This window comes from Xiphophorus maculatus, chromosome 5 (assembly GCF_002775205.1).
Source record: "Xiphophorus maculatus strain JP 163 A chromosome 5, X_maculatus-5.0-male, whole genome shotgun sequence".
In the NCBI taxonomy this organism is placed as follows: domain Eukaryota; kingdom Metazoa; phylum Chordata; class Actinopteri; order Cyprinodontiformes; family Poeciliidae; genus Xiphophorus; species Xiphophorus maculatus.
In genome coordinates, this window is record NC_036447.1 from 14306701 (window position 1) to 14883416 (window position 576716).

The 576716-nt window shown below is 36.5% G+C and overlaps 3 protein-coding genes across 3 annotated transcripts; 1 reads left to right on the top strand and 2 right to left on the bottom strand.

Moving 5' to 3' along the window:
• Nucleotides 1-9618: 9618 nt before the first annotated feature.
• On the bottom strand, nucleotides 9619-22913 carry adra1d (adrenoceptor alpha 1D). Its single transcript, XM_005810407.3, has 2 exons — nucleotides 21700-22913; nucleotides 9619-10800 (listed from the first exon to the last, which is right to left on the bottom strand). Exons 1-2 carry the CDS (start codon nucleotides 22691-22693, stop codon nucleotides 10250-10252), a joined length of 1545 nt encoding a protein of 514 aa, XP_005810464.2. The 5' UTR covers nucleotides 22694-22913; the 3' UTR covers nucleotides 9619-10249.
• Nucleotides 22914-95371: 72458 nt separating this feature from the next.
• On the top strand, nucleotides 95372-409173 carry ctnna2 (catenin alpha 2). Its single transcript, XM_023333734.1, has 18 exons — nucleotides 95372-95722; nucleotides 111088-111194; nucleotides 124821-125016; nucleotides 129524-129690; nucleotides 131418-131537; nucleotides 132301-132567; nucleotides 164197-164400; nucleotides 300596-300676; nucleotides 313031-313183; nucleotides 354621-354713; nucleotides 357809-357965; nucleotides 358595-358795; nucleotides 371622-371773; nucleotides 380868-380981; nucleotides 388698-388879; nucleotides 390413-390518; nucleotides 405435-405569; nucleotides 408095-409173. The coding sequence occupies exons 2-18, from the start codon at nucleotides 111093-111095 to the stop codon at nucleotides 408380-408382; spliced, it is 2718 nt and encodes a 905-aa protein (XP_023189502.1). The 5' UTR covers nucleotides 95372-95722; nucleotides 111088-111092; the 3' UTR covers nucleotides 408383-409173.
• lrrtm1 (leucine rich repeat transmembrane neuronal 1) lies at nucleotides 261697-264414 on the bottom strand. The gene has a single exon (XM_005810408.2). It carries the CDS (start codon nucleotides 263697-263699, stop codon nucleotides 262125-262127), a length of 1575 nt encoding a protein of 524 aa, XP_005810465.1. The 5' UTR covers nucleotides 263700-264414; the 3' UTR covers nucleotides 261697-262124.
• Nucleotides 409174-576716: the final 167543 nt, after the last annotated feature.

Below are 576716 nucleotides of genomic sequence, written 5' to 3' on the forward strand. Positions count from 1 at the left end.
CACAACTGCAATGACCAACTACCTTAGGTGATGAGTGCTGAGTCCAGAGATGCACATTTTGACTCAAAATTAGCACATTTACCAAAGACCAAAAGCAAAAGGCTTTTAAATGCTTTCTGCAGAGTGTCCTTTACTATTATTAGCACTGTAACGAGCAATGTACCAATATGGACTGAAAGCCCACTCCGAAAGGAATTACTTTAAAAGCAAAACAAAAAAGCCCAAAACAGTTTGGAATTGAAGTTGTGAAAAAAAGACAAGGACTACCTTGTCCTAAGGTAAATTTAATTATAATTTTCAGAAGAGTGAAGTTAAAGTGAATTGAGCTACCTTTACAACGTTACACAGGAAACAAGAAACACGATACCTAAAAGGACAAGTAGATATTGACGATAGATGATTGATTGATTGATTGATTGATTGATTGATTGATTGATTGATTGATTGATTGATTGATTGATTGATTGATTGATTGATTGATTGATTGATTGATTGATTGATTGAAACAGTAATCATGATTGATTAGGCAATTGAAATTGCATAATTGTGCACAATTTGTTTTGCTCTATCTAAAGAATTTCAGTATTCATTAGCAAAAAGGCTGGATTTCTAGTCACCATACCAGTATGTAGTAGGTTGGACATACCAGCAGAGGGCTGCCTTCTGCCAAACATAATGGATATTTTTTCACAGATTTTTTCAAGTTAGATATACCGTCTGTAAGAATAGTTAAACTTAAGTTAAGCTTTAAACTTTATTAAATTCTGAGCATCTTATAACTGCATATTATGTTTTTTGATCTTGATTAAATAAATTGGTTTTATTCAAACCACTTTTTATTGGTTGCCTTTTTTATTTTCCAACCACAAAAACCTGGTGCTATACTACAGAGACATGGGGATTTTTTTTTTGAGTTACCTTGCAAAACTTTGCATTCCCTTGCAATAAGCAAATACACCCTGATCTATTCTGTATACAGTCACAAATGCCAGTTTAAAATTTCAAATATATACACATTTAAAGAGTCGCAGTGAAGACATGTTTTTATATTCTTAACTCTTCTGTGCAATAAACTGATTGAAAATTGATTTATTCACTGTTTATGTTTATGTTTGTGTAAGGTTGAAGTGGAACGGCACATGAAAACGGTCCTTTATTAATCATTCAGACTACCAACACAAAAAGACACAATCAAAACTGTCAGATGACTTCATTACCCCTTGAAAATAACTCAGAAATAGTCCAAATAGTTTGGATGTATTTTTTCCTTTCTTTCCTTCTTACCGAAAGTTTCTGTTTATCTCTAAGAAGGGATGGAAAGAGATGGAATCCATTGGACCCATCAAAAGCAAACAATTTTAAAGGCTTGCAGCTGCCTTGTTTTTTTTGTACAATACTGAAACTAGCACAATATTTACTTCTAGAGGATTTTACATGCAATGCTCCGTATACTGCATGCAAATAGGTTGCCTAATTTGTTTTTTATTGTTAGTGTTAGCTTAAAGAAAGGTTTCTCCCAACCAGCAACAGTCACAGGCAACATGCAAAGTATACATAAAGCAATCCAGGCTTCTCAAATAATGCTATGTTGTTTCATTTTGTTCAAGGTGCAGAATATAACTTTAATAAAAAATATCCTTTTTTTCATACTTGTTAAAGCTGTCACCATGTCGTGATAGTTTGCTATCAGACAGATAATCTCCTCCACCTCCTCCATGAGCAACTATTGCTGTCTAAAATAAAGCACTGTACCAACCAAAAACAACCAATCAGAACCAGGAGGAGGGTCTTAGAGCTGTCAATCAACCATATTCATTCACTACTAAAAGTGCTAATGACAGAGAACCAACTTATCGTTACAGGAAAACCGTTTATCTCCTGTCATTGAGATAAGATAGGGTTGGACACTGACAAACCGGGTCAAATGAAGTAATATGAGCTTCCGTGTCTGCTATGGTTTTTTTGTGCACACATTTATTTTTTACAAACATCACAGGGTATTTATAATGACATGAGTAATCATATGAGGTAGGTCACCTTATTTGCTGTCTATTGAATTCAACAACGCACTAGAATCAACATGATCTCATTTCAGGAACACATATGCACCATGCTGCTTTTCCTGGAGAGCACACTTGTTCTACTCATATGAATAACCGGTTTGTTAATACAAAAAATTAGCTATTGAGACTTTTATTCAAGCCCTGATTAAAAATTCCCCTGTGTTTAATTAGAATATATTTGCCACACTTGAAAAGCGGTTGTCACTGGCTGAGGCCCAGGAGCTCAACAGGATTGTTTTAGGTCCATTGAACCCTGGCGCACATGAAAAGGATGACAAGAGCTGTTTTGTAGTGTGTAAAAATTTGCACCTATGAAAAGAATACCTCAGAATTGTTTTCAGATATTCCCATAAGACCTTCTCAGCTTATGGTTTTAGAAATATTCTGAGATTTTGCTGTGAAATACTGGAGGAAGTTATTAGATCTGAAGGTAAATTTTGCATAAGTAAAAATCAGATGTTTACTTCTTTTCATTTGGTTACTAGAAAACACGCTCATCTCTTAGCAACAGATTAACAACAAAACATAAGATTTTTTCTGCTCTTTTGAAATACTACTTAACTTAAACTACTACTTAACAAGAATTGTGCATTTGGTAAATTTGGCAGAAAAGTGAAAATGTTTTTTTTTTTTTTGTCATTGGTGGTAAATGTAAACAAACATTCAACACAAAAGCAAAAATCTGATTTATACTTTGTGGCAGTTCGTTACCAGAAAAAATGCTCGTCTCTTAATACCAAATTAATTTCAAGTGATATTATTGTTTATAAAGCATAAGCTATTTTGAAATACTGCTTATCTGCTTAGACACAATAAATTTACAGTTGGTAAATTTTGCAAAAGTAAAAATCAGATGTTTACTTCGTAGCACTTGGTTACCAGAAACACACTCATCTCTTAGCAACAAATTCACAACAAATATTGTTATTGTTCAAAAAACAGAAGATTTCTGCTGCTCTTTTGAAATACTACTTATACTACTTAACAAGAATTGTGCAGTTAGTAAATTTTTCAAAAAAGTGAAAATATTTTTTTCTTGTCATTAGTGGTGAATATATTATAAAACAAACATTCAACATAAAAGTAAAAATCTGATTTATACTTCGTGGCAGTTCGTTACCAGAAAACCCCCCCACTAATTTCTTAACACAAAATTATTAAGACGTAATATTATTGTTTGTAAAACCTAAGCTCTTTTGAAATACTGCTTATCTGCTTTGATAGAGGAAATTAACTGTTGGTAAATTTTGCATAAGTAAAAATCAGATGTTTACTTTGTAGCACTTGGTTACCAGAAAACGCGCTCATCTAGCAACAGATTAACAACCAACAAATATTGTTATTGTTAAAAAAACATGAAATTTCTTGTTTTCTTGTCATTAGTGATAAATATATTCTAAAACATATATACTGTACTTGTCTGTAGTAAGCTTTCTTCCAAGATGGTTTCTCTGTATTTCTAACTGGAAGCTCTGCCCTCCTCTGTAGGATCTTAGTGTTCCGCCATCTCTGTAGTTCTCTACATCTCTGCGCTCATCAGTGTTCTGTTGCTATGGTAATTAATTCGCTCTGAAAACTGTCATGTGTGAGTGAGACACAGAGGGGGAGACAGAATTCTATTTCCGTTTTGACTCTGACACAAAACAGTAAACAGTTAGAATTTTGATTTTAATTTGGCTCTTTTTTGCTAATTACGTCGCCATGGTTACTTGAAATGCCAACAGAAGTATTAGCTCGCATGCCTAGATCCAGCTGTTTTGATACATAGGGGTGCACGAGCCGCATTAATGGTGAAAGGAAGCAGCAGTTATTTTGAGGTGTAGAGTAATAGGTGCCTTCCATACATTGCATAGAGGCATGGAATGAAGCAAGGCATTTCAATGCTCTCCTATGCTTTGCTATGGGAGGCCCCAATAATTTGGAAGTGGAAAAGTGGCAAAATTCAATAATTGTCGTTGTAAACCACAATTAACTTGTTCGAAAAACAATAGAAAGTTTTCATGTATTTGGTCCTACTTTCAGTGGCAGTGCCATCTTTTACAATACATACAGCAAATTATCAAAGTATTTTGTGTTGTAAATATTTGTGAATAAGTCCCAAAGTTAATTTAAAATGGCATTTGTTATTGTTATTCTCTTCTGTGTGAATTGGTTTTCTTAAAAGCAACTGTATTTCTAAGCTTAAATGCAAAATTCCGCTATGATTAACAACTTTACTAACAATAAAGTTGTTAAAGTTTATTATTTTATTAATAATAAAGTTGTTAACCAACTTTATTATGCTTGGATGCTGCACTGTTTTTTCAACATACAACAAATAACTGACTGTTTCATCAGAGCATTTAAAATTCTAAGTCCCTCATTTGTCATTTCTATAATAATAGAATTGATTTGGCAAGGGAGTTGTTGGCAGAGTATATTTTGTCATGGTAGTTATTGTTGCATGCATTCATCAAAACCCACCTCCCACCTCTCCCATCTCTGTCATCTGGATGAAACAAAGGGTGATAGAGCATTTTACTATGGAACAGACGTGAGGGCAGACGATCATCTCTCCTCCTTCTAGGTGAGTTACTTTAGATCACAACCTAATGCAAACAATATATATATAAATTAGCTTGTGATTACTATTCTTAGTACCATTGGTTAAGAGGAGGCATATAGCTATTTTAATTGACGCTTGAAACATGTTTGTATGGTCTACTCTTGTTTCTGTCAGCATCATCCATAAGCTGTTTCTACAATAATCCACAACAGGTACTAACGTAGCCAAGAAATAAAAATAAATATTGTAAACTATTTAGCTATATTTTTAATTGCCAGAAGCAAATAACAAAATGTTTAGTCAAATATTATCTTTTTAAAATATCTTAGGCACGTATATGTTTTGCAAAGCAATTTGCAAGGGAAGAAGAACAATGATGCTTTGTTTAATAACTGTAAATTACTTGAACCACATTAGGTAGAGAACTTTGTGATTAAAAAAGCAATGCTATTCATGCATTGAACTGTGACTGTGTCATTCATGCAGATATGTCGATAGGATTCAGCATTAAGAGATATAGTTAAAGTTCACATAGACCTGAAAAAAATTGTGTATTCACACAGAGATCAGGGTCAGAGGACAACTCTATATACACAATGTCAGTAAATGATAAAGTCCGAGCTCTTTCCACCAACTGAAAAACCTAAATTTATTTTGTCCGAATACTCAAATATTACATAAAACTAATAAAAAGGAGTTTTACACAAAAATGCCAGCCTATTGATCAGTATGTCTTAGTACAGTACATTTGCACCGAATACTTGGCCAGAGGTCTTTTTGCAGGTATTACTGCATCAGTGGGGCATTACATTATATGGCTCTGCAGAGGTATTAGGAAGCCCAGGTTGCTTTAATATTGGCCTTCAGCTCATCTGCTTTGTTGGCTCTGTTTTTTCTCATCTTCCTCCTCACAGTACTACATACAGTAGATACTTTATGGAGTTTATGTCAATATGAGGCCAACGCCCATATTTTGGCTAATGTAAAATAAAAATTCTTTGAAGGTATTTTTCATGTGTTTCTGTATTCACAACTGAATGTGTGCTTTGACAGGCTTGAGCAGACCATGGAGAACAGCAGCCTGGCATGGCCTGGAAATGATAACACTTCTCTTCATATTGAACTACCATCATGCGCCACACTGAGGAGCCAGATCTCACGGATTTTCCTGTATGCTTTCCTCTCAGTTGGCACAGGCTGCACTGTTGTGGGAAACTTCTTGGTTGTCTTGTCTATTTCCTACTTTAAACAGCTACAGTCGCCAACAAATTCTTTTGTTCTGTCCCTTGCAGTGGCTGACTGCCTTGTTGGGCTGCTAGTGATGCCTTTTAGCATGATTCGAACTGTGGAGGGATGTTGGTACTTTGGGTCTCTTTTTTGTAGGCTTCACTCCAGCCTAGATGTCATGCTGTGTACTGCCTCTATATTCCATCTCAGCTGCATTGCCTTTGATCGGTATTACGCAGTCTGCAATCCCCTGGTTTACTCCCTAAAGATGTCCAACAGTCATGTAGCTCTCCTCATTGCTATTTGTTGGACTGTTCCTATGCTCATTTCATTTGGCCCCATAATGCTAGATCTTCATGTTGCTGATGTTGACATCTTTATTCCTTCAGACTTGTGTGTGTTCTTGGTCAGCCGTGTTTATGCTGTCATGGCCTCTTTGGTAGCCTTTTACTTGCCTATGGTTATTATGCTTGTGGCATATTGGAAGATCTTCAAAGCTGCAAAGCGACAGGCCAAGCAGATTAGTGCCATGGAAAGCCAAATGGCTGCTGGAGTGGGCAAAGACTCAAGCAAGAAAAAAAGACACCGCAATACTATGAAGAGGGAAGGAAAGGCCGCAAAAACTTTAGGTATCATAATGGGAGTTTTCCTTATCTTCTGGATGCCTTTCTTCACTGTCAACATTGTGGATCCGTTCATTGAGTACACCACCGAAGGGGTCGTTTGGGATGTTTTTCTCTGGTTGGGATATATAAACTCATCTTTAAATCCCTTCCTGTATGGATTTTTCAATCGCTGTTTTCGTAGAGCGTTCCTCATGTTTCTCAGCTGCAAGGTGTGTTTACCTGAAATATCGTCTGGAATGGAGTTGTCGCATTCTAAGAAAGAGAAAAACTAATGTAGAGAGTCATTGTGAAATTAAGGTATCCGTATATGTTTCATGTAGTTATAAAAACCTCAAGTAAGAGCAAGACTTTTGGGTGATACCTAATATTAAATTAAACTCCAGTACACTAGTCAGACCCCTGAGAGGGCAGCAGTCCCAGCCTGGCCACCCCTATAAGAAATGTCTATCTCCACCACTAGGTAGATCCTACCTAGCCCTTAAACCCTTAAACTTTAATTAAAGTGCTTCCACTGAAAACAATTAGTCTGATAAACAAACCTTTCAAAGAACAGGTTTCAAACTGTCATGTTTTCTTTCTAAATGTGAACAGTTAAAAGTTTTAGTGTTTCTCTTATGAAAAGTTTCAGTTGGTCATGCTTACCTTTGCACACATTGAGCAATGGTAAGCATGACAGTGACCACACTGTCATAAGCTGCAGACAATGTTTATGGTGAATTTTTATTTTATTTTGTCTGATATGAAATGTAAATGCTTTTAATATTGTTCTGCTATGTTTGGAAAAGGTTTGCGTATTTTATCTTTTGTTTATAGACTAATGTAAATGAACAATGTCATGTTTTACTAAATCCAATTTAAGATAAAAAAGTTTCTATTGTGTTCTGTTCTACTTTAATTTTCAGCAGTGAGCATTTAATAGTAGTGGTATGAATCTAAATGGAAAATACAATTCAGTTTGTTTTTGGCCAGGATTAAGATTTTTCATAAAAATTACATATTCTGTGAAAACAAACAATGTATTGTTGGTTTTGTAGTTTATAAGCATGGCATGCTTATTTACACCATGCTGAACCCTTCACCTATGGATCAACAGAAAGCTATTGAGGGTATAAACAAGCATTAACTGGCTTGAAACTTGATATTACTAAAGGATTAAGGTGAACAGAAAACATAAAGCTGATTTTTGAAGCACAAACTACATATGACTATGTAATAACAAATTCTTTATAATGATAACCAAGTAATTATCTAGATATATCAAACAAACCTGTAAAAAATAGCCGGACGCACAGCTTCCAGTTACCCTATGCAGTCAGCCTCACATCAGAACTTAAAGAGCAACTCAGAGTGTGTTGTAAAAGAAAGAAAAAGTCTTAATTTATCAGTTTGTTTATTTATTGGGTTCTAATGACAGTTTTGTTTCTCTTTCAAATGTTTTAAATTAATACACAAGATACATGTACGTTCTAAACATACTGACTAAAATTAATAGTCATTAATGGAACATTATTTTTGATGTTTATTGATGATTTTAAAGATGGCACTTGACAAAATGCAATGTCGGTTACTGGTTTCATAAGTGGTGACTGTATGATGTGTTTATGATATTTTTATGTTTTCATGATGTAAACACTTTGAACTGCCTTGTTGCTATACAAATAAACTCGATTGATTGATTGATTGATTGATTGATTGATTGATTGATTGATTGATTGATTGATTAAAAAAGCCTGTCTAATTAATTTCAAGCTATCCAAAACAGAAATGTGGTCTTGTGTGATGCTACATGTACATCTGCTAACAGCTTCTAAATGTTGAAAGCATAATTCACTTTATGTCTATTACTGCATACAGTAAAGTAGTCAAAAGTCAAAAGGGAAAAAAATTGACTTTTGAAAACATAACTTGAAGGTCTGTGTTCTTCTGCATAATGCCTCCTAATGTAAATCGTAGCTTAATCCTAGATACTGAGTGCCCAGATTGCACTGCAAATTAGTCCTCAAAATAGTCAGCCACCAGCTGCAGTCTGTTTATTAACGCAGAGCCTTACTCAGAATCATATCGTTAAAACAGGATCAAAGCTGTCAGTTCACAATTAGGAGTCTGGGCAGGCTGTCACTTTGGCTGCCTCTGATGCGTCATGTAACTGCAAGCTGTGAAAGTGGAATCAACATATGGCTGTGGATGACTTTTCTAACATGAGTTGATAAAAAGCTTTGAAAAGTTTTTTCTTTCTCGTTTTTTTTTTCTTTCAGGAATGAGAGAGTAAATATAAGAGAAACTTCTAAAAAATATATCTTGAATCTGGCTTTGTCTAGTTTTTCTTACCCTTCTCTATCCTCTGTCTTTGTCTCTGAATTTTGAGCAAATACCTGCAATCTGGATTGTGTAGTGTGGTCTGCTACCAACAGATGTCATCAGATCCCATCAGATGGAGGTCCAGCAAACTTGATGGCTGAGTAAAGGGCACATACTCCTTACTGTGTTCTCTAAAACCCCTCTAAAAAGTTTTATGAATACAAATCTTGTTGGAAAGTTGTTAAGTAAATTGATAAAGGGTGCAGTGGTTGCACACAGATAAACACAGTGGAAGTTCTCGCAAAAAGTGCCAGCTGACACAGTCCTTCTTTCCATGGTTCCTAACCCCTCTTGTTTATGGAAAGCCCATAGAAACCAAATATGAACGTTTTATTTTTACATTTGATGACTATTCTTAATTCTCACTAACCATTGTTTTTTTTCTGTGCTGAGATTTGTTATTTACACAATTGTAATAAAGATTCTCATTAAAAAGGTGAAATAGCTCTTTAGTTTAGAACAAAACAGCAACCTGTTGAACAGATATCAACTCCAACTACATTAGTTTTGCACAGCCATATATAGTGTGTAGAGATTGTACATTTAATTTGTTGCTTTTAAGAATAATTTATAGAACATACTAAGCATAACCTTTAATCAAAAAAATATACATGAATGGTCTTGTAGAGAAAAAGGTCCAAATCGAGCAACGATATTTTCTAAATGCAGCGGATTCATTAATCAGTGTGTTCTTTTGTCAAGCATAAAAGTATTTTTCTCAAAAAAAAATTTTCTCAAATATTTTTTCTCCCATTTTTATTTTGCTTTATGTCTGACAAAAACATTACATTACAAAACAGAAAGAAGCACATTTATTTCACATTTGCGATCACTTGGCAGGGCAAATTACATTTTGATGTACATATTTGTATCAGATTGCCCTACAAATGCAACAGAAGATAAACTTTACAAACATTTCAGAAGGAATATAATATTTCTGATGTATTACACTCCAAAGTTTGAATCAACAATAAAAATTGCACTTTTGACTTTTATGCTTGCACTTTCTCCAAGCAGCTAGAAGATTTTTGTTCTTCCTATTTTTTTAAAATCATAGATGTCACAGTTGCATTTTACACATCATCAGTTGCCTAATAATTGAACACAAGGAGGCTGTCAGAAATATAATTTAACAGAATACATCAACACAGACTAACCCACGTTATGGGCTGAGGAACATGAACGTGTGTTAAAATGACTAAATATAAATCCAGGGAATCAAAACTGTACTTTTTTATCCACATCATGTACATAAACACGACTTGCAATGAAACAAAGCTTAAGTCCAGTTTGTGCTGGTGTCAAGTCATTACTCTTAGTTTTGCCGTTCTTTGCATTTTCTGACCATAGAAGTATGCTCCATCACAGTGTCTGGAGAGAAGAAGCAGCATGGTCCTTTGAAAATAGCTAAAAGTGTCCTCAGAGACTCTCTAAATGTCAGTCTCTTTAAGGCCGTAACACTCTGCCAAATCGTAGAACTGAAAACTGCTCTGCTCACAGGAATTGTAAATCCCCATAGAGACTGTTTCCACTGTTTCAGTCTCGCCCAGGGCAGGTGGAGTGCCTTTTCCTGTTCCTCCTTTGATTTTATTGGAGAGATCGTTCACTTTTTCTTTGAACTGGAAGGAGGACTTTTGCAGGGGTGAAAAAAGGCTCAATTTCTTTAACCCCAGGGAGCAATGTTTCCTCTTGTGTATCAATGACCTTCCACAAGATTCATGCATTGGATAGCCAGCAGCATAGTCCCTCATCTGATCCCTGGTCATTCCCTTCACAGCTGTTCTCCACCTCTGGTCATAGAAGCGGCGCAGGACCCTCCTCTTTTGGTGACATTGGCATCTGAGGAGCCGAGTGAACGCCCGCTGGAACTCTTTGCTGGAGCAGGGGTAGATCACTGGGTTGATGCAGCTGTTGAAGTATCCCAGCCAAAAGATAAACTTAAACACAGATTCCGATGGTTTTAGTGCTGGGAAAAAAGAACCTGAAAAAACAGATGGAGACAAAAAGAAATATGAATTTTATAGCAAAATCTTTGCACAGTAAGAGAATTCTTACATTTCTTTTTCCCTGAAGCATCTTTTAAAAGCATTCCCACCCACAAAGTGTCTTTACATTTGTCACAAATGTCGATATATTTCTTGGGAGTTTGGTAAAAGACCAACACAAAGTAGCAGATGGTTGTTAACTGGAGGAGAAAATCCCATTTACATTTATAATCTTAAATCAAATTTCATTAAACTAATACAGGGATTCTATACTTCTACTTGGCCCTGTAGCAGCATAAAATGAGCATACAGTTTGTTTTGTGAGTTTTTGGTGTTTGAATTAAACCAAGAGGACCAAACTAACAGGAAATACATAAAAACGTGAATGTTCCCGTAATATATCCCTTTATTAATCTAAATTGTAGTATTTCCTTTATTTAAATCACGTTAAATTTATGTTAGAGTGAAAATTATTTTGCTGTGTAGCTTCTTTTATCAACCTTTCTTGTTGAAAAGTACTTTTTGTGTGAAAAATACTTTTATGAAATGTACTCAAATTAAAATACATGTGGAAATTTAATGAGGTATCCCGACATGAAACTTAGGATTAAATCCCCATGCACAGTAGGCATGACGTATATCTTTAAAAGCTCAAAATAAAGTAGTCAATCAATCAAAAATGTTACCCCACATGTGGGTTTTTATCCGTTTCATTGGAGCCAGGCTGAAGTGAAAGACAGATCCTTTTAAGTTTTCCTACATAACTTTGGAGCAATGGCATGCCTAGCTCTCATGCCCTTGCAAGCTTCCTGACCCTCATGCAGAAATCACTCAGATACTCAGGATGCAAAACAGCAAGTAGTTTGTTAACGGTGTGGGAAAGTGCATATGCAGTGGATGATCCAGGTTTCTTTTTAGGGCAGCGTCCATCGTGGACAGAAAATATGTTAGATGAAACATGGACTGGGTTATACTGCAGGCTGAATCATATCTTTTGGTTGTGCAAAACCTCTGAGGAAAGAAAGGCTTTTCTAGGAGAGCTGTAACTGAGCATCGGAAAGTGGGCAGACAGGGAACCCAGAAAAGGAGTGAAGCTGTGAAAGATGGTCAACATTATTAATATTTGATCTCTAGGATCAATTGGAATGCATGTGTGATAGAATTGAAAAAAATTGTTTTTTGTAAAGTGCCACATTTGTTGTGAACTGGTGCTGTTTTCTGTGAAAGCTTCAGAGATGTGTGAGAGCTGTGGTTCTCAACGCCGGCCCTCAGTCCCCCATGTCCTGCATGTTTTAGATATGTCAGTTCAAGTGATTGCATGGCTGTGTCCTTGAGGACCAGAGTTGGGAGCCACTGTGTTAGAGAATGTTAGTGAGCAAGCAATATGAAGACCAATAAACACAGCTGAAAGCTCAAGGAGAAAATTGTGGAGAAATTTCAATCAAGTTAGGAACACCCCAAGTTTGAACATTTCATTGAGTACTTTGTGGTGCAGCATCTTAAAATGTTAAGAGCATGGCACAAATGTAAACTTGCCAAACAATGACCTTCCACTGAAACTTATTTTTGGAAGGGGGTTGAAAAGATACCCATTGTTGAAAAATATTTAGGGGATGCAGCAAACTAGGAAGAAAAGTTAACACTGCATGTCACAGTAAACACACCATCCCCACAATAAAACAAGGGGATATCTACAATAAGCTGAGGGATTGTTTCTTTTGAGCAGGACAGTGAATATGTTCAGATTTGATGGAACAATGCATGGGTAAAAATACAAGTTAATTATTTTAATAATTTACTAACAAATAACATATTGTGTTACATTGCCTTGTTAAAATATAGGCCAACATCCAAGTCCCAAATCTACAGATGCTTATCCATGCAATTTGTCTGAAGTGGAACTCCTTAGGATTAAATGGAAAAGTCTAGTAAAATCTGCAAAATGCTGTAGTTACCAAGATACAAGGCAATGACTTTGAATTCAAATGCACACCACACTTTTCAGACATTTATTTGTAATTATTTTGTGTCATTTTTTTTTTTTCACTGCAAAAAATTTTATCACTTTACATTGTTCTATCAACAAAATAGATTACAAAAATATATATTTTTAAATATTTTTGCAAGGCACTTTGATATTACTGTAACACTTTCTTGACCGTAAGTGACTGTGCACTATTTTGGGTCACCATATTTTCAGAGTGTTATGAGGTTGTAGTTTGGGGCTCCCTGTAGTCCGGAAATAAGAGGTTTGGTACTTTTTTTATGCTTACTTGCAATTAAACTAAAACATTAAAAAAAAATTAAAAAGCTTTCTTACAAATGGGTTGTTGATGTTTGTAGCATTCTGTACACTCCACTCTTTCGTCTTTTTTAAAAGTAAAAGAGTGCAGTTTCTTTCTAAAAAAAAAAAAAAACAAAGAAACTGTAAATAATTTGTGCTGTACAAGGAAGTATTTAAAATGTTGAGCTCAACAACACCTTGAGCTCAACACAAATAAAACACTGTTGTTTCTTTCTAAAATCTGTTTTTTCTATAAAATAATGTATTTTCTTGAATGTTTTGTTTGTGATTGCTTACTGTTCTCCCACCTATCCTGACAACCCTCCAGTCTAGGTTTTATGTCACACAGAACTGAACAGTGACACAGTGGCTGCCTGGCAGCATGCTAATGTCAAGCCGAGAAGTACAATTGTCTTACGTGGAAATGCCTTCTATGTAATTTTCATAGTGATGGTCTCATGCTGTTCTGATATCATCTACAGACAACACACTGTGTACCATCAAATGCATATGAATGTGTCATCTACTGAACCATAAAATACAGCCTACTAGAGGAGGTTTTTTTTACAGGAGTGTTATTTATATCTCACTTTCAACTTTGACAAGAAATATTCACCAAGTCAGATCTGCTCACCTAATATGAATAGAGATATTGAGGGATGTTTTTAACGCAGATTTTTCTTAGTAAAATGACATCACCTTCAAGGCAGACAGCACATGATTCACCACTCTGACGCAAGGCCAAGCACCATGACAACAGGTTGATCATTCCCCCCCCCACTTTGCTTGTTTACTGCCTATCAACTTGTTTACGTTTTTTCATGTCTGCAAGGCGACTGCCCTTTTTGAATCCTATCTTACTTTGGTGTTTCAGTACATACACAGATTTACCTTTTAAGGCAAACTGTGAATGCAAGCAAAACTTGAGCACTTTTGGTGAAATACTGAATCACACCCAGGAGTCTGAAGATCTGTCATGATTCTCAGGAACGTTTTTGTGATGACTCTTTTTATGTGAGCAGAGATAATCCTTAACAGCTCTTTGGTGCAACGCTTTGGGAGTTATCTCTTTCAAATGTAAAATTTGAGGCACATGTTTTTTTGTTTTTTTATTTAACCCTTCAAATCTTGGTCCCAAGTCATCACCAGGTACTTTGGTTGAATTCAATGAATACATGTCACTATCTTTACCTTACTGACTACAGATATATTGTAAATGAAGAATTCTACTGAAATACAGTGAGTTTTATATTATCACACTGCTACAAATCAGAATATTTTTAACTTCTAAGGACTGAATACTTGCAAATTCTACATATAAACACCTCTGGAAAAAAATAAGAGACCCCTTAAAATGATCAGTTTCTCTGATTTTACTTTTTATATGTAAATGTTTGAGTAAAATGAACATTGTTATTTTATTCTATGAACTATGACAAGATGCCTCTGAAATTCCAAGCAAAAATCTTGTATCTATTTGCAAAAAATGAGAAACGGTCAAAATCACGAAAAAAAGACACAGTGCTTTCAGACCTCAAATAATGCAAAGAAAACAAGTTCTTATTCATTTAGAAACAACAATACTAATGTTTTAACTTAAGAAGAGTTCAGAAATCAATATTTGGTGGAATAACCAGGAGGTTTTCCATGGGGTTCAGTGCAGTGGGCTCTTCATTTTTTCTAGAGCTCTATATATTGGTAGTTATTTAGATAAGTTTTAGCTTAGAGACATGGGCGCTTCATGTATCAATGCATTGCAGGGGGTTTGTTGTTTTGAAGGAACAAGACATGTCAGAAAAGCCATGGTTCTGGGGGAAGATGAAGCCTTAATGATAAAAGTAAATTGAAAAAAACATATAATGCCACTTAATCTACAGATCTGAGTTCAACATTGAGGCTACACATACACCTTATTTACACCAGAGTCGTGTTAAGACCAAAGACTCAGATTTATTATAGATATTTTATCTATGTTAAACTGACTGGTCTAATGCTGTTCCAGGTTTAAACTTCTCACAAGGATCACAAAAACACATGTAAACCTTGGGAAAATGCCAGGAATCATAAATCAAAAGTTAGATTTCACTCAACATGAACTAATTTCATTACAATTTTGACAACTGCAGCTGTATCAATGTGTGAAAATGTGTATTTTTGTTTATTGCAGAGGTAATAACTGAGAGAAAAATTGTGTATTTACATATTTGTGTAGTGGAAGGATGGAAACAATATTTCATATATTCCAGTCTAAAGTGTTCTTAAAAGTTATGCAGGCTGTGGACTGACAACCAAACAGTCTCCTGATACCAACACAGACAATGTCCAGGTGTCTGTGGTGATATTGGGAGAGTGTAAAATGTCAGTTGTTCAGAGTTAATCATATTTGTCAATCATAATGACTCTCATACAGCAACGGTGTCTCAGTGATCAAGTTGCTCCTAACAGATGCCGCAGCACTGGTAGTACGTCTCAGCGGCAGATGAGAAATTGTATTTAATTTGGTTTTTTTAGGTGATTAATGTTATTGCACTGAAATAAAACGATGAGTGACTTATTCTTGGGCCCACTTTCAAGGTTTCTGTTATCAAACAGTCCAAGTTAAAACTTTTAATTTTAAAAAAGTTCTCATCTGTCACATCTGCACACAGAAAGTCAGCATGCTGTAAGAAATGTGTAGACTAGTGCATTGTCAAGAATTCTCCTCAAGCACAGAGGCAAGGTGGCATGTCTACTTAGTGCCACTGTTCAACTCAATGCCACTATTGTAAGTACTTTGCTGCCCTCTGGTAGTAGAGTTACACCAAATAATGCTGAAGTTCACTAAAAGTCTGTTAAGTACCAAAATATGTTGTGTTTGTTTTTTACAGATTTGTTTATCTGTTTACTAAAATATATATGACTAAACTACAGAGCCCTCTAGGGGATATGGGGAATTTTTTTTCTTTTAGGTTACCTTCCAAAACTTTTGCGAGGTAATAGGTTTTGCGTTCTCTCGCAATAATGTACTAATCAGTTCATCCAGCATAATTGAATACTGTAAGCCTTTCCTACGGTGGCCATTGTACTTTCTGCTACTATATAAGCTTTCCTTAAGGTTTTTCCATTTATCTGAATATCTTGTTGTGAAATATCTGAAGTTTTATGTGTTTTTCTTTAGGATAGAAATGCACCACAAACCTATGATATAAATAGAAACTTTCCATAAGTAGGAAAGAAAGAAAAGAATACTTTCAAACTATTTGGACTATTACTGAATTTTTATCACAGGTCATCTGACAGTTTTGAGTGTGTCTCTTCTGTGTTGGTGGTTTGAATGGTTTAAAGGGTCGTTTTCATGTGCAGTTCCATCTCAACCTTACACAAACAGACATAAACATGCAGTGAACGAAATGATTTTCAATAAATTTCTTACACCAAAGAGTTCAGAATAAACACATTTTCACTCAGGTGCTTTATATGTGTAGATATTTTAAATTTTAAATTGACATTTGTGACTGTATGCAAAATAGACCAGCAAATATTGCAGTAAGCATATTGCAAGGGAACGCAACACTTATTGCGAGGGAACACACACAAAAAAAATCCCCATCTAAAGGGCTCCGTACTAAACAAAGGGAGGCAGCATTTAGTGGGTTTTTTTGTTTATTTGTTTGTTTGTTCTTTGATAGTGAGTTCTGGAGCAACTTGTAGAAACCTCTGACTTCTTTAAATCAAACTCAGAACATGATGAATTCTCTCTCCAGTTTTCACACAAACACTAAAGATTGATTTACCTTTGTTATTGACTTGTTTTTAGCTTTTTAGCAATTTTTTATTTAATCTTAAATATTTATTTAATATTCATGCTTACTTTTTATTTTCATTAATGCATTTCTTATTTTCAAGCATTTTTCTCCTCTGGTCACTCTCCTTCCTGTAAGACAGTGGAAATTACAGTGTGGGGTGTGTGTGGGGGGGGTGGTGTGTGTGTGGGTGTGAACTGGCCTTGCCTGGTATACTATAAGCAAATTGTCTGTCACAAGTGAGCCCAGTGGTAAAGCTCATGTTGTTGAACATCTTGTTTTGTACAAGATAGGAATCCTGTAAATAAGATCATAAACAATTCAAGGAAGGAGGTAGCATTTTGTTTTGGTTGCTTGCTTTGTTTCTTTTTTAGAAATGTTTAGAAGACATCATGAAGCACAACTGCTGTACAAATATTTACTGTAGATATACAGTAACTGTTTCTAGAGGTTACAATCCCACAGGTACTCGAGTCTGAAAAGCATTACATTTTATAAAGCAAACTGCTTTACAAGCTCTGGGGTTTGCATCATGTGATGTCGTCCTGAGGCTGTGTAAAAATCCTATTTAATGATAGGATATTTTTAATGATTATATTTTTTTATATTAAATCACAAACATTTTCAATATTTTGGTGAAGTATTACAATTTAATTTGTCAGGATGCACAGTCTTTTAAATGATAGCTTTTTTTTAAAGACAAACATGATTTTTAAAAATATATCTTTCTCTGGAGTTTTTAGTAACTCTTTGTCTAAAGCACTTACATGTTAAAGATAAGTATTATCAGAGCTAACCTGTATGATTTAAAGATGAGACAGACTGTTACGACTTCATTTGCATCATCGCAGACAGAAGACCCTGTTGGCCCAGAGTGCTAAAATTACACCTCTGTCTCTCTATAAAAGGTTAGTCATTAATGATTATCTCCTCAATCGACCAAAATCAGTGTGTCTGTCTGAGTCTGTGCAAGCAAGATCCTCCATAATCATCAATCAGTCATTTAGTCAGTCGGCCCACAGAGAGATTGATAAGATGATACGTCATTAATCCCTGTGGGGATGTTATATTTTGAAATAAATCCTGAGAGGAAGTCGGCGTACCACCCTGCACTGAACAACGTCTGTGGCAAAAGATCTGTTGAACAGATGGTTTTAACAAAGACTGATTAAAAAAAAAAATGTATTTACCCTTACTTCACCAAGAAAATCCGATTGTTATTTAAAATTTCTTTTGCAAGAGAATCCTAGCAAAGACTGGCAGCAGCTTGAAGAGTTCATTTCATTTCAGCTCGAAGGGTTTTATGCTTTACAAACTAACTGCAAAATAAACACTCCTATTCCTGATTAATAAAGCCTATTAGAAGTTATTAAGGCTCATAAGGAATCAGCTATTTGAACAACAAAGATTATATTAAACTTATTTGTTTTTTATCACAAATTTAGTGTTTGAGAACTTAAATGTGCTTCATAAGACAAATGGATTAGTCATTTAAGTCCTATTAAAAACTAGTGTGTTTGGTTGCTGTGGGAATTGTAATAACGCTCATTTATGTGTTTACACATGTATAATCACAAGAAATAATTATCTCTATAACACTTTGCATAGATATATACTTGCCATTTTCTCTTCTACTGAATAAATGATGTAATCAGTGGCAGCAGCTTCTGTTTTTGCATAATTTCCTGCTTTTGCTGAACAGCACTAAAGTAAGAATAGAGTGAGATATCAAAAGACTTGATGGGATGCTTGGGAATTGTTCAAAATAGCTTTTACAATCAATCAAACACATTGATCAAACTTCAGTTTGATTCCTTTCACAGGCATGTTTTCAGCCTTTTGCAATGATAGGCGACAGATTGTGTTGGATTGTTACTCTGCCAGTGTGCTATCACACTTCCTAAATGTCATTCTTGTAGCACTGAAGAGAGACATTTCAAACTACTTCAAAGGTTTCTACAAAGTTTTCATTTGAAAATTATAGGAAAATCAAAGAAAACATTTTACTCTCACAGAAAATGTTGATAGTTGCACCAGTTGTACACACACATCCTTATACTTCTATGCAAACTGAGGACTTTGTTTTGACTTCCATAGTGACTGTATTTATGCCAAACCCAAGCACTTTCCTCTCTCCACTTTCCACAAATGACCTCCCTTTGTTGCTACATATTGTGAAAGTGGTCCTCTATGTGTTGCATAACACAAGTACAAGTACAAATGCACATGTACCCACGTGCACACACCCCAGACACGCACATACGCATGCGCACACACACAAAATATGAAGGAAAACCGTCAGTAAGCAGGGTTTTAGTTCAAGGATAATTTGATCATTTGTGCTGCATGTGTCTACTGCCTCTACAGTGGTCAAAAGTATTTGTACAATCAACATTAGGAAATTAGTTTTTAGCAAGCAAAACTGAAAAAAATAACATGAAAAAAATCAATAGATCAATGAATAGTTGCTTTTTTCCCCAATCTGTTTTTTTTTTTAAATTATTATTATTAATCTGAAGGCAACACCAGATTTATCTTCAGAAAATGCTAATAATGTTCCCAATTTAAAAAAATGCTAAAGGGTAGACAAATCTTAGCAAATAATTCTAATAAAAATGATGAAAAACAATCAAGTATATAAAACTCAAACTGGAAGGGAATGTAGCTGTGATTCATGATACTCATGTTTTACCAAACTTTTCAAGACTGTTTAAGAACCCTGTTTTAAAAGCAGGAAGTGGCATTTAATATGAGGAGTTTTCCATAACTTTTCTGCCTTTAAATATATGAAACTAACCCTCTATAAATATTATTAACATGGCTGTTGCAGCCCTTTGGCCTTAGAAGCATTTAGTTTCATTACTGAAGAAGGCCAGTCTATTGGCTTCTCTTTCAAGCAAGTTATATTAGTCTTCTCATAAATTCTACATACTCGGAATAATTATGGACATGAATTATGATGTATTGGTAACTAGGCTGCTTGTTTGACCACTTTTAAATTGCTTAAAGTCCCAACAGTTCAGTTCTGTTCTTGTTTTAGGACAGATAAACAGACAGGGAACCTGATTATTCTTGTTGTTCAGCTCAAACCACTTTTAAGTGACTCTTTCCACCCAATTTGTTACCTCCAAATATTTGACAACGTCATTGTGAAACTATATATCCTTAATATTTTTAAACTGGTTTTATGTTAAAAAAAAAAAGTCTTAAAGAAGAAGCAATGAATTTAGCGTTCAAATGATGCAAGAGTCATGAATTTGCTGCTCCTTTTGTAATTACGATAAAAGCTTGATTTTAATGAAAATAATGTAATTTTTTGTGTGTGGCCTATTTCAGGGTTTTTAGTGCTCCCCCAAAATAAACTTTCTGGAGGCACTAGAGCAGATACCGTTTTTGCTTGCTTTTATTTTACCAGAGACCTTACCTTACACATTTCTGTGGTTAATTTAGAGTTACTCACTGATTAATTACGGTACTGCACTTTCAGCTAAATCAGTGGTAGAAAATGCTTAATCACTCTAAATGATTACAAATACATCAATTATTAATAGTGAACATCCATAGTTAATATGAGGAATATCTTATCTCATCGGCAAATAGTATTCATCTTTACAGTGCTTTGTTTGTATTCAAACCCTTTTTCAGACTTAGTCACATTTAAATTATGAACTTCAGTGTATTGTAGTGAGATTTTGTGCGACAGACCAACACAAAAAAAAACTAATGATTGTGAAATGGAAAGAAAATTATACATGGTTTAAAGATGTTTCAAAAACTTAAAATCTGAAAAGCGGTATGTCTGTTTGTGTCCAGGCCCTTTTGATGTGATACTCCTAAATAAAACTACGCACAAACAAATTTCTTCAGAAGCTATCAAATCAGCAAAATTAGTCAGTCTTTGTGTAATTTAGCCTTAAAGACAGCTGTTCCATAAAGGACTTAGTGAACAAAGAGTCACAAAAACCAAGAAACATAACTGACATGTTTTGCTTTAAAATTTTGCTTTAAAAGTTGTGAAAATCTTTAAAGCAAAATTAGTTTATAAAAGATCATTTCAAGATTTTTCAGAGGATTGTTTTAATATCTGTCATCTAAAAATGCAAAGAGTACAACACAGCTGCAAATCTATCAAGACACGGAGCAAGCTGCACAAGGAGAGAATTATTGATGGAAGAATACTGCACATTGTCTTGGACATGCCATTACCAAGGTGTGGCATAGTGGTGGCAGCGTCATGCTAGGGGACAGGCAAGGTAGTCAGTGTTGATGGAAAGATACAGGAAGCTAAGTAAATAATAATACTGGTATAAAACTTGTCAGAGGCAGCAAAATGTTTGAGACTGGGGTAGAGGTCTCAAAACAAGAGGTCCTTATTTTCCTGCTTGAATTAAAATATGGACAAATTACTAAAAATTAAAAGAAGACTTAAAAATTTTGGTTCACAGACTATTTTCATCCAATCTAATCAAACTAACCATATGGTATTTTTCAAGAAGTAGTGGGGAAAAAAGTCCTGTCTATCAGAGTAAAGCTTTAATTGATGCAAAAAGTGTTTCTACTCTGGGCAGAGCAGAAAATCATGCATTACACAGTTAACAGATTTTTTGGAGGGCTGGGAGGCAAATGGAAACAATGTGTCTGTCTACCTTACACAGTCCTGAAACCGCACTGCAGTTTGTTGTTGAGACTTGATATAGAACATGTTTAAACACCTCTGCAAAGAATTAGGAGTCTGGAGTAACACAACACGTATAGCTTGGAAGGCTTCAATAATCGAAGAGCTGCTGGATAAAATGAGTTTAAGAAGCAATAATAAATCTTCAACATACCTAACGGCAGAAAGAAGAAGAAAGGCAGCCAGCAGAGGATGAACATTCCAACCACGATGGCCAGAGTTTTGGCAGCCTTTTTCTCCCGGGAGAACTTCATGAGCCGCACAGACAGGGAACTTCTGAACGGATGAGTCTTACTGTTCTTGGAGCTGGCAGAGCGCGCGTCCTCCAGCACGCTGCGGCAGTGGATCCGCAGCACAACTTCTGCGGTCTTGTTTCTCTCCCTTTTGACTCCCGCTTCCAGATTCTTGGTGGTCCTGCGGGCCACTATGTACACCTGAAAATACATGATCAGGATGACCATGAGCGGGAGGTAAAAGGAGAAGAGGGAGGAGAAGAGCGCGTAACCCGGCTCCTCTGTGATCCCGCACACGGTCTCATGCTCGGGCGGAGGTTCCTTCCATCCCAGGAGGGGACCCACGGAGATCACCGTGGAGGACACCCAGACAAGCACCAGAATAACAACTGCCCTCCTCTCGGTCATAATGCTCGGGTATTTCAGGCAGTATTTTACTCCGATGTACCGGTCTATGGAGATGATGCAGAGGCTTAGGATGGAGGCGGTGCAGCAGAGCACATCCACAGCTGCCCAGATGTTGCAGAAAACCCGGCCGAACACCCAGCATCCCAGCACTTCTAGGGATGCGGAGAAGGGCAGCACGATGATGCTCAGCAGCAGGTCTGCCATTGCCAAGTTGACGATGAAGAAGTTTGTGATGTTCTGCAAGTGTTTGTTGCACACTACGGACAGGATGACCAAAATATTCCCGACGATGGCCACCAGAATGAAAACGGCGAGGAAGATCCCGGTGCCGACGACCTGCGGGTCCATGGTGAAGTTACCGCATTTCGTGATGTTGTCGTCGAGAAAGACGTGCTCCAGAGCGGACACGTTGAACGTTTCAAAATACAGCCCATAGTTGCTTTTATTCCTCAAGTTAGAGTCAGTCATTTTTCTCCATAAAGAGAAGTTTAGTGTAAGTTTTCTCATGAAAACATCATTGTCACTCCATGCTATGTTTGAAGTAAGAGAACCATACACACAGACCAACACTTCCCCCCAAAAAATGCTTGTTCAGAAAACAAAAATCAAATCACATTTTCTGAAAATGATATTGGAGTTCCTCTGTGGTGTATTCAAGAAAAGAAGAAACTGAATGTGCACTTAGGTCCATTTCAGCTTTCTTCATCCAAGCGATAGTTTCCCCACTGCTGGCATCCTCTCAACTGAGTGAGAGCTGGTACAGCGCGACTGAACCTGCAGCTCCACCCACACCACGACTCCCGGTAGAGTCTTCACAAGAGAGCGCAGATTTATACACGTTCTCCAAGATCTGCACTTTGTAAGTGATATATCTCTGAATGTCTTTACTTTATGCACTGCAAAAAGAAATTCTGGAGAGCAGTAAATTTTAGCTATTAAAATAATTTTAACTTTAACCATCTATTTAGCCCATTTGTCATTGGTGTTTGGTAGTTGCTGAACAACAAATACGTTTTTTAGGGGGGTAATAAATCTTACCTAACCATTTCAACTCTGCATTCCCAGAATTAGACAACATGGACAAGCAGCATTCAGTTTTTAGGCTCCACAAATCTGAAACAAACTTACATAAACTACAAAGACACTGAAACACCAAGTTTATTGAAATTAAGGCTAAAAACCCACCTGTTTAGATTTGGCTTTGATTAGTTATCCCTGGATCACTGATTAATTCCAGTCGTCATTACAATATTTAATGGTGATTACTCTTTATTATGGTAGCTATTTGATCAAATGTAATTGTTGCTGCTTTTTTGCTGTTCCAAACATAATTAAGTACTGCATTATGGTGTTATCATGGAAAACACTTTTAACTGGCTTGTTGCTAAAATGTGCTACAAACTTGATTTGCATGTGACTGCTTCAGGCACATTGCTTACTGCAGCCCTCATTTTAAACACCAGATGGCTCTGCAGAGGAAATTTGCTTGCATTCATCAATTGGTAGCAGAAGAAGAAACTAAGCTTTTTCCTCATCCAACTGTAAGTACACCTTGACCCTCTGACTTTTACCTTTAGCAACAGTTTTTACTATTAATATCAACTTTCTGTGTAAATTCAACAATATGTATGCCTGTAAAAACTCAGTCCTGCTGCTTTTTCTGTTTGGCAAGTTTTGTAAGGTGTGCATGGAAAAAGTGCACAACCATCCAAAATGCATGGCCAAACTTTTTTCCCAACATGGTCTGCTCTGACTTCTCTTGCCAAGACAATAATAGCAACCATGAATTACCCATGAGGCAGTCTTCACCAGTGACAGATACATCTTTGCCCTGCCAGAAAAATGGTTAAGATGCTACTTTGCTGGCATACATTTGTCATAATGTGTTTGGTTGAGGCAAAGATAAGGTACAGACATCTGCTTTAAAAAAGCCTTTTAGAAAGTCTCATTAAAAGAAAACTTACAGGTCTTTGCACATTGTAAACAAAAAAAGAACTTAGGGGTGTAGCGATACAATAATCTCACGATACGATATGATATACAATATTCTGACTATGGTGCGATATGTATCGCGATATTTGGCAAATGATGCAATTCGATGCACTTTTACGATTTTCTGAAAGATTTTAGAAGGACAGAGTGATTTTAGTGACATTTTGTGTTCCATAGACTTGGATTTAATTAACTGAAAACTGATTAGAAGCACCAACTATACAATACCTGCCTCTGATTGGACAGAGTCTAACAGTCTACAGCTGGACAAAATGAATCAAAGATGCAGTGAGAAAATTAGTTTCTGTCATTTAATTAATGTGGATTTGACATAAAACTCAAAGTTTCAACAGTGATCTGGGGGCTGAGTGAGGAGATTGTCAGCCTCTATAAACTCTCAATATGCAAATGATTGAACTTATGTTTTTTTTTTTTGGACATACTGTGGCTGCATTTTGGAGTAAAAAAAAGTCTTTTGGACTATAGGGAAAAGGCTTTTCTAACTTGGCTCCCGGAGTTAGCCGTGACTGTAAGCTGTTTACTACTAGCTGCTGGGGGAGTGGCCCTGCCTCACCCCATAGTGATCGACTCTTTGCAGCTGCGCAGCGCCGCCATTCCCCTGCTTGGATCTCTGAGTAGCTGCCAGGATCTCATCGTACTCTCAGTCTCTGATGCTCTTTGTCAGTTGCTAATAAGAATGATCGATCTGCCATAGTCATTATGGCAATCCTCACTGCGCCTAGACTGCGGCTGCGGGTTTCCCCTTTTCGTTTTCCACCTCAAAGCAGGGCGCCACTGCCTGTTGCGTGTTCATTCTTCAGGTAATCCTTTATATACAGAACAGAAAGCACTAAGTTAAAAACAAATTACGAAGTGGATGCCACAAGTCCGATATCTAAACTTTGCATTCATTTCGTGATCTCACTGCTTTTGCTGCTACTCCGTTCTGCTTCTCCTTCACGTTACTTGCGCAACTTTACTTCATTTCTTAGCAACAAAATACAACGCATCATAATTTATTGAATATTTGAGATTTCCAAAAACAAAGGAATTTAATGTTGCGTTTCGTTTTTTACGTTTGGAAGCTCATTCCCTTTCACATTACCGGAAACGTCGGTTTTTGACATTTCTCTGACAAAAATATGGTCTAGGCCTACTTATTTTAGCATAACTCTGGTTTTACTTGGCCTATTAACACAATTTAAAAACTGGTGTGTAGTTTATAATGTGCACTTTAAGCACAAGTTGAAAGTGAGATTGGGGGAGGTGGAGTCTTGCTGCTCGCCGTCACAAACCAGACATGTTAAAAAGATGGTATAAGCCTATGGACCCCTTTGGTTTAATGTATAGACAAATATTCGCGGAAGAAAAATCGATACCTTCCGAGGGTGGAAAAAATCTATAAATTTCATAGAATCGATATAATTATACAGTCCTACAAGGACTATGGTGTGTGAAAAAGCATAGAAATGGATGAATACAGTGAAGAAAAATGAAAACTCAGTAGCTTAAATACTGAGATATGGGTGGAAATTGACAAAGAACCAAATTAACTAGTTAGGGGAAAGTTGGAAAAGCCTTAGCAGAGAGACTGTTAACCCAGAAGGAGATTAACTTCGACTACAATGATCTAGAAAACAACAGGAAAAGGCATAACAACCACAAATATACAAGAAACAGAGTGCAGGAATTAATTAACCAATCAAAAAAAATAATAGAATGACCTAATGTAGCAACATCCTGAATAAAAGCAGAGAAAAGAACAGATTATGAAAAGACTCACGGAATATAACCCAAAAAACTAATAAAAAACAAAACCAATTATTTAAGTTCATTTTAGCTGTTAAATAATTAGTATTCAGAAATATGTATTAAACCTATGCAGATAAAATGCAGGCAAAGTGTTAGATGAACCAAATGAATTGGTCAAATCATGATAGTTCTTTTTTAGTGTAGCGTGAGCTACAGTTTGCCCTCAGCTCTCATAGGATAGCTGGGACCACAGCTACTCTATGAAAGCACTTTGCTACTCGAAGTCTTTTAACTAACTAATAAAAACTTAAACTGAGAACAAAATAAATAAATAAAATTTAAATTATTAAGTTAAAGTAAATCAGCATGTAATCTACATATAATACATGTGTGAAGTACAAGGGCCTTTGACTAGCTTTATAATTACCCTTCAATCTTTTAGTTTCTTAATGCAGAAAGTATGTGAACAAATCTTACTGAGTACAAAGTGAAACACCAACAACATCCTGCACATATGTGTCAGAGCAACATCAGTTAGTTTATATAAACTAAACAACAAGTCTGTGCTCACAGGTATGTTGTAACATGAGTGGACCAAGCTGTGAAGTTTCCCAGACATAGTAGGTGTCATCTCCTGGGCATGAGGGGGACAGGCCTGTCCAAACCTCCAGGGAGCCTGCAAGGAAAAGGTCAAGAGGCAGAGTCACCGAGACGATAAACAAGTTGTTGGAAAACAAAAGACCCAATGTACCTCTCTATTTGGTGTAGCAACACAGATTGTATCTGAGGCGAAGTCATGGTGCATCTTTAGAAAGGATGAATTACCAAAATACAAAGACACCACAATGTATACAGCACATTATGACACTAACAATTTACAGTGCTGTTTTTCTGAAATTTATTCCATACAAATGTTTTACTACTGCTGAGACCGAAACAGTAAATATATTCTTCTGACAGTTTATTGCTGAATTGGCTCTGTAGTCACCTACCTGCAGATATTTCTACACATAAGCAATTCTCCAAATAACCAATCCATTGCTGTCTTTATGAAATGTATTACTGACAGTAACAAAGACTTTTGTGTCATTTTTAGAAGTCACAGCCTTTAATAATCCTAAGTATATTAAGGGTACAAAGGATGAAACATGTTCTTCCTAATTATTTCTCATTAAAAACACAAGTCAAAAACTTGTCATGCACTGAGTTAGGTGAAGGGTGATGTGTCTCTCAGGTCATGTGCCTAGGCTTTGCTACAATTTTAAGTGTTTTTTTTTTTTTTTTTACGTTTTAGAGAATATGGATGGATGGACGGATGGATGGATGGCCACAAGGGAGCTTTTGATCTATCTCGGTAATTGCTGTTATGCTGATGGACTCAAATCTCCTCTTTCATCTAACAATATTCCCTGACAAAGGCAGTTTGTCAGGGAATTAAAGGTAAATATACCTTTAATTTATTAATAAAACAAACAACCTTGCTCTGTCAGACTTTTAAGATCAGAACTTCACCGCAAATCACATCATTTTTACAACTTTCTCAGAAAATGTTTTGTCTTCCACAAATTTCTCAAGCAAAAATTAACCCCCCATCTGATGTCATTTCATTGCCAATTCTCAGGTTCATTCAAACCACCACCTAGTGTTAATGAAGGTCCATCAAATTATATCTGTATCATCCAATTTGGTTGAAATGCATGTTAGACTTACAAATGAGATAGACCAATGTGAAACATCTTTAGGGAGCATTCTGTCCTCCAGTGGGGGTTTTATACAACTTAAATTGTCATGTTGCCTTTACGAAAGAATCTAGCTTTAATTTTACATCAGTATTTTGTCTTAGGCCAGTAGCTTTTCTCTATCAAATCATTGTGAGTCATTCCAGTGGTCTGACTAAATCATCCTTACTAAATTTTTGAAAACAGTTCAAATTATTTCCAGCTCAACTTCTATTTATAAGATCAAATTTGCAGCTATGTGGAAAACTCTGCTTGAGTTTATTCATTTCCTTTGCGAGGAAATGACTCGAGAAAATCTTTCCAATCTTCTTCCTGCTGCTGTGTTTTTAAATTCATCACTAAAGACAAATAAAAACATAGCCTTAGTGAACTTTTGGAAGGGTTTGCTCAGAGGGTAGTCATGGATGGTCATTTGGTCTTCCAGCTTTTAGCCACAATCCATTTGAGCAACAACCCCAAATGTCAAATAGCGGAACATTTAGTAGAGCTCGCTTGCGTAAAGGGAGCACACTTTTGGTACATGTGCAAGTTTTGAATTGTGTGGGTTAAATCCAGTAATTTCTTTTAGATGATGGAAATATAATCTGGATGATAATTAGGATGTAGTTGTGTCGCAATAATATACCTTAACTTTGATGAATGAACTTTGAGAACAGCTTGGCTACATTCTTGAGACAACAGCAAACATTTTTGCCCAAGTGACTGCATAAAAAACACAATGAGTGCTTCCTGACCTTTAAGATGAAACCTTCAAATAGGCTTTTGCTTTATTTTTTCTTACATCTGAAAAAGTGGACTTATATAAGAATCTTTATCTGTGGTTCAAAGGTCAGATTTCTGTCAGTGATAGCAGCCTGATGTCATAAAGACCTTACATTGTTGGCCGGTAGGATTGCATTTTTAGAGATAACCTCGTACAACTGATAAGGAAGGTGAGGATTTGCTTGAGGATAGGTTAAAGAAGTGAAGTGTGATCCATTCTGAAATAGATGCACGACTATGAGGGTAGATGCCTAAACAAAGATGCCTAACTTTAATATCTATCAGTCTAGAGTGAAACTTCCAACAGATCAAAGCCCAAGGAAGCAACTGATACAGACCAACTATCAGTGGCTGTGCTCACCCAAGGTGGCGTTCATGCAACAACTACCACTGCCTATTGTCTTCAATTAGAAATGTGATTGGTTTTATTACTTTACTATGTCTTGTAATTTTGCAATTGTTGACAAAGGTAATTAAGGATTACAGTCAACTTACTTTATTGATTGGTTGATATAAGATCCTTCTAATCTAAGACTTACTGAAAGTCTGAGTCGTTTTTGCGATGCATGTAATCCATCATGTCGACGCGCATAAATTCCAAGCTATGCTGTGGTCCTGAGGCAAAGGGTTATCTGCCTCTCAGCCAGACTGAATGTTTTAATGCATTCCCGGGATAATAAACATCCTTTAGTACATGTGTTTTTACGCAGTACATGGTACATATGCTATGTTTACTTTGTCACTGTAAGAAGCATTGCATGCTCTGTATTTTTTTTGTTTTCATGCAATTATTCTTCATCTTGTTACTTGTCATAGTAACTGGTAAAAAAAAATTTAAAGCAAAAAAATTTATTCAATTTGTTTCTGTGTCATTTTAAATATTTCTAAATTACATTTTTAAAGCTGAGTGAAAAACAGGAGGAGGGGTTCTGTTGCTCTTTCAAGTTTGAAGTTCCATTAGTTATGGTACTTACCCATTTATTTGCACTTGCACACTCCCAAAAAATCTGCCATTTTCTTTGTCAAACCCTCAATAAAGCAATCTGCTCTGCCGTCTGACTGCATTCTTCCCTATCACCTCTCGCCAGAATGTTGATATCGAGACGGCCACAAGTCAAGTCATCTATTTATGTCTTTTTTTTTTCTATTTGTTTTTTATCACCCCACAACGGGTCTTTTTGTGGGTTCTAGTGTCCCTTTTTCAAAGTAGGCTGACAGGAAAAGGGGGAAGAAGAAGGGGGAAGACATGCGGTAAACGTCGTCAAGTCCGGGAGTCGAACCCTCGACAGCCGCGTTGCCTCTGAATGTGGGTCGCGCTAACCCCTCTGCCACCACAGCACCCCCATCTATGTCTGTCATAGCGTGACGTGTCAGAAGGATAAATGTTGGAGGGAATCACCTATTTACTACTTTCTACTGCGATGTTTTACACAATGCAGAGCAAATAAAGCAAATTAACATCTCTGAATGTCATGGGGAAAAAAAATTGCAGTGAATGAAATCCATTTTGTATTGAGGAGTCATTCTTTCTTTTTAACTTTGAGCCTGATGTAAGATGAAATGCATCTTACTCTCTGCGGTTAGAAGTGTTGCATTTTACCTTTTAACTGCCTCAGAAACTCAGATTGTCCAAACCAGACTTACTGATTTCTCTTAATCATTATTTTGAGCTGGAAGAAAAAAGAACAATTTATTCCATCAGCATTTGCTGACATCATAATAATAACCTTCTGATGTAAGAATGCTAACCAGTGTGTCTCGACCTCTCTCTAATACTTGTTTTCATCAGACTCCCAACCTTGTTTGTTGAGGGGCACCTATTTTCGCTTATTAAAAATACAATTTTATGGAAACATAAGATGACTTCATAAATTCTGAAATAGATACAGGGTTGATATAGAGGTTTGCATGTTTTTATGACCCTGACAAATTTAGATTTTTGAAAGCGGTGTAACATAACGCCTGGCGAAGTGGCAGCTGTGCAATGTAAATTATATTATGATTGCCGGTCTGGATTGGTGTGTTATCACAAATTCTGTTGATCTGCAAGTCATAGAAGCCTTGGCACCAGACCTGACTCTATCCAGCAGAGTGCAGTTCACAGACTCCTATGCTCTCCCGGTGCAGTGAACACAAGGAAACATAAGTCCAGATATACATGAAATGCTCTAAGAAGTCAAAATGAACAGTACTGTGCTAAAAGGCTTTTTCATTGAGTTTCAAAGAGAATAAAAACTTTGTGGCTATTTATGTAAGGCAGCTGGAGAAACAAAAATGTAAAAAAAATCAGATTATTATTATATACAGTTAAGTCCAAAACTACTTTTAACTTTAGAAGACTTAGGTGTAAAGTACTAACATGTTTAGTCTGACAGGAAGTAGTTTTAAGATCATGGAATAGACCCGCCAGAGTCGCGCTTTGAGTATCATAGAGAAGTCTCTGTGAATGAACTTAAAGATTGCAGAGATTGCAAGGAGAACTTCAAACCTCAAAGACTTATCTCCAAAAATTTATTGTATTTTTGTCTGGATTGTCTTCTGATACCCAAAGAAAATGAATTTCTGTAATTGGTGGAAATGCTCTATGTTTTATTGACTTGATTGAATTGATATATATATATTTCTGTATATATAATGTAGCAGCTTGTCTTGTACAGAAATGTTCTTGATAGTCACTGTTAAATCAGTAAACTAAATTAAGCTGAAAACTGAATTGTATTTTTATCTTGAATGGCTGAACAGAACTTTGACAGTACATAACAATGTCATCTAATGTAATGCAATGCACAATGTCTTTCGTGCCACTCAATCCCTGGAATGAATCCCTGGAGAAACGGTTTTTCTCACAAAAGTATTTTTGAAAGTGCTTTTTCATTTTTTTTTTCTTTCTTGCCAAAACACAGCCATATATCCATTTGACATATTCCTGTTAGAAAGAAAGTTTGTCAAGAAATTAATCTGTTTTCTGCTTAAAACCACTAGTAGTTGAATCTTGTTAATACAACCACCATGCCAAACTGTGTTTGTAGATCCAGATACAGTTTACCTGGATTTAAATGTTATGCTAGCATTTGCAGAAAGCTGTCCATAATCACAACTATTATACAACCATCAGACTCTGAAAAACAGTTAGTCAACAATTAACAATAACTGCTTACTACAAGTGGACATTTGTATATATTATGAGATGCAATGTAATGATTATACTTGCAGTACATTTCAGTCATGTTTCTGCGAAACATACTGGTATACCTAGTGGACTCTGGAGGTCATAGCAACCTTCACATATATAATCTGTTTATGAATTCACTGGTTGAAACAGGTTCTTAAGTCTTGGTCTTTTCTGTGTCTCTTGTGTTTTCCAAACTCACAGCTAGACATGCCTCCTTTTCTCCTTCCAAATCTCCTTGACTTTATTTTACTTTTCTATAAAAACTTTGATAAAATGCATTTATTCACTGGTAAAATTTGAGTTTTACTTAAACATAAAAACCCACAAAATACAGCTTTGGACTTTCAAGAACACATCAGGTGGAATAGATAAACTAAAAAGTAATCTCATGTGAAAAAATTGTGAAAAATTTGAAAAATTAGTTAATAACAATCAGGAGAGCTAACAAAGTATTTCAAGATGTACTAATTGGAATCACCTCAGCCAAAGTAGCACCTTGTAGGGTGGGTTCATAAAAATATTTTGGGAATAAATAAAGAAATCATTTCACATAAATATTTATATTCTATAATACCATTCAAATCCCAGGCTGGGTTAGCTTGCGTTCATGTGTATGTTTTCAATCCTGCATTTTTGTTTACATCACATAGAGAGAGACACACTGACTCCAAAATGCTTCATGCACAGGCAAGACGAGCACGCATAACTATCCAGTAAAACTCTCTCTGGAGTGTAAACGTTTACCATGGAGGTTTTTCCACCCTTTCCTATTCAAAGCACTAAGTATGCCATGGTTCACTGTATTCTATATTTATTATATTTTTATATATCTTGTTCAGATGATATATTATCTGAACAAGATGATATAAAACGCACATGAATATCATGTGCATTTAAAAAAGCACTATTCAAATGCTCAAAAAACCAATCGTTCAATTTCATTATTTTTAGACTCAACATTACTTAAGGCTTGTTTGAAAAATTGCTTGATCTCATCTGAGCACTTACTAGAAAATGTAAACTGAGAGGATTTACTCATAAGGGCTGATTACATGTAATTTTGCAATATCCTTGCAAAATTACAAAATTTTGCAAGGATATTACTAATGCCACATAACACAGCTACAACTGAGCAGGACTGATATGTGCAGCTTCTTTAAATGTGCTAACTGTATGACTTTACAGAGAGAATAGAGTAGATTAATAAGAGACATCCCAAAGAAATATAGCGTCTCTTCTAAATCCCTAAGGTTATAACTTGAGGCAACCTATTGTCCTCTGACAGAGGATATATAGACCTACATTAAATCTGTACCTGCTTGTTGTCTGCTTCTTATAAAGCGTTGGACAGAGAAAACAATTGAATGCTTACCTTGGCTTGTTTCAAGCATTTTTTCTTGCAGTAGATGGAAACAAGTAAAGTTCTGGCTCAGATGTAAGAAGGGGTTATTAATGGTACAAAACTCCCTTATCTGTATTTGGTTTGCAAAGATCATTTGCTTACATGTAAGAATGCTGCTCAAGTACATTGATAGGAAGTTGCAGATAATTGATGCAAAGCAAGATGGATAGTAGAATGAATCTGGATCATATAACCTGCCAATGGAACATATTGCTGCAATCTTAAGCAGTTCAGAAACTTAAGAAGAAGGAGGAACATTAGTGAGGGATTCAAATCATATGGGAAAAGCACAAAAGATGCAGAGGGCTAAAGGTAACTTGGAGATTCAACACTCAAACGCAGAATGACCAGCTACTTTAATCCTTCTCTGATGATCTGCAGGTGTTCTGGAGCACCCTGCTCATTGTCCAGAGGAATCCTGTAACTCCGCAGACATGTGAGCTACACTACTGTAGCTCACATGTTCTTTTTTATATAGAAAAACACAAACAACCCAGTTCCCTGACAGAAAAATTATATTTTCATTTAATACAGTATGTCCCCCAAAGTGCCACAAGTTGAGTAACTGTACAATAGGAAGTTTATTGAGTTCAGCAAATACCAGAGCTGCCTTGTTAATTAAGAGATTCAAACTCACTAAAGCTTCCTGGTGATGACTAATGAGAAAGGGTGAGAATATGGAAAGAAATAGGAAATGTTAAATTTCTCAAACAAGTTAACATTTGGATATGCTGAACTACCAGGGTCACTAATAGTGATTATTCATTAGAGACGCATTTTATAGTTTAATCACACAGAGAGAATGTTGTTAAGTCTGCATTTATGTTTTTTCTGTATTATGATTTTTAAGCTCATAGCAAATGAACAAATAACATTTAACATTAGAATATTACATCCAACCAACATAAAAAAATACAACAAAATGGTTAACTCTCGACTTCTTTCCAGTTCTGACTTTTTTGAGGAAGAAGAAGACGAAAGACTGTTTATTTTAATTGTTGAGTAAGATGTATTTTTTTGTATCTAGAGAAGTAGTTGCCATGCCAAAAAAATTACAGTAGATTACATTTCTTACCATGCTACAGCTCAACTGTGAACATGATTAGATTGTAGTCTTAGCATAAGGTCAGTGTTATCAATTATTTAAAGTCTCTGTTGACAGAGAATGTTTTCTGATTAAGCGCATTGTCAAATTAAAGAAGCCTTATGCAAAATAACAACCTTTAAGCAGGTATTAAACATACTGTATTGTGTTCACATTTCTGTGCTAAAATGTTTTATTGGTCTGACATGATACTCTATTCTTACAGTCATGTTTTCATAAGTTATAAGGGGAGAAACATCATAATTAACAAAAATAATGGCTTGAAAACATCAGTCTTTGTGTAATTGATCTATGAAATTTGTTTTCCTTTGTGAATTGAGTTACTGAAATTAATTAACTTTTTAATGACGTTCAAAATTTGTCATATTGTGAAGAGTTGAAACAGGGCCAAAATTCAGACAGTCACTTGAAAAAGGCATGTAGAAGGTTAATAATAAAAATTAAAAAAAGAAAATGTACAGGTCTTGAAACAATCTTAAGACGACATTAAACTGGGTAATGTTACTTCCAGTCAGATTATACATGTTGATCAAATTTAATGATTACTTTACATATATTAGAGATAAATAATTTTTTATTTAACTGTGTGAACATAGTGATTGCTTTCCATCCTCATTTGTGTTATTGTGGCCTTTCTGTGACACCATGTAAATCTCACTTCACTTTAATCCACCGACTAAGTTTACTGAGACATCTGCTTTGTGCACTCTGAGTGTCTTCCAGAAAACACAGAGGCCCTGCAGCGCCTTTCTCACGGTACACGCGCTTGTGTGTCTGTGTGTGTGAATTGCTGAAGTCAACACTGACCCTTACAAAAATACTGTTAAACGTAACACACAGACATGTCCCATGGTGGTGTGGGCTGTGCTTGATGACTCTCTATAGAGCCAGCTTCATTTGTGTATTTGTGTTTCTGAGAGATGTTGTTGCTAACAGAACAGCGAGAGACATATCTGACTTTATCATCAACTAATTTCTAAATCCATTACTCACCAGTGTGATTATTTTACCAGTGTGTACATAGTTAGAATTCATGACATTTTCAGTGCTTTCATCCAAATTACAAGAATCATTGTGCTGCCTGGGGCTCTTAATGTGAGCCCAATGTTATCAATCTTTGGCATTCCAGGACCCGTCATTGTTCCCCTAATTACTTCATATTAAAATCCACTCCAACCAAGAAATATTGTGTGCTCATCATTATCTGTTGTAAAGGTCAGTAAGAGTGTAATGTCTACGTGATAAATATTTAATTATTGAAGGCTGCATGAAGTGAATTTTTGAAATATTTCAATTATCCAATTGCACTGCTATTTTTTGAAGACATTCTGGAGGCTGATTTTAAAAAACAAAAGAAAAAAAAAGCAAAGGACACATTGCAAAGGGACAAGTGTGAGAGAAAGTACTCCAATTATTTCCCCCAATTAATTTTTGTTATATTATATATTTATATAAATCTTTATATCTGCAAAAATGGGTTAAAGAAACTGGCATCTTTCACTCTAATTTCAATAGTTTATGCTAAACCAGAAATCAGCAGGGAAATTATGCTGGAAGCAGTTTACTTTATCAGACTTATTTTCAAAACTGTCCCTTTCATGTTCTGCCTTAGGTGGAAAAACATAATATTTGGTAAGATGATTGAGTCAGGCAAAAATAAGGCTGTTACTGATGAGATAAAGAAACAAAAATATATATATATGTGCAAGGTCGACAGCAGTGACTTTGGGTGGAAATAATAAAACCATATTGCCAGTAGCATTTAGAGGCTCTTAATTTCTTAGCAGCCAAGGATAACTTTTTCCTTTGTTCTTGCATCCAAATCGAGCAAAAAATAATTGCAGCCATGTTTCTCCTTGTGTCAGCCAAGTGCCAACTCTAATTTGCACTGAGAACTAAGAGAATTTGTATAAAATGTTTGCTAATAATCTGGAGATTATCATCAAAACTGAAATAGCAAGTTTGCATTTTTCAAATAATTCTGGAGATCAATTTGTGAAATAGGTTGTCCTTCAAAGAACAAATTATACTATTGGACTCAACACACTTGTGAACTTGCTGTTAAAACACAAAATGTAGATTTTGTTTGATAAATCAACATCAAGAAGCCTGAAAATTTTTGAACAGAAAAAGTGTAAGCTGATGTTCACATTACAGGTGGAACTCAATAAATTACAATATCATCAAATGGGTGATTTACTTTAGAAATTTGTGTAACTGAGAAATACAGAGCCATTACACTGTATTTTTTAAGAATTTATTTCTGTTAATTGGATTTTTGAATATTTATTTTTTTACTAATAAAAAAGATACATTGTTTTTAATACAGAACTGCTATGCCATGGCTCATACAACCATAGGCAAGACTGCACACTTAAGAGTCATTAACACCCTCCACGAGGAGCACAAAGCACAAAAGGTCAATGCTAAATAAGGTGGCTGTACACAGAGTGAAGACTGCACAATATTGGAAAATTGAGTGGAATAAATGTGTGTGGTAGAAAGTAACTGCAAAGGCAACAGGGATAAGAGGGAGTTGTAAAACTAACTGGATTTAAGAGTTTGGGGCAGATTCATAACATTTGGACTGCAGCTGGACTCTGAGCTTCAGGAGTCACCAGGAAATGAGTTTCAACTAGGGGCGAACTAACATTAGGGACGACCAGGGATTTCCCCAGTGGGCTGATGGGTTAGTGGGCGGTGGTTTAGCCCACGGAGAAACTGTCGTAGTCACGCAGCATGCTCTTGTTGTGCTGCGCCACTATGCCTCTATCAAACGCCGTATCAAATATATTGTATTGTATTTTTCTTCTGTGTGCTCTTAAAAACAAAACATTAAGGTTCTTAGGTCATTCTTCTTAGGTCTTCATCTTCCATCCATCTTACTGTTTACTGTCCGGTTACCATGGAGGCTAGAGGCTTCAACCACTCTGTCTTCCTTAAATGAGATTCTCTCTTGCCTAACTTTTGTAAGTCTGACTCACTTTCTGCTTTTTGCCATCTGAACACATATATGTTTAGACAAGACAACTCTCTCTGATGAACGTTTACTCCTTTTTAATGTATGTAACTTTTGCAAACGTATTTTTTTGCATTCGGCTTTAGATTATTTTACTTTTCTGAAGTGACCTCAGGTGTTTGGTTGCCATGATTACAATGTCTTATTTACGATTAATAAATTACATGTCCATATAGCCAGTTAGTTTTGAACATACTAAACTACAAACTGACTTTCTTCTCTTCATTTTACTTACTAAGTTCTTAAATTTAGTAAGTAAATCTAAGAATTTACTTACTAAATTTAAGTAAATTGTAGAGTAAATTGTACTATAATCAGATTATCAGTTTATATGAGAGTGTTTACCGATCTGATATGAGTTATTTTATTCTCCCAGGGGACAGTTTAAATCATACTTTTGACAACTTTAGGGTGTTAGTCTATTTCTTAGAGCTATCATTACTATCAACTCTGAGATGATTTACAGTTATCAACTAAACATTGTAAAAAAAAAAAAGATCCACATGAGCCAGTAATGGAATCAAACTTTAAATATTATATCAGATCACCTAATAGATGAAAGACCTATGTGTGGGAAAAATATATATATATATATTTTTATGTGATTTCTAACCATCTCTGAAATCAATAGGAACATGAAGGGAAAATAAAGACCCAAATTACTGGACACCTGTTGTCTCTTCCTCCTACTAAAGAGACAACAGGATATTGAATCCAGCTTTCTCTCATTGTCTCATATAAGGTGTGATAAGATCACAAAGTCCTTTGATTTAGTCTTAATGGCAGAAACAACCACCAGGCAGAGCTGGCACATCCAAACAATAGATTTCCCAAAACAATTTCGTACAGTCAGCTGATCTACTTTAGTTGGTGGCACATGTCCTGTTGGAGCCTTGTGTTGATGGATCTGGTTTACCCCTGAGTAAAACCTCACCTAGCTTTAATAAGAAGGAGCATGTTTATCACACAAGATCAACCATGACCCATCGAAACAATAGCATCTAAAAACACACTCATACATGAAACATGCTGACACATTGTCATATGGTGTTATATTTCACAAGTGTTTGGTTTTGGTTCCATTGTATTTGATCATTTTCCCTTGTGGATTACTTATATCACATAGCTTTTCCAAATTCATTTTATGTTTAATGTTGTTTCCCAGAGGTAGCCAGGCTACCTCAAACTGTGTTTGTGTTTTGACTATTCCCTTTTTGTCCATTTATTTTAGTTCTGGTCTTGTCCTGTCCTTCTCATGGCTATTGTAAAGCCATGAGAAAATTTTCTGATCATCATATTTGGAGGAAACCAGCCACTGTTCATTATTAGGTTAATATCATCCTTGTGGTCTAGCATGGTGTTGGCAAGCATCATGCTATGGGAATGTCTTGCAACAGCAGGAATTATATAATTATGTAGGTGGTTTCCCTTTTCTCTTAAAGTAAAGTTAATTTACATCTTTTTCAAAGGCATAATTTCAGATTATGTCAGGGATTTTTCCTAGGATGTAATAATTTATTTCCAGCAACTTGCATTTAGAATTACTGTGTTTTTGTTGTGAAATCATAATATCTTGGGTTGAAATGTTTACTGAAATGAAAGAGCACAGTTTATCTCATCAAAGAACAGGATAATAAAATGTCCTCAGTTTAGTTATGAATGAGAAAAACTGTGATCGTTGTTCCTTTCCTCTCTCAGTAAATCCAAATCTGTGGCTGTGAATGAGCCGTTTCATTTTGCAACCCCTTGAGACCTCTACAGGTGATAAGCACTGGCTGGTGAAAAACCAACACATCCGTGATGCACTGATCCGCCCTCTTAGACTATGATTAAGCAGCTGCCTTGTTGTGCACCGGTGCTATTTCAGTGCCAGAGCTGCCTCTGCAGATTCCCTCTCAAATATCTTGGGTAAATGCAAAGCATGACAAATTCTGTTTTTGTTTGCAAGAGAGAAAACAAGCTGCTCAGTTGGTTTTAAAACTATTCACATAGAAACAGTGCATCTAGAATAGAGCTGATATTCACAAGAGTATACTGAGATTAAGTGAAAACAAAGTTATGTGTTAGGTTGAACACATACTCCAGGTACCTTATCTTAGAGGTACTAAAATACAATGATGGTGGATTCAAACATTAATGTAATTTATTGAAATTTAATAGACCATCAAGTACAGATCTTTTGAGTTTGATTTTTATTTTGACCCTTTAACAAAATTCAATGCCACTATTTACCTTCCAAAGTCATCAAATCAGTTGACAGAGCCAGTCTGTGCATAATCCTGTAAAGATCATAGAATATTAATTAACAAAAAGCATCATTAAGACCAAGGAACACAGCAGATGGGTCAGGGGAAAAGTTCTGGAGAGCTTTAAACTAGATTAAGGTTATAAAACAATATAGTGAGGTTTAAAAATCTCACATAGCTCTGTTCACTCCATCCACCAGATTATGGCACAATCTATCAAGACATGGTTTTCCACCAATCACTGACCAGCCAGGCAAGGAGAACATAATTAGTGTTACCATGAACCAAGATTCCTGTGGTAGCTGCAAAGATCCACTGTTTATGCACTGAATGATTGATTTGATTGTCTCCAGAGTTCACTAAGGAACAGCTTCACAGCAAACTACTGCACTGAAAAATATTGAGGGAACAATCTACCTCTTATACCAATGTTTATTTATTTTTGTTGCTCTGAACTAATGGATTGATCTATGTTTGTGTTTTATTATTTCTCTTGTGCTTGCTGATGGCCTGTATTGTTCTGATAATCATCCAAAATGATTTAGGCGCTTCTGCTATTGTGGCTGCTCAGGGATGACTGACAGGTGCAGGAAGCCATGGCTGTTTAGTGATTTGGAGTTGACCCAATAAATTATTCTGCCTGAAAACCTGTTGGCAATTCAGGGCTCACAAATTTTACCCAACCATGCTTTGAAAACAAATTAAGATGGCACAGGCACTTACAGGAAAATATGGTGTGACAAGGTTCACACTGAATGCAAATTTGATTATTTTTGTTTCAGTAACATAGTGATTGATGGTGCATATCTCTTCCTCTCAGAATGATTGAGTATGTATAGGTGCTTAGAGAACATTATGATGAGAGTACAATGCATTTTTTACATAGGGCAGCTCATTTTAGGCTTCAAAATCCTGAGTCTAACTAGTCCCACAATTAAGGGTACTAGACATTTGTTTAATGTACATAATGTTTATTTATTTTATTTTAACAAAACAATGCTTTTCAAGATGACTGCAGTGCCTTAATTTGCTATCATGTTAATTCTAGAATCATGCATTAAAGTTTCTCTTCCTAGTACGTAACTTGACTTTTTGGTTGCCTGTACAATATCTACAGCAAGCCCATAACACATAATAAACAGAAAAATCACATAAAATTATACATATGGTATCTTCAGCTTTTAAACAAATATATTCTCGTGAAATGTGTGAGAATATGGATTTTTGTATGTGTTTTTCTGTTAATTCAGTTCCTGCGTAGTCTTGTCTTCCCCTTGATTATCTCCACCTGCCTCTTGTTTCCCTGATTATTCCCTTGTGTGTATTTAACCCCACCTGTGCTACCTGCTCCCTGCCTGGTCCTTGTCATTGCTGTCGTGTGTCTAATGTTCTGCATTCCCAGTTCTACCAGTGTCTGTGTTTCCTTGCCTCATAGCTCATGACTGTTCGCCTTCGTGTTTATCATTAAAATCTTCATTTCTCACAACAACCTGGGTCCACCGCGTCCTATCCTCACCACCTACTACTCCATTTCATAACACGATGTAATAAAAAAGATATGAGCTGGTCTCTGACTCCTTGCTGTCTATAGGCCCTTGTCTCAAACTTTCTTCATTTTCCACTTTGTTGTTGTCTTTAGTGCCCCTTGTTGAACTCTAACAGCAGTTTTACAAAATATTATTCATGAAGCAAAACGTCAAGGACAGTCATTACTGGGGAGCTCAGCTATTAAAGCCTACAGAAAAAAATCTGAACAAATACAAGGCCTCAAAACTGAAGAGGTTCTTTTTGTGCTTCCTGATAGCTGATGCTTTACTCTTTTCTTTCCTTGAGTTCTAATAAGATGAACATGCTCAGCAATCTTAATATTTGCAGCGAGTTCTTCCTTTACTGAGACAAATTCATATGTAGCTAGCATATCATACTCATTTGACTTACCATCTCAAGGATAGATATTTACCCCCAGATTTATTCTGTCTTTGCTTTTTTGTCACACCTCAATGTTTCAAAATTCCACTCTAATTGCAATACAGGACAGAATTCCACATGCCAAGACTAAAACCCACAGATAGAAAACATTTACATATAAGTACAGTTTTAGTCAATCTTTTTAATGGAGACATGTGTTCATATGAAACATGTTTGACAACAGATGCATATCATGTGATATTACACAGAGGCCTTTACAACAAAATCTCACTTTACCATTGTAGGTTGGATGTGAGCGGGAAACAAAAGTTTAATGAAGAAGACTTATGGGAACGAAAGAGGCTAGCTTTCTTTTCCTTTTGCTCCGCCCAGTAATTTGCTTTTATCTACATCTACAATAACAAACACAGTAATTAGCCAGTCTAACCTCAGCCTGCAGGGGAAGAAAGGAAAATCCTCTGTGGTCGCTGTTTCTTGGCTGTAGAGCATCCACACAGGTCGGTTCACATAACCTTAACTTGGAGTAGAGGAACAGTTTTCTCTTTCTTTCACTGCCAAGTGTGGTTATTGTTTGATGCTGCCATTTATTTTACATTGGCTTGGCACTCACCATTTTGTCATGGGTGAGTTTGGGCATTTCTGCAAAAAAGCAGACAGGGTGATTTTTTTCCAACTGCCAGTGAAAACTGGCAAAAAGATTAACCATCAGTCAGTCCGGTTACATTCTGAAGGAAGCTTTGGCCTCACTTTGCAGTATCCATATATCTTCTGAAAAGACAATTTCACAAAGAATGAAAGGGGTATTCATCTCTTTGGCTTAAGACACTGGTCTCCTATTAAGCCTCTTGAAATCAGTCAGTGACTCCGTAAAATAAGATTTAAGACATAATAAGTAAAAACCTACAGGACTGGAAAGGACATAAGGAATTCCTTATTGGATTTTTTTTCTGTGCAGCGTGACAGGCTACATATGGTTCATAAGTCCTTGAAGGTAAGTGAAACCGGAGAATCATACTTCTTATCTACAGATGGCTTCTGTACATGTGTGTTCAACAGTGTGCAGTGTCTCTCATGATTCATTAACGTTATATTTGAGTGGAAAAGACAAGTCAGACAAAGTGCAACTAAAAATAGTTCAGGGACGTTCATTGACATTCAGCATGGCACAGCTCCAGACTTAATGGACACATAGCAGCAAAAATATGTCCACTGGGGCTTCATTTCAATTCTGCATTGGAAACAATAATGAAGTAGCACTTTGTATAATCGGGTATCCACAAAAGCAGGAGAGGAAACACAGTGAGACATTAAAGTTTCAATTTTCACAGGGTTTACATTTGCTAGTAAAGAAAAACATTCTGTTTACTTGCACATACAACTGAAGGGAGACTGAAATTGTTTTGCTTTTATGTATCCAAAGCTAAACAACAAGTATTTCATGGACAAAATGGCTTTGAGTGAGGGGTTAACTAAAAAAAACATTAAAGAGCACAGTCACTGAAAAAGTAGAGCCTGATATTGAGTGTGGATATGCAGTGAGATGAACACAGAAACAGAAGTCACAGTGCTTTGTATGTGTCTTGTTCTGATTATTTTCTGTTCTTTATTTTGCGTCTTGAAATTTAAACAGGCCTTATAATATTAATGGGTTAGATTGTCCCCTGTTTGTTTATTTTTATATACTTTTGCATGTACTCTTAAACATATATATAGAGCGCTGCACAATGACAAAGCTAAAACAGGAATCAAGACACTTTTCCTGTCACGATTCGAGCTGACAGCAGCAGATGTTTGTTTCTCCTCTTCTGTGTTTGTTCATCTCTTTTTTTGTCTGCATCTGTTTTTCTCTGCGAGCTTCCCTAGTGCACATGTTGCTTATCTCCTCACAACCAGACTGTTATGTATATTCAATATGTTCCCTTGTCCTCACACCATGGTATGTTGGATCCTTGTATTTGCCAGTGGTGGAAAACTGAGCCTAGTTTCTGACTCCACTTGTTCCTTCTTACACACAAAAATGCTGCGTTATCTCTACAACCCAAATGCTGTTGGAACTGAAATCTTTGCTCATTTGCAAAATAGCTCAAGGTTTGTCGGATTGGATGGAGAGCATCTGTGAACATCGACTTTACTATCCTGCCCCAGATTGTTAATTGGATTTAGGCTTGGACTCTGATTGGGTCACAGTAAGATGAATATGCTTTTATCTAAACCATTTTATTGTAGCTCTGGCAGTATGTTTAGAGTGGTCGTCCTGCTGGAAGGTGAACTCTAGGCCCAGAGTTTATACTGCTTCTAACAAAGCTGACCTATATTTACCTCTATCCAGGATCTCTGACCAGCTTCTCCCTGCTGAAGAAAAGCGTCCCTACAGGATAATGCTGCCATCACTATATTTTATGGTCATGGTGGTATGTTCAGGGTAAAGTAGCACATTCACTGCAGGATAAAAGGTGATATTGTGGTCTTAACTGAGCAAAGAACATTCTTCCACATGTTTTCAGGTTTTGGTTTGATATTGATTCTTAGCAACTGGTTTCCTTTAAAGGGGACATATTATGCAAAAAACACTTTTTAGCCCTTAAATACATTTTTGTGTACTTTGTCAAGGAATGCAGAAACAAACAAACAAAAAAATTATCTCCCAGTGTTTCATAGGTTTATTTATTTATTTATTTATTTATTTATTTATTCGTGCATTACTTTTGTTATGTTTTTCAGCCACTTAATTTTTCTCTACGTTTTTCTTGTTCAATTGCAGTGGAACTGCTAAAAAAAAAAAAAAAAAAAAAAAAAAAGAGTCCTGACTTCCGGTTAATCGGTTTTGTGAATCTGCCATTTCTTTCCTAGTAGCAATTTTGCAGCCCAAGTTCAGCTATGCCGAAGTTGCAAGTAAACGAGTTAAAGTGTTCGGATCTAGTATTAAACCACAGGATTCCTTACAGAGCCTCTTTGAAGTGTCTGATTAAATCTGAACTTTCTAGGAAAGGTACCCTGGAGCACTTGGGGCGCTTCAACAATGTCCGCAAGTATCAAGAGGGATTTTCCGAATGACTTCGTCCGATTGAGGCGTCAATTCCGTCTCTCTACTGAAACAAGGGACACAGAAAAGCGGTAAGCTCCACATAACTCTAGACTGGATTATTGTGTCCTGGCCATGGGATTGATAGTAGCATTGAGCCTTCTGCTACTGTTAGCGCTGTGTGCTAGCTTTTAGCTGCTTCCTTGAAGATATAATTGTACTGCATGTTTTGGATATAATTATTTGGCTTTGTTGTTTCAGTGTTTGTTTTGGGAAACACGTGACAAACACGTCAAGAACGTAGTCGGTGACGTTCTTGACTCTCCCATTAGCTACTTCCTTAATCATGTTTACTGCCTTAATATTTTAATACACATTTGATATGCATGTTAATTGGATTTATACCAACTACCTCCATATTGTAGGTAGTTGGTATGGATAGTGCCGGCGTAAGTCCAGTATTAACACCATTGAGATGCATTCATGTGATAATTGTAGGGCTACTGCAAAAATGGCCGAATGGGGTTGAGTGTAACGCAGTGGGATCTGGAGGAGGACGTGGCGTGAAATGTCTCATTCACATAAAAAAACAAAAACAAAACAAAACAAAACAAAAAAAACACGCCGATTTGTAGAACTGCAACAACGAGAAATTCAGATCAAAGCATTTCAGTTTTGCTTTATATAGACCACTAGTGATTGATTGAAAAGGAAGGCTTTAAAAGTATGATATACCCCAAAACAAAATTACACAAAAGATAGATTTATCTTAATTTAAATATGCATGTATTTTATATGTTGAATTCCTTTCTTACTGTAGAGCAAGAAAGGAATGTTTTAATGAACCGTATCTGTACTTCCCATTTAATGTTTGTTCAAATTCAGTTTATTCTCTAAACAAAGACTGCTTTTGCATTTTATAAATTTCTACACTAATACCTGTATAAATGCAGTGCAGTTTTGTTCTTTTAGAAAAACAAAAATACATAAGGTGTCGGTGTGGCTAGGATGTTGACATAGTTGCTTCTCGCAGAAAAACAGAGAACAAGGTTAAGAGGAGATTTGCAGGGAGGCAGATCATGACCTAGAGGCAAATAATTCTATCTTTATCTTGTCGTGCCTTGTCTACATGACGCCAAGAATGTCACCGAGACACGAGGATTTACAGGAGATTTACTGCAAGTGTGAATAATTCATGAACCAGGGAGCATGGCTTTTATGTTCACATTTTCTGCTAGAACAACTGATAACATCATGAAACAGACATATCGGGTCTTCTGAAACACTTCTGCATTTCACTCAGAAGTGCATTTTGGAATAATGTTTTATTATTTGTTGTAATCTTTAATACTACACAGAATATTTAAAGAAATGCAAAAATTTAACAAGGAGAGTGTTGCTGGCAGTTTTAGTCCAAGTCCACCCGTAAGCATTTATCTGGGAAAACGATTAAATTTTTGTGCATTTCAGCCTGTCATCAACATGAAAACTCTGTTTTCTTATAAAAGTATTTCAACCTATCTTTCTGTCCACGCATATTAACCTCCTGGTATCATGTTTAATTCATAACAGCAGATCATGGTTGTTTTGAAGACTCTGTGCTACATTACCTATTATTATGTTTTTGCATGTTTAATGCTCATTGGCATATTTGTGCAGGTTTAAGTGGATGAAAACTTTTGTGAAAGTGATCAGGTGTGTAGATTATATTATTTTTTTGTATAATATGGCAGATATATTTGTTTTAATAAAGACCCGGCTGTGTACATGGCCTTAAAGGAGCGGTTCACATTTTCCAGGCACACAGTGCCATTTTAAAGAACAATAAAGTAACCTTACCTTCAGTTGTATATCAAACATAACTTAAAAGAAGTTTGATTTCATAATGCGACACTTTGAAATTGGGCCTCTATCTTTTTAAGAAGCTCCTACTCTTTCCGACACTCTGCCTTCATCACGGCAATGTTCTTCTCTTATGCCACTTACAAACATTTTTAGGAGTATTGGACAGAGAAATGGTTTGTATGATGAGCTCAGTAGGTGAAAGGGCACAAAGCGTAATCTTTTGATGTGCAAAGTTGGAAGAGATATAACCCAAAACACTTTTGGTTTTACCAAGCATTTACTCAGGAAGCCTAAATACAATAGACAGCCACATTTTTCAGATTTTATTTTCCAAAGATGAAAACATTACTTTTACTTCCACTCCACAGTTATCACATTAAATATTAATACAATTCAATGTGATTGTTAGGTGAAAATGTGCAACAGTTCAAGATGTATGAATGTAAAGCAAAAGGTTAACTTGCTATTGTGAGCCTCAATAAAGGATTATATAACTGTGAGCGAGAGAGCAAAACTGCAGATCATGAAGATGCTTGTGAAGATAAATAGTATGAAATAATGTTGCTGATCTTTAAATTGTGCTATAAACGTCCCGTCGTCTTCACATTAGTGAAGAATTCATTTCCAAAAGAATGTATATTGTTTTTCTCACAAACCGTGTCTTAAAATTTTTTTTGTCACTTTTCCATCCCTTGAACTTTGGTGTTGTTGTTTGCGTGGCACTATATTAGACCATGAAGTCATTCTGTGGAGCTGCTGCTGCAGGTGAGGTTTAAATAAAATATGTGAACATATTGATTGATATTCTGTGAACCTCTCTCTGCTGCAACGGCCCTACATCCATAACAATGAAGACTGGGGAAAAAAAGCATAAAAATCTGCCTCTTTCCTTAAACCACACTCTCTGTTGCAATAAGTATTGTTCACACACTGATTCTCTGCCTTCTTGTACCATATTAACGTGATAAAACTAGGTTTTATCAAACTTATTTGAGTTATTATATTTTCTACATTCTGTTTTTTTTTTTTTATACAAAGACACAATATAAAAACAGCACGGGTCACAATGTCCTTAAAAGTGAGAAATTGAGTTTAAACTTCCACAGACAGCAGTACCAAAAAAAAAAAATCAGCTGTGTTTATAAATAGCACTGTTGTCAGTCACTCTTTGTTGTTTATGAACCCCCTTATGGCAGTTCTGGTACGTCATCCTTTGTCACCACCCCCGTATGTTAGCACATCATATGCTCAGAATGCAGTCTTAGTAATGAGAACCACATCCAGTTCGTTATATTCATGTTATTCAATTAAGTTTGCCTGATTGTCTTCTGCTTAACAAAAGTAATTACCGTATTAAAAAAAAATACAGTTAATTAGAATACAGATATCAACATTATTGTGGAACCTGTGAAACAAGCGTGTTCTTTTTAGATGAAATATCTGAAGAGGAGCAAAATGAGTAAAACTGACTGAGATGAAAACTTAAAATGATCTACAGAAGCTAACAAAGTGCTATTAAAACCAAATACTTTAATTAATTTTCTCCTTGCGATTCCTCTCGTAAGTTTTTGCTGCCAGGGTACATTATGGGAATTTCAAGGCAATCAGCAGTGTTAGCATTTTGTGTGTTGACCAGATAGTTCAGTTTAGTCTTAACAAAATTTTGAAAACTATGTTTGACTTTGTGTTGGTCTACCACTTAAAATCTCCACGAAGTAGACTTGAACATTATGGTTGTAATGTGGCAAAATGGGAAACTTTTCAAGTACTCTGAATACAGTTTTTTATGTACTGCAGAGATGTACTGGGAGATTATTGCTAGTTTTGTATGTGGCATGCTGGTGTGAGCTTAAAGTCATATTTTAATTGTTTGGTGTCTTTTGTAATTGCAAGTGTACATTTTTCTTTTACTCAAGTGTTGAATTACCAAAAGTGAGGAAAGTTGAATACAAATTGGGATACATTTCATAATAACTATGTTTTTTAACTAAGTTGAATGTTATGTGAGAGCTCAAAGAAACTGGAATACAACATTTCAGTTCAGGTGATTTGAATATTATATCTAATCTGAAGGATCAAACAATATGAGAAAACTATACAATGAATAACCAAAGCATCTATGTTTCCAAAAACTAATAATTTCCCAAAGGCTAATGTGACTCTTAAAATTTGGATTCCCCCAGTGGGAAACTGGAGAGTGTAATAAAGAGCTTGTTCCAGCTCTTAGTGCCCAGTCCTGCATCTGTGGTGGTGCATAATTGGAGGGGGAATTAATTGTGAGTCCCCATAGAAGCTTTGCAATTGCATATTTTACAGTGATCTACATACAAACTAAATGGAAACATTTACCAAGTTGCTAAAGTAAGTTTTTGCTTTTTATTATACTTAATAAAATGCATGTTCAACTTTTACCATGTATTCACTACACAACTTCTATTCAATGCTGCATGCATTGTTTCTGCTCTCCCTTTTATTCTAAACATTCATTATTGACAAGCAGAAGAATAAAAAGAAGTTTATAAAAGTATTCATTATTCTTACAATTTTGTCTACTCAACACTGTAAATATGCGAAGTAACCTTACCAGAGTAATGAGCAATGACTATCTACAAACAATGTTTTTCTGTAAAACAGGTTGGTATACAAAAATGTTATCATAAGAAAAAATACTGGTTTAAAAAAAAAAAAGGAAAGCAACACTGATCTGGACAAAGAGGTGGTATTAGCACTGGGACTGTCCCACTCTAAACATCCAAGTGGAGATGAATCTCTTGGCTGCTGTCTGCGCTAGCTGTGGGAAAATTCCTCAAATGTCATTAGGGGAAGCTCGCTTCATCCGGTCATACACAGAAAGTGTAAGGAAGCAAGACTAGGATCCCCACAGCTTTCGCCTCTGAGCAGGGGTTAAGGAAAGTGTTACAGATCAGATCCCATGTTTATTTATCTGTTTATTTGAATTGGCTTTAAAGAAATGCCAAAAAAGATACTACAAGCACTTCTTGAATGTGTGTTTTTCATGCATCATAATATGCTATGGCTTTAAGACACAGTAGACACAGTAAAAATAATATTTTAAGAAATATTCCTCTTTTTCCTATATTTTAATTTTCACTATTGATATGTGTGAAATCAGTGTAGTTTAATATGAATACTCTTTCTGTGAAGAATAAATCACACTGTCACAAATATTTTATAAAAAGACCTACTTTTTTAATTTCAAGATGGCTTGCAGTAACAAACTTTCCTAATTTTTATTAAGATAATGTATTTACCTATATTAACCATTAGCATGATGTATTTTTACTTTTGTTCAGAAGACAAAACAACAAAAGCACTTGGGAGGAAAACTTAGTGAAAAAAGTAAAGAAATGTTAATAAATTGTTGCTTTTACTATACTTAAAAACAAAGTTATTTACCTCAGGTTATTTATATTTTGCGTAACATTTAAATTTGTATGACTAGATGTATTGCTAATGTTTTGCAGCAGCCCAGCCAGAGTCCTGACTTGAATCTACCATATTAGAGAAACTGTGGAGGGAACTACAAATTAGGGTGATGAGAAGGCCTTCCAATCTGAAAGACTTGAACCTCATCACCGAGATAAATCAGCAAAATACCAGTAAGAACATCTTTAAAAGCTTGTACTTAATTATAAGAAGGGTTTGACTGCTGTAATGATAATATATTTTGATTGCTACTATTTTCTGAGAAATGCTTGTTAATTCCCATCAAAAACAAACTGGTTGACTGATCTGCCAGCGGTTTGAAAAATGTATCTGTTTAAATGTATGGAATGTAAAGGTTTTGTACTGATGACAAGCTATCTTGAACATTGAATCTATATTCATTTGATTTTTGAAAACAAGTTGTATTTTCTTTTGCTGTAGACAAAAACTATTCTGGACTTAAATCAAAATTTGAGGTTATTTAGGTTTTTATCTTCCTGTCACTTGTTGGGTCAAATACAAACAAAAAATATTGTTCTTTACAAGTAATACATGTTAAAATGTCTTTAATTAATTATCATTTTGGTGTTGGGTGCTACAATTACCCTTTCAAATTCCATTACAGATTTTGAACAGAGTTAGTGTTGGGTGATCAGGATGGTAACTAGGTTATCTTCCAGGATTGTTTCTGAAGCCAAGCATTGGTGTACTTATTTTAATTTAATTGGTTTATTTAGTAGGGACAGACATACAGCGACATAGACAAACTGAACAAAACAGCAGTCCCATGTTTACGTCATAGTGCAATAGCAACAGCTAATTTGCAGCGTCATTAAAGCAGCGTCATTAAATTAAAGCAGTCATTGTCCTGTTGGAAGATTCAGCGTCAGCTTCTCCACACATGGCCTGACATTTTCTCTGAAATGATTTTCTGATAGTTTATGCAGTGCAAGAGGAAACGAAGCAAACCCAGAGAATAACAGAGAAGGGTTTCTCTTCAGTGTTAGCTTCATTCTTCCTCCAATGGATATAATTCCACCCCTTCACTGAACTTCACTTTACTGCATTTAAAAATTCAGTGTGGGATTTTGGTCTTTGAACCGTAACCACTAGCTATACATAATCCGAAAGCTATGGACAGAAATTTTTGTTACAGAAATTCTTTGAACAAGGAACCTTATTTCCTTGCTCATAATTATAATTGAGTGAACAGTTATTTTCTGTTCAAAACTGGGAACTAAAGCTTAATTTGCTGTATAAAGTAATGACTGTAATAAGGCTCTAAGTCTGTGAAATGATAAGGTGATAATCAAATGTCCAGCACAAATCCAACATAAATAGCACAGGTTTAGTTAGCTGCTTGCCATCTGTTTTTACATCAGCCACGGTGCTGTTATTGGACCACCCAAGCAGTTTTTGTTCTCAAATACGTTTTTGCTCAAGCATTTTTTCCCCCTGCAAAACAGCCTATTACAAACTAATGATCTTAATGCTGTGTAGTAATGAATTTCCCTCATGGTGGACTCACATGAGTAATTTATACTTCACTCATTTTAATTAAAAAAAGACAAGAAGCATTTTCTCTGTTTTTGAAGGTGAATCTCTCCTTATTTGGCTGCCTTTCAGTTGGGTCTGACTGAACTTGTGACCCACAACAAGAAGAAAGCTGCCATGAACTGGATTAAAATCTTGGTTTTGAGGGAACAGTGATAATTGTTGCCATTTAAGCTTGTTTATCTTCAGTGACTGTGTAATTGCAGCATGAGCAGCAGAACCACAGAAAGCCTTGTGTGCACAGGGAAAGAAAATGTTTCAATATACTGATTTCATTTGGAAAATGTGTATATTGGCAGATTTGTTGTGTACTGCTTTTCAGTAAATTCAAAGGTTCAGATTTGGTTTTCATCAGTGTACAAATATTGTTTTCCCTCTTAAAATTTATCTCACTGTAGTATTGGCATTAAAAGAATGCTATTATTAGGCTAAACAAGGTTTACAGTACAGGTAACAGAGGTCGCAAAACATTTGCTAGCTTGAAAAAACAGATTTAAAACTGAAAGAAAACATGACAGAAATATTTTAATAAAACCCATATATCTTTTTTTGTATTAAATTTTGTTTATATATGGAACATCAATCCACAATAGTGCTTCAATTTACTTCAGAAAATCTAAATTATATCCAGCTTTATGTGGTCTGTTCAGTATAAGCCAACAACTTTAAGGCAAAATACTTAAATTCTAAATTGATTTTAGTAATAAAACAATGCAGTCAAGTTAAATTATTATGAGAGTTGGTAAAATGTTTTATAAAAAACCTAGCCAACTGCAAACATTCCTCCTGAACAAGTGTCTGGCAGAAGTGGATAGTTAATTGAATGATCTTATCATCTCACTAGACCATACTGAGCATGTATGTGGTGAAAGTGGAAAGAAAAAGAACCTGGCTCTATATGTTGTGACCGACTATGACTTAGGAGTAAACACACAAAAGACAGAGCATCTGGATTGTATGGATAGTGCTCCACTTTTTCCACATTTTGTTGTGTGCAATGTAAATCCTTTGTGTCAGAAAGCTAAATCTGCGCATGACTCCTTCAGTGGTACTGTGAGGCTCTTAGCAGCCTCTTTAAACTTGTAGTATGTAATTTTTATAAAGAATTTTTTTATTTTTTTGCATATTTGTTAAAACTGTCACCATGTTGTGACAGTTTCTCATGAGAGAGAATCTGTGAAAAGATTGTTCTTATCCATTTTCTCCCTGGGCTACTATTGCCATCTCCAGAAATGCACCGCTCCCAACCAAAAACAACCAGTCAGAAGAATCTAAAGAACTCACGGGACAGATTACCTTTACACGTAACAGCGACATGCAAATGAACAAGACACATATGTGTGGTTTTTATTTTTATCCATATAATTCCACATATGTATAAGTATTTATGTACAGGAAGCATGAAGCTTCTGGGATGTTTTGATTTTGCTTTGCTTTTGCTCTTTGTCATAATATTACCAGGAGCATATGCAACTGGCAGTGACTGATGAAGAACAAATGTTGGTTATTTCATTCCACTCTAAAATGCCAAAATTAAAATCCTAATCCCTAATAAGGTTACTCCACTGAGTAACTTAAAAACCTCCAACCACAGAATTTGCTTGAGTAGAGGTTTTCAGGACAGACACCAACGTCGTTAATTATCATGACATTTCATACATCTGCATCTTGTGATTTCAGTCCTACACAAATGTTTGGATAAGGCTCATGAAGGAGCTTTCAATGCTGAAATTAGTTAATGAGTTAATGACCCAGTAAATATTATGACTGGAGGCACGTATGTTGAAATGATATAGGAGTTAACAGAACAAACCATTAGGCCATATCTGATTGCAGCACATTACCTAGGCAACCAAGTGCTTTTTGGTCTGCTTCAGCCGAGGCCCTCTGGTCTACAGAGCACAAACACACAGCACTTGACTTGGACAACCTTGAGAGGTTTCAGATGGCTATAATTTGCCTTAAAATGGGAAAAGTAGCAAAATATGGCAAGCCATGAGCCAGATTACATAAGAGAGAAGGTAAGCAGTATTTTGACAGCAAATGCTTTGCTCATGTTTTGTTCTGCTTTTTTTCCTAATTGACATTCCTGTATTTCATCTACTTGAAGAAAAGCAGTACTGAGAATATACAGGACAGCTTTACCTGTAGTGCTGAGGAAAACACTGAAGTACATAAAAATGGGAGCTTTAGATTCTTATTTTAGGTATGTTCCCATAGCTTTTATCTTAAGTGGATAAAGTATCATGGATTAGCAATGCCACATATACCAGTATATATAATAGAGCTTATTTTATCATTAGCTTATTTCTGCAAAATTTGACTCCTTGTAGCACAGATTCTGTTGGAGTGATGCATAAGCACAGTCTACATGACGTGAAAGCTGTGACGGTAATGCAATCAAGTTTTCAGCATGTTAAAAAAAAGTCTGTGCCATAATGACTGAACTGGAAATCAAAAATATATGCCAGCATGCTAAGTGCATAATTAAGTTTTGTGGGTGTGTTAATTTGGCGTGGCATCATGTATTTTAACACAATTTTTAAAATAGTCTAACCTTTTAGTTGTTTTTATGGCTTTGCATCAAATATGTGGCATAAAAATCAGTCTTATTATAATAATGCTATCAAGAACGACTTCTAGTTATGTATTAGTCACTTTAATTTTCCATCACCAAGTCAAGAGAAGCACAATAAAAAAAACATTGAACTATTGCTCATTTCCTAAATCATAAATCATCAAATAACGGGTACTATATATTATCCATTTTCTTCCATTTATTGTTTTTCTATAAGACCATTTTTCTTTTTTTTTTTATGATGATGACAGTCAGTGCCTGTGACTGTCCTGCAGGATTCAGAACAATTCAGGTTCACACTCCTCATTCAAAAAAATGCAATAACTGTGAAATTGCACTCTTCTTTATTATCTGCAAGCCCCTTGGGACACAGACTGTGACATGCACCTGGCAGTTTATAAGTTGGTGGGCAACCAGATTATCATAAAATAGAAGATACAGGTTGAAACAAGGCTGTTCAGTGTGGGCTGTTTGAAACTCATGGATTTTGTTAAACATTCAGCAAATAAGTCTATTTGAAGTCTTAAATCATTGTAGTTATCTTAAGTATCTTTTCCTACATTCACAACTTAGGCCTATCTTCCTTTATTTAACAATGTGCAGCTTTTAAGAACCCCTTAATTCAGCCACTTTATTTTTTTATTTTTTATGTTTGTGACAGTAGTGATATGTGTTTTTACTTTAAAACAATTCATCAGGGCCATTGGTAACCACACCTATATATAAGATGTTACTAAAAATCTCTGTGTTGAAGCACTTGTTAAATTCCTATAAACATAGAAAGTCTGTCATGGATCCTTCTCTAAAAGCAGAAAGAGAGGAAGAATTTTGATAGAATACTACATATGTCAAGGCTTTTAGTATTTTACATCATATAAGTACACCCAAAGAGTAATTCATTAAGGAGTGCAAGTTCCATATTTTGCATCGGCTTTGCATTTGATGTCTGCTACATTTCAGTACTGAATTAAAAAACAGGTTGTATTAAGTACATGCATGGAGATCAAGTCCAGGAGATAGGAGCAAGTTGCGTATATTTCTGCAGCTCATGGTAGTTGTCCATTCTTTAGCCTCACTAGGAGTATTGCAGATATCAGAGATAAAATGTTTTGCCTTTTTAATGATGAAATTAGCAGAACTCCAGGTTATGACCTGACGAGGCACTCCTTAAAATTTTAAGACCAACATCTGACCTGAGGGGTCACAGCAGAATGTCACTTTTTTATTAATGAGTGATTCTATAGATAAAACAATGGGAAGATGCAGCATTTTATCTAATTCTTCTCATGATTTAAAGCATTGAGTTAAAATAAACTTTATAAATGATGTAATTATCACATGTAGTCCATTCAGTTACCATCATTACAAAGAGTGAAGAAAATATTCTTCAGTCTGTGATATCCTTACCTGTTTTTTTACAAAGCGTGTAGCACAGAAGGAATGCTTTTTTTATTTCTACCACTAGCTTTTGTCCAATAGAATTTATTAGTACAATCTGTGTAATGAAAATAGTTCCGGTCTTTGAAATTCAGCAGAGACAAACAACTTGCACATCAAGTAACTGCTAAACATGAACAAAAACTAGTAAAAAGCAGCATCTTCTACACTTGTAAATATTCATGTGAGTATCTAGCTACAATTTCTGCTTCGAACCCTATAGAGCTCCAATTTGAGTGTTTTGTACAGTGAGTAAATCTTCCTGACATTTTATTTGTTTCTCAAACCATGGAAATAAAAATGTTCTTGTCCTAATGATGCTTGCTGCCACTAATACGCTAAGCTGATTTTAAACATCTGGATAATATCTAATTAGATCATTCCAAAACATTTTTTCTAGGCTTTGATGAGTGACTTTGTTCCCCATGCATGAAATCAAATCAGTGATAACTGTGGCACTGAAGGCAAAGTCTGTGTTTTCAGCGGTTGCACCTGGCTATAAATAAGCATTGATCATTTTCCAAACACTGAAATCAGATAGAAATATGTGCTTCTAATATTATTCATGAAACACCAGTAACTCTAGAGGTACACAGTGTGCTAGCTTGGTTTACTTTATCCAGAAGTAATTATAACTTTTAATTTGAGACCATGTTTCCTCAAGGTCATTGTTCATGTTCATTTTTTTATATGTACAAATATCAGCAATGTGCAGTCATATATTTAGTATCATCCAACTTCTTTTCCAAATTCATCCAGCCAGCTGGTATCTCTCAGTATTTTCAGTGAGAATAATCTCTGTAATTTAATTCTACACATTTCTTTTTCATTTTGTATGTCTGTAAATACAGTTGAAGACTTTTTTTTTAGTTCAAGCCACAGTGCAACAAGGTTTTGCAATCATTACTACCATTTTTCCTATCACAGTTTGAGGTCTATTCATGCGCTGTCCAGCATTTCAATCAGTTCTCTGCAGTGTTCGTTCGCTACAGGAGCTATTTTGATTTCTGCAGGCTGCATAGCCAGACAATGGCAGATAGAGAGTGGCATTTTAACAGACCTGAGTTATGTAAGGCCGAGTGCGACCTGACTCTAAATGCAGGGACATGAGTCATTGTAGATGTCAGACTGGGGGTCGACACTCAAAGTGTCTAAGCCTGGTGATGGAGTCTGGATGGCATCGTGATGGAGGTGGATGAAAGGAAGCTGAGCCAGTCTTGAGGGAAAAGGTGAAGGCTGTGAATGGCAGGTAATGACACCAGCTGTGTATCTTTTCCTCTGAGAGACTGGTTCTTTAACACGTACAGTCAAATTCACTTCAATTTAAACAGCAGAAGTTTTTGAGTATTAAGCGGGTACGATGTTCTCACAGATGATCAACCTGGGTCGTAAGTTCACTGTGATAAATGTATGCTATAGAGAAAGTACAAACCTAGTCTGACGTTCGAGTTCAAAGCAGAAAAGTTGTCTTAAGTTTAAAAATATACACATTTTTAGACTTAAAAATTTATCAGAAATTACATACCAACAGGTGTTTCAACTTTAATTAGTAGACTCTCCCTATTAGTGAAAGTAGACACAATGACTAAAGCCTCCTGATAGGAGGCAGTCTCATGTTCTTTGGAGGATATTATAGTGATTAGAGACAGAGCAACTTTGTCTTTTCTGCAAAAATTTTGAATAGTGAAAGTTGTCAGATTATGTTATAGTACAATTAATTGAGAAGAGAACTCTGTCCAGCAACACAGGCATTAGATAAGGTCAAGAGAGAGTTTTAGCAGCAACAAGAAGACTAACTGGACTACACAGTGCTGCTTGTATTGAATATGTACAATCTATAAAATATAGAGATTACCATTTTAGTTGAAGTTGCTAACTGCACAAGATGCCAGTTTCAAATTCAAATAAAAACAGTAAAGACACGGGCCACTCTGGGGTCATAAACTGTTCACGAGTCTGATTGCGATTGCATCATTTTATAGCGTAAACGATGAAAAAATTGGATTTCAGCAAAAAATCTGAATTGAGCATCAGTACCAGCCAGATTTACAGTAGTTGGTGAGAATTTCTAATTGATTACTTATAATTGTTTTTATGATGTAAAGCACTTCGAACTGCCTTGAAATATTGAAATATGCTATACAAATAAACTTGATTTGACAGTTGTCTTTTTGTTACAGTGGAGAAGTAGAGAAGCAGCAGCATGAGCTCATGATATCCAGCTGGATGTTATTTTGACATCCAGCTGGTCGTGCTGAAAAAATGGCTATTATTACTTTCTTAAAGTATTAATTGCTCTTGAATCCTATCAGGTTTTATTATATTACAACCACAAACCTAAATATATCTTCTCAGGATTTTTCTATCCTGACTTAAAGTACGATAAAATACAACTGATTCGCACATTATTGCAGAATGTAAGGTGAAAATATGCATGACAAATAAAAATCCAAGTGGTGTGGTGTGTATTTTGATTTCCCTGAATAAATTCCAGTGCCTCCAGCGCTTATCAGAAGTCCGCTTGTATTTATTTATTTCTCATTGGAAATTCATCTGCTGTGCGAAGGCCGAGGAGGTTTGTTAGAGGACACTAACTAACTGCAACATTGAAGGGCTAGGAAAACATTAAACAGGTCAGGGAGAAAGTTGTGGAGAAGGAGGGTTAGGCCCTAAACCAATGTCACAGACATAGAATATCTTATTGAGCACTGCCCAATCCATCCTCTGAAAATGTACAGAGCATACTCTGTACATTTTCAGAGGTAAACTGTAAGCTTACTAAAACGTGGCCATCCATCCAGCAAGACGTGAATTAATTATAGCTTCTGCCAAGATGCCCATAGTTACTCTGCAGAAGCTTTAGGTATCAACAGCTCCATTTGAAGTATCTGATATCAGGGCAACTGTTAGTTATGTTCTCCACAAGTCTGGCTTTTTCCGAGTAGATACACTTAGAGTAGAAGAAACCCTTTTTTCACCATTGGAAGTGCCATTCGTTGTTTTTTACAAGCCATGTGTCAGAAATAGTGAATATGTAGAAAAAATGCATAGCAAATAAGAAATTATATTTAAATGCTTAGTGTGGTGTAAAATTAACAATGGACACCACAGAGAAGCAAAGTGGTGCCAGCATCATGCTATGAATGTTTGTCATTTACCTGGACTGGGGAACTAGTCGGGAAGATGAATCCATCTAAGAACAGGATTTTCTTTGTCTGAAAGGAAATATCTAAGAGGCTGCAAAAGACTTGAGGCAGGTGCAGAAGTTCAGCTTCAACCACAACAGCGACCTCAAACATGCAGCCAGAGCTATGAAGTGAAATGGCTTGGATTAAAACATTTTCATGAAGCCATGAGAGCTGGTAGACACATACCCCTATTGGCAAAAAAATGCATATACAAAGTATTGACTTTTTTCCTCTTTTTTTCTTTTTTGAAAGCCAACTATCATTTTCCTTCCTCCTCATGATTATGAGCTGTTTTTCTTGGTGAAGTTTGAGATGAAGGGAAGAAACTAAAGGATACTTTAGATCTGGAAAACTTATGATTTAAATTTTTAACTGACATGTCATTCATTTTCTCTCTTTTTTTTCTGCTTACGTCCTAGATTCAGTGATGTGCTTGAGACTACTGTCCTATTGCATTAACACAGCTCTGCAAAGCGTTAGCTTGCATAAAAAACAGCCTTACGCTTGATTTATGCACACTTTGATATTTTTCTTATGTTAGTTTACAGCACATTTATTTATGGCAAACTAAATGACTGGAGTGTGTGCTCTGGTCCCAGGCAAAAAACTCCAATGGCCTAAAACCTCACCTACCCATCACTGTCGCTGATTGTTGGTATGTTCGGTTTGTTTGTTTTTGCAGGTATGAAGTCTTGAAAAATTAAATTAAAGCCACACCCTTCAAGATGGAATTGTAGTGCAGCTGTCTTGATCACAGAGTATTTAAAAGTTTTCGAACACTCGTAGATTTTATCCTTACTAACAAAGAGGACATGGATGGGAGCTCAGTTGCATCCCTCAAGCAACATTTGCAAGCCCTGTCTTCACAGTTGGGAATATATTTCTGAGATTTAGACACAAGCTTTGAGTGTATTAGAAATCCGTTTGGGGGTAAAATGCATATTGAGAAAGTCGGTTCTAAGGCTTCTCCAAGACTGGTGGACAGCCTTGTGGATATTGCATCAGATGGGACACTGAAAGCAAGTTTCAGGGAGAAAGTTTTAACAGACTTTTGGCTCCACTCCAGGGTGCTTTGGCTCATCCTAAGCACCTGGAGCTGGCAGATTCTGCTCTGAAATTTGTGATTTTGTTCCCAACTATCTATAATTGTAAACATGGATTTTCCACAATTGTTGGCCTAAAAATAAAGCTACACAACTAGATCAGTGTGGAGTGGCCCTGAAACGTCCCAGTTTGGAGCCAAATATTTATGCCTTCATACCTAAAAAAATAGCAGCACAACTCTTCTCATTAGGATGAAAAAAGAAGAATGCAATAAGTGAGTTAAGAGACTAATATTTTTGGATTGTTTATATTAAGATGTTCTGTGCTTGTGGCTCAATCTCAAGTTGGATGGTCTGTGACGAATGGCTTAAGTGGTCCTCAAGATGGAAAAGTTTAAGTAACACTGATTTAAACCAAAATGTTTTGTTTAGTGATATATTTGAGGCATTAACTAACTCTTTGAAACACTTAACATCTGACAATGGTCACTTTAACCTATTTTGTTACTGGTTGAAAACCTAAACCAATATGTTGTGTCGCCTGGTGTTTAATAACTGCTTAATTGGTTCACATTTGACCCAGAGCTGTGTAAATAACACAAGGTGGTTCTTTATAACTCAACAGTTTTTAGAGAGCATGATCTATTTTATGTGTACTGTAGAAAGATAACTCTGTTTAAGCAAATGGTTAATAGAAACTCTCCCTCCTGTGTGGTGGACATAAGGACAGAGAGTTTCAGACACTTAGTCAAATTTGCTTTATTTTTTCCTGAACAACATAATTGCCCATAAACTTCTTATATGTTTACATGATTTTTGCTGTCATTGTTGTTTTATGTTTAGAAATTAATTAATCATGACAGAGCTGACAATGATGCTTGCGATCTTAATATCGACTCACTCAGTTGATGCATTATGGTTAATAATAGTTCTTGAAGAACAAAGAAACTCTCCAAAATCAGCTATCCTTAAAAAAGGAGATGCATGTGTGTATTGTTTCTGTACCATAAAGCTTTTCCTGTTTATTGCATGCACTTAGAGCTGACACATTCAACTTTTCTCTCGAGTACAATTACTTACTCTCACACTTCATTTTTTTTGAGAGTAATGTAAGTGCTTTGCTCTTATTTCATAAAATGTGTGAACTTGTGTTGTTTCCATATGTATTAGAACCTGCCAGGGCTGTTGTTTAGAGGTCTAGTTTTAACGATACAGCCACTGACTAAATTAGCAATTTGATGAAAGTTCCCCCTTGTGAATAATGGTAATAAGTCATTTACAGTAAAACCCACATAAAATCTAACATTGGCAACTTTCTTGTGTTTGGAGGTGCTAGCAGACCAACAATAAGTGGGCAAGCCAATCTCCAGAGAGAAGAGGAGAGGCAGCTTTGAATACTAAAGTGTAAAAGCAAATTAAACCTCTGATAAAGCAGATGCAAAGGCAGAAATTCAAAGAAGAGAATGTGAAAACAGAAAATGTGAATTACAGACACCAGCTAGACTTATTTTAGCATTTCAAACAGTTTGAAAAATATCTTTAACAAATTTTAAAGGAGAGATACAAAGTTTGTGAGCTTTTAACTTAGATCAATGACATTGTCTGTAGGAGTAACACTCTGCACTTTTACAAAATGCATTTCTAATGCTAACCTTCTAGTATTAAGAAGAAAAAGATTAGTATCTTTTTTCAGTACAGGGATAATTTTTGCTCCTTATGTAAGTTCATTTTTTTAACCCTCATCTGAACTTAAGCATTCCAATTATCTCATTACTTAAGGCAAATGTTTCTGGCTGTTTGCTTTGGCTAGTGTTTAATTTCACCTCATTTATCCTACCTATCTTTCTACGTGGAGATCAGAATAGAAGTGGAACCTCAGAGAAAAAATCTCATTAAGCTGAAATGTGTTGGTCCACAGTCAAGCAGGGGTTGTGAGTGGAGTGTGAGGAAAGGGATGTTTCTGAGAGTGATGACTCATACCAAATAATTACATGCTGTTGCTATGTGATGATAGAAAGCATGGAAGTTTGCATGCATGTGCATTAAGTGGCTGGAGGAGCCTTCTGATCTGTGTGCACTTGCACTAACCTGCAGCACAGTCCATAGATCATCTCTTCCACTGATCTCCAAAGGCCATTTCACATGCATAATTTATCATCGTTATGTCCTTTATCAGAAATGATCCATGTCACCATGCTTAGAATTTATTTTCTTCTATGACTGGATTTCAATTTTTAGTTTTATATTTGTAATCTTTGACCATATTAGGATCACTGTGTATAAAGCGACAAGAGTGTAACGGTAAAAATATGATTATGTTTAAAATATTTTTATACCACATTTTAATGCATTTGTAACACAAACACTGCACCTTTTATTCAAGAGCAAAACATAAAGAGAAAACGGTCATCAATCTACAGAAGCTGATCCAAAAAAATGCGTGTATAACCATCTTGTCTGGAACAAAGATGTTGCTTTCTTACTAGTGTTTTTGGAGTTGTTGTCTTAACACCTACGTCAAAAGCATTAGCTTTTTGGCATAAAGCAAAATGACCTGTTAAAGTATTTTTATGTGCTTAAACTGACAGAAAATCCCTAGGATGTGAGAAATAGGCTCAGCATCAAACAGGAAATAATCTACAGATGCTTGATCTGACCTCTCTGCAGGTCATAGACCCAAAGGAAACAATTTTATTAGTGATTCATTTTAATTAACAAATTTCATGTTCTTCAGTCCAAGTCATATTTTTCAACCCTGGGACTTCGAGGGGACTTCTTCCAACAAGCTTGGTTTTGCAGAATTGTCCAATAAATAAAAACAGTACTCACTGGTAATTGTAGTGATTACCCTAAAGCTCTCTGGTGCGAGACTTGGGCATTTTAGCTAATCATTTAAATGGTAGTTTCCCTTTATACTCTAGAATTGTCTTGTTTGGTTACCATTTTCAGCAATTTGAGATCATTTTCAGCACTTTTTATTTTTTTTTTCAATTCCTGATTAGTTTTTAAATCGGAGTACACTGTTCTTCTGAGCAGTGCCTGGAGTTACCCATTTGACTCAAATTTTTATTGGGAGTACCGTATAAGCAGCATGTATAACATTTTCTGCTTTTATTATCAAAAAACTGCCACCTGTTTGACATTTTTCACAAAATGAATGCCCTTACTCAATGAACTTTACACTTCTAGTTATAATAACACTCCTTCCAATTAATGATCCAGTTACACAAAGTCGTTATGTGAATGTCTTATATAGTAACATAATTTCTGTCAAAAGCAGTGATTTATCTGGTTGGTTATGTTAGATCTTAGAGTTCCCAGTAGCTCTAACATAGGAATTTGTAGAGCGTAATACATTTAGGGTTCTGATTGACAGCCAGGAGGAAAACAAGAGCTGGTAAGGGACGAGGGATTTCCTCTTGCATGAAGCTAAACACAATCCACCTCTATTACAGACGTTTCACCACCTGAGGGAAATAGAAAAGATTCAGTTCATGCAGACTGCAGATGAAATGCATCAACCTTCTACGTAATGAGTGTGCACATTATCCTCTGTACCTTGGGAATAATGTGTGCACTCAGAAGACAAGCTTGGCCTTTTTGCATCAAAATACAAAACATACCATAAATAACGGAAGATCAACGTTGGTTGCAATAGTCCTTTTTTAGATGTATAGCTTACTTTTTTAAGTTGTTACAGTTGCTCCTGGTCTATGTTTTGTGTTGTATCACCTTACTACTGGTTAATGGTTTGTTTCTACCTCCTGAAATGGAAAGGGTGGAATTTAGATGGGTTCATTTTTGTTTCTGGACCTTTAAGTTCATTGTAAAGAGCGTGCATAGATAATCACATGTACCAATCGAAAACAAGTGTCATTAAAAAAAGTATGATATAAAAAACACAATAGGTGGGGCATTATATTAAAAATGAACATGGGGAGAAAAAGCTTGTGCAATCTCATAAGAAGCTTATGAGATCTTGAGATTTTTTAAAAGTCCATGGTAGCATCAACCTTTTGAAATATATGCTCATTTTGGAAAAAAAAAATAAATCTGGAAGCATTTAACCAAAAACAAAAAAATATTGCTATGATATAAATCATATGAATGTCAGATAGGTGATGAGCCAATAAAATATCTATTTTCTACAGTGAGTATTATTAGTAAATACTAAAATACAACCTTTAATCATGCTGTTTATTGTGCAGGTGTTTATGTTTCACTTGCACAAATAAATTTTCAGCTCCTAATGTCAAACAAAACAAAACAAACTTATTTTACAGTTTTACTTTTTCTGTTGAAAGTGTGTTCCTTTTATCTCTTCGTGCCGTTTTTATTGAATGAAAATTGCCAGTCAAAAGTTCAGCAGAAAAACTCATACAGCCTCATATTTGTAGTTTTTTTCTCCCATCCAGCTAATTTGCATGTCTTTTTCTCTCAGTGGCTGGTGGCCTGTTTCAACCTCACTCATCCAGAATTCTCCTGGGATGCAGAAAGTTCAAAGGGTAAGTCAAAGCTTATGGGAAGTAATCTTCACCAGTACGTTCTCTTCCTCTCACATCACCATGCATGCGGTCATTTCAAGTGTTCCAAACTGAGATCTGGTGTTTGTAAGGAATGCAGTCTCCCTTGGGGACAGCCGTGTTGACAAAGAAGGAATAACAAAATAGCACTGGTCGAATATTAGTTGTCTACATAAACAACAACAGGAACGTCAGAGATCATTTTCAAAGTTCTCAGAAGTGTGACAAAGATGTAAATCATATTTTTACAACTATAAACATATTTTTCTTGTCTGTTTTTTTTTATTTCAGTAGTTTGTTTATTAGCTTATATTTATGTTATTTCAAATATTTTTGCTTGCTTGCAGCAACAGCCGTTTCCTTACAGCTTCAAATTGTCATCCCACTGTCAATAATCCAAACTGTACATCTTTATATGCAATCATTGCATATAATCATGATTGCAATGATTTTGCAATCATTCTGCAGTTTAAAAAGCTTTATTTTAAGTGAGTAATCATGCTGTATAAATGCAAGGCATGACTTTCATTTTAATGTTCAGATTTCTAATGAATGATGGCAACAGAAAAGCTAATATCTTCAGAGAAATACTGTGTGTTCGCTGGTGTTTTTATTTTAAAATTTTTTCCTGCCACTTGACAACAACACTGACTCATTTATTCCTAATCAAATCTAATCTTCAGGGCCTTCTCCTGTATTTTCAGTCAGCCTTTAAAGAACATCAGTGATATGCCAAAGGAAAAGTAATAATGAATACAAAATCCCATGGAGCCCAACGTCATTTACCCAACCCCAACCTAGAAGAACACACCCCAACATGCTGTAATCTCCTAGAATACATTTAAAATTATTATTTTACATTCAGTTAAATAGTTAACTGTACCTTAAATAGTTCCAGATATCTGGGTTTGTGTTACTAAAGGTTTACTGACTATTTAAAACTATATATTTTATAGAAGAAGATCTGGGGGGTTTTTTCAGTTTGTTACTGCATGAACCTTGTTTTTTGAGCTCCAAACCTCCGCTATTCAGGACAGAAAACCAGTACATAAACGGGAAGGATGACTTGTGTTCAAAAACATCCATTCATATCATATATAATGCATGGGCTACAGAGTGCATGACTTTCAGCATTTGTTCATGACTGAGGTTTTTCTCTTTTCCAGCTTGTTCAGCTGCAAGACATTTTTGAAACAGGAGTATATTATGCAGCATGTAATTACCTCCTTTATTTAATTAGAACCAGTAGAAAAATCCAAATGAAAAATGGATCTGGACTTTTGGCTCCAAATCTCCAAAATTTTTTCATTGCATCACAAAGTCAAGAAAATATTTGTCATGTTGTGTGGGTCATAGATTGAATCTGTTCAGGAGATTTATTAAAAGGTGACAGTAAATTACAAAACAACTTCCTAACATCTTTCTGCTAGCCTTTCCTGATACTTTTTGCTTATCTCTTTAAAGGTTTATCTTATGTCAACTTTTGTACATACACCCAGTTAGGGTGCTTTATTATTATTATTATTATTATTATTATTATTATTATTATTATTATTATTATTATTATTGTTGTTGTTGTTATTATTGTTATTATTATTTAGCTTGCATATTGAGAGACCAAACTGTGCAAAGAAATTTTAATGCTTCATTTGCTTTTGCTTATTTTATAATTATTATTTGGTTCTGGCACTGGATCTGTTTACTATTTATGTGGTTTTTTTGTAATTAACATGCAAATAAAGGATAACTAGATTATCCTTTATATTATAGTTCTTTTTTAATATAAAGTATTTTGGTCATTCTCCCAAATAATAGGATTATTATCTCACTTGCTAAAATACAGATGCTTTTATCGCTGTTTATTATGGAGCACCAATGTTCTTCACAGCATGTAAATATTTTACTAATTGATTAACTGGCCCTCATTGTTCAAATGTATACTATTGCAGTGGTACATTTTAATTTTTATAGCAATAAAAATAACAAATTTTATTGCTATAAAAAAAAGCAATAAAAAACTAACTTTTTAAATGTCACCTCAACAGAGCAACAACCTTTTACTCGCCGAGTACATGCAGTACCTTATCTACCATAAATCAACAATTATGAAAATGTTGCTAGCTACAGAGGTTGCTAAATACTCTTTGTGATGCTGTGAAATGACTCCTGGTACTTTCCAGTTTTTCCAAATCAACATATTATTCATGCTGGCAGCAAATACCTAAATGACAGATTTTATCATATGAACAGAACTGAAACAAATTATTTCACAGATTTGATTAATATCATTTTAAAAATAAACCTTTAGCTGCAAGTTATTCCAATCAGCACAATATTATTGTTATATAATTAATGCAACTGAGTATGCAGTGCCCTCTTCATCTATTAGCACCTCTAGGGAAGATGTGTAGAATGTCTTAGGAGACATAAGCTTACACTGAGGAAAAACTTCACTGTTGTCTTCCAACAATGAGCTCTGGATCTTGTTTTTAACCTTCCTCATCCAGCCCTATTTGTCACAAGTCCACTTGTTTTAATTTTATTTTATTTTGTACTTAATGCTAGGGCTGTAGTTATGGCCATGTTTGAGTAAATACCCAGGACACCTTGTATTTATAAGGGAAACAAGTTGGTGTTGATTGTCCCTGGGTACCTTAATCTAAAAAAGCAAATAATAAATTAAAAACATGATTAAGATACATACATTTTAGAGTTTTAGAGCTTCATATATACTGTATTTAAGCCACAGCTGATGAAGAAGACTGAATCTTGATAAACAGTGTTGGGTTTTTTATTGAAGAATCCCATATACAAGATGACATCTTCTTTTGGTCGGCTGTGTTCCCTGTTCCTCCTGCAGTATCTGTTTTAGATTCAAAATATGCTTCATACATTCTTTGTTAGAGGTTAAAATAATCAGCCATTTTAGCATTTTTGACATGGCCAAGCATACACATCACTGCTCAGATCCACTGGGGACTTGGCATATTAAAGGAACGCTTGCCAAAGTCCCACACAAACTCAGTTTAATATCTTCGGCAGTTTGTAACTTTTTCTGTCACTTTCATTCCAGCACAACATAGATTATAGTCTAAAAGCACTTCATGTGAGGTAAATAGCTCACCAAGATGTGACAGTGAGGCTTTCATGGTCTGTTTATGACAAGTCATGTAATGTGCTGTAAATCACTGTTGAGGTGGCGACAGTGCTTCATTCACCATTGAGAGACGCTGCACTGCTTATGACTACATATGACAGGAAAGACCTGTTATTTGTCAAAGCAGCGGTAAAAGTGCCAAAATAAATTTTTCTTAGAAATATTCTGCCTTGCAAATGTTTCATACCACTTTAACATTTTGACATTTTGTCTCTACTATGAACTTCATTATGCTTTATTAGAAGCTAGTATGGTACATCAATACAAAGTAGTGTAAAATTGTGAGATGGAAGGAAAAGGAAACAAGATTAAATTTTTTTTAATATAAATTTAAAAAAAAGTGTAGTGTGCTCTATTGAATAGTATTGTTGTGTCTAAATGAATGTGAAATTGTTTTCTTTGCATCATTTGAGGTCTGGAAGCTTTGCATCTTTTTCGTCATTTTGACCATTTCTCATTTTATGCAAATACGTACTAAATTTTTGCTCAGAATTTCGGAGACACGTTATCAGTAGTACATAGAATAAAAGAAAGATGTTCATTTTACTCAAACATATACCTATAAAAAGTTAAATCAGAGAAATGTATCGTTTTTAGTTGTCTTTTAATTTTTTCCATATATATATATAATTTTTTAAACACACACTAACTCACACTAACAGTTGATGTTATTTCCAATATCAACTGTTGGATGACATTTTCACACAAGCCTCTCAGCAGCACTCGCCTCAGCCATTAATTATACAACAAGTCTGTGTGAGCTTCCTTAAGGAAAATTATGTCAGAATATTTTTGTTAATATTCAGCAAACTCCCACAGGTTTTCCTTCACTTAAATGAACATGACACTCCTCAGCTGCTGTCAGTGGAGGTGTTCAGCTGTGGACATAATTTGGGATTGCAACTGCAGGGAGCGAGCTTGTTTGTGTAAGCGAGCAGGTATCCAACCCGGTGTGCTGTCAATCTTAGGTGAGGAAGTTTGATTTTGGGACTGTCTGTGTTTCTGCTGCACAGTATACAGTATGCACATAGTGGGAGGATGTTGGTAAGAAAATGTCAATTTGTGCTTCTCTAGCAGACCGCATATTTGTTCTGATTGAATCTTGAGGATTCTTAGTTAACTAATTAATAAAGATTATACTTGTACAATGGCAAAATGTGTAGATTTCTCACAAAAATTTATTTCTGACCACATCAGTTCAGTTTCATCTGTTGAATTTTTCAACTCAACAGATGAAAAATTTAGTTCTGACCACACCAGTTCAAAACTAATCTTGTCAGCTATATTTATGTCAAAAGCAGATATTCAGATAAATATTTAGCTGAGGGTTTATATTTCATAGCTTATTTAGTTGGAATTAATTTAGTTTTATAACACAAGTGCTTTCTTGGCTAAACATATTGGTAAACAGATGAAACATTCCTGTCAGTAAACCAGGGTGAAACACAAGAATTACCAAGATTACCAACTCTGTGTGCTGGCTACACCAAAACGGTTTAGTCAGCACTAATGAACTGCTGGCAGAAAGGAAGAAACACTCTGTTTTGTCTAGCAACCCCCTGTTATGTAATCTGATTTTGGAAGGAATTGGTGCTAGAGAGGGACCAAAGAAAGGAACCTGGAAGGCGGAAAGAAAAATCACCTGGGTAGGTTCACAAACTGAGATAATCAGAGTTTATGATATGAATAAGGAATGACATCTGAACAGAGAACAGGTGGTTGGATCTTCCTTTTAAAGCCAACCTGTGGTCGCCTGACCACTACTGTACAGTACACACCCACAGACAAAAGAAAAATCTCAATTGAATATGTCACTAAAGTACTCGAGGCCTTTTATGATTGCTGTTTTTAGTGTACATTATGTTTTTGCATACCTGATTTCAACATGTATCTGGAAATAGCTGAATACTTCCCTAAAGCTACTGATGTGGAGCTGTGACGTAAGGGGTTTGCAGCTCTAGTGATCAATGCATAATGGATTCCTGCCATGAAGATAGTGAGGAGGAGAACTAAAATAGAATACTGACAGAATTTACACAGAGACAGACCAGGAGCAATATGAAAAATATCAACACAATTATCAAGAGACATCATTCAGCAGTATATGTAGAAAAACAACAGGAAAGTTAATCTGACTGAGCGGCTGGGGAACTGCCTGCTCATTCAGACAGATTGGTATGTAGGGTCATTTGTTGTAATGTTGGTAAAGATATGGAATGAGATGGTGTCAGGTGAGAATAGTGTAGGTATTTGGCAGAGAAGTTTGTTTTTTTTGGTGGCTTGATCTTTATGAACTTTATGATGATTTGAAACAATCATTTGTCAATATATATGGACAAAATGGGGTCTCTCTGTGTAGCAGATACAGTGGTTTTACTTAAAATGTCCTTCTTTATGACTTTTTGGGCACATTCTTTGGTGTACCCAAACAATGTGGTGCCTTAACAAAAGTACATCTTGGAGGGGGGCGGGGGGGATCACAACTGCTCTTCACATCACACCCGTTGATAATAATAATATTGTAGAGGGAGAAATATTCAACACTTTTATATATTTAGCTTTATTTTGCAAACCTGTAAGCCAAACTTCTAAGGGGATAATCTACAAAAATGATTAATGCACAATGATTAATGCATTGAGTTTTTTTGTTTGTTTTTACTTTTTTATTTTCTTTGTTTGGATCCTTTTTATCCAGTTATGGACCACAATTATAGAGGACACCATTTTCAATTTAAAATAGTGTTTAATCTAAATCAACTCAGTTCTTTAAGGAAACAAACAAAAAGATGCACAACTAGTGAGTTTTGTGATGTAGAGTTGGAGCCAGGACCCCATTACAGAGAAAATAGTCATCAACACAGAGGTCCTGAGTTTGATTCCTGACTCTGAGACCTTTGCTGCATGTCCTCCCCCCTTCTCTCTTCATTCATTTCCTGTATGGTCATTATCAATAAAGGGTCCTAGAGCCAAAAAAATAAAATAAAATATCTCAAGAAAAAAAAAAAAGGAAAGATGTACCTCTAGTGCCAAATGTGCTTTGTTGCATAAGCAGTCCAGTGAGGACAAAAGTATTGCGTCTTTGTATTAGATGAAAATGTGGAAAGACATGATATGGTGTGAATAATGATAATAGTAATGAAATAAAATTTCTCTCTAAGGTCTTGTTGATAATTCAGAAGAAATACCCATGAAAAGAAGGAGCGCATTTACAGTACATGAAGACCAGAATAGCTGTTTGATTTTACAAAGAAATATAGACTCACTTGCTAACAGTTGGGTGAACACTCTTTTGGTCGCAAAACTTCCTTAAATACTTATAAATTAATTGATCAAGTCCATAAAATTGTTATGGCTGCCAGGAATGTCATTTGAATCTCATTTTATTGGTTTACTAAAAACATTTGTATTTATTTGCTAAAAAGTCAAGCCTTTACCCTGTCTGCTAATGGAAAGATAAAATGTTTGTGAACCAAATTGACAAATACAATCCATACAGTATATCTCTATTTAAATGCTAAACAATGTGGTCTTCAAATGATTAGCTGCATTTAACTTAAAATTCAGTATTTGAATTGTATATACTCATTTCACAGTGTTGGGAAAATTATGAAAAGCCTTGACAGCCTGTTGGTTTGACACAATATTTAGAGAAATTCTGACTTTCAAGGAGAACTTATCTATTCACAGACCGACTCCACACCACTAAACACCCCGGGGCGCGTCATATTTTCAGCCAATATACCCTTTTAGCAACACTTTGTCTGTATAACCACTCTCCTGATATGATTCACTCCTCACCTACAGTGTGAAATTAACTTTGGGTCAAAAGGCTATTAGGGTCGCAAATGAAAAACCTTTCAAAGTGACTGATGATGAAAAGTGTAAAGGCTAAGGGAAACGTTAGGCCACAAGCAGTCAACACAAAGCTTAAAATGGAGGATTACGGAGTCAACTCAGCTTGGTTACTTACAGAAATCTAAATACCCTGAGGTGCAAGTGCTTGTCTTTTGTCTTGTCTTTGATGGAATAAATACTTCCAAAGAGCATTGTGATTCACTGTAAGATTAAAAAAAAAGAATTACATCTCTTGAGGGTTGTGGGATTCATAAGACAGATTTTTTTCATGAATTGAAATTGCAGTAAAAGAGTACATTTTGCAAGGAGAAAGATTAAATGAACGCCTCCTTAAGCAAACACCGCAATCATACACTTGACTGGAAATGAGCACAAATACTTTTTTGTTCACTGAAAAGACAAACTAGTCGGTGTTTTTCTGTTATAAATCATTACGTGTCCACTCTTTTTCTGATTATGTAACTGCAGTTGTAATCTTTGCTTACACTAATTAATACAGATAACCATAAAAAGCAAGGAGTTAAAAGCACGGCTAAGAGAGTATCCTGAGGTCTCACTGGTGATTTGCTATTGATATGCCTTTTGACTCAAACTGAAACTAATGTTGGGCTTTTGAATGGAAAGAAATGGAGGTAATTATAAAATGAAGAAGTATAGAAATAGGCATGTATTGAACCCTGAAGAGGATCAGAGAACATCCAACATCCTTTTATGATGGTCTGGTGAAGTTGCGATCTGAATACTAACATTGAATTCAAGTATGGCATAAAAGATCATTTATCTTATGATACTCTCCTTATTCGACATATAAACTAAGCTAAGAACCAAACAGGTAGACCTTTATCTAAAGGCTTAATCATTGTGATTGATTAGAGTTCAGTGCATTTTTGACACTACAGATAATCTTGTTACCGACATTTAACTTTATTTTGTTAAACACAAATACATTTTAAATATTCAAAGACTGCCATATGAATAACATGATTTTTTTAACAATATGGAAGTTGTGGAGAGTGACTAAATTGACAGCGTGTGACAAAGTATGTACACCTAATAATAACAGGTGCCAGCCATGAGTATCAGCCATTAAATGAGTCATCACATGTGAGATGATATCATATTTAGCAGCAGTGAATGATGATGTCTTTGCCCACAAGGTGAAACTCTACAAATATTCAAAGGTACATGATGGAAGAGGTTTTTTTGTCAATACTGTTCCTCAAGATGGCAAAAATGTGTTTTTTATTATTTTTAAAAAAAGCAATCACAGCGTATTGTTCTATTTTTTACACTAAAAACCCAACTCAGTCCAATGATATTAAGATTTAAATGTATAATAACTTTCACTTTTATTTATTCAGGTAAATCTCATTTGGAAGTTTGGTCTTATACTTAAGAGTGACCTGTTTTATATAAATATACAAAACAACATGTTAAAAAAATAACATAGTCACTATAATTCTTCCAACTAAATTAACTGAAAGAACACAACTCAAAATAAAATAAGATAAATGCAATAAAATATCTTGAGCAGGAGCAGACATCTAATTATGCTTTCTTCACTGTACTAGTATTAAAAAAAACAGAGGTTCAAATAACCTATACAACTTTTGGTCCTGCTGTAGTTTGTTCTAAGTAAAACTATCTTTATAATAAAAGCCTTTTTTCCAAGTTGTATATGACCATGCATTTGGCACTGAGTATCTTTACAGCTTTCAGGTAATTCATTACTATCTAAACAAAATAGCAATGGTCCAAAATGGATCCTTGTGGAACCCAATTTTTTTTAGCTTTCAAAAATTATTCTCATATTGTGAACTTTAACATATTGTTCTCACTTTTTCATCCTACTCATAGACAGCAAGGGACAGAAGGAACTGTCAGACTATATTAACCTCTGCATAGAGCTTTCATTTTAAATCCCAGTAATGTTTGAAACATAAATTATATTATGTGCCTCTGTCCTCAGAGTTTAATTAGGGAAAGGATGCTGCCCCACTGAGAAAACAGAGACCTCTAATTGGAGAAATGTTTTGTTCTTCTGTTGCTTGTTATTATAAAGGGTCTAAAATCATCAGTCATGAAATATTTCAAAGAAAAGAATGTATTACTTTTATGTTCTTTGTTGAAAGTATTGCCTAAAAACAGAAAGAAAGAAGCAGTTCAGAATTGGTTCTCACCGTCAAGTATCAACGCAGTGGAGTTGATTCCCAACATTACTTGTGTGTGTTTGTCTATATACCATTGCCGTGGGTCTCATTACCTAGCAGGGCTAAGGGGAGAGATGGTTCGAAAAACCTCCAGGCATTAATTGGAGCTTTGAGGAGCTTAATCAGCTGCTGTTGCAACTAAAAGCTCCTATGTTTGACTTGTTTCTTTATCAATATAGATTTGGTTAATAATAAGTCAAATATATAAGTCAAATAAGTCAGAGCTTGCAATTGGTTTTACATGTCTTATGGAATGTTTACCTTTATGTTTCACTTTTTATTCTCCCTCTGTACTTATTTTTTCCTGTGGGATTTTCTTTTTCTGGATTTTGGGGACATTTTCAAAAGTCAAATAATGGAATCACAACTTTTTATCATTATTTTTATTATTATTATTATTATTTGAGCCAAATTCCCGTCTCTGATTGTCATTTTTAGGCACATAATTGACAGATCAAATTATAATTGCCTTTGACGTGAAGTTTTCTGTCTACCATCTGAGGAATTCTCGCAGTCAAAATCACAACATTGCAGTTCCTGTATTCATATGGTTATTACACAGGCCAGGCATAACAGACAGCAGGACAGGAGCTCACTTCTGAGTTTGTCTGTTTTCTGATGGGAGTGTCTGATTCGGAGAAGGTCACTGTTCATTTTTACCCTGGCTATATGAAGTCTGCCTGCTGTTTGCTGGGAACTTCATTCCCAGCAAACGTCAACAGTTTGTGCCTGCCTGGGGGAAGTGGATTATTTTATTACTAAATCAAATAATGTCTGTGTGTATCTAGCCCTGTGTCTGGGTCATCACATTATAAAAAAATAGTTTTGATCGTTTCTCACAGAATGTCACAGGGAAAAATAATATTGTGTAAAAACTGTAAATATTATTTCTAATAGTAGAGGAACTAATTTTGGGAAAACAACAGAAGAAGAAAAACGTTTCTGTTTGAAGAAGAAGCTACATCATTCAACACTGAAATCTTCCCTGGTTGCACAAAACTTTTTTAATGTGCATTTATAACACATTCGTCCTGAACAATTCAGATGTAGCTTGGCTGAAATAGCTGTGTTTCCATTGACCATAAAATTGTGAAAACTGGAATTACAAAAATGAATTTGCTTCATGGAAACATGGGAATTTCAAAAAAGAAAGCATGTTTGTTGATTAATAGTTTTTCTACCTACTATGGAAACATATTTTTCAAATCACACAAGTGACATCATTTTGCACACAGCATAAATTGTTTTGTGTTATTTTTGCCGTGTAGTAAAAAACCTCATGCTACATTAGACATATTCACCTTATTAGGTATTGTACGTAGTTGAGGTCCTCCTCAAGGTGCTTATAGTAACTCAGCAAGGTTTATAATTGTTTCAGTAGTTCCAAATTATTCAACTTTGCTCTTTCATCGTAAGTTTGTAATTTAGTAATAAAAACTGTAATAATGGAGTTAAATTCAAGATTTTATATAATCATTGATAAGCTCTGACATTTAAGATGTATTTCCACTGGGCTGTACTTTACCTTTATCAGATTTTTTTTTGTCAGTGCTAGAAGCACTGTGACCATCATATATGATGTGATGTGAAACTGAATGACTGTCTGTAGGCACTTTCAATTCAACATGTCAAGAAGGTTGAACGTGTGGGAAATGGACAATATTTCACTTTGGCGTATCACAAATTGCATTGAAAAAACAAATATTGCTGTCTATAAGTAAAAATAATTTTAATAGTTCCTGTTTAGACTTTTATAAGAATAGGATGTGGTAAAGAAACCATATTTAGTGTTTTATATTTTTCTATATTTAAGTTGAGGACACAATCAAAATACAGATGTCTGTAATGTTTTTTGATTTATTTAGACCAAGGGTCCAGTCCTCAAAATCTGCTATTGTGCAACATCTAGATGCATTTCTGCTTCTGCACACCTGAATCAAATTCACAGCCAGGGACATAAGATGCTGATGAGTCATTTGATTCAGGTATGTTGGACATGCGAGTTGCAAGCCGGTATAGCTCTCAAGGACTTGACTTGGGCTCCTCTGATTTAGATGATGAAGGTAATGATATTTTCCAATGCTGTTAATGATACATGGGCCATCATAACTGGGACATTACATAGTGAGTGGTAATGCAAATTCAAGGTTACATTCCCTGTTTTAGAAAAATGTTTGTGATACTGACAGTTTCGTACCTGCATTTATAATAAATACATTTCAGCATTGTAGGACACCATCTTAATTAAAATGTACTGTGACATATTTATATATGTCTATTACCTCATACAGTCACGGTTTTTGCTTAAGTAGACAACTGGGTAAATGCTGTCTTTGCTGTCCCACGGTACACAAAGCTTACATCCACTCCCCAGACCAAGGTCATTGTGTAAAAGAGTGACTTTTAAAGTTGTAAATTAATTTTGTACAGGTTTCACAGCTCGGTATGTTGTTTTTTCTTTTTCTCTCAATTTAAGATGGTCCTAATGCCAGCATCAAAAGTGTTCCTTTTTTGTTTTCAAAGACAGAAATGAAGGTTCTTGAACTGTTTTTGGTCTTTTTGTCTGCCTTGTGGCCGCCATGTGAGAAAGACAAATGACCTATATCAAAAACAGCAACTGATCTCATGTATCGTAAGTGGCATGGTAAATATGACGTATGTTAAGAAACTGGGACGACATAGATTTAAACTCCTTGGATGAAGTATATGTAAAATGTGCATTACACAATGCTGAGCATTTTAAGATACCTTATTAAAGCCACATCTGGCCTACCTTTCTGACATCATGTTGATTTAGATAGATTTTGGTAAAAGGAGTGTCACATTTACAGTGAAGAAAATCCTTGCAATTGCTTTCTGTTAATGTTGCTATGATAAAAGGTTCAGTGCCATAATTATATGTAGAATTTATTAATGATAGGAATATAACACCAAAGGACAGATTAAAATTAATATTTCAAACCCACAACCAACTGGAAGGTGAAATTCATCACTTGTGCAAAGCACTTGTGATGTTTGCGTTTATAGTCTGCCACCTTGTGGCGGTGTTGAGTAGTTGCACACCAAGTTGGGGAATACAAAGAGGTTTTTCTGGTACACTTACATTTTATAATAATTGACAATATTTTATTATATTGTAGCTTACTGGCACACTATTGAACACTTTCTTAGCTTTGAGCAGTAGATGTTCCTTATTAGAGATCAAATTTAAAAGCAAATAACATAAATGATCCAATTTTATTTTTAATCAGTTTCTTATGTTTAGCTTTCATCACCAAGCAAAGATTAATATTGTAATAACAGATACTTTCCCTTTCTGTAATATATCTTTAACTGAATACGGATGAATTGCTTTCTACATTGCATTTAATCTCTGTAGAATGTGTAATAACCAGCATAATGCAGTTTATTCTTAAATGTCACTCCCACTTATAGAAATAAATGGAAAGACTGTAAAAGCATCCAGTGTAAGAATGTTAGTGTCAGTGGTTCACACTAGAAGCAGCTAATAGACTAATAACTTTAGTTTTTACTTCAATAGTTTGCGAACCCTCTCATTTGGTAACCTTAACGATTACTCACTTAGACCCATTTTGGGGTTGAAAATGTGACTTAGTATGTTGGGTCAATCCCATAATCAAAACCTTTTTTGTTAAACCAGCCTATGTCTCAATCTGTTCATATTTGACCCAGTTATTCAAAATAACTCAAATTGGGAGCTAAATACAATCTTATAACAAGCATGCATACTTTTGAATTGTAGGAAGAAAATAAGCACACAGGAAAAAAACAAGCTTGCACTGTCTGGGAGAGCATACGAAGCATACGAACTCCCTCTGAGCAAAATAGTTCACCAGATAGCAGCAACCTTTTTAGATTTGAAGCTTCAATCATCAACACAAGCCCAAGGAGGCTTCCACTGGAAAAGTCATACTATGGTGATTTTTATATGATGATATTTTTTTGTAGCACTGTAAGCATGCATGGAGCCTGAAGAGCTAATCAGAGAATGATAACCATCATTAGAGCTAGTTCTATTGAATTAACTTTAATGCATCTCTTTTCCTTTAGCAGTTTCTTTACAAGGTAAATTTCACAGTTTGAAGAGTCAGAATAGATAGTAAATATAAATGTTTTCTGTGCATCTCAGGGTAAAATCTTACATAACCAGCAATATTATTAATACTTATTCAAGTAATATTACAGGCAAAAGCAAATACAGCAAAATCAGGACTTATCTAGACAAAATTACTTTCTCTACCAGACACATAATGTCTGACTGCAACTGAAGGTTGAAATTATATGTTGGATTAGATAGTTTAGATTTTGTTTTTCCAACAGTCAAAGTGTTCTCTTGCGTGTGGTTTCAACCATTTGGAAAAGATTTAAATAAGCTAAGTTGTACTATATACATTATACACCTACATGTGCTTTCTTTCTTGATATTTTATATCTTTTAGGTTCTTTGGTACTGAACAAATATACTGTATGTACTCATCCATCTTAAACTTGTTCAAATCTTTTCATGTTAAAGCCCAAAATTCCTCTTTGTTTTATGAGGATTTCGGGTAACTTTTTATGCCACTGCTGACCACTCAAGCACTTTCAAGGCTATGAGTTTCATTCATTTGTTGTGAATAGGCACTCTATGCATAAACTGAACTGAATAGAAAAGTGTACATATAATAATTCATTTGTCAAACAAACTTCATTTTAAAACGGTCTGCTCCTTTTAAGTTGATCTCTGTATATAGGTCTAAAAGCATTTTACAATTACATTTGTGCATCAAAATAAAAGCATATAGCTGTTATCCAGCACTATTGAAAACTAATCTACTCATTGATGTGTGTGTGTCAGATAGAATGTGGGGATGCTTCTGAACCCTCACTGATATGCAGATGCTTCTCTGATCACATTCCACATGCATCACTGCAACAAGGCCATTGTTAAATTTGTCCCCTTGACTACTGCGCTGACTTATTGGCAGTGTTGCAGTAAGTGCATCTGCACACATTTTCTCACATGAAACATTTCCCTGCATTATCATATTTCCCATTCTCTGGGTTGATAACTGTGAGTGTGCGGAAAGAAATCAAACACCCAGAAAGCCGATAGACACTTCAGAGATGCTGAAGGAAAGTTGTTGAAACCTAATTGATATTGATGAAATTCAAAGGATATCTTTTCGCAGGCAACTTTTTTTTCTGGGTTAATACTTCACCAAGAGTAATTTTCCGATCAGAAATACACCACTAGACCTAATTCAAAAAGCAAATGAGCAAGAGGATTAGAAGTGAGGCTCATGCTAATGGTGAAGTAATTTCACTCTCAGGCAGATAGAAGACTCTGCAAGAGGATTTATTCAATCTTCTCCAACTCCTCTGAAATCCTCTTAAATTTATTAGGCTAATATCCCAGGGACTGAAATGATTTTAAATCAGACACTCCAAAACAAAAGTGTGCCACATTTTTATTGTCACATCTTTAGCTTTCGCTTTTAGAATATTTATGTAAATATTGCGTGATTACTTGATATAAACAGATTGTGCATAAAATACTAAGATATGCCTAAAACGATTCTGCTGCTTATAACTTTTGACAAATTTTGTGCAATATTTTGGCTCACAACTTATTTCAGTGGTCTTCCTGTTAATTGTATAGTCTTTACTATGCTTTATGAAGTAAAGCATAAGAAGGTAGATGTATTTATAAAGTTTTGTTTTTCCACAGTAGATATTCCAAAATCAGCATGTGCAGACCAACTCCACTGTTATCAGTACAATATAGATTTACTTATGTTTTAACCTACATTTTGGCTACACTCATTGTCCAGTACATCTCATTAGCCTTAATTAATTGAAGACTAAGGCTTTCATTGTTTTGCAGAAGCTTTGTTACAGTTATTAACTCCAGCTCAGATAAACCAACAGAGCAACCTAGCAGTAACAAAAGCAGAGCATGGCAACGTATTCAAGAGATAATTTCTCCTTGACTTCTTTTGTTACTCAGATGTTTACCTCTTTCTGACACCTTTTTTCATATTTCAATGGTGAGTGGATATTGAACCTACTACTTGTAGCAGTTTGTCCAGCAGGTAATTGACAATATTAGATTATAAATGTTTTATTCAGGCTGTTCAAATGTTAAATTGAGTTTATTAATAGTGAGTCAAATTAAAAAGAAAGAGAGCAAAACATGATTCAAGAAACGGAATACTTTACTTGTCTTGGAAGATTAACACTGCAGAATAGGTTCAATGTTTGTAGTGATACATTTTGTTTTCATTTCATCACATATTTACCATTAAAGGTTTTGTGATGTTTTCACCATAATGCTCTAATATTGCCCTTAATGGCAAGAACATCAGCTTCTTTGACCTTGACATCATAAGAAGACAATAAAGAGCTACAATATCTTTTTGTACTATTTAAACTCATGCTTCTAATGAAGTTTGCCAGTATTTGAATTATGTCTTTATTCTGTATGCAAATTCATGAAAGATGCATATATATCAAACCACCCTGCCAAGTAATACATTATGGGTGAGATTCTGGTTTCCCCAGTGAACTATTTTGAAGCAGTGAAAAGATCTTGTTGGCTTTGAATGTCTCCAACCTGCACACAGGGTGACAACATCACCATAACAACAGGACAAGGTGGCATTCAATAATAACAGAAAATTACTCTGTGCTCTTAGGGATTTTTTTTTTTTTTTTTTGAGTATTCAGGGATTTTTTCTGCAAATTAATGATTAGACTTCATTAGGTGAAGAGTGAGCTAAAAAGTAAATATTGATGTTGCAGTCAGTTTATAACTCAAGCAAAAATTATTTTAGAGGATTTCAAACAATGCTTCTTTCTCTTCCTAATTTGATAGAGAATGGTGTAAGAAAGGCAAGTGCCTGCCTGCTGAATCACACAAGAGAGAGAGAATGAGCTCCCTGTGAGGAAAGATGACAAGTTTACAATTGTGAGATCAGCATTTCAGGAAAACATCAGAAAAAAATTGTGCTCAGCCATGTGAATTGACTCTTTTTTTGTAGACGACAGTATTTTCTGATGTTTTTATCTTGTTAATTTTACTGCAGGTAAGTTGTATTAGCATTTGGTGTTTATCTGACAGAAGGCTTTAACATTGAAAGGCAGGGAGGACCAGATATCAATTGGAAACCACAAAAAATATTTCTTAGTTTTCTCATTTTAATGCTGAAACACTAAGCTCTCTGTCCCATTGGTCTTTGTCCACAGTTCTGTTATTTTCTATGGTTAAGAGTATGAGCAGTAAAAAAAACATGAATAATTTATAAGTTGAGTGGATTGTCTTGCTAAGGTGTTGAAAGGCTTCTGATGACAGAGAAATATACCATGCATACTCTATTACTTTTTGTTTTAGCTGGACATTGAATACACATCTTTCTACCTCCTTTCGAGTTTTCAATAATATATTCAAGTGTCATTACGTAAAGGTAAAAACGTTTTTGAGACAAAAAAAAAAAGGCATCCCTACCTGGCCAAAAATATGACATTTTTGCAAGCGCAGAGAAGTTTAGAACTTCTCAATTTACATATAAAAACGTACAAAGGTAATGGATTCATGGTACGTGTTTCTTAGAATATATTATTCAGACAAGAAACAGCTCTGAGTGGTGCTGAGGAAACACTTTTTAAAAGAAGTGCACCAGGCACAAATATCTAAAACATGATCAATTTTATCTCTGAGCAGATAGTTACTGTATTAAAGAAGCAATCTCAAATAATTTCTTGTCACTATTAGCCTAAATAGAAAATAGAATTTGTAGAAATGAATAATCTCACAATGGTGACTATGATATTAATGTAATTCAGTCAAATGTGTAAAGTGCTGATTGGCATCTATTGTGTATGACATCATCACTAACAATTTATAAGTGCAGTTTATACATTGTTCTTTGGTGTCTTTTTCTTTTACATTGAGAGTAACACAAAGTGGTTCCAGAAACAACAGATTGGCCATTAAATCTGCTTCAGTCTAATCTGCTGCCATGTGCAGCTCCTGAGAAGAAACTGCAAGGATGAACAGCAGCAACCTAAGAGAAATGACTTAAGCAGAATTACAGGCTGATGTAAGGACAGATGTGATGTGGAGGAAAAAAACTCAGGCAGCAGTTTCAAATTGCACACACAATTTATTTGAAAACTCTGAACTCTTCTTAGTTTGTAAACAGTCTGCACAGCAATGAAGACTCACGAACGTCACTTGGTAAGAAGATGTTGTTGGTAGTTCTCAGTTCCAGAGTAAAGTCTTGACATGCTTTGTTGTATGAAATAAACCCTATAGATGTAAAAGCGGAAGTGATCTTTCTGCCCTTCCTGACTTTGTTTAGTAGATTTACATCTATATGATTTCACCATTCATTATTGCCATCTAACTAAACAAATAATGCTCACATGAGTGGAGGAATTATGCTTGCCTTATTTTCTTTTTTTTTTAGAATTTTTCATTTTTAAACTCTGGATGTCTCTATTTTCCCTTGCTGAATGTAGTTTATTGGGTGTCAGTAATGTGTGTATTCATGTTTATATTTGAATAAATGTCTTGCAAACCAAATTTAGTTCCTTGAGTTTTATGTCTTCGGAAGGATCTTGGTTGTATATTCACCTCTGCAACATACTTTTATCCTCGGATAAAAGTATGGAAATCATTTTTTCCTTTTATCTCAGTCATTGCGGCATTGAACTGATTTCCATCCTATATAGCAATTGCTGTGGTGCAGACTGTATGGAGGTATACAGAATTACCCTTTTTCAGCCAGAAATAATATAGTACTTCTGAATTATCCTTGATGTGCATCACAATATGTACCTTCAAATCATTCTTTTCCCCCCACAGATGAAAGCAGACACATCATCAAACAGGTTTTGCTTCTGCCTGAGCTGCTTGCATTCATCCAATGGGTTCGTTGGGCTTAGAGTGATATTTTGTGCTAACACTTACAGTACTCTCTGATGTCAAGCACCAAAAAATATGTGACAATCTTGAAATGGAATTGGCCCATTTTTGCTTCAAGTAAATATGATGGAATGCTGCTTTAAAACACTGTTTGGGCACAAGCTTTAAAAATGACTTTTTTTTGTTAACTAAAGGCACCACCAAACCTTTATCTCTTGATACAAGTGGACATGAAAAATAAACCGACAAGGTTGTGCACTTTAACAATAGATCTGCTTATAAAACAAGTTCTTAATTGTGAAAAATTAAACAAAGGTAAGGAAGAAATACTTTTTTATTAAAACTTAAACACTTATTAGAGAGGAAAAATAAATAAATATGAACTCAAAAACATATGTGGTAAAAACAACCAAAATCAGAGTATTTTGCAAACCCAGTCCTTGGTCTGGGCTGACTTAGGTAATTTTTCATTCACCACAACAGGTTTAAGCATGTGTCTGATGCTTCTGGGTTAACCTTTCTCCAAGTTGTCGGTAGCTATTGCGCGTTAGCAACGCTCATTTCTGTATATGGGGTCAAATTTCCCACTTTCTGTGTAGTACATGATGCAGAATTTTGAACTTTAAATCTGCAGTGAGTGACACTTATAAATAAAATATGTTATGACAGTATTTTTGAGACAAAAAAATCTGTGAATAAATCAAGCTCCTCCACCTCCCAATAGTGATAGCCTACTATTGTGAAGTACAGAAACGTACCGCTCCTGGTCAAAAACAACAAATCAGAGTCAGGAGGAAGGTCTTAATGCTGTCAATATCACTTGCTTACACCGAGCTCAATATGCTAATGGTGGAGTAACGACGTACCATTACAGAAAACTGTTTATCCGCCATCGTCAGTGGCCATGCCACCCGCATTCATGGCAGCCTCTCAGGAAGAAGCTATACACAAGCATGATAATTAACAAAAACTAAGGCAAAACATCACTTTATTGCGTTACTACAATAAATTAGCTTTTCAGTAATTCATTGAATATGACTCTGTATCTAAATGTTGGTCAGTAAAATGAAACAGTTTCACATCAGTCAATCAGTTAAAAATGAAAATAGATCACATTGATATCCATCCTGCTCAGAAGTTTTGCAATGCAAGAGAAAGAACTCAAAATCCAATTTACTTTGCAGTAAAGACACAGCAATTGTTGCTATGATGTAAACATCCATCACAAGTCAATATTCACTGACTGCAGCAGAACACACCAGCCTCCACTAAGCTCATTCAACAAATTTGACACAATTGGCTTAAACCTTCAAGTTAGAAGAGACTAACATCAATCATACAATAAAATAAATGAAGTGTTTCACTTGCCACATAAATTGTACATAAAGATATGTGTGTTATGACTCTCTTTTTCACATATGTACTCCACCCCTCATCTATAAACCTGAGACAGAACAGACTCTGGCATTTGTCTTTGCCAGTGATAAACAATGTGACGATCCTGATTCACACAACTGGATATCCTTTCAGCAATGATGTACAACAGTTTGCTTTTGAGAAAAAAATGGAGACCATTGTTTTAGCATCAGTAGATGAACCACTGGCCTCTTATTGGACAGCCACAATAAATCAAACTGCCCAAGCTGAAAATCTGGTCCGCAACAAATTAACCCATAATAATAAAACACAGCAAACGTCCTTCTTCTGAACAACAATGCATGTTTTTTTTATATTTTTTGTAAGGTGTGAAGACTAAAGTGGGTATAAAGAAAATAGAACCCCTCAATGTTTTTTTGCTACAGATATTTCTAATATTTGAACATGAAATTCTGACTAGATGTCAGGATGTTGAATAGCCCTTTTGATGCAGTTACTGAAACCATGTTGTAGAAATCTACATGCCATGTGAAATTAGGTCCAGGAGTTACATAAATGTGTCACATCAGCCTCTTCATTTGCTTTTGTTCCACACCACAGGAGTTAATAAGTTTTAATAAATGTCTTATTGTACTCTCAGTCAAAAAATGTTGAATACATTGAATACATTGAAATAGGTGAAACAAAAGCCTCCCATAACTCTCTAGCCATTCAATTAGGAAGGCAGCCACATCTGGAGGAACGGACTGATTTTTCTTTCTGTGTGTTTCCATTCTGTTTATACTAATTGTTTAGCTAAAACTAAACAATGTGCACCATATTATGTATGTTAATTTATTTATTGCCAACATTAGTTTTCCGATGCCAACTCTGAATTTGCCATGCATATCTTGATGTGGCAAAAATATATCATTATAAACTTTAAGTCTAGTTTTTATTTCATACTAAGAACAGAAGGAACTCAATGACTGATGGGGTTTGCTCTGGTATAGAAAATAAGAAGTTATGCTCACTGTGGTGAGGAAAAGAAATCAATGACAAGCTTAAGCACTCAGCCATATTGTTGCTCCTCGGCATCACTTAGATGCATCTGCAGTGCAGATTTTGCACCCAGAGCCCACATTGAGAGCGAGTAGAAGAGTGTAGGAGTTGTAGATGGGTATGTGATGAAATCAACGTCCTCGGGAGAAGGGAGTTTAATACTCTGTCAGAGACTTTCAAATTGTATATTGAGTGCATTTATTTGAATTAAAGTAATTTTGTGAATTAAATAATAAATATGCATGTAAATGCGTCTTATTGCTTTTTAGATGACATTTCTCTTTTTCACATTTTGCATTTGTTGATGTAAAGTTTGTGCTAAAGACTTTCTCAGCCTTAGGTTCAGCTTTCAGTTTGTCCTGTCTTGGATACCAGCATACCAAGTCCTTATGCTTAAACTACAGCCAGTCTAAGGCAGAAGAAAACTAAGCTGCTGCTTCAAAGCCTCCCCAAAGGCCAGCAGGGTGCTACCAAGAGCACTTGACCACTCATAATAAATGCGAAACCTCAAACTACAATAAATACAGTATCATATTTATCGATACTGTATAGACAAATACAGAATCTATAAATACAATACTGTATTTAAACGTATCTTTGAACTTGATGCAGAGACTCAATCAGTATGATTTTAAAAAAAGCTCAAGTACTTTCAAATTTTAATTAAGTGGGATTGAGAAAAATTGACACAATTATAGTAATCCTTTAGAAGAAAATCTTCACATTTTGATCGTGAATAAATAATTCTTTCCGATTTATTTCTGTTTTCCATCTTTCTTCTGGAGCCACGTTTCATCCACAATATTGTTACAAATTAATCAATCTATAACTGACCTGTTTTTCAATTCTGTCCCAATCATGCAATCACAACTTCAATGTTTCAAACTGTGCATCGGGTTCAGTTTAATATTCAAACTTGTTGAAAAGTGTAGTCCAATGAAACCGAATGGATTGCACTGAGCTAGTAAGTTGCAATGAGCATGAAGTGACAGTGGGCGGTCATTTGCATTGTGGCATTGACCCTTAAGCAATCCCTCCTACCGAGCATGCAAACAGCGACGGCAGAAAGGAAAACTTCCTTTTAATAGGAAGAAACCAATAGTCTATAGCACCATAGCTACAGAGACAGCTTAGGATAACCTAACCCACTAGAATGAGATATGAGAAATGTAGAGCCAGGGAGAACTGCATTCCCCCAGCCAGGTCACTCTACCTCTCACTACTCTCTCACTCAGTGCTGACTGGTGAGGTTGAGTCTGGTTGAGAAACACAGGACACAGGTGCAGTATGCTTACCCACACTGAAGCTGGGAATTGGTTCACAAGAGAGGAGCCTTCTAACTCAGCAATCTGCCTCCCATTCTACTTTGACCGGCCACCACTATCAGCCAGTATACCAGTTAGTTAACATGGTCTCTGACAGAGTATTAAACTCCCTTCTCCCGAGGACGTTGATTTCATCACATACCCATCTACAACTCCTACACTCTTCTAACTCTAGCTATTGGAAATACATGGCTGAGCCATGAGCCACAGGGATTTCTTAAGCAACTCCCCCTGCTGCTTGTGACAGGTGCTACCTCTTTCCAACTAGTAGTTTGATCTCTGACCTCTGAAGGAAGACTTTACTTCATCTATGTCCTCCAGGCAACAGAAAGGGAATTTATTCTTTGAATATTTGTGACCTTCAAAAAAACAAAATTTTTGTTAATGAAGTGATATTTTCCTGGAATATTTTATCTTCTCATCTATGTTTCCTGACCTTACTTGGAGAACACATTTTATTTGTTATAAAAGTGGGAAAGGGAAAAAAAACGTACCCTAAGGCTTCCTGATTCCCTGGTGCTACTTCAAAGACTTCTTTCATCGAGATATTGATAAAGAGTTTACTATTCAGGGCTGACTAATCTGTCAGTGTTTGTGCAAAAATATGCTGTTGACTTGAGAGGAAGAAACATTAAAGAGGGGGAATTTATCTCTCTGAAAAATCTCTCCACTTTCACTGATGAAAGCTGAAAAACAGAAGGTTTAACATTTTCTCTGTAGTATCATAAAGGAAATGTACTGCTTCTTTTTTAAGCCTCTCTAAATAAGGACATGAAGATTGAGGGACTTAGTTTTTCAATTTTGCTTCTGCTCTGCACTCTTTACAGAAACAGCTTTCACAATCGCTTGGAGCTAAATGGATTGCCCTCAGAAGTCATTTATTGTTCTCACATGGTTACAGTGCGACAATATATACTTCTGAGGAAAGTAGAGTTTGTCTCCAGTCAGTAGTTAGGATGTCTGGAGATTTAATAATAACCTCCCTCTTAATCAGAATCAGACCTCCCTGTAGAACTGACTAGAAATAGGTAGGAGTATTTGTTCAGAGCTTTGCATCTGTTTACATTTTTGATTGTTTTGACAGTAATCTGCAAAACAGCAAGTAGTTCATGATATGTGAGCTTTAGTGAAGTTTAATGCTTTCTGTCAAACTTTTTGTTATTTTGTTGTTAAGAACAAAAGTTTAAAAAAAAGCAATTTCTTAAATTTATGTTCCCACTCCATTTCTTTATTTTACAGTAGGGGTTGAACGACTACATATTTTTTAAGGTCGACTACATCATGATAATAGTCGAGTCGATGTCGACTAGTCGCGGTGACGTCATAGTGACGTAAGCGCAAAAACCCTTCACAACTACTTGGAGGCTTTATTAGCTATTTTCACGGCAAATATTGACACCCCCCCCCCCCCACACACACACACACACACACACACACACTCTCTCCCCTTCTCCTGCTTTTACTAAGTCTATTATGGAGATTCTTCGTGAGCAGCGGGGAAAAGTGTGTTGCACAAAGTCGGGTCTGACTTTTTTTTTCTAAACACTGGCTGATGCTGATGATCTCTGGATAGTTACTATAGGAGTCAAATTATCACACTGACTACATGGAGCTTTTGGAACATCACAAGCCAAACTTGTTATGAACGGATCCCGTTTGGTTACAGCTGAATTCAACGAAACCACCTGCTTCTCCTCCGCCCGATGCGCGGCAGGAAGCTCTGCTGACTCAGCAGATTGAACGATTTAAGATATTTTCTAGTCAACGTCAACATGATAAAAGTCGAGTCGATGTCGAGTTGACTAGTCGTTGTGACGTCATAGCAACGCAAGACGCAAAGCTTTGGAGTAACGTAGAGGCTTTATTACCCGTTTTCACGGAAAAATACGGCATTTATACAGAACAGCAACAAGTGAAACAACAAAACATCGGGATAGTTTATGATAAATAATAAGTTGCTGGGAAACCAACATTCAAAAGGAAACGCACATCTTTTAGATGGCATGTAAAAACAATAAAAAGAGGTGGCGCGAGGGGGGGTAAATAAAGTTCACTCGCTGTCAATATTCTCTTCGCTAAGAGTTCGCTAAGAGCACATTGTCATACAAGGACCCAGTAATTTCTACCTGTTTGACAAGATGCGGGTTTTGTCCTCGATCTGTTTTGAAGACGCCATTTTGTAGCCAGTGTTCTGTCAGATCTGCTGTCAGAGTGTCATACACTTCTGACAGCTGATCTGATGACACTTCTAAGCACGAAGTGTCATTCTTAGCACGAACTCACGGCTATATATATGTCAGACAAGTATACACTGTCATTACCAACTACAGGCTTTTATTTAATCAGCAGCTGTCATTACCACAGATCTTTATTTAATCAGCAACATAACATCATAATGTATTAGTTAGATCGTCGTGACAAAGACACTCGCGAGCCGGCTAAGTGACATCCTTAGCGGGAAGGGGGCGAGTTTTAGACGGCTTGTGTTTTGTAGTGGACTGCAGCTGCAACTCCATCTCCTTTTAAAAACACTGTAAAACCACAATTATGCATCCATCTACATATCATTTAAACTAATGTATTAACTTATTTTTCTTCTGTCTTGTGACGTATACTGTGCTGTCAGATCAGCACAGGCTGTCACCACCGGCAATCACATGACTGCGACTAGTCGACATGAAATGTAAAAACTCGCGAGACGTCCTAGAGTCGACTAGTCGACTAGTCGACTAATTGGTTCAACCCCTATTTTACAGGGAAGAAAAAATACAGTATGTGACGCATTATGTGCTTCTTTTTGATTACTATCTAAATACCACACATTTGCGACAAGTAGTTTCATATTATTTATTTCTAGACACCATATTGTTCTACAATATGGTGAAACAATACAATACCAGCCATGACTTATAAATTACATTGTATGTATGTTGATTAATATCATCCAGCTGTACATACTGACAGTTACTGATCAGTATTTACTTTCATGTCCAAAATGTTCTAATGAAGGGATTTTCCTGCAGCTTATCGTGACTTGATAGACTAGTTGGAATAATACTCTGAAAGATTTTTGCAGACTACACTGAAGCTGAAGGCAGAAATGCTTATATAAGCAAGGTACCCCTCTTGTGTGTCGCTAGAGATCTTATAAAAGAGCCACCTTCAAGCTAATTTGTTCTGAAGATAAAACATTTTCCATTAGTGCAGGTTGATCTTAGACACATCACTTTAGCTTTGTCGATCAATTAAATCCTTTAGTTTTACTTCCTACCTGAGCACACAGATAACATAAAATGAATATCTTTTGAGTCCTTATATGAACCCAAACAGATGGCAATCATTTAGAATGTTGAGATTTGGGATGAAAGCCTCCAATTCATAAGCACAGAGACAAACTAACAGGCAGATGCTGTTATAATACTGTCACAGTAAATCCTTTTGTAAGGTGTGCCTCTCCGGGAAATGCACCACAAGCTTATCTAGTCCGCACACTCCTAACAACCCTGGGGGTTCACAAAGCCAGCTGCACATCCTGCAGGGTGATGCAAAGAGGGCAGCCTTAACACAAACATGGCACCTCCTCTCTGGATTCATAATATTCCAAACTAGATTTCACAAGCATAACTTTTTTCACTGAAGCATAAACAGGGACTTTAAGGGCTTCATTAGATTGCAAGTGTAAGTAAAAAATAAAAATAAAAAATTAGGACATCTGTTAGACCCTTAAAGGAATAGATATTTGCACAGATATAGGCAGATATATTCATTATATGTAGATAAACATGGAGTATTTCACTGACATATTGTTGTAATGCTTTTTATTGGCATTACAACACCAACCAAACAGCTAAACCCATTCTACATAAAAACCTAGCGGAGTGTTGGAACATTAGCTTTCAGCTAATGGAAACCTCTGAACATTTTCAGTAAAATGACTCCAAAATACTTTGTAATTATAAAAGACGTTTTTTTCAATTAAGAAAATAACAACAAAGCCAAAATGAAGGAAGTTTATGCAATTAGTTTATTCCATTATACATTAGTTTATGCAATTAATCTGCCTGTGACAAAAACAAAAATAACAACCCTTATAATAGGGGCTAATATGCTAATTTAATGTCTAAGTGGACTAAATTTGGCAAATAGGACAGATTCCTGCATGTGAAAATCCAGCTGATAAGGAAGAAAGAGGAGGAGACGTAACATAATTTACACACGGTAATAATAAATCATTCCTGGCAGTTGTCTGAAAGATTAATTTCATCTCCGTTTTTAAATCATGAACAGTATTTAATTCATGACTTCAGCTACTTAGAACATTTTTGGCTGAAAGAAATAACAGAAAACAAGTGATGAGGCCATGATATAGTTTGACAAGGCAGAAACATTTGGCATTTTCTTGATATATCCTGGACTGGCTTACTTTGAGTTTTTCTAGCATCTGCGGGTTCACACTAGAGGGATCATGGGAAGTGTGGTGAGAATTCAAATGTAATCAATTTCCCTCTTGAGTTCAAAGACTGAAAGGTAATCTGATACACTTCATAACATCAAAGTCATTTTGAGACTTATGTTTTGTCACAATTCATATTATCCCTTTTCTTCTAAAATAGCTTTCCCCCAATACAACTCAGTTTATTTATATAGCACCAGTTTATTGCACATGTCATCTCATGGTACTTTCCAATAAAAAGTATTCAATTCAATCCAATCATACAGTCCATACTCTTGCTTCAGCTTTGAATAAGCTGAAAGCTTTTAATTGAATTTTGTGAACTTCCTCATAATAAGCAATTACAGTAGTCCAGCCTTGAAGTAACAAATACGTGGACGAGTTTTACAGCATCACTCCTGAACAGGTTATTTCTATTTTGGCAATATTCTGAAGGTAAGAGAAGAAAATCTTAGAAACCTATTCAAACGATTGACCAGGATATTTAAATGACATATCCTGGTCAAACATAACATGCAGGTTCCTTACTGAGAGCAGGAAATTTAGAGTCGTCTAGGTGTTTTTGTCTTTAAAACATGCCTGTAATCTATTTCAACCTGGAGAGACTCACTCAAAGAAAAAGCTGCAATTAGAAAGTTTCATTTGACATGAATGAATTAAGGTTTTGGCGCTCGTCCCCCCACAGAAGTCTTGGGTGCTGTGAATTGCAATAAACTTGGATGAGTGGTTTAGGATGAGGATTAGAGACGTCTTTTCCCCGGGGCCCGGACACTGATGGTGGAGGTCAAAAAGAGGAAGGAAGCCAAAAGAACAAGAGTGGAGAAGAGAGGTGGATGATCACCACAGATGATGCCGTGGATGGAGGGCCTTATAAATGGAATCCTGCTTGGTGTGATCTAATGGTGATTAGCTCCAGTAGAAGCATTTGACGCAGTGCCTGAATGTTGCTCGTGAAGCTAAAGAGTCTTCCAGTTTGAATTTACTCCTATTCCTCATCTAAGTGTTTGGATAAATCAAGATTTAGGGATAAATAACACTAATAACCATCAACATAACAGTGGAAATTTATCCAAGTCTAATGATTTTAACAGTTGGAAGAATATTGTATAAGTAATTGGTCCAAGCACAGAACTCTGTGGTGCAGCTCAAGTAACTTTGAAGTCTGAAGAAGACTTATAATTTACATGAACAAACTGGAAACCTTGAACCTCTGATATACATTTTTTGAACACAAGAGGACAATTTTAAAAAAGTCAAGACACTAAGGTCAGACATTATTAAAAGGATCAAAGTAAGTGTTTCAGTAGCCTGGCCATTGCCTTCCTAAACCATTCAGCTTGACTCTTCTCTCCCTCAGTGTTCCATCTTGGCTTTCTCTTATTATGCTGGATTTCTCTGGTTAAATTTTAACCAGGCCAATCAGAAGGAGGAATTACGAATGATGACATTGATTTTCTGCACTGTTTTAGAATTGTAGTCTACCTGTAGTTTGCAAGGCAAACTCATTCAAAAGTTCAGTTCAAAACTGAACAACCACCACCCACTGCAAAAAGAGAAGTGTCAATATGGCTGTTAATGTAATTTTATATTTGGAAGTGTGGCCAACATTGCCTGAACAACTTGTTCAAAATTACTGCCAATCATTTTAAGTTTGCAGTTATCCCAGTTGATTGTTCTCCTCTGTTTTTCCTTCCACTCAACTTTCTATTAATATAGACTACTTAAATACAGCACTCTGTAGCTTCTTTAGAAATGACCTTTTATCTACCCTCCTTGTGGATGGTGTCTGACTGTTGGACAACTGTCAAGTCAAAAATCTTGCCTATTCTTGCATAAGCCATAACATAGCATTTCTATCCTTTTTTTAGCTGTCTTATGTAAATTCCAAAAACTGAATTTGAGGTTTCCATCAGCTGTCGTTAAAGATGTTTGGCATAATCATCAAACTTGCTAATAAAAAAATTAATACTTGAAGATAGTGCTCTGAGCAGAAATGCATATGTAATGTGTTCCACTTTACGAAGATATTCTAATTAGCTGGATGCACCTGTAAGTCAATTCTGTTTTGCTTCTATATATTATAAATATATCCTAAATCTCTACATTCTATTTTACATGCAGACAGTGACATTATGTTCTTGCTGATGCCTTTGACAACTGTTCTCATTGTCTACAGCAAAAGACACACTGATTTATTATGCACTATGTTTCTCCAAGTCGGTAAGGTACTCTCAATCTTCTTTGAGAAACCTGAAATTACTTCAGATTTGCTTTTAACAGAAGTGCTAAAAGAAGAGCTTTTGCCTAAAAGATTCTCCTACCCGGACTAGTTGTGCTTTTGATTGCAAGGCCATTTGAAGTGCCCCCTCATGATTCAGGAAATGTGAATAATGTTTGCACAACGTTAGAGAGGAGCTAACAAAACCTCAGTCTGGTTATATCAAGATCTGTTGCCAATTAAAAAACAAGTTACCTCAGTCCCCTTTTACTGTCCTTAATTCTTTCTCTTTGAGGATAAAGAGTTGGATTTTGAAGGCTTTGAGATTTGAAGACTTTTTCTCGAGCTCTTGAGTACAGCAGATTGATCCAATGATGACCTCTTTTTGTAAGAGCAGTAAAAGCCAGTGCAGGGACATGTGGTGATGACAATCCCTAAAGAATAGAATAACTTTAAGTTAGGAAAGGAACTGTACTGTGTTGTGGTGAGTGTGGGGTTTGTGGACATATATCAAAGTAAATACACACTGGATGAACATCATTTCTCACCTTAAATCTCAGAGGAAATCTTGGTGCATACCTCTACAAACAAAAATATATTTATGGTCTTTAACTTCCCAAGGTTTTTGGCTTGCGCTACACACAATAGAGTAAGTTGACAACTTGTCAAACTCAAAGATGGGTTTATTCCCATGGTGGTTTTGTTCTCTACAAACTGTGTCAGCTCAGAGGCGCACAGAAAGTAAAGCGTGAATGCAACTAAGGACAATTCTAAAGAAAACTGTTAGTTAGCAAGCCTGGTAAATGATATGTATTGATAAAACAAGCAGAGGTAGTACACAAAAATAAATAATAGAATAGAAAATAGAAGTGGCTTAGGATGAGGTAGATTTATTTTAATAGAAAATAAATCTATTAAGTTAAATTGAAATGCCTGAAATGAAAACATTTTTCACAAGCCTTAAAGGATGCTAATGACCTGGTATCAGGTATCTTGCATTATGATTTAGACTTTGATTCCAACTGCTTCCAACTCAGCTAGCATTCAGCTTAAACTTTAATGAAATTCAATGCAATCAGGCTAACACACATAATTTCCCTGGTAGATGAGAAATGCATGATCTATTGCCAATTAATGGATGCTGTCACATTGCTGAATTTGTAATTAAGCGCCTGGAATAACTGGATAATTTAGACTCGTTGTTGTGAAGTATAAAATGTTTCCTTCCAAGCACCTGGAATGGTATTATTTCCCTCTAACAAGCAAAAGAAACTCCAAGATATTTTAAAATATGAGTAAATAAAAAAATAATACTCCTCACTTCACATAATCTTGTCATTCCACCATCTGAAATGTTTATGGAGCAGCATTAGTAAAGTTTTTTCCAGATGCATTGTGTGTGGATGGGGTGGGGGCTTTAATCAGCAATTTAATGCAGCACAAAATAGTAAAGGTCATAGAAAACTGACAATAGCATTTTAGTTTACAAGTAGCAAACTACAGTATGTTTACATTGAGATTAAATTATGTTACAGAACAGTGAACTAAGCAGCTTTAAACAGGAAGATTGTTAGAGAACAAACAATAAACACAAAAATACAAACAGGAAAATTTTTTGTATGACATCTGACATCAATTTTCTCTCTGTGATCAACAACCATCTTCATTGCTGATGTGGTGTCATATGAGCTTCTCTCATTGTAAATATCAAAACAGCAAATGTGAACCTAATATGTTTTCCTTATTATCAATAACTTTCATAATGTTACTTCAAACATTATGAAAAGGTTTACTTCTGTAATAAAAGAAAAATAAATTGATGATTTAAATATTTTATGCAAAGTAGAATATTCCCAGAATTAAATTTCTTAAAACAAAACAAAACAAAACATGAAGTGTCATATTAAAGCAAGAATCAGAAAAATACTTATGCTTTTAAATTAACTTTGATTCACAATTATCTCAGATGTGTTGTTCCCTTTCCAAGTACAACTTTTTCTTTCACTACACTTTCCATCCACATTAACCCACACTTTCCAAAAATCTACAACAATTATTTGCTGTGACTTTGTGTCAATAACTGAAGAGCAAATATCAAGTCAGCAGCCTTTTCCATGATTGTGTAGGCCATAACATAATATTATTTTATTCAAAATCTAACTTTTCCATTGTGGTGGGAGAATATTTCAGGCAGAAGCCTTTCTTCTGCTGAAAGCAAACCTGAAATAATTTAAGTTTTTCCAAAGAAGATTAAGAATACTACCTTATTGACTTTGAGAAACATAGTTCATTATAAATTACTGCATCTTCTTTTGGAAGAAATAAGAACAGTCACCATCAATATCAGCAAGAATGTAATGCCATAGAATTAATAGAACACGCAAGCAACGATTTTGGATAAATTTCCAGTATTTACAAGCAAAACAGAAAAGGCTTTAATGACTTTACATATGCAGGTGGATCTCAGTAAGTTAGAATTACTATTAATATGTGATATTTATTTTTTCTAATAAAAATAACTTTCAGTTTTCATCAGTTATGTATGTCAAAATCATCAAAATGAACAAAAAAAAAAAACTTTTGAAAAACGTGCAGTGAATCTTTATAATACCTGAATTTCACTTTTAGAGCTGAATTACTGAAATAAACTTTTTGATGACGCTCTTCTTCATTTTGAATCTCCATATATTCCTGCATAAAAGCAGAGAAATAAATTACTGCATTAGTTTAACACCATCCACGGTCAGAATGGATCTCCACTTCTATAATGTTGCAAATTAAAAAAAAAAAAAAATCCTGCTCACTCTAAAGAGTACGCATGCGTCAACGACAGAAAGAGCAGCTCCTGATTTGCCAATGCTGGAGACGAGCAGACGGGCCACTATTTTGCAAAGCTCGCCGTTACTAGCGCATCGTCGTCCGCACCTGCCTGCATCGTTGTTGTGGTAGGAGCGCTGGGAGGGGGTCATTATTTTGCAGCAACCGTGGGAGGAGGAGAGGCATTTCCGACACACCGACAGAAGCGTGTAAGCCTCAGATTCAGCACCACAAGATTAAGGAGAGCGTCCGGACCGAGCCGATTGTTACTCTCCGGGGAGGTTAACGGATCAGGAGGACGCCGATTTTCTTTGGGAGTGCACTCAGTGAGACCAGGCGTTGCTGCTGCTGCTGCATAGTTTGTGGACCTGCTACAGGAGTTATCTTTGACGGTTAAAGGTGCGTATATAGCTGGCAGAGAAGGCTTGTGAGCTCAAAGATTTATTTTGCTAGCACCCTGTAGCCTTACACTCACTGCACCGACTGACGACCGGAGACGTGCAGCTAACATTAGCTTAGGCGAGGTCCGGCTGTTTCATTCAGCATTGTAACCACAGCTTACCATCTTGCCTACTTAAGGTATAGCTGCAGGGAAAGTCTGCATATTTAATATTTCTGCTGCAGGGTGGCACGACCTTTATTTTTCGAGCTGGAGTAGTCCCGTTAGCTGAAAACCTCAGTGTTTTCTCACTCCCCAGCTCTGCTATCCAGTGAGCCCCGGTGCTGAAAGCTTGTCGGGCAAAGATGAGCCAGGCTGCTAGGCTAAGTGTTGCGGCTAAGCTAACGGGCACCGGGCACTTCTGGTTCTAAATCCGCGTTCGCACACTTGCTTTCGGGTATGTTTAATTATTCACCAGCTGTTTCCTAATTAGCCCCCAATGTGTTAACTGAAGTGCAGTTGGTGCGTTTACTTGTCCTCGTCTAGTTCTCTTTCTTGTCTTAATTTCATTGTCCAGAAATGTCTTTGTTTAGAGACTGTTTGGTGTCCATCGCTTCATTTCTGCAGTAGTTAATGGAAAAGTTATTTTAATCTACAGCGTGTGTGTGTTTCTGATTTAGCCATCGTGTCATCTTCCTTGAGTCGAGGATGCAAAGTAGCAAAGTGGTGCTACATGCCTCACCCTTACTTTAGAGCGGAGTCTCAATGAGCGCTTTTAGCACGGACAAACAACACGATGAAGAAAGCTGCGAGCTTTGACATTTGTATTACGAGTGGATTTAAGTATTCACATAAAGTGCCAGTGTAATATTTCTGCCTCCCCCATATGTTATAGCGCACATTATAATTTCTGCGGAGCTGCATCTTCTTCAGCAGTTCAAAATTCTCTTTCAGTGTAATAAACTTATTTAAATCACTTCAGTGCAGTCAGCGCTGTGGACTCAACGACTGTGCAGTACAGTTACAGTAGAAGTCAGACCAAGTGTAGTCTGCCACATTCCCTTCAGTGTAACTGGAGATCCAGGATCCCATGGGCTTGTAGAGGTTGCATAGCTCAATTTAGCATCTGAGCTCATGATAGTCAGAAAGGCATGCACACCCTCTCTGTCACTGCTTGTCTGCGTCTCTTTCTGCTTGTCTTCTTCCCTATTGCTCGCTGTGGTGATTATTCTATTCAACATAAGTGAACAAACTACAGTTGACACATTTTTTTTTTAAAAGAAAAAGTATTGTTATGCTTAAAATCATTCATAGTCTTGTCGGACTTTAGATTTGTTTTATTCATCCAACCAGAAAGTTTGTTTCTGACAGAAAATGATACAGGCATTTCACTAAAGGTAATAAATGAGCGTAAAATAAGTATGTTTTTCTTTTACAAAGAATAAATTACAAAATTTGTACCCTTCTCAACAATCGATGGATGAGTCTTTAATTCAATTATACAACAAATCTTGTTTTTATGTACAATACAAAAAGCCAAAACAAAACAAATATGATACTAACAGCTATCAAATATTTCTTTCTAATAATTTTGGCATAAGGGCTAGTTTACAAAGACGTCATGCCAGATGTTTGAGAATAACATTTTGTAAAATACTTACTAATTTAAAAAAGGACACAAAATGTATATTGATCAGATTTTCTAAACTGTCTTTAGCATCTCATTTTAGCAAATATGTGCATGGGTTACATTACTAAAACTAGTGTCCTTGTGTATTACAGAAAGAATATGTGAGGTTCCACAGGAAAGCCAGGAACAGAAACATAGACAAGATAAAAAACACAAATGTCTGAGAAAATAGTGTATTTCTTTGTTTTTTGCAAAGTGAAATGTAGTTGAAATGATGAAGGAACTACTGCATGTTTGGAAAGCAGTTTCAGGGGTTTTGAGAGAAACTCACAGCCCGTACTCAGTGCAATGTGACTGTGACCAGGCGGATAAACAGTGGTATACGTCGCGCTGACTAACCGCATGTATGTATTTTAAGTATAACACTTGGAATAAAATATTTATTATGTCGGGGTTTTTTCAAGTAGAAATAAAACATTGTCTAGCATGTTATATTTATTGTTTTCTTCCACTTAACTGGGGTCGGGTTGTGGGGTAGTGATCTGATGTTCACGAATGATCTGATTCTTTTTAACTGCTTTTTTTACCCTGAATGATAGGACTCAAGTTACTTTGCAGTAACCGAGTCGGATTACTGCAAAGCATGAAGAGCCTTCTTTGACACTCTTAGCTATCTGATGGCTGTTTGGGGACAAGTCTTTGGAAGCTTTGATTCGGAAGAATTTTCATTGATCTTATTTGCAAAGCGTCAACATTAAAATGGCCATATGTTCTTCATTTTTGTACACCTTTAGAAAACTTAGAATCCGCACTTTGCAATAACTTAAAACACCCACAGGGGGGATGTGTTTCTAGTTTCGTCATGATCAGTCATGTTTAGATTCTTACCATATCTATGAGACTACAAATTTGCCAATTTACTCAAATTCACAATATCCCATGACATAGGTTGAAAACTCAAAAGGATTACACAAATAAAAAAAAAAATTTCAGCCTATGTGTAATCTTATGAGTCTTGGTTCCTCTCACTCTCTTGCAGCCTGAATCAAACAGGTATGTTTTAGCATGTTCTGACATGTCCTAGAAATTAATTACCTGTGAAATGGCTTATTTCATCATTGTGCTTAATATCCTTGCATTTTTAAACACTTTATTTCTACTCTAATATTTAGCTTCTTCCCTCAGTTACAATATCCACATTACAGAGTTGTTGGCGTGACCTGGTAGCACTTACCCATAGTGGCGTCACCAATCTGAAAAGGATCAAATTATTTATTTTCCGACTGGCTGGTCCCCTGTCAAGCTGAAAATTGGCCTATTCCGGTCACTGGGCAATTGTTTTAAATTTAACTCTGAGCATTTTACCGTTTTCAAAGTGGCTTAATTAGATTGAGGAAATATTTTAATATTTGTCAATGCCATTTGTCAACATGACTGTATGTTTTATCATAAAGCCCATTTCAAAGACCAAAATGCTGACTAACTAAAATGGAAAAAACTAAGAAACATATCACTACGACAGTAAAATAAGAGCTAACCCCTTTTCAATAAAAACAATCTAAAAATAATTATAATTAAAAATTTTAAAAACCTACCTCAATACAACAGTGTTTTATCAGGGTATCAAACTCAACAAGTAAGCAGAAATGAAAACAGGTTTTCAGGAGTTTCTTGAAACTCTCTTGATATTTATTTTAGTTAACAATTTATGCATCCCAGAATATGTCCTTTACTAGATAATGATGGGAGGCAGACAAGGGAGAAGCTGTGCTTTCCGGCTGCCAAGCTTGGACAGACTCTCTCCTGCCCTTTGGGAAATAGTTGCATATGTTTATCACTGTCTAACCATCTGCCTGAGACCTTAATTTATACAGTACTTTTTGATTCACTGTTTAGAATACAATGTATATTAATTTTTTTTACTGTACATTGTAAGTGCTGAATTCTGTTGTTACACAGCAGTGCTACCAATTGCTGAACCTCCAAAGATAATTTGCTAGTGTGAGTTTGTTAGATTTTTGGCATCTGTTGGTACTTTATGCTTTTAAATGAATTTGAAAAATAGCCATTCTCAAATTAAAATTCAAAGAAAATTGCTTTCTCAGACATAGTGCTAACAGTTACAAGATGATTTGTCCTTCATTGAAGAAAATCATCTTTTTGAAGACACAGTTCAGCTGGTATGCCAGTACATTCCTAATGCAGTTATAGCAAGACCTGACAGTCATCTTTATGCAATCATCTAAATGTTCTGAATCAGCTACTGCATGTGATTTGAGGTAGACGGTCCATTTCTTTCAGTCAGTTTTAAGGAAAGGACACAATTTATGAGCGAGACTATGCAATCAATGACAGCCAGGAGTGTTTTGTGTTTCCTGTCTCCTGGGAGAGCGAGTGTTATTGACAGACTACCATAAAACCCCCTGTTGTTAAATAGAAGCATGGCTCTGAGGTAGCCATGGTTTCCCCTCTAACTGGAACAGGATTGCTTGTTCTGTTAGCCTCTACTTTTTACTCACTTGTGCATGTATGCCTGATAGTTTTTAGGAGATGAGGCAATAAAAGCAACACAGACACAATCAAAAGCTATAGCTTTATGTGTCAGTATGAAACTGCATTGTCTTGACAGCATACACTGAGATGGTGTGGTAGATACTGTACTTGCTGTATATTTTTAACTTGATATAATATGTTGTAATAGTGTTGTTATTCCACTGAATGGCATGTAAATGGGAATATGCTTAATTAACTTTATTTTTATTCAGTTTATATATATATATATATATATATATATATATATATATATATTTTTTTTTTTTTTTTTTTTTTTTTTTTTCTATATATAAATGGAGTATGTATACTCCATTTATATACTGTGTTGACTGTGTTGAAAGACACAGTCATCCATCCAGCCTCAGTTACCCATGTCTGTTATCCTTCTTAAGGAATGATATTAGGAAACATGCAATATGTAATATGAGAGAATTTTGTTTTGATATAGTAATTGATTAAAAAATAAAAAACATATAAATTGGTCTTATTAAAAAGCTGCTTCTGGTTGATTGCTGTTTTGAGATTTAAACAACTCACTTACAGTTACTTAATGATTTCTTTTTACCCATTTACCTTCTAAAGCTTTTTATTCTTTATTGAAGAACAAGTGCTGCTAAATATATTACTAATGTGAAGAGTCTGAATGTATGTTATCCTTTTTGGAGTTTCTGGTTGAGTTGTTTGATCAAATGTCAAACATCTATCTTCTTCTTATAGTTAAACTTTAATTGTACTTCAGAATGCTATAAAAACTGTGCTTTTAGCCTAAGAAGCCTATGTGGAAAGAGTTTAAGGGCAGAATGAATGTGAAGTTGACCTAATATATGTGAGACCACGCATTTTATAGAAGATACTTTGATTTTGTTATGCTAATCTGCTATGCTATGAATTTAGTTGTTGTCACAAATCTTGTTTATACTGTATTTGTTTTGGTCAATTGGTTTTGAGAGTTGTAGTCATGGCTGATTAGGCTTTCTGCTGAAGAATTAATCTCAAAACAGCTTTCTGTAATGTGGAACCTAAAAGAAATCAAATAAACTTTTTATGGGCTTTGGAAGGCCAGATTTTTTTATATATACATTCTGCTACGCTTCACCAATTTTTTGGCTTGACTTATTCATGTGAATTCATTTGGAAAATTCATGAAAGGGTAGGATCTATGACCAATGTTTATGCTCAAACAGACAGGAAGGAAGGAAGGAAGGAAAGAAGTAAAAAAAACATCAGCTATCAATTTTTTATGAATCAATTTTTCTAAGACAAACAAGTGAGCCCCTGGTATTTTAAGATTTTGTTTGTAACCTTTTCAAAAATAGTTTTATTTTCTTGTTTTAAAACTAGCTTTGAAAAATCAAAAAATATGTTTAAAATTCATTATACATATTCATAGAATTATCCCTTTTCATCCAGTTTGCAAGAAATATTTACTCTTGGTTCAGTGGATACTGTTTGTGACCTCAACCATGCATCTTTTACTGTTCTGTTTCAATTTTATATTGTGCTCTTTTAGTAAATAATCTAAAGTAAAGTAAATGCCATTATTATTCCCCATGACAGATGGTTATGCACTGCATAATATGGTATTTATACATTCACTTTATCATAGCTATGTGGATGGCAGTTTTACAGAGCACAACCTGTGCTCTAGTTAAATTGGTCTATACAGAAAGGCTGTTTGTGTTTAACTTTATACCTCTTTGCAGTATATGCTCATCTCTCTGAACTCAACAACAGCTCAGCAACTGTTTTAAGGATATTTTCCTAGCTACCCTAAATGCTGCAAACTCCTACAAAATTGTTTCTTGTCCTGGTTGGTTGCCCTATTGATGAGTATAGTTACAATTAAGAAAAATCTTAGTTCTTTAACTTCATAATCTTACAATTGTGTCAGAAATTTTGTCATGAAGTTAGTTTCATAATGTCAGTATGTGTGTTTAAATATAATTTGTGTAAATGGCGTTACCCTACTATACATTTTTGATGTAATTTTTGTATTTCAGAAGTCTCATTTCTCTCAGGCCTTTACGTCTCTTAGGATTGACCAGCTCCTCCGCCACATATTGTGTGTCTTGTCTTGGTAAATTAACTTTTGTCGTTAGGCAACGTTCTGACTTCTCTTTTACCTTGGAAAATTTGAATGCTAACCGTTGAAGTAAATCAAGATGATGCAGCTGTTGCTTGCTGTAACAGCGTGCAGTGGGGGAGATTAAACAGACAACCTCTTTTCTTAAAAAACAAAATCACCTTTTATCAGCTCTTTGTTTTTATCTGGGGCAGATAGGTCCAGGCTTTTAAGATAATCACACTGATGTGACAAATAAGATCAGTCACTTTCTTAAGCAAGCAATGTCTCAGTTCAGTTTGAATTTTATTTGTGTTGCACAGATAGGTGTTGTTTGAGACAATTACAATTTTTGATTCTTGTAAGGTAGTAAAATATAAATATTAGAAAAGCATCCTCAGACTTTTGTAGATGATTTCCAGCTATCAATTTGTGTGAGAATTTTACTTACCAATATCAAATTTAACTTCAACAGCAAGGACTACTGTAAAAATCTGTTTTGTCTACATCAACATTTTTCGAAGAGTCCTAACATGTCCAAATCCTGCATCTTCAATAAGACACAGAGGTTGAAAGCTCAAAAGGAAAAAGCGTAGCGAGCAGTATGATAAATTCACTGGTCAAAAAAAGACCGGTGTTCACCGGTGATCAGTGCTACCATGTCAGATTTTCCTACCGTGGCACAGATTGATAGCTATGTCTGTCAGTGCTACGCATCCAAAACTGCTACCGTCATGTTTACAAACAGAAAACTAAAGCAGCTTGTGCTAATGTTAAATACATTGGATAACATTATTTGTGTGATGGGACGGAAGTGGAAGCTTAGGAGTTTTGCTTAGCTTAGCATTGGAACAATTTATAGACATGACGGAACCACAAGAATATCACTTCCTTCATCAGAATATCCTACCTGATTAAAATGAAAAGCTATTGCAGATGTTTGCACTAATCCTTCTACTAGAATATTCTACATTTTTAAAAATATTTTAAATGCAGGGGTGTTTGCAAGAATAATCAGACAGGGGAAACGTTTTTTTATTGAAATTAAATTAAACACAGACATTTACAAAAACAGATCACCACAAAATCTCTTTTGGGCATTAATAAATTTATTTGTATGACAGTCTTTATGAAATGGAGCTCATACACAATGTGTCCACCGAACTGTGGAGCTAACTGTGCTCCTGAAACGACAGTATATGCTTAATATACACTAATATTATACTGTGTATTATACCGCTGTATAATACACTAATATTATACAGCTTCAATCTCAAATAATATCACTACCAACAAGCTCTATAGCACGGTTTAATAACAAAGGAGTGTTGTTAAACTAAAATATTTTAAAGTATATTGGCAGGGTTATAAAGCCAGGTGTAAATAAAATAAAGCTTACCTTAATCTTCGATGAAATAAAACAGACGAAACAAAACTTCCACAGGTAGGATGTATTGAAAAGAAATCTGCCTACCGATCTGTGTATCGCGTGAGTGCGAATGGAAAGCGCTTTGAGTGGTCAGTATGACTAAAAAAGCGTTCATGCAGAATGTCTTTCTTTCACCGACTTTGAGAACTCAAGCTCTATTTTACACACAAGAAATTTCCGAACTTAAGATGTGCTTATTTCACTGACAAATAGCTGTGGAACAGTGGTGTGTTTAAAGACAGGACAAATTCTGGGTCTGCGGATCACCAGTCAAGTTGGTAATGGTCACAGTAGGTTAGTTTTGGTCCAGCAGTTTGTGCAGTTTCTATTATTAAGTGGTTAACTGTGCATGTATCCCTATTTTTTACTTCATGAAAATACTACTCCTAGTGGGAAGATACTTTAGTAAATATTTTTTTTTCTGTAATATTTTTAGCTTTTGCCTTTGTAGCGGATTCAGTGTGGAGAACATTGAAATTTTACTTCAATGTAAGAAAATAAAACACTAAATACTAAATAACTGAACTAAAGGTCAATAAAGAAACTAGATGGCTTTTGCAAAAAGCTACACTTTAAAATAATTTGAGAGACCACCAAATATGATTTGCTGCAAAATTTGAGACTCTATTCTTACTTACACTTAGTCTTTGTAGAACCTTGGGAGTAACTAGCTGTTTTGGTGCAGAACCGCATGTAAAAAGTTTGGCTAAAATTAAGTCGTTGCTTACAAGATTTTAATCCTTTTTGCGAATAATGACTCAGTCCTTAAAATGTGGAACATTCATCCCTGTAGCAAGAACCTAAAAGTTTCACAAGAATAAGCACCTATGACCCATTTCCATGCAACTGTTTCTGCATTCTGGTCTTATAAACTAAATGAAATACCCTTGACTGGAACTTTGTAAACAAAATTTTAATGTCACTATCTGCTAATCTCTTGTATCACTGTGTGGGAAAAGGGCACGTCTGTAAAAGTAATGACGACATGAACTCAAGAAGTATTTTTCCTCTTAATTTCTTATTTTTCCTTTTAATTTTTAAACATTAGTTTGCAAGATATACAATGATATAAGTTGTATATAATATTTAGTGTCACTCAAAGTAACTGAATGCAGTTTGATATTGGATAGGAATAGTGTTTCTTAGTTACTTCATTTCATTGTACCAAAGTCATAAACAAATCCCATATGATGTCGGATTAGAGATGAGCACTCACAACTGACCTATTTATAGGAGACCTCTGTTGCAAATTAATCCCAAACACTAAACATTAACTGAACTGTGGTGTGATTTGGACAAGTAAAACATGCAAACTTTAAAATACAGACATATTGAGATGCATTGCACTTGATATGCAGATTTAGAGTGATGACACACCACAACCCAAACTCTGGTCTAATAGTGAAATTGTTAGGCATTCTCACATGAAGTAAAATAGAACATATTCATATAATTCAGCATTGATTTTGATTTAACAAGAGGTAATACTTCACCTATAGAACATACAAAAAAACAAGACATTATTGCAACTATAGAAGGGGTAAATTTTTATCCTTTCCAAATTTGGTGGTCACCATGAAATTAAGAAAAATACAATCATGTTAATCCAACTGCCATCTCAATTGAGTCTTGCATATTTCATGTATTTCAATATAGCTCTTCCAAGAATAGCAGTACATTGCAGTACTGGCATACCAGTTCCCAAAACATATTGGCTGCTTTGTTAATTTCAGTTTTCATGCTTTACTTTTAGCAGATTTTTTATTAGACTCTCACAATTTGGTTCTAGAGAGCAGTGATTGCTGACACACTGGGGTTTGACATCTGCTTTTAGAGATACCCCCACTGCTCCATGCAAGAATATGTGTTTAACTCTGCTCTGAATTTGGGTCAGTGTGGACACTTTCATATAATAGCAAATGACAGGGATTGTACTTACAAAGCTAGTTGGGTATGCAGAGAAAAAGAACCGTGGTTTGGTTCATGCAATAAGCAGTTTATACTGTGTGGCTAGAAATAAAAAATAAATAAATAAAACTTGCCTGTACTAGAACCAGCAACTAATGTTTTAGTATTTTTCATACATTTGTTTTTACAGTACAATAGCAATTTCTTGTTTAAATGTTTTGCTGTCATTATTATGTTTATCTTAAGAGAAAATGTAACTGTTAAAAATAATTTTATGTTTACTACAAAGTAGTCCAAAGTAATTTGTAGTTTCAAGTATATTAATATAGCACATCTCAGCAACAAGGCAGTTCTATGTTACTTTATGTTGTCTTACACAATGAAAACATAAAAACATCACAAACACATCATGCATTGAACAAGACATTGCATTTTGTCAAGTGTCATCGTTAAAATCATTAGTACACATCAAAAGTTTGGCCAATCTTCCATTTGCTATGGTTCAAAAGCAACTCTAAACAGCTGGGTTTTTAGTCTTGTTTTAAAGGAACTTAATGTTTTACGCAGCTCTCTAGGAGACGGGGATTATTTTTTTGCATTACCTTGCAAAAGTATCATGTTCCCTTGCAATACTTTTGCGTTACCTCACAATAGGTTTTGCTTTCTCTCGCAATAATGTACTAATCTATTCATGGGGAATAATTGAATACTGCAAGCCTTTCTTACGGTGGCCATTGTACTTTCTGCTATTATATAAGGTTTTTCCATATATCTTAATATCTCGTTGTTAAATATCTGAAGTTTTATATCTTTTTCTTTAGAATAGAAATGCACCATAAACCTGTGATGTAAACAGAAACCTTCCATAAGTAGGAAAGAGGCAAAAAATACATCCAAACTATTTGGACTATTTCTTAGTTATTATCACGGGTAATAAGTCGTCTGACAGTTTTGATTGTGTCTCTTTTGTGTTGGTGGTTTGAACGGTCGTTTTCATGTGCAGTTCCATCTCAACCGAACACAAACAGACATAAACATGCAGTGAACAAATCGATTTTCAATAAATATTTTGCACCAAAGAGTTAAGAATAAACATGTTTTCACTGAGGTGCTTTATATGTGTATATATTTTAAATTGACATTTATGCAAAATAGACCAGCAAATATTACAATAAGCATATTGCAAACGAGGTAACGCAAAACTTATTGCGAGGTAACACAAAGGTTTTGTGAGGTAACAAAATAATTTTTTCCCCCATGTCCCTACAGTGCTTCGTAGTGTTTCACCTGTTTTCAGTTTTCTAGAAGGTTGTTCCAAAAGTGAGCTGCATAAAAACTGAATGCTGCTTCTCTATGTTTGGTTCTGTTTGTGGGGATGCAGGGCAGACCAGATCCATAAGACCTGAGAGACCTGGAAACCAGGCATTCCGTTATAAGGAAACTGGCATTATAAAACATATTTGATTTATAATGCCTGCGACAGACTGGTGACCTGTTCAGGGTTTGACCCCACCTCTCGCCCGAAACATTCGCTGGAGATAGGCACCAGCACCTCTCCCGACCCCACTAGGGACAAGGGTGTACAGAAAATGGATGGATGGATGGAAGGTTTATAATGCTGTCAAGCTGGAGCTTGAATAACCATCTGTTTTGTAGATACTTTAGTAACGGTGGAAAAGCGAGTCTTGGGAATAGGATAAACCATTGTGTCATATACACCAAGCCTTGCGACACCTAATAAAGTCTAATAATGTAGTTAAACATGCCACCAGGGATTTAAAAATGCCACTACACACTAAATAAACATGAACAGATGATTCATTAACTGAGCACATAGCACTACTGTTGCTGTTGTTGCAACACAGAAGCAACAGTTTTATGTTGCTTTATGTTGTGCATGAACACAAGACAAAATTAATTTTAAGAAACAACCTTACTTTTTTATTACCAATTATTTTTATTACAGAGCTTGACTCAGCAAAGATTTTTTTAAATTTTATTTATAAAACTACTAATATGTTTTGACCCATGTGGCAGTAATGAACATAGTGATTGAGCACCGACAAACAATCATTGTAAATAGACAAACTGCTCAGGGTAAACACCTGGCCAAATGAGACAATCATTTCACATCCACTAACAGTTGTCTCTCTGCCATGTCATCAGCTTTAGCTTTTAGAAGAGCTGACACAAGCAGAACAGAAGGTGATATTGTTTAATGGTCAATAAAAAACAAAAAACATTCAGGAGACCCTGCATCACCTGACAAATGAACCAACCTACTTTGGAAAGCAGCATGTGGCAAACTTGTTTCATATCCCATTATGACAACTCTGACATTGTTGCCAACCTTGCACCTTCATAATGAAATATGACATCCAGTCAGCAGTGATATATGACACAGGGCCTGTGTCCAGCTTAGCACTGAAGGGAAATGAGAATCAAGCAGGATTGCATAGGAATGTAATGGCATAATGCTTACATTACGTCATTGCAAGAAAATATGACTTAGCAAAATGACTGATTCAAGACACCAAATTGGCATGTGAAAATGAATAAATCAAGTTATAATTGAGAACCTTTGCAATTACTTATTTTTAATTAGCCCAGTATTTATGTGAGTAACAAATATGGGTATAAAAGGCATTGAAAGTCAATGCATTTAATCCAAGCAGTCTTGTGCAATATTGTGCATACTGAATTACATATGTATGTGTGTGGGGGTTGTGGGCCAGAGGGGAATGATCTCTTTTCTATTTTTCCATGAAAGTTTCAATAAATATAAATAATTGTATTAATATTTTAAGTCTACATCGTCCCTTCCCAATCTGTATCCATATTCTAACCTTATTATTACACAGCTTTTGATTTTACATGGGCTTGTAAGTAGTCTTGGATTGCGGGGAATAACTGGGAAAAAATAAGGGAGGCACATATTTTACAGTGATAATCTCCACTCTTTCATCGGGGTGTGCGTGTGTGTGTTTTCCTTGAAAAGTTCATGTAAATATAAATTTTTGTAAGCAATTCTTGCACGTTGCAAAAAGTTATTTCTTATATGCATGTTTCCCTTATCATGAGTAAGTCTGTTTATTGCATGTTGGGTACACTGGTGTCTTACCTATTGGTTTGACTATCTTTGGTTCCAGTTTTCTTCATCAATCATTCCGTACCAGAAAATGTGAACACTCAGTATATTTTATCTTGAATAGACAGACATGATAAATGAACTGAGACAACTGAAGTACTTTTTGAGGCCAACACACAAAACAAGAAAGCTAATTAACAACACCACCACACTTTGATGAGCTTTTTATGCCAAACTCAGCAGGCACAGTATCTGCAGGCTAGTGATGAATTGGGCATTAAAAGGTCTGCTTTGCAGCTTTAAAACAAATTGCTGAATAGCAGCACTTAGTGAAACCTACAAAATCTCCTTCTGTAAAAAGGAAAAAAAAAAGCAAACAAGATTGCGTGCTATGGATTTATCAGTTTTGTGTAGTCGTCAAGTACCTTATGTTCCTGCTGAGCATGTCAGTGTTTGTTTTTAGACTATTTGAAGCAGATTACATGTTGCAGATCAGGTGACATTAATAATATTAAAAAAATAACCAAAAGTGTTTTTGGTCAGATCTTTTGATGTATATTGTTTTGTATGCATTTACATGTTTTCTTATAATTAAGGATTACCATGCAAAGTTTTATCAGATCCATGCACCATTCTCCAATTTTTTAATCCCTTACTTATATTTTGTAATTTTACAGACATTATAGCAAAATACTGTTGATGAGTTAAAATGTAATTTCAGATTTATTTAAGCTGTTTTAAAATTTCAGCACTTCAACACATGTAAATAAGGTAAATTAGATGAATATAACATCTTTATATTTACTTGTCCTATTCCCTGCCCCAATATTCACTTTGAACTATGTATGCTTTTTGAGGAATAAGAGAGAGCGATGCTTTTTTGTTTTTGTTTTGCAATGTTAATAGCACTGCATCTGGCAGTTGGTTAACTTGGTTTAAACAAAGGCCACAAGTGCACTGATGCAAAAATAATAGCCATTAAACTGCTTGGCTTAATTTATGGCAGCAGGCTGTACCACTGCTGACCTTTTGTGATCCACACCTCAACTCACACAGCTTATTGTAGTCCTTCTTGAGAAGGAGCAAAGCAAAAATAATAAATAAAATAGATATCAAACAATATCACATTGTGAAAAAATATTCAGGAATTGACACTATGGAAACTGTGTAACTTAAAACTTGTCTGAGTGATACTAAAAAATACAAACTTTTAAAATATTACATTGGTTTTGATTTCTTTTACACATTCTTTTTACCTCATGAAAATATTCAAGATGCTCTGTTGTGAACTCCTTAAGGTATGCATGGCGATCTGATCAAAGTTATCAGATTTCCTACTATACATCCACCCTAAACTGCTGTGAGTAGCATAAGAAGACCCTGCCCCAGATATGTCATACTTATTCACATTTTATTATCCCTTTTGCCTCACTTACATTGGCAGTACATCCCGTCAGTCCCAGCTGGCCCAATGCAACACTGCCTTCTGCTAAAACACACCGCACGCCACATGCCAGCTGTTTAGCCTCTGGAGTAAACTTATATAACATTTGCTAAATTTAAATTATTTTAAAACATCAATATGGAAGGAAAGGCTCTGACAAGCTAAGAAGCTGATTTCTGAAATGCTGCTTAGTTGAGACCATTTCTAGTCTTGTTTTCACACAAAATAGTTTTTTTTGGTATGGCACTTTGGTCAGATAAGTGTGTAGACCCCCACCACATCCAAAAATGATTTTTTTCCCTCCCTTTTCTCTGTTTTTCTCTACAGTTTTCAGTGAATGATCTCACTTTACAGACCTGCAGCAACTCTGTATTTTTTTACCAACGAAGTTTTAAGTAATCAAAATGCTGCTCAGACTGTGAACAAATGTAGGCCAAAACTCTGCTGAATAGCAACTAGCTCAAAATGTTTACAAAGAGTAACATCTTTCCTCAGTTCAAGCTAAACTTAACAACTTGGGTAATTTAAATTTTGTAGAAAGTCATATCGTCATGCAAGCATTTACCTTGTAATGTGATTACAGTTCCTAACAGTTAGGGAACTGATCAGCCATTTATGTGTGCTTTGCTGTTGTCCTCCTGGCTTGCTTGATGAATAGAATCAGGATTTGCTGAGTGTCACTCGACTCTCCTACCCCCAAATGTTGCTTCAATGAAAGTGATTCACATTACAATGCAGCTTTACAAAAGCAGCCACCAGTGTCACAGACGAGCCAACCCAAGTCTGCCACAGCCAAATATTTCTGTGCATGCAAATGGTCCCAGTGGATTTAGAGGAACATATGTATGTAGTTTTACTTGTTTTGTTGTCATTTCAGGACTTCACAGTTGATTTTTTTGTTTTTGACTTTTCCAGGGGATTTTGTGTTATCTTGCAGCTTGCTTTTTTCTGTTTTGATAACAATAATTCAAAGTAATTTTCTATAGTCTGCTCTGTACTGAAGGCACCGATCTGACCTTTTACATAAAGGAATTGCTTTTCTGTTTGAAATATCCTTGTGGACCTACGGAAATAACATTTTAATCTATGTTAATGATGTTCTGGAATTGTCATAATAACCTCAATGTGCTGTGGTTTCAAAGACTGATGTGTGTGTACAACTCATTAATTCCTCACAATTTATTTGGGATGAATGTTTTGTTTTACAAATGTTTATCACAAATGTTTTTGTGCAACCTCCCTAACTATTTCTGTCCGTCTAATCCCAACAGAGACCATGACGACTGCCACTTCCCCAATTCTATTGAAATGGGACCCAAAGAGTCTTGAAATCCGCACCTTGACTGTGGAGCGGCTTCTGGAGCCCTTGGTCACACAGGTAGATGAAGAACACACTTGATATGTATGAAATAGAGTTCTGGCAAAATGAAACCGGTTCTTCCCAATATGCTGAGGCACTGAGAATGTGTGGTAATAATGTGCAAAAGAAGTTTAGTTCAAACTGCAATTTGCATTTTTCCCATTTCTATTCTGAAATTAGGAAAGTAAGCATCTAGGGAACTTTTTACTCTTAAGAACAAGCAATAAGTTCTTTAAAAACGCAGCTCCATTCAGTTTCCATCTCACTTTTATTCCATAATTTCTCAGCCTTAATACAGTTTCTCCTTTAACAGGATTACTTTATGTAAGATATATGGAGAATCATTGCTGGAGGACTGAAAAATAGAATCTACATTAACTCCCAAAAGTCAATTATGATAAAATGAGGAGTATGTTTCCAAACCCCATGACTTCTGTTGCATGTATTCATACTACTTGCTAAGCAAACTACTGGGTGCAACATACTTAAACAAAAAAACAACAACTAATATTCAGTTTGTTACAAATTAAATTAGATTTGCATACAGATGCCGCCGTGATGGACTGGCGCCTGCAGGCTGCGACCTGTACCCTGCCTCTCGCCCCTTGACGATCCCCCAAGGATAAGCATGTTAGATCATGGATGGATGTATGGATGCATACAGATGCTCTTTTGAACAGTAGTCAACATTTTATAATGATTAAGATGTAAAATTTCATATTAATTTTACAATAATTTGTCTTTTTTTCTGGACTGATTCACTCTTTGTTATCCCCATAACATTTTAATTTAGAAAATATTACAAAGTGGATCCACTTGTAATATTTGTAGATCCACACGTACTCCATCTCTGCCACAGCTCATTAAGAGGTAAACGACCAAAATTTATTGGAAGTTTTTATTTTGACCATTATAAAAATTATCATTAAATAGATGGCAGTTCTAAGTCATTAAACTGTTTCTAACTTTTACTCTTGCTAATATGAATGCAATTAATCATAGTTCAAATCACTCTATTATTTCAACTTTATTTAATTTTAGTTTTCTGAAAAAAATACATTGTTTCATTGCCCTGACACTTTGAGATACAGTATAAGAATTTACTTTTTATGTATAAAGGCAAAATGATGCATTCTATCCATATTTTATAGTGTGTATATTGTCTTTTTGCACAAGGGATGTGCACTCAGTGACAAGAGCACAAAATTGTTTTTAAAAATTCCCTCAAATGTCCAACAATAAACTACTTTAGCATATAAATCTCAACCTCTTTTTTTCATAAAATAATAATAAATAAGTTTTGTACTGCAGGAAATGATGTTTCCATCCTTGCCTGTGTCAGACACAATGTTGACAGCGCTGAGATTATTGAGTGTACCAGCAGCCTTCCCCAGTGGTCTGGTGTTCCTTGGTTGACTTCAAAGTGCTTTTTATTTTTAATCAAATCTCGTTTTCAAACTACTGCATGACTCCTGCAATGTTACCTAGAGATTTATCAACCCCTTCATCTATTTAGCTTTCTTTGCTGCTCCATTTTCTAAAATAATATCTTTTTTTTCTAGAAAACAAATGTGCTTTTCAGTTTTTGTAAAAATGTGCTTCTTTTAAATTTTGCAGATTTCTTTCTTATCAGGTGGTTAGATGACATTTTTAGCTTATATGTTGTATGTTGCCATTTTACATACAAATTATTTGGTTTTACATGTGTGACTGTATGACAAAATCAGGACAAATCTCCCTCACTTTTACATACGTTTATAACCTGATTGACTTTGATGGTATTACATCACTTTATTTTTGAAAGAAAATCATTATATAATTGTATTGCTTTGAGTTGCATTGTTATCAAGTGTTTGAACAAACATTGCTAAAATATGAGGAAAATGTAAGCCTGTCCAAAAAAATTAAGCAATCAGACAGCATAAAAAAAATGTAATGGCTCTCACTTAGACAGTTTCACTGTGCCTTTTTTTTATGGTGCCTTGAATTAGCCACATCCGGTCTTTGTTCCTTTTGAGTGGTCATCAGACTGACAGATAACTAATTGCCTAATGTCAAGGGATGGGAAGCTGATGAGGTTTTTTCAGCATGGCAATGCTTGACTGCCTTTACACCAAATTATGTGAATGTTGAAGAGCATTTTTTATAAAAAAATACTTTCACATTAATGTCTTGATTTTTATCCTTAGAAAAACTTTTGGTATCTACAGATTAATAATGAATGTTTTCAGAGAAGTCTGTTCTTTTCATTCTTGTGTATGTTTTCTATATACATGAAGACATGCATATTTTCTTTAAAGTATGTTCTAGTAAAGATATATTTGAAGTTCTTTTAAGATATTTTAAATATTAATTTTATTGGGTTTTTTTTTTTTACATCTGCCTTTTTCTAAAGTGACACATTTTTAACACAGCCACATGGATAAGGTGTAAATCAAACTGAAGTAGTTTATTTTTAGGATTTACAGAAATTGTGAAGCGTTTTTGTGTGAACCAGGCACTGTGATTGTTTTCTGATCAACTTGGATGATTGAGGATGTTTGGACGAAGAAAAGTGGGTTACTTCAGGAAGACAGACAATCAGGCTTCCCCTGACATCGGTTGAAATACCAGTCTTATTTATCATGACCAACTAGAAGATATGTTGCTAAAACAGAGGATCCGTCTTTATGGCTCTGTGTACAAAAAGCCTGCCTGCAGATAGCGTAAATCTTTTATACTGCAGGCAATAGCAGCATTTCTTTAAAGGATTATATGAAAGCAGCCTTCAGGGGCAGGCAAAAAATAGCCACTGTGTAAGGTTCTGGCCCCCAGCTCCTGTTTTGAGGGGTCTGTTGTGTATAGCTTAGACATGTTCCTGGTTCTACCAAAACCATTTCAACAGTTATTTACCTTCTCAGCATGCCGTTATCTTCAGTAGAAGCATGACAGTAGGCTTTAAGTACATTAGTTTAAGACCACTGATCTAAGGATTGTTTTTTATTTGCTGCAAAAATCTTACTCCTATCATGTCATATAGACCTCACATATGCTTAATTGCACTTTACGTCAAGTTGATCCCTTAAAACTCTAACGCTACAGGATTCAGATATTAATTGCTTTATTAGTTATTAAAATTCTTCCCATCAACAGACTTGGAGTGGCTGACTCTGCAGTAGGATGCTACTGGGGAGGTTGGCCCCGTCTTTGGAATAGTTCAGCAAATAAATATTTGCCACTTGGGGGCATTTATAGACTGTTAATGGAGCATTTGAATTTAAACTCAGAGATAAATGATGAGATGATCATCAATTACAGATGATGATTTTGCAGCAGAGAGGTCCTGGATTTGAATCCTGGTCTTGTGTCTTTCTGCGTAATGTTTGCATGTTCTCCTCTTGCATGTAAGGATTTGCTACGGGATCTCCACTTTCTCCCAGAGTCCAGAAACATGATTGTTGGGTGAAGTGAAAAATCTAAAAATACCCTTAGATATGAGCGCAAGTCTGCAGATTTGTCATGCGTTTCTGGGACCAGGGTGCACCCTGCATCTTGAGCAATGATTGCTGGAGATGGGCATTAAAAAGAGATCAGAACTGTTATTTACAAATCGGAAAAGTTTTATGAGGATTAAAGCTGTTCAAATAAAGTTCCTTAAAAGTTGGTGTAAAAGTCTGCATGAGTGGTGTGAGAAAGTGTTTTCCCCTGCCTGTTTTCTTAGTATTTGGCATGTTTGTCACACTTCAGTGTTTGTGTTTGGTTGTGTTGCAAAATGAGAAAAAAGAAAAGAAAAAAAAGAGATAAAATCAGACAGGGGCAAACCTTTTCAAATGACTGTACATCTGTTTTGTTTTTCTTTTCTGAGAATGGGTCATGGGGTAACAGACCCAGAGAGCCCTCTCCCATGAATGGATGGATGGATCTTTACTTCTTTATGAATGTAAAATTGCAGCTGTAAAATTATTTAATTTTAAGAGATGCATTTTGGGTGCTTGGGTCACAGCTGGGATTGTTGGCATGTATTGTATATGTTGAACACCCATTCAGGCTAAAGCGGTATACAGTCTTTACAGGTGGTTCTGTGTGATTTTATTTGGCTTATCTTAGTGTTTACCCATTCTATTGTGCCTTCAAAACCTCAAAAGGAGAACACCAAGGAGAAATTCTGATTAGATGAGCAACTCTACTCTTCCCTTGAATGAAAAAATGCATTATCCCATTTCCAAGACGGAGCACATGGAGGAAGTTTATGTAAGCCTCTTCAAGCTTAGTCTTTCCAGAAAGCTTTCCTAAACTATGGAAATCAATGTTATATTTGAAAATGATAAAACAGGATAGCAAAGTCTAATGTGACTTACTGGTAGAAGTACTGCTTTATTTTGTAAACTATGAAATATAACAATGTTTTATTCATTAAAAATGTCAAAGGCTTGCCTCGAATGTTTTTGCAATTTAAATTACTCATGTTCATATGTCCATGTTTGCATAAGAAACAAGCTGTGCTTGTGTTGTTTTGTGATTACCTATTCTGATTTTAAACAGACTTTCTCTGCAGGATTCCTCTGCAGGAGCTATTAACAAGCAGAGAAAGCCAAGCCACTCAGATTTAAATATTAAAGGTATTTAGGTATATTTAACTTCTTTAGTCTTGTTCTCACACAAAAGCAACAGAGTAATTACTTTATTAGTTTATTTATTAGAATGGACCCATTTCATGTTTTGTGATTTTTCTTAAAGGTTTACATGATTCTCTTTAAAACAAAGGCAACATGAACTTTTTAATGAACTTTTTAATCATCGTTTTTGTATATCAGAAATGGGGAAGCAGTGGTCAGTCCTACCATTTGCACTCACAGCAACCGAAAACATTACTTGCATTATAGAACCTCTGGGACAGACTGGCGTCCTGTCCAGGGTGTACCCTACCTCTCGCCCGAAACGTTCGCTGGAGATAGGCACCAGCACCCCTCCTGACCCCGATAGGGACAAGGGTGTACAGAAAATGGATGGATGGATAATAGTACTTCTTGAGTTTTCAAAATAAATGATTGCTTAAAAACAAAGGATCTTTTTTGTCCCATTAGACAGCAGATGTGATATTTGCAATACAATTTACTGTGAGCTTGTCAAAGTAAGTGTAGAAAAAATCGGGCCTGTTTCAATTCCATTGTCATTTTATGCTCTTTGGAGGCTGTGACTGAAATAGATTAACTGAAGAATTTATCACAACACGTATTATTTGTTGACTCCACAGTGTTATAATAATGTAGTGGGAGGAAACCTGAAGGGTGGTGCTTGCTGTCAACTCTGGATGTTTTAGCACTCTTTGTTTTTATGCCATCCAAAATTGGCTATGACTTTTGGTTGGCACCAGATGAACAGAGAGTTTCTAGTCATGGGGCTTAACATAAAGTGGGGTGGGGGTATGGTTGGTGAGGGGATTAAGGCCTCATGCTGCATCACTGTCATAATCCATTAAGCTAGTGGAAAGGAGTCAGCCTGGACCTCAAACAGTTTTTAGAGGCAGGAAAAGATGCTACACCTCTTGGAGAGTTCATTGAAACCACGGAAGAGTTACTCTCTGAGTTGGGTAATTTAGGATGAGTTTTTTTTTTTTTTTCATTTTCACCATTTAAGATGTACTTAGCAAGTCAGGTTAAACCCAGGAATAACCTTAATGCAAGTATAATCCCATACTGTAGACATTTCAAGTAGGACAAGTAGGACAGAGACAAGTGTATTAGGGGGCTGCATTCTGCTTGCTGAAGCTTCAGAATTGTACAGATTTGTATTGTACTAATTTGTACAGAACAAGTCAGAAAAGGTATTCTGATGGTCTGCATCTATTCAGCTACATATAAGAAACTGCTGTGTATTTTGGCACCTTTGTATGAGAACCAGAATTCACTTCTGCAGTTTTGGGTACAGAAGCTTGTTTGTTGGACAAGAGCTGACTATCGCAGATTAGGAACTGCTCCAACATTGCCCTTTCACACATACACTTGCCTGTTTATTATGCAAAAATAAAATATTTACTTAACCTCTGTTATATTCCATGCATTAGTAGGTGAGATAATTGAGAGATAATCAGTGTTATTTACTTCAACTGTTAGTGGTCATACTGTTATGACTAATATACATTTTGTTTTTCTGATTTACTGAACCTGTACCAAACTGGTCTTAAGTCTACAGTTACATCCCTATTATCCTGCTATCTGACTTGATATACAGTACAGACCAAATGTTTGGACAGACCTTTTAATTCAATGAGTTTCCTTTATTTTCATGACTATTGACATTGTAGACATTGCATCAAAACTATGAATAACGCATGTGGAAATATGCACTAAACAAAAAAGTGTAAAACAACTGAAAATACCCCTTATATTCTAGTTTCTTCAAAGTAGCAACCTTTTGCTGTGATTACTGCTTTGCACACACTCTGCATTTTCTTGATGAGCTTCAAGAGGTAGTCACCTGAAATGGTTTTCACTTCATAGGTGTGCCCTGTCAGGTTAATAAGTGGGATTTCTTACCTTATAAATAGACATGAAAATAAAGAAAACCCATTGAATTAGAAAGGTGTGTCCAAACTTTTGGTCTGTACTGTATATTCAAATATCTGTCTTGATTATATTCAAAATGAAGTAATTGTTATTATGAGCCAAAAAGTCTTACACCAGTTTCTGGTCCACTATTGACACCATTCACAAGTGCAAAGTAATTTCTAAAGATAATACCATAGGCCTTAAAGTTTCCCAAAAGGGTGAGCTATGGTTTCCAATACTTATGGATACCCACTCACACAAAATGCTTCAGTCATCTGCCTGATTGTGCATAATTCTTAAATCCACCATTACTTTTCATGATGTATAGCACAATAAAGTAATGTAAACATTTTAAAAGAATTCCAGACATCAAGGGGTCTGATTTTAAATGGGAGGTACCATGCAAAATTGACTTTTTTGAGCTTTGTATGTCCTGCACTTATAAATGACTTGTACTTGTATCTTGCTTTAGCTAGTCCAGAGGAACCTGCTTCACACTACATTCAGTCATTCACCTACTGATGCACACATTCACACACTGATTGTGGTAAACTACTACACTGTACCTATAGCTGCCCTGGGACAGTTTCACAGCAGAGAGGCTACCATTCATCGCTGCCGGCGGCCCCTTTTATCATACAGACAGCAATTGTCAAAAGAATGATTGTATACCACATCAGTGGACAGCATGGAGAAGGGCAGGAGGTTCTTAAAGAGACAGAGGCCAATTTCAAGGAATCAGATATGGCTATGGTGGGAAGTAAAATTTCTTTGAATGTGTACAACGTTTTCATAAAAACTGAAAGTGAACCTTGATTGTTCGATAAAATGGTCCTATGTGTCTGGAAATGCATATATTTCCCCCTAAAAGCACTGCGTGTTTTTCTAAATAAGTCAGCTTTTTAAAGATTGTAGAAGATGTCATCTTCATCTACAATCCAGTGGCTATTAGCAATTTGGATTCCAACAGGTTCTCTCTTGCTTCATTACATGGGTCACTAACAGCCTCTCCAGTACTTTCAGAACGTTTGGATTTTCAAGCTACTGGCCTCTAGTCATTGTCGACAGATGTGTACTTTTTTTTACTCGTCACAGAAAGGCAGGATGTTTTCCAAATCACTTCAATGTAAACTTGAAAGCTCGGGTAGGGTTAAATAGGTAATGAACTCATTTGGCTAGGTAGTTTTCATTTTTATGGATCTTTTATGAACAACAAGGATGAAGTAGGCAGGACTAATGAAAGTTTAGTTTTGAAAAACACAAAAGCAGATCATTGAGAGGCGATGTTTTAGTTACTAACATTTAATTTAGTTGAACTGAAACAGTTTTTACTTCTCCCCAGGATAAGTTTGCGAAATCTGCCAGACTTTCAAACTGTCATTGATTTTGAAATGTCAATGATCTAGAGATTTTTGAGATCATCAAAACAAATACTTAGTGAGAAAATAATTAAATGTGTAAGTGGTCTTACAACAAATACTTTGTAGACTGTAAAAATAGCCAGCTAATTCTTAACAGTGCTCTGTTAGCATCTGTCCTTTCATTTGTAGTCTGAGGTCAGTTCTGGATCTTGTGAAACACAGTTTCATCGGTCTTCAGGATGTTATCTTTTGACACTTTGCAAGTTCAGCATATGGCTTCCCCGGTGTCCTGAACTGCTGCTATGCACAGATGCTGCTGTCCTTCTGTTTTTTTCTTCTTGAAAATAGAGAAAACTCTATACAAGAAGAAAAAGACATGACACAATCTATCCCTTTGGCTGCAGCAAAGAATAGCAATCAAAGTCTGAAGCTAAGCTCCCTTCATAAATCTCTTAAGCAGTTAAATAAGTTTGTTTGAAAAAATACTTATTTGATACCGGCATATTGTAATATGTTCTTCGAGTGAACATATAAGGTATTGTATTTTAAAGCTGTTAAAAATATGTATATGTATATATTTGAATATAAATAAGAGCTGCTGTCTTTTGTGTAACTTGTCTGTGAGAGTGAAGATTTAATTTGTCCACTAGGGATTATTCCAGTGCATTACCTCCACTGGGGAAATAATCCATTGCCGTGAGAATTTACTTTTTTATGGCAAAGATTCTTTTTCTCATGCATATGCATGACCGTTGTAAATCAAAAAATGAAAATAGGCATGTTTTCCAATACACCATGTGGCTATTAGATATTGTTGCAAATTGAAGGGACACAGTTACAGTAATATAAGTAACTGTTCTCGATTCCTTTATTTTTGTTCTGCTCTGGCTCCTTGTATTTCTCCTTAGCTTTTTTGTTGTAATTTTGTTTTTTCATTCTTCATTAAAACTTCAAAATGTACTCAGATTTTGAACAGTTCTCAATGCAGAACAACTGTTCTGCATTTAGGTCCAATATCAACACACAACATGACATGACAATTTTTTTTCAGTGTGACTCAAACAATAAAATTTGCCTACTTGTACTTAAGAATTTGAAGAGATGTAGCTGTTTTGTGCTTAGAGACTGAAAAGGAGACTGCAAATCTCCAATTACAAAACTCCTGTGATTTTTTTTAAAACTTCAACTTCAGTTATAAAGCACTAGTACTTTTGCACCAAAAATACCTTCATAAATAGTAACTCAGATCATCACAGAACGCCACATAGTCTGATAAAAAGAGAAAAAATTATTACAATGTAATTTTAGTCAATTTTTACAGTCAAGAATGAATCAAGTATATCATACTATGACAAGAATCATGCTGAATCCCTGAAAGCAAAATAAAACGGCAGTTAGGATGATAATAATAATGCAAAGGAAGAATGAAACTAAAAGATTTACTAAGGCCTTAAAAAGAGAAAATGTTAAAACCTATTGCAGTCAACGCAAAATAAATCTCGGAGTTTCACCCTTAAAAAAAATCTGGAACTTGCTTAATTTCTGTGTTTTTACTTTCCCTTTTAAATGAACAAACTGTCCGCTTTGGTATTTCTGTTTTGTTAAATTTATTTACAGCATTGGCTCTATGCTTTTTAAATCATGTTCATGGGGGTTTTCTCAGAAAATTTCCACCAGTGTCTACCACCAAGCTGAGATTTTCTCACATTGACATTTCTGCACTGCATTACTATTTGCTTCTTAGTCTCCTAAAATCTATTCAGTTCTTACTAATCCACAGTTTTAACTTAAAAACTTATGAGTTGCACCAGTCAGGCTTTTTTGGTTGGTAGATTCTAATTTCAACAAGTTTGATTGTTTTTCTGGTTATAACTCAAATGAGAAGTAATCTGTCACAGCGTCCTTGATACAGGCATAACATATAAAACATCTTATAAAGACATTACAATGTTGTGCTCATTTATGCATCAAAGCATATTTTCCTGACCTTGGGCTATTATTTTATTCCATTAGATTGAAAAATGTCTAATTTAGTAAAGTAGAACAGTATTGTAGTTACTTCTGATTGAAAAAATAGTTAACTTGATAAAAAGTTAATATAGCATCTTTTTGATGCTTATGTCTTTTTTCCATGTTGTGTGCTTTTATGGTTGTTTCTGTACAAAGACTCATTTGGTGCCACTGATGGCATTACAGCCCCCAGATTGTACAGACATGTTTTGTCCTGTCTTCCAGCAGCTTTTCTTTTGGCTTTGCACCACTGAGCTTTTCCACTTTTCCACTTAATTCTCACTTCACTCGTAGTGTAAAAGATCACAATGTTAGCTGGTGTGGCCAGTTAACTTAATAAAGAAATTAATCTACTGTACAAGACTACCTGTATGGAGGAGGTCGAATCTCCTAAAAGCTTTGCGTATGATTATGCACATGCATGCAAACCTTCCTTTCTTATCATTAGCCGCTAAAGCATCACTTATCCAATGAAAACGGGTTTCGGAGCCTGAAGGCAAAAATTGAATGGCTACGCTTTGCCATAGGGATTTACAACTTACTGGTGAGCCCACTGGTCAGTACACCATAGAGGAAAGGTCACATAGCATTTAAAACCATTGAGCAGCAGTATAACAGGAAAGCAAGGCTTGGCTAGAATTTTCCTATTTAAGTTAAAATAAGACAGTGGGAATGTCGGATGCATATACATATGTAGTTGAACCTCTTAAAAACAAACAAGCAACCATAATGTTAGCTTGCATCGACTTACTGCCACTCATAGAAATAAGATGAGGCTGTTCACTGGGAGTATTTGTTTCGATAAGGTGCTATTCTGCTTGTTGATGTGCATATCATAGAGTTCACAGCCTTATTGTTCTGACATCTATAAAGACTATATTCAGGACTGTAATGTTTGAAAACTTTCTGGGTCTGAGAGTTTTTTGCAGGGATGGTAAAGCTTATGGTTGATAGTAGTGTACATAAATTTGGTCCAGCAGAAAATGCTGATAATATTCACAGTGAATAGGCTTTCCTAAAGTCAGTTACCAGCTGCCAAGGTAAGGCTGCATTTCAGAGACACTGAATTCATTTTTGTTTCGAGTTTGGCCACACTTGGGTGCACCTAAGGATGCTTAAATGTCATCATTCAACCTAAAGCTAAATTATTTTCATGACTGTACTGTACATAATATTAAGAGACACAAAAAGCGAGTGTTGCAGGACCCTATACAGGGCAGCACTTTCCACTTTGAGATTTTTTTTGTTTTTGGTTCTATTTCACCCTTACACATTTCAGAACAGCAAAAATACATATAATTACTAGGCAAAGATGCTTTGACTAAAAACATAATTAAGTTTTAAAATAATTTTATCAAGGCAAAAAAACCAAAAAAAACCCTAAAAACCAATGGGGCTTTTGTAGAAAAGTAATGACCCATTTTCACCATCCAAGTAAAAACATTTTTGGCAATTGTCTTGCTTTCATAATTACTTTAACTTAGTCCTAATAGAGAGTTCTTTGATAAGCTCAGCCTAAGGTCATACCACAGCATCTTTCTTTAATTTGACTAGGCCACTACTGTACATAACATTTATTTATATCCATGTAGAGGTGGATTTTCTGGTGTGGTTTTTCACATAGTCTTGCCTCATAACCCAAGTGTGCTTGGCATAAACGCACAAACCGATGTCGGGACATTCTCCTGAATGTCCAGGAGGAGACATTAATAATAAAATATTATTTCGTCTTAAGGGCTTTAAACATTTCTACATGTGGTGCCAGTAAACATGGCCCTACACTTGTTTAAAATAAACAAAAACATCAAACTCACATCCACAAGAAGCATAGGAAAGCTTGTACTTATATACACTTTAATATGTTCCTCATATTATAACACTGGAGTGCAAAACTTTCCAAAATGTCTGGACATGCAGGAGAATGTATCTACCAATATAAATTCTGGTAGAGATCAGAATTTATGGATCTACTAATTACAGAAGGTTAGTCAGATTCTGAAACAACCCAAGAATCTGGGTTGTTCTTAAAATAAACTACTGTTTATTTTATTTTATTTTTATTTTTTTTGCTTTCTGACAATTACATTAAATCTGAACTTTGCTCCTGCAAAGGTTCACCACTGTTCCTTTTATTTTTAATTTGTTAAAGTTTGTCACTGTTGTTCACTGTCGACCTAAACCATTGAAATGGCTTTGTAACCATTTCCAGAGTGGAAAGTCAAAAATCAAACATTTTGCTATGTGTTGCAGACGACGAAACATTTTGCACTCTAGATGAGACTTAAACCTGGTCTTCAATATGATATTTGATAGCGAAGAAATGCATAGCACGATAATTTAGAGACTTGCGATTCAAGATATTTTAATGGATAAAGTCGGATTATTTTACACCGTTTATGTTCGGAAGTTTGAGTTTTGATGATTAAAGTCAAAACTCGATTTAATTCAGTTTCAACCATGAAACTGTTATGAATTATGTCTTTGGATCGCTGACTCTAATCCCAATTGGAGCTGTCCTTTTCTTTGTCCCGCAGTTGCAAGTTAGGATTGGTGTAAATCATTTAAAATCTATTCTGTATACCTAATTTTATGCAGTTTAGTGTGGAAGTTGCTTTTAAGTGAAATTCCCTTGAAACAATCTGAGATTAATGCTGATTTCACTGATTTTAATCCTAATACAGATTCTGCTGTTGCAAACGTTGAAGATGTATTTTAGATCACAACAGCACTCCAGCAGTGCAGATAAATCTTGAAGGTGGATAAAGAAGTTCCAGGACTTTAGGTTGTGGAAAAAAACAATTGAGGAATCTATAGTCGAATTGTGCCTTAAGTGTAACTGAGCTGTTGCTTTATAATTTGCTTTGAAATAATAAGAAGGTAATGTCATGAAGGGAAGGTAATATAAAAACAATTATTCATGATATGAATACATTTGCCAAGGGAGGTTTTCAAAATCATAATTGACTCTTTGAACAAGAACACTGACACCTAAAAGGTTATCTTGGTCTCATATCAGCGCCACTATTCTTAGATTAGTCAGGAGTGAGGACATGCATCATTAAAGTCTATATTCCAGGCTAGAAGCCCTGAAGTGATGCAAGCTTGACGGGACATAACATTGCTCTTAGTCTTTTCAGAGTTTAGATTCTTACTTTACTCATATTTTAATAAGTGATTAAATCACATCATATACACATTGAGGCCTCTGTTCTTATACTAACTTATTACTGACAGCACTGATTGTAAAAACACTTTTTGGCTTTTAACTGACCAATTGTGGTCACCAGTAAATTTCTTACTTTTTTCAAAACCAATCTGGGATGTTGAGCTGTTTCACCCAGGTCAAAGTTAAACTTGGTCATTTTCATAATATCTGGATGCCATCAAAAATTCTTTGTCTCCTAATTTACAAACCAATAGAGGGCATTATAGAAATATGTAACACTGAACAATATTACAACACTTGAATGCATATTTAGAAAATTTTAAAATCTCTACTAAAGTAATTACTTGTGGACAAATAATGCGATTCTGTTATCTAGTTTTTTTATTAGCTTTGTAAATGATGAGTTCTACATGAAGGAATGTAAACATTGTGATTACTGGCATTAATTAAAAATTAATCTCCAAAATTGGTACAATACTCTTATTAAAGACAAAATAAACAAAACAAAGTCACAAACATTTTTATCTATGTTTTGCCGTTTCTTCCTCAAGTAACAGTAATGCCTTCTCATGTTTCCCAGGTGACGACTCTGGTGAACACCAGCAACAAGGGACCCTCCAGTAAGAAGAAGGGACGCTCTAAGAAGGCTCATGTTCTGGCAGTATCTGTGGAGCAGGCCACTCAGAACTTTCTTGAAAAGGGCGAGCAAATTGCCAAAGACAGCCAGGATCTCAAGGAAGAGCTCATTGCTGCTGTGGAGGATGTTCGCAAACAAGGTGTGTTGATGTTTTTACTGCCTAACACTGGACATATAAACTGTGCTGTAAGTAGAGGTGTACGATTCTGGGAATTTTGGTATCAATCTGATTCTGAGTAACTGCAGGCTAAGTAGTTACTTACCCAATTCCTATACAGATATTTTTTTCTTAAAATGTCATTATCGTTTAATAACTTGGTGATTTGACGTCAGTTCATTGATAATAATTATGATGAAATTCAGGGCAACGATATTAGCGAATTAAGTTTTTTATATTAAACAACTAAAATATAACACAATGGAACAAAAAAAGAAACAGAATGATTCCCTTTCTACCTTCTACTACACACAATTGTTTTTTTTAACTAACTATAATCTGCATGTAATCTAAGTAGGAATATTATTTTCCCTTCAATAGTTAAAAGTGTTTTCATAGTCCATATTAATATTTAAAAACATTATTTTTTTAAGGAAATAACTATTTAATTAGAAAACTTCTCTGGACATAAAGACAAGAGCTTATACAAAAGAGAAAAAACATTGAAGAAGCTATTTATTCGTAGAAATGAATGGATGATACTGGCTCAGTGCTTATGACTAAAATGAAAAGCACTTGTGACTTACCTTTCAGTAATGATGTTCCCACTGACATCAATTTGCTGGATCTGGTGAGTAATTGACATAAAATGCTGTTTGGGAAAGATCCTTGAGTGTCAACAAACGTCAGATTATATCACAAATTTAGAAGGATTTAGTGAGTTGAATTGGAGAGGGCAAACCGATTGGTACTCATTAGTTTTTTGCTTTACCTGATGCATCCAGCCTTATGAATGTAGTGAATCAAGACAAGGATCTGTCTAACATGAATGTTTAAAACTTCTGCTTTTAACATATTTTCTTCCTGCCTTTTGTTATTCATTTGGAAAAGAGCTCATTAATACTAAAATTTTGAATATAAGCAACATCTCACTTTAGCAACAACTATGTATGCTCAGTAGGTCTTCTTCAATGCTAATCTTGAAGAAGAATTTGGTGGTTTACATGTTTGCTTATGCTGTTTCCAAATTTTCTCCTTGTTAGTTTGAACATAGAAAGTATCTGTTGCTAAATTCTGTCCAGTCCTGTCTATGTGTTTGTTGTCACTTTCTTCTTTTTTGATCCCAGCATTATCAGTTATATTTTTTTAACCATGTGAGAAAATGGGTGTGTTGTAGGGAGTACATAGAAAGTATGCTCAACATTTTTTACTTGGCTTTTTTTGTGTTGAGATCAGATCAGCTAGTCTTAACAATTCTTCTCAAAATGACAGTGAATTCCCTTTTAAGTAAAGGCGATTTCAAATATTGTAGCTTCTTTTATTATATTGAATTTTCAGCAGTCCTTGGCTGCTACTGCACTTCACTGTTGACTTGTGTGCTGTGACAAACAGGACTTATGAGGTGTTTGCAAGTGAGGCTATCCTCCAAATGGGAGCACATGCACAGTTAAATCCATACGGAAATGAAACAGACTTTAAATCTGTCAGAGGCTCATGACTTATGTCTTACCAAATTTGTCATGTTGAAATTAAATTACACGTTTTGGATCAGAGACAGCACCCAGAAGAATCTAGTAAAATCTAGTTAGATAGTGCTAAAGGGCAGACTGACATAAGCATGCTCTTCATGTATATACATCAGTTAGTTTTTGTACATTCAGTAATTTTTTTCTGTACTCAGAAAGATGTTTCTCTGCTGACGACTGACTGAGCCTTAAGAATTGACATTATTTGTGTGAGTGTATACATAGTGTATACATGCATACATAGTGCTGCTACAGTCAGCACTGTTTCATTACAACACGTTCTGAGTTTGAACCCGCTGGTTGTTTCTGTTTGGATTAATGATTTTAAACTAATCATACAGTACAGAATTGGGGTGTCAAGATCATGTCACAATTTTCACAAACCCAGTATTGTATCTCGCCTCGTCTCTTGAGTTAGAAGTATATTTTCATTGTCAGTGTTCTGTCCTCACAAAAGGTGAAACTGACTGTATGTGTATCTTACTAGACAGACACTGAAAAGTCTATGGATTTACTTCCATTGCTTTAATCCATAGAAATCTTGTAAAACTGAAATAAACAACACTGTAGAGTAGTGCTTTTAAAAGAGTGCTCTTAACAATTGTAGCTTTGTCTGCGAGCTCAATAATTCTGTGCAAAACAACAAAAACACACACAAATAGACCACACAATGGTACTGCACAGTTAACATAAGCATAATGTTAACAGTTAATACTAACTTATATGTACAGTACAGACCAAAAGTTTGGACACACCTTCTAATTAAAATGGGTTTTCTTTATTTTCATGACTATTTATAAGGCAATAAATCCCACTTATTAACCTGACAGGGCACACCTATGAAGTGAAAACCATTTCAGGTGACGACCTCTTGAAGCTCATCAAGAAAATGCAGAGTGTGTGCAAAGCAGTAATCACCTCAAAAGGTTGCTACTTTGAAGAAACTAGAATATAAGGAGGTATTTTCAGTTGTTTTACACTTTTTTGTTTAGTGCATATTTCCACATGTGTTATTCATAGTTTTGATGCCTTCAGTGTGAATCTACAATGTCAATAGTCATGAAAATAAAGGGAATTCATTGAATTAAAAGGTGTGTCCAAACTTTTGGTCTGTACTGTAAATGTATGAGAAACTATTAGCCCGTCTGCTAGCATGCTAACACCAATTCCCTTGAAAGCCAAATACAAGTTGTCATGCAAAAGTCTGTAAATTTTCTCAACTTAACTAAAACTGTTTTATGATGCACAGTAGAACTACAGTATAGTCTCATGCTTTTGTCATGAAATAAACAATCATTTTGTATTGTACAGACCTGTGTGAGCCAAACATCATCAGGAAGACCAGAGCTTTGCTGAAACTTTCTATTTTCCCAGAAACTGTCAGGGGTGGCTAAACATCCCAAATAAGAAATTTAAAGCACACACATCCATACCAGCACTCTCGGTACTCTGTACTCAGTATTCATAGTTGTTCTTTTGTTTTCTTTTGTTGCACTGATACCAGCCAATGTGAGTGAAGGAACAAGCTCCACAAATTACTTTAACTTGGGAAGTATAGATTTATAGTGTTTTATCTTGACCCTTGTTGTATATAACAAAACAAACAAAAAGCTTTATGGATTTTAACAGAAAAGAGAATGATTTTAAACATTTTCATTACAACAATTTATTTATTTGTTTGTCAGTCAGTAATGTCTTCCTGCTATACAGAAGTCACCAAAATCCACTAAACAAGATGTTGTTCAATTGTCAAGTCTCATTGTGCTGACCTCAGATAACATAATTGACTTTTCTCTTCCATTTTGCTGAACTGTGTCACTCTGCTGGAGATCAGTTATACCATTGATCTCCTGACTGTATTCAGTTAATCTCAAGTAAATAAAAGATTTTCACGTACTGTGTTGCATGCTAGTGGGATTGATTAGGTACAGATATACAGTAGACAGATTACAAAGTAATCTTGTCAAATAAGCATTTATGATAAAAACCATTCAGAACAAAATGGCACTCTTTATTGGAAATTGGAGATGACACAAATCACAATAGTATCACCTCTGCACTTTGTACAGCAGCTGGTTGGGAATGTCAAGTATTTATTTTAACATATATGAAGGTGTTTTTTGTTTTCCACTTTTGAACATCTTTTTGTAAAAATCTGTCCTTGGAAACATTATTATTTTTAAACATTATTAACATACTGTAGTGCTTTTATTATTTGACTTTGAGTCAAGAGTTGTTTTGCTGATCTGCTCTGCCTAAGTTACATAAATAATTTCAGCACACCAATAACTTGAATTACTGCAGTCACAACAGTACTGAGTGAATTTGGCTTCTGTTCAGCTGTTGTAATGAAACCAACAAGTGGACTTATTAAAATAATAACATGCATTCCATCTTCATAGTTTCACCTTTAATTACAGCAATTCCCATGGCTCTGAGGATTCTTCTCTGCACATCTGTAACTTTTCTCATCTGCTACTATTTTGTTTGACACTGTGCTGCCTGTCTGATTTTAATTTCTGATGTAAAACAGCATCTTTTTATGGGAGAACTCTAACTTTGTAGGACTTTGCTGCAGATAAACTCACAAGATAAACAAATATATCTTTTAGGTAATCTAAAAGATAAAGTAGAAGTTTCTTTCTTGAGTCAACAACTATTAATTACAATAGAAAAAGTAATAAAGCCATCACTATAAATCTTGTATGAAAAGGCTTTCCACTGTTGCACTCTGTCATTCCTTCTCCACACATTGTATTTTATAGAGATTTATTAGCTCCTAAGTTTTAGCGTAAATAATGTGCTCACACTCATACTCATATGGTTTATTGAGACCCTGTAAATCCAACTAAGTTTAAATTATAGAAATATTAAGTGATTGTAGTGGGCAAACACATGCTGACACAAAAAAATGGTGATTTCTTCTCTGCTTACCTCACTTTTTACTCAATCCATTTGTGCAGGAGAAACGATGCGCATAGCCTCATCTGAGTTTGCTGATGACCCTTGCTCTTCTGTGAAACGTGGCACCATGGTGAGGGCTGCTCGCGCCTTGCTGTCTGCTGTCACCCGCCTGCTCATCCTTGCTGACATGGCTGATGTCATGAGGCTGCTGGCCCACCTTAAGATTGTAAGTGCAATTTGTCCTGTGTTATGAATACATCTTAAATGGAGCTTCAATGACCAGCTTTGTGGTTAAAGGAATAATTATGTTGGTTATGCTGTATTTTAGCATTTTATGTAGAATCTTTTATGTCATGTTAGACTGTCAAAAACATACCTGGGGTGTTGCATTGAATCTTTCTTGCATGTTTGAATAATCCTTGAACCTGCTGGGGGAGCATGAACATCTGCTCCCACAAAGCATTTTCTACAAAGCTTCTCTTTGGAGCTACAGTCTCCAGCTGAGTTTCCACCTCAAGAGCACCCCTCTGCACATCTTACCCTCTTGGCTCCACCATACTAGAGGAAGCAGCAATTAGCAGCTAACTGATGGAACTGCTGAGGTTATCATACAAACTTCTTCAAAATCCAGCACTTTTTGAAATGGTTGTAAATGACATAATGAGAAGCATTGTTGTGAAGACGTAATAAAGGCGGAGTGTCGGAAAGAGTTTGAGCTACTTAAAGAGACCATGACCAATATCCAAGGCGTCAAATTGCATTAAATTTCTTTTTAAGGTATGCCTAATATATACAGCATTTTTATATCAAATGAAGGCAACACTGTTACTTGATTGTGCTATAAAGTGGGATTATATAATGGCACCCTTTTAAATTTGCAATTAGAATTGCATCCCAAGTGAATAAAAAACAGAGATCCTTTGCTGAGGTGTGGTTTTAGCATCATATGCAGGTTTTATGAGATAATGAGTTCCTTTGCTGAAAGAGGCACAGACACATAAACACACGCACACTTACACACACAATATATACATATATTGGCTTTTATCACCAAGTCACACATATTAGCATATAAATGAGACATGGAGGAGAATCTTGAAAAGAGACACTGTAATCAGTTAAAAAACTTAGGTTACTTGGTCATTTATTATTCTACTAGCTCAGGGCTTAATGGGAAAAATAAATATACAATATTTAAAATGCCAATATGTTTGTGATATAAAGCGCACATCCCTGCAGACATCTTCAGCCATCCAGTTTATCATTCACACAAATAAGCACTAATTGTTCTTTCTTTTTGCTTCATTCTTTGGGTTCACAGAGTTAATTTAAGTCAAGAGATAATCGTGCAAAGGCAATAGATGAATAGCTTATTTGTAGGGAACAGCAGCAAGTTAGTGGTGTTGACCTGCCATTCAAGTTTCTCAGATCTTGACACAATTGATATGTGCCAGATGAATTTTCCACTCTTTGGAGACCTCACTGCGACTTTAAGAATCTGCTATTCGTCTATGTGGCACCGACACTCTCCTATTCAGGGAACTAGTGAAGTTCAAGCTAACATGGGTCAGGGCTGTTTCAGCTGCAAAACAGTGACCAATACTACTAAGCACGTGGTCATGATAATCTGCCTGATTGGTTTAGGGTACACAGAAAATATGCTGAAGAAACCGAAATTTTACTATTTGGGCTTTATGGAAAAATGATAGTGGAAAACTGTACATTCCCCTGAACACACTACCCTCATGGCGAAATAAAGTGGTGGCAGCACCATGCTGTAGGATTGCTTTTCTTAAATGGGTACTTGGAAGCTGGTTACATTTTATGGGAATTCCAAACTACAGTGCAATCTTGGAAGAAAAATAGCCCAGTAAAGTAAAATATGTATTTAGGTTTCGACTTCTGAGACTATAAAAAATTTTGAGTGTGAGTGTTTGCATGTGTATTTGACAGGTTGAAGAAGCCCTGGAGGGAGTAAAGAATGCTACCAATGAGCAGGACCTGGCAAACCGCTTCAAAGAGTTTGGAAAAGAGATGGTGAAACTTAACTATGTGGCGGCTCGGAGACAGCAGGTAACTGTCATGCTGTCTTTTAAAAAAATCAGGAAAATAAGCTAAGAATGAAGACAATCCAATAAGTATTCTTTCCTAACTTTTCTATCCTGTCAAGGCTTTTGTTTAATCATTTTCAGAACTTGCTTATGTAGTTGGATAAATGAGCTTGTAAAATATGGTGTTCAGGCTTAATTTTCTGCTTCTGAATAAAGCATTTTAATGGATCTAGTCAAGGATTCTGACAGATTACATTTTGGAAAGTGAAGAAAAATCTGTACACAGTGTCACTATAAGATTCAGATAGAATCTTCAAAGTGAAAATGAACCTGTTGAGTCTGAAAATAACTTCTTCAAAGTTTTTCAAAAACTAGGTAACTAGTCTGGCTAGAAGATTTTAGACTTTTTTTCTCACAAAGGTCAGCCACCATGCTGCCAACTTTATCCAGAGCAAAGCCCTGAATTGCATCCATTCCAGCTTCACAGCTGCTAATCTGATGACACAGCTTCAGCTTTATGTGTTTGGAATAATACCAGTTCATCAAATGGGTCGGGAATTTGTTTCCTTCTTAGAAAAGATTGGAACCATTGCATTAATGTTTTCTCTCCTGTGAATTCTTGAGATACTCAGCATTGCTGACATTCTTTTCAAACCTATCAAATGAGTTTCTAGCTTTTTTTTTTTCTTGCAACATTATCTGTTTGTTGTTGCATAGATTTTTCTACAAAATATGAATACTCTATTCGAGTAGTGCTCACCTGAGAACTTTTGTCTTGTCCTAAGGAGCTGAAGGACCCTCAGTGTCGGGATGAGATGGCAGCTGCTCGTGGCGCTCTTAAGAAAAACGCCACTATGCTGTACACGGCCTCTCAAGCCTTCCTGCGCCACCCAGATGTGGCTGCCACACGTGCCAACCGAGACTACGTGTTTAAGCAGGTCCAGGAGGCCATTGGAGGCATTTCCAGTGCTGCCCAGGCCACTTCACCCACCGACGAGAAGCACGGCCATGCTGGCATCGGAGAACTGGCTGCTGCCCTCAATGAGTTTGATGTAAGTCACTCTGTTTTCTCTGTTTTTGATTGAAAATACTGCCGTTGGTTCAGGTGGATTTGCCCTTTGCTAAGTTGACCGTAATCCTTACGTAACTGAAAAATCTTCAGTGGGTTTGAAACTCACTAGGGAGGAATCAACATCAGCATCACTTTCTTCATTTTTACTGGAAATAAATGATGTAATCTGAAATTGACAGTGTATTTCATTTCTTACCACATATAACCAATTTTTAAGTGAGTTATTATATTTGCCCTGCTTTAGTATTTTTTAATAAGTCAAATTTTGTCCTCAACTGAGCTTTTTCAAACATAATTCTCTGCTGCCCTCTGGTGGTTACTTAAGGACAGTGAGAGTGGCTGTACCCCATAATCTAATCTGTTAAACAGATTTTATATTTTTGTTGTTTGTTTAGATTCATAGATTCAATTTGGCTTATTCTGTCTTGAGATATATATATATATATATATATATATATATATATATATATATATATATATATATATATATATAGTAGGTATATATACCTACTTCAAGGTATATATACCTTGAAGTAGAAAAAGCTAGGACATGAACAAAAAAAGATTTTAGGACATGAACAAAAAAAGATTTAGATGCTGTCAAACTATAGCTTGCAAACCCCACCAATCCTTTTCCCCTCAAAAAAAATTCATGTCATGTTTCTTATTTATAAACAGGCTGTTTGGTAATCTTCTGGTTTAACTGCTAATAAGGAGAATTTTTTTAGAGAGAGATTTATCAGACTTGTGTAACACATTTTCAAACAAGTACTGCACATTTTCAATGATTGTCGTTCTATGAAGCTCTTACCTGAAAAGGAACCCTCTGCCCCAGTCTGAAGATTGTTGAAAAATGGAGAATAAATTGAACAATTTTAGTCTCATTTTACCAGAGCATAGTTTCCCATGTTTGCTGGATCCACTACATGATTTCTACTTCTCTTTTGCTTTATTTTTTACGATGACTTTCTTCTTGCTCTTCTTAGATGCTCTTTAATTTGAGTACTTTATCTTAGCTTAATACATAAAATCCCAATAAATCCACTAAAGTATAGAATAGAATATGGTTTTCCTATTTACAAGCTAGTTAACAAGCTGCTCCATCCAAGGCATTAAATATTATTAAATACAAATATAGCCATAGACAATATAAAATGTATTTATAAAAATAATAAATATGACTATGGTAAATACAACATGGAAATATATTAATCTACAAGTGAGTCCAAAGAAAACTTTGATTTTAGTCACTCAGAGTTACGCATTGTAAACTCTACAGGCAGAGACGATTGCCTGTGGGGCTCTGTGGTGTATTTTGGTATAATGAGTCTCTAATGTGACAAAATATGAACATGTTCAAATTGCTTCTATATTATTGCAAGACGTTATACATTCTTCATTGTCAGCAAATTAAGTTCTAGTCACATGGTGAAGCAGTTTGTATAGAAAAAAATAGCTGAATATATTTTACTGTCAACTTTGTGGTTTTAAAGTTGACCAGACTATTTGGAGATATTTATTTTCCCTTTTTTTCAACAATGGTCACTGTCTGTTTTAGATGCTGTTTATGACATTATGTAGTAAAAACTAAAACTCACTGAGGAGAATCTTCTTTTAATGTGTTGAAAAAGGGCTGATATTTCCCTCAGCAGTTTTTGTTATCCATGGAACATGAGACTTATTGAATTCTTGATAAGTTATACTGTTAACTGTTTTTTATCAGTTTTTTTCATGCTATAGTTTTAGAAAGCAAAGCTAAGAGCCTAATGCTATGGACACAGTACATTGCTTCACAGTCTTCACAGATTTTGAAAAGACAATTTCACACTAACATGCTGGTTTTAAGTAGTTGTTATGTTTCTTGACTGAAAGACTTAGGGTCTTACTCTTACCAACTTTGCCTATGGCAGGACCAAAGACTACAGGACTTATCAAACTAACCTAACGTGTCAAACCTGTGGTATTCTTGATTCTCATATGTCAGTTGTTTAAGCTAAAACCCAAATAAACCACTTTATTTTATGAGTTGCTGAAAATGAGAACATTTTTACCTTTGAAAATCGTATTAGTTATTTGATGCTCATAATGTTGAAGATGCATAACATAAAAATGTTTATAAAAAGAGCTCACAATTGATGTTATCCCACTCCTTTTTATGTTGGCTGTTGGCAACATGCACTTGTACTGTAATCAGTAATAAGTTCATTCTGTCCAACTGATTTCTTTGAGCTAAATCTGGATGCAAACATGTTTGTTTGACTGCAACATAAGTTAGGTTGGGTCTGTTCCTCGGAACACACTGGCAGACTCCAGTCCTCAACCCATCTCACTCTAACAGATTACTGGGTCAACTCTCCCTTCTGACTGCCCCCAACTAGTGCAGACTGACGTAGTTTTTTCCCACAGGAAATTGGGGGGGTCAAATCAGGCAAATAATTGTGTAGTGTGACTCCAACTTAAAACACTGAAAAATTATGTTGTTCCTCTTGCCTATTTACTGTAGTTTCTAAACAATTCCTTCCAAGTTTGGTGTAGTTTATATTATGAACTGTTAGTTGCACAAAGGTTTGACCTTTACAGACATTAAAGACTTCATGATTAGGTATCACTGTAACATCAAATAAGTGGCATGTTTTATCATATAGGATTTTGGGTTTTTTTCTCTTCATTTTGGATTAGCTGCCTAAATGTGTTAATACCACCAACTTAATAGAAATAATGCCAATTCATTCTTTTGACATTTGTACCTTAATTTCATATCTACAAGTTGCCTTTTTAGCTCCTCCTACTTCAATTTTCTACCTGCAAACTATTTCATAATCCCATATATAAATCATTGTATAAGTTTATTTTTCATTTTTGTTTTAGTATAAAATTACAAAAATATGACTAGAAATGGTCATAAAAATAATAAAATCTCACTTCAAATTAAATCTAATTGTGGATTTTTTTTGAAAACTTTACATTTCTTTCCCTTTCCATTATTTTGGTTGCGACCCCTAGTTTGGCTCAGTGATTCTTACACAGTATGACAGATTATGACCACTGGTTAAGCTCAGTTAACTCTAAGCAACTTTACAATTGAGTACAAGTACATTATAGAAATGTTTTGCATGATTGATACATAATGTCCCATCAGGGATGGTACCATTGCATACCCGAAATGTTTAGCATAGAAGAAAAAAGCAAAGGTGACAAATAATTTCCAAGAAAAGTTTTAATTTGTGACTAATCATTAGGTCAAAACATTTAATCTAATTCTCATCTAAAAAGGTTTCTACTAAAACACACTTTGGAGTTTCAGTTTGTTTGTTTTGTGCTGTTGGAATCTAAAGTTATGATAAATCTTTGAGCTTCGGTTTCACTGGGATAGATAAAAGCAGCCATTGTTTTCTTTTGTCAGATTAGATTGTGTTCTTGCCACTTTATTATTTCTGCTGTTCTACAGTTTCACATCTTCCTCGCTTACCATCTTATTTTTAGTAGGATTTACTTCACGTTGATGCAGATTTTCCATTCTTTTTCAGTTACTTAGGCTAAATAAAAAAAGTGCCAATAGGATTTGTAGAAATTATAAAAGTAATATTGCCTGTGCAGTCTTTTAGCATTTTGTGTGTGTTGTTTATGAAAATAGTAAAATGTATAATCAAAGAACTTATTTACTTAATACAAGCAGTCTTCTGTTTCTTTCACTACTTCTACAAAAAGTTTATGCAGTCACATTCTCACAGATGAAAATCCTACAGCTGTGACTTCAAATGTTTAGAATACAATGTACATATAAGGTACAAAAACTTAAATGTAAAGATTGATATTTTCTTTAAAACCAGTGTTGCTTGTTTAAATAAAGTGAGTGACATCTTGTGGTACTGGATTGGAAATACAAAACCCAAGATTAGGACTTCGAGCTGATGCTGCTGCTGAGCAGGGGAAATGTTATGTAAGGAGGGCAAAACCCTTGAAATAAACAAATTAAATGCATGTCCAAAGTCATTAAAAAGCCAGAGAAATTAGAAACCGTGTTGCGAACTGCCACATTTACTTTAACACTATCCTGATATATTTATACAAGACTTTAGTCTGACATTTTCACATCAACTCTGTTCAACAAAAACTTTTGTGTTTAAAAAAGCAAAAACTCTGAATTTAATTCTATTCTATTTGTTTGGTGGACAAGCAGTAGTTAAATGAAAGAAATTGCCCTTTGCTGAGCCTTCTGCGCTTGCCTGAAGCTGATGCATATTTAATTCTCAGCACCACAGAAACAGACAATTGTCAGATCTCAGAATACTAATGCACTGATTTAGTGAGCTATGAGGCATGGCCTGTGTGGCCTCATTTAGTCTGTGTGCATGAGTTTGCATTTGCTCAAATTTTATTTCATCATTTTCACCTTTGTTTAGTAACTAAATGCATGCGCATATACAAGCAAGTTTCCTCTATCTGCAGTCGGTAATTTACCCGCTATGAATCCTGCTCTATTACATACAGCACTACTTATTTTAAGGTGATGATCTCTGTTGTCTACGAGTTATTGTCAGACTGTCAAAACTCATTGTTCTGATATATGGATCTGAGTGTCTGTGAAACACATAAAAATATTTCAGTGTTTGAGCTATTTTGAAGTTTTTAAGCAAGTTTTGAAAAAGTTGTAGCCAAGAGTCTGCTAAATTTATTAATGTGTTAAGTGATTGTAACACACTCTTTTAGAGTAGTTTATTTCTGTACTCTGCAGGAGTAAAGTTTAAAAAAGCTTGCCACAGATTGTTCACTAAATTGAGATCTGCATTTCAACTAGGCTTTGCTAATCAACTAGTCTCAATTATTTTGCAGCCTCAAACATGATTTCATGGATTTCCCAGTATTTAGCTTCACCTATCTTTTAATTAACTCTGACCAATTTCCCAGTACTTCCAAAAGATTTAATTCTCACAGCCTGATGCTGCCACCACCATGTTAGATTGCGGGGATAGTATCTTCAAGATTATATGCAGTGCTATGTGAAGCCAAAATGTTAAATTTTGGTCTTGTTTGACCAGAGCATCTTCACATTTGACAAATTCTCCCACTCATTTGCAAAGTTGTGATTTGTGTTTGCAGGCTGTGTCAAACACACAGACAATTGGATTTTAATATTTATGCTGTTTTTTAGTCTTGTGGGGGTTTTGAACAAGCTGTAGCTTTGAAAGTTTTATTCATACATGTGCATGTGTGAAGGGACCTGGACAAGCTGTGCTCTGCTTAACTGCTCACAATTTTGCTAAGACTATAAGTATGGCTTATTTATTCAGCACCCTGTTATTACTGTTTATTACAGCCTTCTAAATCCAGATATTATTGAACATTTCAATCAACGAGGAACTCAAACGTTTAATTAAAGGACACACTGACTGCTATCAAGCCCATATTAAGGAGTTATTATTCTCACGTTGTCAATAAGTAGTGCTATCTTATTAAATTAGTTAGGGAAACCAGGAGAGCATACAAACAATATCCCTTGTTTTTATGCAGAAATTCTTTGAACTCAGATTGTTCCCTTTTACATTTTAGGGCTTCCTAGTGTGTGATTGGATAGGAAATCATGTTAAACCAATTATCTCTGCAGGTCCTTTCACAATGCAGTTTCTGACATTAAAGGTTAGATCAAAAATTAAAACGCTATGATCACAGTCAGGTCCACAAAGCAGTTTATGAGTACAACAGGAAAAAACGACGTGACCTCTTCTACCTTTTCTTCTACAACACCGACAATTAGTTTTGAGTAAGTCCACATAGAAGTCTGAGGGAGTGGATCTATTAAGAACAAAAATGGAGGTCAGCTTCAGCTCAGGTTTAGCATCGTTTGACATATAACAGAGAGGCTGACGTTAACCTCAGTCCACCTTTTACCTTTAAGAGCTTCTTATCTGATATATCACACAGAAATGCTTTGAACAGAATGCTTTGAAAACTTGTAAATATTTTCACTTACATTTAAAAGCTACATTTTTATATAAATTATTAGCGCATATTTATGGTTTATTTTTATAGCTAATCTTATGACTTTTATGTTAAATGTCAAATGTCTTATATTTAAAGTTATCATTTATAGATTCACCTTATATCTGATCTGATTAAAAACAAGTATGATTACATTTTTTTAGACAACTATACTTTCTCCCATTATTCCAATTTTTTCTATTTTTTTAATGATTTTTGATAATTTTAGAACTGAATTGTTTTATATATTAATTTTGTGAGTAAAAAAAATATTTCCTTACATAAACACATTTTAGAAAGTGTTTTCATAATCTGCACAACATGCATTTAGACTTCAAAATAGAGCAGAAAGAGAAAATATAATATATTCTCAGAGAAATGTATAAAATAACATATAATTTCTTGTTAAACTATTTTGCCCTCATGTGTAAAAGCTTAATTCTGTTCAGTGTATTGAAAAAAACAGGAACTTTGTTCCTGATTCATCCTGTTATCTCTTCAGATCCTCCTTTCTGCTCTCTGTGGAATTGTGTTTTATTTTTTAGCAACAACCATTTCTTAAAAAAATCAAAGCAAAACAAAAATATTGTCCATAGCTCTAAATGAAAAGGAAATGAGAATCACCACTGAAGTATAAATTCAATCTCATACAAAAATCTATCAAGATAAGAAAAGAATAGAAAAACAAGCTTACACAGAAACAAGTTGTCGTTGACCTTCTAGACATTCGATATTTTCCTTTGATAAGAGATATTGTTATTCACTAGGAGCAAGCAAGAATATTATGAAAACAGACCCAGACGCACCTATAAAAAAAAAGACTTTTGAATAGGTGTCAACAGCTGTGACCACAATGCATTAAAGTTAGCAAGTCTGTCACTTTGAACCATTGTTTGTTAAAATATAAATCAGCTTTTAGCAGTTCATTATTTTACTAAAACAGGTGTGATAATCCTATAACAGATTTGATTATTAATAATATTGTCAGGTTTTGGTAAATAGCATTTAAGGATAATCACCTTTAACTCTCCCATTCAAGAAGATCCCAGTCATGTTTAATCAGAATATAAGCTTAGTGTTAGAACAGATGGAGTAAAGCCCTCAGGGAACGGTGATAAAACCAAACTGAAGCACTCACTTACATTTTTAAGCCATTGCATAGACATGCATTATTGCAGGTCTATTGGATTAGAAGACTGTGAAATAAGTCACAAATTCCCCGTAAAAACATGACAGTTACATTAAGTTACAGGGCAAACAGAAACATGTATTTCTTTATTTGTAAGCTTTGGCAAGCAGACACAGCTACTGCTCTTACCTGATAACTGCAGTGAAAAATGAAATATGCAAAAATCTTTTCTAATCTTCATGCCACTTATATATTCATATCACTTTAAGTGCCTTTATCTTTATGCAGTCAAATGAGAAAGTGTTTGGTGGAGCCTTTTTACATTGGCACTTGTAATCTAGTCTGCTGCTTCACACTTTTTGATGTGTCACACAAAGTCGTCAACACTGAACAGCAGGAACGAGCAAAGTAAGTACCTCTCACAGGCCTTTTTAGTATTAAAAAAACTGACATTGTGACTTGTAACAGAGGTAGAAAAGCCTGTCAGCATAAGTATGAATTATAGGAGAGCTTCATTTTATTCCTCTGCTGCTGCTGCCTTCGATTACAAGAGCCAAGAGTCGTGGGGAATAGATGGGGTTGTCTTTTAACATAATTGTGATTGCATCAAGATGATTGCCTCGTCCTCAACTTTCATTCTTCTTCCTCAACCAGCAAATTAAATTTGTCTCTGTGCAGGGATAAACTATTACATCTTTGAATTTGGAAGTTTTTTCTTATTATTATGTCAAGTTTGGCTGAGTGCAGTGTCCTTTGTGTGTCACATCTGCTTTGTGTGCATCAGTGCAAACAGGTGGTCAAAGGTGCAGCTGTTCAAACACATTAGCTTCAGTTTCAAAGCACACAGGGTGTTCTTGCATTGGCCAGCAGATGGCAGTGTTTACCTGTAGCTGTTCCTGGTCTTCTTTTTTTTTTCTCCCTGTCGCTCTCTCATTCCCCACCCTCTTTCTATCTTTTCCATTTTTATCCCCTTTTCCTGCAAGTCCTTAGAAACAGAGATTTCCAGTCGTGCTCATCATCAGTCTGCGTCACCCTGTGTGGTTTTGTACCATTAATAGGATTGAAGGCATTTTATGGTTCTGAGATATTCTGATTTATGTAGATACCTGAACTGATCTTTGTCAAAGGGGGATTCAGGATTAGATTACAGGGCAAAGCTTTTCCAAAATGACCACCAGGACCAGATAAGTTGGACAGCATCACCTCCTTTTCTTCCAGGATATCCCCTTTCATATGCCAGTCATGTTGTCATCAAACCGTCCTCTTGCACCTGATGTAAGAACTTATAGTTCCTGCATTTGTACCATCTATACACACACACACACACATTCACACCCCAACATGTTTTTCATTTGCACACCTCTCATGGAGCATAGCTTGGAGCCTGCGGCAGAGATCCAAATTGCACTGGATCATTTTCCCATGGTTTACATTTCCATTTGCCCATCCTCCAGTGCACATCTTTTGCTATTTCAGATGTTGTTTCCTTTTCCATTTCTCTTTCTTTCCTTTTTTCCTTTTTTTGTTCTCATTGTCTGATGTGTTTTGAGCCACAGAGGTGTTTGAAATGCTTGTATGCCTCCATGCATACTCTTAACCCATTTGGTAGCAGCCTTGCATTTTTATGTAAAATCCCCCCTCCCATATATTGCAGTGCCTGTTGTCTCGCTGTTGAAGCATATGGTCCTCACTCTGCATAAATTATGGGCTAACTGTAACTGGATTTACTTGCAAGCTGAAAGAAAGTGTTCACGACAGGCCGTCGTTTGAACCTCACTGTAGAGAGCTATGGCTGCGTAAGCTGCTCCCCAATGATCCATGTGGCCATCTGTGTCGAGAGTGGTGATTGGACATGTTTATGGTTATTGGATAATCCACTGAGACATTTCCTAAAGATCATGCAGAGACGCCAGTAAGCATTAAAGATGTCAGAGCAGTGAGAAGAAAACTGATCATCTTCTCCATCTCATTATTGCTTTGTGCAATAATGAGATGGAGTGCCTGGCAAAAGTATTCATACCTCTTGAAATTTTTCACATTTTGTCCTGTTACAACCACAGACTATTATGTGATTTACCAACACAAAGTAGTTTTCTTTTGTGAATAAGAAGGAAGATGATGCATGTTTTTTTGGTTTCGTTTTACAAATTAAAGTCTGAAAAAAAAATGTGATATCAATTTGTATTCAGGTGTTAATGTTTTTTAGAACCACCTTTTGCACATTAAAAGAATGACATTTTATAAAATCTGCTTTGTAAAGAAGCTCAAGCTTTGGAAGAAAGCTTGAGCTACAGTGATATTTCTGCAAGCATAAATTTTGAAATCTGGTCACAAATTCTTTGTTGGACTTAGGTTGGAAATTACACTTCTTTTGGGCTGTTTCTCTACCTGCTTTACCCATTTAGAGAGTTAATTTTTTGTCTATTCTCCATTGCTAAATTGCCCATCTTTCAAATCTCTCCACAGACTATCAATTCAATTTAGGGCTGGACTTTGACTAGGCAAATCTTACACATGAAAATGCTTTAATATAAACCATTAATTACACTGCAGCTCTTGCTTTGACCATTACCCATGCGTCTGCTGAAGATTAGCATTCTCACTGCATGATGCTTAATACAGTTTTGTGAAGTGTCAGCTCTAGGCCATTCACAGCATTTTGCGCATGTAGTCCAAAATATTTTTGCTGTGGTCTCATCTCACCCGAGCACCTTTATGTATATGTAAAGATGATTGAATAACAATTTAGACTAAAGATTTCATTTAAAAAAAACTGTATTTTATTTTCAGTTTGCTGTTATTTGCATATTTGTGTTTTAATATCATGTACAATTGTATTAAAAAAAACTTAGTTTGTGCCTATAATTTGACAAAATGTAAACCACATTTATAATTTACAAATACTTTTGTAAGATGATGTATATGATAATAAATTATGTCCTTTTTCTTCTTATATATTCTTTTCCTAAGAGATTAATAACTTGTGCTACTGTAAGAGCAATATGCAGACAAGATAAAGTTTTTATTGTTGTTGAATCTTGACAGATGCATTGCTAATATAAAGGGACAACGCTATGATGACCCTTTCGTGGGCTGTGGTTGTATATTGTGTATGAGAAACTGCAGGACTAGCTGCAGAGACTATGGCAAGAGAGCAACCTGCCTGTAATGTATGGAGATGTATTCATAACTGAGGGATAGCTTTGTTGGTAATTGCGATATCAATCTGTGCCGTCTCATCTTTTCTGTCTTATTTCAGGCTCCTGTTTTTCTCCCACTTTTCCTTTTCCCAAACGCACATAACACTCACTCACACACGCACACACACCCCACTTTTTCTCTTCTCTTTCCGCTTCTATATTTGTGACTTTGTGGGTTTTCAAGATAGCATTCTGATCCCCACAACAATGACACTTTGATGGTGAAGGTTAGAGGTTTGCATGTGCAGATGCACAATGATGTAGAGACACAAACACAGGACTAAAATACAAATGAAAGCATTGAGCACAGTGCCAAGTGCCACAGCTATTGACAGGAACCCTGTTGTACTCAATAAAACTCCACCCCTACTGTCATTTTCACCTTGACTGAGCCACGTGTTAGCCCAGAGGTACACCTCTTAATTACAACATCCTCTGCCTGCTGATTCGAACACTGTCTTGTTTTCCATGGACAGATGCACCTGTCAAGAAAAATATGAATAGGGGAACTAAGCTGGAGTAATGGGACATGACCAGGGAAAATGGGGAAGTATCGGTTTGTTTGTTGCCATTCAGTAATTAGCCACACAGTCTTGTCTTGATGGCAGTGAGGCATCAGGGAAAGTGGAAGGAGAGTTGGAGGAGTTCTTGGTAAACAGAATCCATACTCATCTGAGTTGAAGCTTTTTCTCTGATGTCCACTGTTCTTTCTCCACCTAGTATTTCCTCAAAACGTTGACTCAGTGACCGGACTATTTGCACTCTACTTATTTTCACTCATAGATTTAGTGTAGCTTAGATTGCTGACATGCAAACAAGGCACAATGAATATAAAGTAAATATTTTACTTTATAATGATGTAATAATGACAAAGCATCATTATTACAATGATACTTTGTAATAAGACTAAAGTCTAAGGCTTCATGTCTTTGTCTTTGACTGTCATTAATTTATCTATCTTGGTTTTAGCTCTTATCAGTTAATTTCTCACAATTTGTCCTGGCTCACATTCAATGTAAGTAAGCTGGAAATGGGCCCAAGTGAACAGAAGTGGATACGTCCCACCTTTCTCTTCATGTATGCACAACCACTCAAATTAAACAGAAACAGCCACCAAAGTAAAATACTTTTCTGAATCTTCAAGCCCCTTCCCGCTGCTCTTGGGACTGGATTTTTTAGTGGGTGCAGCAAATTACTTTTTTTCTACTATCTTGCCTTGCAGTCAAGGTCTTTCAGTAAGAGCCTTAAATGCTTGCTTGCCCACTCAGCTCTGCTTGGTCTCATGAATGCGGGGGCTTGCTGGCTCTTGTACAGCACATGCACTGGGTATAAACACATGGACACAGAAAGTTTGAGTTGGAACATGTCAGTCACCTAATAAGGCAAAGTTTACGACTAACTATCCACCTCCTTAGGATAAAAATGGTCATGTCATATAGATTAATGCAGAGAGAAGCTAGTTTAACAGGCATCATCACTCCTCACAAATGTCCTTGATAGTTAATCAAATCAACAGTAACCTGAGAAATATCTTTACTCCATTTTGAAATGCAATTTTCCTTTTTATATCGATACTTGTTGAAATCAGAATGGGCTAGAATAAAACGTTCTCAGCATGATAACATGGGTAAAATTACTTTTTTTTTTTTGTATTTACACAAATGTAAAGCAAATGTATGGAGGGATTTAGCTGTTTTACTGAAATTCTGCAATTTAAATTTGAACTTCTATGAATTATATTTCATTTTACATTTACAATAATATTATGTATGACATTAATTTATTGCTTGAAAAATGTAGAATAAACCATGTTCTTATTCTTCACCCTATTAAGTAAGGCAAGTACAACCAGCTCATTTTAGCTGCTTAATTACGGTAGTTGGGCTAGTCTGTTAGTTTCTGTTGTAAACGAAAGAAAATTGTTTACACAGAGACAAATTCTTTCAGCCATTATGCAGCAACAAGTTGGGGAGGGGAACAGACCTTTAAGTGTTTGGTAGCACAGAAATGCAAAATAGTTTCTGGTCTTATGATATTATACTATAGAACTATCTTTGTACAGACATTCAAAAGACCTAAAGTAAATGCTTAAGAATTATCTTTCAGACATCTATCAATGTGTTATTGTATTGTACATACTGGATGGAGGAATATCTAACATAAGAAATAAGTTTTAAGTTCCAGTCAAGTATCTGGTTAAAGTTAGCAATCTCTTATATTTATTAAGCTAAAATAGAGCATACAAAAGTTTTAAAATGTTTAGGAATGGTTTCAAAGAATGGAGGGAAAGCTATTCTCCTGGATAGATGAATAAACCATCCAGATGGACAATTCAGGCCAGCTTTTCAAAATAAGCCAGTAGGAATGGCTCCTCTTCTGTGGATCTACAGGGGGCAGCTGAAGCACCCAAAGAAAGGACTTGGAATAATCCGTCATTGGTTGTGTATGCTGTTCCCCATGAGGGCTTTGTTCCCTTGACACACTACGTTTAGATTTTTTTTTCTTTCACTTTTTTACTCCAGCTTTTGGCAGTCATAATACCAAATGGAAGGCCTAGAATTTCCATAAGACCAGTAGCTGCACATGCTTGTTAGAAGCACTCAGAAAATATCAAAATTTCCCCCGTGGGTTCCTGTGTGGAAGCGATGCCTCTCATCTCTGATATAGTGGCTTGAATGAATCTAGCTTTGTTGAAAGGCCAATTTAGTTGTCATTTAGACATAATGAAGAGTCTTGCTGCAGTAAAGTTAATCAATCATCCAAAACCCATCTCTCATACAGAGAAACTGAAATCTGAAGAAGTTGGATTTTTATGTGCTCAGAAAGTATAATAGAAGTTTTAAAATTAAAGTTGTCTTTAGTTTGGCATGTAAAGAAAAATCTAGTTCTAAAAAGGAGCAGGGGCTCACTTACTGCAATGTCAAGTTTAAGTTCTCATGAAATTTATGCTTTTTAATAGTTTTATGTGTAATTTTCTTTTCAGCTTGAACGTAGGGAGGATCACTTATTGATTGATAATACTACACTGAGCTGAAAGAAACATTTCCTCTCATCAGGATTGCATTTACTTTCAAGAGTTATTTTGCTGCAAAGAAATTGACTTTCTTTTTCATACTTTTGTTTCTCTAACAGTATGTCTTCATCTTGTTAGTTCCACATCTTTTGCCTTTATCCCTTTTACAGTCTTTTAAATCTCATTATGCTATCTACCAAAAGATCTGCTGTCTGCACATGCTGCTGTATGCAGCTGTTCCCTCCCTTCCAGGAATGCCATGGAGGTTTTCAAAAGAAAATCCTTTTCAGCTGAAGGTTTTGAACCTCTTCTGAACATCACCTAGCAAATGTCACTGTAGTGATTTGTGAAACCTTTAAAAATGTTTCCCCCTTGCTTACCAGCATTGCCTGCTACCTGTTCACATCTTCATAGGCCCTTCAGACATGTACTGTACATACCTTCTCTCATATTTTTTAACCAATCATGTGAAACTCAAATTCAAAATTGAACATTTAGCACTTTATTAATTTCCAGCTGAAGATAAAATTGCCATCTGTCTGCTGCGCATAGTTTTAGTAAGACTTAGAATGTCACTTTGTGCAATGAGAGATGAACGGCACACATTTATTACCCTCCATTTTGTTTTGCGGAATCAGCCATTTACTGTATTCAACATCACTTTAGTAGGTTTCACATAAACAAGTTTTTATAAACAAATAAAACAAATGTTTCATTTTATTTTAACTGCAGGCAGGTGTATATCTTAAAGCAAAAAAGCCAACTCCAGCTCCTTGGGGAGTGGACATAGGCAGTCTCCCAGTTTTGTGGTATAATGAGCTGTGAAATAGTGAAAGTTTTAGAGCCACTAATATTTGACATCATATTGCAGCTTAAGGAATTTTAAGAGACGACAGAAAAATGTTCCCACCTACTGCTGTGATCTGACAGCATTTTTCAGCCTGTCGGATGACTGGCTGAAAAATGGCTGGTTACACTGTGAAAAGTAGAACAAGGAATAATATTCTTTGCAGCAAAGAATGTGTGACACTATCTTCAAGACTACTCCTAAAGTCAACTAATTTGTATTTATATATTTTTTGTTTATTTCAGGTAGAAAATAACAATACATGGTATAAAGAACAATTAATCTAAATGTAATAATCAATATAGCATACTGTCTAGGAGCAGTGGTACTAACATTTGCTTTCTAGTTTTAGATAAAGACAGATTATGTTAAACATTCTTTATGTAAAGAAAAGCATGTCACCATGGTATTTTTACTTAAGGTTATACCATGACAATCTCATAATCACCACTTGCCTACTGGAGTAATGTGACACTATCTATGAAATTGTCAACATGAGATCAAGTTACAAAAACAAGATGATACATTGCATGAATGAGTGCATACAGGATATATTTTATAAAAGGCAAGTTACAGTTGTCTAAGTACGCCTCTTCTGCTTAAATCAGCATGTGAAAATATACATGCCAAATGTATTTAACATGCTTCAGTTAGAACAAGGACCTAAGAGAAGACTGAGTCAAATTATAAACGTTGTAAATCAGACTGTACATTCAGGTCACAATCATTAAAATACAAACCTCTGAGATCCTGTCAGAATCAGGTAGTGCTTGAAAGGTTTTCACTTTTTGTGACTGCAATATTGCCTTAATAAATTTGACTTGTGTTAGCATTTAACAAGAGAATATAATGTTAAGGAAACACAATGTATTGGCAATAACATAGGTATGGGCCAATGTAAGTCATTTTTTAATATATCTGTAATGTTTTTTTATTCGTAAAACTGAGCTGATGCGAAAAATGGATGTTAATTTTCATTTTGTTTCCTTTTTGTTTCAGGCAGGAGAGTGGGTTGGCCATGTGGTATTTTTTTTGGTCATGTGACAGCAGTAGTGACATTAGTGGTATGGCCTGTACATAAATAACGGTAAATATGAGTTATTGGCAATAACAGCAGTATAAATATCAGATATCAGTATCCACCCAATTTTTATCTATAATAATAAGAAAAAGAATGTTTAACAGCATATTATATTTATTCAGAATTAATACTCTGTCAAATCCTTGGTTAAAATATGTAAATCTTGCCACAGATTTACTTTAAAAACTTTAAAGCTGTACCGCAGCTTTAAAAGGGTAGAGTTTTTAATATTTGACCCTTGATGGACCCTGAGGATCCCTGATGTAAACCATATTGAAAACCTGGTGATATAAAGGTTTATTGCAATGACAATAGTGAGCTACTTTACTTGAAAAAAGCAGAGACAAAACATAGAACATTTTGGATGGTGTTACAATGTAATCAAATGTGCCGATCGAGTGCCAAAAATAGGTATTTGGTCAGCTTTGCAGGGGAAAGAGGGCTTCTTATTAATTATAGCACTGTCCGTGCTATCTCATAGAGCTGCATTCACAATGGCTGTATAACTGAATTGATGACCCTTTTGGACAACTTTTATCTAATTACGTCTGTTAAAAACCAGTCTTTTGCTCATCTTTTGTATTCATGCACAAAATGATTACAATGTAACTTTATCACTATTGAGTGTTAATGATGTCTGAAACCGAAACAAAAAATGCGTTTTGTTTTTATTCTTTTGTTCTGATAGCCAGATTTTTTTTTTTTCTTTTTAGAACGGGATTACACATCCAGAAGCTGCTATACGGATACTTGGTTTGAACCCAGCTGATTTAGACAAAAAAATTACAAGGGGTAAGATCATTCAAATGAACATACACAATGTCTATTGGAATGATTTCTTTTGAAGGGATTGCAGTAAGGAAGGTTTGGGGTTATCGTTGTGCAAGGCTAAATTTGGAGTAGCAGAAAATGAAAAGAAAACTGTATTCATATGCAAATGTCGACAAGTTCCTGTGTGTCTGCACAGTTTTCAATTATGGGAGAGATGTATATTTATGACTAGTCCAAAGCAAAGTGGACAGGGCTGTCCGATTTTATTTTGTGAGTTGAGCATTACCTTTCTAGAGTGCTATTCTCTCAACAATCCCAACAGTTTGAACCTTTAATCTTCAAAACCTTTTAATGATGGTAATTAAATTCAAGAATTCAGGAAAATCATAGCAACTAACGCAGTGTGGACTTAAAGAAAGTCTAAAAATACACATTATGTTTTGGGATTGTAATTTTTTCTTTACCTATTGCACAAAGGAGGGACAGTAGCTCCTTAATGTTCCATGAGACAATGTATGATCCAGTGTCAGTCTTTAAAAAATAATGTTCTCTTTTATGATTTTAATGATTTCCATTCTGGTAATTTTCCATCAGTGTCTACTCCTGTACAGTTTTAGACAAGCTTTCATCTCTGTTTTTTTTCTCATTCTGTTTATTTTTTCCATGCATTTTTCAGAAATTCCCTTAAATAGTATTTAATCCAGAAATGAGCAAAAATAACTAAATGGTTTTGGATTCTTATTTTGGTTTACATGGGCATTCACTTGAAATTATTGTTTTTGAAGGGACGTCTAGAGATAACATAAACCTGGGCTGTCTCTGTCTCACTAACAAGGCAAAAAGGCTTGACTCAAAGGCCTCATCAGTCCAAATTCCTCCAAAGTAGTAAAATTATGTCAGATAAAACACAAAACCGACTGGTAAAGGAAACATACTTTAATAATCTTATAAAAGAACATCGCCTCAACAGAAAAATATCAACAGAAATCCCGCTGTCTTGTAACTACATCATCAATATATACACACGAAATGCTACAACAGCATATATCAACTGTAAAGGCCACAGTGCTGTTTGTCTGTGTTTAATACAGCATCAGAGGATCTATGGTGTCATGGCAACCCCTTTGGGTGCATGGAGGAAGTGTCTGCAGCACGTAATGTAATTCCTGTGACATGGCTGAGACACCTTCCATTGTTTTAAGCCGTGTTAAATGTCATCAAGACCCAAGAGAATCACTCTTACACAATGGTACATACATAAGAGCTTCTGTTCAATCTCCTGTTGAGTAATTCAAAAAAATGCCTTCTTACCTCCAATCCTTCTTAGCTCAACAAGTCCCTATTAAGCAAAGAAAGGACAAAGAAACATACTTTCAAATGTTAATTGCATCTCTTCTTGCAATGTCTAATTACATTTATTTTATTACAATACTTGCAATAAACAACAGTTAATGAGGGGGATTAGTAGGTGAGCCATGATGGGCATAATTACCTCTTTAAACCACCATCGTATGTATGTCTAAGGTCTATTGTGAGTGGAGGCATGGTGCTATGACAATGGAACTATTTTAAAGTCCTTCATCATTACCTTCTTTTAAGTGATTCTTGTGATCCTTTTCCTTTTGTACGTCTGTTAATTTTATCAGCAGTGTCAGATGATTCCATTGTTAGGACCAAACATTTCCAAATCTCCACATTTCAGATTTACCATAAAGTAATTCCTTAAATCAAGTATAGCAAGGTATTTAAACAAGACTTGCTTTTACAGTGCCACCAGAGGGGTCAGGAATAAAGCTATAGAGACGTTCAAAGTAGGGTTTGGTTATAAACTGATATGTTAAGTTTCAGAGATCTCTGCACTGTTTTTTTCCCATCATCTGAAAAACATGGTATAGCATAAGTACAAACCTACTAAAACATGACCATCCACCTGACCTGACAAGCCAGGCAAGACGAACATAAGCAGCCAAAAGGCCTGTGGTCCCTGTAAAAGTCCTTCTCACTCAGGTGAGACAGTCTATTTTGAGGTTAAATACTTTTTGTTCTCAGCAATTTTGTCTATGTGGCAGAACATTGAGAGAAAAACATTATTAAAAAGCAATGCAGTGGACACAGGAAATCTGTGAATGAAAGTCATTCACAGATGACCAACAAAAATAAAGTTTTACGTCGACTACTTTAGTAGTGTTCAAGTAGAAGCAGAGTTGAGATAGCTCTGGATTCTGCTGGGTAGGAATAAATGAAGTTCCGTTCAAACACTGTTGAAGCAAGAACTCTTCGAGGCTTTGGTCTCCGACACCAAAATTTGCAAATTTGTCTGACTAAATGTGTAAACACCATCCCCGTGGTCTAACTTTGTGGTGGCTCCTGTGGAAACTATTGAATGGTTTTAAGGTTCACTTTCAAGTAGAGATACAATAGAATGGTTTGGATCAAAACATAATCCTATTAAATGGCTCAGTCAAAGTGTAAGATCAATGCCAGTTTTTATAAACAACTTTTCAGACATTCTCCATTAAATCTAACTATGCTTTAGCTGTTTTTCAAATAAGAGGCAAAAAACGTATATCTAGATGGCTATAGCTGGTAGAGATGTACCCCAAAAGATTTGTGGCTTTAATTGCAGTGAAAGGTACAAAATATTGACTTAATGTCTGAATACAAATGCGTGGCACACTTTCCAGATTTTACCTTGTAAAGCAATTCCAAATCATGCATCTGTATCCTTCCACTTTAAAATGACGCACTACTTTGTTTTGGTTGTCATATTTTTGCAAAGCATTATCTATGATTTACAGTTTAAATGATTATTGCAGATGAATAAAACAAAACATGTGTGCCTGTAAATGCAGGCATGGTTTATTGAGGGCCTGTCACCTTCTTTATTTGAGTTTCAATAAAGTCATCTTTTAGTATTTGAGCAATTTCGTTATGTTTATCAGTGAAGTGCAAAAACTAAAGTTTCCAAAAGGATTTCTTTCATGTTTTGTTCCCAGCTGGAAGCAGGAAACTCCACATTTGTGCAGTCCCCTTCTATGCACAGCTCATTATTTTCTAGACAGTCACAGCGTGGAGGTAATACTGACACAGAGAAAAGCCATCTGACTTAGTGGGAAATGTCATGCAAGTAGCTGGATAACTCTGCATGTGCATATACGGATGTTGCTATACAAACGAGCGACAATGTGGACTCCTAGTGATATTAGTGCATGGAGAGCACTCAGGTGTGCTCCTCTGACTTTTTGTGTGTGCCACACCCCATGATGAGACAAGAAAAAATGCAATATTACAGATCCTTTGTCCCAGTCCTGCTGTTCTCTTCTGTGAAGGCAGGAGCTGGCTTGCCGATATGACACTCCTTACACTTTCACTTATTATCACCTTGGGTCTAATTAAAAATGAAGATGGCTTTCACACATTTATAAATCATATTTCTTAAAAATTACATTAAAGAGGGGAAAGAGCTATGTCCGACTGTTTTAAAAAGTGATTAATCAACTTGTCTTCCTGACAACTATTGTGACCTTCACAGATCTGAGCTTTCCTTAGTTTATTGTGTGTAGAAAGCAAACATAATTACAAGCTCGTCAACTAACAGGTTTCAGTATGCAAATTACTTTGCCTTTCTAGTCTTTGAGATGCTGCAGTGAATTGTAGCTGTTGACATAAGCTCACACAGGCACTGACCTAGTGTCAGTGTGCTACATTCTTTATTGGCCCCAACTTTTTTGTAATGTTTGTACTTGGTTTCTGAGCCAGCTCAATACCTCATTCACAATCCAATTAGCACCAATGATATTCTGGTGCAAACTGTCTCACTGTGTGTGAGAAAATTACTCCTTGACGCTGTTGTCATCTAAATAAAAACTTGTACTATAAACAGAGGAGGCAAACAATTGAGAGGTAAAAAATAGGCTTTGGGTCCGCTTGTCCTTACCAACTGGTCAGATTTATCCCAGTGCTCCTGAGCTGCATTGTGTGATGACATCTGTTCTTGTTCACTGAGGTAATTTATCTGTACTTTTAAAAAAATTGAATTGGAAATGCTAAATGTTGGAAGGTTAAGTAAACATATGGTTTGTACTGTGGATGTTAATGAAAAGCTTTTTACCTGACACTTTTTTCATGTTCTTTGGTAAATAACTCGACCTCTGTCAGAATTAATGAAGAACATTTCTGAACATTAATTGACAAGTTTTCACAAAGATTCTCAACTAGATTTCAATCTGGACTTTAACTACACCACTGAAGCAAATTAATTGCTAAAAAAAAATCCATTGTATCTCTTTCTGTATGTTTAGGGCAGTTGTCCTGCTGGAAGGTCAGGCTCTGCCTCAGTCTAGAGTCCTTTGTAGTCTTTATCAGGCTTTCTTCCTGGTTTGCCCTGTAATTACATTTGTATTGAGCTGGTTAGAGTTGATATCCAGCAACTCAAACCACCTGCTACCACCCAGTTTTACCATCCATATAATTTTGAGTGTAAGGTATCTGCCACACTCAGCTTTACATGACTTGACTAAATGTTTATATTTGCTGTTCACCTGCATGGCTTGTTTGCAACCAACAAACAGGATTATCAATGGCTTTCTGATTATCTTTTTTCATAAAGCCCATATTTGTATAGTGCATGAGTAATTGTTGTCATGTCAATATATTCTCCCACCTCAGCTGTGAACCTCAACAGCTCCTCCGGAGTTATCTTTAGTCGTCTTGCCACTTTTCTGAAGAACACTGTCCCTGCTCAGCCTGTTAGTTCAAGTGGAAGCTATCTCTTAGTAGGTTTGCATTGGTCTCATAGTCTTTATTTCCAGATGAAGGATAAAACAGTGCTCCATGTTAGGGGTTGAACGACTACATATTTTTTAAGGTCGACTACATCATGATAATAGTCGAGTCGATGTCGACTAGTCGCGGTGACGTCATAGTGACGTAAGCGCAAAAACCCTTCACAACTACTTGGAGGCTTTATTAGCTATTTTCACGGCAAATATTGACACTCCCCCCCCCCCCACACACACACACACACACTCTCCCCTTCTCCTGCTTTTACTAAGTCTATTATGGAGATTCTTCGTGAGCAGCGGGGAAAAGTTTGTTGCACAAAGTCGGGTCTGACTTTTTTTTTCTAAACACCGGCTGATGCTGATGATCTCTGGATAGTTACTATAGGAGTCAAATTATCACACTGACTACATGGTGCTTTTGGAACATCACAAGCCAAACTTGTTATGAACGGATCCCGTTTGGTTACAGCTGAATTCAACGAAACCACCTGCTTCTCCTCCGCCCGATGCGCGGCAGGAAGCTCTGCTGACTCAGCAGATTGAACGATTTAAGATATTTTCTAGTCAACGTCAACATGATAAAAGTCGAGTCGATGTCGAGTTGACTAGTCGTTGTGACGTCATAGCAACGCAAGACGCAAAGCTTTGGAGTAACGTAGAGGCTTTATTACCCGTTTTCACGGAAAAATACGGCATTTACACAGAACAGCAACAAGTGAAACAACAAAACATCGGGATAGTTTATGATAAATAATAAGTTGCTGGGAAACCAACATTCAAAAGGAAACGCACATCTTTTAGATGGCATGTAAAAACAATAAAAAGAGGTGGCACGGGGGCGGGGGGAAAATAAAGTTCACTCGCTGTCAATATTCTCTTCGCTAAGAGTTGTTGGGTTTTTTTCTTGGTTGACATGTAGGAAAACAAGAGCATCAACATGAGCCGGATGAAGGCTTGCCCGCTTTCTCGTAATGGTATTCCCAGCGAGAGAGAAAATCCTCTCGCTGGGAGTGCTGGTTGCCGGAACAGCTAAATATTTTCTGCTGAGGTTTGCCAGACGGGGAAATCTGCCCTGGTTGCTGGCCCACCACTGCAGCGGGTTCGCCATGGTGGGGATCTGCGGTAGCGAAAAAAAATCAAGGATTTCTTCGGCAGCAGTGGTGCTGTGTGCTGCTGATCCCCTGTAACTCTGGTAATGTGGCCCAAAAAGTTGCAAAAAATCTTCTTCACGTGTGACTTTTTTCCCGGTCACCGGCTCGCTCTGATCGGGCACGTCCTCCACCTCCTCCCCTTCCTTTCCTACAGCTATAAATAAAATAAATAACGCTAAGTTCATAAATTTTCACTTCATTTGGACATTATAGACTAAAGTTATCGTAAACTGTTCAACCTAAATCAACAGCTGTCATTACCGCAGATCTTTATTTAATCAGCAACATAACATCATAATGTATTAGTTAGATCGTCGTGACAAAGACACTCACGAGCCGGCTAAGTGACATCCTTAGCGGGAAGGGGGCGAGTTTTAGACGGCTCGTGTTTTGTAGTGGACTGCAGCTGCAACTCCATCTCCTTTTAAAAACACTGTAAAACCACAAATATGCATCCATCTACATATCATTTAAACTAATGTATTAACTTATTTTTCTTGTGTCTTGTGACCTATACTGTGCTGTCAGATCAGCACAGGCTGTAACCACCGGCAATCACATGACTGCGACTAGTCGACATGAAATGTAAAAACTCGCGAGACGTCCTAGAGTCGACTAGTCGACTAGTCGACTAATTGGTTCAACCCCTACTCCATGTGATGTTTAACATAACCTCCTCTTTACCTTCTAAATTGTAGTTATTTGCTACCTAGTGTTGGTGTATTATGTCATAAGATACATTGAAATATGTGGTTGCAATTCAACAAAGTGTGAAAACATTTCAAGGATATAAATATTAATTTTAATAAAATCTTAAATTACATCCTGAATTTCCAGAGTATCAGATTTTATATACATTCAAAAAGAAGGGGTTTAATAAATAAATCTTTCTGTAAACATGGACTTTTATGGATTATGTTTTAATTAGATAATTAACTCATAAGCTGTTTAGGCCTGGTATGAAAATACACAGCTATGAATTGGTGGGTCTGTTCAAACTTTTGACTGGAGCGGTCTTTTGCTGCCAGAGAGTCTGGGCACTAACCCAACTACTATTACCTGTATAGAGGAGATAATTTATGTTGGCTTTATTATGCTACTCTCATGTATTAGTGGTTATTGTGCTACATTTTTAAGAATTACAGAACATCCATACCTTACTGTTGTTCTGATAATAAAAGCTTTTGTCTCCCTCACTATCTTTAGCTTTGAAACAACAGGATAAATGGGTGGCAATAAAACAGATCTCTTATAAGAGCTTTAGCTATGACAAAGATAAGAAAACAATAAAACAAATACACCTTTAAAGTTTTTATTTCAGATCAATCAAAAATCAATCCAAAGTGTTCTTCATCTGACATTCTAACAGCCCAGTTTTAAGGTGTGCTCAAGATCATAATTGTTTTACCTCAGTATCATACCCACATACTGCCACCAAACGATGGTATACTTTCTACGATGATGACTGCATGCCTGTGCCAGAAAAAGTCAGGGAAAAGGGAAAATAAAAAATTACTCAGCCATTGTAACTGTGATGAATTGATGCATCATTTTGTCTTCTAGCAATGTTTCCACTTTTGAACAAAAGCTTCATGGCAAGGCACAGAAAAGAGTGAGTGCAATGAGATATCAAGTAGCTTAAACCCAAGGCAACAAATTCCTCTTGAAGTGACTCAGTTGTGGTGTTGTGTGGGAAAGGGAAAACTGATGACCTAATTGATGGAAGCACTATCTTTCACATGATTTCAAGGTATTCAGATGAGAATATCCCACAGTGAGCTAAATTTTTGAAAATAGATTATGATGAATGTTATTTCCTTTTGCCAATCAAGCTGATTATGAGCAGTCTTAACTTTTCACCGTAGGTGCAGGAGGCCATAATCAAATCTGATATAATCAAACCTGCTGGATCCAAATTCAGAAATTAATCAAAATGTGTTGATCACCGGAAATCATATGTTTTGTCAATGTGTGTTTTAGGCTGTAGAGAGTAATTCCATACATTTATGGTAACATTAAAGAAAACCCTCTGTCAATTTCAGGATGATAACCTGTAAACAACCTGGTTTTTACCAGGTTCTAAAGTAATGAAAGTTTTTGCAGCCTTCTTTGTTGCTCAAAGAAGTCCTTTACTTTTAAAATTCTTGAGCAGTATGTATATGAAGTGTTATCCTTTCGTATATTTAGTTGGAGAGATGTTCACCCAGTAAACAAGTTTCCTTAATAATTATGCTATTGCTCCAATGACCCCTTGGTTACAGTTACTCTCAGAAGAAACGCATTTTATTCCATTTAAATATATTGTGTCATTTTATGTCAAAATAAGCTTACTTGTTATTAATATCAATATTGTTCATTTTATCAGAGCTGCATGTATTACTGTTTTTCTTTTCTTTACTTATCTGTATAAAGGCAGCATTTGGACAGGTTTTATTTCACAAATGTATTTTGTCTGGTGGACTGCATATTTATTTCCTCTTTATTTTAAAACAACCAAGGTTAGCACTGCTACAGCACTAATTATACTTTTTGTACTTTTTTCTTTGAATACCAATCCCTCCAGTCTAATTTTGTTAAAAAGACACAGATAGGACTCCACAAATACATTGGTCATACTGATGGCCAGAGAAAAGACAAGGTCCAATATATGGTCTTTTACATTTGGGGCTGACAGGATAGCATGGAATACAAATAAGTAGCAATCAACTCAATAGCAGACAAGGTGTGGCCAAACCATGCACAGGCGACACATTTCTGCACATTTCTGCTTCAACTTCTAAAAATACAGTAGGATTTAACTTGGTCGTAGTTGAGAATAGGACCATTAAAACAAAAAAAGACAATTAAAACACAGTTGTGTTGCTTTTACTCACAACTGCTGGCGCTTTTACACTATTTCATGTTGAATTTGTTGTTTTTTTCCTTCGACACAGTCTGGTCCACAAAACAGGCATTCCACAAAAAAACAACTTGTGGGGTAATTCTTTGCCCCCGTTTCACTACAGGAAAGAAAACAAGGCATGTGTTCCCCATGGTGTTTCCATATTTGGATTATAAATTATCTTCAGTATATGCAGTATGTTTTTTTGGGTTTTTTTTCTGAAACTACCTGTCCTAAAATGCTTTGGAGGAGGTATCACACCATGATACTGGTTAAAGCTTGCTGCTCTAGCCCACCTCCTGCCTTCCCTTTGTTCTCGTTAACAAACCACTTTGAAGAGAAAGCGGTCTCAAAATTAGACATTGTGTGTCAGAGAAAAATAAAAAATGAATAGACGCCTGAGTCAGGTTAAACAATTTATGTCAAGTTGTTTGAGAAACTGTCAGTGTTTATAGAAGATAAAGAATCATCGCAGAGCTTTCAGATGATCACCACATGGGTTTTGGTCTTCAGCATGACTTTAAAGATGCATCTGAATGGTTTCAAACTGCAGCATGACCAGGTGGAAAATCACAGATACAGACATGAATGCTGCAGTAAGAGCTTTTCCATCCAGCTTCACATGTGGGAGACACTGCAAAGGCAAAATCCTTGCTGCCAGTTTACAGAAGACATTTTCTGCCACTGGCCATGTAGCTTAAAAACAGAGTGTACTTAAAGCTGTTCATATCCTAATTTCCACATAATCAAGCTGAGAAAATTAAATGTTAATCATCTATTATCTTGGATGCTGACTTAAACATAGAAAATCAAACTTCAAGCAGTCAATTAAAGCATCCAATTAAATGTCTTTTTTTTAAAAATAAGTAGAAATTACATATAAGGGGGGCAGGGGGATATATCAAATAAATGCCCCCTGCAACATCTCCAAAAACACAGTCACAGTTTGCAACAGCCATTATTTTTGTCTAACTCTTACAAGTCATTCAGGAAATTTTAATTTATATACTGGTCATTTTAATAAATTACATTGGTTAGTGGTAGGAAAAACTGAAAATGCCGTTGACTTATAATATTAACCAACAAGGCTCTATAGATTTAATAGTCTAATTTTGTTTTATTCTCCAGTCATACTCACCTTCAAGGAAACTTAACAGATTTTATATTGCACAAATTTAAAAAGTCTTATTGGTAAGAACAGTTTTTTCTACTGCACATTTGTGCAGTGGATTAAATTCTTAGAGAATGAAAACAATTCTTTGAATATTTTTATATCAACTCTTAAACAGTGATTACAGAATTGTATTAGCTGTAGGGATCCAGCTGTTGAGCGTTTAGCATGTCTTTGTGAGAAGAACACTATTGTGTATTTTTATTTTAATATTCTAGAATTTGTAAATAATGTTCATGTTTATTATTTTTTTCCCTCTTTTTTTATTGAAAAACATGGGTTTTTTCTAATTGGTGAATTTCATTAAGCGTAATTTCAATTTGTGCGATTTCATTGTTGGAAGTGCAGCTGGCGATATGATAGTAAGATTTGATTGTGCTCTTTTCTTTTGGGACATATGATACCAAAGAAGAAATATCTAGCTTACTATAAAGCTACCTTAAGGTGAAGGAAAAAAATGTTTTGTTGAATTAAGACTTTTTCCTCTGATTTATAATTTGTGGTTTCTGAGTGATTGTACTCGGTCTGTTTCGTTGTCCTTGTGACAATGACAGTAAAGATTTATCTTATCTTATCTTATCTACTGACAGCAGCAATACCAGTCTACTATTGCAAGTCTATTTTAATCACTGGCTGTAAAAGACCTAGACCTAACCAAGAGTCAGGTGCTGTTCATTAGGTCAGTCAGTCAGATGGCAGGGTATGACTTGCATCCCCTTTGGGCCATCATGAAAACAAGATTTTGTCAAACATAGTGAAAGTCAACATCAGGCAGCTATTGAACCCTGGAACGGGGCCACAGAAAGACAGTGCAGTGGTATGCTCAAGACTGCTGAAATCCCTTGTAGACAATAGAGTTGTAATTAAATATTGGTAAGTCCTGGAAGGCATGTTGGATATAGGCTGATGTGACATGCACCCTCTTTTACTGTTTCTTGCCTCAGAGTGGGGTCAGAGTAATAACCTCACTCTTTGTGGGCCAAACATTAAGTTGCCTTTGGTCTCGATGCACTGTCATAATCAGATGGTATACTCAAACAGAATTACAGACTGCTACGGACTGACCCAAAATCCCTGCGGGAAAAAGTGTGCGTGGGAGGCTCCAGCCATTGTGTCTCTTTAAGTAATCTGGATTTTTTGAATAGGTTTTTAGATGTACAATGCATTAAGAAAAAAAGACTAGGTACAAGATACTTAGCAAATGTTAAACTGAGACAAAAGTATGCTTTAGGACAGGTTGCATAAAAAAGATCAGACAATAAACAGTCTTAAAAGGTTATAATGCAAAAGTTCAGATTTTTGTAGGAATAATACAAAAAATAGCTTTCTGTGTGGTGCATGCTGTATTTATAAAATATAGAGCAATAAATGGGAAAATACAGGAAAAAGGTTATTACTAAGAACTTTGAGAAAATGAATAAGAGTTCTCTGAACAGGGGTTGTCATCATAGAGCACTCACACTTTGAAAGAGTCTGAAAGCACTTCCTTCAAGCTTTGCCATTTAATAGCACTGCAAGTGTGGTAATTGTACAATATTGTCCAACAAACAAGAAAATTTTCTAGTTTGACATAAACCTTCAGCCACACTATTTTATGGCCTGACGCTTTACTCACACGTAAAGGCGCTGCATAGAGATAGATCCTAATAAATTAGATTGTAATTGAAAAGTTCATTTTAGTAATTCAGTTCCATATGTGGAAACTAAAATATTGTAGTTATGTCCAAAATATCCAGAACTTTAGCAGATTTGGATTTAAAGTATATATTTTTAATTTTACCAAAATCTTTCCTCTGAGTGGCAGTAATATTAATGGTTTGGAGCCACACAGCCAGAGTCTCAACTTTAAATCTGGCACACTCTCAGTTCACACAATCAACAGATTAGGGTGATGGGAATAATTTCTTTCCAAACTCAAACATATAGAGCTCATTGCAAAAGATTAATTGCCAAAATAATGATGTAGACATCCTGGAACCTGGTCAGCAATTATAAAAACGCTCTACTGTAAAGACAGTAAAGATTTTTAAACAATGTATATAATTTTTAGATGTCATATTCTTAATTAAAATGTCATCCATCCATCCATCCATTTTCTAACACCCTTCTCCCTAGTGGGGTCAAGAGGGGAGCTCGTGCCTATCACCAGCTTACGTTCCGGGCAAGAGGCGGGGTACACCCTGGACATGTTGCCAGTCTGTTGCAGGGCAACACAGAGACAAACAGGACAAACAACACACACTCACACCTAGGGAGAAGTTAGAGAGACCAATTAACCTAACATTCATGTTTTTGGACTGTGGGAGGAAGCCAGAGTACCCGGAGAGAACCATCGCATGCACAGGGAGAACATGCAAACTCCGTGCAGAAAAACCCCGGGCTGGGAATCTCACCCATGACCTTCTTGTTGCAAGGCAACAGTGCTACCAACTGCGCCACTGTGCATTAAAATGTCAATAAAAACATATTAATTATTATTTCTAATTGATACTTCTTTCATATTTCTGACTATTTCCTATCTTGGCCAAAATTGTAATTTTAAATGTAAGTCTGCCAGGTGTGTAGACAGATGGTCATAGACACCTTCTACAAGGATGTTAGGCCACAAATGATTCATTTAGATTGAAAGTGAAGGAAAGGGGCTTGGAAGTAACCATGAAAAAATTTGGAAGCAACAGGGAGAACTCCAGCCTTTAGGATTCACAAGTTGTGTACAGAAACTTGAATATGTGCTTTGAAAATCAAAATTTGAAAAGCAGGGTTCCAGAGTCTGCAAGAAAAGTGGAGAGACACACAATAAAAGTTGCTAGAGAATCAATGTGAAATTTCCAGTTTCACTATTTGAGGAACCAAATTGTTCCTTCTCTGCCTTTTTAAGTCCAAAATCAGCCTTTCTGTAGAACACAAAATTATGAAGCATTCATGCTTCCCTCATTTGACTAGCTTTATGGAGCTGCTGTTTCATTTTCTAGTCGGCCCTGGCACCTGCCCACACTACTAAAAGGAACAACACCTGGTACTTAATTACCATGGTAACAGTGGAAGACAGCAAACCCAACAGCGTAGATGAGCTGAAAGCTGCCATTAACTGCCTTAACTTCTTGTCGGTGTCATAGGCCAATTATCCCTATTCTATGCTGCACTGATGCATTAATTCATGGGGGGAAAAAAACCCAACCTTGATCAAGGATTGAGTTAACATGTTGTAACATGTTGTATATGAACAGACATACCTTATATCACCCAGTGTGTACTGAAACTATTTATATAATATCCGAGTTTTACTTTTTGATTTGATTTATTGAAATAATTCTAATTCATTGGAGTCTCAGATCATATAGCAAAAGAGAAGCAATGATGAGCAAAAGTGCATTTGTTGATGAGCACTAATGTTTAATTTGCGTTGTTCCTTAAATTAATTACTATCATGTTATTTATTAGGTATGTGAGACACATTGTTTTTAACTCAACAATTACAAATTGCATTATTGTTGACATTTTTATTTTTATTTTCAAAAGACTGGGTAAGCTACTATAGACATCTAAAGTGACCAGAAAACAGGCCAACTGATGATGAATGAGTAGGTTCAGAAAATTTTCATTTATTCATCACTGAACTTTGAGGAAGCTGTCCCCGTCAGTCATAATCATGTTTTGTTTTTTGAAGATAACTGAAAAGATTTCAGTTACATTGTTTTTTTGTTGTTGTTGTTGCTTTCCCATTTTTCATCTTTATTATTCCCAAGTCTCTACTATAATTGTACTCTGACAAGCCATGTGGAATAAAAATATAATTTCAGTCTTAAGGGATGTTCTCAGTTCCCCTTCATGGTCTTTTCTTCTCTGGACCTTTTCATACTGAGATACAGAGTAAATTGAACTTTTTTTTGTTCTACCAAAATGTGTAATTTCTGAAATAGATGCCATCAGAAAGACTGCAAATAAGGGCAACATGTCCAACTTTTTTCTTAACTCCTTACTCCCGTGGTGAATTTAATCATGAACCTTCATATGCAGAATATGTTCATGTAAGATATTTTACACTTTTTATCTTGTGCACCAGCATATGCACTTGTCAGCTTCAGATAAAAAGTAGACTTTAGAGATCTTGTTCTTTCTTACTTTAGAGGTTATTTGGCATCATTTGACAGTCTGTCACTCTGTTCCTGGAGCAACCTGCTTCAAGTACACTGCCTTTGTTCTTACTGTTTTTTAGCATATGCCAAACTCTCCACGTAAGTTATTTTTACAGCTTTTCTTGTCAGATTTACGTGCATTAAGATCACAAAAATATATCCTAATTTTAGCATTGCATCCAATGTTGATTTATTTTACCAATTTTTTTAAAGCTTAGAATTACAAACTATAATTGGTAATGTCATTAGGTAAGGCTTAACGTAAATGACTGATCAAATAACAAAAAATCGGGGCTCGTCTCGTCTTTCAGTTTAAAGACTTAGTGTGGCGTTTAATTGGAGCAGTAGACTTTATTCAAAATGTTTTAAATACAAATGAAAGAAAACCACAAAGCATCAAATAAAACAATTTAAGAACAATGCTAATTAAATAAGAAGGTGGGCAGCTGTTTCAAAAACATTATGAATTCAATTTAGAAATAAAAGTAATACCAGTTAACAAACCTTAAAAATAAAAAATATGGACATGTCTCAAGTAACCATGAACAAAGCAGAGTTTCAGGGGCAGTTTTTGAACTTTTACTGACAGATTGAAAAGGGCAACCTTTATGCATGAACAAAAACCAATAAGTTGATTGGTTCAGATGTTTAACTTAATGTAGACTTACACAAAGCTACTCTTTTTTTTGTCATTTTTCTATTTTCCACCTTTAAATCCCCCCAGTTAAAAGTTTACTCCTTCAAAATAACTGTGTTTCTTAGAAATCTATTTTTATTTTTTACATGTAAATAGCAAAAGAAACTGAATCATTATTCTGAGCTCAGTGCACCTGCCTGTACATTTCCCCTACTTCAGATCAGAGAGCAGAGACATTCAACAGACTGAAGGTAGACCTCATTAGTAAGCATCAATACTTAATAACCGGCCTTAGCAGAGGTCGCTATGACCCAGTGGCAATAGATCTCAATGAGGTTTCCTTTTGGGTTTTTATCACTTGGCATTATTCTCAGTATATTATATTCATACTCCAACTCTGGTACTACATGGGAACCTTAATCAATTATTATATTTAAACTATATATAAAATATACGTTTTGGAGATCTTGCCTTGCAAGACGGTCAGCTTTCAGGAAGAAGCAAACTGTTGCATTGTGTATGGCCCTATTGTACAAACATCATTTTACAAGCTGGTGAGCGGGAATCTTTTTGGAATATGGTCAACAGATAGCACAGCCGTTGATCTGTCTTGACAGATTATTCCCTCCAAGCAAATGCTGCTGTTTTTTACTCCGGGGATACTCTCATAAAACACTTTGCTCACATTTTCTAAGTCAGTATGGATAAAATTGAAATACAGCATACCACATGATATGTTTTGGATCTCTTCTGATCTCTTTTTTTGGCCAGTATACCCCGTCTTAGTTTCCTGACCTTATACATGCTTCTTTTTTTTTTATTCCTGCAGAACAAGATCATCCTGGACCCTTTGACATTCAGTGAGGCTCGTTTCAGGCCCTCTTTGGAGGAGCGCTTGGAGAGCATCATCAGTGGGGCTGCGCTAATGGCTGACTCATCATGCACACGCGATGACCGCCGTGAACGCATTGTGGCTGAATGCAACGCTGTTCGTCAGGCCCTGCAAGACCTGTTGAGCGAGTACATGAACAATGTAAGTGCAAAAGTCCTTTGTGCACCTTTTTGAAACAAACAAACCACTTAAACATTCTGTCACTCTTAGTTTTTTTATACATTTTATTTACATTTTTGAATGTAAATTATATTAATATACAGTATATATGTATACACAATGTATTTGTGTTCATGTGGGAAACACATATTTACTTTTCTACTGTTCAATATTTTCTCACATTTCTTTCATGTAGGTGTAGCTTATCCTTTTCTAAGGCTCCTGTTGGGCTTTGCTGGGTTTTTCTTTATCTGTTTCAGGAGTTAAGGAACAAACATTGTATATGATATACATGGAAAAGAACCCCTTAGGTATATAGGTGATGCTGGATTGTTTATTCTTGAATTGATCTGAAGGCAGATGAAAGAAAATGAATAATCCACTCGCTCTATGTTTTTATCAAGTGCAAAGTCCCGAGTCTGTAAAGTATATTGGTAATTTCCTTTACCATCTGTTACTTTTTGTGAATCCCTTTGGTATTATCTCTATCAGAGTGCTGCTGCAAGCAGGTTTGATGATGACCAAAGATGACAGTGCAAGGTGAGGTGTTGGTAAAAGTCAGCTCTGATGTGTTGAGAATAGATGCCATGAGGATCATGTCTGTTTTCAGCACATCACTGTGTTAGGAATTAGGAAAATGCCATCTATACATGTAAAAATATATGTTTTTATGTTTTTTGAGTTCAGTAATGCAGGACAGCCTGTTATGCACCATTGAGGATTCTGCGGCCTCTATTCTAGCTCCAGTTTTCTGCTCCTGATGTTTCATTTGACTCTAAAGTTACTTAAGAACCTATAATATAAGACAAATGACCAGCATTTTCAGTATTTTTCTGAGCCCTCCTTCCATGAGGAGAAATATTTGGAGGAAGACTTTGTTCCATCTTCCCGGTATCTAGCAAAGTGTTGCTTTCTCTCACCACCTCAATAAGCCAGATATGTCAACATGTTGAAAATCGTTTTCTTACAGCTTTTATGGTTCCTCTGAAGTCATTTGAAGCACTTCACAGATTCTGAAAATAACATTTGATTATTGCTTTTAGTAACAACATCCACACACAAAGAACATTTTTGCCAGTTGGAAAAAGAAAGAATATTCAATATATATATATATAATATATTCATTGCTAATGTTTATGCTAATGTTAATGCACTGCCTTCTGATTTTTTTTTCAGATGTTTACTTTGGCACTTGGTTACCAGAAAATCTCTAAGCAACAGATTAACAACAGATATTGTTATTGTTCAGAAAACATAAGATTTCCTCTGCTCTTTTTAAATACTACTTGTCTTACACTACTTAACAAGAATTGTGCAGTTGGTGAATTTTGCAGAAAAACAATTAAACAATTTTTTTTTTGTCATTGGTGTTAAATATATTATAAAACAGACATTCAAAACAAAAGATAAAATCTGATTTATACTTCGTGGCAGGTCGTTAACAGAAATAATCGCTCATCTTGTAACATCAAATTAATTATTATTTATAAAACATAAGCTATTTTGAAATACCGTATTTTCCGCACTATAAAGGTGCACCTAAAAACCTTCAATTTTCTCAAAAGCCGACAGTGCTCCTTATAATCCGGTGCGCCTTATATATGGACCAATATTGAGCCACAACAGGTCTCGCAACTACGGTAAGAAGCCGCCGACTTTATTTTCCCCGTAGAAGAAGAAAAGGGGAAAGCAACCGCCGATGCAGCCAGCAGTGCACGCTGGGTTTTGTGTAAAGACCCCAAAATGGCTCCTATAAAGAGACACGTTTATGACGCAGAGTTTAAGCTCAAGGCGATCAGTCACACAGTAGAACACTGGAATGGGCTCTTTGCACCTGCCGCGCTGACGTCACAACCGCATGCGCAAATGCGGCTCTCTTTTTTCGCTTTGAGTTACCATGACAGCTAGAAAAGACAAAGTCTTATTTCAGAAGCAAATAAAACAATACTATGAACATTGCTGTCTTCCTAATATAATGGGCTTTTAAGTTTTCATGGATTTCCAAGCGATCCTGAATTAAGAAGACGGTGGCTTGTAGATATTCGTCGCTACCAGTTAAAGCTAACGCTACACAGCAAAGTTTACAGCCTTCACTTCACTCTGGATCAGCTTCTTCAGCCTAAAGAAGAAGGTAAAGGAACCTCCTGTGTTATTTCCATGGAATCACTTCTGTATTCAGCCTGAAAGAGCGTTTATGGGAACGAGAGAGCAGACCAGAGCCAGACAGCCGAGCTACTGATCCGCCTGTACACACTGCTGTAAACACTGTCCTGCTTCACAAGAAGCATGCAAAACTAATAAAGCGAAGTAACACGGAGACCTTAAGGAACACGGCCATATTTTTCTAAAAGTAACAACTTTGAACCTGAACAGTCAGCTGAACTAGAACTCCGACACCAGAGCTGCTCTACTGTTAAGCTAGTTAAGCTGTTAAGCTATGGGCTTGTTGTGCTTCAGAAGCAAAAAGCCTGAACCGTAAAATCACCGTTACTTGGTCTCTGACACTAACAACAATAAACCACGTAATATACTTGAAAACAAGGTAAAAACATTGTCCGTTAATGAATGATGAAAAATGTTTAGATACTTAAATAGCACATTTTTACAAGAAAAATGTCTAGCATAAGCTAAAGCTAATGTTAGCCACAAAGTTTAAAGAAAGTAAAACTCACCTTCGTATCTGTGTATAACGAGGCGAACATCTTAAAACCTTTCTCCAGTTTACTTGTCAGGGCTTCGGATCGATGTACATCATTAAGCTGAAGTGCAAAGAGCCCATAGAGCAGCAGCGAGAGAATTTAACATGAACAATCAATGGTGCGGAAGTGGAGGAAGCAACAGCTGTTCATTTTGGGAATGAACGGAGTTTTCAGAACGCTGGTTTGTAATCTATTAACAAAGTTTGACTGACCTATCTGACTATTTTGTTGACATTCCCTTTAGCGCAGCTCCATCTAATGGATGCATAACGTAACCCCAGCCTCTACTGTAGCGTCTATTCTATGCGCCTTATAATGCGGTGCGCCTTATATATGAAAAAAGTTTTAAAATAGGCCATTCATTGAAGGTGCGCCTTATAATGTGGTGCGCCTTATAGTGCGGAAAATACTGTGCCGTTTGTCTTGAAAAGCCCAGTTTACACTACACGATTTTTTGCCCCCATTTCCCCCATATGACAATCTTAGAACGTTCTGCATTCTAATATTGTCCCATTAAACACCCATTAAACACTTGAGTGATCAGCTTTCTGTGTGCCGTCATTGACAGTCTAACCAACACAACCACATAGGCTGACTTGTTACGAATGCTGGTTGAAGCGTATGGTGCGATCTCGCAGCAGTGTGTGACCAAGCTAGTATGAGTATTAGGTACTTGGCTGTGGGTACAACCTAAATACCCATCTTCCAAAACTCACCTAACAAATGTAGTTTACTTACAGATGTGACTCTATTTAAAGGGAAATAAACAATGTTTCTAAGGCTTTGCCAAGATAGACTTCTACAACAAAGAAACAAAACAAATGCCCATCATAAATTGTTCATGCTTGGAGTGGTCATTGTTAGTTGCAATCTACAGGCATTTGTCATAAGAGTGGTTTGCTTTATCTCTCCAGATGTAAGCTGACATACAGTGATCACTGGTTAACCGTTAACCGTTTTTCTTTCTTGTTTGCAGTACTTGGACAGTTACAGCTTTTTTTTCTTACAGATACAGTCACAGTAAAGAAATAACACTCGCTTGCCTGCTGCTGGTTACTTATTGGTTCATTAGAAGCAATGGCATCATCATCTGTCCTACTAAGATTGCACTTGGAGTCTGCATTGGTTGGTGTAGCCTGAAGTATGGCCATCTGTGAACAAAGCTGCTTGTGTGGTAATAATACTTAACGCAGTAATTCTGCTTATAAATATTATGTATTAATAATTCTTTCTAGTACTTTAGAGTTAGTCACTTAGGGCTAAGCTGAGAACATTTGTGATATCTAAGCAGGCTTTTAACTCAGCTGCTGTTTCAAAGAAGGAATCAGATGTTAAGACTGATAAGCTGAGCTCTAAATAAACAATTCCTAAAATGTAGGTGAGCCTTAACACAGCTTAAAGAAATCAATTTAATTTTAAGAAAAATGCATTTGAAGTTTTTTGTATTTGTTTTTCAGGCTGCTGCTCATAAGGACTCATAGTCCACTTGTGACCAATTTGTAACTCAAAGGATAGTTTGAATTGATTTATTGTCTTATTCAATTGGAGAATTAATCCTTTAGAGATACTTAATAATATGCCAGTTTACAATTAGCAATTGTAAACAGTTATACAACTTTTATAAATTCTCTAAATTGTCAGTGAACAGACGAGTGCTACAAAATGAACACAGGTGTTGGTTAGTGTTTATGGTAATGCATATGGAAAATGTTTCTTATTTTTAATTAAATTGTTAATTTTTATGTTATCAGCACCATCCTTTTTTCCCTGCAAGTCTCATGCAATTCAGTTTTTATGATTGCATAATCTTAAAATGGAAATAAGCCATCTACAGCATAGGCTTAAAATAGAACGAAACATGCTCAGGGGAAAAAAAAAAGGACATCTTTTGCTGTATTTGGTATCAGCAACTTCAGTTTCTTGTCATTCTGCTGTTTCCTGCTGTCAGAAGGAAACCATTACTATAATTGGTTTGGACTGCTCTAGTCAGATCAGTTGGAGAAATCGGACATTTTTGACTTGAGAAACAACAGGACAGGCACCCGTCTACATTTACACTTTATGTCAAAATAATCGGAGCTTCTTTGACTTGAAACAGACATGCTGTTTACACAACACTGTCAAATTATTCCATCTGTTGGTGTATTTCTACATAAAAACATGCAGTAGAATAGTATAGATACATCTTGTTTAAGGGAATAAAAACACAGAAGATTTTTGATTGTTGTTTGAATGTTTCATAGATGTTTCTTTCCTGTCACCCTTAAAAAAAAAATAAAAACAAGATAGTGTTTCTGAACACCCACATACTTTTTCTACTCCTAAGTCAAGCCAGCTTTTTCCTGAAGTAATTGTGCATTGGTTCATTAGGCCCATGAGTTGTGTTTCAGAGGCTACAGCTGGGAGATTGTTGACAGCCTCTGGCTGTCCAGGCTTAGAACTGAGAGTAAATCATGGAAGCATTACAAACAAAATGCTTCCCTTTTTAGCTCAACTACCCCAATAAGTTTAAATCAGCAACCTGGAATGATTTCAGAAGAGAATATTGATATGGACCTGCTCATAAAGAGCAATGTTAAATAGATTGAAATATGAAACTTAATTTTTTTTATTTTTGATCTATTTTAATTTATGGAAAAAGAAAAGAACATTCTTTTATAATCCAAATTACCTTGCTAAAGCTCATATTAACCCAATACAATTTCCAGTGTATAGTGTTATGTTAGCTCTCTGGAAAGTATTGGAAAAAACAGATTTGAAAAGTATTCTCTGTATTTCCAATTAAGAAAGACGGATAGAACAAATTGAACACATTGCTTATTTGTTCTATTGATAAAAATATGGCTTAAAAGGTAACCAATTCCATTCTATATCCAGAAGGATATATGTAACCAATTCAACCCAATCCAATCCCATAGATTCAATTTCACATTGTCAAATTCAATTTGTTATACTTATTTGTAAAATGTTATACGTTTAATGAAGACCAACTAATTGCACCAAGGCTAATTCATCAAGTACTTCTCCAGAGCAAGTATATGATGAGTGCACTCCTTCATCTAGATGGGGATTCAAGTTAGGGCTGCACAATATATATTTAAAAATAAAAATGACATTGCATTTTTTCCCTATACCTGCAATATGTATTGCAATTTAAGCCAATACAAGAATTTTCAATGTGCTCAGAATAGCACATTGAGTTATGCTGTACCACTGCCATCTTGTAAATAATTAACCAGGACTGATCTTATCTCTTTAGTGAATGTTACAAGTATGGTTTTTGTTTGTATTTGAGAGTTATTCTTATTGTTAGAGTTGGATGATGATGGCAGCTGCAATATGCCTATTTTCATCTGTCCTCTGTTTCTCATATTCCATCACTCTCTGTGACTATTAACATTTTGGGCAATGTCATCAATGTCTGATGTGAACATCTGCTGCTGTAAGACTCTGTTCAACTAGCTGAATATTACATTAGCATGAAAAATACACCCATGTCGCCCATATCAGAAGCGGCCACTGCCCATACAAATACCATGTGACTGACTCCCACATTAATGTTCCCCAATTTTGATGTTAATGGTGACATACTGTGCATTGCTTGCAAAAACTTATCATATTGGGAAGCTCAGTCGACTTGGATCGGGTCCCATCTCTTACAAAATTCCAGAGTCCAAAACTTACAAGAGTTTGCTTAAGTTTTGCATTATGTCTAGTAAAACACAGCAAACCATCTCACATCTTATCTTGTGGTGTCATACCAATGTTTAGATGTGATGTTCTCCCATAGCATGCCCAGGGTTTCTTTTGGTTCTTCGATTTTCTCCACCAGACCAAAAGTGTCCATGTTGGAGATTCTTTTTATTTCATCAATGGAGTGAAAGTGTGTCTGCATGGTTGTGTGTGATGGGTGTACCCTCTCTTTTACCTGATGACAGCTCCATCCCTCTCTAACCAGAAGCAGGATGAAATGGCTATAGAAAAGGAATGATTGAACGAATTAATCATAACATGCAATGAGAAAGTTTCTTGGTCTGTAAAGGAGGCAGCTGAATATTTTCTTTTCAGTACATAATGATAGCTAACACATGTTTGTCAAAGCAATGATTGACCACCAAAAGTCTGAAAGAGTGGCTGCGTATATTATGTTTTTTTTTTTGTTTTTTTTTATGTTTACAAAAGTAATGTAAGCATCCTGTTGCCTTTATGTTTCCTCTTCCGTCTTCATAAGTGCCCCACCTTACCAACACAAATTTTTATAGGAAGCTTGAACCACAGCACAAGGTTAATCAATGTGGTAGCGGGCAATAAATTAGGTTCAAGTGACAGGAGAATGTCCATACCTGTCTCGGCTGCTGGTGATCTGTGATTGGTGACAGCAGGCCCGGCTCCCTGGCCGGTGCTGAATCATCAGGAGCAGCTGATTTAGTTACGGCAGCTCAGACAGGGAGAATCTATCAATTGATCTGGGGCGTAATGCATTACTAGCTTGGGTCAAGGGAGCCTGGGCAGAATATAGCCATAGCCAAGAGCCATGACAGCTGAAAGAGGGCAACTCTGCAAAACTGTGTACAGCTGAGAGAAGGATTTAGGGAGTGTGATAGCCAGCACGCGAATGTCACACTAAGTTGGATGTGGGACATAAAACTAAACAGGACTTGTGAGGTAGGAGGATCATTAGGGGGAAACTGATGGCCTTCTTGCTCACATAGCTCCTCTGAGAGTTGCCATGTAGAATGCTCTAGCAACAGTTGGGTTATTTAATAACACATTGACTGGCAACATGTGTCAAAGTATGTCTTCTTACTGAGTTAAAATTAAATATTTGCAAACACCGTTTAAAAAGGTATAACTTTTTTTTGTCAATGACATTAATTAAATCCAGATAAACTTTTCCTGTTTAAGGTCAGTTAGGTTTACCAAAAATATTTTCTATTTTGAATGACAGAATATGATGCAGAGTAAAATGGCATAATCAGAAATTGGTGCTCTGTCTACCTGATTGGCTCTCCGTCAAACTACAAATCCATTGATACCTGCAGTCAAGAAATGGGCCAGTTTGAGGTCATGTTTGTCTACACCAGTCTGCAACGCCTCCTCAAATGTTTTAAAGACAACTCAATAACTCAAGAATTTTGAATTCTCAACTTAACACTAGAAATAATATTGGTCATCCAAAAATAACCTAAGACAATAAACAGTAAATTTAGTCTGATTTAATGAATGGCATGAACAAAGTAATGTTTTTTTATACCATACATATACATAGATATCTGATTCAGTTGTATCTGCTTTAACTATATTATCTCATTCGCTCTGCTGCTTGTCTCAGTAAAAAACACAAAGAAGTGACTACTAGAATTTAAAATTCAAGTAAAAAGGAAAGAAAGGAAAAAAGATTCTCTAAAATCCTAACCATGGTACTAGTTAGATGGCCCCTGGTCTGATATTCAGAGCATTTTTTTCTTAAAGCTAAGCTCATGTAGGCGGCCCCAAGTAGATAACTTTACAAAACAAACAATGTTGTGCTTTTTTTTTATTATTATTATGTTTGTTTGCTGCTATATGTTATTTTATTGCAGACCTTTGATTAAGTAAAAAAGTAAAAGAAAAAAATTGTCAAATATTTTCTAAAATGCCTGGAGACAAATTAGGATGTAGTGTTTGATAATTTTAGATTCTTGAGAAACATTTCTCTGCTTCTCCACCACTACTTGTCTACAAAACAAATGCAAGAACAAAAAAAAAATGCTCAAATTAAAGAAAACACAATACTACAGAACAAAACATGTTTTGATAATTCTCTGCAACATATGGCCATTTGCAACATACTGACCTTAAGATCACAGTAGGGAACAGTTGTAAGATATGCAAAGAAAGCCAGTGGAGCCCTGCAGAATTTTCTAAAGATAAATGTGTGTGTGTGAGTGTGTATATCTGCTGGAGGGTGTTATCTAGAGTGAAGAACAAGTTCTGTCTCAAAGGATTACAGTTTACTTTAAAGTGATATTCTAAAACTCTAATTAACAAATATGCAAATACAACAGAAAAACAGCGTAAGGTATTTGTCTTTAAAAGAGAAACAATTTTTTTTTTTTTTTACAGCCACAAACTTTCTTTTGGTTAAAGACCAACTGCCATCTTTCGCTGCAATTACAGCCAGAAGTCTAGTATGTTGTTACCAACATCTACTAAAGTTGGTGAGAGTTTTATTTGCAAAACAGGCTAAGTGTAAAAAATCAAGTGCATAAGCAGGAAGTGAATGTTAAGTCTAGGCATATATTTTCACAAAAGGTAAAAATAATTAAAGACAGAAAAATTTGAGACTGTACAGTAAAGATAAATATACAGTACAAAAATACTACGCAGTAATTAAAAATGGCATACTCAAATCAAAAGAAATGTGCAACATTCATATTTTGTACATTTTAAAATGTACAAGATATAAATTTATACAGTGTTTGTGAATAGAAGACATCAATATACTATTTACAAGAAGAAAGCTGTGCAAGTAACAGCAGTAATGTAAATAGTGATGATTATGTCTAACAGCTGCTGGGAGAAAGGATCTGCAATGATGCCCCTTTGTGCACCTAAGATGCAGCAGTCTGTCACCAAAGGAGCACTCTAGTTCATGCATGTGGAGGGAGATATTGTCCAACAGTAGCCAGGGTTCTTCTGTCTCCCATCACCTGCACTTGTTCAGAGGAAGGAGAGGGAAGGGAGGCCAGAATTGTTAAGCAGCTACACTGAAGATGCCTGATGCTACTACAGTGTCAAAAAAGAGCATCCACTTCAATCCAAAAGGCTTCAGTTTCCTTAGTAAGTATTGTCTGCTCTGGCTCTTCATGTAAAGAGCATCAGGGTTATAACTCCAGCCCAGGTTATTGTTCAGGGGAACACCCAGGTATGTACAAGAGTCCACTCAAAGTCAAAGTCGTGGTACATCACCCTCTCCCTAAGCTGAAGGAGTATGTGATGGCTGAGAACTGACAGGTGTGAAATTCAGAAAAGAAAAGCAGGCAGTCATCACAAATGAGTGGGATTGCGCAGGGGGGACTGGGCTTGGGGAGGAGTGAGTGTCTGATCAAACCTGACTCCTTAGGCTCTTCCAAACCCCACGGATTTTGTTCTCCTGCAGCTACCCTTTCTAGTTTACTGATCTAAAGGATCTCTTCTTCTCCTTGAGGAGACCCTTTATTCCAGGGTTAACCTAGACTTAGCAGAGCTAAAACAGTCTCTCATATTTTCTTTAGTCTCCTCAGACCATATTCTTACTGTGTGTCTCACAGCTGGTTCTCTGTGCAGAAGGAGTCTACATACAGGTTAAACCTATACACAAGTTTTAGCTGAACCAAGTTGTGATCTGAGCCCCCCAGGCGAAGTATAGTTGATGAGCTGTATACCTCTTTAGTCCTGGCATACAATAAGTCCTCCTCTCATTGTGATGGATGTGATGGTGTATCTGTACCTTCTCCTCCATATTTTGATGACAGTACAGGTCCCAAGTCGCTTCCTCCTCACCTTGCAGGAAATATTGTGTCACTTAATGGGCTACAACTATGGAGAGCTAACAGCTGATCTTTGGTGTAAACAATAGATAGGGCCGTGGCTGCTCTCAGAGCACAAGTACTGTTAAAAAAAAAGTTGTCCATATATAACAGTCAGCTGCATTGTGTGAAAAGCAAGATGGCACACAGCATATCTGAAAAAAATAAATAAGAGAAAACTCAGGATTGAGTAGGAGCTGCTGGAACAGGCTGCCTGCTCTTGTGGCGCTGGAAGCGGAGGTGGTGGAAGGTTTGTGGTAATATGACAAAATGTTACAAAAGATCAACTGGAGGAAATACCCTGTATAACATGTAGATAAGTCTCCCAGTACAATCCACTTGCATATTGAAATATGACATCTATCAAACACTCATAGCTATTTCCTTTATCATTTATACTGAGTGTCAACTATTAAGAGCTGTTGTTTTTTTTTCTTCATCTCTCTTTCACTCTTTCACTTGTTGCGTGCAGTATCTCAGACTGTTTTTTAGTTTAATAATGAATTATATTTTAATGCAAATGAACTGAGCAAAATTAATACAAGAATACATGTTTGGTTTCTTTGTGTTATTCCTGCTGTTTTTTAATTCTTTCACTAATTTCCTCTTACATCATTGCCCCTCCAGATATAGCACTCCCACCACTTTAAATGTCGTACACATAGCAATAAATCATTGGTTCCCCATACTCTCACTCCCATCTGTCAACTCCTAATGTACCGCACGACAAGCTGCAGTCCACTGTGCACCAGCACACCACTTACTTTAAACAACTTAGTTTTATCAGCCATTGAAGGTTGGCTTGCAGACACATCCCTCTGAGGCATTTTGCAGGTAAAAACTTTCAATCTAGTTAGGACCTGTGGCATAGGCTTTGGACTATTTATGTCCATTACTTCGATCTTAGTGTAAGTGGAAGACAGCTAAAATAATCAACTCACAAATGTCATCTAGACCTTGTCTGTAAATGTGGTTCAACTCAGTGGCTCCATGTAGTGTGACAAACATCCAGCAACAGGCATGCTGAAAGTGGAGGCTGTCTATACTCTGTAAATTGAAGCAATTTAGAGTGCTTAGTGATTGCATTTTCTTAAGACTATGTAGTGTTAATGTACTATAGGTAAAGACATTCTTTTCAAATAGCGTCATTTGTACAAAAGGCAATCTAGTGTTCTTTACATGAAAAACAGTTAAAAGTTGGAGTAAACAGTCTTAGAAATTATGGAGCCAACAGTTTCTCTACATCTGTAAAATAAGAGTTTATTCCTGGATGTATCTGATGTAAGCAGGTGTCTAATGAGCTGAGGTACTCCTCAGGTCATTAGACACAGGGATCATACTTGACATGCTTCTAACAAATGTGAGAAAATTTAATCAATGTATTTCGACCCAAGACTGTACAGTGCTGTTAAAACAGTAGGACAGTGCAGTGATTTAAGAACACATGTAATATCATTCATTTTTGCTGTGTTGGCCAGCAAACTGGAGGCAGCCATTTGCATGAGCAGCACTGCCTGATTAATGTTGTAATGAAACAAGTAAAGTTACCATTATGGCAATTTAACCTACAGAAAATGAAAGCATGCAACATATTGACAGGAAACAATTAACTTTGGGATCTGTACTATTGTTTTAATCATTTTAACAGTATGAAACAAATCAAATGCTTATTAAAATCTGGTTTTGAATGGAGTTGGTGAATGAGTAATCAGCAGTTGGTTCCAAGTCAAATATCCCACTTAGGTACTTATTGGCTTAGATTGCAACCAATATTGAGAGAAGAGAGATATTGACACACTGAGACATTTCTGCTTTCTAGACTGAAAATGTTGATTGGGTCAATTTGTCTTTAAAGAATCAAACTGTTTACCTTCAGAAATGGACAATTAAGGCATCAAATGTGAAAGCCAAATCTGAAAGAAAGAAAAAGACATGAATGATGTGGATTGGTTGTCTCTTCCTAAGAGTACACATTCTGATCAACTACTCATTTGGGTCAAGTAATGAAAAGTTGAATTATCATAAAAACTATCACAAACTTTGGTGTTACGCTCTGCCCCTCTGTTTCTTTTCTGTTTGCAATTCAGACTTTGATTCTGTTGATATATTGGCCATTCTGTGGCTGTGTAGTGCTGACCCACAAGAGAGCCGTCTGCCAAAACTGCCTGCTACGCTCATATTGTATAGACCAAAACACCAATAAAATAATGATCACGGTTACTAACTTCCACTTACTGAGCACATGGCTCCAGGGTTTTGAACATCAAAAGCAGCACCCAGGTGTAATCAATTCATTGTAAACAAAATGCTAGTGCAGTAACTGCAGTCTGACTGAAAAAGGTGAAGCACAGCAGGGGGATCTCTGAGAGAGATGGTCAGCCTTAAAAATAGGCAAGGCTCCAAAAGGCACAAAAGAATGCAAAACAGAACTTGGAGTCTCTGCCCCAGGCTAAAGAACCTTTCTACCTGGGGTAAGTCTGATAGGTCCCCTCTAAAAATATATATATATATTGCGTTTGTAAGATTAAATAATTTAACAGTATTTTACACAGTATTGTGTAAAATCGACTTTTTTGAGCTTTACATCATATTAGAATGTTATTCCCTCCTTAAAAACATACCTGGAGTGTTGCTTTGATCCTTTAATGCATGTTTGAAAACTCCTTGAATCGTCTATATCTTTATATAGCATTTTTATAAGAACTGAAAGTAACAGTTAATTGATTGTGCTATAAAATGGGACATAATAACAATAACATTACAGAGTGATATGGGAAACCTTGGAAACGACTTTTAGCCAATAAAAACTATGGAAAATATTGAATTACTTTTTGTTGTCAGATTGATATTTTCTGCCGTAGACCATCTTTACCACACCAGTTCACTGAGTGCATTTTTTCTGACTTTTCCATGTTATGAAGTGGCATTTATAATTAAAAGAACCTACTTATACTGTGATCATAATACAGTAAAGTCACCCATGTTATTTGACTACTCGTTGGGGAAAAAAAACATTTTCTTTTACATAACTGACATTTATTTTTACATTTATATAATCTACCATTTTCCTTATCATGCTGAGGGTTAGAACTGTCAGCACTGTGGCAAATCTAGGTTGGACTTCTACAACAGGTCCCTAATTAAGGCCTTTTAGTAATTAGACAGTAAAAAGCTTTTAATGTCAAGCATCTGCAGAATGTGTTGATTGACATTACTTAGCACTTACGCTCACAAATCAGCAAGGTTTGGAAATGCTGAGTACCAATAATGACAACTGAAAGAAGGGGGCATTATGCAAAATCAACTTTTTTGAGCTTTATATTAGGTTATAATGTTATTTCCTCATCACGATTTTACCTGAAATGTTGATTTGACTTTCAGGCATGTTTCAGAATTTCTTGGCATCAAATTGGGGCTGCCTCTTTCCAAAGTGGCCTCTTTCCACAATTCTCCTTCATGGAGTTGCAGTCAACCAAATTGAGCCTCCGCCTCACAGAGCACACCTTGTCGGCACCTTCCCCGCTCAGCTCCACCAGACTAGCAGCAGCAATTAGCAAACACCTGTTGGAACTGCAAGTCTGCTGAGCTTATCATAAAAACTACTGCTCAGTCCAAGACTCTTAAAAACAATTATAAATGGGATATTACAAAAGCATTGTGATGACATGCTGAAGGCAAAGTGTCAGAACAAGTGCTTCTTAAAGAGACAAAGGTCAATTTCAAGGTGTCAAATTGCAAAATTAAATTTCTTTGAGGTTATTTGAGTACGTACCATATTTTGTATAACAATTGACTACTTTACTTTATTGTGCCATAAAATGGCAGTCTGATCCTGGGAGATATTTTATCATCTTTTTCATTGCTTTAGCTGGAAGTTCTTTTATTGTATCCATGTTTCCTGTCAATCAGCCCAGTGCAACCACTGATCAAGTCATGCAGGCTTTTTCTGTAGGTTATTTAGACATGTAGATCTGAGATATTTACAAACTGAAAGAGGATTGAATCTTTTTATATGCATATTTTGAATATTCCTGGATTTTAATCTTTTACATTTGATTAATCATTTTCTTTTTTAAATATAAGAACAGGTAACTGAAAGTTGTTCATCTTTGCAATTTCCCATAGATTTGTTTTCTCTTTTTTTTCAAAATATGTTTGCTTTCATACCATTAAATGCATTCTCGTAGGAATTTAAGGCCTACCAATGACCTTCTCTTTTGCTAAGCAAATACACTTGATTGATTGATTGATTGATTGACTGATCCTGACATTACTTTGAAAGGAAATATGTGTTTGCATCTTAAATTCAATTCATTTTATTTACATAACACCAATTCACTACAAATGTAATCTTGAGGCACTTTATGAAAGAATCATTTTATTTCAATCTACAAGCCTTCCAATAGATAGTTATCAAACATTACAGTTAACTCAGTTAGTTATTCAATTGCGCTAACGCAATCTGCGTCATCGCGATGTTGTGACACAGATTGCATTACGTCATTGATTTGCATCATTCAAGCACTTTGAACGACCCTGTTGCTGAAATGTGCGATACAAAAAACTTAACATGACTTCCTTGACAAGTACATAGCGACAGCAGAAAATCACTTGTGTTGTCATTGACTTTACAGCAATACGTCAGTACATTTTATTGACTAATAAAAAGTTGTCCTTCAAATTCAAAGTTACTTTGCAAAGGATATAGCTGCAATTGCATGCTTCATGTTTTTGTAAGATTTAGGAAATTTTTGGCAAGTGAAAATAAACCCACTGTTATGAATACTTGCAAAAAATCCATTCTTGTTTTAATTCTAGCATTTGGTTACACTGGGTTAAGTCTATGGTAGGAAGACAATGAAATAATCTTCACAATACTATCTGATCCATTCAATAACAAACCAAGTCTCAAAGTGCAACACTTGCTATGCCCATGTGTAGCTCTTGCTGAATGTTCTTTCCTTGGTAATTATGGTTTGAACTTAGAATGGAGAAAAAAATCCTTCTCAGACTGCTATAGTTTTTGGCTAACTGTAGCAGTCTGAGCAACTTCAGGTCACCATTCTCGATTGAGGTGATGGAATAAATGAGACTTTGATTGGGATTTTAAGCTAAGTCATGTTAGGAAATGAGATAGAATTATCCAGGAACATATTAATATAATAAAAAGCTCTCAGATCTGCCAGTTATATTGCATTAGAAAGCTGCCAGCCTTTATTTTCTCCCCTCCCTTCCCCTAGTGCCAATACCCCTTAAGGGCTTGCCGCTTTGAGTAGTGCTAACATGATTGACATTGATAGCTGGATCAAACTGTAGAATCAACCCTAATATCATTATGTGAGCAGACATAGAAGCAAAGACCTGGGCTCTAACTGCATTAGCCCTTACATATACTGGAGTTAGGCATGCATAGAACTAAGTGTTCTGGAAAATCAAGCATGCAAGTTGTGCCATGTAAACTCATACCGTACATAGTGTGCTATAATCTTTATTCATGGTGTTTTTAGGTAATCCATATTTCAACCAATAAAAAATACCCAGATAGTAAATGCATACAGATAAGAGCTTTTTTTTTTTTTACCTATTTGGAGCTTTTTTCTGATGATACAGTCTGCCATTAGCTGTAGAGTGGGAAGATAATAATAGTACACCTAGCTCTCAAGACGAGACGATACACAATGTTGGGTTCATTACAATGAAACGAGATTTCAGCAATATTTGATAGAAATCTAAGAATCCTAGGGGTTCTTTTGTCCATATACATGTATACCTATACATAGAGTAAAGGATTTTACAAATCACAAACTCTGTTTAAAGGAACATGTAACTATTGTACAATGACTGAGGCAAGGTTTTACTAATCCATATGTTGACCTTCTAATTCTTAGGTATTCCTAAGACCAGAAAAGTACTGAAAATTGATCCCCTTTCTGCTTTCATATATACAAAAAATTATGTATTTATATAAAATTATGTCTGAGGGAATGTCAGTTCAGTTTAGAGTGATCCAGTTTAGGTGGGATCACTCCAAGCATTTTAGATTTTGAAATACAGAAATACAAGTTCAGATCTGAATAAAAACTGGGAATTGGTGCTAACTCAGAAGAGTGCTTCACAGAAGACACCAACTTAAGCATCATTATTAGCTAATGGCTAAGTATTTGCAGTATTCTAACAATACTTTGTAACTTCTCTGTCACTCCATTACCATTTATTTTTCCTACTGAGTTCTCAAAAGGCTGCCACAATAACCCTCTTAAACTGCTAGGACTATGGGAGATTCTACAGTGCCTTTGTATGGAAAAAAAGTTGAAAGCCTTGTATCATTTTCCTTTCACTTTGCAATAATGCACTACTTAATGTTGGTCTACAACATAAAATCCCAATGAAATACATTGAAGTTCTAAAGCACGGTAAAGCACTTGATGAGTAAAATGGATTGGATAGGTTGTGCTTCACTGTATGGGTTCACACATGAGCTGCACCTTTTTAAGAAATAATTGAGAATGTTGGTCTCATAAAAATAACATTTGGCACACAGAACGTCGTAAAGATTTTTTCATGTTCCAAATAACTTAAAAGACACGGAAAATCATTGATTAAATTCCTTTTAACTCATCGATCTGAAGCTTTCTTGTAACCTTTGTACATTCATTGTGAAACAGACAAAACAGATAAAGTATATATCATATTGATTCTTAGTCAACTTCTCCTTTTTATTTTATTGCTACTTTGCTGTAGAGTCAAATTTCATTACACCCTCTGGATCCATGTAATAGCACAAACTCATCTTTGTGTCACTAATAAAGTGATTACTTAGAGTGAGAAAAGGTCTGAAATGCTTCTTTCATGGCTTCTGGCTTGTAATTCCCTGAATTATTGGGAAAATATGAGTGACTGCGGTGTCAGAGAAGAACGAGAACAGTGATTGTGTTTTTTGAGCAGTTCTGTAGCTCGCTGACCTTTTAGAGAAATAGATTGTTTTTTTTTCTTAGATCGTGTACTTTATATAGACTCCATTCCTCTCAGTTCTGTTCTAAAGCATTATTGATTTTTGATAGTTTCATTACTCCATTTGAATTCTAAAACCACATTTCTATTCAAGAAAAAGAGAGGCCATGAAAAATATCATGTTTTTATGTTATTGGATTTCTAAGATTAATGAATGTATTGTTAATGGATGAATAAACTTATTTACCAGCTGCATTGCTAGCAGTTTGATCTCTGGTCCCTCCAAATGCTGATGGTTCCTTGGTTACTGCGTCTTATTTGCTGGTATTTCCAACTGAATGAAATATTTCAAAAAGGCCTAAATGACTACAGACCACTGCTGTTTGTTCACAGTGGTGTATTAGTTTTCTCACAGCTGGATGTTTAGGGTTCCTGCTGCACACGCTATGGTTCCATGATGGCGTGCAAAGCCGCTGATCATCTACAATTTAATATAATATGTAAAAGGGATGTTTTTAAAAAACATCATTAGTGCAAATATACATTTCTCTGACATCCAGTTAGTTTTGGTCATCATTTCCCGCTGTGTCTTTGTTAATGTCAAGTTAATATATTACCTCTGAATTACGTCAAGCTTCACATTGCGCTCCAGAAAACTGCAAACATCGAGACTAATATGAACAGCGCAATAAATGTGAAAACAGCCACGAATGAACGAGTACGTGAAGTTGTGCAACTAAACGCCATTATAATTATTAATATTAAGATAAGTGTCTCAAGTGCAGCGGGACATCTGAGTTGTGGAGTGGCAGGAGGAGCACTGCGCTCTGACAACAAACGCAGGGCCGTAACGCACAACCTGGACGCTGTGGTGGGTGGGGAAGGCGGGGGTGGGGTAAAATCATATTTATAGTTTTCCAGACAATACTGAAACACACAAATTACTAATGGTGTTTTTGTACTGTTGTTACCGTTGAACAATTTCCCCTTCGGTTCAACCTTTTAAGTGGAGATACTGTACATTGTTGATGTTACCATTAGAAAATAACTTGCAATTAAGTATTGGCAAAGATCAATGTAATTTTCACAGGTGGCGGAGCGTTGTTGTTAGCAGCTCCTGAAAGTAACTAAAAAGTTACTTTTAATGTAACTTAGTTACTTTCCAAATCAAGTAATCAGTAATCTAACTAAGTTACTTTTTCAAGGAGTAATCAGCAATCCGATTAAATTACTTTTTCAAAGTAATTATGCCATCACTGCTAAAAACATAAAGGTTGACGACTTGCTCAGATCAGGGGTCATCAAATATAGGCTTTGAGGGCCGATGTCCTGCAACTTGTAGATGTGTTCCTGGTCCAACATGTCTTAATCTATTGACACAATTACTTCCCGAGTATTTAGTCAAGTTTTCCAGAGTTCTGCTAACAACCTCATTATTAGCCTCAGTTATGTTGTTACAGAGATGCGTCTAAAAGTTGCAGGACACCGACCCTCAAGACCTGGATTTGAAGACCCTTGCTTTAGATCAAAGAGTATTTATGTTTTTAAAATTACCTAGTCAAAATCATGACCAAAAGCCAACTGAGAATCAGTGGCAAGATTTGAAAATTAATGTTTACAGACACTCTATCCAGAATGACTGGTCTTGAACTGTTTTTGCAAAAATCAAAATGAGTTTGTGCAAACCTGATGTTTTGCTGGTGAAAGACTTGCTGCCATAATTGGTACAAAAGCTGCTTCTTCTAAACGGTTTCGACTCAGGGAGAGTGAATACAAAAGCACGCCACACTTAATAAATTGTATTTGTAAAAGCAAAGGTTTCGAGCCACCAATCTGTTTTTCTTTCATGCACTGCTATGCTCATCTTTGTTATTGCATAGGCGCATGTCAGAAAGCAGACTCAAACTCTGTAGGCAATTAATAAATCACTGAGAGGTTTTATTGATTAACTTCTTTTTATACAATTAATTAAGTATCAAAATAGAAAATTATTGTCTTATATGTTTGTAAGATACATAAGGCTGTGTTGATAACTTCTTAATGATGAAATGTTTTAGAAGTTTATGAATTATTCCTTTTTTTCAAATAACTAATTCCCCAGATAAGCTTTTTATTGTTTTCATTGCAGTTTGCATTGTTTCACATGGCTTTCATAGCTCTACTGAGTACTGAAACGGTGATGACCTAATTTGAAAAGACTTGTAAAATGGGGTCAAATGTAGTATTCATACTGGGCTTACATAAGACAGTTTACTAATGTTTCTTTATGTTTGTTCCTGTCTATAATGTATTTTGTAGTTTTATGTTTTTCCTATTCATCTGTTCTCACATGTCTGAAGCAACATGTCGTATGTATAACTGTATCTATGCAGTATATTCAGCTGCAATTATATAGTTTGGTTTTACTTGATTTGTCAATATCACATTTCATTACGTTCATGTTTCATTAAAACTCAGATCTATGTCATCTATGTTCTTGTTGCTGTTGGTAACAGAAGAGAGACTAATTAAGTGTGTTGCAGCAGCTACTTTGTAAACTTTGCCCATTTTATGAGAAACTTAGACATTCCCATTTGTACAATAAAATATTGGCATGAGGTCTTCACAGATTTTTTTTCTGGAATTGAACAAGGCTGCTTGAAGGTTTTTTGCTAGTTTGTTTGGAAATTAAAGCAGAAAAAGATATGAATGTTTAAACCAGACTGTATGTTGCAGAATATTTACCCATTAGTTAACTATGAGTTTCTCCCTTGATTATTATTATTATTATTATTATTATTATTATTATTATTATTATTATTATTATTATTGATTTAGTATATTTGTTTATTACATTATTACAGGACTGTTTTTCTTGTGTTCTTGTTATTTTTCACTATGGAGTTGTACAGTGTTGAGTGCTTTGGATACATTTTGTGCTGATATGTTTGCCGACCTTAGTTATTTTTGATCTAACTGCAATTCAAAAAGAGAAATGAATGCAAACGGTTTAATTTCTCATGGATTTGCATTATTCAGAGGGTCAAACATAGATGCTCAAATAAATACTGTACAGTAAGTTTTGGTCAAACTTTCCCCCACACGATGCCAGTTTGGTACCTCAGGTGAGATTAATAGTTTTTCAAACTCACTGCAGCAGTTACAACAACTGTAGAAGCATTATTAGGCAGGTATGCATTACTTTAGCTTAGCTACTCCAAGAAGTTGACTCTTAACATAAAGCAAGAGCAGATCTGCATCATGTGCTGCAATCAATACAACACAAATAACTTGACAATGATGCAGGCAGGTGTTGCTACCAAATAATATTGAATATTTTAAATACAGGCTAAAACATTAGTATTTAATTTAAAACCCCCGTTAAGAGGAATAGGCAAAAAATTCAGCAAAGTCTTGAAAGGTTTTTGAAAGGAAACCAAAATTGTTTAGCAAATGAAAATAATTTTGTGCATCCTTGCTGACTTTAAACAGTGAATGTTTAGTCCTGTTTCTGTCAGTCAGCAAAATAAGGTTATAGGTCATTTTATGTGTATCCAATTATCTGGTTTTAACTGTATGTTGAATTAAGATGCATTCAATCAGAGTTCATGGGACCTTTCTGTGAACATTCACAACCAAACCAGAGAGAACATATAAGATTTTAAATTTATAAAATTGCCTTTCACTTTTTCCATCTCTCCCCTTTCTCAACTGTCTTTTCATATCTCCCTTTGTGCTCCACTGTAGAGCAACAGATAACCAAGTGTAATCATGTGCAATGACCCTAAATGGAACAAGTGAAAATTCACACCACTAAATATCTGAAAATAAGCTGCTGGAAATATGTTGTTTGTCATGAGATAGTTTAACCAACTGAAACTGTAAGTTGAACCAACAGTTGCCTCAATTTGCAGAATTACAATTGGCCTGACCTCAAACAGAAGAAGAAAAATCTCTCATCTGAAGTTATACTTGAAATAATCCCTCCAGGAAAATGTTACTTTGCAAGTACAGCAATTTTTGCACCAGCTTATCAAAAATATTGCTGGCATCTCCAGTTTCAGGGTTCATCATAGTTTCTGTCAGTCTGTTAGGTTATTTTAGAAACTTTGATTTTTACAGATTTGCATAATCAATTTTCTTCTGAGTCAATATAGAATGAAAAGTTTCATTATAAAATATACTCATATACTCATACTATATTCCTTTCTTTTTATTTGATTTTTTTTAACAAAATTGTACTTAAGTTTGCTTTATATATTTTTAATCAGAAGTCATAGCTAACAGTATTCTATCTGTGTACCTTAAATCTTATGACTTGGATTATCTTTTCATGGCTCTTCATGCCCTTCCAAAGGAGAAGTAGTCTTGCCTTTCATGTCCCCAGGCTGCTGAAGGTGTGATATCTCATAGTTCAGGGTATCCTTTTTAACACAAGTTTATGGTCAATTTCGCTCTGTCATGATTTATTCCCTTCTCACTGAGAACTAACTGTTCTCACACTTCCGCTAAATGTCTCCTGTCATACTCTCACAGGCTTCAAGCAAATACAGGAAAAATGGAGACATATATGTTTGCTCTATTGAACAAAAGACACAAACCAATCTTGAGTTCATTTTGGGGAAAACAAACGGTCTATTATGGTTTTTATGTTGCATAAGTTGAAGAATTAATTATTTCATGGTGATTATTCAAGCAGATCAGAAGCCCCAAAACAATAATATGTTAATTTAAACTGTGTGAATACAGGGAAAAATTATTTTGACATTTTAGCAGCAAATATTCTTTGTTAGCTTCATCTTTTGCCTAATCCTTTCTGAAAACTACTTTATATTATCTATAGACAGAAGGATATTTGCAGTACAGAAGTTGGGAGAATAATTACAGCCTTAAAAAAATGGCAATCCAGCTGTCTGATTTTATCTCTTTGTAAAACACCTAGAATCCTTCTCGTCACCCTCGAACAGAAGGAGCCTCCTTCACTCACAAGGTGTGACTGAAAAGCCTTGGCAAGTGTTAACATTTACATATCTTGTGTAACACATTCTTGAGTTTTGTCAGAGAACTAAAACGTCTTTTGTAAGATTGTCCTGGAAGAGAAATCGCCTGCTCAGGAGCACACTAGCTAGTTCAATGAAGCAAGTCTCACAGACACATAGATGCCTGACAATCAGTTATATTAACACTGTAATGATAAAGTTTCTGAGGTTAATGTGTTTGTCGCATTTCAGTTTCTGTAAGATGCCATTTCTTAAAATAAATCCTGAGTTGATGCAGTAGACTACTAAAGCTCTGCTGTGATCTGGTGTCACCTGTCGTGCTTTGAATTAAAACCAGGATGGTGCATATTCTGGAAGCTTGCGACTTACGGTCTTGAAAACACACATTTGAAAGTGCCTCCTGGTTTCCAGTTTTGGAATTGAGCTTTTTCATCACAGCAGTCTGTGCTCTGAGAATGAGTGATCAGTAACTCGGGTGTTTAGAGGATTAAGGCTACACAGGCTGCTATCCACTGCTATCCAGTTTTATTTTAGCTATGATCCCCATACCAATTAGGTGAAACATTTTGACCATTTACAGGTGAAGTGAATAGCAATTATTATTTCTTTATGGTGCCTGCTGGTGCTTGCTGTGTATTAAGCATTAAGTAGATATTTTTTCATCCAAAAAATGCAATAGAGGCAAGAAGAAAGAGTAAGCATTTAGATTCGAGTGAGTTTGATAAAGACTAAATTGTGATGGCTAGACGATTGAGTGATAGTCATGAATTCTCAAGGCTCATTTACCAGCTTAGGCTGGTCTGTGTGGTCTGGTCCGACAGATGAGCTACAGTTGCTAAAATTGCGGGAAAAAAAGTTTGAGCAACACTGTTCTGCATAGGTGCAGAACAGTTAGGACTCCCATGACCCCCAACTACCGCTGAAAGCAACAATTATGGACATCTTGGCATCAGATTTAGACCACTGAGCAGTAGAAAGCTGTCCTGGATCTTTCTACAGCCCAATGAAGGAACTGGCATTCCTTCATTAGTTGCAAGGAATTACATTTCCTTCAATGGGATGCTTTGAACTTGTCAGATAAAAAGTACATCTTGGAAATATACTTTAAGCAGGTATTAAACATACTTTTCTTTAAGCCCACATTTCTGTGTTAGAATTTTTTTCATTGGTCTGATTAAAATATTCTAATCTTAAATGATGTGCTTTCAATCGTAGTTTCAATCGTCTCACTAGTGTTTATTTTAAATGTCGCCCCTACAATGCTTTCATCTCATACATAGGTTCTGTGTGGACATCAATATCATTGTGGTAGTTAAGAGGTTAAACTATTATCAATCATTTTTACAGTACCAAACACTCAAATTTTCTCTTGAGGTCATGAAAAAAACCTATGTCAAAATATCCATATTTGTAACAGAAATAAATATCTTGCTCAAGTTTTTTTGGAGTTTATATGCAAGTTGACTGCAGGTTGACATCAAAACAGGTAGAACTTTGCACATAATTCACACAATTCATTTGAACATTTTGTTCAAACATTACCACTACCACGTTCAGGTCAAAAACATAAAAGAGAGGGAAAAGGTTTGCTTCTAAACAAAACATCTGGATCCTTTGTGTTATCGCAAATTTGCTCTTAAACTTTAAAGTTAGAGTTAAGACGTCAAATTAGTCTTACAGCACATAATATTTTCAGCATGCAGTGCTTAATAAGAGACAAAGTAGACTATGCCCTACAGCAATTTGCATAGCTTTTTTTTCTCGAGCCCTTATGAGTATTTCAGTGTATACCCTGCAAATGGAGGACAAATTATCCCAGCATTATATTCAAAACGCCCACGTAACAGCCACAATTACTGTACACTGCAACAATTACATATATAAATAATTTTTTGATGGCATATATGTAAACCCAGTTTACTCTTCTAATACTGTTATCATGGATGTTTTTCCTCTGTAACCATATAGGCACAAAGCTGTTTCAGTGGCAGGAACAAGCCGCTGCTCAGTGGTACAGTGCAACATAAATTATTCTGCCCTGTAGGCTTCCAGCCCCTGAGTTCCAGTGCATATCGAGGGGATAGGATGAAGTGAACCAAATAAGAAAATAAGTTTGCCTTATACATGTATTTCCATTTTACAGTTTGACATTTTATATTAGTCTTACCTTGAAAGTGCAGAGTTGCTTATGAATCGTTGATGCCTATGTATGTGAATAAAATTTTGAATACGGGGAGGGGAGAAAAGATTTTATTTAAATTTTATTACAAGCAATTGGTGGTAAGTTGTGAGTGGCATTCTTTTTAGTCTTCAACAGCGATTTTCCCCATATCATTCATTTTCAGGTAAAGGTGATCACACAATAAAAACCAAATGTGGAGTTTTTTTAATTATGAAACTTTATTTGTAGTTCAGTAAAATCTTCTGCTACAAAACATGATTTTTTTGTTTACAAAATATAATTTGTAAACACTTATATAGAACTGCACACAAACTACAGAAAAAAAATACAGTAGTTGTAATTTTGGGGAAGGAGACAAAGAAACATTAAAATGTTACCTACTGGCACTTTTGCATTTATAAAAACGTGTTCAGTTCTGTACATATGAAGAGAGCACCCCAGCAACTTGAAGTAAACATAGTATGCATATTGCCTCAGAGTTGAACTTGATGGGTGTTTTTACCACTTTATCTATTTCTTGACGTATCATACAGCATTATATTTGTGCTGATGTGAGTGCATATATTTATGAAAACAAAAATGAAATTGTGTGCACATTTAAATCTCATACAAGCTTGCTCAATAGTGTTCTATGCCAGCGCTCAACTCTGACAAACTCTTGACGCAACTGCTCGAGGCAGAGAGAAAATTAGTATTCAGAAAAGGTACGTGTATGTGAGTTTTCACCTCGGTCTTCCTCCAAAGATTCACAGTAAAATAATTAAATATTTATTTTGGATATAGCATGAGTAATAAAAGTACACAGTCAGTTTTGTGCTACCTTACACAGTAAAACCAGCTGACCAAATGTGATAGTCTTTGAATAACGTAGTGACCAGACGTTAGCTTGATGGTTTAGTGATGGGCTGGACTAGGCTAAGTCATGGGGCAGTGCCAGCCGATTGGGATTTAATAATCGAGAGGTCTTTGAATCAGCTTGTGTCCCTGACACCGAGTAAACGTATCAGAAAATGACTAAATGTTTCTTTTGTTTGCTTTGTTTCTTTTTCTTTTTAACACTTGGACTGTTTCTAGAAGCAGTGGAGACTCAAATGATAGTACAAAACATGTAGAAAGAGAAGTTTGCATAATAGGTCCACTTTAAATATATATGCATATACAGTACATTTTACTGCTGTAGCCATCTATAGTAATGCTAAGTCTATTCAGCCAAACAAAAGTTAACTTAGGAAAAAAGGCTAGAAATAAATAAACAATATAACACAGCAATCACGGAGGGTGACAAAAAGGGGCAAAGTAAGAAAGAGAAGGTTGCAAGGAAGCTGCTGTTACTGTGACCTATCTTGAGTAAGTGCTGCAAGAGAGAAGGACTAATTAATGGCTTAAAGATGGCTTTTTCCTCTAAAACTGCCTTTGGGTGATTACTCACCTAAATGCTGGAGCTGTCACAAAGATAGGTTGAGTCCACATGAAGCCTTAGTCTAACACATGCATTCCACATCATAAGTCAGTTTTGATTATCTCATTAATTACAACACTAATATAATTAAAATTATGAGGCTTCAAATTCAAGCAATTGTGAAATGAAGCAATTAGTATTTTTTTTAATGTTGCTTAAATTAAAATGATGTCGTTGCTCTTGGGTAGATTAAGTCTTGCCTTCTTAATTATGGGATGCATGTACAGTTGAACAATATTCTATCAATAAGCAAAACACTAATTTCAGTAGAATGTGGATTTTCTTCTTGGGGGGGGGGACATTTTTCTCAAAATACTAAATGAGACCAGTGCATGTTGGGGTCCTTTTAAGAAGAAGAAAAAAGCAATGCTTTGCCCCAGCGACTACCAAGACCTTTGGCTTGGGAGGAATATACAATTATTTAAGTTCCAGTCTCAACCTTTATCACAGCTTTAAAATCAGTCAGAACACCGACATGAGCAAAGACATTTCGGCTTCAGCTGCTGATGTGTACAAGGAGTAGATAAGAAAACAAAAGAAAATTACTGAAACTAATCAATCATGCTGTAATTACTGATGCATGAAACCAAGCAAATAGACCGTCATGGCCTTTCACATCAACTTGTAAGAGATAAAGGAAAACAGGCTCTGTGTCACTGTTTATATGGTTACTTTGAATGAGACTTTCAGGGAGCATTGTTCAATTCAACTACTTTACATTGTTTGTTAATAATATTAAAAACAAGACTTTTTAAAATTGGCAACAGAGTTTCTGATAAAGCACAACTCCTCATTCAACACCAAAGACATTTCTTGTTGTCAGTGTACTGTCTATGGTTTTATATCAGTCATGCCCCCAGTTTTTAAGAAATGTTGTCTGATTTCATGGGGACAGCTTCTATTATAGGCATAAAAATATTTTCTTGTTATAAATTCAGAGTTTCTAAATCTGTAAGTTTTGTACATATTTCAGTAACTGGAGCTGCATTAAAATAGACTAAGAGACAAGTTATAGCAAAACAAAGTAAACATGCTTATGTTAACCTTTACTACTCTCTATGTAAAAAAAAAAAAAAAGGACCAACATTCCACTTCATAAAGTGGGGAAGATAACTTTTACATACACCACCAATTTGAGCACAGGAACCTTTGTTTAGAATTACAGAGGCCAAATGTTTCTTTTAGGTTTATCTAAAATAGACAAGAGTCTCATGTAATAAGGCTGCAGAGAGCAATACAGTTGATTATTTTTGTGAATGGGGTTTTACAAGCTGCACTTAGAAGGTAAATGTTATGATAATGTAACTTTAAGGATTTATGTCAAATTATTTCCCATTTGTATCAGTAGTTTACATTCAACATAGAAAAGGAAATAAGCTTACATTACTGACAACATTGTACTTTGCATCTTATTTCTACATACAGGGCACTTTGAGCTACCTTGTTGCTGAAATGTGCTTTACAAATAAAATTTGATTTTGATTTGATTCTAAGGAACTGAATAAACTTCTTTATTATAAACCTATTGCTTTTGTGACTTTGACATCTTTACAGCCTCAAATTATCCATCTGCTGTTTTCTTCTTGAGCAATGAAAACAGTTTACAAAAAGCAAATGCAGTGTTCTACTTAACTACTGGCAATTATAGAATAATGGTAGATGTTTATCCCATATGTTTATGACAGGTTTGTTAAGTCATGTTCTAAGAAGTCCTTTTATTGTTCTACAAATGTTTTATGTAGTAATGATGGAAAAATGGTGTCTCAGTGTTGCTCTGAGGTCACAGTGATTCATTAACCCCTGACTCCTTGTAGTCAGCTAGGAGAGAAATAATGCACTTTTCTGGCCCTGCATTCTTCTCTCATCAATTGGCATGATCTCAGGCATACTGTAAGGTGTTTTTCCTTTTAATGTATCTATATAATTCTTTAGAGATATTGTGTTGAAGTTGCATCGTGACAGTATTTGTTACATTTCAAATAATATTGTTCTTCATTGTTTTACAAATTCTGCTCAGACTATGTGACACCATGCCCCTGCAGGCCAGGTCACAGATCAAGTAATGATTTTACATGAAATATCAAAATAGCTAAAGAAAGAATATAAAGCTACATTAACAATTGTACCAATATATGACAAAGATAAATAGATTACTATAACTGCTGAAGTCTAAAATCTTTTGCTTTTTTTCTTCTGCAGTGTAGTCACAGTTCAAATATTGCGTGACATTTCCTTCACTACTAAGATGCTGCCACACTGTTTTTAATCAGGCCATGTAGGCTGGCAAGGAAAAGAAGCATGTGACTCCTGTCATGTACACTAAACCCCGGAGTGATTCATTCCTCTGGCTGATTTAGATTAAAAATTATTTTTGTCAACCACGTTTCGGATAGGAAATGAGAAAGACATCTTTCAAAAGATAACAAGGAAATGTAAAAAGAATATCATTTAAGAAATAAATAGTTTTAATATACATTTCATTGGAAAATGACTTGCTGAAATGTATTTGTACCTTGCTCAAGAATTGATGGAAACATTTTTATTGGCAGCAATTTAACACTCATGGTAAATTTTTTCCAAGTCACCATTGGTCCGGCTGGGTCTCTCCAAAACGTTTAGATTCTTTCCAACAATGCACATATTTTTCTGGGATATAGTGCATTTGACTTATGAACAGTGATAACAGACCCTGGGCTGTTAGTAGTTAACAATACGTTGGTGCTTGTTGTAGCATCATAATAATGGCCACACAGATCTCAAACAGAAATCTGCAAATAGCTAACTAGACTTGACTTAGTTCTGATATCTGTCTCACAGCTAAAACGTGTCTGTTTTTTCAACATAGAACACATCCCACTTGGTTTATACAGATATTTAACAATAACTAGTGCTATTGTTGAATATCACTAGTTATTGACCTCATTCTGCTTCTGCTGTGACGTGACGTAACGTCACGTAAATTTCATTCCTTGTTCAGTTAAAACTTCCTTAGACTTGCTGTTCAAATATCTGAGACCTGATTTTGAATTCTGTTTACACCACTGGGATTTATTACTGCGTAGTTTATTCTGTATTTTTATTCTTTAAGCACAAATTCATGTGTATTGAAAAAATTTAATAAGTACTTTCTGTCTACAGAGTATGTTCAGGGTCATATATGGTGAATAAATATTTACTTACATAAATATGATGTTTTGCACAAAAAAGCAAAACAAAAAATATTAAAAATAGAACAAAACAGTTAAACACGGTTTATTGGCTGATTAGAAATTGGTAAGATGGTGATGTTATTTGAGGAGTTCAGTGACAAGAATTTATAATTATTATGATGTTGTTTAGAATCTGCATGCCTTTTTTTCTTACATTATTGCATGTGAAGTGGTTTTTAGGACTGTGTTCCAGCGGGATCATCCGTTTATATATATTTAGCTGTCGTATTAAGTAGTCAAAGGCAATGTAGCAGTGAATCTTTTGCCTTTGGTGCAGATGTTGCTGTTTAGTACACATTTTTTAAGACCTTAATCCATCATTCACTAAATTTACATAATAGATATTTTAAATCCTGGAGCCAAGCATTAATATATTCTCACAAGAGGAAAAAATTTAAATGAATGTGCAAAAATAATGTGTGATACTGTAAATGGAATAATGAATTTGAGTCCAGCTGAAGCATTAAAAAAAGGTAAGAAAGAAACAATAGAAAGAAATATCGTTCTATATTAAATCATGTGTAAAAGATTTAATATGAAACTCATTGATTTCTCTTATCGATTGTGAAACCTAGCCTCAAGTGATGGATGTTTGACAGGAAAATGTGAATACAAAAATTAAGTGGGAAAGGATATTATCATCATGCATAACATGCCTTTCCACACTGGGATGTGCTTAGTTTTACCAATACAAGTATACTAGTACCAAGAGCCATAATCTATTCCATTTGATTGCACTTTGCTGACAAATAAATGCAAGTCTAACAGGTGAGAGTGTAAGAGGGTGAGGCTCAAGATGTAACTATGCAGTGAAAATGCAATGTGGGTACTGTATAACTGATAAACAGAGCCATCTCAATTGTGCCCTTTGAAGCGGTGCAGTGATAACTGGATTATCACCAGACAATCTGGCTCCATTACAAATGAGCCTCCCTCATTGAGAGCTGCAGATGCAGGGCCACAATGGCTTTTGAACAGGATCGCTTGTCTTTCGTCTTTCCAATTCCAATTTCATGTTTACTGAAGCAAGAGGTTCCGATAATCTGACAGAGTGGTGAAAATACTGAATCCTGTGTTTTCATTGGGTAAAAATTACACCCGGGACAGTATTTGACAAATGTCTTGCTCTCTCAACTACTGAATCACATCACATCTTGTTACTGTGTATTAAGTGTTCATAATTTTCACTTGGAGGCTTGCAAAAGGTAATTCTTTTTAAAGGTGTAAAGCCAATGAGATGGATGTTAAAAAGTTTGTCCAGCATTCAGACATTTTTGCCATATTTGGCTATTGGCTAAAAGTTTTAAATGCCTAGATAATAAGCTAGTAGGCAACTGGAAATGGGGTAGAGGTATTGTGTAAATTCAGGTGATACTAGGAAAGCTACTATGTATTTTGGCAAATATTTTTTATCTTCCAACAACCCAGTAACACAATCCTGTAGATTTCCTTTATGATCTTTTGCACATGTGCAGGTGAGTGAATGCCCCATTAGTTCTCATTTGCCATAAATAGCAATGAATCAAATAAATGTCTGGATTCATTCATTGCCAGACCTGAAAGGAGAAATATGTAGGAACAAAAAGGCAAACGTCCCTTGACAATTTCACTCAGAAACAGCTTTTTCCTTGCCTTTAGTTTTTTTTTCTCATTTATAGCCAAGTCTCTTTTTTTTGTGAAGGTGCGTAAGGCTTTCAGTTAGATTCAGGTGCTTTCATACAATGTCAATATTTGTATGTGTATTTATTTTATTGTTGTCCTAATTTATATTTTTCCTCTCTTCTCTTCCACATGCGCTGTTTGTTGTGAACTCTTAATCATCCTTACAGGTAAGTGTTTTTTTGTCCTCTTAACTTTCATCAGCTTTGCCAATTTAAAAACCAGCATTGTGTGTTATGTCGATAAAACACAAATATGAAGAATAAAAGCATTGTGTTGGGAGCTTTACATGAAAAAAAGAAAGCTTCAATGCTGAGAATACATGAGAATACACAGACACAAAATACAGTTATTTGGTTTATCTGGTTTGGTATGGTTTTATAAATGGATTGGATTACTGATGTTTTGTAATTTTAATATTACATATTTTTTTAAATAAGTTGAGAGACTTAAGAGGAGATCTTGCTTCATAAAAATATAGTTCTTAGAATTTTGACTTCACAAATAACATCCTCCATGTAGTTCTATGAACATAAAAAAACTGAGATTTGTAGAATAAAGTTATTCCACAAATCTCACAAAACTGTGTAGCCTTCTTGTGCTGCTTTATTCTGCTAATAGAAATTCAGAAGTCTGAATTGAATTGATACAGTATCTCATTAAATGCATAACAACAAAAAGAGGCCACAGAGAACCACAGAGGCAGAGACTCTCTGTTGCTCCTTGTTGTTTGTATTTATGGCTGATTTAATGAGAACTCCAGCAGTCGGTCCTTTTGATCAATGTGTGTTCGTGTCACAGTCTCAGGTTGGGTCGTGTCACGACGTTTCATGCCGACTTCCATTAGTCTGTAAAGTTTTAAAAGGATTCTTTTAGATGAAAAATGATTCAAGCTGATTTTACTCATGTTTGACAGCAAAAACCAATGCAATGGTGCAAAATCCCATTGAATCATGTCATCATTCTAAGACTGCTGAAACCAAACAGCATACAGATATTGAATTGTGAAATGCTATAAGTACTACTGGAAAAATTTTGATCCTGCAATTTATTTTTTCACCCTTCTGTTTGTACTCTTTTTTTTCTTTTTTTGTTGGTCATACTACTCTTCAATCAGCTCATGAGGGAGATAAGAGAAGGTTGGAAGTTGTTAGTATACTGACTTGTTAACTATGTTTTGATAATAATTCTGCATTGGCAGTTTTTGACCAGTTGTGGTTGAACTTCTTTGTGTTTTTTATAAAATTTTTATTTGGAGAAGCAAGTGTTATAGACTCTTCTGTGTGCAAAGTTGACCGTTACTACTTTTTTCTTATACATATGAGGAGTTGTTGGATAGCCTTCCGAATACTTTGAAATAGCAAATTCATACTGTGAGACTGTCATAAATCCCATTGGGTTCCTCATTGTTTTGGCACTCACTCATAATCCTTACAAGGTTTAGATAGCTTTTTCTGCCTTTTTTATATTCTTGGGATATCAATCTCCCATACCGGGCCATGTCTGAAGTAAAGAAATATACAGCCTGCCATTGCTTGTCAGTGCATCGAATCAGTGGAAGGGGGCCCTGAATGGCATCCCCGTAGATTTGAGGCAGCTGCTCTTCTTTTGTATGCAAGGGAATCCCAGAGGGGACGGGTATATTGAGTTTGTTTTGAAAATGATGCTTCCATTAGATGAGAGTCAGTCATCTAGTTCAGCGCTGACTCTGGCAGAATGCCTGATTCAAAATCACTTTCTGGGCAAGTAAGATGGAGCCCAGCAAGATTTAAAGGAACCTGAAAATCAAATCATCCAAACTGTGAATGATATTAAAAGCTGGGTTTTTGCTTCAATAATAAGTCTGACAAATATTTGAGACCTTGATGTTCAACAATATTGTGACTTTTACTTATATCTTTCTAATGATTGGATTCAGAATTTTACATGCATTATTTTGTCTCAGTTTTTAGTATATTTTCTAATCCTCTCTGGGTAACTCAAATTCCATCTCCACTAGTTTGTGATGTGGAAAAGCTCTAAAGCCTGCACTGGGTTCCAGCTGTCTGCGCCTCTTTGATATAGTAATCAGGTTGCATGACGCTGTGTTTAAGCCAAGGAATAAACACATTAATAAACATTATGCCGTAACAACAATTCAAAGGTTCTTATTGCTTTGTGTCAGATTCTAATTAAAATCCCTTTTTGTCAGTGTTTTGCATTCATTATTTTGAATTTCTGACCTTTTTTCCCACAGACAGCCAGCCACTCTCCTGATTTGTGCTCTGAACTTGCATTATAAAAACAGATTAAGCCGTGGTCTTTGTTTTGTTGTTGATTTGCATTGCATATATAATGGATTAGTAAAACAAAATGGGGTTCTTATGGTCTCTAAGGGCCCATCTGATCAGCCTGTCCTTTCAGACAAATCCATCCCTTTGCAAATTTAGTCCAGACCAAAATTACATATTATAGCACATTCAAGCTTGGATTTAATACAAACCAGAATATAGCTTATGCAAATTATGGCTCTATAGCTGTCAGAAAAATCTGGAAAATTACATTTGCTAATACAGAAAACAACAAGGTTATAAAAAATAAGCACACAGTCAACAGAGAGCGGAGTGATAACCAGGAATCAAAGTACAACATATAGGAAGTGCATATAATATGACACTTCACCTATAAATCACGGCCAAGGCCTACATTGTAAGAGTTACTGTTCCTCCACAGCATCATCTCCAAACTCCTCTCTTAAAAAATGGAAGCACTGTAAATTTGACATGTTATGAGTCAGCACTAAAGCAAAGCCATGAAATAAAACAGGTAAAGCATGAAGAATGATCCTGCTCACATCTTACAGTTTTCACTTGCCTACCTCTTCTCAACTTCAACAACTCCTATTATGAAAGTATATCTTTACAATAGGATATACAGTATTTCTATGGACTGACTGCAAAGTAATACATTAGAAATAGTATTTTCAATATACGTTTAGATGGCTGATAACATATCCATTACCACTTTCCAGACCACGTCTTTTAATTCTTTCTCAAATATTTTGTTTAATTTTTTTATGCAAATCTGTGATCATCGATGTGATTGCAAACATAGTCATGCCACTTGAATTGTTTCTATGTTTTTATTTATAACTATTAGTCATTCAATCCATCTGACATTCATGTTGGAAGAAAGTCACAAGAAGTCTTGTTTGCATTTTACTCTAGCAAGAAGAGACCAAATTGAAGCTTTCTTGTTTAAATATTAAATGCCGTTTCTGGCAGAATAGCCACATGACATATCACTCTGAACACACCATCCCAAAGACACAGAAGACAATAGTCTATTTTACCATCCCCAATTATCATGATGGTGGCTGCATGTTGATTGCAAGTTGATAGTATTTAATATCCCCAAAAAATACATGTTGTGGTTGTAATGTTACAAAATGTTGATTATTTTGAGGGCTATGAAAACTTTTGCATATTACAATAGCAATATATTGAACTAGAAGTTATCATTGCTAGGGAGTTTGATTAACATATACAAAACAGGTGGCTGATTGGAAACTGTGCAGCTGAGAGGACGGATCTAAATTAAAGCAAAGGTTGGAGAATCAGAAAACAAATGGGAACTAAAGTGCAGCTCAATGGATGAGAATGAATAAACTAATACAATGCATAAACTAAATTGGCAGGATATGAACAACTAAACATTAAAAATATAATCAAAACAGAAAACACCAATAAAACTAAAAGTTCAAACAACTAAGGATCCTGACATTCTCTCCATAAGGTTAATGAAACCGGCACAAATGACCTTTTCTATTGGTATTGGCCGCTAATGTAGCGGGCTTTAAGAAGAAGCCTCGGCTGAAGATACTTTATTTATCCAAGGGTGTATTGTGCAAAGGCTGCATGCTGTTCTCTATTATGTTAAGTGCCTTATGTAATAATCTTTTTACAGACATCACAAGGGGATCCATAACAGTGCTTGGGATGAAAAGCAACTACAAACAATATTGTCTAAAAAAATTAATAACATATCAGTAATTAAAAGCAAAAATAGAACTTCTGTGCCCAATATTCTATAGCTTCCTTTGTATTAAAGTAGTGCAAATAATAACTGCTGTAGTAATCTTGATCCCACATGCGTCTAGAATCTAGAATCTGTTCAAATGACTCTGGGGAAAATGATCATTTAATTTTTGAAATGCATTCTTCTAGAATGCATTAAAATTCAAGACAGTTAGTGCCTTGAAGGCCTGGAGATAAAGAAAGGCAAGATGTTTATTGCATAAGAGCCATTTCTTGTTTAATCAGGTGTCTTGTTCTTATTTATTTTAAAAGGGTTCAAGGGAACAGTTTTTATTGCTTGTCATTTAATCTGAAAATTATTTGCAATTAGAAATTTGTACCACACTTCCTGGTGCATAGTTACTAAGATACTCATGTCAGATGTCTGATATGAAATTTGGCTTTGACATTCTAAGTATGTGCTGACCTGGAATCTTTGACAGAAAATGTAGAAGTAGAGCTACTTTCATATCTACTTCTTGAGAATGAATCAGTTGTCAGTCTGAAAACTGACATTTAGTCAGACTTAATGTAATAGTTTCTCTCTGTAGGGATTTAGTTTTTTGTTCTTTTAAAGTAGATGCATAAATGTTGATGAATTTCAGATGTTTTCACACTGGTACCACTGGTGTCAAATTGGAAAAACTTTAATAAACTAAAATCATGGTTTGTTACTTAAGAAGAATATGATTTTGCCTATTGTTTTTATACATTTCTATACACATTTTGGTGCCAAAGAACAACCAACAAGAGCAACTAATATTAACAAAAGTAAAAAGAAAAGTCATAAAATCAGTGCTGCTTTTTGCAATGATTATTTATATAAAAAAAATACACAACCCACCCATTAAACTGAGAAAAGAATGAGCTGAAACTGAGAAAAGAATGTGCTAAAATAACTGAATTTCTGGCCAAAATAAATATGATCTACATGTTAACCAACAGCAACAACACACAGCTTTTGCAATAAAGTAATAAATTACATTTATATATATATATATATGTTAGCTTGATAGTCAAGTTAATTTCAAAGTATAAGTTAAATATAATATTTTTGCATGTTTTATATAAAAATTACTTAAAGAGCCTTAAATGGACCTATTATGCAAAATTCACCCTTTGGACAATTTTGTACTTCCATTTGGGTCTTAAAAAAACACTCATCCATTTTTTACCAATACATTAATGTTTTTTGATTTCTGGAAAACAAGCCCAATTATTAAGTCACAGTTAGCTGGCACTACCTGTTACACAGCAACCCTAGCCAAGCCCTGCTCCTCACCTAACAACCCAAGCGGAGCTGCAGCACATTTGGATAGGTGGTGTTACTGCTGTATTTGCTATACAATGGCTTCTGGAAAAGACAAGCGTTTTGTTGTTGACTTACTATTCAGAAATCACTTGCATCATCCTTGATGGTTAGGCAGGGCCTTCATTTCTTCTCCTTCTGGGTCAGAGTCAGGATTAAAGATGCACTGTCGTGCCGTTGTTTGCTGCCATTTTGACATGTATATCTATCAATCAATCAATCAATCAATCAAGTTTTATTTGTATTGCACCATTCAGCAACAAGGCATTTCAAAGTACTTTACATCTTAAATTCACAAAAATACAAAATTATAGAAACACAGTCAAAAACATAAAACGTTGCCGTCATTACACATCAGATCACATCAATAATCTGATGTGATGTATATATTACACATCAGATTATTGATTGTTTGCCGTCATTACACATCAGATTATTGATTAATGCTTCATTATTATGTTTCAGAAGCAACTCTAAACAGCTGGGATTTTAGTCTAGATTTAAAGGAACTCAATGTTTCGGCTGTTTGTATGTATAAAATGCAAGTGTTGAGTAGGGGGTCGTGACCAGCTGCAGCTTACTTACATTTAAAGTGACGAGAGGCCCTATAACATGTCATTCTCAAAACAGGCAGAAGTGACCAAAGTGAAATTGCATTACCTGAGAATGCAAAACATGTAATGAACATGTGTTGTATAGTCCATAAATCTAACCCAGGTTGTTCAAGGAAGCATAATAGGCCCCCTTTAATTTATTTTTCAGAGCTATGCTGCACAGTTGGGAACATTTTCAGTCTTTATTTCTTCTTTCTTTCGTTCTTTCTTTCTAACCTTGCACATGCTTTGATAGTCCTGAATGAGAGGACCTCTAGCCACTGTCTGCTTTTTTCCTGCCATTGTTAGATGGAGAAGAAAAGCAGGTAAACATCACAGGGGATTTAGTGTGCAGGTAGCAGCAACAGGAGTAGGAAAAATGGGCCAGTATGCCTGGTAAAGCCCATCATTGCTCTCAGCACTTTTCTGTTTTAACATGCGTTCTGTTTGTGGTAAATTATCAAGTCTTAAAGTCCAGTAGAGTCTAAAACCAAGTTACATAACTGCAGTTCACACCATCTGCAAAATTAGCATATAGATTATGGCTTTGCCTGGTACCTATTTTTATTGTCTTCTGTTTTTTCTCACATAAACTGTATTTTATATTGGCTTTATTTCTAACACAGCTAATCTCTTTCACATATTAGGGTGAGACATATTAGGATGGTTCATCCAGGGCGCTGAACAGCCTCTGACCGCCACTGGTTAAAATAATTTATGAATTAACTGGATTAGGATTTTGACAATGTCATCTTATTTTCTATTTCCATTATCTATATATTGCATTCTGGATAATTTCATAATTTGCTCCGCTATTAACACATTGTAATAAAACACACAGATAAAAGAAATGACATCATAATACTATCTAATTAAAATAATACTGCATCTAAACAGAAGGTATATGAGGCACTCAGAAGCTAAAATTAATTTTAACATCCCAAATAAATCTTGCTATTATTATTACAGGAAACTAAATGCATGTAAGTTATTTTGATTAACTTTTAAGTTTCATTGTTTTAGACTTATGTAAGTTACACGTTAGAGTAAATAACGCTCCAGGAGAAAATAATGTACTTGATTATGTCAGGAATGACAATTTACATTCATCACTGATTATTATATCTCTACTTTAAATCTGTGAACATTTTCCTGTCCTTAAATCCAAACATTCTTTTTTTTCTGTACTTGTGAATAAAGTACATTTCTATTCATGATCTTTGGTGAATATGCAGGCAGTTCCTGTCCCAAAGTAATAAAACATGTTAACCAGAAGCTGAAGGAGGAATAAGGGTTATGCTTTGTTCTGTCAAAAATCTTTAGATTCATCAGTGAAAGCGATGGTGAAAAACAAGATGAATGTATTTCTCTGCTTGAATTCTGATTTCACTCTGGTGATGACCCATCTCTCCAGGGGCCTTTTCATCAGTGCTCATTTGTATGTTTTTTCATTCCTCCAGTCCAAGAGTATCATGATGTGAATAAAAATCTTGCATTTCCAGTAAAGGAAATATTTCTAGATGTACAGTATAAAATATATAGTTTTCTAATCAGTCATAATTTGTTGGATTAAGTACTGAGCTAAATTTATAAGTGTTAGATTTTCTTTGTAGAACACTATCAGTTTGAAAGTTGAATATTAGCCATTCAACTGCTTGTTCTTTTGACTAATAAAATAATGTTATGTTAATGTTATGTCATGCAAGCACAATTGAATATCGTTTGATTCATGTTGGGAACAGTGTCACATGTCTTCACAGTGGCATGGCAATACATGACGGAGGCATTAATTTCTTTTAGTTGAAACCAGTACTTATGTCAGCAAATGATAAAAAAAACGTAATCTTTTTTGATATTTGAAACTTACAATTACTGAAACAATGGCCCTCTTAGTATAACAAAGAAAATACATTTCTCACTAGTTCTTTGTTTGAAACATTTGAGTCCTTTTGAATCTCTTTACTAACAGTTAAGGCTTTTACTGGATTTCTTTTCTTACTGTAGAAAAGAACAGTAGATGTTTTAAGTATAATGGCTTTGAACTTCTCCTGATGACATTTATTAATGTTTTTGTCCCTGGAAACAACTGTCACTTTATTTTCTCTCTCTCCATGGCTTCATGGCAATTAAGGCTAGAATATTGTGGCATGTTGATGAGGGAATTTTATAATTATCTTATGGAATAGATCGTATGCACACTTTTGGCAAATGCGTTTGAGTTTTGTTAACAAATGCAAGGGCTTGTTTTGAGAGTTTGATCAAATTCAAAGGTCATAGACGAAATGTTTTGCATTCACAACATGGCTGAATTTTTAAGAAGACTTCTTCAAAAACATTTCTCTTCAAACAGTCAAGGAATTATTTATTTTATTAATAGTTCCTCAGAAATTTTTTGGAACAATTTTTTTTTCTTTTTTTGTTCAAACTGCTTGATTTGCCTTTACTTTCCTTTCATCTTAATGTCCTCAGTTTGAGCTCAGTTTAAACAGACTGTGGAATTAAATAGGAGTCCAACAAAAAGCAAATTTTAGCTTTGAGGCACAGAAATTAAAATTGACTATAATATTCCAGACTAAAAAGGCACCACTAACAGGTTAGGGTGTTTTCTGTTTTCTCTGTAACTTTAACCATGAAGGTGGAATTGCTCAGCTTTCCAGTTTTACTTGCTTTGACACCAGGATTTGCTCCTGGACAGCAATCAATGTGGAGTGTTCCAGGGCTAAAAACCCTGCAGATAAATAGAATAAGACAGGCTGATGCACACTGATGGGATTACGCTGTTGTCGCCATGGTGAACACAGCCTTGTTAGGTGTGACCTTCTCTTGGACCAGAACAAAGGCCTTCAGAGATTATAAGACATTGCTATGTGCTACGTCTTTTAGCTTCACGTTTTAATTAAAAGGAAAAAATAATGCCTGAATGCCAACACTGAAATAAAATCATCTTCTTTTGCCCATATCTGCATTGTTCCGTTTTCTTTTTTGTTTTGTCAGGTCATTTCAAAACAATACTGTTGCGTGTGAAAGCACAGGTATATTAGTAAAAATAATAAACATTGCATCAGCTGTGGAGGCATCCCACAATATCTCCTCCAAGTATTTGGCATTGGCTAATTTCTGGTGGGATGATATATCCAGGCTTAGTAAACAATGTTTTTTTTTTTTTTTTTTTTCTGATCTGGAGAAGTACAGAGAAGAAAAAAAAAATCATTTTTGGCATTAAAAATTTTGGGAATTTGTGCACATTTAGAAAATGTGTATAGCAACTCTGGTTCTTCCCCAGCTTTTGCTCTGTGCACTCATTTAACTGTTAATGATTAAAGAAGGGGAAACTTCCAAAGTCTTTTTATTCATTAAAAAATGCAACAACAACAACAACAAAAAAAAACACTTTTGGAAATGTTTTGCACTACTTATCATTTTTTTAAGTACCACTTCATTTACCCACAGCTTTATTTTAGTTTTTTTAATCACCATAATCTGTGCTAGTGTCTTGTGCTTGCTTAATGTTTTCACTTGGTCAGAATCTATTATAGGCTGATTCTCACTTTGGTTGTCTTCCAATTTAGCTCAAACATTAGCCTTTTCTCCTGAAAATAACATTCCTCTATAATTTTGTGCTTGACTTTTCTAACAGGACTCTAAAACCGGACATACTTTGTACATTTTGAGTATTCCTGATTACATTATAATTTCGTTGGATTTGATGTGAGTGGATTAGGCTTGTGCTCATATTTTTTCTCACACATCCTTTTCAAATAGCAAAATCAATTTTGTTTTCCTGAAGTAAATTAGTATTAATAGAGACATACACCGGGAGGCAAGTGCTCGAGTGGCAATTGGAGCAAGGCCTGTATTAGCAGGGAGGAGGAATTACTTCACATCCCAAAGTGCCCTTAGACTGATGAGCAATGGATGTTGTTCCTCAAAAACTGTTCTTCAGTTCAGAGATCTTGATAAGATTTCAAACTTCCTGCCTGGATTATTAAGTCGCGTATGCATGCACATTTTTTTCCGGAAGCGTAATTACAAGAAAAACAGCCTAAAATAAAATACTAAAAAATTCTTATGACGAATTGAAAATGTCTTAGGATTACAAAACAGATAAAGGCTGCTAGATCCTGAGAACACAGGAAGTGAAAAGTGAAAAGGAAGAGATTTTTTTTGGTCTATTTGACTTAAAGCAATTGGATTCAGCCAAGAAGAAACGCAACAAGGCCCAGGAGGAGCCTGTCAGTGAGCTCTCCCACACAAAGCATCTCTGCTCTCATTAGTAATGTGTCATCTCTGGCAGTTTTCTACATGGGAGTATGAACAATATGCCCAGCAATTTACTGGCTGATAATTGCACAACGTATCTCTTCATCTTATTTTGTAATATGAGTTTTTGTTATTTTAAACTGAGGTATTTTGGCAATGTACAGTTCTAAGATGACTGGGAAATGACATTCATTGATTTATTTATTATTAAAACTTTGGGACCAATAATGTGTGTTAATCAAAGCACTTTCATGCTCTTGTTAAGTGAATTTTTCAGAAACCTGTCTTTAAATCAATTCCAATCCTAACCCTCAGCATAAATTGTGCTTCAGTGATAGACTGTCCCATGTTCTGTTTCTAAACAGTGCCGATCTGCTGAGCAGTCCTGTGTGATCAGCAGGGATCACCATATTGGGGATCGAAACAGGCTGTCTGCCTGATAAGGAAATTGTTTTTGTGCATGTTTGCAACTCCTTCTCAGTAGTTCCTCACTTGTCATTCTATGCCTTCTATGGCCTTTTATTTAGATCAACAGCTCACTATGCAGTAACATTTGGTTCCATGCTGTTGTTGGGATATAAAAATGCAAATGCTAAATAATTTAGCAATCATAATTTAACTGATCTCTTCTTAAAAATAATTTGAGAAGTCTGGGGTTAATTTTTGTCACCTCTTTTTAATTGATGCGTAGGGTTTTGATGATGTATATTAAATGGTAGACTAAGGCTAGACTTTTTTTCTTTCTTTCTTTCTCTTGCATATTTTTTCTTTTCTTTCTGCTGGCTCTCTTTCTTGTCCCTCCCTGTATCAAGTTCAGACAGCTGCATTGCACTGAGGATTTGAACACTATTTGATTCGTGAGCTAGGATCAATTTCAACCTGGCTGGCTCACTGCTTGGGCAACTTGTGTGGCTGCCAGTTCAGAGCTCTGACCTGGATTACAGTGCTCAATCAATGGGACTCAAGATTTTAACCAAAGTAAGCAAAGACAAAAGCTTGGCCTTTTAATGTCTTACACTCAGGTTTTCTCAAAAACAGACTTTTGTCATCTTTATCAATGTTTTTTTTTCTTCTTTATCTTATGTAGATTTTCATTGCTTTGACCTACTGTATATCATAATTTGCATGACAACTAAGACATCAATACCTATGGTGTATTTAGATTTGAAACTATTTTTATGTAACTGTGATGTCTAATTTTGATTAAAAAGTAAATGGGCAAATGAGACCATGTAAAACAAAAACATTTTTATAAAAAAATAGCATTTCATAACTAGAGTTAGTATAATCTCCTCAGTAATCAATGGAAAAATCTTTACTGGAATTGCAGCAATTAAAACTTTGTTATAACTGCTGACCAGCTTTTTAGATGTTTTCACTGGTACTTTGATGATTTATAGGTTGTGGTGAGCTCCAAGTTTTTGAGGTTGTAAGGTATTTTTGCCTCACTTTAATCTTTACCTTCCTCCACAGATTCTCATCAGTTTGAAGACAAGACTCTGGCTAAGCCACTGCAGAATGTTACTATTACTTCCCATTAGAAAAAAAGTCAAAAGATTAGCCTACTCCTAAATTTGCCTTGTGTAGGAACAATTTTAGGCTTAAGTGTATCAATTTAATGCTTTTTTTCCCTTCTGATTCCTCTTTCTACATGTAGACCTTTGCCTTTTTTTATTCATACGTTTTGTAGTTTATTGCATAAATAGTGTTCAAGGAATTTAGGCTAATTAGGGCCATAGTTCATGTGATGTTATAAAAAGCTGCCAGCATCTACTGTTGGATCGTTTAGGTTCAAGAATTCATTTTTTTTCTGAAACAAAGCATCATCGTAAAGGAGGTGCGTGTTTATCTTCATAAACAAGGAGACGTTTACAAGAAAATTACAGCTCACCTAAACTTCCCCATCTTTACAATAAGACCTATAATCAACGTTGGATCAAGATGAGTTGTAACAAACAAAGCTTTTCTTGCCACCATTACATCGAGAAGTACCGGTAATTATTGACAGTGAGACAGGTGACAAAACATGCCCAATCTCAGTTGTAGAGAGAAACATTTTTAAGGCTCTTGCTCACATCTCTATACAGTATGCTAATAATTATGAATGAAGCCTTATATTTTATGCCTAGTAATACATACCCTTTTCTTCTATTCAAGGCAACTGTAGACAAGCTAAGCTTTAAAGCCTAGAAAATGTCAGATTTATAACAATTTCATCTGAGTTTAATTGAAGGTTTGTCACTATGCCGAAATGCAAATGTGGAGGAATAACAATTCAGAAACAGAGAACGTTTGGTAAATAAACTGGGGGGAAAAAACAAAATAAAACAAAAAAAAAAAACCCAAACATTTTTTATAGTAGCTAAATTGTGCTGAAAAACACCCCACTCAATTGTAAATCAGAACCATGAAGTACATTTGATTTATTAGCAACCCTGAAAAATCTACAGTAGCAATACCCACTGTTGTATTAAACTGATGGTCGTTAATTGATGAATGACGATTAATACCATAACATACCGTGCAATGCCATACTGTTCCATGCGAGTCCATACAATCCAAATTATTAGGGTTTTGATCATATGTGTATATTAAATGTTAAACCAAAATAGCACAGGTAAAATAACAAAGAGTACACAAAGGTAAACTATCTAAAAGTTATTAAGCAAGGAATAGAAAAACAAGTTGAACCACCACAACAAAGAGTAAAATAAATCCTGCATTGTCTGTATCTTATACTGGGTTAATGACCAGAGAGGAAGCGTGTATTTTTAAATGAGATGCAAGACAACAAGTGAAGGTTTCAACAGTTTTGGAGTAGCAACCATAAAATCATGAAAGGGAATGTGAAGTTACTTTTGGATGCATCATTTCAGACATAGAAAATCAGACAAGCGACTTAAATATAAATAAAATAATAATGGAATGAATGGCCGTCACTTAATGTAAAAACAGAACAATCAGTCATACAATATCAAGCGGTCACAGCATGACTACTTCCATACAGAATAGCATTATAATAAACAAGACAAGATGTAATAAGCATAAATTACTATATAAAATACCTGACAAATGATTGTCAGTCAGACTCTCTGGTCTGTCAGAAAATACCAACATTTTCTTATGTGGGTTATTTAAAAAAAAAAAAAAAAATTGCCTGGAAGTAATAAATAAATTCCTAAAAAGAAATTTCAAATGTTACACATCACAATAAAGCTGCATTCTACAGCTAGTGAACTTGCAGAAGAGATTCATGAGCTTTGGCTTCACTTGTGCGTCCTGCTTTATCTACTCCTGCTATGCTATCATTGCAAACTGAGCTATTCATGAACAATGTCTCTGTGAAGGAACAGAGGATTTACTTGGCATCTAGTGCTTTCGAATAGATTGGTTCTTTGAGGCAGACAGGCATGTTTTATGGCTCCTTCATTTTGGAGTGGCAGTGCCAGAGTGAGGTGTGTCAACACAACAATGTTCACACAGAGCAGCTGATTCAAACCGCTGACAGCAGACACTGTTGCTGTCATGCTCAAAGAGATGTATTCAAACAACACAAATACATTAATGCATTTACTATCAATAGTCACCTAATAGCAAGGAGTTTGAAATTGAATTACAGTAATGCAGTGGTTCCCAAAGTGTGGGGCGCGCCCCTTGGGGGGCGCAGTGCCATTGCATGGGGGGCGCGGGAAGCGGTATGAATGAATGGAAAAAAAAAAAAAAAAAAAAAAAAGTTACACAAAAGTGTTTCACTGTAAAGATGGTTTGTAGTGTGTTTTATTGCAATCTGAAGTGTGAAATAAATTTCAGTGGAGTTTGAAAACAAAATATGTGCATAGGTTTATGTCTGGTTGAACAACACCCAGTTGTTCTTTTTGTTTTTTTCTTTCTTGGGGGGGATTTTATTGTAATCCATAGGCCTAGAAGAAAATCTTTGGGAACCACTGCAGTAATTCAACAGTAGAAAAATTATATTGTTTTATGGTTTGATAAATGAGAATGATACTGTTGAGTTTTGATGAGGTCAAGAGACGCATATGACTGCAAGCTTAGGGAAAATGAGTCAGAGGTTTGTCTTTCCAATACCTTCAAAATAGTGAGAAAAGGAGAAAAAACACTTTAAAGTAGGTAAAGCCTAAAGCGCTGCAGGTGCCTCTCATACCGTTAAACTTTCCGATCACATATTCCTCCTCTCTAAATAGGACGTGGAGAAAGAATGTAACAGAAGGAGAAGGAGGTTCAAGGACAGAAAGGGGAAATGTGATTGATCTGAAGTGAGATGTGTCTGGCCTGGCTTTCAAAGCTCAACCTCGTTGCAGCTCATAGATCCAGCTGTCCTACCTAAGTCGGGGTGATGGAGGAGCTTGTCTGCCTCGGTGCTGCAATGAGAAAAGGCATTGTACAGGTGGCAACGGACAGGTCTGGGAGTCTGCTGATACAGATGGAGCCAGAGGCTTTTTTGGCCATATTTAAATATGTTAAGTTAGTTAAGTGAATAGCAGATGTCTGACTTACTAGAATATATTTGCATCTTCTCTAAATTGTGTAGCTTTAAATTTGTAGATGTCACACCTGCAAGGAAGAAAATTAACCTCCTCATTTATAACTATGGATGTGTATGTTATTTAATACCTGTTTGTTTATCATACAATCATAAAACCACATTTTTAGCTTTGTGGCACCATACTCTGGAAATTTACAGAACACTTATGTCACCACAAAAATCTGAATCTCTGTGCTCGTTAGTTTTCTTCTGCTGGCATAATACATGAAGGATGAGCTGAGTGGTCTGCTCTCCCTCCACAAGCCGTCCATCTAGGCATAATCATTTAGTACAGTGGAAGGACAGATGTAGCTCAGAGTAAGAGTGGAAAGGCAGGGTGGGAGGACAGGTTGTTCACCTGCAGTTGGCAGTTTGACTTCATGCATTTTGCTTTGTGTCTGTTTTGCTTCTTATGACTGTCTAGGTAAAACTGTTCAGCAACACAGAACACTGTTGGCACTGAAATCATAGACAAATTACAGAAGCATGAAATTAATGGGTAACAAACTTGAATATACTGTGCCATTCAATAGTACATTACTTGAACATTTCACATTCATGATAGAACACAAGCTTTATTGTATTTGATTGAGGTAATATGTAATTGACCAACTGAAATATGATGGTTTCAGATTCAAAAAAGCTGACTGGAGCAGTATGCACTTTTCAGATTTGAAAACCATGCATTATCCTTGGTTTATCACACAGTTGGTCTATCACACAGATAATGCAGTTTGTAGCTCAAAGGGTATAAAAACCTATGCAAGGTGCAATATACAAGACAATATGATCTGGTGAATGATAGATTGTTTAAAGAAGAGAAGGGCTCATCATTGTTTGGGTAACAACAGAATTTTGGACTGGGCCTGAATCTACTTATTGCCTTCCCTGGGGCAAGAAAATGCTCTCAAAGCTCCTGGCCAGTTTCTGGACAATACTGGCATCACTAATGAGCCTAGTGGGCCTTAACTTCTGCAGCAGACAGTCACCCAGGCAACAGGCTTCGCCAACGCATGCTCCCTCAGATTGTTTACAAATGACAAGTGGCTAAGGTGAGAGCTTGCTGCTAAAGTAGATGTGTTAACCTGAGCAAGCCTGCAGAGCTGTTATAAAAGTGCAGCCTTTATTGTTCACTTTTTTCCTGCTTTTAAGATAGACATACTGTAGCTCTTAGTTTATTGCTGCAAATTGATTAATAATAAATCCCACAAAGTGGATTTTAAACCCTTGTTTGTTGCTCTTTATTTTTTGGATTCTTTTTGTCTTTTTGGCTTTTGATATTTTATTTTCTCCTGCAAATGATTCATCACTGGGAAGTCATAAGTCCTTGAGTAATCAATTTTCATGGTTACTTCTGACAATTATAAAGTGATTTTTTTTCCCTTTTGTGCCTCTAAATGTTAAGAAATTGTGTCATGTTCGACTGTGCTTTGTAGGATTGTGTTGTTGGAAGTTATAAAGCACCATTTATTTTACCCTGTTTAAGGGCAACACCACCTTGCAGCTGTCAGGAAAGTAATTAGCTTACAAGCTGGCTCAAAGATATACAGAAACAAACCATAAGTCCCTAAATCACCAAACCCAATACCAACTTTTAAATCTAACTGATGTTTTTTTTAATGCCTTTTCCCGTCTGTTTTATTGCACAAAGGCTACATTACCCATGGCAGTCAGAACCAACTGTTGTGATGTTTTGGGCCTGTGTTTTTATGCCACACAACCATCAATTATCTTGATGTGTTATGCATCTGTTAATGATCTACGCATTTGCATAAAGTCACAACATTAAGTATGTGAGATTCTCCTGTGTATAGCTTGTTCCTTTTAATGTAATACTTACCAAATGGCAGCTGGGCAGTTAATTACCTCTCAAGATTACATGAGCAAGTGCCATACAAACACATGCCTATTATGTTACACTGCATCAAAGAACATAAGGACAGTAGGAAGAGCATGTTAAGTTTTTTAAACATTGTAGCTTTATTTGCCCAGCCAAATATAGCTATAAAAATTATTCGTAAAGCTTGGCATTTTCAGGTTAACAGTTGTGGTGACTTATGCGACAGACAATGAAATTACTACATATAAACCATTAACACATATAAAATGTTGTGTTCCCTTTTTCTTAACTGCACTCAAAATCAGTTGAGCTTTAAAGTATAAACATGAAGTTAAAGTCGTATTGGCAACCTTGAAATTACTCAGGTCGGTATTTCGGACAAAAAAAATGATCAAGAAATCTGTCATTAATACATTTAAACCCTGAAATATGTTTTCCTTTTGACTTATTTAACTTTTCTTTCATTTGACAACTTGCGTGAAAATCAAACATTTTTTAGTAAATTGATGAAAGGTAAGATAAAAAACCCAATTATTTTAGTTTCAATAAAGATGTCCTGAGCAAAGTTTTTATTTATTTATTTACAAAAAAAACCCAAAAACATATAAAGAACATGGATGGGATGCCCAAAAATATGAGTGAACTGTGTTTTCCAGCAAGGATAATATTAAAAACTAATTGTTCATAAGTTATTTGGTAATAAAATGTATTTTTGTAGTTCTTTTGTGTTTACTTACTCTTAAAAAAACTAGGGATAAAGATTAGAATTTTAGTAATTTTAACAATTGAATCAGGACTAAAACACATTACAAAATGTGTGAATCCATCTGTCTGAACACTGAAGCAAAGGATTGGAGAAAAAGTCATATGAAATAGCTGCCTTTTCTTATGCCAAGTTCACAACTGGGCTTTTACTCTTTTTCTGTTCTGTGTTTCATTATTTAGCTACTCTATAGTGTTCCAGCTAACTTGCTTCCTTTGGTCTGGCATGCTGGAGTCCTATCTCTTGATCATACACCCTGGTGGGAAAACACATCACCACCTTGGCAATGTTTCGAGCAGAGATACAGCATGTTGGTGAGGTGTGGAATTGGTGTGCAGTGATGGTCAGCGCTCATTGATCTGTCTAAGGCTGGTATGAGCTCTGTTTCTGTGGGAGGCAGAGGAACAGAGCTTAACCCGCTGTTTGCCATACACACTGTTACTGGGTGGTGGAACTTGCACAGCTAAGAAACGTACACTTTTACAGTGCTAACAAGCTGTAAGAAAGACGTCTGGTGGTGCTAAAAGTCGTATTTAATGTTTCTGTCATGCAGCTAATTTGCACTGGTGCTGCTCTGATTCCATGCAGCTGACAGTCATCACGCATTCATGCTGCATTTGATATTTTGAAGGAAAAAAGTGATTCCTTCTCAGGGTTTTTTCACCATTTATTAAACTTTTAACCTTAACACTTGTCATTTGTATAAGAAGTTTGGAAATAAAATTTTAACAACCAAAGTTACCTTGAGTAAAAAATATCTTAAGTTTTGCAGGGTGATTAGCCAGGTCAAAACCAGCCCCTTGTTCTGTGCTTTGCTTTGTACAGAGGGTCCGGACCCACCGCTGTTGAGAAATGATTGTTTGCTGGAGGCTTGGTCTCTGTTGAAGTTTTAAATTTTACTTATCGCTAACATGTGCTGTAAACAAACAACCCTAACCCTCAAACAATACAGGTGACAACTGGTGACCCCTCAGAAGTACCAATTTAGTGCAGTGACATTCAAATATGCATGGGTCATGTCATCTGTGTCTGTTGTGGTGATCTCTTCCTCCCCCCAACCCACGATCTATGCCATTTATTTATTTTCTTTTTAATTGAAAGAGAAAAAAAAACAAAAAACCTGCATTTGTCATTACATGTTATGTTATTTTCAAGTGCCTATGACAGCATAGTTTCTTTTTTGTCATTTTGCCCATTTAAGAGAACAACAAACTGATCTTAACTGATTCCTTAATGTGCTGTCTGCTTGGTAAGATGGTCTTCAGTCATGGCTTGCCAACTTTAGTTTTATAAGAGTGTTTAATAAGAGCTCCTTCAGCTTATGCACAAAGGCTATTTACCATTTTACATCCAAATTTATCTTTATGATAATTAAGGACAAAATGTAGTAACCCTATTTCAGCCAGCTGAGCTGTAGTGAGCAGCAACATGTGAGAGAAGGGCAGTGTTATGTAACTCAACATACAGTTGGAGAAAACTACAGTGACTTTCACCGCCTTCTTTGGCATCTCATTAAACGATCTTTATGAAAATGTTATCTGTTTTAGAAAGTGTAACCCTTAAAACATCTCTATTTCATGATATAGGAGACCATCCCATGCACATTGTATGCTGCAGAATTTAAGGTATTATTATAAACATACTTTCATCACTACTTCATACAGTATGTTATTTTCCCAGCTAAAAGGGAAACAGGGCTAAGGTATGGGTAAAATCTGTATATCACCCCCTCCCCATCTTCTTGCTCCTAAATACAATGCCAGATTCTCCCTTAAAGCTCTTTTCAAGCTTACTTTGAAAAGAGTGCTTTGAGACTGGGGGCAAACCCTGATTTAAAAAGCTTTTGTCTGTGCAACACAACCATGAATATGAATATCATTATCTGCTGACATCAGGACACGAGGCAGATTAAAACACGATTATCTGTCTCGTTGTTATTGTTTCAGGCAAGAGATTTAAAGTAAAATTTGAAAATGAGGTTGCTGAAAGAATTCACCTCCAGCTGTGCTGTTTGTTTACATGTCTAGAGGTATCATGGGCCTAGTTAGAGTTTGTGTACATGAGTTGTTTTTGAATCTGAGTAATTGCTATCCTCCTCCCTCATGTTTGTGACTGCAAAATAAAAATAATGACAAGAGGTCTTTCATTTCCCAACACACTGCAGAGATACATGAATCCACAAATACAAACCTGGATTACTTAAAAGGGATGACACCTGAATAGTGAACCCATTCAACAATATCGTAAGATAAGTCTTGATTGTGCGCCGTTTGGAGCACCTGCACTTTAATGCTACACAGCAATTAGCATAACTTTTATTCATCCTATAGAGAGAATGCCTTGTAAATCACCTGAATGCGCATTACATTAAGCATTGGGTTTCTTCTATCACAATATCTTTATGTTGCCCTATCTTGCAATTTTGTCATGAACACAATCAGATCTTTCACAAAAAGGCGGGGAACAGAGCAGATCTCAAAGGATTTGCCAGGCTCTCGATGCCATCAAGGGCAAAGCCATTTAAACATCTCCTGTTTAAGTTAATAGCTCTCCGTGAATGCAGAAAATAGTTTTCCTTGGAGACTTGGAGGTGTGTTGACATCCCAAAGCACAAGGACAAGACTTGTCAGTTCTTCAATTGTTTCTTACTTGAAATGTTCTGACATGAAGCACTACAGTTGTCTCACATATGACTCTTTCAAAGATTTTACAATTGTTTCCTAAAATATCCTCTTCCAAGTACACCGAAGGTAGTGTTGTACGTCAAAATGCTGTTATAACTGATCAATCATCAGTTATTCCAGTTTCCAAGTGGAATAAATGTGAAATATACAATGTGTATTTTGTCAAAAACAGACTTTTGTAGTTGTTCCCAGAGCACCAAAGCTTGTGTCCAGAGGCTTTTTCAGTTTATGTTGTGTTTCTGTCCCATTCTCAAAAAGGAAATATCTCATGAGTACCTTAAGGGAATTATTTAAATAAAGTCCCGTGTTTATTTGTAGCTTAGGAGATGTATTTGCCTCCTACAATTTTTCGCTGCATCTTGTGTCCCCTTCTCTTCATCAACACAGTGGTGTCTTCTCAGTTCTTCAAACAAACGTCACTCTGATGTAGCACTCAAACAAACATCAAATTTGAGTGGCGTGCACAGAAAATTCTGGGTGCAGTTGCTCAAGTGGACAAAAATGGCCCCATAGTCATGAGATTTATTACAGGTAGAGCTTGAACATAATTTTATAGATCTGTTTCAAATCAATAGTTATACTATCTATATTTCTGGTCACCTGTCTGCTTTGTGGCCAGCGGCTTCACGTTGAGAGAGGCACACGGCGGGGCACGTCATGTGTTGGTGAGACTCTTGTTGATCAAGATTACAAAAATTTGAGGCACTGGTAACATAGGCTTTTAAATCCTGAAATGCTACCTTGAGTCACACATTATACATTGTAAAAAAAATTCAGAAGAGAATTTCTTTTGTCTAGTGGAAAAAGGGCAAGTGCTCTCTCAACACCTGGTTTCTATCTGCGTATGTCTCTGGAGTGAATCATTGCTTGTTGCATATCTACAGTAGCTTTAATGTATCATATTAGATGTGTATCATAGCCACAAAGCAGAGTTACCAGACCTTAGTATACCAGCCTCCAGTTATCATTTAGATATTGTGTGCTGTTTGGTTTCTCAGAAATTTGTACTTTTTGGACCTCTATTGATGTTTAAACACAGATATGCTATTATTAGAATTAATTAGTAAAGATTTAACTGAAATAAATTAGACAAACATGAATATAAACTCATGCTAAACTGGTTGCCAAAGGAACTAACAACATAGCATTTCACCTCTCTAAAGATGTATTTTTAAATGTTTTTAATGCAAACAGATATGGAAGCAAACACTTCAATACTACATTTCCCTTTTTCTGTGCTTAGATTTAACAAGTGGGTGCAAAGTACTGGGACTCTGCCCCACAGCCGTTCTATTTATTTGTTTATTTGTCTACATTCATTTTTTCTGTTGTGGGCAGAGGTTGGGAGGGTAATTACTGATGTGGAACAGCAGGAGAAGAAGCCAATTTAAGTTTGGGTGCCAGTGAGATGTGAGGCCAGCCCCGAGAGGCTATGGTTCTTCACCTGTTCCATTTAGGCCTGGAAGAGAAGAGGGCCACTGGGGCTTGCCACAGTAAGGGATTAGACTCAGAATTTGGACACACTCTGGTGCTCACTCTATCTGCTCTGCTCTCTCTAAATCAATAAATAATAACATGGGAGAAATTTGTTTTATCTATAAGCACATTTCTGTGACCATATAGTTCAGACTGACTTGTAAAGAAAGCATAGAGTTATTTCTTAAAAAGAAAGAAAAGAAAATCTAAATCATGATTTTATACAAAAACAAGAGAATGAAAGAATTCTATAATAAATTGTTCTTAACTGGTTTTGCATCTTAGTTTTTTTTTTTTTGTTTGTTTTATTTTTATATTTTTACTTTGTTCTTTGCCACCAAGCAACACATATTAAAATAGACTCTGATGGCTTTGGACTCTTAGATAAAAAGGAAGAAAAAGGGATCAAGGCATTGCAGGAGAAACCAAGGACATACAGAAACACGACACGATTCAGAGCGTGACAACCGGATTCATCCAGAGGCATTTTCACACACATAAGACAATCTTTTTCGGGAGCTTAGGGCAAGGTCACGAAAATCGTCAGTTTCACTGTCGCTCCAGAGGGACAGGTGCAAAACAGAAACTCCGATTGTGGAAGCAAACTCCACTTCCATGATAGCTTCATTTCAGCTCCCACTGTGAATTGCAATCATTGTCCATCCACTACTTTCATGCCAGATGAAAACTATCAGCTATAAGGCTTCCTCCGAGCCAACTGCAAGCCACTTCAGCAGGAACTAAGGTAAACCTAGAAATACACTTCACATATTTTTCTTCATTTCCAAAGAAAATTGTAATATCTGGAATCAAATTCTTATATTGGTCAGTTATGAATTTCATCTCGAATGTACTTTGTTGAACATATTTTTTTAGCCAGTCATCATGTCTTGAAAAATCAGAATGGTGATCTGTAATGAGTTTAGAGAAACTTTTCTTCTAAACTACATAGACCCCAAATGTAGCAAGTGAAACAGCTACTCCCACATTTTTAAAAGTGGAGGAGCAAACTTACGCTCTCCCAATTTTTCAACTAGAAGAGATCTGATCAATCCCTTTGCTCCGACAACCTTGCAGTTACAAACGATTGTCATTTGTGAAATCTAATTATTAGGAATCAATTGTAAATTTCAGCCCTGCCCGCCTTTACCTCAGAGATGGTTTGAGCTAACTCACTGCATACAATCATTTTGTTTAAGGGTGATCTCTTCACTTGGACAGTTTAGAGCACTGGAAGGGAAAGGCAAAATGAAACGAATCTCAATTAACTTTTTAAGTGTTATACCAAAGCTGAGTCTCTGTAACCCTCCACAATTCTGACTAAATACAGTAGGAAACTTTTCACATCTTTCAGGTGTACGCTGCAGGTGGCAGCAATTATGTAATGCTACAATACAATACAAGACAAGTGCAGGTGCATGTTTCTCCTCACCCCTTGTCGAGACAGCTTTCCAGGGATGATTTCAAACTAAATATAGCTTTAAACTCACTTTTTCAATGACACAACAAATAAACAAAACAAAACAAAACAAAAAACACTAGAGGCAAGGGTCAAACCAAAGATCTCCAGAATCTTCAGCTTGAGGGAATCTTTGATCACTACACCATCAGTCTCATGCTCCACACTTGTCACCAAAGTAATACTAAAAACTTCGTACATCTAATAGTGGCTAATGGTGATCAGTGAAAGTGATAAGGGGTGGAGGTGATGTCTAATTTTCTTTTTTTTCAAATTTGCTCCACATTTTACAACACAAATTAGACACCTATACCGAACAACCTTTACCAATCAGCTTGATTGGTAAAGTTCCAATTAAGCTGACTCAATTATACATTTATTGGGTCATTCTTCCTTTTATATCCCTATAATAATAAATCCATGTTCTTTTATGAACTAATTAATTTTTTTTGATTTAATACATTTCCTTTCTTTTCTTGTATAGACGCTTCAAGATTAATTCTTGAACATCAAGAATTAATCACGAACTTCAATGTCTTGACCAGATGAACAATACTCTTAGTAGCTTGGAAATAATCAGTGTCATTAAAATAAAAATGTCATATTTATTCAAAAGTTAGTTACCAAATTTAAGAAAAATATTTGTACTTCCTTGAATTTAGATAACTCAGGCTTGTTACATTTTCTACATGCTAAAAATCACATAACATTGTTGTTTCTGCCCAATATTCACAGTACACATGTAAAAGTAGTGTTATGACATTTGTCTACTGCAATGTTCACCAAATTTCCTTTTTATTTTGTAAGTCCGCATAGTTTTTTGGGATGAATTTAAACCATTGTGTTGATTTATTAAACACTAGTTCTTCCTAATAACTCCTACCTTTCCTGTTTTCACATCTTCACACTTCTGTCTTTGTAAAGTGTCACACAATTTGTCAGAGTCACAACCATCGGACAGCCCTTCAGACTTTAGACACCTCATCTGGATTGAAATTGACTTCTGTCCTTTTCTTGACCATACTGATTCTTCTCCTTTAATTTCAGCTGTGTATTGGTGTGTCATGGTAATTGCGTTACAGTTTTCTACTAAATGGGCTCTGAGCCTGGACCCATCCATATTCTAAGATCACCCCAAAGTGACAGTTATCTGTCAACTGATGCATATTCGATTTCTGCTCTGTGCATTTGTGCAGCATTCATCTCTATTGTCTGTCAGGAATTGTTTAGTCTGCCTTTGCGTCTCTCTATTAAAGTTCATGTGGAATTCTGTTTTGACTGTTGCCTTCTGCCCTAGACTGATAAAACCACGTTTACCTAACCACATTGTAATGCCGATGTTCCTTTTTTTAATCTTTCCTCTTTTATTAAAAGGCTTTGGGAACCTGCACTCCAAATGTATTTACTCATGCTTAAATTTATAATTGCTTTAGATAAAATAAGTTAGACTATCAAATTTTTTTTTTATGTTCTGTCATCTGATCATTATCCATGATTCTGTTTATGCTTTAGATTGCCACTTGAACAGACTACTTTTAATTCACTCTTCTTCTGAATGCTGATTCAAAAACATGCCCATAAATCTAAAATTTGTCCACAAACAGGTTAGGCTTAGTAAAGCTCTAAGAGCTTCCATTTTTAGCTTCTTCATAGCTTAAAGCTTTGACTTCCTCAACCAAGTGATGTCATTTTGTTTGATATAGTATTTCATTTTATTGCAACATCAGTTCTGTACATTATATCTTAAAATTATAGCCCTTCATCTTCATCATACTTTGGTGTTTAGCTTCAAAGTGACGATGAACTGAACTAAAACATAGTTAATATTTTATTCCGAGAACTTTAAGCTAAACTGATTATCAGTGAAATGGTATTTCTTCAACACTATTTTTGAAGAAATAGTGTTGCTTTATTCTTGAGAAACATGTCTCTGCAAAAGATAAAATATGGGATTTTTATTTTTAAAGTGGATACCCTGATTGTTTAGGATACGGTTAGAATTAAATATGGTGCAGTTTGAGAATGTCACACTATGATAACCTTGAATAAAAATACCACTGTGTCATTTTATAATTTTAGCTGCGAAAAAAAATGCAACAGTCAAGATGTGTAAAACGATGTAATTCACATACTGAATGCTGTTTTTTTAGGAAAGCTTTAATAACTTTATTTTTATATTTCTTTCCTGCATATCACCTTGTATATAAACGGTGCTATGCATACATACTTACCTTGCCTAATTACTTTTATTTAAAATAGGACAACAATGTTTTTTCTACTGCTGCTAAAATGATAATTACACTTACTGTATGTTAAAGCTATTGCTAACATTTACTGTTATTTTGATTTTGATAAATTTATTTAAACATATGTTATAAACAACTTCAGATATGGTAGTTGTGTAAAATATTTATCCTTTTTTTCCCTTTTCTGATTTTTATTAATTAATATAAATTATGAATTAGCATTTTTTGTGTACTTTCTTCAGATAGCTGACTTTGTCTTTTTTGCTGGCAAGAAAGAAATGCAGTAACCTTCTTCAAGGAAGCTGACTGACAGTGCTCAGCAGCACTTGTGAAAGGGTTTGTTCTGTGCTGCTCAACGCTCCAAGCAGTCAGCGAAAACTCCAGGTTATCCAACATTTTCTAATGAATCTACAACAGTGTTGCGCCATGAAAAACACTGTTTGTAACCTTCAGATATTTGGTTATCTGTATCTCTCTCGGCAAGCTAGAATACATTTGTTTATGTGCACTGCATTAGGCATTCCTTGTTGTAAATATTGAAAATCAATTTTTACTCAAGGTTGGTATGTTTTGATGTGCTATGACAAACTATTGACCTTGTGCTTAAATCACAGAGCTTCAGACTAACTAAAATGGATTCCTACTCTAAGTATGTCCTTTGTAACATGTTTATAATAATTTAACTAAACGCATATGATATTTTTTATGCTTCCAGCAAATATGTTGTTCAATACATAACTGATTTGAAGTGTCAGCATGCTGTTCCGTGTGTAAAACTGATTTATATCTCTTCAGCTGTGCCTGCCCTTTTTTCAATTGAAATGTCGTATGCTTATGTGGTACATATAACGGCAGTGTGTGTAGTGTATTGGGCTCTGATGTTATTCCTCCTAAAGCCAAATTTTAGAATGTGTTTTGCTATTCAGTATATTTTATAACATCTCAGCTGGGAAAAGGTGAAGTGAAAAGTGCAGTATATGTTAAACCCTTGATAGACCATAGGTTTCTATAAATATATGAAATAAACTATACAGCTAAATGGTACATTCATTAAATCAGAAGAGGTACTTAATTGAGATGCCAGGAGATAATACGGATCAACTAGAGACAAAAAAAAAAATCTAAAAATTGTGAAGAAAAATGTGAACATGTTTTATTCTTGGTTTTGGGGTGGATTTAGTTCAAAGTCGTTTTTGTGGAACTGGCTTAGTGGCCTAGAGACTCGCTTTCTCTAACCAGTTTAGAAAGCTAAGTTCATTGTATCATCGAAGAGACCAAATCAGCATTCACCCTGCATAGAAATGGCAAAACAGTAATGAAAGAAAAAATATGTTTGGTTATCTTGGCATCACTGAGATGTGCTAATTAACTTATGTTGCTTCTCTTGATGTTGTCTCTTTCAATATTTTTCTAGTCATCTTGAAGTGTCTTTCATGGTATTTGTTCAATTTATTTGGTCAGAATAGCATTCAGCAGGTGTTTTGATTGCTTTTCAATGCTCCATTTCACAGAGACAAAGACGTGTCTGAAGCTGCCACAACAACTTTAGGCAGGGGTGCCCCACTGTTTTTTTTTTTTCGTTTCTCTTTTCTTTTTCTCCCCACATGACACCTCACTTAGCATACAGAATGTTTATATATCAAATCTTATCTCTCTAAAAACAACCAGCAGTGCAACAAAGACAGAGCAATATTTGTGTGTGCATGTGTGTATCGCTCACACACAAACGCACCAAATTTTGAGGATGTGAATGGTCACAATTTATTTTTGTAACAGTCTGCATGCAGCGCATGTCAGAATAAGCAGCAAGGTAATGTCTGAATGACTGTTGGTTTTTACAAGCGAATGCACAATTCAATATAAAAACAAAGGGAGTATTGCTCAATGTTTGATAAACTTGTAAAAATGGCTAAAAGTTACACATAAGGCCAGTGACTCTGCATGCTTTCTAGTGACGGCTGGTTTACAGAGATGGAGCAATTATCTATCTTTAAACATGAGTAAAAAATTGTATTAGCCAGTTTTCCTTAATAGTGTGTGTGTAAATGTAATCTGAATTATTCACACAACCTTATCACACACTACCGTATTTTTCGGACTATAGGGCGCACCGGATTATAAGGCGCATAAAGCGAAACAAAATATGGTAGTCGGATAGGTCAGACTTTATTCAAATCATTAACAATAACTGTCAATATTACACAAAAAAGTACATGCACTTTTTCAATTATTCATCTTCTACGAATCCATCAAATTCCTCGTCTTTGGTGTCGGAATTTAACAGTTGGGCAATAGCGGCATCAAGCAAGCCCAGATCCCTCTCGTCATCATCCGATTCAGTCTGATTGCTGTTGCCTGGCTGTTCATTGATGATTCCGGCGTTTGTGAAAGTCCGGACGACAGTGGTTCGCCACCCCAAAACAAGTCTGTCTAGGCAGCATAGAAAGCTGACTCCACAAGGTTTCTGACCAGCAGCGATTATGCTTTGACAATCAAGGGGAGTGGCTTCGTCGCTTACCAAAGTCGTAATAAAACATACGGTACACTGTTCATACATAAGGTGCACCGGAATATAAGACGCATTGTCGATTCTTTTGCAAATATAGGGATTTTATGTGCGCCTTATAGTCCGAAAAATACGGTAATTCTTATTTAAAAGTGAATTTCCTTTCTACTTCTGTCAGTTCTCTGCTTAGTGCCTGGTCTTTGCTTTCTTATGAAATCTTACTTGATTCCAATCTCCTTTCAGTGTTCAGTCTGGGATTTTTCCATTTGAGCTTGATTTCTCTGGACAAATTTCAACCAGGCCAATCAGCGAACAAGAACAAAGACGTGTCCATTGTCTGTGCTGTTTTAGAACTGCTGTCTGGCTATGGCTGTAGTTTTGCAATGATAGTGGAAGAAGTGAACAAAGCCATTCAGTCCATGTTGGCCATTTTTCCAAATAGTGAGTCGGAACAAGAGGACATTTTATTGCTTCAGCTCCCATTAGCAGCCCTCTTGTTCAGCTTAGAACTTTTCTCTTCACAATGGTGGATGATTGTTTATAGTGCAGGCGATTTCTGGTAAGCTTCATAGTGTAGCTTCCTTCACAATCAAGCTGGTGTTTTATGTAGGTCACGGCCAAACATTAGCGACTGGGTAAAATCAGATCCAAACGTTTCAAACTTCAACAGAGTCAACGCCTCCTGCAAGCAATTGTTTCTCAATAGCTGATGGTCCAGACCCTTTCCACAAAGCAAAGCGTAGAACAAGAGGCTGGTTTTTACCAGGCGAACATATTTTAAAATCTCCAACAGGTTTTCTCCTCGAATCACCCCTCATTTTGCTACTTCAGTTTTCACATCGACTCAAATCAGTTTACCTGCCCATTCAGAAGAAAACCATCTCCACAATGAAGCTGTCACCATATTTCAGTGTTATGTAAAGGGGATTTTTCTCCTCACATGAAACATTTTTCATGTAGATTTAAAAGGTCACCCAACCATCTTCTTCCATGTGTTTGCTGTATTCCTCTGCAAGTATGGTGGGAATTGTCATGTCAACTTATTCTCAAATAGGACTTGTGGATCAGTTCCCTAGCAGTACAATGCATCCTTCTGCTGCTTCTCTGGTTAATGCTGTCTTTGTTCCCAGCTTTCCATTGTAAAATATTCACTGAAGTTTATGGATATGTATACAATTTAGAAAACATCTTAAATGGCTATGAATACTTTTGCAAAGCACTGTGGAGGTTTTCACTATCCCGTAATGCAGCTCTTGAGATTTTGAAGATATTCATTCTACATATGCTGTTCAAGGAAAACTAGTTCAGTATTCTAATGATTTATGGGATCGTGATAGCTACTTTAATGTAATTTTTGCTCTGTTCAAAGAAGGTAAAACAATAATAATTTAGTTGTAACACACACACATCTTGGCAGTTGCGGTAAAAAGATCCTAAACAACATTACGGGAAGGAGCCAGAAAAAGCAGCAGATTGTAGAACATCAAATATCTGACTGGCTTTTACTTACAGGAAATTAAGAGAAAAACAGCATGTTTTGTAATAACCCCTCAGGTTAAATATTCAGTGTTGTCATTTCAGCTCTGTTTGCCAAGTTTTAAAATCTTATCAATGTGAATTTGTTGTCATAAAATGTCTCTATAATTTTGACAGGAATTTAGCTGCTGTGTGAAATTTGTGTGTGTGTTTTTGAAGGATTTCTTGGCTCTAGTGGCTTTTATTTCACAGTAAATTGACAGGAAAGTAGGCTATGAAAGAGGGGAGAGGACATGCCCACCCCAGCTGTATAAATATTCTTGAGCCAGTGGTTTATTCCTATACTTCAGTTTTATGTTACTTAACAACTCTTAAAGAGTTTTGTCTGCCATAGAGATCTTTTGATCATTGATCTGTCAAAGCAAGGCTCATATTGTTGCCTGTCTGTTTTTCATAAAGATACACAAAGAGTTAACATTTGTGAAATACTTAGAAAAGTTGGTGCCTTGACAAAAATAATAAAAACTCTTTTGGCTTGGAATTTCTTTTATTAAAACTGCAAAATACTGCAAAGGCCATGACAGAGGAACTTGATTCTTTGTTTTGTGTCTGTTTGGTAGCACAATGACTCTGAAAGCAGTGGATTTGCATGCAAATTTCACAAGATGTGGTTGAACTTGGTAGGCATTGAATTCTAATAAAGATTCAATTGTAAGATTTTCTTTTATTCAACACTGGTGAATTTTTGCCATCTTGAACTGTTTCTATTCATTAGTTCACTGTCTAGAATTTTAAATTAAAATATAGAGCGATATCAAAAACATCACTCAGTAATAATGGGATTTTTTTTTTCAGTATGATTTTTAAAATATCTTACACAAAGATAATGATTCTCAGTATAAACTCAGATATAAGTGACATTTATTTATCACACATTTTGGTTTTGCATATTGTGCACCTAGAAGCCACAACGTAAATGCAGATTTGGTCCAATTGGTTCTATTTAAAGTTTTATGTACAGAAAATGAAATGCACACTGTCACAACATTGACACAGCATTGCAAGACTGATGTGATAACTTTAAGGTGTGAAAGAGATAATTTAGGCTAGGAAAGGAGAGTGTTTTCCTCTTATGGTGCTCTCAGCATTTTAGGGTGGTGTTTTTTTCCCTTCACTTTTTGTTTTCGAAAAGTACTGTATTTTCCGCACTATAAGGTGCACCACATTATAAGGTGTACCTTCAGTGAATGGCCTATTTTAAAACTTTTTTCATATATAAGGCGCACCGCATTATAAGGCGCATAGAATAGACGCTACAGTAGAGGCTGGAGTTACGTTATGCATCCATTAGATGGAACTGCGCTAAAGGGAATGTCAACAAAATAATCAGATAGGTCAGTCAAACTTTATTAATAGATTACAAACCAGCGTTCTGAAAACGCTGTTCATTCCCAAAATGAATAAACAGCTGTTTTATTATTTTCCCCGAGGTAAAGTAAGTGACGTGGTATTTTCGTGACACAGTTTATCTTTTAACAACAGCAAGGTATAACATATAGTGGAGGGGAACTTTTCCTCGATTCAATAAACACGTAAAAAACAGTCTGATACTGTTACGGTAAATCAAACGTTAGTTCAATCACAATATATATCCACTTCCTCACCATTGATTCGTTCATGTTAAATTCTCTCGCTGCTGCTCTATTCCCGTGTTCTGCGTGACTGATCGCCTTGAGCTTAAACTCTGCGTCGTAAGCTTGTCTCTTAATAGGAGCCATTTTGGGGTCTTTATACAAAACCCAGCGTGCACCGCGCGCTTCTTCTTCTACGGGGGAAAATGAAGTCAGCGGATGCTTACCGTAGTTGCAAGACCTGTTGTTGCTCAATATTGGTCCATATATAAGGCGCACCGGATTATAAGGCGCACTCTCGGCTTTTGAGAAAATTGAAGGTTTTTAGGTGCGCCTTATAGTGCGGAAAATACGGTAGGTGTTTTGTACATTTCAAAATTAAAGTTTTCTAATTTGGGTTTCAATCATCAGGAGTTATATAGCTATCTAAACTCCCCACTATTTATTTTATCAAAATCTTGACATGCCATTATCAGGATGTTTTTATGATTATTCTCACTGCATCAGCTTCTTTACATTACTGGCTGTTTAATGTTGATCAATAACCTTAAATGGTCTGAAGTTTTTTAGATGTAGGTCTGGGTTTTTGTCACCTTCTGGATAAGTTGTCAATATGCACTTGGAGTAAATTTAGTTGGCCAGCCACTCCTGGAAAGTTGGACACATTTTCTCCGTTTGACGGTAATGGCTTGATGGTGGTTTGCTGGCTTTGGGACTTTGGCACTGAAACCAAAGGATTACTGCAGGCTCATTATTAAGTTTGTTGAGTTTTTCGTACCACCTCTGTTCATACGGGGGCAGTTTTGGACAGTCCTCATACATGGAAAAAAGTCAACAGAGGTAATATATCTTCTCCAGAAATATCCCCCACTATTATTTCAATTTGTGGTTTCTGTGTGTTTTAGCAGACATAAGGAATCTTATTATAGTCCATGAAAAAACTTCCTTCGTGATTTTAACTAAAGTTGTGTCAACCTATTAGTCTCTTTCTTTCTCCCGGCTGGACTTCATAAACCAGATGGATATGTTTTTCTGTCTTGTAGAGATTTGTATCATCTTGAAGTTACACTATTTTTCTTCTAATTTTGTTTTTTGTATGCATTCACAAAAAAAGGAATTTTTTTCTTATAATAGCAGCATAATTTAATGACTAAAACAAACCTGTTTTATTTTCCATAAGCATGGCCCAAGAAATATGTTGTCTACTCATATAAAGCCTGGCCTTTTGGTAAATTTGTTTGAATATTCCTGCCTTAAGTTTTTCAGTTTTTCCGAAAGTGAAGATTTGGCACATCTAACTGTCTCAGTATCAGCATTTCTTTGTTGGGAAAGAAAATGTTAATTTTCTTTTTTTGTTGTTTATTTGAACATGTTTGTATTTTTTTTTTTCTATTTCTGTATTTTAGCTCTGGCTGTTATGCTCAGTTGCTTTTTATTTAATGAAGACAATACTCTTTTTTCTCCCCTTACCTTTTCTATATTGCATAAAACATTATATTATTTGTCACATGTTGCTGTAAGCTCCACTTATGGCTGCTGCTTGGGAGAGCTTTTGTTAATAATTGCATAGTTACCCTATGTGATTCAGAGATAAGGGGTGTCTTATCAGTTTTTGCATTATGCTAATACTATGCAGCAAATTATGGGAGAGTGGCAAAATTTGTGGTAAGCCTTGCTGAGCTGCTAAAATAATCATAACATTTTGTCATGATCAATGAAAATACAGTGGGTCATGCATTGGCTGCAAAAAGTTGTACCTGAATGTTTCATTTTATTTAATTTACACACTATTTGGCATGATGGAGCATGTTTGGTTAGGGTCTTTCCAACAACAAATAGTGCATGGGCACCTTACTGCGCCTTTCATGCCATCTCAACTTTTTTACCTGTTCACATGTTACAGCCAAACTTTAAGGTGTTTAGAATTTAATGCACTTTAACATGATTCTGTGTGCCAGACTAACACAAAGTGACACTCAATTGTGAAGTGAAAGGAAGAGAATGGGTTTAAATTTTTACTTCCTTAACTGTTGTGTGCTTATGTTTTCAGCACCCTCAAGGCAATACCTTGGATAACCACGTCTTGCTGTAATTACAGTTTTCTGTTATTTTATTTAACTCTGATGTTTAGCACTTTGTTTCAGCTGTGGCTGCGGTTAACACTCTTTATAAATAAAGTTGTTGATGATGAAACCAGATTTATGGACAGTACAATTAGCAGCTGTCCTGTCAATGGATTCTCCCTTCTGAACTGTGGATTTCTGGAGCTTATCCTGAGCTACAAAGGGCCTCTTTGATGCTTCTCTCTTTAGTTTCTTGTGTAATTTATTGTACATATTTTTTGTTGTAGGGGACTGCATAGAAACCTGGAATACTTCTCTCCACTTCATAATTATGTGTTAATTTATGTTGGTCTATCTCAGAACATTTCAATAAAATGCATTAATGTTGACTTTTGTAATGTGACAAAATGTGAAGAGAGTTCTGATTAGTGTACAGACATTCTGTCTATTCAAAATAGTTTCTCAAGGTAATCTGTCGCATAGTAATCTGGTGCAGTATTGTATTTTTGTACATTTGTTGCAGATGCATGTATTGTTTGAGATAATCTGTATGCAAAAATATTTCACATACATACCAGTGTGAAAGATTAGTGATGATATATTTGGTTGTTTCTTCAAAATGTTTGTCCTGCCGGGAGACACGGCCAAATTCTGGCCATAGCAAAAATGTTACATTTATTCTGTACATCTACGTTTAATATAGAATGAAATCGTAATGAAAGAACACAGTGGCCAGTGTCATTCTGATACTGTGAAAAACAGAGGCCAACTCAATGTGTTCAAACACACAGAGGCAAATCTCCCTAAATGAAATGTTCTGGAGTCCGGCAGAGAACATAATGTAGAACAAGCTGGTCAATGCAATTCTTTTTTGCTTTGTAATGTATTGTCCAGCTGTTATCACGTAGGTGGGTCTGATGTGTCAAAATGAAATGTAGATTTATCATCAGACATTCGCTACATCCTACAAATCAAAAAGTAATAATGATGATCAGACTGCAGACAGTTCGTAGTATCCGAGTTTATTGCATCTATTCTACCATTTGAATCTCCATTAAATATGGCAAAATGTAAAAATCCAGAATGTAAAAACCCCTGGAGAATGAGGATATATTTTTTAGCTTATACTAAATAATAAAAAGTTTTAACTTCGTCTGCTATTTGTCAGTAACAAAACAGAAAACACTGATTTGTGATGAAGACATTTTAAAGCAACGCAAACCTCTCCTTTTTATCAGCATTACCTTAAAATCATACCACAACCACCTAATTAAACTACAAATATTACAGATGCACCAGTCAACTGGCCAGAGAGTGGCGTCAGGCAATTTCCCTCTGATCGGCTCTGATTAAATAAAGGAGTAAATTTTTAAGTGCATCAAAACTAAAGTACGGTTTTGAATCTCTTGACATAACAAGAGATTATTTGTTATAATAATCTCTTGACTATCTAGTCACTTTGATTGACTAGATAGTCAATCAAAGTGGTTTGATTGACTATTTTAGTTACAGATAAAGGTCAGGGACATATGCTTTGTTTTATAGATGGCAATAATATTGAAAAGTCTTCATTCCTTTAATTGAAAATGTGTACCTCTGTTAAATAAGCTGTGGCATTTTCCAAAACAGATTTCTTTCATTAAATGCATAGATGCTAGCAAAAAAAATCTCTGCTTTCGGTAACTGCATTTAATAACAACATGTACCTTGATGCCTAAATTGATGTAATCTTGTAATTCAACAGCAATACCTTTTTGAAATGATCAGTATCGCATTTTTCACTGTTACATTCCTCAAGCTAAAATATTGAACTCGGGGAAAATTCGACATTCATTCATGAAGTGGATCAAACTCCTGTTCTTTGTGGGGGCGGGGAGTTGTCCACAAATTCACCACCTGAGAACATGTGCTTTGATCAGTAGGGATGGTCTGTTAATTCTTTTAATTCTTGTCATATTCAGGGTGCCTACAAAAAGTATTCAAACCCTTGAATTTTTCTATCCTTTTAATTGCTTCAACAAATCTGTAAAACTCATACTTCAGTCAAAAACAGCTTCTGCACTTTTTTTTTACTATCATAGGAAAAAGGAATCTGTCACAGCTGGAATGAGCAGGTAAAATAAACTTGTGGTTTCTTCAATAAATGCTTTTGCTTCATTAACATCAACAGCATATACTTTTATACATAAAGTGACATAATCTTGTAATTCAAACCTACTACCACAACCGACAAACCTGTAACACATTCTTCTTTTTATTTTCCGTTTCTGTAATTTGTTTGATTCCTTAGAATAATTGTCACGTTAGTGAAGCACAGTGGGTGATGTGGATGTTTATAGTCAGAGAAGCTTTGTTAGACCCATTCTCTTTCAGTTGTGTAGACTTGTAACAACAAATTCTGCTTTAAAATGAATTTCTTCATACAATCTAAATCACATCAGCTTCATGAAGTTATAGCTGTTCTAAAATAAATAAGCACATACAGCTGCACTATGAATTAATCCCTGAGTGCAAATATGTTCTTCGATGGAGGATAGGAAATCTGTTTTGACTTGTCATTATACTTTCCCTTCATACACGTCTTCTCCATGCATTCCCTACGTTAAGTATATACATAATTTAAAAAGAAGCATCTCCATGCATTTTAAACAGTTATGCTCCCTCTAATTTCCCAAAACCTAGCAGGAGGAGCCGACTCTGTGCATGTTTACCCCTGCAGTGCTGAGCAGCAGTTTGTGCACAGATTGGTGTGTGTTGTGTTGATAAACATTAGACCACAGTCTTATCGATTGTTCCTCGCTTTGATTTGATGTGTACAATGACCGTGCTGCGTCTAGCTGCGAGGAGACCACACTGTCAGGCAGAGACCCTGTGAAATCAGCAGGTATCAAAGCCCTGCGGACAAACAGGAAGAGTTGGAGAAATGGAGGATACTGGCCTACTGGGAAGGCTAAGGGGCCAGACGGTTTAACGGGAAAAAGATAGGGCTAGTTGTGTGGTGAGCCCAGCAGTTGGGGGGGATCCTTTGGTGCAGTGAAACCCTTTCAGTCATTCTTGATGCTGTGACCACTGCACTACTACAAATATAGTAGAGCAGAAGCAGAAATATATCTAGCACATTTTTTAAAAAAAAGTTACTAATTTCTAATAATGAAGCAACCATGCCAGACGTTAAGGGTTGAAGAAAGAGAATCAGCATTGCCTACACTGCTGGTTGCCTGCCATTCATCAGCTCCCTGCCAGGTGTGAGGTTGGCACGCTCCAGGGACGAGAGGCAGAGATATGAGCGTGTCAGGGGAGGAGAGGCATCATCATCACTGGTCACTGCCTTCTCTCCAACGGCAGATAAATGTGATGCTGTATAAGTCTCCAAGCAGGAAGGCCATAGCTTGAAATTGGCTATGCGTCTGCAGTCCCTCTGTAATTAAGAATGCTTTTGTGATAGTTTTTGGTCCGCCCCGACGAAAGATTGCTTTACTTTTAATCATAGCTGCTCTGGCAGGACCCCTCAGAGGGCTCTGGAGATGAAGACGTAGACTGCCATTAGACTGAGGTGCTAAATTAAAGGTTTCAGTGGGCCTGAAAATTCAAGCATTTGCTTAACTGCCCTGTGTGAACTGAAGCCTCATCTCAGCTAGGCCTTAATTATCCTTCACATACTCATTGGGTTACATGAGAAAACCAAATGCTGAAATGAATACATATTTTATATGATGTGTAGCACCTGAGACCAGATGAACGAGAAGGTTTAAAATGCAAGTAATTAAGACAAACGCATCTTCTTGTGCCTCAGATTAAATTGATTAAGCACAGGAAACATTTGACAGTCTCACCTGTCTCTAGCGTTAAATACAATTGGCTGCGTTCAAACCAAGACAGAAACTGAAGGATTTTCATTGAGCCCTGTGAAACTCTTACTGCTCGCTGCTTGATGCATGAAGGTTCAAATGCTTCCCTAAAGATTGTATTTGAAAACATTTAAGGACACCAGCAGTGTTGTTTACCACCTTTTCTGCAAAAACCTGTAGGCTTTCAGCTAAAAATGACAGAATTACACAGAGAACTTGGAAAAATAAAAGGGCTTGATGAGTCATTGAAACATCTGTCTCAACTACACTTGCTACATGAAAGTCATGCACATATTATATGAATATTCCTTAAAGTGTGTGGCATATTACTACATGTAATATGAACAATCTGATCCTGAGTGAAATGCATTGTGATTAGTCTCATCTCTTATGTTCTTCTAAATTATGACATCAATAAGAAATAAAAGGTCTAAATTGAGCTGTGTATATCTCTGCTCATACAAAAATGAAATAGGTCAAGCATCTGAAAACTTTCAGTAATGTGATTTCTGTGTATTTTTTCTGATGCATTTTGCATGCTCTTGTTTGTAAATTCCCTGCGCTTCTCTCTGTGGTAAGAAATAGATTGAGACTCGAGCTTTGCTTTGTTTGGCTCATTTTTTGCAGTCATTTTAGATCACACAATATTGATGAATTGGTGGCTGGTTGTCAGTTTCCTACCAATTAATATCATATCACGTATTTGAGCTGAACATTATAATGACTCAGCTGTCATTTTGTTTAACTAAATGTCACAATGTAACTGAAATAAAGAACTGAAACAAAAAGCATTCGGTCTGTAAATAAATTCAACAACATAATATCAATAATCATTTATTAGGGATGGAACCCTGGTCTCCGTCACACATCTCAGTTTCAATTTATACAATATCACAGTCACAAAGGACTGCTTGGTATTTGGTAAGATAAACAGTATTTCAAGTGCCCTACATTCATGTTTTGCATATCAATGATATATTTGGTCATATGGATGAACTCTAAACTGCCTTAAAATCCACACCTGATCTACTGTATATCTTTAGGTGCTGAGATGTTAAAGCTCATGGGGAAGCAGAGGGGATTTTGTGGGAGTGTTATGGTAAATAAAAAATAAGGATAAAATGAGGAATGATTGCAACCAAAATTGCCTAGTCAACTGAATGGGAAATGGCTAAGACACAGAATTGCTTTTAAAGTGGGTGGATTGGTATGTTTGGATATACTTTTGGTAACAAATACTAGTGAGTGATTTGCATTTTTTTTGTGTAAATAATGTCATCTTCTGACAATTAGTCTGAAATATAGTTGTACAACAACTATATTTTAGGTTTTCTATAAAGTCACTAAATCTATTTAGTGAACCAGAAATTTTATCCGTCGTAATGTACATTTCCGTATATACACATAAACATAGATTTCACAGACAGCCAAAAAGTGCAGATTTGAATTAATTTAATTTATTATAAAAAAGGTGAAGGTCAGCAACTTGCAGTTGCTTTGATTTATTCCTACTGTAGCTCCCTGTGTGATGTTGGTGTCATTATTTGAATATTTAGAATCCTACTTACAGTGGCATCTGTGTCCATCTTTGCACACATGAATTTGTTTAGCATGTTAGCATTGGCAGGTGCTCGACACCTGGTCCCCTTAGTATTTTAGCTTCTATCAGTGGATTTGAACTTAGCTGACAATCCATTTTATCCCCCTTTCACCATCATCTGTATGCGACTCACTTGAGACATTGTGCAGGGCAACAGCATTTGATATGATTAGGCACACATTCCTCTACTTATGCTCCTGACTAGAAAATGCAGAGAACAGGACAGGGAGTGAAGTAGTAAAGCAAGCAAAAAGTTCTTTTCTCTGTCTGTCTGTCCCACAGGGACTTTCCGTCTGTCATTTTGCCTCCTGTCTGTTTCTCTCTTTGCTGTGTCTCCTTCTAATCGTCTAATAAATCAAAGATAAATCCAAAAATCTAATTACAGGGATGTAATTAGATGACTTTACTAGTCATTTCCTACATTCAGGACTGGCCTTTTTTTTTCCTTCTGGCCAAAATAGAAAATGGCTAATGACCCATGATTTATTAATTGAATAATTCCTGTCTGGAAAAATCATTTTGACAGTGTTACCATTAAATTCCATAATTGCTCAGAATGGCATCCTTAATTCTTCTGAGTGTTACTGGTGAGTCAGGGTGGCTGGCTAGGGCATAAAGTGCAGTTTTAAGCTGATTGTTTTTTAACTGCAGTCACATCCAGTGATCCCATCTTCTCTATAGTTGTACACAATTTATATGTATTATGTCCCAGTTTATCAATGTAATTTAACAAAATACTTTTTGTAGAAGAAATGTATGTATCAACCAAATCTGTCATTAGTGCTGGTGCCAGTTAAAAAGCAAAAAACAACTAAACAAAACCTAAAACCATTAAATGTTGACTGCACATGTGTATAATTTTGGATATAAATAAGTTAACTGATTGGAAAGACAATGATTCTGGTCAAAAGCACATAAATGTAATCTTTGCTTTTAAATTATTTCTTTTATTTGAATATTTTAAATCTATTTATGTGAGCTCATCTACATTCTTTGAGGAGAAAACAGTAATTTGGAATTTCATATGTGGCTGGATCTGATTGTGATGTACTATAGAGTGAAGATTGAGTAGGCTTCCCAACATGAATTTTGAGAATTACTGTCCCATTAGAAAATCCAACTGTGGCCAAGTTTTAACAAACTGACCCAAAATGTCACACTGCGATGCAATGAATTAATTTAGAAATAACTCAGTAATTGCCAAAACTCAAACCGATAGTAAACTGTAAGAAGCTGGTATACCACAGATGCTACCCACAGCAAAGTGAGTGTGACATCAGCATGGATTGAGAGAGTGCCAGCCGTTATTGGGCCCTCTCAAATTTAACTTTAGCTAAAGATAAACTTGTATTTGATCACTTTAAAAAAAAAAGTTATTATTATTATTTTTTTTTACAAAGTTGAATAGTTATACTGTAGATTGAGCTTTTTAGCCACAGTGACAGGACTACTTTGTAGTTTATTCATACTTTTGATTGGTTGTTTCAAGTATTGTAGTTCTGTCCAAGTTATTTTGACTACGTAATGGCCCACACATATTATTAATTGAAAAATAAACATACAAACTAATATAGGAGAACATTGTGTGGTGTGAGACTGCAAAATTGTATATTAAATGATAGGAAATTAAAATGGTGGTCCTGCAGTCAAATATTGCTGAAGGAAGTGCCACAACTTTTACTTTTGAAAGAAAAGTCAGTTTCATGTAAAGGCAGTGCATTTTCCCATCATTCCTACATATTATTGTTCACACAATGTACTTTTGTGCTCTTTTTCAAACAGTCAAAAGTAGATATTTACACTTACACAGCATGGATAGGTGGTCAGTTGCTGAACAAGTACAAAACATTTCATTATCTTTTTCAAACCACTCTTCATATCAATAAACAGTCCATAACCCCCATATATAGAAAGTCATGTATAAACAATTGGTAGATGTACTGTATATAATGTCCCCAGGTGTTCCCTGCATTCCACTTTTCTTTACACAAACAATAAAATGTAGCATCAACTGTTGAGTTAAAACCTTAATAGAAACTTAGAAATCAATGATTAAGTGAATTTTATGTTTACAGTACATAGTCTAACCATTGAGTAAATGTGTTGTCTTTTTACCAGAAGGCTTCATGCTTAATTTATAGCATTTAATTTGATTTACAAACTTAGGTATTTGTGAGAGTGAAACGGAGCGCTACACAGGCTCAATTCCTTCACATAGCCAGCTAATATACATACAGTGGCATCCCAATTATAGGCACACCTCATAAAGACATGCTAAAAGCCTTGCATAACAGAATCTCTTTGCAGTAGCATAACCTTGCACTGATTTATTTAGCGGGGGAAAAACACAATAAGAAAAAAAAATGTTTTCGACGGTGTTACACTTGTTGGCATATATAAAATTCCTAAGTTGTTCAGCATGTCTTGAAACTTCTATACATAATAAATGACTTTCTGTTTCCCAGAAGTGTGTGATGCAGCATAGACACCCTTTCTCTTAAATAGAATAGAATAGATAGAATAGATGTACTTTATTCATCCCAGCAGGGAAATCTGTTCAAAATAGAAAAGACAAGAGAACTTACAATGCAAACATGTGTCTGGAAATAGCCATGATAAAATAGATATTAGCATGAACTTGCCTATATCTACAGCAAGAGCCATAATTAAACAGTCTAAAACAACTGTAACTGTAACAAGAAAGAGCACATGAGGAACTAACTTTTTCTTGCCAGCAATCCAAATCAGTAGCAACAATTTGAGCAACCAGAATAAATTTTACAACAAAGGATTTCATTTATATATATATATATATATATATATATATATATATTAGTGATACTTACTCTATTCCTTCATTTCAACCAACACATGTATTCTGACAGTTAATGTTCGAGAATGCTGTGGGTGGTAGCCAATAAAAGTTTATGAAGATGTGGCACAGGATGGTTAGTGACTCTTGATGGAAACCGGGCCATGGAGTTTAACAGGCTCATTATAACACAGGCGTGGGACATTAGTCTGCGCCGCATCTCTCACAGAGAAGGATTTAAAAAGGTGTTGACACATTGGTGTCAACTGTCCTACAGGTCATGCTCACTCGGAGATGGCTGCTGTTTTATTAATGGAAGAAGAGGCTGACAGTGAAATCATATCTGCACAATAAAAACTAATGACTTATGGTAATCTGATATCCAGATCATGACTGTTCAGTATGTTGGGTCAATATTGAGTGGAGTAATACAGGCAACAGTATTTGAAACCATTATTTTATTTTCATTAATTGTTTTTGCTGGTTTTAAAGTACCTATTATATCTCCAGGGTTTCCGCCGGGTGGTAAAAGGTAGTAAATTAAATGAGCTCAAATTAAGGCCAGTAAAAGGTAGTAAGAAGTAACTAAAGGTAGTAAAAAGTAGTACATTTTTCATCATCCCTTCAAAATATTTTTAATTTTCCATTGATGCTCACTTATTGTTTTACGTTCGTTTTACTACAATCTGTATAAAAAATTATAAGTACCGTACTGGCAGGACCTGAGCCATCACTGATTGACTCCAAGCTGCTGTGCGCATGCTTAGTGTTGAAACTGCCTAACGTGTTGAGACTAGCTAGTCATTTTGCGCTTCGCCATGGGAAAGTTATAAGTTTTCACAACTTTGGCTCGATGATGCGAGATTCAAAGACTAGGAATGACCGAAAGGCATTTTGTAAAGTATGCAGGAAAAAATCAAACTTTGACCTGGAACGACGTGACAGTGATCAAATCAGAACGAGCATCCACCATTCATCAGCAGCAGATTCCTGCGGGGGTTGAGGCTCCACCGTGGAACAGATCCCCGTTTCGTTTTTTGGTATGAAGCATGCATACAAAAAAACATGCATGCAGTTTATGCCAGTTCTTATATATATATATATATAATGTATGTGTGTATATACAGTATATGTGTGTGCATTCCTCGAATGATTTGAGTACCTCAATTTTTTTAATTCCTTGAATTGTTTATCTGCCGCAAAGTTTTGTTAAGTTATGTTTTAGCATTTAGCTCACCTTGTTTAGTGCTAAGTGTTGTTAGTAGCGTAATATTTTATTTTTAAGTTCAGACTGGGGAAACCGCAAGGCTTTTATTGATTGATAATAATGTTGGGTGTATTTATGCAGGTGGAGCAGAGACGGGCAGAATACAGCAGGCTACTGTAGCTGATGCTTAGTGTAGCTTTATGGATGAACCGCACATCCATTTGCTGCGTCTTGGTTGCAGTAAATGGGTGGCATAGCACAACATGATGATACATAGCTGGCAGATGTTTTTTTTTTTCTGTGACTAAGCTGCCACATCCTGTTGCGCACATGGTCACAAAAGCTATAAATGGCTCGGCAAAGTAAGAGTTCATCTATTGAATTCACTGACGAATATAGACATCTTTTCGAAGTGTCTTTGTGAGCCTTCTGCTTTATTATTCAATTTAATGTAATTTCAGATTTGTGTATAATTTTGGTCCGGGTTAACTTAAAAATTGAGCTAATATTGTTACAGGTTAATTTTCTGAACTGCAGAACAGTTATTATTGGGGATTCTCAATAATGAAAGTTGGGGCTGATGTTGGTATCCGATATTAATCTTGCTGTTATGGCAGCATTTACCAATATTTTATTTTATCATTTTTTTATTTCATTATTTGATTAATTTTCAGAGTAATCGATAGATTACTCGATTACTAAAATATTCGTTTGCAACAATCCCAGTGGGTATATTTAGTAGAGGAACATTTGTTCCAATACTAAATCCAAGACACAATATGTTTGCAAAATGATTACATCTCTTATGAAAGGGTCCACAGCTTATTGCGTTAGATATTTGATAGATTACAGCTTTAACTGAATATGACTTTGCAAATATCTCAAAGCTGTAGAGGATGCTATCTTTTTTTTTATCCACTCTCTCTTTTTCCTCCACACCTTCCCTTCTACATTTATGTTTTGTTCTCTTCTGTTCCCTGCTCATGAACAATTGTATGGACACACACACCCGCGCACCCCCGCCAGCACACACACGCACACCCCCCCCCCACACACGCAGACATATGTCATGACTGCTCTCTGTTTGACTGGATTAGTGCAAATCTGCTAGATTTATTCTGACCATGTTTTCTTCGGCTTCATGTATTTATTAAGTCTTTAATTACTTCATGAAAGGGCTCTGCTAAACCTAAAACACTGAAGGAAGTGAAAAACAAGAGCTAATCTAGCAGTCCCCATGGATGCTGAAATATTAGATGGTAAAATATTGCAAACATTGAAGATTTCTTGACTAAATGTAAAAGCAGAAGTGAATGTGGAAATTGTTTTGGAATTTACAGAGACAACGCCATCTATACTCTCACTGTAGCTTTACCTCAAAACCTGCCTTTTGATAGATCCTATGTTTTCTTACTTTGAGATTGTTTTCCCAGTGATGCATGTAAAGGGACGCTAACACCAACATTACAGCTCATCTACATAAAAAACACATGCTTTGATTGATGGCTGTTTTCATTTGTGGCTTTGCTCAGATGGGTTTCCATCTGTCTCAGAATCCTTTTTTCCTCAACCTCAACGGATGTTTAGACAACAATTATCATTTGTTAATGTCACTTTTTATTTTCATTATTAAAGCACTTCTTCTAGCCCCATGTTTTTATTTGCTTTTTTCCTTTGCTTCTGTATTTGCCATGATGGACCATTTGTTACGAGACCATTAATATTTATTTATTCATTCATTTGATCCCATTCGATTGCTCCATTTTAATCTGTTATGTATAAGTACATATGCTAATAGAACCTTTTGGTTTTTGTAATTTCCCATGAAATAGAAAGAAGGACGTATTGTACTTTTTCTGACATGGACATATACAGTGAACTATTTACAAGTTCACTGTAAGTTAATATCGACAATATGCCATAAGGACTTTTACATCCAATGATTTGTCTTATTGCTGTAGTTTGGTTCTTGTATTATTAACATTGTCAATTTACATTTGATATGGGAACATACATTTCCAAAGTTACCTTTGTGCTTTTTGTTTTCAGAGGTGCAGACAAATCCTATTCATATTCATATACTATGTCAGCTAGAAGAAGAATTACTTTATTCATCCCAGCAGGGAAATTATTTAGATGGTGTTGCTTAATTTTTTCAAGTTCAATACATTTAGCTACATTGCTGATGGTGTAAGAGTTACACTGGTGGTTAAATATCAGAATAATTGAGTGACTGGGAATTATTTGTTTCAAAGCTTGGTTCTTTTGTCTTTTTTCAGTAGGTTTTTAGAAGCCATTGTGTCTGTGGGACAGTCAGGAACTCTAAACCTTTCAATAAATTATGCCCACAATAGTTTGATGGCTGTTCACATAGTGTGAATTGCTAGTCAGCTTCTCCGCTATTGAACCATAATGAACGTCAATTTGCATATTTCATGTGTGCTGATGACATGGCGTCAGCTCATTTTCTTTGGCAGCTAATTCCTTTGAGTTTCACAGCAAAGCTTTCCTCACTTAATCATCCTTTTTGTTTGGTCATTTGCACTTTAAACAGTGCAAGTCATGCCAGTAATCATTTGACCTGCTTGACCTTTGTAGGAGTTTCATGATCTTCTTCCTTTCACAAATTTACATATGTATGCGAAGAAATAGTCAGGACAAAATGCTTTGAAGGGAGTTCTCTTTTATTAGCTTATTCATGATGGGAAGTATTGCTATTCCAAATCAGTTACAGTTTTATGATATAAATCCCGATTCTTTAGCATTATGCTTAATTGGGTTCTGTTCTTGGCAATCTTTTGTGTTGAGTATATGTTTGGTCTCAGGACCTAATTCACTATGCAAATAAGAATAGTAATATTGAGAAAATATCAAAGGTGAGACCAAGTTATTGTTGAGCAAGTAAAAAGTTGATGGAGGACACTTTGGCAAAAGCCCAGACCGAGCTTGCACACCAGGCATGGCTCCTTTGTAACACTTTGTTTTTGTGTAAGACACCATAATAATGCTCTGCTTTTATTAGTATATCATAAAGTAAAGTAAAATATATTGGCCAGATTGACGTTTGTGGTTGAAATGTCACAAAGTGTAAGGAAATGTCAAAGGGTATTGATAATTTTACAAGTAACTGGATATGAGTTATCTTCATTAACCTCTGAAAGTGAGGCAGAATTTGTCTGATTGCTCACACAAGTTATTATTAACTGCAGGATTTTACACATTGGTTTTCCATTGTTTTTGCTGAATACAGAAATGTATTATGCAGTATATAATATCCCTTTTCTTGGTTTTCTGCCCTGGCAGAAATTCACATAAATATACACAAGTATGGGTGGTTTCCCCCTTAATGCATAAATAAATCTTCCCATAGCTATTTGCTTCCCATAGCAATTTAGGACACTAATCTCTACTTGCAGTGTTGTGAACTCGACAGATGTGCAAACTGTAGTTTGGTCACCATCTTTTTAACTTTGACTGATATTTTCCTCAAACAGTGGCTCCATGTAACAGTGAGGCTGGTATGCTGACTAAATCATGACAAGTGACGTATTATATAATGGAATATAACAGTAAACACACTGTTTTCTATGACAAAAGGATGAGAAGTTCAGGAATGAAGCCCAGGGCGAGAGAATGTTTTTCACCCAAAGGGTCTGCAGCTTCCATTTGTATGAATGGTGGCGTTTACTCTCAATGCTCCAAACTGTTGCTGGTTTTGTTCTTCAGTTTTGAGTAAAATATGCACAAAATGTGTAGGCTGCTTTATAAAAGAGAAAAAAAAAAGATATGAACTCCTCTTTTGCACTCATGAACAATTCTTTCATTTTAATTCTGGTTAAGTGAATTGTTGCATATTGGTAACTCGGTAGATTTTTATGTATCAAGCCATTTCTCGATGTCATGGACCAAACACTAAAGTACTTGTAGATGCCTCATCAGATTTGGTTGTGGAAGTGTCTTATTAGTAAAAAATTTGTTGGGTTTCAGTAGTTAAGATAACCTTTTTTATTAGGTTAGTGTTTAATATGGTTCTACTTTGTCACATTAAAATAAAATGCTTTGCTTTAAATTTTAGCAGCATCAGTGCTGCTCAAAACAGAATGTTAAATATTATCTCATACTACACCCTGGTCAGGCCTATGTGCTGCCTGTCCTTTATCCACATTTATTTCATACCTGGTGTATATTTTTCATTACTGTGAAAGAGGACAGGATATTAGTCTTCCTCTAGGGCCATGGAGCAAGCTGTTAGTCACACAGACTAGAAGTGTAGGCTATAAGGTGATATGAGACAAGAGAGTCATGTTTTACTTTTTCAGTAGTTTTTTTGTTTTTTAGAGAAGGGGGTGAAGAGCAATAGCAACGTTTGCTCAGATCTGAACAGAATTAATTTACATTCACTAGTCATTTTGTTAGGTATACCTGGCTAATGTAGCCAGGTATATCTGGCTAATAATTAAATGTCTAATCTAATAAAGGCATTATTAGATTAGACATTTAATTATCTCTAAGTCATATGCAACCAGAACTGTTAAAAAAAACTTTCCAAACTGAAGGAAACTGTGCTCAGTATTTGCGTGTTTGTGTCCTCAACTTCCGTTTTTCCCTTCTGACTGTAGAATCAGTTTAAAGTGGTTGATATCCGCAACTCCATCTGTTTCTGGTCTTGGCCCGTTGCATAGGATTTTGTGAGCCTGGTCTGTGTGGGGGATGGTGAACAACCTAAAAACCGAAAGCAGCCAGGGTGACCTAAATCAGAAGAGGTGATAACTCAGGCGGATAGCTGGAGATTACCCAGGGATCAAGAGGCTCAGTGGCCTCTCAAACAACAATGACTGGAGAGCATATCCCTTCTTACCACTCGCCCTCTGAGACCCTTATAGCTGTTATAGACTAAAATGTGCATGCCAGGACTCTCCATAAAGACCATTTGTCACATGGACATTTGTTTGTTTCCTTGTTTAATGGATAAAATGGCTCCATGTTTTAAAATGTTCCCAAAAGGCAGACATGCACTAAGCTTTTTTTGTTTTGTTTTGTTTTTTTACTAGTACCAAGTGATTTTGTTTGTATGATTTCTGCACTCATTGGTCTTTTTAGTGCTGCTGTAGAGCAGAATTATAGGATTTTTGTCATTGCGTATCATTTTTTCAGTAACCATTTAGTAAATGATTACAGCTATTGAATCATGGCTCAGTTTAATGAAATGGCTTTTAGGGTTTTGCTCTGCATTGTGTGTCTATGACAACAGGATTCTGTATCTGTGTGTCTGTGTGACTGCAGGGCTGCTTGTTTCAGGGAGATGGCCCTACCATTAATTAATGATTGATTGATGAGTCTGCCACGCTGTGGCCAGTAACAGGCCCAGATTTTGCTCTCAGTATATCTGCGAGTGTGGGATGTGTTAGTGTGTAGGCTTTTGAGAGTGGGGCAAAAAAGGTTGCTCACTGATTACTTTGTGCTTTGCTTCATTCCAGGAAATAAAAACAATTTGTTCAGGGTAGTTCAATATGCCTTTCCCATTCACCACATTCACCTTTAAATGATAAATATATGCACAAAGTAACACATACAATAAAATAACAAGATTTCTTTTTAACTATTAAAATTTTTTTATTTATGGCTTTATAAATCTGAAACAACTACACTGTGTTCCAAATTATTATGCAAGTGATATTTTCTCAGATATTCTCAAATGGTCAATGTAAATGATGGTCAGTACAATTTTCAAGTCATGAACTATTACAGTATAAATCAAATTTTACTGAACAAAGCCCCCCATGGGAACAGTATAATAAAGTAAAATAAAACTCAAAATGCTCTGTTCTAAATTATTATGCACAGCAGATTTTCTAAACATTTTATGGATTATAAAGAACTGCAAACGGTCATTCTTTGAATGTGCAGCATTAAGTGGTCACATGAACTAAAATCAAAAGCTATTTCAATCAAAAACATCTTAACAGACTGAGTTACATGTTAACATAGGACCTTCTTTGATATCACCTGCACAATTCTTACATCCATTGAACTTCTGAGTTTGTGGAAAGTTTCTGCTTGAATTTCTTTGCAGGATGTCAGAATACCTTCCCAGAGCTGCTGTTTTTATATGAACTGCATTCAGATCTTCTGCTTGAGGAAACTCCAAAGCTTCTCAATAGGGATGAGGTCAGAGGAGGATGGTGACCACACCATGAGTTTCTCCCCTTTTATGCCCATAGCAGTCAATGATACAGTGGTATTCCTTGCAACATGAGATGGTGCATTGTCATGCATGAGGATGATTTTGGTACGGAAATCCTATTCATATTCATATACTATGTCAGCTAAGATGGTGTTGCTTAATTTTTTCAAGTTCAATACATTTAGCTACATTGCTGATGGTGTAAGAGTTACACTGGTGGTTAAATATCAGAATAATTGAGTGACTGGGAATGATTTGTTTCAAAGCTTGGTTCTTTTGTCTTTTTTCAGTAGGTTTTTAGAAGCCATTGTGTCTGTGTCTGTGTCACTTCTTTTTGAACCATGAAAGAAAGTGATCAGTCAGAAAGTCCATATACTTTGCTGAGGTCATTTTTACACCTTTAGGACCTCTGAAGGGGCCGACCAATGATTCTCTCCCCATGATTTTGGCCCAAAAAATGACTCCACCACCTCCTTGCTGACGTCACAACCGTGTTGGGAAGTGGTGGCCATCCAGCACCAATCCACTACTGCGTCCATCTGACCATCCAGGGTTGCACAGCAGTCATCAGTGAACAAGTCTGTTTGAAAATTAATCTTCATGTACGGCTGGGCCCACTGTGACCGTTTCTGCTTGTAAGCTCTGGTTAGGGGCCGAATAGTAGGTTCATGCACCGCAAGCCTCTGGAGGATCCTCCACCGTGAGGTTCCAGAGGCACCAGCAGCTTCAAATAACTGTTTGCTGCTTTATAAGGGCATTTTAACAGCTGCTCTCTTAATCCAATTAATTTGTCTAACAGAAATCTTCCTCATTATGCCTTTATCTGTACAAACCCATCTTTGTTCTGAATCAGCCACAAATCTCTTCACAGTACGATAACGCTTCAGTTTTCGTTAAAGATCTAATGTTTTCATACCTTGTCATACGGCACTACACTATCTGATGATTTTCGTCAGCAGAAAGATCCTTTCTCTTTCCCGTATTTCTTGAAACTTGTGGCCTGCTTAATAATGTGGAACATCCTTCTGAAGTAGATTTCCTTTTATTGAGCTCACCAGACAAACTAATCAACCCAGCTCTTTGAAATTAATTATAATGATTCAAAGAGCCCTGACACACAATACCATCTATAAATTTAATAGCACAACAAAAAATGTTATCTTTATGACACTTAAATCCAATTTTCATAATAATTTGGAACACGGTATATGTCTTCATTTAAACAGAATTGTTTTTATTGCATATTTGCAATGTAAGGGCAAAAATAGCATAACACAGCTGTGGAAAACACAGATGTTTTCAGATTCATCTGTAATAATTTGCAGATTAAGGAAGGAATGTTTGCAGTTCATTAAAGCGACAATGTACAATAAAATGGGGTGAGGGGGTGGGTATATTGCTCTAGGCAACACTTGTTCTGGGGACCATCTGGTTGGATTTGGTTTTGGCATTGTCAACTTCCTGTGCTCCAAACCTTTAACCCTCTTTCAGTCTTGGTTGTTCTCTCTGTCACATGTAAATCTTGCAGTTAAGCTTGAGATGATGTGATGTCCTTGTAAGAACAAAGAAGGAGTTATTTCTTACTCATCCTTCATTAAATATAAAATATACAAAGGAAAAAGTATAAAGCTTACAAAGCTTTATACCATCAGCTTTAGAAAATTGAAATATGCATGTTCAATATGTACTGTACATCAGGGGTCTGCAACCTTAACCCTTGAGTGTCAGTGTCCTGCAGCGTTTGGACACATCTCTGCTACAATATCCCTGAATCAAAACATTGAATTACATCCACGACATGTCAGCAATGTTTTAAAGGCCTGGACTAATCAGTTATTTGATTCAGATGTGTTGGAGTGGGGATGCATTCAAAGGTTGCAGAACAGTGGCAAATCAGTTTGGGCATGTTTACATTGTTTCGCCCAAAAAAATAGTCCAAACATCATCTACTCAAATATATCACCCATCGTCACTCGTTGGACTGAAGAATCTCGGTTGGGAAAATGTCGACCAAAGTTTGGGCGATATTCAGTATTATTTTTACCAGCAGAAACTGCATTTTCTTTTCCTGTGAGAAATAAAATCAATCTCATCATTTTATACATTTTCAATTACATTTTTTTTTTTGTAGAAACCCTATGATATTTTAAAACCATGGTATTTGTACTCTGAAATTGTAAGATTTGCAAAGTAGTCCATGTCTAATGACGAAACTTTGTTAGATGATGTCACAGGCTTTGAAGAACATAAATTTAATAAACTCTTAAAAAAATAGCTAATGATATTCAAAATTTCATGGTAAATTCAGACATTTAAGACAAAATGTTTAAAGGTTAGAGTAGACCACATATAAACTGATGTATATTTTTAATATAATACTTTTAAACCCTTAGATTAATATTATTTATTTATTCTTTTCTATCTAATAGGAGTCTCCAAATTCATCATCACATATGATAAAACAAGCAATACCAAACGCAGATCACAGACTCGACTAAGTTCTTCTGCATCACACATCGTTCTATTGTCATCACAAGCCCATGGGTTTCATTAGTGCCAGCTTTAAGACAACAACTCCCACTCTCCAGTCCCAAATGCTTACAGTGAAGGAAAACTTAACACTTGCCTGAAGCCTGCATGCATGTGAAATTGCAAAAAAAAAAAAAGTAGTTTGTTCTCTGCTTTCTTTTGACTCACTCTGAAGGGTCACACTGAAATGCAGCTTGGCCTTAGGTTGTATGTAGTCAAATTCATAATTTAGACAAATTCGTTGTTATGAGTTTTGTATTCAGGATTCAAAGGGTGCACGAATATGTTATGTAAATATTAGACTGGAATTGCTTTAATTTTAATATTATGGTTCCTGCCGTTAAGTGATCACACACGGCGCCTTACTTGCAAGATAAACTAGCATTTATGTTCCACACATTTAATCACCAAGAACACCTTACATCTTTGTGTGTTTTCACACCCCTAGCACCTAAAATAATAATTTTAAAAAAACAAACCGACAGTAAAAGGAATATAAAAAGGCATGAAGACAGAGAACATCTGTTTTTCTCTTCTGCACCACGGCGACTAATGTAGAGGGAGCAGTGAAAAAAAAAAGAATGGCATTTATCTTTTTTCCCCTTTTTTATGGCTACAGTTAGATGAACATTAACTGGACTGCAGCTGACTTTGTGGTTGCACAGCAACAGCTTAAAGATGCTTCCAGGATCTCAGTCTGTGCAACCCTCACTAAATAAAGGCAGAGCAGAGGAACTTATTTTTCTCTGCAGAACAAATCCCAACCTATTTTGTATATCCTGCAGTATACTGCAGGTGTCACTATGTCAGTCTGTCCTATTTGGATTTGTTTGGTTTGCAGATTGTTCATTCCTGACAGTTGTTATCTTGAAATTATACTGGTAATAACAATAAAAACAATTACATCCAATGCTTTGTTACACTTTTCAGTATAAAATTAGAAAAAACTACCACACGAGCTTCTCTTATTCAGTATTCTGGCGGTGTATGATCCCGACCTTACTGTTGCACGTCCTTGATGCATGCAGAGTGCAGCAAAAGCCGTTTTTGGGGGATTGCATGCTTCAACCCATTTTAATGTGCCTTTTCATTCTCAATACACTGTCGTTAAGCCCTGCAGCAGGGGCTTGGAGCAACCATTTTGATGATGAGACTGATTGTAATAATGTTTCTGAAGTTGATATTTCATGGTTTTATAGTGTGAGAATGAGGCAGATCTGTAGAGAGACAGCGTTACTCTGCCTTTCTTATCTAGCACAAATTCTTACATAATGAAAATAACATGAAGCAAACGCTGAAAGTATTCGAAGAACCCCGATGTCCTAGTTATACCACATGAATGAATGTTTGTTTTACCTTTAAATGCATTTGCCTGTTTAATTTTGTAAAAGCCAGTCATTACTATTGCATCGATGCAAAGTTAGGGTTAGTTTATTATATCCATGAGTATAAATGCCATCTGTAACATATAATTTCCTGCATAACAGCAGCTAAATGGGAACCCTACCTTCAGATTTTCATGCTATTTCTGAATGTGATTTATTTTCTTTCCTTCAAATGTCACCAGATTCTTACACTTTCACACTGAAATGTATTTTTTTAAAAGTTTTTTCTTTACTGTACCGGCTACTTTACAGTAAAAGTAGCCGGTACTTTTTATTCCCTGTACACCCACAGTTCATCTGTCGATCTGAGTAAACTTTTGCTTAGTAAATGAACACCTATATATTTTACTCACTCCTGGTGTAAAAATTCTGTAAAATCTACAAACTCCCACAAATAATGTTTTCAAATCAAAATGTCATGCCAAGAAATGTCTTAGATCACACTTGATGTGGTCGTCTCTGGTCTGATCTGTGAAAATGTTCCTATCTTTATTCATTGCTCACATGGATGCCACTCATCCCAGCCACTTGACACTTCCTTCATTTTAAATTCGTTAGCAACAAGCTAACTTGTGTTGCTAATGCCAGCTGCATTTCCTGCTGTCTGACATTCTTGAAGATCCAATCCTTACAAGTTAACATGATTACATTAATAAATATGTGGCATGTTATTGCCACAGGGAGTTGCAAGTTGAAGCAGAGTATAAAGTTTAAGAAATTAGATTATTGACTTGTTTTATTTAATTGTCTTATTTTTCTCAGTTGCTGTTGTGTAAGATGCAGCCTGTTCTTTGATTATTCTATATTTTTTATTTAAATTTTTGTTTTTCTTTACAAATTCTGCACTTGATGTCCTTTTCCTGTATAGAGTTTGTGATTCAATCAATGATGAAATAATCACCCAACTGGTTACAAAAATGATAAGCTGCAGCTGGATATTTTGTAGCTTATGAAAGTGAAATTATTTTTTATTAAATTTTAAATTGTGACATACATTGTGTAATTACTATAATGATATTAAGAAATGAAATATGGTCTCAGGAATCAATCGTTGATGTTGAAGATGAAATTAACAAGTGCCTCTGGAGTTTTGCTGTCATTTTTGCTTCTGTATACCATCTAGATGTCATCAGGTTTTTTAGCATTGTTTTAAAAATGAATTGGTTCTTGTGTCTGATATTGAGAAAGATCCTTGACCAACCTTTGATCTTTTAAGTGAAGCTGTCTTATAGATATGAGACAGCTTCACTTATCTTGTCAATCATACACACATATCTTGTCAATCATAATCACAAGTTTATCAACATGGTGGATCATAATGCCCCATAAGGCTGTTTTCTTTGAACCAAAAAGTAGGCAAATATACATTTTTACAAGAAACCAGGGCTTTACAAACTGGGACAAAATGTAATTTGATGCTGTCAGTACTGTCATAACAGAAATTCTGTCTTATCATTTTGTCAAAATAATTTTCATCTTCCAAGAAAAGCTGTCAAATTTAGGCCAGTTTTAAATTTGACCTATTTTCTGGTAAATTTCTGGAAACACAGGAGAAGCTGTTAATGATTAATTTTCGAATCTCTTTGTATGTAACTTAGAAGCCTCTCTAGAGGTTGCCTTCTTATGCCTGTTTCTTTGTCTTTGTTGGTTGTCTGAGTTTTCAATATACTGACAAGCTCAATTTTGGAAATGATAATTTTCATAAATATCCCATTTTTAAGGATGGTCCAAGTTTTGACCTGTTAAATTTGATGGTCATTTGTCTCTGACAATAAACCCCCCATGTCCTTTTGCCATTATTTTAAAGCACTGAATAGAACAAAAATTCACACAGTTCTTGAATAGAAAAAAAGGAAAAAAGGTTCTGTTTGAAAATGGCACACAATAGTACTGATCTCATAAAATATATATTTAAAAAAAAACTATTTAAATTGTAAAATAGATTGCCCTATTTGTTTTCTGAAGCAGGTTTTCTTTCCCTCATGGCAAACAGACATGATGTTCCAGTTTACACATTCACAGATGACTGGCATTATGGGCAGACTCCTGAAATATCTAATTAGCAGTCATCTAAAAGCTGTTTTTAGATTCACTATATGAATATCCTGGCAATGGACTTACACAGCAGAAGCTGCAGAGTTTTTACACATAAAAATCAATGCTTTTTACTAAAAATATGTTTGTATTCTGATGACATTTTTACATATCTTTGACTTAATTCCAGTATATTTCAGAAACCTCCACACAAGTACATTATTTTATATACAATTTGGTTTCTATTTCCTTTTAGCGATTAAATTTTCCTAGGTGGAATAGTTGTGATGACAGCTTAAATCTGAACTTTAACAATGTGTTGCTTTTTGCAAGATTATGAAGGTGTTGTGTTCATTATGCCTCTGCATACTAATTGTGTCAATCTTTCACACAAATGTCAAACAGAATATACGAGTGATAACATTTATTATGCAAAAAAACAAATGTCACCTTTGTTTTGACAGCACTATAATGTGTAAGAACAGTTTTTTTTTTCATTGGGGCCTGCCCATAGCAATGCATAGGGATGTAATCCCTATGCATTGCATGGCAGGCACCTATTGTTCTACACCTCAAAATAACTGCCGCTTCCTACTACCGTTAATGCGGCTCGTACCGCTGCATGCCCCCTCACAATATATATATCAAAACGTGAGGCTCAATCCCGTGAGGGGAGCTATTACTTTTGTTGGCATTTCGAGTAACTGTGGCGACATAATTAACAAAAAACGAGCCAAATTTAACTCAAAACAAAAGTCTAACTGACACAAAACAGTGTCAGTTAGACTCAAAATAGACATAGAATTTAGTCTGCCTCTCTGAACTGCTCTTTAGAACTACAATGACTGAAGGTTAGAACTACAACATGGCGGACACTGAGTGCCTACAAAAGAGGTCTGAGCTGAATGTCAGAACTACAACATGGTGGAACTGTCAGTTACTACAGAGGAGGACTGAGCTGGCCTTTAGAACTACTTGTGTTTTGGGCTTTTTATAACTGATTTTATCCAACCATTGTTACACATGGATTTAGTGAGGCAATTTAAAATGAAGCTTACTGAAAATTTCAAAATAAAAGCCTTGAATATTTTTACATCAGATAATTGCTCTTTTTGGCTTTATGTGACTTTTTTATCCAAAGCACTGTTACACATGGGATTAGTGTGGCAATTTAAAATTAAGCTTAACAAAAATTTCAAAATAAAAGCCTTGACAATTTTTACATCAGATAATTGCTCTTTTGAGCATTATATAACTGATTTAACCCAGCAATTGTTACACATGGGATTAGTTTGGCACTTTGAAATGAAGCTTAACAAAAATTTCAAAATAAAAGCCTTGAGAAGTTTTACATTAGGTAATTGCTCTTTTGAGCAATAAATAACTGATTTAACCCAATGACTATTAGACATGGGATTAGTTTGGACCTTTGAGATTAAGCTTAACAAAAATTTCAAAATAAAAGCCTCATCATGCCCCTGAGGTTAGTGCACCGCCGCAGGCGGTGCAATAATATTATTCTGCATTATCTTTTTCTCTCAGGTTAGGGAACTGCCTTGCGCAGCAAGGCAGTTCATTAGCATTAGCATTTTAGCTTAAATAAGCTATTAGCTATTTATTTGACTTATTAGCCATGTTTTTTCTACTTCTTGGAGTAAGTCCATTATAGAGAACATCCTAGTGATATCCCACATGCTAGTGACAGCAATCATGCTAACATTAGCATTTTTGCTAATTTTAGCTGATACACTTACTTTATCATACTGAATGGTGCAAGTGAATGTTAGTCAACAGTCTTGTCATTCTCCTCATACTATTGCAGCTTTCTCTAGCATTGATGCTAATTGCTAGCATCAGAACGCTGGGTCCAAACCGACGGGCACACTGTGGCAGGCCCCGGTTAAATTTCTTCAGGAATTTTCTAGTTTCTTATTAAACTCCTTAGATATATGATTTTTACTGGGTTGTCTATGCAGCTTTGATGCTTCATATGCATGCTGTAATTAGCAGCTTTGTTTGTTTGAGATTGTTAAAATCCCCAAAACTGTGCTTCATTATAATCAACTGTCTTGGACCAACCATGTGAACATATAGATTTATGTTCATACACATTTTATTCAAAATTTTATATGAAAAAATTAATTAGATCACACCTAATGTGGCTTTCTCTGGTCTGATCTGTGAGAATGTCTGACACATTATCTTTACATTAAGTTTAGCAAACTTGTTTAAATAGTATGTCAGAGCCATCTGAATATTGCATTGGGGCCTTAGTAGAATTAAATTATTGGTTCCCTTTTGCATCAACCCAACACAGCCCAATTATATGCTTTCAATACTGTTTTTGTATTTTGTGTTTTTTTCAGTTAACACAGCTGTTTTACAGGAACTAACAATCAATTGAACTGTTTCTTTGACAAAATGTGTTTTGCTTGAACAACCCATTCACAGGAATTATTAAGCTAATAACACTTTGGGTAAATGGGCTCAAGCATGACTTTTGTTATATTTTATAACAATGAAGGGCTTTCTTTGTATGTGTAGAACTGATGCATTTGCAGCCTTCCCCATGTAAATAAAAGTTATACTGGGACAAAAACCCACAGGACTAAGCAGCTAAAAAAAAGGTTTTCCTACTACTTGGGCTCGCTTAGTTATCATGATTTATATCAACCACAAATGCACATTTTATTTAAAAAATAAAAGCTCATTAATGTGATTGTCAACTCAGCTAAAAACGGCTCACTCTATTGGAAATGTAGAAGTGGGATTTCAATTACAGTGGAAGCTGGTGATTTCATGTGTTGTCCGGTGTTTCTCAGATAACTTTTTATCAGTAGATGTTAAATGACCAACTGCATCTGGCTGTGCTGAATTACATAATTTGCCTTGAAATGGATTGTATGTGAATGTATCTGAATCTGACGACATGACTAGATTGTTCTGATATAAACTGGATTGATTCAAATTGAATATGGTGCAAACTGGAGTATTTATTATTTTTGGTATAAAGTGAAGTGCTTTCATTGTAACATTGTGAATTGGTATTGTACAAGTTAAGGGAGCTGAGTCAAATTAAGTTGTAATCTTATTTGTTGGATTTAAGGAACTGTATCTTAAGATGGACCACAGCTGATTCAAAATGAACATATTTTAATTACTTCACACCATTCACTTCGTTCAAATAGGCCACCTAAAAATCAGAGATGTGTTTCTGTATACAGAGAGCAGTAAAAGAAGTTTCAATAAAGCAGTCTAGCGTCTGTCCTGTTTCAGTTTCCAGTGCTAACTAGTTTCCTGCGACAGTGATAAATGATCAAGCTTTTATTTCCATTTGTTCAATGCTGTTAGACTGCACAGAATCATGGGAGCGTTATAAACTTGGATAGATTTCTTTTTACTGCTTGTGTGGCAGAATTGGATGCCTTTTTTTAACCACTAACAAATAGCTGTTTGTTAGCTCAGTTTCTCCATAAAGTGTCATTCTGGTCTTTTATTTTTTTGCAACTGAGTACAATAGCTGCCACAATTATGACATAGTCAGTATAATTGTAGCTCTCATGCCTCTCTTGTGTGCATAGTGCAAACCCTCTTTTGTAGTTTGTCTAATCTCACTGCAACATTTGCTCCATGTATTGCCCATTTATGACTGTTATCGTTAACAAAATGAATGTTTTATTTATGTTGTCAACCTAAGGATATGTTAACAGACCAGTAGTGTTGTTAAAATTTGAAATGGAGGGTTTGGATTAACAAGCTATCTTTTTTTTCTCTCTCTCTTTCTCTTTGGCATTCTTGTTGGATGTTTTGGCCCTCTGCTCTGCCTGGATTATTACAGGTAAGTCTATCTCTTGTGTTTTTGGCAAAGCCTCTGGGCTGGATTAGCTCCTGGGCCTAGGCTGTCCCAGTAACAATGCTTTCTGGAATTGCATCTTAAGTACCTGTTGCACCTTGGGTGCATTTCAACCTGGCGATTTTGTAAACAGTGTGCACAGTCCTCCCCCCTTTTTTTCATCAGCTGACACTTGGCGAATAGGGCAATTCCATTTATGCAGCCAATCTCATAGGCTACTGGAGAGATGCCAATCTGGCCTCAAAGATAGGGAAGAAAGAGGGAGCAAGAAGAGCTGCTGGAATAGCTTTTATTCATTCTGACACAGATCAGATAAACGGGAAATGATAAATGTTGCCTATTTTTACTTTCCTTAACCTGTGTTAACTTTGAATTCCAAATCAAGCCCTCTTGGATGCAACAACCTTTGAAATCTTATCTGAAGTTTACTCTGGATGATCTGAATATGAATTATTCATCATAATGCTCTTGTTTCTGCGACTATTTTAGTGCATAACTTTGATATTTCGTAGATTGGCAGACATTTGAGAAGGGAAAGGGACCCTTTGTTTAAAAGGCCACCAGTGAAAGCAAAAATGGTTGTTCATGACTTTTTATATTTGATAGCCTCTTTCTAAGCTTACCAGTGACAGATTGATTGCATTCACAAAAACGTTACACACAGTACTCTTGGACGAAAGCAAATAAAATTGGCATTCAAAAAATAATTTGACTTAAATATTCCAACAAGTCACCAATAAACAAAGAGAAATATCAGGCATACCTTACAAAGTCACAATTTCCTAATGTGTGACATAATATATGTGCCTCTGCACTATGTTGTCGGGCAAATGCTCACATGATGAAGTTGACATTTGAGATTTTCCTGAAATAGCTAAACCACAGACTTTAGGTGTTAAAATCAAACAGGTTGTTAGGAACCAGAATAAGTCTGGTTTTCTAGTGTTTAGCGCTTTAGAATACCCCATAAAGTCTTAAATTACATTTAGTTTGGCTGCATAAGCAATATTCCGATCGATTTTGCTCTGTGAACATTGAGATGCTATTGTCTAGCTTTAGAAATCTAAAGTTAGTTTCCTTTGAAATATCAATTTTAGAAGCATTTTTTATTACTGCTTAGCTGTGGGTAAGCTTTTGCTTTTTATTAACAGTTAGAAATTTTATTATGATCATTTTATTTTATTAGTAAGTTATTCAAATTAAGACACGTTTCACCTTAGGTGCCATGATATTTTCAGCTTCTGGTTCCTTAAAGATCACATCTTGTTGAGGATCACATCACTGAGGATCTTGTGTAATGTTATTCAAATTTACTGTTGCACTATGTTGTTCCAAAGGCTTTATCTTTCAGATGAAACAGCTGTAGATAAAATTAGAGGTGCCTTCCAAAAAATAACAATATCATCAAACAGTTCATTAGTTCGGTTAATTGGTCACTCTAAATTAGACTCTTAGGAATGAGTGTGTGTATGATGTTTTGTGTCCTGCAATAGACGGGTGATCTACCCAGGGTGTATCCTATCTCTTGTCCAATAGAGATAGCCCAGTAGAGAGAATTTATTTCAGTAATTCAAAATATGAAACTCATATGCAGGTTCATAAACACCATATTTGATTAGTCTTTATTTCTGTAAATTTTAATGAATGTAGTTTTCACCAATTCAAAACTCAGTTTCTCAGAAAATTTGAATTTTGCATAAATAGTATGTCCTACTCATTCGAAGGGGAAAATGCTGACTCGACAGTTGTCCAGCAGACCCTCAAAAACAGAGTCATCCATGATAGGTCATTGCTAAGGAGACTGCATGTATACAAAGAGCTGTATTCAACTACACTCATGGGAAGTTGAGTGGAAGGTAACAATGTGGTAGAAGAAAGGGCATGAAGTTCAAGGATAATCACATTTGGTCGAGAAGCAAAGTTCATTCAAGAGTTTCAGGAGGAGAAATAGAAATGCCTCTGTCCATACATGAGTTTGACTTTTTGAGCTAACTTCTGTCAATAAATTAAGTGTTGGAAGATATTTTTATTGACATAAACTTGCTTACCATGCAAGTTCATAAACATTTAGCAATTTTTTACGTCTTTTGAAATTATGTGACACTCCAAGCAAAGCTGGACATACTGTAGTTAGTTAAGAACAGCTGACATAAATAGTTCAGACCAAGGATATGTGTTCATCAATTGAAAACCACCATGTTTAAAATGACTTTCTTGGCTGCTTTCTATATTTTTCTTCTTGACTGTATGTTTTCAACATAATGTAATTTAATCAACATTGATACTATTTGAAGATACTTTATTTTTTCACATTTTTTGGCCCAACCATTCTGTTAAGCTCTGCCAAAATAATCTCCCTATAAGCCATTTCTATTGGAAGATAACCGTGTGTATTAAACTTGCCTAAAGATATTTTAGTTATCACAGCCATTAGTGCAGTTAGAAATATTAATGTAGTTGATTAAGTCTTTATGTTACAGTATTATCAGAGTACTCTTGATACCAGTATCTTGTGTGTCACATGTCTGCAGCAGCAACAATTTTTAAAACCTCTGCCGTCTGCAACAAACATGGATTAAGAAACCACATCAGTTCATGCGTATGAGGTGTTGACATGTTTAGCCTTTATTGTCTTAGATTTGTTCAATATCCAATCAGCTTTGCTGGGTTTTTCACCAAAGGTATGAGTAACAATGATAAATGAGTAGAAAATCCTGTGTCCTGCCAGAGATAAAGCTTTGTCGTTCAGCCACGCTAATGCGCTGAAAATAAGGCACTGACCCACATCTGCTCTTATACAGGTTACATGAAGCCCCAGATGCAGACCCAGCTGTTGTTAGCCTGTGTATTATCTCACCCACTCACCCCGATGGTAATGTTAAAAGGCAGCTCATCAGTACAGGCTAATCCAGCCAAAGCATTTGAATTTCTACAGGAAAAAGCAATTATAGTAATAAACTTAGCCACTGCCTATCTAAATATTCAACAGATAACCTTAACTCCACTTCCTATCAAGTTTCATATTTAGCAGCAACGACTTTCTTTTCCTACAGTTCTGTATTTGTGTTAGAATAATGACTCCTGAGTCATTGTTATTAATTCACCATTCGATCTGCGTGGTGCATGTAAATGAAGCAGTGGGAAGCAAGACCTATAGGCTGCCTGGAGAGTTAGTCTATGTAATGAATATAATTACACTGCTCAACTGGACCATTGTCATTTTTTTCTGTTAACTTGCTTTTTTGACTGTGTTACACATCTATGCTTCATTTCTGCATCTAAATGTAAAAGTCCCTGGGTATGCCATGTTTTAATTAATCCCCAGTTTGTATGTAGGTTATATAAATACCAGGATTGTGTTAGTGGATTATGTGACATTGTTAGCAATCAGAATCTGACAACAAGAAAAAAACACACAAAAAAGGGAATGGGTAAGAGAGAGAGATTTTGTATTTTAAAGAGAATGTTGATAATGATTAAGATATTGATCCTTCAAACCCCACCTGTAAAAAAGAAGCTGAGGAAAGCCGCCCCCACTCTGTCGTTAGTCATCATCAGCTTCTTACAACCCACTGCGGTACATGCTGCCACCCATGATTTAGCTCTCCATCCAGTTATGAGGGGGTGTTAAGTGTTTATTATGCCGCAACGGTCCCAGTCGCAATGAGAAAGCAGAATGTTGCCTGATCAATACCTCTCACAGGAAGCTGGGTTAATTTATTTTTTAAGGATCTGCTTGCATCTCTAAGGGCTTTCTTGCTGTAAGTCGAAATGCAAGTCGTTTCCTGAAGATGTGCAGATTGACATTTTATCACTGACACTGCTGTTTAGGGACTTAGTGCTGACACTCTGACACAAAAGTGAAGGCATCACCTTTTGTGTTCTCTACGTTCTGGCTTTGTTTTTGCAATTTGAAACCTGGTTTGCTCTGTTCTCAACAAGGCACAAGAGTCTGACAGCTCCGACTGCTGCGCTTGCTGATTGATTGTGGGGCTAACGTGTTTATAGATAATGCAGTTGGCAGCTCTCCATACAGTTTGAGTTTGCAGGTTCTGTTTGATGGTGCAGCTTAACCGTTCCCACATACCGTCACAGTACACACACAAGAGCTCTTTGCTGGTAATGCACCAGTTAATCACCTAGTGACTGGGACTGGGTGCTTTTCACCTTGACCAACTGATTGGAAAGGCAAAACAAATTTGAATCTTTTTCATCATTAAATAATATAAACTTAAATGCTACCAAGTAAAAGTAATGGCAGCACTCATTAATATGGAAGTTGTTACTGCAGGAAGACTATTTAAAAATGTCTTCCAGAACCAGGAAGCTGCTTAAAAATTTACTTAAGGGAAGCTCAAAATCTGCTGAAAACTATTTAAAAAGAGAGGAGACTTGTCTCTGGTTCAATCAGGCTGCAATAAAGAAAGAGAGAACAGGGTTTTCAGCAGATAACAGGAAGGATTAACTAAATACTGCTAATGTAATATGCTAAAAATAATGCAGCAATATCTACTCTATCATCATTTTGTCTTAAATTTACCTGATGGGTGACTGTTAACTGTTGAAATGTTAAAAATGCAAATTTTTAATGCTGTTAACTGTACCTTTATAGATAAATTGAAATCCATTGAATTCTTTACTCTTTGTACAAACAAAACCACCTCATAGTTTGACATAACTCTACCTTTATTGACATTAAAGGTGGAGTTATTGACAGACTTTACCTGAATGAATATCTGTTGTTGAAGAATCATGACTGTGTCTGTCATTTCAATCTTACATTTTTGCACACAAAACAATGACTTGGCATTTGTTAGCATGTGGGCTGAATATCATTTAGCACAACTAAAACAGCTGCACTTCTGACGTGTTCTGCTCCCCTCGTATACTACCTTTAAGCAAAACAACACAACTTTTAAAAAATAAATCACAACCTCATTAGTGCTTGTATCATGGAGTTGGAATGTGAAACATTTATTATTGCTCAAAGTACTGGAGGGTTTCCGTATTACAAATTATTTAGTTGTGAAAATATAAAGGAGGGTTGAACACATTATTGCCACTGTGATCCTTTTGGTTACCACTCATCTGTATTGATTTTTACCGAGGATCATCAATCAAGACATTTATAATGGATGCTGTCTGAGAGCACCTATCTCCCTTCTGGGAATCATCACCTCAAGCTCGGGTCAAGCAGAGATTTGATCTGTTGTCAGTTAGATGAATTGATGTTTTTCTCCTTATTCGGTCCACCTTGCAAACACAGAGAGTGAAAAGAGACAAGAGGTAAAGGTGAGCAGAGATAGAAAGAATTCCAAAGTAGTTTAATGTCGGCCCCAAAGACTCAAAGCTATTAAAATATTCAAAGCCATTCTCGATCACCTTTCGCCCTGCTTGCTTGTTTAAGAAAAGAGTGAAATGAAATCAATAGCCATACCAGTCCCAGCCCTCGATGTCGGGTATCATCTAATATTTATATAAATGAGGCCTCAGCCTCAAATTTACCTTGCAGTTGCATGTTTAAGGGCCTGTTTCAGCCTGTTTCAACAGGGCTGAAATTCTTGACAGGATGTGAGGATGAAATAAATCTCAGTCCTCGTCATGATTGCTACAGCAGTCATTTGCATTCTCATGATCTGACAAGACATGATTAACAGCCATGTTGAGTCTTAAAGTGGAACACCTTTGCTACCATAAATATGAAATGGATCATAAATTCCCACATGGCAACTTTGAGCCATTATTGTTCCCGAAAAGCATGGCTCACGGCAAAAAAATTGCAGAGAGAGGTGCTTTTGCTTCTTTAGTACCTCATACTGACAATAAATGTGTTCAACGAAGTTAATCAACTTTTTTACTTACTAAAAACATTACCATGCAACATTGTGGACACTGTACATCAGGTTTGACCAGTAAATTTCACCTAACTGGTTTGATAGTAATTATTACTATAACTTGCTTTGCTGAGGTTAGTTTTATATTATAATCAATTTTCAACAATGCTAGGAAGGGTTGTGTGTGTGTGCTCATACCTGCTGAGATAACCTGAGCTATTCCATCTTTTCAATATTAATACTTTGACTGGATGTCAAAGAAGGCAGAACATCTAGTTTGCCATACGTGTCTAGCTAATATTTTTGCCCCTCTAGAATGAATTTTGTTACATTTCTATAATACTTTTACAAAATCCTGTCACAGGTTTACCATTTGTTTAATCTGTTTTACTTAGAATCTTTATGAAATGGAAATGTATTGTATAAATTGAAAATTCTCTTTGGAACAATGTGAAAGTATTGTCAAAATATTTTTTTAAAATGCGTACATTTTCACATACATATTTTCAATGTAATGATAAGCAGTTTCACATTTAAGGTAAAGTAATCCTAAATTACTGCCAAATTATTATTTTTTTGTCGAACATTCAGAAACTTTATTGACTTGGGGAAATTAAACCTTCTTTGCTTCAGGCTAAGCTTATTATCAGGCTTTGTGGCGCCGCTAAAATGTTAAACTAAACAAACCCTCCTTGACCCTAACATGAACCTTTTTGGACCGTTAATTTTATTGTAAAGAAAACAAGTTTATGATGGCTGCTAAGTTAAACATTATTGTAACATTAAAGAAATTGGGTGATATTTCAACAAATAATGTCAAGATGTTTCCCAATTGCAAAGGTTTTCTGTTGCATATATTTTATTTCAGAATGATTAGTACCTTTTTTTATTCAAGGTTATCCTAAATTACTGCCAAATTCTTTTCTCCCCACTTTCAGACACGTAATTGCCTGAGGGACTTTCAGTTCTCATCACTCTTCATTAGGCTGATCTTACCTCCAGGCTTTATATCACCTATAACATGTTTCACCAATTTAAACCAGACCAAACCATTCTTCACTGTGACATGGCCATTTTTGGGGTAATTTAAATGCATTTTCTTGAGAAATACAAGATTACCATTTATGCTTAGGCTTGTTTTTAGGAACTTGAACAAGGTAAAGAAAGTAGTCTTTTTGAAACTGAGCATGTAATGATTGTCAGTGATTTCTTAAACACTTTATTCCTGCTGACTTACAAATCGTAAACATCTTCTTTTTTAAATTTATTTCAAAATAACACAGAATGATGCAAAATTATCGTTTTCACAGAAAAGCATTTGCAAATTCGGTATATCTACGCTGCCCCTGCCGTAGGAGTCTGCAGAACATGGTGAACGGAATGTAAGATGCAGCCACAGTATGAGAATATGCACACTAGAGAGCAGTCTGTTACCTCTTTCTGCAGTGGTGGTGATCAACCAAACCCCCCATCCCCTCCTTTCACGCAGCACACTGTTCATTTCACAGTAGCCAGGAAACACCACATCTCTTAGTTTGCACTAATTTACACAGTGAAGACCAGAGGAAGATTTACACACACATACACACGCCTGCATGGCCTTGTATTCAACAAACATTTTATATCACATGAAAACACAGTGGTAAACACCGCATGTGCAAATATTGCTTGAAGCTGGTGGATAATCTCCTCAGGAGTTCTGACACTACTTGAATTACATTTTTATCTACATGTGCATGGTTTAAATGATTGAAGAATTTATGTGTTTAAATTGGCCAAATGTTGCAACTCTGTTCTATTGTAGCCAAAGGGCGGTGAACGGTCTCGAATATGATCTTTCTGCTTTCTTTACTTCAATGCAACACGAGCGGCGATGTGATAAAATTAAAACATGCTTACAAAATTTAAATTGATTATTTTGAATCTGTTCACAGTGAAGGGATGAGGAAGAAACTAAGCCGATAACAAGACAACACAATGAATGGTAAACCAACAAATGCGGCTGAAGCAGTTTGAGGTGAAATGGAGATATCTGTTTGCCTCTTTCATTTTTAATTTTTTCCCAGTATTTCATCCATTTCTTTTTCCTCTCTTTTTTTTGGTTTGATACACTGTAGAATCATGGCTCTCTTGTCCAGGAGCACAAAGACTACATCTATTGTCGTTCTTCCGCTGGGACAGGCTTCTCACATACAAAATGAGTGTACTGTGAATAGTGGTTCATTTATTTAAACATTTTTTGTACTTTACAAAAGAAATAGATTATCTTTTTTTCAATTTCTCCACACTTGCACTTCTTTTAGCATATTTTACAGACTTTTATTTTTACATTTTTAATTAAACAGTTTTTTTATATTTTAAATGCTCCTCAAATATTTTTATGCACCATAATACAAATGGTTTGCTCATTTTCTTTTCCTTATTTTTTCTCATCTTGTTTGTCTCCAGTTTATCTTTAAACAATATTTAAATGTTCTGAAATAGAAAGACACATTAAAGCTCAAATATCCTTCCGTGAGAGAAAAGCTCCCAGTACACAAAACATATTCCTTTCTGATTTTCGTCAGAGCATCAACACGTCCCATTGCCAGGTGCCCATTATGCTTTTTGATTTCAAAGTAGCAGTAGAGAGCAGTAGCAATAAATCCACCATAGTCAGCCATGTAAAGCATACTCCCTCTACATCACAGTGAAACGCTGTGTAAAAAGTGTCCAAAAGATGAAATAATTCCCTTTTGTTCTACAACATCTCCCCCTCTTTAGTATCCAAAAAGGGGTTTACTGTATATCCACATAATCACAGGTAAAGATGTAGTCAAAAAGCACAGTCACACCTCACATTCTCGTGAAGGTTGCTGTTGGCAAGTGCAAGAGCCGTATTCATTAATGATAACCAAAGCTCCCTCAATGTGATTAGGTTTATAGTCAACATAGTACTCCGGTGTAGAAATTGCAGCCATCTGCTGCATGCTTTGCTTTTGCTTCTGCTTACGACGCTGACTGCTGAAGCACCGCCTTAGTTGCCTTATTCCAGCTGGAAAGCACTTCCATGCCACGTACAGAATGAGGAATAGGATGAGAAAGGAGAAGATGAGTGCCATGGTACCAGTCACTACCTTGTGGATCTGCATGGTGCTTTCCAGGTCGTCGTGGCCCACTGTGACAGTATAAGAACTTGTGACCACCTCACTACCCTCACCTTCATACGGATTTGGGGTAAAAGGTCCCAGAAACACAGAGCCACCCTTGGCCAGATCTCTTGTTGATGCATACAGGCCTGCTGTGGTTACCTCTGCCGACGAATCACATAGCTGAAAAGCATAGACTGCATCCAACACATCCTCACCCTGTGCAGTGTCGGGGCTTGAACACAGCAGGGAGCTGTCACGCTGGCCTCTGAAGGCACTCAGCCAAGAGGCCAAGGCACACACATTGCGGCTGCACTCCCAGTCATTGCCTGCCAGGGTAATGCTGTCCAGAGATGACCACGAATCCAGGATGCGTTGGTCCAAAGAAGCCAAGCGATTCGAGTCAAGCATCAGCACCTTCAGGTTGGGAGTACTCTCAAAAACATGTGGCTCAATGTACTCGATTTCATTGGCTGACAGGTCAATCTTCTCTAAAAAAGGCCAGGTCCACTCCAGGGTGTTGACAACAATTGTGGCATGATTGTTGTGCATGTAAAGGGTACGTAAAGAGATAAGACGAGGAAAATGGGCTAGGTTAACTTTGACCAACTCATTGTGCTCAAGATGCAACTCAGTCAACTTGAAAAGACCAGCAAAGGAATTCCTTGCCAGGCTCTGTAGTTGGTTGTATCCCAAGTCCAGAAACTGCATGCTCCTGCAGTCTTGAAAAATACGCACTGGCACAAATTTGAGAGTGTTGTAGCGCAAATGCAAATTGGTGAGCTTTCTAAGGCCATGGAACAGGTCGGGCTCGAGTGCCTGCAGCCTGTTGTATGAGAGATCCAAAATGCGTAGGTTTGGGAGGGGCCTGAAGGTACCATTTGGCAGACTCTCAATCCGATTGCTGCTCAGGTCCAACTCCTTGACCCGTCTCAGCCTCTCAAATGCACCCTCCTCTACAATGTCAATGTTGTTATGATCTAGATAAAGCCAGGTTAGCTGTGACAGACCAGCTAGTTGGCCTTCATGCAGCTCGGTCAAGTTGTTCTCTCTCATAGACAGGCCCATGGCACTGCTCAGATTGCGGGGGATCTCTGTGAGGTTGAGCCCCTCGCAGTACAGCAGCTTGCTGTCGCAGCGGCACAGCCTTGGACAAACCGCCTCTGCCAAGGAAACAGTTCTCAGAAAAATACCCAATGAACACAGTATCAACCCAGGGGGTTTCTTCAGTGGCCACTTTAAGTACAGTCCAATTAGGAGGAAATCCATTAGCATAAATATCCAGGAATGTCAGGGAGAAAATGTCCATTGAACCACTCTGGATATTATTTTTGCACCTCTCAGATCATTTTTTTCAACATATATGATTAAACTGTTGAGTTCATTTGGTCTTTGTATTTTAATTGCAGAGATGGATATATTTATTTTATGCAGTCCAACGACAGGTCTTTTTGTCCAAACTGTGAAAAATAAAGAGCAGTTCTGTTTTGCCAATGAAAGATATTCGGCAGTGGGTGGAGAGTAGAGGGGATGAAAAATGAAACTGTCCTTTCCAGTCGCTCTTATTCAAAATGATTCTTACTCACCCCTATCCAAAAGCTGACAATCTCCATTTAGCATCTTGCTTTGTGCCCCAACACTAATTATGTACGAATCTGAAAAAGACCCCACTGTGGCACACATCCCCCCCCGCCTTTTCTCTTTTCAGTGGACACCAGATCCTTGGCAGCCTTACAATGTCTTAGTTCTTTTCAAGTGAAAGAGCCAGAAAAAGGAAGAATCCAAGTAGCTTTCAGCGAGATGGTAGGAAGTGCAAGTTCCCCTGTCTGCATGCATGAGCTCTGTCTCTTTTGCTCCTCTGCAGTCTTCTGCTGCAAGGATCAGAGGGAAGAAGAGACAACCAAAGCAACAAGAAAAACCGATGAAGAATAATTTCTGAGTGTCGGTCTTTTCTCCTCCTCTCTGATTAAGTTTCAGCTGAGCTGTTGAAATGCTGTGTTCGTCTCAGCAAGAAATCACTGTCTTTTGAGGTTTAAATCCATTTAAGCTGTTAATCGTGTCTCCTGTGACAAAAGCAAGAAAAAATATATATATATTGCAGAGGTGACTCCTCTTCTCAGTTTTCTTGTGTAACAGCATTCCTTGTCATCCCAGTGGCTGGTATCTGTTTATAGGCGACGTGCATCCCCTGTGGTTCGCAGGTTTTGTTCACTCCCTTGCTCTCCAAATGTTTTGTCAGCCAGCTGGAAGACGCTGCTGGAGGCTGGTGCTGGTCCGGCAGGCAGGGGCAGTAAATGTGGGAAGCGAAGGAGCGAGCAATCCCTTGCAGCAGACCAGTACACTGACAGCACATGCAGAAGCACCTTCTGTTCACTGAGTGTCGTAAGCCACTCACAATTCAGAGTGCTCTCTCTCTTTCTCTCCCTCTCTCGCTCTCTTTCCCTTGATCGCTTACTCACTTGTTCATGCCGCTCCCCTCCTTTATTTCCCCTCCTCCCTCTCGCATCCTACATCCTTGATTTTTTCTAGCCATGTTTTTTTTTTTTATCTTTGGCTCAATTATTTACATATTCAAAAAGGGTTGGACTTAAACCAGGGACTTAAATAAACCCCCTGCTTCCACTAACCCACCCATCCATCTCTTGTGTTATGAATTGTGCATCTTTTGACTTTCCAAGTTTCTGATATTAGCTTTGCTTTGAGTAAGCCAAAAAGTAGTATATAGCGTCTGCTTGCATTTTAAGTATTATGTGTCCATGTACATTAAAACAGAGAATGATTATAAACATGTATAATGTTACATACTCTAGTATGGGCAGCATGAGGAATCACTTCATTTCAACAGTAATTCAATAATGATAAGTTTGCACAAGGTATTTGTCTAATATTGCGTATATGACTATGTTTGACTCAATCTCATGCTATTGATATTCATCATTTATCCCTTCCAACAATAAATGCTGGAGTATAATGAGTCAAGACTAGAGTATGACATTCTTCATTTAATCAAACCGTCCTGTAACCAAGCATTCGTTGTCATTTTCAATTATAGGCTGGCTAGGCATTTTGAATACAGATGTAATTGCTTGCCAAATAATATTAGTATAAAGATATAACATAAATATCTCTCTCTGGAGATACCCTCCCATCTCACCAACTAGAGTTCTCTGGAATTACTGCTTGCTTTGTCATCTTTCGCCTATTAATTTTCAAAGACAATAAGCTGTAATCTAAGCCATGCCATACATCTTGCAAATCAGCCTGGTCTTCAGCCTGACACCATCTTTTTCTTATTTGAGTTGAATCAAATCTGAACCTTTCATCATTACTATTTATTAATTCAGTCTGTTAAATGTTCAATAAACACTTATTTTAAATATACCATTTTTACAAAGCCAATTCTGTAACATGAACATAAAAGTTGAAATTAAGAAGGACACAGGTGTTTTTCTTTGAATGTGGATTGGTTGTAATTATCAGAGAGGCTGCTTGGATCATTTCAGAAACTACTATCTATAATCTACTACTATTTTCACACAAAAACATGTCTGGTTGTAATTGGTGGGATGAAAATAGATTGTTGAAGTCAGAGGTCAAGGAGAATGCTGAGACTTATTGAAGATAATTGAACAGCAAAGGTAGCTCAAACTAAGGTAGGTTTGACACCATTTCTAATTTCATAAAGGATTATCCATTGCGTATTTTGCTAGTGTAGCAAAGCCGTGTTCCTGACGACTCTGATTTAGAGTACGAACATTGGTGTGTTAGAAAATTTCAGCAGACATTCAAGCAAATGTTGGGGGTTTCCATGTGTTTGTAGAAAAACATGTAATTTGAGAAAGAGAGAAAGACATTTCATACGTTGGAAAGAAATTATGAAAAAAATAAATAAAGCAAAAAGAGAACAGGGCTGAAAACATAATAAAAGAAGAGCAAAAGTGGTAGTTTTCCTTTGTGTACATAATAAGGTCTAATAAGGTAATTTTCAAGTTTAGACAAGGGGTGAACAAAACCTTGACATTTACCAAAAGAGACAATTTTGTGCCACCATTCTTTGTCCCAGCAGCTTCCAAAGTGACACTCTGTTACTCTCATTCTCATATCCTTTTCCACGTATCCTAACGTTTGTCTGAGACATATGGAATGTCAGTTTGGCGCTATGAACCTTATGGGGAATTACATGTACTGTAAACAACCATCCCCCACTGTGAAGAGAGAAGTGCTGGGCTGCACAAGATGGCTGTTAATAATATTTGGAAGCATGACCAATACGGACTGAACGGATTCATTCAGTCTCACTGCCATTGCTAAAACTACAGGCGCTGTAGTTCTAAAGTAGCACAGAACATCAACATCTTTCACAACTTCTTCTGTTCACTGATTGGCCTGATAGAAAATCTACCGGAGGAATCAAAGTAAATGGGAGAAAGGCCAGACTGTGATGTGAATTGTGATTGGAAACAAGTGTTGAATTGGATGGCAATGGTCAGTCTAAGTGATCACTGCCTACACAAAGTGAAGTTAGAGTTGCACATTTTGACCCCAAAGTTCTAGTATTTCATATTTCTATTATCTTAAATAGACATATGCTTTCAGATGACGTTTCTTGTGACTTGCCGCTATGTAAACAAACTGAATTAAACCTGAATAGAAAAGTTCAGCATTGATTCAGAGTTTCTCTCTCTGTTAAATTACAATAATGCAACAATAAAAGCAATCACCTAACAGCCATGGAACTTTTTTGTGATTGTTTCTACCATTTCCCAGCTTAACCAAAGTGTTTCCATCTGGTTCTTCACTGCTATCTTAGCCCATACATGAAGTGATTCAAAGCAAAATCTTAAAAACATTAGAACATTTTTTTCAATCCTCAGTGACAATGCAGTGGCCAAAATTAATCATATTAGGTGATGAAGACTTGTTTTTCCCCTCTTTTTTTTTAGCATTTTATTAACCAGACAATATAAAGATATTTATTTATAAAGATTTTATTTTCAATTAAGTAATTTTCAATTAAAGAAAATGGATTGGAAGAGAAAGCTTACATTGTAGATGTCATGTACTTTTTTTTTAACCTACTACTTTATTTTGTACATTTGAATTTAAAATAGATGTTAAATGAACCTTTTGAATTATATAGAAAAAGAAGAATCACTGCCCTTCAGATGATCTGAACTTCTCGAGGCTGGAATCATTTGTCCTCACCTTTAGTGTATTTCCTCTTAGCTGTAATAGATGACTACACCATCAGCTAACGACGTGGTGCTCTGTAATGACTTGACGCAGCGAACAGAAGAGCATCTAGACCATCAGTTTTAGACTAAGAGTTTTAGCTTTGCTTTCAAGTCAAAGTCAGCACTAGTGTGCGTTAAAGAGTGTGACTGCCTGAGATGGATGGATGGATGGATGGATGGATGGATGGATGGATGGAGCTTCATTAACTATATATTTTAGAAATTTCACTAACTATCCAGAATTCAAATCATAAAATTATGCCTTTGAAGTCTTTTATTCTTCTTTCATAGGTTTTAGAACTAACCATCTTTATCCAGGATGGTGTTTTACTAGGTGTCAAAATTATTTAAAAAGCGCTAAAATGACCTATCAGGGATTAGAGACTCATTATTTAAATTATTTAATGAGTCAGAGGATCTGTGAGTCCAGAAAAACAAGGTGAATGATGACTAATTGCTTTGCTGCAGAGATAATGTTGATGGACAAGTCGGGAAGCATTGTTTTGTTTTGTGATGGGGTCAGTAGAGAAATAACAAAAGATAATTCTACATTTACGTTGATATTCGGCTTGTAGCAGACTGAGATTGCCAGATTTATGCCCCTTTCATATTATCTGGATATACAGTATGTGTGTCTTCTTTGGATTGGTGTGGTAAGATGTGAGGGTTTAAGAACAAAGTGTTTCACAATTGACTTCCTACACTTGTGACATTGCTGCAGCTGCCTCAGTTGTTGATGTCAAAACAGTTTGCATTAGGTACCATTGTGAAAGGGTTTAAATAAATGTATGTTGACATTCTGTAAATGCTAAAGAATGTCCTAATATCTTCTACACTACATTAATGGTTTGCCACCACTGATGACTTACTTACATTATCAAATAAAGTAGTACACTCCTACTAATCAATATACTTGATCATTCAGATATTTTGACTGATGAAATATGTTTTATACATCATCAATGAATGAAAAATAATAAAAGTCTTCTGGTATTCATGTTCAGAACAAAGAAGCTCAATTTTTATGTCAAGGTTACTTTCTTTCCTTGACATGGCAGCTACATATTTTCAAAACTTTATTGCTGAAAAACAGGCATAAAAACATAGTTAGCTTTTAAATGACATAAGGGAATGAAGAAACTATCATCACACTGTACTTTGAAATTTTAAGAGGTTTGTTTTGAAAGGGTTATTCAAGTAAACAATAACAATGCGTGAGTAGAGGAAAATATAATTTGATAAATAAATAAAGCTCTACTTCTTGGTGAATGTTCGGCATTAAGTATGGAGGCAGGATTTATTGAGTACAATAGATGGATAGTCTGGAGTAGTCCTTATGACAAGGTCTATGGTTGCTGGAGAAGGAAAATAAAATCTACATTACCTTTTGTTAACAGAAATGTATGGGGCAAGCCATACATTTGTGTGAAATAGATTTCACACAGATCTTTTGTGTGAAATCTTTTCACAAACTCAAACTCTATTTCACAAAGCAAATAGAGTTGAACATTTTTAAAACTTTAAAAACACAACCAAGCAAATTTTGTAGTTTTACAGATCCACTTTATTTATTTCTTCCCATCACTGAAGTTTGTGACAACGTGGCCTTCTTTCTAGATGCTATGTGTTTATTGACACTCGGAACAGGAAAGCTTGTTAGTGTTGGCTGAATAAACCACACTGACACATCAAGGCAACGCCTTAAAATTCTTAGCTTCATTGAATTTTAATGAAGCCCCGGTGATTGACCTTAATGAGAACAATGTTATTAGCAATGCATACGGTTGAGTTGGTTTCTGTTTCTTTTAAAGTCATTATCTGGCACATTTCAAACCACAGAAATGCTTCATCTTCTATGCTTCTGTTTCAGTTTTGTAGCATTCATTTACCTGTTGCTGTCGTGTTTTAGACGTGTGTTTTGTTTTAATCCAGAGATGACTGCATCATAGTGATTTGCACTTTTTCAATTTATTGTAGGCCTTACTGTAATTATCATGTTCTTAGCCTAAGGTTCTGTGGTTCTAGAAACACATCATTTATTTCAGCTCCTGGTGAATTGTTCTCATTTGTAAAATACATTTTAACTTTTGGCTATTAGCCATAAGCTGATTTATAACAATGTTTTCTAAATCACTATTGAGGGTTAGGTGCATGTGAGAAGATGAAGTTGTATGTGCTGCAAACCTTCAAATTTTCAAATGAATTAGATCTTGCTTACTGAACTTTACTTCCCGACATTGTTTTCTTGAACATAATTTACTTATTGAAAACATATCCACAACCTATTGCACCATTCAAATCAATGAATTTCTTTCCACTTCAGTGCAGTAGTCATACTGAAATCAACATCCCTACAGTTCAATTCCCCATCAATTGTTATGCAATATAGCTAAATTCATTTGAACCAGGAATGTTAATAAAATATATGATCAGACCCAGCTGATTGCATTAATGTTCTAGCAGTCTTTCATCCTGAGATGGCATATGGCAGCTGGCTCTCCATCTACAAGAAGAACCAGGTTCAGTACAAGCAGCCAGACGACGGAAAGGACAGGAAGTCAGAAAAAAGCTCCAGACAATAATGAGAACCATACTATTGTTCTCATTAAGCAGTCATAAAACAACTTCATGACTGCTGCATGTGTACATTTACTCTGCTGTCCTTTTTAAATCCTAAGACTCTTATCTCATGAATAAAAAAATGTGAAGATCTTTAAGGTGACCAACTATATTTTGACCATTTTCTTACATGCTGTTATCACATGCCGTTCCATTTGTTTTTCAATTAATGCGAGACAAAATTAACTTTTTTGCTGGTCATTTGGCTGGAAACAACTTTCCTGGTGGTCATTTCACACGTGAAGAAAATGTCAACATACCAACATTACACTAGTCTTGGCTGAGATGCATATGATACACAGTTAATACCGCTGCTTTAATCTTTTAACATGGAGGCTGAAACAATATTTCTTGAGTGAAGATGTTCTTACAAACTTTGGATAGCTTAGCAAAGAGAATATTTTTTTATGCAAAATGTGGAAAGAGAAAATAAAATAAACTGATAAAACTGTGGCTGAAAATAGAGAGATTGCCTCATAAACAAGTGATGAATAAAAACATGTACATGTAAAACATGTAAAAGAAGCATTTCAAAATCTCAACTGGGTTGTTGAGTGCTTTATTATCTCAGAGGGTACACTTAAATAGCAGATCAAACTAAAAATATGTTGTCTCTTTGTCAAACACAAATGAGCAGAGAACAACTGTGCCTAATGTTACACTGGATGTTTTGAAAATCTTTAATCGCTAATGTCTCCACACAGGTTCAGTCACATTGGGAAAATGCTAAAAGCTATTAATTGTTCAAATAGTCAGGTTCCTACTTTTAAACTGTTTCACTAACATGTGCAGTATCTATACATGATTAATTGGAAATTATAAGAACATGACATAATGCTGCTAAAGACCTGTTAAAAACAAAGTTCTGGTTCTAGTGTTCAAGATGTTGATATCTAATAAGTAAAAAGCTAATGGCCATTTTGACCAAATGAAGCAACACATTTTTTAAAATCTCTCCTTAGTCCTTCCTGAACATTAAAAGTTACTTTTGCATTTTTAATTAAACAATGGAACAATCTTCTCTGTGATTTTTCCTTCAGGGCAGCTTATTAGTTTTCTAAGCTACAAATCAAGACAAACAAACCATTATCATTTATTTTTGAAATTACTGAAACACTTATTTTGTGTCTTTCATCTCTGGAACTCAAGGAGACTCATTTAACATAAATCCGATACATAATGTTTAAATGATTGAAATAACTGGAATGAATAAAATATGCCCATTCTGTTAGCAAATTTGTTAAACATCAAATTACTTTTTCATTTTGTTACCCAAAATTATTTGTGCTTACTAATGACTTTCAATGGGCATGCAGTTAGAAAATGTCTTAATTTATTTATTATTAATCAGGCATAGAGAGCATTGTTTCTATGATCCATATGGATCAACAATCTTATTTATCTAAGCGTTTCATACTCAGCAGGTTCCGTTCATGATGGTGATTATGATCTAATGTAACCTTCAGGGGAGCGGAGCTTTGACCTAATACTCATTCTGACATTTAATTGCAACAGCTGTCACTGGCAATGTGTTCAACATGCTTAAAGTTTAAGAATATGTTAGTTAACAGAAATAATGATCTGCTTCAAATGCATAGAATGAGAATAGTTTGAAGTCCTGCAAATGGGATCATTTGTTGACTGGCTGCTCTTTTTGAGCCCAGCTGCCAGTTGAAGCGCCTTTGTGAATATTTGTCTGTTTGAGGAAAAAGAATGGGTATTAATATCCTTCTAAATGGCTTCCAGCTATGTTCAAAGCAAAGTGTTCCCTGTAGAGAGACAGAAACACAAAGCTCTTGCCATGTCACAACAAAGAGCAGTCAGACTCAGTGTTGGACATGCTTTCACACAGAAACAAGATCCAAATTCTTCACCCGCCACCGCAGCTGGGAGGAATTTACAGCTACCTGTCACAGCCAACGTTTCACCCACGTTTGGCAGGTAGATATGTGTGGAGGTTTTCTCTATACATTGTTTAATTTAATTAAATGTTTTACATTTTTAATCAATTGTATTCTTTTGTGCTAGGGCTTTAATGCTTTTGTCTTCTGAGAGACTACATCAAGTGCCCAAAACCATTCTGTGTAAATAAAAGGAACTTCCTTTAGCAGTCAGATGACACAGAAGTCTCAGTAAGAGCCACCATGGCTGTTTTCAAAAACCCAGCTCTCAGGACCAGCATACAAGCTCTTCTGATCGCTTTGTGGACTCTGGCCTATTGCTTCATCCATAGTCAAACATGCCGCCACGTCTTTCATGTGTCCACAAACCTCTCTCATGTCGGGATTAAGCAGAGCAGAATTCAACAAACAGAGGTCTGTGATGCAAAAGGCTGAAACACTTCTAAATTTAACTCTCAAGTTTGTGCCGCATGCCTTCTGTCTGCTGGGAGTTTAGGTTAGAAATCCTAAAGCTCTAAATATACTTCCTTTGACAAATTCTATTAATACGCATAAAAGATCAGAAATCTTTGAAGTTAACATTAAGCCCTACATCTTAAACTTTGACTTGAAATGTAGATCCATTGAATTATTTATTTGACATGCTCCACAAATGTCTTAGCAGTGTTTCATCAATCGGTCTTCGTGATGACACCTTGAGGTGTTCAGGAACATAATGATACCTGACATGGGGACATAAATAAGACTTCCATCATGTCAACCAAAAAGGCTTGACTTTACCTGCAGGTGTGGGTTTACGTTTGCATTATTCTTTTTTTTCTGACACATCCAGCACATATAAATAGCCCCCATATGACTAGCATGTACATATTGGTGCAATTATTTGCTTTTCAAAGAATTTCTAAAAACTCAAAAGCCAGTGAATTTCATTTTCTGCTCTGCTCTTGCTTTTTGAGAAAAACACATAAACATGAACCTGTCTCTATTCTAATATATTAGAACGTGAAAAATTTTTGAGGCGGGTTTCTTTTAAAACTGTACCACTAACCTGTTACATTCTGTTGGCAGCGACAGAGAGTTTGGCCCAAATGGAATTTCTGCAGGTCAGCTTTGATATTTTATTCTAACATGGGTTAAGAAAACTTCTTTAATGTTCTGAAAATGCCTTCACAGAAAATACATGTTGTTTTGTCATTTGTTTTCTAAAGATATGTTTGACAACTATAGCAATAGTAAGCTCACATCTTGTTGCTTTTTATGTTTTCATGTTCAGCTGTTTGCTGAAGTGCTATGCTAAATATGTTTATGTTTTGAAGATTGGATAATTCTGCCTATTACTCATTTCAGTAGAATGTAGATGACAAGTTGTTCTTTTTCTTTAAAGACGCAGTGCTTTATTGGGAAAGTCCTAAAATTCTATGTATAAACATGAGTGACACAGGCAGAACAAACTGTGTGACACGATGGAAGGAAATAAGAATAAGTCTCTCTTTCACTGTGAACACCAGAATAAGAAATAAAAAAGGCTTGTAGTGTAATTGGAAAACCAAGATTTGATCAGGAAAACAATGTGCATGAACTGTAACTTAATTGTGCAAGCCATGCACAAGAAAATAAATGTTTCACAAACAAATTCTGCACATATCACAGCTACATTTTTCTAAGAATTATGAGGCACCAATAGTTAGTCTTTTTTGCAGTTGACAACTTCCATGTATTATCATTTAATATAAATCCAGAGTAGCTAATCTTGGTGGCTAAATAAAGATACCAGTAGAGCAGTGTCTACTGTTAAAAAAGATAAGCTAATAGTTCACACACTTTAAACAGAACATTTAAAGATGTTGAGCTATCCCTTTAAGAACTCCATGCATGATGCAATTTATCCTAGAACCAGCAGAAGTCATTTCTGTGTCTGCAACTGAAAGGCAGCTCTGCTGTTACATGCTTCAGCACCATGCAGCGATCACATGCACAGACCCAACAATCACTGGCAATGTCAGTTATTGTTGTTAGACTTCACAAACATCTATGCTGACAATGCTCAGCGCTACAAGTTCAGAAGTGTTTTACCTATGAGGCACAGAAACAACAGCAGTGCAACATTGAGTGAGATGCATTATGAGCCAGCAGGGACATTCACTGTTGTTGTTTTTTTATTATTTCACTTTGCTGCCAGGCTTGTGAACTAGCTCATCTGCTGTTGCCCAAGGTATTTTCTGCTCTTTTGCTGCAGACACAAGCAGCAAAATGTAAATGTATTTAAACAAACATTGATCAATAATTAAGTTTAATTTGTTAGTTGATTGTTTAACATTGTGATCATTAATTCTGAACTGATAAGACAAATATGTTATCAGTACAGTGTGCTCACACCAGATGAGATTTTAGAGACATTTTAGAAGCTTCGATTGAATTTTTCCCTTCTAAATTTCTCCTCCTCAAATATTCACAACTCAAATGTTTTGGTCGTTCAGTTTGAACATTTAATAAAAGTAAAGTGTTCACAACAAAACAGTTTTGATTTGCTTCTCAAAAAATAATATGAATACTTTACAGATGAAAACTTCAGCAATTGCAGTTCTGTTTTCAATTTGTTTTCTTTTCACAGAAATAACAGAAAAATCCAATAGGCATACAAGTAAAACAGATTGAATCTATTGCCCGTCTCCAGGATCCTCATAAAAAATGTTGCGCTGTACATTACTGTACTTCAAAACAGATTTTAAAAGAGTAATTTTTCTGACAAGGCCATGTCAATGGATGGAGACCAAAAAATCCACTGCTGCTCATCCAGTGTCTGTGTCACAGGTGGTGATGTGCTCTAAAGCTTCGCAACCACTTTACTGATGACTGACCTTGATAGCAATTAATTGCATGATTTATCAAAAACAGGATGACTCCTAAATTCATTACTGACACTGCTGGAGGGGAGCAAAGTTTTCTAACATCTTAGTTTCAAGTTCATCATGTCATACTTTTCATTGGTTATCCACAAGTATCATCCTGCTAATTAGTTTAACAATGTTTTGTTATGTGTAAAATAATATTAATGTAATTTAGATGTCATACAAAATGTGGATTATGGGATTATGGTTCTGGAGCAATAAAAAGAGGATGGCACAATTACTGCCAAGGCCAATTATACTTCTATTGTTTAACAAAATATACATTTTGCAAAATTGTCTTTGCAAAAATGCTGGCATCTGTAAATTGCATGAGGTACCAATTATCCTGCTTGTATCTTTTCTGTATTATTCTGAGAAAGAAATTGGAAACATAAACCAATCCAAACAAAATGTTTAGTCAAGTTCAATATCAGACAGTTAAAATAAAACTGTGCCTTTTTATACAGTATACAAAAATATCTGGTTTCAAATGTGCAACGGTGTAGTGGAAAATACTGGTTAAAAGCACTGCTTCATCTTGTAGCAAATTTTTAAAACTTTCCACTAAAAAGCAGACACAATAGGACAATTCAAGAAAAGGTGCAATGTTGACTGAGATTACTGTAGGCAATAAAAATAATCTTCTGATATGACAGCACTTGAGTCTTTTGCTTTATGCTTTGTTTATTTCTCTTTTTCAAAACTGATATTTATTTTTCTGTTATCATATGGTAAATATTTTCCTGTACTTTAGGCAATCATTTTTCTTAAGATATGTTAAAATGAGACATTTTGTCATGTCATAGCAATATCAAAACATCTGCATGTCTTGTACATTTTGAGCCAATTATGACTTAATTCCATGGCCAACACATTTATTTTTTTAAAGTTTTTTTTTGTATTTTACCATTAAGTTATAAGACTGATATATATATTTTTTTATTTACGGTAGGTGATTATACAAAGGACAGTTGCAAAAAAAAGAAAAAATTGTTAAAAGACAACCAGACAAGTTGTCTGAGTGGGTACATGTAGGGCTGTTTTACTCAAGCAAGCTTTAAAAAGGTTTTACCTTCATACTTTTAGTTAATGACAGGTTATTGTTGGTAGAAGTGGAATAACAAACAACCTGTCTAATACTTAAAATACAGTTTCGATTCTCACATTACCAAAACGTATCACATGTGGGTCATGCAGGGAAACATCTCATGGGTGGAAAAGAATCACAGGATGGGCAATTGGGTCAGTGACACAGTGATTTTTCACACCTTTTGAGGTGTAAATTTTCCAGGTGCATGTCCTGTCAAGCCAGAATGATAGGACTGTGGACACAAAAAATTACAAACCCAAACATAATATGTTTTGCTATTTAAGGACAATGGATTGTCTGTAGTCAACATACAGCATTTGTCCAGATAATAAAAACACTCCTGCAGTCGTAACTTGATGCTCAGGAAGAGCAAAGCAGATGTCACGGTTGGGAAGCAATGGGGGTGTCCCATCAACCTGTCAGGTCCTGAAACCACAACAATTAAAAACCTTGCAAAAGATCAATGGAACTCTGCCTGGACTATGCACAGAGTAAAAAGCTTACATGGGGTCCACGCAACCCCTCTTAGGTCTGTGGGAGGGTTAAGCTTGAAAATGTCATAAATACATCATCTGAACACGTATACGCTAGATTAACAATTGTGCTCTTTCTTTTTCAGCATGTATAATATGTTTTATGTATGATTGTATGCACAGTAATATTGGTATTAAATAAATTTAATTGTGAAACTTCAGCTGCCTTCCTCTGATGATAAAAACCTTAATGCTATGCGTTTGCTTTCACAAGAAGCTAACTTTGAGAAAGTTAGTTTCGACGATACTGTTTTCAGTAGGCCTCTTCACACAGGATGAAGACCTTGCTAAGCTCTCAATGGCACAAACGATGTAAAGGAACACTGTTAGATTGTGTCAAGAAGACATCTTTAATTCAAAGACTGTTATGATGTTGTTATGCTTCTATAAGTTGCCAAACTTGGATTAACCTTGCAATTTTCCACATCCCTTACATGCTGTCATGTGCCCTCCCTAAACTATAAATCAGCAGCACCTTCCCTTGATGACCCTACCACGTGTTCTGATCTTGACAGCTTTGATGCATCAGTATGCAACATGGCTGGAAGATCATGCCACTCTGCCATGTCCATTATCACAAATGGTATCAAGACTGCACCCTAGTTACGTTCCATGACCTTGTCACAATCTTTCTTTATATTAATATATCAATGTCCAACACACCAAGCATCTTATCTATAAGATGTTATGATTGGTGGATTCAATTTTAGACTGTGACTAGCAAAGCTGTTCTTTCTCAATCACTGCGAATAAATCCACATCTTGGTTTTGACAGGAAAGGTACTTGTGTTGGCGTCTTGCCCTTTTTCCAAGAACGAGGTGCCATACCAAACAATAAAATTCTTGTCCTCTGTTATTTTGCCATGCACATGTCTTTGCCCCTTTCCTGTCAGATTACTGTCAAATAAAGGCCACTTGTGCCAAAAAAGATTCTTTTAAAAAAGCAGAAATTTATTGATGATAAAAATATTTAATTAGAAAACATCGTCTTTCCTGGTGGTTCTAACAAATTGCTAGTCAAGGTTGAGATAACTGCCCACAATTGTTCACAGGTATCTCTAACTGTTCACAGTCTTCACTAGAGATCCCTTGATTATTGTTAGTAGAGCAGGGTGAGGAGTTTTCCTGAAGTATTTGACTATGTCTTTTGTTTTACTGATATTCAACTTCAGGTAAGGTTCATCACAACACTTTAGTCAAGAAGTCAAGAACATGTCAGTGATGATTCTCTCCAAATTGACTTCAACAAACAGACTACAACAGTGTCATCTGGAAACTTGAGGAAGTGCTTGTTTTTGTAGGCACTCTTGCAAAAGAGGAAATCACTCTATAGATGACAGCAGTTTCCTTGCTAGGACTGCATTCATTCTTTCTGCCTACAGCCTATATGTTAAGTCTAAAATCTATTTCACCAAACCAACAACAAGATTAAATAGGGATCGGAGTTTCTTCACCAAGAACTGTGTTTGAATTATATTAAAACTAATCTCAAAGTAAAATCCACAAATAAAAGCCTGCATGGATTTTTGCGCCCTCAAGTTGCTGGAGTGGATAATTGAAATGAGCAACAGTAGTGTCCTCCACTCTTCTGTGTGTATGGTAAGAAAGCTGCAATGGGTCAAACTGGTGCCCTATTTCCTCAGTCAGACTGGCTTTGACCAGTAGCTCAAAGCATTTTAGGACAGTAGAGGTCAAAGCCACCTGCTGAAAATCATTAGGTTCTTTGGAGATTACTTTTTTCTACAGATACAATTATAGATTCCTTTCAGAGCTTGGGAACATTTTGAGGAAAAGGAGACGACTCAAACAGTTCTGTAAAAATATTGTTGGTTGGCACAGATTTTAAGAAGTCTGCCCCTGATCTTTTCATACCCTAGACTTTTTCTAATGTTAGATCTGTGAAGCACAGACATGACTGACTGAACACTAAAGCAGGTTTAGAGAAGTCAGGACAATTGTCAGAGCATTGTCTAAAAAGATAAAAATCATTCATGGATTTGCAAGCTCCAACTGCTCCTTAAGTTCTCCTCCTTGTATCTATCTTCTCCTTTCATTGTTCTGTCCAGTCATGACTTTCATGCCATCTCATACAGTTTTAAGATTATTAATATTACATTTCTCCTCTGTTCTTATATTGAAGATGGTCCCTTCTAATCTAATACAAAATTGCTATTTTAGCTTCTACCTTCTCTTTATCTTTACTACATCTATATCTTTATATATAAGGAGACATCACTCCTTTGTAGTGCATCCCTCAGTTTTTGTTTCACCATGGTTTAGTGTTTGGAAAAACGTTGACCTGCTTTGTGTAGAAAATAAGGATTAATTTACTTAAACCCTTTTGTTAAAGATCTCTGTAGAATTATAAAAACATCCCGATCGGTGCCTTTCAGAGATTTTTTTGATTACTTCAAAGAATTTTCTGACCACAGTTTTACCCTCCTGGTGACAACTTTAGATCTTTTAAAGAGTGTTTTTTTTAGTGGGGATAAGAAGTGTTGCGTTATGATCAGAGAAGCTGTTTTATTGAAACGTTACGCATATCTAATGTTTTCTTCTAGTGAGGCAGGAAACATACTGAAAAAAGTTACCCAGCATCTTCAAACTGCAATGGTTGAAATCACCAAGAACAAAACATAGGTCAGAGAGAGGGACTGGAGACTTTGTGTAACTTGATAAATAGTGTTTGCAGCATTTGTTGTATTGGCTTTTGGATGTATATACTTTAATCAGAAATGTATGCAGATGAAAGCCAAAAAGGTTGCAGGGAGATGGACAGCATCTCTATATCCTCAATGCACACAGACATAAAGGGAAACTCTACTCTCCCAGCTCCTTGGGATTTCCCTCAGAGATCGACCCTCCTATCCCGTCTCATGAGGGACCTGAATCCATTGAGGGTTAAACCACTATACAATTCAGAAGGAGTGAACTGAGTTTCAGTGAGGGATATCAAGTGAGGGATATCAAGTCTATAAATTTTTCTAAGTGAAAGATGTTCTCCTGATGGTGTGGACATTGCAGAGCACCATAGTGGAGACTGGGATATGGTGGAGCTTTGGCCTTCACCTGACCCCACTCAACCTCCCACATTTAATTTTCAAAGTTTAGCACTTCCATAAAAGTTCTTGAAAGAACAAAATATATCAACTGTCATAAGTTCAAAACTGATGACAGAGGATGCTGCAGATTTCTTAAGTCCGACGAAATATCCCAAGAATACCATATCCTTCTGGTGTCCAATTGGTTGTTGTGATGTGAATCAAGCAAACACTTTGTCACACCTAGCAGAGTTCATATGGTATAAAAAAATACGAGATCCATAATGGCAATGGATCTCCTCTCCTTTTCCTTCTAATGCTAATCATTTGTTCTTACTTTTCCCCACTTTTCTATTCTAGCCCTTTACTCAAAAACACACAATCCACACAGACCGCTGCTGATTGTCATGCAGTGCCATCTTGGCTATCTTGTCTGTGTTTGTGCATCAATCACCTCAAATCAATCAGAGTTTATCATCAAGTTGCATTTTTCATGAATCTTGTTTTAACTCTTCCAAATACACCAACTGTTTGTAGCAATGCTGTTCTCTTAATCTGTTTGCTCTGACTCAGTGCTTCCCTCCGTACTGATGAATGCCACGCTCAGCCTCAGGCTTTTCTTAGACTAAACATAAACATGCTGAAATCAAGCAAGAGCCTGGAATACTCACTTTCTTTTGTTGCATCAATCTGCTTAAAACAACGAGGGTGCAATTTGGAACAGGTGCCCTTCTTGTTGCTAAAGCCCAACTTTAACAGTGAGTGTGGTTTACATTGCGTCTAAATTGCCATGAGCATGGAGATTTTCTTTTTCTCTTTGATAGCATGGATTGCTGCAGTTGAATGGTGGCAATGTGGTGAAGGAATTGTGCAATCATTGTAGTTGTAAGGAACAGAGAGACAAGGCATAATTGCTTAGTGGCTCAACTGCCAAGTGTTGCATCAGTTTGAATACAGCGAGAGCATGATTGGGTCATATTGTAGGCATGACCAAACCAAGACAAGACGGTGTGCATTGGGGCTCACAAAATGGATTTCTGCCCTCATCCCTCCCACGACTCCACTCAAAAATGTTGGATAACATCATCACAACACTAAAAGCACTATGATCTTATCATAGAAGTATTGTACATACACAAACAAGTATAGGAACGTGCTTGCTATTTTAAATTTCACGAAGAGAGACACTGAGGACTTCACTAGCATCCTATTATGACATTCCCTGTACTGGCACATTTTTGACACTGTTGCTTGTTATTATTGTTATTCTTCCATCCATTCATTACCTAATATTCTCATCCATGAAAAATCACAAGGGGTGCTGGTGCTTTTCTTCAGCGGTCATTAGGCGAGAGGGGGTGGGGTACACCCTAGACAGTTCACCAGTCCATCATAGGGCAACATAGAGATAGACAGGACAGACAATCATGCACGCACACAATCATACCTAAGGAGACTTTTGAGTGCCCAATCACCCTGACAGTTATGATTTTGGACTGTGGGTAGAAGCCGGAGTACTCTTATGCACAGTGAGAGCATGTAAACTCCATGCAGAACAACACCAGGCTGGGATTCAAACCTGTGCACTATTCAGCCCTGTTGCTTGATTTTAGTCTAGTGAAATTGGGCTCTATAACAAGGGTGCAACATGGATTACTTAACATGTATTTTGCGACATCTGCATCCTCTGCATCTTAATATATTACTTATAGGCATTGCAAAAGACTTTGTCAGGTATATCAGGCCAAGCATTAAAGTTATACACAAAAATTCCTCTATGAGTACTGAAAAAAGACAGCATTTTCTGTTTGCATACATCCACATTTGATAAGCAGCCACAGACATCTTTCTTGGGATGCTTGCAGAGAGGGTCTTTTCTACTGATAAGTCGTTATTCCTCAGACTGTCAAACTAGCAAAGCAGTGTGAAGACAGACTCCTGTGCCCCAGGTGTGGTGTCTGCCCAACATCGCGCAGCTCAAACAGATCAAATACGTAGTCTAAGCTGTCTCTGCATGAACTGTGAATGTTGTTCTGATGCGGTGACAGAGCATTTCGACCAAAAGCAAACATTGTCGGTCACATTGTGCCTCTGTCATGTGTTTTGTTGCTTTTTGGATGAAGATGGAAATCATGATAAAAATGATGATTCGTTGGCAGCTTTATCTTTTTGGTTGTTTTTATCCTGGAATAGGGACCGCACTGGGGGAAATTCTGTGAACTTCTATACCACTTGATAAAATTACACTGACATCAGCTTAGTGGTTAAATGTTGTAATCATGTGCTCAAGTATCCAAGTGTGCTTGTCTTCCTGGAACTTTAGGTTTGTCTTGCTGTATTTGCGTTGCATTCTAGATTAGTGTGGTAAGTTGCTTAGGTTTTTCCCTAGCATGAATGGTTTCATCACATAAAAAAGTGAAACTACCAAAAGAAACATACCCAGAAGCATGTGCAATCCAAAAGAAAAAATTAAACCTGGCTGCTTCACTTAATTCTGGCTTGTGGACTGTGTTCAGGTAGTAGTATCTGTTTCACAAACTCTACAGAGAAACATGATAAAAACCACAGCATCTAAACAGTGAATGTGAAATATTTATAGCAAAACCTATTTCTTTTTAATCTCAAATAAAGAATACATGTGTTCAGATACTGTGACTGTATGTCTTTCACCTATAATTCACTACAAAAGAGGCCTGTCTGTTATGTTCACAGAGGGAATCCCCTCAACACATTTTTATGACTGATGTGGATTATCAAAGATGTACTTTATTAATCCCCATGGGGTCTTCAGCTCTGGTTCACAGGCATTACCCCAGTCAAGGGCAATGAAAATTTAATCTCTAATACCTACCGTGCTCAGGAGAATTTTTAGTCCCCTCAGCTTTTCATTTATGCATCACATTATTCATGATAAACATGATAAAATCTGTACTCTGGCTTAAAGGACACATTGCAAAGTACACCAAAAGTCCTTAATAAAATGCTATCAGTTGGTGAAAACATAGCAAGTTAGAATTACCATTATTTTGAGACATGTTCGAAGTATATTAGATGTTTTTTGTGTATAATTTTTGCTTTAAAATTTGACTGTCAATATGTGGTACAGATGCAGTTTAGGACAAAAAGTTAATTAAATAACTCTAGTGTCCAACTTGTATCTGATCTAAACATGAACAGGTGTGGTATATCTGAACTGAAACTTTCCGAAACATCCTTTAGATCTTTTGTAAATCCCTGGACATACACTGGTGAATACATGTTCCTGAAACCTACCAAGAATAAAAGTGAATTTTCTATTTTCTTTCTTTTTTTCTGCTTAGCTGTCTTGAATTTTAAAGTTTGTTTTTCTTATGTTACCACATATTCAAAGCATTTTGTTTCATCCTTTTGACTATGCACAGCTTTTACTGCTTGTACTGTTTTACTTAAAACTCTGTTATCTGAAGAACCTTTAAAAATACAGGATCTAAGTTTACAAAGAAAATGGATGTCACCTTTGCAGACATGATGGATCTGTTGTAAATATTCACGAGAATCGCCTTCTCTCAACTCTACTTCTACAAAATTTGCATTCAAATTAACGTTTAATGGAGAAAACGACTGACTAGCTCATACATTTATGAAAACTACACCCATTTTGGGCTTTTGATGATTTATTTTAACTAAATCGATCGATCTATCAGCCACCAATCAAAATCAGCCGATTTCTGTGAAAAAGTGTAGATTGGTGATCGCCAATCACTGTCTCTTGTTGCCGATCACCAAAACGATCACCTGTATATCACTTCTCTGCCTGCTTGTGCTGCTAATCTCCTCTTTCCTTCACACTGCGCAAGAGCGCAGCAACAAATCATGTCGTGTGGAACTATAACACTCTGAGAGTGAATGGGGAAGTTTGCGTGTTGCGGTGGAAAATTATCTCGGTGTGAAGCACGACACAATGCATCAACACAACGAATCTAATGTGACATTTAAAAAACAAGCACTTGACGGAGTTTGGCTACATCGAGGCTCAACGCAAGGAAAAAAATGACATCCAGAGCGGCCAGATAGCAGGTAAAGCAGCACACTACTACAAACACTCACCCGGATTAGGATGACGGTCAGATAGCTAAACAAATAACTCCGAAAATAATTCAAGTCTTCGAGATGGCGGTGAAAGACGCTGGTTCTGCTCTCGCTGTTGAACCGCCGCTACGCGCTACTGGTAGTAATATTTCACATACGGAGCGCAGACCTTTCTGCTCCCCCTGGAACGTCTGCTTAAAGCCGCAGCATGTAACGTAAACAACAAAAACAACAACAACAACAAAGATGTCACATATTAAACCTTTCGCTGTGTCCAAACATGAGATAATTTATGAAAAAATAAATAAATAATAATCGATCTCCTCTCCCTCCTCCTGTGTTCTGCAGAATTACTCCGCTCAGTCAGAAATAACCCATCAGAACCAGCATTAATCAGCTAGCTGTGCTCTCAGGAAGTTTTGATTCAGTAACCCATGATTGTTTATTTTGATGCAACCTGCATTTGACTTAGAATGACTGCTTCCCTCTTTTACTAGACATTATTTGATATATGCAGTGTTGTGAGACTTTTTTGACTCGTGTAATTTAGAGTATAGAGAACCTTACAGTTAAATGTTGTTTAACTGGTTGCAGGTTTTCAGTTGTTCTTTTGACTGAGTAGCTGCTGTAGTATGCCTGCAAGTATGTTGCATGTTTACAATGTACTTGTAAACATGCAAGTACCTAATTAATTAGGTGAATTTATTACCAGATCGAAGCATTCCTAATTTTAACTGTTCTTTTTCAGGAATTGTGAAACAAACAAATTCTGTGAATTTCAAGGAGGGAATTAAGAAATTTTAATTTGCCACTTTTTTCTAATCCCCACACGGTCAGAATTATACTTATATATATATAAACAGTCAATCAATAAATGATATTTTTGTCAAATGTTTCATAGCATGTTGTACCTCGACAAGGTATTTTTTGTGGTTGCCAGCAATCTTTTGGTATTGTTTTGGCTGCTGGTTGGTTTCAAGGCACTGGCCCAATTTTTTCTATTCAATTCAGGTAATTTCAAGACACTCTCCAAAAAAAAAGCAAAGTTAGGTTAAAAATAGCATGCTAATTTTTGGTGTAGTTGTAGCTTTCTAAAAGCTTAATATTCGCCTGCTGTACCTGTTCCCGAAACAGGATTAATTTCTATGTTTGAGAGGTTTGTCCTTAACACCTCATTTTCAGTTTCAACATTCTGATCCAAATTTCCTCCCTCAAATGAGGTGAACTGGTTAGAATAATCAGGAACCGTCCACGAACAATCAATGTTCAAGGGTGCCATAAAATAGAAAGTGCTGCTACACTACTGTCACATTCTATATTGAAAGATGTATCACATCACACTTTGTACTTGAAGGGTGCTAAACAAAAAATAATTTCCTTCTGAAAAAGAAACACTGTCAAATCATGTTTAAACTTTTAGTTTAGCCACATGGACAAGCCAAAGGCTTTTGGTCAGAGAAGACAAAGAACTAGCTGAAGATGTTTGTTATATCATCATCATTACACCTGCAGAAATGAGCAGTTCAGTTTCATTAATAAAAGCCAGAAACCAATACAGTGAGTCTGTGTGTGCAGATGGGCTAATGGCAACAATTAATTTAAGCTGCACTTATTCGTTAGCTCTACTCCACTGAAGTCTTTTATTATTATTATTATATTTAACAAAAAAAAACTAACTAACTAATAGGACTGTCACACCTTAACATGACTACAGGGTACATCACTCTATCAGTATGTACAGACTACTAGACCCCAGTCAATGTGGCAGATGTGTACACTGTGAAGCTACATGGTGACATGTCCCCAAGCCCTACTCTGTTGAAGGAAGAAAAAACCCCACAATTGTTATCACATCATAAGACAACTGGATTCAAAACTGCACCCCTTATTAAAATGCAGAGTGCTGTCTCTGGCAGCAGACAATGGCAGCTAAATCCTCTGATGAGGAAAAATTCTCTGCCTTGCCTCCTCTCTGCTGCCTTTGTGCTTGTGTATGTGTCTATGGGTGTATAATACTTGGTTTGGAACTGCTTAAAATGCCTTGCATGATTTACTTTCTCCACCCCAGTCATGGACTTGCATCAAAATCACCCTTTGGTCACAAAGTTATGAACCTGTTGACAGACTAAATTCCTGCATGTCAGAAGGGCATTCATGAAAAATAATTTGTAAATGAAATGCTCTTTAGTTGGGACAATTATTTTTAATTTGTAGGTTTTATTAACAAAATTAAACATTACTTAATCTTCACACATTAAAAGCAAAGTTCTTGTATTGTCACATGGATACATTTAGCTTCGGCAATGCTGGTTTATTAACTGGGGAGTGGGATTTTGTACAAAGCTTTTCAATTAGAATTACTTAAAAAATTTGAATTTGAAGTAAGAAAAAAGTCAATATTTTAACTTTTGTCAGTCCTATGTTTAAACTGTAGTATTGACATGATTCATAAAGTCAATCCTCTGTCAGTTACAGCTTCTACAGCTGCCCACCTGCACCAGATGGGCTATGCATAATTAAGATGATAACCCACAGCAGAAATCTGAACCTGTCACCTTGTTGAAAATAAGACTGACCAGCCCAGGGGCATACTTATTCCAGATGCTCACGAGTTCCTACTGTTCTGCTTTCAAAGTGACTGTAGTGCTGGGCTGAGCTTTGGTCATAAAAAAGGTTTAGTTTAAATATGTTTTTAAACTCTTATAAAACAACTTTTAACAAAAATTACTTGGATTTTCTTCCTTATTTATTTAATTACTGCTGTTTTTATTTTTCAGTATATGGATCTTGGAAATATATTCACTTGAAAATACATTATTCTGACCCCGACTTATCTGTTTTATAGCCACGATTTGTGGTGGTTTGAGAACACCAGGCCTTTTTACACACAAACTAGGCACTAATTAGAACTACTCTCTACTATATAACAGTACAGTCTAAAACAACACCTCATACTGTCTCTTGAAATTGATACAATGCACGCAGTGCTGTTTGAACTCTTAAACACACCTGGTAACATTGTTCTGAAAACCTTCAAAAGTCAGTCTCTCATTTCAGCAGCATACTCTCCTATTGAAAATAGTAACTGTAAAAAGTCTGCACTTCATTTGAATATATGTTTTTAGTGGAGAAAAAATAGTAACAACAACTTTTTTTCAAAAATCACCTTTGACATTGTTTTAAAAGTAACAAATGTTTGTTGATTTTTAATAATCAGGAAATGACAACAAAAATATTTAGTCACCTAAACCTTTTCACATCTTCAGTCTGTGACAAGACTGGAAAGGGAACCAAATTAGCTTTGCCACCAGTGAGGATATTAAGGAAAAAATATATACCATCAAAAAACTAAACACATACAGTTTGCTAAAAAAAATGATTGAGACTTTAACTAGGACTGTGGGTTTTGGTCTGGTGAGGCTAAAGCTGAAATATTTGGCAACAAGATTTCAGTTGTAGTCTGGCATTAGGGTTGGGGTTACAAAGTGAGTATGTGAAAACCCATCTTATGTTTACTTACAATTGGGATTATGTGATGTTGTGGGACAGTTTATCCCTCAAAGACATTAAAATCAACAATAGAATAACAAAAGATAACAAAATAAAATACATATAACCTCCATAAGTAACCTGAAAACCATTGCCTATGTTGGATTCTTCACAACTTATTTTTCTGCAAATGTTCCTGCCTTTAACCTCAGTTTTAGGTCACATACTTCTTAACATCTGAGCTTAAAATTCAATATGGAAACTCTATTTATACATGTCTGTTTTTTATTCTATATGAACTGATGATTATTTCACACTGGAATCTATTTACACTAGTAACATTCACCAAGCTTCCTTTTTAGAAAGGTGAAGAGTTTTCAGGCAACATAAATTAAGGTCTGTTAAATGTAGGCCTGTCACGATAGCAAATTTTGCTGAGCGATTAATTGTCTCAAAAAATTATTGCGATAAACGATAGTATTGTCTGAAGACCTTTTTACACTGATTTAATGGAAATGACGTAATAATGCATGTGATTTCCTGCTAAAGATAGATACACTTTATTTTCAAAAGAATATTTAACACTGGAACTGATAAACAAAATAAACAAAACAACCAAAAACAAAATGGATTCTCAGTCTCCATTAACAAAAAATGTACTTGATAAAAACTAAACAACATAAAGCCAAAGTGGAAATAAATACTGCATTCAACCAAAAGAGTGCAGATTATGAAGTCTGTATATTATGTTGCCCTTCAGTAATAATTAGACGTAAATAGAGAAGATGGGCACATCGACTACCTGATACAATAGTTCACACTACATGATTTTTTGCTCCTATTTTTCCCCTTATGACAATCTTAAAACGTTGGTCTTTCTAAGATTGTGTGGTGTGTTATGGTAGATCGTCGTTGCCGCTCCGATCCAAATCAGGGGTTTTCCCCACTGGGAGCTTTAACTCCACCTGTTGAATGTGACAGGTAGCCAATCAGAAAGCACGGATTCTCCTCTATGTTTTCTGAGGGGAAATTACGTCGGAGAATCCCAAACAGCTGACACGGCAACCCGAAGTCCAGCCGACTGGAAACAACATTAATGTTTATTCAACATGCAAAGAATATAGAACTGACAAGAGGAGGAGTTGGAGCGAAATTGCTACCGCAGTTGATAAACCCGGTAACTTTTCAGCTGTTCTTCGTTAACGTGACGTAAATAGGTTCTAATGATTTTCATTCAGTCAGGAGTTTACGCTGACACTAGCCACATGCACTGCAGGTAGATTGTAGTAAAGCATTGATTAATGTCTGGTTTTAAAATTAGTTCACTGGACTTGCAGCCATTATTTTGTGCCCATTGTTGGACACCACACGGCAGGAACGAACCCGATCAAACCGTTATACCTAGGATTTCTGTCGGGTAATGTGTGATCTGTCAGGTTTTAAAAATGGGCCGACAATCGGCCGACAGCTCTAAGATCGTGTAGTGTGCCTGGGCTTTACAATAAGGAAATGAGGAAAGGAGGGTCAGTGGAGAGCACCGGAGTTGAGCCTTTTTTCATTCGGTGTCATCAACAGAAAGAGAAAAAGGCCGGAAGAGACGATAATGCCGATAATTGAAATGACGTCAATAGTTTTAATTTATCGTACGATTAATCGATTTATCGTTTATCGCGACAGGCCTAGTTAAATGTAAATAAGTAACTGTTCCAGCTTGTCCTTGTTTCCACAGCTGAATCAATTCATCAGTTTGTGATCAAATCAGTGTTCGTTTAGTCGTGCGACAGTTTAATAAATCACACGTTAAGAGCTTCATATGTCTTCCCAAGTGTTTAAATCTGCGCCACTTCCAGGATGGCTTGATAAATGACAGCCAGTATTTTCAAGGGTGATGTCTGCATGTCATTTTCTGAAAATACTGTTTGGTCTGTAACAGCTGTGCCGATTGCAGAAACACACTTTATAAGGCGGCTTTAGAAAGAGAATAGATATCCTTTGAAAAGACATAAATCCCTAAACACCCACCATGACACTAAGTCCTGTCCCCTGATCCGTCCTCACACGTTGCACTCATATTAAATTCAGAATTTTTGTGGCATTACTATTTCTTATTCCTCACACCTAATAGCAGCAACTGTTCTGTTAGTGTCTTGTGCTGCTGCCTGGCTGGTCTGACAAAACCAACATAAAAGAACAGTGGGAGACATAGTCGTTTTACCAGTTCAACGTTTGAAGTTGTTTCCCCTTGGATCATTAAAGCAAGGAAACACCCTGTAGCTCTGAACATCACATATGTGCATATCTTTCTGGCTGAATGCTGTGTTCACTGTGAGCTGGATGCATTAGTGTTATGAGACCACCATTAATTAAGTTTTTATTTGAGCAATTGCTGGTTGCCCTATGCCATCAGAGTGTTCTTATAGCTTTCTTTTTTTTGTCCAACCAATCATTTCTATTACTTAAATATTTATTCTATTTTAGATAATATATTTCATATTTATTCTAAACTCAAATAGGAATAATTACAGTTAGCATCTCGAAACAACACGTCATATTTTTTTCTATGACAATAAGTGCTGCAATTAAATAATTAAGTATAATAACAGATGTGTTTTCAATTACATATGAAACCACTGGTGATGCCAGTTTATCTTCAAACGTGATAATACGTTTCACAGTTTGCTATATGAGGGTAAAAATGAGCAGCGTGAAGATGAAAATATATGTATTGGAGCTGCAAGTGTGAGGTAGGTAGCTAGTTGGCACTATAAGGGAACAAGATACATAGTCTTGTACATCCGTAAATAAATATTTATATCTCGTAGAGCATTTCTGGATAGATACAAACTACATCTCGTTGCTTGTACTTGTGACAGTGCAATGACAATAAAGTTGAATTCTATTCTAAAAAAAAAAAAAAGATGATACAGGTTTACAGGATAAATAAGAACACCAAGATGCATTCTGGTATGAATGCACTGAGACCAAAAAAGGAACATGATGTGGGTCTGAATGTCAAGCAGATTCAGCAGGTCTTTAAACATCTAACGTATGGTGGTATGTACTGTATATATACAGTACATGTATAACAAAATAAACTGCCCAATTGCTAGATAATGATTAGAAATGAACTTTTTCAAATACTTTATTGAGTACAGTGGATACATACTTTCTTTATTGTCTTGCTTGATTCAAGTTGCTTGGACATCAACAAAGGGAAAAAAATATTTTGGCAGCTGATAATTTATTAAACTAAGTTACTATATTTTCCAGATTATAAGTCTTTCTTTTTTTCATAGTTTGACTGGTCTTGAAACTTACAAGGTGCAACTAATATCTTCTTTTCCTTTATGTGATGCATTGTCTGACTGATGCATTAAATTTTAATTCAAATAGACTGACAGGAACCAAAGAGTTGCCATCTACAGACGCAAAGATGGCTAATTCTGGCAGTGTTGCATCTCTATGCCCTGATAGTTACCAAGTATATAAAGAAGAATATAAATGACTTTGCGTGCAAAGTCATTTATATTCTTCTCTATATACTTCTTGGTATTACCTTTACATGCGATAAAACTGACTCTCTATCACCATGGATTCTCTACATGCATCACTGAAGCCAGTTGATCAATGAGTCATGAGTTTGTTGAAAAGCTGGTAACTGAACACAACATGTAATGGACCATATCATCAACATAGACGAGGTTCGATTCACGTTCGAACAAGATCTTAATAAATGTGACTAAAAGACCAGTGTGACTTTTATATGTTTTCTTCTTCTTCGTGATTCACTCTTTGACTGTTGTGACTTTCACACCAATATGATGTATTGTCCAAAAGATATAGTAAACTATTTTTGCAAATATGTGCCCAACTGAAAGATGCATTGTCTTTGATTCGCTTCCCATTTTCTTGTCTTTGCTACTTTAAATTTTATTTGCCTCATTTAATTTTAAAGCGAATCCTCTCCTCTTATTTACTATGTAGGAAAGAAAACATAAGAAAATGAACAAAACAAAAAGAAAACTGGGCTGAAAATATGATGCAGAGAAAAAGAAGGAGTTTTCCTTTGTGCACATAATATGGTCATTTTCAAGTTTGGGCAAGGGCTGAATAAAATCTTGACATTTACCAAAGGAGACAATGTTGTGCCACCATTCTTTGTCCCAGCAGCATCCAAACTGACACTGTTATTTTCATTCACTCATCCTAATTAGCATTCATAAAGAAAGAGAAAGATGATACACAACAATTGGGAATATGGCATATTCGGTTGCTTTCTAGGTTCTTTTTAATGTGTTTGTTTAATTTCATTGCTGTGTCTTGCCATGCCTATATGTTGGGAATAAGAGTTTTAACTCTGCTTTGGAGTCAAAGTAATCACTTTGTATGTATGTTAAAGAGTGTGACTCTGTCTGAATAGACAGACAGACCGTAGTGAGTTGCATAAGATCCTAATAAAATCAATTTTACTTGTTGTGGTTATTGTGGTTGTAACATGACAGAATTTGAAAACATTCAGAAGTTATTAATACAGTGCAAGTTGTGCATCACCGTATGTAATGATAGGCTATGTTATGTTGTTACAATAAACTTAACGAGAAAATAGATGGGATCTATGCCGGTCATGTATGTAACCCATCAGAGTTGAAAGATACATGTTGAGCATGCAACATCTCTGTACTCTGCATGTGTAAAAAAAATTGTTTCTGTTAATTTAAAACCTTTTAATTTTTTTTTCTAGTCTACAAATTGTCAGTATATGAAAACAGGGCCTTGAATCGATTCTGTGCCTGCAGCATCATTTCAGGTGCTCTATACTTTTTGGAACATTCGACCAGCATGAAAGGCTCTGATTTTTGAAAACCATCTCACGTCCACTCCCACAGCCTTGTCATAGCTGCATGCATGTATAGGGAAGTGTGTGTGTGTGTGTGTGTGTATTATAAATCGGGTTTTTCGACTCTGCAGTGAAACAAAAGTACATCAATGATACTCAAACCTTCCTCTCACCCCATTGACTCCCATTTTTTTCTCTACGCCACAGCTCTGCTCTCACAGATATCGCACTGCTCTCTTATTTTCTCACCCTCTGTAACCTATTCTCAGCCTCTCTCCCTTTCTTGCTTGTCTTCTCTCCTGGTGCCCTTCCTTTAGCCCATCCCCAGCAATACTACTTACTATTCAGTTCAGGGAGGCTGCAGGCAGAATTGCTCTACCTCCCCAAACTGCTGCTGCAGGACTTGGCCTTTTTATTTCTCCCTCTCTCTCTCTCCTCCTCTGTCTGATAACCAGACATTTCCCCTCACCTTATTCTCTAATTCTACTGAAACTATGCACCTAAAGCCTTGGCTTACAGTCCAACACGCTTAGTGTTTAACTCCTTTCATTCCGCTTGAGCTGCTTTTCGTCTTTTAAGGATGCTTCAACTACTAGATCACCAGTAAATCTACAGCTATACAATTACCCGAGTAGTGCTCCTCCATCGTTTTTATGATGCAGCATTTGTTAAACATTTAGGAAGATGTTATTTGTTAAAAGTCAAGTAGTTGACATTATTAATTGTACATTATACATTAGGAATGCAATATCTACACTGGCCAGGTACTGTAGGTCTCTCAGTCACATCAAGTTTATTTCCTTGGTACCAAAGCTTTTTTCAAGTGGAATTGCTTGCTTGGTATGTCAAAGAGGCTTTTCTTTTTCCTGTGGTTCTGGGACATTTTCACTATGTGGTGGGAAAAAAGAAAATGGGAGATAACAATTTTAGTTGAGCTGGACTGACTTTGACTAATAATAAACTAACAGCTTAATGGTGTCTCGGCTCACTCTTTCTGAAAGGACAGTGCAGGGCCTGAATATTGTAGAATCTAATGTCAGATAAATCAATTACAGACTTCAGATACACTTTGAATATGCTTTGCTAACATCTGGCAGTCAAACAAAGGACACACTGAGGGGATTGACGAACAGATGGCCTATCTGGTACTTTATTGTTTTCTCTTTTTTTGTAATTTTTGCTCCTAACCCCATCTTTGTTTCAGTTCTCTCTTTGTACTTGCAATTCATTTTCTTGTTTAGATCTGTCTGTTGCATTATTTGCTCACTTTTAAAAATTTGTCTAGTAGAAATATATCTCAATTCCGTATACTCTCAAGGTAACCTTCTTTGATTCCTGTTGTGAATCACACAAACATCCATGCTTTTTGAAACCTTTTGTGTTGAATTAGTGTCCATAGTTGCTTACTATTGGTTTATACAGGCTGTTGGTCTTTTATTCTATATTAACCAAACAAAGTCTTTGTTTAATACCATCTATAGCCCACTTGACCCCAGATACTGATAGCCAGTGACAGGCCTGGAGTCTTAACACCAGCAAATGTAATGAGAGGAGTAAGTAAACAGCTTCAGCTATTAAACGTAAGAGGGCTTGCGCCTGAAGGCACTCTGGTTTCTCATCACACATTGCTGTTGTAGGCTGTATTAAGTCTAAATGACAAGAGACCACCAGGCTCACATTACTCTGCTACAGACACTATATGCATCTATGCAGGGGGCTTGCTATATATATGAGTTTACATCTTTATTTTCATTTATCAAGAGGCTTATTTTATTAGGAGTGTGAAAGATTTTTTTTCCAGTAGCACATTTATTTAAGAAAATGTTGGATAAGCTTTTTCGTTACATCTAAGCTTGCTTGACAATGTGACTGATTGTATATGCTGTATTGACTTTCTGTCTAGTTTGTCTTTAAACAAAAACAGTTCTCTTTCACTTAGATTAATAAATACTGTTATAAATAAATAATAAATAAATACATAAATAATAAATGTAAACAAGTAAATAAATGTTCCCATGAAAAAAATAATAATGGGGACCTTATTTTCTCATTAACTTTTTCAAATTTCTCATTAGAATTAATTATTCACATTTCAAAAATTATTTCATTTATTTTCTTTATTTATTCATAGACACATTCATACGTATGTATTTGTACATATGTGTATATACAGTAAATTACTTATTGCCTTATTTTTATACTGTATTAGTTAGTATTTCATTCAGTTTTATGCTGTGCAACAAAATAATTATTTAATAACTGGCAAGAATAACAACTGGAGACTGGAGTTAGGATGAAAAACTGCATACCACAGTAAAGTAGTGTTACGAAAGCTAACTGGGGGCGCCATGTGGAACAGGGGTACCATATGAGGGGCTACAATCCTCATTTGTCCCCAGTTTGCTTCCAGACCCCTGGCCATATTTTCACCTCCTCTCTCTTCCCCTTTTCCTGTCTATCTCCTACTGAATAAAAGCTACTAACTATTTATCCCCAAGGGGCAATTCTTGACAAAATTTGTGATGCAAAGATCTTTCAAAAAAGAATACCAAAGTAAAACAATGCCTTATAATAATTTGCAGTTAATAGTAAATTAAGAGAAATAGTTTCTCTACAAATTGCAAACACAATTAATTCAATTGAAAATAAATAGAAATATAAAACTTTTGTATGTATCCTTTTTTTGCTTCAATCTTATATATCCTAATTAGATTATTCTGTTTCCATCTACTGTGTTACTGTTGAATAATGTTAAAACCTATCAAACTAAAATTGTAATCCAAACCAAATTATTGGAGAAATACTTTGCAGAAATTGCTGCAGAAATTCTTTTTTGCTTTCTTTCTGGCCGTCCTGTAATCACAGTGCCTGATAGCCACCGCTGCACCTCTTTAAGTTGCACTTAATGAGAACATCTCAAATTGGCCCATCTGTGGCACCACAGCAGAAAGAGCACAACTTATCTTAATGAGGATCTGGCTACCCATTATCAGCTGGTAGCCCAACCAACATGTTACCACTGTTATTGCCACACATTCTGGAGCTTACATACACACAAAACACTCACTCACGTTCTTGTTATCAGCTTGCCTTCCCCTTTAAGCCTGCCACAGACAGTGTAACCACATTGGGCAGTAATTGTACCTCTCACTCCTGCCTAATTGAATTGACATGGAGCCGGAATTGATATCATTTAACACATTGATCTTGAGAGACAATGAGACACTGTGCCTCCTGCACCACCTGACTTCCATTTTGTTCCCTCTGATTCATTTGCCCATTTCTTTTATTTGCCATGTTATTGCCTATGAATTACTAAACCCAGGCCTCATTTGTCCATCATGGGTTCAGCCTTTTTTTTTTTTTGTCTTGGTTTGGCGAATTGGTTTCAAGGAAATTGATGGGATACGAAATGAATACCAGTAATTTAAAACAAATAACTTAATGAAAGATATTGAATATTATAAACTAAACAGATTTCTAATTTGGCCGTTAAGTGAAACATAGATTACAATAAAACCAAGTGTCTCACTTCACTTTTTTCATTCGGTATATATCAAACCAAATGCACATTTTATATTTATGAGGTGTACTGTCAAAAATGCAGAGAGGTAATGTAATTTTCAAACAACAAATCTGCGGATTACAACATTTACTGTGCGAGGACCTCAGAGAATTGACACTATCATTGTGCGGTTGGTTCACCAGTATGCACCAGCCAGCAGGCCTCTCCTGAACAGACAAAAGAAACTCCACTTCTACAGACTCAGTTGTTTCTTTCACAAGATTCTTATTGTTAGCCCACCTATTCTGTCTTTCTGTCCCCCCAACAGAGATTGAATGAGAGCACAGCATGGGGGTGGAAAATAATAGATGAGGGAGAATTGGCAAACACTGTCGGTAAGGCACCACAGGAAGCTTTATTAACCAGGAAACCCAACTGGCATTTTCCAACATACGTATATGGAAAATGAGGGGAAAAAAACAATCAATGATATTCCATGGAAAAGAGTTGAATCAACCACCATCCAAGTTATCAAGCTTTTATTAGATGTTAAATATAAAACAAGTTTCTACATATAGACAGGTTATAAATGTCTGCATATCATTCAGAAACAGTTGTTTCTGTAATTAACTTAACAAAATATTTAGATTAATTAAGCACATTAACATCCATATGTTTATTATTTTAAAAATGTCATTAAAAAAATAATTCTAAGTCCTTGTGAATCACAACAAAACTGTTGAAATGACTTTTTCACACCTCTCAACGTTGCAGTTACCTCTGTTGCTTATGGACTTCATTAACACACTCTTGTTGCTCCTCCCACTAAACTTTCCAGTTTCTAGTTTTGCATAAGTACTCTGTGAACCATTTGCTTCTTTAGTGTCAACCTTTTGTAGCTTGCCATTCTGCTAAGCACCTGTGAAGTTAGTAGTCTTTCCTACAATTGTGTAAGACACAACATGGCCATAGTGTACCATTTATTTAATAAATAAGTTATTGTTATTGCTCTTATGTAATATTCTGTTTTTTAGAGAAATACAACTTTTTTCTGTAAGCCATATTTACTCCAATTACCCACAGTTAACACTGGAAATAGTCTGTCAAAAGCAATTCTAGAATTATTTTTTTATATAATTTAACAAAATAAATGAACTTTTTGATATTGTAATTTATACAATAAGTACCTGCATTTGCATGCACAAATGAGAGATTTTAGTTTGTAAATATTTGACCTTAATGTGAGATTGACACACTGACTAACCTATGAATCATCACTGTGCACAGCTTTTTATGCAAAAATTTCTAATGGTGGATTGAGGCATGAATGGTTTAATGGGGTGTTTTTTGTTTTTCAGAAAAAACAGAATGTGCAATGCATTATTCATCCCATAATGAATGTACCTGAAATATAAATTCAAAAAAGTAATTATAGTTCTCTGAAACCATAGTTACTTCTAAACATAATCTTATTTACTTTTTTAACTGTGAAAAGTATGTTGTTCTTATGTCAAAGATTGGAGATAAAGAAAATGTAAAAGATCTGAAGAAATATTAATACTGCATAGTGGGAGCTAGAAATAAGTACAGGGTTTTATCCCCTCAGTCTGACATCTATGCTGTTTTAATCTTCTTAGCTCAAATTAAAGAGGTTTTGGAAATAAGACAGAGAATTTAAATTCCACTTAAATTTTTTTTAGAATAAATAAAAGAAAACATGAACATACTAGGTTTGTTTACCACATAGAAACTCACATTTTTTAAGTAATTTCTATAATCAAAATGTATACTTTTTTTTTTTTCCTTTTTTGCATCGTTTTGAAAATGCAGGAACTTTCCACAGAAAGCTTCCATTAAACACCCCCCACCCCATTTACCTTTATTACAATTAATTTGGGCTGAGAGCATCTGTAATCCTGTTTGTCCCACTAGAGCCTTAATGACACATTAGGCTCTTAAGGCAACACAATGACTAATGTTATGTCCTCTACTTTTCTACTTTGGCATAGTAAAGCTAGTCTGTATACGAACATCAAAGTGTGTGTGCTAGTGTGAGTGTGGAAGGTAACATAATGCAAGGTAACAGATTTCTCCCTCCATTTCCTTTTCCTCCTCATATGTCATTTAACAACTGGCTAAGAGCCTGCCCTGATATGTCAAGATTACACTTGCAAGTATGTGAGAAAACCTCCTGTAAATACAAGAGATTGTTAGGAGTTGGATGGGGTTTGGTGCTGAATTTGACCCTGAAGCTCAAAGTACATTGGTCAAGCTATGCATGTCGGTTTTCTTCCTTTCAGCTTGCTGCATTGCCCCACAACAAATGACTGCATTGTGACATTGCTATTTAGCAGAAGCAGTGACTAACTATAGTGTGAGCTGGAAGATAAATAACTCATTCTGACTGTAATGTTTAAAATCCATGTGGATAAAAATGCTATATGAGCCTTAGCCAAGGGCAATCTAGCAATAAATTATAAGGAAACAGGAAACTTATCCCTTTTTATGGCTTTATCTTTTCAAAAATCAGTTCTTCACCGTTACAGACCTTATACGTTTGCATTCCCATGGCTCTTCAATGTACTTGCTGATCTGAGAACAGTTCAAAATGAGTAAAATGTCTGTTTGTATGTTCCACAAGTTATTTACAAAGTCAAACAGGAGAAACATGCAAACTCGAAGCCGGTTTCTGTTCACTTCAAAAGCATTGCATGTCTCTTAATTTTGTGCCACCATAATTACTGCAGATAAAAATAGAAGGTACTCACATAGAGAAAATTTCCACCATCAGCAGGCTGTAGTCTGGAGTTCACAGTGGTGGTCTTCTCTTTGCTACTATCTGTTTGTGATGGCAGGGGTATGCATAACTAATGAGAGAGCTTTTATTTTTACAGGCTGATAGTGACCAAGACATTAAAAGAAGCCGTTTTAACCTCAGGGGGGCTGGAGGACAGTTTACCCTGACGTGTCCATTTGATGTGAGCTCATTTAGTTATCGGTGACACACCAATACGAGGCATTCTGTTCCACTCAATTATCAAAAGGGCAGAACAATAGTGCAGTAACACAGAGATAAGTCAGCACATTTGGTGTCTCATTAAACACGATAGAGACTAAATAGCTCTTTTGCTCATGCTCTGAGTGGTCAGTGTGTCTCAGTGTTTCGTCATGCGAGGCAGACTTTGGATGAAGGGAAAGGGTGTTACCAGGTGTACTTTTCTCTTCAATACCAGATGAGCAATTTGAATGCTTGCTTTTGTAGTAAATTGCTGAAAAGAGTCGGATAGTTGCCTGGCAACCATGCAAATAAATTTGTATGCTGGAAATGTGGCAACAGAGAATGTCTTCACCTTACAATCTGTTGATCAACCTGCTTCATTTTTAAAACTTGAAGCTAATAAAATAAACTGCAGCTATGTCAAGAATTTGGCTGTATCTTTTTTTTTTTCCATTATTGATATTTCTATTTGCAGGAATTGAACTTTCATGAGAGAGATGAGCCACAGTTGTCCATTTATCAGTTGTCAAAATAAGAATACAAAGCCATTAACATGAGTGATTATTTATAGACTTTCAGTTTGAAATGTGATGGCATGAGACTACAGCAGCTTAGTGAGAGGACTAGAGGGAGAGCTATCCAACGGAGCAGTAAACAAAGATCATTCTTCACCTGTAAAGAGCAATTTCTGTTACTGTCCCAGTCTCTCACTTGCACCGGTGTAATGGGGACTCCTCATTAACTTTATTAGATTTGGTAAAAAGAGTGAAGGGAAAAACAAGATGTGAATGGCAGGTCATGCTTGTGCATTATCTTGTGACTTCTTTTTATTTATTTTTTTTAGGAATCGATGTGGTAGTATTCTTTTGATAAATGAAGCGGCAAATGTTTAGGAGCGAATCAAGGTGTTTCTGGAAAACACATTGGAAAAATGCAACTACGTGCATGCAATAGTTTAATATGTATTTATCACAAATCATGTCATTATTTCAGCATGCAACAGTACAGCTCCCTGATGTTTTATGTCATGCATGCAGGGGTGTTGCAAAAATGCCACACACCTTATTCAGATTTTTATTTGTAATTAAAAATGTATATATATCAAGGGTTAAAGGCTCTGAATAGCTTTGGTGTGCACTGTAATTCAAATGTGTTAATCTATGCTATGATGGGGTAAAAGTCTAGTGTAGACAGTACATTCAGAATTCTTTGAATATTTTTATCAACTTGCGCTGGCTAAAAATACTTTCTCCTCTGTTCGAAAGATTTGCATTTAGCAAAGTCTGCAATGAGATACTGACACCGTCTTTTTAACCTCAAGGCTAAGCTGTCATCCTGAGTAAGATAGTAAAAGTGAAGCTTCGCTCTTCATGGTTTCTGAGCAGAAACAGTAAGTCTTGAACAGGGTAATTAGCTGAAAGTGAAGCCTCTTCTTTGGCCAGACTTTGCAACAAACTGATTGGAAGTATTTTTGTATGAGTCACAAAAAAGATCCTGTCATAGGAACTTCTACCAGTAACCAACAGTGACTCCCACTGTTTCGGTTCCTGTGCTTGTTATCACCAGAGGAGGGGAACTAGGGATGGTAGAAGCTGGGCTGCTCGCCCTGAAAAACTCCCTACTGTCAATTGAAAAGAAGCAGCTTGCATCTCTGTGTGTATCAGGTGAACCATGTGGTAGTCTGCACCATCCTAAAGCCATCGGTAGGAGTTGGCATTGACAGGAAGTGTAGCACAAAGGGGAGTTGGAGACAACTAAATTGATACTTGCCAGATTGCCTAGTTGCTAGGTAACATTGGTAACAGTTCTGTCAGAATTTCTTGGTCTACAAAACACATTAGACGTCAGCGCAGTCTCTTAGAAAAATGTATTTTTGCTCTAAACAGCCCCAAATACACCTGAAAAAATAATATTTCACACTGAATGTACTGTCAGAGCATTAACATGGTGTTTTGTATTCCTTTACAGACTGGTAGAAAAGAAAAAGGGGACCCGCTGAACTCGGCCATTGACAAAATGACCAAAAAGACCAGGGACCTACGTCGACAGGTGAGTTCATAGTGTCTTGAAATTACATCTGTCTTCACTCTGTATTAGCATCAAGAGTAGCAATCAAAAATGTTTACATTGTTTATCTTTTCTGCATGTAGACAAACAAAACCTACATATGATATATGTACCTTAAAAAAAATTCTTATGTGGCATGTCATTGGCATAATTAAAATTTTGCTGCTGACCTACTGATATGAGATGCATTTCAGTTGCAAAGGTTAGTGATTGATTTGGTTTTCCTCCACAACAAAACAATGCCTTCTGTTGTGAATCATGTTCACCCTTGTCAAAGAGACCTTGATCTGCTTGGTTCTTCTATCTGGCTGGTTGGTTATTCATGTGAAGGATCCACTCTCCATGTATGGAGGGCCAAAATTGCCAAAATTGATAAGTAATTCAAACCCATTCAATAAATTTGAATATTAATGAAAATCCCATTTATTATGGAAACTTTATCTCTAACTGAGACACATTATGTAGTTTAATTACACACACATGGATGTTTTATGATGCTTTTCACTTACAGGTAATGAAAACATGACATTTAAAATTAGAATATTACATCAGACCATTTTAAACATATTTAATACAGAAATGTGCTTAATGAAAAGTATTTTTTTAACATGACTGTCATGAGTCCAATTTGACTTTAGTGACTTTGACTAGACAACTTTAACAGCTTCATTTAATTTTTTATTTGTTCAGTGGTAGAGTTGCTGGCGTGTTTCACACTAATTTCCTGTCCAAATACACTTGAGCCTAAGGTTGCAAACTGACTCGTCAGACATCCTTTAGGAGGATTTTCTGGTAGAAATCGTGCCGTCAATTACAGAAACTTGCCCAGGTCCTGAAGCAGAAAAGTAGTCCCAGACCATCACATTGCCAACTACGTGGAGTTGTTGTTTTTTTATTAAATGCTATGACAGTTTTACACCCCTGCAAATCACTGGTTCCTCAATCTGGTAATATTGTTTACTTGACGAGCTTCTGTACCAGTAGCCTGTTAATTGATTTTGCACAAAAAAATCTAAAATAATTCTAAACTTAAAATATACTGAAATAATTGTGTAGTATACTGCCATAGAATGAATGTACTTATTAATTTGTATATTTAAAACAATTTTGACATTTAAATATGCAGCTGTAAATGTATATATATATATACTGTATATGTTTATTTTCAATTTCACTTATATCATCAAATTTATTTATGTATGCATATTTATTTCCATGGTTAGTCACTGTATTGTGACACTTTTGGCATCCTATATTTGCGCCCCAAAATATTTGGTCTTTTTGGAACTCTGAAGACGGTGAAATCCTTCCAGGTGGGAAAACTGCAACGGCTTTGCTGTTGGGGTATTTGGAGGGGACTGTTTGATGGGCTGGCAGGCGGTATTCACTCTGACAGGATGCTCTATTGACTCAGGGGTAGACTTGACAGAATGGGCGGTGTGTTTAAGCTTTCAGTTAACATGAGAGGGTAAACTCACAATGCACATGCAGGCGTTACATTGAGTTGTGATACTGTAATTATGTCAACAAGACACGTGTTGTGTTTAGCGAGTCAGTGTAGAGACACCAGCACATCCTGAGGGGAGGAGCGCAGTTATTCTGAGAATTTACGTCCCATGATCTTCTCAGCGAAAGGAGAAATCACGTTGCAAACAAGCCAAAATGACAGGCAACATTTGTGAAATGGGAGCAGGTAAGACCAAGCAAGGCTTGTGACAACACCGCTGGAGACACGGCGTGTTGTTTTCTCTTTCATGCTGATGTGTACACACACGAGACAATTCTAAGCTGTCTGTTATCCAGGACAAATTCAGAAGCTGTCAAGGGTACTGCTCGATCATGCCTTCATTCTGTATTTGTGGAAAATGTTGCTGCGCCATCATATCTGGGGAAAGGGTTGAATGGCAATATTTACATTTCTTAAATGTAGAGGGATTTTATTTTAATTTCAACATGCTTCAATTGTATATTTTTCACTCAAAGAGTAAAGCTCAAGTGTTTAACTAAACTCCTTTGACTTCCAGCTTGGCACTCTTGTTGTTATTCTTGCGTTAATACTACATGCTGGAGGACATTTACTGGACCAGGCAAAAGCATTGCTATTCCTTAAACTTATTTGTATTTTGTCATCGTACTAGAATTCAATATAGTATATTCCTGTGATGTGGAAGGAAAAGACCACGTGGTTAACATTTTTTTTCTTTTTTTGCAGAGTTTTTGGGTTGTGTTTCTAACCACATTTACAAACCTACAGCCTGACATTTTTGCCTGGTCTTCTTTGGAAGCTAGCTCAACTTTAGTCAGAATGGTTGGAAAGCGTATGCGAACATCAGTTTCCATAGCTTGAAATAGATTTTCAAGTGCATATAGATCTGAACTTTGACTGTGACATGCTGCATCTATATGCTTTTATGTTAAGGGTTATGCTGATTTTAATCATGTCCTCCCATTGTTACAGCAGAAAAACAGCGTGTGCACGGCATGGTGCTGCCAATAGCAAGTTTCACTGCTGACAAAACTGATGGTGATTTCATGGTGATTTGGGGCAGTACTTTTCTAGTACAGACAGCGTTTTGGATACAGACAAAATAAATTTAATTTTGGTCTTATCTGAGGCAGAGATTAAATTACACACAGGTGTTTACAACCAAATCTGAAGACCAAATTTGGTTGCGCTGGATTTTATTTAAAGGAAAATAAAATCATTTCACTTCCTAGTTGTGCACTTTGTAAGTGTCAAATAAAATCTAAATAATTACGGGCGTTTGTACTTGTAATGTGACAAAATGTGAAAAAGTTAATGACTTGCTTTTGAAGATGCTGAAAAGAATAAAGTAAAACTAAAACTCCTCAAGGTATTTTCGTTGCTCTCTTGTGTAGAGTTACATGATAGCAGGTGACTGTTGGACTGTGCCCCTCAACAGAGTAACCCACTGAAATTTTCATAGGCTCACAACAGGCTCTCTCAAGTGCAACAAGCACAATACAGCCCCAGTGACAGAAAAACAATCCATATCCATCCATGAAATGTAAAGACCAGACAAGATCACATCTAAACCAAACGCTTTCCTTTGACTTGATTTCCATAAGTCCCCTCTCCTTATGCATTACCAGTCTTTTAACAGCAGGTGACCTTCTGCTACCCAGTTGTACATCTGGTACTAGCAGCACATGAATATTCTCCATGAATGTGCCTGTTCCATTAGGAACATGTACAACACAGATTTAAAAATTTCAAGTAATAAAATAGCAAGATTGATTACATGTATTAGTATTTTAGAAAAAACGTTCAGAAATAAAAGCATGTGTTGCCTTCACAAATGGGGAAAAAAGGATTTTGACGAGACAATTGCAAAAGAAGAAATGGAAGGCATTTAAAAATGTATGAAGGCAGTGATAGCTGAAGTGTGAAAGTACAATCACTACTCTCGAGAATGGTTCTCTCTATTTTTTATGCTGTTCGAACCCACCCACCCACGCACTCACACGCACGCACCCACACCTGCACAAATATGAACCAATATTATATTAAATCAATAAATTAAGTCTTGCACCTCAAAGAGATAAAGTTGACACAAAGGTTTATGTAATGCCATGCTTTGATTGAAAAGACACAGACATAGGAAGCTAACCAGAAATAAAAGTTCAGAATTCTCCCAGGAGAGCCTTGTTGCTTTCCCTAACCTCCTTCCTCTTTTTCTGTCTGATTTTGATGAAAGAAAGTTGGCAAAACAGCTGGAGTTAAACCTTTGCAATAATTTCTCCTATCCACTTTGTGTTGCTGTAGTTTAATAACCTCCAGAGAGTTTTTACAAAGAAATTTATCAAAATATGTTTGTTTATCCCATGGGCCAATATCAACCACATAATATTGAACTAAAAAAAGTCACATTTTCATATCAGCCTTTATATATATATATATATATATATATATATATATATATAACAACTAATTGTACAGTTTGTCACACCAAAGTCTACATAGACAGCAGCTTGGAATTTACAACCACATCAAGCAACCAGAACATAACCAATAAATTTAATCAGAACTGATTTTATTTCCTTCTTTTTGTACATGTGATAGTAAATGGTAAAATCAGTCAATGTTTTTACTATACTATACTCCTTTTACACAGCACTTTCTTGTCTTTAGCTTGAAAATGCTATAAAAAAAACAAACAATAAACTGTATAAGACATTTTCTAAAAATAAGGAACAATAAAACCATTACACCAGAGAAAATAAAATCCGACTCTGAGGGTGATTTTTATCTAAATGGTTCACACCATGGCATAATGTGTGTCATAATAGCAGTAGGAAAGGGCTTAAGAGTAACACACAACTGCGGCATATGATGGGTGGCAAAGAATACACCCCCATTTAATTTCCTTGAAACAATACAGTCAGTATTTGGCTGGCAACTAACTGATGCATTTCTCTTAAATTAAAGCATCTTGTCTCTTCTAATGTGTATCCCCTTAATTGTCCTCAAAGCATATCAGTATTATAATCTTGAATCTATTAATGAAAACAATGTTGATGTTGTACAGATTGTTTAAGCAGTGGCAAAACAGACTTGTGGTATATGATCCTTACAAAGCATAATATACAACCATTATTGCCATTTTAAGGAAAATTGAATACCTTGAGATGATAGTGTAAAAGTTGCAAGTTGCTTTTCATCAGATTTCTTAAATTTACTAATACAGTGATAATCTCTTGTCACCACACCACAACCTCTTGAGTTCAATAAAACTGAGGTCATAATTTGTTATAAATGTTTTACTTCTTTACAAAATGGCTGTTCCTCCTAAGAGAACCCCATTAGCACATTTAATAACAATCAGAATTTAGCATAACATTAACTGTGCATTGACTGTGAGCTGTCATAACAGATTAGAGATGTTAAATGTCAAAGCAAGCTAATGAGTAAACCTAGCATTCTTTAACACATTAATTAGCCCATCAACTGAAGCTTGAAAATTAGCATTCCAAACTGGCAGTTGTTCAGGACATTTTACAGCCCAGCTGATTTATGAACATAACAAGCCTGAATGGTTTTATATCACTAGAATTGTCTAAATTTATCTCTGTCACTAATGGCTAAAAAAAATAACCACACAGAAAGAAATTGGCAAGAATGGTTTTAAATATGTTACTGAATATGATAAACATGAACGCTTTTTTAGACAATGGACTTGAATGAACACACTACCTACATGATAAGACATGGTAGGTACTGTATTTCTAAGATATGGATATTGAGTTGTTTTAAAGATTTTGAACTGTCTTAATGTAACTTTACAAAACAGATTCAAAGATCTGGTCTCATTTACACTAAACCTTTAAATTGTAAGTTTTTAGCTACAGGAATTTAAATACCAGATATCTGCAAAGCTCTGGTTTTCTTAATATTATCTCCAAAAGCAATCCATCTCCATCAACCAAAGAAATGGAAAAACTTCCCAGATTAAGTGATAATTTTTTTTTTGTCTCAAGTAGCTTTTGAGGCCTAAAGCTATTTTAACTGTATTTTTAATTATGTAAATTCAAAACCAATTTGATTAACCATCATGAAACATTGAACTTTTACGTTTATCCTAAGTTCTTTGTTATTACCCCAGTCAGATCTCAGTATATAGCTTCCCTTATTTGAATGCATTGGTTTCCTCCAGGTGATTTAGTTTGCTATCACATCCAGAGATATGCATGTCAGTTTAATTAGTTATTCCAAATTGACTATAGGAGGGATTGTGCACTCACATCATTGTGTTTCTCTGTGTAAGCTCAGTAATGGACTACATGATGTTACCCGGCTCTAACTCAGTGACAGCCCTCTGCAACCCCATAAAAAAATACATGCATTGAAAATTGATGGGTTTTATTATGCCTGTAAGCAACAATACTGGTATCAGAAAGATGATGTCATATTTTTTAAAAAAAAGTAAAAAAAAAGGCTTGACTATGGACTTGATAGCCAAATGTGGATATACAAGGAGGAACAGAAAGAAAATATATAGCAGGATACACAGCATTAGTGACAATATTTAAATGTTTTTTGCCTTTAATTAGTATTCATGCAAACTCCAGTCCAACAAAGCTCTCTGAAATGAGCCATGTGTTATACCCCCTGTCATCTTGTCTGTAATGAATATATCTGTCAAGTGATCTCTTTGGGCTGTGTTCTGACTGATGGCTGATTCCTGGATTCCCTATGGCATAACTGCCTCACAAATTCTGGCCCATATGTTATTTTAGTCTCTCTGTCACTTCCTCTCTTTCTGCTTAAACATCCTGGAATCATTTCAGTTTCTGCCATTAGTTTGTTGATTAGTGCAGCTGTTTTTTAATTGTTGAGGGTTTGCTGTTAAGGAGAAACAGCTGTCCCACATCTTCTGAGCTGGAACTGTTTCATGCAAACTAAATCTACCCACTTTCATATTTTTTTGCAGTCCCTTTTTAACAAACTGGTTTTGCAGCTAATAAAAATTATATGCTTTCTTCAGAAGATAATTTTAAAAAACTAAACCGAAACAGAACCTTTAATATTGGTTGGAGCTGCAACACAGTTACATGGCTTGATATTTTCCTATTTAAGCATACTTTTATGCATATTATATTTTTGGAGCAAAATTATTTTTGCAAGGACATAAATTATTTATTTGTTCTTATTCAAAGGATACCACACTGATAGACTCGCTCTGAGAGCCCAGTCCTGTCAGAAACATCTTTGTGGTAGAAATAATTTTTCCTCCTTTCAAATAAAGTTTTGCTCAAGGTTAACTTATTTTCTGTTGGATGTGTTTTTTTTTTTTTTTTTTGCTAAACAGTCCTATTCTTTTGAAATTACGGTGCTTTGATTAAGGCATTAAACTCATTTAGAAAATACGAGAATGAATCTTGAGGATGCTGTTCTTTTCTCACACAGTCCTTTCTATTATAATGACTTGTTTCCATTTTTTCTAAAAGTAACTACAACTGCATTATGTGTATCTACTGATATTTACACACCAACTAGGCATAACGTTATGACCACTGAAACGTGAAACAACACTGATTGTCAGTGAGTCGCATATATTAGACAGGTAGTAGACATTTTGTCCTCAAAGCTGATACGTGAGAAGCTAGAAAAATTGTGATAGCTATGTGATTGGGTCCCAAACGACAAATCTGTCTCATGTAGTCCAATCCAACAGACAAGCTAGTGTAGTTACAATTTCTGTGACTAAATGGGGTTAATGAATTGAATATTTTAATACTACCATTTCTCTTTTGAAACCCTACTCAACAATGCCTTCTATAGACCAAACATCCAATTTACCATGAAACTGATGACTTATTTACTTGTCATTCTAAATTTTCTGTTTTAGGCATATATACTTTTGAAATATTTCACTTTTAGAATCATTAAAATCTGGCTGCACATTAGTGAGGAATATCAGCCTGTTAATCTTTTTCTACAGACTGAATTTTTAAAAACTTTTTTATGCCATATTCAAAAATTCTTTTAGAAAAAACATTGAAATAATGCTGGAGTTCTCTTTACTTTCATGCTCCCTTCAAATTAAGGTGCTGGGATGAGTTTTACCACTCATTTCCTTTTTCCTCCTTTCCCTTTGCCTTTTTCCTTTCACACATTGTCCTTTGCTTCTTGATAAATATCATATATGAGAGCTATTACTTAATTTTTGATTTGCACAGGCTGCTTCCTCTCAGCCATGAGTCCACCCACTTATATTATGATTGCTCTTGACATTTTAATAAGAAACTTTCCCAAGCTGACCCCAAAGTACCCACCGCAAAGTGTTCTGAACCTCAAGTGAAACCTAACAGAAGCTGAAGTGCGACAGTAAACATCAAAAAATCCACCACAGTGTTTTCTTGCAAACTCAGATCCTTTCTTTCTGCATTTGGAAGAGCTCTGTCAAACTGCAAACAAGTTGAGATGCTGTAATGCTGTAATGTCTGAATTCATGCGTATACTCATGATAATTTAGGCTACATTTCTTAGAATCCTTTGAACACAAATGCATTTCTTTGTTTTTGAGTCACGCTGATCATAGTGGATGTTGGCAACAGTCTCCTCCAGGCTTCCACTTTCATGAGAGAGCAGGTTCCTACAAAATACAAACAATTCCCCCTTTGAAAGCCAAATGTGGAAAATGAATGCTAATCTTATCTTTGAAGATCACATGTAGGACCTGTGTATCAGTGAGGTGCACATATTCTCCTCCATCAAGTTGTGTGTAAAATAAGACTTTCTTTAGAAAAATTCAGAAGCAGCCAGATGTTATTGTTTGTCTGATGGTACGTTATTTAATTTGTCAGAGTACATATATATATATATATATATATATATATATATATATATATATATATATATATATATATATATAGGACGCAGTCAGGACGCAGAATACTATGAAAACAAAAAAAACTGCACAAAAAAATCCGCAAAGCATCGAGGCTGTGAAAGGTGAACCGCGTTATAGCGAGGGTTCACTGTACCCCAAAAAGTTCAATTTAGATTTCTTTTGGAAAGATTATTTCTCTCTCTCTCTAATATATGCAGTATATACTGTATATATTATTGTATCCCAGATGCTGTTTTTGGAATTTGACTTGTTTTGGTTTTTTACAATGACTTTCTTCTCCCATAAAAGCCAGATTTATGGGTTGCATCACTTGTCCAGTCTCCTGCTCGAGCTGTGGATCTCTGCAGCTTCACCATAGCCGCCATTGGCTGGATACTTTATTTGATCAATGCTTTCATTGCCAATTTGCAGGTGCGCCATATGTTTTTTCATCATGTAAAGATAAAATTCTGGGACTTTTTTCAGAGCTTGTTTTATAACCTAACCATGTTGTAAAATTACCCACAACTTTCTCTCTGACCTTTCAGCTGTTCCATGGTTTTCACAGTGCTGCTTGTTCTCTACTGTCCTCCTAAACTTCTGAGTGAATTCAAAAGTTAATTTTAGGTTTGTCGTTGCAATGAAAAGAATTTCAAAAAGTTCAAGCAGCCTGAATATGCTTGCAATGCAGAGGACATTTTAGTTGGTTTTAATTATTCCTACATGATATTTTAGAGCTAAATAATGGAAATAAATAACATAATTTGTGACATGGAAAAAAAAGGTTTATTAAAAGACAGGCATAAAAGCTGAACCGATGCAATACGGATACTTGTTATTGTTTGGTCAAAATATTCAGACAGAGTTTGAGTTGGGACTCACATGTTACCTTACCAAAAACATAAAGAAATGTCAACGACTCCATCGTTGACATATGCTTTGGACATATGTAGCCATATTAAACACCCTACACAGAAGTTGGCAAGTCAAAACACATTGAAGCCTGTCTAGAAGAATATTCTTCTCTCAAATACATATTTTAGAGTTGGATTGCTTATTTAGGCAGTAAGGTCTAAGTAGAAAATTGTTTTTAAATGTATTAAACTTTAAAATGTCCTTTGTGAGATTATGGCTCTTTTGTGAAACTCCACTTGTCAGAACAGTTGAAATTTTCCATTTTGACTTGACTGTGTAAAAGGAGTTTTTCTTGTAAATTACAGACTAAAATATTACAAGGTTTTGACCGAGTTAATAGCTTTGCCATTATATTTAATGGCACATGAATGGTGCATTTTAAAAGCACTTTCCTGTTTGTTGTTTGATCATTATGCCATATTTTATCACCATCACCTGCAAAATTTCTCTGTCAAAATGTTTCTACGAAACAAAAGGCACAACTGTAAAAGCTTGAGCTGTTGTGGCACTGCTCGACTATGGAGACAAATAGCTTCCCCACAAACCTATAATGAGCAGAAACCTGTGCTATATATTGGAATTCCAGTTCTAGTTCCTTTAAGTGTTAGTGAAATACAGAGGGAGTGTTAGAGGACAGACAGTGGGAGGGGAGTATTGAGGGGGGTGAGATCTGAAATATTGAAGATGGATTTCTGTGGGAGTGGTGTGTGGGCATTGGAATGCTGATGCTGCAGGAGAGACTGCAACTCGGGAAAGCACTTGTCTGTATCATCCCTCCACTCAAATCCCCGATTAGAATCTGTTTTACCTTTGGGTATTCATGACCATGCAGCAACTGGTATCATTTTATCACTTCTTTAATGTGTACTAGCATGTGTGCTATTTCCTGAACATTTGCACAAACGTGCAATATGCAGTCTGTTCTTTTATTTACGAATCTGTGGGCCACAATTAATTTTTCAAAAAGTTCCAAATACACAGTTTAAAACTGTGACAAAGTATTTCTGACCATGCTAAGACGTTCTGCTAGTGGTGCACTGGTAACTGATAAATCGGCTCATGTATCCCATCCCTCATTTCACTTGACTAGACATAGCATACTTACAATTATCTTAAAGGACCTAGGCGTTTCCAAAAACTGAAATTTTATGTTACTTTTGCAGCTCCCGTCTACTTGCAAACAGATGACAAAACTGAGATTCTTCTATGCAATTTCTAGCGTGGAGATTTCTAAAACCTCAGCTTGCGGTGAATATCTGTGGCTTAGATATCTGAAGATAATTAGAAACTATTATGTGGAGGTTCTCTTTGCACCTGCTGAAAACAGTAACTGTGCTAGAAACAACAACAGTGGCGCTGTCTTTCATGTGTTTTTTTTTTTTTTTTTTTTTTCCCACATCTGTCTCATCTTATCCTTCTGCTGTTTTCATCTGTTTGCATAAATAACGAGTGACATTTGTTTTGGAAGCATCTTCAGTCTGGCATTACTCTGTCATGTGTTCTCTTTAAACTCTGATGTCAGATTTTCCAAGTTTTGATGCCAGTGAGAAGGCAATTCATATGGTGTTTTGCAATATTTGCATATTAAAGAACTTGCAGTCTCCTCTCCTTTTATTGGTTATACTTTTCATACATTGGATTAGCAAAGGAGGAGCGTATGTGTGTATTTATGTAAAACACACACAGAAAAGCATCTTATAACTGCAACACTGTTCATGTTGGTCATGTTAAAAAGCTGAGCAGTGGATTTAGTTTATTTGTAAACATGTCAACCCCGCTTTTAGTAGTTGATACTAAAAAAAAATTGAAAATCCCACCGGTTTTCTGAATTGTATCTAGAAGGGGGACAAATCCGGTATGATATTAATAATGCTATTCCCCACATTATCACTAGCTTATATGTATTATAGCATTTATGATTAAATCCCACAGACCCTGTAAACACAGATTCTGCCACTGATGTGTGTGGGATGACAACTGAGCTTAAGCTTGTAATGGATCCTTGTGATTCAGAGGTGACTGAAAGTTGGCATGTGAATATTTATTGTGTGTCTGTGTGTGTATGTTATATATATATATATATATATATATATATATATATATATATATATAACATTATTGAAATATGAGCTCTCTTTGTCTTTCTTGAATTCTTAATTTAAAATCTGGTCTCAGAAATGTCTTCATGTAAAAGGAGCCTTAAAGTCAATTAACTCTGCTAACCTTCCTTTTAATTAAACCTGTTCCTTCTTGATATCATCTAGTAAAAACTGGAGAACAAAAACAGATAGGAAGGAGAAGACAAGTTGCTTAGATATAATCTGAATGTAAGACACCTCTACTGTATTTGTGTTTGTGACATTACTTTTGTTTAATATCAGATAATCAAATAATAAACCACTTAAAAAAAGAGGCAGTTGAAATAAGAGCCTACACTGGTATGAACTGGTGTAAGTACGGTCACCAATGGCAGTACTATCTGCATTAGAATTATTACTAGGTTTAAAATGTTTGCATTAATAGTAGACTATAGATCAGAGTATTTCAATTTATAGTAAAGCAACGTATAAGTAAGCTCCTGAAGAGTGTAATCAGAAAATAAAAGTGTTAAATCTGTAGAAATTATTTTTTCTTACTTTGTTTGAGGTGGTCTCGTATGAATAACTCACTTTTTCAGTTGTTTCTGCATTGCTATTGTTGCATTTAATCAGATATCCCACCTACTGAGACCAAGGATCATTTACCATCTAATAAAGCAAGCAGTCCCTGTCCAGTTTGTTTCAAAATTATTCAATAAACAAAGAATGTAAGTCACAATATTTGCCACTATAAAAGTCTTTATGGGAAAATTATCACCTTACAAGAATTTTAAATCTCTTCCTTTTGACAACTGTCCTTCTTCACACACACACTTCCCTTTTGCAATGCCCTTTACTACTTTCTCCATTCTACCCATTATTACTACATCAAATTCTTTACAATGTTAAGTAAGACATTGTCAGATCCTAATTTAATGCACTAATGTAGACTGTTCTCTCTTGTTTCCTTTTCTGTCTCTTTGTTGTAGCTGAGGAAGGCAGTGATGGACCACATCTCAGACTCTTTCCTGGAGACCAATGTTCCCCTTCTGGTGCTCATTGAAGCGGCTAAGAGTGGGAATGAGAAGGAGGTCAAGGAGTATGCCCAGGTGTTCCGTGAACATGCCAACAAGTTGGTGGAGGTCAGTAATGAATTAAACTTTTTGACACAAAACCCTTTTCATTTAGCTTGGTTAAAATTTTTTCTCAGTATAAACATTCAGTCTTACCCATTCACCATACATGTGTTACTTAAATGTATGTTTGATTGCTTTTTAAATATTGAGATTCATAAAATTGTCTCATAAGAAAATTTTAAAGATGGCATTCCACTTTCGCAAAATCACCTTGGAAACATGGTACAAAAATACATTTTTTACACAATTGTATGCTCATGCACTCATTTTTGATATTTGAAGGGAATATAAAAGGCTTTCATATGAAATTTGTAAGGAATTTTCAACAGAATGTCAGCAATGCCACAAGAATTTTCTTTTTGGTTCAGCTTGTCTCATTCAGCTTGTTAGATTATTCTTTCATCTTTTTCAAATGTAGTCGAGCAAAAAAAAGAAAGAAACTAAGTTTAAAATGTTTTCATTTTTAAAGTTAATATATATAAAAAAAACAATATGACAAATTTATCATCATTGCAATATTGTTATTTGAGACATCAATATGGCATAGAACTGCATTTGGGTGGAATAAATGTTAGCCAATGGAAAATTATTCTTCCATAAAGGTGTTTATTGTTTTGGGGAACTCATTAAAACTGAATTTTCATCTGATTGAAAAGATATAGCTCATCTTGCTGTCATCTTCTCCTGTTAATGATACGTTTGCTAATCTTGCCACGTGGCTCTGCAGATACTCGTCATGCACATTGATCAGGATTAAAAATTCTTATATGTCACTCTGACAATAACCAAACCTGAACCAAGTTCAGAAAGGTAATTATATTGTTTAGAAATAAATAATTTTACCCAAATAATAAACATTTTGTAACATTCTGTTTGAGTTAGTGACCTAAAATAAGATATGGAAGGGTGATTTTACTGTTTTGTTCAAAAACTAGTGACCCAGTTTTCTACTATGATCATTATGATTCCTTGCTGGACAAAAAGGTAAATGGCTTCACAGAGTTAGTACTCATTGCTGCCACTAATGATCTGATAACAATGCAGCAGTCCTTTTCCATTCATCTTTTTATCATCCACTTGGTTACAGATTCTGTTCATTTTTAATGTTATGCTACAATGCAAAATGGTAATTGAAATCTTTATTACAACATTTTGTAACACAATGGGAGGATTCCTGCCTCCTGCGGCATCAGCTAAGAGAGTAATGATTTGCCCTTTTTGTCATCATGGCCTGTCTGCTGATGAGATTGTTTCGACAATCTGAGTTGGTTCTTTGAATTTCACTATGTTAAAGCTCTCTTTGGCCCAAGGACATTTGAGGTACTTTGTTTTCTGATAAAGTACAAAAAGATGGAAATCTTTCTTTGGTTTTTCCAAGAAGTTGATTTAGTGTAATGAAGTGAACACTTATTAATGGCAAGTCTCACAATAAAAAGCCTGTAAGGGTAAACAATAAATTAAAGCCTAGTTACAGTACTATTGTTTTCTACCGACTCAGGGAGCAAAGGTAATACTTTATTTATTGTTATTATTTTTTATTGCAGTTGCATAATCTCAGACTGAAAAATTATTGGAAAATAATTTGTGTTTTAGTGTCCCACACAATTTCTTTGAAAATGAATATAGAAAAAAAGAAGGAAAAAAATAGGAGGGAAATGGATCTTTAAAAAGGCATTTTAATTATTGAACAGTTCTAACAGTAAAATGGGTTAACAACAAAATCTACTGATTTGCAAAAGATGAAGTCCTCAAATAGGAAGTATTTCTATCGTGCTGGTTTTGTAGTTACAGTTATGTTTGTTTTGTTGTTTTTTTTTCATGACATTTGTACATTTGTATTCCTTTTCAAGACTGAACTGAGTCAAAAACAGTAATTCTGATTCTCTGTTGCTACAATTGAACAATATATATTTTAGTGAAGTTTATTTGTATACCACAGTTCAGCAATAAAGCAGTTCAAAAAAGGACTTTAGGGTTAAAATCCATAAGTCAATAACAAATTATTGAAACGACATGACAGTTACCAACAGAGTAACAGAATTTTTCCAAGTAAAGCTGACTGCTAAGCATACGAATATACTGTAAATATTTTTGTTTTGTTTTGTTTTTTTTAAATTGCAGAATATTTTTTAAGTAAAGTTCTATTTAAGTGCTTAACTCAGATCTGCACATCATATTTACTTGTAGACTTTCCGAGTTAGGGCATTTTATTGTAACTAATCATGATCAATAATTGCAGTCAGCAATTAACAAATTGGATTCTTATAAAGGACCATATCAAACAGATTTAAGATTAAGGGTTACAATACTCGGTGTCAAAACAAAACTAAATGCTGAATGAGTGATCTTATTTTCAGATCGATGTGGTATAAAGAGGTTGTAAGATTTAGTTAGTGTAGCTATTTATTTAAAAGTCTGTTGTGTACAATGCAATTTGGATTCTTCATAAGTATATGTTGTATCTGCCAAAGGTAAATTATAGACATCCTATCAATTAAAGATCAAAGCTACAAAATAAGGTATGCAAATGTATTAAAACTTTGATGATTTGCAGTCATCATGTCACCATAGAAATCACATACATACAGAAATGGAAATTGTAAGACACCATGATTTTTTTTTTCTCTGCCTCAGAATAAGCATGTAACCTACTGACCAGTAGTTTTATATATATATATATATATATATATATATATATATATATATATATATATATATATATATATATATAAAAAAATAAAAATTCCCTTCTCACCCACCGCGGGTGGTTCTTATCCTCTGAGCTCGGGTCCTCTACCAGAGGCCTGGGAGCTTGAGGGTTCTGCGCAGTATCTTGGCTGTGCCAAGGACTGCACATTTCTGGACTGAGATGTCTGATGTTGTTCCTGGGATCTGTTGTAGCCATTGGTCCAGTTTGGGGGTGACTGCCCCGAGGGCCCCGATGACCACAGGCACCATATATATATATATATATATATATAGTATATTTGTAGGCTAAGTTGATGAAATATTTAATGTTGATGAAATATTTCAGGCTATGCCATGGGTTTGTCAATATCACTTTCGCTGTCATCATTATTCCGTCATAATTCTTTGTTCAGTCATAGATATAGTCATCATAGCAGACACCATAGCAGTCTTTTAGTTTATTACGGTAATTAACATCCCAATCGATGTGTCTGCAGTCATCTTTCTGATATCAGGGAGCCATTAGGTTGACGTTGGGACATAATCAATGACACCAAGAAATTGTCTGTCATCATACCTGCTAGATTTTAGTTTACTTCTGTCTCTTTTATGTTTTCTTTTTTTCTTATTCTTTACTCTGCGAAGGTTAAAATTAACTCACTACATAGACAGATAGACCGATAGACTTTGATTGCTGTAAAATAACTTGTTTGCAAAGTAGCTTAAGCTCATTCTGATTGTATGAATAGTCTCTATGAACAATACAATTTAAAGCCCTGCCCCAGATTCACCCCATAGTCTCAACTCTTTTAAAGTCCCTTCCAGTATTTTTATGTAAATAGCTCCAAGAGTCTTCCTGTCAGATTTGATTAGCTTCCCTAACTCTACTGATGAAAAGTATCTCCTCAGCATGATGTTTCCACCTTTATGGTTGTTCATCAATTAACAATAATTATAATAACCTTTATTTTACCAGATAAAAAACCATGTTGAGATCTCAAATCTCTTTCTCAAGAGGGATCTGGAAGATAGCGGCACCGTTTACAAATATGAACATTTACATTCAATCAGAAAATCAATACGTTTAGTTTTAAAAGCATTAACTATGTAAATTTGTGCTGTCATCTCAACCTGTGATGTATCGTTAGTGAATACACCAAATTTGCATGTAAAATTTAATGCAATTTTTTTATTACTTGACAACAAGATGTCTTTTCGGTGACTTGACAAAGACTTAAAAATCCTTAACTTTTTAATTGAGTTCCATGCAGATATTTTGCTGTCATGGCTATTTTTACGACAAAGTTAACATGAGTAAAAAAGCAAAGTACCGGTGACCCTGTGGTTTGTACTGTAAAGTACCTATTTTTCATTTAGCTTAACCAATTTTGATTATTTTTTCTTCTATGGAATTTATTATTCTATGGAAGCATGCTCCTCCTGTCTGTACGTCGCCAATAAAATGGTCAATAAACATTTAATGTATGAACTGATTTTCCATAACTTAGCTTATGTATATAATGTACAGTGTTTTTTGTCACCAACTGTGTGTGTAACGTGATTTGTGTGCTGAGGAGCGATCAGAAACAGCAGAGAACAGATTCGAGGTGAGGCTGGCAGTTCTTTTGCCTCATGGCAGGGGGCGCTCATGATCCCAAACATTGTGACTCCACAACTGCAGAGTAAGAGACAGTAACAGCGAGCTAGAAATACAGTAAAGTGCAGCGATATATTTATAGTTTTCTCCTCTTAACACATCAATCATTTATTAATAATCAAAAAATAAACACTAAGCCTAAAACAATACTACTGCAACAGACTGAATGTCTGCTCTTTGTTGGGAAATATTTGAGAGTTTTTTTTTTGTGTGTGGCGTTGTTGTCAGTTACTATGGCAACGAGCCTGCGCGTAGCTGCGCTGATACAGAGAGCGAGAAAGACATGGTATTGAGTTGTACTTGAATGGTTTTTCCCTTTGCTGTGGAGCACAGCACGAAAATAGCAATATCTACATGTCCAAGTTTGATTGAGTCAACGGAATTATTCTACGGTGGCAGCGCGGCTATGCATGGCATGTTAAAGAATTGTCTTTTTGCCCTCCAGCGTTGTCCTGCATGAGCGAAATTTCTTTATGTAAACAATAACATGCAGGGGGCCTACATTTGTAAATCTGATTATGATTAAGTCAGCGCCTCACCAGCTATGAACCTTGCCGCACATCACTGCAAAGTACAATCACTTTAATTTTTTGCAGTGTTCCTACAGAAGTTTAGAAAGCAACACGACAACCCACTGTTGATGTCAGTTAACTGCATATCTTTATACATGTATTTGATATATTTTGTCACAGCTTTCCTGTCTCGTTCATCATCATCCTATACAGGATAATAATTGTCATTTATCATTTTACCTGCCTCTTTCATTGCCACTGGAAACTGAGCTCATCATTAAATTATTGCTGCCCACAGCAGTGGGGATGGAATGAATGTCTAATCTTTTAAAATTACCAAGGCTTCTTTTTTATTGCCACTGCAACCATAATACATTTGTGCCAGCGATTCTTGGACGTCTAAAGGACATTACGCTCCATCACTATTCTAATGTCAGGCTAAATATTTTCTGACCTTGACTCTATGTGAGTATTTGGAGGATTGGCATGTCTCTAAAACATTTAGTCAGTGACTTTATACCGTAACCATGTTTTTTTTGTTGTTGTTTTTTTGGACTGGACAAGTGCACATATGCAATGCTTTCTGCTTAGAGTGGGGACATTCCTCTCATGGTATTTTTGCCCTTTTCCTGACCATCTTTGACATTGTCTTACTCTGTTCTGATTATGATTAACCCAGTTGTACTGTTGTGGTGCACTGTATTATACACTATTGAAGTTGTACAGTTATTTTATTCTCTAAATGCATTATATTGCTTTGTATGTGAAATGTCATTCATTTCTTTACAATAGTGACCTTACTTTGGATATCAGGTAAAACTAGGCGATGTGATTATGCTCAGGCATAATCAATAGAAAGTTGAGTATAACAAATACTCTGTTGCCCTTGAGGGCTCAGAGATGTGAGACAAATTGCAGCAGCAAAAGAAGTCTGTGAATGACTTTTGCAGTGGACCTAAACCACCTGGACAGTGTTCCCTAACTCCAGACTGATGGGGTTAATGTCCTGCAACATTTATGTGTTCCTTACCAAACACTTCATTCAGTTGGATACACCTTTTTTAACACATTTCTACATTTTCCTACAGCCTGTTAGGAACATTTTAATTTTGTCAAGGTGTGTTAAAGCATGGAAACTTGCATGACAACTACACAAACCCACTGCAATGTATTTGATTAAACGTTACATCAATATGCAAACAATCAAACAATGTATCCATAATAGATCATAAACATAAACTGTAACAGACGACGTCGGGCATTTTTTCATTGTAATTACTGAAAGTCTAATTAACACTTTTGTTACTCTCCTCTCCACTTACATTACAAATACGACTGAAGATGCAACATCTGACATGCTAACTAAGATCTCTGGGCTCTGAGATTTCCTGTTGTGTTACATTGTCATTTGTTTGTTCATTCCAATCCTAAGAAGAGGTAAAGGTCTTTATTGTTTTCCAGTAGTCAGCATTCTTTCTCATTATTGAACAATTGCTGAACTTTCCCCTCCTTCCCATTCAGTTAGCACTCACAACAAAATAATGTTACAATTCCTGAGTTTATGGAGGTAGTCAAACTTACACCTGTCCGTTAACTCAAGGACTGAAATGAGCACTTCCCATTTTTCCTAATGGAAAAACCCATTGCTTTGACTTCATTCAAAACCAATGAAACCACCACTTTTTCCCTAGTCTACGTTTAGGACGCTTTTTTCCTGCTTATTGTGTAATGTAATGGGTGCTTGAGATATCTTGGTTTTGTTTGTTTATAATTCTTAATCTTATCAAAGTATAGGTTTAAATTCATTCTGTCATTTGTCATTGTCTTTTTTTATTTGAAGTCAGTTTTGTCACCTCTGCATGCTTTAAAAGTATGACACTTTGTTGTTTGAAACAAAAAAATAATAATTTATTCAGAAGGAGATGACAATTAAGGTCAGTATATACCCAAAAGGAGATTAGACTTTTGACTGTGTCATTCCCAGAGAAAATACAGTTAAGATTATTTATGAAAGTATTTAATTTAATCCAGTAATTTAGGTGAGCTCTAAATTATTTTTCAGTTGTATTCTTTAATTTAGTGGTACTAAAGGAATAGAGTCACCAACTATACACCTTACTAAGACTTTACACTGCATCTCTGAATATTTTCCTGTTGTTTATTTCTGTTTTCATTTCCAGATTCTTTTCCCTTTCCCACCACTTTCATATTCATCACATTTGAAAGCCAGACATCTAAGGTGTCCATTAGCTGTTTGTTATTATAGCATACTGTCATTTTAGTCCATTAGAGATCCATCACTATTAAGTGATGAGAGAAAAAATGTAAAGAGACATCTTTGTGAAAAGTTGTATGATATGTGTTTCGATGTTTATTGAAAAAGCTGAGAATGTTATGGTCCCGGGATATATATATATAACCCTTTGATTTTCAAAAGTAAAATTATCTTTTTTATATACCCTTTTTGTCATTATTAATTACATTACATTATGCATTGAAGTCATGCAAGACATGCGGAAAGAATTTCACTCGGTAAAAATCTGTCCATAGTGATTGCTAATCTGTGATTTATTTCCCTTGAGCACTGCTTACCTACTGTTGTGCAGTATGGGTGGTCCTAGCATGATCTAGCCTTGATGTAAAGTAATCTGATCAATACTGCCGCAGACCAAAACAAGCTCCTAATCAGTTGGAAGATCCCTCTGGAAATCCAAAGGATAATCTTGTATGAGTCGTTAATGTGCTCTTCTGTGGTATAGCCTGTAAGCCCCAGTATCTTAGTGTTTCCTCAGAGAGGAAAACTAACATAAGTGTTATTTGGTATTATTTCAAATATGTATTCTTTTTGCAGTTGCACTCAGATAATCAAATGTGGAAATGTTTTGAACTCTTTACAGGGAGGGGAAGTGCTTTTACATCCTAGCATATTTTATACAAATACAGATGTGGTGTGCATACATACATCTCATAAGTTGAGAAGATACATATTGGAACAAAAAAATGTTTAGCAACATCTTTGACGATCTAAGAATCCCAATTTTGGGGGGATTCTTACTTATTTCTAAGTTGCAAAATTTAAAGAATCTATACGCAGTGGAGAATTTTCCAGTTCAGATATAATCAGTCAGTTTTTTTTAGCCGTAGAACCTTTAGAATTTTAATCTAGTTCCGTCTAATAAAAAAGCGTTTGCTTTAATATACCACCAAAATTCTGTGAAATGCTACTTGCTCTGCAGAATAAGCAAGCATGCTTTAGAGAAACTTTAGCATCATTAGCTCTACATGTTTTAATAGATGGGCTAATCTCACTGTGCTTGCAAACTGTTTTGTTTCCTTATCTTCATATATGTCGATGTATATTTTTTTCTACCTGGTACCCAAAAAGCTGGAACAGCTGAAACATGGTGTGCACCTCTTCATTGCTTTTGTAACCAAGTGGTGTTGGCCATAAGGCAGGTTTCGAACACACACGCCACACTGTGGGGCAATTTTAGAAGTACTCATCAGATGTCCCCACTCTGGCTGAAACTGGGTATAAACTTTAAGCACTTAAAAAATAATTACTTCATTTGATTAAGTCACATGTTGACTTCAGCTAAGTAGTGCTTTATAAGACAAGCTTCACTTTGACAAGAAACATGGGCATTTTGACATTGCATGATCTCGTGCCTCCCATAACATGGACTCGTTTTTACTACTGCAATAACTCTGACATCTCTGGAAACATCCTTTCTTTGTTTATTAGAATACTTATGACTTAGAACACACATGTGAGAGGACATTTGTCTTCTTCCCTGTGAAGAATTACTGACACACCCTTAGATGGAATCAGCCAATCTTTCATTGTTAGGCTGACATTTATAGTCTTTGTGTTACATCTCCTCTGTTCCTAAAATAGCAACAGCAGAAAACAAATGGAAATTACATTGGCATTAACTTTGCATTCACCAAAGATTGCCCCCGGGCCTGTCCTGCAGGCGGCAAGGAGTCGATACGTGGATCTGATATCTGTCTTAGAATACATGAATAGGTGGTAATGTCTGTATGACACATTTCACAAAATCTTGCCCAACCAAATTGCCATGAAGATAAGCTTTTTCCCTGACACAACAACCTCAACATTTCCACTAAGAGCTGCTGTGGCTTTTGTGAGGGCGCTATGACACAGAGTGGTGGTATTCCTGTCATGTTTTCCACTTATGACACTAAGTGGATTACATGAGATTAAGTGTGACAAAAGAGAAAGCAACAGAGGAGTAAGACTTGGCATAGCATCATGGTTCATGGTTCCATTACTAAAGGAGGTCTTAAAGAAAGACCTCCTTCAGTAATATGATATATAGCCCAGCATAAATCCTTAATTTAGTCATATGCCCAGTGGGGCTTAGTCATATCATTTTAGATGTCCTATAATGTCTTTCTACATCCGAATCATTCACCTTTTTCTCTTTTAGTCATTCTTTCTTTTAAGGAAAAGATAAACAAAGCAGTTTAGTGAAATTTTTTGATCATTTCTTATTTTTGTCTTAGTCATACAACACAAAGCTAATTGTTTTACCGTTTTTTTTTAAAGTAAAATAAGTGCAAATGTATCTAAGAAAGTCACTTTTCCAATTCTACTATAATGTAACATGGTGCAAATATATTGGTTGAAAGAGCAATACATTCGACATTGAAATGTTGTATAGCAGAATAAAACAATCACTTCACATACTCTGTTCCTGTTTTCTGCTCCAAAAGCAGGTAACATTAAATTATAGCTCTATAGTTGAGATTAATTTTAATAATAGTATCACGGTGTCATGTTCTAGTGTTGTTGAGGACCCAAATGCCAAGACAAGGGCAGCAGGAGAATAGTGAAAGGGATTATTTAAAGAACGGAACGGACCACGAAATAGACCAGGAGAAAAACGGGGACTCTGATTTGGAGTAACGGAACAATAAAAGTAATAATACTGCAGACTTTGTTCCTAACCACTGACCTGAAAACAAAACTTCTTATGGGATTTTGGGGCCAATAAAGAGCAGTGGGTCCTGACAACATAGTGTTTGTTGGACCTTAAAAAAGTGAGAAATGCTATAACACACCCATGTATGTCAATATAAATATAGATCACTGAGTCCCTTATTTGATTTCTGCATACTTCCTTGCAGTACCATAGAAGTCCAAGATACATGTGTAAACAGAGAAAATATACAATTTTATCTAATCTCCGAAACAGTTGTTAGCATAGGTTCAGTAGCCTCCCTTTGTCTATTAAATTTCATCATCCATCAAACCACCATAATTGATGATGAGAAGACAACATGGGACTTTTGGGCAGCTTATTCCAGAATAAAAATTTACTCTTTGTAGTTGTTGATGGATATTTTTGAAGAGAAAGATCAAAATCAATTCTGAGAATGACCAGCCTGAAAACAGAAAAATGAAATCACTCACTGATAAAATGGACATTAACAGGAGAAATCATTTAGGCCACTTTCCAGAAGAGACCTCCATTCTCAATTGCAGTTTTTCTCTTTGTTTCTTTATTTTCTGATAAAAGCAGGTAAGTGTTTTTGACAGGATTTCAAATGATTTTTCTGAAATTGAAGCATTCCTGCCAAAGACGTATGCCAAGATCAATATTATTTGTTTTATAGATTGTCTCCAAATGTAGCAGTGATTCTCTTATAGATTGGGCATATTGACTTCTTTTCTAATTTCTTGCTCAACTTCCTCACCATCAGCATTGCTAATATGTCAAACCAGGGTTGTAACTCGTTTTTTGTGACTTATCAATTCAACAACTTCTTTATAAAAAGGGTAAATTAAACCACGTCCCACAGCCATCTTACCTTACCAACAGCAGGTTAATGGCTCATCAAGAGTCTGTTCTCTCTCCTGAAACCGATATCCTCATTCTCTCAACTGCTCATCTTTACTCTGCTTCATTGATGATTGTGTGCACTGAGTGCGTGCAAGATTTTTTGTTACTGCTGTGTGCATCACCATGATTGCTCTTGTATAAAATATGGTGTGTGGTCAAAGTCAAAGAAACAAAAGACCTTATAGAGTGGTGAGCCATAGGAAGAGAATTTAGTTTTACATCCTTATAAAACTGTGAGATTCCAGCAGTAGTATTAGTTTGATGCTGAAATATTGAGAAACAATGAGCAGATACACTGTTGTTATATAAATTATGTAAAATAGAACACCATTTTTATTTTATTATAGTAGCACTTTTGGAGCAAGGGAAGCAAGTGCCTTTGTTTAATTAATTATAACTACATTAGATATATGGCCTGCCATGTAGAAGTACAACAAACATTGGGTATTTTAGAAACAGATAATAATTAGGCCTCAACTACACTAGTATCACTTTGGCATTATGCCGTATGCATTTATTTTTTGATTTCTAAAAACAAAAAAAGTGTCTTCTGGATGATCAGGAAAATTTCAAACAAACCACTGAAATACCAGTAGATAGAGATAATCTTAGCCATAACAATTCACTGCCTATAAGAAAATCTCTAATCAGAGAGGCTAACTGGAAGAAATGGCTACAATTTGCAAGGGAGCAAAAGCTTAGACTATAGGTTGATGTAAGAAAGTCACATGACCTGACTTTCTGATGTGTCCAGATTTACTTTCTTCCAGAGTGATGGGCATATCAGGATAAGAAGAGAGACAGATGAAGTGATGTACCCATCATGCCAGTATTTACTGTACCAGCCACTGGAGGCACTATAGTAATCTGGGGTTGCTGCAGTTGGTTAAGTCCAGGTTCAGCAACAAGGGAGATTAGGGGGAATCTGAGTCCTCAGAGCTGATTTTTGACGGTTGAGTAGATTCTTCTGTAGATGGTTCTGTTGTCACCATTAAAAACAAAAAATCTCTTGTGCCCTTTATGTGCCCTTTGTGGGCACAAGATTTGTTTTTTGACACAGTCTTCTCAATTGCAATCAATTAATGTCCACTTCATGCATTTAATTATGAGAACCTGTTAGTTTGGAGGGGTTTTTTTCTGACACCAAAACAGTCCTACTCTGCATAAAATGAAAAATAAACAGCTCATCTTTTACCAAGTTGGATTGCAAATGCAAAAGTGAAAAAAAGTCTCAAAGGAGCTGCTCCACAGCCTCAGCTCGCCTTCCCTGAGGTGGAAAGCCCTAGTTTGAGTGTTCACTTACATCATCAAAGGGCCCTTCTGTCTCATGTAATATTAACATGTGCTAAATCAGTGGCAAACAGCAGCAGTAATGTTTACACAGCATTAGCACAGGCTTGCAAAGCTTCATGCAGAGTGACTGTTTTTGTGTTCAAAGAGGTCCTGACATGAGCAGGTGAAGAAGCCAGATTATAGCCTATACAGGTTTATTACTTTCCAAGGGCAACGACTAAATTGTGCTCTTCTAGGGCACTCATACCTAAATTGGCAGAGTTTTTTTTTTTTTTATCAATCAGAAAGCTTTATTGTAAGATTTTATGTTCCAGTGAAGTTAAATCTGTTGGAAATTACCCAAATTAATTACATTTCATTTGGTAATTTTCCATGCACAACACTGAAATGTGTGCATATGAGAGGGATCCATTTGGAAAAACCAAGGCCTTCATTTTGGATAAATGAGAAAAGGATATTAAAAAAAAGCTTGCTGGAGCAGAAGAAAAGCCATCAATTCTCATTACAAGTAATAGATCATCTCTCCACATTAGACCTATGGATTTTTACCACTGTAAATGCTGAAGAATACCAGTCACTGTATGAATAAAAAGTTTAATAAAAAGAATAATAAAAGCTTGTAGGCCTTGTGACTACTGGTCCAGAAAACATTTCTGGACCAGTAGTCTGGACCAGACAAAAAACATTTGAGATTTTTAGGGGAAAATCTCAAATGTTGATGGCATCCTCTACTGGGAAGACATTTGACAGAATGTAATTATTCAAAGTAACTTTATAATGTGTATTTCACAGGTAATAACTTTCACTATATGAGTTATATTTATTTTGGGTGTCACCTAATAGTTTTTAAAGAACCACCACTTGCAGCTTTCCCAATCATTGTTGGTAAAGCAAGGGCAAACGATTTTAAACAGTAGTAAAAAGATTTAGAGAAGTCTGATCACTTTGTTTAGTTGATTAATGAAGGTAAGAGTTACATAAACTGACATCTCTTCAATAATTAGAATAAAACAGAGTGGGATTCTTTCTTGTCATATTTGAGTTATGGCTTTAGGAAGGGAGAGAATTTTGGCACCAAAAAAGACACTGGTTAAGCAAGGACCACTATAGCTAATTGGGATCTTTCTTTTTAGATGATTGAAAAGACGTTTAAAGATTTTTAAGGGCCACAGGTTGGGAGGGGCTTCATTAAGGTTAAGTATGTTTTTCCTTATCCTTATGGTGCCATGCTGAGCGTGCATAGTGGGGCCTTTGCTCTTTTATTCTACCTGTTCTATGTAAATTGTAAGGACACTGGGATTGGCAGATGTTGTGTCCTTAAAACTTTAGTAAGTAGGATTCAGGTGAGATCTGCTAGCAGATTATGTTTTCAGTATGATTCAACTCAGTTTGTGTACGTAGTACCAGCCAAAACCATTTCATTTCATGTCGAACTATGTAGAATCCGAGTTGATCCACTTAGGTGCACCTTAGTCCATTTCAAATTGTATAATCATATGCAGATCCTTTCACAAGCAGTCCAATCGTAGGTATAACACAATGCAGTTAAATTCAGGTGGACATAAAATGCCAAGTGTCAAAATATATTATTTAATTTCTACATTCCATTGTTTCTGTAGATTTGCAGCAACCTTCCTCTTTACCAACCATGTGGTGACAATTCATAGAAACCATTGCCTTTTGTTAGAAGCAAACCATCAGAACCATGTTTAGTATGAGCAGCCATCAGATTTGAGAAGACAGGAAAGAGATGCATGAAAAGCACAAAAGGTATCGAGCAGGGTTTTTTTCTACACAAAGATAACCAGATACAAAATCTACATCTAATGTATGGGACAAAGCATGCATTGAGTGTAGCAACAGAAATCAGAAAACTGAAGAAAAGTGATCAGTATGTTTTGCAGCAGTCTAAGCCTTCAGGAAAACCTTAGCCTTAAAATATAAAAGTTATCAAAAAGAAAGTTTAAAGAGTAGTTTTAAAAGTAGACAAAGTGTCTGCCCCTCAGGAATAAATGGTTTTACTTTTTTATTATCAGGCGGAATTATGAGCTCTGTTTCGTGCAGGGATGTTTTAAAAACCACAGTCAGTTTTCAGGTACCTGTCTTGCAAACTGCATCAGATAACACTGAGAAAAAAAAAAGGTTTGCTTACACAATATTCGTGCTTTTTAGCCATTACAATGACATTCACTGTGAAAGAGACTGGACTGTCTGCTGTAGCCAGGAGCCATGACAGAAAGTGTATCAAGTTCCCTGCACTGCATGATGTGCTGTGTGTGGGAAAGAGTTAACAACTGTTACAAATTGCAGCATAATAAGGTTTGTGACTTGTTGTTCGTCTCAGATCATAAACCAATATATTTGTTTTTAGGCACCATGCTTAATAATATTGTGTTTTTATGTGTAAAAGTCTTGTATACTGGTCTTACATTTTTGTAAATGCAAAAACTCTATTTCCAAAAAACAAAAAAAAGGCAGGAACATCAGTCCAGTCAAACATAAGCAGGACATACACCTAATTTAATGTCCTTTCTTCTTTGACCTAGTGTAGTCTTATCTCTTTCTTCAGCACTTTTTGTTGTTTTGTTATTTATTTCTCCCTTCCCATCTCCCATTTTCCTTAAGGCTGATAAGTTCTGCTTTGCTGTGAAAAGGTCACAGGTTGGGAGAATACCCTGGAAAAGTTGAAAATGCAGCAGTGCTGCTCTGTCTTAAATGGACTCATAATTAACATAGAACATTGCCTCTTGCATATTCATGAAGCAGGTAATGCTCATCCTGCTATCTTTGATCTGTATCAATAGGGTATGCACTGCAACATCCACATAAGACACACAAAGCATTTCTTACCCTCCTGCTAGCTCCTCACATCATTAGAATAAACCACCTAGTGTTTGCCACATTAACTCTCTCACCCTGGAATTTATATAGTAAACATAGTTTATTGGACCATCTCATACTGTTAGTTAAACTGTAAAAGCTCATGGACTACACACATGCTCAATTGTGTGTTGGGATCACTTATAATAGGATATATAATGCTGCAACTGAAGCTTGTGTTATTTTAGGTTCATTTGATCCATTATGTATTCATTGGGTTGATCTTATTGCATTACAGGGAGCCACAGGGGGAGAATGCGTCACATGTTGCTCACAGCTGAAATGCTCTTCCAGAAGAAAATTTAGAGTAACTTGAAAATCTAATGGGACATGTAAGTGTTCATACTTGGGTGTCAGATTCAGAGACAGTGCTGAGTTTGAACTGAGAGGATACTGCAGAACTGAATTTTAACACGTACTGATGAAATAATACCCCCAAGTAAAACGTGTGTCTTGGACACAAGCTTATCTTGGGAGTTGTATATTACCAATCTGCACATTTCATTTGTTGACTTGTTTGAATTTTACTTAAAATACAACAGGATTTAAAACTCTTGTTTTCCTGTAAAATTGTTTCATAGAAGCATTCAACTCCCTAGTGGCTCAGGCAAAACATGTTTGTAGGTGCAAGGCTATCTCAAGTTTTATTCCACGAGGTTACAAAAAGAAACCCTTTCGTCCAATCAAAAATCTTTCTCAAAAACTGACTGCTGCATGGCAGATGCAAAATGTAATTCAAATGAAATGTAAACGCATGCATCCTCTTACATTTCCCTATCTAATACTCTTTACTATGGCAACTTAGAGAAGAGCTCATTAAAAAGCCATTTTCACCAAGGTTGCCTCTCTATGGATGTATGTTCAGTGCATCCATTGTTTCTCTCTTTGTACTGAATGGTCAACAGTTCAAAAAGTAATCTATGTCTGGTTTGTAAAGACAAAGATTTACTTATTAAAAAGCATTAAAAGATCAAAATGGAAAAAAGGTATGGTGAACATAAGTAGTTAAGGAACTGAATCATAAAACAAGTTGGCCAAGCTTGATTGGTCAGGCAGAACCTCTGTGAGGCTCCTTATGCGTTTGAGTCAGACTCTTGTGAGTCAGTATTAGACAGCTCAAAGAAGTTGTTCATTTTGACATAAACAGGGACGAATCTCCCCACCAGGGGAAGAGTTGGAAAATGCGTCTTTGTAGGAAGTTTATTCATTGAAGGCTGAAAAAAACACTTTTTTCAAATCATATTGTTCAGATGTTTTATTAAGAAGTAAAAAAACGGGACTGCATTCAGTAGCGCTAATACAGATTTAAAGGTAACTGCTCAACAACTAGTTATGAATCATTTGAAAAGGTTGTTCAGTTCTCAACTAGAATAAAATAATGTTCTTTCAAAAACCCTTACTGAAATCAAAAATCAAACATTAAAAGAGTATTTCAGCTACATTTTTAGGTAATTATTGAAATAACTAAATTGGAGGAATATGTCATATTTGAGAGTTAAGGTTACTACAGGGTGAGAGAAAAGACAATACTTGGTCAGTTTTAATGAAGACAAATCTTACATTATTCTATATTTTTAGTTTTTTTTAAAAGCAGCACAGTCATTAATGAACAATTAGCCAATAAATGATTTTCTAAAGTCATGTCACTGTGCACTCTTCTGCACACACACATCTACTGTGCCTTTTATAAGACTGTTGTTCAGCAAAATAATTCAGTTCAACATTTTGTTGTACACTTGTATAACTTTTTCAGTGTGAGAAGCTGTCTTAATCACCTGCCTTTCAGAAACCAAGCAGAAAAAAACTCCTTTGTCAATTTGAAAACTAGTCCAAACCTATATGCAACAGTATTCTTGAGCGGATGCATTACTTCTAGGAGCAGAAAACCATTACAACAGAAGTGCTAAACCAGGAGGCTTTTGTAACCGCCGCTTTTTGCTAGCAAAAATGCATCACAGTCAGGTGGCAACAAAGAGGACAATAAACAAGTGGTTTTATTTTGAACTGATTGGTATAGTATGCTGGTTTGACAATTTAAAGTTTTGATAATAAATGCTTATCCCTAACATGGGGTACAAAAAAGTATAGATTTAATAACCGCAAGACAGGAGAGCTTCCACTGCACAACTTGTTGCATTTTTTCTAGTCAAGTGTTTTCAATAAACCTTTTACCATTCCCTCGTTAAGATGAGCACATCATGGCCAAAACAACATGCATTGGCTGTTGCTTTTTAATACTTTTAAAGAAGGGAGTTATAAATGTTGTTCTGTTTTATAGAAAAGTGTTAAAAGTAATTTTTTTTGGGGTGATTTTTAATTTGAACACCAGATGCATGAAATCAGTGTTCCTGCAAATGACTGAAAAACATGTGGCACGTTGCAGTGGCTTTTAAAAAGATAGTTGATGTTTTTACAGTAAGAAATTACACAGCAATGTGAAAGTTTTTAATCCTTGGCAGTCTTTCTGGGTGGCAAATAACATTTTATATTGGTTTTTGTTCAGTCAGTAATGACAAACTGTACTGGTCCCTGCTTTCTCTGTTACCATGGCAACAACTTTGATTGCAAGGCAGAGGGCATTCAATCAAATAGTTCATTAGGGTTATGTCATTTTGTACTCCAAAACTATCATAGGAAAAACTGTATTTTTATAGCTAACAAGGATCAAAGGTGGGGCATTTTCTGCATAACTATCTGTTTTGTTGAAGTCTTTTCTTTGTTATAATATTTCATTTTTGTAGCAGTAATAATTTGGTCTCTGTATTATTAAAAGGTAATGGCTGTCACTTTATCTCATTGTGGAAGGCATCATTCAATAACATCAAGCATTATAATGTGTTTATGAGCTAAGGTGATCCCAAATGCATCAATTACTTTGACTCAATGTGACTTGGAGTGGTTGGTGGTTATCTTGACTTGTATGTCGCTCATTTAGCATGGAAGGTCATGTGTGCTCATGTTGTGTAGAAGGCCTATTTTCCAAGCTGACCCTGTGCTATTCTAGGCAATGGGCTCCGCTGTTTGACAGCCAACTTCTGGTCGCTATTTCCCCAGAGGTTTGAGTGAAGCAGACATCTCTTCCATCCGACGCTAGGCTAATATACACACAGTCTGTGCTTCTTCTGGGCATCAGCACGCAATACATACACCACAGAGCATCAACATTCCCAGAGGTGTCAGTGGGACGGGGATGTTTCTACTACACAGCACTCGGGGCTGAAATGAACGGACATCACTGTCATCTGAAGCATGGATTACAGTTCAAGTGGCATCGTAACTGAACTGTAACATAAGGAGTCATGATTTTATTGTTTGGAGCAGAAAGCATTCACTGACTGTTCACAAGTCTTAGCTGTGAAGCTAGTTTGCAGTTGTGTGCATTCATTGTGTCAGGAAAGCAGTAATTATGTAATGTTCTCACATTCGCTGCATGATACAGTAGCAGCAAAGGACTGGTTTACAATGGAACTGAGAGAACATTAAGGACTATATTTTGTAAAAGACAACATCATGACATGACCTGTGGAGAACTTTTATGTAGCCCGGATTTACTAATTCTGTGTAGATTTGTGTTCTTAACATAAGACCATGCAGTATATTAAGATTTCAAACTAGCTAAGTTTTTCAGCAAAAAACAAATAAAAATAAATAAAATGGTTAATAGTTATGTAAAATGCCTCTGAGTTTTAGGAAATGTTTTAAACAGCTACTTTTCTGTATCACATTTTGAGCATTTCCTCTTCTCTGTTGTTACAACACTAACTCCTACTTCAACATGATACCATGTAAATGACATCATGTTGAAGACCCATAAATGGCAACTTTCAGATTTTTTAGTTGCACAAGCTAAAGTTTTGAGGGGTTTAGATTTTATTCTGAGGCACCACAAAGATAGTCATTACATTATCAAAGAGGTTTGTTCAAAAACAAGGGCACAGTCTTGTCTTATGCTACATCTATACTCCATGTTGGCATGCCCTAGATGAAGAGCGATAGAAACCACAGTGATATAGCTGCTTAATGCTTTTTGAGTTGAGTGGCTCTCCTGAATGGTTTCAGACTTCACATCCTCACCCAGTCATCTGCATGTCCCCACAGCAGGTGTCCAAGTAGCTGCTTCTCATAAACGAGACATTTCCAAACTTATGTACACGTTAAAGGCTAGGTTTAGTGTCCATTAAAAACTCATATCTATGTGTCTATGATGAAAGCTAAAAAAAAAATTGTCAAACAAATAAAACTTGACTTTTCCAGGAGTCAAGTTAATTTGCATATCACTTTTCAGCAACAGAGCTGTTCAGTGATTTACATGATAAAAGCATTCTACAATAGCCAGTTATGAAACAAGCAACAAGAATTATATTTTGTCAAGTGTCATCAATAAAATAATGAAGAATAATTATCATCAAATATATTTCAAATATATTAATCAATGTTCCAGTCATTATTAATGAAAGACAACTCTAAAGAAGTGGGGTTTTAGCCTTGATTTAAAGGAATTTAGTGTTTCAGCACTTTTGTAGTTTTCTGGCAGGCTGTTCCAGATTAGTGGAGCATAAAAACTAATGCTCCACTGCTTTTCTATGATTAATTCTGCTTCTGCATGCTTAATTCTGATTCTTGGGATGTAGAGATTAGAACCAGAAAATGTGAGTGATCTGGAAGGCTGGTACAATAACAACAGATCTTTAATGTATTTTAGTTCGAAGCCAGTCTATTCTCTGTGCTATGGAGTCAGTGTAAGGACTTTAAAACCAGGATGGTGTGCTCTATTATCTTAGGGATGTTGAAAATGCAAGCAGCAGTGTTCTGGATCAGCTGCAACTGTATGACTTTTTTGACAGACTTGTAAAGTACATTGTTACAATGCGACTAAAGATTAAAACACAAGTGAGTTTCTCTAGATCCTTCTGGGAAATTAGTCATTTAATCATAGAAATGTAATTCAGGTGATAGAATGCTGACTTTGTAATTGTCTTTATGTGTTTGTGAAGTTCCTGGTGTGAGTCACCCACATTTTGGGCCTGATCTCTAAGTCTTAGCTGAAATAACTGAAGCTGTCTGCTGACTCTTGATTGTTCCTCTTCAACAATCCAAAATAATTTCAGTTTTGTTTCTGTTCAGCTGTAGAAAGATCTGACACATCCACACATTGATTTGTTAAAAGCCTCTATTTAGTGCCTATAGGTGTTTGGAGTTACCTGATGACATTGTAAAATAGAGTTATGTACCATCTATGTAGTTATGGCAACTAATCTTATTACTTTAATTAATCTGAGCTAGAGGGAGTAGACAGTTAGAAGAGGCCCAAAAAATTTGACCTTTGGGTACCCTGCATGTGACTTCTGTCCACTCCCATGAGAAATTAATTATTCACACAAAGAAGTTTCTGTTCTTAAAATAGCATTCGAACCAGTCAAATACTATTCCAGAGCATCTGATCTAGCGCTCCAGTCACTTTAGTAATATTTAATGGACAGTAGTGTCAAAAGTTGTGCTGAGGTCTAATAGAACCTTGCTCTTCCACAGTCTGTATTTATGTGAGTTTATTGAGTATCTATAGCTGTGACATACTTCCATATTCAAATAAACTTCTTCAAATTGTTAAAAGTATTAATACAGCAAGTTGTCAAGCACTTACCAAAACTGCCATACTGAAAAGGCTGAAAGCATGTCTTTAAGTGCTGTCTAGACTGCTGGCATGCTCATTTGTGTCTCCAAAGCAAAATCCACAAATAATCAAACGTTTAACAAAGTCTACTAAAGCAAAAAGCCAAGCAAAAACATAAATTATGTTGTTCAACATCTTGCTAATTATCTGCTAATGATTATCCCATCTTTAAATAAGTCACTGAAATTGCAACTAATTAGGAACATACCCATCTTGGTTGCCCATTCCAAGTGGTCCCTTTGGGTCTGCTGGCAACTCAACAGGGGATATTTGCTCCCCAATCTGTGGCTCCTACATGGATGCCTGAAATCCCTGCTGTGACCTAATAATTGAAATAAAATTATACTTATTCCCACTTTGAATCGCTTTGTAAATATTAATTTTATTCCAAGTTACTATGACTTCATGTCGATTCCTCTTTGTCTTGATTTTGGAAAGACATATAACATTTATGTTTAACTAGAAACCTGTGTATGTCTTTAGAAACCGTTGATTCAGGTTTAGCTATCTCAACATCACTTTCATTTTTTTCACAAAACCAGGGTTCATCATTGTATTCCTTGGCCAAATTTCTCTATATAATTTATGCGGTGTTGGGATCAGGGCTCATCTCCAAATGGTTTTAAGATTCTGTTCATCACATGCTGCATTAGTATGTCCCGGGAAATCCTTTGGTAGCCATAGACACCATTTAAATATTACCCGGTCATTGTTTGTCTTCACTCTGCCTCACTTTATTTTCTGTCTTGCCCTCCTTCACTGTCATTGCCCCTGTTGCATTCATAGAAAGATGGCATGATAAGTGAAAAAGAAGCCAGTGGGGATGAGCAATGCCTGCTAAGCTGGTCTTAGTCATGGGGCATTGTCATTAGATTAATGGAGCAGAAGGAGCCATCCGTCTTCTCTCCAGAGGTTAGCTACACTTTTGGTTGGATAGGGAGAGGAGAAGATGAGGGAGAGGATGCAGTTCTCTCCGAATGAGGGATTGTGTAGCAGTTAACAGTATAACCTCTATGCCTTTGCCTCCTCTTGTTCCTGTACAGTATAAGGAGTAGAATCATCTTGGTATAACCCTCTACAACTTTTAAGCTTCATTGTGTCATAGTTGCTGGTGGCGATATACATTTTAAAGGATACCATTTATCAACATTTTTTTTTTTTGACAAATATTAGTAAATTAACAAGGCAAAACCAAACTTTTTCGGACATTGTTTACGCTCAAACATGACATTTCTGACCTAATATCACAGTTCCATTGCCTGGCAATACACTTGAACTTTTTTTCATATTTTGTCATATTACAACAACAAGAGCTAGTGTACCTCATAATTGTATAGCAACACAAAGTAGCACGTAAAGGGGAAGAGAAAGTATAAATTGTTAGAATAAGATATTGGAAGAGCATAGATTTGTAGTTGTCTTAATAAATTGGATACACCTAAATAGAGCATTCCATGCAACCAATAGTTATTGTAAGTCAAATAATTTGTAAAAAAAATTTCAGCTGTGTCTGATTGAATTTTAATTATAAATGTAACAGCTTTCCAAAAGCCTCAAAGGTTTGCTGCAGAACATTATAGGACAAACAGTATCATAGAACCATTTAACACATCAGAGAAGTCAAAAGGTTCTTGAGAATATTTAAGCTTAAAAAAATATGCCTAGCTTGGAAAATTGTGTTGAGTGCTTTTTAATCGGTTAACCAAAAAAGGAAAGAGTTTGGCACATCTACAAACCTACCAAGGCATTATTGTCCATCTAAGATGATAGGAGGAGTTATTAATCATAAGTCTCATAACACTTCAAGGTGAGATTAAGGGGCATTTTTGAATACCTATATGTTTTGTGAAAGGACAGCGGAAAGAAACTATTCAAGCAAGATACTCACAGGCTTGTGTCAGATGACTTCTATACAAGCAAGCCAGCTTTGCAGGGTTAGGGGGTGTTGTAATGTTTATGCTTTTAAATCAACCTTTGAGAAAACTTGTTAGCGGCTGCAAAAGACTATTGGCTGGGGAGCCGCTCACCTTCCTCTGGATCTTAAACATACAGCTAGACCAGATGAAAGTGTCATTATGTGTTGTATCTGCTTACTCAAAGCCCAGTCCTAAATCTATTTTAGATTCTGCAAACACACTTTATAACCAATGTTCAGAGACACTCTTCGTCTGATCGGGGTGTACTTGAGCTATCTCACACACAAAAAAAGTCAAAATCGTCTGTCTTAAGATCTACTGGAGCTGGTTGCAACATACCCCAAAAAACATTCAGCTATAACTGCAACAAAAGGTGGTTTTACAAAATGTTGGCTCAGGGGAGAAAACAAATGGATGGCACACCTCCTTCCATGGCTTTCTCCCACTATCCTAGACATTACTTTTAGATTAATTGGTTTAAATTCACCCCTAAGGTTCTGTGTGTGTCCATGCTTGCTTTTTGTTCTTTGTCTCTGTGTTGCCCCCTGATTAGTTGTCAGCCTGTCCGGATCCACCCCACCTCTATATATAAAGGTGCTATATAAATAAAGTTGCCTTGCCTTACCTTACCTCTCATGCAGTGACTGCTGGATATAGTCATCAGACCCCACTGCATTGATAAATGGGAATTAAGAGTGCATTGATGGGTGTTTTCCTTTTTCCTTCTACTTTACAAAGTACTGCTATGCATTTATATGAAATCAGATTCTCTAAATACACAGAATTTTATGGTTGAAATGTGACAAACTCTGAAAGTTCAAGGGCTATTGATAGAATTAAAATAAAAACCTATATAAATACTAATCATTATATTTAAGGACTGTTAGATTTTATATCTGTTTCTGGAATGTGTGCCTTGTGAGAGATGTCTGCAGGAAGCGATAAGCATGTCAAACTGAGAACTGACCTGGCAGGAAACACCCAAAGGCTAATGGTCGAAGTTTGACACCCAGAGATACGGGAACTGAAATTGAGAACCTCACATACAGATAGAAAGGAGACTTCATTGTATTAGAAACGATTTATGACTGTGTGTTGGCAACTGGGTTTGCCCCTCCCCCAAGTAGTCAACATCTATGTAACAAGGGAAAGCCCTCAGGAAAATAAAAATAAGAGTGGGAAAAAGAAACTTTAAGTGGGTTCAAAGACTAAGATGGGGATGTCTTTGGCCTCGCTCTCCGTTCGAGTATAAAATCTATATCAATTGTCTTTCTCTTCTTTTCTAGTGGGTGCTCAGGTTCATTGAACCTGACAACTATGAAGGTGAATACATGGGATTTTATGAAAGGATGTTCAGTGTAGGCTTTGGATTGGTCACTTCTGAACTAGCTAATGATGTTTTTTCTGAGACTATTCTTACAAGTATCTTTCAGCTGGTTAGCATATTGATATGAAAACATTCACAAGGTCTGAAATTGCTTTGGACAAGGTTTTGATGCCAGGGTACTTTATATTTATTGCTCTGTTCTCTCAAGATCACTGTCCTACTTTCTGTCATATAGCTGTTTAATAATTTATTTATACATTTATTTGCAGATAGTAAAAAAGAACTTTGAGGAGAAACGACTAAATGGATTTTATGATGCATAGCAAAGCAAAAAAGGTCTTAAGTCTTTATGCAAGTTAATATTCAGTCTATTATGTAACATAATTGCTATTCATACCTCTTTTAAAATTGGATAATAAAATTTTGTTTAACACTAAAATATTTATTACTTGAGTAAATGCAATGTTCCTTCCTTTAAATAATATGTAAAATCTTCATTAAGCAGCACAGTATTTTTAATTAATGTACTTCTGAATGAACATCTACACAAAACATTCTTAATGTTTTGCTACTCACAGCATTAAAATTTGTATTAATACACACAGTTTGATATTGAGTTCTTGCTCTAGTGAATTAATTCCAAAAAGTGGGAAAGCAATGAAACGAAAACTTGCCAAGAGTTCAACAACAGTATTAGCTGAAGAACAAAGACAATGGTTACCATGGCAAATAATTCCAAGCTCCTTTGCTGTACCATTTCCAGCCAATTACGGCAAAAGTCAATGTCATCTGGGTGGCAAAGGTTTTCCGCTTCTGATGAATCGCTAGCTCTGATGAGCGCTCGGCACAATGGAGACACTGATATTTTAGGTACATCTGTGAGCTACGTGCACATTTAAAACATGCACAACTAGGTGCTATCAGCTTAGCAAACAACCCCATATGTATTCACAGAACTGCTGAAATGATATGATTATCTGCCTGGTTGCTTGGCACATCTAAGTGATACATTGTTGCTCATAAATTTTTCAGTGACTGCTTTTTAAATGTTAACAATGTAGCTGTTATTTGCTGTGGGGGTAACACTGGAGTGTTTGTCCAACAATGTAAATCAGAAAATGCAGACATTTTGATGCTAAGTGTGGTTGAGGTGCTTCTTGTGTTGCTTTGTCAAAAATCAAGGCCTTTTGTGTTGCTCAAACACTACCTACTTTATGAAATGAGTACAGCAGTGAAGGATACATGACTTTTATACACACAACTCAGACACCAACACTCCACTGTAATATGTGATTACATATGATGAGATATACTAGTGGAAAACTCAATCCGTTATTGTGTGCACAGACACTTTTAGGGTTTAAATGCCTTTTTCAAGAGACTTAAGTCGTAAGACCTTAGTCCCTTCTCTATATCATGTGAGTATATTGACTGCCCAGCAGTGTCAGAAAATTGAACCTTTTGATGATAGGTCATAGCTGAAATTTGATCTGAGCTGTGGGAGGAACACAGAGGTTATGAGATCTCCAGTCATCTAATAATAAGTGTGTGAACTGAAAACACAAACACTTACAGTAGAAGAAATTTAGACAGAATAGTAGACAGTTTTGTAACATATAATAACGTAATGATTTATTATAGGTTGGTAAATTATCAGTGAACAGCAAATTGATCATTACATTTTCTAAAATAGTTAATGAGTAATATAAGTGAGTTATTTATCAGCCAACAATTAACATTAATAAACCCGATGGCCAAATGTGGCAGCACAGAAAGACAGCTGTCAGTTTGATTTTCTCTAAGAAATGATGGCCTAGTTGGAGTCCAAAATATATGATTTTTGTTTTGATCAGTGAATGCGTCATGTTATTAGTTGCAGATCATGCTGACAACATAACAACATGGAAGGTGTTAGTGTGAATGAAAGACTACATTAGATACAGTGAACCCTCGTTTTTCGCGGGGGTTATGTTCCAAAAAGAACCTGCGATCAGCGAAATCCGCGAAGTAGGAACCTTTTTTTTTTTTACAATTATTATACAATCAAATACTCCATAATACATTTAAAACAAAGAACAAAACCTTTTTTACAGGGCCAAGCATTTTTTAACAAATAAAATTACTGTATAAACGTTTTTTTTTGTTGTTTTTTTTACAAATAACTACTATACTGAAAAATAATAATTTTAATCATCAATACGAACTGAAGGCTTCAAATTGCGGAGATCAGCACCGCCCCACCACGACCCGAGTCATTGGATTAGAATGGGAAAAAAATGATTATGAAACAAAAACCAAAGTGCAGTTGGACAAATAGTGATTCACCTGTATTTCACTGCTCCTCCTGACTCCGCTCTGTCGCGTTTTTGTCTTCTAAAGCCCGCGGTGCAGGTGTGTTTGTTCGGGATAAGAACATAGTTATTGGTAGCTGTTGTTGCTCTTTTTTCTTCTGGGCAAAAAGGTTCTTATAAAAGGTTCTGCGACAGTGACCATCTTCCTCTGCCTTCCCGACCGCAAATGCCTTTGTCGGTGCAGAACATTTTGTCGACATTATGGGTTTTACAGAAACTTGAAATTGCAAGAGAATTTGCTAACTTAAATTTGGCAAGCTGTTTTACGTACATGTACATATTACCCGCAAAGTTATTGACACACAGGTAGAGAAGAAGCGGAGAGACTGTTTAGCCAATCAGAATGCAGAACACAATGCACGATGCAAATCCGCGAAGCAGCGAGACCGCGAAATGTGAACCGCGATATAGTGAGGGTTCACTGTATTTGCAGGATCAGTGAGGTGCTTCATATGAAGTCAGAGGAAAGCTCACTGAACGAAACGAAACAAAAATTCTAAAACTGTATCTGCAACGACATCAATAAAATCAATCCATGTCTGCAGATTTTGCATAGACTTATCAGAAAACTGGAAGACTGAACAGAAGAAGATTGTTCCCTTTTTTCCTTTTAGGATTTCAGCCACTTTCTGTCATGAAACCTAAAGTATTTGGAAATATTAATACAGGATTAGGAAAAGCTCAGAGTTCAAATTAGAATCTGTGTTATTGAGAATATATATACAGTACAGACCAAAAGTTTGGACACACCTTCTAATTAAAATGGGTTTTCTTTATTTTCATGACTATTTATAAGGCAAGAAATCCCACTTATTAACCTGACAGGGCACACCTATGAAGTGAAAACCATTTCAGGTGACTACCTCTTGAAGCTCATCAAGAAAATGCAGAGTGTGTGCAAAGCAGTAATCACAGCAAAAGGTTGCTACTTTGAAGAAACTAGAATATAAGGGGTATTTTCAGTTATTTACACTTTTTTGTTTAGTGCATATTTCCACATGTGTTATTCATAGTTTTGATGCTTTCAGTGTGAATCTACAATGTCAATAGTCATCAAAATAAAGGAAACTCATTGAATTAAAAGGTGTGTCCAAACTTTTGGTCTGTACTGTATATATATATATATATATATATATATACAGTATATTATAATATTATATACGTATATTATTTCAACAGTTTGTAAGATGCAGGGCTCCTAATGGCCGCAATATTATTTATAAATCACACAAATGAGGTAAATTAACACTGATAACTGGGAGATTCATGTTGTTCAAAGGTATATATCAATGGTAATAACACATTTGTGAACTTTTTTATGTTTTTTTTTTGTTTTACCCAGCAGGTGTTTTCCTTGTTCCTGTGCCAAAATAAATACTCTTCGACAACCAATCCAAACCCCAAATAATTTCCTCAGTGCAAGCAAATTAGAGTGCCCTCAGTGTAACGTTTTGGTGGTAAAACATGCAGAAGGTGTTACTGCCACCTTCAGTGTACATCATGTAGACTGCTTGACAACAGAGCTGTTCAGAACATGTTCCCATGATTCAGAAAGGCCTGTAGGAGGTTTATTTTGTTTATGTGCAAGGATGAATAAAACAGATTTAATTCTCAGGTAAACAACTAATTACACTGCGGAGCAACAGCACCCATACAGGCAGCAGCTGTGAGACTGAATGGTGACTCAGTGTCCCTGTTTTCAGTGTGGAAATAACACAAAATGTTGCAGGGTGAACTTTGCCTTGCTAATTAAAGATTACCAGGTAAATTGAACATGATGAGGGCTCAGACACTATTATACAAGGAATAATAGTCACACAATGTTCTTGCAAAAGCCTAATTACATATAATTCATAGTTTACAAAGAAAATGACAAAAATCATGTCAGTTGGTAGCCCAGGCTAAAAAATAAATACTTAATGAGATATTCTGCTGATTGGAAAAGTGTTTTTTTTGTTTTGTTGCTGTTTTCGTTGCTTTTTTTTTTGAGAATTATTTTGGTGACTAATTCATGCCACCTGATTACAGTTATACTTTGATTAAATAAGTACCAATAAAATCCTTTCCTTCATGGTGACCTTGTTCAACTGAATATGACCAGTACTCTCTCTGTGTGAAGCCATAAGTAGAAATACACAATCTTACAATCAAAATTCCTGGACCTTACTTGTTTTGCTTTTTTTCTTTCTTTTTTTATTGTTTATTCTTCATATGTTATCATTTTAACATTTAATAAAGAACACTTTAGTGTACTTGTGGTGGTAATTACTGAACAGTAATGGATGATAGTTAATTTAATTCTGTTAACTGTGCTGTTCACTCTGCAAACAGCCATTACCATGATGGCCTTTAATGTCTTTACGCCTCTATTTTTTACCTGAGAGATAATCACACAATACTTTATTTAAAAGCACTAGAATCACAGTGATATTTTCACATGCAAGTTAAGATTAAGCTTTAACCCAGAAAGTAAATTCCTCCCTCTGATACAACATAAAGGAGTCATTCTATTTTTAGTTAAAAATTGTACAGTAAAATCAACAACCTTATTATTATTTATTTTTTAATTGCGAGTTCAATCAACTGAAAGGACATTAAGATATTTTCTGACCTCTAAGCTGACTTGTTTACATTTTTCAAGAACACGTTTCATGAACATGATATAGAATGAGTAATTATTGATTCTTATGAATCATAATCTCTTTTCAGCCATTCCCCAATATAAAGGTTGAGGCATTACTGAATGACAACTGCTGACCTTTACCATTGCGTGCATCTATTATCCAACAGGACTAATCATGCTCTTCTTGTGCCTAAGATAGATGTGAGAAGGCCAAGGGATGTGATGTGGAGAAATGTCAAGGTCTTGCTGTGCTCACATTTTGTCTGAGATAGGACCTTGCTGTTATAGATCCTTTAGATCAACTTAAAATCTGGTCTTGTTTGAAAGAAGATACCGTGCTTTTAATCCAGTGGGTGAAAGGTAATATGAACATGCTCGCTCACAAAAGTCAGAAATAATGACTTTTATGATGGCCTCTGACCAACCTAATCAGTGTTCAGCCACTGTGTAGGCATTGAGACAAACCGAATGTTTCCACATGGAATTTAAGCTGGAGCTGGCTAGATAAGCCTATTTAAAATGGTTGTCGCACATATTCCATAGTTTATTCTTGTGAGAGTGGGCATAATTTTAGTAGGATGTTTTAGGTATTACACATCATTGAACTGTAAGTTAGAGAGAAAGCAGATGCTTCTGTCTGTTTTTATTTTATCATGGAATTCAGTGTATGATGGAAACTGGGGAGTGTGTAAATGTCGTCTTCATAGTAAGATGTCACTATGCACTACCTGTAGAAAAAGTATGTATAATATGAAAAGTTTTCCAACATTTTTGTGCCAAAGCAGGTGACATCTTACACAGGTACATGTCAATTAATTTGTTTTAAAAATGATTAATTTTTCTCATTCAATTCAAAAAATAAAACTTTATTACACAGTGATCTATTTCAAGAGTTTGTTTTGAATAATTTTGATGACTAACCAAAACCCAAAATTTAGTTTCACAGAACATTAAGATGACTGCTCAGCTGAAAGTTATCCAGAAGATAATGAGTGAACCCCTTTTCAAAAAGGACAAGCCACAAAATATAATTTCTAAAGAAGCTGGATGTTCACACAGTGAACATCCAAAAAGGTGTGTGAGAAACAGGAGTACCTGCTGCCTTGAGAGGATCTGAAACAAAGTATGTTAAAGAATTTGGAAAAGATTCGGAATGCTTGGACTGTGGCTGCAGTCATGTGTGAACCACTACATATAGACGCACCTAAGACGTGGGCTACTGTGGTCCACTTTCAGATGGAGGTAGATTTTACATGCCATTTGGAAATCACAGTATAGGAGCCTATATAAGAGTGGAGGGGCATTAAATGCAAGATGTTGAGGTCTGGTGTGAGGTTTTCATAATCAGTGATGATTTGGAGAGCCATGTTGGTTCTCTCTTTTATCAAATCTAAAGTCAGCTGTTCACGAAAACATTTTAGAGCAAGTCAAACATAGTTCTGGGGATCTGTGGGTCATTTTGCAATTGGCAGGTTGTAAGTTTGATTCCAGCTTCTTTCTGTCACATGTCAATGTGCCCTGAGGCAAAGCACTTTACCCCAAATTGCCTGCATATCAGAGAGCGTATTTGTGAGTGCAAATGTGGCTCTAGTGGTCAGTATGATTGGAAAAGTACTATATAAGTCCAGTCCATTTTCCTGCTCTCAAGCTTTATGAAGATGCCAGTTCATTCTCCAGCAGGACTTGTTTGGCCAGCAATCTGATCTGACCTGAAGACAACTTATGATCTATGAATTATTGCCAAGATGAAGACGAGAAACACCAAAGCCAACAATGCTTCCTTAGCTGGTCACAATGATGCAGTAATTCATGTAAAATAAGCCTGGCAAAGAATTAAGTACATACACTCTACTGGACACAATTTTCAATATGCCAACAGTCTGTAAAAAAAAAAAAAAAGTTATGTTTTGTGCTATTGTAATTTTCTGAGGAACTCAAAAGATTTGGCTTTTCATTCGCTGTAAGCTAAAATCATCTTAACTGAACAGTGTTTTGAAAACACAGAAAACTTGAAATATTTATAACTGTGTCCAATGAATCTACACCAACACATATATAAGTTTAAGTATCGAAATGAAATAAAATAGCTTTTCCATGAAAGTTTGACTGTAACTGATCTTGTAGCGCCAATATGTAAACTACCCTTTACAGTAAAGTGGGTTAAACATTTCAATTCTCCTGAAACAGTTTTAAATAACTTCTGTTGCAAAGGGACAGATAGATTAAAAGAAAGAACCCAGAGGTCCATTTTCATAATTATGTTTTGGTGCCAAGCTCCACTGCTTGGCCAGCACTCCTGGGAGATGAGGGTGGGTGGAAGAGAGCGGGGGCAAAGCGTAGAAAAATCAATATTTCAGTTGAAAAAAAAGCTTAGCTGTGTTTTTGGGTGGGTGTGGAAAAGACCTGTGAGAGAGGCTGCTTGTCCCCTCCAACTACAGTACTAACTTCAACAAAAGTCAAAAAGGATTGTAACATTAAAAAGCCACAGTAGTACCAAATTAAATAAAACATATTCTTTCTTCATGTAGGGTCCTGTAACTCCTTTGCCCCCCCACTTACCATTAAATGTTCATAGCAAAGGGAGCCAAAACTAGTCTACTTTGTCCTTACTACTTAAGATGTAAGCACAGCAAAGCAACGAGACACCCCAGCCAATACAAAGTGTGAACACTATAGTTGTCCTGTGCCTTGGGCAAAGTGAGTCAGCCATTTGTTCTCCTCTCCTTTCTCTCTTTAATGCACCGTCATTCACAGCCACGTGAACAAGATAATCCAATATCCGGGACTTTAAACCGAAGCTGAACAGCGAGACACTCCTCTGCACCATGTCCTGGCACATTATTTGATTTGTTTATATTGCTTTCAATTACCTATCTCTGTCCCTTGTTGAGCTCAATAAAACTTTATATTGTGGATATTTATCTCTAGGTGCCCATTCTCTCCATTCTCCTGCATTCAAATTTTGGTGTAAATATGAATCACATTTTCAAGTCTCTGCATATGTGGCTGCATAAAAATCCCTTTGCTCCTTGACATTTATAAAGGAATGAACAAGCCTCCTACAAAACAGATTGCCATCGTCTTCTTTTGTATTACATCAGTTGCCTGTACTACTCCTCTTTGAAGTGTGTATCTACATCTGCAGCCATGTGCACAGTTGTATGTACTTGTCTGCGTTGTCATCCACCCCCTGTGCTTGTTTCCAACCTAGCTGGCAGCACGACTTCACATCCCCAGGAGTTTACAGCAAGTTATCATGTTTATCGAGAAGCCAGCCATGATTTTAGCAGTAGTCAAACCTTAGCTGTGACTCTAGAGAAACGACCACTGTAAATCACACTGTCAGAGTTGTATTCAAGCTCAGTCATGGTTGTCAAGGAGACTGTGATGTGAATTTGGTGGCTGTTTTCTACTGCAGCCAACCACAGCTTTTGATTGAAAATCATATAGTCTTTCAAAAAAGAAAAGTCAACATGCTTCTATTTTGGTAATTCAATAGAAAAAAAAAAAGATTCCTCTTTGATATTTTCAGCGCTCTGGCAGTTAAAGGGAAAATAATACATACTGCTAATACATCTTCTCTTTCTTTACAAGGCAAATTGCAACCATTCAATCAAATAGTTATTATTTCTCATATGGATTCTTTCACTGACTACGCAGTTTTTTAAAGGTTACAATAAAATTTGTTTTGAACTTTATAGTCAAACACAGGATGTTGAAAGAAACATCCTGTGTTTCTTTCAAACACAGGATGTTTGAAAGAAAAAGAGAAGTCCTCATTGTGTGAATGGTTTTAATCAACTGAAACTTTCAGCTTTGCTTTTTGGTCCACAGGAAGTCATTAGCTTTATGTGGTAAGAATAAAAGAGGTCAGTTGATTGATGGTCTTTAATTTTGTTTAGCTCAATTCTTGTTTGGGTTCTTGTTGTGTTGGACTGCTGCCTTGAAGTGGATATTTACGTTATAAACTGAAGCTTTTTATTGTTGTTTTTATTTTGTATTCATACCTGGATTTTTTTTTCTTACTGAATTTGGAAATGAAAGGTGTTCTTCAATCAATGAAGTTTATATACAGCTTTACAGAAGATGTTTTTTTGTATTTATTTTAAACAGTGCCATTTGATTATATTGATGAGGGAAAACCTGAAAAGAATTTAAGTAAAATTGTTGTAAAACTTGCTCTACTAAAAAAACACTTTGTGCCAGCAGGTGGGAATAATAATAATAATTCAAAATAAGAAAATCCTTAAAGTAATGTCTGACCAATAATTCCTCCAAAACAAATGTAACACTGTGACACTGTTTACCTTTGTATTACATAACTCAAAAAAGGTCCACCAGTGTTCTGACTTCTATCACAGAAACCTGGAGTATGTGTGGACCAATTAATCAGATTTAAAAATCTCTAGGTATCTCTCACATTTAAACACAATTCTAAGTTTTTTAAAATGTATTTTTGTTTAAATATGTATTTCTAATCTTTACCCAAAACTGAATTAATGAGGTTCAAAGAAAGAAAAACATCTCAATCTTACAAAATATCCATCCAGACAGTCTATGTCTTTTGTACACCCTTAACACTGTTTGAGTTTCCTATCTAATAAAGCACTTACTTATAAAGAATGGTAATTTTTTCTGCAAGTTTTTGTTTGCATATGATTTTCTGGAGCTAGCTGTAACAAAATATACTGAAAGCATACATTTTTATCTTACCTTATCAAATCAGTGACAATGTCAGCTAGCATTAGCCTAGCACTCAACCATGTCTCCTCTGGCAAATATCATCAGCTGCAGCAAGTTGAAAGAATACTCATCTCTCCATGTGCCATGGAAACCGTCATCAAGTCCATTGATCATAAAATGAAAAGCCTAAAACATTAATATAAGGTCTGGACTCAAAATCCTTATGTGATCACAAAGAGGACAGAAGCTGAACACTTAAGCGCTCTGTTAAAAGCAATGCTGTCAAAAGATGACTTTAATAATCTAATGCACTGAGAAATAACTTTAAACACATTGCAAGGTAATTAACATGGAAGTCATCTGTGTGATAGAACGTTATGGCATGTAACTATCAGTGTGTGGAAAAGAGAGGGCTGTTTCATTTACATAACTGCTAGTGTGCTCCCATTGTGCATCTCCACCTCAGTTAAATGGTCCTGTTGTAAAGGGTTAGTCACAGGGGACCTGTACAATTGCTTGTGCTGACCTGGTAGGAGCTTTGTTAAGGAGTCATTGACCGTATAGAATCGGGTCATTGAACTACTATGTTTCCATCGACGGGTCATTGTGAGTGTCTTAACCTTGGGACATTACAGTTTTGCATCAGAAAGTAATGCACTAAGGAGGACTGTTCTTGCAGTAATAAATAGTAGTTAGTGTTACTCCTCTGTACTTCATTTTTACGGTTGTTCATGGTACTGCCATGATGCCTCTCTGTTTAATTTTTATTATTTTACTGTATTTATTTTATGTGAAGAAGAGTTACAGTGAATAAAAAGTCTACATGCTCCAGGTAAAATGTCAGATTTTTTAACGTACCAACATTACCAACAAGACCAACATTTCAGAACTCTTTCCACCTTTATTCTATCTTAATCTGAATGTACAAGTGTGCTTACCCTCAAACTAATATGTTGTCAAAGTACTTTTTACTTTTATCACACCACTCTGATTAGGAGTCCATCAGCCTGGTGCATCTGTCCCCTCTGCCTTTGCAAGGGACAGGATTGTCCAATCCTGTCTAACTGGAAGGATTGGACAGATCTTCCTAATTGGACAGATTTCAAAGATATTTCCTATGCATTGCACACCACAATGCTTTACTGGGAGGTGCAGTGTTATAATTTTACCTTTAGACTATTAGATCCCTTAGAATCTCTCTCCAAGCCACATATGCCAAAGAAAATGTCAGAAAAAAAGCTACTATAGGAACAAAACAATGTTTGTTGTTGACTAGAGGGACTGTAACTTATGGCAGGTGTGTACTGACTTTAGCATATAGTTTTAATGTGATGTGTAACTCAGCAAGTCATCAATTACAATTTTGTGTGCAGGTTATGGGTCACATTAACAGTGTCCTGAATTATTTATCTTTAAGAATAATTTAAGTAATATTTTTTGTGTCAAAACTCTTGGCATTTTAAATGGAATGGATGTTAATTTTTGTTACCTGGGATTATAAAGAAAAATAAAGATTTATAAACTGAAAGTGTGGCATTATTGGCATTAGAGATTCATCTGACATTCTGTTTGAGTTGAAACCTCCAGCTGCCGTCAGCTTTCAACACTGAACCAGGGGGTAAGCTGCAGAGACTGTTCATGAAGGAGGGTCGGGCAGTACTATGAACCTGTCACTTTGTAAACAGTCAGTTCGTAAACAGCAACTTAAGCTCATTTCCATGCCAACTTAAGAAGTGTAGAGAACCTCTAAGTGCATTAGAGTCACTCGCAATTTAGGTCCACTTTGTCTTTTAGCTGGTTATGTGTGGGTTGACAGAACAAGGTAGCAAAGGGAGAATTTAAACAGCAGTCTGTAATCATAGTGACTCACTCTTTGTGTTCTAGCCTCACAACTTGGATTTAGGTGAAACAGTTTTGCTGCTATGAATGATTCGGCTCAGAATACTGCATGTAATATTATTTCACAATGTATTGTGACACATTGATATCAACGAGGTGTCACTCAAAGGTTTGCGCTCTCTTTAAGCAAGTTTATATGGTTTTTTTTTAAAGTGAAAACTTAAAATTAGAAAGGGTAATGTTTATCAGAACACGTTTTAAGTGTGGAGTGAGCCCTTCAGCTATTATCAGGCTGAACATGGTTGGAAATCCATTGCCTTTGTTCTTGTTTTTTCACACTTTTCTTGTTTTAATATGCCAGAAGGTTTGGCATTGCTTTGATGTCGCAGCAAGCCCGGTGGGCATTCCTCCCAAGGCAATAAGCACTTCACTCTTTAATGGGGATTGATTTTCAAAGTTGTGGTTCACAGTCATTTACAGCAGGTCATGAGCTCCCGCTGCCTAGCATTCCCGATGGACTTGAACCTTACACAACCTTGACTGCATGTGTTACCTAATGTCATGCATCTCCACCTTCAGTCTCTTCCTGTCCATACAGTGAATGTACAGTTGAAGCCATTGGGAACTAACAGCATTTGACTAAAACAAATGCTAGTGCTCCTGCAAGGGCTGGCACTACTATACAGATAGAGTTATTTCAAATGTGATCATATTATAGCCACCAAGTTCATTTTATTACTAGACCAACTCAGAGTACAGTGAACCCTCGCTATAACGCGGTTCACCTTTCACGGCCTCGCTTCGCGGATTTTTTTGTGCAATTTTTTTTCACAGTGCATTGTGTTCTGCGTCCTGATTGGCTAAACAGGCCGCAGCGTCACAGTCAGAGGAGCAGTGAAATACGCGAGTCACAATTTGTCCTACTGTACTTCGTATTGATGAGTAAAATGATTATTTTACTGTAGTTATTTGTAAGAAAGCGTTATACTTGTTTTAAAAATGCTTGGACTTGAAAACAGGTTTTGTTCTTTGGTTTCAATGTAGAGTATTTAATTATGCTGTATAATAATTGTAAAAAATAAAGGTAACTACGTCACGGATTTCGCCTATCATGAGTTCTTTTCGGAACACAACGCTCACGAAAAACGAGGGTTTACTGTACAGCAAAATTGTAGTTTTGGCAGTTTTTGTGTTTTTAATAAACATATCTCTGACAAGTCTGCCATTCTTTCTGTTCCTCCCACTGAGGCAATAGTTTGTTAAATTACCTTTCACTGCAATTACAGGAACAGTTGTATTATTTGGTATCTTCCAAGTTTACACATGCATAGTCTTCAACATTAGCACAATTTCTTTGCTAAGTAGCTCAACCTCGAGAAAATACATCCCTGTAGCTTCCACAACAATGTTTCATGAGATGATTCCATGCTCAGGGTAATGTTAGCTTTCCACTTGACATAGTGTTGTGAATGTGGTCTCATCTTACCAGTACACATTCTTCCATGTTTGCTTTTTCCATAATTTGTAACAGATTGAAAAGATGACTTCTTGTATTTCATCAGTAGTTTTCTTCTAGTCCTGGTTGCATCTCTGATTAATTCTCCCCCTGCCCTGCCTATCGGCATAGGTTTACATCCATGCTTTGATAGATTTGTAGTTGTGCCACACGCCTTTCTTTTTTATATTATGAATTACATACTGTTCTGTGAGATGTTCAAAGATTATGAAATCATTTTGTAACCCTATTTACAAAACAGGGTTACCCTGATCAGTCTGCTGCGTCCCTTGGTCTCCATGATGTTATTTGCTCACTAATGTTCTCAAACTGAACCTCTGAAACCTTTACAAAACAGCTGCATTTATTCTGAGAAGGACTTACAAATAAGTGAATCTGATGACTAAATGCATTGTTTTTATTATTCAGGATGCCAATGTAAAGAAAGCTCATATGTACATTCAAGGATTTTATTTGTAATATCGAGTACCATCAATGCTTCTTGTTTCACTTCCCAACAATGCATTACTTTCCGTAGATTTAGTTCAAAGTATGTAGTCACTATTTCATGGTAATTATTACTATACTTGCAGTATTTGTTCCTGCATCCTGCAAACTGTATTCTGCTATTTAGGTGTTCTGCTAAGAGACGGTAAAGAAGCAGCAATGCTCTAGCCGTATTCAGTGAAAAATGAATAATGCACTGCATTTTATGTCCCTTCACAAACAGCTTCCCAGTAACAAGTTGAGAGTACAGATAATAGATTTACCATACAGTAACCATCAATGTCCTCTTCAGTGAATTTTTCTTTCACATTATTTTTCAAGTGAAGTTCTACTTCCTGCTTTCCTCTCCGACAAACTGTTGAACCTGGAACCTTGGCTATCACCAACTTTTGGATTGGTTCCATTTCTAAAGGTTCTCTAGTGTAACTGCTGGAAATGGCTGCAGAATTGGTGCTTTGAAGGGAGGTACTCGAATTATTGAAATTACATTGAGGTCAGCCGATTGTAAGCTTTGCTTCTTGTGAAGCGAGAACAAGACAGACCACTTTAAGATGTTACTCGACGTCTTACCATCATATTTGCCTCCAGATAACACATAAGAAGTCCAATTTAACCGCGCCCCAGCTGGAGTAATGAAAAGAAGCCGACATTGTCTGAGCGTCTTCCAGTTACTTGGCTCCATTTCAGTGATTTAAATGACTAACGTAAGAATACTCATCTCTCCATGTGCCATGGAAACCGTCATCAAATTAGAATTGAAGTGATTATCCGCAGCAGAGTTAAAGGACAGAATCGATAGTTCTTTGTTCTAGGCTAAAATGAAGAATGGCCATTCAGCAGGGATCTCTCTCTGTTCCTCCTTTTCTCACACTCACACAAACACACACGCACTCTTCCATCTGCCTCTTTGAATTCCTTATTCGGCTCCAGTATCTTTGACCATATCAGCATTAGTCTTGCAGGGTGTACTCTCAGACCTTCCGTCTTGGTTTTTCTCACCCTTGTCAGAAAAAAAAACAGAAAGAAATTAAAACCCAAAGGAGAAGTGCTTCCTTAGATGATTGCAATTAGTAGTTTGGACTAGATTTTGCATCTTTGACCCCATCCTTGTACTCTGTGTTAGGTAACAGGGAGTGGGAGTGGGTCTGTTGGGCATGGTTCCAGCATCCAGAGAGCCCTTTGCCCCTTTTGCCTTCTGAGACGCAACAGCAGTCAGAGGGCTGAGCAAAGCTGGAGACAGGAAAGCATGTCAAGAGGATAAAGTCAGAGAAGAAAGATGTGATTTCTGCTGGTTAAGTGGAGCTGTTGTATTCTAATTGAATCAGCGATGAATGTGAATTTGCATAGAAGTTTTATTTTTTATTTTCCACTTTTTAATGGAAGTGCAAGAAAATAAAACATAAACACTATTTCAAAGGAAATATTAATTGTGATTTCAGGATACTTGTTCAAGAGTTACACCAAGTTGCATGAGAACAAAAATAATTGCATCACAAACAAAAATGTGTTTATTCATCATTAAAGATGTAATACTTAGCAAAAAGAGATAAAGGTATAATATTTGCTCATAAAATATGAATTTTTGGGCAAAAGAAGATTATTATTTCTATGAGATACCAGGAAAAACACCAAAACGACAGAAGCTCTAGCAGTTCTTTAGTGGATAACAACTTCAAGTATCCACAAAATTTTCCTGATTTCAAATGCACTTTGGAAAGACAATAAAAAATATTTAAAAATCTTCAGTCCATAATAACATCACCAACAGCATTTAAGTTGAAAAATATGTTTTTTATGGTTCTCAAAGAAATCCCATGCAAACATCCACTCACATTTATGGGGCGCCAACTCACAATCACACACTTCCACTCTGTCACTAACGCCACTTTAAGCACAGGCATGCACTCACACACTCACGCCCACGCATACACCCCCACCTGCATGCACACACCATGCTTCACATAAAGGACTGTAATCCATCAATGTGCTCATTGCTGTCACGAGTAAAGAGACAGAGCTCTAAGCAAGAGTCCTCTAAAACAAATTTGATTTACCTCACTTTCTCTCAAACAGTGACAGGAGTGCTAGAAGTGCTAATGCAGACTGGCACCTTTCGCTGCCAACAGGCACACGTCTGTTCAGCTCAGTCTCAAAGCCCGAAGGTTCATGCTGAAATCTGATTTGTTTGGGAATGAGATTTGGGTTTTGAAGGGTTTTAAAGTTATTAAAATTAGCAATGAGCTGCAGTGAGGGTGTGGAGAAATTTAATAACTCCATGAGGAAAACGAGCTGCGTGCACATGTGTGTTTGTTGTTTGTCATAAAAAGTGAATGATTCAAATGTGGTGATTTTAAATATTCCATTTTACACCTCTGACATACTTTGCTTGTAAATTTAGCCAGCCAGCTCTTTATGGTATATTGCATCCAGAGTCCATGTTACACAGTCTTTAAATTCTCTGGAACACATTTAATCAGTTTAAAGCAAGTGAACTGTTAAATATTGTGTTTAGTTAATGTGCCAAAATTAACTAAGGAATTAAAATATCAACTCAGATAAGCTGACATGTATTTTCAGGAAGTCAACAGTCTGATGGAAAACATTGTATCTGTAAACTTCTTTAAGAGAGAAAGAAATATTTTTTTTGTTGTTGTTCATAAAACCCAATTAGCACCATAATTACGAAATTAGGCAACCTGTCTGCACTAACAAAACTCCTCAATTATTTAGAAATGCTTTCTTATCGTCAGAGCAGTGTTGGAAATGTTATCTTAATGACTTCTGGTTTCACTGTTCATGTTGCTTGAATCAAGTCATTTTGGATCCAAATAAATTCAGTTATTTCCTTGCAACCTGTTCAATCCTTTCTTCTTTCTTATAATTTCCCTGTACTAAGTAAAAAGTTCAAAAATGGTTTGTTGTCAGTCAATGTTTACAACAGTAAAGTAGAAAGATCAGAAATTAAACGACTCTTGTAAACTGTGTGTTATGAAGTTGTTTCAGGTATGTAAATGCAAATTGGCTCAAAAGTTTTGTAAATAAGGGAACCAAACAGATTGCATCAGATCATTGACTTTCAGCATTCACTCTTCCTGGATGAGCATGTGGGAACAGCGGTCAGTCCCTTGCTATGTGTTGGTGAAGTTACAGCAATCCCTTCTATTGAGCATGCATGTAGCAAAAGAAAACTTCCCCTTAACAGATTGAAACCTCCAGTAGAACCTGGCTTAGTATGAACGGCCATCTGGCATGACCCACTGGGTGTTTGAGAAGACAGAGCATGCACACACACACACACACACAGAGAGAGAATCACAGTTCAGAAATACTTTTTATGTAACAGAAAAGTTAAAAGTTAATGGAGGTAATATGTTTTATCATGGCTTCGTTGATGAAAGAAACAGAGCTATGCAGATAAGGTCTGAGACAGTTTTCTATAAGTTGGAAGAGAGCACAGACAGTTTGTCACAGTAAAAGCTCATCCAATTGCTGTATCTTAGGGAGAGACATGGTTACCAGTGAAAGACAGCACCAAGTATATCATCTATAAGTTTTTGGCTGCAGTAGCTCAGTCAGTGCCCGACTCCAGCAAGGTCTCACAGCTAAACAGACCAGACTAGATGTACATGTAGCTTCTAAGAAGAGAAGAAGAACAGAGCGTGTTAAGTTAAATGATGAAATAACAGCAATAAGGAGAGGAATGTAGCTGAGTGAGGTGGAAAAGGGGTCAGTTTGTCTCCAAGGAGCCTAAACCTATTGCAGCATAACCACAGAGATATTTCAGGATAACCTAAGTCACTCTTAAGCAGAACTTAATCAAAAAGGAAAGTTTAAAGCCTAATCTTTAAAGACACAGACTAATACTGGAGTCTGGTTTCACAGGAGAATCCTGAAAACTAAAGCACGGCCCTATAATTTTACTTGTATAAACTCTCAGAACCACCAGTAAACCTGCAGTCTAAGAGCAGTGCTCTGTTACTGCTATAAACATCTGGTGTTTTTTAGTTTGCCTATACTTGTCATTTGTTTTCCAATTTAAATTTTAAGCTTAATTTATACTGTAGAGTAACGGATGTTTCCAAGTTCATTTTAATGTAACCATGTCTTTTTTTTCTTGCTTGCTTTATTCAGGTGGCCAACTTGGCTTGCTCCATTTCCAACAATGAAGAGGGTGTGAAGTTGGTACGGATGGCAGCCACCCAAATCGACAGCCTATGTCCACAGGTAAATGCTTGGAAAAAGTTTAAATGCAAGCTGGATACATAGTGTGGCCAACATTGTTTTTTGGTTTTTAGCCATACTCAACTGATCTCAAAAGATTAGCTTTGTTCTTTTTATATATAAAATGGAACAACTTGAAATGGCAGAAAAAAATCATAGTATGCAGAATTCAACGAATATCTACAAGTAGTGAATTGAAAGAGCTTGTTGCACCATTTCTCAGAATGCAGACAAACAATGATGTTAAAACTGGTCCATTATTTCCCAGGTTTAGGGTAATCCTTTTCACATGGGACACAACGCAGAATGAAAAGTGGAAATAAAGAAAAGCTGAAGTTAAGATTCAGACTTTAACGTTCATTTTCCGCTATGTACACCCTCTATAACCCACTAACTCTGAAAACTTGGGAAAGAATTTTCTCCTGATACTCCTTGGACACGCTCAACAGAGACGGATTAAAAAATATAATCGACTCAGACTTTGTGACTGGGGAAAGAGGAACAAAGAGAAAGCGGAACAAAGAGTGATTTTTTCCCCCTCATCTGTTCTGAGTCAGTTTAGCCCAAGTTTCTTATTCTTCTACATATAGCACTGTCTTAAACTCAGCTGCTGCCACATCCTAGAGAAAATGTTTACGTTAAAATAAATTGAAACAGAAGGTATACAGAAGAGCACTAAACAAAATAATTAACAGCTTAGCTAGTTAATTACTGACTCATAATTCTTTTATCATTATTCAATTTCTCTGCAGTTTCTTAGTTGTAGTGTTATAGTGCTGCAAATTAGGTCACAGTATAAGTTCTTTAAGCTTTTCTCTTTATCTGTTAAAATAGTCTTAAACTTTACAAAGGTAACCAATTCTGACAATTTACTTTGTGTTATTCAAGGAAACTGTGGTTGCCTGGGGGTACCAAGATAAACCAAACAAAGGCTATTTGGAAGATTTTGAAGATTTGGTGGAACTAAAAAAAAGTTATTTATGTCAATCTGTGTGAAAAATTTACTATTTAATACTGACAACAATTAGATTTTGTGCACTGTGATGATATGATATACTCACTTTGTTTGATCTGTCAATTAATTTAAAAAGTATCTTATGGTACTTCACTGTTTGTTTTGTTTTGGGATTAAAACAGTTTTGGTAGCAATCCACAACCTGAACTGAGGTTGTCACATGTCTTTTAAAATACATAACATTCAAGTCAAGTCAGTTGTCAGTCCCATTTTAAATGAACACATTGCATCATCTGTCCTGTATCTCCTAGTTCTCTTGAATACAGCATCATTCTCTCCACGTTTTGTATAATACTTAGGTTGGATTGAGTTGTTGGGGACCACGGCATTAGTTATTGGTGAAGGACTCAGACTTTAAGCCAGTAAAAGGCAGAGGAGTTCACAGAGATTTGTAACAAATTTCAATGCCTTGCGCTGGTTAGAATGTCAGGAAGGAATCTCGTCTCTTGGAGCACAAGTCCGGAGTCCCCTCCCTACTCCCGCCTGCATCTTCCACTGAAGCCCAGCAGTTTCAGACCTAAGGCATGAGTGGGAGGATTCAAGGCCATGTCTCGAAATTGTCAGAGAAAATCACTTTTAAACAGTAAATACCATGTAGGCAGTTGTTTTCTGTGGCAGAAGACGGCCTTGCAGATGGGCTGCAGTCCTTGTCAGGTGCTGAAGCCTTCACAGCTCTTTGCACCAAAATCATTTCTCAGATTGACATGGCAGTGTCAGATCTCCTTTAGGATTGGCTGATTATTTTGTTATCTAAATTTCTATGTATTATTTCTTTCTGTTATTAAACAATTTTAGATTTTTCCAACATGAAAATTAAATATTGTTGCGTATTGCTGAATGTCAGGTTTGAGTGCATGCTGTAAGACAGCATGACAGCTTTACTGTGATTAAATTTGTTTAGTCATTAAAATTTAAAAATAAAAAAGAATAGCGTTTTAGGTAGCACAAGATTAGCAGATAGCAATACTATAAAATTTGAAAAAGTTTAGGATTTTTAATGAGTGAATGACTACTACTTTATGTTTGACTACATTTAAAAGTGGTACAATATATGACAACATTCATTATTAGTATTCATTTTAGAGCAACTGAGAACCTTTCAGTCATTTGCTTACAGTATCACTCTTTATTTTACCACATATTTAAGGCCAGACCGGTTCTTACCTTGCCCAATGTTTTTTTTAACATACAATTTAAATCAAAGACACCAAAGAATATCCCTTAAACTTGATGCAGTCCCACTAAATGCAGTATAGTAACTACAGTATTGACTATAATGTGGAGCTGAAAACAATTCTCAGTAAATTTTCTATGAATATACAATGCTGTCATTCATGCTGCCAGTGCCCCTCTTTCCACACAGGTTTAGAAAATATTAAAAAAGACAGTTTGCTGGAAAAAATAGAAATCCTATTGAATATATGAATTTTTACGTGGCGAGGCTTAAAATCTATTTTGTACAAAACTGTATTCTAACCTTCATCTGAATCTTTTGAGCCATGATTATCCTGGATTATATTTTTAAGCCACTCACTTTGGGTTTATTCAGATGACTGACCTGTTTTTACTTTTACCTATAATTTACAAGTCATATAGATGCAACTGTGACACTTCGGGCTCCCATACTTAAATCGAAGTTGGCTAAGACATCTATTTAGAGTTGGTGAGAGCAGAAAATGTTGCAAGATTTAGCTCCATATTTCAGTTCAAGATTTTCCAATTTAACAGAGCTGAATATACTGCAAGTGTACACGTTGAGGCTATAGGAGCGGTGCTGTTTTGTTTTTCTTTTTCTTTTTTTAACATACAGTACATGTCCAACATTCTCACAAATTCCACATTATCTACATTTAAGGGTTATTTTGTTATTAAGTAATGGACGGTGGATTGTGAGTTGCAAATGGAGCACTGCAGGGTTATTATTTATGCTGCTTTTTTTGTAGCAAAAAAAGACATACTTTTAATAATGCATTAAGACATGTCCTAAATCAAAGAGAACTGGTAATATACACAAATTGTTTTATTTTTGCCGTATATATATGCATGTGGAATGCACTACAACATGATTTGTCTTCCTTTCCAGGTTATAAATGCTGCGCTCACTCTGGCCGCGCGGCCCCAAAGCAAGGTGGCCCAGGACAACATGGACGTGTTCAAGGACCAGTGGGAGAAGCAAGTACGCATTCTGACTGAAGCAGTGGATGACATCACATCTGTAGACGACTTTCTCTCTGTGTCAGGTAAAGAGCAGTAAATATTATTTCCAAATTGTTGTATGGAGTTTATTAAGATTTAAAAGATCTACCAATTTTCAAAACTTTGCTCATTAAGAAATAGACGCAACAAGCCAGACATTCTTTACTTACGTCAACGTAAACCAAAAATAAATGAATTTAGATCGGAGGGGTTGCTTTAACCAAATATTTTCTGTCTTTGATCGGCTTTTTAAAAACAATGATGGACAAATCTGAAGGCTTTATGTCATTTTTACTTGATAACTTTGTGCATACATGCATATACAGTACAATACATCACAGAAGAAACTAAATTAATCCAAAAGAATTTTGCCATCTAATCATCATATGTCACCTGGACATTGTACTCAATGCATCTCACTGTCCAGGAGCTTACAGAACCTTTTAGAGTTATGGGTCACAGACCGGGGCAGCTGAAGTTCAGTAGTACACGGGCGAATATGTGTGGCATAACTTGCATTTCACAGTTGCAGTGTTAATGCCATGTCCCGACATGTCCCAAAAAATTCATGGTAATCTTGATCTCAGACAGCATTTGTGTTTCTATGGAGAAAAAAAAAAGAATGTATGGTCTCTTTTGTTTGATTCAAACCAGTTTCATTCTTTCTCTTCAGAGAATCACATCCTTGAGGATGTCAACAAATGTGTAATTGCCCTGCAAGAGGGAGATGTGGACACTCTCGACCGAACTGCTGGAGCCATTCGTGGACGAGCTGCCCGTGTGGTCCACATCATTAATGCTGAGATGGAAAACTACGAACCTGGGGTCTACACTGAGCGCGTGCTGGAGTCCATCAAGCTCCTGTCAGAAACTGGTTAGTGCACAACAGTGGGGTAGCATAAGAAGCCATAATTGAACATATTATTTTCACGCTTCGTCATAGAGTTATGTACTATAAATGCATATTTTACCATGAATCATTTGGCAAATGCCGTAGTCTAACGGCAAATACGGCACACAGAGGTTCATATTCTAAAATCTTCTGTAGCTTTCAATTCTGGCTGAATGCTCAGTTCCCCACATTTATGATTAGTGTCTTGGCTCTAACACAAAAGCTGGACACCACTTGTGAACCCCTCTACCAGTTCTGGCACCTGTCCATTTTTCGTCAGTTATTTTTTTCTCTCTCTCTGCAGCGTCAGGGCTTATTTTAGAAGACTAAAGTTTATCTCTGTGGTAGGCAAGATAGAATGAACAAATTCCTCCTGTCACAAGTAAAGTGGAAAAATGAACTTTAAGCTAGACATTTCTGTTTTAAGAATTCACCACATTTAGACTGAGCAGTGGAAACCTCTGTATGAAGTAAATACTTAGATTAAAAGATGATTTGAATTGTTTAAGTATTATATTTATTTAACTGATGTTTTGCTCACAATAAAAGGTTCAGATGAATTTCTGACTGAAGAGCAGTCTAATATTGTGTCCTCTATCCTCACATATCGTCTCTTACTGGAAGGAAAATTGTATCTTTGGTATCCAATTTAACAAAATGGGAAAACAGAGGAAATAAGAACTGCTAAATCAGAATGGTTTTACCTTTCAGCGCACTAAGTGATTCTTTTTTTCAAATTAATTTTAAATAGTTGGTTCACTAATCTCAATCACTGAAGAAACCTTTAAGTTTGAATGATGGTAATCAGGGGTGGCCAAACGGGTGCATCTATGTGCTCTTTTGTGAAATGTAGAGTTGTGGAAATTTTTTTTTATGTTACCTTTATTTTACCAAGATAAAACCCATTGAGATTAAAAACCTCATTTTAAAGATAGTCCTGACCAAGAGTCAGCAACAAACACCGCACAAAAAATACACAGCTATAAAGCTATAAAAAAGGGTAGAATAAACCTTAAAGACGTTTAGTTAAGATTTAAAAGCAGAAAATCAGATGAATTCAGACAACCTAAAAGTTTCTTATAACTTGCCAATTCATAACACTAAATGATTTAACTAAGTCTCGCCAACCAGAGTTTATTAGTTGAATCAATATAATTAAGTGAATCAAGAACTACTTAGTTCTTTCTTAGTTTTTCTTTCATACGAGGGTTCAAAAGTGAAGGTCCTAAGCTTCATCAGGATGTATGTATGCTTTGTTACGTCTCCAGCCCCGTCTGTTCTCTATAAATCACAAACATATAATACAGGATTTTCATAAACTTCCTTTGGACCTTATTTGAGAGATTTTGCAATTTATATGCCATGATGCAAGCATTCAGACACCCCTTTGACTTCATCCGTCACATATTCTGAACAACAATCTCCTGCTTCTATGTTGTCAACTAATTGTAAAATCTCACAGGAAAGCTCATCAGAATCCTTAATTTCATGATTTTCAAAGAATGAGGCTAAAGTAGTGGAGTTCAGTAGATCAATGTGAGCCCCACTCAAAGCAACTCAACCTCAAGGGGCGAGTTTGAAAGATAAAATTATGTCATGGCTACAGGAACAGGAACCAGGAAAGGATTAAATACACATTTAAATAATTATTTGCTTCAATAATTATAAGCAAATAATAAGTTTGCATGTTACTAATTTAATGACAAATTGAATAAATTAATTGTATATTAAATACATTATTTATACATACAGTATAATTAAACATTTATTTATTTCATTCTACATTTATTTAATGATTTAATGATGTATTTACTTATTTAATCTAGTCCCTTTTAACCCCCCTTACTTGACTACATTCTGTCAAAATCTGCCAACAGCTAGATTAAAAAAAAAACGTGAAAGTGTTTTTTGGAAAGACTGGATGCCATATCTACCAAAACTATAATATGTCACTGTTTTTACACCCATGCATTTTTTTAATAATAGCATCTGTCACAGCCTAAAATCTTATTAAAAGGTAACATTGGGCAGAGGAGTGAATTTGATTGGACATTTGGGGGAACTTGTGATCAATGAAGATGAAATATAGCAATGCTTGCAATATTTTCAGTAAGAATGTTTGCAGCCTGCTGAAATGGATGTGCACACTCACCCCTAACAGGATTAACATGTAATGAAAGCATTTTTTACTGTTAAAAGCAAAAATGAGAGGGTTTTTTTTGTTTGTTTTTATTACATTATACGGAAAGCTAAAATGGTGTTTGCATTAAAACTGGTGACTCTAAATGTGAAATAATAGCCCTAGAAAACATACATGCTCCAGAAATGTAGAAGCAAACTAATGATTTTCTTAATACAGTCCTCTATAGTGTTTTATAATCATGTTCATTCAAGAAAAAGACTAAGCAAACAGAGAAGAAACACATTGAATTTAGTTTTTCTTATAAAGATTTTTGTTCTCTGTAAGAGCTGTTCAAATTGTCTAAAAGTATACTTGAACATGCCCTTTAAAAATATACTGTCACAAACAGGACTCAAAACAGAGCCACAGGATGAAAGGAAAGAAGTCATTTATCCATTACCGGTATAGAAGAATAAAATCTGACCACAATCCGTCCTGTATACCAAAAAAAGTAGAACATCTTCTGACAGGCCATTATGCTCTGTCCACCCCCACCCCCTGCTGTTCTAGTTTTTTTTTTTTTCTTCATCCGCCTTTCTCTACCATCCTCCCCGCTCCAGTTTCTACCTCTCCCATTAGAGCCCATTTAGCGAGGCGGTATATCTGTTGTTTCGCTCGTTACTTTCATCTGCCAGGATAATTGAGAGACACAATCAGCTCCCCTCCCTATTAGCTGATAAGTCGCAAACAGCATTCGTTGAGTCACGTGCTCTCAGAAAGCCATCTGTCTAACGCCCCTCTCCTGGTGATCAGCTCCACCATAATAAACTACTTACACTGTTGGTTATATGGCAATATAAGGACATTGTGATGTGTTACTGCATAATTCAGTGTAATTGATTAGGGTAATTAATTGATGGCATATCATGGCAATATTTGATGAACACTTGAGGTCAATTTTATGCAACTACTGTATAACCTTGTTGAGCACTTTGACTTGATAATTATGCTGCTGTTCTATTAATCCTGAAGGGAGCATGTATCTTGTTTCAATAGTCAGCGTGGCACAGAAGCATTATGTCAGCATTACTGAGAACAAATGGAGAACTCTTGATGATTCACCATTATGTTGGTTCCCCTCTGATTTCAGTTCAACATGTATTTTTTTGGTTTTAAGAGTTTAAATGAGATTTACTGTTTTTTCTCCACCAGTCTGACACTATACCTCGATGTCCCTACAAAGATGAGATATTTTACAACACTGTAATTATTCTCAATTGTTAGTTCAGTTGCAGAATTTGTTCAACTAGAAAATTAAAAACAGCTTGGAGTCTAATTCATAAAGAGAAACAGAAGCCAAAAGTCATCATATAAATGCTTGCAAAGTCATTAATAGTCAAAAACTTTTTTTGTATTTTTGTAGGGGCTCTGCCATAAGCCAACACAAATCAGTGCATATTGTTATTATATAAAAATATGTTATTTCTTTTCCCAAAGAATAACTAAAGTGTTTTGTGCATGTATAATTACACTCTTATGTGTATATGTTGTAGAACTACCTTCACTGCAATTACAGTTGCACATTTTCTGGGGGGAGTTTCTGCCATCATAGCGCATTTCATGACTTAAAAGCTTAAGCTCAGTCAAATTGGATTGAGAGCATAATTTTTTTAGTCTTTAGGGTCATATTAGTTCTAAATGGTAAACCTTTATCCCAGTCATATGTCTTTTTTTAACTTCTAACATGTTTTCTTCCAGCATTGTCAAATATTTAGCTGCATCCATCTAATCCTCGACTTAACCAGATCTTCTCTTCCCATCTCAAGGACAAGCTTCATCAACAAAGTATTAAACAAAGGCTGTGAGATTTGCGAAAATGTAAAAAAAACTTTCTTCCACCGTCCTAATGGACCATTTGTATGTAGAATATTTTAGTGAAGAGACTCATTTATTGCAATTTCAACCAAGGCTATAGCAAAGCAAAATACGAATAAAGGAAAGTACTGTGAATACTTTGTGGTACTCACAGCGATGTAGAGCACAAACTGCTCTACATCTTTATCCTGATCTGTCTAGTGTGTCCTTAGTCTTGATGAAACTGTTTGTTCACTAATGGTCTTTAATAAACCTCTGAGATGTTCACAGAATAGCTGTATAATACCCCACGGGAAGACTCTATTATTAAGATGAATTCAAGAAGGGAGTTGGTTGCACTGGATTTTAATTTTAGAAATGAGAGGAAAGGTGGTTGAATAAAAATCCATACCATCTCTTTTAGATTTCTGTTTGCAAAGAAAGCGTGTATCATTTGACTTTTAATTTGCAATTCTGTTTTATACTATTCTGATGTGTTAAATGTTATCCAACTAAAAAGAATTGGACTTTGTAGTTGTAAGATTTAAAAAAAATAGATGAAATTGTGAAATTGCAATATGTCAAAATTTGGTATGGTAAATAGTTAAAGTTCAGGTTTATTGTTTTAATCTATTTTCTTCATTCTGGATTTTAAAAAGGCATGGTTACCTTTGACCAAGATTAAAATAAACAAACACAAAAATTTCCAAAATGTTATGATGTCTGTTTACTGACAATTCAACTTTTTTGACAACAAAACCGCTTCATTGCTGCAGTTCAGAGCAGTTCATGTATTTGAAACCTGTCACTGACAAGTCATCTTTCTTGGACAGGAAATGTGTATTGAACCATTGCTATTTCCCCTATTTTCAAATCTGTGTGATATTTCTTAAATACTTAGAAACAGAGAGAGTTCACACTGTTGTCATTGTCAATGATTTTGGATGTCCATAGAAAAACAGCAATGCTTGTGGAGGATGTCTTGGCAAAATGAAGAAAAATACCAGGAATAATTCTGTGTTCACTTATATTGTCCTTAGCTGCAGAAAATGTTCTTATCACAAACTTGACAGCTTCATTGATTCATTCACATTTTATCTATTGGACAGTTTCTTCCCAACCATTAGACATTTCAGATTTTGGCTCAAAACACATTTTTAATTTTTGAGTAACAACTCACTTTCATAACTGTAGTTTTGACAGAGGAGGGTCTGCACAGTGAAGCAGTATACCTGGGTGTCCATTATTTAGACATTATAAGCTGTGAAAAATTTAAATGCAGCTGCTTAAAATATTGTGCAGTAAGAAAATTGTAAGCACTCAAAGATTAGGAGAGAATCTCACATTATTTACCTTAAATGAAGAAAAAGCCATGCAAAGCATTACAATTTTATTTACTTCAAATTATAACAATGATTGTCATCAATATTATTTAATGCTTATCACTAAAGGTGTGAGGTGTGAACAGTTAGCCACATACTTCTTATTTTTAAAATCAAAGGATGGTTACATATAAAGTTGCTGCATTGAATCTGTTGTTTTGAAACTGGTATACAGTGATTTATATTCCTAAATGTTTGTTATTATTGTGACATTTCTTCTGGAAAATATATTAAAAACTGAACATATTTAACAGCTTGGTCACATTAAACAGCTTGGTCAGAACTCGGGTAGTACAGTCTAGACGGTTGCAAAAAGTAGACCAGTCAGATGTCCTCAGGGAGAAATATCACTTAAATTTGAACGATTCTGGATACTAATTGAGATGTCAAGTCCAGGAACCAGCAGTTGTGTTAAACCAGTGTTTCATTGGCTTCACATTTGTCTTTGATGAAGAGCTGTTGTTATTCCTGTTCACCTCTTAGTGGTAGTATTTGTGGGGTGGGGTGTGGGGATGGGTGTAAGTGCTACCATGCACTTCTTATCTGGACCATAAAGCACTTATTGATCCTGGTGAACTTTTGCCTTCCTCTCCCCTCAGTCCTTCCCTGAACCTGATGTCTATGGATCTGAACACAGTCAAGGAGAAATCTATAGCTGGGGGGAAAGATGATTAAGTGTTGCTGAACAATGAAAAAGGATATAGGACCGCACACTTTTTAGAGGGTACCAAGTCCAATTAACTAGACTCTACCAAAAGAATCAATAGCTGCCACCAAAGATTTCACTAAGCGATGTGAGTGAGATTTTAGTGGAATTCATTGATACTTTTCCCCATTTATCCCTTTTCAGATTATTGTACAAATGTAAAACTTTTTTTTCCTTTGCCCCCTATGTATATGTTTGTACACTTGCCAGTTTTTGAGTTGTCTTTTGGTGCCATTTGATTACTCCTTTGTTTATGCCCACGGCAACTCATGCCAATCACCATTCCCTCCCTATCATTTCTGACAGCTGCCACACCAACACTACGCTCACCACAACTGCAGTACTTGCCCTTTGACCTTGTCTCAATTTGCCCATCCCTCCTTCACACATTGAGTTTGGTCAGATTTATGCTCAGGCAGATCTCAGGCAGCCAAGGAGTGCTGTGCAAGGCTCTGCCATAGATTCCTGACAGACAGTCAGGTCTGGGATAGAAGCATGTCCTTGAGAGGTTGAAAAATCAATAGCCTAATGGGAAAGTGGTTATGACTTCTCACAGTTTACCCCCCGTCATGCTCCTCCTTCTCTGTTACACCTTCCTACCTTGAATAACACTGCATTTCAAATAATCCACCCCTCAAAAAGACAGAATTTTTTTTTAAGTTGCTCATTAATGTGAAGCCTGCAGAAAGAAGATTAAAAACTGATATATGGTCCATATTTTGTCACCATGCCATTTGAGCAAGGGAGGAGTCGCTCCTTGTTATTACATTGGGCTGGAGAAAATAGGATTTAACCAGGCTTTTGCTGTGAGTAATAACACATGCAGTCACTGTGCCTCCCACATGTCATGCCTGTAAATCAGTGGATCAACTGCACTAAAAGGAAATGCAGGCGGGATTTAAGGGATATGAGGAAAGACACTTCATACTTTCTCCCTCGAAAATAATAGCTCCAAGAACCAGTGTTTTTTTCCCAGATTCTTAATAAGTAAACCCACTTCACTGACCTTAGTAGACACCAACATAGACAAAACTATTTGTAGTTACACTTTCAAAAGTGTTACAAACAACCCAATTTAGTTAACAGTTCTGTACCCCAAATAAGGACTGTTTCAGCCCTGGGTTGATTTAACGTAACCAGGTTAAAGGTTTCACCTGGCGCATTTGTTTCTCTTAAGTGAAGCGTTCCGAAAATGTACTGAAACTTGGTTCCAAAACCAATTTACATACAGAAACTTGATTTTAATATTCCGTTACATGCCTCCTTTGCAATATTTTACTGTGTATTGATACACACTAAAATCTTGATAACAATTAATGCTTAACAACAATGCATAAAATATTGACTGTGTGACATATTTTTGGTCAATATGGGAATGTTGACTGTAACCAGCTACTTAGCAGCTTAAAGGCTCATTCTGTAGTGTAAACGAAGTTATTAACACAAACTACTGTTGAAAATATTATACATCATCTGTTTACCATTTACCTGTAAAAGAGCTTTAGTGAAGTCTGATGAGAAAGTTGAATTGTGCAAAATGGCAATTTGTGAAGAATAATGAGTCAACTAATAATCTTTTCTCGAACTCAACAAACTGGGTCATACTTTTTGGTTAAAATTATCTGATTTCTATACCAAAAGCTGAAAACCAGAAATAATCCTGCAATTTTTAGACAGTGACTAGAAACAGGGAGAAAAACGTGTGCTTTCTGAATACACCAAGTGGCCTTCTTATTTGGTCCATATGTGTGAAGCACACAGCTGGCTGAGTCTCTTTTTAAATCTGCATCCATTGTTACAGTGATGGGAAAAGAGGTATTATCCAAAATGACAGCCAGATAGCAAACTCCAAGCTTGAAAGGAGAAGAGCTAAGGTCCCTTAATCAGTGTGTAAATAGAGGCGGGAGTTAGAAGAGAGCGCTGATGAGGAAATTACTATGAGACGAGCAGGGCAGAATGAGAATGTTGCAAAAACATTTTAACCAAGATTACACTGTGGGAGAGAAGACCAGATAGAGACCGAAAGGAGGATTTTTTTTTTATTTTCCACCCAGTCAGTGTTACATAAGCATGAGGTTTGTGGTTAGACCGAAGGTCTTTGGAGCTGTTAGGTCAAAGATTCAAATGAAAAATGACATATTTTTGTGATTGTGGTGTGCAGAGAGAAAACAGCATCCTGGTTTTGCAGAAACTGAGTTGGGTTCTCTTGCTGCTCGCTGTTTGTTGAGAGGCATGAAGCAGAAAAGATCAAGATCTGGAAGTTGTGTGTTTTTTTTTACAATGCCGTATAACTGGCAATTTTTTATTCCATTTTCATGCCCGTGGGAAAAATAGGAAAAACACTTTCCACTGGACCAAGGGTCCTCCACACACATCAAACTTGCTCTCTAATGTAATTGTTGGTGTTCTGGGGTAGGAAGGGAATTAACTGTATTAGCACAAAATAAACAACTCTCCTCTGGGTCAGCCTATAAACTGCTTCATCCATGTGGCTCACATGCTTTTCTCCCTGCTCCCTTTGACTGCCTATCTTGTTACTTGCCAATCAATCCAACAGAAACACATTGATCCTTGCTAGCTTCAAACTAAAGCCACTCTGTTCATTATACAGTGGAAACTACTGTATATATTTATTGTTTTACCAAGTAGTCCGATATCAATACACCCCGAGCGTTGGGGACCCCGCATTAGAACCCTAACGGTGCGTTGTGGTACCTGGAACCAAACATTAGTCACAGATCTTTTAACTCCTGTGAGTTGCAAGGTGCTGCCTCCATGGTTTGACTTGTTTGTCCCACAGATAATAACAAATGCTTGATTGGACTGAGATCTGGGGAATTTAGAGGTCAAGTGAACACCTCAAACTCATTGTTCTGCTCCACGAGCCATTCCTGAACTATTTTTCATTTGCAGCAGGGAGCATTATTCTGCTAAAAAAGGGCTAAAGCCATCTGAGAATACAATTTCCACCTTGGCTGTTCTGCTGCTATACAGTTCAATACACATCAATCTGCACTGAGTATTCTTATACCTTCCTGATACATTTTTAGAACCAGATAAATTTCTTCAGCAATTTTCTCTCACCCCATGAACCACCCTCCTTTTCCCAGAGGTGCATACATCAGTCATATCTGGAACAATTCTGGATTTACTATAAGGTACTCTGCTGACTATTTTCAACTGGATAAATCAAATTTTATCACATGATGAACAAGTCACATATCACAGTTATCCTCTGTAAAAGTCAAACGCAATGTATAGCCAGATTGATAATTAAGGTAGGATTGATCTCTGGATAATGCTTGGGAATGGTTTCTGCTTTTGTTTACTTTTTTATGTTTATGACTCCGCAGTAAAATGATACAAGCAGCAAATGAGGGAAGAGTTGTTCTGGCTGGAGTTTAATGTGAGCACAGTAAAGGAAGCTAATGACAGCAAAATGTTTCCTAAAGGATTAGATAAATTGTAAACTGCTGTTGTAAGCCCTGTGGCCACATTTGTTACAACAGTTTAAGTGTTCAACACTTCCTATGCTCTTTCCTCTCCTGTCCAGCTTCACAGTATGGGAGTTTTTGTTTTTCCTGTCTTGCAGATTATTTCTGGCTATCTGATTGGGAGGGTGGTCCCATGACATTTCCTGATTGGCTTCTGTTGAGGCATATCTGAGATTCACATGCCTGAATTTCCTGTTTGGGTTTGACATTCAGCAGATTTGAAGCGGATGTGCTCATTAGGCTAATAAAGACATTGCTACACTGTCGTTACAGATGGGGAGTTTTTAATCACTGAATTTTGTAAATTATAAAGATACCAGAAAACAAACTGTGCAAACAGTCTTATACTGTAGATGAGTCACATCCTTAACATTATTGCACTGTAACATCTGTGCCAACTGCTTCAAGCTTCTGAAATATAAAGAATCTTCTCAAGAATCTTCGTGTTTTTTGTGATATTGTAAGGCATGTGCAGCTGGAAGAAAATGCTTTGCTATGAAGATACACTACTTGAAAACACATCTTGGTTTGTATAGTCACGTAAGTCTTGCTTTCTCAAAGGCTTTTTCACTCAAAAACAGTTAAAACACTCCTATAATGTGACATATTTATGCCTTAAGTACTAAATGGAATGAGAGCCAGCGGTAATTTGCAAAAGATTTGAGAAAAGGTAAACATAGTAGATGGTCTTGTGTAATGCCAAAGAGCTCTGGGGCCGTTCTTTTCATTTTAGATGATGTAGATTTGTCAACAAATGGGTCCTGCTGTCTTCAGATGGCGGCAGGGAATTATTGAAGTTAACAGGAAGCTTTTAACAAAGTATGCAGCAGCTGTGGACCACAGGGGCCACCAAAATCCCTTCAAATTATTTACTGATCATTGCAGACACAGATTAATTGATGTTCTGCTTCAGATGTAACATTTTATACCAACTTAGGCAAACCCACTGGCAGGGTTGTACGAAATTAAATCTTAGATTTGTGTAATTCTTGTAGTTTTATATTTGTGTTATTCCTGCATTTTTGTAACCCATCAGACTACCGTTGATAAGTCAAAACACTCTTAAGGCTCCCTCGTAGTCAGACGTACAGTGCATATTGTATGAGCCAAGGAGACTATGAAATGGCTGACTACTTGGGCACCTTCTTTTCCACCAGGACAGCCACCGCACAACTGTAAGTGCTGCACAAAGTATCGGTTTGACTGATGCGCGTCCTTGCTACTGGTTGCGTGACTCCCAGCCTTATCAGCTTGGTGTTGCATTCAAAGCAGTTTGATGTGAACACCGTTTCCTGCCAAGCAGATTACTGTGTGATACAGAGTACATGTACAAGGTCTTAAATATTTTTCTGTGTGCAGACATGTGCAGACTTTAGTTAAGTCTAAAGTACATTTTTTTGTCATTAGTCACAACATTCAAGAAATCCCTTTGCAACACAAATATTTTAAAATATGGTAAAATCAAGATTCAGCAAAAAAAAAAAAATCCATCAACTTAAGTCTTATCATTTTCAATGTTCTGCTCTTAAAGTAGTCTTTAAAAACGAAGAGTAACTTGAATATTGCGATTTAATTCAATTCAGTTTAATGATATAGCCACAATTCACAACTACTCAACATACCCAATTTAACACAGTTTTTTCATTCATTTTTGGAAAAACTTTGAACCGGCCTGTATATTACAGATTGTTGCTGTCTCTTAGCTTCATTTGCAACGTTATTTGCTTTTAGCTGTCATAATATTGTGTTTAAATTGGGCTTTTTGGATGTGAAATTAAGGTTTATGCATCAAAAAAGGTTGAGACTGCTTCGTACATCTCGTAAAGCACGTCACCAGGGCCTCTGCTTTGAAGTTTTCACGCACTCATTGTACTTCCATAACTTCTCAGTTTAACTATATTTAAGCCTGGCGGGTGAAAAAATCCATTCCTACACGGTCACATTTAATTCCCTTCATCATTTTTCAACTGGAATGAGTGAAATTGCTTCTTACCAGCAACTTTGCTCATTAAGAGCTCGGAGAACATTTAAATATTTCTATTTAAATCGCCTTCCCAGCAATTCCCAAAAGCCTATTTTACGCTTCTGCAGTAAGTGGATTAAACTGAATTAAAAATGAAAAGAAAAAGGCACAGTTTTTTTTGTAGTGCTTTTTATGTTTGGTGAAATATAGACTATATTTTACATCAAACAAATAGGTACATTGCTGATACACCTTTACTGCAAGTGGGGAAATTGATCTTGCTTGCTTTGTATGTAAGTGCAGGATAATGTGGAGAATAATAATGAAATCACACAGTTGGCTTTCAGTTGAGAGTTCACAAGCCAAGCAGCAGTACCTTATTGGTCTTTCCCCATATTTTCCTTTGTATCATCCATCTGTCCTCATTAAATTTGTTTTTCTCTCCAAAACCGATGTTCTTTTAAATTAATCCAGGTATTTGCTCTTGGAAAACTAAATCAATCTTTAATCATACATATTTGCTGCTTATGTTTTCTAAGTAAACAATAAATATATATATTTTTTACAAATGAGCTATCCTTTCCCCCTCCTTCCTTGTCATTTTTGAATGACAAGGAATCAGGATTTCATAACAAATTACATGTACACCAGAATCACATTTAAATCTTATATTGCTGTTGCAAGCATTTATAGTTTGAAAAAGCCCTCGATTGTAAAGAATATGTAAGACTCTTTTCTGTCTGATTACTGTCTACCTCTGTAAATGGCTGCTAATGTTATGATTAGTTTTTCTGCCTCAATTATTATTAATCTCCCCAGAAGATCTTATAGAAAGGTGACCTGCTAAATATTGAAACATAAAGTAAATATTTCTGAATATTAAGAGTCTATTCAATATCATCACAATTCAGCAGAAACACGCAAAGAGCATAAAGCTCCTCCATCAACTCCCAGCAGTTTATGCTGAGAACAAAACCAGCCATTTTGTGTTCAGTAGGGTTTTTTAGGGCTTTTGTTTGGCTCAAAAGGACTTTGAAGAATGTTTCCTTTTACTGACATTATGATTTGACAGCCTGGACTCTCACATTAGCTTCCATTCTTATCTCTCTATTTAGTCATAGATGCACACAATTACGCTATGAGACCAGGCACCGGACTATTATTGAAAGGAATAGTTTTACTTAGGAAGGTTTTTGTTGTTCAGTTAGAACTTATAAGCACTTTTGTTATAATTGAATGAAGCAGATGACTAACAATTACCAATTTTTTCTGGATTTTCTTCTGCAGTGATGCCACGATTTGCTGAACAGGTGGAAGTAGCGATCGAGGCGCTGAGCACAAATCCCCCACAGCCCTTTGAGGAGAACGAATTCATTGATGCATCCCGTTTGGTCTACGATGGCGTCCGTGACATCAGGAAAGCTGTCCTTATGATACGGGTGGGTTCATCCAGAACATTCACTGAATTTCACCCAGATATCCTACATTCATTGCCAATTAGCCATAACTCACAGTTGCAGTTGAGTTTGTATTATGATACCTTTTTATCAGAACCAGCAATCTGGGCTTTGCTCCCCATGTGTATCGTTAACCCCTTGACCTTGTCCCTGGTTCACCTCTGCTATTTCCTTGGACTTTTGAGAAATACTAACCAACTTTTGAGAGATACCAACCCTTACAGAACCATCTACTTGTCCTTCTTTCTAAAATCCTTAAACTTTCCCAAGGATGTGTTTGCGTATAAACTTTAAAGACAAAATTAAAAGTTACTGCCATACAAATGACCCCTCTCTCTATGTCTAGTCCCATAATAAAGTCATGTCGTTCATGTCATAATGTTGTGCCTGACTAGGGTATATTTTTGTGTTTGTTGTTGCAAATTTGCTTCAAATTTATACCAGCGTTATTGCAACCAAAGTGGTGTATGTTAGGAGTTATGAGCATTTATGTCTAATTTCACAAATTTTCCAACCTAAATACCAAAATTTTAATGACTGTATGCAATTTAGCACACTCCACTAAATTTAGCTTCTGCAAAAACACAAAAAATTAATTAATAAATTAAGGCAGTTAGGGGTTAGCTATCTTTAAATAAATGTACTGTATATTGTTTTACAACTGATTATTTTGTCCTTTTACTAAATGGTCAGGTAGCAGTTCTGCTTTGAACCAGGTTAATATTAAATCATAATATAAAGTATTTTACAGTCTGCCTGCAATTTGTCAGTATAAGACTCTCAAGTTCAATTTTACAAATAAACATGCTTAAATTTCACTTATATATCCATTCAAGCTTTAATAAATGCACAGAATGCTGTGCATTTTTTTATTTTGTAGAAAAAAAAGGGAAAATAAAGATGTAAGGCTAATAATAAAAAGGTTACGTCACAGATTATTTAGATATAATAGGCAGGAGCGCTAGTGCATTCACATTTTAGAGTTATACGTATCTCAGGTAATCTTAGGACAGACCAGGACTTGTATAATGCAGTTCTGCTGATTCATGACTCTACACAGAAATGTGTAGACACAATGCCTGATATCAGCTACACAGATCTAACACCTCAATTCTCAAACATCTCACTCACACTACTGTGTCTTAGGAGTCTCAAGAACATTCTCAAAGAAGAATTGTGTGGCACTGTCATATCCTGCATGCTTATCTTTTTATAGTTGTGCCAAAGATGGACTGTATATAAAGGTGAGCAAAAAGTTTTGAACAAAGCAATTTTAACATTTCTGGAGCACATGTAAAACTTATGGGAGTACATTTGTCTGCCTATAAAGTTTACATCACTGCATCTGGAAGCCTCAATTGTCAGAGAGATCACTTGTGATGTAATGTCCAAGATATTTGACATTACATCAAATATCTTAGACATTACCAGGTGTCTCCAGGTGACAGATGAGGTCCACAAGGTAAAAAATCTGGAAAATACATTTTTTGATCTTTTTTGTTTCTATAATCATTGTGAGACAATTATATTACCATTGTGTTATCTTAAGAGTAACACAAGAATAACCAGTCAATTTCCACTAACTAATTAGTCAGGTCTTCTGTTTGGTGACCTAGCCAATGACTAGAAGACCTAACTACTTAACAGACAAGCCGCATTTATTCACCATGTGAAAAATCTTCTCTGTGTAGGTCATACAGGCTCAAATTTTAGAGATGTTAAAAGTTTTAATTTTATTATCTTATATCTGATTATTAGCTCCAGTATGATGCAAATTTGTACTTACAGGGCATTAACATTTTAAACACCACTAGTGCTTTTTAATTGCTAAACAACATATTGATGTGAAATATTTTATAACAAAACCGTACCAGCATGCAAGATGAGGAAACATGTAAAGGAATAAATAAAATATATCTTTCACGTAATCTGTTTATTTTCAAAACTGTCATGATAAAAAAAAAAGCTTCATAACAAGCAACAGCTCTACTCTGTTACAGAATGTACATTTTTCACACAAAACTGACCCTCCTCTTTTCAGCATGTAATACATTTATTCAACTTTATGCAGGCTGGAAGGATCTAATTATGGAAAATAATTTGATGTTGGTAAATAATGTAAAACAGGCAGCTTTGAACTGCCCGGGACCAGCTGGCTTCATAATCCCATCCAAGTTCAATTACTTTCTGAGGAAACAACTTGGAAGATCTGTGCTTTCTCTGTTGTTCGGCTCTATCATACAGATAGGAAATGCTGGTTCTTTGTGTAATGCGCCCCCCCCCACACACACCTTTTCCCCCTATGTGTCCATAGTCTAATTTTTCTGTCACTTAAACCAAGTATTAGGCTCTTTTATACTTTTCCTACTAAAGATCTCATGAGAATTAAATGAATTAAGAAGCCAATTTTCCACCGCATATAAAACTCCAGGCAGGTTAAGAGAAGAAAGTTGAGTTATAATGAAACTTTAAAACATAGTTGTGTGATGACCGACTCAAAATGTGGTCATGTAAATTCAGAAATGTCTCTGGATAGAGCAGCAAGTGTTAAACAGAGGACATTATGAATGAAATTCAGTCAGCTGGCCCTGTCTACAGTGCCTTTCAAAGACATCCTTACATTTGTTTCACATGTTGTCATGTTAAAATCACAAACTTTTTCTGTAATAGAACAATATAAAGTTACTGCATAATTCTTAAGTACAAGTAAAATGATACAGGATATTTATCAGGAAAGGGGCAACATATAATTATGTTTAACGTCCCCTTTTTCTGATAAATAAAATCCACTTCAAACAACTGGCTTCAGATGTTACCACGGTAGAGTGAACACAGTCAGCTTAAGTGTAATTGAATTTAAGTATAAAACAAGGGTTCTGTGAAGATCTCAGAGACTTGTTGGGGAATATTAGGAAATGTTCATACATACACCAGAAAAATGCAGTCCAAATCCAGTTTCTTCTTTTTGCCCATATGCGACCCTGATCAAACTTTTTCATGACCATGTGAACGGCCCAATTCCAATCATTTCATTGATTTAAAATCGGATTTGTGCCTTCTTTGTACGTGTTACTAAATTGGATATGTATCTAATAGTTTTCAAACTACCTGCAGTCTGAACAGTTATGCTGCATTTTATCCAACTTTTATGTCACTGAAGATCGATGATACTGATTTTCTTCTGAGAATGCGGGCAAGTCTGTGTCAGTGAAGCATATTACGTTATAATCCGACCACTCCTGGTTCCAACTATGCATCCAAACAGACTTCTCAACAGAAGTGGCAAATAATGTGTCACAGAAGGTCATCGCTATCAGTTGTGCTTTCTTTTTATGTAGCTTTTTTAGTCTTGTGACAACACTACCATTCCTCAACAATTTAAAAATAAATCCAGTGCACTGCTGTGCGATGGGACACATACGGGTTACTTTGGGTTATACACAAAAATCTGATTGTAGTTGCTTTCAATTAAAATGAACAACCACACAAAAAATCAGATTTCAGAAAAAAAAAAGTAGAGCATAAAGACCTGGTGTGCGGAAATAATCTAAAAACAAAATGAACAATGGGGATCAAGTTTTGGAGAAGTTCAATGCAAGGAGCTCTATTCAATGCATCATATAGAAAGGCTAAGAGTCTAGCACTACAGCGACACTACCAATAGAAAAAGCAGTCAGAGAAGCAGAAAGACGCTGAGATCTTCAACTGAGATTGGAAATTTGGTTTTCTTTAAAGGTCCTGTTAGAGGTTTTCAACAAGTCAGACAGGAAACAATTAATTTATAAAAGAAGATAAAGTGGTCAGTGAAAGACAAGTAAAAGCCTTGTGTTGGAAAACTAACATCATCCCTAAACCCACAGTAAAACACAGCTGTGGCAACATCATGCTGTGGTTATGGTTTTTCTCCAGCAAGGACGGGGATGTTGTTCAGAGTTGATCAGAATAACGAAAGAGCAAAATACTGGGCAATACTGGAAGAAACCCTTCTAAAGGCTGGGAGGGAATTTTCTTTCCACTTTACAACCATGGACTATTCTGCTTTTCTTCACTATTATCTGGGACCATTAAATTGCCAAAAAATAATTGCATTTTGTGTCTGTAATGAGACAATGTGAAAAACATCAGAGGATGTAAATACTTTTGGAAGGCACTTGTGTATGATTCTTTATTTAAACCATATGTCACACAAAAAACTTTTCAGTTATTTAACATTAAGAGTTAGGTTGAATCCAAGGCACTGCTTAGTTTGGATGTTTAAGGTACCAAAAATTATAAAATAACTTAAAGCTGTTTTTATAATCCTTCAGTTTAAAGGTTTATTTAATACCTCTCATGGCTTTGCAATAGGGAAACTGGAGTTTCACTAGCTTGTAAGATTATCATAATACCCATAATAGTTTAATCCTGTGTTAGAATGACCACAAGGTAAACAGCGGAATCATCCCATCATGATGTTCACATAAGTGCCTGGTCTCCTTGGTAACTGGCCCTCTAAGTTGGCACCTCGGCTGCGTCACATAGTGACCTCATTGAAAAAAATGAGGGGGCCGCATCCTTTCTCAGTCTTTATGTATGAGCAAGCATCGCTTTTATAGCCAAGTGTCACATTGCTTTAGTGAAACTGCAGAACAAAAATCTGCCAGTTCTTTGGATAAAGTGTAGCTACACTGACATTAGCAGCTCTGTGTTAGGAATCATTGTTGCCATGATTTTTTTATTTTTTTTTTTTTGCATCTGATTGCCTTCATACCTAGTAATTATGTGTGAAGCAGCTGAAATAAAACAGGGTGACAAGGTGCAAATCTGCAATACACTGTAATTATGAAACAAAATACATGCAACTTAACAATAACTGATTTTCCCCTAATTGTATTTTTCCAGTTTTCAATCCTTTCACATTGAGAAAACTAACTTTTTTTTAAAGCTAAATAATTTTTTAACTTAATTTTTTACTTTTTGAAATTTATTCAATGACTCATAGTAGAATTAACTTGGAGACGAGTTTGGATGTAAGTCTAGTCAGATCTGTGACGAATGAGAAGGAATGTTGCTTTTTATATTGACAGCATGTTATATTTTATTTTTATTTTTATTTTGTCTACAATTGCTACTCAGTGGTGGTTGTTGTGTGTCTTGTCTCTATGCTGCTGTAACTGCGAAATAATTTCCCTTCTGGGATGAATAAAGTAATTCTATTCTATTCTATTCTATTCTATTCTATGTTCCTCTGTTCAGTGTTAATTCATGAAACCTGCCAATATTTAATATGATCTTAGCCATGCAGTGTGAAAAGATGCTCTGAAATGGAGCAAGTGTCAAATATGCTAGAGCAGTTATTCTTAAAATCTGGACCCAATCTAGATCAGGACAAAACAACATGTCAATTTGGAATGCAATTGAAATTTTTTATGACTACAAAAAGGCACTTTATTTATGATTGCATGAAAATGAATTAAGTTAAATCTATTTTTTCCTAAAAAGCAGGCTTCTCTCCCATTTTTCTAGAAATATTCTTGTAATCACAGCATGATTAAAGCTGCACTGCTTGGCATTGGCTAACTTTATAGTAACCGTTTTAATGCAAGATTGTGCATTGAATCATTTAAATGTATGTCATTATTCTTAGATGACCATAAATACCAGGTTATATTGTTTGATGACAAACTAACACTAGCAAAATTGGAGATGACTGATATCATCCCAGTATAATTCACCAACCCTTTCAGTAGCTCATGCTAAAGCAGAATGTCTTTAGTATCTCTTCACATTTGACACACAAGTTATATAAGTAACCACTTCAGAACTCCACACTTGTTTTGGACAGGATCTCATTTGAAAAGAAAAGTAGCAAAAGCTGCCAGGCCACAGGTGGAAGGAGTCGATCCATGACTCATGTAGGCTAAGGTAGTTTCTTCCATAATAAAATGGAGTTGTTGCTTTTTGTATCACTTAACCAAATGTTGTTTTGCTCATGTTATAAACAGTTGGTCACCACTCCAGAACTCTTGTAAGTCCCTTACAAAATGACCCATCATGTTGGGCATAAAGACAGGGTTGGGTTTCAGTGGCATTTGACATCTCCTGAGGGAAACTGAATGATGTGCTGGTAGTGTGTGAATATTCTCGACTCCTTTTGCAGATGCTAAAGCCTGTGGCCAAAAAAGACCAGTGTGTGAGTTGAACAACATCTAGTGGCTAAAACAGAGAGCAGGAGACTGAGATAAACAGCATCATTTTGAACTCCCACAATGACATCAGGGGCCTGGAGATATTAGCAAGCCTAACAAACAGACCAAAAGATGTTGGCTGGCTGTATTACCTCCCAAGCCAGCATGGCATGCAGAGATAGAGGCAAAGTTTGCTTGAAGCTGTTTGTTTGTAGATGAACTCCTACAGGAACCACACCGACCAGACACTAAAAGGGAAAATAGTCCCGTCCTGTGCCATAATTTTTCATTTCATACTCATAAATGGAACTAGAAAAGATATCCTTAGCTGATGTTAAGCAGTCCCTGAGAAAATATTACTATGTCTAACATAGGTATTCCTTATCAATATTACACATATTCATACCTCACCGTTTTTATATTTCATCACATTAAAATCTGAAAAATTATTGGGATTTTACAGTGTTTAACAGACCAACACTCTACATAATTGTGAAGACAAAGAAAGCTTAAATTAATGATTTTAACATTTTTAAGCAATCTGAAAAGTTTACCATCTACTACACGACCCTTGCCTCAACTTGTCCTTTGAAGGATGTTGAGGCTTTTAGAAATCATGATTGAACAAATAACATAGGAAGACTAAGAAACACACCAGACAGGTCAGGGAGAAAGTTGGAAAGATATTTTTTCAAGGTTAGGTTATTAAATACCTTCTTGCTGATCACTGTTTAGGCCTTCATCAAAAAATGTAGAGAATGCAAACCTACCAAAACATGGCCGTCTACCTAAAGTGAGAGGCTTGGTAAAGACAGCATTACTTAGAGAGATACATGGTAACTCTGGATTAGCTGCAGAAGTCCACAGCTCAGGTGGGAGACTGTCAACAAGACAAGTAGTTCTGCAATCTATCAATCTGGTCTATAGAAGAGAGGCAAATACAAAATATATTTTTCTTTGGAAATTCTATGTATAGTGCTGACATGCATGCCATGCGGTATCTCCTGTCAACCTGCCACACCAGCCTAATTTTGAAAAGTCATGCCACTGTCTCAAGTTGTGATTTATGAATGGCCAGACGGAGCTCAAAGGCAGCTCATCCCTGCGGATTTATGGCAAAAATGTTTTGTGAAAGAGGCTTATGTGTGGTGGGAAAACTGGAGAGATGTGTTTTTTTCCCCTAGTAGAGGCAGGAAAGCTGGTCAGAGATGGTGGGAAGTTGGATGGTGCTAAAAATAGAGCAATCCTGTAAGATCTGTAACACCTTCTAGCACGACCATGACGCTAAACTTTAAGAGCTGCAACTGAATAGTTCAGATCAAAGCATATTCATGTGTTAAAATGGCAGGGTTAACATCCAAACCAACTACTAATTGAGTATCTGTGGCAGGACATGAGAGCTGATGTTCACTGATGCTCTCTACACGAGCGACAGCTGTAACCACAGTTAAAGGTGATTCTTCAAAGTATTAGCTTGGAGGCATGAATGCTTCATACCTTACTTTTCAGATTTCATGAGGACACCGGTATTCTCGTACTTGATTGGATAACATGTACAGTAAGTGTTTTTGCAGTGACCGTTAAAGAGTCTAATGTGTAAAAACTATTTAAACTTCCTTTCTGCTTTAGAATTTTGAGGCACTTTTTGTAGGTCTATCTAAATTCTCATAAAGTATTGAATTTTGAGATAGTAAAATCACAAAATGTGAAAAAATTAAGGACTTATTTTCAAATGAAGTGAACAGTGCTATTGTTGTTCACTGTGTCAAGTAATACCCTACCGTGCGGACTTATCTGTTTTAGCTGTCTTTTCTGTGGGAAGTTGATGGTCGCCATATACTTATGGTGACATTCAGAGCCAAAAGTATATTAAACCTGGCAAATCAGATGGTATTAAGTTCACGTCTAGGACATATTACACTGAAGACAGGTGCTTGATCAAAGTGAATAAACGCCTGAGACACTTGACAGTAGGCCCACCCAAAAGATTGCGTCTTGAAAGTGTTTGTTGTCTTAAGAGAGAAGAGATGGTTACATCCCCGTGGGATCTGGGCTGCCTGGCAGTATTACTAATAGGAATTAAAAACTGTGTTATAGTTGTGCTAACCCACCTTGTTCATTTTATCGTTTCTCACCAGGAATCAGTGACCACAAGATAAATGAAAGAAATAGATTCCAGGTGACAAAAACCAGCAAATGCTAGATTATTAATATAAAACAGTTGGTCACCGTGGCTCCAGAAATCACTTTTTTAGCAGCCCTGTAAGTTCTGCCTTTACTCAATGGACCTCAATCTTCTGTGACCACTTTCCATGACAGAATCAAAAGCACCCACTTGACAACATAAACACCTACGAAATATATTTCTGCAGCCATGACATAGTAAACTGTAAGAATTAAGATACAGTAATTCCCAATGTTGAGAAATTGTAGGAATAATTCATTAATACTTTCAATACTTTGAGGATTTTCTGAATGGTCTTGGAATATTTTACTAGTCCTTTTACAGATTTTTGTTCTGACTTGAGAAATGTGTTATTTCTGGCCACTCAGAAATCTTAATTATACATCTAGTCCTAATAAACATGTTAGATCTGTCTGTTCAAATATAGAAATATGTAGATTTATATGTAGAACAGCATTTTTTTTCTTTCTTACCTCTTTGAGTTTTGCTTCAGGTGTCCACAAATGTCCTTTGGAATAATTTTGCGGGTCATTTGGCTGACTATTTACTGAGCTGACTTTGAACTAAATCCACAGTTGCTGTATTGTATGCGGAATACAAAACCGAAAGAATGAAAGGTGCTTTCTCTTTTTAGAAAAAATGAAGTTTATGCAACTGAATTTTTTTCACCACTGAGGTCTGATTGGTTTGTTTTCTTCTGACTTTGCTTTTGTGCTTCCTACAGACACCAGAGGAGTTGGAAGATGACTCGGACTTCGAACAGGAGGACTATGACACTCGCAGCAGGACTAGCGTCCAAACTGAAGATGACCAGCTTATTGCTGGTCAGAGCGCTCGGGTGAGTGGGTAATCACTTCCCACTGTGCTCCACCTTTTCACATGTGCCCCAGTTATGAAACTTGCAACAAACAAGAACAGGGAAAAGTATATCTATTTTTCTTTGATAAAGGGCAGGCAGTCTACATAAAAGTTTTTTTTTCCAACAGTAACAATAGTTTTTATGGTTCAGATGTAGTTTGAAGTGATTTCTGTGATGTTCCCAGCAGCACATGAATCAGTGGTCCAACGTGTTCCACTTCTGCAGCATTTAACTGATTCTAACAAGCGTCACGATTTGAAATCAGCACCATTCAGGGATGACAGGTGTAAAATTGCAAATCACAAACAAAGAAGTAATTACCAACCTCCCTTCAGACTCTCCCCAAAATGTGACACAAACCTTTGCCAAGGCCCCAGTCGTGTTCACCAGGGTCTGGGTTTTGTTGCACATTAGCAATTTTTCACTTGGGCCCAGCTTAAAGGACATTAAGAGGGTATCAGTGCCTGCTCCCCTCCAGCAACACAGTGTCTAGCGGTGTGCTGCATGTTGAATGGATTGTGAAAGGCAGAAGTGTGACTTGGCTCAATGCCTCTCCCTGTGGCCCAGGCGAGTCTCGGAACTGCCTGCAAACATCGGGGTAATCCACTAAAAGGGGAGAAATAAATTCAATCAAATCAGAAGCCTGTTTTAGTTAAATGTCTGTAATGTGCAGCTACTACCTCCTTAATGATGTCGTTTTTTTATTCTCTGTTGGAAAAATCTCAGTACATGAGTAGAAGGCAATCTTTTCTTCCTCAAGGAGCCATTAGGAGCAATAATGTCAAGATATTTAAAGTAATTCATAGGGCCACTGTCAGCAAACTACCTCAGCAATTTAACACATTTACCACCAAATCCATTGGTCATCCTTAAAAGAAGCAAAAACTAAGTCAGCTTCAAAGCCCCATGGTGTATTTGTTGAACTAAAGCATTTTTATAGCCACTATGTCTAAGTTTATAGTTAAGTGGACATTTGTGTGTTATTTTTTTTAGTTTTATCCACTCTGAAGCCTCCAGTTAATGGAGACATGCACATTCTTAGCATTTTAGTTTGAACTGCTGAGCTGATTTTGAGACTTTGACTGGGCCATGGCGATGCCTTTTTTTCTTTACTTTTCTTTTCACAGTGTTTCAGAAAGCTGGTGTGCTTGACCCAGTTTGTCTAAAATTGGTTTCATGCCCCAGTTTTAACATTTAGCTTGCTAACAGAGACATGTTGAGTCTGAACTGTGTCTTTTGATTTTACCTGGTTTTCTTTGTTGTTTCTTTGAATAATACAGCCTCATTCTGGTATAAATATACTAGAATATTCCCTTCTGAGAAGGGCTGGGAATCATGTCAAAAGATTTTTCATTTGAAATTACTTTTTCCACTACAGAACAGCTTTGCACAGTCGCTTGAGTTCTGTTAGCAAAGTCTATTTGATAGGAAACAAATGGTGACATTTTAATGGGCCAGTTTTTATTGAAGAAGTAATGACATAGCAATTTTATAAACATTCCTTTGAGATTTTGAATTGCTTCTAAGTTAATGCTTTCTTTCAAAATGTAATATTTGATTTGTTCAGTATAGCTGTGTATACAATGTGTCTTATTGTATATTGGAATAGAATGATAATTGGTTTTCAAAATGTTTCACAAAGAATAACTCGAAACGTGTGTCTGTTTTACTTATTTACCTTGGTTAAGTCAATACTCTGTAATCAGTTTTCTTTGTTGTCAAAACTGCAAGTCTTTTTGGGGAATGTCTTATCAACATTCATTTTTACACTTTTCCACAGATTCTCAATAGATTTTGTTAACTTTGGATGGGTCATGTGAATATGTTTTGCCTGAAGCTATTACATTGTAGCTCTGGTTGTTTGTTTGGGGCTATTTTCCTGCTGCAGTCTCACATCTCTTTTTTTCATTTTGCCAGAATAACATCTTATGATCTCTAGCAAACCTCTGAGTCTACATTTTATACAGGTGGATTCTCTTTAGTAATTAGGTGATTCTATTTTGGAGTTTCAGGAAAACTGGAACCGTAAACAATCACATTCCATGCTTTTTGTTTTTTTATTTGTAAAAAATAATGTAGCTCAATTACATTGATATGCTGTTTGTATTGGTTCATCTCCAAAAATACATTGAGTTTGAGGGTGTAAGAAGACAAAGTATGGAAGAGATGTCTTGGAACTATAGCCAAGATGATTACTAACATGTAAGCATCTTGTTCAATTTTAATAGATAAAGTTTAACCTCACATCTTATAATGAAGAGGAAGAACAGACCCATGTTTTGGCTTCCTCCAAGAAAGACTGTGGGGGTTCTGGGTGTGAAGTACTTTGGTTTGTTGTATTTGTACTCCCACTAGGGCTCCTGCAGTGTAACATTGCAGAGCCATCTGAGCTAAGATGCACCAACACTTGTACACAAAAGAGCTTTACAGTACCAAACTGTTAACTAGTTTTTCTGGCACTCAGCTAAACTGTGAGTGGGCAGTGCTATTTGAGAACAGTTTTAAGTTGCAAAGTGTCCTATTTCTCATGACTTCTAACTGTAATACAGTGATACAGAGCGGATTAAAGTGCATTAACACATGTTGCAGATATGTTTGGATCAAAAAAAGGGATAATATTTTTCCTACTTGTACATATTTTTTAAATTCCCCTGTAGTAAATATCTGGCACACTGACAGTATTTTTCACAGTTAGATGTGTGCTGCTTTTCTACCAGCCGACAGTGTCATGGCCTCTGAGATTAAAATTTAAAACACGCACGGAGCAAACACATCCATTAAAGATGTTTTTTTGTTTGTTTGGGGTTTTTTTGCTGTAAAGCAGTGGTGATTTGCACAATCTGCTCCAGTCCGTGGTGTTAGGATAAAGCTTGCTGTCCTCTTACGGTCATGCCAAGTCCACACTGGTGCTCCGTCTTCTCTTTCAAACAGACAAGGAGAGTAATCCATTTTCTCCATAGGAGCTGACATGAGCACACTGAGGTTTACAGTTGTGATCCCTCCAAGCCCATCCAGTGCAAAGATATCATACAAAGGACGCTTATGTGATATCTCAATTCTGCTCTGCCTCACTGTTCTCTCAAGTCTTTTGTAACATCAAATCTAGTTTAAGGCTTTCTCAGGAGCTGATTCTATTTGTGTTTTGCCTTGCAAAGGGCTTCGCCTTTTATTTTCTGTTTGAATGTGAGATAATATAAAAAACAATATAAAAACAAAAAAAGTAAAATATCATTCTATTAAAGAATCTAAACAAAACCTTCACTTGTGTGACATGGCATGGATGGTTCACAGGCAGTCAAACACACTGTAAACATTTTTAAACACTGTGATTGGATAGCTTTGCTGATAGGTCATCCATAAAATTGAACTCTGAGTGTCTGGGCAGTTTATTTCAAATGAAACAAATTAAAGTCATTTCAAAACGCAACCCTTGGTGAAGAAACCCGGAAAGCGCTCTAATCCCCGCAGACGTAGCCTAGTCGCAGAGTGTATTGGCGCGGCTCTCCCTCGGCTGGATTTGCCACTATGTTAAGCTCCCAAGGCCCGCTCCTTGTTGTTATCAGTAAAGAAGGGGAAGGGATTTGGGGATAAGTGAATTCTAGAGAGCTACTGGGGGAGGTGTTTGAGAGGGGGGCTGGGTGCAGCACCAAGAGCATTGCTGTGCTCCTCTGACGTCCCAATTGGCTCATGTGTTTACCCCTGTGCTGTGCAGCTTTCCTTTGTGTTCACAAACCCTTTCTCTGCCTTCCTCCCTGACACGCTCTCTTTTGTCACACCATTTTAGAAGTGAATTGCTATACTAACCAAATCCCTGACTCTCTCTCCCAACCCCCCTTGAACCTATTTTTCAGTCAGGGAATTTTCAGTCTTTCTCCCCAAGACTTTTAGCTCCTTTTATTTGTGTGGGGGAGCAGTCTGCCCTGATTTAATGTGCTCCTTTTGTATAGAGATTGCAGTGAAGATTCCTATTTGACTCAGAGAATTAGCCACGCATAGAATTATTAATAAATCTCTGTTTACATTTGCACTATCTGACTCAGAGCATTGGCATTAAGAAAAATCACACATGGCCATATTTAAGATACCAGCTGTACACACTTTAGAGTTATTATAGAAATGAGTGAATCATCGATTGCTTTAACAGTTGGACACAGGGACTATATGAAAACTCAATATGTGAATGACAGCCCTACTGACCTGAACTCTTGCAATTCTGATGAATGTCACAGCAGAGTCAACCGAGCTCCTGGTGATTAGGCAGCAATTACCGAGCAGCTTTGTTTACATTATATTTTTGGCCACATTGGACATGAGCACGAAATCAGCAAACGACACCCCAGGGTGCCACTAGCATACCAAAACTTCAAGCTGAGAGCACAAGAGCTTATGAAGAGTCAGTGGGCTGAAATTAGTTTTGTTGTGTTCACAGAAACACTGCATTAAAAATGTCTTTAGATGAAAACAGAAACATAAATAAAACATTCTTAAATCACAGTTATTCTATTTGATGGCAAAGCACTTATAGAGGATTATAAAGAGTATCACATTCTTTCTTGCTGTATCTAATCTGAAGTTTAATGTTACTTTCATATGAAGAAATTAAGAACTTTTTGTGTAATATTAAGTCCTGCCACGTTTATGAAGTATGTGTTCTATTAACTTGCACCATTTTGTATAGTGTGCAAGTATTAGGATAAAAGGTTTGAAATTCACCATATTCTGATTTATCAAGACATGATATGCTACTTTCTTGTTTTTTTGTTGTTGTTGTTTTTTTGGGCGGAGAGCTTCCATTCCTAATAACACAAAGACAAATATAGAATGCCATAAACAGAATGTATTAATGCCCCCAAATGGTTAAATATTCATTAGCTGAATTATTTTGAAAGGTGAAGAGTTGTCATTTCATGGTAAGAAAAGTGCACTTGCGTGTGTTTAGTGTCTATTCAGATTTCCTGTTTTTTTTTCCTTTTTGGTCTCTCTTAAATGTTTCAGGTTATAACACAAACATTAATATCACATAACCTGAATACATGTATAAAAAAGCCTCAAATTAGGATTTTATTAAAAAATATTCATCCAAACAATAATAACACCACAAGTTAAATCATGAATTAACTGTGATTAAACAAATCTTTTAGTATAGTTTTACCAGTCAGACCAAGGGCTAATTGGTGTAAATTCCTTCTGTGTGGTCATTTATTAGAAAGTGAATTTGCTGGAAGAAAGTATTTTAATACTGTATTAAAACAAGGAATGTGATAACAGAGCTGACATTTTAAGCTGTCTTTTGTATATTTTATTGTAGACTAGTAAGGTTCACATTATCAACTGTAACAATCAACCTCTGTGCCTATTCCCTAAAGCATGTAGATCTCTTTTTGCTGCAGAAAAATTAAACGTCTGTGGAAAAATTCTTAAGTGCACGTATTACACTTAAAGAATATCTCAGTGTTCTTTAGTAACTCAATTAAGAAAACGAAGGTTACACATTTTTCTAACTCTGTTTCAAAGAGCAGCGTTCTTTAAAACTAAATTTTTATTCCACATTATCAGGGGCATCATTACTCCTGCTATACATGCTGCTCCCATATCTTCAATTGAGGACTGTGAATATTTTTTTCTTTCTTTTTTTGTTGATGAGGTTAGAAATGTGAGCAAAAATATCTTTCCCAGCATCTGCATTGGTGTTTGCTGTCCAGCTCAGCCTGTTATCTGACACAACTTTGCACATGTTACTTTACTGAGCCAAACTTATTGGTACATTTAAAGCCTCTTGGTCTCTGAACGTTTTTTTACAAATATTTTTGTTCAGAGAAATCTCATAGTGGATTAATTCCAACATGACTATAGTCAATGTTTAAGTTGGCCTTGAGGTATTGTTTCAAAAAGGTTAGGACTTTTGAAATGATGAATCAAAAGGCAGATATGAAAAAGTATGGCAAATTCATCTTACGTGGGTCAAAATGAGTAAATTACAAAAAAATGATCAAAGCAGTATATTCTTCTTGACCAATCTATATGTTTCCCAGTGATAGAAAAATCCCAAGTGAAAACCAAGCGAGGGACAACCATTACTGGATGAAACTATTACTTGTTTCTTTTTCCTAGCACATACTGTTAATTAAAAGTCAACTTGAATGTAAATGACTTAAGGGCTTTGTCTAATTACTGAGTTAATCTACAGCAGGGTAGTTAATATGTAAAGCAGTCATATATATTAGATGTTCAGTTATTGATTAAATGAATAAGAGTACTGCTGGTCCAGATCCCCAAATTCACAACAAATCAAAGCAACACATGCACACGCCCCGCAGTGGTAATATGTGTTGCCTTGCTAAAAATCTAATATGTGTTTTAAATAGTTCCTTCCTTGCTGTGAAGTCTAAATACATATTAACTTGGTATTTGTTTTAAATGCAAGCAGTGTTTTCACCCCCCATGCTGTTTAATGGGATTTGCCTCCATGCTGTTGTTTGTGTGTCCTGGCACGAGCAGCAGAGGAAATCTACACTGGGCTTGAGGGGGCTACTTTAGCTTGTTTGTTTATGCCAGGCATTTTTTTTTGTTTTCAACTAACCACCATGAATGCGCTGCCGCACTCAGAGAGCGATCAGAAGGCCTAAACTCATCGACGCACCCGTTAGCCGCTGATGAGAAAGCTGGGCCTCTACGCCTTTCTATTTATGCCTGTAATTTCAATTTTCTGTTTCCCATTGTGGCTCTCCCTCCGTATTTTCTCTGAAAGAATTTCAGGGGGACAAATAATCCACTTTTTTTTTGTTTTCATTCTCCTCCTGACACGTCTACCAGGGGACACAAGCAAAGTGACGCACATCTCACTGTACCCTCCACCCCCTACACACCAACTAACTTGTGAGAGAGTCAGGAAGGAAAAGAGATAAGGAGGACTTGGGTTTTTATAACAGGAAAAATGACAGTTCTTTGGAGGACAGTGAATAATAGGTGAGGTTAAAAAACTAATAGTGACTTTTCTGTTTTTTCTACTGTACTCGTTTTCAATCTGTGCTTCTGGAGTCAATATAATCGACCTAATGGAAACCAGGTTACTCTTCCTTCCACCTCACCTTACTGACATAATGTTGAAGAAATGCATTATTCATTCTCTGGTCTTAGAGGCAAGGTAATTATACATTTATCTTCCAAATAATACTAGGTCCTAACTGTGCCTGTGACCTCGCCACAAGATTTATGCCATTTTGGACCTGCCCCCAAAGGCTGCTAGGAGAGGAAATGTATTTTCACAGCCGGGAAAAAAACTATGAAGGCAAAAATGGATTTGCTTTTATGGGTATAAGATGTCAAGGGTTTTGAAAAGGTCCCGTCATTAAATGCAAAGTCAAGAACTTTATTTGAAAGTGTTCTTAAAGGGCAAGATGACAGAATTAATGTTCAAGTTTGTAGTTATGCAGTTTCTTAAAGTTTAAAAAAAGGGTGCTTTAGTCCTCCTTTTATCTTCATGCAGTTGGCACTTCTACTTACCTAATCCCTCTACTTCTTCAACATTTTCTTCATTTTCTATTCTTCCCTCTTCTCTAGTCTTATCACTTCCTCAATTCCTTTCTCTTATATTCCTTCTCCTGAGTCATGTTGCCAATTTATTCTTCTAAGCTTTACCTTTCCGGCGTCTCCTCTACCACCTCTGATGCTTTTGTTTTTCTATGTTGCCTGCAGGCCATCATGGCACAGCTTCCTCAGGAGGAGAAGGCAAAGATTGCCGAGCAGGTAGAGAGCTTCAGACAAGAGAAGTGCAAGCTAGATGCAGAAGTGGCCAAATGGGACGACAATGGCAATGACATCATTGTGCTGGCAAAACAGATGTGTATGATCATGATGGAAATGACCGACTTCACCAGGTAAAATCACCACCTGAAATGTCATTATAAAACATTCAATGATTGTGTGTACTTTTACTCATCTACATTAAAGTGCTGTTATGAATGAGTGGCAAGAAAAAGCATCTTTTTGAAAGCATCGGAAGTCATGTTTGCAGTTTGCTACAAGCCATGAAGGGGAACAGCAAACTTACAGATACATGCAAAATGCAGTGTGACAAACATTTAAAATCGTTCACCCTAAATTCACTATTCCCACAGTAAAAGAAGGTAGTGCCTGTGTCTAGATGTGGGGATGCTTTTCTTCAGACGATTCAGACTTTGCTGGAGCAGTTCTTATATAAGAATAGCCGAAAATGACAGTATCAACTTTGGTACTTCCCCCAAAACTGTCTGATGCTTGCTGACCCAGTTCATTGAGTTGTGATCCCTTACAGTTAAAAGACATGGGATAAAATAGAAACAAGTCACTAATTACAGATCAGGGCAGTGATTCGTCATGAGTGTCTGTGCCTGTGGTGCTATGACTGCATCATTAATACTTGATGTTGACCACACTCAGAATGGCACACGCAACACATATTAACTTATGACTGAATAACAATCACACATAGCACACAAATCTCCTTAGTGGTCACAACTAAACAGTAAGATAATATGAAGCGTTACTGTCAATGCTAGTAGCATCAATGCTGCTATCTCAATGTAGCATTGAGCTAGTAACATGGCCAGGATGTCATTATTAACACACAAAACTCATGCCTAAAATAAGCTTTGTTGTATTTAGCATTATCAGCAACTAACCACTTTTCTGGTAACCTGCAGATTCACTAAAGTGATTAGCCGGAAGTCATGACCATGAGTTGGTCTCTCTAAATTACCCTTAGGAGTGAGCATGTATGCATGGTTGTTTGAGTTGTGTCTCTTCGTGATGCTCCGCAATGAAGTGACATTTCTAGGGTACACCCCAATCTCTTGTCACCTCTCATTTATTCTGGCCCAGACAATTCTTACAGATTCCCTTAAGGTGTATTATCATATTGTGATACTAATGACTATACAATAAATTGTACAACCCTAATCAACAGTTTAGGTTGGGGAATTTGTGTACAAAGGCGTATATTTCTGAAATCTGGCTATTAAAATGAAAGCTAGTTTCAAAAAAGGCCATTGAAAGACAAGACAAGGCAAAAATGTCACTCTACTGGCGAAACTGGTAAAGGCCCCCAAAGAATTAAAATACATTTATCATTTACCTTATGCTTTACAATTATGCACTGCTTTGTGTTGGTCTATCACAAAAAAAATTCTCAAATACTTAGAAGTTTGTTGTATTGTGATAAGGAGTATGGTTTTCTTTACAAAGCACTTCCTATTTCAAACTTACATATTTAACCTTGGGGGGCGGGGGGTTGCATGAAAAATACATATTTTTCTGTTTTTTAGTGGATTTAATCTCTTGTGTTAGTGGTGTTATACTTAGGATTAAAGTTTTTCATTAACAGTGGCTTTAATTCTTCCCTCACAGTCCTTTATTTCTTTTCCTTCTTATAGAGGAAAAGGCCCCCTGAAGAACTCCTCAGATGTGATCAACGCAGCGAAGAAGATTGCCGAAGCCGGTTCCAGGATGGACAAATTGTCTCGCGCTGTTGCAGATCAGGTAGCTCCATAACTTAGTTTGTGTCTGTCACTATCACTCTTTGTCTTAATGCATTCCTGGGGGTGTGAGTGTGTACCTGGTGGAGTCCAGGCAGCTGGCAGGAGAGCAAATTTTTAATTTAGAGTAAGTGGGCATAGCCAATGGAAATCTTTACTGTGAGAGTTGATGAGCGTAGCTAGAGTGGTAGAGCTGTGCTGCTGGATGACTTTGTCTCCCAATGGAGCCCACACAGAGAGAGCAAGACAGCAGAACCAAGTTGTGTCTCTAATATAATTAGCTTCCAGCCGAGGTGATGCATTCATTATCAGATGAGTACCTCTCTAAAACATGCTGACAGACCATTTTCAATATCTAATCAATCAGTTCTGGGCTGAGGGACGATGGGAGTGAAAAGAAATAGGTGTTTATGCAGTGTAGGTGTATGTACACATAATGAACTGGGAGGTATTTCAAAACTCTCCCTCCAGGTAATGCATAATGTTCTTTTTCATTTCATCTGCCTCTAATAGGAAGTACCGATACCTTGGCCTCCAAACCCACTGATATGCTGAGAATGCCTGTTGTCTTTGTAATTGCAACTGCTGTTAGCTTGCAAAGCCTTGGAATAATTACTGCTGGTTTCAATATCACTTGCTGAGCTTCTATGCAGCAGTGTTGAGAAGAAGAAATGTTTGACCAAAATCATCTTTTAGAATTGGAATGATTGTGTGCAATTTTGCAACCACTGCAGTCACGATAAAGTCTACACATTTTTTTATCACAAAACCTTTGTTGACTAATTATATTCTAAGTCACCTTCTCTGACATCTGCCTTCTTAATTTGCTTCGGAAAATAACCATATGTTTGTGGGCAGTCAAATGAAAAATGTAGGCTGATTATTCAATCTTCTTTTAATTATTTTGTAGCCTTCTTGACATCTTAAAGAGCGTTCAGTTGATAAAAAGGTCAGGGATCTGATTTTTAAATTAGAAGTGTTCTACAGTTTTTATGTGAGTGCTCTTAGTAAACCAGAAAACTGTTTTTTTTTTTTTTTTTGGTGTGATTTGAGACCTTTAATTTAAAAAAAACCTCATGTTCACACCAAAATATATACATTTTCTTACAAGACACCACTTTAAGACTAATTGAAGTTTGCTCCTCCATGGGCTGCCACCTTATCGTGGTGGAGGGGTTTGAGTGCCCCAATGATCCTAGGAGCTATGCTGTCTGGGGCTTCATGCCCCTGGTAGGGTCACCCAAGGCAGACAGGTCCTAGGTGAGGGACCAGACAAAGAGCAGCCCGAAGACCCCTTATGATGGACAAGAACTTTGGACTTGGTGTTCCCTCGCCCGGACGCGGGTCACCGGGGCCCCACTCTGGAGCCAGGCCTGGAGGGGGGGCACGATGGCGAGCGTCTGGTGGCCGGGCTTTTACCCATGGAGCCCGGCCGGGCTCAGCCCGAAGAGGAAACATGGGCCCCCCCTCCCATGGGCCCACCACCCGTGGGAGGGGCCAAAGGGGTCGGGTGCAGTGTGGGATGGGTGGCAGCAGAGGGAGGGGACCCTGGCGGTCCGATCCTCGGTTGCAGAAACTGGCTCTTGGGACGTGGAATGTCACCTCTCTGGTGGGGAAGGAGCCGGAGCTAGTGCGTGAGGTCGAGAGGTTCCGGCTAGAAATAGTCGGTCTCACCTCGACGCACGGCTCTGGTTCTGGAACCAGTCTCCTTGAGAGGGGCTGGACATACTTCCACTCTGGAGTTGCCCAAGGTGAGAGGCGTCGGGCAGGAGTGGGCATACTTGTTGCTCCCCATCTCGGCGCCTGTACGTTGGGGTTTACCCCGGTGAACGAGAGGGTAGCATCCCTCCGCCTACGGGTGGGGGGACGGGTTCTGACTGTCGTTTGTGCTTACGGGCCGAACGACAGTTCAGATTACCCACCCTTTTTGGAGTCCTTAGAGGGGGTACTGGAGAGTGCTCCTCCTGGGGACTCCCTTGTTCTGCTGGGGGACTTCAACGCTCACGTGGGCAATGACAGTGAGACCTGGAGGGGCGTGGTTGGGAGGAACGGCCCGCCCGACCTGAACTCGAGCGGTGTTCTGTTGCTGGACTTCTGTGCTCGCCATGGATTGTCCATAACGAACACCATGTTCAAGCATAAGGGTGTCCATATGTGCACTTGGCACCAGGACACCCTAGGCCGCAGTTCGATGATCGACTTTGTCATCGTTTCATCGGATCTGCGGCCGTATGTCTTGGACACTCGGGTGAAGAGAGGTGCGGAGCTGTCCACTGACCACTACCTGGTGGTGAGTTGGCTCCGGTGGTGGGGGCGAAAGCCGGTCAGACCTGGCAGGCCCAAACGTGTTGTGAGGGTCTGCTGGGAACGTCTGGCGGAATCCCCTGTGAGACGGAGCTTTAACTCCCATCTCCGGCAAAACTTCGAACACGTCCCGGGGGAGGTGGGGGACATGGAGTCCGAGTGGACCGTGTTCCGTGCCTCCATCGTCGAGGCGGCCGATCGGAGCTGTGGCCGCAAGGTTGTCGGTGCCTGTCGCGGCGGCAACCCTCGAACCCGCTGGTGGACACCTTCGGTGAGGGATGCCGTCAGGCTGAAGAAGGAGTCCTATCGGGCCTTTTTGGCCTGTGGGACTCCGGAAGCAGCTGATGGGTACCGGCGGGCGAAGCGGCATGCGGCTCGGGCGGTTGCTGAGGCAAAAACTCGGGCGTGGGAGGAGTTTGGAGAGGCCATGGAGAAAGACTTCCATACGGCTTCGAGGCGATTCTGGTCCACCATCCGGCGTCTCAGGGGGGGGAAGCGGTGCAGCACCAACACTGTTTATAGTGGGGATGGTGTGCTGCTGACCTCTACTCGGGACGTTGTGGGCCGGTGGGCGGAGTACTTCGAAGACCTCCTCAATCCCACCAACATGCCTTCCACTGAGGAAGCGGAGCCTGGGGACTCTGGGTTGGGCTCTCCAATCTCTGGGGACGAGGTCACCGAGGTGGTTAAAAAGCTCCTCGGTGGCAGGGCCCCGGGGGTGGATGAGATCCGCCCGGAGTTCCTTAAGGCTCTGGATGTTGTGGGGTTGTGTTGGTTGACGCGACTCTGCAATGTCGCATGGACATCGGGGGCAGTTCCCCTGGATTGGCAGACTGGGGTGGTGGTCCCCCTGTTCAAAAAGGGGGACCGGAGGGTGTGCTCCAATTATAGAGGGGTCACACTCTTAAGCCTCCCTGGCAAGGTCTATTCAGGGGTCCTGGAGAGGAGGGTCCGTCGGATAGTCGAACCTCGGATCCAGGAAGAGCAGTGTGGTTTTCGTCCTGGTCGTGGAACACTGGACCAGCTCTACACCCTCGGCAGGGTCCTGGAGGGTGCATGGGAGTTCGCCCAACCAGTCTACATGTGTTTTGTGGACTTGGAGAAGGCGTTCGACCGTGTCCCTCGGGGAGCCCTGTGGGGGGTTCTCCGGGAGTATGGGGTACCGGGCCCTTTGATACGGGCTGTCAGGTCCCTGTATGACCGGTGTCAGAGTCTGGTCCGCATTGCCGGCAGTAAGTCGGGCTCGTTTCCGGTGAGAGTTGGACTCCGCCAGGGCTGCCCTTTGTCACAGATTCTGTTCATCACTTTCATGGACAGAATTTCTAGGCGCAGCCAAGGTGTTGAGGGGGTCCGATTTGGTGGCCTTAGGATCTCATCTCTGCTTTTCGCAGACGATGTGGTCCTTTTGGCTTCATCAGATCGTGATCTGCAGCTCTCGCTGGAGCGGTTCGCAGCCGAGTGTGAAGCGGCCGGGATGGGGATCAGTGCCTCCAAATCCGAGGCCATGGTCTTGAGCCGGAAAAGGGTAGTGTGCCTTCTCCGGGTCAGGGGGGGTGTCCTGCCCCAAGTGGAGGAGTTTAAGTATCTCGGGATCTTGTTCACGAATGGGGGAAGAAGGGAGCGGGAGATCGACAGGCGGATTGGCGCAGCGTCTGCTGTCAAGCGGGCGCTGTACCGGTCCGTCGTGGTGAAGAGAGAGCTGAGCCAAAAAGCGAAGCTCTCGATTTACCGGTCGATCTACGTTCCCACCCTCATCTATGGTCATGAGCTTTGGGTCATGACCGAAAGAACGAGATCGCGGATACAAGCGGCCGAAATGGGTTTTCTCCGTAGGGTGGCTGGGCTCTCCCTTAGAGATAGGGTGAGAAGCTCAGTCATCCGGGAGGGACTCAGAGTAGAGCCGCTGCTCCTTCACATCGAGAGGAGCCAGTTGAGGTGGCTCGGGCATCTGGTCAGGATGCCTCCTGGACGCCTCCCTGGTGAGGTGTTCCGGGCACGTCCCACCGGGAGGAGGCCCCGGGGAAGACCCAGGACACGCTGGAGGGACTATGTCTCTCGGCTGGCCTGGGAACGCCTCGGGATTCCCCCGGAGGAGCTAGAAGAAGTGGCTGGGGAGAGGGAAGTCTGGGCCTCCCTTCTGAAGCTGCTACCCCCGCGACCCGACCTCGGATAAGCGGAAGAAGATGGATGGATGGATGGATGAAGTTATTTGTTATCTGAAGCATTCTTTCCCATTTATCTACACCAATTTGTCAAAGCAAGAACCTCTAAATAAATGGCTCCTTAATGATTTGTTTGTCAAAACCTTTATTAAAGAATTAGCCCTGCCAGTCACAGGTATATTATTTTCAAACCCAGTCACAGTTAATAAAAGTGTAGTGTGCCAACACATGCTTAGGAAGTTATAGACCGATGTACACTCATTTTCTATTTTATTAGCTACATCTTGCTAGTACTGTTCTGTCCATTTTCACCCTAAGAGGTTGAAAACAAAATAGATGAATTTTCTAGGTTTGCATTAGTATAAAGAAAAGTGTCTAATTCCAAAATTAATTCTCTGTTAAACATTGGGATGAGCAACACTGAGGGTGAGCTAAGACCCTCCTACTGGCTCTGATTGTTTGTTTCTAGTTAGCACTGAGAGAGCTGGGAGAAGGCAGAGGAGCTTGATTTTTTTCACAGATTATCTGTCTCATACCAAACTGTCACCATTACATACTGCACCTTTCAATCCAACCTTAGCCGTAAGTACTTACTAAGAATTTAGTAGTGAAATCAGACATGTAATATATTAATCGTAGTAAAGCATAGTATAGGATGAATCACAATGCATCAATGACCACTTCCATAATATCAGACAAATCAAAAAGTGCACTTCACCTTTGCTTTTATCACATATACTCAAGGATTATAGATCTGATTTTAGACAAGCAAAAAAAAAAGAAAAGACGTTTGTCTCTAAATATGTTGGAATACATGATTTTATTACACCAGTATCTCCACATTTTGTACTCCCTCTGTTGTGACAGTATGCGACTTACTAGAAATATACCAGCAAGTTTTCAGCTGCTGGCATACTGTGTAGAGTCTGCTAGTTGTTGGAGCTGTAGAATATGCAAAGCGTTCAGCGGGACAGGAGGCAGCTGCAGTCAGTGCTGACACTGTTTAGCTCCAGTCACACCATCCTGAACATATTGCACTACACAATCTGACTCTGAATTCTGCTTTACTACACTCCCTCCTATGTATTAATGATCACCAACAGGGATATGTTTTTCTGTTTGTCTTGGATGTAACTGCACTTGTTTCTACTTGAGGTCACACCTGTTGTTTAGCCCACACTTTGTAGTAAACAGGACTAAGAAGCTTCAACTATTTTGTTTGTGAGTGTATTTACTTGTTGGCTTGTGGACTGCCAAATGACAATCAGTGTTTAACAAGGCTTGAGTGGGAGCGAATACAGCACGCCATGAGGCAAATCACTTGAAGAACCTGTGTCGGAAATGAACAGTTTGCTGTAATAAAGAGGCCAGGTGGCTTGCCATTTTTGATTCACACTTTAACATGTCTTAGCTCAGTCCATGCTGAATATGCAGAGCCTTCTGTCACACTTCTAGAGACATCAGAGCTTTCTGCTGGACGTAGTGGAATATAAGGGTGTTTTACTTTCAGCATGTGTTGACTCTCTCGAACATTCACCATGGCAAGCAGACAGTAGTGACCAGTGACTAGTTACATTTACTCAGTTAAATTTACTTGGGTAAGTTTTTGATAAAGATGTACATTGAGTTTTGAGTTTTACTAAACCATATGTTTTACTTTTACTTGAGTAACCACTGCTCTTACTTATATGTAATTTCTGGCTACTCTACCCACAGTGAGTAACTTTACTGAATGAAGAATATCAAACATGTTTTGACCAACCACCCATAGTTTGTTAAAGTGAGACTTCTCGTTTGTATACAAACTTCATCATTTTAATGTTATGTTCTATCTCATAAGCCTGTTGTGCCATTTTTAGGTCATGTAATATAAAGTTAAACATGTATGTTATCACTGAATGTACCTTACGCTGGTCTAACGTATATAGACATTACTGTAAGTATTGGTTTCAATAGTTTTACTTTGAAAATAATTGATTCAGAAAAATGTTTGACTTGATTTCTTTTTCACAGTAATGTATCTATTTAGGATTTGCAAATAAGTTTATATTTTGTCCATCTAATTATATAATTTGTAAATATTAAATTATATGTTATGATATCAAAACACTCAGGTACTGAGCACTGGAGTGACCTTTTTACCAAATACTTTTTTACTCTTGTATAACTTTTTATTTGAGGAAAGATCCGTTGAAGTTGTGGTGCTTTAACTTGAGTACAAATTCTGGCTACTCTCCCCACCCATGCAAGGAGAACAAAAATGCATAGCTTATTAAAACCAAAGACATCAGTTTTATTCTTTATCACATCATAAAAACATGCAACACAAGCAGACAACATTGATTCCTTGTTCTTGTTGTGCATAAAGAAGACAAGTATTTTGCATTCGCACATTCTTGTAGATGGGGTTGTTGAGAACACTGCAGTTTCACATTATGTAGAAAGATCTTTCCGCTACTCTATGTAAGTGGTAAACCTTGTCAGTCCTATGGATGAGCACAAGAAGACAAGAATACAATTCAGCATAGAATAATGAGAGGGCAGCAAGCTCTTTCATAGTCATTTCAATATTGTACTTGACTTTGACAAAAAGGCTTTTGGGAACCTCAGTCCCACAATGTCTTTTTTTCCCCCATTTTCTATGCTTCTTTCTTCTATTTCAAGCACTGATGCCATAAATAATGCTAAATATCACATGTTCTTTTATCACAGTGGATAAGTTGATATCCAAACATATGTAGATTTATTAGACTTTAATTTTTTGATAGTTTTTGTATGTTTTTATTTATGTTGTCAAAGTCAAATTTTCAAAATGGTAGACATTAAAGAATTTGTAGGCTGAGGTTCAAAACAAAGGTTCAAAGGTTGAATGGACATGGAACTCTAGGATGCCATAAACAGTACCTATAAAAGGTATTCAGTCCCTTGCATGTTTATAGTTTTATTACTTTAATAAATCAATCATGATCAACATAATTAGGCTTTATTGACCTAACAAACTACAAAAAAAAAACAGTTAATATTTAAGCGAAATGTGTTTTCTACAAAACAGTTGCAATTAAATAAAAAATATTTAACATAGGTGACTGCATATTTATTGACTCCCTTCAAGTCAATATTTAGTAGATGCACATTTTGGTGCAAAAGCAGCATGAACTTTGGTAGATAGGTCTTAATGATGTATTCACATCAGGATGATGCAGTTTTACTTTACTCTTCCTTGTAAAATTGTTTGAGTTCTGTCTTAATAGTTTTTGTTGATTTATATTTTCTTATGTTTTAAATAAGGTCCCAATAAAGGTAAAGCAAATGCTTTACCTTGACATTGTAAAGTAGCAGAAGATATGTGAGGATGGCTGGATGTAGGACTGAATACCTCCACCTTGTTCTTAAGTTTTCTTCAGTGACAGTGCATCCTGAATGAACAATGGAGCGTTATCAGCAAATCTCAGTAACTGTAAGACTATAACATCACTGCTCCCAACAAACTCAGTGTTTACATACATGCTGGTATTTGCACAATTGTATTAATTTTGAATAACATTTCTTCTGCGGTCTGCACATATCTGCTGTTGCACAGCAATAAATGCTGCATTAAATGTTGCGCAACCCAACATAAAATATTGTAAGTATTTGCTGCCAAACAACTTCAGTTTTCTTTGGCAGAAACTTTGGATGTTTCTGAAATTCATCTAGAGGAGCGGAGGGCATATCTCTGAAATAACATTTAATCCTTTCTTGTCTGCTTCAACAATGGTGCCAAATCTTTGTGAAATGTTCTCTTCTGCAATCTCAGTGGGTATCATTCAGCTGATTACTATGTAGGGCAAAGAGTTTGATTCATATCACTTTGAGACTGAAAGCATCAGTAACCCCCTGTGGCCTAGACGGGGGGTAAGGGTTGAGAAAGGGTCTAGAGGAACGTAGTGATTGACAATCAGGGAACATCCAGTGTTTTGGGCTGTCAATTCTTCTATTTTACTATGAAGAATGATTTAACATTTTACACCAAATATTTCAGAGCAAATCTTTAGTGTAGGATTCAATCATTTTAAGCAATTAATTTAATTATTATGGTACAGTAGATATTAAAGCTGTTCAGAGAGCTATTCAAAAATAATAAAAGAACAACCTTGTAACTGACTACTGTACAAATTTTCATGGCTGATGAACATGAGTGCTCCACTTGTTGATAAAAAAAACATTATTTTATTGAAATATGTGAGATGCCTGTCATGTGCAAATGTGTATAGTGCATGTCTATTGGTATAAATGGTGTATATTTCAGTGCTATATTTTGCCTGGACATATTACATACATTGACTCTGGTATCACCAACTAATTTTTATTTTTTATTTTAAAGAATTGTTTATCTTATCGTGAACATCCATTTGTCTATGCACATTGTATAAGACCCAGGTGGATAAATAAATATTTGATAAATTAAAGTGAATGTAGGTCAGACTGCTATCAGTTGGAGCCACTTTATATGCTGAGGACAACAAATCTTCATTGGTGCATACAGAATGACAGTAAAACGAAGCAATAACTGAAGTAATGTAATTTCCTGTGATATTTGAATTGAACATGTATACATTTTAAAATACATGTCTTGTACATTGACAATATATTTTATACAATGCTGATGCAGCAGTTTCAAAACAATCCTTGGCACTTTTGTTGAAAAGTAAACAGCATGTGTTACATTAAAAAGGTGAAGCGCTACTTACGTAAAGCAGCGTATTCTTCCAATAAAGATGAAAGGCAAGGCAGATACACAGTAGTGGGATTGGGTGTTGGTGTGAATAAACATCCAAGTAATCACATTTCCTTTTTCTTTTTCATTTAAGTATCTTTTTATTTAGCTTTCAGCCTGAGCTCTGAGTACAATTAAGAAATCCTTTGAAGTGTCAGGTAAAGAAATGATTTAGCTGACTAAAAAGCGTACAGCTAGACATCAAGGTGTTTCATCATGTGTCACATAAAATGCAGGACTCCACATGCAAAGTCCTTGTGGCTTCCTGACACCATTGAACCCTAGTGTGATGTGATGTTTTGTGTAAATAAAAGACTCTTTGGTAAAAACAGAAAGCACCGTTTAACAGGTACTACTGGTTGTTAGCAGATTCAGAACAAGATAAGTGTAGCATTGAACATTGCTTCTGCTGAGTCAATGTATCTAGGCTCGGAAATATCAGCTTGTCAGAATATTGAGAGTCTTTGTTCTTTGTATAGCTTATTTCATGAAGTTATGAGCAACGTTTAGGGGGTAACTTGTCCACATTTTTCCTTTAAAGTGTTGGCATATGTCAGCCTGTCAGAGTAGATCCAAAATACAGCAGTTCAAAAGCAGCTGGAGGAAGTCTGCAAAACTAGGAGAATGCTTTTCATTTCTGTTTCCTTTCAGGATCTACATGGCATATGATGAATTATAGCAAAAAAGATAAACATGTATTTACCATTTCATTCTGCTTAAGTTATGAAATCAGCAGTTCTGACTCTTGTAGGAATACAGTATGGAATTCCTGTATTCCTGTATTCGAGAAGACGATCTCGGGTTTTACTGTGGTTTTTTTGTTTTTTTTCCTAAAACTTGATTTATAGCACAGGCTTATATAATGTTTAACATATAGCTATATAAAAAAGAAAGTACACCCTCTTTTGATTCTCAGGTTATATGTATTTTGTATATGTCTAGGAAATATACCTTTTAGTTGTTGTAATTTTATTATTCATAGCTAGACAAGCAGAACCGTAAACTAAGCACCCTATAAATCAAATAGTAGTTTTCAAGTGTGCTGGGTATTAATCCTTTTTGCCATATTGCTCTGCATATTAATACAAACAAAGTGCCAATATTAATTAGCTAATTAGTCAGGTTATCTGGATAAAGGTAATCAACCTGTGCCTGTTGTTCACTATATTGCATTCCCTGCTCTTGAAAAATACTGTATTTATTACTGTGAAAGGATGCACTCCTTATGGTCTTGAAATAGCAGAAATAATAGCTTTCCACAATATTGATTCGAACCTGCCGAGAATCAGTTATTTAAGTGCTTTTGATTAGTCAAACTAGTTGGTTTTAATCATTATTCTTGAGCAGTAAGGATATACCTCTTTGTTCACACACTGCTTCTGCCTTTTACTTTAATTTTTCTAAATAAAAAGTCTTATAAATAATATGTAATGTGTTCCTGTTTCTCTGAGGTTACAGTTGCCTAATGTTAAATCCTGCTAAAAGCCATAGGCTTGTCTTTTTACATTAGAACTTAAAATTGAAAGAGGGCCTACTTTGTGACAGCTTTCCATTAAAGGGCATGTATCACTGTGTGTATCTGGATGTGTCTGTCACTGTGTTGTCCATATGTCATTCATCATTTGTTTTGAATGTCTTGTTTTTTTCTTTCATTAGATATTTATTGTATGCCACAAAAAAGCCATAGACAAAGATAAGAAAAAACATATTTCATGGCTGCAACTTACAAAGTGAAAGCTTTATGAAAAAGCCTTTCATCAGTATGAGACGGAACACTAAAGTTTTTTTCTTTTAAATGATTTTGCTAAATATCCATGATTATTATTTTTTTCTTAAATTGGGCATAAAAAAAAGACAAAAGACTGTTTTACAAAACAGGAACCACAGAGGCATTTACGGTCAGAGAGAATATTCAGAGGGTCGAACCAAGTCAGGCGGTAAAGCAAGGAGTGTTTTCTGACTAGTCAGTAATGAATTCTGCTTCACTGTCAGACAAGGAGGGGAAATGCAAGAGCTTCAATGAGCCCAGCAAAGTAATAGGCCATACAATTTATTTACATCAACAGGGAATCAGTGATAGCAGTGGACTATTAGTCAGCCATACAGTGGGAAACAATCGTGTCATGTCTGCATCAAACTTGCTTGAGGCAGTGCTGTGCCTGTATGTGTGCGCCTGGGCCTGAAGTCTTGTTAGTGGTGATGCTAGCCAGGAGTGGCGATGCAGTGATAATGCCCAGCAAGAAACATCTCCCCTGAAGACCTCCACTGCACCCTCACCCCAGTCCTCACCGGCTGCTGAATGAGTTAGCAGCTTCAGATCAGTGTCACTTAATGTGGGGCCAGTGGCAGCTCTGGTCTTCTTTACAGGACTTTACAAAGTCCTATTCTTATAGTTGTAGAATCCACAGTAAAGCATTTAGGGCTGAATTAATTGGATTAATCATGATAAAGCAGATATTGAATTAAATGTCAACCAATTTAGTAATTGATAAATCGTTAATCTGGAGCATGCACATTCATAACAGTTAATTTTTATATTACAATTTTAATATTTTGTTCAATAATCTTAAGTGGTTCAATGTAAATTCTGCAGAATGTGGCTTTTTTATCCAATTAGTTGATTAATTCAGACTAATCAATAGATTAATCAATTACTAAAATAATTGAATAATTAAATAAGGTACTTTACCATTATACATTTATCAGCAACTTTATCAGGTACATCTGGCTTTACTGGGTTGAACTGCTTTTTCCCTTAGAACAGCCTTATTTTTTGTGCCATATGTTTAATCATTGATATAATGGCATCATACATTTGGTGAATAATTATTGGCTACACATTTCTCATATCACACCCTAAAAGTGTTCTGTTGGGTTGATCATCTAAAAATCTGTTTTTATGACTTGGTACATATCTTTCTGGAAATAATCATCAGAAGATGGGTATTATGTGTTGTTTTCAATAATGTTTAAAGTCGTTTAGCAATGGGGCAGCTGAATATATATCAATCAGTTTTCAAAAACTGTATAAAAACTACAAACGTAAAGTATTCATGGTAGCAAGCTGTTCCGTCTGTGAAAGTTAGACTATTTTTGAGCCATATCTGAAGAAAGGGAGCACAATAAACTGATTAACATGCTAAAAGCTTTGCAGGCTGTTTGCATGTTAGGCAACGTGTTTCTAGATGACACTGATGTTGTATTCTTCTTTAAAGTTTGTTGCTGTTATTTGTTTTACAGCTGGTTTGGCTTCAACAAAAGGCATGTCAGATAAAATAGCTTTTGGTTTCCGAAGAGGACAGTCGTACGATCTCCGGACTAGCTAACAATGCTAATGTTAGCAACCGTTTATGCTAGCTCACCGCTGAAAATGGAAACCTACAAAAATGCTCAAAGAAGTACGCAGCATAGAATATGTGCAAAATAACATGGAAGATAACAATAGTAGAATCCAGCAGTGACTGAAAGAACACTAAGAGCCTAAATGTTGCGGAGCTTGATTGCTGGATAGAGAACTGATGGCTGATTGGAAACAGGGTGCAGCGGTGAGGAGAGACCAGGCAGACAGGCTGAGGTGAGAAAGAGAGAGATTGTAAGAAAGAAGCAGGGAGGGGAGTAAATAAATAATTTAATGGAGATGAAACATAAATTAAATAGAAAAAAAATGACTTACCAAAGAGAGATCTAGCCAAAGATAATCAATAGTTAAAAGAGCCTGAGATTTGAAACGAAAACAGAAAACAAATAAGTCAAAATACAAATAAAATGTAGGAAGCAAAAAACTCCAATAACCCAATTGGACGCAAGTTTTTCCTTTTTCTAGCTAACTGGAGTAGCATCTGGTCTTTATAGGTTTGATGCCATGTGCATTCAGAGAGGCATTCTGCATAACTTAAAATAAGCGGTTACTTGATCTGCTGCCATTTTGCATCATCCAGTCTCCCAATTCTCTTTTGACCTCTGACCTCTCTGCTGTTTTCACTCTCAGAGCTGGTACCAACTATATAATTTTGTTGTTTATCTTTTGGACCAGACAGATAGTTTTCTGTGTAAATCTCAGTAGATCAGCAGTTTCTGTAACACTTAGACCAGTCCAACAACAACTATGCCACATTCAAAGTCCATTTATTCGCTCTCTTTCCTGTTCAGTTGCTTAGTAGTTCCTCTGTGTCTAGATGCCCTAAATGCATTATAATTATCCTGTGTGATTGTCAGATTCACTATTGAAGTTGAACAATTGAAGGCATGTACCTGATAATTTGGTCATTGAGTGTACATTTGTGGACTTAAGAATTAAACGTTTCACCAAACAACAGAAAAAACAGTTTTACACTGAATTTCTAACCATCAGGGAAAAGCACCTCCAGTCAGTTAATACTATTTGTTTTAGTATGAAAGGGCTTTTGTCAGAGGAAAAGAAAGGATCTGAGTGGCAAAGACTTCCTCAAGTCCTTGGGGAGGTACAGTATGCGCCTATTAGAGATGTTTAACTTGCCACCTCCCTCTCCCTCAGGCCAGAAGTCAGGTAAATGAGTTGTGCATTTCACTATGCAGATCTGCTGAATGTCCCAGTTTGGACCGTTTAATATTAATGCTAAAAAAAAAGGTGTTTCACAAAATGATGCTCGCAGTGTTTAAACAGCTGATGCAGAGTTCTTTACCCACTGAGAGCTTAGTGGGCCATGGCTAGCTTCTGGAAGGCCTCCAGATGGAATTACGAGGGCAAACTGTGTGATAGCGGGACAACCAATGAGGCTGTCCTCGTATTCCACGCTGGTCCATTTGCTGCACTGTATGAGTAGTCTTTTTTTTTTCGCTGCTGAAGTAGCACAAAGGACAAAAGGACCAGGTCAGGACTTCTGATTCCTTTAAAGCGATGAGGGCAAATGAGTATGGAAAAAGAAGGAATCAGGTCTCCAAACTAATGCCTTGTGCAAAGAAGTGGTAGAGTAATTTGCATCCCAGAATGTGTGAAGCCTGCTGTTTTCCCTCTCATTCTGCTCGAAAATAACCCTGACTTCAATCACAAACAACTCACATACAGCAATCCAATTTGGCAGAGTTTGAGTCATGAATTTTTTAGGGGGAAAAATCTACTTTTTAGAATTATGCAAGTGTTCTTTAATAGGGAGAGGGATTTTTGCAACAGTGTATTGAAGCCATTGACCTTTTCTCCTGCCAATTTTGTGTCTTTGAGTGGATTGAGACTATGAAATCTTTCTGCAGTATTCTTTTTTCACATTATACCATTGACAAGGCAATTTCAGTCAAGATTCAACCAAAAGGCTTAAATTTATGAATGCAGACACTATTTTACTCATACATAACTACACTTTTCAGTGGAGATCCAGAGTATTATTGAATCTTAAGTATCCCAATTACACAATTTCCTGCTCACTGTAAATCTCTTATTGTTGTTTCTGCTGATTTATGTTATACATTATAATAAACAACTGATGATTCAGTCCCACACAAACGTTTTATACCTTCTTTATCCTTTTACCTTTTTGTTTTACCTTTTACCTTTTACTATTATGAAAGGGTACTCATGTGTTAGAATGGCTCTATTAAAGTCCAGATTCAGTCCAATATAGAATCTGTACTTCTATTTTGCTGTTAAGCAATAAGAACATAAACCCCTTTTTATTTCATGTTCATGTGTTTAAACAATTGTTTTTCTTTCCCCGTTACAATTTAGTGCCCTGACTCAGCCTGCAAGCAGGATCTGCTGGCCTACCTGCAGAGAATCGCCCTGTACTGTCATCAGCTCAACATTTGTAGCAAGGTGAAGGCTGAGGTGCAGAATCTGGGCGGAGAGCTCATTGTTTCCGGGGTAAGTTTGTCATTTGAAAGCAGCACATGTTCTTCTCCATCATCCCTGATGTCCCAGACAGGTTTTTATTACCAAACCACTTAATTTGGCCCTACAGTAGACTATTTAAGCTTTTTTGTTTGAAGTCACAATGAGATGACAGGTTAAAGGACTATGCAGAATGATGCTAATGCAAAAATAATAATTATTATTACTTTAAAAAATGGGATCATTATTTCACAATTAAACTTTGCATGAAGGAGACAAGATCTCCAGATGGTTTTATAATCATTATTGATGCAGTCAAAGTTAATTTATTAGTAATCAGTGTATGAAATCCTACCTTTTTAAAGTTACCACAGTTAGCTCAGGCGAAAATGTAATTAGATTAATCTGATTATGGTTATGCACCACAGCCCTGTTTGCTACACCCACATAAAGAAGATTGTTCTTTTAGAATGTTAAAAGAGTAAATCCAACCTATATGTCAATTTGAAACAAAGGGTACATTAAAGACAGATAATGTAAGTTTTAGCAATATGACAGTGTAGAATTGCCACAGCTCCTCATAAGGTTAGCTCAGGGTTTAATCTTTAGAGAAGGTGTCAATCTTAGTATCTTTTTACCAAGTAGATTTTTACTTTAACCTTTGAAATGTTACAGATTATAAGATTTTATAAGAAATATATTTGAAAAATATGTCTAAAATACTAAAATATTGAAAACTACTGTCCCACTTACACACAACACTTTTCATCATAAAACAGACATTTTTATTTATATAATTATGCTTAGATTTTCTTTTTCTTTTTGAATTTGAAAATAGAAAAAACTATAACAATTTTGAACTTTTCCTTTACTTGCTTACTTGATGAAAAGTTGATGAATGATGTTTAGTAGGACTAAATATTTTAAAACATAAATCTCTGGAAATATCTCTTTTCCCCCTCCCCTTTCCAGGGGGAAACCACTGATAAAAATTCCAATGCCATTAATCATCACTTTCAGCATTTTTGCTTATGAAATCTCATAGGTAGATTTCAAAGATGTTTGTTGACTCAACAATATAAATCTTTAATAACTAAAAAACATAGTAGGTCCACAATTTGGAATAAAATGCTGTACATATGAAATCTGCTCTAGATCATTTTGCTTGGAAAGGTTTCTTGTCTGTTTCTGCTAGAAATATCAGACTCAATTGTTTCCTGGCAAAGGCAAAACTTTGAGGACCAGAATCTTTGAATAAGAACTTCAAAGATGAGATTCCTGGAGCAGTTGTTTTTATTCAGCAGCCCAGTTTTATGTGTATTTCATCATCCTGGATAGTAGTTTGAGGTTTAAATGAATTCTTGACAGTTTATTAGTTAACTTAGGACATGATAGTGCCAACACTGTGATTTACAACTGTTAAGTTATTCTTGTGGTTTGATGCCTTATTGTTATCATTTTGACTAAAGGTTTGTCGAAGTATAGTATAGTTTAGTTTAAGTTAAAGGTGCTGATTTTAGAGATGGGCTCCTTTATAAGATATTGGTGCTAGACAATATGCCTTACAAATAAAAACATCCCATTTCTGATCTTTTTTTTTGTTCTTTTTTTGAAAAAGACATTACAAATGGCAGAAAATTTTTTCAAAAACTTGGTTTTACTTCAATCATCTCTTCCGGAAGCTGACCTGGTTTCAAAGTCCAAATAACTGCAAGCTGTTAAAGCTGGTTGTAAAACAAGAGTGCAGGCCATGAGTGGGATGACATCACTCTGAAGCCGTAGGAGTGCATAGCTGCAAAAAATTCAGATTTTCAGAAAATGCAATCTTCATAAACAGCAAATTCAATTATTCAACAGAACCGATTAATCACCCAACCCTAGTTTGAACTAATTATTTTTAATGTGCTCTAATTCACAAAATTGCTTTAAGACATTTTTTGCTGTCTAAATCCTTAATCATCCTTCTCTTATCTGCATTCTCATACAGTCATCTCTACACAGAATAAAATAATAAACAGGGCACTTTCATTTTATTTTCCCTTTTACATTATGTTCCTTGCCCATTTAAAGTTCAACTTGACTTATTTTATTATTAATACTTTGACTTCCAATGCGTGTTTAGTTGATTCTCCATAATTTCTCTGCTTTCTCGTAGCTTTTCTTCACATTAGATATGCAAGTCCTGCTGAGATTTCAACCTTTTCATGGTGGCCAGCTGGAATCCACACTCATTAAATTGAAACAGTTGACTCATCTCAGTGTGATGTAGGAGGGGGCCCCTTGGCCGCCGACCCTTAAATGTCAGGCAAACAAAACAGAAGTAGACAGAGGTAGACCTGACCCTTCGTCTGCTCATTAAGAAATACTAAAATAAGTAGTCATGTAGCGAGGACCATATTTTTATCCATCTTAATTGCTAGATGCATCAGAGTCCCCAAAAGGTACTTCACATAGCTTCTGCATCCTAATGTTGAAACCGAAGCCAAGAAAGTAATTGCTCTTCTCCCTCATTTCACACATTGACTTTTTGACATATTTCTTCATTCTCCCTCCTGTAGTTGGATAGCGCCACCTCTCTGATCCAGGCAGCCAAGAACCTCATGAATGCTGTGGTGCTGACTGTAAAGGCATCCTATGTAGCCTCCACCAAATACCAGAAGGTTTACGGCACAGCCGCGGTTAACTCACCAGTGGTTTCCTGGCGCATGAAGGCTCCGGAGAAGAAGCCTTTGGTCAAACGGGAGAAACCAGAGGAATGCCAGACTCGTGTGCGACGAGGCTCCCAGAAGAAACACATATCCCCCGTCCAGGCCCTCAGTGAATTCAAGGCCATGGACTCCTTCTAAAATAAAAAAAATAAATAAAATACGATGGTATAAGTGGTTGAAAAAAAAGTCCCTTTTCACATTGTGTTAATCTACTTCTGTTTGCTGTGTGTGCTTGGTGACACCGCAGGAGGACTGCAGTACATATTTAACTGCCTTTACTGTGGCTCGGCTAACACTGTGGTCTTCATGGCTCACAGAACACCAACACACCCGATAGTATTTATTGATCTTATTGTAGCTTAATGTGAGAGCCAAAATGTGACAAACTACTTCTGAAAACTGGGACTTAATATTTATCAAAAGAGGAAAAGGGGCAAATAAAAAAAGTGTCAGTCGATATTCTAGCTATATCATTAATGTGCTGCAGACTGGCTGCTTGTGAACACACTAAACCTGAATGGATACTGAATGAGTAGAGGAATCATTCTATGCTGAAAAAATTGGTAGTTTGACCCCTCTTGATTTTTATTTTTTCTTCCAGTCTGAATGTTAATCTGTAGTTTTAGGAATATCTTATGTTAAAAATCCTGAGACGCATCAGGGTCCGAATAGTTTCCTTCCTCATAACGATAACTATGACAATAATCCACATGGTGATTTCTTTTTTCTACCAAAGCACATTTATGGTCTAATGTATTCCCTCCTTAAATCTCTTTTATTTATAGATTTCGTCACTAACTATGATGAGCTTGTTTGGAAGTTGTGTAGCGTAACATTTAGACCGAGAGGACTGATTAGTTGTGGTTTGCTCTGAGAATAGCATACAGTAACTTTATATTCACCCTTCTCTAATAAATTCCTTAACTTGACTCTCTTAAGTTTCCTGTGTTGTTCTTACCAGCATGTATAAATAATTGCTCCTCACTGTGGGGAGTAAGAAGGTAGACATTCACAAAAAAATGCAATCTATCAATTTCCAACACCAAGTTGCATTTATTTTTGCATAAGTTTGAAGTTCTTCACAGTAAATGCAGGAGTGATCAAAGAAATACAGCTAAACATCTTTTTTTCGTAGTTTAATTAGCAGAGAGATCAGGTTCAGGTCATTTGGCTGGAGGAATTATGTCATAATGTTTTTTCTAATTTCATAAGTGGTGCTGGAATATTCAAGATAATGGAATGAATCAAAATGTTGCAATGTCTTCACTTTTCTTATCCTGCACTAATATTTCTACGAGCTTTCAGCTGACGGTATTTTTTCCATGACAATTGCACAACATAAATAGTTCCAGTCATTCAGAATCCAAAGCTATTTCCTCTAGCTGTTATCTGCATAAATAAATAGGGATGGGATTTATCATAAAAGTGTGCTTTATGCCTCATTTAAATGTGGAAAAGGTTGAAACAAATTTGCAGTCAAAACAAATACCCTACTAATTTAACTGTAGGAGTATCTCAGTGGGTAGAAATTTTAGTTAATTTAAAGGATCAAGCATAATCTTCAGATTTAAAGACATATTGAGAAAGTCTTTAAATGCAAAAATGTTTTGATCCAGTGTCATAGGTCAACTTTCGTACTTCATTGTGACTTAAGATGTTAATATTTTGAGATGTTTGCATCAGTTCTCCTAAACAACTGGCTTTTTCCTTCAACATCAGAAATGGATGACTTCGCACAGAGGTTCCCAGACGACATACCTTTAACTTGTCTTTTATTTCAAAAAGGTCAAAGTTCTCCTTTGAACTTTTCTTTTCCAAAGCGAAACATACTTTCATCCGGACATTAACATTTCTCTTATTGTTTTCTTGTTGCCATCGACATGACATCCACTGACCTTGGCTCTTTCTTTGATATCTACAAAGACTATAAACAGCCTGACATTTCCTTCTCCTTGTGGTTTAAGCTTTGGGTCTTCACCACAGAGATTTGCTGCAGAAATTTGTGAACTGCCATCTGTTCAATGAACTCCTAGAAACTGAGATCATCCTGCTGAAAACACCTTTCAGTCATGTCACATCTACACTTAAGCTTCTCCAAACTGGATTTCGTTATACCAAAATATCAGCTGAAGAATACATTTTTCCTTTTTATTAATTAAATAATAATTATTTATTTATTTAAGGGTGTTAGCATTTTATGTGTCTAACTAATGCAAAGAGGTAACTAATTGTGAAAGTGGAGAAGAAAACATACATAGTTTTCAAATATTTTACCAATAAGGTTTGGTATGCAGTTGTGTCCATCCCACTTTACTCTGACCTGCTGTGACAAATAAAACAAGACTCTACTTGTATTTTGGCAGGCCAATAAATGAAAAGTAAATTCTTGCATTTCAAACATTTACTTCACCTAAGAAACTTAACATTTACTTTAAAAACCGTAAACTATACCATCTTTGCTTCTAAACATTTAGCTCAATTTTTATATTCAGTGGTAGATATAAATGCAAACTTTTGTCAGATGATCAGTAAAGTTTGAGAAAGTTGAACTACAAAGTTCTCAGGCGTAAAAGCCAGTATTGACCAATGAAGCCAATATCAATTCGGCTTAAGCCCACTGAGTGTCACAAGCTTGAACAGAAGGTTGGGGAAAAAGGACCAACAAAATGAGCTGAGTGATCAGCAGTCAGAAAGGGAACAACATAATGTTATGATCTTATGGTGAGGATGTCAGTCCCCTTTAAGGCAATAAGATCAGTGTAGGGACAACCAACGTGGAGTGTTGCAGCGCTTGTCTGATTTTTGGCATGCCGCTGGGGCCTGGCAGCAAACTCACTTCACGGCGAGTGGTTTCAGCGAATTGGGTCGTTTTAAGAGTCGGCACAGTGCTTTCCTTTTACATAGTGGAGTCATCGAGTCCCCGAAGGCCTCGCAGCCTCACTCTGCTGTTAAAAAACAGAGGACAGATCAGCTAATTGCCACACACGACCTTGATCCTCTCACAAATCAAAATCATTGACGAGCTGAGCTGTCCCAATAATGGTTCACGCAACACTAGTTTAGATTATTCTGCAATTCAGCCTCTGACAATAAATGATGTTCTTTATGTTTCCACATTGTAGTGCTAATGACCATTAAACACAGCATGCATTAGGCATCTGTGCATCACCAGAGTACCCTCTATTTAGGAAACAGGGCCACAGGGGAAAAGTAGTAACACAATCCAGTTAATGGAGGGATTAATTCCTGGCTGTGGTGCCGTCTCCACTAAAATAATCCCTGTGTGTATCCATCTCCACAATCCAAATAACACAAACCACGATGGCTGACATCCTGCTCTATGAAAATTAAAAAGAAAATAAAAAGAAATAATTAAAAGGACATAATGAAGTTAGCAGAAACACCAGCGCGACGTGGGATTTTACTTCTTTGATTTGTTAGATGTCTAAGCGGGATGTGGTGTATTGAAGGGATTAAAACCGAGTTCTAATCTAGTTAAACAGACCGCCCTCAGAGCAGACACAGAAATAGATGGAGAGGAAAATGACTGCCCAGGCCTCAGAGGGAGAATGTTGATGAACAGCCCACAACCAGCTGCTGCAATATGTTATTCTGCCTTTCGTGCCACCGTGTCAGAGGCCTTGTGACATCGCGCACTTTGCCATCTGCACATATTGACATCGGCGCTCTAAGGGACCTCTCTTATGGTTGCAGAAAGGAACCGTGTCACAGTTGCATGCCCCTCTGTACCCAATCAGCACGGTTTAAAGAGATATAAAAGGTTATCAATGGAACATCATTCTTGTTCTCTGAAGTATGCATGGCTCTAGACGTAGAAAGAAGTATTTTCTGTTTTACTTGGATTCCCTTATCTTTACACAGACACCAGTGATATCAACAATACATATTTCAGAGCGGATGATTGTATTCCGCTTGAATTCCCCTGACATATTACTGCAACAGATTCATGGCAGACACTTTTGGGGAGATATAAAATGAAGCTGCAGATTTCTACCTTCCTAATTTATTCATACGTTTACGTCTTTAGATTTTCTTTCTGCCAAAGGTCACACCGGATTCACAATCTTATTTTCTTTAACAAGTCACCAAGTGGAGAGATTCTTGATAATTCATGATCTCCTCTGAATGTTGGGATGTTTTGCAAAAGTATGTTTTAAAGCTCAGTGCCAGAAAACTATTTTTCATGCTTCCTCGATTCTAACTCTCAACAACGGGTCTTTAGAGGTCAAGTGGACACAGTTCTTCAGTGTGGCTGCCCAGATTCACTCTCCGCCTGACATACTCAGTCCATTTTCACATTTCCCACATCCTTTAGTGATGACATTAAGTGTATACATGATTGATGTACACATTCAGTTACGACACAGATTGTGGTCAATATGTTGTGATACTGACATCAATATTCAGTTCCAAAAAAGTTTTAAACCACCCATACTTTTTTTTTACTTTGCTCCCACGCTGCAACCTTCTAGTTTAAAGTGGCTCAAATAAAAATTTAACCAGTTTTCCTAGAGGTCTTTCATTTTTTTTTGTTTTTTTTTATTGTATGATTTTTTACCTGTTTTCTATCTGTTTTTTTGTAAGATGAATTGCAAAGTGGATAAGGTGTAAACAAAAGCAGAAGAATCACTCCAAAACAGGCTATGGTGAACTCTCCCGCAATCTCTCGTTGATACTGTAGGACAATAATGCCACCAAGGTAAAATGATTGAACGTAAATGCTTCAATCAGTTTAACTCTGACTGAAGCAGAGGTAAAATATTCCACTGAGAACATTTTACTCTTAAAGAAGATGATACATCATCAGCCCTTGTTGCTCTCTTGTCCAAAGATAACACTTATAGTGCTGTAAAAAAGAATGTGTGTCCTCACTGATTCTTGCTTTACACTAAAAAAAATAGATAAAACAAATGTTATCATCAGTCAAAATGACTTGAATGAACAAAAAAGCAGCTTTTACATGAAAACCAACCATACTTTGCATCAAACAGCAATTGCCCCTGTATCTAATTACAGTTGCCCCCCTGTGAATGTTAAATTTAGATGAGGCAGTTGAGTTCTGCAGTGGTTTAAATGTTTTTCTGTTTTTTGTTGTTGTTCTTGGTGTACTCATGTGAGTTGAATAACAAACGATAAACACAAACAGAACGTTTTTGCGCGGCACTGCATGTTTTTTGCATCGCCCTTGGTAATCTTGATGTGAATCCTCACACATTGCAAAAACAACTACAATTTACAACCTTTTCTTAGGATATAAAGAATCTTGCCTGTTTGTGTCCCTCATTTATCAGTAATGGTGACCTCATCCTTCTATCATGGAGTCCAATTTGTTTCATGGTGCTGGTTGAAACCAGCACTCCAGATTAATCCCTGTCAAACTCAAGCCCTGAAGATGCTGTGCTTTTGGTTCACAATCTGTATTAATCTTCCCCAAGTCTCTTCTCTCCGTGCCATCCTGTGACACTGCTAGATAACACCAACGAGTGGAGAAGAATATCCTTAAGTTGTGTTTTTTTGTTCAACATTTTGTATAATCACGTATTCAAACAACATACATGACTGAGAATAGTTGTAACGTATTCATGGATAATTATCACTACAGTGAACACCTATTCAAATTCTGTTTCCATGAGCATCTGCTGGTTCAGATTTTATACTGTAGAGTTATTTCATTGGACTTGACTTTGTTACTCTAGACTCCGCCACCTACTAGGCATCCATCGCTAAAAATACAAGTAACCAAATTCTTATTAAAATTGGATAGAAGTAAATTGTTATTGATACTCCATCATGCATCACTGGCACTTCTTTGGACTGACAAATTTCTGCCAACTTATTTATCACTGAGTTCAGAGATAACTTTCATTTTCCTTTTTGTTTAGAATGTATTTTTATGGAAATATTCATTGATAAAATATACATTTGTTTTATTTAAGAGTCAAGATGAAGAACTGAATGGGAAAGCATTTGACAGAAGTATGGTATGTACATTTAAGACAAGGTTAGTTGAATAATAAAATAAAATATTATATATGTGGCCTCTATACATTATTTTATTTTTCTCACCCAATATATAGCATTATTAACTTTGTTTGCCATACACATGTTTTAAGCTCAAGGAGCAGGAATTTCACGTGGATGGACAAATAAAACACTCTTTGAAAATAAGATGTTTTCCTTCTTTAAAGATGATTGAAAACATACAGGAACAACTGATTAATATGATCAACTCATATTATATTCATATTAACAACTATTACATAAAAGGGTTACATTAAATATTAATTTATGTGTCTGCACATTTGAGTTCAGAATTTGGTCAGAAAAAAGCAAGTGAAGCAACCAGGTTAGAGTGATTATTCAACGAAAGGTGAACTTTAACTGCTCCATTGTAAGTGGATGCAAGCTGCAGTCCCCTGCATCATAGTCAGATGTGCTATATGGCCCAACACCATATCCATATATCTCACTGTGCTAGATAAAGGTCACAGTACCTCCTGCATTCGCATGGAAGACTTACAGTGGACATAAATCATGTACTGCACAAATATGTAATGTGGATGTGAAACCAAGATATACTTGAATGCACACACACACCACTTACAGCATTGTTCTTATGGAAATACATCACAGGTTTAGTCATGCTAACAACGTTGTTGAGCTGATCTGACCCACATAGCTCTGTCATATATTTTTATAGTCTGAGAAAATCAAAGAAGATACGCTGCAAATTTTGGTCAGGTTATGTAAAGTGAACAAAAACATAAAGGGAACAGAATCTTTGTCCTATGTAATTAAAAAAATGCATTTATGCTAAAAAGGCTATAATGTGTATACTTCTGTTTTAGGCTTACAGCAGCAGCCTCCACAGAAGCCACTTAAATGTGTACAGAAGCCTTCCACAGCTGCTGTACAGGGAAAAGAAAAAAATAACAAAAAAACAGCTGGCTTTCTGGCTACATGTTCTAAGCACTTTGGATGCTGTCAAAGGACACCAGGATTCCCGGGCAGAACCTCCTCAATTACCTGCTCAGCAGGATGGCAGTGATGGACAGGGAGAAGGAGGGGAGAGGGCAGGGGCTACATCGCTGTCTCTGGGTGTAATGGACAGTGTGCTGCCAGCTGAAGAGTTTGGAAGGGGACCATGTCCGTAGTGTTGTGCTGACCTTTACAGTGATAGGCAGTTTAGGGATTGTGGGCTGTTATTTTGTCAGTTTCAGACTTGTCAGTATGAGAGAGAAAGAGGGTAAGAGATGGGCAGCGCCAGTAAGGGGTAGGTAGTTGTAAGAGCCGTCCTATTAGAGAGAGATACCTGGCCGGGGGACTTTTTGTCAAACCTCTGTGGTCAAATGACATTGTTATTTGCAATGACAAGACGTATATCTTTGCAACCTTTTCAAGAAGCAAATTAAGCATTTAGTAAAATAATAAATGAGTCATTTATGCTTTTATCCCTATTTTAGCTGATCTTAGACTAATTGTGTCTACCAGTTCCCTCAGGTTACAACTGTCTTCTTGCAGCCTGTTTCCCGTGTGAGTGGGTGAGTCTTCTTAAGGCGCTCCAATTTCCTCCAGCAATCTAAAAGCTTGCATGCTAGCATAAGTCTTTAAATGCAATAGGTAAGGATGAAAACATGCAGTAATGTTGTGTCTCTTTCCCCTAATGAAAGCCTGGAGACTCATCTGCAGCCTAACATTCAATCCCTTAACATCTACTGAGATTTACAATCCTACCAATGATGAAGACATAATATAATTTGATTTAGTGATTGATGATAGGTGAATTCCCAGATAAAGAGAAGAATGGACCAATGCAAGGACTGATGCTTGGGTGGATGTTATGACTGTCATTCTTGGCATGTTTTTAGATAAATAATGTCAAATCTACATCAGAGGAAACCAAGAGTAAAGCAAAGTTCTGCTTTATCTGCATTATCTTGATATTGTTATTGTTTTCAAATGTACAATATGAAAAAATTAGCCCCCGTTTTCCTCTTTGTTTTCTTCTTGATACGTGTTATTGAATGTAAAACATGGTAATTTATTGTAATTGTGTATATTAAATAGCATACAACTACAGTAACCTGTGTTTCATGACACAAGGAGAGTTATTTGATAACCAGTCTGACTTCTTGGTCAGCCATGTCTGTCCAAAAGCTTCATTCAGTATCCATGTCAACCAGCAGTCCTCCCAGTGCTGGCAGTCTTTGTAATTTTTATTTTTGTGTCAGGTTCTTGTGGCAGGACATGCTGCTTTTCTGTATGCAATTAAAGATATAAGTTAACAGAAAATATGACCAGCAGAGGAGGAGATGACTGAAAGAAAATGTGAAGGATATTAAGTCAGCAAGAAATATTTAGCATCCTCCAACTTCAGACCATTTTGGATTGATCCAAAGTAAACCTTGTCTCTGTAGCAGGGCCATCTGACTTTGTCTGTGACAACTGACAACTTTTTTTTTAACAGTTATTGCATGGAATGGTTAGTTTAATCTTGATTACATACTGAATACAGTCAAACTCTGAAATAGTATGGATTTCCAAACAATTCTATTTCATTGCCTTAGGTGCCAATTTAAAGTTTTTGCTATATACCAGCTTTATTTTTCTTTAACCATGTGTAATCAACCTGAACTTTGCTCTTAACAGCTAGGATTATCAAACCATGCTGGAGGTCCACAAAAAACGGACTAATTTCTTCATTTACTGTGCAGCCCAGCAGATGGTACCTTAATGACTTACTGTTCAAAATACATAACAGAAGGGACAGAGCTGTCATTGCTTAAATTACTCAGCAAAAGAGCCAGAGTGGCACAGACTGAAATCTCCTTTGCAAATTTGAACAAGGTCACATTAAATTGTTCAGTAGTTGCCCAAAATGGCTGGAGAACCAGCTTGATTTATGTCTGTCTGTAATTGAATGAGGAAAGAGAGTGACCTCTGCTAAGCCTGAAAATTCTATCACACACATGGGAGGTGGAAGAATTATTTCCTCCCATCACCAACCATGATCCTCTCTACAACTATTAACTATATAATGAACATTAGCTTTCGGAGAGAGTGGACACCAGAGGAGCTCATCGGCTGGAGTCCATATTTACCCATCAGGAGGGATGTGCTTTCATAGAGCGTAAGAAGCGAATGATGACACTTTAAACAGTGCGCTGCATGGTCAGCAGATTTTTTTATGTGTTTTTTAGCTGCAACTACATAAAGCAAAGATTACTACTCCTATAAATCAAGCTACAAAACAAAACCACTTGTTTTAATGTTTCATCATATCATGAGGTTTTTCTCTTAAGGAAAGTACCTACAAACTGACGTACAAGCTGTTAGAGTAAGATGGAGCTGAAGTGTATAATGTATGTGACAGTCAAAAGCTATGCAAAAAAAAAACTATTAGCAGAAAAAAAGAGAAAGATCTGTGAAGAGCTTATATTCATTACTTTTACATGTGGACTCAAGTGTGACCTCTTGGAACTTTTATTAGAACAAATGAGTTTTGATCTTGCACTTCTTTTATATGTATCTTGCAGATAAGATAAGCAAAAATCTTGACCTGCTAGTTGAACTTCATTAATGCTGGAGGTTCATTAAACATGATTATCAGTGTCTGTTCTAAATTATAATAAAATGCATGCTTGTTATGTCCAGTCACTTGTTCAGCAGATTTGATTTAAACCACTGTCAATCTTACTGAATGCTAATTTTGGATGGTTTCTGGCTTGCTTTAATTTTTTATCATTTCATGTTTTATTGATCAAATAATTTTTTATTTTACCTGTTATTAAGTGGTTTTATACACGCCTGGAGTAGTTAAGTAGGTTTTTGTCCAAATTCATCTCAAAGTATTTACTTGGCACCCTCCTAACCTTTGGCAACTCTCTTCTGTTAGAACCTTTTACATAAATAAACCTTGAATTACTGTACGGCTAATATGACTCAAAACCCTGTGATCTCAAAAACTCTGCCGTGTTGTGCAACAACACTAGCAAAAAAAGTTAGAACTTCAGTTGCTGATACAAGTTAAATAAATAGATAAATAAATAATCTGTTCCCCCTAAGCTTGTGTTTGTGTTTGTGACGCTAGTTTGTCTAGAGAGCAGGTCTGCACAACACTGCAGAGTATCCATCATCGCAACTATATTGGAAAATTATTAAAGATTTTCATCAAGAGCCTTTATTCTTTCCGTACTGGAGGATGGGTGTGAACCAGAATGGACTAAAAACTTTAATGCAATGAGTTTTGGCAAGTTTTTGTTTTTGTGTACTAGCAACGAGGTAATTAAGTTCCAGGTAAGCACCGAGACAAAGAGCCAGAAACTGCAACACAAAGTAATTTAAGCTTTTAACATCTTATGCCTCTTTGTGTTTTATGTTTGTTATTTGGGTTTATTTTTTATAAAACTGCCCTTTCTGGAAGAAGATTAAAGCAGCTTAGCTGAAAGTGCAACCGCCATTCTGTTTTTCTGGTCAAGTAGCCCTGCAACAGACCTTGATTTTGATTAAAATTCCTCCTTATTTTTGCTATGTGGACTAAAATTATATTTCTTGTGGCCTAGCACACAGGGCAACAGTTTCAATTCTCCCTGAGAAGACCTTGGATTTCAGATGTGAATCTCAGAGCCCTTCCCTGTGATCTCTAGCACTGCGATCAGGACAAGGCATGGTTCCATCTTCACAGTAAACTCACTGCTACACCAAGGTAGGAATTTAAATTTTCTCTGAATAGGTTAAACTTTGAAGGAGACTTGTGTGCAACTGACCACATCACTTAAGTATTTGCTAAGCTGAAGAACAATGGAAACACTGTTCTATTATATTTTTGCAAATTATACTGTTTGATGTTTTACATCATTTTGAACTTTAAAGGGTACTTATATGATTAATTTAAAGTGCTATTATTGATTTGAGAAGGTGCATTCTGTGAAACGTATAGTTAGCTTACCCTTATAGTTAAACAAACATGAAGTGTATTACCCAAAATCATACAAAAGAAAATAAAAACAAAATAGAAATAAAATTAGATTAGAAAAAATGAACATAAAACCTGTTATATCAATCCTCAACACAAAAAAGGTGTTCTTAAGCTACCATATGCAAATTAATGTGCCTAAACTCATTTAACTATTTGTTGTGTCTTTTGCCAGCTGATATTTATGTTGCTTTGATTACTACTTTGATTACACCAAGTTTACCACTAGCAAATCCAGAACTACAAATGCATATCCTACATAATATTTTACAAGGTCTGAGCTGAAAATGGGATTTTAGACCATACATTTTTGCATTTCAGAAATCCCTGTACCGCTATCATGTTCTCTTCTATTCAGCTCACCTGCTTGTTTTATATTCAACACAGCTCTGAAGACTATAGTGGCCTTGGAAAGGATCGATTATAACAGAAAAATCTAAACAGTCTACATGTTTTCATGGTTCATTGTAGCTTTAATTAATTGGGTGAAACATGCAATGGCTTTAATTTGAAACATGGCGTGTTGTTCAATATGAAGCTTCTTTATTTGTCATCTGCTTGTGTTGGTCTACTATGTTTTCTGAAGTCCACAAATAATGCAGCTGTTTATCAGAAAATTTTAAAACACTTCACGCCTCCTTCTGCTGACAAGCTTTATGGAGATGCTAATTTCATTTTCAAGGAGGACTTGGCACCTGCCTACTCTGCCAAAGGTATCAAAAGTCTCCTATAAAGGAATTAGACCAGAGGATACTTACTTATACTTATCTACCCACCCTGAATACGAGTATCTAGTTTATTTACTTTGGATCAACATTATTAGCTTTTTCTTCTTTTGCTCTTTCCTTTGGTTTGCTATTTTGTTTGTATTTCCTTTTAATTCCTGTAAAGCACTTTGTATTGCCTTGTTGCTGAAAATGTGCTATATAAATAAAATTACCTTTACCTTTTACCAGACCCAGCAAAGCCGATGAAGGCATACAAATAAATATATTTGTTAGAAGCCCGACATTTCTATAGTCTTTTGTAATATTGTAATTTACTGAGACACTAAAGTTTGGGTTTTTATCTGTAAGCCATAATCAACATTAAAAGATATAAAAACTTTAAATATTTCTGTTAGTAGAGAACCTAATTAATGTATAAGTTTCAGCTTCAGAAATTATTGGCAAAAAATATCAAACTTTTCCCCATATTCTAATGTGTAAATTTACCGATATATGAAGTTGAATATGAATACAGTAGTATGTTGTTATATTTCAAGGGAACTTAAAGATGTCTTAAGGATTTCTGGCACCGTGGTCAAATATCTCATTCTCTTTCTAAAGTCTAAAAATGCCCTTTTTAGAATTCAAATAATTTTCCCCCAAATGTGTGAAGTTTTTGTCAGGAATATCATTGATCTATTTGAATACATGTTTTATGATTACACTTTGAAATGGCTCACCAATGCAGGTCCTAGTTCGGTGCTGCAGTTTGACCTCGTACTCCATTAACCTTACTGGGTATTTGAGCAACATGCATTCTTTTTGTCATTTCTGTTCTACGGAGGGATGAGGACACTGTAATATCCTCAGGCTTTATGCAGCATATCGCCACACAAAGAGCGGGCCTGTTGCGAATGATTCCATTGCTGTCCTGTCTGAATTAACCTTGCCAAGCCTGCTATCTAACTCAGAGGCAGTGCTCACAGCATGACAGTGTTGTGTTAGCCAGTGGCTAATTCCTTCTAATTGAGTAATGACAACAATTCAGTCTAGTGACACCTGCACTAGAAGGTTAGTCCAAAGTCTTGCCAGTGCCACACTGAGAAACTAAGTCAAACCTACCTTGTACCACACAGTGCACAGCAGGTGATCTCCTCAAATCCAATAAATCTAACTGCAGGCGTCGAACACACACACATAGACACGCGCACACATTGGTGTTGACAGAAGCCATATCCTGCAAGAAGTTTTGGTTGTGGGCAGTTTGCTGTGGTCTTATCACAAAAATGCACCTAGACTAAATCATAGCCTGTTCTTGTTGGGAATGAGCCCCAGCCATTGTTTGTGAAGTTATTACCTCGGTTCACTGAACTTAATGTTGGGCTTAATACACTGAAGCGATTGTTAACACAAGTTGAATGGCTGTCTTCCTATGCTGGTGACTGTATACGTCTTTACCACCCAGGAAATGATACATAAAATTTTGTGGTTACATGTGCACAGGAAGTTTTTATCTTCAGACTGTAGTTTTCACAGCTTACAATAAAAGAAAAACTTTATAGTGTGGCAGCTTAAATAATGTCAGGATTTAAGTGCTTGCAAGATTAGAACAAAAAATACAAGTGTACGGATGACATAACACATTCTGGTCTTTACTTTTTTATTATTCATTTTTTTAATCTCACATTTAATGATGATAAAAAATAAATGTTGATAGAAATGGTATTTAGACATTTACATGCCAGACCTTCATTAACTCTTAATTTCTCCCCCTGCGGTTCAGTTCTTTTTATTAGGTGAACTGTAACTCTTTATCTGCAACTCCTAAAGAAATTAAATTGAAAGAAAAAAGGAACATCCAAAAGCTTAATGCTCCATATGGCAGCTTTAGCCATCAAACATGTATATTTGGGCAGGAATAATGGAGCATATGCACGCTTAGCAGATTACTATGAAAAACAAACAAAACAAAAAAACCTCTGGGAAAAATTTGTGGCCATTTTATGACAAGAATACAATTTCACTGACTGGCATGTTGAAATGAATAGATTCCACGATCAGTTGAAAAGCAAGCACTTGGGGACATGAAGTAGTCTGTTGCTACTTTTTGTCAAAGATCTTGAGCTCAAGGTTTCACTGAATATTCTTCATGCCCTTTTAATTTCATTCATGTGGCACTTAATAGTAACAGGAGCTCAGAGTGGGGCACCAAGGTACTGTTCTGTCCATTAAAAATGTTCAACAGCACATTAAATGCATCTGTATCTTCATGTAAGTAGTTCAATCCATCAATATTATGGCTGTTATATTGCTTGACCATGGGCCAAGAGAGACCAATGATAAGTTTAGTTTGAACATGAAATATGGTCTACTTCCACAACCTTGTTTGTGCAATAAAAGAAGCAAAGAAACAGAAATCAATAAGTATTGCTATCGAACAGTAAAGCTGGAAGATGCTGCCAAAAATTAAGTGTCTTTTTTTTTTACGTATTGGTCAATAAAAATACATTTTATTTTACTAAGGGAGGTAAAATTCAGATTGCTAATCTATAACGGACTGTAGTCGTATGGTGATGAACACTTAGTGCACACAAATATCACTGGTCTTCCATACTTGCTATTATAAGCTTGGGCTGCTTTAGACATGCAGTGCTTTACATCAATCTTTATTTTGTCATGTTTTTTGTGATTGTGACTACAAGTGCAGTAAGAAAAAAATTTCAGTCAATGTTCAATGCAAATAATGTAGGAATAATTTCAATTATTTTTCTATGCCCATTGTTTTTACAAAACAGGGAGCTGCAGGCTAATTATGTAATTTGCTTGTGTGTATTACAGAACCTAAATTTAGCTAGACCCCGAAGGTAGACGGTGAATAAAAATATTTTTAAAACCAAAACCAGGGGTGCTGCAAGGAATAATGTCCAAAATGTGCTTTCAGCATATTAACTTAGCAATAAAACTGGTCTTAACATGATTATTACAACAAATACACCCACCCATATGTGATGTTGAACACCAGAGCAAAAGAAGCCCAGATCAGCAGAATTCTGTTTAAATCCTTCTGACAGTCAGAAAACACTTATACAGTGTAATAATAACAGTTATCTGATCTCGATTTTATTTCATTTGTTCATTTGTTTTTGCTGTTGTCAGCAAGAATTATTATCAAATGAACAACTTGGTCTAACCAGCCAGTGTCTAGTAGTGGATCTGTCTAATCTAGAGGGAGGAAATGTCATTGTAGAAAATGTATTTTCATTACATTGCTCAATGCAATATAGGTCTCAGTTAATTTGGGAAGTGAATAAATCCTGCTTTGCAGTGGCAACTGATGGAGATTTTTGTGGAATGGGAAAACAGATGTATAATGAAAAACTACAAATTGAGTTATAACAACCGAAGCATCCTGTTTGAAATGTTAGTTATTTGATTTAATTTTCAAAAAAACACCACCATATACTTGATTGCTGTGCATTAAGGGCTTGAACTACAATTGCAGTCACAATTGTAGTTGCGGCTGATGTTTTTTTCCCCCGTGTCAAAAAGCTTTGCATAGCCCTGCACCACACTCCTTGACCCAATTACTAATCACACTGATAAAAGGAAATCAAACAAGACATAGCATATTGGGAAGTGCATTTTTTAAATTTTATGAGGCTTACGTTATTAAAAGAGAAGTTCACTCCAGTAACCTCTCTAGAATGCAAAAAGGTTAATAACCACATTGTTGAAGTCAGGTGGCTTTTGGATGAATTCCTGCTCAACAGTTCACTCAGTGCATTTAACCTTCCCTGTCCCATGTTGCTGAGGAGAAATGAATTGATCCTTCTCTGTGTATGGAAACACATTCTGACTCTGCAGTCAGCAGGGTTGTGATGGCTACTTGCCTTAATTTAGGGATCATAGCAAATGTGCTCTGAAGATTGTTCTCTGTCAGCGTCCCCATCAGCGACAGGTCAGACATTAACCCTGCAGACCTCATAATGCTGAACATCACAGTTCACCTTTCAGCTTTTCTTTTCAGATCATTGGAAAATGTCCATATGTGGCATCCAATTTTTTTCTGTGTGAAACTAGTGCTACAGACCAAGAACAGATTCTGAAACGTTTTAGTAAATTGAAGTCCTCCATTATTTTTGAAGTAACAAGCTGCAACTGTTACTTGCAGTCTGAACTCTGCGCCTGGTAGCGTGTCAGAATATTTGCATCTGAGTTTGCTTTTTCTCCGTGGTCTGCGACTCCTTGAGGTCATTTATAGGCCGGGTGAAATTATCCAAGAATGTTGTAGAGAAAGCATAAAGGCCTTGTGAAAGATCCCCCAGTAAAATAAAAGTTTTGTCCTATAGCAACGTGTACAGATCATGAGCCTTTCGAACTGACTTGCCCAATTCGGATTTTTATTGATTATGTTAGCATACAAACGGCATGAGGAAAGGCCTCCCTCAGCTCAGCTTGTAAACAGTAGGATTTGCCACTCATCACAGCAGCTCCGTCATAAATCTGGGCAATTGTTTTATTTCCCAGTTTACACGGTTGGAGTTATTCTTTCAGGAGCTTTTAAGACCCTCAGCAGACCTGTCTTCTAGTGGGAAAATGCTCAGGAATCTCTTCACTGTGGTGAATTCAGTGAAGTATCTGGAAACAGTCACACACTGTACCCTCTGTAAAGCAATGCAGTGGGCCTTATCTAGCTGACAGGCCATTGCAGCACACATCACATTGACAATGTGACATGTCCCTTAAATACAGTCATGAGGTTTCTTCTGTTTCTCTGCGAGTAACTTTAATTGTACTGTGTAAGTTGTTTTTTCTGGTGCCTCTAAATTTGAATTGATCTGATTACAAACCCAGCAGAAGGACCAATGCTGTTTTTTTCTGGTGTTTTTATTTGATTTATACTCCTTAACGAATGTAATTTCAATTTTGACTGAGTTGTACTTAAAAAAACAAACTCAAGTAAAAGTTCAGTTTTTGTGAACTACTTAAAGTACAAAGTATAGACAAATTGCACTTACTTACCGAAACACGACTTAATGTAACTACTTTACACCTCTAGCTATAATTGTGGGCTTTAGCATTTTAACTACACCTTTAAAGCTCCACTCAACATTCTTCTCGATTCTCAGGAAATCCTTTGAATAAATACCAAGATGTCCTAGAAATTTAAACGAGCAAGCAAAACAAAGCTATGCCAGAAAAACCCCAATACTCTTCCTAATTTTCTCATTTTGGCCAATTTACAGATGCCCATTACATCGTAAATGCTTATTTTGCCTCTCAACAAAACATTGGGTCAATCTATCACATGAAGAATTTTCCTTAACTGAGTCATTTCCCAACTGTCTTATTAATCAGAATCAGCTTTTAAGCAAATGACATTCATTTAGGCACTAAAAGGATCTCATTTTGATAATAAAAATGTAATAACGGTTGCTTTGTTTCTTCTCCCTGAAGAGCTTCAACTGTGATAATGTCTTGATTTAGACCAGCCTGCATCATTCTTTAATGTCAGTCAGCTTTTATTTGTTTAATATTGCAGAGCATTGTCCCATTTTGAGGTCCATTAATTCAGAGAGGTGTGAGCCATGTGACTGAGAGAGAAGGTCATGTAAGTTAAATAAGCCTTCAATATTTACATAATGAATAAAATAGTTTGGTAACAGGCACTATTACTCTGAATAGTCTTGTCGCATTCCATAAAGGGCAGAGTGAGCCCTGCACGCTGTGGAGGAGAAATGCCAGCCTGTTCATCTGTGCAAAGGTATTATGAAATGTGACCCATGGTGTGTTGTTTGTCAGAACTTGTGAATGACATTTAATGAATCACAAAAACCATTGTTCTTCCCACTATGGGCTACAAAAACTTAGTTTTAGCTCACTCATAATACATTCTTCGTTTGGAGGGCCAGGTGTCCTGGTTTCTATGGGGTGGCACATAATTTTTATTTCTTCTGGTTCATCCCACAAGTTGAGATAATTTCCTTCATGTTGGTCCAATTTTTCAAAGGTCAGGAGGGCGGAACAGACCCTGAGATTTGGCTCATTTTAAATGACTATAAAGAAAGCAGCAAAGGTCCCAACATAAGGGGATGTGTTTAAAGTCAATCAAACTACACACATGGGTCAAGTGAAGGTTAACATGCTGCCATCTGTGCTGTATAAGTATTTACATCCGAGAAAAATTACAAAATTTCCTTTCCTAAGCTTTAGAGATAATCAAAACATCAGTTTCATGATTGATAATCAAGACTGCCATAGAAAATATTACAAATAACAAAAATTACTATATCAACCGAATGTTGTAATACAGCTACAGCGGCAGTTAATACTATTGTAAATTATTATAATGAAATATAATAATTATACATTCATAATGTATATGAATGTATTAGTGTAGTGAAAAGAGGTGATGCTAAAATATCCAAATATCCTTTTGGGGAATACAAAATGTAATGTCACCATTTTTTGGTTAGGAATAAGTCATGCATCATGTTTACCCTGTTATCACATATTTAGACAACTCATAATTACAGTGGTGTGAAAGATATTTGCCCCTAGTTTCCTATTTTTTTCATGTTTGTCACACTTCAGTGTTTCAGAACATTAAACCAATTTAAATATTAAATATTAAAGGAAACACAAGCACAAAATGCAGTTTTTAAATTAAGGTGTTTATTATTATGGGGGGAAAAAATCCAAACCTGGTTGAGCCATCGTTGAGCAGCAATGGGCGGGAACTTTCTTTCTTTTTTTTTTTTTATATATTTAGCATATATATATTTAGTTTGCTCTACTTTTCATTATTGTCATTGTGTAATCTATTTTGGTATCCTTACTGTGATTTGTTTTAGTATTGTTTTGTTTTAGTTTTTTTGTGGAAAAAGAAAAATCCACAATAAAATTATTCTAAGAAGAAACAATTATGCATCAATTTTAATGAGTGGAATTTACATGCCTTAAGTTTTTCCAATGTTATCAATGATGCTAATAGTTTGGTTTTGGTTTTATCTGGCCAAGACATCTCCTCCTCCTTCCCTCTGTTCTATCCCTGGATGGTTTTTGGCAAACCGTAAACAGGAGTTCTTATAGCATTCTGTCAACTATAGCTGTCTTCTTGCTAATTCTATGTATATAAAGATCAGATTTAGGAAGTGTATCAATAATAATTTCCATACCACGTCTTTCAACAGACTGCGACTGACTGGTGACCTGTCCAGGGTGTACCCCGCCTCTCGCCCAGAACGCTAGCTGGAGATAGGCACTAGCAGCCCTCCCGACTCCTCTAGGGACAAGGTTATACAGAAAATGGATGGATGTCTTCCAGCAGAGTTACCACAGGCTTCGTAGCTGTTACGGTGAATGTAAGGTTTCCACCTATCCCATAAAATACAAGCTGCCTTTATTGGGCAGGAAAATGTTGCGTTTTGTATTGAAATGGTATGGGACGGCATGGTGTGGTGGCATAGCGGTTAGTGCGACCTACGTTTGGAGGCCTTGAGTCCTTGATGCAGCAGGTTCGATTCCTGGACCCGGCGACCTTTGCCGCATGTCTTCCCCCTACTCCTTCCCCCTTTCCTGTCAGCCTACTTTCATATAAGGGACACTAGAGCCCACAAAAAAACCCCTGGAGGGGAGAAAGAAAAAAGAAAAAAGAAATGGTATGGGACGTGACTTGTTCTGTATTTTCATAAATGTTCGATAGACACGTCTGTCATATACACAGCAACACTAAATGAAACAATAATTAAGGACTTACACAGGACCTCAGACCCGCAACATACTGGTGCAACAGGCAGACACTGCTGTCACGGTCGCCTAGAAACAGTCACACCACACATCTCACTGCTTTCAACATCCGCGCCTTTTTTAAATGTCCAATTAATATTCCATCATCTCCCCAGAAGTGAAAGGCCTTCCAAGGATACACTCGGATGTTAGAAGACATATCTATGGCTGAACAGCGTCAGTCAGAATGAACACAAGACAAATTTTACAAATGTGTCTGTGTGTGTTTTCATTGGCTCCATCGTCATCTCAAACTATTTTGTTAATCCATGTACAAAGATAAATAACTGGGCTCTATTACCAACATCACCAAAGCCATGACATTTCTAAACTTTTTTTTGTCCCTGTTACTCAACCCAAAGTGTGTCCTTTTGGTTTTTGCATTTAAACACCGGTTGCCTTTTATCCGCATTAACTCCACAGCGGCAGAGAGGAGCTGGTTTGCTCAGGCTGCACAGTTGTGTCCATTTCAAACACAATTCCAAAATCATTCACAGCATCTTCGCTGCATTCTATCCTTGTTTAACTTCAAGTCCTCCTAACCACAAAGTAAATTGTACACAGTGTGATGGACAATACCATGCTCAGAAATGTCCTGTGGTCAGACAGCAGCCCTTGAATGTGATAAAAGGCTCCGGATGGCAGGAGGGTTTTCACATGTCTGGCCAAGTGTTTCTGACAGGAGGAGGAATACGAGGCAGCTGGTCGGGAACACCAGCACTAACGACTTCAAAATGGAGCCTTTCATCTCCCCAACAGTCAGAGACGTATCATTCAGGTCTCAAACAAAGTTCACATTTTGATGCAGCAGGCCAACAGGAAGATTTTCTTTAGCCTTCTGGTTCTATACTATTCCACCTAATCTGTGTGTGTATGGGTGAATACACTATGCATCTCCTTTAATCTAAGTTTTTTCCTCTAAAACCTTGCATGTCAATCCTTTGTCCATCCATTTTTTTCATGGCTGCCAGAGATGGCTTCTGTCTGTGATAGTTGGTGTCTTTGAGTGTCCACAGAGTAAATTCTTCAGCCCTGTGCTTATTACCCACATTTCTTAAATTGAATAAATAAACATTTTAATTAGTTTTTTCTTAGTTTTTAGCACAATCCAGTCTTCTCTCTTTTGTAAAAAGCTCAAGAAAACTGCAGAACTCTTCCACAACCAGCTGCATTATTGACTTCCTGAAAGGCAGTTTGAGAGACAGAAAGGTTGTGAGTCTGAAAGAGGCTTAAAAGAGGTTTGTACATACACCATGTCTCTTCACTTTGTAGACTACCTGTACAACTCAAAATCCTATTAGCTGCAGGTGCACTCAGATAACTAGAATGTTGTGCAACAGTGCACAAAAAAGCAGTAAAACGTTTAGTTCACACTGTCTGATATAGTAGGAGTTACTTTTATTGGCAACATCATCAATAAAAAGTCTTTAAATAATTCCAAGTTTTATTGCTGTGGTTGTAAATATTGCAACAAAAAAAACCTTCCCACTTTAATTTGACTAAAATCATCAGGTGTTTTATTAAAAGTAAAATAAAACTGCTGTCAATACTCTGCAAGATCGCCTTTTGCCAAAGAGACATTACTTAGTGTTTGCCTCCAACATTTCACAATTTTTTAAATAGGATTTAGGTTTTGGAAATAGGATGTAGATTTATCAAGTTGATTTTGTGATGGATAAATTATTTCTATATCATCCAGTGGAAATTCCCACCTAAGACCTGTTGTAAATGTTTTGGCAGAGACCACCAGAGTCTTATTATGCAACACCTTAGCAATGTGAATCTATTATGGTCCATTAATTTCAATTTTAATTTGTTCTGACTAGGAGCAGGGCTGCTTTCTAAATAATGACATAATGTTGCTGGTTTCTCTTTATATCTTTATGCAGCTGATTTCCATATTATCCTCAGTTCTCATATTATTCCACTTTATTTCTGAATATTTCATTTGATTTCTTTGTATGTCCACATTCCCATAATATGCAGTTAATGTCCTGGCATTTATCTATCACATGTATCTATATTAAATAAGACAATGTTTTATTCAATGCTTATTCTCCACACTGACACACTGATGGATGCTGAGAAAACAGCTGAAAGCAAATCTCTTAAGGAGGCATATTTTTTGATCAAAACACCAAAAAAGGACATTGATATCGGATTTTGTTTTTGAATTATTGCCCAAGCTTCATATGGGCTAATATTTAAATTTTCTCCACTGTACATTAAATTCCCCCGAATCTCAAACACATTCTAGAAGGTAATAGTATTAACAGCTGAACTGGATTAGAGATTAAAAAAAAATTCTATACGTGACACCAAAATGCTAAATAATAAATAACAAATAATGTGTTTATTATGTTGTTTTTGATTTTTGTGTTTAACTGAGTGACTTAGCATATATTTTTTGAGTTTAGAAACAACTCACACACTCAACCCACAAAAATAATACTCTCTTTAAAAAAAAGATCCATTTCAGTATTTAAATACAGCATTGTTTACTCTCAAAAATGTAAATCCGTTTGTATTTGTGATATTTTAAAAAATGATTTTTCTGAAGCTGTTCTCTCATGCAAAAATTATTGCCAGACTTTTGGCAAGCACAAACGGAAGCCACCAGACGTTGGGGAAGGTGGGCAACCTGTTGCCCATCTGCTAATGGAGGTGACCAAACTGCCTCTCAGTGATTTTTGGCAATGAATAATATTACAGACTAATGTCAGATCCAACCCGAAACTCTACTATTACCACAGTTCTTTTAAGGTCTTAACTGAGATCAATCTTTGTATTTTTCATGCATATTACATGCATTTGAATATATATTTGCAGTAATCTAGATAAAATAACTCACCACTATCTCATGTATTCCATTCTGAGAGAAATTACAGCTAAATGTTGGTGATAGGGAGCCTTTGATTTCTAATTTGGAGTTAAATTGGAAAACACTAAATTTGCCAATCTTGATTACATTTTGCATTTGTGTGTTATGTGTCTACTCTACAGGGAATAACACTTGATGTCTGTATTTTCATAGTTTACATTTTGATGATTATTGTCTGTTTTGAGCTGTCATGAAAACAAAGCATCAACTGCATTTATGCTACCCATGGTTGAATAATCTATGTAAAATACGAGCCAGAGCCTTATAATGCAGTAAAATGTATCACTAGCAGTTGTATAATCACTCTAATTTATGAAGTCCCATCAGTCAGCAGAGGAAGAAATGTGGCTTGATTAAAATGAGTTTTTGTCACACTGGCAAAGATTAAAAAAATGCAAGTCTTTTGCAGATCAGCTGTGCAAATAAGGATACAGATTAAAGCACAAATGCAAATTTCACAATCTTAATAATTTGGGAGATCAGATGTGTGAAGATAAATTGAAAAATCAGCTCATTGTAATTCTCAAGGATAAAGCACCAGTACATTAATAGGTTATAAAGAAGCCTTTGAAATCCAGCTCCTTTAATCTATCTACAAGGATTGTTCTCCTTTTCCTGTTACACTGCAGCACACCCCCATCCTTCCTTCATTTCTCTAGCCTGGGGATCCTGAATGTCTCCAGAGGCCTCCACTTCAGTACAAAAGCGGCATTAATGAACTCTTTAGCCTGTGCAATTGCTCTCAGGAAAAGAAAAGTACAAAAAAAATAACTTTGATGCTTTGTTTTTTTTTCTCTTCTTGATTTTCTAAAATGATCAGAGACATTCCTATGTCACTAATTTCTGTCAGTGAGGGGAACATTTTTGACTGATTTATCCCCACAGAGCTGGGGAAATGGCAAGGATGAAGCACAGAGAGAGTGCAAGATCATTCTGCTTTGACTGTCAAATAGGGAGAATAGGGGGACGTGAATGAGCCTGGGGGCCCGCACTCTGGATTCTCTTTATAGCTCTGCCATCCCATCCAAAAAGGAATTTTGAATGTAGCTGCTACATATTTAATACACAACTTGTTTCACAGATGTTTCTCCAGACATATTCTACCTCATGAAACAGGTTAGATTATTTTTTAATAAGCCAACATCTCCTGTTGTTATGATGACAAGTTTTAAAGCCCATCAGTACTGCTTTGATGTGAATGCTGACGGATGTATGCATAAGTGAGAATGACGAGACAAAGGCAGGCAAATGTGGTGCTTACATGCAACTTTTTATGTAATAATTCGATATAGAGATCTTCAAAGGTAGTTGTTTAATGTGAATGTAGGGGTTGTCATTAGGAGCACCCCTAATCAAATCAGAACCCAAGTTCTACATCTTGTTCTGGTTTCTATTAAATAGGTGAAAAACAGGAGATGGTGTGTAAATAATACTAATATGGGATGATGGTGTCTCATGCTAACACAGAATAGTCATGGTAATCTACCCATGGTTTTAAAAGGTTACAGTTTTATATCATCAGAATTTTCCATCATATTGCTCCAACAGTTTAAAGTTTTTTTTTGTTGAAATGTCTGATGGGGTTTGCATGTATCACAGACTTAACAGCACTGTTTCTTAACACACTGTTCGGTGTTTTACATAATGCTAAAGTACCCACAAAATTGGCCTGTTAGTATTATTAGTGTGTTGTCCAGTAAAAACATCTGTATACCACAAACCAAGATTTTAGCATCTCTGCTTTTGGAAAAAAAAAAAAAGTTTTTCCTCACCAGTAGAAAAAGCATTATGGCATGAAATCAGTTTTACATTTTGACATGGGAGGCATTTCAGAAATTTCTTCTGCTCATAGCCTCCCTAGATCCTACTGGCTACGTTAAGAATCTCCTGTTATTGGTAAAGTGCTGTGATCTCCACAGAATGTGACATTTCACACATTTCACAGAAAATACATCTTTTTCCTGGTTGGCGCAGTCAACAACTTTGTATTCTCTGCTTAAAAGCTTGATTCTGCCAAACAAACAAGCCGTAGCTTAGCGTTCGTGTCCTGGAGCCTCATCAGCTGTTTTTATAGTGCATAAACCTCATCTACAAAAGTGACCCTGCTTTGTTCTATCTCAGTTTTCTGAGCCCAATCATATTTTTAGAAAATGTGTTAAGAAAATTTGACTGAAATATGACAAGGAGAAGCAAGCCTTTAAAGATGAAGTTTATTAAGAGGAAAAATGAGGAATATAATCACTCAGCAGAGACATCCTGCCTTAAGAGTCTTCAGCTATGAAAGTGAATTTTGTTCTTTTCAGAACAAAGGGTTTTCTGTTTTGTACTATCTCAACTGGATCTATTTTTGTATTTAAGGGTTTACTACCTTAAAATAAATTAATAAATAATTATACCTTTGAAAAGGTTTTTGCATGAAATACAAAAACTCATCTGCATCTCAAAAACTTTAGATATACGGTAATTGTAATCTAAAGGTAGAATGTATTGTTACATGCTTACACTTTGCTTCCGCCTCCTGATTGTTTATTTTTGTTTTTATTGTTGGCACCTTTGACGGTTCACTGGTGGGGGCGGGGCACAGCCAGCCCAGGTGTTTTGGCTGGGCTGGTGGCGCACCTGAGAGGGATGAGTGATGGCGGCGTGTAAGAAGCTGCCGCAGCAGCGGAGTTTTGGGCGAAGAAAGATTAATTAAAAATACGGTGCGGGAAGGGTCTGGACGAAAAAAAGAGTGCCTTCACCTCGGGACGGATCCACCCAGAGGGGAGCGTCGGAAGTTTTGGCCGGGATGAAGTTTGTTTTTGTTTGTTTGGATTTGTTTTGGGAAAACCGGCTGGACGCTAAAGAATTTTAGCACCGGGGAGTTACACGCCTGCCAAGATCAACCACCGACGAAATCACCAGAGGAAAAGAGGAAAAACTATATATATTTAAAGATAAAGAAAAAAATCTATTAAACGGAGCAGCTGATGAATGAGGGATCGCGAGGACTCGCCCTTCTCATTGGATGCCAGCTGGTCAAGGAATATGATCTACTGATCAGACAGCTAAGGTAAGCCCCCGCCACAGTGTGTGTTCCGTCAGGTGCCCAGTTTTGTTTTCTTTACTTTGTTCCTTTTTGTGTAAATCATTATCGCACTTATTGTTGCGCCCCTTCTGTCCCGTAATCGGTATAAAAAAATAAGGACGAGCCAGGGTGAGGGTAGCGGGACGTAATACAATTTTTTGGACAATATGAGCTATATTAAAATAGAGTATGCAGATCAAATTTATAAAAATCAGTTTTGATGAGTCCCCATTGGCTCTTATTGTACCAGTCAAGTGCATTTAATTATAGCATTTCAGTTTTGAAAACCAATCAATCAATACACATTTCCATGTGTTTTTGTTTCTCTACTTATCTTAACATGATAAAAATGCATAATAAGTTGAATTATATCAGTCATAAGCATGTTCTTGTAAAAGATGCACTAAATGCTTCCAGCGGAACAGAAAAACCTCACCATCCTGACAGTACTGCCATCACATGAATTTCTGGGACTATTTTGTGTATCTAACTCCAAATCCTATTATGCTACTTTGAAAACTCTCAACTTCCAAAGAATAGGCCTACAATATACTTTTTTGCTTTTTCACAGTGGCCAATTTAGTAGGTTGCTATTCCTCTCACCCTGCTTGCAGAAGCTTTTAAGGCACACCTTTGAAAGTGTTGGAAGTCTATTATAGGCCTTTTAGTGGAGTGAATTCATGCTGAGTGTGTGAAAGTACTGAGGGAGAGAGCAGTACAGCCACACATGGAGCTCAGCCGCAGGTTTCATGGCTGTGCGTTGGTCAAGGGAAAATTACATAGGACTTTAGAGATTTGGATTTGATATCATAAAAAACATACTCATCCCTAACCCATTGCATTATTTTTCTTGAAAACCAACCTGTTTGGTTTTTAAACAAAACTTGCCTTAGGGAAAACTCTTCACATAGGACAAAATATCAATCTCAATTTCTGCTCTAGCATGTTTAAGAATGAAATTAGAGGGAGAACAATGTTATACTGTATATAGTATAGGGAGTCAGAAGACAATGATGGTGGTCTTCTCAATATGCATATAATTTCACTTACTGAAAAATAAAGCACATGGAAGTAGGTTCCTTTGAGAACAAATTCAAACCAGCAATAAGTATTGATGTGAAATAATATATTTGCAAAAATCTTGGCCCAATAGTACAACACCAGAGGGCATGAGTGGGATCATGAGTGTCATAGGCAGTTAAAGACAAACATAGAGTAAAGGTCAAGATGCATTACACAACATTTTCATCACTTGCCAGAATCTAATAGAAGTCAATCTGAGAGTTTACACAAGGCTGAATGGTAGTAATGTGCAATTACCCAGAATTAGGCGGAGGAAGATTCCATAGGTGTTTGATGTTTGAACCACTGACCACTAGAGATGTCCGGTCGTTTTTTCCATATCGAATTCTTATGTGTTTGTATTTTTGATGAACTGTGTGATGCTATGAGAGCTATTGTGGAGCCAGCTGCAAACTGCCCAACACTGTACCTATAAATAAGTGCCTTGCTGCTTTTGCTATACAAACTTGCGTGAGTAGTGTAATGCAACAAAAGTGTTTTCATTGCAGGTTTGAGAAATACACCGATTTTGATACTCCCTAAAAACATTTTGCATTTTGTAGTGCAAAATGTTTTCATCGAAAAAAATGTTTTTCCAAAATTTGCATGTTTCCATTGAACAAGTTTATTTTTGTAATTCCACTTTGCCAGTTTAATGATTAATAAATCTCTGGTGCTAGCAGGACATTCAAAAATAGGTCGCCATTAAACCCTGAAGAATTGCTTATTAATAAAGATTAAAAACTACATTTGTGTTGCTGAGTTGCATGATTTGCAGTCAATGATATCTCTACTCAGTAGACCACACCCCAAGCCAAGAATATTAATAGCTCATTGTATTTTCCAAAAAGTGTTCTTCAGACCACCACTGCACTCTAGAAGATGTGACTGACAATACTTGTGGGAAGGTTAAATAGTGGTTCCCTATCCTGCCTCAGCCACTTGTGGAATAATTAGTGGTGTTAGAGTTTATGTGTTACTAAGAGTAGAACATTTAACAAATTATCTTAAATTCAGCCTGGAATTGCACCATCGTCCTGTACTCTTACAACTGTGTGCATCTCTGACAAACTGCTATCCTGAAAAACTTGTCACAGTAAAGAATTTGGCTCTAATGAGTACCAATTTCTTTATTTCTTCAAAAGAGATCATCATGAAAGGGAAAAGTGTTTCATCTTTGACTCTGAAACAACATGTGAATGAATGGAGCTGTGCTAACTGTCATGGGGGTTTGGACCTTCTGATGAAATATCAAAAGGTTTTTGCTGCAGAGCCTTGTGGGCATGTAAAGACTGGACAAGGTGCCTGCTGCAGTTTGTTACAATGACTAAGATACATGACAGAACTGCATTGCTTTGAGTTCAGCCTTTTTTTCAATCACTTGTCAAACCAGCCACATTTGAAGATTAGAGTTTGAAATGATTTCCCTTAAATTATATGTGGATGCATAATTACCAGCAGCTGCTTACTAAATAATCTTTTTAACATGTTAAATTATTTGCCCATGTAATGGAAATTAATTTTGTTGTGTTTTTGAAATTAATTTGAACACAAGCAAGCGTGGTTGCTATTGAGGTATGTGTTTGCATTAGTTCTTTCCCAATTATTAAATGTTTTCTATTGCTTTGAAAAAAAAAAGCCATTTACTTCTTTCTTTGATCTTTATTTCTGGACAGCAAGTGTAGGACTGGTATCTGGTTTTGATATATCTTCTATTTACTTGCAGAATGCAGACATCTAAATGTGATCTCTAGACTGAGCAATAAATCTCAGAGCATGCCTTGTTTTGGCATATGAACCGAATAAGGACACACACAGCTTTGCATGTGAACCTTAAGACTATACTGGAGGATTTGGGAGACAAATACCCCTTTTAGAGCCATGTTATGTTTTGTTTCTGTGAACCAAATAAATAACTTAAGAGGATGTCAGGAATAGTTTATTTTGAAATTGAAATAATATTGTGTAATCTGTAAAACAGACAAGGAGTGCTCTGGAGAAGAAAAGAACAAGGTAAGAGATGCACAGTTAGGTTACTTGAGGGTTTGTTGTTTTTAGTGTCGACCTTAACAGCAGAGGTCTTAGCAGTGAAGTACTGATGAGGAAATTAGATGGTTGCAAAATGAGTACAGGTAGCTCCTACTGACACGGTTTACCAGAAATGGGTTTTCGTTGAAGGTAGGTGTTCCAGGTGAGCAGCATTGTGTGATCTGGACACACTTCACCATGTAAGAGCCATTGTTGTAACAAAAGACGTTCATCTCTGGAACACAGACCCATCTCCTTCTCGAGGGGTATGATGGTGGGACATTCCCATTATGCCTATATTTGACTAAAAATATTTTAACAGATGAACGAGGAACCTTCAAGCATTTGGAAACTGCAACCAAGGATGAACCACAATTCTCGTCCTGATATCTTGGCTGATTTTTTTTCTTTTTGACTTTCTAATCATGTTAAGCGAGAAAATAATGCGTTCCCAGTGTGTCCTTTGCATACATCCATAGGTTTGCCTTCAATTGACTCAGTTGTGTCAATTAAGCTATCAGGGGTTTCCAAATCCAAATGGTGAGATGATGATTTTTCTGAATGTGATTTTTATGATTTTGAAGACGCTTTCTTTCTTTCATTATTGTGGCATTTACGAAATAGAAATAATTCAGGTAATTCCAAAAAACCTAAAACAAGAGAATCTTGGTCTGATATAACTTTAGACAGTGAGATGTCCTTTTATTTGATGTATGTTAGCTTTTACTTTCAACATATATTATTCAAAGCCTTATCAAATTCTGTGCTAAACTGATAATAAACCGATGATTCCACTTCAGAAATGTCTATATTCTATATGAACGTCTGTTTTATTCTATTTTACCTCTGATAGTCTTCTTTGTGCTCATCCTTTTTTCATCTTTTTTTTGTACTCATCTTTGACAATATGATCCTCACTCGTGCTGGCTTGGAGTGCTTATTGCGTCACATTTCTAAAGATTGTCTAGGAAATTGCAAAAATACAAACGACAATACCCAGACTAAAAAACAAACTTTTGTGTAATTACTGAACTGGCATTTATGTAATGCCAGAGTACAAATTCACACCTGAAGTAGATTTTCTAATGGACATTTAGCATAGAAGCTAGGATTTCTCTGTAAAGTGCTTTCTCTTTACATCTCAAACTACAGGATGTGCTGTAGTTTGAGATGTACAGCTAAAAAGACAATAAAAAACATAGAAAGCAACTTTCTGTCTTATTTGTGTCTTAATTCAAAGAACATCCCGTTTTGAACATGCATAAATGATGGAAATAATGTTGCATGAGATAAAATGGATAAGTAATTTGTGTGATGCAAGGATCTAGAGAGTTGTATTGCCTTATTTATCTGAGAAGTGCATTAAGGACATGTCATCTTCATATTTCATACTCGACTAATGCAATATTTCATAGCTTTCTGTTTGCACTTATTTGAAAAATCTGGAACATGCTATTTATTTAAAGATGGTGGAATTTCTAAAAAAAAATATATATATATATAGCTGGAGAATATCCAGATCAGCAGAGGTAAAGTTAATCATCTCCCTTCAGATTAAAAAAAAAAATCAGAAATATATATCATGTAAATAAACATTTTCAAACAGACTCGTCTTAATACTATTATTTTAAACAGTCTGATTTTTGCAGCTAAATGCAAGCAGAGGAAGAAATGTCTTCTTTTTCTCCATTCAGCATGAGCTGTAGGGATAGATAAATGGAATAATAAAACAATACATCAAAAAGTCTGAGATTTGAAAAGACATATTCTAGCATAATTAATCCTGGAGCTCTTTGTCTTACAGTGTTGAGATACTCTTATTCTCACTTTTGTTATGCTACAGTATGGTCTAGTATGGCTATGAATAACTATATTTTATTACTTAGGGTAATTATTAATAAAACTAGTAAATTAGATCAAAATGACCAAGTCTATTATTTTCTAACTACCTGACAAGGCTTAGGTTTTAAAACATTAGATAAAGGAAAAAAATATCCAGTATGGGTATTCTTTGAACAGCAAGATGCTAATTTTGAACATGTATTACGTATTAAATTAAGCATGCATGTGTAAAGAATACACACTTAAGCTTCAGAGTTTAAACATACTGGCTGGGACTGTTGACAAATGTCTGTTCTTAATTGGTATTTGTGACAGAGAAAAAAACAATCTAATTTTAAATATCTCATATACTGTAAAAAAGGGTTAACGTGTCTGGATGTAAAAAAATATGCTGATTTCATGCCCTGAAAGCCTCTGTATCTGAATTTCTTCTTGGGATATTCTATTTCATACTGCCCATCATGTTATATATTCTCACATAGACAATTCTGTCAATATCTGGATGCCTATCTACAATTATTTAGCCTTTTATGCTACAGTCCTGCATACAACTGTTGACAAATATTTAATATCAATTGCAAATGTTTTGAGAGAAGAGTAAATTCTTTCTTTTTACTCTATTACTAAAAGTGATTTTAGTGCTTAGGTGTACTTGTGAAGTCTCAAGGTCACTAAGGATCAACCAAAAATGAGTATCATTGTGAAAGCTACATTTATTTAGTTTGAAATGCCTTATTGATGAGGAGACAAGAAGAAAATGGCCAGGCTAGTTAGGCATGACAGAAAGTCTATGTTATGTCAGATGACAGCTCTCCACAACTCTGCATGAACAGTATGTCAAAACTCTAAGCCAACAGGCTGCCAGAAATTGAACAGCTTACTGCATCCTCCTTTAGTTGCCCAAAAACAGAGATATTAAGCACAACAACAAAAAAAGTGGGACTCATCTGTAGACCCTCCACTTGTCCTTCTGAAATAATGATATTGTAACATTTTTAGCTGTTATATTTTAAAAAGCTATGGAGCTATATGTGTTTTATGAAAAAAAATATATTTTTAAAGGAAGCTTGAAGATATAACAATGATAATTTGCTTACTTATTGGAAATTTGCTGGATTGGAAAACATGACCTTATCATTGTGCTTCTTGCAGGGAGCTGACAGTGCCAGTGCTGTGTGACTGCATTATTTGCTGCATTTATTTGTGCTCCTTGTTACAAGGAAAATGGTCACACCTTGTCCTCATAGCCCCCTGGCCAATGTAGTTTAGTCTCTGAAAAATCCCCAATAGCACCGCGGGAAACGGGTTGCTCGCTTGAAGCTGTCTTAAAGCAGGTTCTCTGTTTAAAAGGAGGAGGAGACTGTTGGTGGTTTTATAGCTCAGGATCGGAGCTTAAATTTCAAAGAAGTGTTGCAACTTTTCCACCTATTAGCTCCCTTTCTTAACACCCAAATTAGGTTAGATTAAGCCAAGCAACAACTCATTGATTTCAGCTAAACCGATATTTACATTTTCTTTAGTGAAGATAATCCCCGATTATCTTCATTGCTGATTTTGCTTCCCAGAAAATGTAAACCCTGTAGACTTTTATTGAAAAACTGTGATTTAATGTGGAAAATTTCCAGACAAGTTTCACTGACCTACAAAAACAGTTATTGGAGGATGTAGTGAATAAACTTAGAAACAAAACACACTAACATTACATATTTATTCCACCCTCATCCTTTTCCTGAATTCACACTGTGCATCATGCTATGCCAAAGCTCCTTCTTTTGTATTTCACTTTCCCTCTACGCCTACAGGAACTGCTCAGCTGACTCACAGGATGTGGGGGGAACCTTCCTCACCTGTATCAGTGTGTTCGTAATTCTAAGGTGGTTTTTAAAGTTTTTGAACTATAGTAGAGATAGAGAGTTTAACTAGTTGGGTACAATTTCTTCCAAAATGATCTGATAATTACAACAAATGATTTTGAGAAAATGTCTTGAAAGCTGAACAGGGCTTCATTCATTACAAAAAAGACAAACAATGTGCAGCATTTCTTCACCTGTTTGTTTACCATAAAATGTAAGCAAAATGAAAAGTGCAATATAATTATATAAAACTATATGTAGCATCTCGTGATGATATTTAGTCAGATAAATCTGTATGCCCAGCTCTTAGTTAGATATGGTTGAAATGTCAACTGTTTCATTAGTCTGACCTCAATTTAGGTCCACTTTCATTCATAAAACACAATATGTTAGACTAATAAAAATATGAATATGAATTTAATGAGGAAGTGGTTAAAGTAAGTAGGCTACTAATGATGCAGGCCTTTTTCGAATAGAACCTACAAAATACACCAGATTTATTAAAAAGAAACCTTTAATGATGAAAAAAGAAAATTAACTAAAAAAAAAAAAATTTGCATGACAGAATTATATTCAAATTAATATCAATGACTGCATTGTGCTTCACTTTTAAAACATTTTACTCTAATACCCTGCTTATGTGAATTCAAATGTGTTTGTTTATTTTTCCAGAAATCTTTGCTGAAGGTAATGGCTTTTATATGTTTCCCTTTGATTATTGATACTTTTACCATTGGTATTCACAAAGAAAAATAAAATGTATATAGACATGAAGCTATCAATTTAGAAAAACAAAATCTATTCATAATACATTTAGGAAACGACTCTGGCCTGAATGTTGTGTAAACCACTAATCTTACCTTGTACAATAATGGCAGTGATAAATTTGGGCCCCAAAATAGTCCTGCTGTGGGACTGAAAAGATTACACAATACATCTTGTAGTATTTTTTGCACAGCTGCACATTCAGATAATTAAAATTAAAAAAAAGAGACTTTGTCCACAATGAGTAAATGCATTCTGACAACACTTAACTGAGGTGCTGCAATGCAAAAGTTCACATCCCACGGACTGCTCCGCTCCACCTACATAAGTTGTTAGGATTTGTGTGTACTTATGTGTCTTTAGAACTAGACAGTCCTTTCCCCCATCATTCACATTATTGCTACATAGCATTACAGTAAATAATAATAAAAAAAAACCTTAATTATGTGGTATAGGCCTGGTAAAAAACAGTCCCTGGTTTTATGCTTTTCTTTCTACAGATCTAGATCCTAGAAAGTAAAACAAAACTCCACAAGAGAAAAGAAAAAACACACAATAAGTGTGTGTATTTTGAATTCAAATGCTTTGCCTAACAATTCATATCTGCAGTATGTCTTAATCTTCAACATATTTATAGGATCTTGTGTTATTTAACAACATAAAGTAGAGCGTACTTGGGAACGGGAAAAATATAAAACAGAATTGTTTTTTGTTCTTGTTTAAGAGCTAAAGTCTAAATAGGTATATCATTCTCCTTTTGTCTAATAAATTAAAAAATGAAGTCTACGATCAAAATGCTGTGTTGCTGAAAATTAGCACTGCCAGTATCCACATTGTTTGTACAAATGTCCAAATCCAAATGTCTCTGCCATCTCTAGATGGCAGAGATGGCAAAATCTGTGAAGATATAAATGGCAATTTAAACCATCTAGAGATGGCAGAGACAAATAGAAAATGGAATAAAATAATGAAGAGGGGGAGGGATAAAGATGTTGGAAGGATGAAGAAAAGCTTTTCAAAGTGGTTGAAAGACAATAGGTAAGTAATGTTAACGTATCAACAGGAGGGTTATAAATGTTCAGGTTAGCTTAAGCTAGCCTAAAATAACAGGTGGCTGTTGTCTTGTTAGTGTTGACTGTGAATTGTTGTGAATTGCTAACACAACTAACTGCTAACACAACTGGGCGCAATTTGTTTGGTATATCTATACATGTCTGATAGACACACCTGTCAGTGAGAGGTTGTCATACAGATCTCAACAATAATGACCAAAACAAAACACAGGAAATATTAAGGTCAGCTAAATTGTCGTGGCGGGGGCTAAATAGGACCCCCGGACGCTGTTGTCACGGTTGCCTAGAAACGGACTCTACGCATCCGCGGTGAGCTGCTATCAACTCGCGTCTTTTTAAAATGTCCACCGGTTCTCCACCGTCCTTAGAAGCAAAACCTCTGGCAAAAATACAGACGTAAGTGGGAAGACACACATTCCGGGCTGAACAATGTCGCTGAAGTTAAATAGGGGCGATTTAAAAAGAAAATGTTTCGCCGACGTTCAGTGACGCCTGGAGGGCTGTATCAGATATCAGACAGAATGGATCAGGAGAGGAACACTGCGGACTGTCAGAACTTGAAGAACCAGACATCAGAGTCTCTTCATCCCTCAATCATCTCCTGAGACCAAAAAATATAAATGGCAATTTAAATCATGTTAATAGATTCATGGTAAATAAATAAATATTGTGAAGAGAAACCGTTTATTTTCTCTACATTAAAGTATGTTAGGGCTTTCTGTGTAGGAAAAACAATGTTATGTGATCAATATTATTTCACTATTTTATTAACGTGGTTTGCCACTTTGGATAACCTGACTTTTTATCAAGCTATAAGAATGAAGGAAAACATGCTAACAAAATGCCTCAAACACAGACCTGCACCTGACTCTGGCTCACATATATTAAATGATAAAATATTGCCCTATTTTTGTTCCATTGTTTTTAAATTGCTTTCTAGGCTGCAATTTATTCACACATATGTACATTTATTATTATTGATAATTTAATTAAAGATGAGCTGTATAAGTTTATGCTGCTAAAACTGCAGATTAACTGAATCAGTGGGCCTTGCCAAACATACCAATGAAATAAAATTACACAGATTTTGCTGCTGTTAGAGATGTTTTTGTACTTTTTCTGCAAACATTAAGGAATGTCCCAAGAATACCACATATGAAACGGAACATCTCTGTTTTTCTTTACATTTCCACCAAAAAAATAAATAATTGTACCAGTTTCAATAATCAAAGAAAAAGTTTCAATGCTTTCGGAGTGGAAGGCTTTTACTTTTACAAGTAAACATTTATACATTTTTTTAGATGACAAAATCCAAGTTTCAAATTTTGGATCTTTGTGAGGTCTTTGTGAGAGTTTGAAACAACTCCACCCATAACTCGCTGGCTGCCATCAAGCATAATGGCAGCTTCAGAGTCTCTTTTCTCTTGGTTTCTGTCGATGTCGAACATTTGATTTTCAATTTAAAGCATCTTTACAAGATTTACTGCAGCGGAACTGAATGGTAATCTAACCTGAATAGAAGCTGATTAATGAGAAATCTATTGGATTTTACCAATAAAACATTGGAAATGAAAACTAATTTCTTTCAGAAACCATCGTTAAGTGGATGAAAGCTCATCAACACTGCAACATATTGCAGCATATTGTACCTTTCAATAAAAACTGCTACCAATCAAATGAACAAGAGTGGAAAAAATGAATGCAGGCTATTGCTTGTGGCCACCATTATTGTGCCTTCCTTTGTATGCAAGTTCATTTATAAAAATTATAAGTTATTCTTACAGTTTAACATTACGGGAATAAATATGTTACACAAGATCACATGTTAACATAAATCATTGTCAGACCTTCACATGTTGATCATGATTATTATTTCAGATTTCTTTTTTTTTTTCCAAAGAAAATGGGACTTGCATTACTTTATACTGGCACACATTAAGAAGATTTGTCAAGATACAAAAAAAGATTATATGTTAATGTGCAGACTTGAAATGTTGTATCCTTGTGACGTGTCAGACTGCCAGATGTTGGCTGAAAATGTGTATTAGGCTAATTAGATCAGTAACAAATACATCTATAAGAAGAAATATCTTAAGCTTTGCGTCAGTCCCACAGCTATTTATTGGCATGTACAGAAAGCCAAGAAGTATTTTTTTTTAATTGTTGTTTTGAAACAAAGGTGACATTAGTTTGTGGTATGATGTAATTAATTCTGATTTGATTTAAAATGAAGGACAAAATAAAGTTGCCTCATTTGTATGACTGTATACCAGTGAGTCATCATAAATCCCTCAGATTAGAAATATAATTCTTCTATATTTAGTTTGAGGAGTTTGCCAGAGGCGTTTTCATACTGTTTACTGTGTTGTAGTCAAATATCAACTGCTCTGCAGTGACTAAGAAATTGTATTTTCCTTTAAGTGCCACTGACTGCTGAGCTGGCAGATAAACAGAAGGAAGACCATAAAACATGACCTTGTCATAAACTGTATTGCGTGCATAAAAAGTTTCATTTTCATTTACATATAAGTAACTAAGCAGTAAAAACAAGTCATCAACTTGTGTCAAGTCACTTCTATTTACATACTCAAATAGCACACACATTTTCCCAAGAGCTATTCAATTCTCAAGCATGACTTTTGATTTTCTAAATAAAATCTTTTAATTTAAAAAGCTGTTGGATCTACATTAGTAGGACCGTATTTTAATCTATAAGAGAACACTTGACCCACTCCTGAAAAACTTCAATGAAACAATCAGCATGAGTATTGGCCATTATAAGGCATTCTATGAACATATTGGTTTTGGTTTGATATGTAAGACTGCTCTGAATTAAACAACTGATATCTTTTCCATCTTATTACCATTTGTTTATGTTGTTCAGGAGGGGAAAAGAGGCTGGGCATGTGGTATTGTGTTCAGTCATGTTTCAGTCATTTTTGAGTCAACCTGGACAAAAATTACGTAACTATAGTGTGAGGGATTTATCCCCCTCAACAGGTGTTGTTGTTTTTTTGTGCTTCCTGTATTGTTGCTTTATTTAATATTTTGTTTTGATCATCCTCTCTTTCCTTTGAGGTCATGTGCTGCCATGGAGGCGCGCCCATGAGCAGTGATGCCTAGGACCTGGTGTTTCCAATTTACCTTACTGGGAAGGTCCATTGTTTGAGAAGGAGAGATGTTTGTTTTATTTTTTGCTTGGTACCAGCTTATTTTTGTTTGTGTTAAATTGTTAGTTGTAATTCTGTGAATATTTGTTTAGGAATATTGTTTAGCACAAATGTTTGTTCTTTTGTTTACCTGGAAATGTAATTGTTGTCTCCGCCCCTTAATTAGTCCTGGCCATGCTTTAAAAGCCAGGTGGTTTGAATCAGAGGGGTGGCTCCCTCTTGTTTGGAATGTTTGTCAGTTTGTCATGTAATGTGCAAAGAACGGATATAAAGAAAAGTTTAGAGCTCTATAATGGCTGGACTTGTCTGATTTTGGACCGCAAACCAACATATAGTTTGTGTCCATTTGGCCTTTGAAGTCTTTGACACCTTTGTCACACACAGAAATGCATATGCCAGCTATGTGCATGGTATACGCTACCACTTATTTGTTTCAACCGGTATGGTATGAAACATTTTCTGCTTTGTTCGTAAAGCATCTTGTAGATATCAGCTGCAATGCGGCCCACACTCTGTTCTGTTTATGGATGGATAAAAACCACCCATTTGGCACCAGCTCGGGACAGGGAGGATGTCGCATAAATGAAAGGTTGTCCACTTAAGTATGCTTATTGGTCCACTAAAAAACTATGAAAACCAGGGCATTTTCATCAATCAAAGAAAGTCCTCTGGATGCCTTGGACAGAATGTGAGAAGTGGGATATGTCTGGGGAGAGGAGGATGTTTGGCCACCTTAATCTACACATTCCTACCTTGCAAGGATCACATTTTTGTTTGAATTATAGACATTTTGTCAAACACAGCTTCAAGCAAAGGCAAGGTCTTGCCGTTTCTTCCTAGAAGCATATGACAAATATGAAAGTTGACCATAGTTTGACTTTCGAAAAGTATTTTGCCAACAGATTTTCAAAAAGCTGAAAACTTCTTCGCAGTGCTCAGCAATTGTATTTATAAGCCTTCAAATTTCGAAACATTGCAGCTATAACTGTATTTTACTGGGATTTAATATAATACAGCAACACAGAGTGGATGCTTTAAGTTCCAGATTTTTATTTGCAAAAGTGTTCTAGGAGGATGCATCATTTTCATTCTATTTGTATTTCTCCCCAAATATGTTCAACAAAAATATGTTTTCTGCAACAGCTGTGATTACAGATATTCATGTTCAGTTAAAATGAATGAAGACACGAGTCAGTAAAAAAAAAAAAAATCAAATATCTTATCATTATAAGTGAGGTTATAAAACAAGTGTTACTTATTAATGAGTCAAATATGCCTGTGAATAATTACATAATTACCTGTGACCCAAAAATCTTCAATTGTCACTGTGCACTAACTACAGTTTTGCAGCAATGTGGAGAATGGAAGGCATAGTGCTAACCAATATTATAGTGATAAAAAATATTTCTTTCAACAATTGTATTTAAAGCCAATATTCAAGACCTGATATATTTGACAGTAGTATAAAAGATTTTATACTTTCATTTCTCAAATAAAGAAATGAGGAGTCATTATTTACCATATGTTTACTCTTTTCTCACTTTTGTAGACTCTCTCTAAACCAACTCAATCTGCCATACTTAAAACTGAAAAATAGTAACCTAAAACAGACCCTTTAGGGTTAATACAATTATTAGTCAGTTAAATTTCAATGGGACTTTTTTGCAGTTAAAGTAAAGCAGAAGAAAGCTAAATTTTTCTACATTCTGTTACTGAATAGAATATGTATTAATCAATCCCCCTACCTTCTTTATTATGCAACATAAATCAGTGTTGGAAAACATATGGTGCATTATTAATTTGTTTGCATTCAGGTGATAATGCATCCCTTATTATGTCTACATGAACAAATGTACCTAATATATTGTCCTCACTTTTTTTCTTTTAACACATTAAGAAAAAAATTATTAGGATCCCTGGTTACGATACAATCCATTATGAGAAGACCAATAAATAGAAAAAAACTGTCGCAAGTGAATTTTCAGCATCATGATGACAAAAAGCTACAGAGGGTAATTTAAGATTTTAAAATTATTTAAAATAGCCCTTACATGGGTATAAAACATTCTAGTCAACTAAGGATTTTAACAAAGACGTTCTTCTAACATGTAGAAGAAGGTTGAGGTGTAACTTACATACAGTACAGACCAAAAATTTGGACACAACTGTGTGTCCAAACTTTTGGTCTGTATTCAGTACAGACCAAAAGTTTGGACACACCTTCTCATTGAATTCAATTAGAAAGTGTGTCCAAACTTTTGGTCTGTACTGTATATCATTTAACAATTTTTAAAAAACTATTTACATTTTCAAAACACTAGTGGTTTATAGCAGAACAGCAGAAAAAAAAAACCCCAAAGCAATGCAACAACATTTCTGCATTTCTACTGTCAATTAAAAACACAAGATGTTCCGATACGTTTCCACATTAAACTGAAATTGTATTTCTTGTTCATTATTTATTGTAATTCAAATTAATGCCAATTGATGCAAATCTAATCACACCATAGTGTCACAATAAAAATTTTCTTTGAATAGAATTTTAAAGGAGGCGAGTTAGAATGTGGACATATTGACCTGTAAGGAAGCACAATTTTCCTTACCTCTAAAAACACTTTATTTGCTCTAGTGGGCTCCATAATACACAAGCTAAAAAAGTCTAGGTTAATGCAATAAAGTGGGGGGAAGAAAATAAAGCCAGAAGCACCTGATAATAATTATTCAGGGGTGGAAAGCTATTATGCAAAATGAACTTTCTTGAGCTTCATCTCATGTTATGACATTCCCTCATCCTGGAGTGTTTTTGTCATTTAGGCTGTGTGCCGACATGGATTCAGCATTTTGGGAGACCAGAAACAATCCATTTTGAAACTGGGTTCCAGAAAGGAAAAATGTGAAACACTGCTATTCAGAATCAAAGTTTCATAGCTGCATCTTATGTTATGACATCATTCCCTGATTAAAAACATACCAAGTGTGTTGTTTTGATTAATTCATGCATGTCTACAAGATAACTATATTTTATGGAACAATAATGAAAAGGAAAATAATTTGTGAAAGAAATTACTTTCTTTCATGATAGAAAATAATTTCAGTTAAGTCCAAAAGCACACCTATGAAGGGACCACATAGAATCTTTTGCCCTTTTTGCAAAAGAAACACAATCCCCACTGGGAAACATGATTGCAGAATTATGCTGTGCTGCAGAAATAATTACAGACTCCAAAATATTTACGATGCAGGTGGAGCTCCACCTTCCAACAGGAGGGCCATAATTTTTTGCTTTTTTCCAAAGAATTATGGGCAAACGTTTTGGGTTTATAGAAAGCTGTAGTTATAGTTAAAAGCTGAACAAATAAGTAATCAGAATTCATCAATACAGTAATTGTTAGTCTATAACCTAAAATCAAAATAAAATTAGTTGTGAAAATATTCAAGTAGCATGAATATTTCACCACAATATACACAAAAACAGTCATTTTAAAGATACCTACTTGCTTTAGGAGCTTCTTATTTACCTTGGGGAAAAAAAAATCATAATTATTGTAAATGTGGGTTACTTGTACTGAGAATACTCTCTTACCAATAAGTAAAAACTTGTGAAAATGGAAAGGAAAAGTAGTCCATCTCCACTTAACAGTTATCATATTAGTCAAGAAAAGCCTTCTTTATTGCATTGAAAATTCAACTCATGTTAATTTTTTATACTTTATGAAAGAACTGTGATCTGAAACATGTTTAAAAAATTTTGGCTATTCTCTTGGTCCTCCATAAAAGTATATTATTGCTGAAGAGAGTGGAGTGTGTTTGGCTAAGGTCACTCTGAAAGTGGACCATGATTGGTGAGTGATTATTTGCAGTCAGTCATCGTTGTGACATGAAAATCCATAGGGAAGAAGAGTTGCTTCTCGCTGGCTGATGTGGACCACCAATCGATGGCCAAGAAAATTGGTCGCTGGTGCAGAGGGTGAAGAGCGGGGGCGGGGTGGAGGTGTTTGGTAAGCGAATTTTCTAAGGATTATTTATGATTATACATTTATTTGTGCTGACACAAGAGCAGTTAGATCTTGAATTCAGTTTTTTGTACGCACCAAGTATTTCTGGGTTTTTTTACGCCAAATAGGACTCTCATAAAAATATTTTTGTCAAATGTCCGCTCCGACTGCACAGCAGAGTTCAAATATAAGCATTTACAAATCTACATTTCTGTCTTGTTTTAGCTTATGTCTGCAAGCTAAAATGTGAGGTGCGCTATTTTCTTTTTTTCTCAAATATAACTTCCTTTGCTCTCTTTTACACCTTGCTCTCTCACTTTTGTTGGCTTCACTGGTCTAATTTCCTTTTCTCATTTGATCTCTCCTTTACTTTGTTTTTTTCTCTCCTTTCTCAGCACCACAGAGAGTTGGAGATGAGCTTATCACTTTCTGCTTCACAGGTCCAAGCTGTCATGCTGGCTCTGTCTAAGCTTTGGTGTGCATGTATGTGGGTATGCATGTTGATATGTACGTAGGTGTTTGTGTGTGTGTATATATATATATATATATATATATAATATACTGTATATAAATATATTCAGTATGTATGTGTGTGTATGTAAAACTAAGCTTTTCAGCTTAGAATATAGTACATTCTTTCATTCCCCTTTCTGTGTTCATCACTATAAAATTACACACAAACATCTAAATGTTTCATAGCTTTACTGGTGTGAAATGTTGGCGACCTACCAGAGTGCTCTCCACCTCTTGCTCAATTTGCACTTGGCTGTACTCCAACCTTCTGTGACCCTGAAAAGGATAGGCAGTTTAGATAATGCATGGATTTGTTCATGGATGTAACCTAACCATTTAGTGCAAATCACAGCTTAAATTGAAAACAAAAATACAACATATTTAAGACAGTTATATTATATAAGTCTTAAATATGCAATTTGTCCAGCTTGAAGAACAGTATTGAAAATTAAATTTTTTAATCAATTAGAACTTGTGATAATAATTCACCTATTCCATGTTAAAAGTTCTAAATAAATTAATAAAAACTTGTGTGTCAAATATGCTGGCCTCTGTTTTTGCTAGTATACAAATTACATCATCCACTGAATCTGACTGTACTGTTTTTAATAACTGCACAATATTTTTTTATTATGCTGTAAATTTACTCTTAATGTGCAAGCTGTTATTTTTACTTGATTTGTTTGTATTTTCATCTTTGTGTGAATGTACATGCTTCAAATTGCTTGGTAGTTTGTTCCTGGTGCAACAAACTACCAAGTTTGTTGCATCAGTGGGGATGCACTGATCAGGAAACAATAAAAGAGTTTATGCTAAAGTTTATGACAAAATGTTAAATTCCTGGGATATTACTACCTTAGGTAGACACATTACATTTACTGGATAATGCATTCAGAATTGCCAAGACAAAGAATTATAGGTGTATATATCTGATATTTTTTTCTGGTTTCTGGAATCAGGTTCTAGATGGTATAATCTTCTCATACCATGCCTTTAAGACTAGTGATGATATTACATTAAGAATAGAATAAAAGGAGAATAGAATAGAAGTACTTTATTCATCCCAGCAGGGAAATTACTTCGCAGTTACAGCATAGAGACAAGACACACAACAACCACCACTGAGTAGCAATTGTAGACAAAATAAAAAATAAAAATAACATGCTGACAATATAAAAAGCAACTTAGAGCAGTCCTTGCAAAGATTCAAAAAATGCAGATACAGTATGTATATGTAAATATATGTACAGCAAGTGTGCCACAGTGCAGTTGTGCAAAATTGGACTGATTAGTGCAGAACAATGATTTAGCTTTTATTGTACAGTGAGATGGCATGTGGCAGGAAGGATCTCCTGTATCTGTCCCTATGACAGCGGAGCTGGAGCAGCCTATGTGAGAAGGTGCTCCGCTGTCTGTCCACTATGTGGTGGAGATGGTGCTGTTTATTGTCCATAATAGACAGAACCTTCTTCAGTGTCCTCCTCTCCACCACAGTTTCCAGGGACTCCAGCCTTAGTCCCAGTACAGAGCCAGCTTTCCTGATGATTTTGTCTAGTCTATTAGAGTTGCTGGCTCTGATGCTGCTTCCCCAACACACAGCAGCAAAGAAATGTCTGTTTTTTTTTTTAAACATCTTAGACATTAATATTGTCTTGTTATTAAAGATGCCATTTTCCTTTCTCTCTTGAATACTGTCAAGAAAACTGGCATAGGGTGTGAGATCTTTCCGGGTGCATGCAGAAAAGGTGCATAGAGGCCTGAGAGAAAATAAGTAATCTTGTAGTTTGATTAAAAGCTAATTAAATTGAATATGAAGAAATAGTAAAATGAATACAAGTAATCACATAATAACCTTCTGAAATGTATTATCTGAAATGATTTCTGTAATGAATTAACTGTGGAAAGATTATGGTTGATGAATTATAATAAGTAAGAGATGTGATTGATTGTTAACTAAGGATCAAACTTGTGATAATGTGAAGTTGTAATCATTTGAAATTAATTCAAACAGGTTTAACAACAGATTTAATGTGTTTAATGAGTTATAATACATAATAGTGGGTTATAGAAAAAGAGAGGAATACAGCACAGTCCTGAAACAGGAAATGTCGCAAGCAGTTCTGAACAGATGGTCAGAGCGCACAGGATGGTTGGAGTGTTGAGTTTGGCTGAAGCAACGGAGAAAGGGGAAGCACGGGACTTTCCACTATGGTCAGCAGAAATAGATTGGGCAATGTGAGGACTTTTTCATAAGATACAGCAGATGTGGAGAAAGTCACGTAGGCCAAACCTCCCCATACACACACATGGTGGAGAGATGCATAAAAAGGGGCTGAAAAGAGGAACCAGCCGTTCCCAGTCCGACGGCGCAGAAGGAGAGACAACTTGCTGAAGCAGATTGAGCCACGGACCGCACTTCAGAACCACGGGGGAGCTCGGACTTCACACCGCCAAGAAAGGACTGGGTTCCATCGCCCCATCCCTGGTTCTTCATTCGATCGTCGGTCTCGTCTCAGCCCAGCAATTACAAACTCTGCAACAAGACTTGGAGGAAGGACAAAGCTCCCTCAGGGATGAGGAACTGGGTTTTGCAAAAGGATTCGGACCCGTTCTGCTTTGTTTCTTTTCTAAAGAGGGTTTTTTCCACACAAGGCAAAGACCTCAACCAAGGATGCTAGAAACTCCTGTTGCCAAAGATCCACCATCGTCTGGGTATGAGTTGAATCTGCTCATTGAAATTCCATCTCAGAACTTGCGACTTTAGTCAGGGAAAAGAGGACAGGGTAGTATGATTGTACATGTAAATTTTATTACACTGTTTTTGAATTATTTACGATTGATTATTGATTTGTATGTCGCATATCCCTGCTTAAGCTTGCTTAATAAATTTATACTATAAAATTCTAAAGAGGTTGGTGGACATTGGAATTAATAGAGTCATTTAATCTTCGTTCAGTTCTTTTAATTAAGGTAAAACTAATGTACATGATTCCAGTAAATAGGAGGCTTCATAATTTCCTTTGGTGAGAATAAATAATGACCCTGGGACTTACATCTAAGTCACTAAACATAATCTAGCCGGTTCCAAGTGCAAGTTATGATTTAGAAAGTGGGCTACCGTTAACAGAAGTGGTTATTGGAATTATGCAGCTGTGAGGGCTACTCAGCTGATTGTTTCTTAACTGTAAAGGGTCATAACTTCTGGATTGGAGGTAGTTAGAGCTAGACGAATCACTTTCGCCACCAGTTTAAATAGATTATCTCTTATAGAGTACTTTTAGGGTAATACCCAGGTCTCAGAGATTTTCCGGACCTGTTAGACAGAGAACTGGTCAGTAGGCAGCCCTGGGTAGTAGTGAGGAGTGGGCGGGGCTGACTATTGCAGGATAACCTTCATGGCGCCCAACGTGGGGCGGCGCACAACTGAGTAGGCGGGCCCCAAAGATACCAAGTCAGTAAAAACAGATGTGAGACTCTGAATAGCTCACTTGGGTTACTAACTCTTGGGGAAAAGAGTTAGTGGTGACTGATAAGGCCATCAGTCACAACCCTCGCAGTAACTGTATAGCATACAGGTGAGGGAAAGCTTCTACTGAGGATAAAATGACCAGATCCAGACAGTGAAGCCAGTAGCCAACACAGCCTGGACCCATCCCTACTCGAAAGCGCAAAGAGAGGCTTTGGGGGATAGGCGACTCGAAAGACAAAGACAACTATGAGTGAAGAAGAAGAAAGAGGGGAACTGGAGCCCCTACAAAAGCCAGCAATGGAACAAGAGGCAAGCAACAACAGCCGGGATGGGAAGAATCATCAATCCCATCTTTCCAAATCTACATTATCGCAATTTCCTGTAATGTTGATATTACTTGGTGATGGATTGGAATCCTGGACTGAGATAAATAAAAAGATGTTCTTTGATTCTCACTTCACCATGAGCAGGGACGTGGCTCGGAGCCCAATGGAAATCATAGTGCAAAAACGGATATACTATTGCACCCAGCTTAGACACGGCCACCGACTGGGAGTCGTCAGATGCCCAGTGAAAGTGGCTAGGAAGTCGGAGGTTAGAGGATGGCTGGAATGGTTCGCTGACCTCCTTGAAGGATGGGTGGATGGTGAGTTACGAATTGTCCACAGCCCCTCCGAAAAGTATGACCGCGTAGTAAAAACAGCTACCTTGGCGGCGGGCATCGATGGAATCCTGGTGGACCCAAACGTCAAGGGGGTGAGCCAGTACAAAGACTACACCGAGGCCATGCAGAGACTTTCAACCTACAAAGAAGGCAAAGAAAAGGAACAAGCCCTCGAAGAGGCAAGGTCGGAGGTGGCTGAGCCTCCGTCCCGACTGCCCAGCAGAGCCCCGACACCGACTCGCCCGCAGAAGCAACCTCCGAGGGATCTGATAGACCTGACGGCCGGCAGCAACGACAACGATGGCGGTGACAGCGGCGACGACAGCAACAACGATGACGACGGAGGCATCCCTGCTCAACCGGGTCCATCGCGGAACGAGGACATCCCACCTGCACCGGCCAATGAGGAAGACCCCGAGGGACAGCTCGTCGGCAGTCTCACCGAGGAGCAGTGGGAGCAAGCGGTCAGGGATTGGTCCACTGAACGGGGTCGGGAGCTCGGGTTTCATCCCCGAGTCCACAGCACGGAGAAGAAGCATCCACTGCAACCTACGGAGACCCCAGCAGCCAGCAGTTCCGACGAGGACGAGGAGGAATCGGACGAGGAGCAGCGGGACCCCGGTCACCCTTTAGAAGAAGACTCAGAAATCGGACACCTGGAGGATGGCCCGAGAATTAGCCGAAATACCACCGGGGGCCAGCAACTTTAGACTGCAGACCGGCCTCCGGATTTATCAGGTTATTGGAAGAATATGGGATCTTGAGGGTGACGGACTGATTGTGTTCACCAATGACAGATACAAGATCCACAATCGAAAATTCAGACGCAGCCTTGAGGACCAAGCAGGGCAATATTACCAAGCGGATTCAAAATTGCTAGAAGCCACCTGTAGCCCAAAGACAAGGGGAGAAGTAGTCTTGATGAACGGCTATAGTCTCCCTTATGGTGCTGTAATCCTAGTCCCGATTGACGTCTACCGAAAAGGAGAGAGTTTGGAGGAATATCGGAAGAAGATGTGGCATGGACTCGAGCGGGGCTTAGCGGCGGCCAGCAACGAATGCATGAGAAGAGTGATAGTGAGTGTACAGGGACTGAGATCGCCAGATCTGCCAAGGGACACCGCCAGATCAATAGCGGAGAACGGAGTGGTGAATATAGCCAAGACCAACAGTCATTTCTTTGTGTTCAAAGAAGTGGTGGTGGTGGTTGACCCCCGTCTGCATCGACTCCGCACTGAGCAAGGGGTGAAATTGGCAGCTGAGATGGAGGAGCAATGCCGCATTAGCCATCCATCGCAAGAAATCAAGAAATATCCCTTAAAAATTCCCCAAAGTGAGGTTTTAAACACCACCCAGATAGGAAAAGCCAAGGCCGTGCAGCCACCCAGGATAAAGATAAAGGAGGCACCTGTTGAACCAGGGTTCTCTGCAGCAAAGTACGTTAAGGAGTTCTCGTTTGAAGAGAGCCGCAGTGAACTGAAAAAACCCAATGCGGGAAAAGTCAAGAATGAGCAGCCGACGGTCCCGAAAGAAGAAGGACCGATGAAACCAGCCAAGATTCGACCGCTGAACTCCCCCAGGAGAGAACCTCTTCGACAACAGCAGTATGAGGACATCAGCGACTCGGAGGACGAAGAGGAGCAACCGGAGATCGAACATCCTGGAGAAGAAGAAGAGGAGAGCGATCACGGCAGCGTCTTCTCCGACCCAAAGCAACTACCGACCGAGCATAAGACACTCCGAACAGGACAGCACCGGGGTAAGAAGAAAGAAATAGAAACCTTTGACATCGAAGGATCTTCTGAGAGACTGGCAAGAGACGTGACCTGGGGTCCCGTGCAGGCTAAGGACGGACGGCGTACGTATGTACCAGAGGTCGGCCAAACCGAGTACCAGATCCCGGCAGGATGGGCCAGCAGATTGGGAGACCGGGTGCAGCTCGAGGTGGAAGCAACAATCGGAGAATGGGCTAACATCCTGATGACACCATCCTGCTCTACACTGACAGCACACTATTCCCTGACTACCAACTTCAGGAATGCATACATTGGAATTATGTATGATGTGATGCTGCGACGACTGAAGAAAGCTGCCTTCAAATACTCCAGGGAGGCTCGACAGAAGCTGGACGAAGTGTCGGCTGATGAAGAGGAACCTCAGGCGACGTCTTCGGAGCCAGGACCACAGATCCCGGTGAGACCACCAGGGGCGTTGGCTCAGCTACCTGCCGCTAATACGGGACAGGACGCTTACGCCGAGCTGAAGAATCTAAGGCTGGTGATTAGGAGTAAAAACGCAGACGAAAACAATGAGGAGTATCTGAAAGATGTTTGGCCAACCGTGTTGTCTACCACCAACCACGAGGGAGCCAAAAAGTTGTGGCTGACCAGCGTGACCTCGGACCCGATGGTTGGAACAGATTCAGCACAGAGCAACTATGAAAGGCTGGTGTTGGAGGACATGGATGATGAAGAGTCCCAGGTGAAGAGAGCTAGAGGACGACTGGACAAGGGAAGCCGGTTGGAACCGCTGTGGCACACACTTAAACAGACCGTTTCCCCTGCGAGATATGTGAAAGTACTGCGTGAGGTGACAAAAGGACGCAGAGGGGAGATCGTGTTCGTGAAGTTGCCAGTGAGAAGCACGACGGTCGCTCAGATGGATGTAGCGGTGCAGGGATTCGACCTGGAACAACAGTACTACGAGGACAAAAGGAAGAAGGAGGCTAGCCAACCGGCAAAGCCACCTGGAAGGGTTAACATCAGACAACCAGCCAACTTCCAGGGTAGACCGTTCCAGCAAGGAGCACCGCCATCCAACTTCCAGAGCAGACCGTTTCAACAAGGAGCACCGCCATCCAACTTCCGGAACCGGCCGTTCCAGCAGAAACCACCAGGACCACAAGGGAAACCGACCGGCCCTCCGGCTACATCAAACCAGCCAGGAAAAGGTCAGTTCCTGACGGATGAGGAGTATAGGAAATTGAGCCCAGAAGAGAGGACGGCCCTCCGTGAGTCCCGTAAAGCCGGGGCCGGAGGGTCACCAAAGTAATGGCGTCCAGGTCGCGGGTCGTTTTAGAAAATGCCTACTGGGAAGGGGACGAAATCTATGCTAAAGTGGAAGGAGTGCCCTACCTAGTGGACACCGGAGCGGAGGTGTCGATGACCCGCAAAGACCTAAAAACAGCAGGACACCTGAAGGTTCAGTTTGCTAATGGGAAAATAGAAGAAATGCCATATGGAACCTGGAAAGGAGTAGTGTGGGTGAAAGGTCCCTACAATCTCCTCACAGTAAAAGACTTAGACGAACTCAGTAAAAAGAAAGGCACACATCGCCGACTGGAGCGAAGGCTGACAAGTTTGAAAGCAAGATTGGTGAAAGTTGGCCCGACTCAAGCAGGGTCAGAAAAGCAAGACTGGTACAAACCGGTCGACATACCAACGGTGACAGAACAGAAACTTGAAGAGAGTGACTTCTCCCCGGCTGGGAAAGAGAAGCTGCGTGAGATCATCGCTACAGCACAGGTAGCACGGTTCAAGAACGATTGTGGAGATTTGGGCCCAAAGTTTGTTCATCACATCGAAGGTGGGGTTCATCCACCTGTTCGGCAGTACCCGTTGAACCCAGGAGCAGTCGAGGAGATGGACAAGATCGTGAAGGAACTGGGCGCCCTAGAGATCATCAGAGAGGAGCTCAACCCGATCACCAACAGCCCCATCCAGGCGGTGAAGAAACCTGAATCGGCTGGAGGGGGTTGGAGGCCAGTTATCAACTTCAAGGCCCTGAATCGAAGAACAATAGCAAACCGAGCCAGTTTGATCAATCCACAAGGAGCGTTGAAAACTCTTCGAGTCAAAAAGTTCAAGTCCTGCATCGACCTAGCCAATGGATTTTTCTCTCTACGCCTCGCTAGACAGTCGCAAGGTAAAACTGCATTCACTCACAAAGGTAAAAGCTATGTGTGGCAAAGGTTACCCCAGGGATACAAGAACTCCCCAAACGTGTTCCAGTCAGCAGTGATGGAAGTATTGGGGGACGTGGGTGCAACTGTGTACATTGATGATGTTTTTATTGCTGATGACACAGAAGAAGAACACCTAGAGAGGCTACGAAAAGTGGTTGAAAATCTCACCAAGGCAGGTTTGAAGCTAAACCTCAAGAAATGTCAATTTGGACAGTTCCAAGTGAACTATCTGGGTTTCCAAGTCACGTCGGACTTGGGACTCTCGGATGGGTACAGAGAAAAGCTGACGAACATTCAACCACCACAGTCAGAAAATGACTTGCAGAAAATATTGGGACTGTGCAACTATGTCAGAGACCATGTACCCAACTATCAGAAATATGCCAAACCTTTGTACCACTGCCTGAGGAAAAGTGAGGATGACGAGAAAGACGGAAAAAGACCCTGGGTTTGGACAGCAGCAAATCAACAGAACCTAGAGGAACTGAGAAGGGCCATTCAAGCAGCTGTGAGATTGGAACCAAGGAGTTTGTCAGAAAGACTGGTGGCAGAGATCAGCTGCGAGAATGACGATGCCATGATCAAAGTGAGTAACGAAAATGGAGGCTTAGTTACCCTGTGGAGTTACACCCTAACTTCTGTTGAAAAGAAATACCCGCAGGAAGAGAAAGAGCTAGCGGTGTTAGCCCGCTATTGGGGTGTGCTGAAAGATTTAGCACAAGGACAACCAGTCAAAGTCATCACACAAAGCCAAGTTCACAAGTACCTAAGAAAAGGAACTGTGGAAAGTACTAAAGCAACCAATACTCGGTGGGGAAGATGGGAGGACATCTTGCTGGACCCGGAGCTTGAAATTGGGCCAGCACAACCTACCAGTAAGAAAAAACCACAAGAAACACTTGAGAAGCCAGGACAACCGGAATGGACAATCTACAACCGATGGATCCAGAAAGGGGTCCGACCAGTCGGCATACTGGGGATTTATTCTGAAGCAGGACGGCAAAGAGAAATGCCGCCAGAAAGGAAAGGCCCCGGGTAGTGCTCAAGCCGGAGAAGTGACGGCAGTACTGGAAGGATTGCTGGAGCTGGTGAAAAGGAAAATCAAAAGTGCCAGGTTAGTAACCGACAGTTACTACTGCGCTCAGGCTCTCAGAGAAGACTTGGCCATTTGGGAAGAAAATGGTTTCGAGACAGCAAAGGGCAAGCCAGTGGCACACAAAGATTTGTGGAAAAAAATTGCTGAGCTGAAGCTGCAGTTGGAAATAGAAGTGCAGCACCAAAGAGCACACACGCATGAGGGAGCTCATTGGCGTGGGAATGATGAAGTGGACTGTTATGTCCAACAAAGGAAGATCGTCTTTGTCGGTACCGAGAAGTGGGACAGAACTCCCAAAGGACGGGAGGTCCCAGAAGAATACGTGGTCGAGGTCGTGCGGAGCGTGCATGAGGCCCTTGGACATGCAGGCGTGCGACCTACCCGTAAGGAACTGGAGGAGCAAGACCTTTGGATCCCAGTGAAACAAGTCCAACGCGTGCTAAGGGACTGTGAAGTGTGTGGTCAATACAACGCAGGTCGCCGAGGGCAGCGGATGGATGGGTTGTCCATCAAAAGCACAGTCCCCTGGGGCTCAGTCTGCATGGATGTTGCAGGACCCATGGGGATAACAGGAAGGAGAGGTGAGAAGTACCTCTTAGTGCTGGTGGATTCTATGTCGGGGTTTGTAACTACAAAAGCAGCCAGGAAAGCAAACGGCAATAGCGTTGTCGGCATGCTGGAACAAGTATGCAGTGCCCTGGGAATCCCGAAAGAGCTGCGCACGGACAATGGGACTCATTTCCGTAATTCACAGGTTGACCAGTGGTGTCAGAAGTATGGAGTAATGCGAGTTTACTCGCCTCCCTACACCCCACAAGCTAACGGAGTGGTGGAACGAGCCATAGGGTTAGTGAAAAGCTGGATAGCTAAAAATGCTAACACCAACAGTTGGAGCACCCAAGCGGTGGAAATAGGGCAGGCCCTGAACGACAGAAGCAGAGCCGAAAGACCCGCCCCTGCGATGGAACTCAACCAACGGCCGTTCACCACGAAGGAAGTGGGGCGGGGCTCCAGCGACAAAAAGGAGAAGCTGACGCCCAGAGTGCCATTCCGAGAGGGACAGCGCGTGTGGGTCAAAGCAAGAGAGCAACCTGTACATGCAGCAGTAAAACCCAAGTTTGAGACAACTGACATCGTCAAGAGAGTACTGGATAGGAACACAGTATTGCTGGAAAGAAAAGGGATCCAAGGAGTCGAGCAGCTCAAGCCGGTTCCTGACTAAAGCGAAACAGAAGCCGGTGAAATGGCCAGTGAATCATGTACCATTCCACCCTATCTCGGACTGGCCACCGTGAAAGGGGTGGTTGTAATTAGAAGAACCCCTTCAGGGATTTGGGCAGGACGAGCCCTGAAGAAATTGGATTGGGCCAAAAATGGAGTCCTGTCGGAGGACAGAGAGATGCTGGTCTGGAGGAAAGCTAAAAGCGGCTGCCCGGTTTGTTTAGCCGACCACCATCTTCCCATTATCTGGGAAGGACCGGGCCGTGAGAAGCCAAGACACCAGGAGGCTACCGCAGAGATGCTACAACACCTTCGCGTCTCCCCAGTCACGGTATTGAACAACACAGTCTGTGGGAACTGCCGAGTGGGTTACCTGCCCCGGCTTAAGTTGGAAACCCAATGGGGGTGGCTCCAGGAAAAACCAAGAACTTGTTATTGCACGTGGGACGGAGATGAGCTACACCACTGCCCTGTGTGCGAGGAACAGCTGAAGAGTGGAGAGGTAACACTGACAGGCGAAGCTGAAGGGTGGCAAGTGACAAGATTTTACAGCTCGCTGCGATATTACAGAACCTATGGGCAAGTACAGCCGAACTATGGGAGCTCCATACCGATAATATTACCAGGACCTTCCGCCCCTCCGAACACTCCAGAGGAACTGGACCCATGGGTGTGGAAGAGGGAAGAAGGGCCCCATGATGTCCTGTGGGATTCTGTTCAGGCCGCCTGGCCATATGACGCTGCTAGAGCATCCCTGTCGTGTCCACCATTGAATGCCAACCACTCTCCTGTGGTCTTCCGGGTACATCGGCCTCATGCATACCAACCATCAGCTGAGGAGCTAAGTGCACTCCCAGATGACGCCCGAGAGCAAGCCGTTAACGGTGGGTGGACAGGCCCCTGGGAACTAACCACCTGGGCACATCTAATTTTGGAGGTCATCAATGACTGCACGATACCCATAGTGGATCTGCCGGATGTACCAAGAGAAGATGGGGTGCGCAGCTCGGATATGTATTACTACACCACAGAGGTGGAAGGATGGGGCAGCAATGCGGTGAGACCAAAAGAGAAGTCTTGCCTGTACTGGGTGACAGCGGAATCCCAGTTTCGGGATGGAGTTTTGCAACACCCGGGAGGCGTGGCTCACAGGGCGAGTACGCCCTCTGATCCTAGCACCTCCTGTCATGTCCAGCTGTCAGTGCGCATGATCACCGTCCCCTATAAAGGGATCTACTCAGTCGGAGCAGCCATCAAAGTGGTACCAGACGAGCAGACTCACGCCACCGTGTCCAGTACGGAGCCGGAGCCTCCCAAGAAGAAATCCAAAACTCACGCCTGGCAGAAGCTCGCCTCAGCATTTCCATGGAGAAAGACAAACCAAGACTGATGGACGCACCGGAAGGAGGAAAACGAGTCGTCGAGTCGGCAGGTCAGCAAAAAACCAAAAAACGAAAGGGGAGACAGTGTTTTGTGACTAGATTGTTCAAAGTGGGGGTTGGAGTCTCATCGGGACTATCAGACAGAGGCCCGTTTTTAAAACTCCCTACCACCTCCATTCTACTAGATATGCCAAGAGAAGATTTCACTGTTTCCAATCCGCTCACTGAGGCCTATTTTCTTAAGTATCTCATATATCTCCGACCCACCAATTTCCAAAACGTAAAAGAGGTGGGGGAAAGTGAAGAATACACGACGCCCCCTGCCATGAAGCCACATTTATTTATCCCTACCGCACCGCCCGCTTGGAAAGGAAGAGGATCCGACAACACGGTTAATGTTGCATCAATCTCCCCTATGTGCCCAAGATCTCTACCATGGACTTTTAATACAGTGTATTTCAGGTTACAGGGGATCGAGCTACGGATTAGGTGGGGTCCCCATTATCTTGAACCACTGCAAGGACTGTATTGTGAAATTTCACTCAATGACATGGTCATTTGGACCACTTCACGAAGTATGGCGAGAACTATAGTAAAGAGGGAAATAAATCCAGAATGTTATATATTTAATAACACCAGGCTTCCATTGAAATTGGAAATAGACAGGGTCTACCCCAATCCACCACACCAGAGGATTTTTACTCCGTCAACCTGGGGGTACCGCACTAGACTAACTCTGCATGGACAATCATTGTACACCTATATCTCAGTACCTGCCCCAATAGGGTACAAACACGAATCCTGGCAAGACCAGGCGCTGAAAAATGGAACCGCCCCAGGCCCATTCCCTAGGCCGGACTACTGGAGGGTGTTCCACTGGAAGTGGGTGTGGAGGGGGTTGGAGCCTGATTTACCCTACCCCTCTCCCATATATACAGCCCTGCAGCAGAGAAGGGCCACCAGACGGGTTGGAAAGAACCCTGCCAACCAAGGCCACCTCAACTCTTTGAGAAAAATCTGTACAGCGCCTGATACAGCGGATCCCAGAGAAGCACTAATCTGGCCAGGATGGATGCTATCGGCATGAGGCGCCGACCTACAGACCCGGAGTTGCTGGATGTTACATCGGAATCAGACAGCTCTACTGACACCGACGACGACTCGGAAATCTCTAACGAACCCTTGCTACGGAAAACGACTACGATAACCAGAAAAACCCTATGCCTGAAAGGGCTGCTAACGCTTCTTGCCCTGCTGTTTGCTGCTGCTGTTCTTGCTACTATCTTCTACTTCATCGGAGTTGGACCGTGGTATCTTACGCATACAAGAGTCACCTACGGACATTCTAAAACCGAACCGGGTTGTTCGCCAAAGACAACGGGAAAAAGTACGTGGAGCGCCGAGCCTTCGGATTGAACGACTCCACTCTGGACGACCTTCTGAATCGCACCTGGGAGATCTACAACTATGACTTCCTCGAAACTGGAGTGCTCTGCTGGATACGGGTTCTGCAAAACAAAGAACGACGGACCGTCAGATGCAACTGGATTCACCCGGACCGAGGTATGCCAGAATGGCATTGCAACATGGCTTGTCGATCGCTGCTATTGATGCCAAGTCAAGGGTACTGGGATACCGAAGTAGTATACCCAGCCCCACACAGGTCCTCAGGCTGTCGGGCCTGGCTTCCACGAGGGGAGTTTTGGGGAGACATCCACCTGAACTGCAGAAAGGATGACATCATCCCAACAGCACCAACGGGCAACTGGACCTATCGAAATGCCTCCCGAGGTAATCTTCCAGTCAATACAACGATGCTGCCTACATCAGCCAATTTGACCAACATGACGGCTTTCCTGATCAGACAAGGACCTAGACGGTTTATGTATGAAGATGAGCAAAAGCACTGTTATAGACACCACTTCAGTTGGTTAAATCCTTGCCTCTGGAATAAGTTTGTGCAATGTGCCGGACAGAATTACATAGTTACAGCCATAGAGGAATACTGGGCCGATTTGTGGCACTCTACACGCACAGTCCGCACAGAAGTTGAAACCTGGCTGAACAACTCATTCCCATGGACATACATAGCCAAAGACCAGACGTTCTTTATGGGAGACTTTCCGGAGGGAACGGTTCGCTCTCATACTGGGTTGGAGGAGCTACACATTGCCAATTTGCGTACACAACCCCTTCCAACTCCTGATGACCTTCTGAAAGCTCCTAAAAACGACTTTGCAAAAATTGACAAATGTGTCGCCAAAAGAATTTTTGAGAGCCTTAATGACACCTGTTGGAGGAAAACCCACTCATCGCCACGTTGTGACCTCTGGCAAACTGGGAACGCTATTCACTCCACCTGGAGGTACAACTGCCCTGACCCTGAAAAAGCACCTACTGCCAAATGGGCTCTGCGAGCCTGGTACGAGGATTACACTCGAAATTGGGACTACGAGTGGTGGGGACTCCAACAAGATGAGTTTGAAGCTTGGGTAACACCATGCCTCACGGAATCAACAAACTACTGGGTCAAGTACCAGTACATCGCCACGGTTTATTCAAAAGACCGCATGATTTGGCCTGGAGTTTTTTGGAGACCTGACAGTTATGTCAACCCGAGACCTTGGCGCATGACCTGTAGAAACACAACAAGACGGGTCCTCGAATGCACAATCAGTTTGGCCAGAAGACCCTGCCAAACCATTCGAGGTTGGGAAAGCTACTGCGAGGAACATTATGCAGAGGAGTATGACACTCACTCTTCTGAGGTTACTTGGCGGAAAATCAATGGCACATGGCGGAGGGCCATAGTGAGTGGACGGACATGCACCGATGCAATCCTAGGATATCATCTCCAGAAGCGCAAGAGCATTCTTGGACTACCCGTTCCGTTCATTCCAAATCCCCTTATAGCCATCGCCGAAGGACATGCTTTTCGGAAAAGTCTGTGTGAAGGGAACATCGACTCAGGGTTTGACTGGGTAGGACCCAACCTGTTGTATTCCAATCTCACCTGCTCCACCACTATGGAGCATTGGCAGCAATGTGGAGAAGGCTCTAATAAACATGACTGTTTCTGGTATGAGACTATGGGAGCAACTTTGGTGGCCGTCGCCACCGAGGTTGTGGAAGAAATTGCTCATGTGGTGGAAGAAGGCCTCAACATTGTTGAACAGTGGCTGCTAGACGCTTTGAGCGTGCTATGGCCATATCTCTTAGGACTCCTGGGCGTCGCCTTAGCAATGCTCATCGGCAAAATCGTCTTGGAGGCGTGGCTGAAAGCACTTTGTCGTTGCAAAAAGAGGAACTACCAGCCCCTCCCCCCTAAGGAGGAGCCTACTTCTGCATAAGAGAGAGCTGCCGTGTGCCTGCGAGCCATTCAACCTTCATCGCAGCTGCCGACAGGACCTGATCCAGAGCGACCATCATCTCACATCATGGAAAACAACTCTTCGACCAACTCATCAAATCCCAACTCACTTTTTGCACCGATTCAAGTGAGTACCATTGAGCACTTAGGGATTACCCTGGCCTGGGTAGTCTTCTGCCACACCGGTCCTTGGCCCAAGGGACATCCTATGAGGATCTTCGTCGCGCTACAAGGATATGCCAAGCTTATCCTCCGTCCAATCATTCTCCACAGATGGGGGTTGGCTTCGTCCCTCTTTGCCTGTTACTTGATGGGCCGTACTCGCATCAATTGGCGCAGGGGCGTTGTGGTCTGCCTGTGGCTCATCACCGATACCGCAGCCCTGATACTGGAATTGGTCCTGGGGGGCGCACAAGCTACACGAACCGCCCCATTTAAGATTCTCACAGCCATTCTAGAAGGGCTTTTCGCAGTATCTATCCTCATCTACTTAGCGCGCCAGGCCTTGGCTATCAAGGGTCGAGGACGGCGAATTTGGATGCAAAAGTGGGTAATTCTGGCTCTTTGGGCAACGGTTTGGGGGATCCTGGTGGTCCTCTACTGGCTTCATGAGACCTCGGACCTCGCCATTGTTGTCTGGCTGATGACCTACGCGGCAATATTCCATGATTCAGCTCATGTCTATGATCGAGGTGAACCAGCACCAGATCATGACATTTCGGCTCCTGTGATTAATTCACCTTGGCTCGCAAAACAAGCCGGCACACGGGCTTAAAACCAGCCTACTCTCTCAGCTTTCGCTTTAGCATTTTCGTCATTGTAAGTACATGTAGTTAATCAATAACCACTGATCATGAAGTTACCTGGGTTGCTGTTTCTCCTCAGGCATCAACCTGCTGTGTGGGATGTGGGATCACCGCAGAATCCTATGGATTCATTTGGGTGGCATCGTCCGCCCGCTGGTGTCACAAATGCGTGAGCAGCCATTTTAATGATGTAACGGCAATTCTCTGCGCCACAGGGCTGGAGGATTTGCCCTACATAGCGGATTCCACATCTAGATCCCTGGAACGGGTGCACAAAATCGTGTGGACCTCTGCATTTGGCCTAGCCGACGACGACTTCCCAGCATCTCCATTGTATACGGGGCTACGGCTGCCCGTAATTCATAAGTTGTGGGAACACCAACTTACTCGGCAATGCCTCCCTACTTTACATCTGTTGGATGGCCGAGTTGTGGCGGTGGGCGACTATCTTCCGCCTACACGTCCCGTGTCTCCGGATTTGTTTATCGACGTCGGATGCCAAGCCAGCAGTGCGACTAACGAGAGAGGTACCCAAACTGAGAACCTCAGTTCATCTCCCCAAGCATGCCAGACTGAGGACATCCTTTCCCCTTCATCTCCATCACCAAGTGATATGGATTTCCAGGATCTGCTGGCAGAGTTGGACGGCTACTGCAACCATCCATCAACAATGCCAGACTTCGGCATGGATTTGCCTTCGCCTCTGCCGCCTCCGCTGGAACGTTCCACCCTTTCCGTCTCAGGTGACTCTACACTTGACAACGATTTGGGCGCGGAACGCTGGCTTTCTCCGCCATCCAATCTGTCGGAGTATGCGGTTGTGGATTCCTGGACACCTTCATTGTCTCCGGTTACCTGCTATGAGCGGGACATCCTCACTATCACTTGTGATGATGGACTTGATCTCTTTTGACTTTGGACTCTGTGTTTTCTGCGAAGCACCGTCCAATCTCATGGAGGGGGTGTCAAGAAAACTGGCATAGGGTGTGAGATCTTTCCGGGTGCATGCAGAAAAGGTGCATAGAGGCCTGAGAGAAAATAAGTAATCTTGTAGTTTGATTAAAAGCTAATTAAATTGAATATGAAGAAATAGTAAAATGAATACAAGTAATCACATAATAACCTTCTGAAATGTATTATCTGAAATGATTTCTGTAATGAATTAACTGTGGAAAGATTATGGTTGATGAATTATAATAAGTAAGAGATGTGATTGATTGTTAACTAAGGATCAAACTTGTGATAATGTGAAGTTGTAATCATTTGAAATTAATTCAAACAGGTTTAACAACAGATTTAATGTGTTTAATGAGTTATAATACATAATAGTGGGTTATAGAAAAAGAGAGGAATACAGCACAGTCCTGAAACAGGAAATGTCGCAAGCAGTTCTGAACAGATGGTCAGAGCGCACAGGATGGTTGGAGTGTTGAGTTTGGCTGAAGCAACGGAGAAAGGGGAAGCACGGGACTTTCCACTATGGTCAGCAGAAATAGATTGGGCAATGTGAGGACTTTTTCATAAGATACAGCAGATGTGGAGAAAGTCACGTAGGCCAAACCTCCCCATACACACACATGGTGGAGAGATGCATAAAAAGGGGCTGAAAAGAGGAACCAGCCGTTCCCAGTCCGACGGCGCAGAAGGAGAGACAACTTGCTGAAGCAGATTGAGCCACGGACCGCACTTCAGAACCACGGGGGAGCTCGGACTTCACACCGCCAAGAAAGGACTGGGTTCCATCGCCCCATCCCTGGTTCTTCATTCGATCGTCGGTCTCGTCTCAGCCCAGCAATTACAAACTCTGCAACAAGACTTGGAGGAAGGACAAAGCTCCCTCAGGGATGAGGAACTGGGTTTTGCAAAAGGATTCGGACCCGTTCTGCTTTGTTTCTTTTCTAAAGAGGGTTTTTTCCACACAAGGCAAAGACCTCAACCAAGGATGCTAGAAACTCCTGTTGCCAAAGATCCACCATCGTCTGGGTATGAGTTGAATCTGCTCATTGAAATTCCATCTCAGAACTTGCGACTTTAGTCAGGGAAAAGAGGACAGGGTAGTATGATTGTACATGTAAATTTTATTACACTGTTTTTGAATTATTTACGATTGATTATTGATTTGTATGTCGCATATCCCTGCTTAAGCTTGCTTAATAAATTTATACTATAAAATTCTAAAGAGGTTGGTGGACATTGGAATTAATAGAGTCATTTAATCTTCGTTCAGTTCTTTTAATTAAGGTAAAACTAATGTACATGATTCCAGTAAATAGGAGGCTTCATAATTTCCTTTGGTGAGAATAAATAATGACCCTGGGACTTACATCTAAGTCACTAAACATAATCTAGCCGGTTCCAAGTGCAAGTTATGATTTAGAAAGTGGGCTACCGTTAACAGAAGTGGTTATTGGAATTATGCAGCTGTGAGGGCTACTCAGCTGATTGTTTCTTAACTGTAAAGGGTCATAACTTCTGGATTGGAGGTAGTTAGAGCTAGACGAATCACTTTCGCCACCAGTTTAAATAGATTATCTCTTATAGAGTACTTTTAGGGTAATACCCAGGTCTCAGAGATTTTCCGGACCTGTTAGACAGAGAACTGGTCAGTAGGCAGCCCTGGGTAGTAGTGAGGAGTGGGCGGGGCTGACTATTGCAGGATAACCTTCAATACACAATGCATGCACCACTCATGCATGATTAATCTGGCGATAAGAGGCTTGTTCATTTCCCAGCTTCTACAAGGTTGGTATTGCATGCTAAGAGAAGTTACAGCAAAGTGAAGAGTTCATACTTGGGGCCCAAAGTCAACAACTAGAGTAGCATAGACATCCTGCTACTTCACATTTAAGTAGGTTTTATCACCTGAAGCATCAACTAAGCAAGTGTCTGCAGCTGTTCATCATTTCAGAGAAAGTGTTTGAGAGGCTTAACCTGCTTTCTCTACTTGACCTGCCTTACATCTATCGTGTGGGAGCTTTTCATTTGCATTTCAAAGCCAGTGTACTGATCAAAGGTTGTTCTTGTCCGAGACAAATGACACAATCAAGTCAAAGTCTGATGTTTGACAGTCCAGTTCACTATTAAAAAGCTTGCTATTTTTGGGGGGGGGGATAAAAAAGATTGCCGGGATTTCTTCAGTATTTGATAATTTATTTTATGATAAGTTGAAAGCATTGTGGCCCAAAATACAAATATCTTGCTACCTACTAGTACATTATTAGCACTAGTTAGCAACAAATGTAACACATTCAACTTAAGGGTGATTATAGGATAAGGTTTCTCTATATTGCAGAAAATAATATTTGTAATATATGGGTAAACTGTAATTGCCAACATCTTTGGATGTGGAATTGGTCATAAGATCAATTTCACTAGCAACAAACAGGCGTGATTACACCCGCACAGAGGAATAACTACACAGCAACAATTAAATAAAACCTATCTGACAACATGAAGTAGACTAAACAAAAGGGAATTATGTTAGACAGACTACACCTTAAGCATTGAGTGAAAGAATAGAAACAGCTATCATAAATTGGACTAAACCAGATTATGAATAAACTAGGGGCTATTACAGCTCAAATTTGAGCATTGGCCATTTGCTAACTGGACCTGCAGCACTAGACCATTCTGACTTTGTCAAAAAAATTCTAAATTAAAACTCATTTCGTATGAACTCAGGTCATCCTTGTCTCCTAATGAAATTAAGAGGTGAAGAGAAATCTGGAGCTCCAAGCAACTTAATGCAATAATATTAAGTTACACGTTTTAGTAACAACTAAAAACTTGTAAAAATGTATTACTTTTGACATATGTTGCTTGAAAAAAGAAGTGTAGCATTTGTATTTATTGAACTGGCTTTATATCTCGAGAGCCAAAAGAACCAACTAACATTTTCAGTGCAAGTTATTCTGTGTACAGTATTAAAATGTAGCTGTGGACTGACATTTCCTGTTCTGTCAGTTTAGTGTCAGTGTAGCACTCTGATGTCATGCATTCAAACAAACATCAGCAAAAGGAGCAGGATAGCATCTGACAGCATGAGTTGGTGGCGGTCTTTGAAAGGGTTATAGATTAGTGAAGTGGTTGGAGCCACCGGTTCCATAAATATTTCTGTGAACCATAAATTTTTCTTCTGTCAGCCGTAGCCTCCACATTGCATAAATCCCCTGGGTTTATGTAATAATTCCACTGGGTCTTGCAACAGTGTGCCATGATTTAATATTTTAAGAAACACAAAGTTAATTGAAAAGCAGATTTTCACACTTTTACAAACTGATAACTCTCCGCCTACTCATGAGTGGGTATTTTTACCAACAGTGCCCGTTGGGGCTTGTTGAACTTTATAGTAAGATTTTTCTGAAAAGCCTTGTTCTTCTGACTGCCCATTAAAGGAAGATGGAAATATTGGCCAAATTTGGCTTGAAGTTCTTTTTGCTCCATGTTGGCTGTTTTTCATATTTATCTGGAGTAATTACATTTTCTTTAGCCTCTTGAAAGATAATAGGTTTATAAATTAATAGAATAAGTTCTACTCTAGTAAAAAAAAAACAGGGAAATCCCTTATGTCCTGCCTCTACCCATGTATATTCTTCTCTATTGCTTGATGTAGACATCATTTTCCTCTAGACATTAAAATCTATTTGATATCAATAAATAAAGCCTATAATTACCTTAAATAAAAATCCATCTGTTTCATAGATTTAAAAACATATAATGATTACATTGCTTTTGTTTAAGACTATTCTTCAAACTATTGCTAGTATTTCAATTGGTCAACACACAAAATATGTCTTATTGGTACAATATATCCCACCTTGTTTTTTAACAGCATTACCTCAGTAAAAGTATGACTGGTTCTCATTTGGTTTTCACACCATAACTATGTTCTTTGTTGTTGAAAATATATTCAGTTTAATTTGTCTTCCTTGTAAGCAAGAGAAATGTAGCAGCCTTCATTTGGCAAGCTGGCAAGTTCAGGAACTAAAGGACAAAGGTCAGTACTGTGGGCTTCACACAGCAGGAGACATATTGTCACGTTGGTTCTGTGACTAGCATCTTATTAGAAGGACTTTAATACCACAGTTTTTTAAAAAAAACTCCAATATCCATGAAACCTAAAGCCAATGCCAACCTCTACAAGTTACTCCTGGCTGAAATGAAATGCTCTGCATCTTTACTGTTTGGTGTCCTGAAAGAAGTTGGAGGATAATCTGTAAAATTGACTTTTTTTAAGCTTTATATTCATATTATAATGTTATTCCCTCATCAAAAACATACCTGGAGTGTTGGAAATAAAGAGCAAGATCTTCTTAAAGAGACAGTTATTTCAAAGCGTCCAATTGTGAAGTCAAATTTCTTATGTGGTATGTTTGACATATACAGCATTTCTATAACATCTGAAGGTAACATAGTTACCTTATAATACATAACACTGCCTCTTTCAGATTCCAGCTCCCATAAGTTATTTCTGAGTAATTTCTTCTTCAACCCTTCTTTGAAAATTGTGATCCATTTGAGATTTATTGCATCTGTAATCAGCTTTGTCAGTTTCCTCATCTGCTTGTCTCTAGCAAGACAAGACATTAAACATAGAGTTAAGAAAAACAAGTTGTAAACAAGGTGTAAAAGTAATCTTTGGTCATATCTGATTTGCCCTGCATTTCTAAATGTATGAATATAATGTAAATGAAGACATTGTCATCATTTTAATGCTGCTTAGAAATTAATTTTGATATTTTTATTTGTGTTTGCTCCATTTGCCTGGAAACATGTTTTATTTGTTAACTTGAACTTGAGTGTAATGATTATACAACTCAGCTCTGACAAGAGTGCAGTTCAATTGCACTGCTGTTCATGTTGAGATTCAAATGGTGGATTTAAATTAAGTGCGTTAATCTTTAGGTTTTTCTGTGTTTTACATTTTTAAGTTCATTATTCACATTTAGCCAGAATTTACACTGGCCATTTATATTTAAACATTGTGCCTAAAACAACAATAAAATAGATTTTTATTATTCTATTACAAATATGAATACTACTAAAATTTCAAGGTTGGTTGATGTTAAGCTCCTTTGATAATCTTCAATTTTATTCATTTCAGCTGGCTGGATTGTTTATAGTGCTAGGGGTGTAAAGAGATGTTGCAGTCTGAGAACTAGCAATTATTATGATTCCCGTATGTGAAGGTGTACTGTAAACTTGACACCCACTATTTAAGGGTCTTATTTTGACATGTAAAAAGGAAGTGGTTCTTAAGGTTTTACCCTCTTGTACTGATGGAGTCTGTTAATGAAGATGTTGGGCTGACAGCACTCGATTACCTAAGCACCGAAGAAGCTTCCACCACTTTTAAATTGTTAGTGGGGCATAAGTGTGTGGGGCTAACAATGACTCACTCATAAATTGCAAAGTTTGTCAGAATAAATAAATTGTATGGCTTATCTGTAAAAGAAATTGAATAGCACATCAATAAAGTTAATTGTACAGCATCACACTGACCCCACCTCAGGGTATTTAAACAGTGACGACATCATTATATAAGCATCAAGACTAAGCATCTACACACACGTTGGTTCATGTAAATCCACATATTTTGAAAAACTCAAAAGGCAGAGAGCGTTTACATTTCTATCCAGAAGAATACACATTGCAATAAATGTGCTATTCTGCCATAACAATACTGTCTTGTCAACCTTTCAGTAATGTTATGGACAAGAAAAGGAAGATGTATTTATTATCTTCCTATTAATAAACATATTAAAAGGAACTGCTATGATTCCCTGATGTGAAGGTGTACTGTAAACATGACACAATTTAATGCGTCAGGTTTAGGTAAAGACAGATTCACTAATAGTGGCCAGTAATCATCCTAACAACAGACTACAATACAACTTATGCATTGTTGTTTTCACAAAAAAAGAGGCAAGCATCAATCTCCAATAATAATATTAAACTTTAGGATTTCTCTGAGATGATGTTTATAACTACTATCTCCGGAGTTCTTAATTGGCTCATAATTTAACAGACTGCTCCCTTCACAACAGTGTTCATCTAAAATATCTCTGTTGACTCTGTTGGTACCTTCAACAGAAATGCACAGTCAAATCGCACCAATAAAAGCTTTGTTTCACTCACCAAAGCTGGGGTATCACAACATGGTGATTCTTCCTCTGGGCAAACTTGTCATTAATATCCTGCAGGTGCTGAATCAGCTAAAGTAAAGGGTTTGACCCTCTCCCAGATGAAAAAGCTCCTTTCTCAGATCCTGTCACATCAGAATATCCCCAGATTACGAGAACCTGTCAACTCATTGTAGCCACAAAGTCCTATTTCTCTCTCTCTCTTTTTTTTTTTTAACAGATTTTGCAGACTAAGATGTAGCTCAGCACTCACCTTTTTCTGCACATTAAATTGCTCAGTAGCATATCTTCCATCCCATCGGGCTGTCCAGCTTCAAACACATGCAGATGGAAGGCAAGCCATTAGTAACAATAAAGTTAGTATGTGCTTTGGATCTTCCTAACGTGGACAGCATTAGTCCAAGTTAATTCAAACTTGAACTCTGTGAACTCCATTCAAACATACATAGACCAATCAAACCCCATTTAGACTACTCAATACAGAATAGAAATACTTTAAAACATGTTTCTAGATTTGTGAAGCCTTTAATTTCTTTGTGAAAATACAAAAAAGAACCAGCAGGACCACATTGGACACGTATGACATGAACTGGGAGAATCAAACCTGCACCAGAATATTTCACACTCATCAGATTTGTAAAACCCTGTATTCTGTTGGTGAAACCAAACCTTCAGGACACTAGGGAGGACTTAGACTTTTTCAGATACATGTCTCATGTTTTAACTAAAAATACATATTCTTTCAACCTACTGCAGCTTTAATTAATGAACAGATTGATGACTTTTTATATTGAGGTTTGCCCAGAAAGACTGGTGATGAGAGAGGTAATTTACAAAGGTCAGAAACCTCTTGATAATTCTGCAAAATTAGCAACTTATATGTGTCATTTAGCTCACCACTCACTTTGCGATGTTGCGTGCTAAGAAAATAGCTTTATGTAAACATACATGCCTAAAGATGTCTGTTTATGACTAAATTCGCCATGGCTGAAGAGTTAGAACTATTTTTAACAAGTCCCTCTTGTCTGTTGTTTGTTCTGGTCCTTTATTTTTCATTTCCAGCTGTTTAGTGAGAGAATGCGTCAGAATAGAGGTTCTATTAACTGACTCAGTACTCCCATCACACAACCATGTAACCAGTATTAGACAAGACCCAGTGGGACGAGTTAGTGAGGCAGATTTGAGAATTTAGCAGCTGTTTCACGAAAACAAATTTTTGTATGTCAAGGACATATCTGTTATTCTGGTGAGCTGCTTTGCCCGCTCATCAAGAGGAAGACGGGTTTAATGAGCTCACTTGTCAGTGCTGCCAGGAAGGTTGTGTACACACAGTAGTATTTAGCAGGCGAGGGGAGATCATGCATGACAGCCTACTCCTTTGGACTGTCAAAGCAGTTTTATGAATATAATATGGCAAATATGTGAGGCAGGTATAGGCCATCTTGACCTCAAACATAATCTGCTCAAAAAAAGGACTTTTTTGTTACAAAAATATGGTTAGGTTCTTTTTCTATGCGAGTGGGCTGTTCAATAGAGAAAAGCACGGTAGAATCCTTGTGCTTATAATGTTTAAAAATACACCCAAATTATTTTATTACTGTCTTATGTTAAGCTAGACTAAATGTGTCTTGTTTACACATTAGTTAGGATTTTGAAAAATATTTCTATTTGCAGTGTGGCAGACTAAAGAGAAACGACCTCTCTCATTTTAATTACTTTCTTCAAATTTAGAAGTTTGCTCTATTACTACTATTTCTCTAAATAATGTAAGATTGATAAATATTTTAGTTAACTGGTGGCAAACCTGTAGATGTAATTTAAGACAGCACTTATAGTACATATAAATATAAATAACTGAATTGTTATTTATCTATAACCCTCTCGTTCATTGACCTGTGGAGATGACCCCCCAGCCCTTTCCCTCGACCCTGCACAAACAAACTTGTATAGACGATGGACGGATGGATTTCATTGTTAACTCCTGAAATCTTCTGTTGCTCTCACCCTCATGCCATGTCCTGTTTCCCTCATGTCACTTGATTATTAAAATATCCTCAACACCAAACTTCTTCTTATGTCCCGTATTAGTGTAATACGATGTTGCAACTTCAAGTTAAATGTATTTTATTTATCCTTGTGTGTAAAGAAAGTCTTTTTTTGTTGAGGCCTTAAGTGGACAAAGTTTCAGTCGAAATTTATCATTCAACTTCAGTGCAACCAAAGCTTTACTATCAGATGTCTTGGGGTCACAAAAACAATTCCTGACAAAGTGCCTACGATGCTATGCCTGAAATGGTAATTAGATTTTATTGTAAGTCATATACATAAAAATAAAGTTTGAGAATTCCTGCATTAGAGTAAGCTAGATTTTCATCAAATTGCCCAATACTCTATGAATTACCACACAAGCTTAATCAACCTGAAGATTAATTACGCATCCTTTCTATTTGCTTTTCTTTTTCAATATCATTCTATTGTTTTTTATTAAAGGCTGAATACCAGCTTCATGACCTTTACATTTTCATTATCATGATTAAATTGTTGAAGGTCACATGTCTCTGCATTTCTTCTGTGTGTATTTTAAATTCCTAGTTAAAACTGAGATCCTAATCCTGCATATGTTTGGATATTATTGAGCTAATTGTGAATTCCCACCAAACTAATCATTTTAGTAATTATTATTTTTCTTTTGAAAAGTCTCGGGCTAACAAATGCTAACAAATATACTTTGAGGATATCTTGAGACCAAGATTTATTTTTGGACAGTCTTCTTCTGTGGCTCTAAGAAGTTGACATTACATGAAGTTAATGTAATGTGGAATTATGATTATGGTCTTAATTATTATATTATGAACTTCCATATTCAGTTAAGGGCCAGGATAACAGGTTCTCGCATATGGGTGTTGTATTGCTCTACCTAAAATAATGCATTTACACTTCTGCTGGCCTGCATGTATAATTTCCTTCTCCTAAAATTCTATGGTGTAGTTCTCTGTTTCGTAGTTTTTTCAATAGAAAAATAATGCCTGTTCCAGTATGAATTCAGCTGCTGATACTAGAATTTTCCCTGTGTTCTAGTGAGATGGATGCTGTGGCTTTATTTTGTTTCTAAGACTTTTTTCTTTATGGTAACTGAACCTGTCAAAGTTTCTGTAAATGGAAAGACAGCTTGACACTGAAACTTTTTGGCATGAGGTTATTCTCTGCATAGAGTTTACTACACAAAATATTTGCTTTATTCACTTTAAAGTCATGGAAGAGATTTGACTTTTCTAGCCATTATAGGTTTAAAGCAATGAAACACCATGAAGAGGTTATCTGTCCATCAATGGGTCCTAATAAAGAAATACAACCAAGTATGCCCAAGTTTGCTTCCAAGTCTAAATTTTAATCAAAATTTCAGAAGACATGCATCTTCTGAATTGTGAGAAATGCAGAGTAACCCTTCAAAGAAACCCAGACATGTGTGGGGATAAAATGCAGACTCCACAAAGAAAACCCTGCAACAGTCAAGCCTGTTACACCACGCTGCCTCTTCTGACTCAGTCTGTCCCTCTTCTATTACTATAAAAATAATTTTGTATCTCTAGTCAACTCTGCGTTTTAAAAGGATGAAAACAAGCTTTCTTCAAAAGCTGAGAGGAAGGAAAAGGTGCTTATTTGCTCACTGTTTGGGAAAAGCAATTTCAGAAAAGATGGGAAACCGTATTTGAGGCTGCATACAATATGGAAAGGGGTAAATGACTGCAACTCTACTGCAATTTTTGTGTTTTTCCACAGGCTTTGGTTTTGTAATTTAATCAGTCCACTAGACAGTTGAAAGGAAAAATTGTAAGGAAACTGGTGAAGTCATAAAAATATTTTGATTGTGGTCAACATGTATTTTCATATCTCTGAGGATCTACAAATACTGAACTCATTGATTCTTTTAGCATAACACTGAGAGAAATAAAAATGGGGAAAAAAAACATTCCCGGTAAACAGAAAGCTTGGTGTGTCATCTTGGACATTTCCCACAGACGTAAATAATTATAAAAATCTTCTGAATTACAAGTTTTGCTTTACAGCATGTAAATGTTTACATGCTGTAAAGCCATTTTTTGTTTGTAACAGCCATAATTTGCCATCAAACATTGTCACAGTTGGCACATTATATGTAGAGCAGGTTTTGCTTTGCACTGGCAGAAATCTACTATTAATGGGCACAGCTGAACTTCAGATCAATAGCCTGTTCTTTCCAAAAGGTCTGACATATACTTGTAAAACCAACATTGGAGAGAAATGTCTTCCAGCATGTGATGTGTAATAGTATTTGGTACTCCTACGTTTATGTTCACTGAAAGCCACTTCAAAATAGTTGAATGTTTTCATTTTAGTCACTCTGTTGAATGTAGCTGTCATTAAAATGTTGGAAAGACCCAAGATCTGAGACTAATACCAATATTACTGAAATTAGGCAGAAAGTCCATCCTTATCTCCAGGATCTCTTGATAGTCTTGGAAGCTCAAGACATCCTGTGCCAGATGGAGAAAAGCAGCCTCAAAGCATAACTGCACCTCTTTCAGGTTTCCCTGTCAAAACAGGGTTATTTTCTTGGTAGATCAGACTGAGTTAAAGTAACATAGAAACAAGCTTGATCTAAAAAAAATAAAAAATAAGGCAAACAACACAAAACTGCAAACCTAGAAACAAGACCTAAAACTCCTCAAGATCCTGACACCATCATTTTTAGCCAGGCCTGTTGTAAAGCAATATATGATTTCATTGATTAATTTTTAGTACACATTTTACCTTTGTCATTTTCAAGTTAAAATAAAAATTAAATGAAATTACTAATTATATCTCTAATTAGTAATTACTGGTGTGATCCTGGTAAGACTTTCTTTGTAATATTCACACAAGGGCAAAGCTCTAGCTCAGGGGTCTCAAACTCCAGTCCTCGAGGGTCGCAGTCCTGCAACTCTTAGATGTGCCTCTGCTGCACCACACCTGAATAGAATAATTAGGTCATTAGCAAGGCTCTGGAGAACTGATCTACACAAGGAGGAGGTAATTAAGCCATTTCATTCTAGTGTTTTGTACCTGTGGCACATCTAAAAACTGTAGGACAGCGACCCTCGAGGACTGGAGTTTGAGACCCCTGCTCTAGCTGATGAAAGCCAAAACTCCAGAACCTTGTCTTTGATCTCTGACAACACTCCGGGATCAAGCTTTTGATCCACGTTGCACTTGTAAGAACAATCTTCCTCAAGTCCCCAGAAATACATCTGCCACTGTGACGTAGATTAAAAAATGTACTATTGAGAAAAGGTTTATAATGCAGATAGATATGTGTCTACTGTAGATCCGTTTGTGCTTTCAGATTTCTGTGCAACAGCAGTGATTATTCTCTAATGGGCTAAATGTTTCCTTAAATAGAGCTCCACTTAGCTATGAAAAAGATACCCAAGTGATTGGATCAACAGTTTTTGAGATCAGTCAAATAACCTTGACATGTTTGTCAACAAAAAAGACAAAACAAATCTAGCATATACTGATATCTTTTACTTAAATTTTAAAGTCTAAAAAAATGCATGCCCCTTTCTCCTTCAAAAAATTTATTTTAATAAAATGAAAAATGTTTTCTTTTTTCTTCAAACCACATTATTTCAATTGTCCCTGATGCCAAATAACACAGTTATGAGATTTTCCCTGATAATTACAAGGACCATAGTTTTTCAGTGTATTCAGAAGATGAAAATAGGTGTTATACATGGGTGTTTTTAATTTTTAATTTTTTTTTTAACCAGAAATCAAGTCCATCAAAAAAAAGCTTCTGCCCATCATTCTGTATCAGTCCATCCATAATCCAGCTGTTCAAAGTGTAGTTTCTACGTTTTAAACTCATTAAGAGACTTGTGGTGCAGTCTCTGCTTTTGATTTGATTGATCTGATTATTGCAAACATTATTCCAGTCACCTAATTCATGTCACATTTATTACTTTCAGAGTTTCCTTTCTATTTTTGTCTAGCTCTCCAACTTTTAACTGAAGACTTGAACAATTTAATGTCTCTTCCAGTATGTTAAATAAGATTCTCAGTGGGTGGATTGTTTTATTGCGAAATTATGTGTGAAAATAAGGTTTCATGCTCTCTAAACAAATCTTTCCCTTTCTGAGCTGATGAACTTTGGCATAGTCATCCTGGAGTGTCCATGCCATCAGGGAACAAGCAATATGTTGATGGTAAAACCTGGTCATTCAGTAGATTCATGTTGACACCTGACATATCATTTTGAAAGCTCAACCTGACCAAGTGAGGCAACCCCAGATAATGATGCCCCATAGATTTGGACCCCAGGCATTATTGGTCCATATTTTTCCTCTACTCTATAAAAACGGCTAAACTTTGTATAACCTTTCTGTGACTCAAAAATCCTGCTCTTGAAAAATCAAACACTTTAAATAGCTTCACTTTTAAGTAGTTTCCTAAAGGCTATGAAGCAATTTAGTATTTTGAGTTTTTACATATCAATTTAGTGTATTTTCATTGTTAAAATTATTTCTCATTTTGACAAGGAGATGGAACAGTTATGAAGATTATTAGACTATATATGTGTTGTAATGTAGCAAAGTAGAAATACTGTACATTATTGCTGTACTTAAGTTGAATTTTGGCATATCTTTACTTCATTATTTACATTTCTAGTGATTTTTAGTTTTACTCCACAACATTTTTGCAATAAAATATGTACTTGCACTTGTAACAGGTGGTACCTTAGGGCGTCGCACCCTCCTTATGGTCTAAGCTTTCATAAGAGGAAAGATGGCAGGGTTGCTGCCCACCATTCAATTGTTGGTCAATTGTGGTAGGTTTGGAGAGAAACTATTTTAAACTGATTGCTTTAATAATTTAGCATGTCCTGATGTGTTGTCTTTATACAGGAACACACAATTTTAGTGACGTTCCCGGTTAGTAACATTGTCTGGATGTGGGGTTGTTTGACGCTGCAGGTAGACTTTCTACAATTATTTTATTATTAGTTTTGTTTACAGGTCACTTCTCTGAACTACTCTAATATTCCATGTCTCTGTTAATCTTAAATATCTGAGACCCGATCCTGCTTGGAGTCTTATCTTGGGTTTAGATTGCATGTAATTGTTCTGCAGTGAATCGATTCCATCATAAATTTGCAGGGAACAACTGCAGTGTTTTATGTGGGTTTGTCCACCCGAAATGGTGTCGAATGTTATTGGATTGACAATGAATCTATAAAGTTTAATATCGTTCATTGACTTTATTCTCGTTGCTGATTATTACCTCCTGGCTCGGTGGAGTATAACATTTGGCGTTGCTGGCAGGACGCTCAGATTTGATATTGAGGAAACTTTCTTGTCATGTTCAGGGCATAGAAGAGAGCTGACCAAATGTATGCTGATTTGGTAAATCAGCATACATTTGCATACAATCAGCATACATTTCTTCCAAATCTCTGATTTGGAAGAAATGTCAGAAATTATAAGGGGTCATAAAAGAATTTAATGTTTGCACCGTTTGAGTTTTAACACGATTGTATCGATTTGATTTATAGTACTTTGCTTCTTTGTATGTTAAATTAGTTTTTATATATATATCTATCTATATATATATAAATATATATACATATATATTTTCATAGATAGATAGAAAACTTATTTGTTGCTTAAAACAGGAATTAAAAGGGACTAATTGTCCAATATAACCAACTTTAATTGGATTTCATAAGATATAAGTCATTCTTACTCAGCTGTCTGCTTTAGTTGCAAGTTGCAGTAATTGAATAGGATTATAAATGAATCAACACTGTCAACAAATTTGCTGAACTGACTTTGGGAAATTGAGAGTGCAGCTATAATTGTGTCATAAATTTAGCTCCACAAACCACACTTTTATTTGTTAGAAGCTCTGTTTTAAAGCAGAAGGCTTAGAACAGCTTGATGATTATGTCCTCAAAACTAAGGATAAAATTAGTAAAAGCTAGTTTGAATCTCCAGTGTGCACACCTTTTAAAAGTCTTAATCCATCAGACACAGCTGAGCCTCAAATTTATTCATCTGCTGTCAGTTTAAAACAGAAGTAATCCGATGGCCCCATGGAAATCATGTAAAACTGTTTAACTGTTGTGTTTGTATAGCTACAACAAATTAGACAATAGAGTAATATTGTGTCTAATTTTTTTTAATCAATGCTAAGCATAAAGAACATCTAAATTCTTTTTAGTTATTAAAACAATGTCTGCTTATGTAGCACACTGACGAGTTTCTCAACATATGAATTTTTGTTTAATACCTTAACACTGCAACTTACTGCAGATTGTGACACAGTGATGACTTGCTGTTTTCATATTTCACCTCTCTATTTTCTTATCTAACCTTGCAGGTATTTTTTTGACATTTACAGCAAGTACATGAGGTAGAGTGGCATTAAAATTCTCCTTCTGGCTCTGATTGGTTGTTTTTGGTCGGGAGCTGTACTTTGCTTCAGACAGCATAGCTCAAGGAGGAGGTGGAGGAGATTAATCTTTTCACAGTTTGTCACTTAACATACAGTCACGACATTGTATGTTAAGTTTTTATAAAAGCAGCTTTCAGGCTGCATCATGAAAGTATGCGAGCAGCGCGTACACAACGGTAATTGACAGGACTAAGACTCTCCTCCTAGCTCTGATTGGTTGTTTCTGACAGAGTAATGTATTTGTTCAGATGAAAGCAGGTCCAGAGGGAGAAGGAAAAGGGCCTCAATTTTTTTTCACAGATAATCTGTCTCATTATTCTGTCACAACATAGTGTTAGTTTTGAAAAATGTGTAAAAAACATTGATTTTCTAAAAAGTTAAAAATTAACATTATACACTTGGTGTATAATGTTAACTAACAAGCTATCAACCATAATGCAAGTCTGCCAGACATGTTTTTGAAGTGTGCACCAGACCCATCAAGAACATGTGATGCACTTACAATTAGATAAACTGCATGTTGTGATACTATGCTTTTCAATTTATCTTGTAATTATTTAAACAGTTTGGATTTAAATACAATTAAGTAAATGGCACCAAAGAAGCGATAAAGATAGTTGAATATAGAGGGTCCTCAACATCTGAACTAACTAGTATACTTCAAAAGGTCAGTTTTTTTCAAGATAGAAAAGGGGATAAAAGTAAGTATTCCAAATTTGTTCAGAATACTTCTCTTGCAACTAAGAAATAGGATTAAATCTGACCACATAACATACCTAAACACTGCAGAAAAAAGACTAATTAAAACCAGTCCTCGGACTGACAGATACTGACTGCAATACTTTTGATCATCTAAAATTTTGCCCAAAATCTAATGAAAGATTTTCAGAGATTAACAGATTTGGGAGTTCTTGAAAGATGAACAAAATACTTGCAGAACAGAATAACTGGCACAGAACAGTTATCACAATCTTCATTCAGTTCTCGGTGTTTCGACAGAGGACTTCTATTGATTTTTAAAGGTTTTGTTTTATGAATGAAAAGGCTTGGCCCATCAGACATGTTTGTAATTTGCAAAGCTTTCCCTTACATACCACAAAATGTATTGACCCCAAGTTATTCTGTGGAAAAAACACATCTCTGAGAGCTGCAGTGCAAAGACATTGATTTAAACCCTTCGTGAAAGTAACAAAAACTAAATTCAATGATGGATTGAATAAAATAGGGCAAATCTAGAAAGCTAGAGGAGGCTAGGGCTGACAAAAACAAGTTTTCATTTCTGTTTCAATACATAGTGTGGAGACTCAATAAGGTTGTTTTACTATAACAATATTTATTAGATTCACCTCCAAGGAGGTCTCCTGGCAAAGGATAACCTTCCTGTATCGCATTTATTTCTATTCTTCATTACTTATTGCTATGAAAACAGCAACATATAATATGACTACGCCTGGCTTTGTTTGGACACTAAAATCTTTCTAAAAATGGATCAAATTAAACAACCTTTATGACAAATGATTTATTACCTATATTGTACAACATGACCACCTGACTGCCCTAGAAATTGCTGTGCAGTAAGTGCACAGGAAATAGAAGTTGTGTAGTTGTTCTTTAAATGATCATTTAAACTGCACACATAAAAAGATAAGTGCTGCTGATAGTACTTTGAAGAAAAGCCAACCCATGCTGTGTTTAAGACGTTAATGCAACATTACCAATGTGGGTCATAGCTGAGCAAGGGAGCAATAAGTGGTTTATCTACTCTGTGATCATCTTAAATGGGTCAAAGTTATCAATACTTTATTTCTACTCTGCTGAACACATTTTACAATAGAGTTTCAGACTAAATCCGTAATAGGAACTGATACAAACACTTGCAATTGATGACAGATTCTAAAGGAAGAATTATTTATTTACTTTGATTTCTGGCAAAGCACACATGTTATAATCTATGAAATGTATATATTTTCTTTGTAATGTCAAATCCAGTTAGTTGGTCAACTTGGATGCCTAGTAGATGCTATAAGAGGGGTTTATACAAAAGAATCCCTAGTCAACTTTGCTTTGGAAGTTGAATAATCTTCCCTTTTTTGGTATATTTCATTGTAAATTACATTACAAGCTCTGGATTATCTGGTTTGCTTCACTTCTGTTCCTTTCTGACAGAACCCCAGGACTTTCCAAATTGAGATTTCTGATTTTATTTTACATAAAATCTAGTAAACACAATATATATCTATAAATATATAATGTTGACAGTAGAGCACAGACCAGAACACCTGAAAGCAGCAGAGGGTGCACAGCTAGTAATTGAAAGTTGCATAGTTTCTGCTCAGCTCTATTCACCAAAGTGGTTTTCAAAGCTAATACCGCTGGCTCTAAACAAAATACATTTTTCCAAACTTTTCTGCTAGCATATCCATTTTAATTAAACAGAAAATCTGGAAAAGGGAATCCACAGGATTCCTATTTTAAAACCTTCAGCTTTACACAACCACATTCTTTTACCCACCATGTGATTTTATCCAAATCAGAAACAAAGGTTGCAAGTATTTTAAATTACAAACTACTCTTAATAGCGTGTATTAGTAATAGTGAAAGATCTGTATTTGAAGTAGTTTGACATAACATAACACAACAAAGCTAATGTAATTTTATGTTTGTTTTATGGCTAATTGGTTGAAATAATCATTTAAATGTTCTGCAGCTACAAATTATTGCCATTGTTTCAGCTGGATTATTTCATTTTATCATTAAAAACAAAACAAAGCAAAAAAAACATTCCACTGAGTGATAATACATGCCAACTTCCTTGACTGCTTTATGTGAAAATGGGTAACAGGTCCAATATAATTAGCTAAGGATATTTTGAAAAGGATCAATTACTATTTGCTACCATACGGGTCTTAAATTTGCTGTCTTAAATTTTTTGGTTTCACAATACAGGACACGTACTTGTAAAGTCTCATGTTTTGGCCCGGCAACTTTTTTTTTTTCCTCCCATATTAGTATTTTCCCACAAATTCTTCATAATATACTCCTTTTAAAGCAATGCTGTGATGACATGCTGAAGGTCGAGTGTTAGAGTAAGAGCTTTTTAGAGAGAGGCCAATTTCAAGACATCAAATTACAAAGTTAGTTTGATATATACAACATTTTTATAATAACTGATGGTAATAGTTACTTGACTGTGCTATAAAATTACACTGTGCATGGAAAGTATAGAATAGGGCCTTTTAACCAAAATGAATTACTGTGAGATTATTAATTGAGACATTTAAAAAATGCAAAACCCCTTGTGTGTTTGCGGCCAAGCTGCAGCAAAAACACTAGTTATAAGCACAAACTAAGGTCATTCTCAGATTTAAGTGGCCAATACTGTGAACTTGTGCTCTGTTCTCTGAAGAGGTTAACAAGGATTAGTGAAGGAATGTTCTCTGGAGAAACACTGTTGAGATGTCTGTTTTAAGAGCAAGTGTAGGCCTTGCATGAGACAATATGAGATACGTTTCCACTATTTGCATAAACTGTGCACTCTTGCAGCTGCTTTTTCTGTTTATGACACAGTTAGCTGTGATGGAAACAAGTGTTGGCATGAGTGTGGAGAGATTGATAACAGTAAGCTAGTGTGGCCAGGGCCTATGGGACATTGGGCTCGGTCAGCAAACTCCCTTCCAAAATTTGGTAATGAACAGATAGAGCTGTCATCATCATAGTGATAAAAGCAGGACAAAGACACTATATCATCACAAGATGAGGTAAGCATTTTAGCTTTATCTTTCTTCTTGAAAACTTTAAATATTTTGAAAAATAGTTTGTATCAAAAATGAATGCATCACTTAAATAGCATAGCATACATGGGTTATCAAGACAGACTGCAAAAAAGGGACAGCACATGGCAATACTACTGTGGCCATGTGCACATGATTTCTGCAGTTGGCAAGCAGTGTTTTTCAGAAACAAATGCACATAAATTACAGACAGCATCTTGCAAAATTATTAATTGTCCTTCAACATCTTAATAATTTTAGCTGCTTTATAGCTACAAACCTTAATCTGTTTTAATTTTAAAATAAATATAGTTTAAAGTTTCCCACAAGCCATGTAAAAGACTGCAAGTATGCAAGCAAGCACAGGGAAGCTGCTGAGGGTTGAACGGAAAGCTGACTGAACCAACAACAGGTCAGTCCAATAGGAAAAGCTGCTACAGGCTGGAAGACTTGAGACTGCTTGTATAAGTAGGACAACAACCCTGAACTGCAAGGAATTGGTTCAGGTCAATGCGTATTCATGTATTAGAATGGGCCAGTCAAAGTCAAGGTGTAAAATCCATTTGAGGATGTGTGTCAAAACATTGAGCTTGTGCTATTTTGCTAAGACAGATGGGCCACACATTTTAACTTCTAGATGTTAAAGGCTGGTAGAGACATACCCCACAAACTCTCAGTTGCATTTGCAGTTAGACATGGTTCTGTTTCTAATATGATGAATTATGAAATCTTCAAATGGTATAAATACTTTAAGGTATGGTACCTGTCAGTGGTATAGAGCAATATCACACCAGTCAGCAAGAAACCTATATTTTCTAGCTAATTAAAGTTTTATCATTTATATTCTGCCTGGACTTCAACAGTCTTCACTCACAGTACAGTTTTGTGGTGGTTCAGTAGCAGAATTGAAACTTAGCAGTGACTAAGTGGTTAAGGGGCCTTTGTCTTTGTTCCACCTAACCAAGGACATGTGATTAATTGAACCTCAGAAAAATTTTGTCAGGCTGATCATCATTATCTGATAATAAATCCCCCATGTCCAAATACTGTATGGAAGTACAGGTATCAGGTGATCAATTTTAAAAACACAGGACATCCTGTGCTGTTCTACATTATTGATATTTCCAGATTCACTTAGTTTTATGTGATTTCTGTTATTTCCACTTGGTGCATGTTCATGCCATCGTGCTCCTTGAGACAAAACTGTAGGAGAAGTTTGTATTTGATCATGACTGATTTTGACAGGAATGTTTTGCAATGTGCTCTTTCCCACAGTCTGTCCAAATAAAGGATCACAGGATGTGCATTTGTGAAGTTTGTAATGGAGTAACAAGTCTTTCCAGTAACACATTTACGCAACGTCAAGGTTTTACTGTCATGGTAGACCTGAACTAAGCTAAAGAGAAGGGAGAATCCAACAGAAAACAAAGGAAAGCCAGGAACTTGAATAGCTGGGAGACAAGTGTTTGGCATAACTAAGAGGGGGAAACACAGGTGGGTTTAATGGGCTTGATTGCTGAAACAATTAGCTGAACTGAAAACAATTTAAGAAAATATATACAAATACACAAGCATCATAACACTAAGAAAAACATAACACTAACTAAACAAGGAAATGAAGAGCAAAACAAAATAGCACAAATGAAACTGAGGATGAATAAGAAAACCAAAACACCGGACAGGAGTAATGCAAAGGGGAAAAAAAAATAATCAGGGCTAAAGAAACTAGAAACTAGACATGAGCTGGCATGGCAAAACCTGACCAGCAAGGAGTAACATCTTGACATTTACATTGATATAAAAACACCAAAGAAATGCAATTAAAAAATTGCACAACAGACATCAACACTAAAACCAGACAGCCTCTATACTAGCTTCTTTCCTGCCCTCTGATGTTTATTCATCAGTTTTTTTCCAGTTCAGTTTTGTTCCATCATAAGCTCAGTCACCCAATGACAAGACTCCAAAGAACGTTTTTCACTGAGCAGACACTTCCTTGCTGAATTGAGCACATGTGCATGAAAAGAGACACCCAATACATCTAAAATACATTAAACTAGAGTGGTGCTGTCAGTTCTCAATGAAAGCCCTGAGCAAAAAGTACAAGACATATTTTAGAGGACAAACAGCTGCTTTGTAGTGCAGTTAAACAAGATGTTAAAGTATTTTAAATTGAATTAAATTGTATAAATTTTATGTAAAATGCTATGAGATTCATTTTTGTTATGATTATGAAAGAGTAATTGCTTTAACAGTTTCACTTCATCATTATGACAATCCATATGGCAGTATGTAGATATATGGCATTTTTATGTAATACTGAGCCTGGATTTTTAGAGGTGTAATAGGACTAATTTAAAGTAACATGCTTGTATTTGCTTGCACAAGCCCCACAATCTATACAAACTTACTGGCTGTTCTCTCACAAACTACTAACACATTAAACACATGAGGACCTTTTTAACCTTAATTCCTTTACATTTTTGCTAATGTCAAATTGTTTTGTTTTTGTTTTTGTCTGTTTTTATTTTAGCCTATGTAGTATTAATCAAATACACTTTTGTTCAGTCGTTACTATTTTAAAGTGCTATACTGATAAAATTTCATAACATCCCAGAATATACTGGAGTTTGAAGTTGTAATGTTGCAAAATGTGACAGAGTTAAAGAGCATACTTTTGTAAGGCACTACAGTCATTCTCAATGTCCTACAGTAAACAACACAACAACCACGTCAGTTCTCCCACTGGTTTAGTATCACTGGTCTGTCTTTTTTAAACTGATAATGATCACAGTCATGTATATGCAAGAGGAAATAAATTAGGTCATATTTTTCACAGTATAGCCATTAGATCCTTGTACTTCTGTCTCTAACATTCTGTTAATGCAGTCTAACTGCATTAACAAACTAATTATGTCACATTTTACAAACAACACATGATATGTTGAGTTCCACACATTAAACAAGAATACAGAAACAACAACTGAAGCCCGTCATGGCCTAAATTACACATCAATTATGTGCCTGAACACTGAAGGCAAAACAAGTTAATTTGTGTTCCCTATGATTTAAAACAACAGACACAGGCGTCTATAAAATAAACGTGTCAAGGCGTATTTCACAAAACGTGAGTCACCGTCATGGTAGATGCAAAATAAAGGCTGTTCGCTTAGGCTGTCATTCCAGTTTCACTCTTTGTGTTGATGTTTCCTTTTAAGTAAACATACAGTACAAATACATGGATGAATGGGATGCTGGTAAGATTCCAGTATAACAGAATATTTATGAGTCAAATGTTATGGATTGAAAATAGATTCTGAACTACTTCTGTTTCTGAATTACAGATCCAGTACTGCATTGGTAAACACTCTTGTGACTAAAAATGACACTTCCCCCTATACGTTTGTGAAGAGCTGCTTGAATTGACTCCAAGAGGAGGCTAGAATTGACCAATTTTCTGATTAATTCAACCACTAACTTTCTTTTTTATCATCCTGGGGCACTCAGTCTGTGTATGGTGCACTGAACTATCAATCATCCAAGTTTATTTGTATAATACATTTCAGAAACAAGGCAGTACGAAGTGTTTTGCATTATAAAAACACAAACATACAAAGTTATAGAACACAAAGTCAACAATTTGCCAAGTGTAACAGTGTTTAGGTTTAAGTTGTAGAATCCCACTTGCCTTATATGGATCAGTGCAATGGGGAAATAGCGTTGCTGGCTCCTGCACTCAGTGCCAGTCTGTGAAAGCTGCAAGAGAGGTGAGTTGCGTTTTTCAGCACACAGTAGAAACGTGTTAGCAACATATTTTTTATTAACTTAGACAAATAGTGTGAAATTTACTAATTACTAGATGTGTGCCTAGCACCAACTTTTATACTTTTAGTTTAGTTAATATTATCAAACACTTCATGTGCTAAGTTAAAGGCTAACTTAACGCTCTGTTGTAGTGTGCTGAGTGAAGCGGAGCCGTTGCACTGATTTGAACTCCCCATATGTTCTCATTCAGGAAATAAACTGCTTGATAAACCAGAAACTTCTCGTCTTCATTAAAAATCTACACAACGCAGAGTCGAGGGGTTACTGGGGCCGGCCTGGTACAGTGGAGTGAAGCAGAACCCGGTTACACAAGTACCAGCGTTACACATCAAAATGCTGGTCAGCGTTTCATTTATTATGGTTCAAAAGCAACTCTAAACAAGTGGGTCTTTAGTCTAGATTTAAAGGAAATCAATGTTTTGAGGTTTTCTGGAAGTTTGTTCCAGATTTGTAGTGCATAGAAGCTGAATGCTGCCTTTCTACGTTTAGTTCTGGTTTCAGAGAGCACAGCAGAACCAGAACCAGAAGATCTGAGAGGCCTGGAAGGTTGATACAACAACAGATCTTTAATGTCTTGTGGTGCTAAGCCGTTCAGTGATTTATAAATTAACAACAGTATTTTATAGTCTGTTCTCTGAGCTAAGGATTTAGAACAGTCAACCCCAGATGGTCAAGCAATCAGCAGGTATAGAAAAAGCAGTGATAGTGACATCATGGCAAAATTAAATCAAGCTGCATATGTACTTAATATACATAATGTTCACAAAAAACTTTCAATACTAGAAATACCTGCCTTATCTTTAGTATGCTCCCTTTATAGCAGGTTTGTCGGGTTGCACTCCAGAGGAGTGTAACTTCAGTCTGTAAGGACCCTACTGTGAGGCAATGATTCTCATGTAGAGCTGCCATAGTTTTATCACACTGTCCATGCTGTGCTGTGTTCTCTTCCACTCTGCCCCCCTGTGACTAAAGCTTGACATGTGTCAGTGGTGCGTGTTAGTATTGGGAGATGGGATGGAGAAAGGGCAGCCTTGGTCTCCCATGAATGAGAAATCAATGATTGCGGAGGTGAGGACATTCTACAACAGTGAGAGCTTATTATAATATCACATGCTTCACAAAATGACCACCTGGTTTTAACAATTAGTGGTAATAATTACATTTTCACTAAACTATTATCACCATGTTGTTAATGAACTGTGTACAATGCTTTCCCTTATTCTGATGCCACATGCTTAAAAGAAGAAATAATGACGATACCCAAGATGCTATGCTACTGGTTTTACCTTTCTGAAAACTATTGTTTTTTCTCCATATAAATACTTTAGAAAGAAAACATAGGAAATACAAACTATATTAGCATTATTTTATTCCAGACAATCTGGGATAAACCCTTTTAAATAGACATAAAATAGCAGGAAGTTTTCTTCTATGGGCTTTGAGCCTGCAGAAATGCCTTGGTGTATGGAAAAGCATAAAATGTTGGTCCTACTTTTGGCACAATTTGAAAACACTGGCATTGTATAGCAGTGTGAACCATTATGAAACTCCAACCGCTTGTTTGAAGAAACCTCCTGCTGCGAGCTTCTTTAATCATAGTCCAGAAGCACAAATTCCAACTTCAGATTGCGATAGAGTATTTTTATGGGATTATTTCATAATTATAATTGCTGAGATGGCTCAAAGACAATGATATAAGGGATACAGAGACTATATTTTGTATAAGAAACAGGGTGCTGCTATAACATTATTATGAGTTCAGTAAAACATGTGAATGCAAAACTGTGTGTTTTAAGCTACTTAAGCAGATGATAAAGTTGCTCTACTTTCTGCTTTGAAGACATTAAGTTTAGCAAAATCTGCTCGCTCAAGTGGCCTTGATCATAGTAATGGAGGTGACTTGAAAGCTCACAAAAAAATGATAGGAAAAGTTTGATAAGTCTTCGACAGGGACGAAAACTGTCAGGGTGACGGATATCTGAAGTGGAGTACAGCCCTTTCATTAGTGTAGCACAATCCTGCAGCCATCTGTTTCAGATGACATGAGTGGGGTTCACTTGAGGGGCCCGTAGGGTTTTGCTTATCACTGATTCTCTTGAGAGTTTCCAGGTGAATGACCAGGCAGCTGGGTTTAATTTTAACTTGCAAAAGTGTAATGTTAATATCTTAAAATGTCTGTTACATCATTGGTTCCTATATTTAGACCCTTCATTTTAAATCTTTAGATTTTCCACTGTGAAATAAATACACTAGGGCTACTTCCATCATCAATATTACCGTAATCACACAGGGTTGAAATGTGTCTATAAAACAAAGTGATTAACAGGAAAAAAAGAAAACTTTTCCAAAGTGAGCTTTAGAGCTTACTGAAAACGGTCGGAGAGGGAACTAATTTTTCATGATCAGTGAAGGTTGCACTGATCTCAGAGCTTAAGATATCATTGATCACATGTAAAGCTGTGTGAAGAGGGGTCTGTTGAAGCAACAAGAGTCTAAAGGGGAAATGATAATGAGGCAAAGCACAGGCACTAATGCATAACCAAAAGAGAGAAGCAAGAAGCAAAATGAGAGATCCTAATGTGAAAGTTTATTCTGAGAGAATGTTTGATAAAAGAGACTTCTGTCTGATTGTGTCTCCTACTTATTGTTCTTTTAAAGAAGGTCAATTATATAGCAGTTCTTGCAAGGCTGAACGAGATATTCAGCAAAGCAGACAGGCACGCACATTGTCGTGGGAGATGTGATGTTTGCCGCAGTAGGTGTGAAGTGAGCGAGCAATGATGGGCAGATAAAGCACTTAGATGAATGTATAACAAGCCGGTAGATTAATAAAACACAAGAAGCAAAAGAAAAAAAGCTCTCTAGCCTTTTCCTTTTAGACTTTTTTCACTGTTCCCTTGGCAAACCACTTCTGTACCCAGGCATAGTCTCTGTAAATGGACTCCACAGGCTCCAAGCATGGTTGCTTTACGCTGAAGCACATGCTGAAAATTAGCATTCAAGTCTCGCCTGCCAGACAAGTCTGGGAATTTGGTGAGACTGTGAATTATGTCTGACTATTCACATATTTTCCTTCTGCATACCAGAATAAAAAGGCACTTAAAAAGCTTAAAAATAGCTTATTTTCATCCAGTGAAATGTTTTTCATTCAGCAGGAAATTATAAGGATTCCCTTGGAACTGAGATTGTAAAAGGAGGTTGCACAGAAGCACAACCTCTAAAAGTAGGGGGAATGTTACAGGTGAGTTGGGAATTAAATACACTGTTACCAAAAGTATTTGCTCATCTGGATTCGGTTCACAGACTTACCCTTGAGTGTTGGCCCAGCTAAGACAGCTTCAACTCATCTGATAGAGCTTTTCACCAGAAAAGCATTTTGAGTTCCTACACTGATGTTGGATAATGTCTGGGTCTTCGTATCAACTCGCATTTATTCCAGTGACATTCTATCAGATTAAGTGACTCTTTGATGGCAGGTGTGACCCTTGTGCAGGCCGTAGTCGTTGACGCAGTCGTCACAGGTTTGAGACCCAGGCTCATGACCTTTGCTGCATGTCTTCCCACTCTCTCACAACCCACTTTCATGTCTCACAACTGTCACATAAAGGCCTGTAGGGCCAACAAAACCTTTAAAAAAATAAACTGCTGAGCCAATTCCTGAAAAACTTTAAATCATGAGCATCTTTGCATTATTATTATTATTACAGAAATTAGTAAAGAGATTCACTAAAATAAGATTTTAACAGATGGTAACAAACAAATTGCTCTGTCCCAGAGTTATATCTTACTAGCCACTAAGAAAGGGGGAGGTAGTCTTTTTATGGCTCCTACCTCTTCCTGAGCAGTTTTCCCTTTTTACTGTCTGGCTTTTATATTTTAATCACAGAAATACACCTCAGTGTGTGTTTATTTCTGGCATCAGCTGTATCACATTATCCAGCTCTGAAAATACCTGGCTGTTGTCTCCACATGCCGCCAGATTGTTGAGGCCTGTAACTCCCTTCCTCCATTTAAAATTGGACACAATAAAACAACAGTAAACAAACCTAACAGAAATAAAAACACCTAAATACACCCTAACTCTAAAATTACTCGCAGTTTGTACAAACGCCAAAGAGGCACAGTGAGACATGCACAGCATAGAGCCCAGCCGCTTAGCCTGACCACCACATCCCCTAGTGATCCCAAAAATCTGGTCACCCCGATGACTGGGAACCTGGCAGTAAGGCTGCCCAGCAAAGATGAGTGAAACTCCCCAAAGAGCCCCCAGTCAGCTTGATGGTGAATGGCACTCCACAGCGTTCAGGACCCAGAGCATCAATGAGGGTTGGGGTATCATGTCAGTTCACCTAATCTAACACCCCACAGGAAAGTCAAGGGGATGGGACCCCTGCCAGGGTCCAGTTCAATCCCTCCAGCCCACAGTCGATCTGGCTTTCATCTTAAATAAATGGCTACAATTTTAAGTCCTATTTAGTTGGCTTGGTTGGCCTTTTGAGTAATGTCATTTAATTGTGAGGGCTTGTACATGTTATATTAACACCACCTGAGAAGTAGTCTAATAAGTTAATTCTACTCATTTCAATTAGCAGGACATAATCTTAATAGGATGCTGTGTGTTCTAAAAGCACAATGTCATTTTGATCACAAAATGATGTATTTCAATTGCATAGTTAAACATTTTGTTTGTTTTACAATTAAACAAAATTAGCCTGTTCAGCACATTTTTATTTGCCACTTTGCAATTTAAGAATTCAGTTACACGATTTTCTTGTTTTTATTCAAAACCACTTGCCTGTTGGGAGAAGATGAAGTTAAGTGAGCTCTCCGTCTGGAAAATTGATAATTTAGAGACATAATTACAATTACTGTGCTACAGCTAATTAGTAAGAACATGGTCACCAGAAGAACAACCGTCAAAATGTTCTAATGAAAACAATTTCCATTGTTTTTTCTGGCTTTTCACTTTCCATCACTTTCTTTTTTATAAGTTTCTATCACTGTTCATAATTTAGGTTGTTTGATTAAGCGTAGCCAGTTGCATATGATGATTTGTTGCTTGCTATATCATATGAAATTACATTCTATAGACTCACACTGTGTACTCTAAAATCAGACTTGTACTGCATCATGATGGAAAAGGGAATTGTATATTTTAATGTTTTTCCCATATGATATATTGAAAATTAATTAGATTTTCAATTAATTTTCATTAGTAGCGTGGATCATTAATACAAAACACTACTGAAAAAATAAATAAATAAGAGGAACTATTGAGAAGTATTGTTGTTGTTCTATGATGACAAAGATTTGTGCACCAGTCCCTTCTATACCACAACTTATGCTGCCACTGCTGTATTTAACTATTGGTAAGGGGTCCTCATCTTTGTCCCCTTTCATATGTATCGTTGGTCATTGGCCAAACTCTTCCAGTCTTGTTTTATCAGAACAATGGACAAGTCTCCAAAAATTAAGGCCTACTCCTCTTTCTATGTTGGATCAGGGGTAATGGTGTTGTCCTTTCTGACTGGCTTTCAGCCCATATCAGTTCAGGACCTCGTACACTTGGGATAATTACACATTTTTGCCAGCTGCAGCCAGCATCTTCACAACTTTTTGTGCTTTTGCAGTTGAGACTGAGGCACATTTTGCATTAAAACCAGTTTATCTTAAGGGCACACAACCTCTCACCATCTATATTATTTATGACTGGCTGAACATTTTGCCTAGATTTAGACATATTTCTTTAAACAGGTGAAAGTATCACTCTCATGCAAGAGTTTGCACCCACGCATGAAGCAGACTTGGTGGGATCCTGAATCAATGTTGACAAATTTAATCATAATGTCACAGATAAAAGCAATATGTTTGAGATGTTGATACATACCCACATATGCATCTGTATAACTCAAATTCTGGAAATTGACCAATGACATGCTACAAAGCCATAATATTTGAGCTTTCAAAAATTGTATAAAGACATAGTAATATAGTGACTTCAAAAGAAAAAGATGATTGTAGGAATCCTACCAAAGTTTTGACCTTTTTAAATGTTTAACTTGTCTGCCTGGTAATTCCATATTATTCCATTTCTACAAAAAAATACAACTTTACTACTAAAAACATTACTATTGGTCAATGTCTCCCACCCCATTCATGAAGTTATTGGTGAACAGAAGAGTTCCTTCAGTGACAGACTGCTGCATCTTAGGTGCCCAAAAAAGCATCATCAAAGATCTTTCCTCCTGGAGGATAATGAACAAACTCAGTAATTATTTACACCACTGCTGTTATTTGACATTTTCAATTTAAAATAACATTCTGGTTATTTTCACAGGTTTTTTTTTTTTTCACTTATTGTCATTGTGTTTATATATAAACATACATGCACGTCTGGTACACTTTTTTCTTTAAGAAAGAAAACATAAATTGCCATCTTTAATAGCTGTGTTGTATCCCCTTGCAAACTTGGAAGTCTCTTGTTTTTTTGATAAGAAAACAAGAGTTTGCTTCCCAAGTCTTTTGAGACTTTCATGTGGAATTAAATGCATCCTTTTGACCTTTAACTTGCTGCAGGTACATTTGAATTGTGCCACTGTGGGACAATTAAAGGATTTATGTCTATTCTGTTTAACATAGTTTCTTCAAAAGCTGCATTTTGAAATGTTATCCTGCATCTTTTTCAAAGGTAATGTCAGGTTGGATAATGGTCAGTAGAGTGATGGCATCAAAGAACACAAGATGCACAGAAGTAGAAACTCTTCAAAGGTAAATGGAGGACAGTGTGTCTTTGATGCTAAGCACTGCCTGTAATAGAGGGCAAGAATTAGATAGCAAGCTTAATACCCGTGTATCCAAAGACACAGAGGCCCAAGCATAAACACACACATATACACACCACATTCCATCAGAGCTTTATCTGGCCTTTTATTTGCTTTTATCGAACATGGCGGGAGTAGCCTGCTCACCGTTAACAATGTTGGGCTAAAGTCATTTCACACAACACTACTTGGTCATGTAAGCTGACATCTTTTATATTCTCCAACGTCCTTTGCTTGCTCTGTCGTGTGGCCTCATCAGGAGCAAGGAGTGGTGCACTGGGTTGGATTTCAACACCAATACGTGCCACAGAATGGGGTAAATTGTTTTAATTTCAAGCCTGGAGGAACCATTACTGGGAGGTGAGCATAACTCGCAGTGGCAGAGAAAACTGCTAAGAAAGAGGGAGCACACATTCCTGGTGGGCGCCCCTACATGCTGGAATAGGTTTAATGTTCAATACTTGGCAGTGGTGCACATTGACACTTTCACAATCAATTTATTCTTTGGTTAGCAAAAGGATGTGTGTGTCTTTGTGGTAATTGCAGTGCTTTTGCATCGGGGATGTAAAAGGTTGTTATGGACATCTTTTTAATTAACCTCATGGCCTGTTTCTATGCACGCTGCCAGGATACTGCTGACCTTACACCAATTTATGCCACAATAAAAGTGACAAGGTTATGAAAATACAGGCTGATATAAGATGTGACAGAGAGGTTGTTGGCCCAACCTTTAAATGCCTGACAGAGGCCATTATCCTTGATGTCAGTTGAAGAAGTATAAGATAGAAATGCCCCCTGAAGTTTTTGCTGAATGTAAGAACAACATGTAGCAAGACTAACGCTGGACTAACAAAATCTGCTTACTAAGGGATGAGTCACAATAAAATCCTTGGTAATTTCTTGAGAAAACGAAGCATGAGTTTAAGAAACATAGACGTTATTAAGTTTAAATTTAAACTATGTTTGCCACCTCTATACATATATTCTGGCTGCTTTACAGTTTGACTTCAGCTGACCATGCTGGGCCCTTAACAATACACTTAGACGGACACACCATTCGCAGTGTGAAACATCAGGGTGGCAGAAACGTAGGTGTGCTTTTCTTCAATTTGTACAAGAAAGCTGCAGTATTGATAGATGGAGGTAAATACAGGACAGCTCTCTATAAGAAAAGCTGTTAGAGGCTGCAAAATACATGAGACTGAAGTTGTTTATCATAAATTAAGGAATATTCATGTTTTAAATAGTCTAGATCTAAATGTAATTCAAAATATAGGGCAAAAATGTAAATAGATATTCATAGATGCTCTCCATTTAGTCTGACTGAATTTGGACATTTTTGCAAAGAACAGACATTGAGCTGCATTCAAATACGCACAACAGTTTTTGGATTTTATGCAAAAAGAAAATTTTTAAAAGCCAAGTTTAATTAGTCTTTTATTTAAATATTTTGTGCTATTTGGTTATGGCCGGGCACATTAAATCCAAATAAAATATATTGACGTTTGTGGTTGTAATGTGTGAAAAGTTCAAAGATAAATACTTTTTGGAGTTCACTGTATGTTCAAGTAAATTTTGGTTAACCAAGGAAGCAGCTGAATTACAATCAAATAATGTTTATTTATAGGAAAGCACACCTGCACATTTTTGTAGTTGTAGTTGCAAAATGACAACACAAAACAGACCAATAAAAAATCTGTGATGGCAGATTCGCCATGCTTTTTAAAATTAGTGATCTGTTTACAGTGGACGTTTCAGCCAGAGTCAATCAAGTTCTGGATACAAAAACAACAAAACAGACCTCACACACACTTTTAGTTTAGGATTGTAGTAAGGGAGGTGTGTTTTGTCTCCTGTAGACAGTTAAATGAAATATTTGCTTGCACTGCTTACAAATACAGACAATCTCTTCTTGCTATGACCTTGTCTAGCAGAGTAAACTTCTCCTGTTATACATCAGCACTGATTTTAAAAAAGTATTTGCTAAATTTTAGAATAATTAGTGATGATTTTTGAGAAAAGGTTTTCAACTTTCTTCAAATACACAGAACTGCTTTTAAGCTGTATGATTTAGATAAAACCTGTTTGACAATAGTGAATGAGAGAGAGAGAGAGAGAGATGTACAGGGTGCAAGGGCGAGTACACAGGGGAAAGGGAAATCTAGCACTAACGAATAACTAGACTGAAGAAACCCAATTAAACTAGAGTAAGAAAGAATAACTGCAAAATAAACATAACTAGAAACACTAAGAACTGGGGTGAAAACAAGGCAGAACTAGTAGAAAAAAACAAGGAACACCAAAATGACAAAATGCAAAACCAAACTCAAACAAGACCAGATCCTAACAGATAAAATATTTATGAAATACAACCTCAGATCCTAACAATACACAGTACTAAACAAATCTAATATAATTCTTTCTCTTGTTTAGTTACTTTTTATATGTGCAGGTGGCTGTATAAATGTAAACTATGAAATTATGCAAAAATAGTAAAAACCTATGTCTTCATGTGTATTTGTAGTCCAGTAAAAACCAGCCCCCTGGTTTGACTTTACTGTACACAACCTCTTCTGTTCCTGATTGGCCTGTTTGAAATTCAAGTGGAGAAATCAAACCCAACGAGAAAAATCCCAGACAGAGCGCTGAAGGGAGATGAGAAACGAGCAGAAATGTATACGTAGGCAATGGCCAGGCTAGTGCATTTCAGTAATAAAATTAACATTTTTTTTATCCATCCTGGTATAGAGATGTCATAGCTTTAGATAATTTGCGTACTTCTTAGTTTCTGCCATGGGAAGGATTTTCCAAAACAGAGAAGTAGTTTTTTTCTGACAGGAGATTTTCAGTGTATTTTTTTTTTTTTGTAAACCAGTGATTTCTTACCTGGTCAAATACTTCTTGGGGGTCACTTAGGCCTCTTTAATATTCAAAGCTCTGATTACAGAACAAAGCTGGTTTTCATCCAGACTCTCTGAGAACAGGTTTAATTTTTTGTTCTGCTTTATGAATGGCTTCTAGCAGTGTTTGATGATCTGCTGTGCAAAATGTCTGAATGTTGTTGAACTTGGGCAGGATGAAGCAGCTTATGTGAACACATCAGGGGAAGGAGAAATTTAGTCATACATCTCTGTGAGAACATTTTTGTCTGTATCAACACTCACACGCTGTGCTTAAGCACATCCATGGATTCCAAAGGCCGACAGCTATTAGGGACGCTCTTCTGCAATGGCAAACATCATTGCTCTGCATGAACATCTGTTCATTAAACTGAAACTGCTCCATTACCAGCTGCAGAAATTAACAGGAGACTTGTGCCAAAGTACCACTCAAGCCTTGGAAATACAGACACAGTATACATTTGCTCTTTCAATTATTACTTACAACTAAAATGAACATGCTTGTTTGCAGATTGGAGGAGAGGCAACTGACCTTTTCCTTATTCCAGAGACATTGAGCAGGAAAACAAGCAGCATGATGCATTATGAGAATAACAGAGAAATTAATGAAACCTTCTAAATGAGATCCGTGTATGTAAAGAAGAGACTGAAACTTTTCAAAGCTTGGAGCCCACACAGTCTTTTATAAACATATTACTGTGAAGTATAAACATTCTGAAAATGAATTGTCGAGTGTTTTAAATAAATTTTTTATCCGAGTATGGTGAAGTCAATTTAGCACTAGACACGTATTGTACCTTACTTTTGGGTAAGTATACTTCATGTATCTGTAGAAGTCAAGTAAGACTGAATTTGTTGAAAAGTTGAGAAATCTTAGGAGCAGGTTTAGGCAAACATTTAATCAGATCTGTTTGAACACCCACATTTTTGTTTTAAACAAATTACTTTATGCAGTTGATAAGTTTCTCTGGACCTGCTGAACTTTGTCTGTGGTGAAGCTGCCACTCCTGTCATTCCTTGAAATAAAACATAAGCTTTGAGTTGGATAAGAGGCTATTGCCTGTCTAGCTGTGTTGTTTATAGGTGAGAGAACTAGGTAGGTTGATGGTTCATAAAGGTGTCATGCCAGAATTTAGCTCCTCGGCATCATGAACGCACACATGGGTGGTAATAATGGGAAGTTCAGCTTTTTGGCTCCCAAATGGCTTATAGTTCAGTTTTAGCTTAACTTTGCAAATACAAATGCTTCCTGTTTTAATCAGTCCTTTTGCATTTACAATTTTTTTAAAAGAGAAGCCTTATACCTTTCAAATTTTATGCATTTGTTCGATTACAAAAGCAGGCAGGCCTTGTTAGTTTTGTGTAATATTTTCATCAAACATTTCATTCTTAAGAAAAAAAACAAATTAAACACTGCTAGCAAATCTACCTAACAAAAACAGATCCAAACTCAGTAACCAAAATATGTCCTCAGTACAGGTCGAGCGTTCAAATAAATAAATTCCTGAGCTTGGATGGCCTGATGTGGTTCATCCTCTTAGTGATTTACCTTGTTTCTGAGAAGACAAGCTGCCATGCTGCCAATGAAAATAAAGTTCTGAGCAGGTCGGAGTCACTGAGAGAGAGTGCTGAGCACTGAACGAGAAAAAAAAAACTAGGAGTCGGCTCTCACTACAATGCCAATGACTCTTTCAATTCAGTATGCATCATGGAGGTATGCAGGCTGAAAGAATGTAGGAAAAAAATATTTTATTGAGCAGTGACATGAACACTTGAGCTACAACCAAAGGGTGCTCTGCCACAGCTGTTTCGCAGAACATTACATTTATTTCAGGATAATTAATTTCACGAGTCTGCATGAAAAAGGTTTTTAGGATGCCTGTGATATTTTTTATGTTCTTCTATTTTCTTTACTGCACATTACTTTAAAGAAATAAAGAAATGTGTAGGAAGGTTATGAACACTGTTTATATTTGTTCAATATAAATTTGCTTTTGTCTGTCTTTCTAGATTTGATATTGCACATTCATATTTATGCTACATCCAGTTTAAAAGGGCATACGAGCAAGTTACAAACAGTTTTATTGGGTTAGCTTGTATTTTTCTCCCAGTTTGAGCAGGAGGAAAATGTTAGAAGATCTTTCCTGCCAACAGCCAGCATCATCTTCAATAACTCTTGAGTTACACTCAATGAGTTACAACAACATTTAGTTCCCCTTTGGGATGAATAAAGTATTTTTGAATTTAAATTTTCATTGCCTTAAAAAACCCCCAATAATTTTAATAAATGATATTTCCCCTATTAAACAGGAGAAAAGCAGCCTTACACTTTGTCTTAAAAACAGTATTAATAGAAATGTGTCAGGAAGTGTGTTTAGGTTAGTCGTTTCTTCGTTATCCCCGCCACCTGGAGTAATCAGCGCAGGTGTTTTGAGTCTTTAACCCTCCGGTTATGTTCCGGGTCAAATTGACCAATTTTAAAGTTTAAAATTTTTTTTAAATAGTTGGAAGTATTTTTTTTTTTGCATGAAACTTTTTCTATTTGTCTTAATAGGTGCACTCTACATATAAACTGAAAATTTATTCATTTTACACATTTGTACCAACCCCTGGGTCTACTTTATACATAGATACTGTTCGGGTCAATTTGACAGTCAGGTTAAAGTGCAAACAAAGATTTAAAAATGTCCAATTCTATATGTTTCCTTGATATGGATCCTGATATGGATCAGCTGTGTGTTGTCTCCCAGCTTGCATTTTCGCCTAGGCTCCATTATTCAGACCTGGGAGGGATCATTGAAAACAAACCAAATCTGGTAAATCCCAGTAAATTTGTGATTTAACAAGGGAACAGTAATATTGTCACATAGGGCTAAATTGGTCTGTTTGAAAAACCACTTTCAGTATGGACTCAAGTTGTCTTGATCTGATAATAAAGCCTCTTTCGTATTATGTATACTAATGTAATGTCAGGAAAGAAGTTGTTAGAAAGTCAGGAGTGTCTGAAAAATAAAAACTGTATTCTTGGCATTAGTGATTACAGAGCAGAGGTTTGATATTTAGCACTGTTTAAGTTGTAATTGTATGATTTTGTACAGTGATTGTATATTGAGGCCTTCAACGTATGCTTTAAAATATTAGACAGTTTTTCCTGCTCAGGGACAATAAATGGAAACTAGCTTAAGCTAAATCTGGTGCAAAACATCTTTTATTAATGTCTTTTTCATATCGTCCCTTAAACACATGAATACACTAAACTAACTTGATCTGAATCACAAATGTGGCAAAAAAAAAAAAAAAAAAGCAAAAACAGATGAAATCCTTAAGGGGTAAATTCTTTTTAACTCTTTTCTTTGGTTTAGAGGTGCAGGATTATGTAACATCCAGGCACATATAGGACAATAAAGTAGCTATGTTACATTCAGTTGCTATAAACATGTAGCATGTAATTTTTTACATGGTGAGAGCAAACATTTAGACACCTGAATGGTTGCAATAGGAGATTAAAGAATTTCTCAAACATGCATGAAAGAATCAAAGTAACACTCCAGGTATGTTTTTGATGAGGGAACAGCAACATGATGTAAAGCTCTAAAAGGTCGATTTTACATAATGCCCCCACTTTAAATCATGTTTTAGGTTCATTTTGTTTTTTAAACATCCCCTAGATTAATTACCTCATTACATAATTACTTAACATTCATCACCTGGAAACCCATCCACTTGTTGTAAGTGTTGAAAATTAGTACATTTTTTCATAAGGGCACTGGGAGAGTAAGATAGAAACCATACTTCCAAATTAGCATTAATGAAGTGAGTTATACGAAGGGGCTCGCTCTCAAAAGACATACAGCATCAAGTGACATAAGGAGGTGAGAGGGAGGCATGTATTAACACACAAGGAACTTCCTTGACACTTTTTAATTGCCACCTTAACCCCTGGGGTCAGAGCCATTTAGTGTTTACAAAATCATGACAAGAAGAGGGGGAGAAGGAGAAAATCCAGGGTGCACACTGCATCAACCTCACTTATGCTGTTTATCCTCTGACACCATGTTCCCTATAGTGCTTTGCCAATAAACCACTAAAACTCCCCCAAGACTCCTTGTATACATGACAAGCCTGCTCTGCTGTTATAACCCTTCTCACTTGGCTGGTAAGTGCAGTTCTTAATTGCCAACTTATGTCATTTGGGCAAACTTTGGAGCTATAACCACAGGCATCACTGGTTGCAGAGAGTGGATTGCATAACATAAACGCAGTCATAAAATACAATAAATGGCTTTTTGCTCTGGGGATTTCACTTGAGGCAGAGGTGTTTCATAGGAACAATGCAGTAGTTTAAGGATGAAGGATAAAGTGAAGGTTTTATAGGACTTTTTTCATCAGTAAGCAACAGACTTTCTCAAAAATGTCTTCTAGTCCTTTAGATACCCCTATAGCTTGGCATAATATAAAAGCCTTAAATATACCTTGCTTCCAAAAAGGAAAATTACTTATTTTGTCAGAATCCTTTAGCAAGGGGACAGCAACAATCTACTTGTACATCTACTCAACGATAATGTGTTATCTTCTATAACTTGTCTAAAATGAAACATTAGCAGGGTTAAAATTATGCAAAAACTGTAGTTTTCTGACAAATATGCATTACATCTTAGTCAACAAGTCTTTCTATCCGGCCTTGTAAGACCATTAGAGCTATGGTTGCGTTTAAACTTTATGACAAAGAATTTCTATTCCTAAAGCATTTTGTTTTATTAACTGTGGAGAAGGTCACTCATTCATTACATTACAAAATATTTATATAGTTACGTACAGTGATCTATTTGCACTCAAACAAAATAAATGTAGCTATGTCAATCAAAATATTTCAACACAATAGATTTTCTGAGGAAAAAGTTGGAGTACCCCACTCTCTTATTGCTAGTTTTACCCCCAGTGGTTTTGATCTGATTTTCCACTCATGCAACAATTTTTGGGGCTGAGTTTCACACGTGGTGCATCATGTAGCATACAGAGGGGTAATGCAAAGCAATTAATACCTCATGACCAACTCCCGATCAGCAATCGCACAACTGCACAAAAAAATAAAATAAAACCTGTTTCAAATTCTAGTTGCCAGCAGACTGCATCTGAACATCAGAATTATACAGTGAGTGAACAGGATTTGATGAATTATTGAACCCTGGGATGTAGTTGTACAGTTTGAGCTGGAGATTAATACAACTGCTAAAAATATTGTGCAATGTATGTGAACTGAAGGGCTTGGTGTATCTGAAAAAAACTGCAGGCATCCGATCAAAGATGTGGCGTCCCTTTATTATCATTCAACTTACAATTCTTGATGCAGCAAAACAAACCAGTAAACAGAAAATATCAAACTTAGAACTCCTTTCTGATAATACAGTTGCTACAACTACTGAACTACTGCAAAAAACTATATCAAAAACATGTTCTGCCCCATTCTAGAACATTCCCACCCATTAAGGCTCTGATAGGTTGTTGTCGACCATGATTGACAGGCAGACCAGCCAATCACGGTTCAGACAAGCCTACAAGGCGAAGTCCAGCGAAGCTGTGGTATTTTCCACAGCCGCCCCCAAATTGTCTGTGATAATTTGCAGCTTGGGAAATATTAACTGAAGATCAGCCCTTCATTCTGGAATTTCTGGAAGTTTTACTAGACGTACTACAGGGCGAATATAGTTGCGCTCTTTGACCTGCACTTCAGCTGTGCGGATTCTCCCGTCTGCTCCAGGGAAAACCGTTTTTATCAAACCAACAGGCCAAAGAGCTCGTGGTAACTGTGGGTCTGCTATCATCACAACGGTTCCAACTTGCAGGTCTTCAGAGTGCTCTTGCCACTTATTCCGAGCCTGGAGTCCTGGCAGATAAAACTTTAGGAAATGTTTCCAAAAGTGGTCAGCTAACACTTGACTATATCTCCATCTCCTCCGACCAGCAATCTCTACTTCTGGGTATTTAACTTGAGGAAGAGATGGGTCTAGCCGCCCCATCAACAAGATGTTAGGAGTGATAGGATCTGGGTCAGCTACATCTGCTGAAACATAACCAAGTGGTTTGGAATTAAGTATTCCTTCAACTTCCACCAAAAGTGTGCGCAGCACCTCCTCTGTCACAATTTGGGCACCCAAGGTTGTCGTGAGGGCCGATTTCAGGGATTTAATTTCCCTTTCCCAACACCCACCGAAGTGCGGTGCTCCTGGAGGGTTGAATCTGAAGTCTATTTGTTGACCAGCCAGTTGCTCCTGGATTTGTGGCTGAAGGCTCCTGAATGCCTCGGTCAGTTCACGTTCTCCAGCTTTAAAATTGGTGCCTTGATCACAAAGTACTTCATAGGGCTTTCCTCTCCGTGCTATCAGACGTCTCAGTGCCAACAAGAACGAGTCGGCATCAAGGCTGGACAGCAGATCTACATGCACAGCCCTTGTGGTCATACATTTGAATATGATGCCCCACCGCTTCTCATGTCTTCTGCCAACTTTGATAATGTAAGGTCCAAAGCAGTCTACTCCAGTAGAGTAGAAAGGTGGTTTGAATAGTCTGAGTCTGGATGGTGGCAAATCAGCCATTTGGGGAGCAACAGGTCTTCCTCTCCATCGTTTGCAGCCAACACAGCGTCGCTGATAGCGCCGAACAGCCTCCCTGCCCCGTAGAATCCAGAATCTTCTCCTTATTTCAGCAAATACCCTCTCTGGTCCTGGGTGGTGAAGCTCTGCATCAATATCCTTAATGATTAATTCTGTCACAGGATGACGAGAATCGAGTACGAATGGGTGGATAGAATCCTCTTCAAGTTCAGAGGCACGTCTCAAACGGCCTCCCACACGAATGAGTTCCATGGATTGGTCAAACTGTGGATCCAAAGGATACAACCGACTACTAGGTCCAACCGTTTGGCCTGATTTGAGCTTAGGAAACTCAGTAGGAAAGCTGTCCATTTGGGTTTGTCGCAATATTTCGATTTCAGCTTTTCGATAATCATCTGCTGTGGAGCTGCCAGAGGTGTGAGCCGCCCCATGAGCACGTTTCACTGTCGCTTCTACAAGATCCCTGAAAGTTTGGTACTGTGTGACCCCAGGGATGGTGGAGTTTGGAATGTTAGAAATGGTTCCACAAAATGATGAATGTTTGAGCTCCTCTTCGCCATCCATGGTGGAAATTGAGGGCATGAGCGGCCATTGATCGATAGGATCTTGAAGAAAGAGAGGCCCATGTGTCCATCTGGAGACAACGGCTAGTTCGGTCAGAGTTTTTCCCTTGGTTATGTCATCAGCAGGATTCTCCTTTGATGGCACAAAGTGCCAATCCTGGGCTGAAGTCAGCTCCTGAATCTCTGCCACCCGGGTCCCAACAAACACCTTAAAGTGGCATGACTCAGACTTTAGCCAAGTTAAAACAGTGGTGGAGTCTGACCACAGATAAACCTTCTGTATAGGTATGTTGAGTTCAGTCTTTAGCACATGAGCTAACTGTGCACCTGTGAGAGCTGCACACAATTCCAATCTTGGAATGGACAGCTGCTTTCGTGGGGCTACTCGTGACCTGGCTGCTAGAAAAGCAATTTCCTGGATTCCATCTGGAGATTCTGTAACCATATAGGCAACTGAGCCGTATGCCCGCTCTGACGCGTCACAAAATATATGGATGTCTCTTTTGCTGTCCGGTAGATCTAACTTTTCCGTGGTGTAACATCGAGGTAAAGAGATCTTCTCTAGGTCGGGCAGCTCTGCCTGCCAGGTTTTCCATGTCTGTAGCAGGTCCTCGGGAAGTCTTGGATCATCCCACTCTCTTTTTTTATCCCAGAGACGTTGAATGACAATCTTAGCTCTGGTGGTAAAGGGGATAATATAACCAAGGGGGTCATACAGGCTAGCCAGAGTTCTGTAAATGCTTCGCATCGTCACTGAGAGGTCACCAGTAGGAAGATGTTTGTAATGCAGCAGATCTGTAGGACAATGCCAGTGGAGTCCGAGTGTGGATTCAAATGTATCAATCTGATTCTGATTTATCCACAAATTGCTGCTAGTTGATCTGGCATCTTCTGGGAGATGACTGATTACGGATGGCACGTTGCTCGCCCATTGTCTTAGATCGAATCCTCCCTCAGCCAGGACATCTCGAAGTTTATCAACTAACATCTTTGCCTCCATTTCTGAACTGAAACTGTGGAGACAATTGTCCACATAGAAACTTCTTTCAACTGCCTCTCGGATGTCCTCTTCAGGCAGGCTGTGATCTTGAACATGCTTTTGCAGTGCATAAGTGGCACAGCATGGACTGCAGGTGGTCCCAAAGGGGAGCACCTGCCACTCATAAACACTTGGCGGTTCCTCCCTTTTTAAGTCCCTCCAAAGGAACCGCAACAGTGGTTTGTCCTCAGGGAGAAGTCTCACCTGGTGAAACATTGCTTTAATATCACTAGAGATGGCCACTGTATGTTCGCGAAAGCGAAGAAGCACTGCCAGCAAGGATGGGCCTAAAGTAGGACCGGGTAGGAGTAGTTTGTTTAAGTTTCTGCCTTGATATTGGAATGAACAGTTAAAAACTACTCTGCTTTTATTGTTGTGCTGTACCAAGTGATGTGGGATGTACCAGGCTTCATCAGATTTCTCCACTTCTTCAGGCTGTAACTTCAGTATGTAACCAGCATCCTCCAGTTTCTTCATTTCAGCCTTATATGTTTCTGCTTGATCAGGATTTTTAGTAAGTCTCCTTTCTATGTTTCTGAGGAGTGGAAGAGTTGCTTCAGGCGTAGCATGCAGAGGTTCTGTGCCTTTAATGCGGAGCATTGGGGTAGCATATCTGAGTACTCCACCAACTTGAGTTCTGACAGTCTTTTCTTGAAGGGTGCACAAAGCCTCACTATCTTGTCGGGACCTGGTCACTTCCTTTGTGCTCCGATATGGAAGAACATCAAGTTGCCAGAGCTTCTCAACTTGTTGATGCAACTCAATGGTGGGAGACTGAAATGAGATGAAATTACATTGTTGTGTGTCTGATCCCGGTTTCACTCCTTCCGCAGGGCCCTGTAATGTCCAACCTAAGCGAGTCCTGACTGCTGCTGGGCCACCTTTACTCCCCAAGAGGACCGGTTCCATGGGAGTGATTAAATATGGGAAGTCAGATCCAATCAGGAGGAGTGGCTGAACCGTGTTTATCGGTTGAAGTGGTAAATCTTGCAGATGTTTGTATTTTCTCTGAAGAGCAACAGTGGGTTGACTGTGTTCTGCAAGGTTTAAAGATTTAGCTGTGAAAGCCCGGTTAATCCAAAATGTCTTTGCTGGTTGAGCTACAGGGGAGACAGAGAATGAAACTGCATGGCCATGGATGACCCTTGAGTCTTTTTTCACTGTGTGGAGAACAAGAGCTTCAGCTTCCCCTTCCAAACCAAGCTCACGTGCTGCACTGTGGAGCAAAATGGATCTCTCCGAACCATCATCCAGAACAGCGAAGGCTTCCATACTTTTGCTCCCGTTACTCAATCGGACCTTGACTATTTTTAGAAGAACTTTACGCTTGGTTAGAGAACGTCCAACATAAAGTTTGTCATCCACACTGCTTGTTAGACATGCACCCACAATGGTTCCCTGGTCTGGGGGTTTCCCCCTCTCTGCCTTCTCCTCTTTTTCCTGCCACTTTTCATTTACATCATGTAGTATCAGCAAGTGCCTACGTCCACAGGTTTTACACGTTGCCTTGAGAGTACATTTGGCAGACAGATGTCCTCTCCCACAACGCCAGCAGCGGTTATTTGTTTTGATCCACAGCACTTTCTGTTCCTTTGTAAGCTGCTGAAAGTTCTGACAACCGTTCAAAAAATGACTGGAATGGTCACAGTAGGGACAATATGGTTTATTCTTGACCTTCTCAGTAGTAATGGCATTTTGTGTCAGCTCAGAAACCTTGGTCTCTCCTGATTTCCCAGAACTGACCAGTAATGCTGTAGTTCTTGACACCACCCTTTTGTCCTTTTCTGTGCCTCTTTTCTTTTGGCTATCTCTGACAGGAGTACAAAATCTGGTACTATCTTCATAAACCTGCATTTCAAAATCCAGCCATTCTCCAAGATCATACAGAGTTGGAATTGGAACCTCACTTGGATGCACTCTTCTTCTAAAACTGCTTCTAAGCTCGTGTGGAAGCTTGCTTAGCAATCTGGAAACATGAGACCCACAATGGAGTTCAATACTACCTTCTCTTCCTAGTTGCTCTAACATGCCCAACAGAGAACGTATCCGTAGTGCAAACATGCGAAATGCTTCCCCATCCCCGCTGCGTATGTCTGGTCCATCCATCAGTTCTGCTATTCGTGCTAAGGCAAGCTGATGTGGCTGGCCAAACTGCATGAACAGGGCATCCATTGTGTCGGTGAAAGGATGTGGAGAGTTGCAAAATGAATCTGCTATCAGGAGAGCTTCTTCTAACTTGAGATGATCTGTTAGGACCTGATATTTAAAATGTTCAGAAGCACCTGCTGGCAGAATGTTATCAAGAGCAATCCTAAGCCTGGAGAACTCACGTGGGTCTGGATGCACAAAATAGGGTATAGTTGGAGCAGGACCATTATATGTACTTCCGTGTTTAGGGGCTGAATGTGAGCTTTGGATCCTTCTAGAATCATAATGATCTCCTCTTTCAAACAGAGCAGAAGCAGAAGAATCTGGGTGCTCTAATCTGGAGATTCGGGATGTGACTGACCTTCTTGGAGCTGGCACTGGAGGTGTAAAGGTTCTCATTTTCGCTGAACTTCGTGGCGAAGGAACTGGAGCTGCTGATAGGCTTTCCGACACACTCTCTTCGCATATTTTATTTCCATACCTGTAGCCTCGGTCTGAATGATGCACACGCTTCTCTTCGTGAGGGCCAGTAGACTCGTCTCTTATACTTGCTGAAAGTGAATAATGCTCTACGTCTTCCCTCGCTTTCTGTAGTGTGCGAATCCTTGGCTTTGGGACAGGAAATGCTGTCGAGTATACATTATGGGCTGCGGGTGCAAAAGAGTTATCTTCAGCCTCGCTTGCTGTGAGTTTCTCCATTTTGTGTTCCATCACCTTCAACGTCTCCAGGACTGTGGACAGCTGTGCTGCTGTTTGTCGCAACTCCTGCAATTCCCTCCTCATCTCATTGTTACTGTGATATAGATCATCTCTATCTCTTGTGAGCTCCAAAATAGCTTCACGTTGGCACTGATTTTCTTTCTGTAAACACTCCTTTTCTCTCTCAGCTTCATCAGCATCCTCCCACTGATCCATCATTCTCCAATGGTTAGGACTAGGTTGCTGGCTAATGGGTGCACTGCAATGATCTTCCGCATCTGAATCGCTGATATCAGATAAGAGCATCTGTGCTCCAGAAGCAGGCTGATGCACAGGCTGATCCAGTGTATAATCTGCCGTATAGCTTCGTGGACGTGCAATTCGTCTGGGTCTTACCACGGGCTGCATCTTGGGTTCTTCTTCTCTAACTGGAGTGCTTGTCGCCATGTCCTGCAGCATTTCCCAAATCCGGCTCGAAGGACCACAATTGAACTGAAGGGCTTGGTGTATCTGAAAAAAACTGCAGGCATCCGATCAAAGATGTGGCGTCCCTTTATTATCATTCAACTTACAATTCTTGATGCAGCAAAACAAACCAGTAAACAGAAAATATCAAACTTAGAACTCCTTTCTGATAATACAGTTGCTACAACTACTGAACTACTGCAAAAAACTATATCAAAAACATGTTCTGCCCCATTCTAGAACATTCCCACCCATTAAGGCTCTGATAGGTTGTTGTCGACCATGATTGACAGGCAGACCAGCCAATCACGGTTCAGACAAGCCTACAAGGCGAAGTCCAGCGAAGCTGTGGTATTTTCCACAGTATGCTCAGTTTCACCAAACTAATTGAGGTTTACACTGAGAAACCTCCTTCGAAATACTAATGATGCTTTAATCGTGTGCACCTGATGTGAAATGCCAATTTGTGATGATGGCTTCTTCAGTTCTGATTTATGTCCTGGATGAGAATTTACACAAGCGTGGTGGAAATGACGAGGGCAAAGGGCTCCAGAAAAGCCTTGTGTACTGGAAAAGCTTGTAGTCGAAACTCCAGTAGTTTCTTTTGGACAAAGATTTATCTTTTGGACAAAGATAAATCATTAGACTGAATTGTTTTGCTGCGAAAAATACTCTACAACAATATTCAGAAATCAATACTTTCTGTTACCTTATAAGAATGTTTGCACATATAGTTTCAAAGGTCGGTGAGGAAAACATTCAGATATTAATATTGTTTTTCAAGGATGCTCAGGCAGTCTGTGCTGTCATCTGGGTTTTGCACTGTATCATTTCCAATCAGTTGTGTGAAATGATTGAAAAATAAAAACAGCACAGTTTTAAAAGACAATTACCTCTTCAATCTCAAGGCAATCAAGAGCCCTGTTCATCAGTTCAACATATTCAATTTCTCTTTAGACCAGAAAATGATTGCACCAGAATAGTCATCACATCGAAATGCTACGGGGAAATATTCCAGTAGAGAGTTGTCATTCCACTGAAGGATAATATTTGACCCTGTCTAATTAAGGCTAATTTAAATAGGAAAGTTACAAAAGAGTCCAAACTACCATGTGAACAGTAACATGATGTTTAAAACAGGTAGTTATACTGTGGGAATTCAGACGATTTGTCATTCATCCGTGTTTGTTGTTACTTCTGGACAGTTCAGCCGACCGTGATATTTTCTTAAACTAAATGTCATGAAATAATTCAAGCATGAAATGTCAGACTAATTCAGAACACAAGCACAAAATATGAGCTTGCGCTGTGCTGGCTTGAACCCCATGGAACCAGTTATTAAAGCAAGAATGTGAGCCACTGAAGTGATGGAAGAAAAAATGTCTGCAAGCATACCTCAGATTGATTTTTACAACATAAAAGAAAGTTTTAATCTTTATGTTTCTCAAATATTCTTCAAGCAATATCTGTGGTTTAGTTTTATTTTGATGTTTGAAGTAACCCTCAAGATATCCAGTGAGATTTGTATGGACTGTTTTTAAAAGGGTGGTATGATGTATTTTCCAGACACATAATGGCATTTAAAATAATCCAATAACTATTACCTTCAGTTATAAAAATACTGGGTATATCAAACATGATATAGAAGAAATTCGGCTTCTTAATTAGGTGCAATTTTAATGAGTCTTTGTTTCTTTTAGAAGCTCCCGCTCTGTCCAACACTCCCCCTTCAGCGTGTCATCATAATAGTCCATTTGTATTAAGTTGTTTACAACCATTCTTTGTAGCCTTGGGCTAAGTAGATTGAATGAAAAGCTCAGACTTGAAGTTCCACCAATTGCTGCTGCCACTAGTCTTGAAGAGTTGAATGGAGGAGACATGCTCTGTGAGGCAGAGCTTCAGCTTGAGACTGCAGCTCTAAGGACAAGTTACGTGGAAATAGGCAGTGCTTTGTGGGAACAAGTGTTTAAGCAATCCCCATTGGCTGCCAAAGTTCAAGGATTTTGCAAACTTACATGAAATATTCAAGCACTACAGGTACGTTTCTGATGAGGGAATAACATTACAGCATAACATGCTTAAAAAGTTGATATTACATAATCTTCCCCTTTAAAAAGAAGAAAAAAAGTAGGCCCATAAGCAATACAATTAAAAGCTGTACACATATCTCATACTAGAATTCTCTAAAACAAAATATTAAATGAAAAGCTGCAGAAGGTGGTAGGGCAGTGAGGAAATAAAAAGGACAAAGGCGGTAAGTTCAGACCACACTGTAAAATATCATTGAGCACTGCGTAGGCAGGCTGGCTCGTTTACACTGCATGTGAGTTAACCATCTGGTGTCTGTCTCAGGGAAACTGCTCCTCTAAATACTGCTTCTTGATTGCATCTGATTGGTGCCAGCTGGAGGCTTCACCTGCGGTACACCCGACTAGTAAGGTAGGAATATAACATTCACACAGCTCAGCCCAGCACGCAACCACATGGATATAACAGTTTGCCAGTTTGTTTGTCAAATTGTCAATAATCCTTCAATTCTTGGAGTTGTGAAATTTGTTTAGCCTGTGCATGTGCTTTTGATAATATGTACATTTTACAAAACACCAAAACTTGATTAAAAAGTGTGCAAAAGTTTTGCTGCTGGTTTTTTATATCTGTCTACATTTTTCAGTCATTTTGCTTTAAAGAAGTAATGAAAGAGGGTTTTTCTCATACAATGTAGTGATAAACATTACTTTGTTAGATTAGGGTTTTTTACTGCTATAACCGTATTGATCACTATCAACTGGACTCAATACAGTACTTGCTCCTTAAAGGTGTTGCCATTACAATGCATTTAGTGAATTGGGTGGTAGTGTATTTCCCCTGCACTTTCCTCCCCTTTGCATTACCTTGGCATCACCAGGACTCTTAGCATGCCGACCGAAAGGTGAGATTGCTTTGAGTTACTTTTTAAAAGTTTTTTTACCTTACAATGTATTTAAGCAATGGGTTGTAGTTTAACATAATAAAAAGAAAAATGATTTCAAAAAATTCAATTGTAAAATTCTCAAAATGTTTCCTAACAATCATGTTTGTATCTGTAACAATGCAAATCAATTACTATGCCCTGAGATTAAAACCAGTTTCCATTAAGAAAATGTATTCAGTGGTGACTGTCTATAAAAAAAGATATATACACAAACATGTACCTACATTACATGGTGTTTTAGCAAATACTTATCTGTCATTTCAAACAATAATAGGAGTACATACCCAAATAAAAAATATTTACATTAAATCCATATTTCATGGAAGAATTCTCAAAATATTCTCAAGTGACTGTGCCAAAAAGAGGAACAGTTTAAACTATGTCCCATGTACCTATGTAACAATAAAAAATAAAATAAAAGAAAGTTAACTTCTGCTTTATATAATGTTGGCATTAGGCACTTAGCATCAATAGTTATTCATAGCCAAGCCTAATATATTGTTCTACAAAGGAAGAAAAGCCCAGAAATTCTTATTTTTCCAGTAAGCATTTCTATACAGGCAGATGAGGGATCCACAAAAAGTTTAATGTCTAGATAGTCAAACACAGAAAATGGAGGATTTAACGGTTTGTTGGATGAAAGAAACAGAAACACAGAAAGAGGACTTTGTAATCACTAAATAATCACATCTTTCCCAAATTAGTCAAGTAGCTTCTGATTAACATCTTTTGTCTGACAAGGAATACCAAAAAAGTTAAAAGCATATTTAAAAGAAATGTTCATCCGATTAAGAAAAGTAGAAAATGAATCTGCAAATACATAGAAATGTAATAAATTAATATTTATATTTTGTTTGATAATTCTGGTGAGTACGTTTATGTTTAGGGTTAAAGTTAAAGCACTTTGAGTGGTCGGTATGGCTAGAAAAGTGCAATGCAAATTCAGCCGCCCTGGTTTACCATTACATACTTTAAATGATATGAGGCTGTAAATATTTCACCTGGTCAGGAAAGTAACAGCAGTGGGTTGACTTCAATCCCCATCCATGCATATCCACCCTCTCCCAAAGCACACAAAGATGGTGAAAAGGCATTTAAAACTACAATGTAATAACTCCTACTATCCAACCACTAAAAGAACACTTTCTATGTTGTATGCAAGTATATGCATAAACCATTTTAAGTGTTTTAGTTTTGTTGCGTTTGACAAAAAGAAAAGTCTAGTATATGCTAGGCTTCTTTTCATTTAAAACAAAATGACAGGAACAGTCACTATCAGACATGTTTCCATTCTCATAAAGTATTCAATCTTCCCCCCACCCCCCAGCTTCACTGGAGGCACATGAAAAGGAGCTTGGACAAAGTAAAAGCTTAGTTTCTGCATGTTTTTAGCAAACTAGGCCATGCTGCTCCCAAAGCAACCGATATGCCAGTCTGGTCTGATTTCCCTAGGGATTACTACCCTATCATATCACCTACCACTTTTATTCAGATCTTTCCCACTTCAATTTTTTTGGCCACAAACAGGTTCAGATCCCTGGTTTGTGAGCTTAGAAAACGTTTTTTAAACTTAAAATAATTGCGCTGAAGAAAATGTCTCCATCTCAGATGCCGAACATTATCTGCAGGATGGGCTTTGCGATTTATCTGACAAGAATAATTACTTTGCTCTTCTTACTCAGAAGTAAAAAGAGGAAGAAAATTAAATTGATATAGAAGTGTGTTGCATTTAACTTCTCAATTGGCTTGTAAAGAAAGCTTTTTAATTCACTCTCCAGCCTTTATTCATTGAAACCGCAAGCTATATAAAAAATAAAAGTACTTGGAGTATCCTTTGATGTTTGTCAGTTTTCTGATAATCAAATATAAAAAAAAATATATACAGCTATATAGGATCTTTCTGCTGCATGCAGTTTGCATGTTTTCCTCAGCATGTGTGGGTTCTCTCTGGATATTTCATCTTCCTCCCACAGACCAAAACATGTCTGTTAGACTAATTGGTCTCTCTAAATTGCTCTTTGTTATGAGTGCATGGTTAGTTGTCCAGTGAGTCTCTATGTTGCCGGGTAATGGACTCGCGGCCTGTCCAGGGTTTACCCTGCCTCCCACCCAGTGTCTGCCTGAGACAGGCACCAGCCCCTCGATCACACAGGAAGGACAAGAAGCGGGTATCGCGAATGGATTGGTATATATAGACCTAAAAACACTACAAAAACCTTCTTTTATAGTGCTTTGCAATGCTGCAGCACATCATAAACAATTAGATATAATTGAAATTTGCTCATACATATGACATAGGAATTTTAAAAAATACTATACAGTATGTTGTTTTTATTAACAAATATACAGTGTCAATAAAAACCCAACTATATAATGAAGTTTAGATTTTATTATGTTTTTAAAAAGCTCTACTTCGCTTGTATCGTTAAATAGTTTGGTGGTTTGCCAGAACAATGACACTCCCTTATAGTCTTGACGACTGCTATATAAGCTTAACCAAGCAACTTTTTGTTTTTTACTGGAAAACAGACAGAATTCCTTTCTGTCTTCTTTCTGCTAGTGTTTCGAGTGAAATGATTGCATTGATATAGTGTAGACTGTACTGCAGGTGCATGCATGGTGGTAGAACTGTGTTAATTATAATCTGCCTGTCTGGATATTATTTTCTCTATAAGCACAAAATAATGCATCTGTTCAACAGGAAACATCACTGGGACTTGAAAGCTACCCTGGAGGAAGATATTGACCAGATGTTATGGTTTTAAAAACAGTTTGACTCAAAAGGACTGCTGAAGATGTTTCATAATGAAATTATTATATTCCTTCTTGCCATTGTCCTCCTTCTAAACTTCCTATGTGTATTTAAAGGTGGTAAATTTGTTAAAATCAGAATCTCCTTCTGTTGTTCAATAGTAAAAGCAGAGCAGTGAAACATTAGTTGAGTAAGGGTAAGCTGAAAACATGGGGGAATTGTAGTAACCAATAAACAGAGCTTTCTTTCTGAAACATGTCCAGTCCTGGTTTGAAATGACTGGGCTTAAAAGCACTCTGGAGGATTTTGGAAAAAAGCCTAAAGAATTATTACCCAGTCACACTTTAACATATTGCAAAACAACTTTAGCACCTTGGAAGTAAAATATAAAGAAGTAAGAAAAGGTGGAAGACTTTTTCTCATTGAAGCATTCTGTTATTCATCTCAGAGAGCAATGTTGTCCCTATCCAAAATATCAAAACAAAGAAAAAAGCAATACAACCTCTGGTTCTGTATATCCCGTTTTGTTGCTTCTCTGGCATCTGAAACAAAACAGTGCAGCAAAATCTGTATTTGCATATTTGCTGACCTTATAGGACATGAATTCCTTACTGAGGACCAAGTAATTCATAAACTGTCAGAAAAAAATGAGTGTCCACTGCCAAGAAGGTTCTTATTAAAACTGCTCTGTAAATCAAGCATGGACAAGTCCTGGCCTTATTACATTGAGGTTTTAATAAAGCTGTCAATTCTTAAGATTGCGCTAGTGACCTCTTTTTATATGAGCCACTTTAATGTTCTCTTGGGATGTGTTTCTGAAGCTTCATAAAGCCGGCACCAAATCATCACACTTAATCAAACACCTATAACCTTCCCCCTCAACTCCAAATTCATGATGTTTATAAACACAACATATTCCCAACTGTTTCACAGTACAAGATACAACACTGACAAGTGAGCAGCATCTGTTGGGGAGAAAACAAATTTACTACAGCAATAAATTATGTGGGATAGTCTCAATTTAAAAATGTGATAAGACAATGACGACCAAACCCTTACAGACAAATCTGAACAAACCACTATAATGAAACACAATAGACAGCATTGGTCAATTATGCTTCAGGTAAAAAACCAGTTATATACTCTGTCACATTTTTTGACTATTTGTATCCGATATAAGATAGTTTAACTAATATTAGTGTTTAAATCTGGATCAGTCTCATTGGAGATCAAGAAAAGTAATTCCACATGAAGCAAGAATTATATATATTTTTTTACAATGAGTTGATAAGTTCATCAAAAAAAGAAGGGGACATTTAATTTATCAGAAGTTGTTCATCTATCCATCCATTGTTTTTACCTGCTTGTCCTTGTAGGGTTGCAGTGGGCTGGTGCTACAACTCTTTCTCAGGCAAAAGTTAGATTTTTGAAAACAAGATTGTGATTATGGTCTATGCTCCTATTTCCACTGAAGGAAGTTTTTACAGAGGCAGATGTTATGCAGGGACAACCCAATCGAGTTCTTAGAGCAAAGAGAGAACAGAGAGGAAATGAATATATCCCCCGAACTGAAAAATTAAACCAACTGGATAATGAAGCTGAAATAACACACACATCAGTTAAAAAAATCTTTCCTTATCTCCCTTGATGCTTCAAAAATCACTTGCCAACAACCAGCATGAATGATTTGCAACTGAGACTAATCTACTGTAAAAAATAAATGATGTTCTGAATTTAGGTATTCTAACTGTGAACAAAGTTAGAGCTGCAGAAACCCTTTAAAGATCACCATGTGCCTCAGTTGTAGGACACATCCATCCATCCATCCATCCATCCATCCATCCATCCATCCATCCATCCATCCAAATGGGTTACATAAGGCGCTTTTCCACTAGGGCGCCTCTACCCAATATGGTGCCCCACCGTCCTGCCCCGCCTAGATTTAATTTCTATTGCCTGATCCAACCCAGCTCTGCATGTCTGTTCTCAGATTTTCTGATCTATTTCAGGGGTAGTGCTATCTGAACTGAGCCAAGTATTTAGTGGTAGCGATTTGATTGAAATCTGACCTCATTTGTTGATTGGCTTGTGATTTACATCACTGCAAACTCCAAAGTTCAGCTACTTACTAAGTTTAACCGAGCCACAGAGAAAGTTAATTTTAATCCTTTGCATTTACTATTTCTTTCCTATTTCTAGGTTTCAGATTCGTATGACTAGAGAACTTTTAAAAGAAGCTGAAAATTGGCTTAGTTCTTTCTTTCCCTCGACAAACTTGAGTAGCACCTGCATAACTACAGACTCTATCCAACAATCTATCTCTCATTCCACCCCATTGCTCATAACCAAAAACATATAAAATAAAAAATCAAGATACTCCAGCACTTCCACCAGATGCAAAGACTGGACCCTGGCCTGAAGGAAGCTGTCGACTTTTTAAATTAAAGTATTGGTACTCACATTTTGTTCCAGGTCCTACTGAGTTTATAACATGTTGTACCATGCAACATTTGCTCAGTGAATGATTTTTTTTTCTGGTTGACCTCCAGTCTTCAGATATTTTGTGTTCTAACTATTTATAACATTGTGTAAATATTTCCAAATTTCAAAATAATTTAGGTATTTTCGCTTTATTACCCCAATTATGTGAGGTTTCTTTAGAAATGTGTGTTACTGTACAGAGAGACTAAATATTATGCCATCACTTGATCCTTGGTAATGCAAAGAGATATACAGCAACCTTACAGTGAAAGCAATAACAGGACATGAACCTTAATATATAGAAACTTACAGAAAATAAAATTGACTTGAATTTTATGTTTTGTATTTTGACTTAAGAGGAATTTGTGGGTTATTTGTCATGTTTTTGTTATGGACTCAAATGATGGTAAAAAAAAATGGCATTCTCATGCAAAAGATGGATATCTAAATAAATAAATTAAGACACTTAATGATAAATGAAACTGATAAATCACACAAGAACCATAGATTGACATTATTTGATTAGAAAAAAATCTTACTTTTGTTTTATGCAAAATGATAGCTTTTTTTTACTTAGCTGTTCTAATTTTACCCATAAAAATGCATCTAAAATAATGTGAAATAGATTCTATTTTGACTGATTAAAAAGCTGCTTACTACCAACTGAGCAAATTTTTGCCAAAACTAGAAGATGTGACATTGCCAATAAATGACAGTGTTTAACTTGTCAAACTGATTGTTTTTAGGTGTCTTGTTGACTTTACTCTTGCTCCCTGTCCTCTCTAAAAATTTTCAGTAGCACGTTTGATGTTAATACTGTATTTCCTCAGTAAAATAATAAAAACTAATGTTAAATCTTTTGTGCACCTTGACTTGTGCCGCCTCTTCAATAACAAGTTCAAAATAGACATGGTGGGTCTATTAAAAGATAGTGATGTCCAACAACACTCAGTTACATACACCACCCACAGACCCTCAGGCCACGCAGCAGGGAGAAGAAGCAGAGGAAGGATGGTCCAGAGCACCAAAGACCAGCACACCTTTTTATTCAAGGAAAAGTGAGATCCACTTTTGTTGGGAACTGTATTACTCAAAAAAGTTTTTTTTTTACTTCATAAAATCTAAAACTCTTTCAGTGAGAGACAAAAAAAAGAGATTTTATCTCCATGACCACAATAATTATTACTCCACAAAAATACTTTATTGCAAACTTGCAAAAACTCTGATTCTTGTTGGAAAATTCTAATTATAAAGAACATACCAAACCTGGCTGATGAACACCCATTAATCAATGCAAATAAAGGAGATGATGATAAAAAGAAATTATTTCCAAATGATTTCCTTTCATTTGAAAGGAAATCTTCAAATTCCGTTCACATGTTGAACAAACACATGAGAAATAATGTAATGCTTGAATTCATTCTGCCACTTTAGAATAGACCAAACAAATCAACAAACAATGAGGAAAGATATTAAATTACAAGCAAAATATGTTAACTCATCCCTTTACGAGATTCTTTAGATGTCAGTGTTCACGTTGTAATCTTTTTTTAGTATTTTATTGAATGCCACACTTGATAGCAGAACATAAGAAAATGAATCCTTCTGGACCCTGCATTTGTGGATATCAGAGAAAATCTGGTCAAGTCTGCATATTACAGAGTTCCTGTTTAGCCTGCTTAAAAGATGCAGAGAAAGAATATTTAAAGACAGGATGCTGATCTTTACTGAATGAATCTGTAGAGCAAAACAGAGAACAAATTTCAAATACCTAACAAATCTAAACATCATATTTAAATGTATTTCTAAATCATACCACGCCGTAAGTTGAAACATAATTTCTTGTATGCTATAAGTCATATGTGACACTTTATGCTTAGAAAAACTAAAGGCTTACATTTGTACAGAAGAAATAGTCTATACTCTGCAGATCTTCATGCTGTTACAAACCTTCACTGTGGTAAAAACCTTCTGGCTAAAAGCGTACAGTCAGATTCTGTTAAGCCCTGCGCACAGAATGATGACCACATCCTGAAAGTCTCCCAAAAGCCTCCCTTCTGGTGGGTTTGAAAAATACAACAGATGGGTGAATAGGCAATGATTGTTGCAGGGGTGGCTTTGTGGAAATGTGCCGTGTGACGGGGAGGGTCAGAGGACACAGAGAGACTGACTTTCCATTGCTCTGTGGAACATCGATGCCAGCAATGATGAGAAGCTACTGTCAGACTCTCCTTGTCTCAAGAAATCTGGGGGAAATTTGACAGTCACTCGAAGCAAATTCATGGCCCATTGAGAGAGTAACTATGTGGCTGAGGGAAGCTGCACTACTACAAGGGGCTTTTCTGTAGATTTCATCAGGGGAGTGTCAGCCTTGGTGTAGCCATGCACTCGTCCCATTCACCCATTATTAATACTTGCTGCAGTATATAAGCCTGAAATGTGTCTTGCAATTTGTCCCTCTGGCCTGACTTTACATTTTTTCAGTTTTTCCAAATGTTGATAAATGGCTTTCTCCATCTGTAATGCAGGTTCAGGTTGCTCTTCTGGATGGCTCCATCTGAAATATTGACTCCCTGGGAATGTTTTCCACCTGTTCTAATCCACGTACCATTTTTTTTTAATTTTTCTGCAGGTGAAAGCACCCAAAAAACTGTGCTATCTCAGCACCAACGCTTAGCTGGACTGGAAAATAGGACAGAGGAAAACCAATTAAAATGCTGTTAGCTCCAAGTTTAAAACTCCCAAGTTAGTTTCACTTTTGTCTGCCTAATTAAAGACAAAAACAACACTGAACTTCAACATTCATCAAAATTTAGATTACACATGAAATAACATGAGCTCATTGTTTTTTGTCCTCCCACTGTTGCTGATAGCAAAAGTAGATCAACACAGTGCATAAAACCGACCTCATAGTCACTGATTTGATCTGGAATTTGAAACACTGCCTACAGCTTTATTTGTTTTAAACACTGTGTGGTATTTGATTATCATCAGCTTGTTTTTATGCTTGAAATATTATATGTACCTCTACATTGCCATTCACAATAACAGCAACAATATAGGCTTGAGTTGCAATGAGCCTTAACAAGTAGTACCCTTTAAAAGTTTGTCATGAATCTGAATGCAGGTTATAGCAAGAGGATGACTATGAATTATGTTAATAAACTGACTCCCAACACACCAATCATCTGAAGAAACTGAATACAAAACAGATTTTAAATTATAGAAATTTTTAATGTAAGAAATGTTTCAAGTGATATAGCCCTGGGGTATCTCTAAGGCAACTAAACCAGATAGGCCCTTCATGTTTTTTTTATTATGCCAGAAACTAACTGAAACTGTTTTAGCAGATAAATCCTACCCGACCCTTTCACAGACATCTGCAGGATCATCGCCACCAATTGATGGACATCCCCAACTTGCTAATGAGGGGTGGTGACATTGAGAACAAAGTAATGCTCTTAAAAAAAAAAAAAAATCCTATTCTGTTTATTTTTTAATATAAATTCTAAATTTTATTGCAGAGTGTCTCGCTCATTATTTTCTAATTCATAGAATCACTTGTCATGATCTATGGCTGTTTGCAGGCACGTGCAGAGGGGGGGGCTGGGGGTGCTTGAGCACCTGCCCTTTTTGCTCCTTGCCCTAAAGTGCCCTTTTGGTCCAATTTTTTTTTTTTTTTTTAAAGTTAATTTCCCAAGCCCTCCTCTGATATGTACTAAAATTATTATTTTTTTGTTGTTGTTGTTTTTATTTAAAGAAAAACAACATAATAAGCCCTTCGGGTCACCTTGTTACCTTTGACCTTTTGTCCGTGACGCATGACGCAGCTGCCTCCCGCTCAGTCAGTGAGACTGCGCAGTAGCTTACTGCGGAGCTCAACGTGGAGGAGGAAGGAAGGAAAAGTAAGGAAAAACTGTTCTTATCTATCGATTCAGTATTTTGTCATACAGACATTAGGCTGTTGTTGTTGTCCTATTAGCTAGCTGTTAGCTAACGAGTTTGGTAGCAAAGCAAGATAACTAAAAAGCTTCTTCCCTGTATCGCTAATGATAGCGGTCATTCTTCATTATTGCTGATGGGGCCACATCAACGATCCAAAACCGATCATCTCTCTATAATGAATGTATGTCCGATTATCTAATTTCCTTTGCTGCATAATGTATATTAATTGCATTTATTCTGGCATTAGGTTAATGTATCTTGAAGGGGAATAGAATTTACAAAACTGCTTGAATTATAATGATTTATTTTTTTTAAACAAAAAGTTTTATTTTAATTTTTTTAATTAAATAACAAAATTTTGTCTTGTTAACTTAAAAAGTTCTTTGCAAAACAAACTTTTATTTGCACACATCAGAATTCTTTTGTTGCAATTTTCGGCCCTGCCCACGACGTCATGTGAGAAGCAAGCAAAACTTTGAATCACAAACAAAAACTTACAATAGCAAGAAAAGATTTATGACATGAGCAAATAAGTTTGTTCACAAATAATTTTTCTCACTTTGAGACATAAATCTCTGATTTTAATTAAAAAAAAAAAAATTTTAAGCAAAACTTTTGTTTAAAAATTGTTTCAATTCAAAATGTATTGATCACAATCGTATTTTATTTAATTGAGGTTATTATTATATTTTTAATAGTGTAATTCTGTAAAGACAAAATATGTAAATCGGAGCTAAACCATCAGCTCTGATTTACATATTTTGCTAAATTGCGGGTTTGAATATTGCAATACTTTCCTATAACAAAATAGACCTGCAGAAAGAAATTACTAATAAAATATCTAACATATGCATAGTGTTATGCTCCATATAGAGTTTTTCCTTAGCTTATATTGTATGTCTCACAATTTTGTAATTTATCATTTTTATTAAGCTCTGAAAGCTGTGTGGTTTTGTTAATAGTCTTTCCTAGAATGCGGTTAGATGTGCCCTTTTTTTTTTTTTTGAGCACCTGCCCTTTCAGTGGTCTCTGCACGGGCCTGGCTGTTTGTGTTTTACGTCGTTTGTTTAGGATCATTCATTATTTTTACCCCTTAGATCTTGCTGTTTTACTTCAGTTTTTATTTTCATTTGAGGTTTCTTATACAGGTTCACATACCAAGATAATTGCACAGATTTTTGACCCAATCTTCCCCTTCAGACAATCTTAAGGATGCTCTGATTATTGTGATGGCTCTAAAGATTATCTTATGAGATGTTCCTGCTATGTCTGGTCTGCTAAGTGTGACCTCGGATCCTCGGAATAACATTTGGACCACTCCCACCTCAAATCAGGGATGTTCAACACATTGGATTATCTTGACTCTTTCATTGTCTGAAGTACTGAGCCCCTACTCAACTAACCCCACTCTCAGGTTAACACACAACCAGCTCTCCATCCAGTGGGTACAACGATTCATAAACCTGCCAAGTTTTACCCTGATCAGGATCTCTAGGAAATGCTTTTAAAATATGAGCTTGCAACCTGTTGATGTGATGTGTTACCAATCATAAAGCAAAGTGACACAAACATGGAGGGAAATCCAAGATACACAGAAGACAAAATAACTTAAGAACTATCATCATTGCTCATTGCAAGTCTGCCATGTTTGTTTACTCTGAACTCACATTTGATCTTGAGAGGTTTTTGAGATTCAAGTCTGACATTCGAATGTTTGTGAGTGAAATTTGTCGGTGTGTGATGAGTTGTACTGGCCATGTGGCTGTTCATCACACAATGTTCGACCAAACCTGGCATATCTATGATTTTTAATTAATTGTTTTATTGTTTTTCAACAAATTTAAACACACTAAACACTGGAAATAGGCAGTGGTTGGAATCATTTTATAGCTACAAAAGAGAATATACATAGCAAAACTTCACTGGGTTTAAACTTTATATTGGTTTCCTTAAAAAATAAAAGAATACTTCTATAATTGAGAAGATTCATATTTTCCAGGGAATAACATGTTTCAGTTTGAATGTTCAAATTGCCCCCAGGGTAAGATTGACATTCACGAAACAATAAAAAGTTCTGCAAAATGCCCTTTTTTAACTTTTGCTATTGTATCAGTCATTGCCTGCTCATTTGTTTAAAGCATGCATAAAGTGCTAAATGCGAATGCTACTACTTACAAGTTCATTGAATAATTTTTAGATGGCTGCCTTGAATATCACTTTGGGTGCATCTTGAAGGGTTCTATGGCTGAAAACAATTCTGCTGTTTGAAAAAGGTTCATTAAGCAATTAGAATGTTTAGGGAAATTAATCTGCATCACTCTGCAAGCAAATGGTTGCTCCGTGGGGGTGTATTGGTGCTAGAACACTTGGAAAGATGATTTAATGTTTCCATTTGACTGCCGGTCTGCAACAATGTCACATTAATTGATTGAATCCATTCTGAACCGCTAACTCAATTGAAAACATTGTGTGCAGTGCAGCTGAACAGATCTTGGGAACAGATAGAAGGCTTGAGGCATCCCCTCATTTCCTGTGAGAGCATGTTCTGTCAGAGCATTTATTCTTTCTAATGGGTGTCTGACGATGATGCCTTCCACTCCCATATGCCTCACACAGGCTAAAAGGATGACATGTGGGTGTTACCAGTCAGAGCCTCGAAGCTCAAACAGACATTTCTACATAATATGGTCAAGGAGTGAAAAGAATTCAAGTTGTTCAGTGTTGAGGCATGTTTTGACTACATAAACCTTTTTTGGAAATTGTGGTAGTTTTCTGGGGCAATTGTTTAGCCCCTTCCATTTACGTGATATATATTTACCAGTGATGTTCTAGTGGGTTTGGATGTATTGCTATAACCATAGAACACACAAAATAGAGGGTTACATTTCAATTTGGTCATTATTTAGAATATTTAGTTTTAAAACATTTTAATTATACTTTAATTTACTCTAAACCGTCCAATACAAACAGAAGAAAAACAAAGAAGTTCACATAAGGTCAAATTAGACTTTTTTAAATTGTATTGTTAGGGTCTTTTTTGTGATCTCTCCTTTTTATCAAAAGATAATCTTACTTTTCACTTGTATGTGAAGGCCATCTGCCATAAATTTTCCACAATTTTCTATAAATTTTCTGTCACTCTGTGGTGAGAAAAGACTGGTTGCCTCAACAGAGATAATCGCCAAGGAGAACAGCAAAACATTCCCATAGCATGATGCTGTCATCACCATGCTTCACTGTATGGATGGTATTCGCCTGTTGTGGAGTTCTTAGTTTCCTTCAAACACGACACCTAACACACAAATGAGTTCAATCTTTGTCTCATCAGACGGGAGAATTTTGTTTCTCGTGGTCTGAGAATCCTTCAGGCACCTTTTGGCAAACTCTACATGAGCTGCCATGTGACTTTTATTAGGGAGTGGCTTTAATCTGACCATTCAACCATACAGGCCTGATTAGTGGATTGTTGCAGAGATGGTTGTCCTATTGGAAGGTTCTTCTCTGTCTTCATAGAGGAACACTGGACCTTTGACATCAAGTTGGTCATTCAGCTTGGCCCTTCTCCCCTCAGTTTAGATGGCCGGAAGCTCTAGGAAGAGTATTGGTCTTTCCAAGCTTCTTCCATTTACCAATGATGGAGGCTAGTGAGCTCAATGGGACCTTCAAATCTGCAGAAATGTTTTTGTATCTTTCCCCAGATTTGTGCCTCGAGACAATCCTGTCTGAGTTCTATAGACAATTCCACTGATTTCATGCCTGGTGTTTGACCTCTGACCTGCACTGTCAACTGTGGCATCTTGTTTAAACAGGAGGGTGCCTTCTCAAAGCAAGTCCAATGAACTTGCTTATTTACCACAGGTGGACTCATTGCAAACTGTAGAAACACAAGGATGATCATTGGAAACAGCTCAATTTTGATCTTCATCAACAAAATATTAAGCAAAGGCTGTGAGTACTTATGTAAATTTGTGTTTTTTATAATAAATTTGCTAAACAGGTCCATGTAGATATAATGAATTATTTTTGTGTAGAATTTTTAGAAAATAGATTAATTTAATACATTTTGCAATAAGACTGTAACAGCAAAATGTGGAAAAATTTAATACTTGCCCGGGACACTATATGCCACGCACATATGACATTGAGAAATATCATGTGTTAGTACACGTGTAATCAAACATCTCTATTGCCGATAAAAAGAGACAGCAATGGGCATGAGCAACTGCCTACGTCAGTCAGTGAGTGTGACATAAGAAGTGAGGCACAGCTCTTAACTGCCTCGCCTCATCCTCCTCTCATGTATTTGACCAGGCGATGCATAAACTTAGCAATTTTGTCCATACAAATATTGAAATCATACAGAAAACAAATTTGCAGAACAGCCAAGTGGACAAATCGATTTTCTGTTTTCATTGTTAGTATTTTACTTGTCATGGTGACATGATGACGTGCAGTCTTCACAAATGCATTCACTCCAGAAAAGCTCTTTGTAGGGAGGTAGTTTGATTGTTACTCAAACAGAGGAGGACCATACCTAACTCTGCTGCTGTCCCTGTCCCTAGTATGTTTAGGGAAGTGATTTCCATCCAGGAACGTCTTTCTGCAACACAGAAGCTCTAAACACTGTTAAATTGTGTGACTCATTATTACTATAGTAATAATTCTACTTGGAAGTAACTGTACAAATGACAGACTGTGGCTCCAGTCCGACCCATTTGCCTCAACAAAGAGCAAGGTCATCTAATAGGTGTTATGCTTTAAGCTCTTCCTTGGCAAAGGGGTTAAAAAAAGCAGACAGTTCTAACAGCAAAATTATGTTTTCACACACTGAGGTAAAGAACTTGAGGCATAATTCATCCTGAATCAGACTTAAAGCACAATCATGGCAGTCCACATTATTTCCGGCCAGAGATCAACAGCCTTTTATCAGACCATCCTGAGTAGCTGGAAGATGTATTGTCTGTGTGCAAACAATGCAGCACTGCCCTTTGGACTTATGTCTGCCATAATTATAAAGGTACCTTGGTACAGCCTATTTTCTTTACACTCCATTTTGTTCCAGGATCCATGAGCTCCCGAGAAGGGCAGATATGGTTAGGGACGGCAGGAGCAGCAGCAGTGTAGAATGCTAATTGTTTTGAAGGGCACAGGATTCAATGGTTGTTATGGTAACGAGAGTGTGCACAGGAATGTAGGAGAGATGCAGCCAATAAAATAAAAAATGGAAGGTAAAGACATAAAAAGAAGAGAGAATAGCCTGTATGACTGTCAAAAGGAGAGAGATGGATGAATAATAGGTACAGAAGAAAGGAGAAGAGAGAAAACAAGAAATACCGGAGATGAATAGTAATTCTGTAAGATGAGCAGTGCTACAAGCTTAAAATGCAAAGTCTTTCATTAAGGAAATAAATTAAAAGTTCAGGTTCAGGTTAGACATTATTTTATACACCTAACAACTTCTTTTGTGTTTTGAAAATGTGGGAGTCGAGGAAAACGGATTTGAATTTTTAATTAATCACAAATTCTTCATAGCATGCATGTCAATATAAATCCCTTCAGACAAAACGCTTTTGCAGACATTACATGAGGACGAATTATTTCAGCAGTTCTTTGAACAGGACATACTGTCTCAGTGTTTTGTTTATGGTGTTAAACCAAAAGTACTTCAATAATCCAGGTTTACAAGAAGGCTTCTAAGTATCACACACGTGACTTTAGGGTGAGGTTTATTCTATTATCCATCAATTCATTTCTATCTTGTTGTCTTACTCTTAATATATTGTGTCCTGTCTATCCATGTTGACATACCAAAAGCATTGTGTAATATACAGTACTAAAATACTATAAATGTAAAGAAATTAAAGGTTCTGAGGAACATCAAGTCCTGTCTTGTCTATGAAATGTGTGTATCACCTCTGCAATTGAATTGACGCTGTTCCACTAAGTAAGATTGGGTTACATTATTTTTGACAGTACTATTTGATCAATTGACCTACAGGGATACAAATTCAATGTTCTGAGCGTACCCTGAAGTGGTCAAATGTTATTTAACTGGATTAGGATGTTTTCACACCTGCTAGTTCAGTAGACTCGTGAAGAAAAATATAACTTGTTACATTTTCAGTTGGTGCAGTTCAATTGACAGCATTGTGTCAAGCAAGCACAACCTTTTGAATAACCAGTTCACATCCTCACCTGTGATAGAGCTGCACTGAGAACCACTGAAGGAAACAACATAAAAACCTCTGGAAGAAAAACTCAGCACGCATACACTGAACGCCTATCTTGACAAAATATAAACAAAAATAGTCTGATCAGATTTTAGTGGTTTTAGGATTTTTCTTTTGTCTTTGGGAAACCATGTGCCATTTCTCCAGCCAGCACTATACATGCATGTTTGTTTTTATTGTATCTACCCAGAATGCCCTGCACTATAGTCAGCTTCCTGCTTTTGGAACGGTCTCCAGTTCGCTTGCATTCATATTTGTACTGCACCACAGTTCACTTTAATCAAACTGACACCTAGGTTTTTACATGAACCAAAGTTTGCTTTTATGGTCTGCATCAGAGTTCTACTGCACATTCACACCTCCCCGTACAAACTGGACTTTCTAGGCAAACAAACTAGAGTTCAGTTAAAGCGGACTAAACACGACTGGTGTGAATGCACCCTTATTCAGATGCAGAGTAGATTCGGTTGGCTGGAATCAATCCTTTAAATCAGGGGTGTCAAACTCCAGTCCTCGAGGGCCGCTGTCCTGCAACTTTTAGATGTGCCTCTGCTGCACCACACCTGAATAGAATAATTAGGTCATTAGCAAGGCTGGGAGAACTGATCTACACAAGGAGAAGGTAATTAAGCCATTTCATTCCAGTGTTTTGTACCTGTGGCACATCTAAAAACTGCAGGACTGCGGCCCTCGAGGACTGGAGTTTGACACCTTTAAATCAAGCCACTCCAGCCATTTAGAACTTGGAAGTGACCATCTGCATATCATAGCACTGGAAGCTATGCTATTACATGATTATTGCTGCTATAATTGAGAAGTGTTCACATTAATTCCATCACAATATAGTATATCTGGAGCATGTGTGCCCCTTTTAAGTTGCAAACTAACACCACACAATTCTTCAGCAGGTTTTCAAGGGTTTGTGGCAGCTATACTTAGCTGGATATTATGCTGTGTATGCTATAGTGTCAAATGTGTAGGCAGGTAATGTTGGAGAATAATTTATTCAATGTTTTGTACCTTCCTACATCACTGAAATAAAAGGCAGATTTGCAAAGGTGTGATAGTGGCATCAGTTAACAAAAAAGCAAAATATGTGAAATCTAGTGAATATGTTTTCAGTCTGACTTGTTTAAGTTTAGCAGGTGGAGTGTGGTCATACTCTCAGCTATCTCTAGAATTTGCTAAAAGAGCAGACAACAATGTACAAGGGTTCCAGACAGGTTTGATATTCCCTCAGCATTCTGTAACTAATAGAAAATTAGTCAATAGTGACCACTTAAAGAAATGATTAATCTTCTTCCTTACTCTGTTCTTCCACTCCCCTGACCTTTCTTCTCCATGCTTTGGTATTACGCTTGCAAACATACACAACATGTCCCTGACAGAAAATGCTGGGTTGGTTGGCGCCATCAGAGCAAAAGACCCAAAGATGAGAGCGGTCCAGGCCAGCTGTAGTCTGTAAGTAGGCTGTACCTGCAGCTTGTAGCTTGTTCCCCAGGTGACTGTCTTTGTACCATTACTTTACATCAAAGTGATGGAGGCTGGCTGACCCAGAGTGGAGGGACAGATTGAGGCTCCATATTGTGCTCTTTCTGCCTGTAGCATTTTAAACTCTACTAGTGGTTTAATTAACTCAAAGTCAGAAGTTGTGTCAGCGGCCAAACCACTTTGTGTTAGATATGTGGGTGTGCAATAGTACTGCAAGGACTATTTTGTTTGTGGTGTTAAAATAATAGAAAAGCTTTTATGTAACTTAAATATTGGGCTTATGTTTTTCTTCCCGAACTATATGATATTATTTGGACATTGTTGCACTATTATTACATATTTTGACACAAAATTCCTGACCACATTTTGATAGTATGAAGACCTAAACCAGGGTTGGGGCCATCCCTACCATGGTTAGTCCAATTGTTCTTCCCCTGTCACCGGCCATGTACATGAGTTTTCAAAGTGGAGGTATGCAATTTGTAGTTTAGAGAAGCATAAAGAACTACAATATGGAAGGTAGACATCCACTTATTCATCCAGTGTAAGACATCAGGTTTCAGAAGGAGTTTTCTTGGAGGGAAACCTTGATGTCTCTCTTTCCTGTGGTACTCTCTTGCTCATTCTGAGTGGATTTGAGGCCTTTTTCAAGCAACAAGAGATTTATAGTCCCCTTCTAGAGTCCCGGGCCTGACAAACTCTGAAAGGGGATTTCTAGGAGCCATCCTGATCCGATGCCAACCAACCTCATTTTACTCCTTTCAGTTCGAAGGAGCAGTGGCTCTATTTAAAGCTTCCCCCAGATGACAGAGATTTCCGCCTCATTTCTATCTCTCTACTCACAAAGAAAGCTGACGTTAGCTGCTTGTATCTCTTATCTTGTTCTTTCTGTCATAATCCATATCTCATGTCCATAGCTCAGGGTCGTAAAGTACACAGACCAGTAAATTGAAAGCTTTGCTTTTTGGCTCAGCTATTTCTTTAGCATGGCGGCCTAGAGAAGCTCCCAGGTGACTGAAGATGCCGTCACAATCCATCTATCTGGCCTCTACTTTATCCTACTGTCAGCTACAAATGGCACACAGGATAACTTGAACTAATCACTTTAATTTGCATTTTTCTTATTAGCAATATAGCTTCTTGAAAAGTTTAACTGAGGGACTATTGGCATTAGATTGTAGCTTAGATAATTGCTAAAACAAACAAACAGAAGAAAAAACAACTACTGTTTTTTTCGAGACATCGAAAAAGTATTTGACAATAAACTATGATATAGTTTTCATAGCACATTTCAGCAACGTAGCAATGGAAGGTGCTTTCCATCACAGTGGCATAGTAAAGAAAAGAAGGTGATGGAAAGTTAGAATACAGACTAAAATTAATGATGTTCCAGGTATTATTAATCAAAGGCAATTCAAACCAGATGAGTATTTTTGACTTGATTTGAAAGAACTCAGTGTTTCAGCATTTTGTTGTTTTCTAAAAGATTGAAATGTGAAGCTCTTGATTCCAACTCTCACCCGCTGTATGAATCGTTACCAAAAACACAAACTCCCAGATGCAAGTGACAGAAAAAAGCTTCTTCCTTGGGGTGGCTGGATTCAGTCATAGAAAAGGGATATGGCATCCTCCAGAATGTACTGGAGGGTGTTACTGGAAAGGTTTACTTCCTGTTCTCTCTATAGCAATATCTCTTTTTAATGCAAGACAAGGTAGGGGGACTTGCACCTGATTTAGTGTTTGTAGCAACTGTCGGTCAATAATGAAATACACTGCTGTATTCTTCCCATTATGTGTTGATTTGTATTTCATGTCCTATTGGTATGCTTTGTTGTTGTTTATTTTTATTTTTTATCTTTGATACTTTGTCTTTTAGTTTTTATACTTGCTGCAACATCAATTGCCCAATTTGGGATACAAATAAATCTGAAATCTGAATCGCTTTTTCACTCTGTCTCAGATAAGTAGAGGATGTGAGGGAGAGAGGGAAGATGGATGGATGGATGGATATTGGCTGTTGTTTTAGGCTCCAGCCTTTCTGTGACTCTGAAAAGGACTAAACAAATAGACATTAAGCTGAATACCTGAAGTTTAACTGATGTAAACCAAATCAGGTATTAAATAAAAAACTTTGATGCGGCTGTTGTCCTTTTAAAAAACTTTAGTTGTATGCCATTGTATGCTCCTGTCTTTGAATAACTGAGCCGTCTATAAAAGGAGCCATGTTTATTAGAAGCTCTGTTTAGCTTATTACACAAGTAGTAGGTGAGGACAGGTTAAAAAAAATATATATACCTGTAAAGGAATAAAATTCTCAACAATTTGTGCCACATTTAATTTGACATTGTGGACACATTTTGGGGACATGCTAGATAGTAAGTTTGTGAAAAGGGCCACTGTTAGAGAGATCTCTCACTAAAAAGCTGTTTTCTGAGTCTTCTTCATCCCCAGTTCTTTCAGGAACTTCACGATAACAAGCTGTCACTTTGGAGAATCCAAAAATCTGTAATGAACTTTAAAATTTAGTTCAGTCATTCAGTTGGCCAAAACATAGATGGATATGCCTTCTTACTAACCTCTTTCCTGCATGTCTTCTCTAATGAATAAGAGCAGAAATGTATTTTGCTGTGCTGCTTTTTTAGTCACGAGAAGCTAGGTAGTGAAACAGTCGACAACTGAGAACTGCGCTCTTCACTGCCCTGATGATCACCCTTCAAATCAGTTTATTTGCATAATGCCTGGAGACATTTAAATGTTTCAAAGTAAAAATTTCTTATATTTATGTACAGATGGAACCACAAACAGGCACAGTCTACTGGTCTCGGTCTTTAGTTAATGACAGTTTGACTCACTGTTGCAGTGCTTGAGGAGAGAAGAGTAAACATCAAAAAGCTGTTTCGTTTCATAATACTGTCAAAGTTTCTTTTTTTTGTCTATTTATTATCACTAGTCTAGATTAAGAAAAACGGTTTAGCTCAACTAGACATTATGACATACTTCAACAATGACACAACTCTCTAATCATGGGATTTATGAACTATTTCATTATAAAGACATGACAAATTACAGCATATATCACAAAGAAAAGCTGAAATTTTTGGTAATGATAAAGATGCATGTGCCTGTCTTAGTCTGAAAGGTATTAGCTCTTGCTTTTACAGTTTTTGGCTTGAGACAAATAGAACGGCCTTCTTACCATTAGTTTCAGATAACAAATTGTCTACTAAGTTTAATATTTTCAAACTTTGATTTTTGTATATTTTGTTAATTGTAAGTAATTTAATTCCTAGCAAGTAACTGAATTTCTCCAGCAGTTCATTAAGCTCGAAAAGAGAGTTCATAAAGAATACTGTCATTTGAAAACATGCCAAAAAGGCCACTTTGAAAATATACTCAATTATTTCTCCAGTTAAAAAAAAATCATTGAGTATTATAGGTGTAAAGCAGACACTGGCGAATCCCCCTGTTAATGCATTTTTTTCATTAAAGTTTTATAAATAGAACTTCTATAGATTAGAATTGAAATTTATCTGTATGGCAGACTGGTATGTGTCTAGAGATTTTATTTTCTAATTGATTGATAAGTGTCAAGTGGCTTTACATTATTCATTGAAAATGGCTGAACAGTTCTTTACGTTTTGTATTTTTTCAAGGACTAAAACAATCTCATATTAACATTTGTTAGTTTTTGTTTTTCATAGTCACTGCACCATGTACTGACATCACTGATATGTGCTACCAAAAGGACCACTCTAAGACTTCACCTATGATATTACAATAAACGTTGGTTACAATTGTCAATGACTGACCTGCAACAGAGTAAATGCGCAAAGTAACAATTTTAGGGGAGCCTGAAACTTTGGCCTATCAAATTTAATCTGTTTTCTGTTGTAACCCCTCACCCCAGTTGAGTTTACTCCAACTTAGGGCATGTATTGTTAACTTTTTTTTTCTGTTATGGAAATACAGTATGAGGTTAGTTATTTTAAGATATTTTACATATTTTATTAAGTTTTTCTGTTTTTTTTTTTGACAACTTTTAGTAAGTTGTCAGGAAAGGGGCAAGACTGACCATTTCTCTCTTACTGACCAATGTAAGAGAGAAATAAATCTCCACATTCCCCTTGCTGCTCTTTTTCCTCTAGCAACGGAAAGTTGTGAACTTGCTGATTGTAAACACTGCAACATGGTAGCTATTGGAAAGAGGCCATCCTTTGACAGAAATGATAACCACATGCCCAGATGCAGACTGGAGTAAAACTGGTGTGTGTGGAGATATGAATCCCTAAGCTCATGTGAGACTGTCTTGATTTTTGATTTAACAGTACTGCAGGATAACCACAACAATCATGGGGCTGGAAAAAGAACAGTCATACATTAGGTCTGCTTAGAAGATTGTAAAAGTGGATGTGCCTCAAGTTAGCAAAGTTTAGAAAGTTCTTTTTTTACTGATTTGTATCAGAATTACATAATAACTGAGCCAAAATTAAATAAAAAGTCATTCTGTGATATTTTGCACTACCAAATTTGACACTATCTCTAGTCTTCAGCAATCACTAAACCTGGCCAGTTAGTGGGTACAAAACTGAACATGTCACCAATGAGCATCACAGGAAAAATGAAATGCATTCTGTTTTGGAAAAACTACCGTCTCAAATCTGACAGTTATCTGACATAATGACAGTTATGGAGTATATTTGCGTCTTGTTTAAATCTTTTAAATACATTTTTGTTCACACATTTATTCATATGTGCTGAAATATTAACCAGATTTATTTATTTGTTTTTCAATTTAATCTTGAATTTTAAATATCCAAGTTTCCATGGCCAAATCAAAACAAGTTTATGATATTTACTTGATCAGACAGAAAAGCATTTTGAAATGTAAGAACATTTTGTTCATTTTGTTTAAAAGAAAAAACTGCTATGGCCTTGTGAGCGGGGTTTAAGATGTTTTAGCTATATGGTACATACAGTATATACACATATACTGTATATGGTTCTTGATTTACACACTAACTGGATTTGTATATTATCCAAAGTCAAGTAAGGAATTTATATATGCATTTATTGTACCTGAGGACTCATAGAGTAAGAATTTAATCAGCTTTTTTCATATAGTAAAAAAACTGAATTAATAAAAGGGGAAATGCAGGTTTAATAATGTTGTCCAGTTGGATGATGATGCACTTCTACAATATGATTATATGCAACATCATAAGATGTTTTGAGTTGGATTAGATGTTACAAAAAAGCAGTTTTTAAATTAGAGTGTTTTGGGACATTTCTGAAAACTCCATTATACCTCACTATGCCAGGAATTTCAGAGAATATTTTCTGTAATATTAAATTTTTAGAGACAAAATACTTTTACATTTACTAAGTCTTCACCGGTCAATAGTACTTGTCATTGTTGATTTATGCTATTATGTGTGATTGTCTTATCAAGTGTGTTGACTTTCTTCTAAAGTGGAAAATGATGTACATGTATAATATGAAATTCCCAGTGTGTCTTTACATGGAATGTTTCCATCTTATATTTATAAAAGCGTGCTTCTACTTTCATTTTCCTCTTCAGAAAAGACATGCTACAGATTACCAATAGTTTGGGACAATATGTCAACCAGTGAAAACTACTTTACTAAAGAAACTTCACTGATTTTGCTCTTTGGCCTTTTTTAAAATGACCATTGGGACCCATAGTTTAAAAAACAACCGACAGACGGACACACTTTGTTCCTTTTAATTTTTTAGAAAAGCAATTTGCTGAAATTGTTTCTCTCTTTTCTCCCATCTCTTTTTTGTCATAGCCTATGTGATTTTTCATTTACATGTTTTATTAATCTGACCTTTTGTGGCCCCATTTTTGTACTGTAATGTAGGTTTTGCAATAAAAGAGAAAAGAATATAAGAAATGCTTTTAATCATGTTTATTTCAGTCTTATTCTGTACCTCTGCTACAAGAGAGATCAAAAATATAAACCTAAAGTTTGATAAAATGCACCATGACAGAACATTATGATATAAAACTGATTATTTGATGTTTTTTTCTACTTGTAGATAATGACTTCCACAACTTTTCTGGAGTCCCAAAGACTTGGAAATGACTTTAAACACCTTTCTACACTAATAGACTTCAATTACTTTATTTCACATCTGTTCTTTAACTGAGGGCCTGATAGAACATTCTTGTGCTATTCAGTTACTTTGAAATGTATGTTTTTCTTGTTAACATTGTTACTTGTTTCTTAAATTACATGTTGAACAGTTCATTGTGTCATAAAGAAACCCAGGTTTGTAGCTGGCATTATTAAAATGTGATCCATGAAAATCAGCTCTTATTCATCACTCAGTGCTCGTATAGATGTGTTCCTGTTCATCTAATTCAATTGTGCAGGAAGACAATCTTCTGGCATTATTTTTCATGGTAATATACAGAGAATTATATTGATTCCTCTTCGATACCCGACTCACATCTAATGACGGTGCTATCTGCTGTTTCATTAAAACCATATTTTCACCTTGATTCATAGAATCAAACTATTGACAGATCAATTGACACTTTATTTTGGTGAACAAATGTGACCATGATCAGTGTGATCAATGATTTTCCATGAAAATATAATCAAATTTGTAGAGAAAGGTAGGAAGAATCTCTAACTACAAAAATCGATCCTTTACTTGCATGTTTTTTTAATCACTGCATTCAGGTCAAAATAATATGCCTGGCTGGGTACATCCATGTTTTTCTTATGTGATGTGGTTTCTCACATAAAACAACAGATTTTAATTTCATTTGGTAAAAGTTTTTAACAGAGACTGCAAAACATTTTTGTCAGGTGCTTCAGAAAGTGAAGTAGGTGAAGTCACACTATGTACCATGCCTTGCAAAAGTTTGTGCTGCATGTCCCTTGAATCCATTTTTAGGTGATTAGCAATTAAATCACAAAGAAAGACTGATATGTGAGCAATTAATGATGGACTGAATATTTAGTGGGATCTCATATGTTTTTTCATGTCTTCTGATGGCAGGTTGTTGTACTAACAAGCAAAGATGATTGAATAAAAAGCAACTTAATTGTCACTATGATTCCATATGATGTATATAACGCTGGCGCTGATACTTGCTAGTTAACGAAAAGCCAAAAAACATTCTATTTCACTCATTTAAGGAAAGCAACACTCAGTTACAAAAAAACACAACTTTTCAATATTGTCATGTTGTGAATCATCAACACTGAATTTGTGAAAATACATGGGTTGTTCAAGTTATTTAAGGTTACACAGACTGAGTATTTCTCCTTTCACACTGCCAAACATCATACACATTTGGCATGCAGACTTCTTTTTCCTTTCAAGTCTCTACAACAGACAAATAGAAAGCTTAAGTCAGAGTAACTGGTGGTGGATAATACACCCCAACACCAATGAACTACATAAAAGTTGATGCCCCAGCACAAAAGTAGAAGAATAATAAGGAAAGATGTGTCAGAAAAAGCATTTTAAGATGAGGAAGAGGACTTTTTTTCTTTAATCCTTGCGAGGCAAAGCATCTTAATGGTAACTTTCTCTTATCAGGCATGATGCAGAGACCTTACTATGGCTTTGCCTCACTTTGATGTTTTATGGGTGAACTTAGACTGCTTTTCCACTTGCATGCACACATTCAGCCTCACAACCATTTAGGAGTACACATAGATCTATAGTGTGAAGATTTGATATTCCAGAAGTGCTAGGATTATTGCGTTTCCCTCCTTTGGCCTTAAAATAGTAGAGAATGTTTTAGATCAGACTCCAATGTGCAATGAATAAATGTATCTACATGTAGTTGTCAATCTTGCCTAATTGGTAAAATAGAATATGGGCTGACTGCCTTATATAAAGACATGGCATAAAAAGAAAAGAAAGGGGCTTCACTTTTGAAAATTTGCATTTTCTCAAGAAGCCAAATTGTTGTGAAAGGCTGTTCACCAAAAGATGTGACCTTGTAGAGATAACACCGATCTGTAGCTGATATATTACAGATAGGTTTTAAAAAAACAATATTTTTCTTGCTTCCAACCATTTCCATTTTAGTGTGCTGCCGCTTACAGTTTACAATGGAAAAGAAGTGACAAAATTTTATGGTTTTATTGTACAGGTGGCATCAATTAGGCAGATTAACGACCTCAGTCTCCATAATTAAACCTAAAAAAATTTGGACCATCCAAGCTTTGGTTTTTAGACATTATAACAAAGATGAAAAGAGTGAGCATCATGTTTTTTCACAGCAATGTAAACTTGGAAATCACCAGCAGAGCAATAAAATAAAAATATAAATTTACTCATAATGAAACCTATGGGGAGGAGCTTTATAGAGAGAAGAAGTTGCCGTAGTATAGACACCTGAGGCATACTGCAGGCAAAAAACAGTATAGGTGACACAAACTCATTTATGCTGAAACAAAAGTTCTTTCAGTCAGGTAAGAACAAGCCCCATCCCTTAAGACTGCATCTTTAATACCAACACAATGCTCAAGACAAGAAGAGGAATTAAAATGCTATGAACCACTGTGTCAAAAGCAGCAAGAAGCTGAAATAGAAAGATTGTATGAAGGTGTGAAATTAATGATCTAGTTAAAGAAAGCTTTTCAACAAAGAAATTTGGACAATTCTCTGATTTCAGATTAGCCTTCTGCTGACAGACTGTGGCACATTTATGATGAAGCTTACAGCCTTGAGAAAGGCCTTCGCCTTGTTAGCTAGCCCTTCCTGTACTATTCTACTCAATTCAAATGCTTACAGTAGAGTCTGGGCTTTCTTCTATTTACTTGAATTCACTCCAGTAGATTTTCTACCGGTCCAGTCAGCGAACAGGAGGATTCGTGAACGATGACATAGATTTTCTGTGCTTTTAGAATTGTAGTCTGCATGTTGTTTCAGCAATGGCAGCAGAGGAAGTGAAAGAAACTGTTATGTTTGTGTTAGCCACGCTTCCTGATATTAAATTAACATTAACAGACATCTGCTTCAGCTGAGCATTTCTCTCTTTGCAATGAAGAACGATTGTTTACAGTGCAGGCAATTTCCGGAAAGCTTCACAGCATCAAACTGCTGCATTACGTACATCACAGACAAAGGTTAGCAACTGAGTAAAATTTAAAGTTCAAGAGAGTCCATGCCTCCAGGAAGTAATCGTTTCTCGACAACCGAAAGCCCAGACCCTCTGTATGAAGCAAAGTGTAGTACAAAGGGCTGGTTTTTTATCAGGCTTGTGGCTTTTGACATTGGGATGAAATTAGTTCTGAAAAATGTCTTTGGTTTTCAATTTTACAGTGTTCTGATAAATATGCCAACATGTCTTTCAGGACACCTGAGGGCTGCCATGCGCTCAGCTCTCCAGCAGGCCTGGGTGACAAATCGAGTAACATCATTCAGCCAGGGCTGACATGTCAGTTTGGGATGCATGGGTTTTAAAGGCCCTATATTGTCATGGTAACGCTAGAGAGTTGTACCTTCCAGCAGAAAACTTATTCTATACACACAGTTAGCTTTGGTTTGTACTTAATCATATACATGTTCTAGAATGGTGTTGTCAAACCCAGATAGAAGACTGAAATCTAATTGAGAATTGGTAACACTCTCTCTATAAGCTGGTAGAGACATACCTCAAATGACTTGCAGTTGTAATTTTAATAAGATAAGGTTCTAAAAGTGTATGGGTTGCTTTGTATTAACTCAAGAGGGCCTAAACATTTCTTTTTTCTTTCTTGTGGGGAGCTTTAAAAAACATTCCCCTGTTTAGTTTCACTTCATAGCTATGCTTTACTTTGTGTTGGTCTAAGACATGAAATCCCCTGAAATCCCAGTTTGTTGTTTCAAGATAAAATAAAAAAAGGCAAAGAGAGATGGGAATACTTATGCAAGGCACTGTAAAGAAAAGGAGAATTAATATGTGTTCTCATCACCAAGTAGAGCAAGCCATAAAAGTATTTTCTGACATTTCTGCACATTCTTTGGTTTGAAAAAAAGCTCACAGATTTTCCTAAGACATGCTCACTATTATGTCTGGCCTTCAGAGAAACAAAATAAAAAGGCCTAATTTTCATATAACTGTAATCTATCATTTTGTCTTTGTTGGGAGGATATAGAAATATAAGATAAGAAGAGTCAGAGGAAGTATTTTTTAAAAAGTCCTCATAGCAGAGCTTACAGCCTCATAGAAGTGCAAAGTGGGGGTCAATGAGTGTTACAGCTCAAGCTCGTCAAGGAATGACAGGTCTGGGTTTTTTCGTGCATTTGCTTTGCAAGATTTTCAGAAGAAGCAAAGAGAAGCTGTGGGTGGGTAAAGAGTCAAAAATATCCCAGGCCTAATCACACAAGTCAGATCCTAATCAGCTGTACTGAATCACCAAAGATGTATGATGGTGCAAGAGCTGAGACTATTAAAAACAAAAAAACACACCAGATGATAATCACAGCACATTTCCTATTCTGTCTCCACCTAAGCTGATAAACAAAAAAAAAATAGAGTACAAATGCTGTAAAAAAAAATCAGTAAGAGAAACCAGTCTCAAGGACTCAATTTTACATATATTTACATTTCAATCTTATTAGAACAAATATTCAAATTATATTTCTATAGCTCCTTTTTCAAATGTAATTTACAAATATAAACATTGAACATGCCTCTAAAGTGAGAAAGTCGATTGAATCAATGCTTTTACCTTTAATTTAAACTGCAGTTAATTGAACAGAGTTATGCACTTAGCTTTTTGCCTCAAGCAACTCAATTTTAATTTTAATCACAGTACTAAAGTCAGGTTCTGATTAATTGGACTTTAAATAACATAATGTTTCTGTCTTGCACATACATAACTTTCCACGTTTGACAGAAAAATAAATATTTTCTGGCAATGGTTTGATACATTTTATGAACACATAACTGCAAATTCTGCTTATACAAAATCCCTCAAAATGAGATCAGAAAACATTCAGAAAATATATTTCAGAATGTATAAAAATCTTAGCTAGACTGGTTTGATTGATGGACAATGAAAATGTTGTTTCTTTGAATGTGTATTCATGTGTATGTAGAGTGGTGGAATACATTTTGTTCAGTCATTTGTAATCTTCAAATTTTGAAAAGTTGAAGTATTAAAATAGTTATTATCCAGGAGGAATTATGCAAAACCATTTAATAGATTAGTTTATTATTGAAAATCCCATTTACCTCTGGAACTTCATCACTATCTGAAATACATTATATAGATGAATTAAAATTGGATGTTTGAAAGTTTTTACTTCTATTAATTATGATGCTTTTCCACTGGTAGGTAATGAAAATATGACATTTAAAATTGCAGTATTACATCAGACAAATAAAAAAGAAAACTTTTTTATTACAGATATATGAGCTTAATGAAAGACATGTGTCATACCTGTTAAATGTTATCTTCAAAAGATACAATTTATCTGACAAATGGGCCTCATCTGAACACATATTCTAACTTATTGAATATGACTCTACTAGAGCAGGAACACAGCATGTGCATGACTAACAGTTTTGGACAGTGACTGACTTGGCGTCATAAACTGGAAGGAACCAGAGTTTTATGGAGGAGGTGATTGTTAATGGCTGACAGCTGGTACACAACACATCCACACTAGAACCTACGTTTGCAGTCTAAAAAGAGAAGAGCGAAACATCCTAAATGAGAGAAAAAAACTTGGTAAAACTAAACATTCTTAACAAAAACTGTGAAGCTGGTGTAGTATAGTTTAGACACAGTTCTTTCAGCTCAAAATAATAGTCCATCACTGACCACATCCCGAAATGTTTTTGGTAGAAATTACATTTCTACATAGCAAATGTTTTATTATATGCAGTGGAGTAATAGAAAACTATAAAAATGGCATAGAGTTGGGTCTATTTACCATACTCCGGGGATCATGGATTTCTTTGAATATAACGAGATGTCATGTTTCATTGTGCTGAAGAGGAAACGCTCTTGAAATGTATGTTTCAACAGGACAATGACCCCAAACATTAGCAAAAGAGCAGCATCTTAGTTTCAGACCAGCAAGTTGAACCTTAAGGTGCAGCTACTCTGATCCCCTGACCTTCATCCAATAGAAAACTTGTGGGTGGACATCAATGCTTTTTCTGAGGCTGAACAAGAAATGACTCCATGCAACAAAGATGTAAAACCTTTCTCAGCAACTCTGGTTATACACCTAAGCAGTAGTACAACGAATCCCAGGAAAGATTAGTATTCACACATCTATGCAGTTCACACAGTACACATTTAAGTTTGTAAATAAATACGCTGGCACTGCTATTTTTAAACTAATTGTCCCTTACCTTTTATCACATGTTGACCCATTTGACACATTTTTCTTTCAGGTTTTGCTTGGAAATAGAATGTGCAGTGTTTCCAAAGTATTTGTGTATTAAAAAAATGCCTGAAAAAGCATAAATAAGTATAGTTCCCAGTATAGTTCAAAAAAGTTTTCTTTAGAGAAAGACAAATGTACAAGGTGAAAGGTGACTTTTTTGAGTTCAGTTGTCAGGTTGGATTATAAAAAAAGACAGGAAGGTGAGTGACCTGTAACTCAAACTGGAAATCTTGCGTAATCAGGAAGTGGTGGATTATCCCTTGAAATTCTCAATGGAGACTCGGACCTTGCTGAACTTGACTCCTCGAGGTTGTAACTCTTCCTCTTGATGGAATCTGATGGAGGCAGTTTAAATGATCATAATGAAAGTGGAGTGCTGGGTGGATTTACTTTGTATAGACAGCTGCATAATTAGAGAGGATGAGGCACGGTCCTGCTCCCAAACCTAACTTAACATATTAACTCCATTTATAAATAAGTTGTCAGATTTAGTAATATTTCACAAAGGGGAGAAACCACAAGCAAGATATATCATATTTTTGGTAGAAGCATGATCCCCAAAAGAAGAAAATTGTTGTTCTGTCTGGGCAAAGTGATTCCCTAATCTGGTATCCATTTACAACTGCAACTTAAATCTGAAATATTCTTTGAGTTTAGATATGAAAGCTACTGTTTGTAGAGGAATAAAGTCATATATCCAGTGTAAATAAACAATGCCAATGCCAAGGCAAATTCAGTCAGGGCAAATTTACAAACTGATTTTGTTTTGAATCTATTCATGACCATGCCTATGCAACAAACAAAACTGATGCACTGTAACTTAATAACCACAGAATGTGCAGGTTCTGTTAAAGTGTAACTCCCCTGAGTGAGGCGGTTTTATACCCGAACTCGGACCTCTGTGACAAAGTGGTATAAAGCTGTACAGCTGCAACCAATAGGACAATTCAATGGAAGTAGGCCAGCAGTCAGATGGTGTTAGGCAAAATATTGTTCAACTAAACACATTTACACAAAAATGTCAATATTTGCACAGAAACAAAGATAGAAACCTAAATAACATATTTAGACAGTTTATCAGCTCAAAAGTTGATTTTAGGGTGAGTAACACTTTACCTGGGGTGACAGGACAGTTGGACCAAGATGCAAGAACCAGAAATGGATCCAAATGACCCAAAAATCCAAACTCAGCTGTCAATGCTTCATGTAACACTTCATTTTCTATAATATTCCACACGTTTGGACCACATGCAGAGAGGGATTTTTGACTCTTTTAATATAGTATAGTTAAGTCTTTAGCATAATGTGGAACATGACTCCTGCTTGATGGATATAACCATAGCAACAACGAGACTCCAGAATACCAATTACTTTTTATCACACTGCACACTAAACATGTCAAGCTTCTTTTATGACACTGAAGTGCAAAGAGGGTGCTTTAGATAAATGAGTTGTCTCTTGTGTTGATCAGCACTGTTCATAGAGAAAAGTGCAGACAACCTTTTTTTCTTTTTCTTTGTCCTAATACAGTTTTGGTTTTTATGATCACCACAAAATGTCATGGTCACCTACTTCTTAATTACTCTACCAGTTTTAATCAAAATACAGCACCCTCCACAAATAATTAAGGTAGTGGAATCTCACAATAAAAAAGAGGTTCCTGTGGCATAGAGTCATCATGCCTCTATAATTTTATTCCAGAATTAATAGAGAAATTACTCCATGAACCCACAAATAAGTAAAAGCAAAGTGACAAATAAAAAAAAAAGTACATGTCATAAAATCATGTAGTTTAAACAATCCAAAAAAGATAAAGACTGTAATGGAGCTGGGTGTGTGACAAACCAAGACATGGAATCCTGTTATATAGAAGACGAAGATAACAAATCACCATCATTTGAAGGCATGAAATGGCTTCACAGCTCTAGATAAAGCTATGAGGAGCATTAGGTAATCTATAGCAGTTTGGCCCATTATTTAGAGCGACACTCCCATAATGGATAGGGAAAAGGTCGAAACTGCTGTCACTTGTGTTGTCAAATTGTCCTTGAGAAAGACACTGAGCTCTGTGGCTGTGTGCTCATTGGAGTCTGACTGCAAATGAAGCCCAGCAACAATAAATGTCTTGTATGTTGATTATGTTTTACAGGATTCACTCTTTGCCCTTTCTCATTTGGCAGTACTAATATTGGCAGTTCATCTATGCAAAGAGATCTTTTTGGATTTGTGTTTCACATATCAGAAAAGACAATTAAAACTTTTAAAGTTCAAATTAAAACTTTAATATAAGAGCAGTTATTCAATCTACATTTATGGAGAATGAATATATACTGTCACTTAAATTTCACAAACCTGTTTTATCTGTCACCAAAAGGTGGCATCTATGCACACATGATTGGATAGATGTCCATCACAACATACATTTCATATGATCTACTCCTGCTCCTCTTGAAGCCTAAATTCTAAACAGTGACAGATAAAAGTTATGGCTTGAGGGAAAGTGGTTTTCCCTCAAGCCATAACTGTGTCCATTTTGTGGCTTTTACCCTGTAACCGAGGCGTTGCGTTTGTTAGTTTGGCTCATATCTGAGTTGCGGTTCCTGTTTTATTTTGGTTGCTTGTCTTCTTTTGGGAATTTTTTTATTTAGTTACCTTTCAATGTAATTCCTGTTCCTGGATTGCTTTATCCCCTTTGGTCTTGTATTTTGTTACTTCTGTATTTGATTATTGCTGTTTCTAGAATCTTGTATTTCTCTACTCAGCTGATGGGTGCAAGATAAAGTAAGACATTAAGGAAGGCTGAACAGAGTACAACAATGCTGTTATGTTTAATCCTTGTGAGCCTAAAACCTCTCTGTCATGGAACTTGCTGGATTTGGAGCTTTTCGAAATCTCAGTGGCAGTAAGCCACTTACATTATGCAACTCCAACCATCATAACTGCTTAAGTAAAATACTGAAATCAATTTTAAATGTTAACTCCTTAATCATTTTGTTTGTTTAAAGAAAGTATCTGCCGTTTCAAATGTCCCACCCGATGTTATCCTGTATCAAGTAAGGACTGCTTACATCAGGAACGGTAGAATACTATTTGGAAAATACATTTGTCTTTTTCAAGAGAAAAACTTATACAGAAATCAAAGCTTGACTACACAATTCTGACCAGTGTCTCTGCATAATGCACCCCTTTTCATTTGATTTGAACTTGATTGTCACATCATGTGACTAATTTATTTACAGTTTCATGTTTAAGAGCTGGATGAAACCTATTCGCAGGCCAGATATACCAACAGTTGATTGTTACTGTAGTAGAGGACTTGATTGTGTTAAATGTACAGTACACTGAATGAATGTTTTTCTTGTTAACCTTCCACTCTCTGTTGTGTGGAGCATTTCCCTGCTTGTCCGAAAGTAATTATTCTTTTGTGGGTGAGTGTCTGTGTTTGACAGATGCTATTAATCATACTTTGAAAAATATTGGCCAGGAATTTCATAAGATACATTTGTAAATTTATGGGCTGAAGCAAACTTGGTATGACTAAGATCATCATATTTTTAAGCATTTATTTTTTATTCATATTTATGGTGTATGGCAAACATCTGCAGTTTATTACATTCTGATAAACAATAGAAACACAGACAAACATATAACCTTTTAAACACACCCACACACAAGGATAATCTGAACATCAGAGAAAAGAAAAAGTTGAAAAACCTACAAGAACACAAAACCACCATTACCCTTCTTCCCTGCATGATTCTCATTTCTCATGCATTTATACACCTACACAATCTTATGGGCAGTTTGTAACTATATCTTACAGCTCATATTCAGTTGTATATGTGCTCTATATGTGCATCACACCATTCAATTTAAAAACCTGAACATTTTCGTCAATCAATGAAATTCTCCCGAGATTTATGGAAAAGTTGCAATGAAAATTCCAAGTTCTTCCAAAGTTTGTGAATGATGAGTAAATTTGCAATAAAAGGTGTGATTCTTCTTGGATGGACTGATTATATTTGTGTCACCAAGCTTTTTCTTAAACACTCTCGTTTAGGTATTTCTGCTGCTTAGTGCAGTGTTCAAATTTACTGGTCATGATTGGCTGTTGGTCATCTTTGGAAAAATGCAATAATTGCAAAGAATACTCTGGATGAAAAATATCTGTCTGTGATTGGGTGGCAGTGTGGTTCTTTTATAAACTAGAGATGTGACTGCTGAGGCACTGATCCCCCTGAATCGGATGTACAAATCCAAAATTCAACATAGAAGCTTACATTTCAATTTTAAAGTCAAATGTAAGCTTTTGCACTTTTCAGTTTCAAACTTGTGCAATGTTCACATTACGCAAGTCTGTGGAAAAACCTGGTAGACATTATTGCAAGACATGACCTGGTAAACATTCAAACTAAATATGTCTTGTGCCGACTGTGTACAACCCCCTCTCTTCTGAAAGAATTCACACTGTAAATTGTCATTTAAAAAACATTTAGCTTTGGCATAATGCTCTCCCTCAACAGTGTCCTAATTTGTGAAGGTTAGGAGTTTCTCAGCAGTTTGAACAGCTCCATTAATTGCTATTTGTGGGAGGAAAGGAGAAGGTAAATGGTGCACAGATAAAGGCTACATTTACAAGAGACTACTCTCTGGAAAGTGCTGGCATTTTTATATGTTCAATGGGAGAATGCTCCATGTTCAGACACTTTGAATCGACTGTAGTTGTAATGCCTGGCCACTATATGTGATCTTAGCATGTCGTTGAAACTCGCATGTGCTTTTAACTCTTCACTTCCACCTTATTTAGAAAACAGTAACGCGTCTTTCTGTCTATGATGAACCAAGTGCTCTTGTAACATACATTCCTCATCAGAAGTTATGTTAAACTTAAAAGGCTAAGCTGCACACAATGCATTACTATCCATCATTGTTTTTGTTGTTATCTGCCCATGCATTTGTAGAACAAACCCTGCAGCTGTTCGTTCTGCCTATGCACGCTTTCACACATGCAGAGTTCTTAACACTTCTGTGGAAGTTAGGGAAAGGTTCCCAAAGAGGTCAACTCTGACACTTAGTTTCAAAAAGTGCCGCTGTGAGACGCTCCGATCACTGGAGATGTGTAAGTGAGCAGCTGGATTGCAACAAAAGTATTATGTTTTTACCAAAAATAAGCTCTGTGTAAACAGGACCTAAAATTTGGGTTGGGGCAAAAAATAATTGTTGGAAACAGTTTTGATTTTATCAAACATTTGTGCCAACAGAGACAGAGCCATAATGATGGCGGCTGGTATGTGGTGGGGTAATCCCCTAATTAATTGTTTGGGGGATTTATTGCAGGGCTTAGCGCTGACAGAGAAGCAATGAAACAAATAAGGTGGTGGTAAGTCTTTGGGTAGAAGACAGACTTGGTTACTGTAATACAAAAGGTGTTTAGGGGTTCTCTCTGTGGAAGAGACTTGTGAAAAAAAATATTTCAGAGGTCAGAGGTGTTAGAGAACTTCAGCAGACAACAGCAACTTTGGGGTCTCCAATATTTTTATTATGTCCTAACATGGCAAACATAAATGTGGAGTTTGCTAAGCGTTGCTGTATATTTATCTGGAACAATGTGCTTTAATAAACACTCTAAATTAGTCTGACAGACAAAAAAAATCTCTAAATCGTAAAGAAAACATATGGTCTTAGCCCAAGAGAGGACTGTGGATAATACATTCACAATGGCCAATAAAGTGTTGTCCAATTGGCAAAAGGGAATTGTCCAAATAATTAATATTAGAAATGCAGATTGTTTATTTTCTTTATCAAACATTTGACTCTTAGCATTTTTCTTTTTAAAATGTTCTGAATAAAAGCACCTGTATGACTTTTTTTTTTTTACATATCTAGTCAAGAGTAGTCTAGTCACAGCTCCAAAGAACAGGAAAGGACAGGTTGACTCGACTCCAAAAGCCACAGGCAGACAGACACAATGCATCGCCCCATGTCAGCCTTACGCTCCACTCAAATTAAATGTTTGATCTTCTTTACGTTTTTAGTATGACATTTATTCCAAGGCTTTTTATATATCTTTAGTTGGGTGACAATAAATGGAGGGCTCTGTACTGATAGCAGTCATCTTCTTGCCTTTAATTCAACTGTCTAACAGTTTTACATGGCAAATTAAATCAATTCAATGTTGCTGATTAATAGTAGGTAGTTACACAGCTTGAATTGCTGTTCTGTCATCGTTTATAAAACAAGCCACCTCAGCAAGTTGTAATTGCTCATGCTCCAAGGTTCATCAAAGTATTAAGGGTTTTGGCTTGATTTAGTTATTAGTCACACAGAAAGAAAACTGAACTGAGCAGCTTTTCCTTTTTTACAGTGACAGTCAATATCTTCAAGTTCAATTTGAAAAGACTTCAAATTTGTAGAGCAATAGCACACTTAAGGAAACTACATAAATAATGAAAATGCTACATGTATATTTGATAACATCTAAAGATTTAGCTTAATAATTCACTTTAAAAAGCATATATTCATTACATTCCAAGGGACATATTTTAATATTGTTTTGAATAAATGTTGCTTCATAAAACAACAAAAAAAATTCAATATATAAATATTTACCTTGTTTACATGCAATTCTCTGTAAACTGATAATATCCCGTTTTAAACATTGTCAAGAAAAAACACAAAGTAATTTAGAGATGTTAAAGTTTGTGAGAAAGCATATCCTAAAAAATAAATTTAGAAATAAACTTAGAAAAAAAATAAATTTAGAAATAAACTTGATCTCTGTGCTGATTGTTTGTACACATTTAAATGAAGTTATGTATGGATTTAGATTGCATGAAATGAAATATTGTCTGCTGAGAAAGGAGAAAAAAATTACTCTTTACTTTTTATCCCCAAAAAATCTGATCTTCCAGAGAAGTCTGTCTGATGTGATTGGACATAATGTCCGTAATGGTACTAAGTTATCTAAACTGACGAGAAATAGTCTTGTTCATTTTGAATTCAGAACAGAAATATTTCAAAAGATACTTCACATGCAAAAGTTAATAAACAGAACTCATATCGCTAACTGTGCTGAAGAAATGTGCTTATTTCTCAGTGTGGGTGAGGAGTGTTTGCTGTTACCCTGAGGGAGAAGCAAGAGATGAAAAAAGGAAACAGCAAGGAGCTCATAACTGCAAAACCTTACTTCATGAACTATTTCCTTTATATATAATCTGGTTATGGTTTTTCTGTGATTCACTCCAAGTGGTGTTAATGTATATATTTGTGATTGCTTTGCCTTGAATTTCTAGGTACTAAAACGGTTTAAATTAAGTTTACTACCATTGATTGGAATATTAATCAGACGCCAGAAGGCTAATGTAAGCCAAAAAAGAAAAAAAGTTCCCACATCATTTGAGTTTTCTGTTCAAGGAAGAACTCTCAATGCTGACAATGTCCCTAGCATGTCATAACAAATGCAGAAAAAAAATTAGATCTGTTATTAAGAAATGACAAGACTGATGAGTTCACATAAACAGAGCTGACTGTGACAAAACTATACTCTGGATTTTTTTGTAATCCTTGTCTTTTTGTCCCATTGCCTTTCATTGTATACTTTTCTCTACTCAAAGTCTACACTTCTGCACCTTACACTAATTAAATATCCCCAGAAAAATCCATCTCAGTATTGTGCAATTCTATTTATTATTGCCTATTAAACTTTAAATGTTTATTCTGGAATATAAAACTCAACATACAAATGCTGGATTTAATGATTTGTAGCACAGAAATCCCAGAACATCAGAGGACTTAAATGATCAGAGCCAGTTCCTGTAACGAATGTACTTTTAGAGCGTGTAACTATTTCAAATTAAAGTGTGTACTTCAACAGGAGCCTAGCCTGCAGGTAAAAATATATATATATATAAATAGATGATGTGATTACTTCAGAAGGAAAATGAAAGCAATAAGCCGTTGTAAATGAGAAATGCTCACCCACTCATAATTGGTTCTGCATTTTTAACTGCTTTTCCACATTATGAACCATTCATTAAAATTCTGGTATGAGAACTTATGAAATAAACATGAAAAAAGTTCAATTTTACAGAAGGAACAAAAGGATTTTACAGAAAAGTCTATAAATGTGGCTTATTTGACATACAGTGAAAACCAAATAGAATGGCCAAACACTATAAGACATTTTTTTCTTTTCTATTTTAGTTAAAGTTACCAACATTTTTGCTATTTGCTAAATTCCAGAATGAGACAGAGATTTGTCTAAATTTGCTAAATGTTGCGGTGCTGTAATGGCGCAAGGGCAAAGCACAACCCACATATTGAGGCCTTAGTCCTCGTGGTAGTGGTCACAGGTTTGATTCCCAGCCTGGCAACATTTGCTGCATGTTTTCCCCCTCTCTGATTACCCTGTTTCCTGTCAAACTACTTTCAAATAAAGGCCACTAGAGCCAACAAAACCTTTAAAAAAAGCTTGCTAAATGTTTAAGTTTACAAAGATTTCCTAAGTATTTGGTACTGGTGTTTTTTAAAAGTTTTATGACTTCGGTCAAAACATTGTAGACATTCTTCCACAAGTTTATCAAATTAGGTTGCAAGAGTTTTGACCAATTCATTTTGAAGAAAGATGTGGAACAAACATGTAGTAAGTTTGTAGATTGTCTTGTTCATGTTCATTTTCAGCTTTTTGCAAACATTTTGTATGGGAGATCAGGACTCTAAGATGGCCACTGTACCAAATTCACTTTGCTAATTTTGTTCCTTCACAGTCCAAAATTCTTTTTTTATGTTTCTGTTGATTTATTTATTTATTTTGGATATTTATTTATTCAGTTTCCACACTAAATGTTCATTAGAATTTAAAGTCCATTGATCTTTGAGAATGTGTTCTTGTATTACTATGCAATTACCATTTTATAACTTGAAAATGGTCTCAAAACAACATCATTGTTCACTGCAATAACTTTTGAGACAATTTACTGTGTACCAAAATGTTTATCATAGCAGCACTGTAATTTTAATTATTTGAATTGCAAAATAATAATAATTATAATTTTAAAAATCTAAATGATCCTACCATTATTCTGGCATTTACCAAGTGGAAATAATTTAGCAAATTAATTTCATGTGACAGTGAAGGTTTAGTTTGATTTCATGTGAGATTGTGTGTGCTGCCTGCCTTTTTATACAGTGAACATAAACATCTGGTTTTAACTCTGAAACTCAACAGTATCCAAATTCAGTCCTTGAGAGTTTCTCTCCTGTAACCTTTAGACACGTCCCTGTTGGAACACACCAGAATAAAAATCACTGAATTATCTCCTCGACATATTGTCAAGTTCTACAGAGGCCAGATAATAAGCCAATAAATTTCTGTCAGATTTGTGGGAACAGAGATGCATATAAAAGTTGCAGGACAGTAGCTCTTGAGGACTTGGATTGGGGGCTTATGGGGTATATTAACAACAACTGATCTTGGGGTAGAGATCTCATTGACAAAGGATCTAAGTGAGGTACCTTTGTTTAATACTGAGCTGGGGAAAAGTACATAATATCTTATCTAGAATATTTGCAAAAGACATCCGGATTATCTTTTTATACAAGAACACTTGGTGCCAATGTGATTGTAAAGAGGTGTTCCTCTCTCACAGATCATCTGAATTCACTGTCACAAATCACCACCCATAAATTTTAAAAACTAATTTCTTAGAATAATGTTTCAGAGCAAAATACTTACAACTAGAAAACTGTTAACAGCTACTTTTTTGCAAGTCTTGCCATATTCTGGACTCAGGTCAGGACCCTGACTACTCCATTTTAACTCATGAAGTTGCTCTGTTTACAAATGAGGTGAATTTGAAATTTAAGAGGTTATGCATGATTTTACATTATCAGACAGGGGAGTAAGTACATATGCATTATCAATGCATAATGCTTCTTGAGTGTTAAGGTCAACAACACATGATCAACAAAGGCAACCACAGAGAAAAGAGTAGAGAAACACAATTTCACAAGGCAGAAATCGATGTGAATGAAGTGGAGTGTCTAAAAGAAATCTAATATTTGGTTTCCACAGCGTGACAAAAGTTACATGCCGCCACCGGGATTTTAGGAGGCCGATGGCATGCTCCGCAGATGAGTGCTCACAGGTGTGAGCGGTACTAAAGCGTGCCTCCTTTGCGCTCTGGGGGTTTGGAAACGGGTTTAGCAGCCAGTGCCTGAGGATATAGCTCGATGAATTCATAAATGTAGAAATTACACACCAGAGTTACCACTGTATTTACATGTCTACAGTCTGACTGTCTCACACCTTGATGCGTTAACCTGTGATACACATCTCCCTGGCGATCATGTGAGGGGAGGAATGCAACGGTGAGAAAGTTTCAATGAAATGTGTGACTTCAAGATTTAATTTGGCTAATAGGCCTTTGCTAATTTGAAAGGTCCAAATATTTAGTTAACTGCTCATCAGTGAAGGCATAAATTACATTTCGGTTTTGAAGGTTTATGATAAAATCAATGTATGATTAAAAATTCATATGGAGTGAAAACTGATCTCTCCAAAACGAACATAGGGTCTGCATGGTTGGAGTTGGACCACACATTTTCCGTTTTTAGATCACAACCTTTGTGTGGAAAGTGACGTATGCAAGTTTCAGCCCTCGTTTTGTGCATACATCAGTTTTATAAAAGAGACCCCTGAGATATAAAATCTTTTGTTTACATATTTGCTGGAAGCATTTGCATTTTTCTATAATTTACTTGAAATTATTATCATTAAATGAACTAATGTGACACTCATCTGCTTTGAAAGAAGAAAAAAACAAACAAAAACCATGTTTTTCTAATTGATCTATCAGTGTAACACATATTCATATCGACATATCAGCATCACAAAAGTGCATCCCCCTAGTTAGTTGCTATGAGTAATTAGTCAACCCCTGTACAAAGGTCTATCTTAATAAATACCCTTCTTCCAATTATTCTGAGAGGTCTGAATGAATGTTCTTTAAATTTCATTGCCACATCTTTGCTTGTCAACACCTCCTGGCAGTATACACCTCTGTTAATTACCAGAGAAAATTTTGCAACACTCTGGAGGGATGATGGATCACGATATGCATCCTTCAAGGCAATTATTCCTTTGTAGCACATGTAATTAGGTATGGAAATATAATGTAGCAAATTAATTATGATTAATGGAGGTAATTTGAAAGGACAGATTAAGTACAGTATTTCAATGCTGTCATTTTTCAGCGTTTTTTTTTTCTTTCTTTTTTTTTGATAGATCTTTCAGTCTGATTGCCCTTGCTGCACAAATCAATCTCAGGAGACATGAAGGTGAAAAGAACTGATACAGCGGAAGCCTATAGCTTGATTTTCACTTTTTGTATATATTTTATACAGACATGTAGTGTCAGTATAACAAAATAGAGGACATTTCTGAGAAACAACAAGAAAAATATATACGCACAAATTCCAGTCATAAATATTGCAGTCACCGGGCATAAAGAACTGTTCCTGCCTCTAGTGAATCACAGAGAACGTCTGCCACATATCTAACATAAAACTTCACTGCAGGACTAAAACTGCTATGGAAGTGAAACCGGGAATTTGGAGTGAAGGAGAGGGATTATTCAATCAACACGGTTTGAGGGTGGAGACTGACATCCAACTTGCCTCCAGACTCTGCGACAGTCAAACCCATCTATAATCTGATTGGGTTGTTAAATTTATGACTGACATGAAAATGATAGCTAAAAGGGAGAAAATCCTAGTTGAAACTCACACACAAGCAAGGAAGCATAAGAGCAAACTTGTAGACAGTTTTTTTTATTTGTATTTGTAAAAAAACTTTAAAAATTCTGAAATGTGAGTTAATATTTCAAAATATGAATCTTTCTAACATACATTTTTATCTACGGATGCACAAAAATAAAATTCTCATTTGTTTTATTTTACTAGGTTACAAAAATAATTTCACAACTATGCATTCTGATATACAAGAACAAAATATCTACAACTGGATTTTGCACCATCCTTGTCATTACAACTCCATGAGTTTGCTGAATGAGTTCCCCTCTTTTTTGTGATTTTTTTGAACTTGTTGCTTCTATTCTCATGTGAGGTCCTTAAATGTGTTGCGTTTACATCTTACAATAAGAACTCTGCAATAATACCTACAATAATGGTTCTTCACAATTTGAAGCATACAGTTCCAGTGTAAGTATGTACTGTACATGGCTAAGATAATACAATGAGAACACTCAAACTGTATTTTAGCAGTATGAGAGCAGTTGAATCTCTTTTTCATTGTAAGTTTCTGTGCAGTGGTATTCTTTAGTAGATGGTCAACCACATACAAACACACCCTTGGCAAACCCTTGTACCATTTTATTGTTAAACATTAAGTTTTACTACAGTTAATGACAATCGCCTAGTCTTGCGAGCAATCATGCTGATTTGGTATGCTTTTGCTTGCACTGAAGTAAAACACTTTTTTGACCTGATAACATCTGTTCTTGCTATATTTTAAATTAAGCAGGGTTTCAAAGTGTTTAATTACAAAAAAGGTTCCTAGCCCTTCCGAGAAAATAGTTTAAAGAACCAGCTTTTCTGCAATTACAGCTCATCACCATCAGTGTGTGAATGTGTGTGTGATGGGTGAATGATATTCTGGCCGTTGCCTTCCTGTGCTATTCCGCTAGAAAAAAATTCTCGTTTCCTGCACAGTTTGAGCTTCCTCTCTTTGACTTGGATTCTCTCGGGTCAATTTCTGATCGGGCCAATCAGCAAACAGCAGGAGAAGTTGTGAATAATGACTTAGATTTTCTGTGCTGTTTTAGAATTGTGACTGTAGTTTTAGCAATGGCAGAGGAGGAAGTTACAGAAGCCACTCAAGTCCAGCCTCATAGTGACCGTATGAGGTGTCAGTAGAGTGAAGATGGACCCAAGTTGAAACCTGCCTTTGTCTTGCCCATACAGGGCAGGCAGAGGTGGTGAGTGAATGTTAATTATTTATTGAAAAAATCACTAACTTATTGTAGTAGTATAGGAATGTAAATTTTTTCTAAATTACACAAACCAAGAAAATCTCAGGGATCAACAAACAGGGACCTGAATCTTATGCTACCATTTGATGGAATAATTGCTGTTCATTATTGCTTTAGCAGAACTCCAGACAATAAGGCAGTTTTTTTTTTTCTTTAAAGCTTTTACATTACTTGAATGCATATATCGCCACCTATTCTTTGTACTTCATTAATCTTTGCAGGACAATCTGGAGCTAGTGCCCGTCTCCAGCTGTCAACATATGAAAGGTGAGATAAACAGTTTACAGGTCACTAGTCCATCACAGGGTGTCTCTATCTGTGCTCTAAGCTGCTATGATCAAGCTGTGAATTTCTGCTGACACCTGTCTGATATTTCCCCCATTAGTTTGGTGATGTCCTGTCCCACCAACAACAGGCGGCCGCATGGGATTGTGAATTAGAATTCACCTCTAACCACTCACCTTCTGATTCACCTTCTGCCGTTATAGCATCTCTCTCATCGCAGCTGTTCTGCCATTTAAGCTTTTTGAGGTGAATGCTGATGGAAAGAGTTGGAGGATGTTATGCAGACTCTCATCTTTAAATAAAGCAGGCAGGGTCATTTCTTGAACAGATCATAAAAATGATATCCACTCTTACCACAATGTGGAATATGGAAGTAGTTCATATCTACTACGTGTAGAATTGGATTCTCACTGAACACTAATGATGCACTTGTAAAATAATAGGTTTCACTGTTCGTTCCTGGGCAACATTTCTGTTTTTCTCTCTAAATGCCGAATTGTGCAACTCAGTGATGACTTCACAAATGTGTTTTCAATTGCAATGCACTTTGAGGATCAGAGACAAGACAAAGGTACAATGTTCTGTTCCCAGAGCTCAACCCTTTTTGGAATGAGTCATTGTTCTGGTAATTCACTTATTATTCAAGGTGAAAAAGTGGAACTGTCAATTATCTTTGCAAGATCACTTTGGTTCAAGAGATGCTCTTAAAGATTTGTGTCTTCATGTCTTCTTCTTGATAAGAATTACAGTGTATGTATAATTGTGGGGGTAAAATTGGGAATTTGGTGTCCAGATTGTAGCTTTACTGCTAAATAACTATTTATCTTTTAAAGAACAGTGGAAAACACTGGAAATTATGTTTTTCACAGCATACAGACAGAACAGGTTGTGCTGACATTTTCCTACAGACAACATTTGCTTCACATCACCCTCTGTAAAATGCACACTGTGATTACCAGGGTGCACAACGGGAAGAATATTGTCTGCATGAAGCTTCACAAGCTGTAAATTCATTAAGCGAAAATAAAAAAAAAAAGTTAACAATTAATGTTCCCTTCTGTTCCAGAAGCAGAGATGAGCTTCTTCTGCCACAAAAACTAAACTGAATGGAACTTTACACAGTTGATCCGGTCTGAAGATGCAGGCTCTCCAGTTTTGAGATTTTGAATGGTTGTGCACTATATAGTCTTTTTAGACAGATGCAAACAGGTTGTTTCTTATGCTAAAGTTGAATTAAAAAACTCAGAGCAAATAAGGTTAGCAACATAAAATAGTTGAAAAGAAATACTCCATATTGACACTCCAACTAAACAGAGGTGCAGTGAGATGTTTTTGGAAAACATCAGCCTATGTTTATTAACATTTTCATATATATGTATATACCGTATTTGAATAATGAATGATATTGTTGCAGATAAAAGATGCAGGCTATAATACCAAAATAGAAAAGAGTAGATAGTTTGTAGAAGAGTAAAGTAATTATAGCGTTCTATGATTTTAAAAAGCAAATAATGCTTGTAAAGCATAATGGAGGGAGTTTCAATAAGTCAATTAAAGTATGTTTGAGGGAAAGAAAGAGAGAGAGAGAGAGAGAGAGAGAGAGAGAGATTTTCAGACATGCTGTATCCTGATGGATGCAGCCAGGTTACTGCAGTAACAGTAAAAGTTATTGGTCACCAAGGACTGAGGTTCAGCTCAATCATTTGTCTCCTTAAGGTCTTAAAACGGTAAAGTAAATAAACAGTGTGAAGATGTTTTATTGACAGCATTGTTATGACTACAGTGTACCTTACTGGACTAAGGGAATGCCACTATCACTACAATGCAAAACAACAGAAAGGAGGCAGATGGTTCCCTGAAGGACAGAATCTACTTAAGAGTCAACGGCACTCTTAGATTTTCTTTCCAGGTGAATCCATTTCACATTGCACACCACACTAAATCACTCCTGGCATAATGGCCATCTCCACAGATTTACATAGATAAAGAGTTGTTTGTGGTGAGTGTGGATTTTTGCAACAGTGCTTCCCAACTGCATATTTTCCCTTTTGAGTCTGATTGGATCAACAAGAAGTGTGCCATGTCAATACAGATCAATCAAAGTCAAAAAGGCCTGTTGTTGCTGCTCCTTTAAAAGAGCAGCAACATGTGGTAAAAAGTACAGACACCACTGGGTTACAGGATGTTCATCACTAAACTGGAGCCCTGAACAAGATGTTGCCACTTTTCAGGAAGTAATTAAAGCTAAGTGGGAAAAACATGGTTGTGTTTTTCTATATTGGGTGCTGACTTAAATAGCTTAATATATGGTGAAAAATATAGAGTTTTTCTTGTTCCAATACCAACCATCCAATAAACCAGTTTAAACCAATTGCTTTGCCCAACAGGACAGTGAGCTGGTCATTTGCATAAAAACTATGATAGTCCTTCCAGGAAGGTTTTGGCCCTGAGCCCAAAACAAAGATAAAAAATATTTGGACACATTGTGAATACATAAATATATGAATAATATTTATTATATTATTGAATGGGTCTATATCGGTACACCAGTGCTACTCAGTTGTTTACAAATGTTAAATCAAAGATATATAATTAATGTTTTATGACCTATAGGGGCATCAGTTTGGTTTGATCATTGAGTTGTTTACCTTCTGAATCCATGGAGGTAGTTAATTGAATATCCTCATAATTAGCACCAGTACTGAATCTTTTGCTGCTGAAAGACATTAATTTCATTACTCTAATTGGATGTTTGGTGAGTCTTTTTCTTCATTGCCGTGCTTTGAACTTGTACTGCTCAAGTTGTTTTAGTTAAATGTATTTTGTAAGAGCCTTTGCATTAAGGCTTATTTCTTGGTCGAAAATGTATTTTCTTTACCTGTTTTTAGATTATCTTAGAAAATAAGCACATGTTGAGAGTTTGTTCCATGATAGATAAAAAATAATTTACTAGTTATTCTAAATTATGGTAAATTGACTTGTGATTTAAATGACCTGCAAGTCAGCCACAAATTATATCCTCGGTTGTAGTTTATAGATAAAAGAGCTTATAAAAACTTTCTACTCAACAATGACTAAAAATGTTATTATGATAAGAATATTACGGGAAGTGAAACAATGAATATCTTTGATTACTTTTTGCAGACTCTTCTATTTACGATAGATAAGACAGATATTGAAAATCTGATATGAATCAAGCAATCCACACATAAAAAGAAATGACAGCAAGGTAGTCCACTAATTGAAATGGAGTAAGTACAGAACTTAACACAAGTTCTGTACTTGTGTTAAGTTCTTACATCTCATTTACATCTCATTTTGGGGGTGATGTGCAGAACTATTCTTGCTCCAAATGTGAGTGCAAAGACATGTAGAGACTTCAGCTTTGGTTTCATCTGACCAAACTATATTCTCCTAGTATTTCACTGGGTTGCCCAACTCTTCCAAACCATACTTTTATGTGGTTCAACTTGCTTTTTTTCACCAGGGGAGTTTTGTGCTGTGAGTATGAATAGTTGTCATTGAATGCATTATTTATTATTTTCATGGGAAAAACTGTACCTGTGATTTCCAGGCCTTTCTGAAGCTCTTTGACAGTTCCCCTTGGCTCTTGATTATTCTTTTGTTTGCTCTATCAGAAAATATGAGGGTCACGTTGGTGAAACAAACATAAGCTCGTTCATTTCTAAAATAAGCTGTGGTGGCTGCAGTCACAGCCACAAAAATCGATTGTATTGCTTTTCTTGTGGCGTGGTGATTTTAACAAAATTACCACATCTGACTGGAAAATATTGAGTATCTGGCAACACTGTTTGTACATTGGCTCTTGCCTCTTCCTACAGCAAAGAGTTGTTGTGGCAACACTAAAATAATGTCCTGTCTGCTCATTTAACTGTTTTATCAGGATAGTGCCACATACAAAATCACTAAACAAATGAAAATGGTATGCAACAATGTTCATGTGCATTTTAGAGCACCCATTAATCCTTTTTGGATAGTTATTCTGACAGTTTGTTTCTGAACTGTGCTGTGAACTCTGCCCTCTGGTGGCCACGTAAATATGGTAGCAACATAACAACTCCGTGTTTGTTAGCCAATGTCCTCCTGTAGGATGGACAGTGTTGTAGAAACAGTAGTGTTGTTCTGTTCAGTAAGTTAGAACTGTGAAAATAGACAAGAAAATAGTTTTGAGACATGTATGTTAATTAAAATGGCTGAAGTATAATTTATAGACTTCAATAAAATTGGGTTCAACCATTTTATACAGGTACACTGGTAAATTTGTTTTCAAAACAAGGTAATATGATTTCAGAAAAGTGCTTAGATCACCAGAACTTGATTATAAGAAACCTCTAAAATAAGAGACATGTTGAAGAATGTGCTATTTGACTCATAACAATGTCCCGTCTCCTTTCCAGGTACCCTGTGTACCAGTTGCCTGCAACACCAATAGAGTAATTTGTGTTCCCTTTTAGTTTTGCAAAAAAAAAAAAAAAATTCTTTATTTAAATTACAAATAAACTGCAATTGTGTAAATCTCTCTCACTTGTCACATTCTCTGTGTCTTCCAAGCAGCTCAGCCTAAACCACACCTCACCACCACCGGTCCATTACAATACTGTGATGGATTGGTCATCTGTGCAGAGTGCACTGCACCTCTCACCTGCTGGCCGCTAGAAAAAGACTCTGCCCCCACTGCACAACTGGAAAGGATTAGACAGAAATAAATGAATGGCTGAAAACAGGACACAAAGCTTGGTTTTGGGAGAAAAAACTGAAAAAGTGCAAAAGGATGAACCATAGTGTTATACAAACTTGGCTTTCTTAATACAAAGAGGCAAATCGTTCCCTCAAGAAGTTCTGTATCCTGTTACAGATGGAAAAGGAGAATGTTAATTGGCTGTCTCCTGGTGAACTGGGATATCTATTCACTTCAACATGCAGAAGAACCACTAATTATAGGACACAATGTGCTGCTATCTCCTGGCTTGCTGCATACTTTGGAGGTCAGACAATCAGATGCTCCCTGTAAAATCAAAGCTTGAAGGAGAGGGTGTAATTAGCCCTTACCCTCTGATGCCGTGGAAAGCTCGGTGTTGGAAAACATGGCAAGTAATATGATGGGATGGAGAAAAGGCAGCACAAGTTGATTACACTAAGTGTAATTTTTTAAAAACATACATGAGAGCAAAACATATTTTAGACCAAAATTATTCCCAATGCGTCAGTCCATTTATTCTGCACTTAATGGCACGACATTTGAACAGGAATTTTGAGCACGGCAAATGTTTAATCTACTAATAGTGAATATGAACCTTTTGGCATCCTCTATGTTCATAAAATAATAATGCAAAGAAAGACTAATGTTGGTATCTAGAAATCCAGGATATGATCAGATACTGTCAGATGATGTTAAAGTAGATTAGTTTTGGGCATTAACCCCTTGAAATGATAAATCTGTATGACATGAGAAAAACAGGATTCAAGGTGTGCCTTTGAAATATATATTTTGTTTATGAGTAGAAGTCCCTTCACTAATTTATATTCCTATGTCATAGCTAAATGTCACAGTTTTGCCGTTTCCATTTCAAACAAATTATTTTGTTCCCACGTATTAAATTACACCATATCAGTTTATTTCTCATTAAGTTATGTGTAGATTTTTTTTACATGCAGAAATCCAAACTGATGGTGAGACACTAAGAAGTTGAGAACAAAAGGAAGTGTTGAGCATGTGGTCATGAGTGGAGTTCACTCTGTTCAGAACATTCCCTCTGAAAAATATTTTTTCTTTGTTAACATTCAACATAAAACAACAAAATAACAGAGTACATGTCATCCTGATCTCAGTAAATGACTTTCGAATGAATGAAAGATGAACAACATCATGACAAATATAAATGTGAAAATTGAATTTCAGACTGAGAGTGATAAATGAGCAAGATTTACTTCCTGATGGAGTAGTGAGCATAATTTAGACAGTTTTGGTCATGAACTATGCACATAAAGTATTTCATTTTAGCCTGACTGAATTTAGAAATGGTTCTTTCAAATATACCACAGTATTAATATTGTTCCTTTGTTGCATGAACACTAGGAATCTGAGACACAGAAGGGCAGGTTAGTTTGAATCTAGAAGAAGGAAAGTAAGTTGTTGCCCTTCTTTCTTGGAGATTTGCAACAAGAGGAGAACTGAAGATTCTGACATGGCTTGAATAAGAGGTATAAAGATAGATTGTTTGTTCTCTGGGATTCATTCAGTGACTGCACATGGATTTTAAAGAGAGCACTAACTGTAGTGACTGACCAGAACAAGGATCTGGAGTGGACTTGGTAGGTGATGCAGGTAAGAAGGATTGCAAGGGGAAGTTTAAGGGTGAGGCTCAGGTGAGTGTTACAAAAACACAAAGGAGACACAAAGTATTTGAGAGAAGGATTGCAGACTGAGAACCTGATTACTATTACAGGAGTTAACAACCAAGCACAGAAAAGCCATCTAGCAGGCCCTTTAAGCTGCAGATGATTATGTTGAGTTTAAAAAGTAGGACAGAGCAGTAGTCCCTCCCTCAGGGAGACTCCAGAAGCGTAGAAAAGAGAAGTGGAGAGACCAAGAGTTATCACACTTCATAGTGAAAGTATTCAGCTTATTTGTCTTCATAATCTACTGAGAAAATACTTACATTTATCACATGACTAAATTGCCAATGAATTTCTAAAGTTTTCATACCAAGGCCAAATTCAATTGGTGGTGTTAGTGATCCTCTTATGGGCTAGTTATATTATAAGATATGACAGCTTCTTAACACAGATCAAAGAGCAATCACGTGCTGGTGGATAATATTTAATTTACATGGCACATTACAAGAAGGCAGGTACAGTGCAACATATGGCAGATGACTCCATTTCTTCCCCTGACCCATAGTTTTTCAGTGAGTATAGAGTTCTGGTACCAGATTTTTGATAAAAAAGTCTAAAATGATTTTCAGTTTGTTTTGTTGAGCAACATAGTTGTAAGAGATGTTTCATGTCTTAAATGTAGCAAAACATAAAACATAGCCTAACATAGTTAATTTGTTTAGCAAACAATCTCATCATATTATTTGGTAATTGGTTTCTCATGAGATCAACTAGAATCTCTTCTTATTGGATGAAAAAAGCTTGATTTGCTGGGAATACAAAATTATTCTGGGAGATCCTTGGTTTCTCAGTATACTACATGTTGTTTAATAAATGATTGTATTTGGTTATTTCAACCTAAAAGAGATTGTGTCCTTGTGATTACTAGAAATGACTCCAAAAGCAACAAAACAAAAGCGGCTACAGCTTCATTAAAAATTGGGAGAGTCGTAGAAGGAACATGCATCAATTTTATTTTGTTATTAACATTTAGGCTTAAAATTAAAGTTCCAGAATTTACATATTTTAAGCAAGCCGTGGACCGCTTTAGTGGTGTTGCCCATACTGTGTCCTTTTTGTGCAAACACAGAAATCTTTACATGATTGAATATATTTAAATAATGTACACTGAAGTGAATGTACTTTTGAGGCAATTATAAAACTTTTCTCCTAAAGTTCATTTTTTTCCATCGTTGCACTTGATTTTCAAGGAAGTTATTTACAGTGCATTATGTAATCATCTTTTACAAGAAATGATGGGAAATTATAATTTGATGCATAATTATGTATAATTTATGAACTTCATATAATATTCACTTTGATTTCTCCAGTCATTCTGCTACTCAGCCCAAGTAGAAATGTGCTCACATGTACATGTTCTTTTGCAAAAGGTAATAAGAACCTTTGATCGACTTATTCTGCTCTCAACAAGTCTGATTGCATCAAAATAAAAAGCTAATTCAATCCGATTTTCTTTATTTATTACTATATCGCACCAAGTCACAACTAAATCCACATTTACCACAATATGCTTTAAAATAGAAATGAACAAAATCAGTACACTTTTATCTAATTTAGTCAAATAAATTTTCCTTCCTTCCATTTAATGAAGATTCCTAATCTTCAAATTATTCTGACTAGGAGTTAAGCAGAAAATACACTCAATATGGACAGGAATGCCTGAAAATAAGCTGTAGCTGGCTGGTAGTCAATCAATCAATCAATCAATCAATCAATCAATCAATCAATCAATCAATCAATCAATCAATCAATCAATCAATCAATCAATCAATCAATCAATCAAACATCTACATAAATATGACTTATTTCTGACTTAAAGTATGCTCATGTATGTTAAAATTTAACATACTTAGTATATTAATTTTTCACCAGTGATTACATGGCTACCAGAAGGATAACCACAGATAAGACTAAACCTGAAGCCAGCTGATAAATAGAGCACATATAAGCAAAGAACTCTACGGAGCCATCCAGGTGACATGGGGAATTTTTTTTTTTTTGCGTTCCCTCGCAAAACTGTACTGATCAGTTCATGCAGCATAATTGGATATTGTAAGCCTTTCTTACAGTGGGCGCCGTACTTTCTGCTTTAATATAAGGTTATGTAAGGTACCACAATACACCTACGATATAAACAGAAACTTTCCTTAAGTAGGAAAGAAATAAAAATACATCCTAATTTGAACTATTTCTGAGTTATTATCGCCGGGTAATTAGTCATCTGACAGTTTTGTCTCTGTTGTGCTGGTTGTCTGAATGGTTTAAAGGGCCGTTTTCATGTTCAGATCCATCTCAACCTTAACAGACATAAACATGCAGTGAATAAATCAACTTTCAATCAGTTTTTTGCACCAAAGACTTAATAATAATTAACACGTTTTATTATTATAAAACACAGCAAACTAATGATGGTAGAGCACCGCACTAGGTTAACTCATCTGTCCTTGTATCAATCAACTCCAAACCACTTCTTTGTTTTGTCACAATTATCGTTTTATTCCATTTTGATTATCGGAAAGTTTCTGTTTATATCAAAGGTTTGTGGTGCCTTTTTATACTAAAGAAAAAGATATAAATGTCAGAAATTTCACAACAAACCTTACATAACCTTGTATTAAGGCAGAAAGTTCGGCGACCACCGTAAGAAGGGCTTACAGTATTCAATTATGCCGCATAACTGATCAGTGGACTATTGCGTGGGATCGCAAAAGTTTTGCGAGGGAACGCAAAAGAAAAAAAAATCCCAAGTCCCCTAGGGGGCTCCGTAGAACTCAGAGCAAAGTCTGGATCTCTAAAAGAGTAATTATACTCTTCATGTGATAAGTACATCTATTCAAACCTCAAATGTATTTGCTTTAACAAGTTCTTTCAAATTATATGATAAAAACTCATTTTGAGAAGAACACATTGATTAACTATTAAGTATGCATAGACTGATTACTTCAAGCTTTATTTCTGTTACAGCCGATGAAAACACGTATAAAATTAGAATATTACATCAGACCAATAAAAACATTTTTATACAGAAATGTGGGTTTATTAAAAAAGTATGTTTAATGTCTGCTTATAGGTTGGCATTTTCAAAAATCACTTTTCTATCTGACAAACAAGCCTCATAAGAATGTATATTCAAACATATTGAATGTCATTGTAGATAGGGTTCTTCATCAGATGCATTTTGAAAATGCAATATATTATTTAGACCTTATCGTGCTCTTTGAAAATATTCCTTAATCGAGACTCCAATCCGATATGTGGATTCAGACTAGGACATGACTACAAGCAAACCAGTGATGTTTCTGCTTGAAGAGGCATAATTTATTTTAAGCACACTGATATATATATTTATGTAAATAAAACATCAGTCAAATTGAACTCGGAGGCCACATATAGGCATATTTGAAAATGAAAACCTCCACTTGGACCTGTGATGTAATTTTTTTTGGAGGGCTGCATGTTTCAAAGGAATGGAAAATGACTCGCTAATTAAAAAGTGACGAAAGTTCAGAACTGCAGTCTGTTTTGCTCCCTTGCAAATATCTGAAATGAATACCAATTAATAATCTGACATGTGAATTTCAACTCCACAGAAAAACAGGGATTGCATTTTCATCAGGCTATCACAAGCTCTCAGTAAAAAAATCCTTTATTTTCTTTACTTTACAACTTTCAATAAAATCACTTATTGAAAGTTGTGCAAGCAAATGAGTCATCCAAACCATCAACTGATACCATACATACCCTCCCATCAATCCAATACACTGGAGATATGTGCTTACTGGTACTTAATTATATAGTAGACTGACAGAGCAGTTGATCTGATGAAAACAAACTACAGTACCTCAAGAATAGGATATTTGAGCTGTCATGGTTACCGTAGTCCCCCTGTGTGCTAGTAGATCAAGCTGGTTATGGGCTTGCAGTAGGAACCCACGTTTTTTACCACCTGGGCCAATAATACCCAACTGCAGAAACAAATATTACAAAACACACCTACTTGTGCTATGTTGGCCGAAGAAGCAATTTGTCAAAGCAAACAATGTGTATAGCCGTTAAAATGTTAGAGATAAAAAGAAAAGGAACATAAAATATATAACAGGCCAATAATTAAGCAAATGTAGATACAATAAAATAGATAAAGCTAGCAAAAATAGAATAGTAGACTTCTGATTAATAAATCATAATTGGTTGGTTGTTGATTTAAAAAAATACTAAGTTTTATAAAAAAAATTCTACATTAAGAATATCTAGGTTCATTAGTAATAAATTCATACATTAAACTTGTCAGCCCATACGAAATAAGAGTCACACTGACAAAGATAACACACACAATGTCACGCTGTAGATCTCAAAATTGACAAGGAAACCCAGAACAATGAATTACCAGAAAAAGTCCTGGTATGTGGCATACGCTGGAAAAATGTCCCAGTATGATGAGGGGTAAAATTTAAACATGCTGGTACTACGTGCCAGTGCATAAACACTGGCTGTGAGAGTGTCTTTTACCAGCAAGTAGAAAAGGTTTAACCATGAGGTGCAAGATATTATTGAATTGCAAGGCATTTGTGAGGTAAAAACGTTAGGTAAGCACCAATCGTTTCACATTTTTATGCACCGTTTATGTGAGATATAACCTGAACAAATGAATTTAAAAAGCTGTTAGGATTATGCTTACAATAATTTAGAGTTCACATCACCTGGTTGCATAAGAGTGCACACCTTAAATACTTCATCCCTCCTTGCCCATTAAAACTACAGCAACATTCCTTGGAGCTATTGTTTACCTGCTGCATAAACCATCAAGCGTTTTACAGAGAGAGGATAATGCCACCAGCTAATCTTGCCAGGCACTGTGCCCAATAGGTGAGGAACAACTTGACAATCAGCTGGAATAAGCTTATCTGATGGATGAAGAAAGTGACTGCTTCACAAAGGAAAAGTATAATGGAAACTCTAAATGGGCCAGCTGAAGTGATAAAAGCATTGCTCCTCTCTGACCCTGATGTTGTTCCAGCAAAGTGTTTAAAGGCCCTTTTAAGGACTTTAGGAATGGTAGAGTCAGGAGATAATTTATATTTTACTTTACGACAACAGTTAAGAAAAATAGTTGTCAGATTTCTTTTAAGGACCAGAGTGCTTATCCAAACAAGGTCAGAGAAAGAAAGCCTTTCATCCAAGCAGCACAGAAAAAGCACAGATTGAGCTACCACTTGAAGGTCAAAAGATTCTGACCCGATTTTAATCTACCTACATCTAGAAGAAGGAGGGCTAGTTTCCTAATATTTTTCTTTCTTTTCAATCTCAAAACAGTTACATTTATCAAACCATGTAGAAAATTCTTATTGGCCATGTTGTTTATTTAAGCACTGCTTGTCCTGTATGTTTCAGTATTACCCTATGATGGACTAATAACCTGTAATCACTGGAGAAATAAACCAGTTTAGATAAAGAACAGACAGATGGATGGATGGTTACTTATTCCTTTGACCATTCCACTTTTTTGGCCTAAGTTGTCTTGATTTATTTCTTTGTGGAAATGTTTTTGACATCTGGTGTGAATTTAAAGCCTCATTAAAAATTGATATTAACTGAGAACAATGTTGATGTGTTCTGTACTCATTTCCCTCGCTGAAGCTTTAACAGAAGTAGGAACAAAGAAAATCAAGTGCTTTTGTGCCCATTGTGTTGCTGTCCATTTAGGGGAAATGAAAGAGGCCATCATACAAGCTAATGTGACTTGCCAGTCACCTGAAACCTGAAAAACAATAAGACAATATTGCTTCAGTTATGTGACTTTACCAGAACATCTAGTTTGACATGTATGGCAAATATTGAATTTCATCAGTCTACAAAGAATATGACAAGTAAAAGAAAGATTTAAACAATTAAACAAAAAATAATTTAGTTTAATTTTCATATAGTGAAGTAAAACCCTTTGCTTGTATCATGTTAAATTGAAAACAAGTCTCTGATTAGGGTTTTATTAACTCAAAATGGGACAATACAATTTTTTTATAGGTCTCTTCTGTCTATTAAGCAGTATTCATTAAACCCCCTGGCTGCATCGGATGCCAGAAAGCTCTTCCACCCTGGTGCTTCTGAGAGGAACAGCAGTGACTGATGTACATTCACAGCTTCACCATCTGGAAGATCTCTTAAGACACGGAGAAGCCATTCATTAGAGGACAGACCTCCCTCTGCTCCTGCAAACTTTGAACCACTTACACAAGTGATTTTGGGGGGATGATTTTGTCTGCACTAAAAATCAAAGGAAACAACATCTTGAATTACAATAAGAGTGATAATGCCAAGCTCACCGTAGGCCACAGAAAGAAATCTCTTTTCCCGGGTCCTGAGGCAGTTCAGGGAGTGTGGAGTAACAATTTAGCACAGTAGGTGAAGACTGTTGAAGACTTCTAACCACGTCCCCCCACTGAAACCGAAGAGAGGTGGTGAGAACACCAAGTGCAATGAAGTTGTCAATCCCCTCACTGTTCACCTCCTCTGCTACCATCCGATTTGCACTTCAGCAACACACAAACCTTTTTTCCAAAGGAAAGCTCGAACAACAAAATTGCTATCTTAAAATATGGCCTCTTTTCTGAAATTCAAACATATTGCAGTCCCAATGAATCTCTAGGGATGCCTATTTATTGATTTTTTAAAACAAATGTATGTCAATAAATACAAAAAACATGTGGCAGTGATGGGAAAATTAATTAAATGGCTCATTGCTTAAAATGGTAGATATTTTAGTGGAGGTTACCAGCTTTTACTTATTCCTTGTATAGCCTGAAGACTAATAAAAAAAACATTACAGCTGTTGATGTGGTTTTAAAATCGGCTTTTAATACTGTGTTGAAACAGGAATCAATGTCAACTCTATTTCACCTGCCAAGTAACACTGAAAAACCACCATGAATGACTTTTCCTGCAGTCTAGTCCCCCAGAGACTGAACTCTCCTGTGCATTTCTTTAGAGTCAGCGTCTGTCATTAAAATTTCATAGATATTGTTATTACTCAAGAATATATACACTCCAGTAGAATTGTTACTTTTTCATGTGGCTTCTTGAAAATAAGCCACAAAATAAAAATGGATCAACATTGTGTGAGATGAATTTTTAACAAACATATTTGTAAATATATAGAGCCCCCGCCCAGTGATAGATCTATAGATCTTACTGTACTGGTGTTCAAATAACGCTAGTTAAGCTGGTAATCTGATTTACAGTTACATGCTTTTTCAAATTTCCATATTGTCAGAGGCTGGACATAGAGGTGTGATCTGATCCAGCACTGAAGCACTGATACTGACATCATAACCTAAGTTTACTTGTTTAGCACATTTCAGCAACAACAACTGTACACACATGGGTGAATTTGAATTTCTAAATTTGTATGATGGTGCACAGCTGTCTGTAGCATGTGCCTCTGATGTCCCTGGGACGAACTGGTAACTCGTACAGCCAGTACCCTTACTCTCCACTACTGACGGTCACAATAGGCTCCAGCCCCTCCGTGACCCCAAAGGGGATGAAGCATGTACAGAAAATAGATTGACAGAGGTTTTATCATTTTCCTTTTAATACATAAGCTGACTGGAGGGCATTCAGTATGCAGAGCTTGATTGTTGGTTAGTAAATTAATTGAGTCCCTGGCGTAATTACTCAGACAAGACAGCAGGCAGACACAGATCCTCAGCATCTCTGATTATGTGGTGTTTGTGCTGTGAAAGGGGTCATTAGTCACTCTCACCATGGCAGCTCTAGCTGTCTTCTCAAAATACTTGCTGAGTCAATGTTGTAAAGCTGGTACAGAAAAGAAATAGAAGCAAGGAGAACATGATTGTAAAGGGAACTCTCAGGACACAGAATTACAAAGACCCATCTTAAACTCTTATGCTATATGAATTTAAGTTATAAGACTCCCATATTACATAAGACAATGAAAAACGAGGTCTTTTATTTTCATCTGAACTTTTGTTAGTATATCACATGCACCTCCCTCCCCATGATTGTTATTCTTGTCACTCACTTTTTAAAGTAGCGGTCCCAAAGCCCTCCCACTCTGCTCTGCACTGGCACGCTGCCCAACACAGAATTGGCACAGTCTCATTCAATTTAGTGCTTTGCTAAGATAGATATGTTTGCTTTTCGTGGTGTTGACAGAATGCCTCACCTCAAAATATATGTGAAGGAAAGGCTGAACTTTCTTTGCTGAAGTTAACTAAGAAAAAGACAAAGTTCAGAAAGGACTCCTTAAATAAACAAAGTAGAAGCCGACAAACAGCTGAGAAAGAGTCTGCTGAGAAGAAACTGTTTGCATCATGAAACATCTCACTATTACTTATATATTGGTTTGGCAGTGCATCAGTCAAGGTAGCAAAAGGCTTCCTTGTTACGAATAACATGCAGCCATTTGTAAATAAATGAGATTTAGTCAGCAAAAAGAATGGTAGTAGAAAAAATTATTACAATTTCTTAGAAACATGTTTATTTTTATAAAGTTTTAACTTTCTGAAAGTTTTCTGTGGTATATCTTCAGATTCAGATTATTTTAGCAGTACTGATTCTTTAACTCATTTATTTGATGCTCTTGTGGTACGGCAAGCATCCTCAATTTTTTAGTTTTTATTCCCTCACTTAACTCTTCAATAAACTGAGCTGAGCTCCCCTTTGTCCATCAGAACTGTTCACGCCCATATCCCTGCCCACCATTAAAAGTTAATTCAGTAATGTATTTTTTATAGATCTGTTCATTTTCTTTATATAAAGCAATCGCCTTGGTCTTAAATACATTTGTTAAAAGATAAATTGCTTGGATGGCTGTGGCAGCAATTCAAAGGCCTCTGATTGTTCTCACTAGATGTTGGCGTTTTTAACAGAGAGAGAAAGAGATTTACATAAAACTGTGTTTGTTCTGCTAGATTCAGCAGTGGCTCTGTTGCTAATATAGAACTTTTTGTCTGTTATGTTTCATGAATATTTCTTTGAAATAAAACTGATTTCTAGTCCCTTTTACATATTTTAAGCTGCTAACAGAGAAGTCTATCTACTGTGATTCCTTCTAAGCACACAGTTCTTCATCCAAATTTTGGCAACTAAGCCATTGCCACAAACATATTGTCAATCACATCAGTTTAATTTGTCTCACCGTGTTTCACAATTGTGTGTTTGGAGAGTGGAGAATACAAGGAAATAGACCATTTCACAACCTAATGTTTAGTATCTATTTTACATATCTGGAAAACAAAACTACCCCACATATGGTGGATTTAACAATAAATTTTTAAAAGAACCCATGTCTGATGTTTCTTTTTACGAGTGCATAGACTCCAGTGACCTTTATTACAAGAGGAAGAGGACAAGAAAGAGGGCAGAGATAGATTAAGAAGACTGTGGCCCAGTAATCAAACAAGGCCAGCTGCAACACGGACTTAGCCTTTATACATGCAGTATTTGCTAAACCAGCTGCTACTTTGTACCCCACATATGGAAGTAAATAAGAGACTAATAATATACCTTCTGGCCTGGCTCTGATTTCTCCAAGTTCTACTTTGTTGATTTTTTGTGTGCCTTTTTATGGAAGTAACATTGCTGACCAACTTCCCAGAGTATAAATATTGTACTTCCTATGTTGAATTTAAAGTTACAATTAGATGTTAACAGACTGTATAAAGATACAAAAGCCTTTTTCCCTAACAATGTCTTACATCCAATCACACTAAACTTTACCTGCTGTAGTTCAATCAGCATTATGAATTTTTTTCTATTTGCTGCTACGTGCTTAAATAATGGAATTTTTTTTACTTAAATTGGAAAGCCCAAATGATAACTTTAGGCTTTTGTAAGCTTCTGATTGGTTAATTCACAACATAAGATTAACCGGAGATACACCTGTGGATGTATTTTGAGGCCGTTTCTTTAGGTGACATCACAGGAAATCAAAATTCAGCCAAGATCTCTGAAAGGGAATTATGGATCTCCACAAATCTGGCTCAGTCTTGGAAACAATTTCCAGACAACTACCAGTGCCACATTCAATTAATGTGTCTTTTACTGCAATCCATGTAATTATTATACCTGGTTTCAGTTCATTGGTTTTAGATTTTTTTTTTTTTTTTTTTTGCTCTTAGTCCTAGTTATATCAGGGCTTCTATGTGTATTTTTCCACTTGTTATTATTTGGTAGAGCTCATATTATAAATATCACAAGATTATATACTTTTTTTCATCACATAAAGGCAGAACTTGCATTAGCCTGCTATCTTTTCATCATATCTACAGTACATGCTGCATTGAAAAGCTCAGAAAATTTGTTTTAGCTTAAAATTAGGCAAGCATTACAAAAAGTGTGAGCACATTAATTCCACAAACGATCAATTTTATGCACTAGAGCACAGCTGTGCATAGAGAAACCAAGTTTTTGCTTATGATGGCCATTAAACCGGTGTTTGCAGTATTTATGGGTTCCGCTCTGACATGTTTTTGTCTCCTCTCCCACAGAGGACGCGGCAACAAGAAGATGTATTATTAATAATGTTTGTTTTTCTCTGTCTTTCTATATCATTTTCTTTCTTCTTTTCTCTGTTACAATTATAAAAATATTTTGTATTTATATCTTGGAAACTTGTAATGTAAATATTTGATTATACTGACCACAGTCAATTACATATTTGTGGTATTTAGTCAATTGTTTTCTATTCATCAGACATGGTGGCAGAGTCGTTTTGTCCACAATATGGTCCCTCAGCTTCTTTTCGAATAAGAATAGATCAGCTCTTTCGACTACTGAGAAGCTCTTTGCCCCAAACCATGAACTCAGCACATTTTTTAATCACATAACTGGCCAGCCAATGAACACTGAGATGAAGCGCTGTCTACTACTTGCCATGTCAGCCAGGCCACTTCTGTCCAACACCCCACAGGGAATAAGGGCTGCCTCTTTATCACTCACACTGCCAGTACAAAAAAGCAAAAAAAAAAAAAAGGAGCAAAAAGTGATGAAACTACATGTGCCACATTCTGTCTCTCTCCTCTCTCTTTTTCTTTTACTCACACACAGCAGTGTCACTTGCTTAGAACAATAGATTTAGTGATGATATTCATGTTTGAATCATTGTTCTGGAAAGAAACATATCATACAAAAAATAACTTGACAATGCCTAGTTATTTTATGTATTTGCCCCTGAATGAATATTGATTTGCTTACTACCATGACATATATCTTTTCTGAAGTTAGGTAATGCAGAAAGACACACTGGTAAAGATTTTTTTGAGGTGACATGAGTGTCAGTAATAGGAGGCATCATGCAGTGGCTCTCAAAAGTGTACTCGCTTTTAAAATGAAGAGATTTGTGATGTAAACAGCAAAAATGAATAATTTTCAAAATTATTTCCATTTATATTGTGACATATCTTGCACAATTCAAAAATAAAACAGAAAAAAATTTAAAAAGCTTAAGTCATGTGACTCGAGTCCCCACTTCTGGTCCTTATTGTACAAACATTCAAATAAGAAGCAAGACACAAAACAATCTCCCTGTAGTATCTATATTCCACCGCTCAGTAAACATAGTCATCAGTGAGTGACTAAGAAAATATAGTAAAACTATGATTATTGGAAAAACTCCCAAAATGGAAATTAAAAAAAAATCAAGGATCCTGAAAGGTTCCAAGGAGGCAACTTGAAAAAAGCTCTGGACTTGACCTGATTGAAATTTCTCAAAAGCTTGTGAGAAAATGTATTACGCTCTGGCAAAGCTACATTTGAACTTTGGAGACCGGTTCCAAACAGAAAGTTTGACACAAAAATGACACTTACTACTGACAATAGACCACCACAGTCAAGCATGTTGGTCACGGTTGGCATAATAGTATGAGGTTGCTTTATTTTATTTTTTTTAGATTGACCTGAGATAGATAAAAGTATGTGACAGTTTCAAATGTCACTACCCTAAACGTTTCTGTGTCAAAGATGGAGAGGAATTTCATTTTTTTCTGTATCTAAGTGATCCAAAAGTATAGCAAATTAAAAACAAAAAGAATAGCTCAATGAAGGAAGAATAAAGGAGGAAGTTTTATTATAGTTTAGCTGCAGCATAAATTAACAGAATATCTATGGTATCCCGTAGAAGATAAGGCATGTCTTTGAAACAAGACAAATTTGGAGAACTTAAAAAAAATTGTGCAGTTATTGCCAAGTCAAGATGTGGCATAATGGGTACAGCTGGGAAAGAAAATTGAATATTAAAATTGAATCAATATACAAAGTGCAAGTGTGCACACTAATACAGGCAGGTAATTGCATGCTTTTTTTTTTCTCTCAAACATATATATTACATCGCAAAAATATGTCTTAACAGGAGGGTATGCATTTTTGAGAACCAGTATGCTCCCCTGTTACATTTTTACTGGTAAATATAGCAGGGCTGCTACTTAAATGTTGCAGCAATGACCTGAAAGTACCACTTCATCTAATGCAGAATAAATATGCTCTGTCTATACTAATAAAAATGTATTCATTTTGGCATACAGAATCCTTTACATGGCTGGAAGTAGTGGCACCCTGATCTCTATTCTGATTATTTTAGTCAATAATTATTTGAATACATAGAGCACTGAACTTTCATCCGAAGATGGTCAGTTGCTCCTTAAATATGGAAAGAATTGCATGAAAGAAAGAATGACAACCAAGAAGAACTAATGTGACCCTCATAGTGAAGCTCGTGATATCTTTTGTTTTTTCAGAGAATTAACCAATAACTACTCACTAGTTTAAGGTAGTGAATAGTAACAACTAAGGTTAGCTCAGTGAGTAAGTCAGTCACTCAGTCATTATGTATCTTTGTGGTTAAAAAATTGATTTTTCACATTTGTACATTTTTTCCAGTTTACTTGCCATTGAGAGAGTAGTGAATGGGTATTGTGTTTAAGCACAGAAACTAGTTTGTTGGGTTTAAAAGGAAAAGATAGAGAATAAACCAATGGGAAATCTTAGTCTAGTGAAGGAACAGCCAACAAAAACAGGGATCTCTGCCAATTTGTATTACTTTTTATCTTGTTTAAAATTAGAAATATTTTCCATTTCATGCAGGCTTGCAAATGAGTCATATATTTGTGCTACTTGCCAGTTCACAACCAGGGGCTTTGTAGCAAAAAGGACAAAAATAAAAGCCTGGGAGCAGCATAACCAGCCATCAAAGAGCTTTAGAAATAAACTTTGTTGTTTTTCACATAGTGAAACAGCAAAAGGGCCAATACGGTCTAGCTAAAGCAGTTCCTCATGCTCATCATACAGCTTGCAGTGAAAAAAAAGAATGTAAACATAGAATTAAAAAATGGGTTTTAACTGATCATGTATTAAGCATTAAATTTTGAGCATAATGAGTTTGCAAGTGATCTTGTCGTTTCATTTTTTAAAAAAAGTTTCTTGGGCTAAATGTAAAACAGCCTAATTGCCACGAGCATTTATTCTTAAAATATTTGGTGTTCTTGGTAATTGTCTTTGTTAGGTTTACATTATACATAATTAAAAAAGAAAATCCTGCACAGTCAATCAAAGGGCAAATAAGCAAGCATCCACCTACTTACACATAAGACCTATTAACTCAATGTGCATGTTTTTAGAGAAATTCTGAATACAAGAAAATCAAAGCATTCACAGGGAGAAAATGCAAACTCAGCATGTCTGGGATTTAAGCTATTGATCTAAACAACACCTATTATACAGCACTGTATAAAACATGACCTATGTACACTGACTTTATGACAGAGTCTTTGTCAAAGTAAAAATGTTGAATTACCACTACCATGAACAAAGTACTTTGAGTTTAAAAAACTATATTTATCTTAATTGTAAACTAAAGTCATAAATTTCACCCACTGGCATTAGCATTATTACACTTTTACCATTTTTTATTTCCTTCTGCAGAGTCTGAAGTCAGTAAAGTCTCATTTGGTCATTGTGAAATTCAAAATTGTCTTTGAAGGTTAATGAGACCCAGTGTTTAGTTAAAATTGCATAATTTCTGTCGCCATATAAACCCAGAATTTTAGACTTGAAAACAACTTGGATTGTTTTGTGAAAGTACCACCTAAAGCGTAAGTACTGTATATCAAAGACAAACAAAAACAGTTCAAGTAACTATGTTACTTTCAGTTGTTATAAAAATGCTCTATATATCCCACATGACTTAAAACAAATTTGACTTTGCAATTTAATGCCTTGAAATTGGGTCTTTGTCACTTTAAGAAGTATGTGCTCTTTCTGATAATGTCATCAGATTAACATTCCTCTATTAAGCA

Bases quoted from the DNA above. Each gene is read 5' to 3' on its own strand.
- lrrtm1 (XM_005810408.2), bottom strand. From the start codon at position 263,699: ATGCTAATGGATTTCCTCCTAATTGGACTGTACTTAAAGTGGCCACTG.
- adra1d (XM_005810407.3), bottom strand. From the start codon at position 22,693: ATGAGAAAACTTACACTAAACTTCTCTTTATGGAGAAAAATGACTGAC. The intron at 10,801-21,699 runs GTATGTTGAAGA...CTGTTTTTTCAG, and splicing joins CTTCTTCTTTCTGCCGTTAG to GTTCTTTTTTCCCAGCACTA.
- ctnna2 (XM_023333734.1), top strand. From the start codon at position 111,093: ATGACGACTGCCACTTCCCCAATTCTATTGAAATGGGACCCAAAGAGT. The intron at 131,538-132,300 runs GTAACTGTCATG...TCTTGTCCTAAG, and splicing joins TGGCGGCTCGGAGACAGCAG to GAGCTGAAGGACCCTCAGTG. The intron at 164,401-300,595 runs GTAAGTGCAAAA...ATTCCTTTACAG, and splicing joins TGAGCGAGTACATGAACAAT to ACTGGTAGAAAAGAAAAAGG.